This window comes from Giraffa tippelskirchi, chromosome 2 (genome assembly GCF_054371585.1).
Source record: "Giraffa tippelskirchi isolate mGirTip1 chromosome 2, T2T-mGirTip1v1.2.pri, whole genome shotgun sequence".
Taxonomy (NCBI): Eukaryota; Metazoa; Chordata; class Mammalia; order Artiodactyla; family Giraffidae; genus Giraffa; species Giraffa tippelskirchi.
Genome location: NC_137276.1, coordinates 135587517 through 136164232, shown reverse-complemented (window position 1 = coordinate 136164232; position 576716 = coordinate 135587517). Strand labels below are relative to the sequence as shown.

The window sequence follows — 576716 nt, the reverse complement described above, 5'->3', positions numbered from 1 at the left end:
GAGTGCAGAACTTTCACAGCATCATCTTTTAGGATTTGAAATAACTTAACTGGAATTGCATCATCTCTACTAGCTTTGTTTGTAGTGATGCTTCCTAAGGCCCTCGTGACTTCACATTCCAGGATGTCTGGCTCTGGGTGAGTGATCACACCATCGTGATTATCTGGCTGGTGAAGATCTTTTTTGTAAAGTTATTCTGTGTATTCTTGCCACCTCTTCTTAATATCTCTGCTTCTATTAGGTCCCTATCATTTCTGTCCTTTATTGAGCCCATCTTTGCATGAAATGTTCCCTTGCTATCTCTAATTTTCTTGAAGAGATCTCTAGTCTTTCCCATTCTATTAGTTCTCTCCATTTCTTTGCACTGATCACTGAGGAAGACTTTCTTATCTCTTCTTGCTTTTGTTTGGAACTCTGCATTCAGATGGGAATATCTTTCCTTTTTTCCTTTGCTTTTCACTTCTCTTCTTTTCACAGCTATTTGTAAGGCCTCCTCAGACAGCCGTTTTGCTTTTTTGCATTTCTTTTTCTTGGGGATGGTCTTGCTCCCTGTCTCCACTACATTGTCATGAACCTCCGTCCATAGTTCATCAGGCACTCCGTCTATCAGATCTAGTCCCTTAAATCCATTTCTCACTTCCACTGTGTAATCATAAGGGATTTGATTTGGGTCATACCTGAATGGTCTAGAGGTTTTCCGCACTTTCTTTTATTTAAGTCTGAATTTTGCAGTAAGAAGTTCATGATCTGAACCACAGTCAGCTCCTGGTCTTGTTGTTGCTGATTTTTTGCTGACCGTATAGAGCAATTACGTGTTGTGTATTTACTTCTAGCACTTATTTTGTGTTACACGCCATCATCGTCATCACCCTAACTGAGCTTTACAGTGGACATCTGCTGAAGGATCAGCTTCACTTTGTCTATGGTGATTTTTTGATACATTTTCCCATACAGTGTGAGTTCAAGTTGTTTTCTCTACTTGTCATTGTTGTAGGATTGGGCACCATCTCTGATTCTGAAGTCATTTTCCATTTGTTTTGAGATGATGACATTCCTGAAAAAATGCTTTCAAGGAATTTATGGATTGAAATATATTTAGATGAATAATGTTTTTGTTTGTTTCTGCAGCCAAAATATGTAGGTGTGTAACGATGGTGTTCTGTAACTTAGAGTTGGTGCTTATGAGTTTTACTTATGATTTTATTCACTTAGTTTATTTATTAATGAAATATTTACTGAATGCTTACTATGTACCAGATACTTAGCCAGAAACTGGAAATGTCTGGGGTAAGAAATACACACAGTTCCCTCTCTCAGTGAGATCACAGATAGTAGAAGAGAGAGAAAGTAACAAGTAAGCAGGAATAAACATATAATTACAAAGTGGCTTTTTCCATTAACAACTGAGCTGGTTTAAATACTATGGAGTGAAGCTGGAAACAACCGAAGATGTCAGGAAGAGCTCTCTGATGAGGTGAATTTTAATCCAAAATTAGAAGCATCAGAAGAAAAAAGTAGTTGCTGTCATAGTGTGGCCTTAGACAAATACCATTTTTTACTTCAGTTCTTTATTTTCAGTGTATAAGCACATTAAAAACCACTTTTGAAACCAACCACTGGTATCATAATGGTCTTGCCACAGCTGATGTGTTTTCTTCTTACCGCTTCTCTTTAGAATCAAATGCCAAGTGGAGTATCCGTTTTCTAGCAGTCTGTCAGGATAAGTTTCTCACTGGAAACTGGGATCAATTCTAAATCTGACAACATAGTGGAAGGTTCAGTTAACATTAAAGTGCCTTTTAGAGAGCACAAGGGAGCTCTGAATAGGCTAATCACTTTTTCCAGAAGGCACCTGCGATTTCGCTAATTTGCCTCCGAGGAAGTCCATGAAGAGCGAAAGAAGAACATAAGGCACTCAGTAGCTGAAGTAGGTAAACTGCTGTTATGCACTTGTTTTCTCTTTATTCATCGTTTTGTGAGAGGAGCTATAAACTGGTCAGTAGAAAGGATGCTTGAAATGTTTTGTTATAGTTTTTTGTTGAAATCTGCGGGGTCTTGGATTATATATCTATATGTGCAAAGATTATTTGGAGACAGTGATGCTCTAGAATGAAGCATAAATATGTAGTATGCTAGAAACTTTTCAAGGCAGGAAAGTTTTTGTGCTAAAAGCCCTGCTTGTTTCAACAGAATTCTGTGGTAAATACTTAGTACACTTACCAGGGGTGTGCTAAAGTAAATACAAGGAAAAATGCTCAGAGTGCCTCTAAAGCAGAAACTAAAAAATTTCAGTTCTGATGATAACATAAATCCAAACCAAACCAAGAAAGCTATGGTACTGTGTACACACACACACACACACACACACGCACGCACACAGAGAAACATAAACACACACACTTGTGCATGTGTGTGCTTACAAAACAAGTTGTAAAAGACTTTTGGACAAATAAATTTCAATTTTCATATCATTTGACTGAATAAACTTAATTTGTTTCTGGGAATATGGATTCTGAGACAGTAATTCAAAGATGAAAAAGTTATATTCATCAAGATATCCACTTCATCCTTATGTATAATAACAAAATTTTGGCAGCTATCCAAATAGCCAACTATTGAAAATGTAAATTTTATTGACTGTTCAGTGTATATTTTACCAGCCATAAAATAAAATTGTGGAGAATATAAAGAAAAATTGTAAAAATATTTAAACTAAAATGTTAAGTGATGAGAAAGAGAGAATGATAAGATTTTCCAGTTCCTCAAAAGTCACTGTTCAATAATTGTCCCACAGAAGCCTCATATACAGCATATCCAGGGCTACATTTCCACCTCAAAATTGCTCTCATTTCTGTATTTCTTGTTTTGTTGAACTTTATCACTATAAACAACAAACTGAGAATCTAGAAACTTTGGGTTTATCTTTGAGGTTTCCTTCTCTGACAACAGCTACTATCTCCATTCTCCATTTCTGGAACCTGTCCCCTACAGTCTAGTCCTCACCACTCTGACTTGCCAACTAAAATAGGCACCTTGATGTTCTATCTGGCCACCTCCAAGTTCTCCCTTCTGTAACAAATATATTCTATAAAACTGAAGAGCAATCATGTCAGCTATCTTCTTAGAAGTATTGATGGCTCTCTACTATAAAAACTTTCTCATGAGATAAATGATGAAAATATGAACTTGCATATTTTTCCTCTAGATGTCAAGTGAAAAATTTAAGATTGGAAAGAGAGTTTGGGTCTTTTGGTAACAATAATAATGGGTTTATTAAATTAGGATCAGATGTTATATTGAAGGCATAGGGCATAACTGCCTGTGTAGAAGCTTTAACAGCCCAGTCCATGTAACCTCATTTTTGAAAATGAGAGTTACAGAATCTAATATATGGATGAATATATTTGAATGCACATAGAGAAAGATATGAGAACATACATACTAGTTTATTAACATAAGATGTGGGGAAAATTGTTATTAAATTTGTGTAACTATTTATTGAGTCAATAGTTATGATAAACATGTGAAGATTTATTATTATTATCGGTATTACTATTATTTATTTAACAAATATTTTTAATAAATAGAGCCTAGAGTATAAGAAAACATGTAAGAGTACTAGTGACATTATGTTACTGAATTAAGTGTGAGTGGCAAGATAAATGTTTACTTACATTTCAGATTACCCAGTTCAATTTTCTGGACCAGAAAGGATAAAAGGATTTAGGGCAAATGCTCTGTACAGAATAGACAATGTACATTTGGCTGGACTGTAATTTAAATTACAGAGATTTTTTCTTAAACACCTAGTAGTTGCCAGACAGATTAGGATGGTTAATAGCTTAAAAATTTTTTTTTAATTGGTGTTAATCTGTGACCTATATTAAAGTAAAGGGTAATTTCGAACATGTTGCATTTCTTCATTTTTAACATAAAAGACAAAGTCTTGAGAGACTTTGCTTGCTCAGCATTGGGCAGAAGGAGCTGGGTATGGAAGCTTGTGAATTGAGGCAAACAAGATAATCTCAACAACCTTCAATCCTCCTTGAAAGTGACAGAAGGAGTAAAAGACTCTTTAGATTCTACCTAAATTCACATAAACAGAGCTTGAACATCTGCTCCTAGGGAGGCTACAAGCAAAAATTGATTGGGTGCACAGTTATCATTTGAATCTGCATAAGGATTAAAACATTTAATCAATAGGTATTGAATAAGTAATTTGTACATGGTCTGCTAAAGGAGAAATATGTTGCTGGCATATTCTTTTAGAAAGGTTAAGTATCGTCTTTCTCAACCACTTTCAAGAACAATTAAAATTTTAATTAACAGAATCCTACTTTATTTGGCAAGAATTTTAAGCATTCATTTAGGAAAACTGCTCCATTTACCATTTATTGCTGGGCCTGTTTGGCAAGTACCATGGAGAAAAGAAGCAGAAAATCAAATTGCTTTCAGAAAGATGCATCATTCCACTTTTCTTGATTCTTTACACTAGAACTTTTCTTTTGCTTCAATTATTTTTGTTCTTTTGATGACCTAAAATATATAGTATGGGGTATTGAGTATAAAATGCATAATTAATATGAAATAAATTTTCATTATGAGTTTCATTTCATGGTTGATATAATTCTGTGTTTTGCCCCAGTTCTACACATTATATTATGGTTTTTTTTTTTCCCTACCTCTTGATATTTTTTAACAAGACTGATAGGAATGAACTAAAAGATGAAACTAGAAAGTAAGGAATAATTTTATACAGCTGGAAATATGCAGAGTTAAATTTGGTGACTCCATAATAGATAATTCACAAATCTAAATGTTTATCTAAAGATTTCTCAATACACACCAACCAATATAATTTCTATTTTTTTTTTTTTTAATGTGACTTGTGTCTTGCAGGATCCTAGTTCCTCAACCAGGGATCTAACCCAAGCCCCCTACCCATGCTCCCTGCAGTGGATTGCACAGTCTTAACCACTGGACCACCAGGAAAGTCTCAAATGTTTTTTTGTCTTTCTTCTCTACTCTCCATTATCTGAATCAGTTGAGACTCAGTCAAGAATCTCTTCCTCAAGAATAGAGGAGGCTCAGGCAGTAAAGAATCCTCCTGCAATGAGGGAGACTTGTGTTTGATTTCTGGGTTGGGAAGATCCCCTGGAAGAGGGCATGACAACCCATTCCAGTATTCTTGCCTGGAGAATTCCCATGGACAGAGGAGCCTGGTGGGCTACAGTCCATGGGGTTGCAAAGAATCGGGCACAACTGAAGCGACTTAGCACATAGCACATAGTTCTTCTATCCAGGATAGAGAAGGGCTTTCCTCTCTTCAACATGTCATGGTAGACTAGGTAGCTCTCCTCCCATCTCCCATAGTATCACCTGTGTACTTTCACTGTACTCTCTGACAATGTGTGGTGATATTGATTTATTTTTTGTTTTTCTTGCATTTTCTAGGTTTTTATGATTTATTTATGGAGACAATTCAATTAAAGATTATTCATACTGTATCATATATTATTCCATCTTCTTCATTTATTTGTGCATTTCTGGTACTATTTTCCATTTTGCTTCTGTCTGAAGACATCTCTTACTGTTGGGTCTTTACTGTGGATCTAGCTGGCAAAAATTTTCTCAATTTGTGTTTGCATTGGAGTTTCTTCAGTTTGCTGTCACTATTAAAGAACATTTTTTCTGGGTATAGAATGTGAAGGTAGTTGTTTTGTTTTGATGCTTTTCCCTCAGTACATTAAAGATATCAATCTGTGATCTCCAGATTTTCTGTATTTCTCTTGTAAAGTCAGCTTTCATTCCTGTTGCTGCCCTTTTGATGATAAGATGCCCTGCTTCTTTGGCTATTTTTAAGATTTTTAAAATGTTTTTTTTAGAAAGACTTTTACCCCTCTCTCTTTCGTTTCCTTAGTTAGTTGTACTATTGTATCTAAGTGACTTTTCTTTATACTGTTTCTGGTTTTCAAACTTTTATCGATAGATTGATGTCATCCATTGATTGTAGAATTTTTGATGCCATTATCTCTTCAAAAATTGCATTTTCCTTGTTCTTTATCTCTTCTTCTCTGTGACTAAAATTGCACTGTGGTACAATTTAGAATATTTGTGTATCACCCATATTTTTTCTTCATGCTTAAATCTGGATATAGTCTATAAGTTTATATAGTTCAATTAATTAATCTTTCTGCTATGTCAGTTCTTCATCTTAATTACTATATATTTTAAGTTCTAGGAATTTAATTTTCTTCTTTTCTATTGATTTGAGTTCTCTGGTGAGAATGTCAATCTTGTCATGTGTATTTTATACCATCTTAATTAGTTATTTTAAAGATCAAGGCTGATAACTTCAGCATCTTTGTCTTTTGTAACTTTTTCTATGATCTTTTCCTTTAGTCCCATTCATAGATATACCTGGAAAAGTTTGCTTAAATTCCAGAAATTTGTATGAAAAATTGGAGTCATTCTGGATGATGTCACCTTTCTGTAGAGAGGATTTACCATGTCCTCTGGTAGGATGTAGAGGAACAGAATAACTCAACCCAATCAGAGGCTAAGTTTACCCTGTCCTGTGTTGCAGTCTTTGTAATGATGGTTCTCTCTCTGATTTCCCTAAGGTTTACTCCCCTAGAGTTTCCAACTAATTGTTTGAGTTTTTTAATATGTTTCCTCATTTCTAGGACCTAACATGTAATTTTGACTCCCAAACAATGTGGCATGTTCTAAATGTCTTGTGGGGAAAACTGATGTGAAATGTTGGGCTTGTTTGTTTGAGTTTACCATCTCTCTGGGATTATCCAGGCTGCCACAGCACCACTAATCTAATATGTTTGTCTTCCTGGCTCTGGGAGTTGTCTCAAGCTCTGCTGTCTGCTCTACATCTTACTAGAAACTCTGCCTGGATGTTGACCTCATGCTCTCTTCCTGAGAAGAAAGAGGCAGGCAGAAAATTGAGATCATCTCAATTAGCTTCTTCTTAGGCTATATGCTTTGCAATTTCTAATGTATTCCAACAAGTTTTAACAATTTTATATGGGCTTCTAACTTTCATGTTTTTGTTTGGAATATTAGTTGAGTACAAACTATTTCATCATAACCAAAGCAAAAGTCAATCATCTGCATTTTTAAAATATATTCTGCATTTTTAAAACATATTCTGCATTTTTAATATGGAGAATGTACCATTTCTATATTTTAGATTATTTTTCCACACTTGTCTAAGAATTTACAAAATATATTCTTTCTTATTCATCAATCTCTTGTTCACTGACTTACAAAGCTGAGCAGCTGACCCCATGAAATTCTATGTGACTACATGGCCTTTGCCGACAACTCTCTCCTATCTAGCCTAGCTAGGTTACCTTTAGTCATCAGTTCTTTGTGTTATATATTTGAATTGTTTTATCTGTCAGTTTTGGTTACTTTTTGGGAGGGCTCCTTTACGATTTATTGTTACATATTTTGGTGATATAATTTTCCCTGTTAATCTGCTTTCTTTATTTGAATGCTATTATAGATACATGGAGTATATATATTTGGAAAAACGGATTGCTCCTTTTATTTTTCAGAAGTTTTCTTTCCTATTTTTAGGAGTATAAATTTATTTTATTTAGAAGTATTAATTTTAGGATTGGTCTTCCAAGCTGTTCATGCTCCTCTTTTGAAATATATATATATATGTTTATTTATATATATTAAATATTTATATACACATATACTTCTTGGGTTTTTTTTATCAGAACTATATTGAATAAAAGTAAAAATATTCATTCACAAACTCCTAGTATTGATATGTTTATAGTATTAAATATTGCCTTTCAGGTATATAGTTTTGATTTTACTTATTGAAGAGATCAAATTGCCAACGTCCACTGGGTCATCAAAAAAGCAAGAGAGTTCCAGAAAAACATGTATTTCTGCTTTATTGACTATGCCAAAGCCTTTGACTGTGTGGATCACAATAAACTGTGGAAAATTCTTAAACAGATGGGAATACCAGACCACCTGATCTGCCTCTTGAGAAACCTGTACACAGGTCAGTAAGCAACAGTTAGATTGGACATGGAACAACAGACTGGTTCAAATAGGGAAAGGAGTACATCAAGGCTCTATATTGTCACCCTGCTTATTTAACTTATGTGCAGAGTACATCATGAGAAATGCTGGGCTGGAGGAAGCACAAGCTGGAATCAAGATTGCCAGAAGAAATATCAATAACCTCAGATATGGAGATGACACCACCTTTATGGCAGAAAGTGAAGAAGAACTAAAGAGCCTCTTGATGAAAGTGAAAGAGGAGAGTGAGAAAGTTGGCTTAAAACTCCACATTCAGAAAACTAAGATCATGGCATCTGGTCCCATCACTCATGGTGAATAGATGGGGAAACAGTGGAAACAGTGGCTGACTTTATTTTGGGGGGGCTCCAAAATCACTGCAGATGGTGATTGCAGCCATGAAATTAAAAGACGCTTACTCCTTGGAAGGAGAGTTATGACCAACCTAGACAGCGTACTAAAAAGCAGAGACATTATTTTGCCAACAAAAGTCCGTCTAGTCAAGGCTATCGGAGAAGGCAATGGAAACCCACTCCAGTACTCTTGCCTGGAAAATCCCATGGACAGAGGAGCCTGGTGGGCTGCAGTCCATGTGGTCGCTAAGAGTCAGACACGACTGAGCAACTTCACTTTTACTTTTCCCTTTCATGCAGTGGAGAAGGAAATGGCAACCCACTCCAGTGTTCTTGCCTGGAGAATCCCAGGGACGGCGGAGCCTGGTGGGCTGCCGTCTATGGGGTCGCACAGAGTTGGACATGACTGAAGCGACTTAGCAGCAGCAGCAGCAGTGGTCAAGGCTATGGTTTTTCCAGTGGTCATGTATGGATGTGAGAGTTGGACTATAAAGAAAGCTGAGCACCAAAGAATTGATGCTTTTGAACTGTGGTGTTGGAGAAGACTCTTGAGAGCCCCTTGGACTGCAAGGAGATCCAACCAGTCCATCCAAAAGGAGGTCAGTCCTGGGTGTTCGTTGAAAAGACTGATGCTGAACCTGAAGCTCCAATACTTTGGCCACCTGATGCAAAGAGTTGACTCATTTGAAAAGACCCTGATGCTGGGAAAGATTGAGGGCAGGAGGAGAAGGGGACAACTGAGGATGAGATGGTTGGATGGCATCACCGACCCAATGGATGTGAGTTTGGGTGAACTCCGGGAACTGGTGATGGACAGGGAGGCCTGGAATCCTGCAGTTCATAGGGTCGCAGAGAGTCAGACACGACTAAGTGACTGGACTGAACTGAATTGAAAGGAGTTGTAGACTTCAAAGTAGTATGGTATGTGATTTTCTATTGGCTATACATATTTGCTTTTATTCCTAGATATCCTATACATTTTTGCTATTATTAATGACATTTTTTTGGCTTTGCATTTTATGAGTTTCAATAAAGCTCTTTACTGAATGGTTTAATAATTCGCATACCATATCTGACCATTTGCCTTCTACTTTGGTTTTAATCCTCATCATCTTTTAAATGTAGTTAAGTTTTTGTTCTTGTTTTTAAATTAAGCTATGGAATGATGCTGTTTGAACTAACAGTAACTTAAGTATGTTCAATCAGATTACAAGAAAGTAATGACACTCTCACCTCTTCGTATTTAATAACTATGGAGAAAAAACTCATAAAAAAAATAAAAAGATTTCCCTAAAAAACATGCAGAAAAAATTAAAACTGTTAAAAAAAAAACCTCCAGGAATCTGCCCTGGTTGCCATAAAAAGATACATTGGGCCAGGAAATATCAATCTAAATATGATGTTGAAGGAAGGCCCATTTCAGGAAACTCCTAGCTGGGGACTCTCCGGGTCCCCATCAACAAAAACCAGGGAAAAACTCCATCTTTTCCCTCAAACCCTCAACATCCAGCAGTGCTGCCATTGATATTCCAGCCCTAAATGATTTTCTACTTTTTCCTCAAGCAGTCCCTTCTAGAATACCTATCAGACTTTTTTGAACCCCTACCCCCACAAGCCTTTGGCCTTTCACTTGGGCAATCTAGCTTGACTTCTAAAGAAATTACTGTTCACCCTGGAATAATTGATTCAGATTATAAGAGAGAAATCAAAATTATGATGTCATTTCAGATACTATGGCAATTCAAAAAAGGAGACAAAATTGCCCCACTACTTCTTTTACCTTACATTTCTATTAACTCCTCTAACGATATACAGACAAATGGATTTGAAAATACAGATCAAAAACAATCCTTATGGACATCAGTAATATCTGAATATACATGACCAGATATATATATCAAAATTAATGGCAGAAGATTTTCTGGTCTCCTTGATATTGGATCCGATATAACTATTACTTCCAAACATTTATGGCCCAAATCTTGGCCTATACAGAGAATTTCTTGCCAAATTACAAGAATTTCTCAAACCAAATACAAGAAGTCGATCAAAGTACTCAAATTTATCCTTGTGAGGGACCAGAAGGCCAACCTACAACATTACAATCTTATATGATAGATGCACCCCTTAATCTAATAAAAAGAGATTTACTTATACAATGACAAACTCAAATATATATTCCACATTTTTCCTAGGGGCCACTGCTCACTTAACAAACAATACAATTATTAAAATAACTTGGAAAAATGATGAGCCTATTTAGACAGAGCAGTGGCCCCTTACAAAAGAAAAATTAGAGGCTACCTAAGAACTTATAGTTACACAATTGAAATTAAAACATATTGAATCTTATTCCCCTTGAAATTCTCCCATTTTTGTAATAAAAAAAAAATCTAGCAACTGGCATCTCTTAACAGACCTTAAAAAAATTATTGCATCTATAAAACCTATAGATGCATTACAACCAGGAATCCCATCACCTACCATTATTTCTCAAAACTGACATATTATTATTATAGATTTACAAGATTGCTTTTTAAATATAACCTAACACCCTCTAGACCAAGAGAGACTTGCTTTCTCTCTTCCTTATGCTAGTCACACCGGGTCTCATAAATGATACCAATAAACTGTATTGTCTCAAAAAATGATGATTTCTCACACCATGTGTCAATATTATGTAGCCAAAGCCCTTAAACATACAAGAAAACAATTTCCTAACTTTCTTGTTATTCACTGTATGGATGATATATTGTTTTCAGCTCCATCTGTTTTAGAAACTCAACACATGTTTAGTATAGCTCAACAACCGCTTGAAAGACTCTAGATTAATTATTCCCCCTAAAAAAATTCAAACCTCTACTCCTTACGATTATTTAAGGTTTGTTATTAATAGACAACGTATTACTCCCCAACTAACACAGATTCGTACTGATAAATTATAGATCTTGAATGATTTTCAAAAGCTTTCAGATGATATAAATTAGATTAGATCCCCCTTGCTGCTGCTGCTGCTAAGTCGCTTCAGTCATGTCTGGCTCTGTGCGACCCCATAGATGGCAGCCCACCAGGCTTCCCTGTCCCTGAGATTCTTCAGGCAAGAACACTGGAGTGGGTTGCCATTTCCTTCTCCAATGCGTGAAAGTGAAAAGTGAAAGTGAAGTTGCTCAGTCGTGTCCAACTCAGCGACCCCATGGACCGAAGACTGCCAGGCTCCTCCGTCCATGGGATTTTTGAGGCAAAAGAGTACTGGAGTGGGGTGCCATTGCCTTCTCCAAGGTCCTCCTTAGACATTGCTAATTATCAACTGACTAATCTATTTAATACTTTGAAAAGAGATCCCAATTTAAATAGCCCTCATTCACTTTCACAAGAGACACGAAAAAAACTCTGTTTAATACAAAATAAATTGCAAAAGCAATTTCTTATACATATTAGACTTGATTTACCTCTAAAATTATATATACTCCCCTCTCTTCATTCTCCCACAGGACTTCTTGCCCAACAAAAACACCCAATATAATAAATCTATACCCATTTTAGAGGAATAAAGTCACTTACACTCTACCTTGATTTAATCGCTCTAATCATTATCAATGAAAAAAATAGAACTAAAACGGGCTCTGATTGTCATAAAATTGTAATACCTATTATTAAATCCAATACTTTGGCCACCTCATGCGAAGAGTTGACTCATTGAAAAAGACCCTAATGCTGGGTAGGATTGGGGGCAGGAGGAGAAGGGGACAACAGAGGATGAGATGGTTGGATGGTATCACCGACTCGATGGACATGGATTTGGGTAGACTCCGGGAGTTGGTGATGGACAGAGAGGCCTGGCGTGCTGCAATTCATGGGGTTGCAAAGAGTCGGACATGACTGAGCGACTGAACTGAACTGATTATTAAATCTCAATTCGAGAATACACTACAAACTTCTACCTATTTCCAAATAACTGTTCTGAAATATTTTGGAAAAATTTCACTTCATTTTCCTTCTAACGAACTCTAAAATTTCTTCAAAAATGCTAAATTTATTATCTCTCGAGGTAAAACTACATAACACATTATAACTCACCTGTTAACTTGTTTTACAATAATAAAAACTTTTAGTTCTATAAAAACAAGCAATGGCCCTGCCTATATTTCTAGACAATTCAAACAATTTTTACTATCATTAAACATATTACAATCATTCCTTATAATCCACATACACAAGACATTGTTAAACTAACACATCATATACTAAAACTGCAAATAAAAAAAAAACGAGGAATACACAGGGGCATTTTTATCTTCCTTATCCAAAGAGGACTTTACTGGATTCCAATGCAGTATATTCTCTAATCCTATAACTATTGTTAATACAGCTTTGTTTGTTTTAAATTTTTTTAACTTACTGCAAGGAGATATTTTGACAAAAGCAGGAAAACATTTTGAGAAACTGAAGGACACTTCTCTTCCTCTGCCCATTTGGTATCAAGATGCGCTGACTAAACAAGGGAAATCTGGAAAATTAATATTACATTCAGAGGTATGCTTGTATTTCTCCAGATGGATCCAGCGAAATCAGTTGGCATCCTCTTCGAAAGATCCATCCCAGGGGAGCCCCTGGCATTCAAGATAGAGAAGAAACAGCAAAATCCCCAAGAGGAGGAGATTCCAATACAAGCCATGACGGCTTTAAAAATTTCCAAGAAACGCTTCACTCGACGTCATCGACCTTATGATCTCCCTACTTGGGGACAGATAAAAACCCTTACTAATCAAGCTGAAAATTTGGTTTTTCAACAGGGAATGCCTTGGAATCCTGAAAATATTTTTGTCACTATGCTTGCTTTGCTTGCTTTTGCTTCCCCCTCTCAGGCTGACTTGATTAATCACACTTATTGGGCTTATATACCTAACCCTCCTTTATTGCAGATTGTAAAATAGACAGATATAGGACTGATCATATCCACTAATGACTCAGTACCTATGCCTCCTCCTTGGAGCTTGGAGGGACCCTTTCATCCTTAGGAGGAAGGGAAACTAATTAATATTTCTCTAGGGTGTGAAGTCCTTCCTCTATGCATGGGTCCAGCAGAATTATGCATTAATGTTAGCCGACAAACATGGGCTTTCATTCTGCCTCCAAAGAAGAACTTACGGACATTGCTTAGACTGTTTACTGCCCTTTCTTTCTATGAAAACCATGTCAACACTACTAAAACTCTAGGAAAAGGACAAAAATCATTATGCAAAGGGTTTACATATAAGAACTTTAAATATACTCCTGTTCATTGAGACAGATGTCAAGCTAAATCAGGAAAATTAATGTTTGTGGCCAATTACACCATTGTTGATTGGGGACCCCATGGTATGTGGTTGTCTAACTGCTCAGATGATATTAACAACATTGTATGTGATTATGCTACTCAAGTAGCATAGAAGGTTACTAATATTATGATGGAACATTACCATGACAAAGGACTTCTTGGCTGGCTTGACGGTGGAATGGCACCCCCTCGCCCTTGAATTGTCCTCAATAAACAGATTAGGCCTAAACAATGGGACATCTGGAAACTTGCCGTGAATGCCGAAAAACTTGGAACTTGGACTGGATATTTTACGGAGACCAGTCATAGTCATAGTAACTATTCCTTTCGTTATAATCATTCATACTTCATACAAGCTTGTGTTCCCCTTCCTTTTGTTATAGCTATAGGGAACTTGCAGTTGAATAAGACTTTACATTCTGTAACTTGTATAGATTGCAAATTGTATACTTGTCTTAATTCCTCTGTTTCTTTGAAAAATGAATCCCTTTTGATTCTTCAATCTCGACGTAATCTATGGTTACCAGTAGATCTCCAACGACCCTGGGAAGAGGGTCCCATGCCAGGACTTGCCTCCTGGCTACTTACTAAATTATTTCGGTGATCTAAACCATTCATTAGATGGTTAATTCTTGGCATTTTGGGATTAATAGCCGTTTGCACTATTGCCGCTGTCACAGGCATTGCTTTACAAACCTCAATTCAAACACACAACTTTATTCAAAACTGGACCAAAGATGCTCATCTATGTAGACCACTCATGCTCAGATAAATGAAAAAGTTCAAGATGAAATGCAGAAAATAAAAACAGTCATCCAATGGGTTGGAGATCAATTAATAGATTTACACTAAAATGTGACTGGTATTCTACTCAATTTTGTATTTCCCCTGTTTGGGGTAGTGCTTACAACTATAGTGCCTACAACTATAGTGCCTACAATTGGGAACAAATCAAATTTCATTTACAAGACTTACATGATAATGCTTCCTTATATATACAATTATTACAAAAAGAAATCTTTGAAATCTTCTCAAAGAGTCTACCCTCTTCCAACAATCTGGAAACCTTAGCTGAACAACTAGCTGATCAATTATCTAGGCTAGACCCTCGAAGATGGTTTCAAAGCACTATACATAGTATTGGATCTGGAGCTATAACGCTGATAATTTTCCCGGTGATTATATTTGTAGTATACCGATGCCTTTCAACTAAAATTGTTCAAACTAAACAAACTCATTTGGTCAGGCCCTTTCTCACAAAAGTATCTACAGTCACCCCCAGTTATAAAAAAATAAAAAAGGGAGAATTGTCAGGGGACGTTCAACTTTAAGGGATCCAATATGTTGCATTTTCTTCCTTTGTGTGCCGTTTCTCAAGGACTCTCGGCTCCTTATCAGTTCCTGGAATACAGGAACTAGTAGAGCTGCATGCAGTTCTCAGGACTGAGATCATGGGAAAGAGCACCTGCTTGGATTCCCTTCAGTGACTCCCTTCAGTGACTCTCTTCAGTGACCTTGTACTGAATAGACTATCCATTTTGTTGCAACTGGTGGAATTTCATTCTTTTTAATGGCTGAGTAATCATTTTACTGAAGATATATAAGCATGCATTTCTGCTAATAAAATACCCCTGTTCTACTAGACACTTGGGTCCCCCGCGTCCTTCTTTCTGTCTTCATTCTCGTCGGAGTGTGGAAACCTACCAAGCTTACTTTCTTACCTGGGCTTTCAAGACTTCCTTGAGAGGACGCTCTGTGCCTTGGTGAGTGGTACAAGTCCTGTGTGGGGGATTTATTGGTTTTCTACGTAACCCGAGGGATATTGCTCTTTCTCTCTCTCTTTCTCTCTTTATTTTCATCGACTCCTGTCCCCAGGTCCAAGTCTGTAAAAGACCACAACAGTATTCCTGTTTCAGACCCTATTTTTTGTGCCAAGTGAAAGTGAAAGTCACTCATTCGTGTCTGACTCTGCAATCCCATGGACTGCAAGCCTGCCAGGCTCCTCTGTCCATGGATTTCTCCAGGCAAGAATACTGGAGTGGGTAGCCATTCCTTTCTCCAGGGAATCTTCCTGACCCAGGGATTGAACCCTGGTCTCCTGCATTGCAGGAGGATTCTTTAATATCTGAGTCACCAAGGAAGCCCTTTTGAGCCAAAATATCTCCCAAATAACTTGAACATTAAGTATATTGTTTGTTGATATTTTGTCATATTCCTTAAATAATCGCAGATATACTCTTCAAATTCTAATTAAACTATTATTTTTCTCAGCAGTAAGTATTGAATTGGGTTAAATGTAACCTTATGTCTTTCAACAGATCTTCATATTATGAATAACTTTATTAAGCTACTTGATGTGATGATCTATTTTATTAAATATTTTAACATTTTCTTTAAGCTTTTATTCATCACATAAAAGGGACATGGCACTGGTGACTTTTAAATACTACTGAATGTTACTTTCTAATTTTTGTTTGACTTTAACATTTTGTGCCTAAAAATATCTCTCTGTAAATTCCTTTTTAGTGCTACCCTTGTTAGCTCCTAGAATTGAATATGCTTGCTATATGCACAGAATTGAATAGCTACTGAGCTATTTCTATATTCTCGAAAAGCTTATACTGTACCTTTAGCTAGTTATTTGAGAGTTTTTATAGATAAAACCATCTGAACACAGAACAAGTTTTATAAGATACTCCCTTGACAATTTTCTCAATTTCTTTCATTCTTATTTGGACTTATTCAAGTTTTCTGCTTTTTTTGAGGCAATTTTGGTAATTTCTAGTTCACAGGAACTATCCATTTTATTGAAAATTGTATCTTAGTGCCATATGGAACAATATTTTCTAAAATTTTCCATTACAAAGAAATGTTTTATTTCAGTTGTCATCATCTGTCTTTAATCTTATTGTTTGTCACATTTTTCCCTTGGGGCATTATGTTGATTAAACAAAACAAAACAAACTAAAGCAGAAAAATATATTCTTAACTTTGACCAAAGAACTTGATATTAAGATAGGGAGCAGCATATTATTGTCAGCTCCCTCAGTGAACTGCAATGTTGATAGGTTCTTCCTATTATTTTTAATGATACGGAGCTGCAAGTTAGATTCTTATATTTAGCATTTCGCACTCTTCTTGATTCCCATTAGGTAGACTATTTGGAGAAGAAAAATCTCCTAAGGTGCTAACTTAGGACATATGAAAAAATGAGCAGAACTAAGGGTGATTCATGCGAGCATTGAAGTTTTACACCACCTGTACACAATTACTAAAGAACATGTTAGAGTCACTGTTCTAGATTTTCTTTCTGCCATCAAAAATATGTTCTTTTTAATGTATATTTGTGCATCCCAAGTGTTTCTCTGTCTTTTTCCTGTTTCTAATCTTTCTTATTGCTCTTCATCCACTGTGGCATTTCTATGCTACCTCACTCATTCTGGTCCATCTTTATCCTTCTCTGCCCTCTCTCCATCTCTGTAGTCAGTTCAATTTATTTATTCTCTCAATGTCAAAAGATATAAACTCAATGGAGAGGTGGAGACACTTCTGCCATGGAATTTTCCAGGCAGGAATACTAGAGTGGGTTGCCATTTTCTTCTCCAGGGAATCTTTCCAACCCAGGAATTCAACACTTACCTCTTGCATTTCCTGCATTGGTAGGTAGATTCTGTACCACTGGGCCACCCGGAATCCCAATGGAGAATTATTTTGGTCCAATAGAATATATATTGGTTTAAGTTTAAATAGACAAAAGGGACAGGGAAAGCTTCTGAGGCTGTTTTATGTCTAAAAATAAAAGTATTTATCAAAGCATAGAGGGAAAATAACACTGGAGACAGAAATACTGGTATTAAAGGCATTGGTGACCAGAATAGACAATGGAGACAATTAATAAAGAGGAGTTTGAGATGATGGAAGACAAGAGATCATGAAGAAGAGATTGCAGAAGAGCATTATAACCTCACTTTGTTATCCCAGAAAACTATCAAGTTGAGACCACACCCCTGATAAAATCATGTCAGCAGTTAAATGAAACAAATAAATATAAAATACAATACAAAGCATAAGCACAATCCACACCTTTAATAAATGTTACCAGACTCTCCCCAATTAAGTCTAACTCTAGAGGCATTTGCTGTAGTTAAGCAAAGGGTGAACATTCCAGTTATTTCAGCAGCTTCTCTCTTCCAAGAATACTGTAATAAACACTACAGGATTTTCCAGGCAATGATTTGCAGAAAGAATCCAGAAAGCCCATGAGAAATTAAAAAATGGATGGCTTGAGGCTGATAAGAAGTTACGCCAAAGGCCTGAAACTTTAGTTGCTGTCATTTCGAATGGGAATAATGTGTAAGATGAAGAAGGGAAAACGCCTAGTTTTCTATTATGACACTTAATTTTCTCTAAATATTTGTTTAACTTATTTAAAATGAAACTTTCTTTGTGCTCCAGTATACTTATGTTGGGTAACACAATTAAATGTAAAGTAGAATAAAACCCTTAATAATTCAACTGAAACAGAGATCAGCTAAGGCTGTTTGCCTTAATTTTGGGTAGACATGTATCCTTTTGAGAATCTGATAAGTTTTGGACCCTATTTTGTGAAAATGTTCAGATACAACCTCAGAGATTTCACTGACATTCTGAAGCCCAATCATGTATAGCCAAAATAATAACTTTTTTTTTAAAGGTAGCAAAAGAAAATATTTGTGAGTTTCTAACTCCACAAATTTGCTGTCTGAGACCATTAAAGTTGATTCTAAGGTTTTAAAATACTGAATTAAAAAGGGAATGCATTTAATCCAGTTTCAGTGCTATTTGAAGATTCCTATTAACAGCGCAAAGATTAATTTAACTGATCTATGTTGGGAAAGATTGAAGGCTGGAAGAGTAAGGGATGTCAGAAGATGAGATGGTTGGATGGCATCACCGACTCGATGGACATGAATTTGAGCAAGCTCCAGGAGTTGGTGATGGACAGGGAAGCTGCAGTCTATGGGATCACAAAGAGTCAGAATGACTGAGTGACTGAACTGAACTGAACTGATCATATGCCAGAATATAGTGTGATTTCCATGCCTTCTGAACAGGGAACAGAGTAAGCTCTAGGAATCCGTGTGTTTTCTGCTTCCTCACTCATTTAAAAACCAGTCCTTGGTTGATACATGAGGGCTCAGATATCAGACCAAGTGCCTAAGCTGAGAGATCAAACACTAGTCTGCTTTTTTATTTACTTGGGGTTTAGTACTCCCTCTTAGGAGACTAAGCTCTTTTCCTGAACCCCTACCTCAAGAGTAAGGGTTGATTTCTCTCTTTTTGGGCTTCTTGAAGACATCCATTCAATCCTCTAAAATTAAGCGTGTGTGCATATGCTAAGTTGCTTCAGTCATGACCGACCCTGCGACCCTATGGACTGTAGCCTGCCAGGCTCCTCTGTCCACAGAATTCTCCAGGCAAGAATATTGGGGTGGATTGACATGCTCTCCCCCAGGGGATCTTCCCAACCCAAGGATTGAACCCACGTCTGTTATGTCTCCTGCATTGGCAAGCAGGTTCTTTACTACTAGCACCACCTGGGAAGCCCAAAATTAAGCATATAACTATAACAAGAACAAAAAGTAATATTTATGGTCAGAACTGCTTTCATCAGTTCAATGAAAGACTATTCTTCAGATCTTGGTAATTCACTCAAAGCTGAATTAATATCTTGCCTATGGTCATGTGTTTGTTAAATAATTAGTTAGCAACTGGGTGCAAGGATATCTGAGGCATAAATATAATGCATACCAGTACTTCCAGTGTAACAGCTCCAAGGATAATAGCTCCCCAGTCTGGGTAGAACAAAATAATAATCTCTAGTTGAGTTTTAAAATGTTAGTATTTATTCATTGAGTAGCGTGGTACTGGGATCAATCCTCTTCTTTTATCCAAGTAGAGATTTTGTCAGTGGCCTCAATTAAAGGTGAATATCACAAATAAAGTATCTGCCATGCACTGTGAATTAAAGCACAGAAAATCCAGAAATTCTGTTAGACATAGCAAGACACATAAACACTAATAGAGCTTCTATTGATGAAGAAGTCTCTGGTAAGCAAAGGAGGCACCAATAATTCCAGGAAGTAAGTAATGACTAAAACTCACTTAAGGGAAAGTTTTCTGATAGATGATAGATTTTCTTATTACATCCATTACTTTCTTATTGATGAAGGCTTCCTTACACAAATGGGCTGAATTGTAACAGCAAGTGGTCAGAGAAACATCAGTCTATCTTTTATCAACATAATATTGTGTTAAACCTTCTTTATTATTTGATAAAAATAATATCTAAGCAAATCAGTACAGAGGTAACTAATGTTTTTAAGCTTGTACTATGTAACAGGAACCGATTGTGTATGATCGTTAATATGATAACTACAGTTGGTAGGTCTCTTTTTTGGGGGGGGTGAATTAGGAGATATTTATTTAAGTAGATTTTGGAAATGCTAGGAATCTATTAAGAATTTTTCATTGTTGGAAGAAATTGTTGTATTTGTTCAGTGTTCTCAATTATAACAGTCTTTATGCTCTGTCTTACGAAATTTCAGTCCCAAATAAAAAGGAAATATTTCTAATCCTGACAGAGGAAAGGAGTTTTAATGAAATATCCTAACTTATCTATAATCAGAGAAGTTTTGTGACATCCACTGGTTCTCAAAAACTCAGGGTTAGTTTCCTCAAACACCAATATTGGAGAAAAACATTTTTATTTTACAGACACAGAAACTACAGCTTGGAAGCTAGCCTAAAGTGGAATCATGGAACTTGTATTTGTAGAGACAAAATTTCCTGGATGTAAACTGAACTAAGGAGTTAACCTACGTTTTCCAAGAAAAGAAAAACTATTTACAGAGGATAGAAAGGACCAGAAGACAAGAAGAGCTTAGGCAGAGCACAGAATTGGCTAGACAATGTGTTGAAAACTGGAACAAGTTATAGAAATGCACAATATCTATTTATGGAAGCAGAAAGACACAATAAGGAAAATATTGGAAGTTGTCTATCAGTGAGTCAAGGTATATATTTGGAACTAAGACTGTCTATTAAAGAGGAAGAACTGAACTGTATAATTTATTGCATTGAGGCAGAATCAGGGAAACAGCAAGAGAAAAAATGAATGATGACTACTGGAGCAGATGTTCAAGAAGAAAGCAGGAAGGAGGAAATCCTAAAGTGATATTACATGGCACAGAAGGGGCTTTATGGTCTTGGACAATTCGCAGATGTCCTTCAATGCAGTCTGTAAAGCGTCTGCTAAGCAGAGTTTCTGAAAAGAAAGGATGGATCAGTCATTTTTAGAAATATCTGTAAACAGATTATATATACAGTGCCTTATTCTTTCTGTAGAGGACATTTAGCATGAATAGATATTTACAAAGTTTACTTTTAAGTTAGCACCACTTTAAAGCTGTTTGCTTTAAAAATAAAATCATCATCCTTGATTGCTTGTGACAGCTATGACAGGTAACATACATATCATATTTAACTGCTATTTCTATAAAAATATAAATTTAAGGAAAATAGATGTTCAATATAAGGGAATATATTTTAAAGATGAAATTACATATAAAAACAATGCCTGGCAACAGTCAAAGCAATGCCCTCCAGAGGCTATCCCACCTGAAAATCTGACAACTATCAGAGTTCCTAATATAAGGCCTGACATATATGTACTCAATGAGTATCACTTGATTAAACAAGTTAATTGAGGAAGAGGATGCCAATATTCTTTAAAGTCTTAGTAAATGAAAAACCTTAAGAAAATAAACCATCTTTATTGCTTTTAATAATAAACTAAACTTGAAAAAAGCCTTCCTCCATGGCACATGTTTAAACAAAAAGCAAAGCAAAACAAATGGTATAAGAGATTTCTAGTAGTCTATATCATATATATATATATATATATATACACAGTTGGCATGTTTCAATTTCTCAGTTCACTGGAATGAAATTAATGCCACTTAGAAAATACTGAATTCGATTTTCTTTTCAACCTGTAATAATTCAAGGGAAAGAAGTCCTTCTATGAAATATTACCCAGATAAAGAGGAGGCAAAGTTTCTTCCTTGTCTCTGCTCAGTTATGTTATTACCATTAATTTTTCTGAATTTTATGATAGGCTTTCTAAATATCAGAATCAATTAAAGACCCTTGCCTTGATTCTTTCCCCTTTATATAGCTGATATAGCTAAGTAAAAATTTAGTAAAAAGATTAATGGTTGCAAACAACTTTTGAGAAGACATTTTACTATAAACCATTGTGTACTCTTGATTCAGAAACTGCTTCCTGAGAATTTACTCAATGACTATCATAGTGAGAACAGATATTAAGTATTAGAGTATACTAATTGTATAATAGTGTAATAATTGATAATAGTTAAAATGGATAAATATGAAATGCCTCTAAGGTATATGGCCTGGTAAAATTAAATTGAGTGTGTTTAAAGATAGACAGATACATTACTGTATACACACACACACACACACACACATATACATACATGAAAGTGAAAGTGTTAGTCGCTCTTTTGCATCCGACTCTTTGCAACCCCGTGGACTGTAACCTGCCAGCCTTCTCTGTCTATGGAGTTTTCCAGGCAAGAATACTGGAGTGGGTTGCCATTTCCTTCTCCATGGGATCTTCCCGACCCAGGGATTGAACCCAGGTGTCCTAGCATTGCAGGCAGAGTCCTTACCATCTGAGCCACCAGGGAAGAGCAACCATTAAAAATGGTGTATAATGGTGGTTCTATGTATTCATGAATAGGTGTCATTATATATGAAAACCTTTTAAACTATAAATTTTTGTGCATAAATGTGTATGCCTTTTTTTCAAAAGAGGAACACATATACATCATTTAAAAAATCAAGTTATTAAAGGGTAACGTGATCAAATGTATGAGTAATTTGTCATATTGAAAAATATACAGAATACATTATTAAAAATACAGGTTTACAAAGTTTGAAAAATAAGATATCTTGTTTGTAGAAAAACTACATATGTACATGTATACAAATATAAACACAGAGAATAATGTATATTAGAAATTGTTAGCAGTGGCTTTCCTTTCCTTTTTCCTTTTGTTTCCTTATATTTTTCAATACATTCTAGGTCCGAATATATATATATAATATATATATGATAGAAACCAAGACAATGACAATTTAAAAATATGTAAGGATTCATGAGAGAGAGATTAAGAAAGAAAATATCTTTTTAGTATATTTAGTAGTAAATTAGTAGTAATTTAGTAGTAAATTAAGAATAACAAATACAGTTTTCTAATCCACTCCTTTCTATCAAACTGCTTGACCTTCACTAACATGCCATGTCCTTGCATGCTTTCATGATTTGGCATTCACTAGTTCTTTCTCCTTATCAAGCTTAACTACCAAGGAAATGCCTATCCTTCAATATTCTCGATGTGTGGAATATAGTAAGTGTTTAATATAGATATATTGTTGGCTTCAGTGGAGAAGTGGATGAGCTAGTCTGTTCATGCATTGAATATGGCAAGATGGGTAGAATTGGGTTGATACAAAAAAGTAGGAAGACATTTGAGAATGAGATAACTTGCGTCAATCAGGGTTAATACTGTTTTCAAGTCAGTAAAGAAAAGGAGATTCTTATAGGGGATTTGGTGTTGAAAACTCATAAGAAAACAGTTGGACAGAGAAGATGGAGAGACCTACAAGAAAAAGTTTAAAATTCTAGAGAAATTTGACCATATCTGGAAAAACCTTCTCCAACCAGTGTATATCATGGAGCTAAGAAAAATGTGAGCAGCTTTCCTTTGAAGGAATTCATCAGGAAATGAATCACCTTCTCACATTCAACTTTATATTATTCCACATGTTTATTTTGTTAAATCTCAGGAATTTTAATAGTTCTTTTACTATCTGGCAGTGTCTTTAATGTTTCATGTATAATGTTGCAACCAACTGATATCCCTATATATATACCCACACCCTACACTCATAAACCCATACCTACATTAGCCCCTTTTTATGTGGCAGAAGGCAATTTTATTTAATGATGGCTGTGATTGATAGTTAAACATTCACAATTGATTGCTTCAATACCTGCTCATAATCCTACAATATTAAAGAGAATCCCTTAACATTTACTCTTGATGCTCTTTAGAAAGCAAATATATTTCTGTTCCTGAATAAAACAGTGAGTATTAAAGATTTAGAAAAATTACACTGACTGCTGCCAGTGGTATTCTCTGCAGTGAATTAAAAAAATACATTTAACATGAAAACAAGGAACAGATGTTATTTTCACAGTCATTGTTCAAATGGCTCCAGTGAGCTGCATTTTCCCCCTAGTGCTCCCTTGACTTCTTCTAGAGAGGATGACTTACGGGGTTTTTATGTCTTGAAAGGAATAGACAGGGTGGCAATGGTGATGATAATTATACTCATAATCATAATTTAAACTATCTTTCTGAAGTTGAGTCACAATTCAGCAAAATACAAAGAGCCAGCTTAGACTGGAGAGCTCTAGATTAGCAAAATTCTTCCCCTAATGCTGTGCTGTGCTTAGTCATGAGTCTGACTCATCACGACCCCATGGACTGTTGCCCACCAGTCTCCTCTGTCCATGGGATTCTCCAAGCAAGAATACTGGAGTGAGTTGCCATCCCCTCCTCCAGGGGATCTTCCTGACCCAGGAATCGAACAGGTGTCTCCTGCACTGCAGGCTCATTCTTTACCAGCAGAGCTACCAGGGAAGCTCTCTTCCTCTAATATTGTGGCACAAAGCCATGAGAATTTATGTGTCATATTATTAAGGAGAATCAAGAAGCATTGTGCTGCTTTACATTACATATACTCCATTTAGGATAAGTGATGAGAAGAGTCTTGGAAAAAACTACTCCATCTCTTCAGATTTAAGCTAGGATGTAAGAATCCACTGCACTGGGTAAATTGTCTTTCGATAGACCAGACTTGAGGATGTGATGAAAGATTTCTCCTGAACATCAAAATAACACAGACACATACTATTGAGATGATCTCACTCCATATGTACAGTGTGATCTAAATAGTGACACTTTTACCAGATATCCACCCTTGTTGGTTTCAAGGAACATCAGCATATAAGGAGAGAGTCTTTTAATTAGTTTAATACCAAATGCATGCATGCTAAGCCGCTTCAGTCGTGTCCGACTCTTTGGGTCCCTATGGACCATAGTAGCCCAAGGAAAAGGTGTAATAGGTGAAGGATTACACCTCCTCTGTAATAGGTGAAGGATTATACGTGGGTTTGATAAATAAGGATTTTTTCCCCCAGAATAGACCTTTTCTCATGTTATATGTTAGATATAAAGTGGTTGTTAAGTGAGAACTAAAAATAAAAAAAAAAATGGTGTAATGGAAAGAAAATGGAAAATACTCTTTAGGTCTAGACACCTGGGATTTGAGTTATAATTTGCCATCTGAGTGTTGAATGGTTTCAGGAGATTCAAAGCCTCATTTTCTCATCTATAAATTTGTGTAAAAACACGTAACTTCTACAGCTGATATAAGGATATAATTAGGTAAATTCAAATATAACCTAAACAAAAGAGTGTATTCATTTCCTGCTTTTGTCTGTCTATTGCTTTACTAAGCATATAATCTTCTAGTGACAGCCCCTCCACTTTTAGTCAGACCTTTTCCTTTGGCTTGAATATCTGTTTCTTACCTTCTTTCTCTAGTCTCCATTTCTTCTAACTAGCTACTTCTGTTTGCTCCAGAAAGGAAAAGCACTTTTTTTTCCCCTTGAACTACTAACATCTTCATTTCTGAAAACTTGTTGGATTTTGCAGTCTTTCAGATCAAAACTTGTGTTATGAAAGTTCTGTCCATTCTTTCTCCCAGAACCTGACACAATGTCTTTCTGGCAGTGATGCTTCATATTACACCCTGGTTGACTGATGACTGATGACTGATTAAATGTATGACGATTAAATGAATGAATGAATGAAGTCTTTACGTAAAATATCTATACCTCAAGTGCTCTCATATATATTGTTTCAAAAGGGAGGGAGTGTATTATTTTTATTTAAAGTGATAAGAGCAGCTACTAATTTTTGAGCTCCTAATATGTAATATGTTATGAGTGGCTTTTATAAAGATATTTACAGCAGCCCTGAAAGCTGGATATTATCTTAATATCACAGAGGAGGAATGAATTCTTAGAGCAGTTAAATGACAATGCCATTATCACACAGCTAATACGCACTAATGCTGAAGTTTATGCCGGGTTCATATCTATACTCTGTATTTCTAGATTTTATGTTACTAACTGAAATAAAGGCCTCAAGACATTTTGTGATTGGACTTGGGGTATGATTCAGGGTTAGAACCAAAGCTAGAACCTAGGTCTTGTCGAAAAAAATCAATAGGAGGAAGAGAGAACAGAGTAAGAGATGGGTATTTCAATGTTATTCTAGATGGACAACCAGAGGTTACATAAAAAAGAAAGCTAATGACTTTCTGCCAATATATCCCCCAAATCTACATCCCTTCTTATGAATATGGCTCAAGATAATTGCTCTCATTCTGAAAAGTACAGTTCTCTGAACTAAAGACAGGGATATAGAAGAACATCCTTCAACTCCTCATCACTTAAGACACAGTTGGAAGAGCAGGAAAGATTTTCAGAAGTCTTTCTAGGTTTAGTTTTGCATTTCCTCTCTGGTGCTGTGGGCCAAGAAAGAGCAGTCACTCATATAAAGATGAATAAACCCCTGAAGAGAGGAAAACTGAATGATCTCTTGCTTGGATTACTACAATAGCCTCCAAAAACAATTTCCTCCCTGTACTCTTGCCATTTCATAATCTTTTACTCACAGAACAGCCAGAGTGTTATTTTTTAAATTTATATAATTAGATGATATCACTATTTTAATCCAAACCTCAGTGGCTTCCCATTACACCTAACAAACTATTTAATATCGTTGATGTCTTTTACTGGGGTTCTTTCTTCAACCTCTCTTCTTGCCACACTCCTGATGACAGTCTTCTCAAAGCTTATCCAACCAAAAAACTGAGATTTTCCCACTGTGGGACTTTGCTTGTGCTTTGTTCTTCATCTGGAATGTTCTCCCCACTATTCTTCCTTCATTCATGTCAGCTCAAATAGTAGTTCTTCTAAAATAATATGGATTCTTCTGTTTTACAGTCATATAGAACCACACTATTTTTTTCCAGCACTGAAAACAATTTGTAATTCTATATATTCATTTGTTTAATTATATAACGCTTCTCTTTCCCATTTAACTAAAGCCTCTGATGTCAAGGATATATATTATGTACTGTATATTATTTATATTTAATGATATATGTACCTCCCCAGTGACTGATATGGTAAAGAATCTGCCTGCAATGCAGGAGACCCAGGTTTGATCCCTGGGTCAGGAAGATTCCCTGGAGAAGGGAATGGCAACTCACTCCAGTATTCTTGCGTGAAGAATTTCATGGACAGAGGAGCCTGGTGGGCTGCAGTCCATGAGATAACAAAGAGTTGGACATGATTGAGTGACTAACACACACACACAATGATATATAACCATATCCTATTTATATCTCACTATTGATTAAATATTATGTATTACTTATTTATAACCAAAGTTTTATATCTATAAAGCCTATCTATACCTGTATCTATACCTATATCTATGAGTCTATGGATCTAGAAAACCATAGTTCATGGAAGAAAACCAAAGACTTTGTAACTATTTATAAGATGAATTAATAACTCAATAAATCAATATTCTGGCATTCAGAAAGTTTTGTTACTTAGACAAGATATTCTTTTTTAGGTTTTCTATGGATATACCAATTTCACCAAGAACCAGGGTTAATCGGCATTGATATCTACCTCTCCATCTCCTTTCAAGCTAATTATCCCATGTCACAGCAACAAGGCTAAAGAATATCCAAAGTCTTTTAAAGAAGAAGGTGATTAAGTCCGCAGTTAGATTGTTATTTATCTCATCAACAGAGTGATGTCCCAATAGGATTATTTAGCAGTTGTGAAACCAATTAAGTGTAATGGCAACCCTCTTGGTATAAACGCCAGGAGTTTCCCTATCAGAGGAATAAAAGCACTATGCTAAAAGGGAAGAGAGAAACAATACAACAGCAGTGTTGAAAATTTATGATGCAGGATTTCACTTTATTGACTCACCTTTCAATAAGCTGTAACCAAACTTTTATTACATCCCTTTTTTCTGTATGTCTATTAAGAATTTTAACACTATTTCTGCTATGATTATCATTTACTGAATATATATTAAATATATTAATAGTGTGCCAAGCATTTATTATGTAATAGATCTTTAACAATATCAAACTGTGGAATATATTCTCATAAAGTAAAGTGGTCTCAGAAATTAGGACTCTGTAGTTTCAATAGAGCCAGCATTTGAACTGTGTTCTCAAACCCCAGAGTTCATAATTTAATTTATTTAATTATTCTCATGCTGAAATATAACCTAAATTCATACTTATATTTTTGCTTCAAATTCTTTAAAATAAACATTAGTGCTTATCATTTTGGCTATCTGATAATTTCACTTGCAATATTAATATGATTTAAATTATAAGTTCAAAATTTCATAAAATTGAAAAGTTGCAATTTACTCATATTGTTTGTAATCTAAATAATATTAGATTTTTTAATATACAATTTTTAATTTAAATAATCATTTAGGTAAAATTACATTTGGAGTTTTTCATCTGGGATATTTTATATAAATAATTGAGTGCTTAAAATAAAAATTCATTTAAAACATTTACGTACATTAATTAATTTTAAAAGAAATCTTAATTTTAAAAGACTTACCCCATTATCTTACTTCATTTATTGGAATATTGGCAGCTTTATTTTCACAGTATGTATTCATGTAAATATAAAATTATATTCTCCTGCTCTGTTACTCTCCACCAGTACAGCTCTCTTCAGGGGATTTTTTTAACCTATAAAAATTATAATATTTTTATTCTTTAATGACTTTCTACTGGAATTAAGCATGGATGAAATTTTATACCTTAAGTTCTATTTTGAAGTGTATTATGATAGCTAAGAATGTAAAATCCTGAGGTAAGTATTGATTAATACATCTTTAGCTGGCATTGGTGAAGCAGTGGTTTGGGGTCCCTCTTTCAAAAACTGTGACTTTTGAAGGAAGGAGAAAAGAAGGTGGTAATTGGAGAGGTACCACCACTATACGCAAATGTAGGATGATTAATTCAAACAATGGATGAGAAAAAGAAAATATTTGTTATATTTGAGCTAAAAATATATTTTGTCAATTCTCAGAATCTATTTCAAATCCTGGTAAGATTCCAATTTAAGGATCACTTAGACTAATAAATGAGTGATTAATTCTGATGTCAATGTTGCTAAAATCTTGCTTTATTTTGATGTTACTATGTAGCGAAACAACATGTCTCTCTTTCCCCTTATAACAATGTGATGAGACTATTTTTCAATCAGGAATCAGGCTGACTAAATATGATAATGTGTATGAAGTCCCTGGCACAATGTTTGGCATGAAGTAGCTACTCAATAAATATTTTCCTTTGGCCCATATCAATTCTGTGAGTCTCACTTAAAAAATAAAAATAGCTTATCTCTAAGATCAAAGTCAGTTAGTCTATGATTTTAATATAAGATATGTTTAAGAGCAAAAGAAGATACAGAAAATGAGAGGAACAATGTGAAATAATCTCACTCCATAAACAGAAAGGTTCCATGCTATACCTGCTGGTTTAAGGTACCGTCTGCTAGTTTTAGGTACCATGGTTAGCCATGACTCCTTATCATTTGCACCCTATTTCTACAATGGCCAAACATACAAGAGCTAATGAATAGGAAAAAAAATGTGGGTTGCTTTAAAAGTCTTTTTGTCCCCCTATAGTATACCCTACTTTTGATCTCTGGTTTTTATTACCATATAATAACCATATAATATATTTTTCAAGTAGCAGGTATGTTTGTATATATTTACAAGAAACCAAAATTATGTGTTTATCCAAGAAATTTAGGAACAGCAGTCTTCTATAATAGGCAGTAATCTTGTATTCTGTGAGTATAGTATTTGTCTTCCTAAGTTAGCATAACAGTATACTGTATACTCTTGTTTTTGAACCATCCCTTTCCCTATATATTATCACAAGCATCTTGCATTCCAGATCAGTAATGGTCACTGTGCATTAATATAAAGTTAATGCATCTTAGGATCATTCTGGTTTGTGCTGTACATCATCCTAGGCAGAATTGTCAGCTTCATGCTTGCAGCTGCTCTCAATCTGTCATCATAAATGATAAATGAACACTGGAGTCTTACTTTCTATTGTACATTATCATCACTACAAGAATGCAAGACCAGCATATCTTGGCTTGCTCACAAGACCCTTTATGAAGATAAAAACTTTACCAGAAAAACAAGGAAAGTTTATATTTCTAAGTAAATAAATAAAACTATAAATCTGCTAAAGTTTTGGCTCAATAACTTTGGAACTTATACTAAAACTCCCTTCTTATATACAGGTCTCAATAGTTTCAATTATTTTTGATTTCCAGGATCCTTGGTCTCTGAAGTAGAACAGGCACAAATTCTCAAATGGATATTTTGAAAACTTATCAGCAACTATGAAGATATAATTTTGGATGAAATTCCCCACAGGTCCCTGTATGCTTTGTAAGTGAGATATTAAGTTCCATTTCTTCTGGATTACTTTTTCAAGGATATTTGTATACTGAACAGTCTTGGATGATAAAGATCGTACCACCTTCCAGAGTGAATGACAGGTTTGCTTACAGTTTGAGGAAATAAAGATAAATTCTTTCTCCCTAGCCAATGTTAGGAAGGCCTATTTTCCAGTATAACAATGTCTCCCTCTGGAGCACAAGGCAGGCATGTTGATGCCTACTATAAAAACATAGAGTGTCCTATGTTCAGGGTTTCTCTCCTGTAATGCAACTCACTAAGTGCACAGGCATCTATTTGCATCCATCTGGGCTTTTCCTGAGAAACTTTGGGAAAGGATGAAAATATGTTGCAACCCATGATGTTTGTGGTTCCATAAAAAATAAAGTCCTTTGTCTCTGACCCTGGACTCATTTCTTCTACCAGTTTCTTCTATGAAATTTTGACAGGTTATCTTCTTAGGTTACAGTAGGGTAGAATCAAGACTTCACAATTCTTGACAACGTGTGTAAGGAAATGAAGAAGGTTCTGGAGATTTCAGTGAAGATTTATTTTAAGAAATCAGATGCAGGGCTTCCCTGGTGGTCCAGTGGTAAAGAACCTGCCTGCCAGTGCAAGGGACATGGGCTTGATCCCTGTTCTGGAAGACTGCACATGAATGTGGGGCAACAAAGCCAGTGTGCCACAACTACTGAGCCTGTGCTCTGGAGCTTGTGAGCCGCAACTTCTAAAGCCTGCATGCCTGGAGATTCTGCTCTGCAACAAAAGAAGCCACCACAAGGAGAAGCCTGTGCACTGCTACTAGAGAGTAGCCCCCACTCGCCACAACCAGCCACAACTAGAGAAAGCACATGTGCAGCAAAGAAGACCCAGTACAGCCAAAATAAATAAATAAGTAAAATAAATATAGAAGATTAAAAAAGAAATAAAACGCAGCTAAAATTAACAAAACACATACTTATTTATGTTTATTTCTGTCTCATTCTTGATTTTAAAAAATCTATTTGCCAATAATTTTTGTGTAATATCAGATATGTTTTATTGCTGAGGGAAAGCAGTATAAATACTGTGATGAGGGGAGGAAACCCTTAGGAACAAAGAGTAAAATGTTTCTTTGAAACTGGAATTATTTTGTGTGTGTTCATGTGTGTATTTTCTTTAAGTTTATGTACAGAGAAATACATTCTAGTTCTTGAAATGAATTTGGGCAGTTTAGGCATTAGATTAGAAATCTATGATTCAATACCTTAAGTTAATTTTAATTAGTTGCTAGTACTTTCCTGGAAGAAGACTATAATTAATTAAATTTTGTTTTCATATCAATGTAACAAACTAGGTGTTTTTGTCCACCAGTTAATTATGGGTAACTGCCTTCAGTCTAACTTTTAAACAGAATTTGATAGAACCTTAATCTTATTCCAATACGCCACCATTCTTACATGATAATACTCTTTACTAGGCTATGGGGGTTCTGTTCCCCTGCCAATGCTTTCTCTAGAAATGGGTACTTGATACCATTTAAATTAAGGAAACATGAGGGAGAAGTCTGGGAGAACTTTTCTTACTCTAAAAATGAAGTATGGAGGGTGATACTCTCTTTTTCTTCCAATATGATAATATATCTTGAAGTGCAATAGTTATCTATGATCAAGGGAACTGTTACTCTGAGATCCTCACTAAAGACAGTGTTCTGGTAAAGAATTGGGTTATTGATGAAGTCAAGTCACTTGATTAACCAACTATAGGCTAATTATATAGGCATAGTGCTTTAGTGGATATGAATTTCCTTATTGCTGATGCTCAGTTCAGTTCAGTCACTCAGTCATGTCCAACTATTTGTGACCCCAGGGACTGCAGCACGCCATTCTTCCCTGTCCATCACCAACTCCCAGAGCTTGCTCAAACTCATGTCCATCGAATCAGTGATGACATCCAACCATCTAACTTTCTGTCATCCCCTTTTCCTCCTGCCTTCAATCTTTCCCAGAATCAGGGTCTTTTCCAATGAGTCAGTTCTTCCCATCAGGTGGCCAAAGTATTGGAGTTTCAGCTTCAGCATCAGTCCTTCCAATGAATATTCAGGACTGATTTCCTTTAGGATTGACTAGCTTGATCTCTTGGTTTGAGAGTCCAGGGGACTCTCAAAAGTCTTCTCCAAAACCACAGTTCAAATGCATCAATTCTTCAGTGCTCAGCTTTCGTTATAGTCCGACTCTTACATCCATACATGACTATTGGAAAAACCATAGTTTTGACTAGATGGACCTTTGTCAGCAAAGTAATGTCTCTGCTTTTTAATATGATGTCTAGGTTGGTCAGAGCTTTCTTACCAGGAACAAGCGCCTTTTAATTTCATGGCTGCAGTCACCATCTGCAGTGATTTTGGAGCCCCCAAAAATAAAGTCTGACACTGTTTCCACTGTTTCCCCATCTATTTGCCATGAAGTGATGGGACCAGATGCCATGATCTTAGTTTTCTGAATGTTGAGTTTTAAGCCAACTTTTTCACTCTCCTCTTTCACTTTCATCAAGAGGCTCTTTAGTACTTCTTTGCTTTCTGCCATAAGGGTGGTGTCATCTGCATTTTTGAGGTTATTGATATTTCTTCCGGCAATCTTGATTTCAGCTTGTGCTTCATCCAGTCCAGCATTTCGCAGGATGTACTCTGCATATAGGTTAAATAAGCAGGGTGACAATATACAGCCTTGACGTACTCCTTTCCTGATTTTGAACCAGTCTTTTTTTCCATGTCCGGTTCTAACTTTTGCTTCTTGACATGCATACAGATTTCTCAGGAGACAAGTAAGGTGGTCTGGTATGCCCATCTCTTTAAGAATTTTCCACAGTTTGTTGTGATCTACACTGCTAATGCTACCTTAATAAAATTGTATAGAGTTTTAAAATGAAATTGTATGTATATATGTGGGTGTGCATAAGAAACAGGAAAAAGGGATAAAAGCATAGATGGTTGAAATCCGACTCAACTCCAGACAAAGCTAAAATTAATGAGCCCATTTTTGAGGTCTGTGATAGTTTTATTACCCGAGGCATTTCATTAGACCTGTGTTAGTTACTCAGTCATGTCTGACTCTTTGCGACCACCTGTACTGTAGCCCACCTGGCTCCTCTGTCCATGGGATTCTCCAGGAAAGAATAATGGAGTGGATTGCCATTCCCTTCTCCATCATTAGACCTGCATACTATCAAAGAACATTTCTTAATAATCATCTTATGTAGTATCTGCTAAATAATAATAATATTTGAATTCTGTCCTTCTATGCCATTGAATCATTTGTTCATGAAGAATCTTACCTGAATCCCCAAACTTCAAACTTCAAACAAAGGAAATCTGTATTGTCTTAAGCATAGGCACAGAAATCAAATAGAATTTTACTTCTTATAGCCCCATTTTTCCTCATTCCAAGCAGCCCTACTGGGGTTCCATGAAACCCTTAGTGTTCCCTATGAAAGCTCTTGCAAAGCAGGGATTTATAACTGGAATTCCAGTTGCAAACTTAGGACAAAATTAAATTTTACATATGGGCTTCTGCTAGCATTATATTATAGTATGTCCTCACTAAATATGCTTAAATGATGGTGATAATTTCAATATCATGACTAATAATTCATTTTTCAAGTTGGAAATGAAAAGAGTCTTCTACATTATACTGGTTTTAATGCATGTCCTTAAGGTGATGGCTTACTCATAAAATCATGGCAATGGCAGATTTCCTGAAAATCAGCTCACAAAACTTCCCACATTGTAGTAAAGTCTAAAATAACCATCTTTGGACATAACATGATTTCAGGTGATAAAAAGACAAGGAGGGTGAATGGTAAACAAAAAGACAAAGAAATCAACAAATAAAAAGCATACTTATTTTTCCTGGATCAAATCTCTCTTTCACAAACTATCAAAAGGGAAGCTTTAGTAACGGCTCCTACCATAAGTAACCAAACTTGTTATTAAATGAAACAAATTTTACTAAATATGACAGGAGAAACTTAAAACGTCCAGCCATTGGCATTAATTCTTGCATTGGTTAAGGAAAGCAAAGTGCTATTCTACTGAATGCAAAGCAATGCTTCATAAGTAAACATGGGAGATTTACAACTGTTCACCTCTATCATTTTATTCAATTTGCAATCTTACCAAAAAATCAATAGACCTAGTTCCTCTCTTCTTTCCCCTACTTTCTGCTAGCCTCATGCCATTAATCTGAGTTTAGTGGGCACAGTAGCTTTAACGGATGTTGTCTTTAAGGTAATGTAGCAATTCATCCCTACGATCACTAATCTCTCAGTTTGAGCAATATAGTAATCTTTTCTTCCCCTAGGCCCCCTGGAGACTAGCTAATGCCCTAGTTGCTTATACGCCAAATTCTCCCTATTGACTACTGAAGACTCAGAGCAACTCTGCTTTCACCCTTAAGACACAGAATGAATTTGAAGTGAAGAGAGACTAGGCAGAATCCATAATAAAACTGTGAAAGGACGTAACAAGTGAAGATAAGACAATTAAGAAATAAATTGTTTATAGATCAGCTTCTGCTTCATAAGTTAAACTTAACCAACAGTAATGATGTTTATTGATTACTCAGTGCTTATTCTATGCCAAAATCTAGAATAAACGAATTTCTATTCCTTTTTTTAATTTCACTACTGAATAATCATTTTATTCTTTCTTTCTTTCTTTATTTTAATTGGAGACTAATTACTTTACAATATTGTGGTGGTTTTTGCCATACATTCACATAAATCAGCCATTGGTGTACCTGTGCTCTCTATCCTGACCCTCCCTCCCACCTCCCTCCTACTCCCATCCCTCAGGGTCATCCCAGTGCACCAGCCCTGAGCACCCTGCCTCATACATAGAACATGGACTGGCGATCTATTTCACATATGATAATATAGATGTTTCAATGCTCTTCTCTCAAATCATCCCACCTTCACCTTCTCCCACAGAGTCCAACAGTCCTTTCTTTACATCTGTGTCTCTTTTGCTATCTTGCATATAGGGTCATTATTACCATCTTTCTAAATTCCATATATATGTATTAATATACTGTGTTGGTGTTTTTTCTTTCTGACTTACTTTGCTCTGTATAATAGGCTCCAGTTTCATCCTCCTCATTAGAACTGATTCAAATGCATTCTTTTTAATAGCTGAGTAATATTCCATTGTGTATATGTACCACAGCTTTTTTATCCATTCATCTGCCGATGGACATCTGGGTTGCTTCCATGTCCTGGCTATTGTAAACAGTGCTGCGATGAACATTGGGGTACATGTGTCTCTTTCCATTCTCGTTTCCTCAGTGTGTATGACCAGCAGTGGGATTGCTGGATCATATGGCGGTTCTATTTCCAGTTTTTTAAGTAATTTCCACACTGTTTTCCCATAGTGGTTGTACTAGTTTGCATTCCCACCAAAAGTGTAAGAGGTTTCCCTTTTCTCTGCACCCTCTCCAGCATTTGTTTGTAGACTTTTGGATAGCAGCCATTCTGATCAGCGTGAGATGGTACCTCACTGTGGTTTTGATTTGCATTTCTCTGATAATGAGTGACGTTGAGCATCTTTTCATGTGTTTGTTAGCCATCTGTATGTCTTCTTTGGAGAAATGTCTGTTTAGTTCTGGCCCATATTTTGATTGGGTAGCTTGTTTTTCTGGAATTGAGCTGCAGGAGTTGCTTGTATATTTTTGAGATTAATTCTTTGTCAGTTGCTTCGTTTGCTATTATTTTCTCCCATTCTGAAGGCTGTCTTTTCACCTTGCTTATAGTTTCCTTCGTTGTGCAAAAGCTTTTAAGTTTAATTATGTCCCATTTGTTTATTTTTGCTTTTATTTCCATTACTCTGTGAGGTAGGTCATAGAGAATCTTACTGTGATTTATAGCAGAGAGTGTTTTGCCTATGTTTTCTCTAGGAGTTTCATAGTTTTTGGTCTTACATTTAGATTATTAATCCATCTTGAGTTTATTTTTGTGTATGGTGTTAGAAAGTGTTCTAGTTTCATTCTTTTACAAGTGGTTGACCAGTTTTCCCAGCACCACTTGTTAAAGAGATTGTCTTTTCTCTATTGTATATTCTTGCTTCCTTTGTAAAAGATAAGGTGTCTATAGGTGCGTGGATTTATCTCTGGGCTTTCTATTTTGTTCCATTGATCTATATTTCTGTCTTTGTGCCGGTACCATACTGTCTTGATGATTGTGGCTTTGTAGTATAGCCTGAAGTCAGGCAGGTTGATTCTTCCAGTTCCACTCTTCTTTCTCAAGATTGCTTTGACTATTCAAAGTTTTTTGTAATTCCATACAAACTGTAAAATTATTTTTTCTAATTCTGTGAAAAATACTGTTGGTAGCATGATAGGGATTGCATTGAATCTATAGATTGCTTTTGGTAGTATACTCATTTTCACTATATTGATTATTCCGATCCATGAACATGGTATATTTCTCCGTCTATTTGTGTCATCTTTGATTTCTTTCATCAGTGTTTTATAGTTTTCTATATATAGGTCTTTTGTTTCTTTAGGTAGATCTATTCCTAAGTATTTTATTCTTTTTGTTGCAATGGTGAATGGAATTGTTTCCTTAATTTCTCTTTCTGTTTCCTAATTGTTAGTGTATAGGAATGCAAGGGATTTCTCTGTGTTAATTTTATATCCTGCAACTTTACTGTATTCATTGATTAACTCTAGTAATTTTCTGGTGGAGTCTTTAGGGTTTTCTATGTAGAGGATCATGTCATCTGCAAACTGTGAGAGTTTTACTTCTTCTTTTCCAATCTGGATTCCTTTTATTTCTTTTTCTGCTCTGATTGCTGTGGCCAAAACTTCCAAAACTATGTTGAATAGTAGTGGTGAGTGTGGGCACCCTTGTCTTGTTCCTGACTTTAGGGGAAATGCTTTCAATTTAAACCCACAGTTTTGCTGTGGGTTTGTCATACATAGCTTTTATTATGTTGAAGTATGTTCCTTCTATTCCTGCTTTCTGGAGGGTTTTTATCATAAATGGATGTTGAATTTTGTCAAAGACTTTCTATGCATCTATTGTGATAATCATATGGTTTTTCTTTCTATTTAATGTGGTGTATTACGTTGATTGATTTGCAGATATTGAAGAATCCTTGCAACCCTGGGATAAAGCCCACTTGGTCATGATGTACGATCTTTTTAATATGTCTTTGGATTCTGTTTGCTAGAATTTTGTTAAGGATTTTTGCATCTATGTTCATCAGTGATATAGGCCTGTAGTTTTCTTTTTCTGTGAAATCTTGGTCTGGTTTTGGAATTAGAGTGATGGTGGCCTCATAGAATGAGTTTGCAAGTTTACTTTCCTCTGCAATTTTCTGGAAGAGTTTGAGTAGGATAGGTGTTACTGCTGCTACTGCTAAGTAGCTTCAGTCATGTCCGGCTCTGTGTGACCCCATAGATGGCAGCCCAGCAGGCTCCGCCATCCCTGGGATTCTCCAGGCAAGAATACTGGAGTGGGTTGCCATTTCCTTCTCAAGTGCATGAAAGGGAAAAGTGAAAGTGAAGTTGCTCAGTCGTGTCGGACTCTTAGCAACCCCATGGACTGCAGACCACCAGGCTCCTCCATCCATGGGATTTTCCAGGCAAGAGTACTGGAGTGGGGTGCCATTGCCTTCTCCGGATAGGTGTTAGCTCTTCTCTAAATTTTTGGTAGAATTTAGCTGTGAAGCCATCTGGTCCTGGGCTTTTGTTTGCTGGAAGATTTCTGATTACAGTTTCGATTTCTGTGCTTGTGATTGGGTCTGTTAAGATTTTCTATTTCTTCCCAGTTCAATTTTGGCAAGTTATACTTTTCTAAGAATTTGTCCATTTCTTCCAAGTGGTCCATTTTATTGGCATATAGTTGCTGATCTCATGATTCTTTGTATTTCTGTGTTGTCTGTTGTGATTTCTCCATTTTCATTTCTAATTTTGTTGATTTGATCCTTCTCCCTTTGTTTCTTGATGAGTCTGGCTAATGGTTTGTCACTTTTATTTATCTTCTCAAAGTATCAGCTTTGAGCTTTGTTGATTTTTGCTATCGTCTCTTCTGTTTCTTTTTCATTTATTTCTGACTTAATTTTTAATATTTCTTTCCTTCTACTAATTCTGGGGTTCTTCATTTCTTCCTTTTCTAGTTGCCTTAGGTGTAAAGTTAGGTTATTTATTTGACTTTTTTCTTGTTTCTTGAGTTAAGCCTGTATTGCTATGAACCTTCCCCTTAGCACTGCTTTTACAGTGTCCCATAGGTTTTGGGTTGTTGTGTTTTCACTTTCATTCATTTCTATGCATATTTTGATTTCCTTTCTGATTTCTTCTGTGATTTGTTGGTTATTCAGAAGTGTGTTTTTCAGCCTCTATATGCTGGAAATTTTAATAGCTTTTCTCCTGTAATTGACATCTAATCTTACTGCATTGTGGTCAGAAAAGATGCTTGGAATGATTTCAGTTTTTTAGAATTTACCAAGGCTAGATTTATGGCCCAGGATGTGATATTTCCTGGAGAAGGTTCCGTGTGCACTTGAGAAAAAGGTGAAATTCATTGTTTTGGGGTGAAATGTCCTATAGATGTCAATTAGATCTCACTGGTACATTATATCATTTAAAGTTTGTGTTTTCTTGTTAATTTTCTGTTTAGTTGATCTATTCATAGGTGTGATTGGGGTATTAAAGTCTCCCACTATTATTGTGTTATTGTTAATTTCCCCTTTCATACTTGTTAGCATTTGCCTTACATATTGTGGTGCTGCTATGTTGGGTGCGTATATATTTATAATTGTTATATCTTCTTCTTGGATTGATCCTTTGATCATTAGGAAGTGTCCTTCTTTGTTTCTTTTCACAGCCTTTATTTTAAAGTCAATTTTGTCTGATATGAGTGTTGCTACTCCTGCTTTATTTTGGTCTCCATTTGTGTGAAATATCTTTGTCTAGCCCTTCACTTTCAGTATGTATGTGTCCCTTGTTTCAAGGTGGGTCTCTTGTAGACAACATATATAGGGGTCTTGTTTTTGCATCCATTCAGCCAGCCTTTGTCTTTTTGTTGGGGTATTCAACCCATTTACATTTAAGGTAATCATTGAAAAGTATGATCCCATTGCCATTTAATTTATTGCTTTGGGTTCGAGTTTATACACCCTTTCTGTGTTTCCTGTCTATAGAAGATCCTTTAGCAACAGTTGAAGAGTTGGTTTGCTGGCGCTGAACTGTCTGTTCAGTTCAGTTCAATTCAGTCTCTCAGTTGTGTCTGACTCTTTAGGACCCCATGAATCGCAGCACACTAGGCCTCCCTGTCCATCACCAACTCCCAGAGTCCACCCAAACCCATATCTATTGATTTGGTGATGCCATCCAACCATCTCATCCTCTGTCATCTCCTTCTCCTCCTGCTCTCAATCTTTCCCAGCATCAGGGTCTTTTCTAATGAGTCAGCTCTTCGCATCAGGTGGCCAAAGTATTGGAGTTTCAGCTTCAACATCAGTCCTATCAGTGAACACCCAGGACTGACCTCCTTTAGGATGGACTGGTTGGATTTTCTTGCAGTCCAAAGGACTCTCAAGAGTCCTCTCCAGCCAGTAATCAGTTCCCTAAGTGTTCTCCACAGCCCAGAACACACAAAGAGATTCACAGAGTTGGGTAGGAAAGAGAAGGGGCAGGGAGGAGATAGAGGTGACCTGGAGAATAAAAAAGAGAGTCAAAAGGGGGAGAGAATAATTAAGCCAGTAATCACACTCCTGAGTAAAAATGGGTACTGAAGATTGGATTCTTAAAGGTAGAAAATTGATAACAAATACCAAAAATCAAAGATTAAAAATATAGAGTAGAGGTTAGACTCTCAAGAACACAATATTAGAAAAAAAACAAAGTCAGAAAAATTATAAAATATATATATGAAGTTTGCTTTAAAAAAATTGTCTTTTTTTAGCAAGATAATAGTAGGTTATAAAAATGAATATTAAAGGAATAATAGAGGACTTAAAATTTAAAAAAATTAAAAAATTTAAAAAATGATAATAGTGAAAATGTATCTAGGAATTTCTTTGGAACTGTTGCGGTCAGTGTAGGGTCAGTTCAGTTTCAGATAGTTGTTTGATCTGGCGTATACTTCTCGAGATCTATAGGCCCCTTCCAATGTAGTCAGTGCTAACTACAGGGTTTTAATCTGTTGCACCTGTCACTTCCAAAGCAGTTCCCTCGTTTATTTTAGCTTCTTCTGTTTGCTGGTCTCTTCAGTGTCTAATTTTCGCCCTGAGACAATGGGGCGAAGGTGGTTACCTATTTAGGCTCACTTGTTTAGTCGTGCTGTGGGGAAGGAGGAACACTAAACAAATATCACTGGCGGGGGTGGACAGTGTTCGCAGTCTACGCTGCACTGGGTTGGCCGCTGCTCACAGCGTGTGTGCTTTCTCGGTCTACACTGCTCAGGCTCTGGGTTGCTCTGCTGGGTAACTGTCTGAGATGGGCCCTGGGTTGCGTGTACTTTCCAGGTTTACATCACTCAGGTTCAGGTTATCAGGTACTCCACAAATGCGCAGACTCAGTTGGGCCTGCATTTTGTGTCCTTCCCAAGCCCGAGCAGCTCAGGCGACCAGGTGCTTGGTGAGCACAGTCTCCCCAGGTGAGGGGTGTATCTTATCTAATCACCTCCCTAGTCCCAGACGCTCGGTTTCCTGGGTGGCAGCAGGCGCGCCCATCTAAGGTGTGCCGTGTGTCTCTTCTGGGGAGCTGATCTCTGGCTGCGACCCTCCTGGGGGATGTCAACTGTCCAGAATCCCAAGAAGTCTTGGTTAGCAACTGGGAGCCTGCTTGCAGTTTGGTAGAGGATGCCGTCTCTGGGGCCAAGATTGCCCCTTTCCGGCTCTGGCTGTCCCCCGCTTGCCTCCCTGCCTCCATTGGGGGATGGGCCAGTCTGCAGCCAGCTAGCTCTCCTCTGGTATTCGCTCAGTTCTTTGTTCTGTGAGTGGGCCCGGCAGTGCCTTAGGTTAGGGTTTTTTGCAGGATAGTTCTCTCTCTCTCTCTCTTTTTTTTTTTCCTCTCTCTCTCTGGCTATCCCACAGTTTTGGTTGCTATCTCACGTTAGTCCCCTCAGATTGCCCTCACAGCATTCAGGCCCATCCTTACCCTAAGCAATGCAACCTGAGGATCCCTGTTAAGCCCCATCTTGCTGGTGGCGGATGCAAGCATCTGGGTTACTTCTCTGTTGGGAGTTGCTGTTAGGCACATAATCTGTGGGATTGATTGATTGATTGATTGATTTATCCTCCCAGTTATGTTGCCCTCTGAGATTTGAAAACTCCCCACAGACTCGCCAGTGAGAGGGTTTCCTGGTGTGGAAACTTTCCTCTTTTAAGACTCCCTCCCTGGGATGGGACTCCTTCCCTAAATATTTTGTCTCTCTTTTTATCTTTTATATTTTCCCCTACCTCATTTTGAAGACAATGGGCTGTCTTTCTGGGTGCCTGGTGTCCTCTGCCACTGTTCGGAAGTTTTTTTGTGGTATTTGCTCAGCGTTCAAATGATCTTTTGATGAATTTGTTGGGAGAGAGTGGTCTCCCCATCCTAATCCTTCGCCACCTTAGGATCATCCCCAATCTTTTTTATTCTTAATGGATGTCATCACTCCTGCCTGCAAAACTGTGATGGCTTTCCATTGAGCTTAGTTTTAAACAAAAGCTACTTATAGCTATAAGCCTACATACCCAGACAGCACAAACTCTAGATTTCAAATTTCCCACAGTTTCTTTTACTTACTAGACCACAGTATCACTCTCCCAAGTCCCTTCCATATTGAGGGTTTTACAGTTGTCGCCTCTTTCCAGCAACACTTTCCATACACTTTTACAGAATTATGTTCTCTTCTTTCAAGTCTCCACTCTGTTATCATCTCTTTAGTTCAGGTCAGTTCAGTTGCTCAGACGTGTCTGACTCTTTGCAATCCCATGAATCTCAGCACGCCAGGCCTCCCTGCCCATCACCAACTCCCGAAGTTTACCTAAACTCATGTCCATCAAGTCGGTAATGCCATCCAGCCATCTCATCCTCTGTTGTCCCCTTTTCCTCCTGCCCCCAATCCTTCCTGGCATCAGGGTCTTTTCCAATGAGTCAACTCTTCACATGAGGTGGCCAAAGTATTGGAGTTTCAGCTTCAACATCAGTCCTTCCAATGAACACTCAGGACTGATCTCCTTTAGGATGGTCTGGTTGGATCTCCTTGCAGTCTAAGGGACTCTCAAGAGTCTTCTCCAATACCACAGTTCAAAAGCATCAATTATTCGGTGCTCAGCTTTCTTTATAGTCCCAACTCTCACATCCATACATGACTACTGGAAAAATCATAGTCTTGACTAGATGGACATTTGTTGGCAAAATAATGTCTCTGCTTTTAAATATGCTATCTAGGTTGGTCATAACTTTCCTTCCAAGGAGTAAGCGTGTTTTAATTTCATGGCTGCAATCACCATCTGCAGTGATTTTGGAGCCCCCCAACATAAAGTCAGCCACTGTTTCCACTGTTTTCTCATCTATTAGCCATGAAATGATGGGATCAGATGCCATGATCTTAGTTTTCTGAATGTTGAGCTTTAAGCTAACTTTTTCACTGTCCTCTTTCACTTTCATCAAGAGGCTCTTTAGTTCATCTTCACTTTCTGCCATAAGGGTGGTGTCATCTGCATATCTGAGGTTATTGATATTTCTCCCAGCAATCTTGATTCCAGCTTGTGCTTCCTCCAGCTCAGGGTTTCTCATGATGTACTCTGCATATAAGTTAAATAAGCAGGGTGACAGTATACAGCCTTGACATACTCCTTTCCCTATTTGGAACCAGTCTGTTGTTCCATGTCCAGTTCTAACTGTTACTTCCTGACCTGCATACAAGTTTCTCAAGAGGCAGGACAAGTGGTTTGGTATTCCCATCTCTTTCAGGATTTTCCAGTTTATTGTGAACCGTTTAACTTCAGCTTCTTAGGCATTATTGGTCGGGGCATAGACTTGGATTACTGTGATATTGAACGGTTTGCCTTGGAAACGAACAGAGATCATTCTGTCGTTTTTTGAGATTGCATCCAAGTACTGCATTTTGGACTCTTTTGTTGACCATGATGGCTACTCCATTTCTTCTAAGGGATTCTTGCCCACAGTAGTAGATACAATGGTTATCTGAGTTAAATTCATCCATTCCAGTCCATTTTAGTTCCCTGATCCTTAAGATGTCAATGTTCACTCTTGGCATCTCCTGTTTGACCACTTCCAATTTACCTTGATTCATGGGCCTAACATTCCTGGTTCCTAGCCAATATTGGTCTTTACTGCATCAAACCTTGCTTCTATCACCCATCCCATCCACAACTGGGGGTTGTTTTTGTTTGGGGTCCATACCTTCCTTCTTTCTGTAGTTATTTCTCCACTTTCATCTCTTAGAGGAGGTTTTCTACTCACCCTATTGGGTGCAAAGATTCTTTAATATTTGTATCTAAGGTAGAGTCATAGTGCAATCACATTTTTGACATTACTAGATAAGACTTATTTTCCAAAATGGTTATACCAGACTTTACTCTTAACAGAACTGTATGAACTTTCACCTTGAACTTCAGCAATAATCTGATGTCTTTTTTCAAAACTGCCATGCATTTTTGGTAGTCTCTTGTTGTAGTTGTTGTTCAGTCACTCGGTCGTGTCCAGCTCTTTGCGACCCTAAGCACCGCAGACTTCTTTGTCCTTCACCATTTCCCGAATTTTTCAAACTCATTTTCACTGAGTCAATGCATCCATTCATCTTGTCCTCTGCCATCCCCTTCTCTTGCCTTCAATCATTCCCAGCATCAGAGTCTTTTCTTATGAGTTGGTTCTACCCATCAGGTGGACAATGTAGGGGAGCTTCAGCTTCAGCATCAAACCTTCCAAAGAATAATCAGGACTGATTTCCTTTAGGATGGACTGGTTGGATCTCCTTGCAGTCCAAGGGAGTCTCAAGAGTCTTCTCCAACACCGCAGTTCAAAAGCATCAATTCTTCCACGCTCAGCTTTCTTCATGGTCCAATTCTTACATCCATACATGACTATTGGAAAAACCAGAACTTTGACTACATGGATCTTTGTCGGCAATGTCTCTGCTTTTTTATGCACTGTCTAGGTGGTCATGGCTTTTCTTCTATGGAGCAAGCATCATTTAATCTTGTGGCTGCATTCATGGCCTACAGTAATTTTGGAGCCCGAGAAAATAAAGTGTGTCACTGTTGCCACTGTATCTGGGTCATATTTGCCATGGACTGATGGGGCTGGATGCCATGATGTTAGTGTATTTAATGCCGAATTTTCGTTCAGTTCTTTCACTTTTCTCTTTCAACTTCATCAAGAGGCTCTTTGCTCTTGATGTTCCTCGTTCCTTCTGCTATTAAGGTGATAGCATCTGCATATCTGAGGTTATTGATATTTCTCCTGGCAATCTTTATTCCAGGTTGTGATTCATCCATCTGTCATTTCTCATGATGTACTCTGCATATAAGTTAAATAAGCAGGGTGGCAATATACAGCCTTGACATACTCCTTTCCCAATTTGGAACCAGTCTGTTGTTCCATGTCCGGTTCTAACTGTTTCTTCTTGACCTGCATACGGGTTTCTCATGAAGCAGGTAAGGTGTTTTGGTATTCCCATCCTTTTAAATATTTTCCATAGTTTGTTGTGATCCACATGATCAAAGGTTTTAGCATAGTCAATGAAGCAGAAGTAGATGGTTTTCTGGAATTCTCTTGCTTTTTCTATGCTCTGCGGATATTGAAAATTTGATCTCTGGTTCTTCTGCCTTTTCTAAGTCCAGCTTGAACATTTGGAAATTCTCAGCTCATATATTATTGAAGCCTAGCTTGAAGGATTTTGAGCATTTATTTGCTAGCATTTGAAATAAGTGCAACTATGTGATAGTTTGAACACTTTGGCATTGCCCTTCTTTGAGACTGGAATGAAAGCTGATATTTTCCATTCCTGTGGCCACTGCTGAGTTTTCCAAATTTGCTGGCATATTGAATGCAGCACTTTCACAACACCATCTTTTAGGATTTGAGATAACTCACCTGAAATTCCATCACCTCCACTAACTTTGTTCATAGTGATGCTTCCTAAGCCCACTTAACTTCACACTCCAGGATGTCTGATTCTAGGTGAGTAACCACACCTTCATGGTTACCTGGATCGTTAAGGTCTTTTTGTATTACTCGTCCATGTATTCTTGCCACCTCTTTTTATATCTCCTGTTTCTGTTAGGTCCATACCATTTCTGTCCTTTATTGTGCTTATCTTCGAATGAAATGCTCCATTGGTATCTCTAATTTTCTTGCAGAGATCTCTAATTTTTCCCATTCTATCTTTTTTCTTTATTTCTTCTCATTGTTCACTTAAAAAAAGCTTTTTTTTTTTTTTAATCTCTCCTTGCTATTCTTTGGAACTCTGCATTCAGATAGGTATATCTTTCCTTTTCTCCTTTGCCTTTTGCTTCTCTTCTTTTCTCAGCTATTTATAAGGCCTCCTCAGACAACCATTTTGCCTTTCTTTTTCTTGGGGATGGTTTTGACCACCACCTCTTGTACAAGGTTACAACCCCCCACCCATAGTTCTTTAGGCACTCTATCAGATCTAATCCCTTGAATCTATTTGTCACTTCCACTGTATAATCATAAGGGATTTGATTTAGGTCATACCTGAATGACCTAGCAGTTTCCCCTACTTTCTTTAATTTAAGTATGGATTTTGCAATAAGGTGTTCCTGACTGGAGCCACAGTCAGCTCCCAGTCTTGTTTTTGCTGACTGTATAGAGCAACTCCATCTTCAGAATATAATCAAAGAATATAATCAATCTGATTTCAGCATTGACCATCTGGTGATGTCTATGTGTAGAGTCTTCTCTTGTGTTGTTGGAACAGGGTGTTTGTTACGACCAGTGTATTCTCTTGGCAAAACTCTATTACCTTTTGCCCTACTTCATTTCGTACTCCAAGGCCGAATTTGCCTATTACTCCAGGTATCTCTTGACTTCCCACCTTTGCATTCCTGTCCCCTATGATGAGAAGGACATCATTTTTATTGAGTATTAGTTCTAGACGGTCTTGTAGGTCTTCATACAACCGTTCAGTTTCAGCTTCTTCAGCATTAGTGGTTGGGCATAGACTTGGATTACTATGATATTGAATGGTTTGCCATGGAAATAAACAGAGATTATTCTGTCGTTTTCGAGACTGCACCCAAGCACTGCCCGTCAGAACTTTTTGTTGACTATGAGTGCTACCCCATTTCTTCTAAGGGATTCTTGCCCACAGTAGTAGATATAATGGTCATCTGAACAAAATTTGCCCAAATTGGTCCATTTTAAGTCACTATACTTATAATGTCGATGTTCAGTCTTGCCATCTCCTGTTTGACCACTTCCAATTTACCTTGATTCATGGACATAACATTGCACGTTCCTATGCAATACTGTTCTTTACAGCATCAGACTTTACTTTCATCACCAGAAACATCCATAACTGGGTGTTGTTTTTGCTTTGGCTTAGCTTCTTCATTTCTTCTGGAGCTATTTTTCATCTTCTCTATTAGCATGTTGGGCACCTACCAACCCGGGAATTTCATCTCTCAGTGTCATATCTTTTTGCCTTTTTTTTTTTTACTGTCCATGGGGTTCTCGAGGCAGGGATGCTGATGTGATTTGCCATTCCCTTCTCCATTGTACCATGTTTTGTTAAAACTCTCCACCATGACCTATCCTTGGGTCTCTTGTGCTTTTATTTTATTTTTAAAAGGCATATACCCTGAGGAAGCCAAAACAGAAAAAGACACATGTACCCCAATGTTGATTTCACCAGTATTTATAATAGCCATGATATGAAATCAACTTCGATGTCCATTGACAGATGTATGGATAAAGAAGCTATGGTACATATATACAGTGGAATATTACTCAACCATAAAAAGGAATGCATTTCAATCAGTTTTAATGAGGTAGATGAACGTGGAACCTATTATACAGAGTGAAGTAACTCAGAAAGAGAGAAAAATACCATATATTAATGCATATATATGGAATCTGGAAGGCTGGTACTGATGAATCTGTTCATAGGGCAACAATGGAGATACAGACATAGAGAACAGACTTACATTCAAGGGTGGGGGAGAAGAGGGAAAGGGTAAGATAAATGGAGAGAGTAGCATGGATGCATATATACTAACATATATAAATAGATAGTCAAATTGGAATTTTCTGTATGACTCAGAGAACTCAAACTGGGGCTATATAATTACCTAGAGGGTTAGGAATGGGCAGAGGTGTGGGGCAGATTCAAAAGGATGGGGATAAATGTATACCTATGGTTAATTCATGTTGATCTATGATATAAATCAAACCAATATTGTAAACTAATCAGCAATCAATTAAAACTAAATATTAAAATAAAGAAAACTAAAAAAAAGTTTTATTTTATTAAGCATTTGGAATAATTTACTTCTTATTCTGTGTTTGATATTTTCAGTATCTGAAATTATTATTGTGTGTTACTTGTTTTCATGACTTTCTTATATATATATATTTTTTACCTGTGGATATAACATACATTATCCCTTTTCTTATTAGACTTGTTTAGCAGTTAATGTTTCAGTATTTTATCTTATTTAGAAATTATCTAGAGGTTTAATGAATTTTTATCATTTAATTTAACTTAGCAAAAATCTAAGAGTGTAAATTATCAGAGATTTAACAACTATTTAAGTAGACATGTAAAACAATTATTGTTAAATTTTACCTGAGAACTCTTGTCTCATTTACATCTATTTAATTCATTTGTTCTTAACAATCATACTTAGCTTACTTATGAAAATTTCATGAGCAATTAAAGCAGTTAGTCATTATTATTTTTTTCTGTTTTGCTGACAGTCTTCACAAGAGAGACATTAACCTGTTTGATTAGTAGACACAGGTAAAACAAAAGTTGCCTATCTCCATTATATTTAATGCTAACTAAGAAGGCATGCCAGTATTAAGTAAACCAATAAGCTTAAAACTAACTTTTATTTACTAAAAATTATCCTAGGCCATGTGACCTTGAAAAACATTTGGGTTAGCTTTATTATATTTTTGAGAATTTTTATGTAACCGTGTATTTTTTAAGCCAATTAAATAGAGTTCTTTTAATAAATATATTTTGGCAGTATTATCAGGAGGAAACATTCACATATGGACATATAGATAGAGGCAATCAGAGATCTCATAGTTTTCATTTTAAAACTTTAGTCATGAATCAGGTGCAATACAAAACCCACTGCTTTATAAATAGCAGTTGCAATAAATTAGATCATTTGCTCAGATAGCCAAAGTCTTTTATTATTTGTGCAGAAGACTTTTAAGATCTAGGTTTGCCCTTGACAAGAAATTCTAAGGAGACTGTTTGAGTAAGAGAGTTCTTTTATCAGTTTGTGTTTAAAAAGGCCCTCCTTTTAAAAAAAAAAATTTTAGACTGAGCCAAGGCTGCAGTCTCAGGCAATGTGGGCTGTGTTTACATTTCAAAGACATGACAGAGGAAGAAAATGTATCTATTACATAAGTCTTAGGGCATTTATTATTAATATTTTTCAAGTACAGGGCAATTTTGCTCTAACATCCCAACCTTTTATAATATCTACAATCATTTACAAGAGGAATAGATGAGGCCATGGGACTTGTAAAAATAAGTGGGTCTTGACTTGTTTTTAGTAGTTGTAATTTTGGTTTAGTAGAGATTTTAAGGCAAAGATGGTTGCTTCCATAAACCCTTGAATATTGACTTCCAACTGATTTTCTTTCTGATTATTGTAGCTAGGTCTATCTAGGGAACTGCTGGGGTTATGGAACAGCCATTTTTTTTTGTTGTTTTTTGTTTTATCCAGTTGGCTTAGTTTTAAAAAAAGGGCAGCCAGCACAGGGGGGTTTAGAAGTGCTTCAGGATAGCAGGAGGAGAGAGGGAGAAAGTCAGATTCTTTAAAAAAGGAGTTTGGAAAGAGGCAGGTAAAGGGATGGAGGAGAAGCAGCAGAATTTGAGATGGGGGTTGGAGAAGGATGAGAAGGTTTAGCTGATTTTTTTTTAAGTTTAAAGATAGTCTGAATCAACTTTGTATTTACAACTTAGAAGGAGAAGATAATTTTCTCAGCGTTACTTTTAGAAGATTTTGATACCAATTAAAATGTGCATCCCACTATTGGTCTGTTTCTGAAACATTTCTAGTCATGCGTGAAGACAGACTAATTTGAGAATTTTAAAAGTTCTCTATTCTGGCCAATATTCAGTTCAGCTCAGTCGCTCAGTCATGTCGGACTCTTTGTAACCCCATGGATTGCACCATGCCAGGCTTCCCTGTCCATCACCAACTCCCTTGCTCAAATTCATATCCATCAGCCATCTAATCCTCTGTTGTCCCCTTCTTCTCCTGCCTTCAGTCATTCCCAGCATCAGGGTCTTTTTCAGTGAGTCAGTTCTTCCCATCAGGTGGCCAAGTATGGGAGCTTCAGCTTCAGCAATCAGTCCTTCCAATGAATATTCAGGACTGATTTCCTTTAGGATTGACTGTGTTGATCTCCTTGCTGTCCAAGGGACACTCAGGAGTCTTCTCCAACACCACAGTTTAAAAGCATCAATTCTTCTGGCTCAGCTTTCTTTGTGGTTCACCTCTCACATCCATACGTGACTGCTGGAAAAACCATAACTTTGACTAGCTGGGCCTTTGTCGGCAAAGTAATGTCTCTGCTTTTTAATACGCTGTCTAGGTTTGTCAGAGCTTTCTTTAAAAGAGATAAGTGTCTTTTAATTCCATGGCTGCAGTCAGCATCTGCAGTTATTTTGGAGCCCAAGAAAATAAAATCTGTCACTGTTTCCAATGTTTCCCCACCTATTTGCTATGAAGTGATGGGACCAGAAGTGATGATCTTAGTTTTTTGTAATGTTGAGTTTTAAACCAACTTTTTCACTCTCCTCTTTCACTTTCATCAAGAGGCTCTTTAGTTCCTCTTTGGTTTCTGCCATAAGGGTGGTGTCATCTGTGTATCCAAGGTTATTGATATTTCTCCATGCAATCTTGATTCCAGCTTGTGCTTCATCCAGCTTGGCATTTTGCATGATGTACTTTGCATATAAATTAAGTAAGCAAGGTGACAATATACAGCTTTGACCTATTCCTTTCCCAATTTGGAACCAGTTCATTGTTCAATGTATGAAACATGTTGCTTCTGTACCTGTATACAGATTTTTCAGGAGGCAGGTAAGGTGGTGGTATGCTCATCTCTTTAAGAATTTTTCACAGTTTGTTGTGCTCCACACTGTCAAAGACTTTAGCATAGTCAATAAAGCAGAAGTAGATATTTTTCTGGAATTCTCTTGCTTTCTCTATGATCCAGCAGATGTTGATCTCTGGTTCCTCTGTCTTTTCCTTTTAGCCTTGATTTTTTTTTTTAATTCAGCTTGAACATCTGGAAGTTCTCAGTTCACATACTGTTAAAGCCTAGCTAGGAGAATATTGAGCATCACTTTACTAGTGTGTGAGATGAGTGCAATTGTGTGGTAATTTGACCATTCTTTGGCATTGCCCTTCTTTGGGATTGGAATGAAATGTTATTAATATTTTAAATCATCCTGGGCTAAATGGACCCATTTAGATAGGTAGTTACAGGATTGGGGTCCGCAGGTATTAACCATAAATTTCTCAGAGGTTCTTAGAGGTCAGGGAGAGGAGAATTCATCATTTTTGTTTCTGATTTTTGCTATAAGAACGTCCCATAGTTATGATACTGCTCAGAATTATTGCCTTTTAATATTGTATTCTGGAGTAGTTAATCTGTCTCAGGGATTCAACAGGTTCCTCTGGGGTTTATTTATTTATTTTTTTATTTTAACTAAAGTATAGCCACAAAGAATTTTTTTTTTTTCAATAAAAGATGTACAGGGGGAAATTTTCTGAATACTCACTAAAACCTGAAACCAGAATCCCTTACCAAGTAGGAGAGACAGAAAAACCTTGAACCTGAATCTTGGGACAGAAAGAACAAACAACCCCCACTCCCCAAAATGGAGGGGACTAGTGATGACACCTAGAAACATCCAAATAAAGGTCTGAACCTCAAGCAAAATTGGAGGTTGGAATCCAGAAAGGTCTATCCTGTAGCCTTGACATAGCTGAAGAGAAGACTGGACACAATGGATCCCTGTAGGTTCCAGAAGCCCAATCTGAAGAACTACTGCATTGCCACTGGGAGTCTCTCTAGGTTCTGTCTGCTACACTAGTTATGTTAACCAAAATTTCATTAACCAAAGACCTGACTAAAATAAGGTGCTTATTTGGGGTTGTGTTCCACCAGACTACAAATGGGAGAGGTTGGTAAAGGCAAAACAGCAAGGCCACAGTTAGTTACATTTTTTTTTATCAAGAATTGTAGTTGGAGCTGGAAAGAAGTAAGGGTGCTTGTTCAGTAAGGATTGGTTAGAATCCAAAATGGTCACATAGTTACAAAGGGATACCATGAGACAGAGGGTTGCATCTGGTAAATACTATTTTAAAATGGCTGGTGTTCTTGCTGATGTATAATTTACAGAAAGTTCAAGTTCTCAGTGATACAGAGGTGTTTCTGAGACCAGATTCTCAGTGATCACCTGACTCTGTCACTCCTTTATAATTTCAATTTGTCATCAGAGGGATGACTGCAGATGTAACATGAACACATTCAAATTCCTATTACCAATAATTCCCTCTTTCTTTTCTTTTAAATGTTCAAAATCCTATTTTGTTAAGTTGCTTTATATTTGAACTGTGACTTTTATAGTTTTTTTTAAAAATTTTCTTGAGTTTTTGATTAACTTTATAAGTGGAGGAAGAAATAAATGTGTTTTTATAATTTCATTAAGGTAATTCAACTTCTTACTTACATTTTGGATAAATAATTAATTTTCAGGCCAGCTGTGCAATGATATGCCTCAGAATTACTGCTTTTTTTATTTTGTATTGCAGAGTTAGTTAGTCTAGTTAGTCTGTCTCGGGGATCCAATAGCTTCCTCTGGGGTTTATACTGTTTTTTTTTTCTTTCTTTAACCAAAGTATATCCACAAAGAAGCTTTTTTATATCCAAAAATGATGCACAGGGGAAAAATTTCCTGAATACTGTTAAGACTAGAAATTGTTTATTTCTTTCTTGTGCTTGTGTCTGGTATAATATGAATTTCAAGGGGTACATTTTTCTTCTTCCTTGGGGACTTTTAGTATTTAATATTACTGACAAACTTAGGTGTTGGAGGTGGTGAGCTATTTCTGAATATTTTTAGAATTTATTCTTTATTCTTGACAGTTTGAAATACAATGAAATATGTCTAGCTATGTAATTCTTAGCAGTCAACAAGTTTTTTTTAAATGAAGATTTGTTTTTTCTCCCAACTTTGGAAAAAGTTCTAATATATTTTTATTGATTTCTTTCATTTATTTTCAATGTCTTTTTATTTTAGAAGTCATTTTTTTTTCATGGACTGTTTGTAGGTTTTGGATTTTAATCCCTTTCAGTCACTTAGTTTGTGACCCAAAATATTTTCTCCCATTCTGTAGGTAGTCTTTTCATTTTATTGATGGTTTCCTTTACTGTGCAGAAGTTGTTAAGTTTAATTAGGTCCCATTTGTTTATTTTTGTTTTTATTTTCGTTATTCTAGGATATGGATCAGAAAAGATTTTGCCACTAGAAGTCATTTTTGATTGATATCAATCATTCTGAATTGATCCTCGATGTCTTAGTTTTCCTTTTTATTTCTTCTCTTTTTTCTATTTTCTTTAGGTTCTGAGGGAGTTTTTCATTTTTATCACAGTTCTTCTATTTCACTTTTTAAATTTTGGCCATTGTATTTCTGATTGCCAAGAATTCTTCTTGGTTCCACTGTTTTTCGTTTTTAAAATCATCCAGTTTCTGTTTTTATAGGTGCATTGTCTTTTTAAATATTTTCTTTGATGTTACTAATTAGTGTCTTTTCAAGTACAGCAATTTTTCCCCCCAGAATGTTTTATGTTCTTCAGTTTCATATCAGTTCATATTTTGAAAACTTTTAGTTCTCTTCAATTTCCTATTTGTAATGAATAATCACTGTGATTAACATAGGCAGCTTCATAGTTAGTATCTGCCTTTGCTGGCATTTTTCTCTATGTGTGTTTTTCGGTGAATCCCATCACAAGTCACACTTTACTTTAGGCATGCAGTCACTCAGTTCCTTGTCCTCCCAGTTGCCAAAATTAGGAGGACCCCATGTCTGCAAATCCAAGGATTTCTAGGAAAATTGCTCAAATTTGTTAGTAAATATTTCTCTTGCTGTTTCTCATTTCTCTGGCTTCATCCTAGGATAAAATATCACCATAGAGTGTAGGTTGGCAGAAAGAACTTTGGGACACTTTAGGACCACTTTTATTTAAACAAGTCATTAAGTTTTCTCCCCTCATTTTTTCCTGCTTCTGATGGTTATACTCGCAGACAATCTTAGGGAGACTCCATCTGTGAAAATTTTCCTGCCTTGATTACCACCTTATCGTTGCAGGGCTCTGAGCTGTGGTTTACTCTTCTAGTATTTCAGTCAATTAGTTTCTATCTGTATGCCATCTTTCAGAAACTCTTCAAAATCTTTGACGCTATTATGGTGTATTTTTCCTGTTCTTAACTAACTGCACAAAGTCGTGCATTCCTAGTCATTTGAATGTAATTTGCTGAGAAATAAAAACTAAACTGTTGAGCTCTCTCCACTTTCATAATATATTAGAACTATAAGTCCTAAAAATATGATTTTAAATGTTCCATGGAATATGGGAATCTATTGTTACAATGTTGTATACTAACCTTCAAAGAAACTTCAATTAAATATCCTTTGAAAGTAAATGTTGTACAAGTATTGTACAAAACAGTACACAATGGAATGAGATCACAAATTAATAACTTTGAATATATATCAAGAAATCAGTGTTATTCTTTTTTAATGCAAGGCAATCTTGTTAAAGTATTTGGACAAAGCTAATTTCTATATCACATTGAAAGTTAATGAAATTAAAATGGAAACTGTTTCCATCTCAAATGTGAAAATATAATTATAATCTGTAATTCAGAGATATAAATGGAAAATGAAAATGTTTTTTAAATTACATGAAGGGGAACAATCAGTGGAAAAAGATCTTATGTTCCTGAATTAGCACAAAAAATTACTGTTAAGATGTCAGAAGTTTAAAAATTAATGTATAGACTTCAAAAATTTCTCTCTAAAGAAATTTCCAGTGGCATGTATTTACCTTGATGAAAAAGATTTTAACATTATTCTCAGAGAAAAAAAGATGTAATTATAGAAGTGAATTCTAACCAAAGATGCGTAATGAGAGAATTACTCTTTCTTAAATACTTCATATAATTATAACTGCTGAAGTATGGATATTTTCACTGAAATAGACAGTTCATTGAAATATCCAAGAAATAAACTTTATTTTACTTAAGCCACTCTATTCATCAATAGGTAAAAGCCACAATTGATTAGAAACTTGACAAAATATCCAGATATTCTTTATTCAACATACAAGAGAAATAAATTCCAGAGGAATTAACAAGTTTAACATGAAAAATGCTTGATAGCAAGAAGGTATTAGAGGAGAATATTTACCAAATCTGTAGTAGGAAAAGACTTTTTATGCATATAAGCAAAAGAAGAAATCGTAAGGAAATAAATATAAAGATTTAAAATTTCATTAATAAAATAACATAAACAGACATGGATGTTATGTGTAATAATAGGTTAAATAATAAATGTATGTATTAAGAAATATAAATAAATAATAAAATAGATATAGGCACAAAGAATAACAATATAATATTAACAAATAAACTAAGACACAAATACAGTTAAAATATTTGACACAACCTAATTACATAACTGCAAGTAAAACTTCTTTAAGAGTACTGTTTAGAATTAACTTCAATAGGCTAATTTTGATTTTGTTTATATTCAATGAAATTTACAGACCTTTATGGTTTTAAAATTTTGACAAATGGATACATATTTTTATGTAGTTATAATGATTATACTTGTCATATCTCCATGCCTTCCAGGACATAAAACATTAACATAGCCCCAGAAAATACCCTTCTGTCCCTTTATGATCAATCCCTTTCCTTTCTCAGAGACAACTATTTTCCTCTCTATTTTCCTTTTCCTTCCTTAGCTTAGTCAAAATCCACATAAATGGGATAATACTTTTTGCACACCTTCTTTTCCCCTGGCTTCTTTTACTCAAAATAATGCTTCAGTAGTATATTCCTTTTAATTGCTGAATACTGTTCCCATTTTATGGACATAACTCACTTTTTTTTTTTTTTTTGGTCCATTCACCTGTTGATAGCCATTCTGGTGTTTATTTACTATTACAAATAAACTTGCTCTGACATTCATGTGTTTTCATTCCTCTTGGGTAAATACCTAGGAGTGGAATTTCTGGGTTGCTCACTGATATTTGCTTGACTCTATATGACCCTGCCAAACGACATATTAAGAGTTCTTATTGTTTCACATCCTCAACAGCACTTCCTATTTTCACCTTTTGACCATATTGGGGGTTTTGAATGCATCTCATTGTGAGTCAGTTTGCAGTTTTTGATGGCTAAAGATGTGGAACATACTTTCAGTATTCATCAGCAATTGTCATCATTTTAACATGTCTGTTAAAGAATTTTGGGAACTTCTCCAGTGGTCCTGGGACTCTGCATTCCTAGGTCCCTCTAGGACTCTGCAGGGGGCCTGGTTCGATCACTGGTCAGGGAACTATCAATGGATCTCACATGCTGAAACTAAAGATCCTGAATGCTGCAACAAAGATCAAAGAACCTGCATGCCGCAACTAAGACCTAGCACAGCCAAATAAATAAATAAATAATTTAAAATAAATAAATAAAGAGTTAGAAAAGAATTTTCCATATTCTCTGTGTTGTACAATATATTCTTGCAGCTTATTTATTCTATATATAGTATAATTGCATACAATATTTTACAATAACTGTAAATGGATTACCACCTTTAAAAAACTTTTAAAATTTCCCTTGTGATTTCTTCTTTGGTTTATGAATATTATTTTTTAAAGTATGCTATTACTTACATAATAAATATTTAAGTATTTGGGCTTCATAGTTTTTCTTTTTATTTCTAGTATAATATTTTTGTGGTTAGCAATATGCTGTATACAATTTCAATCAGTGAAATTTATTGTTATATGCCCCAGATTATGGTCTGTCTTTGTGAACATTCCATATGAACTAGGAAAAGTTGTGTATTTTGTAGTTGTAGGATTGAGTGCTTTACAATTATTTGCTAAAGTTGGCCCACAGTGTTTTTAAATCTTCTAAATATTGACTGAATTAAAGGTGCTTGTTCTATCAATTAATGAGAACGAGGTGTTAAGATTTTCAAATATGATTATGTATTTGTTTCATACATTATGAAGTTCTATTATTAGATGTGTAAAAATTTAGGCCTCTGAAGTCTTCCTGATGAACTGCCCCTAATTGTAATGATCCTCTTTAATTCCCATTCTACAACTCATCTTGAGCTCTACCTTGTTGATATTAATAGTTACATCAGCTTTCTTAGACTTGGCATTTGCATGGTATCTCTCCTTCATATTTGGGTTACTGTGAGATATCTTTTTGCTTCAGCCTAAACAATATCCCCAAGCATTTTTCTGTGAGTGACATGTCTTCTCAGAAAAATCTCTTCAGGATTTCTTCATTATTTGAAAAAGATATTTCCTCTAGACATAGAATTCTAGATTCTTAATTTTCTCAATTTCCTTTTTGTTTTTGTACTTTAAAGATGCTCCATGTTTTCCAGTTTTACTTCTTATTGTTGTTTTAATGTGTACTATGTCTTCCCCTCCCTTCCACTACTTCCTCCATATTTATCTTGTTTGCAAAATTTGTTTACAGTTTGGAAAAACTTGACTAACTTATCTTCTATTTTTTAATCTGACCCTTTCTTGTTCTTATATCCTTCTAGGACTCTGAGTATAAGGAAATCAGACTGCTTGACACTGTCCCAGAGGTCATTCCAGTTCAGTTCAGTTCAGTCGCCCAGTCGTGTCCGACTCTTTGCGACCCCATGAAGCGCAGCACACTAGGCCTCCCTGTCTATCACCAACTCCCAGAGTTTACCCAAACTCGTGTCCGTCGAGCCGGTGATGCCATCCAGCCATCTCATCCTCTGTCGTCCCCTTCTCCTCCTGCCCCCAATCCTTCCCAGCATCAGGATCTTTTCCAATGAGTCAACTCTTCGCGTGAGGTGGCCAAAGTATTGGAGTTTCAGCTTCAACATCTGTCCTTCCAATGAACACCCAGGACTGATCTCCTTTAGGATGGACTGGTTGGATCTCCTTGCAGTCCAAGGGACTCTCAAGAGTCTTCTCCAACACCACAGTTCAAAAGCATCAATTCTTCTGCACTCAGCTTTCTTCACAGTCCAACTCTCACATCCATACATGACTACTGGAAAAACCATAGCCTTGACTAGATGGACATTTGTTGGCAAAGTAATGCCTCTGCTTTTTAATATGCTCTCTAGGTTGGTCATAACTTTCCTTCCAAGGAGTAAGCGTCTTTTAATTTCATGGCTGCAATCACCATTTCTGCATTTTTCCTCTTTTTTACTTCTGTTTGGATGATATCTGCTAACTAACATCAAAGTTTACTGATACTTTGTTTTATTTTATCCAATTTTATCTCAGTTATAACTTAATGAATTTTAATGCTAACAATAAGTCACTTCAGTTCTAGGATTACTATTATTTTATAGCTACCATGTCTCTCTTGAAATTTCCATCCTTTGTCTCAAAAGACTAGTGCCCTCCGTTATTCTAGTAAAAATGATAATACAAATTATTTCTGTTGAGTTTCTCTTAAGAAAAAACTAGTCTTCAGATATTTTAATGTAGTATTTCATTTCTGGCCACCTATTTTAAGTGAAAAAAAGTGAAAGTGAAAGTCGCTCAGTCATGTCCAACACTTTGCAACCCCATGGACTGTATAGTCCATGGAATTCTCCAGGCTAGAATACTGGAGTGGGTAGCCTGTCCCTTCCCCAGGGTATTTTCCCAACCCAGATATCTAACCTTAGGTCTCCCGCATTGCAGGAGGATTGTTTACCAGCTGAGCCACAAGGGAAGCGCAAGAATACTGGAGTGGGTAGCCTATCCCTTCTCCCGCGGGTCTTCCTGACCCAGGAATTGAACCAAGGGTCTCCTACATTGCAGGCACTGCTTTACCAACTGAGCGATTTTAAGAAACCTCTCCCCCCTCCCCCCCCACCAATGGAAAAACAGTATTTTGCCTGGTGATAGAAGTTAGCATTACTAACAATGTAGAGATTAAACAAACTAAATCACCAACAATATAAACATATTTAAGTAACATTATCTCTCCACTCAATAAAATACTAGGCAGGCATTGAAATAACTGTTTTGAAGCCTGTGAAATAACATTAAAACATTATGTTAAAAATAAAAAGGATTACTAAGTTGTATGTGTGAGGACATGGATGTATGTGAGTGCATGATTACTCAACTATAAAGTGCCTACAAATACCTTTGATACAATATATAAACCTTGTAACAGAAAAATATCTCTGGTGGAAATGTCAAACATTCTATCTACTAACTATTGTGGGACAAATATTATTTAAGCCCCGTGCTTTTTCCCCACTTCCCTCTATTTCCAAATTCTTTGCATCATGATTTTATTATTCCTTTCTGAAAAATACAAAATTTAAAATAAGTAGCTATTGCAATGGCACGCCACTCCAGTACTCTTGCCTGGAAACTCCCATGGACGGAGGAGCTTGGTAGGCTACAGTCCATGGGGTTGCTAAGAGTCAGACACGACTGAGTGACTTCACTTTCACTTTTCCCTTTCATGCACTGGAGAATGAAATGGCAACCCACTCCAGTATTCTTGCTTGGAGAATCCCAGGGATGGCGGAGCTTGGTGGGCTGCCTGTCTATGGGGTCACAAAGAGTTGGACACGACTGAAGCGACTTAGCAGCAGCAGCAGCAGCTATAGTGGCAACCTAGACTTTACATGGATTTTATAAATTCTCCACTTCTGTTTATGACCAGAATATATTTATTCCTAAATTTGATTCTCAAAAGTCAATTTTTACTGTCTACAATTTGTCAATAGTCCCAACTGAGGAAACAAAAATGAGTTACACCTAATTTTGATATAGTGGTATAGTGGCCCCACAATAATGGTAAAGTCGTTTCACTGCAGACCCTCAATTTTGACAATTCATTCTTGACATTTTTCTGATTGAATATGGGTTTATTAGTTTTATATTGCTGTGCAACGAATTACTACATACTTCATGGCTTTAGAAATACATTTGTTATCTTACAGTTCTATGGGTCAGAAGTTTTGACATGGTATGACTAGTTTTCAGCTCACAGTCTCACAAAGCTGGTATCAAAGCTGTTAGCCAGGTGTGTTCTCATCAGTATCTTGGAGTCTTTTTCCAAGCTTCGGTGTTGTGGTATTTCAGTTCCTTGTGAGTGTGGGTCAGAGTTACATTCCACTGCTGGAGATTGCCTGCATTCCTTGCTGGTGGTTTAGTTGCTAAATTGAGTCCGACTCTTGATGACCCCATGGACTGAAGCCTGCCAGACTTCTCTGTCCATGGGATTTTCTAGGCAAGAATACTGGAGTGGGTTGCCATTTCCTTCTCCAGGGGATCTTCCCCACCCAAACCTGGGGTTACTGCACTGTAGCATTCCTTGCTATGTGGCTCCACTTGAAAGCAAACAACAAAGAATCTCTCTTGCATCAAATCCCTTTTACATTTTGAGTAAAAGACTCTGATTTCTGAACCCAGATTTAAAGAGCTCTTGTGAGAGTCCCTTGGACTGCAAGGAAATCTAACCAGTCCATCCTAAAGGAGATCAATCCTGGATGTTAATTGGAAAGACTGACGTTGAAGCTGAAACTCTAATACTTTGGCCACCTCATGCGAAGAGTTGACTCATTAGAAAAGACCCTGATGCTGGGAAGGATTGGGGGCAGGAGGAGAAGGGGATGACAGAGGATGAGATGGCTGGATGGCATCACTGACTCAATGGACATGAGTTTGGGTAAACTCCGGGAGTTGGTGATGGACAGGGAGGCCTGGCATGCTGCGATTCATGGGGTCACAAAGTGTCAGACACGACTGAGTGACTGAACTGAACTGTGATTGAATTCAACTCTGTATGAGCCATAACCAGATCATGAGACAAAATCCATCATATAGATAGTGTCTACATCAGAGTGAGGATTTGGTGGGGGTCATCTTAAAATTTTGTGTGCCACAATACAGTTATTAATGACAATATTTTGACCATTAAGAAATCAAGATATATATTGGAAAAGACTGGATTATATTATTTTTGTTAACCTCTTGATGTTTAAGTGTTGTCTCCTTTCTGACTCCCTTTTTACAGAACTCCTTTCCCTATTTCTCCCTGTTCTGGCAACTCATCTCTAGGGTCTGACTTCTTAATCCAGTAATTTTTGGCTGCCTGATTCAGCTTTTCCTTTCACAACCAGCCGGGATTTTCCCCGGGGGGCGGGGAGGGGACCATATACATGTGAATCTTATCCAGTATGTTTTCTATGTTTTAAAGGTTAAAGCCCTTTAGTTTCTGCTAGCTTTTCGTGATACTCCAGTGCTTTAAAACAGTTTAAGAGCTATATTTTCCCAGTGTTAGAATTAGTTATGACAAGACTCTTAATTCAATACAGGCTATTCTGTTATTATCAGAAGTTGGAATTTCGACAGTAGCATTTTTGGTAATTAAATATTCCTCACCCAGTTGTGGATGTGACTGGTGATAAAAGCAAGGTCCAATGCTGTAAAGAGCAATATGGCATAGGAACCTGGAATGTTAGGTCCATGAATCGAGGCAAATTGGAAGTGGTCAAACAGGAGATGGCAAGACTGAACGTTGACATTTTAGGAATCAGCGAACTAAGATAGACTGGAATGGGTGAATTTAACTCAGATGACTATTATATCTACTGCTGTGGGCAGGAATCCCTTAGAAGAAATGGAGTAGCTGTCATAGTCAACGAAAGAGTCCAAAATGCAGCACTTGGATGCAATCTCAAAAATGACAGAATGATCTCTGTTCGTTTCCAAGGCAAACCATTCAATATCACAGTAGTCCAAGTCTATGCCCCGATCAGTAACACTAGAGAAGCTGAAGTGGAATGGTTTTATGAAGACCTACAAGAACTTTTAGAACTAACACCCAAAAAAGATGTCCTTTTCATTATAGGGGACTGAAATGCAAAAGTTGGAAGTCAAGAAACACCTGGAACAACAGGCAAATTTGGCCTGGGAGTACAGAATAAAGCAGGGCAAAGGCTAATAGAGTTTTGCACTGGTCATAGCAAATACCCTCTTCCAACAGCACAAGAGAACACTCTACACATGGACATCACCAGAAGGTCAACACCGAAATCAGATTGATTATCCTTTGCAGCCAAAGACAGAGAAGCTCGAAACAGTCAGCAAAAACAAGATAAGGAGCTGACTGCAGCTCAGATCATGAACTCCTTCTTGGCAAATTCAGACTTAAATTGAAGAAAGTAGGGAAAACCACTAGACCATTCAGGTATGACCTAAATCAAATCCCTTGTGATTAAACATTGGAAGTGAGAAATAGATTTAAGGGACTAGATCTGATAGACAGAGTGCCAGATGAACTATGGATGGAGGTTCATGACATCGTACAGGAGACATGGATCAAGTCCATCCCCATGGAAAAGAGATGCACAAAAGTAAAATGGCTGTCTGAGAAGCCCTTACAAATAGCTGAGAAAAGAAGATAAGTGAAAAGCAAAGGAGAAAAGGAAAGATATACCCATTCAAATGCAGAATTCCAAAGAATAGCAAGGAGAGATAAGAAAGCCTTTCTCATTTATCAGTGCAAATAAATAAAGGAAAACAATAAAATAGGAAAGACTAGAGATCTCTTCAAGAAAATTAGAGACAGCAAGGGAACATTTCATGCAAAGATGGGCTCAATAAAGGACAAAAATTGTATGGACCTAACAGAAGCAGAAGATATTAAGAAGAGGTGGCAAGAATACACAGAAGAACTATACAAAAGAGATCTTCATGACCCAGATAATCACAATGGTATGATCACTCACCTAGAGCCAGATATCCAGAATGTGAAGTCAAGTGGGCCTTAGGAAACATCACTATGAACAAAGCTAGTGGAGGTGATGGAATTCCAGTTGAGCTATTTCAAATCCTAAAAGATGACCCCATGAAAGTGCTGCACTCAATATGGCAGCAAATCTGGAAAACCCAGCAGTGGCCACAGGACTGGAAAAGGTCAGTTTTCATTCCAATCTCAAAGAAAGGCAATGCCAAAGAATGCTCAAACTACCACACAATTGCACTCATCTCACACACTAGTAAAGTAATGTTCAAAATTCTCCAAGCCAGGATTCAGCAATACGTGAACCATGAACTTTCAGATGTTCAAGCTGGTTTTAGAAAAGGCAGAGGAACCAGAGATCAAATTGCCAACATCCGCTGGATAATCAAAAAAGCAAGAGAGTTCCAGAAAAACATCTATTTCTTCTTTATTGACTATGCCAAAGCCTTTGACTGTGTGGATCACAATAAACTGTGGAAAATTCTGAAAGAGATGGGCATACCAGACCACCTGACCTGCCTCTTGAGAAATGTGTATGCAGGTCAGGAAGCAACAGTTAGAACTGGACATGGAACAACAGGCTCATTCCAAATAGGAAAAGGAGTATGTCAAGGCTGTATACTGTCACCCTGCTTATTTAACTTATATGCAGAGTACATCATGAGAAACCCTGAGCTGGAGGAAGCACAAGCTGGAATCAAGATTGCTGGGAGAAATATCAATAACCTCAGATATGCAGATGACACCACCCTTATGGCAGAAAGTGAAGATGAACTAAAGAGCCTCTTGATGAAAGTGAAAGAGGACAGTGAAAAAGTTAGCTTAAAGCTCAACATTCAGAAAACTAAGATCATGGCATCCCATCCCATCGCTTCATGGCAAATAGATGGGGAAACAGTGGAAACAGTGGCTGACTTTATTTTCTTGGGCTCCAAAATCACTGCAGATGGTGATTGCAGCCATGAAGTTAAAAGCTGCTTACTCCTTGGAAGGAAAGTTATGACCAACCTAGACAGTATTTAAAAAGCAGAGACATTACTTTGTTAACGGTCTGTTTAGTGAAGGCTATGGTTTTTCCATTGGTCATGTATGGATGTGGAAGTTGGCCTATAAAGAAAGCTGAGTGCCGAAGAATTGATGCTTTTGAACTGTGGTATTGGAGAAGACTCTTGAGAGTCCCTTGGACTGCAAGGAGATCCAACCAGTCCATCCTAAAGGAAATCAGTCCTGTGTGTTCATTGGAAGAACTGATGTTGAATCTGAAACTCCAATATTTTGGCCACCTTATGCAAAGAGCTGACTTATTTGAAAAGGCCCTAATGTTGGGAAATTTTGAAGACAGGAGGAGAAGGGGACAACAGAGGATGATACGGTTAGATGGCATGACCGACTCAATGGACATGAATTTGGGTAAACTCTGGGAGTTGGTGATGGATAGGGAGGCCTGGCATGGTGTGGTTCATTGGGTTGCAAGGAGTTGGACACAACTGAGCAACTGAACTGAACTGAACTACCTCTTCATGCCCTTAAAAATTAGTGCCTACATTTTAAAAATAAGTGATATTATTTACTTGCTTCTTAAAATTTCACTTATAGAAGAAATGATAGCAAAGATATTTTTGCCAAATGCAAGGCCAGCAAAATGCTCTTTGTTTGCCTCCTGTGTTGTGGTTCTGATCACTGCTGAGCCATTGCTTGGTGACTTGTTGCTCAAATAATCATAGGTGGCATAGAGAGGTACAGGGAATGTACCCCCTTTCACATCTTTGACAAGCAAGAGGCTTAATGTGCTTTAGGTCTTGTTCCACAGAATCATTGATTTTTCATATGTAATTCAGGAGCTCCAAATCTATTCAATCAAAGCCATTTAAATATATTACCTCTTTTTAAAACAGTAATAATTATAACACAATACATTACATATCAAATTTTAACACATGGAGATCAAAAACACATTAAATCCTTCTCATAAATATGTTTTTCTTGAGAATTAATAATAAAGATTATTTGATTTTCAGAGCTTAGTTGAATTACGCAAGGTAAGAGTTCAAGAATATCTTTAGGACACAAAACTAAGTGAATTAATATTTTTAAATACTGTGAAACCAAAATAAGATATAAGAATACATTTGATCACACAGCTGATGTTGCATATCAACCTTTTTGCATAACCCCTAATTTGACTATTTTAAAAAAAATTAATTGATTATTTTAAACATTTAATGTACATAAAAACTCACACTGATAAAATACTTGTATCATCCGTTATATTTATTAACTTTATTTGAAAAATAGGATTCTTTTCTTTAAAAGAAAAAGCATGCTAGAAAACTGCACATCTATACCAACCCATCAAGAATTTATCCCACTTATATTTTGGAGGCATTTATATCCCCCTTTCCATAGACTTAGTAATATTGTTATTGTGTGATAACCCTTGTTATAAGCACCGAGAAATCAATGTTCTTCACTCTCTTGGACCAGTCAAAAGCACTGTCCATTCTGCTTTTCAAATGTTTCTCAAATTTGAAGCTCTTATCCAATTCCATCTACTATCGACTTAACTTACCTTTTAAATGAAGAGATTACATTGGTCCCATTACGTTCCTCTGATGTTAAAGTTATCCTCCAAAATGTACAACTGCTTTTAAAATCTTCAAATGATTTCCAGATAAATCTTTTTAAAAGTTAAATTAATTAGGTCATCTCTTTTTTAGCTCCTCAAAGCCAAATTTCTTGCATATTTACACTAGTCATTATCCTAAGCCATAATAGGCTCTCGGTAAATGTAAGCAGAAGCTTAACACTCACTCAATGCGTGTATGGATGTCTCTTCATTAACCCCCCAACTTTCTAGCCTTACAATCACTCTCATGTCCTATGCTCTTTGATCCAGGAATACCTATAATTTTCGACACATAATATAACCACTTTTAGGAATATTTCTTCTTATTAGTTTTATCATTATAAATAATAATAATTACACTGTTGTAGGTGTACCTTAGACCAGTTATATTAAATACAATTTAAATTGGTGCATGAAATAATTTCAGTTACCTACTTAACACTCTGTTAAAATTGATTATTAATATCTTTTTAATAAACAGGTTAATGAAAAATTCCTAAACTTAGAAATTTTAACCTAACCTGGGTCTCTTGCAAGCAGGTTCTTTACCATCTGAGCCACCAAAGAAGCCTTAATAAGAATGCCAATGTTTAAGAGTAAAAGGAGTGAGTGAAAGTCGCTCTGTATGACTCTTTATGACCCCACAGACTATACAGAATAAAATGTATTTGGGTAATGGATTTTCAAACCTTAATTAGCTGCATTCTTGCCATTGTTCAAAGATTTCTCATATATATTTCTACACTGAGATAAAGAAAACACTATATGGATTTGATTCACATTTATATTATTGGTCAACCAGATTTACTGACAGTCTATTAAATGCACAATATTAGGCATCATAAGTTAATAGACACACCATCTTTTTTTTTCTTTACCTAGAAAGAAGGTATCCACTGTGTGGATCACAACAAACTGTGAAAAAATTCTTAAAGAGATGGAGTACTAGACCACCTGACCTACCTCCTGAGAAATCTGTATGCAGGTCAGGAAGCAACAGTTAGAACTGGACATGAAACAACAGACTGGTTGCAAATCGAGAAAGGAGTATATCAAGGCTGTCTATTGTCACCCTGCTTATTTAACCTATATGCAGAGTACATAATGCGAAATTCTGGGCTGGATGAAGCATGAGCTGGAATCAAGATTGCCGAGAGAAATATCAATAACCTCAAAAATGCAGATGACACCACCCTTATGGCAGAATGCAAAGAAGTACTAAAGAGGCTCTTGATGAAAGTGAAACAGGAGAGTGAAAAATTTGACTTAAAACTCAACATTCAGAAAACTAAGATCGTGGCATCTGCTCCCATCACTTCATGACAAATAGATGGGGAAACAATGGAAAAAGTGACAGACTTTATTTTTGGGGGGCTCCAAAATCACTGCAGATAGTGACTGCAGCCATGAAATTAAAAGACGCTTACTCCTTGGGAGAAAAGTTATGACCAAACTAGACAGCATATTGAAAAGGAGAGACATTACTTTGCCAACAAAGGTCCGTCTAGTCAAAGTTACGGTTTTTTCCAGTAGTGATGTAAGGATGTGAGAGTTGGACTATAAAGAAAGCTGAGCACTGAAGAATTGATGCTTTTGAACTGTGGTGTTGGAGAAGACTCTTGAGAGTCCCTTGGACTGCAAGGAGATCCAACCAGTCCATCCTAAAGGAGATCAGTCCTGGGTGTTCATTGGAAGGACTGATGCTGAAGCTGAAACTCCAATACTTTGGCCACCTGATATGAAGAACTGACTCATTGGAAAAGACCCTGATGTTGGGAAAGATTGAAGGTGGGAGAAGAGGACGACAGAGGATGAGATGGTTGGATGGCATCACTTACTCAATGGACATGAATTTGAGTAGGTTCTGGGAGTTGGTGATGGACAGGGAAGCCTGGCATGTTGCAGTCCATAGGGTCACAAAGAATCGGACATGACTGAGCAAATGAACTGAACTGAAAAAAGAAGTTAAAAATAAAACTAGATGAGAGACATAGATATGTAGAGACTAAGAAGGCATAATTAAAAACAAATGATGCTTTATTTTTCTATAAAGCCTCTGGGGTTAAAAATAGAATAAATAAAGGATTAGTTGAGTGAAGTGAGTTTTGATTGTTTATGAAACAACAATATTGTTGTTGTTCTTTAGTTGCTCAGTTTTGTCCAACTCTTGGTGACCCCATGGACTGTAGCCCACCAGGCTCCTCTGTCCACAGAATTATCCAGGCAAGAATACTTGAGTGGGTTCTCATTTCCTTCTCCAATGGATCTTCTTGATCCAGGGATTAACCCCATGTCACCTGCTTTGCAGGTAGATTCTTACTGCTGAGCCATCTGTGAAGCCCCATTTTGAAGGATAGTAGGCATCAGACTGGTGAAGAAAAGAAAACTTCAGTTTTTTCTCAAGGTGTCCTTTTACACTGTGGAGCTTAGTATGAGATAATAAATCTCACATAGGCTTAGTCTAGCCACCTCATATCTTGCTCCCCAGATCTACCTTATCAGTTGAATCAAAAATAAATTTTAACAGTTTACAGCAGCCCATGTATATCCTCTCATCACATGGAATCTAGTGGAAGCAGGATAAATTCTGAGCTATGAATAGGGCACAATCTGGCCCCAACTCCCTTTTGAATACCAAAGTATCAGTTTTATTTGTTTTAATTTATCCTTATACCCGCTAGCATTTTACCTCAATCCATGGTAATCTCAATTGAATCCATTGCATCTTAACAAATTCTTTTAATTGCATTTAAGTTTTATAGTTTAGTTTTATGATTTTTACTTTATGGGCATTAGGAGGTAGAAATATGGACAAAAATAACTGGCAGAACAGAATAGCCTACACATGCCTCCACTAAAATAAAGAGTTAAATTTTTTGCCCTTTCTTAATTCTTCAGAGCCCTATTTGGCTATCCCAATTTAAGTGGCTACTCCAGAATAAAATACTTTTAATTTTTAAGACTACATTCTAAAGTGTGACAGAAAAAATTGTCAGCTCAAAATCCTGAGAATGAAGAAAAGTTTCAAGTCATATTTTTCTTATGAAGAAATATTCGTTGATATCTTTTCTCAATATGTTGAATGATCCTGATAATTAGAAGAAATAAATATTGAATGAAAAATGAAAAGGCTTTGCTGAACTAGTAAGGTATCTGCAGAGACTCAACGAGTGGGAAAGTAGGTAAGTGAAAGAAAATAAGTAAAATGGGCCTTGAAACCTGTCTCTGTCCTGAAGTCTTCTTTCATTTCCTGAGGTCAAGTTCATATTTCTGTACTTAGAAATCCACTTCTGTTCCTGAGATCCATGTTGAAGACTGCATGGGAAACAGAAGATACAGCCTAGGACCCAGCAGTGGGAAAGGTTAACATAAGATCCCTGAAAAAGGGTGTGGTCCTCATCACATATATTTGATGTAAGGCAGAAGGCACTGAATAAGTGTTTTATATCACTCATGGTAATTTAAAACCACAAATCGACCCACCTAGAAATTTTTGCTTTGAACTCATACTGCCTATCAGGTCTAAAAAACGTTACTGAGAAAAACTTATTTTAAAGTGAATTCTCTTTATATTTGTGAATAAGGAGGGTTGAAATACCTCTAGGTGATCCGCAAAAGCAGTGAAAATCTTTTCTTGAGGAATGAACCTTTAATAGAGGTCTCCTATAATTTCCGTAGCTAAAACTCTAAGAAAATAGTCAAAAAAAAAATTATATCAAAGGAACAAGCAAGAAAGCCCAAAGAAACATCAGAAATTGGAACTCAAATTTTGGAATTATTAGGCACAGGATATAAACTAGTTTAAGGTTATAACAAGACATTAAGCTTTAAGAAATAGAAAAGGCAGTTTGGAATGTAATGAAGAAACAAAAGACCATAAGTGATGATTAAATAGATTTAAAAAACAATTGAATAGGAATAAAATAAGCTAATTAAATTTTAAAACTAAAATAGATTAAGTAGAAGATTATATATAGTGAAACAGAAACATAGTTATCTGGACTATCTATATATCTATGTCTAAATATATAAGAATATTCAAATGATTAAAGAATATTAAAGAATTATTAAATAATTAAACTTATTTTATTTTTAAAAGGCACAGAACTAGGAAAAATGGGGAAAATATGAAAAATAAGTTAGGAGAGATCTTTTATAATTTTTTTAAATATAAATTTATTTATTTTAATTTATGGCTGATTACTTTACAATATTGTAGTGGTTTTGCCATACACTGACATGGATCCACCACGTGTTCATGGATGTACACCACGTGTACATGGATGTACACATGTCCCCCATCCTGAACCCCATCCCACCTCCCTCCCCATCCCATCCCTCTGGTTCAACCCAGTGCACCAGCCCGGAGCATCCTGTCTTGTGCCTCGAACCTGGACTGGAGATCTGTTTCACATATGATAATATACATGTTTCAAAGCCATTCTCCCAAATGTCAGTTTTTCAGAATTAAAGAAAGTCATCAATCTTAGACCTTGGGAACTCAGCAGATCCCAAGGAAAAGTAAAGATACATAATTCACACCTAGATAGATGATACTGAACCCTCAACATGCGAGATAAACCAAACAAAAAGCACTAAAGGAAGAAAAAAAATATATGTGTATGTAGGACAGAGAGAGAGAAGATCTCCAAGGAAGAGCAATTATACTGACAATAAATTTTTAACAGTAAAAATTGAAGCTCCAAGACCTTACAATAATATCATTCATGTTTTCAGATATAGAAACTATAATTCTGTATGAAGAAGCGTGACATTTAAGAAGGGATGGTGAAATGACAATTTTAGCAAATGGAGAGCATTTACCCCTAAAGTATTCATTTAAAGATGTAAAATTTTAAGGGAAATTATCCCAAGTTGAAGATAGTATGTGTAAGAGGTAAAGTGTGAAAGATGTTTTTTTAAATGATTAACTGAAACATACATTGATTATAAAATGCAATAACAATACCACTAAATTAACAGACTACTTGGCAATATGACAAACATTTTTTTTGAGCACTTTATAACTATTAGTAAAATGGAATCATATCATCAGTCTTTCAAGGAATGTACTATTATTATCAGCATTGTTGTCCTTGTTGAGTTGTTAAGTCCTGTCCGACTCTATTACAACCCTATGGACTGTAGCCTTCCAGGCTCCTCTGTCCACGGGATTTCCCAGGCAAGAATACTGAAATGGGTTGCCATTTCTTTCTCCAGGGGATCTTCCTGACTCAAGGATCGAACCCGCATCCCCTGCATTGGCAACCACAGATTCTTTACCACTGAGCCACCAGGAATGCCCCATCATCCATGTTACAGATAATACATGGAGAAATAGAGATGTTAAGGAATGGCATATTGTCCCTCAGCAAATATGCAGCAGGGCCAGGGTTTGAACATGGCCATCTGTCTTAAGCATCTGCACTCCTGAGCACTATATTTGTAGTTCCTTTAATTTGTGGAGGCAAAAAACAAATAATCATCAAATTCTTGACAATAACCATGACAACTGAGATAATATCCTTATATTCAGATCTGTGCAATCCCATTGGAATTCTTTAAAGAAGCAAAAGACATTACTATTTAATTTACACCATCTCTGTAAATTAAAAACCACCACAACATAACCATAGCATAACCCATAATGTAATTTCTTGTCAAATAGCATCAGCAGTGGTTCTCATATCCCTCTTGGAGCTTACTCAAGATGAAGAATAATAAGGCACTGTTATTTAAATTTTAAAAAGTCACGCATAATATTTCATTTAAAATCAAGCCGAGGATTTGTAGGGATGCCTTGATGGATTTTATATCCAGTTTCTAAAGCCATTTACTGAATCCCTGATTTTGAAACAATATTATGCCTTCCCATAAAATTAGAACAAATGACCATCATTCCTTTTTCACAGGTAAAGATATAGAAACTGCTGTAGCTGATTTATTAATATTCAACCTGAGAATACATAGTTTGCCAGTGGGAGGGGAAAAACTTGATCCTAGCTATTTAGAAACCAAGACCAAGCAGCCTTGTGAATATGTTCTTGTACCATGTGTTGAGTTGGTGTCTAGCTTATTTCAAGATAAATTTTAGGACAGAAGATATTGTCTGGAGGATTATTCCACTTCTCAATTGAAAAGCTGAAATCTACTTTGGCACTTATAAAACTAAGGGTTTTGTGTTAATCATACAAAAAGTAGAAGCAAAATACAGTGGACTAATGAAGATTCTTTCTATTTTTTGTGTGAAAATTTTCTTAATATACTAGTGCCTAGTCAAAAAGAATTTTCTAATAAAACTCTCATTTAAAATTAAACTGATTTCCATGAGTATGCTGTAACTTATAACAAGCAAATAACTGACACACATGACCTAGATCTTTAGGCTTTCTTTACCAAGGTCTCACTTCCCATTATTTAAATTATGAAGGGATGTTAATAGCTTGTCTGTCATTCTCTCTAATATTCATTACTGCAAAAACAGGTATCTCTAATTTGTTTTTTCTTTTTTTTCTTTTTGGTTCTTTGTGTGTGTGTGTGTGTGTGTGTGGTGTTTGGTTCAAATCTGCTGGTTTTCTAGTAAACTGCAGGAATCACAGGCCCTCATATTTTGGAGTATTCTACATTAATTTCACTTAGTCTACAGTTTTTTGGCTGATTGATATGAGCTTTAGCTTTGAAAAATTGACCAGCCACAGTAAACAAAAATATAGTTACGAGACCTGTTTCAGAAAGACTGCAGTTAAAGGGAGAAGACAAAGATACTGAAAAGAGAAAACCAACAGATAATAGTACAGGAGAGGTAAATGCTATTTGATAACAGTTGAGATGGCATCCCAGGTTTAAGACATGGGCAACTGTCACAGCAGTGAGGAAGTAGCCATGCTAAAGGAAGGAAAATTTCAAGAAGGAGGGACAGGTTCAAACAATCATGTTCCTGAATCCCAGACACAGCTGATGTGGAATCTGTGTTGTCCAAAAAATAGAGGCTTTGCACTCTCCAGTGTACTGATTTCTTATTCTGAAATCCTTTGCTATTCAGGTTGTTTCTTTTTGGGGAGGGGGGAAGATTCCTCCAGGAAGAAAGTCAGCCATGTATTAGTGACATATAATTACAAAATCAAAAGCCCAAAGTGACAATTGGGAGTATTTTCTTGAGTGCTGAGGATATTCTTGGTCACAGGATGGAGTAAATATAAGGGAATGTAGCAAGGAAAGAAATCAAGTGTGAAGATTCAGAAATAGTTACTAACAAATTTACCTTTTGGAATTTGTGAGTTTGTAATTCTATAATAAAAATGTCATTAACCTTGCCAAGTTTAATTTACCTTAATAGATCATTTTCTGAGCATATTTACTCTCAGACAGAATGACTACTGAGTTATCTTCATATATCCATCAATCTACACTATTATTTAATATCTATGCATGCTGTTTCAAAAGATATAAATGCTGCACTTTAGAGATTTGAACAATTTAAATCAGAGTTTGAGGTGACCTACATTTATCAATGGATTACTTGAAGAGGCTGATATTTGAGAGACTAGAGAAAAAACACACCACATTATACTTTCCTAGATTCAAATTGTATCATCATATCAAGTTAGATCATTACAAAGCAAAGTAAATGAACTGCGTTATCTCTGCCCCCCCACATATAGGCCTCTGCTGAGTTATGATTTAATGCTATGCCCTTAGCTCAGATAACTTGGCCAAAGCTGTCTCAGCCTGATTAGATTGTGCTTCCCCACAGGGATTAAAATAGCAGGTGGGAGGTGAGGTTTGTTCTCTTGGAGGAAAACTGCTGAGGCTAGGTGCTTGGTGATTTTTTTCTTTCTTTTTTTTTTTTTTTTTTTGCATACCCAGGCATGCAACAGAAATCTGATCTGGGTTCTATAAATATTAGAAATGTCAGTTTTGTGTATGCATATGTGTGTGTGGAGGCGGCTCCCCTGGTAGCTCAGCTGGTAAAGAAGCCTCCTGCAATTCAGGAGACCTGGGTTTGATTCCTGGGTTGGGAAGTTCTCCTGGAGAAGGGATAGGCTATCCACCCCAGTGTTCTTGGGCTTCCCTGGTGTCTCAGATTGTAAAGAATCTGCCTGCAATGCAGAAGACCTGGGTTCCATCCCTGGGTAGGGAAGGTTCCCTGGAGCGGGGGCCATGGCAACTCATTACATTATTCTTGTCTGGAGAATCCCCATATACAGAGAAGTCTGGCGGACTAAAGTCCAAAAGTCAGACATGAATGAGCAACAAAGTACAACACACGAGTGTGTTGTGTGTATGTATGTATGTATGAAAATGTGTGTGTGTGTGTGTTTAAAACTTAGTAGTTAAAATATTCTCTTCCTTTACCCTGTGATATTTAGGTATTAATAATTATGGTAATGACAATAGTAATGAAATATTGTTATGTTAGTGATAGAATGACTTAGTGTTTACTTAATTAAGTAGGACAGATAATCACAACAATAATGATTCTTATGGCTTTGTATATAAAATCAATTTTAGATGAAGTCAGTTATAAAGAAAAAAAAACTGTGACTGGCATTCGTTTCTGAGTAAAAGAAAAAAAGAATAAATGTCAACATTTTTGGAGTTAAGCATAAATATATCGTGGTAAGGAATTTCAGCTGAACTATTTGTCCACAAACATTAAAAAAGAGAAAAGAAGAAGAAGGAAAGAAGGGACAATGTAAAGGAAAAAAAAAAAAGAATAGACATAGTTCTTATAACAGCAAGAAACAAGCAGAAAAATCATGGTAAAAGTCAAAGCCAACATGTTAACATGATAACTTCTAATGATATGGAATTGGAATAGAGCCTGACAAAACTAGAAGTGTAATTATGGTACAGAGGACTTGCTGAATTTTCTGTAAAAGACATGGTAATGGCATCCCTTTGAGGCCCTCTGTTAAGGGTATCATTTACAAACAGTGTGTCTCAAAACTTGACACCCAGAAGAGTCATCTGGAGAGACATTTTTAGAAGGACATGTCTCCCCCACTCCTCTTCCTCACCCCACACAAGAAATAGAGAAAGAGATGTAGTACCTCCGGAGGAGAGCCCTGTACCTGCCCTTTAAATACCATACTCAGATCACTCTGGTTTGGATGGCTCGCAGACTATTGTTTGAGAAATGATAAATTTAATTTGAAGTTAGTCAGGAACATAGATGAATTTTAAAATTTCAAATGATACTAAAAGAAAGCACAAATACTTCATTGATGTAAAGAGACTAGAAATACCTTTTTATTAATAGTTGGTCTGAGGCAGCATAATGCTGTGTTTTAGGAAGCAGGGGTTAGAACTAAAGGGACCTATATGTGGGGCTTGTTTGCGGAATACTCTGGCCGTATAATTCTGAGTGCATCACTTACACTTCTTGAACCCTAGTTTTCATTTCATAAAATGAGGAGACTAATGTTTGATATACAATAGAGTTGTGAGAATTGAAGGAGAAAAAGAAATGGAAAACACTAAGTACAGTCCTTGGCATATTGTTACTATTATTTTATTCTGTATCATTATACTTATGTCACTCTATCTGGCATTGTCTCTAACTTGTAAGTCACTTTAAATATTTTAAGTAGGTTACAAATTACTAGAATTATGCTAAGAATTATGCAATTTTTTTCTTTAGATAATTGTTCAGTGAAAACATGGGTAGATTTGATTTTAAAGATTAACAAAATCTGTGATGCAGTAGATATTCAAAACATAAGGCAATGTAAAAAAGCTTTATATTATCTATTATAAAGCCATAAAATCGTAAATCACAAAATCACTTAAAATTAAAATAATTCGACTTTGAAAATATTCCTGGAAGCATAAGGGTTTTAAAACAGTTGGATTTTCCTGGAAGAAAACAAAATGAAATGCAAAACATGGTTCTGGTGGAGATAAGCCATTAAAGGGAAAAATAAAATTATGGTGCATGGACAGAGATAAGCATGACTATGAATTTGTAGCATATTTGTAAAAATCACTCTCTAATGCCAGTATAATTACCACTTTGAAAAACAGCAAAAGGAACACATAAAGAAGCTGCTTTATTTGAATATATTAATACTTCAACCCACATTGACAGGAGCCCACCAAGAAATTCATGTATATTAGATTAGATTTCAAACATTTTGCTACACAAGCTGATTTCTTTAAGGTAACATTTGTAACCCCATGGATCATAGTCTACCTGGCTCCTCTGTCCATGGGATTTCCCAGGCAAGAATACTAAGTGGTTAGCCATTCCCTTCTCCCGGTGATCTTCTCAACCCAGGGATCAAACCTGGGTCTCTCGCATTGCAGATGGATTCTTTACCATCTCAGCCACCAGAGAAGCCCGAAGCAACGTTAAGTTTTGCTAATTTGACACTGTGTGATACTTTGTAAAAAATCCTGACTTTCTTCACTCTTTATTAATGTACCAATGGGCATTAGAATGTTAGCATAAACTAAGAATTCATTTTGCACAAAATGGAAAATTTGATTGGGGCAAAGTCTTAGGATTTTGCTATTGGTGATTTAGCACAACTTTAGCACAATTTTAATATTAGTTTACTTTTAACATCCAAGCAAAGTTGAACTTTAATCTGTCGTGTCTTTGACAAGAATTTTTATGAAGAACATGGTGATTGGCTTCCTCTCATCTGGCCAACCTGAAGAGACTAAGAGGATGCCCTTCTCCACTAGTTCAAATGGTGCACTCATGAGGATTAGAAAAAAAAAAAAGATGGCCTTTTTTCCAAATAGTGCTTCATATGCCACCACAAGATTAACAAATAAGGTACAGGCTAGAACTCATTCTCATCTTTTCTCTTTGGTTGGATACCCTTCAGAGAGAACAGTCTGGACCTGCAGGGCCTGGAATCCCCTTCAGGGACTGTTTCTGACCTGGTTCTCTGGCTCCCAAGCGACCTGAATGGGTTTGGGCATTGGTATTTCCTCAGTGTTTAGAATAACCTAGGTGCATTCTGGGAAAATAAGGTCACTGTCAGACGTGACTTTGCACAAGCTTCTAACCACACACCTGCTGGTGACCATAACTGCCTTGACTGTGCATTTGGCACACTCTTGTGTCCTTGGAAGGAAGGTTATGACCAACCTAGATAGAATATTTAAAAGTAGAGACATTACTTTGCCAACAAAGGTCCATCTAGCAAGGCTATGGTTTTCCAGTAGTCATGTATGGATGTGAGAGTTGGACGGTGAAGGAAGCTGAGCACCAAAGAATTGATGCTTTTGAACTGTGGTGTTGGAGAAGACTCTTGAGAGTCCCTTGGACTGCAAGAAGATCCAACCAGTCTATCCTAAAGGAGATCAGTCCTGGGTGTTCATTGGAAGGACTGATGTTGAAGCTGAAACTCCAATACTTTGGTCACATCATGCGAAGTGTTGACTCATTGGAAAAGACCCTAATGCTGGGAAGGATTGGGGGCAGGAGGAGAAGGGGATGACCGAGGATGAGATGGCTGGATGGCATCACCGACTTGATGGACACAGGTTTGGGTAGACTCCAGGAGTTGGTGATGGACAGGGAGGCCTGGCGTGCTGGGATTCATGGGGTCGCAAAGAGTCGGACATGACTGAGTGACTGAACTGAACTGTGTTGGGAAGTCAAAGCTATGAATTCATGCCAGCTTGGCAGTCATTTTTCAAAGACAAAATTGTCCAAATCTCATTAATACAGGCAACTTTTAGGCAGGTGAAAGAATATAGGTTTTATGACTAGAGATTTTAGGTTCAATTTTCTCCCAAACATAACTTTTACTATTTTTAAGTCATTCAACATTTTATTTTAGACATTTACATTTATTTAACACATTTAGTGTTAATTTGCTGTTTAATGCTGACAATTTGCACAACATAGATTGTGAAAGATGTAAATGGATTCTAGGTAAATATTTCAATATTAAGATTGAACTATGTGAAAGTTTGCCATCTGTGGAGGTCAAAGACCCAAGGGGTGGCTTGGGCAGTACAAAGTTCACTCAGTAAATTGGGAGGGATGTTCAAACCCTGGCACTTAGTATCTTGGAGATAATCTCTAAACCTATGGAATAACTTTGCTTGTTAAGAATGTATTTGCAATCCTGGGGTCATTGGGCCCTTTCAGATAATTAATGATAAAAATGTGATTTGTGAGGGGATCCTGGTGTTTGGCCTCGCGAGAGACTGAAGAAAGAGTAACTAAAGTCAGAAAAGTGAGTTCTCCATGCCTACATGGCCACGCTCCTCCCAGGAAAAAAAAAAATGCTCAAGATCAAGGCCAGGATGAGCTCCCCTGGCTGGTAGTAATCTTTAGGTATTGTTACATTTAATTTCTGGAAGAGTTAAGAGCTGTCCATACAACTCTACTAGGAGAGGACAATCGGAGCTTGTGCCTACTTTCTCCTGGACTCTCCCTGTACATCTTTTACATTAGCTGGTTCTAATCTATGTGCTTTTTCTGTGGTAAATCAGAACCGTGAGTATAACAACTTTCCTGAGTTCTGGGAGTCCTTCAAGGGAGTCATTGAGCCTGAGGTTGATCTTGGGGACCACAGATCCAGGAACAAGAAATTGTCCATCTAACTTGTATTTGAATAAACACAAATTCAAATAAATGAAACTCCATGTTTACTTGGCACAAAGTAGAAATAATGATTGTATTCAGTGTTGCTGAGTATGTATGTGGACAAATATAATCTGATAATTTTTGGTGGAAATGTTACTACATTTTCCTTTTCAAAATATATTTTATTTATTTAATATTTTAAGTTTTTATATTTTATATCAATTTTAGGTTTACTGAACTTTTTGCATCAGTTTTAAGTTCACAGAAAGTTTGAGTGGAAGATATTGAGTTCATATATATTCCCTGCACCTACATATTGCATAGCTTCCTCCATTATCAACATCCCCCACCAGGGAATATACTTGGTACAACTAATGAACCTACATTGACACTTCCTGATTACCCATAGCTTATAGCTTATATTATAATTCACTTTCAGCATTGGACATCCTATGGTTTTAGATATTTTATCATTTTAGACATGTTATCCATCATCATAGAAACACAGAGAGTGTTGTCATTGTCCTAAAAAAAAACCTCTGTGCTCTACCTACTCACCATTCCTCTCTTCAAGCCACTGGAAACCACTGATCTCTTTGTTGTCTCCATACTTTTGCTTTTTCTAGAATTTCATATAATTGGAATTATACAATATACAGCCTTTCAGATCAGTTTTTTTTTCACTTAGCAGAATGAATTAAGATTCCTTCATATCTTTTCATGGCTTGATAATATTTCTTTTTAGTGCTGAGATTGGATTAAAGGATGTTACATAAATCTTCTAGCTTTAATTTTCTAGGATTCTGTAATTATCACTACTGGAAAAATGCCTGACTTTTGCACTAGAACTAAGTATACGTACAACTAGCTGATTCAATTTGGAGGGACTCCACATGCAATGGACCTGAACTTGGGCAGACTTAGGGAGATGGTGAGGGACAGGGAGGCCAGACATGCTGCAGTTCATGGGATCACCAAGAGTCAGACATGACTGGCCGACCAAACAACAACCACTTTTAAGAAGAGATCATAATTCTCCCCTAACAATGTTGGATCTTGAAACAGAGGCAGCGTGGTGTAGTCGTTCTGGAGGTTGATGCTGTATAAGCTGTTTGTATAAGACATGAAACTCGGTGCTTTCTGCTCTCAACCTTTCTGCCATGTGAACCACATGATGAGTCTTCCGAGAAAAAAATAATAAAGGGAATGTTAAAGAATAGCAGAGGTGGAAGGTAGCAAACAAGTATTTTTGCTGAATTCCTTTTACCCTACTCAAGGCTTAGTTATACTGTTGTCCTAGTGGTCTGTGAGATATTTCATTGCCTTTATAAATTATTTTTTTCTTAGGCTACTTTCTATTTTTATTTTTGTCACATTCAATTTAAAACCTTATTTGATGCATATTTTCTCCCATTTCTACTTCTCTGTCTGGGTTCTAGGCAACTTGATATTGTTCCAAGGCACTTGTTTAAGAGACTAGAGTAATTAATATCAAAATGCTGGTGACAACACCGTATGCATTTCAGGAGACTCTGTCATTTGTAAATGAGATGATTTTTGTTTTCTCAAAGAACTGCATTTCTAATTATGTAACTTTAGGTATTGTGACATGAGGGATAGGACCTTAGGACCTTACACTGGTGGGGAGAGAGGTTGGGTCTCTCATGGAAGCCACATAGATGCTTAATCTTGTGATCATGTAGAAGTCTAAATCTGAGAGGTTGATCAATGAGACTGCAGATTGTTCGTTTTCCATAAGGGCTGTTGGGTTTGGTTTCTCTTACCATTGCTTCAGTAATTTGTTTTGTCTACAGGGAAAGAAGCAGGCATTCTAGATTTGGATGTTTTTTGTGTTGATTGCAATCTTACCAGCATTAAGATGATAGCTGTATTTCTTTAAATTGAGATCATTAAAATAAAATTACATTGCTAGCTTTTATATTCCATTTAAGAGTTTCTAAAATTAAAATAATGTTCTCATTTAAAACAGACTCATAATTCACAAGAAGACATTATTGCCTATCCAAATATTGCAAAATGTAAACAAATTTCCACAAGAATGCCCACATAAAAAAAGAAATTACTATTATTATTTTGTATAAGTAGTTAGTAGTGTGATTTAATTAAATAATTTAAAGTTGTTCATGTAATAGATGACACAAACACTTTAGATCAAATAAAAGAGAACTTTTACATATTTTAAATTATTCCAGGTCTGTTGAATGTAACTTTAGGTGTGACTATATTATACAATTTTCATTTATGTTAAAATATTATCCCCAAATATATAAGAATGTATCCTTTCCATCACAAATTCTTCAGCATATAACCCTGGACTTGATACGTATCTTGCCCTCAGGCTAGCTGAAAGCGCATGATTAAAATTTAATTTTGGGGAAATTTAATTATTTGATTATACACTTGTACATGTAACTATCTTGATCAAAATGGCTTACAGTTAACTAATGGTAATGATACACCTCTGATTTTTAGAACTGTAATCATCTAGAACATATTCACAAAGTCAGAACCAAAGGTAAATATTAATAGCTCCTGGTAGTATTAAGAGCTGGTACCTTGTACTCTGTAGAAAGTTTGGAAATATCTGTAGAGACTCAAGTAGGGTTTGATAATTAGTAATTAGGTATAGAAGAATATACTAATTAATAAGCTTATTAAAAAATTTGGGACATAAGACAATGCTCCTAAACATAGACATGCTGACACAAAAGAAAGAGGCAGAAGAGCTATATAAAGAAGTTGAGAAAACATTAAATGTTTTGCTATTTGACATCTTTTAATATAGAGAATAATTTAATTTTTAATTGGAAATCAATATTTTATTATAAAACAAATGTCTCTAGACCTCTCTATCCTGACATTATAAATATAAATCATAAACATCTAATTGGATTTTATGGGTTTGATATCCACTCCCCTTTACACACACACATGCATAGACAATACCCCTCTGATGGACTTTTCATGATTTCTTTCACTTAGGACATTCCTGGGAATTTCAAGTGAGGGGACTCATCCAGTTTGAATGTCTCAGTCCACCACTCACCTGACAGCTCAGGTCTCCTCCAGGCCCACATTTGCTGCTCCTCTGTGCTTCCAGTAGCACCACATTCTACAATGGGCCACTTAAAAAGTGTTCATCCTAGCATGTTTCTCACCTCATGGCCCTTTTTCCATAGACCACAGCCATGGTTCCTGCACTCCTCTTATTGCCACACCATGCATCACTGGGTCCTTACTTCCCACTGCTCCCCTCTTCTCCAGAACACTGCTGCTCATCTTTCTTTTCAAAGGTAGGTAAAGAAACAAAATGCGCTTGTCTGTGGCCTCTTACAAGAACCCCTAGTGATGCCATTTGGATTCTGAGTTATGGCAGGGACCACTCTTTTAACTTGTAGATGCCGTTTTCCTCCCTGAAGTTCACAGAAAACCGCCACACTATAAATGGAAACTTATCTATTCCCCTCCAGCCTTCAGTCTTCTTGCTTCATCTGACTCATCACGTATGTCTGACACCAATTTTATAATGGTTTCTTTCTTTGGCATAGAGTCCAAACAACACATTTCACTTTGCAATTTTATTTCTGTTTTTGTCCTCATCATCACCACCCAGCTAAAGTTTCTAAGCATTCTGTGCATTCCCGAAATCTTGGCATTGATATATTATGATGTATACTCTACTCACATAATTTCTAACCCAATAAAATCAGATATTTATTATGTTTGATATTTAGGGTGAGGAAGACAGTGTACATCAACTGATATATTTTATGTTCAAATCTTAGTTATGGGCTTAATCAGGGCTCTAATTTATCATTTTATAAAATGTTTACCTTAGAATATTAGATCCACAGAAAAGTTAAAAATTATTATAAGGAAATAAATTTGTTGAGTTTAATAATTAGAACATTATCTATCTGTAGTAATTCTCAGGGACTTTAAGGTGTCAATGTGCCTTTTGATTCTCCAAGAAGTGGTTGTAAATTTGCTATATTTCTCAGACTTTAACAGAATTCAAGTTGTTCTGCAAACATTACCACCAATTGGAACTGTCAGTTTTCTGGGTAGTATCTATTCTAACAAGTGTATAGTAATATCTGGTTGTTAATTTAATTTGCAAGTCCATAATGACATAGGATATTGAACATCTTTCCATGTGCTTATTTTTAATCTATATATCATGAACCTATTTTTTTTTATTTATTTTTTTTTATGAACCTATTTTTGATGAACATTTTCAGAGACATATTTTCCGGAACTCTATTTGAAAAATGCTGTCCTATTTCATCATGAAAATTTAGAAATATTCTTTGTATACCTTGTTACTAGAGTGGGAGACCATTTAATCCTTCAAACAATTGTTACACAGAGTATAGAAAATAAAAAAATTCAGTGGAAAATTGTTATATAATTCCTTTTAATTTGTTGATGTTTTTGTAGCAAATCCTTAAAAAAATACTGTATTTGGAATCAGTAAATTGAAATAGCATCATATATATAAGACATTACCTTACGGATAACTTAGTGTGAAGATGAGTATGTGCTTTTATTTTTCATTCTTAAAACTATAAGGTTTTTTAGATTTGTATTAGCTTTTAGAAACATTGTCATTTATGGTCATAATCTTTATGTTTATACATGTTTAGATATATATATGAAAAATAATACATGTACCATATGAATAAATGTAAAATAATGATTGTATATATATATAGAATAGCCAAAATAATCTAATTTGTTAAATTAATTAAAAAACATTTGTTAAAATAATTTAAACATTCTTAAAATATTTTTGTATAAGTGAGTCTTCATATTCATTAAGCAGCAAATCGTGGTGCTTATGAGAAGCATAAAGGAAGGAAAAAAGGTGAACAAGCATTATAATACTATGAAATAAGGGTTGTTAGAGCTTTTGAAAAGGCATAGGGAGCATAGTCTGATAAGTGAAAAACAGGAAAGTGGTTGAAAAAAGCTTAGACAACTTCATATTTTTGATTTGGTTTTCATTCTATAAAAACAAAGAATGAGATAAGTCCCCTGCTAAGAAATGTAATGCCTGTGTATTTCTCAAGTATTGGGGAAATGCTGCAGCAGCATCTCTTACGGACAGTCATGAATGACTCTAGCCTATATGAGACCTTGGTTCAAACAAACACGTTATTCCAAATGACAGAAGTGTAGGTATGCCTATTAATGAATTTGCTAATATTTGTTCCCTATTTATGAGAACATCACCCTGAAGTTAGAACTAATTACCTCTACATATACCTTGGAACACATACCCAAATCTCTAGAGCCAGTTTTTTCATGTGATAGTTAATGTAGTGATGGCTTTTCTGTTTATTTGTGAGCTTTAATACACAAATACTGGTTCAAAATAATGAAACAAATCAACCATATTAATTTAAAAATTATGTTGCAAACAGAGCTTTTTCTTTCAAATTTGAAACCAGGATTCAAAGAACTCATAATTTATGTATCTGTTATAGTCCTTTGGAAAATTCAGCACAATACCAGAAATAGATGACTTGGCACTTAACAATCTTTACACAAAAGCCCAAGCCAAGGCCCAGTATTGTCTTTTGGGAAGGAGAATGACCTGGTTCATTTACTGTTAGAATCCTGACCCAGAGGATTTGAATATAATCATCTATATTTGCTTTGTTGAGTGTGAAGATGTAGATATTTTAAAGTAGTAGAAATATTAATAGACTAATTTTTAGAGAAGTTTTAGGTTTACAGAAAAATTAAGCAGAAAGCAGAGTTCTCATATATTTTCTCTACCTTCCCCTGAAGTTCCCTTACTACTAATATCTTGTGTGGTTGTTGTTCAGTCACCCAGTTGTGTCCAACTCTTTGTGACCCCATGGGGTGCAGGAGCAAGGCCTCTCTATCCCTCACCATTTCCTGTGGTTTGCCCAAGTTCATGTCCATTGTATCAGTGATGCCATCCAGTCATCTCATCCTCTGACACCCTTTCTCCTGCACTCAATCTTTTCCAGCAACAGGGATTTTTCCAGCTTTTTACATCAGATGACCAAAATAATTATTTCAACTTCAGCATCAGTCCTTCCAATGAGTATTCGGGGTTGATTTCCCTTAAGATTGACTGTTTTGATATTCTTGCTGTCCAGGGGACTCTCAGGAGTCTCCTCCAGCACCATAGTTTGAAGGCATCAATTCTTCAGCCAGTGCTCCGCCTTCTTTACCATTCAGCTCTCACAACTGTACTTGACCAATGGAAGACCATAGCCTTGACCATACGGACCTTTGTCGGCAGAGTGATGTCTCTGTTTTTCAGCACACTGTTTAGGTTTGTAATGTATTTCCTGCCAAGAACCAAAGAGCTTCTGAATTCATGGCTGCAGTCACCATTCGCAGTGATTTTAGAGCCCACAAAGAGGAAATCTGTCACTACTTCCACCTTTTCCCCCTTTACTTGCCATGAAGTAATGGGGCTGGATGCCACAATATTAGTTTCTTTGAAATTTAGTTTTAGTTTTCACTCTCTTCCTCCACCCTCAAAAAGAGGCTCTTTTATTCCTCTTTGATTTCTGCAATTAGAGTGGTATCATCCACTTATCTGAGGTTGTTGATGTTTCTCCTGCCTATCTTGATTACGGTTAGTAATTCATCCAACCCAGTATGTCTCATGATGTTCTCACTTACAGATTAAACAAACAGGGTGACAGCAGACTGCCCTGTCGTACTCTTTTCTCAATCTTGAACCAATCAATTGTTCCATACAGGATTCTAACTGTTGCTTCTTGACCTGCAACCAGGTTTCTCAGGAGACAGGTAAGATGGCCTGGTATTCTAATCTCTTTAAGAGCTTTCCACAGTTTATTATGATCCACAAAGTTAATGGATTGTGTGGTACATTTGTTATAACTGATGTACCAATATTGATACATTAAGGATTGTAGATTTTAGAATTTCCCAGAGCCAAAAATAAAGGCAACTTACTACTTGGTGAACTTTATCCAATTACTTAAACTACCTGAGTCATGTTGGTAAAAGTAGACATAATATCAATGGACTGTTACAAATAGAAAACAATATATGAAATTAACTCATCAGTTCAGTTTAGTTCAGTGGCTCAGCTGTGTCCGAATCTTTGTGACCCCGCGAACCACAGCATGCCAGGCCTCCCCATCCACCACCAACTCCCGGAGTCCACACAAACCCATGTCCATTGAGTCGGTGATGCCATCCAACCATCTCATCCTCTGTCGTCCCCTTCTCCTCCTGCCTTCAATCTCTCCCAGCATCAGCGTCTTTTCAAATGAGTAAGCTCTTTGCATCAGGTGGCCAAAGTATTGGAGTTTCAGCTTCAACATCAGTCCTTCCAATGAACACGCAGGACTGATCTCCTTTAGGATGGACCGGTTGGATCTTCTTGCAGTCCAAGGGACTCTCAAAGTCTTCTCCAACACCACAGTGCAAAAGCTTCAATTCTTTGGTGCTCAGCTTTCTTTATAGTCCAACTTTCATATCCGTGCACGACTACTGGAAAGGCCATAGCTTTGACTAGATGCATTTTTGTTGGCAAAGTAATGTCTCTGCTTTTTAATATACTGTCTAGTTTGGTCATAGATTTTCTTACAAGGAGCAAGTGTCTTAAATTCCATGGCTGTAGTCACCCTCTGCAGTGATTTCCAAAAAAAATAAAGTCTCTCACTGTTTTCATTGCTTCCCCATCTATTTGCCATGAAGTGATGGGACTGGATGCCATGATCTTAGTTTTCTGAAAGTTGAGTTTTAAGACAAATTTTTCACTTTCATCTTTCATCTTCATCAAGAGGCTCTTTAGTTCTTTGCTTTCTGCCATAAGGGTGGTGCCATCTGCCTATCTGAGGTTATTGATATTTTTCCCGGCAATCTTGATTCCAGCCTGTGCTTCATCCAGCCTGGCATTTTGCATGATGTACTCTGCATATAAGTTAAATAAGCAGGGTGACAATAGACAGCCTTGACATACTCCTTTCCCAATTTGGAACCAGTCAGTTTTCCATGTCCAAATCTAACTTTTGCTTCTTGACCTGCATACAGATTTCTCAGGAAGCAGGTAAGGTGGTCTGGTATTCCTATCTCTTGAAGAATTTTCTACAGTTTGTTTTGATTCACACAGTCAAAGGCTTTGGAGTAGTCAATAAAGCAGAAGTAGATGTTTTTCTGGAACTCTCTTGCTTTTTTGATGATCCAACGGATGCTAGCTATTTGATCTCTGGTTATTCTGCCTTTTCTAAGTTCAGCTTGAACATCTCAAAGTTTACCATTCATGTACTGTTGAAGCCTGGCTTGGGGAATTTGAGCATTACTTTGCTAGTATGTGAGATGAGTGCAACTGTGTGGTAGTTTGAACATTCTTTGGTATTGCTTTTCTTTTGGATTAGAATGAAAGCTGACCTTTTCCAGTCCTGTGGCCACTGCTGAGCTTTCCAAATTTGCTGGCATATTGATTGCTGCACTTTCACAGCATCATCTTTTAGGATTTGAAGTCACTCAACTGGAATTCCATCACCTCCACTAGCTTTGTTCATAGTGATGCTTCCTAAGGCCCACTTGACTTCATATTCTAGGATGTCTGACTCTAGATGACTGATCATACCATCATGGATATCTGGGTCATGAAGTTCTTTTTTTATGTAGTTCTTCTGTGTATTCTTGCAACCTCTTAATATCTTCTGCTTCTGTTAGGTCCATACCCTTTCCGTCCTTAATTGTGCCCATCTTTGCATGAAATGTTCCCTTGGTATCTCTAAATGTCTTGAAGAGATCTCTAGTAGTTCTTCTGTGTATTCTTGCAACCTCTTAATATCTTCTGCTTCTGTTAGGTCCATACCCTTTCCGTCCTTAATTGTGCCCATCTTTGCATGAAATGTTCCCTTGGTATCTCTAAATGTCTTGAAGAGATCTCTAGTCTTTTCCATTATATTATTTCCCTCTATTTCTTTGCACTGATCACTGAGGAAAGCTTTCTTATCTCTCCTTGCTATTCTTTGGAACTCTGCATTCAAATGACTACTTTTTTCCTTTTCTCCTTTGCCTTTAGCTTCTTTTCTTTTCTCAGCTATTTGTAAGGCCTTCAGACAACCATTTTGCCTTTTTGAATTTCTTTTTGTTGGGGATGATCTTGTCCCTGCCTCCTGTATAATGTCACAAACCTCCATCCATAGTTCTTCAGGAACTCTATCAGATCTAATCCCTTGAATCTATTTCTCACTTCTGCTGTATAATCACAAGGGATTTGATTTAGGTCATACCTGAATGGTCTAGTGGTTTTCCCTTTTTTCTTTAATTTAAGTCTGAATTTGGCAATAAGGAGTTCATGACCTGAGCCACAGTCAGCTCCCGGTCTTGTTTTTGCTGACTGTATAGAGCTTCTCTATCTTTGGCTGCAAAGAATCTGATTTCAGTATTGACCATCTGGTGATGTCCATGTGCAGAGTCTTCTCTTGGGTTATTGAAAGAGGGTATTTGCTATGCCCATTGGATTCTCGTGGCAAAACTCTGTTAGTCTTTGTCCTGCTTCATTTTGTACTCCAGGGCTGAATTTGCCTTTTACTCCAGGTGTCTCTTGATTTTCTACTTTTGCATCCCAATCCCATATAATGAAAAGAATATCTTTTTTGGATGTTAGTTCTAAAAAGTGTTGTATGTTCATCTTTATAGGTTTCACATTTTAGGGAAATGTTTTCCAAAGTAAGGGTAAATGTCCATCTTCATTCCAGGCCATTAAGTATTTAATAGATGAACTTTTGGTCAATAAATAAAACATACAGAATTTTAATTTACACAGTGGTTTAAAATCTGCCTGCCAATACAGTGGCAAAATACAATGTCAATGCAGGAGACACAAGAGATGAGATTTTGTTCCCTGGGTCAGGAAGATTCCCCGAAGCAGGGAATGGCAACTCACTCCATTATTTTTGACTGGAGAATCCCATAGACAGAGGAGCTTTGTGGACTACAGTCCATGGGGTCTCAAAGAGTTGGACATGACTGAGTGACTGAACACACAAACTATAGGGAAGAGACCTTGGGTAATACTGAGCACCACCACACAAGGAATTTTAATGGATGGGCATCAGTCAAAGGGAATAGAGGCCAAAACTTTAAAATTTAATCTGGACACAATATTTTCCAATAAATATCCCATACCCTGGTCTATTAATTATTTATGGTGAAAGTTCCATCCATGAACTGTTTCGAAGATCTTGGCAAATCCTGCAACTCTTTGAAAAAAGTGGCAGACAATACTGTCTACCCATCGAGTTTCATGGATAAAAGCTTATCGGTATTTCTTGCTCTTAAATTGAAGCTGCTTTCCCTTTTTACATCCAAAAGGATTGTCAGTGGGGGAAAAAAAAACTGTAGTTTTTCCTTTTCTATCTGGAGCATTCAAAAGTAGAACTTCTCTAACATGCATTTTATAGAACAATGGACCAAGAACAATTCTTGCAATACAGTTCAAGATATAAAGTCTACAAGATATTTTGTGTTTATTTCTTTGTAACAAATCATCGTGTGGGAAGGGAATAGTTTAAGCCTTGCCATTTTACTTTCCTAATGAGAGTAGCCAAGTCCATATATTCACAGATGAAAGAGACATCAATACGTGATAAATAGAGAGGAAGGTCCCATGGCCTCCCTCAACAGACTGTTGAAGGACCCCTCGAAGAGTTCATAAAGAAAATGATTTCTCCATATCATTGATTTAATAAATAGCAGAAAAATCATCCTAAACTAAGCATATAAGTCCAAATAAGAGTTTTTGCCACTCTGTTTGGTGTCCTTTCCCTGTTTATTCTTTCTAGTGACAGAATTGTGAAATAATTCATTGGCAGGAATCTTGACAAAGGCTAACCTAAAAAGGAAATGATTAATCCTAAATGTGTGTGATTCTGTGATGGTATAGACCTATGTGAACTGTTGTCTAACTATTACACCATTTGCCTTGTAGTTTAAATTGGTAATGTAATTAATTTCTAAATGTGAAATGAAATGTATGTCTTTCAAGATAAAAATAACTTAAAATCCTCCAAAGAAATGTCTGTGTAAATTTTCATATTAGAGATATAAATCATTAGATGTCCAGTGATGTTTTTTTAAATAAGTAAATATACATTGCCAGGCATTGTCTCACATTCTATGTATTCTTTATTTTTTAGACACTAGTATTTCCAAGAAATAGATACATTAGCTTCTATTTCTCAGGTTGGAAATTGGATAACAGAGCGGTTAAGAAATTTGTCTAAAGTCATTAAGGAAAGAAATTTAAAGCTGAATTTAAAATCTGGATCTAGAAAATCAAAGTCAGTTAGTGTTCTTCTCACTACAGAATGAAGTATAATATACAACAGATAAAACAAAAATTAAGATATTCTGTCTTTAATTGATTGTATTTTGGTCAGGACTGAAAAAGAATGGCAATATTAGTACGAGTTGGCCAAAATGTTTGTTTTCTGTAACATCTTGTGTAAAAACCTGAGTGAAATTTTGGCCAAGCCAATGTTTGACAGTTTACAAAAGAATACTATATTTATTTCCTTTTGGTGATCCACTGACATTGACAGTTAAGTCGTGTGTGAGTCAATCACCTGTGGCTTAGTGTCGATCTTCCAGCCCCAACTGCCACTCCCACATAAGCATTATGTGCACTGAATTTAGAATTTGAATTACTTACAGAAAAATAGTAGTGCAATTTTGGAAATTCTAGTTAAATTTGAATATTACTCAAGCAATATTGTCAAAGTAGCCATGGCCATTTTATTTGAAGGCATTTTACAAAAAGATAAACTTATCCAATAAATAGAACCAATATTGTTTTTCATAGAGAAGTGGAATCCAAAAAAAAAAATGGCACAAATAAACTCATTTACAAAACAGGAATAGAGTCACAAATATGGAAAATGAACTATGGTTTGTTAAAGGAAGGACTAAATTGGGAGATTGGAATAGACATATATACACTACTATATATAAAATAGACAACAAATAAGGACCTAATGTATAGCACAGGGAAATCTACCCAATACTCTGCAATGTCTTATATGAGAAAATAGTCTAAAAAATAGTAGATGTATGTATCTATATGTATTAATGACTCACTTTGCTGTACAGCAGAAACTAACATAACACTGTGAATCAAATATATTTCAACAAAATTAATTTTAAGCAAGTCAAAGAAAGAAGGGTAAATTTTAAATAATGTCTATAAAAGTTAAGGAAACATGGCTCCAATATAAAAGCAAAATAATATATTAGAGATAAGATGAAAGACATGAAGTTGATCAAAAGGTAGAATTGCTACAAGGCAATTCAAAATAAAAGTGAAGCTTGAGGGGATTATTAGAAAATGTTTAGATACAACATAGGTGATAAGGCAACTTTTTGTGTTTGAATAAGAGTGAATAACAGAAGCTATCTAGTTGAATGCTAAATTAATTTTGGTTGGACAGGTTTGAAAAATTTAAAAAACACAGGAAAAGAACAAAGAAGTGGATTAAAGCAGAAAAGCTAAGTGATACATAGTTAAGGTAGCAGGATTAAATGAAAGTAATAATTTGCAATTATGTAAGAACTATTATGCAAAATAATTTTTAAAAAACATAACCAATGAAAAGGGTCAGGAGGTAAAATGACTTATCATCTGTCTTCCTTTAATCTTTACATAAGGCAAACCACATATGTTAACATTTTATAGGTACTCATGAATATGAAAACTACATTATAGGTATCCAGTTTATATTTAAAATATTATTAAAATGTATTATAACAAACTTTCAATAGTATTTTATATTTTTAAAAAGAAAACATAAAAAATACAACAGATGTGTTACATTAACCTTTCCTAAAGTATAGCCTGAAACAACACAAACTTATTTGAATCTGTAGTGTTTACTTTTTAGGGCAAATATATCTTTGAAGACAAAGTACCAGAAAATATATTAACAACAATAAGAGAATATTTAAATAGAACTTGCTATGTGTCAATTTGTCTACTATTACTTTGCTATCTACTTTTGCTAAAGTTGTTGAATGCTTATAATAATGCTCTAATATTAGAAGTCTTATCTTCCTTTTTACAGAAAACTAACCCAGAGAAAGACTAAGCTACTTTACTAAAGAAACAGCAAGAACTGTTGGGTTGGGATTTGGTTACTGGTAACCTTCAGTCAAGAGTCTGTGTACTCAGCTACTGTGCAGGACTGCATCTCACATTTTTGAAATTAGTGCATTAAGCATAATTTCTTAACTTACCTATACTCTAGAGTTATCACTCCAGATACATGAGTTATTTCATAATGTGGCTATGTATTTCAGTATAAAATATAACATTTAACAGGTTAATTACTCTGATTGCTATTAGCAGAAAAAAATGATTCAGCAGACATTTGTTGGATGATTATTCCAGATGCTATGCTGAATATTTGTGATAAAATTATAAAAGAAAAATAGGAATTTTAAGCCCTTAAAGTTTACAGTCTGAAAATTGGAATCTGACAAATGAACAAATACTTGTTCATAATTGCAGATGCTAAAACAGCATTATTGCAGACAAAGTAAAGTGGGAGCAATTAAACAAGGCTCCTTTCACTAAGGTGGTGGCAATGAGGATAAAGAGATGACTGATATGAGAGATTTTAAAGGATATAAAGTATTAATACATAGTAGTAATAGTAACTGACATTTTTTGAATATCTTTAGTGTACCAGTTATTGTCATAATTATTTCACATGGACTTTACTACTTAATTCTGATTGTAAAAGCTATTAGCAGACTACATTAATTTTATAAATAAGGGGAACTGTATGTTAGGCTATAGAAGGAACAAATGGAATGTGATGGAAGTGATGTTATGTGATTTTTTAAGGCCAATTTCAACTTCTGCTTCCCTGTTTTTGGAATGTTGCACTGAAACTGTCAGATAATGAAGTCTGTTCAGCCTTTAGAGCATGAGCGATCATTTGGACCAAACCCAAGACCTCAGCCAATAGCCATCACCAACTCATAGGCATTAAGTGAAGCCATCTTGAATCTTCCCAGCTCTAAGGGAATTAAAAAGTTTGATTTTTAGCATTTGGCACTTTCTGTGGGATGACACCCACCATGGTCAATTTCAAGCCGTCCATATTATGCCACCTGATTCACAGAATTCTTACAAGCGTCGGCTCTCATAAGCTACTGGGAACCAGCTCCAACATGTTAATTTTACTTACAGTGGTGAGTGAACCCAGTTGAAATCTTAAAGGGAATTTCTGCAGCAACCCCCAAATCTTCAGGAAAAAGCAAAACAAAACGTTGTTTAAGATACTACTGGGGTAGTCTCATAAGCATCCAGGACTAATGCAATAGACAACAAGAAGAGAGAAATACAAGTATGATATTTAAAGTAGCATAAATGTTCAGTAGTCTCAGTTATTGGATTAATGATAATACAAAGAAAAAAAGAATATATCTTCATGTATGTGTGTGTATGTGTCTGTGTGTGTGCTGTCATGTCCGACTTTTTGCAACCCATGGACTGTAACCCGCCATGCTCCCCTGTTCATGGAATTTTCCAGGCAAGAATACTGGAGTGTCTCCAGGGGATCTTCCCGACTCAGGGATCAAAGCCCTACCTCTTATATCCTATACTGGCAGGCCAATTCTTACCACTACGGTCACCTGGAAGATAAATTTAATGTTAATAATTTACTTACACTCTCTTATATGTTAACTTCTGCATAATTTTAACCAATCAACCAATGGCATAGACGGAAAAAGAAACTTGAAGACCTCTACATATTTTTCACAGTTAATGGCAAAGTGTGAATTAGTACAATATATCTTTACTGTGAGTTTTAGGCAGAGACATTCACACATGAGAGAGAGATGTATGACACTTATGGGGCTCTGGAGCTTGCGCTATTATGCAAGATTAAAAAAAAAAAGAACTCATGGGAAGATTTACAAATCTGTTATCTTACTTGGTACTTACAATATTTGGTGCCAGATAAATACTGGTGTTTCCTTTCTGTGAGTGAAATAACAGCTTCAAAATGTATATCTAATTTTATCATTTGGGTATCTAAGTGAGGAACAAAAATTCAAACTTTATTTTGATTCCTCACCCCATATTCTTTACATTCTAGAATGATGCCTAATAATCAGCTTCTTTAAAACATTTCAGCCAGACACATAACTGTGGATTTAAAACAAAAGTTTATTTTGACTTAGAATGTATTGGTATTTTAAGCACTAATATGAGGTGTTCTTCATGTTCATCTCTGTTCACATGAAATATTGTGAGATCAATCCACAGAAGTATTGCCAATTTTTATTGTTATTTGATTTATTATTAATGAGGAAAGATATACTACACAGTTCACAATCGGACACAGGTTGTGGGAGTTTATCTGACAAATACATATAACAGCAATTTAGTTTAGAAAGCTCTGCATATTGATTATGACTACCACAGACATTTTTTCAGCAGTTGAGAATAGAGCTCAGCTGATAATGATGGCTAATTGGAATATTTCCCAATAAAAAATATAAAATAAAGTGAATTTTTTCTCCACTGGAGCTGCTTCTTTGATTAAATTTCTTTGGTAACATGGAAAGTACATTTGGATAGCCTAAAATACTCCCACATTACGAACTTCTTTCCCTAATGAAGATGGGACCTTTTTAAAAATGATATGCAGAAAATATCTAGTACCAGTGTGAAATTAAGTTAATAAATGCACTTGTCTGTTGCATCAAATAAATTAGATTAACCAGCTAGTAACTAGAGGTGTTAGTGCAGGAGCTAAGAAAACATTTGATAGGTAGAGAGAAACCTAGAATAGTGTGTGGTTGTATTAATTTACTTCACATATCTTTCTCAATCTGTATGTTCTTTGCTATCTTGATTTAGAGATAGACATGGATTTTGCATTTCCTGCCTCGGAAAAATAAATTATTCCTAACAGTATTTTGGTCTCCAGAGTTTAAGTTTTTATGCTACAAGCTTGCTGGAAAAGGTGAATAAGACAATGCAAAGTTCTTCTGAATCTTAGAGGAAGAAAGAGGTAACTGCACACACAGGTAGTATTGACAGTGGAAGAGGACTCAATCAGAATGGAAATGACAGTTCATCAAGATCTTGAACTTTGGATAGTGGGTAGTTCTTTCCCAGGCAGACTCACATGGAGGGGAAGGTTTGCAGGGGAAAGGTTCAGGCTTGGTAAAAAGCCTAGGAAAAGGCACTTTAGAATGAAAGAACATATTGAGGTTTAAAAATGATCAGTGCTTAAGAGTCCTGGGACTGAATATGTTTCAAGATGATGGATGTTAAGAGGGAAACCAGGGGAGAGACTTCCAGGACACATCCTTACTTTAATGAATGAAACTAGAAGTCATATATTTGAAACATTATGCCATTATTGTATACTATAAAATTAAATTAAATCATGTATTTTATCCACAGTAAGAATTATATTAGAATACAAGAGTTAATTCTGAGGGTAATATGGAATAAATTAACGTGTGTTCCCATACTGCAAAATGCACTGGTAAATAGTACAAAGAAAATGTGTCGAACATTTGCCAAATACAAAATTCATGCTGAAAGACAAATTTGTATTAAATTAGCCTTGATATCACAGTCACCATATAACAGAAAAATTTCACTATGTAACTTTATAAATATCAAAAACTTCAATGTCTTTAAAATAAAGTCCAAGTGAATGCCTATATACCCAAGTATAGTTCAAGATTTCTAGTAGGAAATAACTGATGGGTTTGCTTTGTTATATAGAAGACAATTTCCATAAAGCATTAGCATTTTCTTTTGTGCTAAAAGGTGAATAATTCACTTAGATGATTTCCAAATAAGCAGTTGAGGTAACAACCTCTTACCTTCAATATTTGGCAAGATTCTTAAAGGTGCCTTGAAAAAATTTTGAATAAGAAGTAGCATTTTTTTCTTAACTATGCAGTTATTCTTTTCTTATACAAGAAAGACAAACCAAAATTGGAGCTCTTTAATTAAAAATAAAACAAAGTGTTATCAACTTTGATGAGCTTATTATATAATTACAACTTTGTATAAAATTATATTTATTATATTCATATTAGTAAAATCATTATGAGAAATTGTAAGAAGTAAAAGTGGCTAGACAGTAAGATAAATTACAGAGGTTTGATCTTTCTGAATGCATTGCAGGCACACAGGGATGTTAGAGTTTTGCTATTCAAAATTTAATAAAACATATTATATATATAATTATTATATATATAATATATGTGCATATATTACATGTTATATATAATTACATATGAGATCTATATAGTATAAATAATATATAATATATAATGTTATATGATAACATAAAAAATAAAGTTAGAAATTTTTACAAAGAAGACATACAAATGGCTAAGAAGCACAGGAAAAGATTCTCAACATTATTATTCATTAGAGAAATGTAAATCAAAAACACAATGAGATACCATTTTATTCCTACCAGGATGGTTATTATTTTTAAAAAATAGAAAACAAGTGTTAGTGTTGGTGAGTATGGAGAGAAACTCAAACTCTCATACATTGCTAATGAAAATGTAAAATGTTTCAGTAGGATGGAAAACAGTTTGGTGTTTCCTCACAAAGTTAAACTTAGAACTGCCATATGATGCTGGAATTCTACTCTTCATGCCTATCTAAAAAAATTGAAAACAAATACTCAAAGAAGTACATGTAAGTGGATATTCATAGTTGTAGTCCAATGGCCATCAAAAAAATAAATATATTGTTACATATACATAGCAAAATATTATTCAGCCATAAAAGAATATCATCATTCTAAGAAAGAGTAAAATTTTGATACATGCTGTTGTATAATAAGAAATATTTGATCTTTGTCCCCATTCCTGACATAGAGCTAAAATGTTTGGAATTTCCTGAGTAATAAGAGTGTCTTATGTTACTAATAAAGAGCCCCTTTTAATCAAAAAATTTGATACTAATAAGGCACTTAATGTGGAACTCCTAGATGGCCTCAGGATAGGGCTATTACCAAAAGATAAAAGTATCCATAAAAAAGTTAAGTTCATATTCTATGACTCTGCAGTTCTACTGTTGAGTGTATATCCAGCATATGCCTATGTATGTGCACCATAAATCATGTATAGAAACATTTATATCAAGACTATTCAAAATAAACTCCCCAAATGGCACAAACCAAAGATTGATCATCCATAACATGGATAAATATAATCAGTAGCATTCTCTGAATACAATGTCATATGGCACCAAGAATGAAAGAACAATGACTGCAATCAATATGGATGACCAGAACATGCTATTTAGTGAAGGAAGCCAAATGCAAAAGGGTGCATAATATATTATTTGACTTATATAAACTTCAAAAACAGGAGAAACAAATCTATGGTGTTGGAAATTAGTCTAATGGTTAAATTTAGATATAGTTTAGTGACTGAAATGGGCCATATCAGAGATTTCTCAGGTGCTAGCAGTATCATGTTTCTTAAAATGGGTCTAATCTCAGGGGGGCTCGGGATGCTTAAAGTGGGGCTTGGGTTCCCAGCAAGAGATTGAGGTCATGTCGTGGTAGTGAAAGTACCAAATCCTAGCCACTAGACCAGTGGTAAGTGACAAGGACCCTGGCCCTTCGACTTTGCAGAAAAGAATTTCCACAAAGATATAAAGTAGTGAAGCAAGTATAATATTTATTAAGAGGAAAAAAAGAGTAAGTACATGTGGAGAGACAGGAACAGACTCAGTGGGAGAATCCCTGAGTCACACCTTTGTAGCAGTTTAAATTACTTATATGGGGCATTTCTTCTTGGTTTCCTTTGGCCAATCATTTTGATTTGCTTGGTTCAGAGTCCATACTTGGTATATCTCAGGATCCTCTCATGTGTGCACATGCATCTCTTAGCCAAGATGGATTCTACTGAAGAGGTCTATCGGTGGAGCATCCTTTAGCATCAGTCCACTTTGACCTCCAAGGAGCCTTTCTGCTCATGTGTGGTTGGGGAGGTCTCCTGATATCCAGAGTGAGAAATATGTGATCTGGGCAGGGCGTAGCCTCCTCTCTTAATTGTCCTGCTATTCTCATCCTCAGGCTCCCTTGGTGGTTCAGTGGTAAAGAAACTGCCTGACAATGCAGTTCAATCTCTGGGATTTGAAGATCCATTGGAGGAGGAAATAACAATTCACTCCAGTATTCTTACAAGGGAAATCCCATGGACACAGGAGCCTGGTGGGGTTCAGTCCACGGGGTCACAAAGATGTGGACATGATTAAGCACACAAACATTTGTAAAACTATTTAAAAAATGGGCAATCTTCAATATACATTTCAATAAAAATGTTAACATATACTTCAATAAAAATGTTAACATAAAATAAGAAAAATAGAACACCAAATCAAAAAGCGATAAGGAGACTTGGTGACAGATTAAAAGGTACTGGTATAATGGATAAGAAGACATGAATCACCCCCAGGTTTCTGATTAAACTGTTTGGGTGACTGAGACCACAATTCACCATGACAGACAAATCAGAAATTGAAGCAAATCTAAAGGAAAGCTGGCATGTTTAATTTTGTGGTGGTTGTTTAGTCGCTAAGTCTTGTCTGATTCTTTTGCGACTCCATGGACTATAGTTTCAGTCCATGGGATTTCCCAGGCAAAAATACTGGAGTGGGTTGCCATTTCTTTCTCCAGGCTTCCCAACTCAGGGATTGAACCCATGTCTCTTGCACTGGCAGGCAGATTCATTACCACTGAGCATCCAGGGGAGCCTCCTGTTTAACTTAGCTGTATATAATTTAAAGAAAATTATAAGGCAGCTATAATTTTCTTTAAATTATATACAGAATATACAGCATTAAAATATAAATATAAAGTATATTTATAATTATATATAATGTATATAAAATATAATATAAATTATATACAGAATATAAATATATATATATATAAATTATATACAGAATATAAAGAATAGCAAGGAGAAATAAGAAAGCCTTTCTCAGTGATCAATGCAAAGGAACAGAGGAAAACAATAGAATGGGAAAGACTAGAGATCTCTTCAAGAAAATTAGAGATACCAAGGGACAATTTCATGCAAAGATGGGCTCAATAAAGACTAGAAATGGTATGGTCCTGAGAGAAACAGAAGATATTATGAAGAGGTGGCAAGAATACACAGAAGAACTGTACAAAAAGGACCTTCACGACTCAGTTAATCATGATGGTGTGATCATTCACCTAGAGCCAGATGTACTAGAATATGAAGTCAAGTGGGCCTTAGGAAGCATCACTACAAACAAAGCTAGGGGAGTTGATGGAATTCCAGTTGAGCTATTTCAAATCCTCAAAGATGATGCTGTGAAAGTGCTGCACTCAATATGTCAGCAAATTTGGAAAACTTAGCAGTGGCCACAGGACTGGAAAAGGTCAGTTTTCATTCCAATCCCAAAGAAAGGCAATGCTGAAGAATGCTCAAACTACTGCACAGTAGCACTCATATCACACACTAGTAAAGTGATGCTGAAAATTCTCCAAGCCAGACTTCAGCAATACATGAACTGTGAACTTCCAGATGTCCAAGCTAGTTTTAGAAAAGGTAGAGGAACCAGAGATCAAATTGCCAACATCTGCTGGATCATCAAAAAGCAAGAGAGTTCCAGAAAAACATCTATTTCTGCTTTATTGACTATGCCAAAGCCTTTGACTGTGTGGATCACAATAAACTGTGGAAAATTCTGAAAGAGATAGGAATACCAGACCACCTGATCTGTCGCTTGAAAAACCTGTATGCAGGTCAGGAAGCAACAGCTAGAACTGGACATGGAACAACAGACTGGTTCCAGACAGGAAAAGGAGTATGTATATAGTCCCCTGTTTATTTAACTTATATGCAGAGTACATCATGATAAATGCTGGGCTGGATGAAGCACAGGTTGGAATCCAGATTTCCAGGAGAAATATCAATAACCTCAGATATGCAGATGACACTACCCTTACGGCAGAAAGCAAAGAGGAACTAAAGGGCTTCTTGATGAAAGTGAAAGAGAACAGTGAAAAAGTTGGCTTAAAGCTCAACATTCAGAAAACTAAGATCATGGCATCTGGTCCCATCACTTCATAGCAAATAAATGGGCAAACAGTGGAAACAGTGGCTGACTTTATTTTTGGGCTCCAAAATCACTGCAGATGGTAATTGCAGCCATGAAATTAAAAAACGTTTACACCTTGGAAGGAAAGTTATAACCAACCTAGACAGCATATTAAAAAGCAGAGACATTACTTTGCCAACAATGGTCTGTCTAGTCAAGGCTATGGTTTTTCCAGTAGTCATGTATGGATGTGAGAGTTGGACTACAAAGAAAGCTGAGTGCCGAAGAATTGATGCTTTTGAACTGTGGTGTTGGAGAAGACTCTTGAGAGTCCCTTGGACTGCAAGGAGATCCAACCAGTCCATCCAAAAGGAGATCAGTCCTGGGTGTTCGTTGGAAAGCCTGATGCTGAAGCTGAAACTCCAATACTTTGGCCACCTGATGTGAAGAGTTGACTCATTTGAAAAGACCCTGATGCTGGGAGGGATTGGGGGCAGGAGGAGAAGGGGACAAGAGGGGATGAGATGGTTGGATGGCATCACCGACTCAATGTACATGAGTTTGGGTGGGCTCTGGCAGTTGGTGTTGGATATGGAGGCCTGGTGTGCTGCGATTCATGGGGTCACAAAGAGTCAGACACGACTGAGCAACTGAACTGAACTGAATAAGGAAGCTAAGGAAAAATATAGAAGTCTGAATAATAGGAGAAAGTTCTTTGTAATCTTGGGAAAATAGAGGACATCTGAGAATGACATCTTTAAAGTAATGAGAAGCTTGGGCAGAATATATGCTGGAAGGGAATGTAGCTTACATGGTTTTTATTTTATATCCCAGATGTCCGCAAGATATTCAAGTGGAGCTCTTTTAGACAACAAAAGAGAACGTGGGAATTCAATGTCAGAGTGGTAGGTATGGTTGTCTTCACTTGTATTACATTAAATAATTGTTTTTTGAGGGGTGAGAATCTAGGGAAGATGGTTCAGTACACTAAAAACATTCTCGGTGTTTGTGAGGTTACTGGTTTAGGAGGCAGGAAAAAGAAGATACTGAGAAAAGTGGTGAACCATAAGAAAAAGCATAAAGATTTTGGAGAGTAAGTAATAACCATCTAGACCTCATATAATACTCAGTAATTAAGCATGATGATTGAGGGAGACTGCCACACTTGATAAAGAATCCAGTATTACATTAATGCTGTTATCCTTAAAGAAACATAGCAAAAATATAGCAAATAACAATTTCCTTAATAACTTATTAGCATTAATAACAAATTAAAATTAGATAATTTTAATAAAAACACAAATAATATATTGAATTTAAATAAAGAAGAATGACAGTTCATCAAATGATATGAAAATAGAAAAGGATATTTTAATAATAATGCTTAAAAATAATGCTTATTACAGCATTATAACATAGACTATTTGGGTCAAATTCAATTGTCAATAAAAGGGCATAAGAGATAACTTATATTGTGTCCACTAGATGGAGCATGATGCAATCACTTTAAAAAGTAGTTACGAATACAAATGGAAATTTTTCATTATTTAGTGTTAGGTGAAATAAACGTGTAAATTTAGGTTTAAATGCACATATGCAAATAATGGAACTTGCCCAAATTCTAGTGCTGAAATTACATATAAATGCTTTAATCCCATAAATTTTCTCTATTTTTCCAGTGTTTCAGTGTGAAAAAACATATTACAAACATAATTACATATAACTGAAGTCCAATTTATTGTTTCACAAAAAATTCTTTGCTTATAAATAAAATGTTTCTGAAACTAGCCAATATCTGAAGAAATGTTAAAGACTGTATTAAAGGTAGGATTGTTGGCCTATTAATTAGTATACACTAACTTTGAAATAAATAGAACTCAAAATATATAAAGCTAAAATACATGTGAAGTTTATTTTTTGCTCAAGTATGTGCATTTACCTAATGGATATGTCAAGAATCAATCATTTAGGAACCAGGCTTAGAGGGGCTTTACCATTTTCAGTAAATGCCTTCTAAGATCTTGCTTGAATCATCTTCCCTCTGCTCATCAGAGAGTTTTATGGGTCAGGCCTCAAAGAAGGTACAATCACTTTTATGAACATTACTTCCTGTGTCTGTTATCTATGTCTGTGTAAAAAATAACCCCAACTTCATACCCTGAAACAACAACAATTAATTTTTTCCCTCACAATTCTATGGCTTGCTTGAGCAGCTTTTTCAGCTGATCGTATTTTGGCTTACAGATGTGGCTACATTCGGCTGACGAGTCAGTTGTGGGCTGAGCTCAGGTGGGTCAAATGGACTTCTAACCATAGGTGGTCTTATATTTCAGTCTTACATTTTCTTCAAAGCATGGACACTTCAGGGCAGGGTTTCAAGAGGATGAACACAAAAGTTGTAAGATCCCTAAAACCTACTTTATCGGTCACATGACATTGATTCTGCTACATTCTGTTGGTTAAAACAAGTCACAAGCTCAGCATGAATTTAAAGAGATCAGAAATGAGCTTGGTTGGAGGAATAGCAAAGTCATATTGCAAAAGAATGGTGTCATAGGGAGGTATGGTTTACTCAGTTCAGTTCAGTCACTCATTCGTGTCCAACTCTGTGATCCCATGAACCACAGCATGCCAGGCCTCCCTGTCCATCACCAGCTCCCAGACTCCACTCAAACCCATGTCCATTGAGTCGGTGATGCCATCCAACCATCTCATCCTCTGTTGTCCCCTTCTCCTCCTGCCCTCAATCTTTCCCAGCGTCAGAGTCTTTTCAAATGAGTTAGCTCTTTGCATCAGGTGGCCAAAGTATTGGAGTTTCAGCTTCAATATCAGACCTTCAAATGAACACCCAGGACTGATCTCCTTTAGGATGGACTGGTTGGATCTGCTTGCAGTCCAAGGGAATCTCATGAGTCTTCTCCAACACCACAGTTCAAAAACATCATTCTTTGGTGCTCAGCTTTCTTTATAGTCCAACTCTCACATCCATACATGACCACTGGAAAAACCATAGCCTTGACTAGATGGACCCTTATTGGCAAAGTAATGTCTCTGATTTTTAATATGGTGTCTAGGTTGGTCATAACTTTCCTTCCAAGGAGTAAGCGTCTTTTAATTTCATGGCTGCAATCACCATCTGCAGTGATTTTGGAGCCCAGAAAAATAAAGTCAGCCACTGTTTCCACTGTTTCCCCATCTATTTGCCATGTAGTGGTGGGACCGGATGCCATGATCTTTGTTTTCTGAATGTTGAGCTAGGGCATTGCTATTTATATAACAATCTAAGCATGTCAGTTATAACATGGCTACATCTATATAGAAGTGACATTGGTAAATGAAGCCTAATTCTGGGACCAGGAAGACAAAAATTTATTCATTTTAATGACCCACAAAGACATTAGACATTCTCTGCCACACTAGGTAGTTGTTTGTTTGTTTTTTTTCCCACCTTGTGAACTGTGTTAAGTCTTCAATGGAAGTTGAAAAGTTGATAAATGGTATTAAAGGTTATCATGAAGTTCTATCATTGCATTCAAGCTTTCAGTTGTAACAAAATATGCTAATATCATTTTGTCTTAGGGACTATACTGTGTTTGCCAACCCAGTTTTAAGCTTCATAGCTTTCCACCCCAGGTACACCAGGTACACCATGGTAGTGGACCAAAATTCTAGGTAAATAAACCAGTGAGATATAAGGTACCGAAACTGACACTAGTGACACTATGTGCAATCTACGGTTGAAGAAATAGAAACCAGAAAGTGCAGTCAGCCTGAAGTCACAGTTTGGATTAGTACTTTAAAACCTTTTCCATGCCATGCTAAGGGATTTGCAGTTAATCTTCTACACAGTGTGGGTTCTTGAACATTTTAAAAGGAAAAGGAGTGTAAGCAGAGTCGTTATTTCAGAAAGGTGGATATGACTGCATTAAAGAAAATACTTTCTGGGAAAGTGCCTGAGGTAGATTACAGGTGACTGATTAGATTACAGTTGAATAATGTCTGAATGCATGCAACTGGAGAGAGAATATGTATTAATAATATCTGAATTAGAATCAACATGACTTGATAGCTGATGGTAAGCAGGAGGGTGGAGAAATTCTAGTTGCTCTTTATGCAGTTTGTGGCCTTTAAAGGGATTTGGCCACAGAGAAAGTGAGGGCAGAAATGTAGCTCTTGCTCAACTTGCCAATCTTTTTCTTGTTAGAACTATATATTACTGCAATGGGTGTGTTGTCTCTTAAAATATCTGTCTAAGTGGGTCATCTATTCTAATCCATCCACCCATGGGCTTCCTTTTTCAAGTTCCAACTTCTAGAGATAGTCGTTTTTTTCTAAAGTGCAGAAAAATGCTGCTTGGGTAGAAACAGTCATTAGTGAAGAAGTTGAGTATATGACTTGAGTCACTGGATCAAGTCCTAGAGCTTTGCTTCTCAAAGCATGTTTCTCAGAATGAAGAGATCAGCACTGTCAGGGAGCTTATTAGAAATGTAGAAATTTCAATCTGAATACTCAATTACAATCTGCACTTTAAAAAGATAACCAGGAGATTTATATACAATGAACTGGGAAGCATCTTTTTAGAGTACAGAATGAAAAATGCTTCAGAGTTTTATTATTAGAGAGTATTTTTCATATGTTTGGCCAGAAAGTTCTTCAATTGTAGGTGAAGGCCATGGGCCAACTCCTACAACATCTCCTTGCATCTGTAGAAAAAGGACTCTGAGGAAGAAGACATATTTTCAAAGCTGTGAAACAGGTAAAGTGATAAATATTTATCACAAGTTTGTCTTAGTGGAATTTTAGGTACTTACTTATAACTTACCAAGACTTTCCATAATCAATTATATTATTTTGTAACTGAAAAAGGATCAATATGATATTAATTTAAAATAATACACAGGTGGAAAAATGAAAGCTATTAAGAGAGGATCAATTAAGCAAAGAGTTAAAATACCAAGTTTATAAAATTTATGGTCAGGATACCAGTAAACATACCTTCAAGTAGAGGAAAGTAAAGATACTGAGCTGCACATGCAGTTAGACTCCTAGGCTGTAGGCTCTCACCAGTTATTTCATGGTTCACATCCTCATTTCTTCTTAGTCTCTGCTCATATTTCAATTACTACTGAGGTTTTTCCTGCCCCACCCTATATAAGAGCAATCCTTCCTCTACTTTCAAAGTTTTCCTGCCATGCTTATTATGCTTCATTTCCCTCTGAAGTACAAGTTAATTATCTGCTTATTTCTTTTTTTTTAATTGTAGTATAATTGCTTTACAATGTTGTGTTAGTTTCTACTGTACAAAAAAGTGAATCAGCTATAAGTGTGTATATGTATATCCGCTCCCTATTGAGCCTCCCTCCTCCACCATCCCACTCCTCTAGGTCATCACAGATCACCCACTTAAATTCCCTGTGCTATTCAGCAGCTTCCAACTATCTATCTATTTCACACATGCTCGTGTATATACGTCAATGCTACTCAATTTGTTCCACTCACTCCTACCCCCTCTGTGTCCACAAGTCCATTCTCTATGTCTGTGTCTCTATTCCTACCCTGAAAATAGGTTCTTCAGTACTATTTTTCTAGATTTCATATATATGTGTTAATATATGATATTTATTTTTCTCTTTCTGACTGATTTCACCCTGTTTAACAGACTCTATATATCTCTTCTCTATATTATATAAACTCCTTGAGTGCAGGTACTTTCTGTATTGTTATTTATTTTATCCAATATTACTCTTCTGTCCTCTCTAGGCACACAGTGAGCACTCAACAAATGTTTTTTCAGCTGATACAAAATTGTCCCAAATATATAGTTTCCAAAAAATTACCAAAATCATTTCCTTTAATATAGAACCAGAGAAGTTATCTTCTATCCTTCTGAAGACAGAAAACATAAATATTTGCAATATATCTAAAGACCTTGAAAATAAACTTTTTGCAAAATTTAGAAATTTAACAAGCTGTTTTCAAAGGTACACCCAGTAAATGTGAGTTCCATCCTTTTCCACTGTTGACCCAAGGCATAGAAATAGAGGCAGCCAATTACCAGTTAGCCCATGCTCTACTAAGATGACATTGCTTTTAAAAGGAGTCAGAGTCTTAACTACTTGAAAGCCTACTTTCCAGAGAAATATGACTGGATCTACACACATCAAAAAAATTAGAAACCAAAGAAAATTCACTGGAAAAGTTTTGCCAAGGAGAAAAATGGAAACAAGAGCCAAAATACTTTTCCAGAAACTAAAATAAAATAATGACATGATTGGGCTGAGAAACAGTTCCTTGATGTAGAACTGCACAAAGTCAAGGAAGAGTATCAAAGACAAGAAAAGATACCACAATCTGACATGGGAGAATACAGAAAATCACACATAGACCAAAGCAAATTGTAAAGAATGCAAGAGGAGAAGAATGGCTCAAATACCACACAGGCATTTCATTGAGAAGCACAATGGGACAATTTAAGAACAGAAAATTCTATTGAGAAGGTATCCCAAATGATGCCTGAAGATTTGGGACCAATGGAGCTTCATGAACATTGAAAACTAAACAGATGATTCAGGAAAGAGCCTCACATTAAGGAAAAACTGCCAGGAATATTACCCTAATTAAACAGGAGAAGTACAACAATGGCAAAGAAAGAAAGTCACATGGGAGAGAGCCAGGAGATACCAGAAAGAAAGGAGACAGCTTGTTGATCACTTCACAGAAACAGTAGGAGAGAGGTTTCCAGAGAAGTGAAAACATTCAGGAAGACAAATCTAACCTAACGATGAACAATAGAAAATGATCATTACCAAGAGTTCCATTCAGAGCTATTTTAAGAGATAAAGAGAATAAGATGCTGGATAATATCCTTAAAAACAAACAACAACAACAAAAAAACATCAGAAAGGCATGCCCACAGATTAGATTTAAATTATACTCAAATAAAACAAAGATTGCTGTTCTTTAGTTCCTAAGTCATTTCAGACTCTTTTGCAGCCCCATGGACTGTATTCCATCAGGATCATCTCTCCATGGGATTTCCCAGGAAACAATACTGGAGTGGATTGTCATTTCCTTCTCCCTGGGATCTTCCCAATGTAAGGATTGAAACTGCTTGGAAGGCAGATTCTTTACCACTGAGCCACCTGTGAAGACTTAGCCTATATTACCCCCTTACAAACTTTGTCTTCAAATATAGTTCACACTGGGAGTTACAGGGTCACCATGTGAATTTTCAGGGAACACTATTCATTTCATTACACATACCTTCTCAAATATTTTGATTTTGAAATAGGTAAATGAATGATTGAGTAAATGAATAAATGGATGAGTGAATGAATGAAATAAAATTTAGGCCAATAAAGTAATAACTGTTTTAGAGGGAGAAAGACGAGTTGATGCTAAAGAATATTTTATCAATGGTGTAAAGGACTGATTTAAGCTGCCTTATTTAAATAGGTAGATAGAAATGATAAAGATTAAAAGTGATGGAAAAAGGTCTTAACCAAAACACCAAAAAGTCTCATAACATTCAAAGCAAACTTACATTTAAATGTTATAACTTTCATATGAAAAAAAATATGTCTATAAAAAAGTAATAAATACGTCAGTTTAATTACCACAGGTTAACTAAAAATAATATGAAACTTTGATGAGAACTATATAATATATGGAGTTTTTCTCATCCTATACCAGTGAGATTGCATTTCTATACATTTTAAGCTTATTTGTGAAGACATTTGATAATTTGTTTATGAATCGTAACATAGTCATAATTAATAAAAAAAACAACTCTAGAAATTCTACCTAGAAGAGAGTAAAGCATAACACAAAGCATTATAAAAAAAAAGATTTTATAAACAATGAGGTATATATAAATGCACAAATCTACATATACACTTATATATGTGTATGTATGTGTCCTTAGCCACTCAGTCATGTCAGATTCTTTGTGATCCCAACGAGCCTAGTCTGCAAAGATCCTCTGTCCATAAGGATTCTCCAGGCAAGAATACTGGGGTGGGTTGCCATGCACTCCTCCAGTGGATTTTCCCAACCCAGGTATCGCATCCAGGTCTTCCAGATTGCAGGCAGATTGTTTACCGTTATATTTAAATATAAAACTATGGTGTGATTCAAAATAGTGGAACTTGTAAATGAGCTAAGAGTTAGCATAGTGATTGAATAAATTATGATATTTTGTATATTTAAAATATATCTTTATATGTCTCATAATTTAACTATAAAATATGTTGTTTTAAAAAATATGCTTATTATAGAATCATATGTATATAGTATATTCCTTGAACTATATAAATTTACATAACTAGAATGACCTCCATTCCACCTAATGGATCTATCTTGATTTTAGCATCATATAAAATGTATGGAATTCAGAAATTTCTTTGAAAATAGCAGTTTACTCATCATGTCCCTTGATGATTTACTCCAACAATTTAAACACTACATCTTCATCCACTATTTTTATTTCTTAAATCTTAACATTTCATATTTAGGATAAAACTTTCTTGTCTCACTGTCCTTTTATGGTTAGGTGATAAAATCCCATACTGTTTAAATCAAACCATTTTCTGTTTCCAGATTTAAAATGGTCCCTTTATCTTTTTATGCCTCTCTCTCTCTCTCTCTCTCTATATATATATATATATATATATATACACACACATATACACATGCATACATATATTTTTCATTACATATATATACTTCATTACATATATGTATTTCATTACACATATATATATATATATATATTTCACTACATACATATTTTTCATTACATATGTGTGTGCTTGCTCAGTTGTGTCCAACTATTTGTGACCCCTTGGACTATAGTCCACCAGGCTCCTCTGTTCATGGGATGGATTTTCCAGGCAAGAATACTAGAATGGACTACCATTTCCTTCTCCAGGGTTCCGTATATATATGCATATAAAATTTCCCTGGAGGAGGGGGGCATGGCAACCCACTCCAGTATGCTTGCCTGGAGAATCCCCCATGGACAGAGGAGCCGGGCGTGCTGCAATTTATGGAGTCACAAAGAGTTGGACATGACTCAGTGACTAAGCACACAGAACATACATAAAGTTTACTCAACAGAACACGGTTACTTCAACCTGGACCTATACGTCATGTTTTTTCAATATATATTCTCTATGCCTCTATCAGTTCTGCATTTTTCAACTATCACTGAATGCAACTGCTAATATGGAAGAGGTGTTAAAGTGCCACGGTGTAAATGTATCAAAAGAGAACTACACACTAACCCACAGTGTCCCATTGAAAAGAAAGATATTTCAGAAACAGTGACGTCTAAGATAAGTTTTAAACAATGACTAGGAATTAGCTAGATGTAGAGAAAATGTTTTCTAGGAAGATGAAGAAAGCCATAGAAGTAAGAGAAAACAAGATCTTTGAAGAAGAGACACATTAGAGTGGCTCATGTTCAGGGTTTCTGTACGGCAGTAGCTAGAGATGAGTTTGGAAAATTGAATTGATACCTTATAATGAATGTCTATAAATTATACTTTAATGATTTAATTTTATCGTGAATAACTGACTGTTGCACCACCAAACAATTCTTGGCACAAACAATGCTTGTGGTAAAGGGAAGATCAAGCTAAACACTTGTCTGAAACAATTTCTCCAATCCAACTAAGACAGCAGAAGATGTTTCCATCTTTTCCTGTCCTGAGCTCCTGAGACTGTCTTTCAAAAGAGGATGCTGAAGGAATACGAGGTCAGATATTGTGGGTTTGTGCCTACATGTTTATTGATTATACCACTCTCATTCAGTTTCCACTGGAGAAGTAACAGGACCAACTATAACACTCTAAAACTCTTACCAGCTGACTCTGGTGACATAATTTGTACCTGTTTACCTATTTAGTTCAATGCTGGGTTGACAGGCTGCAGGAATTTATGAAGTCTCTTTATTACTTTATTTCTTGAAATATCTCTGAATTTCTTAGTGCTTAATGTATCCAAATATAAGAACTACGTAATGAATAATAACTCCTTTTTCAGTTGATCTGGCCATAGCATGCACTGAATCTAGGAGAAGTGAAGGTCACAACACTCTAAATATTTATTTCTGTCATTTTTTTTAAATGCACCAGTAAAGGGTGAATCAAAATATGAAGTTTCAATTAAATTCATTGTTAGTGTTTCTAAGTCAAAACAAGAATTATGAATGAGTTCTGGACTCATCATGTAAACTCCATATTTCTTCAGAAAGTAAAGACTTGACAAGGAAAATCATAATTTCACAACAGACATTATGTCATTACAAATCTGTTTCCAATGACATCTGTACCATTTTCTCCATTCTATTCACTCTAGATTATATTTTCTCATTGAAGATCTCAGTGTTAGGAATTCTGTTAAAATGGTCACATAGAGGTTAAATAAGATTTTAGTTATAGAAACTCTATAAAAGATTTTGTTGTCACAAACTGTCAGTTGGTGATTTTTAACTGACACTAATTTTACAGGCTGAAAATTAAAAGGAAATGTGAGAGGACTAAAATTTTAAGCCACATATATAATTTTCCACAGATACTGTCTGGAAGTAAAAGATTGCTCTTTAGTTTCAAAGAGCGAAAGAGGTAATAATAAAAGTGTAATTGCTTTTCATACATAATAGTATGTATACAATTTATATATAATATAATGTATACAATAAACACGGTATAAATTTATGTAGATCAGTTCATTTCAGTTCAGTCACTCGGTCGTGTCTGACTCTTTACAATCGCATGGACTGCAGCATGCCAGGCTTTCCTGTCCATCACCAACCCCCAGAGCTTACTCAAACTCATGTCCAATGAGACGGTGATGCCATACAACCATCTGATCCTCTGTTGTCCCCTTCACCTCCTGCCTTCAATTTTTCCCAGCATCAAGGTCTTTTCCAATGAGTCAGTTCTTCGCATCAAGTGGTCAAAGTATTGGAGTTTCAGCTTCAGCATCAGTCCTTCCATTGAAAATTCAGGACCGATTTCCCCTAGGTTTGACGGGTTGAATCTCCTTGCAGTCCAAGGGACTCTCAAGAGTCTTCAACACCACAGTTCAAAAGCATCAATATTCCAGCGTTCAGCTCTCTTTATGGTCCAACTCTCACATTCATACATGACTACTGAAAAAACCACAGCTTTGACTAGATGGACCTTTGTTGATAAAGTAATGTCTCTGCTTTTCAATATGCTGTCTAGGTTGGTCATAGCTTTTCTTCCAAGGATCAAGCATCTTTTAATTTCATGGCTGCAGTCACCATCTGCAGTGAATCTGGAGCCCAAGAAAATAAAGTCTCTCACTGTTTTCATTGGTTCTCCATCTATTTGCCATAAAGCAATGGGACCGGATGCCATGATCTTGGTTTTCTGAATGTTGAGTTTTAAGCCAAATTTTTTCACTCTCCTCTTTCACCTTCATCAAGAGGCTCTTTAGTTCTTCTTCACTTTCTGCCATAAGGGTGGTGCCATTTGCATGTATGAGGTCATTGATATATCTCCTGGCAATCTTGATTCCAGCCTGTGCTTCATCCAGCCTGGCATTTCGCATGATGTACTCTGTATATAAGTTAAATAAGCAGGGTGACAATAGACAGCCTTGACATACTCCTTTCCCGATTTGGAACCAGCCAGTTGTTCCATGTCCTGTTCTAACTGTTGCTTGTTCACGTGCATACAGATTTCTCAGGAGGTAGGTCAGGTGGTCTGGTATTCCCATCTCTTGAGGAATTTTCTACAATTTGTTGTGATGATCCACACAGTGAAAGGATTTGGCATAGTCAATATAGCAGAAGTAGATGTTTTTCTGGAATTCTCTTGCTTTTTCTATGATCCAACGGATGTTGGCAATTTGATCTCTGGTTCTTCTGCCTTTTCTAAATCCAGCTTGAACATCTGGAAGTTCACCGTTCATGTACTGTTGAAGCCTGGCTTTGAGGATTTTGAGCTTTACTTTGCTAGCGTGTGAGATGAATGCAATTGTGCGGTAGTTTGAACATTCTTTGACATTGCCTTTTTTTGGGATTGGAATGAAAACTGACTTTTTCCAGTCCTGTGGCCACTGCTGAGTGTCCCAAATTTGCTGGCAGAATGAGTGCAGCACTTTCACAGCTTCATCTTTTAGGATTTGAAATCGCTCAACTGGGATTCCATCACCTCCATTAGCTTTGTTTGTAGTGATGGTTCCTAAGGCCCACTTGACTTTACATTCCAGGATGTCTGGCTCTAGGTGAGTGATCACACCATTGTTGTTATCTGGGTCATAAAGATCTTTTTTTTGTATAGTTCTTTTGTGTATTTTTGTCACCCCTTCTTAATGTCTTCTGTTTCTGTTAGGTCCATATGATTTCTGTCCTTCATTCTGCCCATCTTTGCATGAAATATTCCATAGAGCCACCAAGCAGACGACCCACAAACTTGAGATTATACCAAAGAAGTTCTCTCACTCTTACAAAAGTTCAAGGACCCACAACAGATCTCCCAACCTGGGGATTTGGCAAAGGGCCCGAAAACCCCTAGAAAATTTGACTTTGGAGGACTGTGGGATTTGATTACAGAACTTCCACAGGACTGAGGAAACAGACTCTTGGAGAGCACAAACAAAACCTTGTGCACATCTGGACCCAGGAGAAAGGAGCAGTGACCCCATAAGTGACTGAGCCAGACTTTCCTGTGAGTGTCCAAGAGTCCCCAGCAGAGGCATGGGTTTGACAGTGGCCTGCAGCAGGTTCAGGGGCACTGAATACAACAGTCTTGGCATAAGCCCTTTTGAAGGATGTTGCCTTTACCATCATTACCCCTACCATACATAGCTTGGCCTCAGGGAACAACAGAGAGGGAAAACAGCCCTGCTCATCAACAGAAAGTTGGATTAAAGATTTACTGAGCATGGCCCTGTCCATCAAAACAAATCCCATATTCCCCCATAGCCAGTTTCTCCTATCAGGAAGCTTCCACAAGCCTCTTATCCTTATCCATCAGAGGGCAGAAAGAATGAAAACTTTAGTCACAGAAAACTAGTCAGACTGATCACAAGGATCACAGCCTTGTTGAACTCAATGACACTATGAGCCATGTCACGTAGGGCCACTGAAGATGGACGGGTCATGATGGAGAGTTCTGACAAAATGTGGTCCACTGGAGAAGGGAATGGCAAACCAGTGTTCTTGCCTTGACAACCCCATGAACAGTATGAAAAGGCAAAAAGGACACTGAAAGATGAATGCCCCAGGTGGATAAGTGCCAAATATGCTGCTGGAGAAGATTGGAGAAATAACACCACAAAGAAGGAAGAGATGGAGCCAAAGCAAAAACAACGCCTAGTTTTGGATGTGACCGGTGGTAGAAGTAAAGTCCGATGCTGTAAAGAACAATATTGCATAGGAACCTGGAATGTTAGGTCCATGAATCAAAGTAAATTGGAAGTGGTCAAACAGGAGATGGCAAGAATAAACATTGACCTTTTTGGACTCGGTGAAGTAAAATGGACGGGAATGGGTGAGTTTAATTCAGATGAACATTATATCTAATACTGTGGGCAAGAATCCCTTAGAAGAAATGGAGTAGCCATTTAGCAAAACAAATCTCAAGCCTATATTTATTGTACTGTTTTAACTTTTGTAAATCTAATTAGTGGATTTGGGAATGCATTACTTAAATGCTATAATAATCTACACGAGATGTTTGATTACTTATTTCTAAGGACCCTATAATATTTGCCAGGCTCAAAAACTTACTTTGTGTTCTGAGGAGATAATTGTTAAATTATATGTTATCAATATTTAGGGACATATATTATAGAATACATTTTCATTTGCTTCCAAAAATGTTTTCATTGCCCTTGTGTATGTAGACCATTAAGCCATTACAACATTATAAAAGATTAGCATGATAGATGAGCCACAACAGTGTCTTAGGTACTAGATAAAATCCGCTGCCTGACAGAAAGGGAGGAGAGCTTTTTGCTAATGACAACAGTAATGGTCCTCTCTAAAACTATTGCTGAAAGTTGGAGTAGAAAATGCTATGACTGATTTCTTAAAATTAAGTACATTTTAAGACCTTCCTTGTCTTCCAAAAATTTTTAAATCATTAATGTGAGTATTTTCTTTGATTCAAAATGGGAAATGTAGAGATAGTGTTAGAGACAGAAATATGTATTTATGTTCTCAGAGTTTTCAGACAGCAGGGGTGTTACTTGATTTATTTACTTTTGAATTGCTATCCCAGGTGGTCTGTGCTAGTGGTAAAGAACCTGCCTGCCAATTCAGGAGCTGTAAGAGACACGAGTTCCTTCTATGGATTGGAAGATTCCCCTGGAGGAAAGCATGGCAATCTGCTCCAGTATACTTTCCTGGAGAATCTCACGGACAGAGGAGCCTGGTGGGCTACATTCCATGAGGTTGCACAGAGTCAGGCACAATGGAAGTGACTTAGTATGCATATACACATAACTGAAGAACTCAAGGTTTGTTGTTTTTTTTTAAATCACTGGGACCGTGATTAAAGATGTCTATTGCAAAGACTAAGATTCCTGAATTCTTCTACCTGATTTTCCCAGAATAAATTTTAAAAAATATATCTGCTATGGTATATCCTCCAAAGGCTCAAAGCCAGAAAGCAAAACATGCTCAGAATATTCTGGGTTAGAATTGAATATAATCACTTAGTCTAACCTAACAAGACAAGATTTTGAATTTGGAGCTTCCTTATTCTAAGGAAATAATACTGAGAAAAAGCTAATGGGAAAACATCCAATATTAGGAGATAGTGTTAGTGATTATGTTATAATTACATAATTAAATAAATTTTAGGCATTAAAACATGATTTTGGAAAAAAATGTAACTTTGAAAATTTTCTATAAATTCTGTGAATAACAAGAAAATAATGTAAGTAGAAAAATTAGCAAAACTTCCTCCATAATATTGACTAAATATATCTTAGCTTGTTAAATTTTGATGATTTAATGTTATCTATACTGTTGTGTTTTTCCAAGTTTTCTATACTTAGAGAATTTTTTTTTATTAACATAAGATTGTTAGGTTGGCCAAAATGTTCATTCTGGTAAGAACCCAAATGAACTTTTTGGCCAAACCATCACTATTGAAACAACAACAAGAGAAATGACACTTGCTGAAAGACAGAATAGAATCCATGGCAAAGCAGAAATTAGAGAGTGGGTTCAAGGGAAACATGTGCTGTGCCTGAGGATTGAGGTTGATTTGATAGGGCCAAAGATGTTGTCAGTAAGAACTACTCTCGAGGTCATGGGGATGCACTGACTGCCATTTGCAAAACGGAGGAGATAGACAGAGGTATACTGTCTTGACAAAGTCTGTCTTAGTCACATTCTTATACAATGTTTGAATAACTCAGAGAGAAATTATCTTTTTTTAGATACAGTTTGTAAGAGTTAGTGATTTCATACCTTCAACTGGGCTTATTATGGTGATGGTTTGGAGAACATATTTTTGAGCACAGAGAGAAGACCAAGGATAAGGTCTGCTGAGAATTTAATGCAGCTTGCAGGTCATGTGAAATGGCACCAACAAATTTGTCTGTGTGATATATGGTCCAGCTAGCCCAGTTATTCAGGAGAGAGATCAGTAGAGATCCAAGGCTGAGGAGGTTGTGGTGACTTAATAGAGGTAGTGTGTTATAGTGTTTATAAAAATGATGGCAAGAAAAACAAGAACCCAGATGCTAGGATCAGGTGCAGGGCTTGTTAGGCAATTCTTTTAATCTAATAAAGCAATTATACTAGAGCTTCAGAGTGATGTGGATGAAATTAAACAGATATGGCAAGCTCTATCATATTTTCTGCTATCTGACAAGATCCTAGCCCACAGTAACAGAAGACTATTATCATTGTATTACTTGAGATCTCCTGTGAGGATGAAATAGAACAGAGAAACTGTACCAAATAACCCTCAAAAACTTACCCTATAAACGTTGCCCAGATACTTCCTGGTAGATATAATTGAGACTTTATAACTATATCTATATCTATATATATTAACTATAACTTACATAACATTGGTATATCAGAGTGCCTTATTTTGCTAGTCATTAAGCTCAGCCCTCTTGTGAGACCTCCTTACTTAGGACCATCTCTGAAGTTTAGAAGAGAAGTCACAGTGTTATGGAATTATTATTATTCGAGTTCAATTAAAATAAAGTGCTTTGCCTATAATTCAGTTTTGTTTTTCTCAGTGTACTTGAGTTGATGTAATGTTGCAGATACTGTTGATATCTGTTCCTTCAAAGGAAATATTCCATGCTGATAAATCCACATTACCGAAGAACACATTTTATTTATAAACCATAGCAAGGCTTTTAGAAGACATTTTCTAAGGATAGACTTAGGGCATGTCATCTTCCTTTCTAGATCCACACATACTCTGATGAAATAAAAATGTGTTAAAATGACTTCAGACAAGTTTACTGCTTTCTAATCTTCTTATGCTAATATGTAAACTTTAGGAGCATGCATTGGTTTCCTGGTTAGATATGTGTTTTAATAGCCTATATTTACAGATATTTTAGGTTTACAGAAAGCATAGAGAATTACTATATACCACCCCTCTCCAAGCACAGTTTCCCCTATTATTAACATCTTGCCTAATTGTGGTACATTTGTTGTAACTCATGAATCAGTAATAAAGCATTATTATTAACTAAAGTCCATAGTTTACATTACAGTTCACTCTTCATGTTGTACAGTTCTATGAGCTTTGACAAATCTGTAATGTCATGTATCCATCACTCTAGGAATGTAGGGAACAGTTTTGCTGCCTTAATATTGTTATATGCTTTACCTAGTCATCCTTCTTCTTTATATCCCTCTGTACCTTTGGCAATCACTGATCTTTCTACTGTTTCTATAGTTTTGCCTTTTCCAGAATATCATATAGATTGAATCACACAATCTGTAGCCTTGGCAGATTCTTTCACTGACCATACTTTTACAGTTCCTCTGTATTTTGTTTCTTTGCTTTGGGTTTTATTTTGTATGTGCCTTCATAGATCACTTTTTTATTGTGGAATATTTTATTAACAGATATACCACAGTTGTTTTATTCATTCACCTATTTAAGGTCATCTTGGTTCTATCCAAGTTTTGGTGATTATGAATAAAGGTGCTATAAAATTCATATAACAGTTTTAGTGTGACATAATTTTCACCTCATTTTGGTAAATATTTAGGAGTCAAATTGCTGGGTCATATGGTAAGCTTATGTAATCATATGGTAAAAATTAAGAAACTGGCAGACTGTCTTTCAAAGTGGCTATACCGCTATGTCTTCCCATGAGCAACAGATGAGAATTTCTGTAGCTCTGAATTCTCTTCTGCATTTAATTTTATCAGTATTTTGGGTTTTAGCCTTTCCAATGGTGTGCAGTGGCCTGGGTTATATTTTGCATCTTTTTTATACTGAAAATATCTTTGATCTAAAATAATACCGTTATCTTTGGTCTAGTGATTTTCCCTACTTTCTTCAATTTAAGTCTGAACTTGGCAATAAGGAGTTCATGAACGGAGCCACAGTCTGCTCCTGGTCTTGTTTTTGCTGACTGTATAGAGCTTTCCATCTTTGGCTGCAAAGAATATAATCAATCTGATTTCGGTGTTGACCATCTGGTGATGTCCATGTGTAGAGTCTTCTCTTGTGTTGCCGGAAGAGGGTGTTTGCTATGACCAGTGCGTTCTCTTGTCAAAACTCTATTAGCCTTTGCCCTGCTTCATTCTGTTCTCCAAGGCCAAATTTACCTGTTATGCCGGGTGTTTCCTGACTTCCTATTTTTGCTTTCCAGTCCCCTATAATGAAAAGGACATCTTTTTAGGTGTTAGTTCTAAAAGGCCTTGTAGGTCTTCATAGAACCGTTCAAGTTCAGCTTCTTCAGCGTTAGTGGTCAGGGCATAGACTTGGATTACCGTGATATTGAATGGTTTGCCTTGGAAACAAACAGAGATCATTCTGTCATTTTTGACATTGCATCCAAGTTCTGCATTTCGGACTCTTTTGTTGACCATGATGGCTACTCCATTTCTTCTAAGGGATTCCTGCCCACAGTAGTAGATATAATGGTCATCTGAGTTAAATTCACCCATTCCAGTCCATCTTAGTTCACTGATTCCTAGAATGTTGACGTTCACTCTTGCCATCTCCTGTTTGACCACTTCCAATTTGCCTTGATTCATGGACCTAACATTCCAGGTTCCTATGCAATATTGCTCTTTACAGCATCGGACTTTGCTTCTATCACCAGTCACATCCACAGCTGGGTATTGTTTTTGCTTTGGATCCATCCCATCATTCTTTCTGGAGTTATTTCTCTAGTGATCTCCAGTAGCATATTGGGCACCTACCGACCTGGGGAGTTCATCTTTCAGTGTCCTATCATTTTGCCTTTTCATACTGTTCATGGGGTTCTCAAGGCAAGAATACTGAAGTGGTTTGCCATGCCCTTCTCCAGTGGACCACATTCTGTCAGACCTCTCCACCATGACCCATCCATCTTGGGTGGCCCCACACGGCATGGCTTAGTTTCATTGAGACAGACAAGGCTGTGGTCCGTGTGATCAGATTAGCTAGTTTTCTGTGATTATAGTTTCAGTGTGTCTGCCCTTTGATGCCCTCTCGCAACACCTACCATCTTACTTGGGTTTCTCTTACCTTGGACATAGGGTATCTCTTCACGGCTGCTCCAGCAAAGTGCAGCTATTGCTCCTTGCCTTGGACAAGGGGTATCTACTCACGACGGCCCCTCCTGACCTTGAATGTGGAGTAACTCCTCTGGGCACCCTTATGGCAGAAAGTGAAGAAGAACTAAAGAGCTTCTTGATGAAAGTGAAAGAGGAGAGTGAAAAAGTTGGCTTAAAACTCAATGTTCAGAAAACTAAGATCATGGCATCTGGTCCCATCACTTCATGGGAAATAGATGCAGAAACAGTGGACACAGTGTTTATTTTTTTGGGCTCCAAAATCACTGCTGATGGTGATTGCAGCCATGAAATTAAAAGACACTTACTCCTTGGAAGGAAGGTTATGGCCAACCTAGATAGCATATTAAAAAGCAGAGACATTACTTTGCCAACAAAGGTCCGTCTAGTCAAGGCTATGTTTTTTCCAGTGGTTATGTATGGATGTGAGAGTTGGATGGTGAAGAAAGCTGAGTGCCGCAAAATTGATGCTTTTGAACTGTGGTGTTGGAGAAGACTCTTGAGAGTCCCTTGGACTGCAAGGAGATCCAACCAGTCCATCCTAAAGGAGATGAGTCCTGGGTGTTCATTGGAAGGACTGATGTTGAAGCTGCAACTCCAATACTTTGGCCACCTCATGCGAAGAGTTGACTCATTGGACAAGACCCCAATGCTGGGAGGGATTGGGAGCAGGAGGAGAAGGGGACAACAGAGGATGAGATGGTTGGATGGCATCACCGACTTGATAGACATGGATTTGGGTAAACTCCGGGAGTTGGTGTTGGACAGGGAGGCCTGGCGTGCTGCGATTCATGGGGTCGCAAAGAGTCAGACACGACTGAGCGACTGAACTGACTGAACTGAACTTTCCAAAAAGGAACCATGAATTCTTAACTGTAGTACAGTGCATTATCTTGTTTTTCCTCACATTAGATATCCTCACATTAGCCCCTTAGACAGTTTTTGTGTAATGAAACTGAGACTAGAACATAACTCTTCTGACTCTTATAATGTTCATTTTCCCATTTACCATCAGTGATATGGAGATTTTATAAATGATTCATTCTATCACCCAGAATTAACTGGGGGGAAAAAAAAACACTTAAAAGAGTAAGAGACATTTAAAAATCAACATTATATCAGTTTATCATTTTTTCTGGGGCAAAATTGTACTTATTGTGGATGGATTGAACTGTGTCCTCACAAAAGATATGTTGAAATCCTAAACCCAGTATCCAAGAATATGACCTTATATGGAAACATGGTCTTTGTAGATGCAATCAAATTAAGATAAGATTTTTAGGGTGGGCCCTAATCCAATATGACTGGTAAGCTTAAAAAGAAAGACCAGAGACACATAGGGATCATACCATGTGATGACAGAGTCAGAGATTAGAGAGTTGCAGCCACAAACCAAGGAATGCTAAGCATCAATGGCCCACCAACAGTATCTAGTGAGGAAAGGAAGGATTATACCTGGAGTCTCCAAGGGAGCATGGCCTTGCTTGTAGCATGACTTTGTAGCCTGTGATTTGTAGCCATCAGAACTGTCATATAATAAATTTCTGGTTTTGTTTTTTTTTTAAATTTTTTAAGCCACTCAGCTTATGCCACTTTGTTAGCTCATCCCCAGGAAATTCCTACCAGTGTTGGACAAATAGGAATATCAGTGAAGCTGTGTATTTTCCCATGTCTGCGTACCTTAGAGTAAGTCTTTTTCTCCATTTCTTGTTATGGTCAAATGCATGATGTTATGTAATCTCATTTACTTTTTTACCCTAGATATTTTCTCCTAGATATTGTCAATCCAAAGTAAGATAATTACAGTTGTTACTGGGAGACCAATGAAGTGAAAGGTTTTATTTGCTAACTATACTATGGAGAACCAGAGGAAATTGCCTAAATACCCTCATGAACCCAAACAAAATAAAATAATAGAAATAAAGAAACAAACAAGAATAACATGACAGCTCCTCAAAGATGGAAAACAATATATATATATTTTCATTTGTTTGGCTTTGTCATTATATGTAATGCCATTTAAACCCAGTTCTTCATTTTTTGAAAGACAGCTTATTGAAGATAATCAATTTAAAATCAATACTTAGAATTTGTTTTGTTTCAAGAGGCATTATTTTTCACGCCTAAGAGATTTTCTCATTGTTTATTAGAAAACTGGGTATCATATGTCAGTGATGTAAATCTTTGTTTTCTTTCTGCTTTGTTACAATTTGCCATTCTTCACACTTGGCTAAATATGCCCATTTCCATCATCTTATCTGATAGCAGTTGCTAAGGTGGTAGTCCTATTTTAGTACTTAGTCTTCTGGGCCTCAAATTCAACATTAAGGAAATTCCCAGTTAACTGGCAAAGTCTGAGGTGGGACTTCTGCCTTCCAATATCTTTATTGTGTGAGTGTGCTCAGTTGTTTCAGTAGTGTCAGACTCTTTGTGATCCCATGCACTGTAGCCCGCCAGGCTCCTCTGTCCATGAGGATTCTCCAGGCAAGAATACTGGAGTGAGTTGCCATGCCCTCTTCCAGGAGATCTTCCTGACCCAGGATATGAATAAGCATCTCTTATGTCCACTGCATTGGCAGGTGGTTCTTTACCACTAGTGCCACCTGAGAAGTCCAATATCTTTATCAAATACCTCCAATTCATTTTTAAAAAATTAGGGCTAAATAGATAATGGAGGTACTGGCTATTTGCCTGAATAGGTGTAAACAAAATCTGTCTAGGCTTTAGATACCAAATAAATTTATCCATAGAAAACAATCAATGAAAACACAAAGATATCAATTATGACTCAAAACAGAACTGTCAGTTATCCTTTTTGATCTTGGAATATGTTTCACTTAATTTTTAGTAGCATATGATTTTAACTTTTAATCATATGTGTCTTGAAAGTTTCTAATATGGAGATTATCAGACATTTACACTCATAAAACAATTACCTCCTCTAGAATAATTATTGTAATCTCCCTTCTATCCGGTATGGAAATATGCACTTTGGGGAACTATTCAGTTCAGTTCAGTTGTTCAGTCATGTCTGACTCTTTGCGACCCCATAGACTACAGCACGCCATGCTTCCCTGTCCATCAACTCCTGGAGCTTGCTCAAACTCATGCTTATCAAGTTGGTGATGCTGTCCAACCATCTCCTCCTCTGCTGTCCCCTTCTCCTCCTGCCTTCAATCTTACCCAATATCAGGGTCTTTCCCAAGGAGTCAGTTCTTCACATCAGGTGGCCACAGTATCGAAGCTTCTGCTTTAGCATCAGTCCTTTCAATGAATATTCAGGACTGATTTCCTTTAGGATTGATTGGTTTGATCTCCCTGCAGTCCAAGGGACTCTCAAGAGTTTTCTCCAACAATACAGTTCAAAAGCATCAATACTTCGGCGCTCAGGTTTCTTTATAGTCCAACTCTCACATCCATACATGACTACTGGAAAAACCATAGCTTTGACTAGATGGACCTTTTTTGGTGAAGTAATGTCTCTGCTTTTTAATATGCTGTCTAGGTCAGTCATAGCTTTTCTTCCAAGGAAAATATTCATTGAATTTTTGAATGGGAAACTATTCATTGCTTGGCAAATTCAATGCAAATGACACTCATTGAAGGTCTACACAATGCAAGTGCTAATTTACTTCAAGAGGGAATAAAATAAAGCATAGGTATGAGCATGTTGCCCTTGGGAAGTATTTAAAGATCTAGTTTCATTGAAATGTGTACATGTTTTCCCAGAAGGGGGTTTTATCTTGAACCTTTGAGGGAGAGAATTTTTTCAATCAGGGCCAGATAATGGTGACTTGACATGCCAGCCAACATATTTCAAGCTTCACCTTCTAAGTAATAAAGTTTTTTGCCATGACTATGTTGTATAAACTTGATCTTGAGATGAAATGCAATGTATATTGAAGGGGAGAGAGTTTCTGGGAATGGAGATCACCAATGAAGTGAAAGGAGCTAAGCTAGGATAATGAAAGAAGAAACTGAAATGAAGGAATGAATAAATCTGGGGTCAATAGGATTTTGTAAGAGGGTGGACATGGGAATGAAGGTGAACTGAAAGCAGTGTGCATTTGTTACAAAGAATAAAAGAAAAAAAAAATGAAGCACTTATATAATACATAAAAATGAAGCATTTAATATATATCAGTAATTGTTCATAAACTGTTCTGTTAGTTCTTTGAGATTAATAAATTTATAATAAAGTTTTTGTTATCCACATTTTCTTAGACATGTAACTGAGAATCATAAAAATCAAAGTAAGAAATTAGTTTTTACTAATTTGACTTACTTTGACTAAGGATACTTGAACTCAGATATTTTGGCTTCAAACCCAGTAGTTTTTCTCAATGTAATCCAGCTATTTTTATATTATAATGAAATAAATTATCAAACCAGGCAGAGTATTTCTGATTTTTGTAGGAAGTAGAGATTTTAACATTAAAAATAAAATCGTGCCTAGTTTTTTTTCTGTAATTTGCATTTTTTTAGTTACTGGAGAGTACAAAGACAGTTTTAATCAATTTTAATTTGCTTTCATGGTATTTTTTCAAATTTTTTGTTCATACTTGTATGTGTGAAATTAATACATCTATTATTTTTTATGTATTTTGTTAAAGTATTGTATTTTTATTCATTTGCAAAGGAGATATACAATTTAAAATACAAACTCTCAATGTCTAACTTATTGCAAATATATCCTCTCTTAATTTATTTTAGTTTATTTGGGATGATTTTAATTTATTTTAGTTTGTTGGTACGATTACTCAAGCTTTCATGTGTCCAAAGAAATAGTGCAAAGAGTTTTACTATTATTATTTTTTTTCAATTTTAGTGGGTCATGGACACCTTATAAAATGAGATATGTTGCTTGTACACACAAGGTATTTTGAACATAGCCTTCCCATTTTAGTATCTCTCTTCATTTGGAATCCTCTTTTTCCCAGGCCGAAGCTAAAACTTCATTTCCCATCAGCCTTTGCAACTAGGTTGTATAGAGAATTTTAAGCCATTACACCTTCTCAGAATTAAGAAAGAGGACGTGAAGCCTGAGTCTTCCAGCAAAGATAGTTATGTAGTCACTTGATTTTCTCTGCAACAGCTTGGCAAAGACTCTAGTGTCTGACAGTGGGGCTCTCAAAAGGGATTTCTACTAGAATCGTCTTGTAAGATGATTAGACATTTCTCCTAGCTACATCTCTTCTGATTGATTACATGGCTCGCTACTCACTAAAAAGAATTATATTAGCCAACTAATATTTAGATTAAATCCATTTCTACTTTAATTATCTAAATTAAATCTGACTGCAAATAAATTTCAATCAATAACCCAAAATCTCATAAAATGCTATTCTTTTCTCAGAATAGATGTAAATGTGTATCTTGTAGTAGAGGCTACTGATTTTCTCCTACTTATTCTGTTTTCTTAAGTAACAGAAGCTCCTGATCTTAACTAAGTAGAAATCTTTCTAGAATAAAATCTTCCAGTTTCCCTTGCAGTAAGGAATAGCTATATGTACACAAGTAGAAGACTCATTATGAACTTTTAGTAACTATGATTAAAGAGCAGAAACACATTCCTCTTTATTCCTTTTCCTCCCTGCTAGCATTATTGGACAACAAGAAGGAAAGGATGAGAGAGCAAGACAATGGAAGGAATCTTGGTCACTTATGACTGTAAGTTTGCCTTAATGACAATGAATTGCTTCCTTATAGATATCCCACATGTTGAAGAGAAAGAAATCTGTTAGGAAAGACTAAAAGTCATTTTAGTACTTTGAAATTTCTCTCATTGAAAGACAGGATTTATCTTCTCTTTACTTGTATCTGGGAAGGCTCTGTGACTGATCGAACACTACGGGATGGAAGTGATTGTGTGTATATTACCAGATCCAGGGCTATGGGACAGGAAGAACTATTATTCATTTTTTTGGTAAACTTATTCTTCAAACACAGCCTCCATGTTGTGAGGAAGCCTGAACAACTTCACGGAATGATCCACACTGAAAGGTCCTAAGAACCCTGAAAGAACAAGCTGAGTTCCTAACAGAATCAGTTCAGTATTTCTGCTGTGGAAAAAAAAAAAAAATCTTGAAGGAGATCCCGCAGCCCCAGTGAGTTGCCCCAGGTGATACTGATTGGAGCCTACAAAAGGTGTCCCTGCTGTTCTCTGCCCAACTGAGGAAGAAAACATAAGCACAGCCTAATGAAAACATCTCTCGTTCTGCACAAAATGTCAGTAAGAGAATCATATTGACCCTGTCTGAAGATCCTATAAAAGTACACAGAGCCTACCAGTACCAAAGTATTATGCCACCATGCAAGGACTCCAGCTGTTTTAGAAATTTTCTGCACCCACAGTCTCTCTTCCCTTTCATACTTTTCCTGAGTTGGGGGTGAAATGTCCAAATACATCAGAAAATATAGAAGTGTTTTGTGAGGAAGAACAGAGGTCAAACTTGTATATTTTCCCAAATAAAGGCTTTCTTTCAACTGAGGAAAGGGAGAAGAATGAATATTAAAATTTCCTAAAACTTTTATTATTTTTATTTATAATCCATCAATGCAAAAAAATATTCTAAGAAATGTGTTTATATGTAACTTCTCATTCTTTGAAAAAATTCATCTTGCCAATGTCACAGTTATTTTTAAACTTTAACATAGATTTAGAATAAATTTTCTAAAAATGATCTCATTTATTTTGATTTTATATTCTCTTTCATATCTTTAATCTTAAAATATTTTTTCTTTTTTAGCAATGAACTATACTAGTGATTCTCTATTTAAAAAGATGTTTCAAGTAAACAACATATTTAATGAACTTTGAAACATTAAAAACCTCTTGAAAAACCTTGACACACATCTATTTTCCAAACTTAACATAAATTAAATAATGCATTGTTTGATTTTTCTTTTTGCCTTAGTTCTTAAACTGGAAAACAATTTAACATCTTTGTTAAAACCAAAAAAAAAAAAAAAGTGTGCTATTGAGCTTTCCTCTGAAGATAAGCTTAAATATATTTTATATCCTTTAAGTAACTCACCATTTTTCACACAGTTGACAAATAAACATTTCTTCTAATGGTAATTCAAGGAGCTCTTTTTCATTGTTACCTATTGCTGATGTTTTGTTTTGTTTCATTTTTTGGTTGGGCAGCCACCACTTGTGGCATCTTAGCTCCCAGACCAGAGATTGAACCTGAACCCAGGGCAGTGAAAGCACAGAGTCCTAACCACTGGACACCCAGAGAATTCTAAAAGCACATGCTGATTTTAGCATGAAAAGTAAGTCCTGTACATAACATCACCTATTTTGTTGTTGGTGGTGGTCGCTGAGTCATGTTCGCCTCTTTGCGACCCCATGGACTTGTAGCCTGCCGGGCTCCTCTGCCCATGGGATTCTCCAGGAAAGAATACTGGAGTGGGTGGCCATTTCCTTCTCCAGGGGACCTTCCTGACCCAGGGATTGAACCCAGGTCTTCCTCATTGCAGGCAGATTCTTAACCATCTGAGCCACCAGGGAAAGCCAACATTACTTATTAAAGTTGTTAAGCTGGCATGAACTTTTTATATAAGTAATGTTGGAAAATTTTTTGATCAGTCATAGTAAAAAGTTGAATTACTTTTCTTTTCAGTGTACAGAGAATAAATATTATCAAGCTATCCTGACATGAAGTTATGAAAGAGGTTGTGGCCAAAGGTATAGATGTAAGAGTCATAATAGCTTTGCCAGTAGTTAATAAAAATAATTATGTTAGCTTTCTAACTAATGAGGTATTTGTGCTACTTGTCAGCATTTTAAAATTAGTAATTTTTGCAATTTTTGTCCTCATTCTAAATGGTAATCCTTTTAATCTAATTTTGTGTTCTAAATTTTGCATCATTTTTTGTAAAGTTGGCCCTTGAATTAGTTATTTTTTTGCTGCATAATTGTTAACCTCAACTGTGGGGGCTTAAAACACAACATTTAGTATCTCATAATTTTTTGCTCAGGACTCATAGCATGATTTAACTGGGTCTTCTGCTTAGTCTGATCAGGTAGCAATCAAGATGTCATGTGGACTACATTATTATCAAGAAATTTAAATGTGAACCATCTCCTTCCAAGTTAAGGCAGGTTCTGCCTCAAGAATTTGACCTGGGCAGCAGGAACAAAAAAGGTAATTACAACTAACCTGAAAGTAAATAGACATATATTTACATCATAAGGGATTGCCCTTATCCCTCACATCTGTCAGCTAAGGTCTTGGTAAATCTCTTTTTCGTAATTATTCTTTATCGAAGGTCAGTGGGCAGAGATTCTCATATATTTTCACTGTCGAGATCTTTGTGTAGTCTCATCTACAACTGCAACCTGATTTTTTTTTTAAATCTCAGAACCACCTTATATATAAAAAATTAGTAGTGGAGTATATACTATTATGAGCATCTTTTTTGTGTATACTGCAACTTGCATAAGCTTTATTTTGAGCATTACAGTACCAGTATGAAATATTACCTCCTATCATTCCTATTTCTGGATCAATAGATTTTCAGAAATAGCTAGGAAATATCTAAATGGATGTAGATAATAGGTGCTGAGAGCTAGCCACATATAATATTTGTGCAGGGGTGGAGTTAATGACAGACTGGTGGGCCCTGAGTGGTGGAAAACTGCCGCAGCCATTACTGTCCATGCCAATGATATTCAAAAAGATTGGGAGAGATATTTCTTTTAGTATCTTACTGGCCTAATATTTCTGGGATTACAGTGTTTTGGGGCCACTAGTAGTTTCCCTTGACAGCTTTATTAGTTTTATGGGTAGTAGAAATACCATTCACATGAGTACCTATACTTTTGGCTTGAACTTTTGAATAGCTTGGCTTAATTTCAATCCTGCTGTGACCAAGGCTTTACCTACAACAATACGATCCATGTCAGAACAATGGTGGAATTATTATGATATAATTTTCCTTGAACTGAATAGCTATAATTGTATCTAAGTTCAGGAGTAGGTGATAGAGACTAAGCATATTACTCATTCTCTGGGTAAACAAATGAAATTGTTTATTGAAATGAACTTTAGAGGATTGGTGAGAAGTTGAAAAACAATCTGGTTTGATAAGTGAAATTTTGAAAAGCTATTATCACAAAAATTATGGAAAGATGTCTTTATCCTATAATAAACACAGTATCTTCAAGTCTACAAATTATTATATGGGAAATTTCCTTATTTTGCCACCAAGTCATGCTTTCCATATCTGACCCATTAATATCCCTCTTCAAAGAGGACTGACATAAACTAATATTCAATAAAATGTATCCAATTTGCCTATCCTGAAGAGCTAAGTTATTTTCCAGATTGGTCTCTTAACTGTTGTTATTTTCCTTTCTGAATTTTCTTTCTTCCATACACTCCAAAAGACATATTTCTTTAACTTTTAACAGATTCTCCAAATGAGTAGCAACTTCTTGTCATTGTTTAAATCCGTATTTTATTCCCCTCACCCTCAAATTAGAAAAACTTGAAAAGCACTGAAAAATACACAAGTGTAAAAAATAATATACACAATCTGAGAAAATTCAGAAATAATAAGCGTGTAAATACTGTTTACAAACTTCTTTCTGGAAACAAGAAGTCTAATTGCAAAGGCAATGTACAGAAAATTTGTGCTTTAACTAGGAAATAGTCAAAATGAACAATGAAAGAATATTTTAAATATAATCTATGCAAGTGATTAATTTCAAAACAGTTTTATCATTTTTTCCAGGCTCTAGAAATAACAGCAGTTTTTATTTTAGCCCATTAAAAAATTAAGACAAAACATTAAGACAAAAATATGGTTACTTTTGGACTTCACTGGTAGCTCAGACAGTAAAGACTCTGCCTGCAATATGGGAGACCTGGGTTTGATCTCTGGGTTGGGAAGATCCCCTGGAGGAGGGAATGGCAACCTACTCCAGTATTCTTGCCTGGGGAATCTCCATGGACAGAGAAGCCTGGCAGGCTACAGTTCATGGAGTCTCAAAGACTTGAACACGACTGAGCAACTAAGCACTAAGCATATGGTTACTTTCATTTCACTAGAGTGAAAATTATGGAGTAATTACTTTGGAGATTTCTCTCTATAATTAATATTGTAGACTGCATCAATTACATCACTAAAGTACACTTAAGAAATTAATGCTTCAGAAATCAAAATAAAGATAAAACATTCGTTGAACTGTTGGATGAAAGTGTGCATACACTGCCATTTCTGTTCTTGATATTTCTACTTTGTTCACCTCTGTTTAAATGCTTGGGCTCTGGTGTCAGATAAACCACTAGTACAAATCTAGCTTCCTCTACTATTTAGGATTGTGATTAAGTTGAGGCACTTAATATTTCAGGCCCTTAGTATTTTCATCTCTAAAGTAGACAAAGTTATCTATTTCATGATGCTATAAAAAGGGTTAACTTATAAATGATTTTAACTATGAAGTGCTTGTGTGTGCATGCTAAGTCACTTGAGTCGTGCCAACCCTTTGCCATCCTCTGGACTATAACCCACCTGGCTCCTCTGTCCATGGGATTCTCCAGGCAAGAACACTGAAGAGAGTTGCGTGTACTCCTCCAATAGAGTGCTTGGTGGCCAGTAAAATAGAAAATCGACCTTAGAGGTTATTGTTATTGTTCATGCTATTTCACCATATCTATTTCTTACCAACTCAAAGAAGTCTTTCCAAATTTAAGTGTTGCAAAAATAGAATGAGAGAAATGATTATTTGGCAATCAGAAAAAATATTTCACAGTTTATTTCAATGGATCACAAACCAATTGGGTAAGAGGCCACATATAAATTTATATCCATGAATAGACAGTAGTGTGTTTGTGTGTGTGTGTGTGCATGTATGTGTGTGTATATGATCAGTCGTATCACACTTTTTGTGACTCCATGGACTGTAGCCTGTCAGACTCTTCTGCCATGGGATTTTCCATGCAAGAATAGTGGAGTGGGTTGCCCTTTCCTACTCCAGAGATCTTCCCAACCCAGGGATCCAACGCAAGTCTTTTGCATCTCCTGCATTGACAGGTGAATTTTCTTTACTACTGTGCTACCTGGAAAGGCATAACAGCAGATTTAGTCCATAATCTCTAAGCATTAATAGAGTCCACATAAAAGTAATTGTTAAAAGTACTGTGAGAGAATACAACAGAGTTTGACAGTTACAGAAAAGAATGAAAATGATGTCAGGACATTAAGAGAAAAGAGGAAATAAAAAGTGTCAGGAAGGCAATAGGTGTATGTCGTGGAAAATACTAAGAATAACTACTTTTCAATAATGCATGACTCAGTGGTAATCACAAGCTTGTTTGTGATCTTATCATATAAAATGTAATTGTTTTTATTAGAAAAGACAATTTTGGACTTTGTAGTCTTTGTACTCCAAGAATACTGGTATAGTCTAAACCGTCACCAGCTAACTGAATGCTTGATGACACCTGGAATTGATTAAATTTCTTAGAATTGTTTGTGTTTTGTAACAAAGCTACTAGTGACTAACTCAAGCCATACTGTTTTATTAAATATATGTGATCTGGCTTACTTTTATGAAAGCTACTCAATTTAACCCTAAAGGAAATGCTATTTAGAATATAGTTCCAAATATATGTACATATTTAGTCAGAAATAATTCATACTATTACCCTCCTTTTTTCTGTTTAAATCTTTCAGAGATAATTATATGCCAACAAAAATAGCCTTTACCTTGAAATATAATAATAATGTTAGATATAATAGTAATAAAAACATAAATAATAATAGCGATATCTGTAATATTTATTGAATTCTTACTAATACAGACATCATACTAAGCATCACTCATACTCTTTAAGGATTAGGTAAATATAATAATTTTCTTTTACTAATGTGAAGATTTTATGAAATAATACTTGTGAAAGAGTAGCTCAGTATAATATAAAAATAATATTTAGTCATCAATTCTACACAATTTCAAGAGTATTTAGTTCATGCAGTTACCTATGCCTAGAACATTTCTCCCCTCTATTTTCAAAGCTTAACTCCTTTGCCACATTTTATTCAAATATTCTTGAATTTCAACACTTGTCTTCTTATCACTATTACCTAAAATATGATAATATATATTTATTTGCTAATTTGCTGAATGGCTTTATCCACAACAGAATGCAGTTTCAGTGAGAGAAGGTACTTGATTTGTCCTGTTTACCTCTATGCCCCAATGTGGAGAGAGTGCCCAATTGTTGCCATTCAATATGTAACTGTTGAATGAAAGGACTATCTACTCTGTGATTCATGTATGGTTGTAACATAAAATTAGATATATTGAGTGGTTATTTTTTGTTGCCTTCCAGACTTAATCTTCTGTCCTGATCTGTGCCTTAGAAAGTTATTTGAAATGAGTCTCTTTGCCTTTTGAGTTCTGTTATAGTTTCTATTGTCCAGCTTTAAGAGCTGGACAATAAAGAAGGCAAAGTGTCAAAGAATTGATGCATTTGAACTGTGGCACTGGAGAAGACTCTTGAGAGTCTCCTGGAAGGCAAAGAGATCAACCAATCAATCTTAAAGGACATCAATCCTGAATACTCTTTGAAAGGACTGATACTGAATCTGAAGCTTCAATACTTTGGCCACCTGATGCAAAGAGGCAACTCACTGGAAAAGATCCTGATGCTGGGAAAGACTAAAGACAGAAAGAGAAGGGGGCAGTAGAGGATGAGATGGTTGGATGGACTCATAGATTCGATGGACATGAGCTTGGGCAAACTCCAGGAGATGGTGAGGGACAGGGAAGCCTGGCATGCTACAGTCCATGGGGTCATGAAGAGTCAGGCACAACTGTGTGACTGAACAACAATAATAGTTTCTAAAATGGGAAATACCTTCAGGAAGTCAGAAAATTGGAGGAGAATGATATTAGAGGTTTTTTTTTTCATTCATGCCATAGGTTGCCAGTGGTTATGTTTCCTTAATGAAGAGCACAGATCTATTCCAACAGCCTTCTTCTAAAGCTTCAGCTTTCTTCAGCCAGCTTTTACAAAGACCCTCTCTCATTTATATCTATGTTAATAGTTGATTCCAGTAATTGTGTAGCCTCTGAATGCTGCAGCATGCCTTGGTAGTTCCTGATAATCCTATTCATACTTTTAAAATTAGTGAAGCAGAATGTGAGAGGAAGGTTAATGAAGGAACAGTTGGTCACAGTGTTAGTAAACTGGCAGCAACTTGAATTTGTTTTGAAGGTAGAGAATACAAGATTTGCTGACAGATTAGATGTGGGATGTGAAGTACGGAGATGTCTTGAAGCATCCTGCGTCGGTGGCACTACTAGCCTCTTCCAGGCCCAGGAACTAGAATTGAACTGGAAAAATTTGAAGTCACTGAAAAACATGATACATACAGAAGTACAGGTTTCAGGGCAGGGTCCTACTTGTCCATGTATGAATATTATCTGACCAAATATAAAAAGTCAATCAATCAGATATTTTTGCATTGAAAGTCATGAATAGCAACTGATATTAATATGCAATATTCATTAGCACATGTCTGTGGAAAACATTTTGATAGCATTCCCTCTAACGGTGGCTTGGTTGTAAAGAATCCACCTGTAATGCAGGAGACAAGCAGATGTGGGTTCGATCCCTGGGTCAGGAAGATTCCCCTGGAGAGGGAAATGGTGACCCACTCCAGTATTCCTTCCTGGAGAATTCCATGGATGGAGGAGTCTGGTGGTTTACAGTCTGTAAAGTTGCAAAGAGTCCGACACAACTGAACACCACACCAAAAATATGTTCACCGTATGGCATATACTATCTTAAGGATATAACAAACTTTATGATATATTTCCTATACCTGCTGTAATTGATGTAGAGGGCCAAAAGAATGTTTATAATCTTTATTTGCTTAATATAATGTTAGAATTTAACAATAGGAAATAAAGGCAAACTATGAAAGCTATAGGCAGGAAAATGTACACTTGTCATTCATTGTATTGAATATTACTAATAATCAAAATATCCATTATTAGTAGGTAAATTTCTAATTCAACTCTTCAACAGAATATTACCTATCTACTTAAATTAGAATTATGAGGGTACTAAATTAATTTTAAATATAAAATAGAAATATACAAATGTGAGAATCTCTTGTGGATAACATTCATAAAAATGTTAAAATAAAAAATTATAGTTTTTTATTTTCCTAATATTAAGTGTGAACTGGAAAGAAATTAAAAATTAAAGAAATATAAAAATAAAAAAGAAATCTCTAGTGTCTTACTATTAATAATGTATTTACCATAGGTGTCATTTTTCATTAATAAGGCATAATTTACATGAAGAACATGAAAAAATCTTTACCTTATAGTGTGATCAATTTTCAAATATTTGTGTACCCAGCTATCACACACACAGCACACATATTTCAGTTACATCAGAATTTAAATTTTTTGTCCTTTTCTAATCAATATTTCTCTATCATAATTTTAACTTATATCATCAAAGATTAGTTTTGTTTTAAAATTTCTAAAATGTCATAAAATATACTAATTTGGCTCTTTCACTGAATATAATGTTTTAAAGATTCATCAATGTTGTTGAAAATATATGAAAATTTTATTGCTGTGTAGTATTCCCTTGTATAATTCATAGCACATTATTTATCCATTTTTTTAATCCAGTTTTGGACTCATTGATTTAGAGTTCCTTTTATTTTCTGGATATAATTGCTTTGGCTATTTATATATGCATTTCAAATTTCCTACTCTTCAGCTTATTGTTCAGTTTTAATAGCGAAAGAGAAGAGAGAGAAATCATAGACAAATTATTTTGAAATTTCAGGATTTTAAGGGCGGGCTTCTCAAGTGGCTCAAATGGCAAAGAATTTGCCTGCAATGCAGGAGACCAGGGTTCAATCCTTGGGTAGGGAAAATCCCCTGGAGAAGGCAATGGCAACCCACTCCAATATTATTGCCTGGAAAATCCCATGAACAGAGGAGACTGGCAGGATTTTAAAGGTAATAAATTGTAGTTCATAAAAATAAAACAAAAAACTCAATACAGGGATAATATGCAATAAATATACAAAATATTTTAATCTCTTAGAATTTCTATATGTTCTGTGGTTTCACTTTCATGTCTTCCTTATTTGTAGATATCATATCCTCTCAATTATATCTAATTACATTAGAGAGTTTTTAAAGTTATTTTTATTCCATTTCTAATCTCTCTCATCACATTTTCTTTTAGTTCATCTCGACCTTTGTCTTTCAAGTGACTGTAATTCCTCAGATTTTGAATATCTTGGTTATTCATTCATATTTTTAGAGAGTCAACTGAGTTTCCTTTACAGTTGTGTAAATATTGTTTCTTTCTAAACTTTGTGTGTGAATAAGAAAACTGATTGAGAGCATAGTTACAGGTACATGAAGCCATGCTTTCTTTTATGAGGAACAGAAAGAAATCAGTGTTGAACTGGCTTTCAGACTCTGTTCTCTGTATGTCAGAATTAGCAGATACCATAGACTTACTGTATGCAGTTATTTTATATCTATGTGTACCACAACATCTTAGCCTCGAAAGATTTTTTTTTTAAATCTAGATTACAGAATTATAGTCTATGTAACTATTATGCAGATCAGAATGATCCTGATGACTGAGCAAAATCCTCTCTCTGTTGGAAAGCTAGTTGCTTAACGATTATGTCATTAGTGCAAGGGGAGTTATTAGATTATATATCAATTACTGGGGCTTCCTGCTATGATAGCCTGAGGCTTTCATACCTATTATAGGATTATTCTTGACCAAAATTTGAATGCTTACATCCCTGACATGATCCTTCATTCTTTCCACCAGAGAGTGCTAGAGAAAACACTTTCCTAAAGAAATGTTTAATAAAGTTATTTTATGTGAGGAAACAGACCAGTAAATTAACAGAAAATTGCATTCCTGGGTCCTTGATGCTTGAAGAACTATGATATCTAGATCAGTTCTGTGCAATAAAATTTTCTGTGATTCTTGGAAGTCATTTTATCTGTACTGTCCAGCATGGCAGCCACCAGCCACATGTAACAATTGTAATGTTGAAATGTTGCTAATGTGACTGAATAAACTGAAATTCTAATTGTTTCTAATTTAGTTAATAAAAATTTATATTCATATAGCCACATTCAGCTAGTGTTCACTTTGTTGTGGAGCCCAGATCTAGAAACTTGATGTCAGCTCATCATTCATAAATTGAGTTCATATCTACATTACAGAACAATGTAAGGATAGCATATTCAAATACTCGACACATAGTAAGCACTTCATGAATATTTGTGATATTATCCAGGGTTAATTTGTCAGTATACATACCAAAGCTTACAGGAACATCTACTGAGAATATCAGTTTAGTAGCTGATGTCAGTTTTCAGTCAAATATATTATCAATTGACCCATGATGATTTTCCTTTTCTGTGTTTGGATATTTTACATAGTGAATACAATTTATACTTTCTGTCTGCAAAACCATCTTGCTTTTGCAGTTATACACTTTGGTAATCTGTGTTTCCCAGGTGGCACTAGTGGTAAAGAACCTGACTTCCAATTCAGGAGATATAAGAGACCTGGGTTTGATTCCGGAGTTGGGAAGATCCCCTGGAGGAGGGCATGGCAACCCTTGCCAGTATTCTTGCCTGGAGAATCCAATGGACAGAGGAGGCTGACGGGCTACAGTCTATAGTGTTGCAAAAAGTCAATCACACCTTAAGACATGCATGCACACAGAACAACCTGTACTTTAAATTCAAACATTCAGTTCAATTCAACTTAATTAAATTCATCAAATTTATCTTTATGTATGCCACATGCTCTTCTATGGGTGTTCTTTCTTTCTTGTGATTCACTTACATCTTAGGTGCTTCTATTTACTTATTTATTTATTTTTATAGAAATAAAGAGGAATCTTTCTGAAATAGTATGAGTCAGCTTGTCTTTCCATTTATTTAAATATCTATGTATTTAAATAGGCATATATATACTTATATTTATGTATTTACAAGTATATAGGGAAAGTTAATTAAATAAAAATTACTCGTAGCTTATAGAATACTTACTTAATGTGTATATTCTGTAAAGTATAAGGAAGGATTTTGTTGTTGTTGTTTTAGTCACTAAGTCGTGTCCAACTCTTTGCGACACTATGGACTGTAGCCCATGGGATTTCCCAGCCAAGAATACTGGAGAGGGTTGCCATTTCCTTCTCCAGGGGATCTTCCAGACTCAGAGATCAAACTCATGTCTCCTGCACTGGCAGGTGGATTCTTACTGCTGAGCCACTGTTGAAGCCCAAGGAGGGATTTACTGATAGTGATATGCATTCCCCACCAAAAGGTGATATAGAATAAAGGGAAACAGAATAACTAAATTTTAGTAGTGACTCTGTGCTCTTGGTGCCATAACCTTGGGGCTAGTCATGCAATCTCTCTAAGAAGTAGTTTTGCATCTATTAAATATATATGACACTTTTAATGGAAAGTCTTTTGTAGTATTAATAATTAAACAAAATGAGAAAAATTAATAAGTAGTGAAAAATTAAGAAGGTGGTAGATCTTAAAAATCCCATTTGGAGATTCTAAAGTTCTACATAAATATAATAATTAAATAATATTACAATGTTTTATAACACAATGGAAAATAATTCTGAATTTCAGGCCAGCCTCAGCCACCTAAATAGTCAGTCGAACTTGAGGAAGTATGTAAACTTCTATTTTCTCATCCTCACAGTGGGAATAAATAATACCTATCTTTTCTAGACTCTGGCGGTTATTTTGCAGACCCCAGGTTAATTCATGTGAAACATTTGTGTGAACTACTATGACTCTGTTATTAAAATATTGTAAGACATATACAAATTAACTGAATGAATAATACAAAAAGACATCAGATGCTTTAGGATTTCAGAGGAGTGACAAATCTCCAGCCTAGCCTGGCCAAGGAAAGCTTTATAGAGGAGCTGAAAGCAAATTGTAATGCACGCTAGTCAACCCCACATTTCAACATCTTTGTATTTGCATTCCTTTCATTTCAGAATCTAAAACAAATTAAGATAAACTTGAGGGTCAGGGAAAAGGCAGCAGAAGATAATTGTTCTGTTTAATGAAATATTATTGTGTCAACACAGAAACACAGAGTGCTCAAATAAATTGTTAGTGTTTCTTTTTATATTCAGTGAAGTCTGTATCTCCTGAATGTAATAATCGGCAGAGACACCAAATTCATGATGTGTCAGAATCATTTCTATTTCATTTCAAATGCTATTGATATCAATAAAAATAAAAACAAAGATGTAATAAAATATAACAACTTGATTTCCTTGCACCTTACCCTTGTCCCTTAATTTCAGTTTAACAATTTCAATGGAAATTACTTTTGTATTCTCGATGATTTTTAGTGATTTAAAGTCTGTGTTCTCCAGATATGCCATCATTATATGTATTAGAAACGTACTGCTGAATTTTTTGAGATAACCTTTGAAATATTTTCTTTTTGTTTTATGTTAAGGTCAAACTTTACAACATGCTTTTTGCTACTAACAGTAGTACTAACAAAACACTTTTAAAGAGGATAATTCCACTTGGTCTATTAGGAAAAAAAAATATATATATATAATGCTGTGATTAGAGTTTCAAAAGTTCTTTCTTTGGTGTTTCTGTTTTTAAGACATTTCAATTTTTAATTTCCTTTCACAGTTTCAATGATGCTTCTTCCTTGTGTTGGAAAAAATCCTGATGGTGTTCTTAACTTATATTTTATGCTAATCAAGTAAAGAACTATTCTCAAAGCAAAAATAAAATTTTACTGGGATTGGATATATTCTCAACATCTTCTGTCTTTTATCCTAAGAAATACTTGACTCTTTATCTCCTATCTTTTTGTAACAATAAAATATAAATAAAATTATTTAAGTAAAATATCCTACTTCCATAATTAAAAAAATTATGAATTGCCAGTTTAAAAGGTCTTTATAGTTTGAAAATAAAGTAAACATGCAGTCATAATTCTAACAAAAAAATGCATGATAATCTTTTTGTGTCATATATTCCTTTGTACCATTGCCTCTATAATTTTTCTATTTTAGTGAACTTTTATATCTGGAGAGAAAATGTATGTGGGTTTCATACATATTATTAATGTTTATATTAAGTGTTAATTTGTTCCTTAATTTTATTTTAGATGTATTAAGTCACACACAGATTCTTATAATAAATACTATAAATATAAAATAATAGGAATACAGTACTTTGTTAGACATAATAACATTTGATCACATGAAATCACATCATCATAAAAGATTTTAAACTGTGAGCTCAGGATAGTTCTATTATAGTAGAATAGTGTACAAAATTAGTATAAATGTATTCACTGTATCCATAAATGGACAGTGACTCAACTGTAAACAGCTTCCTCTGAGACTTAGCAGTAGGCTAAATTACTATGTTTATTTAATAACTGATCATTTTGCTGAGTCTGACTACAGGATGGCCAATTAGTGTTACTAATTTGATTTGTGATGGATTTTCACTGAAAACATTAACATTCTATAAAACATTTAACCAAATGTCTCTACAAATATTTTAACAGAGAAAGAAAGGACACTCTTTTTTTTAGATTTAAAGAAAAAATGTTTTTCTATGTTATTTGAAGATTATAACCTAATTTATGTTGTTGTTTTTCAGTCACTAAGTTGTGTCCAACTCGTTATGACCTCATGGACCGCAACACGCCAGGCTTCCCAGTCCTTCACCATCTCCCGGAGTTTGCTCAAACTGTCCATTGAGTCAACGATGCCATCCAACTATCTCATCCACTGTTGCCTCTTTCTTCACCTGCCCTCATTCTTTCATAGCATCAGGGTCTTTTCCAATGAGTCTTCACATCAGGTGGCCAAATATTAGAGCTTAAGCATCAGTCTTTCCAATGAATATTCAGGGTTGATTTTCTTTAAGATTGACTGGCTTGATCTCCTTGCTCTCCAAGGGACTCTCAAGAGTCTTCTCCAGCACCACAATTTGAAAGCATCAATTCTTCAGCACTCAGCCTTCTTCATGGTCCAATTTGCAAATCTGTACATGACTACTGGAAAAACCATAGCTTTGACTATATGGACCTCGGTCAATGAAGTGATGTCTCTGCTTTTATAATTCACTGTCTAGGTTTGTCATAGCTTTTTATCTAAGGAGCAAGTGTCTTTTAATTTCTTGGCTGACAAAATGCGGTCCACTGGAGAAGGGAACTGCAAACTACTTGTTTTCTTCTCTTGAGAACCCCATGGACAGTTTATGAGTGTACATATAAATATATATGGGCTTCCCTGGTGACTCAGGTGATAAAGAATCAGTCTTAATGCAGGAGACCTGGCTTCTATCCCTGGTTTGGGAAGATCTGCTGGAGAAAGGAATGACAACCCACTACAATATTCTTGTCTGCAAAATTCCATGGACAGAGGAACCTGGCCGGCTACAGTTCATGAGGTCCCAAAGAGTCAGACATGACTGAGTGACCAACAACACTTACTTAGTTATAAATAAATAAATAAATAAATAAATACACACACACACACACACACACACACACACACACACACACACACATATATATATATGAGTTTTAAAAAGAAAATCATTAAAGGGAAAGAGTATTGCACTTCCACAATTGCACCCAATTTTATATTTATTTTAACTAGGTATCTTAATAATATTTCATTGCTATGGTGATACTAAGTTGTTCCTTGCAGAACAAATCTAACCCCAAATTTAAAATCAGAAAAATAATAGAGTCCTACAATGATACCTGCATATGGATCCCTAAAGGGAGATAGCTGGAGAAGGGCAGAGTTACTCAGGTGCTTCTGAGCCTCAACCCAATCCCTTATTAGAGATTTGATTTTAACTAAGTTGAGAGAGGATGTTAAGCTAAAAAATATAAATGTAGAAGATTTAAAGTTATAAAACCCATTTAGGTTCATTTACTTCAATAGCCACTTCTATGCTTTGTTTATTTACTGCACCTTGGTAAAATAGATGCTTAAGTATGGCTCGGACCAGACAGTACAGAGTCTGCCTGCAATTCAGGAGACAGAGATTCGATCTTTGGGTCATGAAAATTCCCTGGAGAAGGGAACAGCAACCCACTCCAGTATTTTTGCCTGGAGAATCCCATGGACAGAAGAGCCTGGTGGGCTAGAGTCCATGAGGTCGCAAAGAGTCAGACACAGCTAAGCGACTAACACTTTCACTTTTCAAGTAAAACACATACTGAGTAATGCAAACAAAATGTTTAAAATAAAAATAAGTACTTCAAAATGTTGTAATAATTTGGGCTCAATCACTTTGGAAAGAAATGTAACACTCTAGTTTGAAGTTGGACATTTATATAATATATAAGTCATCAAGTCTCATCCTGGATATATACCCTAATAGTACTCTTGCACGTGTGTATCAGGCTACATGCACACACATTTTCTTATCAGCACTATTCATAAAGGCAAAACTCTGGAAAAAATTGAAATGTTCATTGACAGGAAAATGGATAAATAAGTTATGGTATATAGATTATCACACAGAAGTAAAAATGAATGAGCTAGCTTTATATACAGCAACAAAGATGGATCTTAGAATCAGTGTGGAGTAAAAATAGCAAGTCCTAGATGATTACATGATTAATAGCATTTTTATGTCATTATCAAAAAAGATAAACAGTTTATTGATAGCAAAAATTATGCATATGACCAGGATAAACCAGAAAAGTAAACAGAATGATGAATAATGCACAAAATTAAGGGGACAAGATGGGAGAAGACTATATAGATGTAATGATATTAAAATTTTAATTCATAAAATTAAGAGTGGTTTGTAGGTCTTTGTTCATTGTATATATCTATAAAATACCTTTGCATGTATCAAATATATTTGTACTGCTTAAATACTTAAAACCACCCTTCAGTTTAGATTATCTGACTCAGTCTTTGAAGGCACTGACCCCGCACTCCTTTCATAAGTCCAGGCAGCACAGCTCAGAGAGAGAAAACTTCCCTATGGGAAAAGGAGAGTAAACTGAGCCCCAGATGGCACTGTGGACCCCAGAGGTGGCCTGTCCAAGTTGGCCTATCCCAGCACGAGGCTGACTTCCATAGCTCTAGCTCTGGTGCAGACACCTGCTTGCACCAGTGGCCCCAAGAACCTGAACATAAAAGTGAAGTTGCTCAGTCGTTTCAGAGTCTTTGTGACTTCATGGACTGTAGCCTGCCAACCTCTTCCATCCACGGTATTTTCCAGAAAAGAATACTGGAGTGCATTGCCATTTCCTTCTTCAGAGGATCTTCCCAACCCAGGGATCGAACCCGGGTCTTCTGTGTTGTAGACGGACTCTTTACCATCTGAGTCACCAGGAAATCTAGCTGGGCTCCAAATGGCACCCTTGTTTAAGTTCCAGGTGGGCTCCCACAAACTCAAAACACAGCTGAGTCTGCTACTCTCACAAGCCCCTCAAGTGAATTTTGTGGTAGGGCTCCCGGGGACCCAGACCCTCATCTCATTCCATGGCTGCTGGCTTCATTGACTCCAGGAGGCTCCTGTGACACCTTATTTCCTGGTTGCTTCTGGGAATGGAGCCCATTGTTTCACCCGGGCAGCTACTGGCTCCAGGGGCCCCAGGAGGCTCCTGTAACACCAGGCCTGCAGTGGGTTCCCAGGAGCCTCAGGTGAGAGTGGGGTGATACAAAGTGCTAAAAAAGAAAAATCTGCTTACCAAGAATGCTTCGCCCAGAAAATTGTCTTTCAGAAATGAAGGAAAAATAAAATCTTTCCTAAAGGAGTTTGTTGACTCTAGATCTGCTGAGGGAATTTATCAACACTAACTATGTGAAGGGATGGAGGTGTTAAGGGACCTTATTGTGGTAACCATTTTGCAATATAAATTTGTGTGAAATGGAATACTTCCTGCCCTATAGGTAAACAAGGATGTCACAACCATCAAGGATTCCAGTCTTCCAAATGTAAATTTCTGAGCCCAGGAAGAACCTTAGGCTATCCAGCAGCCATCAGCCACTTCCTTGGTAAGTGATGAGAGCTCCCCCAGTAAGCACTTAGGAGCTGGGAGGGATGCAAGGAATCTCAAGTGGCAGCCAACTGCAACATCCTCCATTTCCTCTGGTGAATGAGGAATTAAGGATGTGATTAATCAAGAAACAGGATGTGGCACCAGGTAGCTGAGATGCATATGAAAAGAATGAATTCAGTGAGCCCAGCCATTTACATCTTCCCACACATAGAAGCTTCCCTTGTGGCTCAGAGGGTAAAGCGCCTGCCTGCAATACAGGAGACCTGGGTTCAATCCTTGGGTTGGCAAGATCCCCTGGAGAAGGAAATGGCAACCCACTCCAGTATTCTTGCCTGGAGAATCCCATGGATGGAGGAGCCTGGTAGGCTACAGTCCGTGGGGTCGCAAAGAGTTATTCACGAGAGAATTCACTTTCTCTTTACACATAGAAAAGCACCATAGTTTAAGGTATCTAATTTTCCTTAATTGACAATAATCTTTAGTATTCAGACTCTCTGCCCTCTTTGTTGCAAATGTCTATTAATACATAGACTGACTCTTTCCCCTACATCAGCAAAGCAGTTTCTCAGGTCTACTTGAGGTGCTGTCTCCTGGGCTTGAAATCATTCATCCAGCCCGGCATTTCACCTGGTGTCCTCTGCATATAAGTTAAATAAGCAGGGTGACAATATACAGCCTTGATATACTCCCTTCCCAATTTGGAGCAAGTCTGCTGTTCCATGTCCAGTTCTAACTGTTGCTTCTGTGTACAGATTCCTCAGGAGGCAGGTCAGGTGGTCTGGTATTCCCACCTTTTTAAGAATTTTCCAGTTTGTTGTGATCCACACAGTCAAAGGCTTTGGCTTCGAATAAAACAGCTCTCAACTTCCAGGTTGTGTCTATTTTTTAAGTTGACGCATGTATCAAATCATCATATGACACATATTAAATTTACTTGTATGCCAATTCTATTTCAGTAAAGCTGGGGGAAATTAACAATAAAATAATTTAAAAAGTCAAATAAGATATTTCAAGAAAAAATTAGAAACATTCTAAAATTGAGTAGGGAATTGTATGCTTTTATTCTGAAAAATACTTCAGTGAAAATGCATAAAATTCACTGTATAATTTGGAGTAGAGTAACCTGGTCAGACTCTCAAGGCAATGTGTTAGCTGTGTGAAAACTGACCACAGGATGGCAGAGATAGATGCTGGGAAACCAATTAGGAGAATATTTAATCTGAGGAATGATTCTAGCTTGATTAAAGTTGGTTGAGGATATGGTGAGAAGCGTCTGGATTTGAAATATATCTTATATTTATATCAATTGATGTAAATGTGAGAGAGAAAGAGATTTTAACTTATGGATTTTGAATTGGAGTAGCATGGAGTTTTCATTAGCTGAAATGAAGAAGACTGTTGGAGGGGCATGTTTAGGGGAGGGAAGACGAGACTATATTTTTGAACATTTTAAATCTGTGACATGTGTTACACAACCATCAGAAGATGAGGGCTACGTGTCTGAAGTTCAAGGTAGGCATCAGTGATGCAGCTATAAATGTGGTCATCACTGATGAGACTGATATTTACAGCCCAGTGACAAGAGCTGAAATGATAAGGAGTGAGTCAGGAACTGAGCCTTGACAACCTAAGGACACTAAGCTCAGGAGATCAGAGAGTCAGAACACTGTAAAAAGGCAGTCCTGATGTCCAGGAAGGAAGAATAAATGAGCAGCTGTGTTGAATGTGTCTGACTTATGGTAAGAGGAGGCTGAGAAATGACACTGGGTTTGACACTATAATGAATATCTGTATCTGAGACAGTAGAGGCCCACATCCTCTGCCTATTACAACTTATACATCATAGCAGTAGATTCTTAAATAATCTCTACACATTCAGCTTGACAAAAACAACTTCATAACAATAAAATAGAAAAATATGGGGCTAAATTTTGTCACATTATTAAGGATGAGCCACAAATTAGGTTACAAAGAAAAAAAGAATAGAAAAAAAAATGACATATGGTCCCACTAGGAAACAATACATTTCTTTGCAATATTCTACTCTATTCACCTGAGAGGAAGAATTTGTCAGTTACCTTGTCTTTTCTACTGTTTAATTACTCAAATCCACCATGCAGTTCAGATCATCTGAGTCAGTCTTTGATGGCAGTAGATTCAGAAACCACAAACTTTCACAGCATCTAGATGCAGGCAATGTTTTCTTTAAGATGCCAGGAGTTGAGGAGAAAGAAGTGTTCTTCAGGGCCCAGAATACTATCAAGCATGTGAATGAATGTTTTAGGTGACAATGTGCTAAAGATTAGATCCTAAAGTGGTGGAAGCCTCCATGTATTCTTTAATAACATTTTGAGCCTTGAGTATGGGGAGTAAGACTGCATGATCTGTTTGGGTTCACAAATATAAGCCTTTACAATTGTTTGTGAACCTCTTCAACTGTACTCTAAATCTGGTATGGCTAAAAGTGAGGAGACCCAGAGACTGTGCTGCCTTAGGATTCCCTGTGCAGCTCTCTCTCTGATTCCAATACTTCAGAATGAGGAACACATACCGGGCACAGAAATCCTGGACTTGAACAGACTCTGCATGTTACATCTGAAAATTTTCTTTTTTTTTTTCCTATTAAAGGATGTAGATACTGGGGGAAAAATATGCTTAGAAGTAAGTTAGTTCATTCCTTCTTTATTCCATGCCACTTTATATTTCCTAGAGCTAAATAGAAGATCTGGCATCATTTTTATGCATTCCTGATACTCAGAGTAAGATCAAAGCCTGCATTCTAAGGCCTGAATATAGCACAACTGCTTATTTTGTTCAAGGCTACTTCTCAGATACTTATATTTTTCCTGACAAGCCAAAGAAATTAAAATTAGAATAAGGAGATCTAATGAGAAGCCAAATAATTTTTTTTTGCTCAATGGAATTCATGAAAGTGGCTCTTAGTAAAAGGCGAAAGATTTATACGATCTGAAGAGAAACCAGAGTATTTTTTGCTTTTTATGTATTGTGTGAAAAGTCCACAGAATTCTCGAGGCAAGAATACTGGAGTGGGTTGCCATTCATTCCCTTCTCCAGGGAAAGCTATTAAAGTAGAGTTCTATATAGCCAAATGTGGCAGTTGGGTACCCAGGCTAACTTAGTTGGACTTGGAAAAATTGGACTTACAAACATTCTCTTGGAACAGAACTCATTCCTGTGTAGGGGACTTTCTGTAGTTTTTTAAAAAGAATTTGTCAGTATCTAGTGAAGTTGAAAATATGGATACTCTTTGACCCAGAAATTCAACTTAAACCTCTACAGAGCCTCTCGTGTTCAGGGAGATGTACATGAAGACCCATTTCAGTGTTTGTAGAAATGAAAAGTTTTAGGCAATCAAAAAAATCATTAGGGTTTAAATGTTAGACTTGAAGTTGAAATGAAGGAACTAGAGATACTTCTATCAACATGGATATATCTGAGAAACAATACTGAAATTGAACTGGGGGGTATTTTGTATGATATGGTTCCACTTATCTATATAAAGTTTGAAAACATGCAAATCAAAATTACATATTTTTTCATGGCTGAATACCATATGAAAATAGTGTAATAACATTCATGGAAATAATCATCAAATTGTAATTACCTCTGGAGAGGGAGAAAAATGAGAAATCATTTGTTGAAAAAATAAGCAATCATGGCCAATTCTTCTAAAATGATAAAGCTGGTTGTGGGGTTTTATTCTCTGTATCTTTCTGTATATTTAAACTATTTCATAATTAAAAAAACATTTAATGTTAAAAAAAAAAAAAGTGGCTTTTAGGATTCAGGTATCACGCATACTTATTTTTTCATGCATTTGAAGTTGAATATTATGCTGCATATGAAAGTCAATACATTATTTTATGAAATGAATTTAATCATTTTAGTTTGATTGCATAAAAATATGTTATCAGAAGCTATGGCAAATTGATTTTTGGATGGAGAGGGATTTCCAAGGCATTAAGCGATTTGCTCTTGCCTGTCAGCAAGACAGAAGCAAGAAATATTTTATCTCATTTGGTCCTGTGGTTCTTGTTTGGTTCATTAGTTTTCATTCAAGTTCATCTATATGCCACAGTTAATACACTAATGCTTTAATGAGTGTGTATAAATAAGCTGAGGCAGAATTTGGTCTATAAATTCCCAAGATAGAATTGCTTCTATAATATATATAGTTCTTTTCTTCTAATTATTTCAATTAATATAGACTGTAAGCCAAACTACTACTTTTCACATACAAATGTGTGTGTTGTCACTGCATTATCCAGATCTCCAGAAATTTGTATAATTAAAATTTATGTAAATGATGGTTTAATGATTGCAAAGTCTAAGAGTAATAAAGCTTGAAAACTTTCATGCAGATTTATTTAAATACCAACTACTTTCTATTTTTTTTTTTTTAACTTTTCCACTTTGGTGCAGGTATAAACAACTTCTTTATTCCATGAAAACTTGATTAATTTTTCAGTTTTAACATATGTCATGTTTATTTTAATTTTAATATAATTTTCACAGTGGAGGCACCGGCTCCTTGAGGGCAAGGACGATAAAGCATTCATTGAGGTTCTCAGCTAAAAAGTACAGGGGATAAAACCAAGTAAGCTTAGCAAATATTCGTTATTTCTTCTTACAATGATTTTCTTCCTCTTTCTCCCTGGTAGTAAACCCTTTCCTCTCTCCTTCCTGTGTCCCTCCTCCCAGTATTTAATTTAGTACTACAAGCTTAAAGCCTTGTATATGTTTACTATATTCTTTCAGAATTCATCTGGGTTTACAGCTACAGCTACTATCTCCAAATTATAGTCATATTTAGCCTTGTCTTCTCATTTGATCTCTATCTCATACTTAAAATTGTTACATAGGGTTCCACATTTCTCCCACATATTTCTCCTGCTCTCCTAATTACTCTTACTTCCTACAAGCTGGCCTACTGGTATATCCAGTTCTTAATCTGTCTTTGTGACTTCAGTATCTTTCCTTTCAACTCTATTCTTTTCAAACATCTAGCTTTTATTCTAACATCAAATTTTTTTTTCTAAAATACAGATTTAACCATATCACTATTCTGTTTCAAAACCTTAATCATAAAGTCTTCTAATATCTGATATCCACTGTGCAATTTAACCAGATTTCCAGTCTCATTAATTATGGTAATTTCCACAGTCTACCAGATTACTCATTAGTCCCCAGTTATGCCATGGGATTATCTACCTTGGTGTCTTTTCTTATCATTTATCTTCTATCTTGAAAAACGTTCTTTCATCTCTTCTTTTCTCATTCCTCAACAGTGAGTTCAAATGTAAAGCCTTTTCTGTTGTTGGAATTAACCTCATTCTGTCAGAAATCACATTTTATTTAAACCTACGTTATATGTTGGAATACACAACAAATGTAAATACTTACCTGTCCTGCCATATTTTAATCTTCCTAAAGACAAATAAGACATAGCTTTTGCCTTGGTAGAACTCATCTTCAGGCATGAATGATGGTAATATTTTCCAACTGCATCTTTCTCCCCTGACTATTTCTGGAACATATTTACAAGGTATTAGGGAGGTTTTTATCTCTATAATGAACTCTCTGAACTTATGGCATTGTGAAGAGTGAACCCAGCTCATTCTTCTGTGTTATACCAATTCTTGACAAGCAGTCAGGGTCAGCAATGTAATTTACAAAATGACACTAAAAAGATTAGCATTTAATTATATTCTCCATCAACTTATCTCCTCTTTTTGTTGTTATTGTTGCTGTGCTACTTCTATTTGCACAATTAACCAGAAAGCTCTTAAATAATAGCCAGCATTGCCTTACCTCTATTGTGTCTGCCTATATAATACCCAAAGGAATCTTGTAAACACAATAAAATCTAATTTGGTAATTGAGCTTTTTGTTTGTTTCTTTATATTTTAACTCCTATAATTCTTGTCATGAATTATTCAACATACAATACTTAAAGCAGCATCATAAGACATTTTAAGGTCTCTTTATCTATCTGGAAAAATTTCTATTACAACCATGTATACTAGCTGTTTAGGTGAGCATATTCCCTTTTCATCATTTAAAATATTTTAATTTATTTGGTATTAAAAAAAACTATTCTATTAATGTCTTTCCTTTGGATCAGATTTAGTCACCATCTTTAAAAAAAACAACACATTTACAAAGAAAACGTGAGCCCTATAATCTGGCCACTAAGTCTGACAAAAGGCATTCATTTGAAAATAAAAAGGTTTTTATTTATAGGAAAAGAGATTATTCTGTAAATGTAGTAACTAGTAACCAAAATATTAAAGTTTTCATTTCTGTGGTACAAATGCCCAGGAGTAAGATGACTAAGTAATATGATGGTTACATTTTTAGTTTTATAAAAAGTTTCTGAACTATTTCCCAGAGTTTCTGTTCCATTTTATATTTCCATGAGTAATGTATCAGAGATCCAGTGTCTCTGCATTCTTTTCAGAATTTTTTGTTATCATTGTTTTTCATTTTATCCATTATAATAGATGTGTAGTGACATCTCATCATGATCTTAACATTTGTTTTTCTTATGGATGTTGATGCTGAACATCTTGTTCTATGTACATTTGCCATCTGTATAGTCTCTTCAATGATATTTTCCAAATATAAATAACCATGTCAGATATATGGATTGTAAGTATTTCTTCCCAACCTATAGCTTATCTTTCCATTTTCTTAACAAGGCTTTTTGCAGGACAGAGATTTTTAATTTTAATGAATTTCAATTTATCCATTTTTTTCTTGTATGCATAATGCTCTTGGTGTTACGTTTAAGAATTCTTTACCAAAACCTACCTCCCAAAGACTTTCTCCTATTTTCATTTCTAAATGCTTTATAGTTTCATATTCTACATTCAAATATTCAGTATTAAGTTCACTTTTGTATAAGGTATGAGATTTAAGCTGAGGTTCATTGTTGAGAAATTATGATATAAAATATAAGTCTTATAGCATATAAAATTATGATATAAAATAGTTTCACTGATGGCTCAGTGGGTAAAGAATCCACCTGCAGTGCAGAAGACACAGGAGACATGTGTTCTGTCCCTGGGTCAGGAAGATCCCCTGGGGGAGGAAATGGCAACCCACTCCTGTATTCTTGCCTGGAGAATCCCATAGATAGAGGAGCCGGATGGGCTACAGTCCATGGGGTCACAAAGAGTTAGACATGACGGAGCACATGGCACAACCTATGATATGCTGCTGCTGCAAAGTCGCTTCAGTCGTGTGCAACTCTGGGCAACCCCATAGATGGCAGCCCACCAGGCTCCGCCATCCCTGGGATTCTCCAGGCAAGAACATTGGAGTGGGTAGCCATTTCCTTCTCCAATCTATGATATAAAATTGAATCAAAATAATAACATAGACAATATATAAATAAAAATGTCTACATAAGACACTTTAAATAAAAGGTATGATTTATTAAATAAAAATCAGAATTCATAATGGTGTATTTATCTTGATAACAACTATGTAATAAGTTTAACTTAATTTAATTATTAACCTACTCTTCAAAAAAGGACAACTGTGTTTTAACTACTTAACTGTGGATTCCTGTTAAGCACTGTGAGTTTTAAAAAGTGCTTGTAAGCAGGATGTGCTTGTCATGACAGTTTAATTAATTTTCTGTCATTAAGCTGCTGTTGTTTTTCTTTCTTCAGACATCTGTCTGAAATAAACTATATAACTATGTTTATTGTGAATAAGAAAATACCAATTTACAATGTGAAAATAGAAGAGCTTAATTGTGTGTGTGTATATATATATATATATATAAACATTTTAATAATAGTGACCAGTTACAATCAAGAAATTGCTGGTAACAGTTACAAACTTTTAGAGTCCCTGTCTGCTGATAACGATTAATCATTCTTGCAAATAAGATGAATATTAATATATGTGCAAATATGTAATATTTTATATAAAATCCTATGAGCATTATTTCAAAAATAATAACTTTTAGATGCCAAGTCATCCTTAGGGCAATGACAAAATGTGATTCTGTTAATCTTCAATATGATGTTATTTGAATACTGGCCAATAATACTTTCTAACACTTAACAAGGAGAAGGCACTGGCAACCCACTCCAGTACTCTTACCTGTATAATCCCATGGCCAGAGGAGCCTGGTAGGCTGCAGTCTCTGGGGTCGCTAAGAGTCGGCCATGACTGAATGACTTCATTTTCATTTTTCACTTTCATACATTGGAGAAGGAAACGGCAACCCACTCCAGTGTTCTTACCTGGAGAATCCTAGGGACGGTGGAGCCTGGTGGGCTGTCATCTATGGGGTCGCACAGAGTCGGACACGACTGAAGTGACTTAGCAGCAGCAGCAGCAGCAGCAGCAGCAGCAGCAGCAGCACTTAACAATGTCTGATACTACTCAGTTCTGTACTAGTTTCTGAGTACTCAATTCTGTGCAAGTACTACTAAATAATAGTTACAATTATTAGAAAAGTAAATAAAGTGTTATAAAAGTACAGACAAATTCCTGAGAATTCTGATTTCCGTTTCCAAATGTAGTAATTTATATCTGCTGTAAATTCAGAAAGAATAAGTTAAAGAATTTTAGATGTATGAACTGAAAAGTAAAATTTAAATAAGAAAATAAATTTATTACATTTTGAAAGGTATAATTCCAAAGGAAATCACTGAAACAAAATTAATGTCCTTATTTGACAGATAAAGAATGAAAAGTAAAACAAGTACTATATTTTACATGAGAGCTACAATAATTATAAAATATTTTAACAACTGAAACCAAATACCTTAGTTATAGCAATATGATGTTAATAAGGTTAACTTGGCTATTGAAATAAACAGAATTGATGGAATAAGGATCAAAGTTCAATGCTAAAATGTAATACATATATATATATTTATAATACCTAAATATAGAAATATATGATGTTCAATTATATTACCCTTTACAAAAAAATGGATGTCTTTCGCCATTTACTTAAGTTGCACCTATCCCAACCTGGTGCTAAGAAAAAGTATATAATCTACAAAATCATAACTTTCCTTGAACTCATGTGAAAGCTGAGATTTCAGAGTAATCAACTAGTGTAATATCTAAAGAAAAACAGGTACTTTCAAGGAGAGAAGGGACACAAAGCACTGTCTTATCTGTCCAAGATGATGACTTAGTCACCATAAAGGGTAAGACGATTTCAGGTACATTTTTCACTACATTGCTAAAGGCTGGGTATGGGCTAGCGGGATTCTATAGAGCCTTGGGAAGTCACTGACATAGAGGAATTTATGTTCACTCTTAGGCTCTTTTCATGGATCTCCCTGAAATGAAATTCACACTAAAAAAAGATTGTAGACAGAGCAGGAGATTGGAAAAGATCTCCCTCTTGGTACAAGTCATTGGAGGTGGGTATTATCACTGTGAGATAGGCATAAAGCCTGTTGTGTTATTCTCTTAGTAGCTAAGTGAAGGAAACAGAAAACAAAATCACAACAAACAAGGAAACAAACTTAAACATGCCAAAGCTTTCAACCTCTAAAGAGGGAGCGCAGGATCATTATAAAATCTCCAGCCCTGAGACTAAGAGATACAGTACCAATCAATAAGGCTAAGATAAAACTGGAAATGTCCCCACCATAACACTCTGCACACCATATTAGCAAGCACTAAGTAACGATCGACAGTGATCCACCCCTGGGAAGGGGGCAAGAGTTTGAGGACAGATTCTTTCTTAGGTTTTGGCAAATAGGAAAAGACTGAAATTCAGAAAAAGCCTCCAGCAGCCCAACCCTTACTTAGGCAAAGCCTAGAGGACTTTAAAGGCAGTTGTAAACTTAGGATAATGATAATAAGAATAAAATTTGAAAACCAGTGGAGGTCTTGACTAGGTTAACACCTACTGAATACTCAATAAAATCCTAGAGGAAGAAGAATGCTTATTTCCAGATAAATGTATTTTTTACCTCAGTCTTCACTGTTTCATATACAATGTCCAGTTGTCAACCAAAAAAGGAGTAGAAAAAAAGGCAGGGGAACAAATAAATAAACACAGATTACCCAGATGTTGAAATTGTCAGACAGTGAATACAAAATAAATACTATGTTTAAAGTCTCTAAAGAAAACAATGGAAAATATGCATTAACAGAAGGGGAACCTCATCTGGGATGGAAACCACAAAACCCTAAAACTACTGTGATACCATTTCTCATCTAGGTGAAATGTCAAACACATTAAACTTAGAAGTGCCGCAATACATTCTTAGTGCATCTGTAAGGAAACAGAAATTCTTATACATTTTTGAATGCCCACTGGTAGGACTCATTTGGAAGGGTATTCAAAATAGTCAATAAAGATCCTTGCTAGCCTACTCATCCCACTTCTAGGAGTTTATCCTGAGGATAAATCTCAACCAAATGAAAACCCATATTCAGTTCAGTTCAGTTCAGTCACTCAGTCAGGTCCAACTCTTTGCAAGCCCTTGGACTGCAGCATGACAGGTCTCCCTGTCAATCACCAATGCCTGGAGTTTACTCAAACTCATGTCCGTTGAGTCCATGATGCCATCCAACTATCTCATCCTCTGTCGTCCCCTTCTCCTCTCGCCTTCAGTCTTTCCCAGCATCAGGGTCTTTTCAAATGAGTCAGTTCTTCACATCAGGTGACCAAAGTATTGGAGTTTCAGCTTCAACATCAGTTCTTCCAATGAATATTCAGGACCGATATCCTTTAGGACGGACTGGTTGGATCTCCTTGCAGTCCAAGGGACTCTCAAGAGTCTTCTCCAATACCACAATTCAAAAGCATCAATTCTTCTGCACTCAGCTTTCTTTATAGTCCAACTCTCACATCCATACATGACTAGAAAACCCATGTATACAAGTGTATTAACTGCAGCATTGTTTGTAACTTCAAAGAATGGAAACAACCTATCTGTCCATACAAAGGGGAATGACTGAAGAGACTACGGTCTATTATCCACCCAATAGACTACAATGAAAATAAGACATCAACTGACATAGAGTAATGTTTACCATATATATGGTTGTGACAAAAGAGTAGTTATTGCATGCTATCTTTCATGTAGAAAGAAGAAACAAGAATATATGTACGTACCTCGGTGTGCAAAATAAAAAAAAAAAAATTAAACAAGAAACCGGTAAGAATGGTTATCTAAAGGAGTGGGTGGATGGAGGGCTGGAAATAGGGTAAAAAGAATTGAGGGTGGCACTTCATTAAGTGTACTTTGGAAAACAGTTTTGACCTTTAGATCTGTGTTAACATTCCATATACTTAACACATAGATTAATTATTTAACTGAGGATGAAATTTTAAGTCCAAGGACACTTTGATCATTGTTTTAAAGAGGGCTTTTTCTTTTCATGCAAGCATACTTTTTCTCTATCTATAAAACGTGTGGTTGAAAAAGTAAGAAAATTTTAACAGTTTCTATATTACTAACCTTTATCCTTTTTTTCATTTTCTGACCAGCCTTGGGGAAATATCATACCCAAATGGAATAAGCACTGGATTCTGAGTTGGGAGTCTTAAGTTCAGATTTAAGAAAGTCATAATCTTTATGATCCTCAAACTCTCCATCTATGTAATGGGGCTACTAATTCTTTTTCTGGCAAGTGTGTTTGAAGAATTTCTAAAATAATAAATGCACAGAAGAATCCCTTAGGTAATATGGCTATGTGAAACTGACTTAGGTATGTTTGGTGGTTGGCTTTGGCACAGAGATGGCTGAATTATTGAATAAATTACTACATAGCTAATCATGTCTATTAATTAAGATTTCTGAAATAAAAAGCAATTACCTGTGAATTATTGTCTTAATGATTGTATTTTGTTAACTTCAGATTGTTTGCTCAGTAGACAAAAATGTCTTAAAAACTTTGGATGGGAAAATGATACAGAATAAGTTGCTCTGAATATAAAAGCATTCAACTTTCAAAAATTAAAGGCATTCAAATCCTATTTATGCTGTTTCTATGTAACATAGCATATTTTTCTTAAATATACTAAGCTTACTTATACTTACCATAAAACTGATATAATAAAAAGACCTACGAACAGGGTAGCAGGTAGGACAGTGCTTGACTGATAGTACCTAGTGAATTTTGGCTATTACTATTGTTGTTATTTGAATAACTCAATGATTTAAATCAATGAATTTAAGCATAAGAAAATTGTAGGCATGTTAAATACAATGATCAGCTATTCATAAGAGTTGTAAAATAAATCGAGCTATTAAATCATTAAATATGGTAGAGAAAGAACAAATTCATAAACATAAAATGATAATGGAGAAATTATTTGTCAGTTATTTTAAAGGATCATGAGTTCTCTGCAAATAATTTTGAGGGCCTGAATATCATCATATGTGGTTTTTCTAGGGTAAATATACATGGAGAGAACTGATCCTATCAGGGTAGAAATCTAAGCAGAAAATTACCAGGGAAGAAGCAAAGTGGTCAAAAATATACTCCTTATGTAAGAAATGAAAGAGTTGAATAAGCAGTTTCAGATTATAATAGTACATGCCTTTAGGTAACAGATAATTTTAATGGCCTCTTGTTTCTGAGGACAAACAGAAATTGCAAATTATTTCTATGAAATTAGTCTGGCCTTTACTTCTGTTTTTATATTTATTAAGCTGTACTAAATGTTTTTATTTCATTCTTCCTTTCTATATTCTTAATTTTGGATCCTAATTCCTTTATGATAATATTTTTGTCTCTTTTTTCCAACTTTATATGAGCTATAATTGACATAACATTGTATTAATTTGGGCTTCCCAGGTAGCTCAGCTGGTAAAGAATCTGCCTGCAATGTAGGAGACCCGGATTCAATCCCTGGGTCAGGAAGATCCCCTGGAGAAGGAAATGGCAATCCACTCCAATATTCTTGCCTGGAGAATCCAATGGATTCTCCAAGGACAGAGGAGCCTGGCAGGCTACATTCCATGGGGTCACAAGAGTCAGACATGACTTAGCAACTAAACCACCACCATTGTGTTAATTTAAAGTGTAAGATGTGTTCATTTGATACACATATGTTAAAATATGATTACCATCCTACTAAAATCTCTCTCAACTCCTATATTTACTATTTCTTTTTTGTAGTGAGAACATTTACAATATTCTCTCTTAGCAACTTTCAAGTGTATAATCAGTTCAGTTCAGTCGCTCAGTCGTGTCCGACTCTCTGCGACCCCATGAATTGCAGCACGCCAGGCCTCTCTGTCCATCACCAACTCCCGGAGTCTACCCAAACCCATGTCCATCGAGTCGGTGATGCCATCCAACCATCTCATCCTCTGTTGTCCCCTTCTCCTCCCCCCGCCCCCAATCCTACCCAGCATTAGGGTCTTTTCCAATGAGTCAACCCTTCACATGAGGTGGCCAAAGTACTGGTGAACACCCAGGATTGATCTCTTTTAGGATGGATTGATTGGATCTCCTTGCAGTCCAAGAAACTCTCAAGAGTCTTCTCCAACACCACAGTTCAAAAGCATCAATTCTGCGGCGCTCAGCTTTCTTCACCATCCAACTCTCACATCCATACATGACCACTGGAAAAACCATAGTCTTGACTAGACGGACTTTTGTTGGCAAAGTAATGTCTCTGCTTTTAAACATGCTATCTAGGTTGGCCATAACCTTCCTTCCAAGTAGTAAGCGTCTTTTAATTTCATGGCTGCAGTCACCATCAGCAGTGATTCTGGAGCCCAAAAAAGTAAAGTCTGACACTGTTTCCACTGTTTCCCCATCTATTTCCCATGGAGTGATGGGACCAGATGCCATGATCTTAGTTTTCTGAACGTTGAGCTTTAAGCCAACTTTTTCACTCTCCTCCTTCACCTTCATCAAGAGGCTCTTTAGTTCTTCTTCACTTTCTGCCATAAGGGTGGTGTCATCCGCATATCTGAGGTTATTGATATTTCTCCTGGCAATCTTGATTCCAGCTTGTGTTTCTTCCAGCCCAGCGTTTCTCATCATGTACTCTGCATATAAGTTAAATAAGCAGGGTGACAATATACAGCCTTGACGTACTCCTTTTCCTATTTTGAACCAGTCTGTTGTTCCATGACCAGTTCTGACTGTTGCTTCCTGACCTGCATACTGGTTTCTCAAGAGACAGGTCAGATGGTCTGGTATTCCCATCTCTCTCAGAATTTTCCACAGTTTATTGTGATCCACACAGTCAAAGGCTTTGGCATAGTCAATAAAGCAGAAATAGATGTTTTTCTGGAACTCTCTTGCTTTTTCGATGATCCAGCGGATATTGGCAATTTGATCTCTGGTTCCTCTGCCTTTTCTAAAACCAGCTTGAACATCTGGAAGTTCACGGTTCACGTATTGCTGAAGCCTGGCTTGGAGAATTTTGAGCATTACTTTACTAGCATGTGAGATGACTGCAATTGTGCGGTAGTTTGAGCATTCTTTGGCATTGCCTTTCTTTGGGATTGGAACGAAGACTGACCTCTTCCAGTCCTGTGGCCACTGCTGAGTTTTCCAAATTTGCTGGCATATCGAGTGCAGCACTTTCACAGCATCACCTTTGAGGATTTGAAATAGCTCAACTGGAATTCCATCACCTCCACTAGCTTTGTTCGTAGTGATGCTTTCTAAGGCCCACTTGACTTCACATTCCAGGATGTCTGGCTCTAGGTGAGTGAGCACACCATCATGATTATCTGGGTCGTGAAGATCTTTTTTGTACAGTTCTTCTGTGTATTCTTGCCACCTCTTCTTAATATCTTCTGCTTCTGCTAGGTCCATACCATTTCTGTGCTTTATCGAGCCTATCTTTGCATGAAATGTTCCCTTGGTATCTCTAATTTTCTTGAAGAGGTCTCTAGTCTTTCCCAATCTGTTGTTTTCCTCTATTTGTTTGCACTGATCGCTGAGGAAGGCTTTCTTATCTCTCCTTGCTATTCTTTGGATCTCTGCATTCAGATGAGAATATCTTTCCTTTTCTCCTTTGCTTTTCGCTTCTCTTCTCTTCCCAGCTATCTGTAAGTCCTCCTCAGGCAGGCATTTTGCTTTTTTGCATTTCTTTTCCTGGGGATTTTCTTGATCCCTGTCTCCTGTACAATGTCACGAACCTCTGTCCATAGTTCATCAGGCACTCTGTCTATCAGGTCTAGTCCCTTAAATCTATTTTTCACTTCCACTGTATACTCATAAGGGATTTGATCTAGGTCATACCTGAATGGTCTAGAGGTTTTCCCTACTTTCTTCAATTTAAGTCTGAATTTGGCAATAAGGAGTTCATGATCTGAGCCACAGTCTGCTCCCGGTCTTGTTTTTGCTGACTGTATAGAGCTTCTCCATCTTTGGCTGCAAAGAATATAATCAATCTGATTTCGGTGTTGACCATCTGGTGATGTCCACGTGTAGAGTCTTCTCTTGTGTTGTTGGAATAGGGTGTTTGCTATTACCAGTGCGTTCTCGCGGCAAAACTCTATTAGCCTTTGCCCTGCTTCATTCTGTACTCCAAGGCCAAACCTGCCTGTTACGCCAGGTGTTTCTTGACTTCCTACTTTTGCATTCCAGTCCCCTATAATGAAAAGGACATCTTTTTTGGGTGTTAGTTCTAGAAGATCTTGTAGGTCTTCATAGAATCGTTCAACTTCAGCTTCTTCGGCGTTACTGGTCGAGGCACAGACTTGGATTACCGTGATATTGAACGGTTTGCCTTGGAAGCGAACAGAGATCATTCTGTCGTTTTTGAGATTGCATCCAAGTACTGCATTTCGGACTCTTCTGTTGACCATGATGGCTACTCCATTACTTAACTGTAATCACAATGCTGTTCATTAGATCCCCTGAAATTCTTCAATTTTAGTTGGAAGTTTATAGTCTTTAATCATGATCTCCCCATTTCCCCTACCCTGCCAATTCCTGGTAATCATCACTCTACTCTCTTTATGGGTTCAGGTTTTTTAGATTCCAAACATTAGTGATTTCATACAGTATTTGTCTTTCTCTATCTGATTTATTAGGGCTTCTCTCGTGGCTTAATAGTAAAGAATATCTGCAATGCAAGAGAAGTGGATTCGATTCCCGGATCAAGAAAATCCCTTGGGGAAGGAAATGACAGCTCACTCCAGTATTCTTCCCTGGGAAATCCCATGGAGCCTTGTGGGTTACAGTCCCATGGGGTCACAAAGAGTCAGACATAACTTAGGAACTAAACCACAACCACCATCTGACTTATTTCACAAAATATAAGGCTCTCCAAGCCCATCCAAACTGTTGCCAATGGCAGGTTTCCTTCTTTCTCATGGCTGATTAATATTCATTCAACTATGGTGCTGGAGAAAACTCTTGAGAGTTCCCTGGAGAGCTAGGAGATCAAACCAGTCAATCCTAAATGAAATCAACCCTGAATATTCATTGGGAGGACTGACACTGAAGCTCAAGCTCCAATATTTTGGCCACATGATGTGAAGAGCCAATTCATTGGAAAAGACCCTGATACTGGGAAAGATAGAAGGCGAAAGAAGAAGGGGACAACAGAGGATGATATAGTTGGATGGCATCATTGACTCAATGGACATGAGTTTGAGCAAGCTCTGGTAGTTAGTGATGGACAGGAGAGCCTGGTGTGCTGCAGTCCGTGGGGTCACAAAGAGTCGGATATGACTGAGTGACTGAACAACAATGACATTGTGAATAATACAGCAAAGAACATGAGAGTGCAGATATTTCTTGGAGATCCTGTTTTAATTTCCTTTGGATATATACCTCAAAGTCAGATGGCAGAATCATTTAATAGTTTTATTTTTAATTTGGGGAGAACCTCTATATTGCTTTCCATAGTAGGAGTATCAATTTATATTCCCACCGACAGTGTGGAACATCTTCTCCACATTCTCACCAGTGTTAATTATACTATACTAATAGATATGAGGCGATATTTCATTGTGGTTTTCATTTGCATTTCCTTGATGGTTAGTAGTGTTGAGCACATGTTCATGTACCTGTTGGTCACGTGTATATCTTCTTTGGAAAAAATGTATATTCAGTTTTTCTGTTCATTTTAAAATCAGATGGTATTTTTGCTATTAACTTTATTAGTTATTTACAGATTTTGAATATTAAAGCCTTATCAGACATATGGTTTGCAAATCTTTTCTTCCATTCCATAGTTTGCCTTTTCATTTTGTTGATTGTTTATGTTGTTGTGCAGAAGCTTTATAGTTTGATGCAACTCACTAGTTTACTTTTCTCTTTGTTATCTCTGCTATTGGTGGTGACATATCCTAAAAAATCATTGTCAAGACCAACATCAATGAGTTTTTATCTATGTTTTCTTCTAAGAGGTTTATGGTTTCAGGTCTTATTAACACATTGATGTCTTCAGTCCATTTTAAGTTAGTTTTTGTGTGTCATATAAGATAGGGATTCAATTTTACTTTACTGCATGTAGTTATCCAATTTTCCCATCACTGTTTACTGAAAAGACTATCTTTTCCTCATTGAATATTATTGGCTACTTTGTTGACTATTAATAAGAATTTCAGGTAATGAAATTTTCATTTCTTAGTTTCTTTGGCTGTATCTATTTAGTTGTGTCTTTAAAAAACATATTTAATTTTAACTGTGCTGGATATTCACTGTTGCCTGGGTTTTTCTCTAGCTGAGGCAAGTGGGGGCTACTCTCTAGTTGCAGTGTGCAGGCTTTTAATTGTGATGGCTTCTACTGTTGTGGAGCACAGGCCCTAGGGAGTGCAGGCATCAGTATTTGCAGGACATGGGCTCAGTAGTTGCAACTCCCGGCTCTAGAGCACAGGCTCAAAAGTTGTGGTGCCTGGCTTAGTTGCTCCACATCATGTCAAATCTTCCCAGATCAGGGATCGAAGCCATGTTTCCTACGGTGGCAGGAGAGTTCTTTAGCACTGAGCTAAACCCCTGTATCTATTCATTTCTAAAAAATCAAATCTTACTCATAAATTTTCGGACTCATCACATTTGATAATCTCTGAGTGTAAGGTTTAGAGAATTCACTGTTTGCTTACTAGTTTGTTTGTGTGTGTTTTTAAATAACCTACTGGAGAAGGAAATGGCAACCCACTCCAGTACTCTTGCCTGGAGAATCCCATGGACGGAGGAGTGTGGTAGGCTACAGTGCATGGGGTCGCAAAGAGTCGGACACGACTGAGCGACTTCACTTTTCACTTAAAATAACCTACAGTTAGAATATTTGATGTTCATCTTACTTTTTAGTTTTATTATGTAGCATTATGCTGCTGCTGCTGCTGCTAAGTCGCTTCAGTTGTGTCCGTTTCTGTGTGACCCCACAGACGGCAGTCCACCAGGCTCCTCCATCCCTGGGATTCTCCAGGCAAGAATGCTGGAGTGGGTTGCCATTTCCTTCTCCAATGCATGCATGCATGCTAAGTCACTTCAGTCGTGTCCAACTCTGTGCGACCCTATGGACAGCAGCCTACCAGGCTCCTCCATCCAGGGGATTCTCTAGGCAAGAATACTGGAGTGGGTTGCCATTCCTTCTCCGATGTAGTGTGTGTGTGTGTGTGTGTGTGTGTGTATGTATATATATATATATATATATGTATGTATATATGTATATACATACATATATATATTCCCATTGTCATTCAATCATTTAAATTTTAAACTATAAACAAAACTTAATTGGGTTTTGTATATATTTATCTCTTTGGACAGTTTGAAAATTTTAACTGTGACTATAAACTTATCATCAATTTAAATGTTACTCTGGTTGATTTAAAACTCATACAATTTGTGATTTTAACATTAGCTTATTCTAAGGTATGATGACTTTTAAGCAAGGCTATTATATTACTGCCAGACAAATGATATTGGAAACTACAGGTATTTAATCTTAAATACCATATACGCAATTTATTATGATAAATTATGCATATTTTCTCCTTGTCTTTGTATGTTTTATTGAATATGTTGGCATAGGAATTTGGAATCAATTTTTATTGAAATTATATGCTAATACTCATTTGCTCTCTTTAGTTAGAGATTTAATTTCAAAGGAAAAATTATTTGTATTCAAATTCAAAACTTTTACTGAATAGTTTGAAATCCTGGATTATCTTGGGTAGTGAAGGACAAAATATGTCCACTTTCAATAATTACAGGCAATTCATAAGTGCACATCCTTTTATACAAGTCCAAGTAGGTATATATTGGAAATCTTTGAATTTTTCATTTCTTATATAGCTATTTTAATGAAGGAAAAGTGAAATACCATGCAAAAACACTTATCTATGCAAAATATGTTATAATGTTTTAAATTAAAACATAAAGCAGATTTGTTAGCTGGAAGTCAAGCTGACTCCGTATGATCCATTTCCTTTGACAGTTTCTGTAGATAAAAGGGAGCATAAACTGTGTGTGAAATTTACCTGAACTCTCCAATTGGGTAAAGGGTATGATAGGACCAAAAATTTAGAGAAAGTACAAATAGGGTTGTAAGTATTACCAGGAAAATTAAAAATTATGATAGGGAGAACTCAGGCACACCTGATATTCCTGGATTTCACCTGTACTTTCAATTTGGAATTATAGGGAGAACAATTTTTCAAACACTTCATAGATGTGAAGGGGCACATTTTGATGAACTAAAATACATTTTTTAGATAAGATGATAACAAGAAGTTTAAAGAATACAGAAAACTGAAAGAAAGGAAAAAGATAACCGAAGCAATGTGCATTTCATAGAATGTACACACTCATGAAGGTGGATAAGCAACAAAATTTTCATCAAAGAGCAGTAGTCATTTTTTACTAATTCTATCAAGTTATGCCATTTTATGTTTAATTATAACACACTGATATGTTCAATTTGAGAACAGTCGTATTCCAGCAAAGAGCAGCAATTCATGAAAAATTTCCATTATGAACTGAAAAAAGCTTTAAAAAATGTTTAAGCTTGTAGGAGGAAACTGAATCTGAATCTTGGCTATAGAAATCTTAACTACTATGTCACACGGAGATATATTTTTTTATTTTTATAGGAGAATTTAAAGCTCTTCCTCAATATCAGAGAAAGATAGATCTGAATTTGAATCTTTGTTTTCAAACTTAGTAAGTGTGGCCTTGGAGAAAATGATATCTATGAATCTCAGTTTTTTCATTATCAAACTGTAGATTAAAAATATCAATCTAGTGGGATTGAGAGATTAGAGATAATTTTAGGTAAATTTTGGTGATTTGCTTTATCTCTGTTTTTCAGGTGCCTTGGCTATATTATTTGTATGTAATATGATTATATCCAGAAGAAACTCTACAAAAAGAAAGCTCAACATTTATTACCTCCTCTACAATATTTATAACATGTATTATAGCTATTTGTGAGTAGTGTTGCTTCTCTAATAAGGTTCTCAATAAGAATTAAGTCTTCATGCAAAGCACTATCTTAACAAATTAATTTCTTTTCTGTGCATCTGTAATGGTACTGGTTGTATAAAAGCTTTAAGACACTGAAAAAATAATCACTCAGTTATTTTCTCATTTTGATTCAGAGGAGAAACACCATCCAGGAAAAGCATTGTAATATGTATTGATTTTAATCAACTCAGCAGTTCCCCAAAATGCCGCAAAATGTATCTTGTGAGAGTCACCAGACTAGAGGCAATCTCTCTGGACTCTGATATAGTTCTGTGACTTTAACTGCATCACTCAAGTAGGTGAGGGAGAAAGTAGTTCGAAATGCATGTTTTACTAAAAGCACCTGGTAAGATATTCTGAAGATCATGCACAATCCATAGAATTTACACTGAAAATGCTGAAATATGCATTTAATATAAAATTTTAAAAATACGTTTAAAGAAATTAGTTATGTAAATTATGCATAAATTGGGGGCTTCCCAGGTGGCGCTAGTGGTAAAGAACCTGCCTGCCAAAGGAGGAGACCTAAGAGACGTGGGTTTGATTCCTGGGTTGAGACGATCTCTTGGAGGAAGAAATGGCAACCCACACCAGTATTCTTGTCTGGAGAATCCCAAGGACTGAAGAGCCTGGCGGGCTACAGTCTATAGGATCACAAAGAGGCAGACATGACTAAAGCGACTCAGCACATAAGCACTATGCATAATTTACATAACTGACAAATACAATGCAATGTTATGTAGTCTTTGAAAAATGAGGCTGATCTGCAAGTACTGATACTGAAAAATTTCCATTATGTACTGAAAAAAACTAGAAAGGGCTATCCAAAGTGTATTTGGATTGTTATATCTCATAATCCAACAAACAAAACAGGACCAGGAAAGTAGGGATCATGAGCCTAGAAATCAGAATAGAGGTGAAGAATATCTTTGTACTATACAGTATTTTGTGTTATTTGAATAATTTTTACTATGTGCCTCCTTAGTTAAAATTTAAAATAAAGTGAAATAAATCAAACATTAAAAGAAATAATAAACTGTTTTGCATGACTCCTCAAACTAAAGCATGATAATATAACTCTTGTTTTATTGGGTGGACTTAAAATAAATTCAAATTTTCAATGTAGATGACTACTGCCTTTGGAATATCCTCAAAATTCTGGATACAATAGCTAGGACATGGAAGCAACCTAAATGTTCATCAACAGATGGATGGATAAAGAAGTTGTTGTACATATATACAATGGAATATTACTCAACTATAAAAAGGAACACATTTGATTCGGCTCTGGTAAGGTGGGCAGAGCTAGAGCCTATTATACAGAGTGGAGTAAGTCAGAAAGAGAAAAACAAAATGTCATAATTTAAAGCATATGTATGGAATCTAGAAAGATGGTAGTCATGAACCAACTTGTAGGGCAGCAAAAGAGATAACAGACATAAATAACAGATTTGTTAACACAGTGGGGAAGAGAGAGGGTGGGACAAATTGAGAAAGTAGCATTGAAACACATATATTACCATATTTAAGATAGATAGCCAGTGGGAATTTGCTGTACGATGTAGGGAACTCAAATTCTGTGTTCTGTGACAACCTGAGGGGTGGGATGGAGTAGGAGGTGGTAGGGAGGATGAAGAGGGAGGGGACCTATGGCTGATTCATGTAGATGTATGGGATAAATCAACACAATATTGTAAAGTAATTATCCTCCAATTAAAAATAAATTATTTTTTTTTAAAAAAGAGACAATAAAAGAATTCTGGATACAAAATAACATATGAAGAAAGAGTCTTATATTTACTATCTGAGACAGTCCTGACATTTTAATTTTTCTTAGTTATAAAACAGGAGAAAGAAAGTGTATCCAAGAGTTAGTAAAGAAGCAAAATTTCAATATGTTTATACTACAGCAATGTAACAACCTCAATCATGAATTAAAGAGAAAAAAAATTCATGTTAAATAAGCCTAGAAATAACATGTTCATGGAAAAATATTCAGTGATTATTAGAGCCTCAGAGTATGATAGGAGTTGTAAGGTGAATGAAGAATGTTAATGAATACTTGAAAAACTCCTTAACTCTTAATTACATAATTTTCCAGTTGAGACAACTTGCTGTTATCTCTTATAGTTAAGATTCCCCTCTGCAGCATGCCTGATATTTATCATTAAGTGGGTTTAATTAAATTAACAGCAACCAGCATATATTTATTTCATGCCTCGTACAACTTTCAAATACTAAATCATAGATGTATTTTGCAAAACTAACTGCTAAATTTATTTTTACCTCAAATTTTAAAAAATGGTTTAGTCAGAGATTGAAAGTTTCCCTTTTAAAGTCCAATTAGTAAGACAACTGCAATTATTACCACTTTTACTCTAAAACTCATTTTGGTTTAAATCAAAAGTTCTTTAGCATCACTATGCTAACATTAGAGTCATAAATTCTTTGAGAGATTTTTTTCCTAAAATTCATATCTGCCAGCTCACATAAAATTGCCTTTTGTTTTTTCCTTCAAGAAGCCACATTATATGAGTTTTATTGATGTATTTTTTTACAGTTTAGTATTGGTATTTTTGACCTTTAAGTATTGATGTATTTATAACTTTCTCTTTTATGACTGTTGCCCTTCCTCATATTACCACCTATATGAAATATTACCTTTCATCCTAGGTCCCCTGGAAAACAACTCCCACTATTCTTTCTTGTTTTGTTTCTAAGTTAGAAGTGACTACCCCAGCCCCAACATGTTCTTTATTTGTGCTTTATTAGTGACAATCAACACATTCTGTATTGTCTTCCTCACTAATGATTTGTTTCTTCTAGAAAACTTTCCAAAAAATAAAATATTCAATACATTAAACTTTTTTATGAATTTTTGTGACATGATATATCTATATCTATATATAATATATACATATATAATATGTATTTTACACATAAGTATTATGTAGTGTATATAATGTGTATATAATGTAGTGTATATAATGTATATAGTACATATATAATATATATCTGCATACTCATACATAATTGCTAATCAAAGTTAGCTTTGGGGTATAAGTCCATCATCTGATTTTTCATACACATTCCTCAATGTATAAAACGTGGCACCCTGACAAAATGTAAACTTTTAGTCAGATGGATCTATAAAGTTGCCAAGTGAGAAACTTTATAATTGCAACTTTATAATAATAAAGCAATTATTTAGCCAAACTCTGTGGCATGATAAGGAAAAACATTAACAAACTCTAATGCTGAAATTCCAAGCTTTTAGCTCAGTTTCACTTCTCTGACTTTTTATTCATGTTTTGAAACTGTTGCATCCTGACTACTTCATTGTCCACTCTTTCAATTCGATTTTTTTTTTTCACAGCTACATATATTGAGGCTGCAGTCTCTGCATCTTCATCATGCTCTATTTGAATGTCTGTTTTCTTTTTATTCCATGTGACAAATTTCAGCAAGGCGACCTGCTTTCACTTAGCACTCTCTGCAGTTTTGGTCTATGGAAATTTAGATAAATCTCCACTGGCTTCCATAAACTAGGGAATAGATTATGGAGGGTTGGGACTGAAATGCATTCTGACACTGTGTTAGTTATAGGAAAATATTGAAGCTGTATGTTGTATTTTCTGTGTGTGTGATTTAATAATTGGTTAGTATTTTAAAGGAACTCAAGTGCTTTTATCTTTATTCTTATGTATTATAATGCCTGTCCACTGCCTTTAAAAATGAACAAAACTTCAGTGCGTGTACTATTCTCAGTTCAACTTTACTTCCTTGATAATTGTATCAATATTTCTATATTTTGCTGTGATTTTTTTTTTAAATTTTATTTCTACCTTTTCTTTTAAATTCTCCTATTACTTGTTTTTTTGAGGTATACGTTGGTTGCTCAATCATGTCCAACTCTTTGGCGACCCCATGGACTGTATGTAGTCCATCAGGTTCCTGCAACCATGGAATTTTCCAGGCAAGAATACTGAAGTGGGTTGCCATTTCCTTCTCCAGGGGATCTTCCTGACCCAGGGATCAAACCCTGATCTCCCGCATTGCAGGAAGACTCTTTACCATCTGAGCCTCCAGGGAAGCCCTGAGGTATATAGTTGTCTGTGATATTATATAAGTTTCAGATGTACAACATAGTGATTCACAAGTTTTAAAGATTATACTCTATTTATAGCTATTATGAAATATTAGATATATTTCCTTTGCTCTATAATGCATCCAATAACTCATTTATTTTATTCAGAGTTGTATGTACCTCTTAATATCCATCGCTCTTTTTCAGTTCCCCCTTCCTTTCTCCACTAGTAACTGCTACTTTGTTCTCTATATCCGTGAATGTTTCTTTTTTGTTATATTCTCTTGTTTGTTGTATTTATAAAATTTCATATAAATTTGGTAACACAGTGTTTCTGTTTCTCTGATTTATTTCACTAAGCATAATAATCTCCCAGCAGTCCATGTTGCAAATGACAAAATGTCATTCTTTTTTTGGCTAAGCAATATTCCATTGTGTATATATACCACATTTCTTTATTCATTCATCTGTTGACGGACATTTAGGTCGCTTCCATATCTTGGTCATTATAGATGATGCTGGTATGAACATCGGGGTGTATGTATCTTTTCCAATTAGTATTTTTAATGTTATTTTAAATGTTGATGCAATTTTTTCCAACTAATTGTAGATGACATGTTTTTGTTATTTCTAGATGACTAAAAATAATTTCTTTATTCTTGAAATTGAAAAATTAGTAAAGGCCTTAGTGTACATTGTTCTATATTCCTTTTACCTGGAACACATGCGCCTTTTCAAAGTATTTTAAGAATTTTTAAAAAACTGCATTTCAACTCATTTTACCCAATTTTTGGGCTTCTATTACAGGGATACTTGTTCATATTTTGGAAAGCTTTTGTTCTCTATATCTACTATGGTCTTCTTGAATGCTTTAATCTTTGATTTTTTTTCACTCAATATAATTATTTTAACACTTTTTTCCGTGTCAGTAATTCATTTCTCATTCTTTGACGGAAAATCCTGGGCAGTGGAGCCTGACGGGCTACAGTCCATGGTGCTACAAGGAGTCAGACACGGCTGAGAAATTGAGTACATATTAATGTCTATAAGAATGCTTTATTTGTCCTCACATAATTGCCTTAACTTAGTAATATATTCATATTATCATTATTTTTAACAACTTGGATTCATAATTTTATAGAATTTATGTTTGTATTCTAAAGTTTGTACATATTCTTATATCATTGGGATATTTGTTAAACATCTAGGTTCTTCTATTTGTAAATTATGAATGATGAATAAAAATGGAAGAAATTTGTATCACGAAGACTGGGAATAATAATTAGACTAGGAATTTAATCAGAAGAAAGTGTTGAACTTAAAAATTGGGCATTTGCTAACTTTTTTTTCATTTGGACTGTGACAAAGTTACATCAGTTCAGTTCAGTTCAGTCACTATGTCATGTTCGACTCTTTGCGACCCTATGAATTGCGGTACACCAGGCCTCTCTGTCCATCACCAATGCCTGGAATCTACCCAAACCCATGTCGTGATGCCATCCAACCATCTCATCCTCTGTCGTCCCCTTCTCCTCCTGCCCCCAAACCTACACAGCATTAGGGTCTTTTCCAATGAGTCAACTCTTTGCATGAAGTGGCCAAAGTATTGGAGTTTCAGCTTCAACATCAGTCCTTCCAATGAACACCCAGGACTGATCTCCTTTAGGATGGATTGATTGGATCTCCTTGCAGTGCAAGGGACTCTCAAGAGTCTTCTCCAGCACCACAGTTCAAAAGCATCAATTCTGTGGCGCTCAGTTTTCTTCACCGTCCAACTCTCACATCCATACATGACCGCTGGAAAAATCACAGGCTTGACTAGACGGACCTTTGTTGGCAGAGTAATATCTCTGCTTTTCAATATGCTATCTAGGTTGGCCATAACCTTCCTTCCAAGGAGTAAGCATCTTTTAATTTCATGGCTGCAATCACCATCTGCAGTGATTTTGGAGCACCCCAAAATAAAGTCAGCCACTGTTTCCCCATCTATTTCCCTTGAAGTGATGGGACCAGATGCCATTGATCTTAGTTTTCTGAATGTTGAGCTTTAAGCCAACTTTTTCACTCTCCCCTTTCACTTTCATCAAGAGGCTCTTTAGTTCTTCTTCACTTTCTGCCCTAAGGGTGGTGTCATCTGCATATCTGAGGTTATTGATATTTCTCCCGGCAATCTTGATTCCAGCTTGTGTTTCTTCCAGCTCAGCGTTTCTCATGATGTACACTGCATACAAGTTAAATAAGCAGGGTGACAATATACAACCTTGACGTCCTCCTTTTCCTATTTTGAACCAGTCTGTTGTTTCATGTCCAGTTCTAACTGTTGCTTCCTGACCTACGTATAGGTTTCTCAAGAGACAGATCAGATGGTCTGGGATTCCCATCTCTTTCAGAATTTTCCGCAGTTTATTGTGATCCACACATTCAAAGGCTTTGCATAGTCAATAAAGCAGAAATAGATGTTTTTCTGGAACTCTCTTGCTTTTACGATGATGCAGCGGATGTTGGCAATTTGATCTCTGGTTCCTCTGCCTTTTCTAAAACCAGCTTGAACATCTAGAAGTTCATGGTTCACATATTGCTGAAGCCTGGCTTGGAGAATTATGAGCATTACTTTACTAGCGTGTGAGATGAGTGCAATTGTGTGGTAGTTTGAGAATTCTTTGACACTGCCTTTCTTCAGGATTGAAATGAAAACTGACCTTTTCCAGTCCTGTGGCCACTGGTGAGTTTCCAATTTTGCTGGCATATTGAGTGCAGCACTTTCACAGCATCATCTTTCAGGATTTGAAATAGCTCAACTGGAATTCCATCACCTCCACTAGCTTTGTTCGTAGTGATGATTTCTAAGGCCCACTTGACTTCACATTCCAGGATGTCTGGCTCTAGGTGAGTGAGCACACCATCATGATTATCTGGGTCGTGAAGATCTTTTTTGTACAGTTCTTCTGTGTATTCTTGCCACCTCTTCTTAATATCTTCTGCTTCTGTTAGGTCCATACCATTTCTGTCCTTTATTGAGCACATCTTTGCATGAAATGTTCCTTTGGTATCTCTAATTTTCTTGAAGAGATCTCTGGTCTTTCCCAATCTGTTGCTTTCCTCTATTTCTTTGCACTGATCACTGAGGAAGGCTTTCTTATCTCTCCTTGCTATTCTTTGGAACTCTGCATTCAGATGGGAATATTTTTCCTTTTCTCCTTTGCTTTTCGCTTCTCTTCTCTTCCCAGCTATCTGTAAGGCCTCCTCAGACAGCCATTTTGCTTTTTTGCATTTCTTTTCCTTGGGGATTGTCTTGATCCCTGTCTCCTGTACAATGTCATGAACCTCTGTCCATAGTTCATCAGGCACTCTGTCTATCAGGTCTAGTCCTTTAAATCTATTTCTCACTTCCACTGTATACTCATAAGGGATTTGATCTAGGTCATACCTGAATGGACTAGTGGTTTTCCCTACTTTCTTCAATTTAAGTCTGAATTTGGCAATAAGCAGTTCATGATCTGAGCCACAGTCTGCTCCTGGTCTTGTTTTTGCTGACTGTTTAGAGCTTCTCTATCTTTGGCTGCAAAGAAAATAATCAATCTGATTTCGGTGTTGACCATCTGGTGATGTCCACGTGTAGAGTCTTTTCTTGTGCTGTTGGAAGAGGGTGTTTGCTATGACCAGTGTGTTCTCTTATCAAAACTCTATTAGCCTTTGCCCTGCTTCATTCTGTACTCCAAGGCCAAATTTGCCTGTTACGCCAGGTGTTTCTTGACTTCCTACTTTTGTATTCCAGTCCCCTATAATGAAAAGGACATCTTTTTTGGGTAATAGTTCTAGAAGTTCTTGTAGGTCTTCATAGAAATGTTCAACTTCAGCTTCTTCGGCATTACTGGTTGGGGCATAGACTTGGATTACTGTGATATTGAATGGTTTGCCTTACAAACGAGTAGAGATCATTCTGTCGTTTTTGAGATTGCATCCAAGTACCGCATTTTGGACTCTTTTGTTGACCATGATTGCTACTCCATTTCTTCTAAGGGATTCTTGCCCACAGTAGTAGATACAATGGTCATCTGAGTTAAATTCACCCATTCCAGTCCATTTTAGTTCTCTGATTCCTAGAATGTTGATGTTCACTCTTGCCATCTCCTGTTTGACCACTTCCAATTTGCCTTGATTCATGGACCTAACATTCCAGGTTCCTATGCAATATTGCTCTTTACAGCATCGGACTTTGCTTCTGTCACCAGTCACATCCACAGCTGCATATTGTTTTTGCCTTGGCTCCATCCCATCATTCTTTCTGGCGTTATTTCTCTACTGATCTCCAGCAGCATATTCGGCACTTACTCACCCGGGGAGTCATCTTTCAGTGTCTTATCTTTTTGCCTTTTCATAGAGTTCATGGGGTTCTCAAGGCAAGAATACTGAAGTGGTTTGCCATGCCCTTCTGCAGTGGACCACATTCTGTCAGACTTCTCCACCATGACCCAACCGTCTTGGGTGGTCCCACATGGCATGGCTTAGTTTCATTGAGATAGACAAGGCTGTGGTCCTTGTGATCAGATTAGCTAGTTTTCTGTAGTTTTAGTTTCAGTGTGTCTGCCCTTTGATGCCCTCTCACAACACTGACTGTCTTACTTGGGTTTCTCTTATCTTGGACGTGTGGTATTTCTTCACGGCTGCTCCAGCGAAGTGTAGCTCTTTCTCCTTACCTTGGACAAGGGGTATCTACTCACGATGGCCCCTCCTGACCTTGAATATGGAGTAACTCCTCTCGGCCCTCCTGTGCCTACGCAGCCGCTGCTCCCTGGGCCTGGAGTAACTCCTCTCGCCTCGGCCCCCGGCTCCCGGCCCCCGGCCCAGCCTAGCTCCTCTCGCCACCGCCCCTGGCCCCCAGCTCTGCCTCGCTCCTCTCGCTGCCGCCCCCGGCCCCCGGCCCGACCTAGCTCCTTTCACCGCCACCCCCGGCCCTCGGCCCTGCCTAGCAAAGCGGTTGCGACGGCTCTGCGCAGAAGCGAGGTGGCTGCGAGGGTGCCGCACAGAAGCATGGCCAAGATGAGCTAGGCCGGGCCGGGGGCTGGGGGCGGCGGCTGAAAGTTACATCATATATTATGAAATTGCTTTTTAAAAAATTAACTTTCCCCATAAAATCTTTTTACATTTAGACATTGAATGGACACGTTCTAAGAAAAACTTAACCAGACAAATTACACCATGACTAGACAGAGTCCTCATAACAACTATTTCAAGAATGCTCTTACTTTGAGCTTCTCTGTTAGCTCAGATGGTAAAGAATCTGCCTGCAATGCAAGAGACCTGGGTTCAAACCCTAGGTCAGGAAGATTCCTTGGAGAAGGAAATGGCAAACCAACTCCAATATTCTTGCCTGCAAAATCCCATGGACAGAGAGGAGCTTGGAGGGCTACAGTCCATGAGTAGCAAAGAGTTGGACACGACTGAGTGGCTGACACTTCGAAATAACTTTCATGCTCTTACTTTATCTGAATGGCTTATTCAAAGAATTTGATGAAACTATAGTTTGTAACTGTTCAAGTGTTAGGTTTCCTTCAGGAGTTGGAATAGATCAAATAAAGGAATGTTTAATATGTGTCTTGCTCTACCAGAGCCAATTTGTACAGCACTGTGTGCAAAATTGTTTACATCATATTATCTTGGTTCAATGCAGTTTATAGAATGACTACTTTTAAAGCAAAATTTCTCATTTGAAAGATTTTTTTTTAAGTAGACCTGTTTTTAGAGACATTTTAGGTTCACAGCAAAATCGAGAGAAAGATATAGAGATTTCCCATATACTCTCACCTCGCATACACGTATAGCTTCCCCTGTTATCAAAATCTCCTATCAGAGTGCTATATTTTTATAAGTTTTGAATCTGCATTATTCAGCTTTATCATCCATAGTTTACCTTAGTGTTCAATATTGGTGTTGTACATTCTATGGATTTTGGTAAATTTATAATGATATGTAATATAATGATATGGTGGGCCATAAAATGACATGCTGGACCATTACAGTATTAAATATGGTAGTTTTACGTCTCTTAATATCCTCTGTATTCCACTTGCTCATCCTTTGCTAAGCTCTAATTCCTGGAACTACCAGTCTTTGTACTGTGCCATAGTTTTGCCTTTTTCAAAATGGCTGTGTTCTTGGTACAGTACAGTGTGTAGTCTTTTCAGATTGTCTTCTTTCACTTAGTAATATGCATTTAAGTTTCCTCTATGTATTTCTATGTCTCAACAGCTTATTTATTTTTATCACTGAAAAGTATTACATTGTTTAATTATAACAATGATTATCTATTCATCCACTGAAAATCATCTTGATTGCTTCCAGATTTTGTTAATTATGAATAAAGCTGCTATAAATATCTATGTATGGATAAACATTTCTAAATAGGGAAAGGAGTAGGTCATGGCTGTATTTTGTCATCCTGCTTATTTAACTTCTATGCAGAGTACATCATGAGAAATGCTGGGCTGGATGAAGTGCCAGCTGGAATCAAGATTGTCGGGAGAAATATCAATAACCTCAGGTAGGCAGATGACACCACACTTATGGCAGAAAGCAAAGAACTAAAGAGCCTCTTGATGAAAGTGAAAGAGGACAATGAAAAAGTTGGCTTAAAGCTCAACATTCAGAAAACTAAGATCATGGCATCTGGTCCCATCACTTCATGGCAAATAGATCTGGAAAGAGTGTAAACAGTAGTAGACTTTATTTTTGGAGCCACCAAAATCACTGCAGATGGTGACTGCAGCCATGAAATTAAAAGACAATTTGCTTGGAAGAAAAGTTATGACCAACCTAGACAGCATATTAAAAGCAGAGGCATTACTTTGCCAACCTAAGGTCCATTTAGTCAAGGCTGTGGTTTTTCCAGTAGTCATGTATGGATGTGAGAGTTGGACTATAAAGAAAACTGAGTGCTGAAGAATTGATGCTTTTGAACTGTGGTGTTGGAGAAGACTCTTGAGAGGCCTTAGACTGCAAGGAGATCAAACCAATCAATCCTAAAGGAAGTCAGTCCTGAATATACATTGGAAGGACTGATGTTGAAGCTGAAACTCTGATACTTTGGCCACCTGATGGGAACAACTGACTCACTTGAAAAGACCCTGATGCTAGGAAAGACTGAGGGCAGGATGGGAATGGGATGACAGAGGGTGAGATGGTTGGATATCATCACCAACTCTATGGACATGAGTTTGAGTAAACTCCAGGCGTTGGTGATGGACAGGGAGGCCTGGCGTGCTGCAGTCCATGGGGTTGCAAAGAGTCGGACACGACTGAGCTACTGAACTGAACTGACTGAACTGAACTGAAATATTTCCAACTCCTTTGGGTAAATACCACATAGGGCATAGTGGATTGTATGTTCAGAGTACTTTAGGTTTGTAAGAAACTGCCAAACTCTCTTCCAACAGGGTCATACCATTTTGCATTCCCATCAGCAATGAATGGTTGTCTCTCATCCTCGACAGCATTTGTTTTTGTCAGTGTTCTGGATTTTGGCCATTCTAATAGCTGTGTAGTAGTATCTCATTGTTATGACTTGCATTTTCTAGTAACATACAGAGCATCTTTTCTTGTTGTTGTTATTTAGCTGCTAAGTCATGACCAATTCTTTTGTGACCCTGTGGACTGTAGCCTGCCAGGCTTCTGTATCCATGGGATTCTCCAGGCAAGAATACTGGAATGGGTTGCCATTTGTTTTTACAAGGGATCTTCCTGACTCAGGGATGGAACCTGCATCCCCTGCATTGGCAGGCAGATTCTTTACTACTGAGCTATCTTCTTACTTGATATCTGTTCATCTTCTTCAGTGAACTATCTATCTGTTAATGTTTTTGGTCCATTTTGTAATTAGGTTGTGTGTTTCCTTATTGTTGAATTTCAAGAGTTCTTGAATATTTTGGATGAAGGGTGTTTTGAAAAAGAAATGAAAATTGTTTTCTGGTTATATTAAATCTCTTTTTGTTCACTATAAGACAACAACTACTATTTTATTGATATCTAGCCATATAAATAACAGAAAAATAAAATAAGAGTCAGTTAAATTTGTCAAATTATTAATTCACTAACTTGACATGTCTAAGTACAAAAGATTAGAGACAAAGATGGCGTGTGAAACCTAGATACATGTGAGGTCAGTTGTAAAAAAATAGATTAGTGTTATTGACATCTATGACATTTGTTAAGAAGATACAAAACAAACTCTTATAGACTCAGTCTCAGCAGATACAGGGCATTAAAAACATGTACATTTATCTGTATTGTGCATTAAAAGTACATATAAATTGTATTCAAAAGCATAACTTAAACATATTACCACTCTAGCTGTTTGTGTCAAAGATTTATCCACAGGGTCCACATTTTCTGTGTGCCTATTCAGATATGATCTTCTTATTATCATTGTCAGAATATTAATTGGTACATTTCACTATACTCCGTGGAACCATTAAAAGTTTTTCCTGAAATTAAAATATAATCACATTTCTTTTAAGAAACGATGGTACTTGTCTTTATAAGAAATTCATCTTTTTATCAAGATTTAACTAGATTTAACTTTTTTGTCTCCTATGTAGTCATAGATTTGAGGGGTCAGAAAGACTCATACAAGTTAACAATGAGTAATTGCCTAACTGTATTTGTGTGTGTTTTTACTTTAGGCATCCCGTAATATGAGGATCCCAATTTTTACCTTCTGAAATGTGTGTGCATAAGAAATGAATTAATTTTACATTAGTAGTTGGAGTGTCTAAAATTCCATTTCTAGGTATTTATCCAAGGTAAATGAAAATATGTGTTTACACAAAGACATATGTGAAGTTGCTTATATGAGATCTGCACAAAGTAGATAAAAGCTGGAAACAACCCAAATGTCCACCAGCAGGTGACTAATTAAATTGTGAGGTAGTTTTAAGATGGAATGAAATAGAGTAGAACTTTGAACAACACAAGTTTAAACTGCACAGGTCAAATTATGAGTGATTTTTTTCTCAGTAAATATGTAATACAGTACTACATGATCTGTGATTAGTTGAATAGTTCATGCAGAATGATGGATGGGTAGGGCTGAGGGCTGACTGTAAAGTTACAGGTATATTTCTGACTTCTTGAGGTGCCCCTTACCTTTGAATTGTTTAAGGGTCAATTGCACTATTCAGCAGTAAAAGTAACAAGCTACTAAATATACCTAAAATGTGGATGCATCTCAAGATTTCAGAGAAAAAGTCACACACCCAACACTGAATAATTCCATATCATTCAAAGACTGAATCATCACATTGCTTGTTTGAAACTCTTTTTAAGACAAATTTCATATAAATTAAGGGAACTAGGTCATTTGTTCCCTAGGTTCTAGGTGTGAGAGAATGAACCATAAGGGAAACTTTTTGGGTGATGGAAATGTTCTGGATCTTGAATGTATTGTGGTTACATGGATGTACAAATTGATTAAAACCGCTGAAAAATATGATTGATATGAGTGCATTTTATGTATTTAACTTTTATCTCAATAAATATGATTTTAAGACATGAGTATTTTTTTCCTAAATGATGCAGATATATAAAATTAGTTGTCAACATTTAAATTTTGTTTTTGTTTTTAAATTCTTCATTTTTGTGAGTGATACATTTTTCGGTTTAACATAATACAATTTTACCCTTAAATTCAGTTCTGTATTCCATTTCTAGTAATTTTTTTGGCTTGAATTTCAACTTTTAAGTTAAGATTGTTTTATAAAAATCACTTCGTTTTGAGGTGGTTTGTAATGTAGTGAAGACCAATAAAATCCTGACTGCACTAGTTAAAATTGCAATTTGCTCTCTGATATCCATCATTGCTTATTCTGTTTTATTTTTCTTCTGTAACACTAGGGACTTTTAACAAATTGTATAATTTAGTTATTATTAAAGGAGGGATGGGATGGGGAGGGAGGTGGGAGGGGGGTTCTGGAAGGGGAACACATGTACACCCATGGTGGATTCATGTCAATGTATGGCAAAACAAATACAATATTGTAAAGTTAAAAAATAGATAAATAAACTAATTTAAAAAACAAAGGATAAAAAAAGATTTTATTGAGGTATAATTAATTTCAGGTGTACACATAATTGATGTTTGATATATTGCTAAGTGGTCACCCCAATAATAGAATTAATATCTGTCATACATAGTTACAAAACTCTTTTTCTTGTGATAAGAACTTTTAATTTAATTATTGTTGATAATTTTGTTGTTTATTGTTGGTCTCATCTACAAAAGTGTCAGTACTATAGCATGAATTTTTGTCTGATTTGTCTAATGATATTTGACACATAGGATCAAATAAATAAGTGAATGAGTGAATAAATATGAACTGTGATGTAATATTGGTATATCTAATATTTCTGGAAAAAGTATCAAAATGAGAAGCTTTGGTCATGTGTGCAATTGTGTCATACCACAAGTGGACATTAAATTTTCCACACCACAGACTTTTGTTTTTCCTTAAATGATTATTTCTCAGCATTTTTTCCTATTTTTAGAAAAAGTTTTATTGTCAATTGTTTATTATTTTAGTTCAAATCTAGTTCATTGTATTTATACATTAAAATTGCCATGAGTTATCTCTGCAGGCCCTATGAGCTGAGAGAATTATAAAATATGGGGAAGGCTCAACTATAGCAATTATTACAGGGACATATTTTGTTTAATAGTTGGAAACCTGAAAAATCTGCTCAGCTCCTGATGCCAGCATGAGCCAGTCTCTAAACCCAATCCCCGCCACCAACTTCAAACAGTAAAGTAAGGACAAGTTAGGGAAAGGCAGTTTTCAAAGGGAGGTGTAAACCTGTTCTCATAGTCTTCAATGTCAATGGATCTCACATCTCAAAGGTAGCCTTGCAATACTTGATTCACTTTAAAGAAATTCTGCATTTTGAACTTTACCTAGCTAATCTCTCATTACTTTCCCTAGCACCATATCAAAGGATTACTGTTAACAACATTAAAAGGTCTCCATAGGCTAATGTTGATTAGCTTTGTATCTATTTTATTACTCAATAATCATTCAGAAAATCTGAATATTTCCAGAGCTATAATTTTTAATTTCTCAGTTCCTAAATTTCTAGTGAACTGATATTTTCCCCCTTCCCAATAAACCAAAGAAAAATTTGAATAGCCCAATATAGAAAAAAATGCAAAATGTGATTTGAATTACTGGAAACTGATTGCTGCTCCACTCCTTGCACTGTGTAAATTATAGTATTCGTATTAGTCAAGATTGTACCATATCTTACAGTTTACATTTGTCTAATTTAATCATCACCTAAACCTGTGAAGAAACAGAGATTTTTATAGATTTTCAGTCACTTAAAAAAAAAAAGTGTTTTAGACATATGGAGAAACAGATCTGTCTCCAGCTCCAGTGCTTTTTTTTTTTCAAAACTACAGTTGCTCCTATTGGCACTGACTGGTGATTTTGCAGTTTGGGTTATCTGGAAATACACATTGGGATGAAGTTTGGTCTGCAAGATATTTCTTTAAAGATAAACATGTGTGCAAAGAAAGGGGGAGAAATAGGATCAGGCATTGAAAGAGTCTTACTGGGCTTCCCTGGTGACTCAGCTGGTAAAAAATCTGCAATGCAGGAGACCTAGGTTCATTCCCTGGGTTGGGAAGATCCCCAGGAGAAGGAAAAGGCTACCCACTCCAGTATTCTGGACTGGAGGATTGCATGGGCTGTATAGTCCATGGGGTCACAAAGAGTCGGACAAGACTGAGCAAGTTTCACCTCACTTCACTACTGGGTTGCAATCAGTACAAACCACAGGCAATCTGGCAAGAAGCTCAGGGAATATTAGGATCCATCGAAACAGCCTAGACCAGGCCAGGATGGTGAGTCTTTATAACCCTCCCTGTCTCTTTCAGTCACCAGCAATGGATTGACACCAGACTAGTCAGTTCTCCACAACTAGGGCAGAGCCAGGAGGAGTGGACAGCGGCAAACCATTGGCTGACTGCATGCTCCACAGCAAACAGGCAGCAGTTCTTCCTGGAAGTGGAATTTGGACAATGAATTCTGTGTCTAACACAAATGGTATAAAAAGAAATGTCTTCCCTAAAACTCTCCATTGCTCCCATTCTTCCATGTCCCAAATATGGAGACTTAGGGAGAAATCAAACCTTTCGGAAATGCCTCTTTCCCCGTTTTGTTTTTCTTTCTTTCATTCTGTATTTATTAAATTAAAGTATAGATGACTTACAACATTATATTTGTTTCAAGTGTACAACATAGTGTTTCTATATATTTTTAGAGATTATAATTCATGTAAAGAATCTGCCTGGAATGCAGGAACCACAGGAGATGGGGATTCAATCCCTGGGTTGGGAAGATTCCCTGGAGGAGGGCATGGCAGCCCATTTCAGTATTCTTGCCTGGAGAATCATCCCATGGACAGTGGAGCCTGGCAAGCTACAGTCCATGAGGTCACAAAGAGTCAGACACAACTGAAGTAAATTAGCATGCATGCAAAGATATTAGAAAATATTGACTACATTTCCTGCTTTTAGATACATGTAAAGCCTATCAAATCTCAGAGATTTTAAAAAGGTGGATACAAATAAAAGAGTTATTTGGAAAATAAACTGTAAGATAACAATTCTTCATCTCCTATAGTAAACACCCCCCAATCCCTTAATGTACTCTAGTTAGACGTTGATAATTGTTATTATTTCACTTGCTCTGTTTTATTGTAATTTATCTTTTATGTACTTAAAAGGTTATGGAGGCTGACCACTATGTATTATTCAGTTTTGTGGTATATTATTCCCTCCATAATGCCTAGCCCTTATTAGGCACTTGCTAAACATTTTCTGAATGAATGTGTAAGTTTCACATCCTTCTTTCTCTACAATCCTAAAACTATTTTCTCATTACACATTTTCCTTTTTGACTGGGTTTAAAAGAACACAGAAATTAAAGAAATAGAATAAATCAACATTTAAATTACTCAAATTTTTTGGTAATTCTACATAGACACATCAAAAGACTGGGTGCTTTGTAGATATTCACACAGCAATTCATTAAGAAATAAAAATTTCAAGTTTCTCAAAGGTTAATTTTTATCAATAAAGTAGTCCATTAGTGAGTTATTACCTCACATTTATGCTAGGCACTAAACAGCTAGAATGTAAGAGCAAGTGATATCTGTAACCTTAAATGTATATCAATCAGAAAAAAATAATTTTAATGTAGCAACACTGTATAGAAATCTAAAAAAGGAAGGGGAAAGACTGCTGAAGAATATTATAAAATTGGAGACCAACGACATTTCTAAAACAGAAAATCAGTAATGCAAATTTCCTGACAACTTCCAATTTGATAGTTTAAATTCACTCCTACACTAGGTCCGGGTAGGTTTTAATTCTCCTGGATCACTATCTTTATCTTTGGATTATTATTATAGCATCATTCAAATCTTCCTTTAATTTTGTCTCATTTTATTTCTGTTACACTACCGAGTAGTTTAATTCCTTCTATTTTACTTTCTGACTTCTTTGGTGCATTCCTAAAGTTCTTTAACTTATAATTTTCTTATTTGTCTCTTGTGATCATCTGGGCCAACTTCAATGTCCAAATTGATGAGTTATCTAATCCCACCTCATAGCAGTTGACCTCCTTAATTTTTCACTCAATATTAAGGCTGTGAGATCCATCTATGTTAATTCATTAAGCTGGAATCTATTTTTGACAATGTTTGAATACACCAAAATTTATTGCTACATTGTACCATTGCTGGACATTTTGTTTTTCCCCAGTTCTTGGCTATTATTAGCAAAACTGATTTGAATATGTTTTTGCATATAGCTCATAAATCATTTTTGTCCAAGAACTACTATACTTGTACACAATACACATACAAACAGAATTGTGTTGTAAGAATATGTATTGTTAAATTTATCATGTGATCTCAAGCTATTTTCCAAAGTGATTGTTAAATCTCACCCTTTGAGCCACAAAGTGGGAGAGAACATATCATTTCATATCTTTGCCAAAATTTGTGACTAATAGACATCTTAATCCTTGCCCAACTGTTAGTTATAATATATGAAGTAGTTTCTCATTGTGGTTTTAACTTTATTTTCTTGATTAATAATGGATAGATATCTATTTTTCTTTATAATAAAATGCCTCCTCATGAGTTTTGTTCATTTTCTATTTGTTGTTTATATTTAAACATATTCATTTATAAAGGTTTTTAAAATATATGAATACTAATCATTTTTAATATGTGTTTCAAATATATTTTCCTAGTTTTTAGAATACCTTTTCATTCTTTTAATGCTATCTTTTGAAGCATAAATTTTCTTAATTTTAAGGTAGTAAAATATACATCAATCTCTGTGTTTTTATGGTTAGTGATTTTTTAAAAGTAATTCTATTATCAAGGTTTGAAATGATTCTCCTTCATTATATTATAAAAGGTTTATGGTTTTTCCTTTTACAATAACATATGAACTGGTCTTATACTGATTGTTTAGCTTGCATGAAATAAGGGCATGAGTGTTTTTTCTGTCATGTGGATACTCAATAGTACTAGAACACCTTATTAGCAAGTCCACTGTGTAGATTATACTTACAAAAGTTAATTGCAATGCTATCTCCCATCCTCCAAGATCTTCTATAATGTAACATTTCTTCTCTGCCTTTAAAATGTGTGTTCTAGGTTCTCTCCTTATGAATAGGCTTATGACAGTCCCATTAGATAGAAGTGTGGCAGAACTTATTACAATGTAAAAGATATACGCTCTACAACTCAGTATCTGAACCACTTGACATTTATTCCATGGAGGTTTACAAATGTTCTCACTACAGTATTTTTGAGACATTCACTGCAGCATTATTATAGTAATAGGAAATAGGAGGCCATCCAAATGTACATTACTAAAGGAAATGGCAAAGTATGATTTATTCATTTCATATACTCTAAATACTTGCAATAGAAGCCAAAAAGATGGATGTGAATCTATATATGCATTTGTGCGTGCTCAGTCATGTCTGACTCTTTGCACTCTATGGACTGTAGGCTGCTAGGCTCCTCTGTCCATGGGATTCTCCAGGCAAGAATACTGGAATATGTTATAATTTCCTCCCCCAGAGGATCTTCTAACCTAGCGATGAAACTGGCATGCCCTGCATCTCCTGCATTGACAGACAGATTCTTTACCACTGAGCCACCTGGGAAGCCCATGAATCTATATGCACTGATATGTAAAACTCTCCAAGAAATATCATTGACTAAAGTACAAGTTGATAACAAAGTGCATAGAATAAAATTTTCTGTTAAAACTTTATTGTGACTAAATATATATATTTTGTATACGTATATATATAGTTATATATACATATAAAAATATTTTATATATACAATAAACATAAAAAGACTCTGGAAAGCAGAGAGAAGGCAGATAGGATACTAAGAAACTATACAATGATGAGCTCCATTGGTTTTATTTTTTCCAACAAACAAACAGAAGCTTCCCAGAGGACCTACTCCTAGGATTCTTTGACTAAATCATCACTGCTATTGTGTAGGACAAGTTCATGAAATTCTGGTGGGTGGAAAGACAGTTTTATTTCTGTCTGTAGGACTGAAATATATCATCCAACTAGAAAGCATCAGTGACTCTAACAGTTCTGCAGGTTCCCTCAGATTTCAGAATTCTGGTTAGAGGAAGTAAAATTAATAAATAAATAGAAAGATAAAATATAAAATGATAAAACTCAAATACTGTGTCTTCTATTAAAAACAAAACTACAAATCTTAAACTATAGGGTAAATAATATATATATTCTCTAATCATTTAATTTTCCCAATTCCCTTCTTAAAATTTACTCTGAACTAATAACTTCTCAAATAACGTGAAATATGAAAATTTCTCTTCTTGAAATTTTCTGTCTAAAAATATTCTTTAATTTAATACACTATATTTTTTATTAGAAAAGAAATAAATGGGGCAGAAAGAAATATTATATAACATTAAAATGTTAAAAATGTGAATTTTGAAATATTTAATTATTTATCCTGAGGTATATCATGCCACAACTTTTGCAAAGTTGCATCATCACCTTCAGATTATTTTACTCATCATTAAAATTTTCAATAAAGCCCTTTGTCTTTTTAAAATGTTTCAAAGTTTATTACAGTTCAAATGTTTATGGCTGGTTTGTAAATAATTCAAAAATGTTAGAGAAAATGTATCCACTTGAACGGAAAAGAAGACTGTTTTTACACAAAACTAGTCTGCTCATCTCAATCAAAATAGGAATGCTGATAAATAGTGATATCATGTTGCTTTTGAAAACAAAATTCATAAAGGGTAGAAGTAACATTCTCCTCTACATCTGTACTTAGTGCATTGTGATCATTTCTTTTCAAAAACGAATAACTTCCCTCTCCTGCATTACAATCATTGGAGAACCATATCTAGTAGAATGACAGGAAACTTGTCTGCAAAATGAATAAAAGCTTAGCATTTCATACAAGTTTTCATGTATGACAGTTATACATATTTTAAGAATTGTACACTATTCTTTTGATTTCAAATACATCAACAATAATGTTGTTCAGTCGCTAAGTCGTGTCTGACTCTGCAACCCTAAAGTCCAACTCTTTGCTGGACTGAAGCACACCAGGCTCTTCTGTTCTCTATTATCTCCCAGAATTTGCTCAAAGTCAGGTACACTGGAGTCAGTGATGGTATCTAACCATCTTACTCTCTGCCCTCCCTTCTCCTTTTGCCTTCAATCTTTCCTAGCATCAGTCTTTTCCAATGAGTTGGCTCTTTACATCATGTGGCCAAAGAACTGGAGCTTCAGCTTCGGCAATAGTCCTTCAGATGAATATTCTGGGTTGATTTCTTTTAGGACTGACTGGTTTATTCTCCTAGCAGTCCAAGGGAGTCTCAAGAGTCTTCTCCAGCACCACAGTTCAAAAGCTTCAATTATTTGGCACTCAACCTTCTTTAGGGACCAACTTTCACATCCGAACATGATTACTGGAAAAACCATAGCTTTGACTATACGGATCTTCGTCACCAAAGTGATATCTCTGCTTTTTAATACACTGTCTTGGTTTGTCATAGCTGTCTTTCCAAGAAACAAGCGTCTTTTAATTTCAAGGTAGCAGTCACCATCTACAGTGATTTTAGAGCACAAGAAAATAAAATCTGTTACTGCTTCCACTTTTTTGTCTTCTATTTGCCATGAAGTGATTGGACCAGAGGTGTGCTAATAAGCTTACTGGCATATTTATATAGATTATTCCATTTCATACTCACTCATAACAATCCTAGAAGTACCAGGATAAAGAAACTGAGTTTAGAAGGGACAATTATCTTGCACAGAGTCACATAAACAGCAGATTTAAAAGTACTTCTTCCAGAACTCAGAGCCTTTGCCTTGATGCCATTGCACAGCGATGTGGTGAAAACAAAACACTGTACAGTACTGAGTTTGCCAATATTATAGTGAGCACATGTCAAAACAAACCACTTGCATTATTCCTCAAAGTACATCTCTTGACTTTACTCTTTCTGTCTGTATTGAGACACAGATCTTGAAATATTAATTCCTATGCTTCAATTCCCACCATTTTTGGTTTTCCTAGTTGTCGCATAGCTTTCTGACAATTGATTCAATTTCAGTTTATGCTTCAGAAAGCAGGATCAGTTTAGATTTCAAATTCACCTTTGCTAAGTACTTAATTGAAGCTATTTTTCTTAAAAACACTTAATTGAGAGATAAATAATCTTTTTGTTTGTTTTATTATGTTACTTTTAATTTCAAAAGAAGGCTGTCTTTAATCATCAAGATCTAGAATCTGGATAATGTAGATCATAGATGTTTTGAAAAGCAAAGTTGTTTTTTAAAAAGATACTAGTTAAAGGGTGGATGCAAGAGAATGATGAAACAGTATATTTCTAGCTTTCCAAAAAGCTGGATCCCAGCCTGGGGAGACACAGGAGCAAAGACATCTCTACTTCTTTACATATGTACAACTCCAGTAGTGCCTTCCACTACCACTTCTTTGAGGGTGTGGAAAGGTCTGCAAAATTTATCCTTATCCCCAGTCATCACATGTGAGTACCAGATAAAGTAGAGGGGGATTCGGGAACATGAGGCGACACACATATCTGAGGGAAACTGGCTTGGGATGAAGGGATGGATCACAAAGGCCGTAAGATAAATATCCCATGCAAGAGACTAGATTAAAAAAAGATACAGCCAAGTGATTAGGTGGGCAGACTCTGATTTCCCCTCCAGGTCTTGGATGCTGAGAATGGACCCACAAGTCACATTGTCTGGTAAATTATAGCCAATACAAGTGGAGATGAATTTAATATTTCAGACTAGTCGTATTTACTTCAAGATCAGAAACCACTCCCCTGATGACAAGATGATTAATAGGTCCCTTCTTTCCCTAGATACACCCAGAAAAAAACACACACAAAAAAAACCAGAAAATGAGGGACAAGGAAGAATCATGAATTTGTCTCCATTTAAGTCTTGAATTGATTGGAAGTGACCTTCATTTATCAGGTTTTAGCTTTTTTCCCCTGCCTTCCGGAGAAGGCGAAGGCACGCTACTCCAGTACTCTTGCCTGGAAAATCCCATGGATGGAGGAGCCTGGTGGGCTGCCATCTATGGGGTCGCACAGAGTCAGACACTACTGAAGTGACTTAGCAGCAGCAGCAGCAGCCCCTGCCTTCAATGCAAATAGGAGATTGTGAGCTAAACTGAGCTAGCTCTGTTATAAAGAAGTAAAGCTGCAATTTAGCACAAAAAATACTAAGCTTAAAGTTTAACCGTGAACTTTAAAACTTCTAAAATTATCCACACTCAAATTCTGACAGTCAAATTTTATTCCTTTACCCTCAGCCAAGTATATTAAATCAATCACATATTATTGTTCATTCTTTAAACTCTCTTTCTCAAATATCAACTGCCTATTTCTTTAGAAATATTCTAAATATTCTAAATTATTCTATTTTAATAGAATATGACCTAGTTATTAAGTTGAAGATACAGTAAATGACATTGTAAAGGAGAGTTGTGTAATAATGGTAAATATTGGGAAAATTGTTATACTCGAAATTAGAGTTGAAGATAAGTATATATTTTTGTGTGGCTTCCTGTAACCTAAACTGAAATATGTCAACATAAATATGTAAGTAGTGCTTAACATAAGATGAAACAGCTTATAAAGTGAGGCAACATTTTAATACCTAATATTGATACTAAAATGAATTTGCCTCCGGGTTATATCTATTTACCTGTATCTATATACTTCCGCACATATAGTATTAGTATCCTGTTGCTGCTGTAATAAAAATACCACAAACTTTGTGACTTAAAACAACGTGAATTATTATGTAGCTGTTTTTGAGGTCAGAAGTTCAATCTGGATCTCACCGGACTAAAACGAAGGTGTTGGCCCGGCCGCCTTCCTTCTGGCGGACTCTCCCTTGCCCTTTCCAACTTCAATGGGCCACTGCATTCCTTGGTTTGTGTCCCTTTTTCCATGTTGAAAGTGAGCAGCTGCTTCACTCTGACTTCTGCTTCTATCATTACTTCTCTTTCTCTTACTCTGACTGCCCTGCCTCGCCTCTTACTTATAAAGATGCTTGCTATAGTGGGTCCAGTAGAAGAAGCAATATTCCAGAATAATCTCCCCATATCAAAATCCTTAATCACATGTGCAAAGGCCCTTTCCCATGTAAGACAACATATTCATCAGTTCCAGGAATTAGGAAGTGAACATTTTGGAGGGATAATTATTTTTCCTACCACACACATATATTGCACACAATGAGGAAACACTATCAATTTAGCTGCTTCTTACATTGATGTACTATTGCAGCAATAAATTTGAGGGAAACATTTAAAATGTACCTCTCTGCATTCATGTAGATGAAGTATATTATTTTTGGTAATGAAGCTTAACACAAGTTTCACTTGTCTTCAAATGTCTAAATGCAATCATTTGAAATTGCTGAATTAAAACTAAGCTTTAAGTATGTGCTGTGCTCAGTCACTGTCATGTCTGATTCTTTGCAACCCCATGAACTGGAGCCTGCCAGGCTCCTCTGTCCATGGGATTTTCCAGGAAAGAATACTAGAGTGGGTTGCTATATAAGTGGGATTCCCTGGGGCTCAGGCAGTAAAGAGTCTAAACTACAATGTGGGAGACCTCAGTTAAATCCCTGGGTCAGGAAGATCCCCTGGAGAAGGAAATGGCAACCACTCCAGTATTTTTGCCTAGAAAATCCCTTGAACAGGAGAGACTGGCAAGCTACAGTCTATGGGGTCACACAGAGTTGGATACGACTGAATGACTTCACTTTCACTTTGCTATGTAAGAGTATATAGAGTAAAATTCTCTTATTATTATGAAAATAATTGAATCCTTGTTGGTATGTGAGATAATAACAATGCAACCTGTACATGGATGAAGTCTTCTTCCTTTCTTTTTCTTTCTTCTTGTGTTCTCACTTCTTGTTCTTTCTTTCTGTCTGTCTCTCTTCAGTCTTCCTGCATTTGGGGGTGAGGGGTTATTTAAGCATTGTATATATTTTCTTTTCTTTTCTCCTCTTGTGTATCAATTATAATTTTTAACTTATTTTTAGTAATTGTCTTTAAGTTTTCAGTATAAATTTACAACAAATCCTAGTCCTCTTTCAAATACTATTATGCCACTTCACAGGGAAGTTAATTACCTTTTATCAGAGTATTCAGAATTCTTCTATCCCCATCTAAAATTTTTGTCATTCATTTTCCTTATCTATGAACTATTGTCACTGCATGCTTTATTGTTTCTATTATTTTGAACAAACAGTTATCTGTTAGATTCTGTTGTCTGTTATCTGTACAGTCCTTGGAATTCTCCAGGCCAGAATACTGGAGTGGGTAGCCTTTTCCTTCTCCAGGGGGGTCTTCCTAACCCAGCGATCGGACCCAGGTCTCTTGCATTGCAGGCAGATTCTTTACCAGCTGAACCACCAGGGAAGCCCATCTGTTACATTAAGAATGAAAAAAAAAAAAGATATTTTGCTTTTAACTTCTTTTATTTCTTCTCTAACACTCTTCCTTTTATTATGAAGCTCCAAATTTCTTTTTCTTCTTTTTGAAGAGTTTCTTTGAACATTTCTTATGACGTAGGTCGGCCAGCAAGAAGTTTTCTCAGTTTTTGTTTATCTGAGAAAGTCTTTTTTTTTTTTTTCCCCACTGCGGAAGAATAATTTTGTTGAACACAGAATTCTGGTTTGGTGATTATTTTTTCCCCATACGTAGAACTTTTCACTCCTATCTCTTCTTTCTTGCATGGTTTCTGAAGACAAGACCAATGTAATTCTAATTTTTGCTTCTTTATTGCTAGGTTTTTGTCTCTCCCTTTTCTTTTCAAGATTATTCCTTCAATTTCAATTTTCTGAGGTTTGAATGTGATATGTCTATGTGTGACTGTTTAGGCATTTTGCTTTCTTGGTGTTCTCTGAGCACCCTGTGTTCCTTTTTTTCCTCTGATATTCAGATTACACACATTATACCTTTTATAATTATTTCACAGTTCTTGGATATTATGTTCTGTCTTTTCCATTTTTCTCTACATTTTAGTTTTAGAAATTTATATTAATATATCTTCAAAGTCATTGATTCTTCTCTGAGGTGTGCCTTGGCTTCGCTCGTGGGTCAGCAGTAAAATATCTGCCTGCCAATGTAGGAAATGCAGGTTTGATCCTTGGGTTGAGTAGGTCCCCCAGAAAAGGAAATGACAACCCACTCCAGTATTCCTGCCTGGGAACTCCCAAGGACAGAGAAGCTTGGCAGGCTCAAGCCCAAAGGCTCTCAAAGAGTCAGACATGACTTAGTGACTAAAACAACAGCAAGGTACAGATGCAGGGGAAGTGTTCTACCATCCTCTGTTGTCAACCTGTGCTCATGGGCTGTAATCTTCACAAATGCCTCTCTCTTTGGTTGGTTGGTTCTCCCTTGTATGAGAGAGGAAGATCAGTCCAGGCTGCCTTGGGCACATGTCTTCAGGGAAGAACAGAGGGGTTGGAGTTAGGTATTCTCTTCCACCATGTGGAAGGCTGGAAGGGGCTGGAATTATGTATTCCATTTTCCTTGTTGGTTTGTCTCTGGCTAAACTCCAGTTTGGTTCCCAACTGGGAAAGGAATATATCAAGGCTGGATATTGTCACCCTGTTTATTTATCTTATATGTAGAGTACATCATGCAAAATGCCAGGCTGGATGAAGCACAAGCTGCAATCAAGATTGCTGGGAGACATATTAATAACCTCAAATACGCAGATGACACCATTCTTATGGCAAAAAGTGAAGAGAAACTAAAGAGGCTCTTCATGAAGGTGAAAGAGGAGAGTGAAAAAGTTGGCTTAAAACTCAACATTCAGAAAACTAAGATCATGACATCCGGTCCCATCACTTCATGGCAAATAGATGGGGAAACAAGGGAAACAGTGACAGACTTTATTTCCTTGGGCCCCCAAATCACTGCAGATGGTGACTGCAGCCATGAAATTAAAAGACACTTGCTCCTTGGAAGAAAAGCTATGACCAAACTAGACAGCATATTAAAAAGCAGAGACGTTATTTTGCCGACAAAGGTCTCTCTAGTCAAAGCTATGGTTTATCCAGTAGTCATGAATGGGTGTGAGAGTTGGACTATAAAGAAAGCTGAGCATCAGAGATGATGCTTTTAAACTGTGGTGTTGGAGAAGACTCTTGAGAGTCCCTTGGACTGTAAGGAGATCAAACTGGTCAATCCTAAATGAGATCAGTCTTGAATATTCACTGGAAGGACTGATGATGAAGCTGAAGTTCCAATACTTTGACCACCTGATGTGAAGAACTGACTCATTGGAAAAGACCCTGATACTGGGAAAGATTGAGGGCAGGAGGAGAAGGGGATGACAGAGGATGAGATGGTTGGATGGCATCACAAACTCGATGGACATGAGTTTGAGCAAGCCCTGGGTGTTGATGATGGACAGGGAAGCCTCGCGTGTTGCAGTCCATGGGGTCGAAAAGAGTTGGACAAGACTGAGCACTGAACTGCAGACTGAAACCCCAGTCAGCTGGGATCTACTAAAACAGTTTCTCTCGAAGTTGGGCTTTGTTATGAGGAATAGCATGCTCTGGTCATATTTCAAAATGGCTACATTCTGCCTCTTGCTGCCAGTAATGGCATGAAGGGATTTTTCTCTAACCTTTGTTATAAGAACCAGGTAGGGCACCTGTTGGTAAAAATTACAAATATGTGCAGACTTTCTTAAGACTGGACACTCTTGGAATTGTTATGTCTCAAATCTGCCTACACTGAGCCTTCAGTAATTCAGTTACGGTTTCCATTTCCCTACCCCAGTACAAGTTCCCACAGAAGATCCTGCTCCTGAGCTTCTAGTCTGATAAGCTGTGATCCACTGTATTTGCCTCTCTAATTTTTGGGGTAGCAGTTTTTCCTGTGACCTCAATTCTCTATTGGAGATGGAAATAGCAACCCACTCCAGTGTTCTTGCCTGGAGAATCCCAGGGACAGAGGAGTCTTGCGGGCTGCCGTCTATGGGGTTGCACAGAGTCGGACACGACTGAAGCGACTTAGCAGCAGCAGCAGCAGCAATTCTCTGTTGAATCTCATCTCAGAAAGTTGCTGATTTTCAGATTTTCTTTTTTCTTGTTGTGAAGATTCTAAGTGATAACGTCCAATCTCCTTACATGCTGAACTAGAAACCAAAAGTCACTTCATTCATTTTTATTACTAAATTTTAAAATTCCATTTTATGGATATCAGATTTCAGAACAGTTCTTAGTTTTAGTGATGGTCTTTTTTATTATATAAGTTGCATTGGAGAATTATTTGAAATCAAGCATCTTTATTTCTTGCTTGATACATCAGAGTAAATTACTTGTAAGGTATACTGACCTAGTAAATTTTCCACTGCCTCTCTTTCATTTTAAAAATTCTGAAAATGATTGGCCAATACTGGATCAAAAAGTGGGAGAAAGGCATTGCCTTTATCCGTTCAAAGCTCATTTGGTCAGGAATTTCCCAAATATAGCAAAGGAATCGAAATACCATTTAATCCCTCCTAAAATAAACTTTAATTAGCCAGTATCTACACATTTTCTTTCCCCATGTATTTTATAACATGATTTGGATCCTAGGTTTCTATTCTGGCCAGTAGTATATTGTAGGAACTAATACATACCATTTCCAGTTCTGTCCACAAAATTTTTTGATCAATAATTTTTCCTCTCTTTTCCTATCAGCAGCAAGTTTGGGGTGACCTGTATAAGATTACAGTGACACAAAGATGGAAGAATAATTGTTCCCTGAGCTATTACTACTAAGGATAGCAAGGCAACCTGAATTTAATTTTGACATAAAACAAGAAATAAACTTGAATGTGGAAAGCCAAAAAAGATGTGAGAGCTTATTTGTCAAAAAGAATTCATCCGGCTTACTCTAATACCTAAATCATAACAATGTATGAAATAATTATTAAGTTAAAATGGTAGAACAAAGAAATTTTGGGAGACAGGTAAAGAAAACTTAAATTCTCAATTATTTTGGTAATGAAATTTCACTGCATCCTCTGTGAGGGAAATGATCTATTCTAATCAACCCAATGCCCTCTTGGGTATAGTACTGATTTGAATACACACGGTTTATAATTACTGATAGAATTTTGGACACTTGAAAGTAGCAATAGCATGGTTGAGTGATGAGCCATGTATAGCCTCCACAACCTTTTTGTTCATATGCCCATTAAGTAAGTGCTAGGGTGTCTGGTGAAATGTTAACTGACTTCCACAAAGTAGGAAATCTTGTTGATATTATAAATTGCCTCCTTCCAGTAAGAGCTAATAGGCTTGCCCGGTGGCTCAGCAGTAAAGTATCTGCCTGAAATGCAGCAGATGTCGGTTCGATTCCTGGATCAGGAAGATCCCCCAGGGGAGGAAATGGCAACCCACTCCAGTATTCTTGCCTGGGGAATCCCACAGACAGCGAGCCTGGGAGGCTACAGTGGATAGGTTCACAAAGAGTCGAACAGAACTGAAGCAGCTTAACACGCAAGTACGGTAAGAGCTGTTAGGGGACATTCACCTGCAGAATTCACATTCTCCTAACCTGGTCTGCATGCTCTTATGGATGCTTGCATTTATACCTAGGTGAATAACTCGACACCTCTTTTTTTTTTTATTGAATTGCTTGAGTAACTCAGTCTCCTGGTGATCTGTGGTCAGGCACTTCTCCACCGGGACATAGGGGCAAGACAACAGCTGTTTCTCAAGTGGAGTGTATGTTTTTACTGAACAGAGAATGACTGCTGCAAAACCACACGGACCATCTGCTGTGAAAGTGATTCTGCTGCTGGGGTTTGCCACAAGATCAATACAGTCTCTGGAGCTTTCACTGACACTGTGCACATTTCCTCTTCTGTCTCCTTCTGTCCTGTCAGCCCTTTCCAACTCCTGAAACCTATCTGTTGTGCCCTCTGAGATTCACTGTTTATTGTTAGCAAAACCCTTTGGATTTTCAATCCAAACAATTTTTTAACTTTCTTTCTCCAGTGTAAACCTGGCTCTCTCTGAGGATTTTGATTACCCCACAGCATTTTAAGGTGATCCCCTCCTCCCCGCCACACACTTTATATACCCCTAGGACTGAGATGGAAGTTGGGGAGGACGTGGGGGAAGGTAAAATCCTTACTGCTTCTCTTGCTAATTTTAGAAATTTCCCTTTCCTGCTCCCTAACAACTCCCCAAATTGATTTTTGTGTACCAGATGCCCATCAACCCTCATTGTTGCAGTTATATTCCCGTTCCTAGAACAATTCCCCTTTACAGATAAGAATAGTTGTAAATTTGAAGATAAAAGCCATAGACTCTGTCTAAAATGGAACACACAAAGAAAAATGATTAAAACAAATTTAAAGTGTATCACTGAGATGCACATTGGACAATTTCAAGCCCCTGAGTACATGTATAATTTGAGTCCCTGATGTATATGAGATGACAAAAGAAGGACTATTTAAAGAAACTATGACTAGAAAATTTCCAAACTGATTTAAAGTGTATAACCACAGATTCAAAAATTTAAAAAAAAGCCCTAAAGCAAGAAAAATATATAAAACTATATCAAGGAACATGATAATTAAATTGTTAGAAATCATTAATAAAGATAAAATTGCAAAAGCAGTTTGAGGAAAAAAACTTATTTTGTACAAAAGAAAGGGAAAAGATAACACACTATTTTTCATCAGAAATAATTCAAGACATAAGCAAGTGTTACATTTTAAGGCACTGATAAAACCCCAAATGCTCAGTTTGTAATTTGATATTCAGCAAAAATACATTTCATAATTGAAAGGGAGAATCCTGGGTTTTGGATATAATGGCATAGATTCAATTTTCCTTGCTATTCCCCTCAAAATACTACTGAGTTCCTGGAAGTAAATGAATATCCAATCATAAAATCATTCTGAAAGTTGGGAAGAGGAAGATAGACTGGCTAGAGACTTCAGAGTTTAAACAAAGCCATCATGATGGGTTCCCTGGGTTTTCTTTTTATTTCCTAGATATCCTGAACTGTGGGTTAAGAGATTTATAATGCAGAATAACCAACCAATGCCAAAAAATAAATGCATAAACTAGAAGAAAAGTCGACCTTCTCTTGACAAAAAAAAAAACAGGAGAAAGGGAAGCCTGGTAGGGATTTCCCTAAAGGTAAAGACCTACCCACGACACAGAGGTAGTCATAGGACTCAGTGGACCAACTTATTTTCCACACACACTCACTGGTAGCAGCAGAGCCAATCTGCCTTCAGTAGCAGAATTCAACAGAGACACTCAGAACGGTCTACCCATCTCCTATCCCACATCTGATGTCAGCAGGAAGCCTGTTTTGCCTTCTAGTAGTATTAGCAGACCTGCTGTTTCCTAACCCAACGCCCAATCTCAGATAGCCACCCAGACCTAGAAGAGACAAAACAACTTTGAAAAGAAAACTGAGGATTTAGACCTATAGCAATCAACAAAGTATATCACTGGTGTCATGATAGGCACATTGATCAGTAGAACAGAAAAGAGAATCCAGAATAAACACAGACCTACATAAAAAATTATTTTCTTGAACAGTGGTGTGATCCCATATGTGGAAAAAGGATACTATTTTCAATAAATGATGCTGGAACTACTAGATACCCTTATGCAGAAAATAAACTTCAATTCATATTTGATACCATACAATTAATTCAAAATAAAAAATGACCCAAATGTAAAAATCATAAAATATTTATAAGAAAATGTTAGAAGAAAATTTTTGTGAACTTGAATTAGGGAAAGATTTATCAGCCATGTCACCAAAAGCAAAATACAGAGGAGAAAAAAATATTCTTTGGATTTATAAATACCAAAAGTTGTACTCTTCACTTCCTGGGACAAGTAATCGAGGTTAACTTAAGATTAGCATCAATTGAGGGACATGCTACAAAATACAGTATTTTCACCTCAAAATTGTTATCAAAGACAAATTCTGAGAAACTCTCACAGTTGAGAAATAGAAACCTAAAGAGACATGAAAACTAAGTGCAATGCAGTATCGTAGATGGAATGCTGGAACATAAATAGGACATTAAGTACAAAGTGAGAAGATGTAAGTAGTGTATTAGCTATATGTAATGATAATGCATCAACGCTGGTTCATTAATTGTAATGTGCTGTACTTAGTTGCTCAGTCATGTCCGACTCTTTGTGACCACATGGACTGTAGCCCACCAGGCTCTTATTTCCATGGGGATTCTCCAGGCAAGAATACTGGAGTGGGTAACCTTTCCCTTGTTCAAGGGATAGTCCCAACCAAGGGATCGAACCCAGGTCTCCCGAATTACAGGCAGATTCTTTACCAGCTGAGCCACAAGGGAAGCCCATGTGTAATGATAATATATCAACATTAGTTCATTAACTGTAATGTGCTGTGCTTAGTCACTCAGTCCTGTTCAACTCTTTGTGACCCCATGGACTCGAGCACACCAGGCTCCTCTGTCCATGGGGATTCTCCAGGCAAGAATACTGGAGTGGGTTGCCATCCCCTCCTCCAGGGGATGTTTCCGACCCAGGGATCAAACCTAGTTCTCCCGCATTGCAGGCGGATTCTTTGGTGTCTGAGCCACCAGGGAAGCCCATAATTGTAATAAATAGCCATACATAAATTAAAAGACACTTGCTCTTTGGAAGAAAAGATATTATCAACCTAGAGAGCATATTAAAAAGCAGAGATGTTACTTTGCTGACAAAGGTCTGTCTAGTCAAAGCTATGTTTTTTCCAGTAGTCATGTATGGATGAAAGAGTTGGACTATAAATAAAGCTGAGCACCGAAGAATTAACACTTTTGAACTGTGGTGTTGGAGAAGACTCTTGAGAGTCCCTTGGACTGCAAGGAGATCCAACTAGTCAATCACAAAGGAAATCAGTCCTGAATATTCATTGGAAGGACTGATGCTGAAGCTGAAACTCCAATACTTTGGCCACCTGATGCAAAGAACTGACTCATTGGAAAAGACCCTAATGCTAGGAAAGATTGAAGGCAGGAGGAGAAGCAGATGACAGAGGATGAGATGGTTGGATGGGATCACTAACTCGATGGACATGAGTTTGAGCAAGTTCTGGGAGTTGGTGATGGACAGGGAAGCCTGGCATGTTTCCAGTCCATGGGGTCTTAAAGAGTCGGACATGACTGAGTGACTGAACCAAACTGAACTGCTGCTGCTGCTGCTGCTGCTGCTGCTGCTAAGTCACTTCAGTTATGTCCGTGTCTGACTCTGTGTGATCCCACAGATGGCAGCCCACCAGGCTCCCCTGTCCCTGGGATTCTCCAAGCAAGAACTCTGGAGTGGGTTGCCATTTCCTTCTCCAATGCATGAAAGTGAAAAGTGAAAGTAAAGTCGCTCAGTCGTGTCCGACTCTCAGCGACCCCATGGACTGCAGCCTACCAGACTCCTCCATCCATGGGATTCTCCAGGCAAGAGTACTGGAGTGGGGTGAAACTGAACTGATGCCATACTAATGTACAATATTAAAAGTAGGGAAACAGTAAAGAATATGATAGCAACTCTATGTGCTACCTTTGCAATTTTTCTGTAGATGTAAATTAAAAAAAATTATTAAAATATAATTTGAAGAAAGAAAGCAAAAGTTGCTATTTTTAAGACAACGTTAAGAAAGTTAAAAAGCCAAGCTAGACTAGGAGAAAATATTCGCAAAGCATATATCTGATTAAAAAAAAAGACTTGTATCCATAATATATAAAGAAGTCTCTAAACCCAATTACAAAAACACAAAACAAACAAAATAGGCATCACACAAATATGCAGAATATTTGAACATATGCTTAAACAAAACAAAAACACACCAATGACAAGTAAGAACATAAAAAGGTGCTTATTACCATTTGCAATTATGAAAGTACAAATTAAAACTATAATGATTTGCCAGTAGACAGATACTTCAATTGTTAAAATTAAAAATCTTGGTCCTACCAAGCGTTGGGAAGGATGTAGAAAAACTGGAACTCTCATAAATTTCTGATAGGAGCATAAACTGTACAATTACTTGGAAAAATAGCATTAAGGTTTCTAAGAAAGTTACACACATTTTAACACATGAGTGTTTCTATTCCTACTTATTTATTCAAGAAAAGAGAAAACTATTTGCACAAAAACTTCATAGCAGCTTTTTTTGAAATAGCCCCAAATTGGAAATATTGTAAAAGTCTAGCAACAGATGTATAAGAATGAAAACTGTGACTCAGTAGTAAATTAAAAACTAATGTACTATGGATGCATACCACAAAATGGATGAATCTCAAATTATGCTCAGTGAAATAATCCACACAATACAGAGTACATACTATGCAATTCATTTATATAGACTATAAAAAGTACAAATAGGTGTAAGGAAATATTTTAAGTTGTTGAAAATGTTCACTACTTTGATTTCTGTTATTGTCTCATGGGTATGTATGTCAAAACTTATCAAACTGTATGCCTTAAATGTATGCATTTAAATTTGTCAGTTATATCTCAAGTTCAGTTCAGTTCAGTCGCTCAGTCACGTCTGACTTTTGCGACCCCGTGAACTGCAGCACGCCAGGCCTCCCTGTCCATCACCAACTCCTGGAGTCCACCCAAACCCATGTCCATAGAGTGGGTGATGCCATCCAACCATCTCATCCTCTGTCGTCCCCTTCTCCTCCTGCCCTCAATCTTTCCCAGCATCAGGGTCTTTTCCAATGAGTCAGCTCTTCGCAACAGGTGGCCATAGTATTGGAGTTTCAGCTTCAACATCAGTCCTTCCAATGAACACCCAGGACTGATCTCCTTTAGGATGGACGGGTTGGATCTCCTTGCAGTCCAAGGGACTCTCAAGAGTCTTCTCTACCACCACAGTTCAAATAAATTTTCCATTTGGTGGTTCTACATTTTTCTCTTTCAATTATCTTTTTTTTTCCATAATATATGAGAAACAGTGAATCCCATAAGCTTCTGCTTTTTAAATTGACAGAAATAGACAGAAGTGACAGAGACAGAGACAGAATGGAGGAAATGACTGTTCATGCTAACGCTAATTATGGTGAAGAGAGAATTTAGATTCAGTGTTACATTTTCCACATATATACTGATATTTTCATAATCATAAATTAGCTATGCACAAAATAAAAAAGTTAAAAGTTATTGTTCTGCACTATTGTCTGAAAGAAAGCATGGCTTTAGACTGCTAACTTTTTTACAAAGTTAATTTATACTTCCATATCAATCAGAATACACTAGAATATTTGAAAAAGTAGATGTGTAGTTTTTAGGAGTACTTTTAAAAATTTTATCTTGATTTGCTTATAACCCACCAGATTCCTCTGTCCATGCAATTCTCCAGGCAAAAATACTGGAGTGAATTGCCATGCCCTTCTCCAAGGGATCTTCCTAACCCAGGGATCAAAATTGTGTCTCCTATGTCTCCTGCATTGGCAGGTAGATTCTTTACCACTAGCACCACCTGGGAAGCCCTATACACACATATACACATTCATTTTCATATAAAAGAAAACTAAATATATAACTGTACATGTAAATATTTATATATAAATGCTTATATACTTAGTGACATCTAATTTTCTTTTACATAAAAATCCATAACTTGCTTGGATAAATTGAAAATGTAACCTAATATGAACTAGATTTAATATAAATATGGAACTTAGAAAGTACCATATTTTCAGAGCAAAGGCTAAAATGTTTTATAATGCATAATTTAAAATCATTATCTGCTTACTTGAAATATCCAGATTAGTGGCATGTAATAGAAAAGAAACCAAGATGATTTATTGCATTTATCTAAGTAGAGAAATTATATTAGATGCTAAATATCTTGCATTACTTTCAATTGAATAGTTGAATCAAAATTTTCCATGATATTGTTTAGTCTATATATACTCCTTTATTTTCCATACTCAGAAAATTACAAGGGATAATGATGTCATTCAGACAGACTCCATTGAATATCAGGCCCCTCTTAGTATTAGAAAATTAAAGTTTAGTATGGCTAATGGATATTCCATTGCTTAATGAGGAGCAGCCATTGCCCTTATCACCAAGTACCCTTTCTGCCTCCTCTAAAAGCTCTCAGAATTCTGTAGTCATTAATGGTAGTGTTTGAGGGACACATTTGTCTGTTAAATAAATATATACTAGGAACTGTCTTTTCCACAGGGATCTTTTCCTCAAGTTTACATACTAGTACATGCAACGTGAAGTAAACCAACAATTACAGTCTGTGTAATACATGTAAACATAAGGAGCTTGTATGTACAGAATCGAAAGTAAAAGATGGGAATTTTGTTAATGTAGAAATTTTTTCCGCTGGGAATTATGCTTGTATTAAATTTTAAATACAAGTAAGAATTATTCAGATGTAGAAGGAGAAATTAAGGTATTCCAAGCAAAGGAGACACAGCATGTGAGAATGTACTGAGGTGAGAAACAGCACGTTAATTGTTGCTTTTCCACCATTATTACACCTTAGTAGTTTAAAACCCATTGGGGAAATTGATGAGTTCCCAGAGAGTAAACTTGAACACCTGAACAGAAAAACACTGTGGCAACTGGGAACACAGAGATTGGCTGGAAAATCACCTGGAAACATGCTGAGTGAAATGCTGTACCATATTTGTTTGGCCATCTGGCGGTACTTCTAAACAGTGATGCCAGAACAAGACAAAAATTTGGCAAGAAGTATAAACTGCAGCATTCAGAAACTAATGAAAATGCATCCTGGAAGCAACAGACAGATTCAAATTAATGGGCCAGTGTTACTGCTTTACAGAATGAACTGATAATTCGGTTCCATTAATTATGTCCTTTCCTCCCTCACCATACTTTCCTCTGAAGGAAAAAAATAATAATTTATTATATGTGTATACTATAAATTTAGTTAAAGTCAAGCTTTACTCTCATTTACAAGCCCTTTTGTTTCTTTAAGGGGACAGTTAATGAGTGTGGGCTCATCTCCTATATGTAGATATTATATTTCAGGTTTTAGGATACATTTTCTTTTCAAGATTTCAAGGAGAGAGTATACAGCAAATTGTCATTAACTGTTTCTCCAAGTGATTATATATTAATATGCAATGTAAATATGAGGGAGTTATTATAAAGATGGCTCTGAATCTTTACCTCTCTGTACCCACAGCCATGCAGTGTGAGCTTTTATCAGCTGCTCCTTCCTTTGGCACTAGTGGGAAGTGTAAACCATGCATAGGAAACTGCACCTGGGCCCGTCCCTAATCACTTTAAAAAATATCCAGTGATTTTCTTTCCTTGTGCTCTCAGGACATTTTTGTATTTGCTTGTTCCTATGTAAGGCAGAAGGGTAAGTGGGAGGTATGAAGTGTAAAAGTAGTTAGCAGATAAACATCAAAAATAAATTGACAGCCTTTATTATAATTCACCCCTGATGTTTGCCTGATGACTGAAACATGCTATGTTGCATTTAATTGAATTGAAACTCTTTTAAATGTGCTATTATGGTAATCTATGAGACCTGCAAAGCAAGGTCATTAAGAAATATGATAGTTTGATTGACTAGCATTTTTAGGCATTTAGATTTTAACTGTTCTTATCTAAAAGGTATATGAGTATTGAAGAAGAAATATGATGTGAAGAACACATCACAGAAAGTAAAATTATGAAATCTGGGCAAAATATAAGAAAACAGAACTATCTGAAATCACTAGTAAGCACCCAGAGAAGGCAATGGCAACCCACTTCAGGACTCTTGCCTGGAAAATCCCATGGACGGAGGAGCCTGGTAGGCTGTAGTCCATGGGGTTGCTAAGAGTGGGACACGACTGTGACTTCACTTTCACTTTTCACTTTCATGCATTGGAGAAGGAAATGACAACCCAGTGTTCTTACCTGGAGAATCCAAGAGACTGCGGGGCCTGGTGGGCTGCCGTCCATGGGGTCGCACAGAGTCGGACACGACTGAAGCGACTTAGCAGCACCAATAGCAGCAGCAGTAAGCACCCAAGGTCCCACAGAAGCTTGGAGGTAGTTAGCCTTTGAAACACCGGGAAATGAAAGGGCAGAATTTACAGCTGGTACCTGTCCTGCCTGATACTTTCAGTTGCAAATTTCAATCCAACAGCTATAGCAGCACAGAACTACAGCCTTACATGCTTAATGTGGCAGAGACAGAGTTCAGGAATGTAAAAATAGCTGGGAATTAAGACAGAAAGCCCTAGGTGTAAGATTAGCATAGAAAAATTCAAACATGCATATACACCTCACAAATGTTTCACTGATCCCTAACATAAATACCCAGAAGAGACTCCAGGGTTTTTCTTCCATCCAAGAAACCAGAGAATAATTTACCCTTGAAAGAAAATTGTGCTGTGTAAGCTTTGCAAGTTTGCTCTGTTGGCTGTGCATTTGTGAACATAGGAGCAGCTTCAAAAGCTGAAAAGCAGGCAAGTTAACTGTCGACTAGAAGAAAAATCTCATAAATCTTACAAGAAGATAACAAAATTTAAATTTGGTACAAAATATTATCTACAGTGTCCAATCACGAGCAAAAAATTACTAGACTAAAAAAAAGAATAATGTGACACATTTACAAAGGAGGAAAAAAACAGTTAATAGAATTGGATTCTTATATGTTGTTGCTATTATGAGTTTACTTGACTTCAAATCAGCTATTATAAATAGTCAAAATAATTAGAGGAACAAATGTGACTGTAATCATTTATATTTGGAAAATCAGATGCCTTTATATGTATGTCCTGACTGAAATTTCAATTTTAACATAGTTCTGTTGTTTAGTTGCTGAGTTATGTCCAAATGTTTGCGACCCCATGGACTGGAGCCTGCCAGTCTCCTCCACCCATGGGATTTCCCAGACAATAATACCAAAGTGGGTTGACATTTCCTTCTCTAGGGGATCTTCCTGACCTAGACATTGAACCTGTATCATCTCCACTGGCAGACAGATTCTATATTGCTGAACCACCAGGGAAGCCCCTTAACATAGTTTACAATATTATAATGCTGAAGTGCACATCTTCCAGTGTGCATTGTCTTTTGATTTTAATTTTTTTATTTGTTCAGATTAATAAAAGTGGAATTCATAGGCCAATGATTGTAAAGATTTTAAGGATCTCAATAGTACATATTGTAGAATTACATCCCAAGAAAACATCATAGGAACTTTGACTTTCAGCACCAGTGTATATGTACTCACAAGCAAAATATAGCACTTTATTTTAATTAAATTTCTTTATTCATTCTTAACAGTATATAAAGTTTATAGGACAATTTGTCTTTTACATACACATATGTGTGTATGTATTCTTTAAATCCTTGATGTTATGATGTATTAGCATCTTGTCCCTGAAAAATCCATACTCAATATTGCCACAACTTTCACTATCTAGTTGAGTGAAGCTGACCGTTTACTACAGGACTTCATGGAATTTAAACAATAAAGAACTAGAAATTCTAAGTACATTACAGATCCGGAAAGTTACATTTAGTATTTCAAGAAAATTCTCTGAAATTTTATGTGTCATAACTTTAAAAGAATGTTTCTCCAAGATTTTTTCATTTAATTCTTGCCATTAACTCTAGAAGGAATGTTAATTCATAGTCTATAAAATGTAAACTATCAGAAAATGATGCAGAATTAATTAGAAGACAACTGATTTTTTTCCCCCTAGCTTAATCATCCACCTTTGTGGACAGCACTGGTATAAGACATTCATAGTAAAGTTTCAGAATATCTCCCATTCCAGTGATATTCCAATGCTGTAAAGTTACAGTTTTCTATGTAATCTCCTTTGAGAGAATTTACGTAAGTTCCAGAAAAAAAATAAGATCACTCTTAACTTCAGAGTTTTTCTCCTATAATGTAGCATTATACATATGCCCTCATCAGGTCACCTTGTGGGATCCGGGGGTTCAGGGAGCATTCTTGAGATGCTCTGACTGCTGCCTTTGCTGTGAATAATAAACCATCTTTGTTTCTGACCCAGATTTTTGTGCTTTCTGCCAGTACACACACATGCACACACACACGTGTGTGTGTGTGTACCTACCTATGTGTGCCTATATTTATTATTTATTATTTTTATTTATTATATTTATTATTAATGGGTAACTAGGACATGTAAATTATTTAAAATATAAAGAATCCTTGCAGAAGGTTATTTAAAAAACAAATACAACTGAGGATACAGTCTAAAGAAAGGTCAATAGAAATTTACTAAACTGAAATATATCTTAGCTATTGCAATAATGTAAAACAAAACAAACAAAACCCCAACGGTCATATAAACAGATTGAAATGAAAGAGGCAAAATTGTGTGTATTTGCTCAAAATATATCTGACTACATTGAAAGTACCAAAGGTTAAAAAATAAAAACTACTAGATCTAGTAATTCTGGTTAGCATGCTGACATAGCAAAGTTTATATATTAAAAATCCACTGTATTTCTACATATTAGCAATGAGAATATGACGTTTGAATTAAAATTATACATATACCATTATAATAGTGCCAACTATCCTGAAATATTTAGGTTCAAATCTAATCAAATATATGCAAGATTTGTATTTAGAATACCTCAAAGATTGTTGAAATAAATTAGACATAAACAAACAGGTATATTGTGTTCATAAATTTAAAAACACAAAACGTTCATCAATTTTTCCAAGTTTTATGTATGGATTCATTGTTAACACAATCAAAATTCCAGCAAGGTGTTTTATAGAAGTTAATAAGCTGGATCTAAAAGTTACATGGAAAAACAAAGAAATTAGAATGGCCAAAATCTTTTTGAAGAGACAAGCTGTTTGTGAACTATACTTATTTTAAAACACTTATTATTAAAGTAAAATAAACAAGACAGTGCAGTACTGATTGAATTATAGGTACACATATTACTAAAACAGAATGAGGAGTCCAGATTTACCCATACATACACAAAGCCAATTCATTTTTAGTAACATTGAAAAGGAAATCCAATGATAATAGGAAGGTTTTTTGTAAGAGTGGTGCTGAAACAACTGGATATCCATATGTAAAATAAATAAATGTTCCGTGATCAATATTTTATATCATGTAGACATATTAATTGAATTTTTTTATCCATTTATATATGTGTATATGCATATTATTATTCAATAGCTATGCTAACTGTGAAACAATAGCTTGTATCAGGCAACTTCATGGTTTTTCAAGTTAGACCAAAGAGGGTTCAAATTAGGTTCTTCACTTGAACTCTGGGTAACTTGGCAAATATAATTGTTCTCTTACATGTTTACTTGTACCTACTTCATAGGTGTTATGGTGATAATTAAATGAGGTTATTCATATGAATGATGACAAAAAAATGTACTATAATTATTTTATGTTGGGCATAAGCTTAAGAACTTTGGATGTATAGACTGCTTTACTCTCATGTTAATTCCATGAGGTTAATTTTAATCCACATTTTAGGTATTATAAAAGGAAGCATATACAAGTTAAAGCAACATATTTAGAGACTGATTAAGGTTTAGAGCCAGAATTTTGCTCAGACCAGCAGTCTCCACAGTAGTAATCACTCCATTCTAGTGCTGAGTGACGCATTTGAATGGAATGCATTTAGGTTGTAAACACGTACAGAAAACACACATGTGAAACATTTCTTGGTAAGTCAGTGTTATTATTGATACAACTATTGTACTGTAGGCTATGGATTAACACACAATGTTATTTTTTCATTTTATTAATCATATTATGATTTTTGTTATTTTGAGTTTTGTGCTAGGAATTATTTTCTTTACTTTTCCTTTAAAAAAATATCAAGCTATCAGCCATCACTTCATGTTTTGTCTTAATAAAATTATTTTTCTCTTTCAAGGCTTTTCCTCATCTTTCTAATTAAACACAATTTAAACAATGTGAAAAAGGAAAGTGAACAACCTGATATGTTCTCCTCCAAAATATACAAATTTTTTTGCATTGATTTATGGCCTAATTTTTTTGTTGCTCAGAAGCATTTGAAAAATTACATTGTCATTTTTAATTTTGATGTCAGATGTATACTGGTACTAGTTAGAATTTTATTTACTTATTTGTAAGTATCATAATATTATCTTGCTACAAGTGGATTCAAGTAGTTTCATGTATTTACTTATGAAGGCTATCAATTTGATATAGATGTTATAGAGAAAAGTGAAAATAAATTGTTTGAAAACAAGTACTCAAATCATTAAGTTCTTTGCATCATATTACTCGTTCTATTAGAAATGTCTGTCCTTTATGAATTTTAAAAATACTGTAATAGCAATTCTTCTTTCAAATGGTAGCAGAATCACCCAGAGTTCTGTCACAGCATCAGTATCTAAAATCTCAGAGAAGAATGATATATCTATGAATTGATATAAAGAAATTATAATTTTTTGAATGAGAATAGGAAGAAGAGAGGAAAGTAGGATAATGATTCACAGAGTGATTATGGGCTTCCATTTTTCTTTTTTTTTATGATCTCCATACGTTTATAAAAATGGCTTTTAAATTCCAATATGCATAGCAAAAATAGGATGTTTGCACATTAATACCAAAATTGTATATCAATATTTCAATAAATGTTTACTTTTCTTGACATTAAAAAGTTAATACTTTGACATTTTATTTAGTGGCTTGCAGTGAAAATATAAACTCTTCTATGATAATTGCTGTATGATAATATTAAAAAACATAAAATATTTCTGAAGGCAAGACTGTTATTACAGACTATGTCATTAAAAAGAATACTGGTTAGAGCAACTGAATTATATGATTGGTAAACTATTCATTGATTCTCACTTTCAAATGGGTAGAACTGGCTTTAGGCTATATACAATTAAGTAAAAGTATAAATGTCTGTCACCATTTTATTCATTGTAAATTCATTAGTCCAGTCAGTTGTAAAATTAATTTCTACTAAAATAAATTTCTTGACATTTAACTTGAATTATTTTTCCCTTAGGATTTAAAAGCTGCTCTTGGAGGTTACATTTATTTGGATGACACATCTGTTCAACTGTTAAAACACACTTCTGAATCACATGGCTAATTTATTGATTGGCATACTCATATAACAAGGTAAAATAAACATACATTTGGGAATGAGATATTATTTCCCTTCAAATATGAATTTTATTGAGAAAACAATCTGAGGACTTACCATCCATCAATGAAGGTAGAAGCAATTAGGAATAATTAAAAGTATTAATCAATGTAGTAAGAGAACTAGTTTACTGATTTTTAGTGTCTACCTAATTAAGAGACATTAAAAACTAATGATTGTTTTTACTTATATCCCACATCCAGAATGTGAATGAAGGAGTCACTCTTCCAAGACTTCTATGGCTGAACTGCACAGTTGATCTGTCAACTGAAACCCAATCAGGAAACTCATAGATGCTTTGAGAAGATATTTTAATCAAAAACAAAAACAAAAATAATGTTGGGGAAGGTTGTCCAAGATGGCGACTTAGGAAGAGCTGAAACACACCTCTTCTCATGGACACAACAAGCCTACAGTTTCATATGGAACAATCCCTCAGAAGAACCCAAGAATCAGCTGAACAGCTGCTCCAAACAGAGGGCCAAAGGGCCACATGGACAAGGTATGAGAGGCGGAGATGCAGTTTCACCCCCAAATCCCACCCTCAACATTGTGATCCACAATTGGGAGGAATCTCACAAGTACAGAACTTCTCCCTGAGGAGCAAGGGATTTGTGCCCTACATCAGGAACACCAATCCTTAAGATCTGCATGAGAAATGAGCCTCTAAAGCATCTAGTTTTGAAAACCAATAAGGGTTATGTCCAGGAGAACCACAGAGCTATAGGGAATGGAGATTCTGCTTTTACAGTGTTCTCGCCCAGACTCACTCACCCCGGACCCATGCAAAAGCAATACTTGGGAAGCCTACGCTTCATGTGTGATTATGTTAAACCAAAAATAACTGCCAGAGGGTCAAAAACCTTTTGGGACTCTCTCCAGGGCTGAGGTTCCTGGTTGTGTGATTAGTCACTCAATCGTGTCCGACACTTTGAGACCCTATGGACTCTAGCCCATCGGGTTCTTCTGTCCATGGGGATTCTCCATGCAAGAATAATGGAGTGGGTTGCCATGCACTCCTCCAGGGGATCTTCCTGACCCAGGGATTGAACCCAGGTCTCAGGCATCACAGGTGGATTCTTTACTGTCTGAGCCACTAGGCACCATTTTTTAGTTCTCCTTCTCCCTCACTATTGCCAGTTCTGACAGATACCATTTTTGCGTTCTCACTCTAGCCTGCTAGCTAGTGCCCCTCTGCACTGCTGTTGTGACCATGCCACAGGTGGGGTGTAAGCACTCTGGTCCCCTTTGTTCCCCCATCAAAGCCAGCAGAAGCAAACAGCCCAAACAGTTGAGTGTCAGGCTCTCACTGTCAAGGGGCAATGAGTTTCTCAGCTGAACAGGCCAGTTGGAGGCACAGATGAGAGACAACCAAGAACTAAAGTGTGGTTAGACAATACGCATCATCGCCTACACAGGACTACTCCTTTTAAACTGGAAGAGATAGCTGTTTCATTTAGCATAGAAATACAGAGTCAAGCCAAATGGGGAAACAGAGGAAAATGCTCCAAACAAATCACAAGAAAATGCTCAGAAAAGAAATCTGAATGAGAGATAAGTAATATATCCTATAATTCAAAGAAATGGTAATAAAGATGCTCATTAAACTCAGAAAAAGAATAGACAAACACAGAAGGAATTACAACAAGTTGAGGAAATATAAGAAAGTACTAAACAGAAGACACACAGTTGAAGCATACAATAACTGAAGTGAAAAATACACTAGAGGGGTTTAACAGCAAACTAGATAAAGTGGAGGAATGGATCAGAGATCTGGAAAACACAGGCAATGAAATTCACCCAAATAGAGCAGCAAAAGAAAGAACTTTAAAAAGTGAAGACAGATTAAAGAACAAATGGGACAACATATAGCAAAATATCATTTGCATTGTAGGGGTCTCAGAAGGAGAAAAGTAAGAGAAAGGGGCAGAAAACTTATGTGAAGAAATAATGGCTTACGGAGGAAGGGTGAAATGGGTAAAGGGGTTCAATTATATGGTGATGAATGGTAATTGCATTTTTGGCAGTGAGCACACTGTAGTGTGTACAGAAGTAGAAATGTAATGTTGCACACATGATATCTATGTAATGTTATGAACCAACATTACCTAAATAAAAAGATAAAAAAAAAAAGAAATAGTGACTGAAAATTTCTCTAATCTGGAGAAGGAAGCAGACCTCTGGATGTAGGAAGGCCAGAGAGTTCCAAAAAAGATAAACCCAAAGAGAACCACACCAAGACACATTAAATTTTAAATGCCAAAAATTGAGGAGATAATATTAATATCAGAAAGAAAAAAACAACTTGTTATTTACTCAGGAACCCCGGTAAAACTACCAGCAGATTTCTCAACAGAAATTTTGTAGGTCAGAAGGGACTGGCATGATAAATTCAAAGTGCTGGAAAAAAAAAAAGAAACTTCCATCCAAGGATACCCTATTCAGCAAGGTTTTCATTTAGAATTGAGGAGAAATAAAGAGTTTTCCAGACAAGTAAAAGCAAAGAAGTCAAACACCATTCACCAGCCCTACAGGAAATGTCATACGGATGTTTTAAGCTGAAAAGGAAAGGCACTAATGAGTAATAAAAAAAAACAAAAATAAAAGTAAAAATTTCACAGGAAAAGTCAAATATATGGTAAAGGAAGTAGACCAGTCACATACTTTTAATGTTAGCATGAACTTTAAAAGATAAAACTGGCAAAAATAACTATAACTGCAACAATTACTTACAGTGTGTGTTGGTCGCTCAGTCATGTCTGATTCTTTGTGATCCCATGGACTGTAGCTTGCCAGCCTTCTCTCCATGAAATTCTCCAGGCAGGAATACTGGAGTGGGTTGCCATTCCCTTCTCTAAAGGATACACAAAATATAAAGGTATAAAATGTGACATCAAAAGCATGGGAGTGGAGTAAGATGCAGAGTTTTAGAATGCATTTAAACTTAACTTGCTGTTAATGTAAAATATATTGTTACATTTACAGGCAACTATATAAGTATATTTGTGTATATATGGAACACTACGATAACCATAAAACAAAAATACCCACAAAAAACCCATAATATACCTACAACACCTATAAAAGACAATGACAAATGAAGCTAAGCATAACACTTATAAACAGTTATCAATTCTATGTAGTATTCTAAAAAGATTTAATATCTACCTTTTCCAAATTCCTCCAAAAAATTGAAGAAGGAACTCTCAATTCATTTTACAAGGCCAACATTACTCTGATATCAAGACTAGAATAGAGTACCACCAAAAAGAAAATTATAGACCAATATCTCTGATATAATACCAGAAACCATAAAACTTCTAGTAGAAAACATAGGCAATAGGCTCTTTGACATCATTCTTGGTAATGTTTTTTGGATTGACTCCAAAGGCAATGGCAACAGAAGCAGAATACAACAAATAGACTGTATCAAACATAAAAAGTTTCTGCCTGTAGAAAGAAGTCATCAAGAAAATAAAAAGGCAACCTACTAAATGGGAGAAGATATTTACAAATTATGTATGTGAAAAGAGGTTAATATAAAAAATATGTAAATAACTCATAAGCTCAATAACAAAACCAGCAAAAAAACGTTATCAAAATTGAGAAGAAAACCTGACACTTTTTCAAAGAACACATAAAGGTGGCTGATTAGGCATGTGAAAGTATGCTCAAAATCACACATCATCAGGGAAATGGAAATCAAAACCACAAATGAGCTATCACCTGACACGTGTCAGAATGGCTATTACCAAAAGGACAAGAAATAGCATATGATGGCAAGAATGTGAAGAAAAAGGTATCTTCATGCGCTGTTGCTGGGAATGTAAATTGGCACAACCACTATGGAAGACATTATGGAGGCTCTTCAAAACTCTAAAAATAGAACTAACGATTTCTATCCCATTTCATGATTTATCTTAAAGATATAGTTGAGTTTTCAATGAAAAGTTGCTTTTGTCTATTTTATGTTTTGGTCTTTAAGTGGGACATGGAAGAAAGAGGTGATTCACAGAGTGCAGAGGGTTCATTGATACATGGCTTGTTTATGTAAGTAAATACGGTAAGATCATATACAGTAAAGGTAATCAGGGACATTTTATCAGAAGAGAAGATCTTTGAAGTGATCTTTGCATCCTGATGAGTCTATGGTAAGTGAAATTATGGGGCCTTTTCTGTTAGATTATTAACACACACAAAATAACAGAGGATGAAACGTAGCAAAGTGTTAACAAACTTAGTGAATAGTAGGGCTAACCCAGAAGATATATGGGATGTCGACTTAAAATACTGAAACGGGCATTGTGCAGAAGTTATGTAATGCCTTGTTTGCTGTTTGTTTTATAAATAAAAATGTGAGAAGTGGAAGAAAAGCAATTTGGACAAGTTATTGAAAAATATTCTCTTTTTACAACTTGATTGCTAGGATCTGGGGAAAGATTCAAAGTTTTACATTAAAAAAAATCAGAGGAAAAGGGGAAAAAAGAGAGATGAGAAGCAAGGACAGTGATCTGGGAATATATAACAACCTAGTCAGATGCTTTATTTGACATCTGTCATATTCAGGTCTCAGTCAGAAAAATGTTCCATTATAAAACTCTGATGAAGACTAAAAGCTCAGGCTCTGCAGCATCTTAATTGTGGTTGAGAGTCCAGTTACCTAACATAAAGTTCCACAGAAAACTTTCTCCCTTTTCACAAGACTTTTCAAAAATTTGCATGCTCGGTTGTTTCAGCTTTGTCTGACTGCGTCCCTAGGGATTGCAGCCCATCAGGCTCTTCTGACCATGGAATTCTTCTGGCAAGAATACTGGAGTGGGTTGCCTTACCCTCCTCCATGGGATCTTCCCAACCCTGGGATCGAACCCGCATCTCTTGCATCTCCTGCATTGGCAAGTGGATTCTTTACCACTAGTACCACCTGGTAAGCCCGTAGATGTATTTTAAACAGATTTCAAATATGAACTTTCCTGAGGAGTGACATTCCCAACTGCACTTGTCAGACTGATGTTTTCACATATAATTCCTGAGGCAATGCCCCTCCTTTCCCACCATTCTTTCCAAACTGTGGTAAAGTGTAAGTGGTGTGTGCTGTTCACATGTATGTGATACTGATCTCTAAGTATCAGAGTGTGTTGGGGAAAATTATTATTGAAAAAGAAATCTCTGTGTAGAAGCAACAATTCTGTACCCTCTGTGTGCTCATGAAGAGCATCCGTCCCTGGGCTTATTGCCTCAGTGTGTTTTTGCTGGAGATTCTGCCTCTTCCCCTTGAATTCTCTCTGAAGGTAACACTTGGAAACAACTATATGGCTCCTCAGTGCCACCCGCCAGGCTGATTTGTCTGAGACCTTATTTCCCAGCAGGTCCCAACTAGTTATGTTGTTTGAAGTTGTGCTTCAGTGAATTCTTAAAATGTTGCTTATGCCCTCTCTACTTTGCAAACAATAGCTATAGGAAAGAAGCATCTTTATTCTTGGTGGCATGCCAAAACTGAATATTGTAGAAATCTTCTCTTTGAAGAAACTATTAAAAATTCAAAGCCATTACTCTAAGATCTACATCTTTTTCTAGAATTTAGTTTGCCAGTAGAGACATATCTTTCGAATTCTGTTTAAGTTAGAGTTAATTCTCAAGTAGGTATTTAAAAAAGACATCTTTTTAAAAAGAGGACATTTAGACCAAAATTAATAAAAGCTGAAACGAAATGGAAAAGAATAATCAGTATTATTTAAAAAAAAAAACAAAAAACACTACTTTGAGCAACATTTCTCAATGTTCCTGACCATGACATGAACTTTTTGTCAGTGGGCCATTTCCCCAACCATTGAATTGTTTACTCCACAAGCTGGTTTCCTGCTCATACGCAACGTTAGAGAGGGAATGAGTGGTGGGATGGTCCACACCTTCAATCGTCTCAGATTCCAGACAGAGAGGTTCAAACTGGAAGAGAAGTGTCTAAGAAATGACCCATATATGAAACTGTTTACAGCAACTGGCAATATATTGGCCAGTGGTTGACTAAATGGTTGCCCAGACCTCAGGCAGAACCATTCTGGGTTCTGAAAATTTCCATCAGAAAACTTTTCTGCAATAGGATGGAGTCCTTTGTCTTTTCCTCTGCATACAAGCCACAGTTTCAGGGGTAAATCAGTAAAAAATGTCATCATCATAAAATTGCAAACATTTGAAAGATTCTGCTAAGAATCAGGATTCAAGCATAAATAGATGCTTTGTAAATGAGTTAATTAGTATAGCTCAGGAAGCTCAGGAGAAGGCACTGGCGACCCACTCCAGTACTCTTGCCTGGAAAATCCCATGAACGGAGGAGTCTGGTAGGCTGCAGTCCATGGGGTCGCTAAGAGTCGGACACGACTGAGCGACTTCATTTTCACTTTTCACTTTCATGCATTGAAGAAGGAAATGGCAACCCACTCCAGTATTCTTGCCTGGAGAATCCCAGGGACGGGGGAGCCTGGCGGGCTGCCGTCTATGGGGTCGCACAGAGTCGGGACACAACTGACGCAACTTAGCAGCAGCAGCAGCAGCAGCAGAAGGAAGCTCTGCTCAATATTATGTAACAATCTAAATGGATAAAGAATCTAAAAAATAATAGTTACATTTATATGTATAACTGAATCTCTTTGCTGTTCATCTGAAAATACCATAACATTATTAATCAACTATACTCCAAATAAAATAAAACTACTAAAAAAGAATAAATGATTGGGTTATTCGTTCTGAACCTAACAACATTTGGGCCAGTCACATAGCTTTTGTTTTTTATTGCTTCATATTTTTATTTTTACTCAGGTTCAGGCTCTAACTAATGATTTCCTAAAAGAAATCAACCCTGAATATTTCACTGGTGCTGCTGCTGCTGCTAAGTCGCGTCAGTCGTGTCCGACTCTGCGCGACCCAATGGACGGCAGCCCCCCAGGCTCCTCTGTCCCTGGGATTCTCCAGGCAAGAATACCGGAGTGGGTCGCCATTTCCTTCTCCAGAATATTCACTAGAAGGACTATTACTGAAGCTGAATTTCCAATACTTTGGCCAACTGTTGCAAAAAGCTGACTCATTGGAAAAGATACTGACGCTGGGAAAGATTGAGGGCAGGAGGACAAGGGGGCGACAGAGGATAAGATGAATGGATGGCATCACCGACTCAATGGCCATGAGTGTGAGCAAACTCCAGGAGTAGTGAAAGACAGGGAAGCCTGGCATGCTGAAGTTCATGGGGTCACAAAGTGTTGGACACGACTCAGCACCTGAACAACATGGCTCTAACTAGGCTAATTGAGTCTTCCAAGTAGATTTAATTGTCAAAAATAAAAATTAGTCATACAACAGTTGCACTTGCATACTTTCCTTGAGAGAAATTCCATTGTTTTCATCAGATTTGCAAAGAATTGGCTCCCAGTGAATTTAAAGAAGAATCATGCTCTCTCTTTCTTTTTCTCTATTATACACACACAGACACACACACACACACACACAATTCTTACTATTTTAAATAAATAATACACACACATGAGTGATATATGCATAGTTAATGACTATATATATGTATCAGAAACTACAAACTCTCTATGAAGCACCACTATGTGCCTGGAACTAGGTTAGAATTTCTTCTTTAAAGTAAATTGCCAAAATAACCCAGAGCTACAGTTTACATGTTTCAATTCACAGAAATGGAAATTAAAACTCAGAGAGTTTAATTATTTGTTCAATATCATACAAATAATATCATACAACTAGTAAATGCTAAACATCTGTCTTTCTGCAATAGTATCCTTATTTCACTTGCAAAACAAAGTATGTCAAGCCGTATTCTTAGCTATCTAGGTATCATGGATATAAAATGGTCAGTAAAGAAAAGTTCACTTGTAACACATACATGCCATGTAGTATATATGCAGTTAAGTCATGTCTGATTCTTTGTGACCCCATGGACTGTAGCTCACCAGGTTCCTTTATCTGTGAGATTTTTCAGGCAAGAATACTGGAATGGGTTGTCATTTCCTCCTCCAGGAATTTTCCTGATCTGAAGATCAAACCTGCATTTCCTGCAGTGTTGGTGGATTCGTTACTACTGAGCCACCTGTGAAACCTCGATAGTATAATAGGAATTACACAAATATATTTTTACATAATTTATGATTTTTTTATATTTACCACACATAAAATTATGAGCACTGCACCTTCACATTTCATTTTATCTCATAATCATTATTTTTTGGTAGTTTATCATGAATTAGGCATTGGGTTAAGCCCTTTATGTACCTATATTATTTTAACCTCAACTACAAATCTATGAATGGTCTCTTCCATCTATAAATGAATAAATTATCTTTGAGAATTTAACTAAAGTATCTGAAAGTATTAATATTATTCCCATTTTACAGATAAGAAACCTGAAGCAGATGGCAATTAGTAACTTGCAAAATGACAGTTATTTAAGTGATCAAATTGGAACAGAAACCCACATCTATCTGACGGTATAGTATGAGACTGGATAATTAGTATGTAAGAAGCATAACCTAATGAATCAATTCACAGGCTGTGGAGCCAGACTACCAAGATAAGATTCTTATTATTTCAGTTGTTAGCTGAGTGAGCTTGGGCAAGTTAATTAGCTTTTCTGTTTAAGTTTCATCATTTTTAAAATGAGAATATTGACAATACTTATCTCATATGTTTGTAGTGATAAATTCTAATTCATGTAAATTACTCAGAAAATACTGAAGGCACATAGTGGGTACTCAATGAATTAATATTTTAACATTTTATCATCAATTACATTATTATTATATTATACTATTATATTATACTGTGTGTGCAAGCTCAATCATTCAGTCGTGTCCGACTCTTTGAGACCCCATGGACTGTAGCCCCACCAGGCTCCTCTGCCCATAGGATTCTTCAGGCAAGGATACTGGAGTGGGTTGCCATTTCCTTCTCCAACAATACTGTGTAAAACAAATTAAAAAAACAAAAACAGAAACCTCAACTAAATAGATTTGGAAGACCAGAGGGGGAGCTCTCAAACCCTGTGATGACAGCACAGTCCAGTAAGAAGAGACTTCTCTTCCTTCCTGGCAAGGATTCAGCTAATGAAAAGTTATGGACTCTGTTTACTATAACCCTCCCAACTTCCTTCCCCCCTGTATAAAATCTATTCTCCTTCCCTTGCTGTCAGGGAACTTGCATGTGGCTTCTCCTGGTTGCAGACTTGAATTGCAATTCTCTACTAATCCCAATTAAACCCATCTTTGCTGGAGAAATATCTGGCAGCCTACTTATTTCAGATGAATGACCGTTATATTCAATTATTATTTTCTCTATCTCAATTTTTTATTTAAAAAAAAACTAATAAGAAGGAAAAAAATCTACCTAGAATAAGCTCCATTGTTATGAAGTGTAAAAGAGAGTCTTAGTTTGAAAAGATGGCTATGATGATATATCAAAAACTAGCTAGTTTCTCAAAAGATATTTTTTAGTTGTGGTATATAAACTCTTAGTTGTGGTATATGGCATTATGGGATCTAGTTCCCTTTCCCAGGATCCATGAGCCCACTACATTGGGAGAGTGGAGTCTTAACCACTGAAGCAACTAAAGACATCGCATGTCTCAACAAAGACTGAAGATCCCATTTACTTTAAACAAGACATGGCATGACAAAATAAATACATATTGAAAAAAAAAAAAGACTTTTTTCTCACATTTTTGGGCATCCACAGTCATGATGCCTGCATGGTCAGTTTCTGGTAAAAAGTCCCTTCTGGTTGCAGATTGCCACCTGCTCCTTCAGACTTCCCGGCTAGCTATCTGACATATTCTTATGAAGAAACTAATTCCTCTCATGAGATCTCATCAGATCTCAAGATCTGATTGCTTCCCAAAGGCCCACCTTCAAATGTAATCACATTGAGATTAAGGTTTCAACATATGAATTTTGGAAAAGGAGGGGCACAAACATTTAATCCCTTGCTTAGGGCAATTAGGTTTGTCGGGGCCAGTGTGAGGAAAGCAGGAGAGATTCCATCTTGAAGTCTGTCATCCATCTTAAAGACAGGCTGTGAACTGGGCCTGAACCCTGCCCAAGAGTAAGGAAACCATTACTAGTGAACACCAGGTCTCCTGCAGACTTCCCTCTCTACAGATGACAAACATAGATTGTAGTTGAGGTAAGGCTGCCCCTGTTAGATTAACCGTGGAGACATCCCCCCTTGATATATAATCATTGTCCTCCCCCTTTAATCTTAATTGTTTGTTCTCCTAGCACCTACTTGTTGTAAAACTTAATCATATACAACAAAGAGGTTGTTAACATGTAGTCAGTCACGAAGTGGAGGTTATAAAACTGGGCCTTTCATAAACATTAGGGTCCTTGTTGGGAACTGATTCCCCTTGGACCCGTTGGTGTAATAAACCGTACTCCACTGTCTTGAGTGTCCTCCGAGGTGTGTTTTGTGACTCTAGATTCCATAACAGGTTCTGAGCTTTGAGATGGGGTGGGGTCAGCTGGAACTTGTGCTCCTTGAAGTTTGATCTGATGTAGAAAAGCAATGAGTTGAGGAGAGAATTGATACTGTAGAGATAAGGAAAAGAACCCCAGTTTTTCAGTTTTCAAACAAACTCTTAAAAATCAAGACAAAGGGACTAGAGAGACAAAAGTGTTATATAAAATGCTTTTTGCGCATTCCTAAGGTAAGAAGACCCTGACATAATCAATAGGAATAGTGGAATATGGATCAGAATAAAATATTTTTTTCTTGAGTTTTCCCTACTTTGGCCAACTTTGGAGTGCTCTATAGGTAAGTGAATGTTTTCCCTGACTGAGTAGGGGCAGTGGGGAAGAGAGCAACAGCAAATAAATGGAAATAAATTGTGTCTCAGGGACAAGGTGAAGTTCTTCTCCCCATGTCACCACGAAGATTCTGATGATGATATCTGGAAGAAGGCTCAATCTAAGCTGTTTGTGATAAAAGTGTACATATATCCTTGACTTTGGAACAGCAGCAATCGTGAAAGCTGAACCCAGGGCTGAATGTGTTTCCTTGATTTGCTAGACAAAACTAGACAGCATACTAAAAAGTAGAGACATTAATTTGACGAAAAAGTTCTATGTAGTCAAAGCTATGGCTTTTCCAGTAGTCATATATAGATGTGAGAGTTGGACCATAAAGAAAGCTGAGCACCAAAGAACTGATGCTTTTGAACTGTGGTGTTGGAGAAGACTCTTGAGAGTCTCTTGGACTGCAAGGAGATCCAATCAGTCCATCATAAAGGAAATCAGTCCTGAATATTCATTGGAAGGACTGATGTTGAAGCTGAAACTTCAATACTTTGGCCACCTGAAGCAAAGAGCTGACTCATTTGAAAAGACCCTGATGCTGGGAAAGATTGAGGACAGGAGGAGAAGGGGACGACAGAGGATGAGATGGTTGGATGGCATCACTGACTCAATGGACTTGAGTTTGATTAAGCTCCAGGAGTTGGTGATGGATAGGGAAGCCTGGCATGCTATAGTCCATGGGCTCACAAAGAGTCAGACATGACTGAGCAACTGAACTGACTGACCTTTGTCATGACAGACATTCTGCCTCCACAAGCAAGAAATAAATGAGATTTAATTATAAAAATTTTAAATTAATCTGATAGTTGAAAACCTTGGCCTGTGACTAGAAATTCTAATTTTGTTTACTTATACTAATCAATAAACAATGCTTCTTCCATCATGCTTGCCCTCACAACTCAGTTGATGGGATTGGCCTTTCCTGTAGGGAAACACACTTCACCTGATGGCTGAATGCCCAAGGTTGCTCAGGCAATCATTTAGAGCTAGAGTTATGTTCTCACAATATGGTATATTCTTGCTAAGCTCTGAATTCCTAATGCTGGGTCTCTACCTGATATCTTGGAGAAAGCACAGTCCCCTTCCCAGCAGGGCCTGGTCCTCAATTCTTAGAGATAGTATAAGGCATTATAACTGACAGCAGTCCAAAACATATTATTATGTTGAGGCAAAAGAGATACACAATTAACACTTACTGGGTTCTTTCTATTTTACAGGTCCTTATTCTAATCTGTGCCTCTAATTTGAAAGTTAGGTATTCTTACCTTGTTTTTCAGATGAAGAAGCTAAAAGTCAGAAACAAGAGTCTTGCTCAACCATGAAGTAGAGCTAACATCAAACCCAGGTTTCTGTAAGCATGTCAGAATTTACTTACACTGCAGAATAACCACACAGGTAGCTGGGAACTGACATTGGTCCACATTCTTCTCAGATAAAATCTGTCCTTGTTTCCTTGATCCAGTATCAGAATCAGCTAGAAGGCAGAATCCTGGGCCCCAACCCAGACATACTGAATCAGATTATCTGGCAGTGTGCCTGGCAATTTGGATTTTATGAATTCCTAATGTAATTCTTCATGCTTTCCTAAATTTTAAGAATTTGTTAACATAAAGTCTCTATCTGAAACACAAAATGCATAAGAGAATTTCAAATTTACCAAGTTTTGTATTTCCCAGAAGACTCATTTTTTACATATACATGTAATTACAGTTTTTCAATTATTTTCCCATTTATATTATTACAGAATAATGAACAGCATTCCCTGCCCTATACAGTAGGTCCTTGTTGGTTATCTATTTTAAATATAGCAGAGTATACTTGTCCATTCCAAGCTCCTAATCTTTCCTTCCCTGCCGTCCTTCCCCCTGGTAACCCAAAGTTCATTTTCTGTGAGTCTGTTTTTGTTTTGTAAAGTTCATTTGTATCATTTCTTTTTTTTTTTTAGATTTCACATGTAAGTAATATCGTCTGATATTACATTTTTGTTTTTAAAATAATTGCTAAAATATTTAATAATATTTCTATCATCCCAAGACTCACTATCAAAAACTTAAAGTTTAAGGTCAAAACAAACAAAATCTCCAGAAAATCTTGAAGGAGGCCACAAACCATAAAATATCAGTCTTTACTCCAGCTCTTTTCTGGTGTTACAGTACTTTGAGATGTATTATATCATTATTACTTCATCACTTTTTAGAACTTTTGCAAGCCTAGTGTGGAATGATGAAAGGTAATTTTTATCTCAGAAAAATGCACCTTTAGCAAATGTGATATATTCACATAAGAATTCATTTAACTTTTTTCATTATCTCAGCTGTAGAAACTTGCCCCAGAACTTGATCAATAAATCTTTGTTATTTAAATTTAAATTAATGATCATCTTTTGACTTTTCTCTACAAAATACCACTCTGATTAATAATTAGAACCTCCATAGCTCCCTCTCCAGCATCCTTGTTATTTGCCTCTGCCATCAGCAAATCTTGTATGTAATTATGTTTATAGCCACTTACTCGCAATGGATTCTCCTAAGCTGTTCCTTATATTACAAATATTTCTTCCAGACATATACTTAACATATATTCTTCGATTAAGGCAATTTCCCAAATTTGCTTATTATGTGAAAATACTGTGTGCTTAGTCTCTCAGTCGTGTCCAGCTCTTTGCGACCCCCATGGACTGTAGCCCACCAGGCTCCTCTGTCTATGGGGATTCTTCAGGCAAGAATACTGGAGTGAGTTGCCATGCCCCTCTCAGGGATCTTCCCAACCCAGGGATCAAACTGGGGTCTCCTGCATTGCAGGTGGATTCTTCACCAACTGAGCTACTAGTGAAGCCCTATGTGAAAATACTTCAGGCTTTTTTAAGTTGATGACTATAGCTATGTGTATGCAATTAGTAATTTTAGGTAAGATATATAGAGGAAATAAGTCATATACAAATGATGCTATTTATTTATTAATATCTTTTTATCAAAATTATATGAGATAGCTATAAATTATTCCAATATTGAGCAGAAAGAGATAAGTGTTGCTACTTTGATTTGGGGAAAGCAGAGAGCCTCATAAAAAGTATGAATTAGACATGACAAGTAGAGACAAGATAAAGGTTTTATTAGAAGAAAACAAAAAAATTATATGACAGAAGCATTGAGGTAAACAGTTACAAGTAAGCAATCATGAGTTATTAATTTATTTAGAACATGGTGTAAGAGACAAAGAAGAGTGAGAGATGACCCAGGAAATATAGGTTGTAGACACTGCAAAATAACTTTCTAAGAAATTTGGGTGTTATTGTGCAGCTTCCATTAACTGGCCACCCATTAAGTCTGATATTAAAATAAGCATGTTCCATATGTTAAAAAATGCCTTCAAACATCAACAGTCTTCTGTTTATTGATTCAGGACCTTTGCAATTAATTGGTTCATACTCTCGGAGTAAAATGAAAAGAAGGAATGTTTTTGAGCAAAAATTACAAATTCTTTTCCTATTGTGAGCCAGCTTAATATTCTAATTTTGACATATATATTAAAATTATCCAGTAAATACTTCATATGTATATATTATAGCATCAACTTTTATTGTCAACATAGCCGTAGTACTAGTTAAATTCAGGAGATCAATTAGTTTGTGAAAGGTCAAGTAACTGATTAGTACAGTGCTGAGATTAGAGCTAAGATATTTTGACATCTAATTCTAGATTATTTTTTTCTACATTACTGCTCTAAAGCACATTTATTAAAACTGCTAATTCAGACTGCCTGGATGAAGATCAATTTGTATTTTTAAAAGACTGCACTATACTGTTATTGTGGTTTATTGCCACGAAGAGAAACTCTAACCAGGCTAATAGGGTCTGCTAACTAGGGTTAATTGCAAAAAATAAATATTATTAGTGTTAAATTAATGGCTTACATGAATACCCATCTTTGAAAGGTCTTTGATGTCAACTAAATATTACTTGCATAATTTTGTTTACATTATTAATTTAAACTGAAGCATTTTTATTCCCAAAGTGCATACATTCCCAAAGAACATTCGTAGTTCTTGCCCGTATTTTCAATATTTCCGAAAAGGAAAAATTTTTTTAGAAATTTTGAAAAAAAATTCCTACTAGGAAACTGAACAAATATACTGATCCAGAAAGATTTTACTCTTCCAACCATCACCTGCCATGATGTGAATTCATGTCTATGACAGCTTAGAATTCTTCAACTTAATTATAATAGTATTTGTGAGGGTAATAAGGGTATGTTATAAGTACTCATGACATGAATTAAAGATACAACTGTCCCCTGAGAAGTCAAGCTGAAGCAGATAAATACAAGTTTCAATTGAAATTAAATCTGTCAAACCAGCTGGCATCCTTCATGGGAGAGTACACATTTCACATTTCAAAACATATGAGTATAATATATGTCATGGAATATCTAGATTAATAATAACTATAGTAAGTACTTATGTATGATTAAAAAAAAAGTATCCCCACATTCCTAGGAAAATGTAGATTATTGTGTAGCTGAGGTAACAACAGTCACCAGAACCAGTTTGAACATGTCTAATTAATGAGTGAAAGTCTATATTTAGACTTTAGATAATACACAGCCACTGGAATAATTTCTAAAGCAGTTTAATCACTAAGTAATGAAACCTCACCTCAGTGAACATGTTTTTGCATGCCTACCAATCAATGAGAGTTCCTTACTTTTAAAAGTCAAGCAATTAAAAATGGATTCTCTTATGAATGTCAACCACTCAACAGCAGTCTCACTATAGACAAATTATGTCAACCCACTCATCTGTAAAAGTCCACCAGTCCTTGGATTTCATGTTTTCAAAATATTCTATAAAACATAAGCAGTTGGGTCTCCTTGGAGAGATTAAGCATAACCAGCAAGCTCTCCCTAATCATAGTAAAAATATATTTAAGTTTCTGTTCTTTATTTTAGATATTGAGTAAGAATTAATCCTTTGACATTTTGGAAGATTACACCAAGATCATGTTGAATATCTTTGTTTATCAGCATTTTAAAGGGTCCTTGAATTGACAGGAATGAACATTGGGCTCTTTGTGTCCAAATTTCATTTGTTTATAAGATTTGTTTTTGCAGTCAGTCGCTTGAGCTCTGTCTTCTTATTCTAAGATTTTAGACCGTTATCTTTGTATCATGTCATTAGACCTAGGCCTTGGTATAATTAGATCTTTTCACCATTTACTGTTGTCTGCACTGACCACTGGACTTTCCTGGTAGCTTAGCTGGTAAAGGATCCACCTGCAATGCAGGAGACACCGATTCGATCCTTGGGTCAGATAGATTCCCTGGAGAACAGAATGGCAACCCACTCCAGTGTTCTTGCCTGGAAAATTCCATGGACAGAGAAGCCTGGTGGGCTACAGTCCATGGGACTGTAGTCACAAAGAGTCGGACACAACTGAGGAGCTAACATTGATGCTGACCATTAAGAATCTAAACACTTCTCTTTTCTGCTGTATATTACTGGGTGTAAGATTATCTAGTGTTAATTCTAGCATGGTAAACTACTGATTGAGTGACCCTTGGCAAGTCTTTGAAGCTCACTGAAAGAAAGCTGAGCATGGAAGAATTGATGCTTTTGACTGTGGTGTTGGAGAAGACTCTTGAGAGTCCCTTGGATTGCAAGGGGATCCAATCAGTCCATCCTAAAGGAAATCAGCCCTGAATATTCATTGGAAGGACTGATGTTGAAGCTGAAACTCCAATACTTTGGCCACCTCATGCGAAGAACTGACTCATTGGAAAAGACCCTGATGCTGGGAAAGATTGAAGGCAGTAGAAGAAGGGGATGACAGAGGATAAGATGGTTGGATGCTATTATCAACCCAATGGACATGAGTTTGAGTAAGCTCCAGGAGCTGGTGATGGACAGGGAAGCCTGGTGTGCTGCAGTCCATGGGGTCACAAAGAGTCAGACATGACTGAGCAACTGAAGTGACTACTGAAGCTTAGGTTATCTATGTTATATGAGGATAATAATTCTTACTTCACAAGAGGGTTATGAAAAAACTGAAATAACACACAAGAAAACATGTAAATATTACTTAGTGATAATCATTTTTAAAATCCTAGTGGTAGTCTTATTTACACAGCAACAAATTTTAGCCACATGCCTATCTAATATGCTGCTGTACTTCTATACTTAATCTTTAGCTATAATTCTAAACCAGATTAAAGAATGCTGCACATTTTCATCTTTAAGTTTTAGATAGCACTGTTGCACATAAATATTGGATATATTCTTTTTATTTCTCATTCTTATTTGCTTTGTATTTCATTTACCTTCCTTTTATCACTTTCATTCCTTGAGAGCCTATGGAGTATGTAGAGAATAAAAACATTCAATGCTATTAAAAAAAAAAGAAAGAAACTATATTTGAAGCAACAGTTATTTGGGGCATAGAAAATAAGCTTATTATCTAAAAAATTGAAGAACAGATGGTGGATATTACATTGTAAAATCCTCAGTAGGTTTGCCTCATGATAGAAGAGACTGGTATTTACCTAAAGAGAAGAAATAAATGAAGAATATAGGTTTTTTTTTTTAATTTTGAAGGGTATTTTTATTATATGATGGCAAAATTGGAGAATAAAAATAAATTAGTGTAATTTAAGTCAAATCCATTTGTATTTATTTTAAAATATAACCTAATTAGTAACATTTTCTTTAAGAGTTCTAATTTCAGTCTAGAAATTAGTGGGCCTTAGGAAGCATCACTACGAACAAGGCTAGTGGAGGTGATGGAATTCCAGTTGAGCTATTTCAAATCCTAAAAGATGATGCTGTGAAAGTGCTGAACTCAATATGCCAGGAAATTTGGAAAACTCAGCAGTGGCCACAGGACTTGAAAGGGTCAGTCTTCATTCCAATCCCAAAGAAAGGCAATGCCAAAGAATGCTCAAACTACCACACAATTGCATTCATCTCACACACTAGCAAAGTAATGCTCAAAGTTCTCCAAGCCAGGTTTTAACAGTACGTGCACGGTGAACTCCCAGATGTTCAAGCTGGATTTAGAAAAGGCAGAGGAACCAGAAATCAGATTGCCAACATCTGTTGGATCATTGAAAAAGTGATAGAATTCCAGAAAAATATCTATTTCTGGTTTATTGACTATGCCAAAGCCTTTGATTGTGTGGATCACAACAAAGTGTGGAAAATTCTTCAAGAGATGGGAATACCAGACCATCTGACCTGCTCCCTGAGAAATCTGTATGCAGGTCAATAAGCAACAATTGTAACTGGACATGGAATGACGGACTGGTTCCACATCAGGAAAGGAGTACACCAAGGCTGTATATTGTCACCCTGCTTATTTAACTTATTTGCAGAGTACATCATGAGAAATGCTGGACTGGATGAAGCACAAGCTGGAATTAAGATTGCTGGGCGAAATATCACATATGCAGATGACACCACTCTTATGGCAGAAAGTGAAGAACTAAAGAGCTTCTTGATGAAAGTGAAAGAGGAGAGTGAAAAAGTTGGCTTAAAACCCAACATTCAGAAAACTAAGATCATGGCATCTGATCCCATCACTTCATGGCAAATAGATGGGGAAACAATGTAAACAATGAGAGACTATTTTGAGGGGCTCCAAAATCACTGCAGATGGTGACTGCAACCATGAAATTAAAAGGCATTTGCAATGGCATCCCACTCCAGTACTCTTGCCTGGAGAATCCCATGGACAGAGGAGCCTGGTGGGCTGCAGTCCATGGGGTCGCTAAGAGTCAGACACGACTGAGCGACTTCACTTTCACTTTTCACTTTCACGCATTGGAGAAGGAAATGGCAACCCACTCCAGTGTTCTTGCCTGGAGAATCCCAGGGACGGCGGAGCCTGGTGGGCTGCCGTCTGTGGGGTCACACAGAGTCGGACATGACTGAAGCGACTTAGCAGCAGCAGCAGCTCCTTGGAAAAAAAGTTACGACCAAGCTTGACAGCATATTAAAAAGCAGAGACATTACTTTGTCAGCAAAGGTCCATCTAGTCAAAGCTATGGTTTTTCCAGTAGTCATGTGTGGATGTGAGAATTGGACTATAAAGAAAGCTGAGAGCTGAAGAATTGATGTTTTTGAACTGTGGTGTTGGAGAAGACTCTTGAGAGTGCCTTGGACTGCAAGGAGATCCAACTAGATCCAATCAGTCCTGAATGTTCATTGGAAGGACTGATGTTGAAGCTGAACCTCCAATACTTTGGCGACCTGATGCCAAGAACTGACCTGTTGGAAAACACCCTGATGTTGGGAAGGATTGAAGGCAGGAGATGAAGGGGATGACAGAGGATGAGGTGGTTTTATGGCATTACCAACTTGGTGGCCATGAGTTTGAGTAAGCTCTGGGAGTTGGTGATGGACAGGGACGCCTGGAGTGCTGCAGTCCATGGCCTCAGAAAGTCAGACATCACTGAGCATCTGAACTCAACTCAATTTCGGTTTATTTTTTGCCAATAAAGCACAAAGGAATGAGCCTACAAAGCATTTCTGCATAGTACTGAATTCAAAAATCTTGTAGTATCCTTAAAGGCAAACACTCAGTATTATGGGACAAAATTTCTTAAACTGCAAAGCATGTGCATTGTCAGAAGATGAGAGCTTACATTATCATCTTTGAAAAACTTATATCAACACTAGAAATGCTAGATTCACAAAAATTTCAGGAAGAAAATACTAAAGAATATAAATTATTATTTTTACATAATGTAGTATCCTACTAGATGATGGCAGAGTTATGCTAATCAAACACATATTCATGTATTGTTACTTTCAAGGCAAAGTTTCAACAAGTCATTTTCCAAACTAGCAAGTAGATGGCATTATATGACTATCCTTAACATATATTTCTAATGGTAAAATTGAAAAAAATAAAAATTCCACAAAACATTCTTAAAACTCATAAGGTGAGTAAGTAAATCTATTCTTTTTTTCAAGAATTTTGTCACTTGAGTCTACTAAGATCTAAAATTATTGCAAGTCTAACACTTTCCTTGAAATAATTGCTTTGCTAACTGAAACTAATTAAAGAAAAACTACTTAACACAGAAAGTAATATCTCTAAAATGAAGTTAAATTCCTTTTATTTTATGACTAAAACTCTATGCAGAGTTCCATTTTATAATGAAATAGTACACTATACTACAAAGTACTCCTCTACCACATACTTAAATAAGTGAACAAAATAATTAAAACAAGAAAAGCAAATAGCAGCAGTCCTTACCATATTATTTGAAAAACACTCACAGGAAAAATACAATAAAAGATTCTAAGAATCTATGTGCAGTTCTTACCTCAAGATGAAGGAAAGAAATAGAAACCATATAATTCTCACTTACACACCCATTTTTAAGTGTGCTATCCTCTGCTAAGAAAAGTCTCAAGATATTCGCTAGGATAATCACCAGTAAAGATGGAATCTATCTGGATTTGGCATATTTCTATCACTAATTAGAAGTATGGGAAAAAAATATATATACTATCTATATTCTATCTGCCTATTTTATAATTACCAAAATATATTTCCAACAATTAAAAAAAAAAACTAAAAAAAAAGAAAAAAAGAAAAAAGATGAGGAGATTTTAAAAACAAATTTTAAAAACAAGTGTGGATACTGAAGCCTTTGATGATTCAAAGATGAAGGACAATGAAAATCCAAAGCTACGGCTTCCTTTCTAGCTGAAAATTTATACCATTTCTCAGAGCCAGGGGAAAGACTTTCACAGAGAAGAGGTAAAAGTAAAACAAGAGAATTGATTGGCTATAGGCTAAGTGGTCACATTATTTGGAAAATCCTAGTTGGCTGTTTGTGATTGGTTGCCCTTAGGTTTTTACTTTTTTAACCTAGAGACAGGACATTACAGGCCAAAGTTTTGGTTTGTTTATGATGATCACTAGGGCATCAAAACCACATCATTGTAATTTTTTTTGTTTTTCTGTTTAGTTAATTTGACAGGAGGAAGATGAACAGTGCTAGGGTATCCCAGAGATCAACTGCATCACTGGGGATCATGGTTCATGCCACTAGGAGAGAAACCACTAGAGGAGCTGCTTTTCAACAGGGGCAGAGGAGTAGGGTGCACTGTGGTGATCATGCAAATGCCCATCTCATATCTTACACTGCGGGGACCATGGTTGATAGTCTCAGGTGCTACACTCAGAGTCCAAGATCATATTAGCTTTGAAGCTGTTTCCCACAGTAGTTTCCTCAAATTAATTATGTCTGACAAGGACTAAAAGCAGGCCCATTCAGGTCAAACTGTAGTTTGAGAACTCCCCATCAGCCTGACTGAAATTTTCTTTGAACTGCTTTGCAGTCTGAAATTCCTCCTTCTCTCTATCTTTCACAGAATTCAGACCTCACCACCCCTCCTCTTCTGACTTTTACCACATTATTTTTTCTCTCAATAAATATCTTGCATCCCTAACAGTATCTTGGTGTCTGCTTCCCAGAAACCCTAATCAATGAGCTTGTAACTTTCAAATAGAATGAAAATATAATTAAGAGTTAGTATAGACTGAATATAAATATAGAATTAAACTCTTTAAAAACTAATTTATTTTGTTATGATGCATGTCTTAATGAGTGAAATGGATCAAGTGTATAGCTTTTTAGTTTCTGAGGCTCATAGATGCTTGGAATAGTGCAACAATGGTAATTACAAATATTGAATACTTGTAATTGAGTAAATAAATTTAAGGTGAAAATATTGAAATACTAGTGGACTATCCTAGTGGATATCCCAGTGGACTATCATTTATAGTCTGTTTTATTTTTTATTGATGGTTCTGAGTTTTTAAAAAGAAAATATTTTCTCTCCTGTAGATCACAGTGGTGGTGGTTTAGTCGCTAAGTCATGTTTAACTCTTGTGACCCTATGGGCCATAACTCGCCAGGCTCCTCTGTCCATGGGATTTTTCAGGCAAGAATACTGCAGTGGGATGCCATTTCCTCCTCCAGGGGATCTTCTTGATCCCAGGATCGAACCCAAATCTCCTGTGCCTCCGGCATCGACGTGGATTCTTTATCACTGAGCCACCTGGGAAGCCAAAACAGGACAAAAGATCATTTCAAATCTGTGTCTTTTCTTCTATACAGGCATGATCACGAAGACTGAAATGTCTACATTTCTCTTAGTGTATCACCGAGTTGATAAAACTAATACACAATGGGCAAGATTTGACCAGTAAAAGGGTTATGTAATGAATTAAATAGTTCATTCTTGCTGTTCTGACAGTAATAATGGCTTTCCAGAATAGCAAAGTTTAAGGAAAGGGATCACTTCATCTGAGATGAAGAGATATAAATCAGCTCTTTAAATATATTCTGATGATATCAATACATGAGCCTATATCCTAATTTTTATTTGTTGTTGTAGGATTCAAAGAGTAAAATTACTTGAGTTTTTTAGTTATTTTTATGAGCAATAGTATGTGTTTACTTGTTACCTCACTATTGTCTTTATAATGGATTTTTAAAATTGGTAGATCTTAAATGATCCTTCTGTTTGTAGCACAAAGGTTAATCTAAAATAGTAAAATGATTTGTTGAGCCTAAAACATTTGATTTTCTTCAATTACCACTTGCTAGATTGAACACTCTTTGTGGAACGTCAGGGCACTGTTCTACTAGTTCATTCATTTTAGATGACAGCCAAATATAGGAAACAAAAATGAGAAGCCAGGCATAATTCTTTATTCTGCAATGATCGAAGCAAGGCACTCGTGTGATGTTCATTTCATTGATGGAAATTTTTGTTTCACAAAGTTGTAAATTATTACCACTCTTCTTGTGTGAAGGACCTAACTAATATGGTCTCAGTTTAAAGGGAGAAAATTGTAGATAAGTGTGTTGATGTTGCAAGATGTACAGGATGCGCACTTTTATATTATATAGATATGTGATCTCTTCTCTGGAAATTCATCCTTCTAAAGGGATATGCTGAGAGTCTGGGACCTGTGCAAGAAGTGAGTAGGAAGTGAATGAAAGAGCTCTAAAACTAAAAATAGCTATCAAATTGTATTCTTTCTAATTTTAAACCAGACTTACTTAGACATATTCCAGGATAATATTTTTTTAACTCATGAGTAAATCAAAGGACAGAAATATTTAGACACTTTTTAGGATTTCCTTAGTTCATAAAACTGGCAGAAACAAAAGAAAATACTCATGACTTAAAAAATATATATATCATTACATTCATTTATTCAAAACAAACTTCCTTTTTGCTTGACAGAGTACTTGAAACTGGAAAAGAGTATTGGCTAACAACAACAACAACAACAACAACAGCAAACAGCATGAAACATACATTCTAAAAATAAAGAAAAAAGATAATTTCAAAAAATCATAGGTTTCCATGAGAGAAAGAAGTAATGTGAGAGAGACTGACTTCATTAGGCTATTTCTTAACATAGATGGATCAAGGGAAATATTTTTTGAGTTTATATGCTTTGACATTTGAGCTAAGATCTAAATAAATAATACTTATCTGTGCAAAGCGTCTTGTACATCGACTTCTAAAATAGTGCTCAATTTACTATAACACCATGGGTCTAGTCGCTTAAAAATTGGCATACATTCAGAATGCGTGTACATTTATTTACTTATTATTATCTATATGCTTAATGATACCACAAAATAGAATTTAAAAAGGATTACATTATGACTAATCATTTTAAAATTAAAAAGATATGAGAACTTTAAATATAATTTACCAGTATATCAAAGCACAAAGTGAAGTTTATTATTTATTGTTAACAGCAGTGGTTATAAATCTATACTAAACAAGTTTTCATGGGAATTTCTCATCCCATCAACTCCAAATATATCATTACTTCTTTAACCTCATTGTGTACCTGAAGCACTTGTAGTAGAGATGTGCCTAGTATCATATTATTACCTTCTTTTTGTTCATTTATGCTTTTATTTTCAGAGGTATTTTCAACTTCTGGTTTCTTGGAAGGAGACATTTCTTACCCGTTGGCCTATTTTGTGAGAGTCAGTTCAGTTAAAAATTAACAGTATACTTTGCAGGCACTTAGCTAGGCATAGGTAGGACTCCATAAATTACAACTGAAGGAACTGAAACACAGAAGGTGCTATTGTCAAGCACTTCCTCCCCTAGAATTTATACCTTTCCTTCTCAGTACTTCACACAACCCCCATGCTTGGTTATACACGAGACAAGTGGAACACCAAGTGGAAGCCATATGATCACCCTATATACCAAAAATTAGCATTTTTTAAAAAAATTTTTGGTTATAAACATAGAAACTTAAATTCTCTTATTTATTTAATGACCTCAGTGGGTCATTTTCCATGTTCCCTGAGAAATATTCTCAGTGGAAAATTCTGATCTTTTTATATTTGGACTGGTGGGAGGAGCTTAGGCAGCTCAGAAGCTAAAGGACATTTGACATAAGAAAATGTCCCAAGTATTCATATTTGCTACTGTACCATTTATCAATATACAGCTAAAACACTAAGGCTACAAATGCTCTTATACACCCTTGGCCAATAGGCACATGGGTAATATGACAGTTTAAGGAGTTGTTGAACCCACTCCAGTACTCTTGCCTGGAAAATCCCACGGACGGAGGGGCCTGGTGAGCTGTAGTCCATGGGGTCGCTAAGAGTTGGACATGACTGAACGTCTTCACTTTCATTTTTCAGTTTCATGCATTGGAGAAGGAAATGGCAACCCACTCCAGTGTTCTTGCCTGGAGAATCCCAGGGACGGGGGAGCCTAGTGGGCTGCTGTCAATGGGGTCGCACAGAGTCGAACACGACTGAAGTGACTTAGCAGCAGCAGCAAGGAGTTGTTGAGAGAAAATAAAAATGGAGGTGTTTGCTAGCTTATTGTTGCTGTTCAGTTGCTAAGTCGTGTTCGATTCTGCAACCCCCGGGCCTGCAACACAACAGGCTTCCCTGTCTTCCACTGTCTCCCTGAGTTTGTTCAAACTCATGTCCATTGAGTCAGTGATGCCATCCAAACATGTTATCCTCTGTATAGCACTGATGCTGCTAAACATCAGTTACACTTTAGCTTTTATCCTCTTAACTTGGGTTAATAAATATATACACTCAGTAATTAGCAAATTTTCCCAGTAGATTTTCAAGGGTTAAAATTAAAAGCTTTTGTGCAGCAAAAGAAACCATCAAAAAATGAAGACATAATATTGAATGGGATGAAATATATGACTGATAAGGTGGTAATATAAAAAATACAGAAATAGCACAAACAACTCAACATCAAAACACACGTTAAACATGGGCAAAACACTTGAATAGACATTTTTCCAAAGAGAACATGCAGATGTTCCACAGACACATGAAAAGATACTCAGCATCACTAATTGTTGTTGTCTCTCAGTTGGGTCTGACTCTTTGCGACCCCATGGACTGCAACACTCCAGGCTCCTCTGACGTCCACTGTCACCCAGAGTTTGCTCAAATTCATGTACATCGAGTGGTGATGCTATCTAACTATCTAATCCTCTGCTGTTCCCTTCTCCTTTTGCCTTCAATCTTTCCCTGCTTCAGGGTCTTTTCCAATGAATCAACTCTTACCATCAAGTGGCCAAAGTATTGGAGCTTCAGCTTCAAAATAAGTCCTTTCAGGGTTGATTTCCTCTAGGATTAACTGGTTTATTTCCCTTCAGTCCAAGGGACTCACAAGTCTTCTCCAGCACCACATTTTGAAAGCATGGATTCTTCAGTGCTTAGTTTTCTTTATGATCCAATTCTCATATATATATACAAGACTACTGGAAAAACTATATGGACTTTTGTCAACAAAATGATGTCTCTGCTTTTTAATATGCTGTCCAGGTTTTTCATGGATTTCAAAAGTGGTGCAATAGTAAGGAATCTGCCTGTCAATGCAGGAGATGCAAGGGACGTGGTTGGATCCCTGGGATGGGAAGATCCCCTGGAGGATGAAATGGCAACCCACTCCAGTATTCTGGTCTGGGAAATTCCATGGACAGAGGGGCCTGGCAGTCTACCATACATGGGACTTGCAAAGACTCAGACACAACTGAGCACATACACAAAACACAGGTTTGTCATAGTTTTCCTTCCATGGAGCAAATGTCTTTTAATTTCATGGCTGCAGACATCATCCACAGTGATTTTGGAGTCCAACAAAATAAAATCTGTCACTGATTCCCCTTTTTCTCCTTATATTTGCCATAAGTGATGGGACTGGATGCCATGATCTTAATTTTTAAAATCTTGAGTTTAAAGCCAGCTTTTTCACTCTCCTCTTTCACCCTCATCAAGAGGCTCCTTAGTTCCTCTTCACTTTCTGCCATTAGGGTGGTTATCACTGTTGATATTTATCCTGGCAATCTTGATTCCAGCTTGTGACTCATCCAGGCCAGCATTTCACATGTTTACTCTGCAAATAAGTTAAATAAGCAGGGTGACAATATACAGCCTTGTCATACTCCTTTCCACATTTTGAACTAGTCTGTTGTTCCATGTCATGTTCTAACTGTTGCTTCTTGTCCTGCATGCAGGTTTCTCAGGAGACAGATAAGGTGGTCTGGTAATCCCATATCTTTAAGAATTTTCCACAGTTTGTTGTGATTCACACAGTCAAAGGCTTCAGCATAGTTAATGAAGTAGAAGTAGATGCTTTTCCAGAATTCCCTTGCTTTCTCCACGATCCAATGAATGTTGGCAATTTTATCTCTCTTTCCTCTTCCTCCTCAAAATCCAGCTCATACATCTCAAAGTTCTCAGTTCACGTACTGCTAAAGCCTAGCTTGAAGGACTTTGAGGTTAACCTTACTAGCATGTGAAATGAGGCCAACTGTGTGGTAGTTTAAACATTCTATGGCATTGCCCTTCTCTGGGATTGGAATGAAAACTGATCTTTCCAATCCTACGGCCACTGCTACGTTTTCCAAATTTGCTGACATATTGAGTGCAACATTTTAACAGCATCATCTTTTAGGATTTGAAATAGCTCAGCTGGAATTCCATCACCTTCGCTAGCTTTGTTTGTAGTAATGCTTCCTAAGGCTCACTTGACATCGCACTCCAGGATGTCCGGCTCTAGGTGAGTGACCACACCAAGGTGGTTATCTGGGTCACTGAGATATTTCTTGTGTATAGTTATTTTGTGTATACTTGCCACCTCTTCTTAACCTCTTCTGCTTCTGTTAGAGCTTATTGTTTTTGTTTTTTATTGTGCCCATCTTTGCATGAAATTTTCCCTCGATATCTCCAGTTTTCTTGAAGAGATCTTTCGTCTTTCCCATTCTATTGTTTTCCTCTATTTCTTTGCACTGTTCATTGAAGAAGGTCTTCCTAGTTTTCTTTGCTGTTCTCTGGAACTCCACAGTCAGTTGGTTATATCTTTCCCTTTCTCTCTTGCCTTTCACATCTCTTCATTCCTCAGAAATTTGTAAAGCCTCCTCAGACAACCCCTTTGCCTTCTTGCATTTCTTTGCCTTTGGAATGGTTTAGTCACTGCATCTTGTACAATGTTATGAACCTCCATCCATTGTTCTTCAGGTACTCTGTCTACCAGATCTAATTCTTTGAATCTATTTGTCACCTTCACTGTATGTAAATCAAATCCTCAATGAGATATCACTTTAAATCTGTTGTAATTGCTATTATCAAAATCACCACAAATAGCAGGTGTTGGTAAGAATGTGGAGAAAAGGGAGCCCTCATACAGAGTTAGTGAGAATGTAAATTAGTGCAACTACTATGGAAAATAGTATGGAGGTTTCACAAAAAAGTAAAAATAGAACTACTATGTGTGCTTACTAAGGTGCTTGAATCATGTCCAACTCTGTGCAACCCTATGGACTTCAGACTGCCAGGCTCCTTTGTCCGTGGGATTCTCCAGGCAAGAATACTGGAGTGGGTTGCCATACCCTCCTCCAGGGGATCTTCCCAACCCTAGGTTCGAACCGGTGTCTTTTACATCTCCTGCATTGGCAGGTGTTTTTTGTTTGTTTGTTTTACGACTAGCACCACCTATAGAAAATAGTATGGAGGTTGCTCATAAAACTAAAAATAGAACTATCATATGACAGAGCAATTCCACTCATGGGTATATATTTGAAAAAAAGTAACAACGCTAATTTGAAAAGATTCACTCACTTCAATTTTCATAGTAGTATTAATTACAATTGCCAAGATATGGAAGCAACCTAATTGTCCATCAATAGATGAATGGACTAATAAGATGTGGTTTATATATACAATGGGATACTATCCAGTTGTAAGAAAGAATGAAATTTTGCCATCTACCACAATGTGGATACACATGGAGGGTGTTATGCTAAGTGAAATAAATCAGACAAAGAAAGACAAATACTTTATGATATATTTTATATGTGGAATCTAAAAAATGCAACCACATAGTGAATTAGCAAAAATGAAGCAGATTCACAGATATAGAGAACAAACTAGTGGTTACAGTGGGGAGAGGGAAGCAGGGAAAGACAATATAGGGCTAGCAGAGTAAGAGGCATAAAAATAAGCTACAAGAATATATTGTACAAAACATGGACTATAGCCAATAATTTTTAATAACTATAAATGGAGTATAACCTTTCCTATGAGTCAGTATATTATACACATGTTGTTTTGTTATTGTTCAGTCATGTTTGCTTTTTTGTGACCACATGGACTGCTTCATGCCAGGCTTCCCTGTCTTTCACTATCTCCCAGAGTTTGCTCAAACTCATGTCCATCGAGTTGGTGATTCCATCCAACCATCTCATTCCCTGTTGTCCCCTTCTCTTCCTGTCTTCAATCTTTCCCAGCATCAGGGTCTTTTCCAATGAGTCAGCTCCTCACATCAGGTGTCCAAAGTATTGGAGTTTCAGCTTCAGCATCAGTCCTTCCAATGTATATTCAAGGTTAATTTTCTTTAGGATTAGCTGTTTTGATCTCCTCCCTCTCCAAGGGCTTCTTAGAGTCTTCTCCAGCACCACAGTTCAAAAGCATCAATTCTTTGGCACTTACTATGAGTTACGTGTGAAACTCATAGAATATTGTACATCCACTATAATTCAATAAAAAAATAAAATATAGAACTGATTTCATACTAGCTGTTAGTTAGGGTTCTCCAGAGAAGCAGAAATAATAGAAAAGAAGTTTAAGAAATCTTCTCATGCCAATACCGATGCTGACAAGTCCCTAGATCTCCAGGGTGATTGTGCAAGCTAGAGACCAGAAGAACCTGTGGTGTAATTTCAGTCCAAATCCAGAGGCCTGAGAAACAGGAAACCAAGGGTATGGTTCCAGTCTGAGGCCTGGCAGGTCAAGATCCAGGAAGAGCAGTAGCTTCCATTTGAAGGCAGGGAGAACTGTCTCTCACTTGAGAGAATTTCAGTCTTTTTATTCTACTCAAGCCTTCAAGGGACTGGATGAGACCCACACACAGTAGGGCAAGCTATATTCTCTATTCACACTATCAATTTAAATGTTAATCTTATCCAGAAACATCCTCACAGGAACACTCAGAATAATATTTGACCAATATCTAGGCATCCTGTAGTCCAGTCAAGCTGACTCATAAAACTAACCATTACATTACCCTTCCTGGTAAGGGCTAATTTTTAAAAATCCATTAGAAATGTGAAGATTATAGTCATCTTCATTTATGTCAAATATTACCTCAAGAGAAATATTTTTCTTCAGGTGATATTACTATCATGTCAATGACATTTCATTTTATCTATGTAGTTGCTACGTCTCTCATCTGTAGTGCCCCTTGTTGTAAATGACAGAAGAGAAAGCCAAAATAGAAGAGGGCTCCTTGATCTCTGTGTTCGCTTTGTGGTATTAACACTACTGTGGCATCAAGGAATCATTCAGACTATTGAAAGTCGAAGAGCAAAGAATCAGGTTTTAATCATCGGCTAGTAATTTCTGAGTAAATACACTCTACAACAATTCCTCCTGTTTTCATTTCTCAAATATTGAGTGTGTAAGATTTTTTCTAATTTAGTATTAAATCCTATTGTGTCCTTTGGTTTTGCTTTGATTTTCTTTAATGGTAACAGGGGTACGAAAATCCAGTCAAGGAAGTTTTGGCTTACTGTGAGATAATTATGTATCACAAAATATACCATCTAACAGTCTATAAATCATATTGTGAACTATAGTCCCATATTAATAAAAAACTGTAGAAATAAGATCAACATAAGTAAGATATAGAGAAACATGAAACAGAAATAAGAAAACATATGCATACTGTATAAGAAATTCAAGTGTGCACAATGCATGGTTTTTGAAAGATTTGCATCTAATATTTATAAAATATAAATAATGTACTAGTCTTAGAATTGAGTAATTACCAAATTTCATACCATTGTTTTACTGATTCAATGAAAATTACCAATTTTTATTCCTTCACTCTCACCTGCATAACCCATCACTCTTGCTTATTTTGATTACACTGCAAGTCAAAGTTATAATTCACATTGAAGAATATAAAGCTCTGTATTTTCATTTTGGGACTTTGTTATATGCATATTCTACTTGCATTTCATGGAGACCTCCAGGCACTTCACTGTTGATAGATATTTCTGACTTCCTACAGGAAAAGTCAGGTCAATACAGGAAGACAATCATATTATTACATCCCAATTTAGTTTTATATGGATAAATTATCATTTTTAAAGTATTACTTCTTTACCTGTGGTTGTTTTCTTGATACCGAATATTATCAATATTAGGTTTACATCAAAATTAGAATTTTATAAAGATTAAGTTTACTCAATTGAATTAACAGTTGGTTATTTATTTGTCCCAGCAACACTTTTTCCTTATGTACTCAGTCAAAGAAACAGCTTGATAGATTTTCTTCCTTTACTTTAATCCATCATTAATTTAGAAATCCTATATTGCCTTGTATGATGATAGGCACAAAGAATAACAAAGATTTTTTTCCTCAATATGCTTGAATTGATTAGAATTTTAGGTAGTCACATATTTATGCAGACAGCATTTATAGAGGTTCCAATGGTAGCTAAATAACTATAATTATATATATGTGTATGTATCAGTTCAGTTCAGTTCAGTCACTCAGTCGTGTTCGACTCTTTGTGACCCCATGAACCGCAGCATGCCAGGCCTCCCTGTCCATCAACAACTCCCTGAGTCCACCCAAACCCATGTCCATCGAGTCGGTGATGCCATCCAGCCAGCTCATCCTCTGTCGTCCCCTTCTCCTCCTGCCCTCAATCTTTCCCAGCATCAGGGTCTTTTCAAATGAGTCAGCTCTTCGCATGACGTGGCCAAAGTATTGGAGTTTCAGCTTCAACATCAGTCCTTCCAGTGAACAACCAGGACTGATCTCCTTTAGGATGGACTGGTTGGATCTCCTTGCAGTCCAAGGGACTCTAAAGAGTCTTCTCCAACACCACAGTTCAAAAGCATCAATTCTTCGGTGCTCAGCTTTCTTCACAGTCCAACTCTCACATCCATACATGACTACTGGAAAAACCATAGCCTTGGCTAGACGGACCTTTGTTGGCAAAGTAATGTCTCTGCTTTTTAATATGCTGTCTAGGTTGGTCATAAGTTCCTTCCAAGGAGTAAGCGTCTTTTAATTTCATGGCTACAGTCACCATTTGCAGTGATTTTGGAGCCCAGAAAAATAAAGTCAGCCACTGTTTCCACTGTTTCCCCATCTATTTGCCATGAATTGATGGGACCGGATGCCATGATCTTAGTTTTCTGAATGTTGAGTTTTAAGCCAAATTTTTCACTTTCCTCTCTCACTTCCATCAAGAGGTTTTTAGTTCCTCTCCACTTACTGCCATAAGGGTGGTGTCATCTGCATATCTGAGGTTATTGATATTTCTCCTGGCAATCTTGATTCCAGCTTGTGCTTCTTCCAGCCCAGCGTTTCTCATGATGTACTCTGTATATAAGTTAAATAAGCAGGGTGATAATATACAGCCTTGACATACTCCTTTTCCTATTTAGAACCAGTCTGTTGTTCCATGTCCAGTTCTAACTGTTGCTTCCTGACCTGCATACAGGTTTCTCAAGAGGCAGGTCAGGTGGTTTGGTATTCCCATCTCTTTCAGAATTTTCCACAGTTTATTGGGATCTACACAGTCAAACACTTTGACATAGTCAATAAACCAGAAATAGATGTTTTTCTGGTACTCTCTTGCTTTTTTGATGATCCAGAGGATGTTGGCAATTTGATCTCTGGTTCCTCTGCCTTTTCTAAAACCAGCTTGAATATCTGGAAGTTCATGGTTCACGTATCGCTGAAGCCTGGCTTGGAGAATTTTGAGCATTATTTTACTAGCGTGTGAGATGAGTGCAATTGTGCAGTAGTTTGAGCATTCTTTGGCATTGCCTTTCTTTGGGATTGGAATGAAAACTGACTTTTTCCAGTCTTGTGGCCACTGCTGAATTTTCCAGATTTGCTGGCATATTGAGTGCAGCACTTTCACAGCATCATCTTTCAGGATTTGAAATAGCTCAACTGAAATTCCATCACCTCCACAAGCTTTGTTCGTAGTGATGCTTCCTAAGGCCCACTTGACTTCACATATACACACACACACATAAACTGTATCATTGTTATTCAGTCTCTAAGTCGTGTCTGACTCTTCGTGACCCCATGGACTGTAGAACGCCAGGCTTTCCAGAGTTTGCTCAAATTCATGTGCATTGGGTCTGTTATGTTATCTAGCCATCTCCTCTTCTGTGGCCCTCTTCTTCTTTCGCTGTCTATCTTTTCCAACATGAGAGAAACTATATATATATGAATATATATGCTTACCAGCTTTTACTAGGAAATAGAAAGTTTGGGATTAACCTATGTTCCAGATTTCTGAAATGAATATTCTTTGAAGCCAACATTAAAATTATTTTAAGCAGTTAAATAATAAAATTTAATTATTTTAATTGCTACTAGTACTTAAATAGGTCTACTAAAAGTCCAAATACTGGAAGAGGATTAATCTCAAGTAGAGTTGGAGTAGATAAGTTCATATAAAAGGATTTTCTTATTTCATGAAAAATGTCTGCCCTTTTCCACATATGAGAATAGACGAATTTTTTACCTGAGACAGTGTCATGATTAGATCATATTGGATGAATCATAAAGTGCAAATATTCTTGGGGAAAATAAAATATTGACTGGGACTCACAATGTCTTAGTTGGTCAAGCTGCTATAACAAAATTACCACAAATTGGGTGGCTTGTAACAATAAATATTGATTTCTCACAATTCTGGAGACTGGGAATCTGAGATCCTGGCTCAGGCAGATTCAGTTTTGGGTTAGAACCTGCTTCTTACTGACAGCTGTCTTCTCACTGTAACCTCCCATGGCAGAAGGGACAATGTGCTCTATGGGGTCTTTTTTATAAGGGCACAAATTTCATCCAAGAAGACTCTGATCTCATGAACTGATCACCTCCCAAGGGCCCCATCTAAAGTATCATCACACTGGACATTCAGTTTTCACATACACATTAAGGTGGGGTGGAAGGGTGCAAACATTCAATTCACAATGCACAGTAAAGTATGAATAATTAATCATATCTATTTTTGTGTTTAGAGGATATTGTTTGATGAAGGAAATTGAAGTGAAATTATGGAAAACAAACTGTACACAGAACCAGGATAATTTTAAGCTAACAATACTTATATTGAAATATTTAAATGATTGGTACATTCAGTACAAATAAGAAATCAGATGCCTCTGTGGGTGCATGAGAAAAAGGAAAGTTACCAGCTTAAAAATTATCAGTCCTTTTTTTTTTTACATATCAATAGGAATAGTCCACTTTTGTATTTTATTTTCTCTTCATCTCACAGATTTTCATAAACTTTACTTGGGAGGTAAAATTCTTTTTTCATAATGATTGGCAAGATCAGTGTAATGTTTATTTTTGTTTTATGCAATGAATTGTATGTAATTGACAGATTTTGTGGATCACACTAGTTTATATTCTCCAGAGCTCTCTGTATGTTTCTGTATATTTATGTGTAACACATCTGTTGCAGTCTGCAGCTCCTCTCAGAGTCATTTTCTGGTTTCTCTTAAGCAAAAGGGTGAAAGAAAAACAACTTAGATGACAAAAATGAAATTGTTGCCAGGCTGCAGCTCTGAATGAGACTTGGAGGCTCCCTCAATTCTTTGAAGCAGCATGTGTCAAACTCGTTATGAATCAGATTTTTATATTCAGAATCAGAACCCTCTCAGCTGACACAGCTGAAGTCAAAGCCTGGAGGGTGCAGTGCAAGATCCATGTTTTGCACCAAAAAATTAAACATTTCCATTGGAAAGTCTTTTGCCTAAAATAACTGCCTCACATTCAATTGAATGCTGGAGTGTAGGCACCCAGGCAACCGGCATTCTTTTTTAGAAACAAAGACAATAAAAATGTGATGTTACCTTTCTACAAATTGCCTCCGAGGCCATATCTACCTGTCAGTTTGCCTATCCACCTTCCTATGTCACCAACTCTTCACTGCTTAATGATTGAAAAGGTGTAAAACAAAGCTCATTATAGAACTTTTATTAGATAAAACAATTCTTCTTGATCTAGAGCACTGGATTGAACTGTGATGTTTTGCTTGAAAGGATTAAATGGGAGATTTTTTTAATAGGCTCATTTTGAGGGGTGGATAGCTTCTGTATTTTGAAGGCAAATCTATCACATTTAGAAATTTTGGTGGTAAAATATACATAATACACATAATAGTGTGGTAAGTATGGCTATGCCATGGTCCAGACATCTTAGATCTTTTCAATGGAATTTTTCAAGTATATAATGGAAGTTTCCAGGCAGTTTATGAAAAGATACACTTATAGGAATTATTTTTAAATAGCTTTACTACCTGCTTCTACAGCACTTTAACTTCACTGATTTTTCATTTGGAATTGTGTTTCACAGATAAAACTCTGATTTAAAGAATCACTGACTCTTACCTATAACTTGAAAGATATAATCTGACCTTGAAGTGAATTTTTATTTTATATTAAAGTTATGCTTAATAGTACAAATATTCATGGTAAACACTGCTGTACAATAATAAATAATAAGATACAATATATAAATATATAATAAAGAGCTAGTTAAACACACACACACACACACACACACACACACACACACATACACACACAGCTTGATCTTCCATCCTATTAGCTCCAAACAAATTAAGTAATGCTAATTTAAATTTAAATTTTTTTGGTATTTTACTTTTAAGGTGACTGAAATGTTTTAAATTTGTTTATCCAAACAGTAGGTGACAAAGGACATTTTATTAATACCTAGTTTTAGGGATGAAGAAACTGAGGCTCACAGAATCTTAGCTAACATGCAGAGATGACACTACATAATAGAATGAGTGCGTTGGTCTACTGCTTTGTTCACAGACTGAATGAACTATCTTTAAATGAAACGATTTCCTCTTGTTTAAGTGTTTAAATAAACGGTGTTGTTTTTGTTTAGTCACTCAGTCATTACTGACTCTTTGAGACCTCATGGACTGTGGCATGCCAGGCCACCATGTCCGTCACCAGCTCCCAAAGTTTACTCAAGTTCATATCCATTGAATTGGTGATGGCATCCAACCGTCTCATCCTCTGACACCCTCTTCTTCTCTGGCACTCAATCTTTCCCAGAATCGGGGAATTTTCCAATGAGTTGGCTGTTTGCATCAGGTGACAAAAATACTTGAGCTTCAGCTTCAGCATCAGTCCTTCCAATGATGTCCTTCCAATTTAGGGTTTAAGATTTGATCTCCTTGCTGCCCAAGGGTCTCTCAGGAGTCTTCTCCAGTACTACATACAGTTCAAAGGCATCAATTCTTTGGCACTCTGCCTTTTTTACTGTCCAACTCTCAGAGCCATACATGATCGCTGGGAAGACCATAGCTTTGACTATACGGATCTTTGTTGGCAGAATATTGTCTCTGCTTTTCAACACACTGTCTAAGTTTGTCATAGCTTTCCTGCCAAGAAGCAATTGTCTTCTGATTTCATGGCTACAGTCACCATCTGCAGCAATTTTAGAGCCCAAGAAGAGGAAAATCTGTCACTACTTCCAACTTTTCCCCTTCTATTTGCCATAAAGTAATGGGGCTGGATGCCATGATCTTAATTTTTTTTTAAATATTTAGTTTTAAGCCAGCTCTTTCATTCTCCTCCTTCACCCTCATCAAGAGGCTCTTTAGTTGCTCTTTGCTTTCTGCCATTAGAGTGGTATCATCCAATATTTGAGGTTGTTGATGTTTCTCCTGCCTATCTTAATTCCAGCTTGTAATTACATCTAGCCTGGCATTTCCATGATGATGCTCAGTATATAGGTTAAATAAACAGGGCGATAGCAGACAGCACTGTTGTACTCCTTTCTCAATTCTGAAGCAATCAGTTGTTCTATACAGGGTTCTAACTCTTGCTTCTTGACCCAGATACAGGTTTCTCAGGAGACAGGTGAGATGGTCTGGTATCCCCATCCCTTTAAGAGTTTTCCACAGTTTGTTATGATCCACACAGTCAAAGGCTTTAGCATAGTCAATGAAACAGAGAGGGAAGTTTTTCTGGAATTCCCTTGCTTTCTCTATGATCCATCAAATGTTGGCAGTTTGATCTCTGGTTCCTCTGCCTTTTCTAAAACTAGCTGGGACATCTGGAAAGTTCTTGGTTTGCATAATGCTGAACTTAACTCAACTGAAGCCCAACATGCAAGATTTTGAGCATGGCCTTACCAGCATGCACTCCATCAGTGCAATTGTCCAGTGCTTTGAACATTCTTTAGTTCCTTGCTTTCTGGCATAAGAGTGGTATCATCTGTATATCTGAGGTTATTGATATTTCTCCCAGCAATCTTGATTCCAGCTTGTGTTTCTTCCATCCCAGCATTTTTCATGATGTACTCTGCATATAAGTTAAATAAGCAGGGTGACAATATACAGCCTTGACGTACTCCTTTTCCTATTTGGAACCAGTCTGTTGTTCCATTTCCAGTTCTAACTGTTGCTTCCTGACCTGCATACAGGTTTCTCAAGAGACAGTTCAGATGGTCTGGTATTCCCATCTCTTTCAGAATTTTCCACAGTTTATTGTGATCCACAGTCAAAGGCTTGGTATAGTCAATAAAGCAGAAATAGATGTTCTTCTGGAACTCTCTTGCTTTTTCAATGATCCAGCAGATGTTGACAATTTGATCTCTAGTTCCTCTGCCTTTTCTAAAACCAGCTTGAATATCTGGAAGTTCATGGTTCATGTATTGCTGAAACCTGGCTTGGAGAATTTTGAGCATTACTTTACTAGTGTGTGAGATGAGTGCAATTGTGTGGTAGTTTGAGCATTCTTTGGCATTGCCTTTCTTTGGGATTGGAATGAAAACTGACCTTTTCCAGTCCTGTGGTCACTGCTGAGTTTTCCAGATTTGCTGGCATATTGAGTGCAGCACTTTCACAGCATCATCTTTCAGGATTTGAAATAGCTCAACTGGAATTCCATCACCTCCACTAGCTTTGTTCGTAGTGATGCTTTCTAAGGCCCACTTGACTTCACATTCCAGGATGTCTGGCTCTAGGTGAGTGATCACACCATCGTGATTATCTGGGTCGTGAAGATCTTTTTTGTACATGTCTTCTGTGTATTCTTGCCACCTCTTCTGAATATCTTCTACTTCTGTTAGGTCCATACCATTTCTGTCCTTTATCAAGCCCATCTTTGCCTGAAATGTTCCCTTGGTATCTCTAATTTTCTTGAAGAGATCTCGAGTCTTTCCCATTCTGTTGTTTTCCTCTCTTTCTTTGCATTGAATACTGAGGAAGGCTTTCTTATCTCTTCTTGCTATTCTTTGGAACTCTGCATTCAGATGGGAATATCTTTCCTTTTCTCCTTTGCTTTTTGCTTCTCTTCTTTTCCCAGCTATTTGTAAGGCCTTCTCAGACAGCCATTTTGCTTTTTTGCATTTCTTTTCGATGGGGATGGTCTTTATCCCTGTCTCCTGTATACTGTCACGAACCTCTGTCCATAGTTCATCAAGCACTCTGTCTATCAGATCTAGTCCCTTAAATCTACTTGTCACTTCCACTGTATAATCATAAAGGATTTGATTTAGGTCATACCTGAATGGTTTAGTGGTTTTCCCTTTTTTCTTCAATTTAAGTCTGAATTTGGCCATAAGGAGTTCATAATCTGAGCTACAGTCCACTCCCGGTCTTGTTTTTGCTGACTGTATAGAGCTTCTCCATCTTTGGCTGCAAAGAATATAATCAATCTGATTTCAGTGTTGACCATCTGGTGATGCCCATGTGTAGAGTCTTCTCTTGTGTTGTTGGAGGAGGGTTTTTGTTATGACCAGTGCGTTCTCTTGGCAAAACTCTATTAGCCTTTGTCCTGCTTCATTCTGTACTCCAAGGCCAAATTTGTCTGCTACGCCAGGTGTTTCCTGACTTCCTACTTCTGCATTCCAGTCCCCTATAATGAAAAGGACATTTTTTTTGGGTGTTAGTTCTAATAGGTCTTGTAGGTTTTCACAGAACCGTTCAAGTTCAGCTTCTTCAGCGTTACTGGTCGGGGCATAGACTTGGATTACCGTGATATTGACTGGTTTGCCTTGGAAACGAACAGAGATCATTCTGTCGTTTTTGAGATTGCATCCAAGTTCTGCATTTCGGACTCTTGTTGACCATGATGGCTACTCCATTTCTTCTAAGGGATTCCTGCCCACAGTAGTAGATATAATGATCGTCTGAGTTAAATTCACCCATTCCAGTCCATTTTAGTTCACTGATTCCTAGAATGTCGACGTTCACTCTTGCCATCTCCTATTTGACCACTTTCAATTTGCCTTGATTCATGGACCTAACATTCCAGGTTCCTATGCAATATTGCTCTCTACAGCATTGGACTTTGCTTCTATCACCAGTCACATCCACAGCTGGTATTGTTTTTGCTTTGGCTCCATCCCATCATTCTTTCTGGAGTTATTTCTCTAGTGATCTCCTGTAGCATATTGGGCACTGACCGACCTGGGGAGTTCATCTTTCAGTGTCCTGTCTTTTTGCCTTTTCATACTGTTCATGGGGTTCTCAAGGCAAGAATACTGAAGTGGTTTGCCATGCCCTTCTCCAGTGGACCACATTCTGTCAGACCTCTCCACCATGACCCATTCGTCTTGGGTGGCCCCACACAGCATGGCTTAGTTTCGTTGAGGTAGACAAGGCTGTGGTCCGTGTGATCAGATTGGCTAGTTTTATGTGATTATAGTTTCAGTATGTCTGCCCTCTGATGCCCTCTCGCAACACCTATCATCTTACTTGGGTTTCTCTTATCTTGGACGTGAGGTGTATCTTCAGGGGTGCTCCAGCAAAGTGCAGCTGCTGCTCCTTACATTGGACAAGGAGTATCTACTTACGACGGCCCCTCCTGACCTTGAATGTGGAGTAACTCCTCTCGGCCCTCCTGTGCCTACGCAGCCGCCGCTCCTTGGACATGGGGAAACTCCTCTTGGTCGCTGCCCCCGACCTCCGGCGCAGGGTAGCTCCTCTGGGACACGCTTCTGTGCAGTCCTTCGCAGCCGATGCGCGGTTATACTAGATCATCCTGGTAGACCCAAAAGAATCTTACAAATGAAGGAGGGACTTGGAAGAGAGAACCAGACAGATGACAGCATGAGAACTTGTATAATGTTGCTGGGTTTGAGAATGAAGGAAGAGGCTTGTAAGCCAAATGTAGGCAGCCTATGAAATCTGGAAAAGATGATTTAATAGATTCTCTATTACAACCTCCAGAAGGAATGCAGTTCCATCAATATCTTGGGCTACTATATTAATGGCACTAAGCTAATATCTCCTGGAGAAGGAAATGGCAACCCACTCTGGTGTTCTTGCCTGAGAAATCCCATGGACAGAGGAGCCTGGTGCACTACAGTCCATGGAGTTGCAAAGAGTCAGACGTGACTCAGCAACTAAGCATATACAAAGCTAATAATGCCAGATGAGAGCTAGTGCCTTAGTGACCATTTTGAACACATGCCTTCCAATGGGTGGGAAATAAATCACAGTCACTTCTACAATAAAGGATATAGTAGTGTATATCGTTCCTTCTTCCATGAGGAAGGTCACACAGTGCCAAGTAAATTTCTTTGGGTTTGGAAGGCAGCACGTTCCATACCAGGAATACTGCTCTGATTCATAGACTGGAGGACTGCCACCTTTGAGTGGAGTCTAGTACAAGAATGTGCTCTGTAGTGTGTCCAGATTATGGTATAAAACACTTCCCTATTTTGAAAAATATGATCCAATGTGTCCTGTGATACTAAAGTATTTCTGATGCATGCTCATGCATACTAATTTGCTTCAGTTGTGCCTGACTCTTTGTGGCCCTGTGGATTATAGCCAGTCAGGCTCCTCTGTCCATGGGATTGATTCTCTAGGCAACAATATTGGAGTGGGTTGCCATGAAGAAATTGCGATTAATTCCACTAGAGTACTAGAGGAATGCCATGTTTTATGTATTAGAGCATTACAGAACTTTCACATTCTACTGGACCTTGCTAGGGACAGAGAGTCTAACTACAAAGTATCAAATGTAGTCAGAATTTTCTGTCATGGATAATGTCATACCACCAACTCACAGGTCATGTAGGCCCATAAAATATGAAAAATATGAAATATCCATTGTAAGATGAAGTAGTATATTCTAGAGATCACCTAAGCAGTAGCAGAGGACATAAGAACACTATATGTGCAGGGAGCTCAGAACTGTTATGTAAACCACTATTGTTGTACTAGTGTCTCTAAAGTTAATCTCAGAGAGTGCTCACATATATGACTCATGGATGTTCCCCTATGATCAGATAATGAAGGAGGATGACTTCAGAGCTTGGTTCAAGAATGGATTGGTTTGGTATATGAGGTGACCTTGAAATACTGTGAAAGAGGAAATCTTCCCAGTGAAAGGGATCTTGAATATTGACTGGTCATCTAGTTTGAATGGAAAGAAAACCTGTTTTAGAATGAGCATTGAATTGTAGGGAGTGGGGAAGGTCTTGGCTGACTGGTCAAGGCCTGGAAGGGGAGATTGTAAGTTTGAGAGGGAGAAGATTTGGAGTAGAGACATATGGATTGACAAATATTTATTGTTCTCAACAGCTCAGAATTTAAGAAGAATGGATAGCAGAAGATATGATAATTAAAATAAATTCTTATGAATTACAGTTGATTTAAATTATCAAAAGGCAGGAGTGTTTAACAGTAATTTAGGAGAAGAGTAATTTATTAGGGGAATGGAGACATAGAAGACTAAACACTGAATTTATTTTTAAGTGCTGTATTAACAGAATATATTTAGCACATAATAAATATTTAGTAAATTATTATTGAAATATCCACTGAGTAGTATGTCAGAACTTACCAAACACACCAGTCAGCAGTTGTCTCTAAATTAAAATTATGCAAACATATGAACAAAATATGGTACATGTCCAGCTGATGATTTAGTGATGGACAATGGGGAGTTTGTAACTGAGTAAACCAAATGATGTTAAAGTTATTTAATATACTCACTATTCAATTTCCTTTATAAAATGTATATAATGACATTATTCACCTCATAGATTTTTGATATAATTAAATGTGTGATTGCATCTAAATACATTTAAGTTTGCTGGCAGTCATTTAGTAAATGCTTAAGAAAACTTAGCCATTTAATGCATTTATTTATGAACTCATTGCAAGTAATTATAATCTCTACAGAAGAAAAGATCAGTGTCAGTGTTTATTCTCTGTATTTGCCAATGCATAGCAGTATGTTTTCTCTCAGCAGGAAAAGATAAACCAAATGACTGTCTCTATTTAAAGATTAAGTGAAAATTGAGAGAGTGAAGAGCTAATTCCATAAAGTCAGTTGATTGTAATTTTTTTTTCACTTTTAAATATGCTTATTGCTTATTGCCTTTGGCATACTTAAATGTTTAAATCTGTTCATTACATTTATACACTGATTCAAGAGCTAAAAGACAGATGACAAGTGATTTAAACAAAATGAGTGGGAAATCAAACACTTGTCTCTTGTGCTGATATATGCTTTTTCTTACATAAATGCCTAAATATGTTAACTGGAGTGAGGCTAGAAGGATCTTCATTAATACTTACACCTGTTGTTGTAGATGAAGATAATATATCTTTTTTTTTAATTTTAGAAAAATAGTGATAAATGACATACTTAAAAGACTTTCCTGCATTTTCTACATTTTTATCCTGAGTATTAAAATTTACATGTCTATATTATCACACTATTAAAATGTATGTATATACATATATATATACATATAAAACAAACACATATATATTTAAACCACAGTTTTTAAAAACAGATCTCCACAGTTAAAATGGGAAAAAGAAAACAAAGAAATATTGTTTGAAATATAATCAATTCATACCAACATGAAGAACTTAAAATTTTTGAAACAGATTTTCTCTACTCCTTTTCCTACCTAAGGTAAAGACTTATTTTCAGACAATCACTTTTCCAACCTCTCCTTCACAAAAAATTGCACAAATTTAAATAATAAAGTCACCTATAAGGAAAAGAAAAAGAGAAATAAATTTCATTCCAGATGACTTGGTATCTCCTCTTAAAGGAGCCAGCCTGCCTCAGAGTTAGGTTTTAATGTCAGTGACCATGTCAACAATCTTTATTTGATAGCCATTTCTTCCAATGCCATGTCATTTTTCAAAAGCTAGGCCAGGATTCTGATGAAAGATGATTCCATAGTATGTCTTTACTACAGTTAAAATGTGTTACTTTTAAATCAGTGTTAAATTATTCATTTGAGAAAAAGTTAAGAATTCAGTGGGGTTGAAAATTAGGTTTGAAAAGATAATGACCATTGGGTGGGTGTCAAACATCTTCATTCTGGAAGATAAAACACAAAGGGAAACTTCACTGTTTGTCTGATTTTGAAGAATTAAGGGATAAAAGTCAAACATTCACTGCCATATGACCCAGCAATCCCACTGCTGGGCATACACACCGAGGAAACCAGAATTGAAAGAGACGCGTGTACCCCAATGTTCATTGCAGCACTGTTTACAATAGCCAGGACATGGAAGCAACCTAGATGTCCATCAGCAGACGAATGGATAAGGAAGCTGTGGTACATATACACAATGGAATATTACTCAGCCATTAAAAAAAATACATTTAAATCGGTTCTATTGAGATGGATGAAACTGGAGCCCATTGTACAGAGTGAAGTAAGCCAGAAAGAAAAACACCAATACAGTATACTAATGCATATATATGGAATTTGAAAGATGGTAACGATAACCCTATATGCGAGACAGAATAAGAGACACAGATGCATAGAACAGTCTTATGGACTCTGAGGGAGAAGGTGAGGGTGGGACGTTCTGGGAGAATAGCATTGAAACATGTATATTATCATATGTGAAACAGAACACCATTCCATGTTCGATGCATGAGACAAAGGCACAGGGCCGAGGCAATGGGATGACCCAGAGGGATGGGATGGGGAGGGTGGTGGGTGGGGGGTCCAGGAAGGGGAACACATGTAAACCCATGGCTGATTCATGTCAACGTATGGCAAAAAATATTACAATATTGTAAAGTAATTAGCCCCCAACTAAAATAAATAAATTTATTTTAAAAAAAAGAAAGAAAATACTATATTAAAAACAAAGAAAAAAAAAGTCAAACATTCAGAAATTCTCAGGTAAAAGGCCTAAGAAGAGGGGTCAGGGTGGAGCTGTGCACAGGATACAGCAGGAATCTTGGGTGCAAATGATCTATGCTTCTCTCTCTGATAAAGCCCAAGATTAGGAAGGGAGCCAAGTCAGAGAAGTAGTGAAGCAAAGTGACACTGGAGGAGACAGGCTCATGACCACATCTAGGAAGCAGACGTGAAAACGATTCTCAAAGAGACAAAGACTCTTACCACTGGAATCAGTATTTTCCACCTGAAACCATCTGATGTCAGTTGTCTAGGTAGGTAAATCTTGCTTAAGGAGAAAAAAAAAAAAAAAACCAGAGGCACTGGTGGAGAAAAGAAGCAAAAGCTATAAGTAGTATATTAAGGACAAGCCAGTTAGTATACAGCTCAAAATGATTTATCTTAAGATCATTAATACATAATTTAACAAGAATTTGGGCTTCCCAAGTGGCACTGGGAAGAACCCACCTGTCAATGCAGGAGATATAAGAGACATGGGTTCAATCCCTGGGTCAAGAAGATCCCCTGGAGGGCAGGGTAACCCACTCCAGTATTTGTGCCTGGAGAATCCCATGGACAGAGGATCCTGGTGGTCCATAGAGCTGCAGAGTTGGACACAACTGAAGCGATGTTGCATGCAATGCACTAACAAGTATTTATAATTACTGTGTACTAGAAAACATGGTGACTGCTGGGGACTGAGTGGAAAGACAAAGAGACACTACACTTTCCTCAAGGGGCTTATATTGTAGTAAGAGATGCAAATATATAAATGAGATGATTTCAGAATGCCTTAAATTCTGTGAACAGAGACTTTAAAGTTGTGAACACACTTTAAAGAGACTACACCAGCCACAGGGAACACTGAAGGGGGATCATTCAAGGAAGGCAACAAAAAACAAATGACAGAAACACAGGTATGAAGGTACTTAGCTAGTAGGGGGTGTGGGGCTGGAGGAGTAGGTGTGGCTGAAGAACAGGGAGTAGATATAGGGTACTGATTATCTTGAACTGAACTGGAGAGACTGGCAGAGATCAGAGCCCAGAGGATTTGCAGGCCTCCCTAACAGGTCATTTGAATGCAGAGTTCCAAAGACTAGCAAAGAGATATAAGAAAGCCTTCCTCAGTATTCAATGCAAGGAAATAGAGGAAAACAATAGAATGGGAAAGACTAGAGATCTCTTCAAGAAAATTAGAGGTACCAAGGGAGCATTTCATGCAAAGATGAGCTCAATAAAGGACAGAAATGGTATGGACCTAACAGAAGCAGAAGATATTAAGAAGAGGTGGCAAGAATACACAGAAGAACTGTACCTAAAAGATCTTCAGGACCCAGATAATCACGATGGTGTGATCACTCACCTAGAGCCAGACATCTTGGAATGAGAAGTCAAGTGGGCCTTAGAGAGCATCACTATGAACAAAGCTAGTGGAGGTGATGGAATTCCAGTTGAGCTAATTCAAATCCTGAAAGATGATGCTGTGAAAGTGCTGCACTCAATATGCCAGCAAATTTGGAAAACTCAGCAGTGGCCACAGGACTGGAAAAGGTTAGTTTTCATTCCAATACCTAAGAAAGGCAATGCCAAAGAATGCTTAAACTACTGCACAATTGCACCATCTCACACGCTAGTAAAGTAATGCTCAAAATTCTCCAAGTCAGGCTTCAGCAAAACATGAACGATGAACTTCCAGATGTTCAAGCTGGCTTTAGAAAAGACAGAGGAACCAGAGATCAAATTACCAACTAGTAAAGTAATGCTCAAAATTCTCCAAGTCAGGCTTCAGCAAAACATGAACGATGAACTTCCAGATGTTCAAGCTGGCTTTAGAAAAGACAGAGGAACCAGAGATCAAATTACCAACAGCCGATGGATCATTGAAAAAGCAAGAAGTTTTCAGAAAAACATCTATTTCTGGTTTTTTGACTATGCCAAAGCTTTTGACTGTGTGGATCACAATAAACTGTGGAAAATTCTGAAAGAGATGAGAATTCCAGACCACCTGACCTGCCTCTTGAGAAACCTGTGTGCAAGTCAGGAAGCAACAGTTAAAACTGGACAAAGAAAAACAGACTGGTTCCAAATAGGAAAAGGAGTACATCAAGGCTGTATATTGTCACCCTGCTTATTTAACTTATATGCAGAATACATTAAGAGAAAAGCTGGGCTAGAGGAAGCACAAGCTGGAATCAAGATTGCCAGGAGAAATATCAATAACCTCAGATATGCAGTTGACAACACCCTTAGGGCAGAAAGTGAAGAAGAACTAAGAGTCTCCTGATGAAAGTGAAAGAGGAGAGTGAAAAAGTTGGCTTAAAGCTCAACATTCAGAAAACTAAGATCATGGCATCTGGTCCCATCAATTAATGGCAGGTAGATGGGGAAACAGTGGAAATACTGGCTGACTTTATTTTTCTGGTCTCCAAAATCACTGCAGATGGTGATTGCAGCCATGAAATTAAAAGACACTTACTCCTTGGAAGGAAAGTTATGACCAACCTAGACTGCATATTGAAAAGCAGAGACATTACTTTATCAACAAAGGTCCATCTAGTCAAGGCTATCATTTTTCCAGTGGCCATGCATGGATGTGAGAGTTGGACTTAAAGAAAGCTGAGTGCAGAAGAATTGATGCTTTTGAACTGTGGTGTTGGAGAAGACTCTTGTGAGTCCCTTGGACTGCAAGGAGATCCAACCAGTCCATCCTGAAGGAAATCAGCCCTGAATATTCATTGGAAGGACTGATGCTGAAGCTGCAACTCTGATACTTTGGTCACCTGATGTGAAGAACTGACTCACTTGAAAAGACCCTGATGCTGGGAAAGATTGAGGGCAGGAGGAGAAGGGGATGACAGAGGATAAGATGGTTGGATGGCATCAGCAACTCAATGGACATGAGTTTGGGTAAACTCCAGGAGTTGGTGATGGACAGAGAGGCCTGGTGTGCTATGGTTCATGTGGTCGCAAAGAGTTGTACATGACTGAGCTACTGAACTGAACTAAACTGAACTAATAGGTTTAGATTTTATCTGAAGAGAAATGGAGAAACCTCAGAATGTTTTTCTTTCCTTCCTTTCTTCCTTCTTCCCTCTCTCCCTTCCTCCTTCTTTTTTTTTCAAACTTGACCTAATTTTATTTAAAAGAATCTTTAGCCCCTCTGTGGAGAATGGATTTTAGGGATTGGTGAATGGTAGATGAATCAACGGGACCCAGTCAGGAGACTGTTTTGATGTCTAGATGACTTCTAGCTAAACGAACACCTGCAAAGATAGAGAGAGGTAAAGAGAATTTGAGATATAGGACTAAAGGTGCATTTGCTGAATTGCATGTGAGCTCTGGAAAGGGAGAATCATGGATGATTTCTAGATTTTCAATTCAAAAATGACAAGTTTGCTTCAAAAATTAAGGTCTCTGCTTTGGAAACTTAGAGTTTTAAATTACTAAGAAACAACCATATAGAACTGTTTAGTAGTTACAGATACCTGCATGAGGAATACTTATTCAGTGTGCATTAGTTTATTTTATTCTTCTTTAGTTTCTAATTTTTAAGTAAAGTTGATTCTGAAAATTATATTCTATCATTCCTTAAAAGGAAGGAAAAGACAATGAGAAGGTTTTTTCCACATTTATACCTGAAGAGCCAAAATGTTAGAGCACCTCTAGAGAGCAGTGATTAGTTTCAGTGATTACATTATCTTGAAATATATTGCAGAAACCATGATTTATTTTATAATGAGTTTCCTAAAGTGGTGTAGTTATAGCATCATGATTATAGATTATACCCCATGATGGGGCTCTTGAGTTTGTTCATTTACCTCCTTTCTAAGCAATTATCAAACTGTCATAGCTATTAATATTTACCCACATCTACTTCACTGTCATAAAATATAAATGATTACGCTCTCCCTGTGCCTTCACCCTGCCTCACATACACTTCTAATGTAGCATCCAACACATTACAGTTCCTTATTCAACTAGATTGTAACCCCCTCCATGTAGTGTAATTGTATCTTATTTTTCTTTGTATTTCTTTCATTAGCATCAGAACATCCTAATATATAATTAATTGGTGGGTAGATAAATGGATAAATAAATGGATGAATGGGGGAACACTAGGGTACAGCTAAGTGGAGTTATCCTCCAAAGCCCTTGATTTTCTGGAACCTGCTTTGTTGGCAATTTGGCATTTATCTTAGGTAAGAACTAGAGATGGAAAAAACATAAGATCAAATATCCCTAAACAATGAAGAACAAAACTATGGTTATTGTTGTTGTTGTTCAGGTGCTCAGTCAAGTTTGACTCTTTGTGACCCCATGGACTGCAGCACAAAAGGCTTCTCTGTCCTTCACCATCTCTCAGAATTTGCTCGAACTCATTTCCATTGAGTTGGTGATGCCTTCCAACCATCTCGTCCTCTGTCGCCTATATTGCATTTTTCTATATAGTATCTATGAATAGCAACTCTTTCGTGAAGTATAAAAGAGCAACTGCATGCTTTTAATGCATACACATCACACAAGCAAGCATTTTATTTCATTTATAATAAAACAGAATACAGATAGACTAATTTATTGTAAAATCTGTAACTGTCAATGGAACTCAATTCAGCTTGTCAGGCTAGCATATATTTTTCATTATAGGCAAAAGACAGGAGAAGCCAAACTGGAATCAATAGGATGCTTTAAAAGCATGAAATTAGAACAAGAAAATTGAGTTCTATGATTCAACAACTAGAGAGCATAAAGCTAGGATAGTCATATATCACAGTAAAAATAGATTGGTGACTGGCATTTACCAAGGTCTGGTCACTGAGTGAGAGAACCTCTAATATAAACAATCCTTATATCAACAAGTCTAATATTTGACTTCTTTTCTTTGTACTCTCTAGTTTGTACCTTATTCTCCTCTCTGCCTCCCAAATACAAAGCTTCATATTTATTCCCCACATTGATACAGGTAGAGTACCTCCCAGAATATTGAATGATAGTGTGCCTATATACAGTCATGGAGACTGAGAGGGAGAAATGATGGAACACACTTATTTTTCCCAAAACAAGAGGCCCATGTTATTACACGGGCTGGATGCAGCTTCAAATATAGTTTGAATTAGGTTGTTCACATTGACTCCCTTTTCGGTGCTCCTGTTATATAACAATATTGTGCCAATTAAAGGAATGAAAATACAAAGCAAGGTGAAGTAGATATGTAGGCCAAATTCAGTACAAAGTGTAAGAAGAAAGAAATATGAAATACGAATAAGAGTCAGAGTCAGCATTATGGAGACAGTGATTAACACTGGAAAGAGTGTTTGGTCTTCCAAATGAAGTTTTATTCAGCAGAGACTTGAAAGATAGGGCTTTAGCTGAGGTTGATGGAGAGAGCTTTCCAAAAGATGTAACAGCACTTCTACAGACATTATGCATCAGCATAATGTATTCAGGAAAAATAACTAATTGAGCACTGAGCAAAATTCCATGAACTCATTTCAAAGATATTGTTTCCAAAGACCAGCATTATGAAAGATACATTGTGTTTATGTCCGCTGCAACTCCATGGACTGTAGCCCTCCATGCTCTTTTGTCCATGGAATTTTCCATGCAAGAATACTGGAGTGGGTTTTCATTTCCTTCTCCAGGGGATCTTCCCAACCCAGGGATTGAACCTGGGTCTCCCACAATTCACCAGAGAAGCCCACATTATAATAAGATATATCTAATTTTACCAGTAAATCAGTAATATTCTTTTAGGATCGAATATTATTTTGAAAAATATTATGTAAATTGGTGAAGCTGTCATAATATCAAAATTGAATCATCATCCAATCAAATTAAACTAAATTAAGTACTTGACTTGAGACTATATTATTGATACTGCTGATGATTTAGAAAATTAAAATGTCTTCTCTAAGTGAAAAGTAAACTAACTCTTGAGCTCAGTGTTTGAAAATACTGAGGGAATACAGTTGTGATTTTAAAATATGAATTATAAAACTGGGCTTTTTAAACACTCAAAGAAAACCAATATTTTTTTTCTCATCTTACTGGATTCATAAGTTGTTTCCTCTTGTCCTGATAATGAGTCCTCTTTTATGGTCTGTAGATATTTTGAAACATAATCTAAAGTCTACTGAATGTCATCCGTGTCTATACAACACACATAACATTATGGTGGGAACCATACTCTGCAAAATCTTTCAAATGAAGTATAAGACTGCAAATAAGAAGGAACTTTCTTTAAGGCCTAGGTTGGCTGTGACCTCTTCTTTTAACTATTTCTGAAGAAAAGTAGTATTGGACTTTCCAATTTAGTCATCCCATGTAAAACTAATATGTAACTATTTCTGAGGAAAAGTAGTATTGGACTTTCTTATTCAGTGATCCATATAACACATATGTATATATATATATAATATGTATGCACATATTTGTACCTATTATATGTACATATTTTTGTACAAAAATATGTTGTCTTTATTTATACATCTATTTTTCATAACCTAGAGGAACTTGGAGACAGCAAAGAGACTCAACTATTTCTAATATCCCAGCATCTATTGACAGTGCATGACATGTATGAAAATACTTGGTGATATTTTTTATCAAATGTCTAATAGGTTAAATTGAATTGAATTGTATAGGAGGAGATAATTTATCTGAAAAAGCAAAATTTGCATGAAGTGATGAGAAAAACTTGCAAAACATATTTTTGGAGCCCCTGAACTCATATATAACAGTATTGTTTCAATAAACTACTTAAATCAAAGGTCAGTTTTTCATTAGCCCTTCATAATCTACACTTATTTGCATGTTAGCTACAGAATGGCCAGTCAGATTTTACAAAGATGATATAGCAAACAGATGTGGCATAAATTTGAAAAGACAGGAGTTAAAACTCAAAATTAATGGAAAAGTACCACTCCACCCCCTCCAAAATTGCCATAGTCTAAAATATCAGTTACCTTGAAATAACAACTATTTAAAAAAAAGAAAATATTAATGAAAATTAAAATAGCTTAGCTTTTTCTTTCCTTCTTCTTCTTTTTTTTTTTTTTGCTATCTGAAATGTGAATTAGAATTTGATCACAGGGAAAGAAGAAGCTGAAAAGAAAATGCAGGTGTTAGCTTCAAAGCAGAGTTTATAAAGCAGGAAGTCTTTATAAGTTGGAGGTGATAGGATAGCATGAATAATGAATTGTTCCATAGAGATATACATAATGGCCATCACCAGAGAGGGTAATCTAGTAATGTGAGATGTTTCAGATGACATAATGGGATGAAATCTGAAAGCTACAGCTAAATTACTTAGAAACTCAATAAGACTAACTTTACTATCTGAGATAAGGGAGTTTAGAAAGCATATAAATTATTATACTAAAGAATGATAAATTGCTTGTTATTTGGTCTTAGAAATTTTAATGTTTCAAATTTTAAGACCCTCATGCATTTTATATTTTTGTGTTGTAATTTGATTAATAAAATATCATGCTTTTATTGATGAGCAACTGTAATGGTACTGTATGGGATAAATAGATAGGATCAAGTCCATTTTTTTTTTTAAGTTTATATTTCTACTGAAAAACAAACCAAAATCATTGTGGACAGTAATTGTAGCCATAAAATTAAAAGATGTTTGTTCCTCAGAAAGAAAGCTGTGACAAACCTAGAGAATATATTAAAAAACAGAGACATCACTTTGCAGACAAAGGTTCACATAGTCAAAGCTAAGGTTTTTCCAGTAGTCATATACAGTTGTGAGAGTTGGACCATAAAGAAGGCTTAGCACTGAAGAATTTATGTTTTTGAATTGTGGTGCTGGAGAAGACTCTTGAGAGTCTTGAGAGTCCCTTGGACTGCAAGGAGATCAAACCAGTCAATCCTGAAGAAAATCAACCCTGAATATTCATTAAATATTCCAATGAATATTGATTGGAAGGATGCAGAAGTTCCAATATTTGGCCACCTGATATGAAGAGTTAACACATTGGAAAAGACGCTGATGCTTGGAAAGATTGAAGGCAGAAAGAGAAGGGAGTGGCAGAGGATGAGATGGTTAGATAGCATCCCTGACTCAATGGGCATTAACTTGAGCAAACTCCAGCAGATAGTGATGGTGTGCTCCATTCCATGGGGTTGCAAAGACTCAGACATGACTTAGTGATTGAACAACAAAAAACAACAAAAAGACAAAACAGGAGATGTGGGAGGGGATGTAAAGACAGAGCACAGAGAATTTTTAGTGAAATATATAATAGTGAAAATATATGATACCATAATGACAGCTATGTGCCATTATGCATTTGTCCAAACCCACAGACTGTACAAAGCCAGAGTGAATCATAATGTAAACTGTGAACTTTGGGTAATTATGAACTGTCAATGTAGATTCATCGATGTACATTTGTAGTTGTAACAAATGTACCACTGTGGTGGGGAATGTTGATAACTGGAGGTATTAAGCATATATGGAGGCAATGGATACCAGAGGAATCTCTATGCTTTCTTCTCAATTCTGCTGTGAACTTTAAACTGTTCTAAAATAAAGTAATAAAGTTGTAACAAAAAGGCATGATGACTTCTGGAAACATTACTATATTTGATAGATTAAGTGTTAAATAAAAATGTGTGGCTTGCATAAGGATAGCAAGAATTTTTAAGTGTATTATTATACTTCAAAGATACATTAAAAAAAACAAAGTTTTATATGCCTATTTTATTTATAATAACCCCAATCTGGGCTTTGGGATGAAAAGATACTGTCACTTGATACCTTATTTTTTTTTCCCTGATCGTGTTGATATCTGCTGGGCAGTAGTTAGGGAAATACCCATTAAAAAAAGAAAGAAAGAAAGAAAAACAGAAAGAAAAGGACAGGAGAGAAGAATTAGGCATATGTGAATTTTTCCAGCTTGTCATGGTGTTCTTCTTCAGGCTTAATCACTCCCTATGTTTTCCAAGTTTTTCTTTTCATCAAAAGGAGCCTCCCAATTTACTAACAGAAAGCAGTATTTCTTAGAATTTTTTTTTTTATAGAACATTAGTTTTATGAGATATTACCTAGAAAACAAAATATTCTAGGGTTAAATAACTTTGAGAAGGGCTGTGTTAAACATAGGCAGAATTCCCTACAACATTTTTGTTTAGAGAATTTATGATGCTAATGTGCATTGTAAAACTCCAAAGGGAGATATTATGTATGTGATGTTTTCAAATTTATTTGATGACTAATAGATTTGTCTGAATACCTAAGCACTTTAAACCAAGGATTTGGCAAAGCAAGGGCTCCTGAGATGTGAGACTCAGCTTTCTGAAAACTCATCAGAGGACAACTTAAAGTGTGTTGATCTTTGCTTACAATATAAAGAATGATTACAAGACATGCCTGGAGAAGGAAATGTCAACCCACTCCAGTATTCTTGCCTGGAGAATTCCATGGACAGAGGAGCTTGGCAGGCTACATTCCATGGGGTTGCAAAGAGTCCAACATGACTGAGCAACAGTCATTCACTCACAAGGGTATGGGAAAGGGATCCCTAGTTTCAGCTGGTATATCATTCAGAGCAGGGTAAGTAGTGGTTGGTTATAGGCAATATTTATCTCCAAGTTTGCCCAAGCAGAACTAAGTACAAACACTACCTCACTCTCAACACCCTACCACCATAATCTTCTAGGTATTACGTTGGAAAAAGGTAGAGTTAAGAAGAAATAGCTGCTCACCTTCACAAAGAGGGAATCACAATACCTGAAGGGATGATGTCCCTTAGATGTAGGGCAAATGGGGACTTATCAAGGGGGGTAATGCCCTAACTTCTATATATAGGCTTTCACGACCTTCACTAAGCTTATTCTTCCTCAGGCTCCTCAAAAGGGAACTGGTGAGGCAAGAAGAATCCAGTATCTTCCTTTAATGTGCCACTGACATGATGAGGCTGGGTACCTACAGCAAACCTTTTGAGTATTGGAGGGAGCTCAGACTAATAATGAGAATAAGGGCATTGCTCAGCTGGGGAGGGTGAAGCAATTCGTAAGCTACAACCGAGACAAAACTCAACTATCATCCCTTCTCATTAGGTTGGTTAATTAAGAAAAGGGGTATTTCTAACAGACATTACCCAGATAAAAATCCCACAGAATCTATTCAAAAGTTTAGGCTTGCAATTTGGATTCTGGAAGGGTTTGCAGAGTAGAGAAACCCTAATGCTACAACTAATTAGACACCTCTACTCTCTTGCTGTTGCAAAACGTTAAGTGGGACAAAAGAAGACAGAGAAAGAGAGTCTGAAAAAGTAGCAAAATAATGATTGCCACCAATAAGTAGAGATGTGTAAATTCACGATACCACCATTTTAATCTGCTGCTTAACAGGGGAGTGTTGCTAAACTCTAATCTAACATTACAGGTTCATTATAGAGACAGAAGGAAAGTAAGAAGATAGTCTGATGCCAGTCTTTGAGTCCACATGTGAGCCTAATAGAAAAGTGACCAGAAGACATAGCAAGGACTCCAGGGTCCACTGTACGACAGAAGAAGCAAAAGTAATGTTGATTATACCCATGGGCTAAATATACTTTTTTCTTTTCCTGAGCAAGTCTTAGGATTCTTAGTATTCTTGTCAATCTCAAGTTGAGGAGATCTATATTTTAAGGGGAAAGGGAATAATATACCTATAAGAAAATGGAGGCCAGCCTCACTTACTAATGTTTTGAAAATGAAGAAAAAAATAAGGATAGTTAAGATTAAAAAGACCTGAGAATTTTTTTTAATCATATTTTTTATTCCTTTTAACACATTTTTGCATGGGAATATGTATACTTAAAGATTTTATTGTTTATGCTGAAATGAAAGAGAATATCAATAATATTATACTGTTATCTCTAACAGAATAAACATGAAAGATTTTTTAATCTCTAAACTTCTAAATAGGGCTTTGTGAACTTTAGCTGCCATAAATCATGGACATTGGAGCTAAAGCATTTCAGTCTCTACACTGATCTTTCTTTTTTTAAATTAAGGTAAAATTTTAAGCTACTATAAGCATCCATTGCCACACTTTTACAAAAAAGCAGCTGCCATTTTATGTATCAATTTAAAATATTTAAATAATGATATTGGAGTTCCTCACAATTGAAATATACAAAATGAATTCAAATCTGTGATCATATTTTAACAACTTTGATAGCACAGCTTTGATAGAGTCTATTTTCTTACCTTTTAAATATTAGAAAGGTATCACAGATGTTGACTTGTTCTAAAATGAGAGGGTGATCATGTTGCAACATGTCAACCAACTAATTACCAAATATTATTGAAGGTGTCTGACTGCCTAGGCAGCTGTCCTCCTCCTCCTCCCTCACAGCTCTATGTGTGCCTTTCCTGAATTATAAGAGAGTTATACTTATTTTGACTAAATTTTATAATTAAGTCTATGGCTTCTTTTCTAATTTTATTTCACTTTAATAAAGATTTGTTCATGTTTATGATGTGCAATCATTGCATGGCATATTGAGGGAAAACTACCTGACTTTATGGTTTAATAGAGGAGAGTCATAAATAATTAAAGTACTATATACATTTAAACAAAAAATACAAATAAATTAAAACACCAATATGTCTTATTGGCTGCTTAAAAAATATTTCATGAAGGCTGAGAAACTCCTTGAATGGCTTCTAGAGGCCAGTTATATTATAATAGGTAGAGAATTGAAAGGGAAGAGTAAATGTTGCAAGCAGTGGTAAAACCATGAGAAAAGGCAGTGGAGATAGGAAAAAAAAACAGATGGACTGGATAGGGAATGAGCGCTTATAAAATTTTACACATGAACCTGGCAAAATCAGACACGGAAGATATTACATTTGATGTCTCACTAAAGAGTTTTATTTGAGACATTCTAAACCCTTCTGAGAAAGTTGAAGAGCTCAATCTTTTTCTAAAGAAAAACATGATAGACTTGTTGACCCAAACAAGTAGACTGTGGCATATTTCTCCAGAAAAGATGGTTTTATTTGGGATCAGCAGAGAATTACAATTTGGGGTCTGCAACCATGAAGAGTCATGTGCAAGTCCCCACACAGGAAAGGAAGAACACACTTATGGAGAGGGGAAAGGAAGTTGGCACATGTACACCCATGACTGATTCATGTGAATGTATGGCAAAAACCACTACAATATTGTAAAGTAATTAGCCTTCACTTAAAATAAATAAATTAATTTACAGAAAAAAGAAAAAAAGAAAAAAAAGACAGAGTCCATGGCTTTTCATTTCCTGAGTTCTTGCTCAGAAAAAACCAAAACAAAAGCTCCCATGGAGCTTTGCTATCCTCACAAGGCATGAGAGCGCCCCCTTCTGGTATCCTCAGTCTATTTAAAATTTCTATTCATTAGTTTTGAGAATCTGGAGAAGTGGAAAACCACTTTAAAACTGAAGTTCAATTCAGTTCAGTCGCTCAGTCCTGTTCGACTCTCTGCAACGCCATGAATCGCAGCATGCCAGGCCTCCCTGTCCATCACCAACTCCCGGAGTTTACCCAAACTCATGTCCACTGAGTCAGTGATGCCATCCAGCCATCTCATCCTCTGTCATCCCCTTCTCCTCCTGTCCCCAATCCTCCCCAGCATCAGGGTCGTTTCCAATGAGTCAGCTCTTCGCATGAGGTGGCCAAAGTATTGGAGTTTCAGCTTCAACATCAGTCCTTCCAATGAACACCCAGGACTGATCTCCTTTAGGATGAACAGGTCGGATCTCCTTGCAGTCCAAGGGACTCTCAAGAGTCTTCTCTAACACCACAGTTCAAACACGCTCATTTTTCTTCACATACCAACTCTCACATCCATGTATGACCACCGGAAAAACCATAGCCTTGACTAGATGGACCTTAGTTGGCAAAGTAATGTCTCTGCTTTTAAATATGCTATCTAGGTTGGTCATAACTTTCCTTCCAAGGAGTAAGCGTCTTTTAATTTCATGGCTGCAATCACCATCTGCAGTGATTTTGGAGCCCCCCCAAAATTAAGTCTGACACTGTTTCCACTGTTTCCCCATCTATTTCTCATGAAGTTATGGGATCAGATGCCATGCTCTTAGTTTTCTGAATGTTGAGCTTTAAGCCAACTTTTTCACTCTCCTCTCTCACGTTCATCAAGAGGCTTTTTAGTTCTTCTTCACTTTCTGCCATAAGGGTAGTGTCACTGCATATCTGAGGTTATTGATATTTCTCCTGGCAATCTGGATTCCAGCTTGTGCTTCCGCCAGCACAGCATTTCTCACGATGTACTCTGTATATAAGTTAAATAAGCAGGGTGACAATATACAGCCTTTATGTACTAATTTTCCTATTTGCAACAAGTCTGTTGTTACAGCTCCAGTTCTAACTGTTGCTTACTGACCTGCATACAGGTTTCTCAAGAGGCAGGTCAGTTGGTCTGGTATTCCCATCTCTTCCAGAATTTTCCACAGTTTATTGTGATCCACACAGTCAAAGGCTTTGGCATAGTCAAGAAAGCAGAAATAGATGTTTTTCTGGAACTCTCTTACTTTTTCAATGATCCAGCAGATGTTGGCAATGTGATCTCTGGTTCCTCTGCCTTTTCTAAAACCAGCTGGAACATCTGGAAGTTCACGGTTCATGTATAGCTGAAGCCTGGCTTGGAGAATTTTGAGCATTACTTTACTAGCGTGTGAGATGAGTGCAGTAGTGCAGTCGTTTTGAGCATTTTCGGCATTGCCTTTCTTAGGTATTGGAATGAAAACTGACCTTTTCCAGTCCTGTGGCCACTGCCGAGTTTTCCAAATTTGCTGGCATATTGATTGCAGCACTTTCACAGCATCATCTTTCAGGATTTGAAATAGCTCAACTGGAATTCTATCACCTCCACTAGCTTTGTTCATAATGATGCTTTCTAAGGCCCACTTGACTTCGCATTCCAGGATGTCTGGCTCTAGGTGAGTGATCAGACCGTCGTGATTATCTGGGTCCTGAAGATCTTTTATGTACAGTTCTTCTGTGTATTCTTGCCACCTCTTCTTAATATCTTCTGCTTCTGTTAGTTTCATACCATTTCTGTCCTTTATCAAGCCCATCTTTGCATGAAATGTTCCCTTGGTGTCTCTAACTTTCTTGAAGAGATCTCTAGTCTTTCCCATTCTGTTGTTTCCCTCTATTTCTTTGCAGTGATCGCTGAGGAAGGCTGTCTTATATCTCCTGCTATTCTTTGGAACTCTGCATTCGAATGAGTATATCTTTCCTTTTCTCCTTTGCTTTTTGCTTCTCTTCTTTTCACAGCTATTTGTAAGGCCTCCTCAGAGAGCCATTTTTGCTTTTTTGCATTTCTTTTCCATGGGGATAGTCTTGATCCCTATCTCCTGTACAATGTCATGAACCTCCATTCGTAGTTTATCGGGCACTCTGTCTATCTGATCTAGTCCCTTAAATCTATTTTTCACTTCCACTGTATAATCATAAGGGATTAGATCTAGGTCATACTTGAACAGTCTAGTGGTTTTCCCCACTTTCTTCAATTTAAATCTGAATTTGGCAATAAGGAGTTCATGATCTGAATTGCAGTCAGTTCCCGGTCTTGTTTTTGCTGACTGTATAGAGCTTCTCCATCTTTGGCTGCAAAGAATATAATCAATCTGATTTCGGTGTTGGCCATCTGGTGATGTCAATGTGTAGAGTCTTCTCTTGTGTTGTTGGAAGAGGGTGTTTGCTATGACCAGTGTGTTCTCTTGGCAAACCTCTATTAGCCTTCTCCCTGTTTCATTCTGTACTCCAAGGCCAATTTGCCTATTACTCCAGGTGTTCCTTGACTTCCTACTTTTGCATTCCAGTCCCCTATAATGAAAAGGACATCTTTTTTGGGTGTTAGTTCTAAAAGGTCTTGTAGGTCTTCATAGAACCGTTCAACTTCAGCTTCTTCAGCTTTACTGGTTGGGGCATAGACTTGGATTACCGTGATATCGAATGGTTTGCCTTGGAAACGAACAGAGATCATTCTGTCGTTTTTGAGATTGCATCCAAGTACCGCATTTTGGACTCTTTTGTTTACCATGATGGCTACTCCATTTCTTCTAAGGGATTCCTGCCCACAGTAGTAGATATAAAGGTCATCTGAGTTAAATTCACTCATTCCAGTCTATTTTATTTCGCTGATTCCTAGAATGTTGAGGTTCACTCTTGCCATCTTCTGTATGCCCACTTCCAATTTGTCTTGATTCACGGACCTAACGTTCCAGGTTCCTTCCTATGCTACTCTTTACAGCATCGGACCTTGCTCCCATCACCAGTCACATCCACAACTGGCTATTGTTTTTGCTTTGGCTCCATCTGTTCATTCCTTCTGGACTTATTTCTCCACTGATCTCTAGTAGCATATTGGGCACCTACCGACCTGGGGGGTTCATCTTTCAGTATCCTATCATTTTGCCTTTTCGTACTGTTCATGGGGTTCTCAAGGCAAGAACACTGAAATGGTTTGCCATTCCCTTTTCCAGTGGACCACATTCTGTCAGACCTCTCCACCATGACCTGTCTGTCTTAGGTGGCCCCACACGGCATGGCTTAGTTATTGAGTTAGACAAGGCTATGGTCCATGTGATCAGATTGGCTAGTTTTCTGTGATTATGGTTTCAGTGTGTCTGCCCTCTGATGCTCTCTCGCAACATCTACCATCTTACTTGGGTTTCTCTTATCTTGGACTTGGGGTATCTCTTCACGCCTGCTCCAGCAAAGTGCAGCCACTGCTCTTTACCTCGGACGAGGGGTATCTCCTCACAGTCGCTCCTTCTGACCTTGAACGTGGAGTAGCTCCTCTCGGCCCTCCTGCGTCCTTGCAGCCGCCGCTCCTTGGACATGGGGTAGCTCCTCTCGTCTGCTCCTGTGCTGTCGCAGCCTGGCACTCTCCACGGCCGCCCCTGACCAGATGGCAAGAATTGATGAAGTCTCTATTCAGGAAGCGGAAGTGTTCAAAATTACTGACAATTTCTATTTAGGGAAATTAAAAGGCTGTTGAGACCTTTAAACATGAAAGAGAACCCAAAGAGAAGAACAGTTTTTGATAGACAATAACTTTTGATTTGGGATATATTGAGTATGTATTTTCTTCAAGATATCCATGATATATGTCCAATCCAGCCTGAAATAAAGGTTTGAAATACAGTTAGAGCCATCCTTCAGAGGTGATTCAGAAACACGCTATCTATAACTGTGGGAGTAGATTAACACAAGAAGAGAGCACGAGGAGAAAATTGAAAAAGACCTAGTGCATGATGTTAAACAATAAAGTTCTTAAAGTCGGAAAGATAAAGAAAAGTCTGGTGTATGGACTTAGAAGGCATAGTTAGAACTTTAGAAGATCAAGAGAGAAAAAATAAAGTTAGGGAAGCCAAAGGAGAGTTTTTCAAAAGAAGAACTAAAATGGTAAGTATGCATGGAATATAGATGGGGTGACAAGAGTGAGATACAAATTTCAAGGGATAAGAAATCAGAAGGTGGTAAGGAAAATGTGAATATTTTAACAATTAAAGGGATCGCTACAATAGGACAACTCACATTTTAACATTTTAACAAAGGAATAGCAACAAGAGGACAACTCATGAGATCACAAACTAGAAAAAAACCATGAATGAATGGATGAAAAAACAATGAGTGAATGAAACAGCCATGAACATACATCAAAATGAAGAAGTTTTTTGAGAAGAAAAGATAGTAAAATTGTCCTAATTGTCTGAGACCCCACTCAGTCAATTTACACATGTAAATCTATCCTCACACTGATCTGTAAGTGGATAATGTTATCCCTGTGGTAAAGCACAGACAATGGAGGCTCAGAATGCTTGTGTAGCTTGTTGAAGATCCATATGATGAGTGACAAAACCAGGAATCACCTCAGTCTCTCTGAACCCAGAAACAATTTTCTTGATCTCTTGATTCACCAAGATTGATACCATACAGCCAATAAGAAAAAGACATACTCTATGGTCTTACTTATTTGTGAAATATAAAAATTAAAACAAAACAAAACTCATAGAGAACAGATTAGTGGTTGCCATAGGTAGGGTATTGTAGTTGGGGAAAATGGGTGAAGGTGGTCAAATGGTTTTGTTTTTGTTGTTGTTTAGTTGCTAAGTCATGTCTGATGCTTTGTGACCCCATGGACTGTAGCCTGCCAGGCTCCTCTCTCCATGGGATGTCCCAGGGAAGAATACTGAAGTGTGTAGCCATTTCCTTCTCTAAGGGATCTTCTGGACTCAGGGATTGAACCCCGTGCCTCCTGCCTGGCAGGAGGATTCTTTAACACAGAGCCACTAGGGAAGCCCTTGGTCAAATAGTACAAACTTCCAATTAAAAGGTTTTGAACTTAATCTTAAGAAATTTCCAATTTTAAGTTCTGGGGTTGTAATGTATATTACATTACATAATGGAAATATGTAAATAAAATTAATGATATATTTGAAAGTTGTTAATAGACTAGATCTTAAAAGTTCTCATCACAAGAAAATAATTGTGTAACTATGTGAGGAGATGGTTGTTAACGAAACTTTGTGCTAATCATTTTGCAATATATACTGATATCAAATCATGCTATATACTTAAACTAATACAGTGTTATACTTCAATTATATCTCAATAAAACTGATGCTATAAAGCAATGAGCAAAGTACATTTGAAAGGGCTAGTTCCTCAGGTAAGGTAAACCCTGTTCTTTCCTTCTGTAATTACTTGAAATCATTTCCTCACCATAATTCTCCCATATTTTTGAGTCCCATTCTTTAGCTGGCATGTTATGTCCTTCTTCTGCCAGTCCAAATATAATTAGCAGCCAATTTAGTTTGCATTGTACAGTCAGGAGGTAAGAGTCTTTCTAAAACTTTGCTTTGGTAGCAGATACTACATCGGAGGAAGCTCTTGTAAAGAAATCCTATCCTCTTGAAGTTCTATAGATGCAGAACTCATTCTTTTTCTTATCCACTGATCACATTGGCACCATCTCCCAGAACACAATGAAATTTTCAATATATAATAGGATAAATAATTTGATATCTTGAATACATGATATAGCAGTTCTATTAAGTATTTTCCTCTCTGGTATTATAGATCATTTTTAGTTCAGTTCAGTTCAGTTCAGTAACTCAGTCATGTCTGACTCTTTGTGACCCCATGAATCGCAGCACGCCAGGCCTCGCTGTCCATCAACAATTCCTGGAGTTTACCCAAACTCATGTCCATTGAGTAGGTGATGCCATCCAACCATCTTATCCTCCATCGTCTCCTTCTCCTCCTGCCCTCAATCTTTCCCAGAATCAAAGTCTTTTCAAATGAGTTGCTCTTCGCATGAGGTGGCCAAAGTATTGGAGTTTCAGCTTCAACATCAGTCCTTCCAATGAATACCCAGGACAGATCACCTTTAGGATGGACTGGGTGGATCTCCTTGCAGTCCAAGGGACTCTCAAGAGTCTTCTCCAACACCACAGTTCAAAAGCATCAATTCTTCTGCGCTCAGCTTTCTTTGTAGTCTAACTCTCACATCCATACATGACTACTGGAAAAACCATAGCCTTGACTAGACGGATCTTTGTTGACAAAGTAAGGTCTCTGCTTTTTAATATGCTGTCTAGTTTGGTCATAACTTTCCTTCCAAGGACTAAGTGTCTTTTAATTTCATGGCTGCAATCACCATCTGCAGTGATTTTGGAGCCCCCCAAAATAAAGTCAGCCACTGTTTCCCCATTTATTTGCCATGAAATGATGGGACTGGGTGCCATGATATTAGTTTTCTGAATGTTGAGCTTTAAGCCAACTTTTTCACTCTCTTCTTTCACTTTCATCAAGAGGCTCTTTAGTTCTTCTACACTTTCTGCCATAAGGGTGGTGTCATCTGCATATCTGTGGTTATTGATATTTCTCCCAGGAATCTTGATTCCACCTAGTGCTTCATCCAGTCCAGCATTTTTCATGATGTACTCTGCATATAAGTTAAATAAGCACAGTGACAGAATACAGCCTTTATGTATTCCTTTTCTTATTTGGAACCAGTCTGTTGTTCCATATCCAGTTCTAACTGTTGCTTCCTGACCTTCAAACAGGTTGCTCAAGAGGCAGGTCAGGTGGTCTGGTATTCCCATCTCTTTCAGAATTTTCAACAGTTTATTGGGATCCACACAGTCAAAGACTTTGGCATAGTCAAAAAGGCAGAAATAGATGTTTTTCTGGAAACTTCTTGGTTTTTCGATGATCCACCAGATCTTGGCAATTTGATCTCTGGTTTCTCTGCCTTTTCTAAAACCTGTTTGAACATCTGGAAGTTCATGGTTCACGTATTGCTGAAGTCTGGCTTGGAGAATTTTGAGCATTACTTTACTAGCGTGTGAGATGAGTGCAACTGTGCGGTAGTTTGAGCATTCCTTGACATTGCCTTTCTTTGGGATTGGAATGAAAACTGACCTTTTCCAGTCCAGTGGCCACTGCTGAGTTTTCCAAATTTGTTGGCACATTGAGCGCAGAACTTTCACAGCATCATCTTTGAGGATTTGAAATAGCTCAACTGGAATTCCATCACCTCCACTAGCTTTGTCTGTAGTGATGTTTCCTAAGGCCCACTTGACATCACATTCCAGAATGTCTGGCTCTAGGTGAGTGATAGGTCATATTATATTTTATTTATCACTTTTTGTACCAACCATATATGAGATTTATACTAAAGAGTTAGTAGTATAGAGATTACTTGCATTTTACCATAAAATGTAGTGGGTAGCCATTCCCTATTCCAGGGTATCTTCTCAATCCAGGTCTCCTGCATTGCCACGTCCAGCACAATGGGTGAGGAAGACCTGAAAAAGGGCGAGCGCTTAATGAAAAAGAGAAATGCATATAATTTGGCAAGCAGGAGACCCTCCTGCTCTCCATGGCAGGAAGACAAAATGACTCCTTTCAGCCTGCACTTTTATTGGCAGAAGTCACATGAGATCATTAGGGATAGCAATACTGGGGAGTTTGATTAGCGCAGGCTCTGTTGTTTATCAGAAATATCTTGTTTTGTTTCCATGCAGATGGATGCAGGGGTAGGCAGTGAAGTGGAGCAGAGAGCACTCCCCGCCCCAAAATGTCCCTTCAGCATGCTTACTGGGACAATCACAAGGGTGCAGTTTGCCGCACCCTCCTGTCATGGGGCAGGTTCTGGTCTCTGCTCCGCCAGGCTGCAACACCATATTGCAAGCAGATTCTTTACCGTCTGAGCTACGAGGGAAGCCCATAGAAATAAAAACTGGTTGTTAAACATTAAAATTGATCTGTAAAGTGAGTCCTGCAATGAAATGATGGGTAATAAAGTACCTATCCATTACCAAAACTGTTCCTTCAAAGTAGAATAGGAGGAGGATTAAAATTCTGTGGATAGGATATTTAATCATAGTCATTATTCAACAACTGACATTTTGTGACCTCATAAAAATGCTAACACCCATTTTCTCATTCATATGTAACCCCAGGAAAAATGAAACTGGCCCCAATCACAAGTTATATGGTCACACAATACCCTACTTACACCTTAACACTATTTCATCAAAGAATCCACATATTTGTCACTAAATGACATACTGAAATTCACAACAATCGCATACTGAAGTTTTATTTTTTGGTTTTAATATTACAGTTTTGATGTATCTGATCCACAAAATACAAATAGCAAAGATAAAGAGGATTCCTTACATAATAAGATATGCTGATTTTTGTCAAGAATAATGTGTTACCTAGAGTTTGCTTATAAAATAGTGTAAGTTAAATTTGAACCAAAGTTTTAATTGTTTTTTAGAAATCAAATAACATAGACCTAATATTCTGATTAGGTGTCTTTTCTGCAAGAAAGGGTTAGAATCCTACACTGTCTACCAGATAATAACATAATTCAAATTTTGATAAGGTGGGTGAAATAATGCCATGCCCTGTCCCCACCAAGAGGTGGACTAGAATCTCTAAAATCCATGAATATTCTGCCCTACATGGCAAAATTGTCTTTGTTGATGTGATCAAGAATCTTAAAATGGAGATATTTTCCTAGATTATCTGATAAGGCACAATGAAATCATGAAAGTGAAAGTGAAAGTTGCTCAGTCATGTCTAACTCTTTGCCACCCCATGGACTATACACATTCCGTGGAATTCTCCAGGCCAGAATACTGGAGTGGGTAGCCAGTTTGCTTCTCCAGGGGATCTTCCCAATCCAGGGATCAAACCCAAATCTCCCACATTGCTGGAAGTTTGTTTACCAGTTGAGCCATCAGGGAAGTCCAATAAGGGTCCTTAAATGTGGAGGAGCAAGGCAAGAGAGTTAGATTTGGAGGAAATGTGGCAACCCAAACAGAGTTCAGAATGATGCCATTGCTGGAAGGGGGCCAGGTGCCAAGGAACGCAGGGAGCCTCTAGAAGCTGGAAATGGCAAGGAAATATTTTCTTTCACACAAGATACAAGTTATTTTATATTAACATTCCTCTCTTACCTATTATACATCCTGGTGCAACTCTTGGGAATTAGTGGTGCTGACCATCCCTGCCATCATGCAGTCAAAAATCTGCATATGACTTTTGACAAACTCAAAAATACTAATAACCTACTGTTGACCAGAAGTTGTACCGATAATATCAATAGCCAATTAACACACATTTTGCATTTATATGTACTACATATTGTATTATTACAACAAAATCAGTTAGATAAAAGGAAATGTTATTAAGAAAATCATAATGCAAATACATTTACAATACATATATTTATTTATTGGGGAAAAAACTGAATATAAGTGGATCTGTGCCATTCAAATCCATGTCATTCAAGGGTCAGCTGTATATGCTTTTGTATGTGCATTTGTGTAATAAAGAATGAATGTTGATATAACTCATCTTTGTTTATCCAAATAGAACTCCTGGGGTGGGAAAGTTCTGTGAAACTGCAGGAGTAAGGCCATGGGGACTTTAGTTTTGGTATATCAACTCTTGCAAGTGGCATTACATGAATGAAACAGTACTGCTGAATAAATTGTGGTGCTGATAGGCTGCATTTTGTGCTCTGTTGAACAGTCTTCACTGAGAATGAAGCATTCTGCTTAATTTTGTTGTTGTTCAACTCTTCGTGACTCCATTGACTGCACAATGCCAGGCTTCCCAGTCTTTAACTATCATGTTTTCTCAAATTCATGTTCATTGAGTTGGCGATGGTATCTAACCATCTCATCCTCTGCTGTCCTCTGCTTCATATGGACACATAAACTTGTGTGTTTCTTGACTCCAAGTGTGTTCTCTTGACCAAATTTTGTTCCTTCACTAGGACAGAGAGATGGTTCCAGCTCATTTGTTACTTTATTCAAGAAGCTGATGAAGACTCTTGTAGCAAGAGCTGTTTGGACTTTCTTAGCCTGAAGTTTCTAAATAATCACATTAATCTTAAATTAGAACCAGGACTAAATTGAACAATGATACACATTTGTTGTTGTTTAGTCACTAAGTAGTGTCCTACTCTTTCTGACCCCATGGTCTGCAGAACGCCAGATTCCTCTGTCCTCTACTATCACCCAGAAATTGCTCAAGCTCATATCCATTGAGTCAGTAATGCTATCAAACCATTTCATAATTTGTTGCCCCCTCCTCCTTTTCCTTCAGTTTTTCCCAGCAGCAGGGTCTTTTCCAATGAGTCTGTGCTTTGCATCAGGTGGCCAAAGCATTGGAGCTTCAGCTTCAGTATCAGTCCTTCCAATGAATATTCAGGGTTGATTTTCAGGATTGACTGGTTTGATCTCCTTGAAGTCCAAGGGACTCTTGAGAGTCTTCTCCAAAACCACAATTCAAAAGCATCAATTCTTAGGTGCTCAGCCTACCTTATGGTCCAACTCTCACATCCATACATGATTGCTGGAAAAATCATAGTTTTGAATAAGTTGGCAAAGTGATGTTTCTGCTTTTTAATACATTGTCTAGGTTTGCCATAGCTTTCCATCCAAGAAGCAAGTGTCTTTTAATTTCTTGGCTACAGTCACCATCCACAGTGATTTGGAGCCCAAGAAAATCAAATCTGTTACTACTTCCACTTTTCCCATTCTATTTGCCAAGAAGATGAGACTGGATGCCATGATATATATATTTTTTTCCTTTCCAATGATTAGTTTTAAGCCAGCTTTTGACTCTCCTCTTTCACCCTCATCAAGAGGCTCTTTGGTTCCTTTTCACTTTCCGCCATTACAGTGGCATCATCTGTATATCTGAGGTTGTTAATATTTCTCCCAGCAATCTTGATTCCAGCTTGTGCTTTATCCAGCCCGGCATTTTGCATGATGTACTCTGCATATATGTTAAATAAGCAGGGTGACAATATACAGCCTTGTCATACTCCTTCTCAATTCTGAACAAGACAGTTGTTCCATGTACAGTTCTAACTGTTGCTTCTTGACCTGCACACAGATTTCTCAGGAGGCAGGTAAGGTGGTCTGGTATTCCCATCTCTTGAAGAATTTTCCAGTTTGTTGTGATCCACACAGTCAAAGGCTTTAGCATAGTCAGTGAAGCAGAATAGATACTTTCTGGAATTCTGTTGCTTTCTCCATGATCCAACAGATGTTGGCAGTTTGAACTCTGATTCCTCTGCCTCTTCAAAATCTAGCTTGCATACCTTAACATTTCAGGTGAGTATGCAATATTGCTCTGTATAGCATTGGACTTTACTTTCACTACTACATATCCCACAACTGAGTGTCTTTTCTGCTTTGGCCCAGTGGATTCATTCTTTCTGGAGCTATCAGTAATTGCCCTCCACTTTTACTCAGTAGCATACTGGCCACCTTCTAACCTGGGCAGCTCACCCTTTGGTGTCATATATTTTTACCTTTTCATACTGTTCATGGGGTTCTTGCAGCATGTATACTGGAGTGGTTTGTATTTCCTTCTCTAGTGGACCACATTTTGTCAGAACTCTTCACTAGACCTGTCCATCTTTGGTGGCCCTGCATGGCATGGTTCATAGCTTCATTGAGTTACATAAGCCCCTTTGCCACAACAAGGCTGTGATCCATGGGAAATACCAAATGTTCTAAGGTATCTCAGCCCTGTCTAATGGAACAAGGATTAGACTGAAGTCAAGGATTTTGATTTGACATTTGCACATTCATATTAAAGAAATGAATTTAAAAAAGCTAAAAAAATGGTTTATATTCAGTTTGCTGCTTTTTGTTAACTAATCTTAGTTTCATACACAAATACCATGCTATAATGAACATTGTCAAGTGGAATTTTTATCATCATAATAGATGTACTTATGCTTTTCTCATCTCTCCTGAAAGTATTCTCTTTCCCAGCTCCATATCAAATGAATTATTAGATGTTTAAAAGTTTCCAAAATACGATTTTTTGCATTGATTTAGGTATAAAGGACTAAATTACTACAATTTGGAAAATCAAATAGTAAAGCTTCAGAAGTATAAAAGTAGAATCCATGTATATACAAATTATTTTGCTGCAAACTATAAGAATATTAAAAACAAAAAACCAAATACCCAGTGTTTAAAGTTTCCAATCATAGAGAGCTACTTTTCAAATAAGTATATCTGAAACATTTGGAAATTTCAATTTTACCTCTTATGATATACTAAGGTCTTATGTATTTATATAATTGACTTACCACATTTGACTGTGGTACTTATCTTTACAATATTCAGTATCACTTTTAAAATGAATAGAATGCTACTTGTCTTTATGTGTTATTTTTTCCACAACATTGTAGACCCTGTGGTCAGGGACTTTGTCATATTTAGCTATATACTCTCATGGTCACCCAGTACAATGCTTTGAACACTGCAAGGCATCATTTAACATGTTTAATTAAAATATGATCCAAAAGACTTAGCACAGCATATGTCAATATACAAAGCACAAAATAGAATGTTTCCCAGTCTTGAAGTGTTTTTAAAGTTTGACCTTGATTTTCAGCAGATGTCTTGAGCAAAGGAGGAGAAGAACAAGATTTGGTTGCTGCAATTATCTCTCTTAATGAAAAATAAAATATAAATTTAATATTCCTTACCTTTTCCTTATTTTCCTCTATGGTCTTTCATAGCTATTTGTTGTTTACCAGTGAGCTAATAATAATGCCACAGGTCTGATTTTTTTCTTGGTCTTCAACACCAGGGTGAAATTCTGTCCAATTCTTTGACCAATTGAGGACAGACTCACCCAATTCAAAGAAATCTATCAGTGCCAACTACACAAACTGACAGTTAGGAAAATTGATTTAATTATTCACGATATTTTTATAGCAAAGTGCAACAGTAAACACTTCTCTCAATAGTTAAAACAGCTAAATAGCATTTTAATATTATCTTCAATTATGTCAACAATCAATTTCTTCTGATTATATGCATTTTCAATTTAAATATGATTATAACTGTGGAAATTTGATCCATAGTTGGTTGAATCCATGCATGCACAACATACAGATTTATTAATGGGGGATGACTGTACCTTATTTTTACTTGTAAATTCTTTGCATTATACTGATTATTAATCAGTGCCTATAAAATGCACTCAAAAAAAGGTCGGTAAATTTTATGAAGGTGATTTAAAATAAAACATTTAAAATAGCTCTTTTACTACATCTTAATTAATGGGTTATTATAGTCCAAGACAGACAAAGTTTAACCTGTAAAATGCACACAATTAATGACTAATATACTAACTGTTAATAAATTTGCACCTCTTTAATCAACTTAAAAATGGTTCTTTGGAGTCTACTATAGGCACAGAGAAAGAAACTTTCTAGAACCATTATCTGTGGATGAAAACATATATAAGGGCCTGTTGACTCTGAATAAGCTGCTTTGTAACTTTAGTTCTACCTGTAACTGCAATTTCCTTTGACAGTGAAACCTAATACATGTACAGTTTCTGTTAGTTAGAATGTTGCTGTCTTTGAGGAGGTCATGATTATGCCTACCCCAAGTACTTTTTGACTATTTTTTGACTCTTTTCAAAAATAGACAAGACACCGCACTGTCAGTTACCTATTACACTATTTATTACTCTCAATCTAAAGACTGTTATAAATGTCTAACTCTGTGTCTTCTTTCATTAAATAATAATTCATCTTATTTGGCTTCTTTTGAATATGTAGGTGTGAATATCAGCAGTTCTCATGGAAATTCCAGTCCAATAAGCTTAAAATTGGCTATCAAATCAGCTATTAGAGGAATAATACTATTAGGTAATGAATAAATAAGCTAAAATTCTGTGATATAGAGTATTATTTCCATTTTTATATCCTTCATTAATTCTGTTAGGAAGACCGAATAAAAGTAAAAAGCACACATTTATGATTTCAAATTGTTATAGTTATTAGAGTTGGAAAATGTCTATGAATTTATATTTTCCAACTAATATTTTATTTTTTCTAACGACAGTAACTGTGTAAAAATATATGTTTTTAAAAGATAGAATGTAATATATGAACAGATGTTGAGTTTTTATCACTCAATATATTCACTGGGATGATCACTTGACAAAAACAATGTATAGAAGGTATAAACACTGTGTTGTATCTGCACTGAATGGCTTTAAAAATGGTTTACAATAGAGATACATCATAAACATAATTTTTAAATGCTAATTAAGATATGCTTTATATTTCAGAAATCTAAAATTCTGCCAAACTTTTTTCTATTTTCCTATTGTAGTTTCTTCTTTTATGGAAGTAGAAATTGCTATGTTACATGTTTCAAAGGGTTATGCTCTTATACAATATCTTGCATCATATTTTCCTGAATCAACTAATGTCTATGTTTAAAATTTCCATCAACATAATTCACAGCAAAAGTGTGTTTTTACCTCTGAAGAGTTTCTCCATGAAATATCTGAAAAGATAAATGTTGACAGAGGTGAGAAACTTTTATATGCCCCTTGCTGAAATGAAAAAGTATGACATGGGGTTGTTTCTTCCAATTCTGTCTCTGAATAGTTTCACAATTTTATTATAATTCAAAAAATAAACCTGCAGGGAAATCTATGTGTTGCACTGAATTATAAAATACATGATCACTTAACTTCAGTAGAGTTGCTTTATTAAGAAATTTCTTTCATACTTCAAGACTTCAAATGATATTATATATTTAAGTAGGTCAGAATATTTTAAAATGTTCTTAAAATACTAAACTATAATTTCTTTCAAAAGAGCATCTAAAAGAAATTCAACATTGAAATATTGATTAAATAAATTCAGCTTTTTTATTGGTATAACATAGTAATCTAAAGAATTTTATTGATTATGTTGAAAGGCAAAAACAAATTTCCATAAAATGTATTTCATTTAAAAAAAAATTATTGCAATTTTGAAAACAAAAAGTGACTTGAAAAAAATTTAATCACATGGATTCTTTTTATTGCTTTTATTCATACAGTTTTTGAATTATTAGTATTTAAAACATTAGCAGTATGATACATATTTGTACATTGATATTGTACAGGAGACAGGGAGCAAGACCATCCCTAAGAAAAAGAAATGCAAAAAGCAAAATGGCTATCTGAGAAGGCCTTACAAATAGCTGTGAAAAGAAAAGAAGTGAAAAGCAAAGGAGAAAAGGAAAGATATACCCATTCAAATACAGTGTCCCAAAGAATAGCAAGGAGAGATAAGCAAGCCTTTCTCAGTGATCAGTGCAAAGAAATAGAGGAAAACAATAGAATGGGAGAGACTAGAGATCTCTTCAAGAAAATTAGAGATACCAAGGGAACATTTCATGCAAAGATGGGCTCGACAAAGGACAGAAATAATATGAACCTAAGAGAAGCAGAAGATGTTAAGAAGAGGTGGCAGGAATACACAGAAGTACTGTACAGAAAAGATATTCATGATCCAGATAATCACGATGGTGTTATCACTCACCCAGAGCTAGACATCCTGGAATGTGAAGTCAAGTGGGACTTAGGAAGCATCACTACGAACACAGCTAGTGGAGGTGATGGAACTCCAGTTGAGCTATTTCAAATTCCAAGAGATGATGCTTTGAAAGTGTTGCACTCAATATGCCAGCAAATTTGGAAAACTCAGCAGTGGCCACGGGACTGGAAAAAGTCAGTTTTCATTCCAATCCCAAAGAAAGGCAATGCCAAAGAATGCTCAAACTACTGCACAATTGCACTCATCTCACACGCTAGTAAAATAATGCTCAAAATTCTCCAAGCCACGCTTCAACAATACATAAACCATGAACTTCCAGATGTTCAAGCTGGCTTTAGAAAAGGCAGAGGAACCAGAGATCAAATTGCCAACATCCACTGGATCATTGAAAAAGCAAGAGAATTCCAGAAAAACATCAAAACATCTATTTCTGCTTTATTGACTATGACAAAGCCTTTGACTGTGTGGATCCCAATAAACTGTGGAAAATTCTGAAAGAGATGGAAATGTCAGATCACCTGACCTGCCTCTTGAGAAACCTGTATGCAGGTCAGGAAGCAACAGTTAGACCTGGACATGGAACAACAGACTGGTTCCAAATAGGAAAAGCAGTATGTAAAGGCTGTATATTGTCACTGTGATTATTTAACTTATATGCAGAGTACATCATGAAAAATGCTGGGCTGGAAGAAGCACAATCTGGAATCAAGATTGCAGGGAGAAATATCAATAACCTCAGATATGCAGATGACACCCCTCTATGGCAGAAAGTGAAGAACTAAAGAGCCTCTTGATGAAAGTGAAAGAGGAGAGTGAAAAAGTTGCCTTAAAGCTCAACATTCAGAAAACTAAGATCATGGCATCCGGTCCCATCACTTCATGGTAAATAGATGGGGAAACAATGGAAACGGTGGCTGAGTTTATTTTTGGGGGGCTCCAAAATCACTGCAGATGGTGACTGCAGCCATGAAATAAAAAGACACTTATTCCTTGGAAGAAAAGTTATGACCAACCTGGACAGCATATTAAAAAGCAGAGACGTTACTTTCCCAACTAAGGTTCGTCTCACCAAGGCTATAGTTTTTCCAGTAGTCATGTATGGATGTGAGAGTTGGAATATAAAGAAAGCTGAGCACAGAAGAATTGATGCTTTTGAATTGTGGTGTTAGAGGAGACTCTTGAGAGTCTCTTGGACTGCAAGGAGATCCAACCAGTCCATTCTAAGGAAATCAGTCCTGAATGTTCAGTCGTGTCCGACTCTTCAAGACTCCATGGACTGCAGCCTACCAGGCTCTTCCTCCATGCTCTTCCTCCAGGCTGGAGTACTGGAGTGGGTTGCCATTGTCTTCTCCGAAATAAAAATGAAATAAGCTTAAAAAATAAGCTAGAGTTTTTAAAGCATAGAAATAAAAGGGAATGGGATAGAAAGAATAGAAGAACATTTAAACATTCATTTAGCCAGGTGTATTCATTCGGATTATCACTTGACGGAGAAAACGCATAGGGATACATTTGGGCTCTGATTAGATATACATCTTTCTATTAATTCAGATTCTAACTCTAATCAATTTTATTGCATATTACCTGCCTTAATTTATACTTATGATACATTTGGAGTCAGAGCATCCATTTAACTTGTAGGAATTTAATTATATAAGATAATATATTCACTTTTCATTATTCTGCTAGTGGTTTAACAATGCAGACTCAATGGTGCTTGCAAAGGAGACAGGAGGAAAATTGCTTGATAAAAACACAATGTTCTTCTGTCTGCTTCTGTGCCTGCTTCCTCTCTGGTTCCTTTCCTCCCTTCTTTATCCCTCCTTCCCTTTCTTCCTTCCTTACAAATCTCAGTGGTAGGCAACAATTTAACAACATTTCAAATGCCATATGTATCACTTATTTTGTGAAAAGGTGCATTTAAAGATGAAAACATGAAATCTCATTACAGATTAATGCTAACAGATGAACTTTTGCAGTAGATATTCATGTAGAGAGCACTAACCTTAAATACTGATTAAGCAAAAATATCCCTATTCTTGTCATTAGTAGACCTGTATCACAAAAGTTTTATTCAGTTATTACTATTATTGCTATATAATGGATTTTGTTCCCTCAAATTCATACGTTGAAGCGCAAAGTCTCAATATGTCTGGAAATAGGGCCTTTAAGGAGGTTACCATCCTTTTAAACTGATATTTACTACAATTAATGTTTTATTCTTTGCTATCTTGATATTCATTTTATCCCCCACTACTCAGAAAACACCATCTTCTCCAACTATATGCTTAAAACTGTTTGTAGCAGGTGCTTAAACAGACTGTGATTTGGGGTCTTTTGGACCTAAGGACAGTCTTTGCTGACAGCCAGTAAAGGAAAAGGACCTCAGTACTACAGCTTCAAGGTACTACTTTCTTTCAAAACCTGAGTGAGGATGGGAGCAAATTCTTCCCAGTGCCTCCGAGCAAGAACCCAGGCTGGCTGAAGCCTTCATTTTGATATTTTGAAATCTGGAACAGAGAAACCTGTCAAGTGAACCCAGACTTTTCACAGATGAACTGTGAAATGTTAAATTTGTGCTGTTTTAAGTTGCTCAACTTACGGTCTTTATAACGGCATAGGTACAAACTATTACAAGTGGGTAAAGGTGCTGTCAGCCTGACCCATCTATGAGAAAGCTGCCTATCAATCATCTCCTCCAGGTAGGGGCCATTATGGTTGTTGCTTACATCTACTTTTGTCATTAGGGTTTACAAAATGGTGATTCTTCCAATTCAATCATTTCTTCTGCATTTGTTGGCTAGAGTTCTTCTCTAAAAAACTTTATCAAAAATTTAGCTACCCTAAAATAAAGTTTATACATGAAACAGAGACTAAATGCCTATGTTTTTCCTTCTTTATTAGGTTTTCAAAATCAACTGAGATGTTGATTTCACCAATCTAAGGCAACTAAGTAGATTTTTTTGTATGATTAAAAGTCAAGGATTGTTATTTATTTCAACCACATTGCTGCCAGTTTCTTCATTGTACTTCAACAGTCTCATACGAGGACAATGCAAACCCCTTCAAGATGGATCCTGTTTCTTTTTGTCAAGACTCCATTATTCTATGATAGTATTATTTTCTGGTACTCCAGATTATACAAGGTTTATCTTGTGCATTTTATGCCTTGGGCATTGCATTGTCCATGCCCCCAATAATCTCCTGTTTCTTCAGAGCTTTTAGAGGCCAGAGATTGGGCATTTAGGAGTGGTTTTGTAATTGCTTCAAGGTCATTTCAGTAAACAGTGATTGTTCACATTGTTCTTTAGAAATAAAAGATAAATTATAAGTTTATAATACATTTACAGTTCAAAGGTTAAGAGTGCTATACTTAACTACTTTGACTTTTATGCTTGTTTCTTTCAATAAATTTTAATGTTTCTAAAAACATTACTATAATTTATTACTGATTTTATTTATCTGATAATTCACATTATTATAATAAGATTGTTAAATTTGCTTTAAGATTTCTTTGCAGGTGTTCTGTTTGGTTTGTTTTTTGGTTCTTAGAATTTATCCCTCTTGGGAAATATAGTCAAAATGCTGTATCTTAAAGTATTATATTCTTCACTAAATGGGTATGTTATCAAATTCATATAAAGTTAATTCATGATTTTTGTTATTTTTAAATTTAGGGGTCATGGTTTTTATATATGTGTTAATTTTGTTTTTAAGTTTACACACTTTCCAAGTTAGAAAAAGGTCATTCTGAGAAAAAAATAATTGATTGTAAATTAATTATAACAGGGAAGGAAAATCAATGCAAATATTCCCAAAGTGGATTCACCTCCAAAATTATTTATTTGGGAAACCGTAGATAGAAACTGTGTATAGATGCTAGATTTTACTCACTATCCCAAGCCAGAAATCTAGGAACCAGTTTTCTCATTCCTGCATGAAAAATTTAGCAGTTGTATCAATATTATAGTTTTAATATTAACTACTCCTCTCCAATCCCAGTATCATCACACTACTGCAGATCATCCTGACTTTTCCTGGATAGCTATAATAGTCAATTATCTGGGCTACCTAGCTCCATCTGACTGCATACCCATTAGTGTTAAGAAGACGGGGAAGGACTTTTAAAAATACAAATGGACAAGTCATTCACCTGCTCCAGAGTATTCAGAGGCTTCTCCATGCTCCTAAGCTAAAATGTCATCAGTTCTTCTTTTGGTAGATGTGTTATCTTATAAATATCTTGTTTGTAATCTTGGAAAATAAACCATAAGCCTCATGAATACTGTGTGTGATAGGGTAGAAATGTGTGGAGAATCAAATGTGATTAAAAAGTGAACATATTTTCTATGACTAAAGTTCATAATTTCATCAAACTGTCCTTGACTTCTTGTAGCTGATTTTGTTTACTAATATTGTTTACTTCTGTATAAGACCAAATATATCAGCTATTTATATAGCTGATTAAATTACTAGTAAATTACTAGTATGGACTTGTGGAGAAGGCAAAACAATTGAGTACCTTTGCTCTTTCTGTACATTAAATGGAGCTTCCCAGGTGGCACTAGTGGTAAAGGACCCACATTCCAATCAAAGAGACATAAGAGATGCATTCAAACCCTGGGTTGGGAAGGTCTCCTGGAGAAGGGCATGGCAACCCACTCCAGTGTTCTTGCCTGGAGAATCCCATGGACAGAGGAGCCTGTTGGGCTACTGTTCATAGGTTCTCAAAGAGTCAGACATGATTAAAGCAACATAGCACATGCATGTACATTAAATTTGTTAACATTCTCACTCTTCTATCTTTATTTAGGACTTGTCCCTTGGGTAAACTTAAGAATTTAGAGATAAAATTTTTAAGTCTAAATTATTGCTTAATTTTTAAGATGTAAATATTATATATTAATATAAATAATACTTATGTAAAAATTAATACATAATTTGTGTCACTGTTCATATTTCTAAAGAATCTGAAATACTCAACATGTTAAACATAAACCAAGCTCTGATACTGCTAACTGTCTAACAAGATTAAATAGGAAAAATATCAGAAGAAAAACTGGCCACTGTCCATATTCCAGGAACAGATATTTTTCTTGTTGTTTTTTTCAAATTTATTTATTTTTAACTGAAAGATAATTCCTTTACAATATTGCTTTGGTTTCTGTGATACATAAATATTTTTACTTTAGGAATTTTTTTTTAAAAAAAAGGAATGAAAAAAATGGGAAGGTAAGAAAGAGAGAAGGAAGGAACGAAAGGAAGAGAAAGAATATTAAGAAAATTATATACATTTCAATTTGAATGATTACCACTAAGAAAGGAAAGGAGACTGCATACACATACACACACACACATATATATTATATTGTCATATATATGTGGTCTATAATAGGTAGTGTTAAAAATTAGGTGGGTTAAAAGTAAGAAAATTATAATTGTTAGTTTCCCTGGGATAATCTAAGCTTACTTTCATGGTCCCAACATCCTGTCTAGCTAATGTTACTTTTGTTCTGAAGGTGTACATGGCACAAACAATAAATCACATGGTCACATGTCATACAATTACCTAAAAGGCAGTAAAATACATTGTAAACTTATTTTCTATTTAGAACAATCACAAAATATATTGCTTGATTTCTACTAATCCATTGTAAAATTTCCTATTACACTGTTCTAAGACTATAATTTTGAAGTGAGAAAATAATATTTTTCTCAGTGAAGTTGGTGATTATAATCTTTTATAATTATATCTAATTGAAACTCAAGTATCCTAAATATATCTTCAAATTTAAATGATTGCTCACAGTTACTTTTAAAACCTTACAAGTGTTAAAATCCGTTAATTTTTTTTTATAATCTTTCTACTTTTTTGTAACCTCAAAATACAAGTTAAGCCAAATGGGATTAAACACAAGTACTGAGAATGGAAACAACTTCCCACCTTAGTTATTACAGTTATTCTGTCTACTTTGGATTACAGCTGTTTTGAAAATGGATGGTAGAATTAATTTATGTGGGAAAACTATAAGGTGATTAAAACACATTAGTAGGCATAAATGTTATTATGGAATGTGATGAATCACAACTGATATAAAAGAACAGAGAGGGCTTTGGACACTACTTCACTCTTCAGTTCAGTTCAGTCGCTCAGTCATGTCTAACTCTTTGTGACCCCATGGACTACAGCACACCAGGCTTCTCTATCCATCACCAACTCCCAGAGTTTACTCATACTCATGCCCATTGAGTCAGTGATGCCATCCAACCATTTCATCCTCTGTCACCCCCTTCTCTCCTGCCTTCAATCTTTCCCAGCATCAGGGTCTTTTCAAATGAGTCAGTTCTTCGCATCAGGTGGCCAAAGCATTGTAGTTTCAGCTTCAGTATCAGTCCTTCCAATGAATATTCAAGATTGGTTTCCTTTAGGATGGACTGGTTGGATCTCCTTGCTGCCCAAGGGACTCTCAAGAGTCTTCTTCAACACCACAGCTCAAAAGCTTCAGTTCTTCAGTGCTCACTTTTCTTTACAGTCCAACTCTCACATCCATACATGACTACTAGAAAGATCATATCCTTGACTAGATGGACCTTTGTTGGCAAAGTAATGTCTCTGCTTTTTAGCATGCTGTCTAGGTTGGTCATATCTGGGTTTGTCTCTCTTAGGAGTTAAGATGCCTGGAGTCTATCTCTATAACTCTTTAAAACCATGGAATAATATAACACAGAAAACAGAATAAATTTTGTCTTTTCCTTACCTCATTTTTTTTCTGCTTGAAGTACTATCTAAAATTTATTGTTTTTCAATTGATTTAAGATACAGAAAATAGAAATAAAGAAATAAAACACCAAAATAAATTTGAAAGTTATTTCAAAGGTAGTCCTACCAGTCATATTTCAGATAAATTTTAACATGTTTTTTATCAGTTCAGAATCTAATTCTAGTTATACAATTCTCAGCAATATATCCTAGATGAGAATGGAAAGGTGTGGAGCAAAAGACAATCACATTCATTGTTGTTTAGTTGCTCAGTCATGTGTGACTCTATGACCCCATGGAATGCTTAGCTTGCCAGGCTCCATTATCCATGGGATTTTCCTGGCAAGAAGGCTGGTGTGGGTGGCCATTTCCTTTTGCAGGGAGTAAGCCAAAGAACAACACTAAATTAATAAATGTCCTGAGTGTTGTATTATAGGGATATCGGTTCCTAATGATGATAATGATAATGGTAGTAATTTAAGCTACTGCCACTATTAATCATTGCTTTTGATAATAGAATAAGATAGACAGCTTAATAAAGTTATACTATCTTCTGTTTTTACACACACGCAACAGAATTAAGAGGTCAGCCTGATTGTTGTACTTTTTTCTTTTTAAGTTTGTTCAATTGTGGAACTTTATAGTTTTTCATTTATTGTTGTAAAACTATGGGCAACTTGATAACTTTTTTTAAAACTTATGTATTTTTCAAGGATACATTCAAGGATAATGACTTTACAGAATTGTGTTGGTTTCTGCCAAACATCAACATGAATCAGCCATAGATATACATATGTCTCTTCTCACTTGAACCTACCTCCTTTCTCCCTCCATCCCATCCCTCTAGGTCTTTAGTTATTATGCATTATTTTTTCTTCCTTCAAATTTAAAATGCTTTTAAATTTTTGTCATTATTCTCACAGGCCAAACATTTCACCAACGTATGTCTATCTGTGGATATCTTTTAAATTATGTTGCCTGGAATATTGTGAGCTCTTACACTATACACAGAAGTTATTTTAATCAAAACTGGAAAAAATTTTTCTATCCCTATAGAAGGTAAAAGAAATTACTTCCCAAAGATGCTCATGTTCTAATCTCCCAAATTTGTATATATGCTACCTTAACATGGCAAAATGGAGTATGAAGATATGATTAAATCAAGGGTCTTAAAATGGGAATTATCCTGAATTATCCTGAATTATTATCAGGATAATATCCTGAATTATCCAGGCTGACATAATATAATTATAATAATTTTTGCAAGAGAAAGGGAAAAAGGTTAGAATTAAAGAAGATACTATGACAAAAGCAGATGAAAAAAAAAGTAGAGCTCAGAGAAGAAAGAGGTTGAAAAACTTACAGTGTTTGACACCGAGGATCTAAGAAGGGCCCCTGAGCCAAGGGATATAGATGGCCTCTAGAAGCTGGAACAGACAAGAGATGACTACTACTCTAAAGCCTTCAGAAGAAATGTAACCCTATCAGTTCCTTGATTTTAGCCACATAAAACCCCATTTGGGATTTCTGAAATTCAGACTGCAAGATAATAAATCTATGTTGTTTTAAGCCACTAAGTTTCTGGTAATTGGTAGCAGTAAGAAACTAGTACAAAGAAAGTCTTTGATCACTACTTTTGGTTTTGCTTTGCTCTCTTCATAGTTGCTACTTAAATTTATATTTGGTCTAAGGATTTTGAATTTTTATAGCTTGCTTTGGTTTTGGCAAAAGGTTTAGAAGTATGCCTCTACAATGATTATTTCATTTACTATGGTACAGGTTATGATTTTTAAATTTATGTGTCTTTCTCAAATTAGGTTCCTGTCAGTACTACCTTACTGCACCATGTCCTATTTCATCCTACCCCACTCTTTGTGTTGGCTTATGCTTTATAAAGATTAAAATAATGAACCTACTGAGAATATCAACCTTCTGAATTTTTCTTTTGGTCTTCTTTCTTCTCTCTCTGAGTTTGCTCAGTGAATCAGTGTTTTCTGACCTCCAATGTGTTTTCACCATTGGTCCTTAATTGGTTGTTTTCATTACTCATTGTCACAAAGGATGCCAATCTAACCTTAGTGATTTTTAAATATCAGGTATATGGACTCTTTTAGTCCCCTATTCTGTCTGGTGATTGGGTAGTTGACTTTTGTCAATTTCCCCACAGCTGAAGAGCAGTGTGGCATATTTTCAGTTTGGTATGCCCCTGTTGTTATTTCTTTTATAAACCAGAGGAGAACATGAGAATATTAACTACAAATATATATTATATTACCTCATATATAATGCCTGATTTATAAAAATACTGCTTAATTGAAACTTTGTGCCATGCTTAGTCAATCAGTCATATCCAACTCTTTGTGACCCTATGGACTGTAGCCCACGAGGCTCCTCTGTCCATGGGGATTCTCCAGGCAAGAACACTAGAGCGGGTTGCCATGCCCTCCTCTAGGGGATCTTCCCAACCCAGGGATCAAACTGAGGTCTCTCACATTGCAGGCGGATTCTTTACCATCTGAGTCACCAGAGAAGCCCTGTGTACCATTTTCTTTTGTACATGGAAACTGTGTATCATTCTATAATCTGAATATCCAGACTGTTATATTACTTAGAACATCATTTGATTTAAGATATTTACAGTGAGAATGCAGGAAGCAATTTGCCATGCAATTTTGTCTGACAGCCATTAAGGATCAAGCCCAGAATCTAGCTTTAGTTGTTGTTGCTCAGTTGCTAAGTTGTGTCTGACTCTTTGTAGGCCCATGAACTGCAGCATGCCAGGCTTCCCTGTCCTTCACTATCTCCCAGAGTTTTCTCAAACTCATGTCCATCAAGTCAGTGATGCTATGCAACCATCTCATCCTCTATCATCCCCTTCTCCTCCTGCCTTCAATCTTTCCCAGTATCAGGTTCTTTTCTAATGAGTAGGCTGTTCACATCAGGTGGCCAAAATATTGGAGCTTCAGCTTCAGCATCAGTCCTTCAAATGAATATTCAGGACTGATTTCCTTGAGGATTGACTGGTTTGATCTCTTTGCAGTCCGAGGGACTCTCAAGAGTCTTCTCCAACACTACAGTTCAAAAGCATCAATTCTTTGATGCTCAGCTTTCTTTATGGTCCATCTGTCACATCCATACATGACTACTAGAAACCTTTTACAATGCTTTAAAATTCATTATTAAACAAATTACAGACTTCATAGGCTTCTGTGGAACTGATCTGTGAACTTATAAATATTTTTCTGTAATGTTCTTTTGGGAAGATTCATTTTTAGATAAATTTGATTCATAAATTAATCTTTTCAATGCATAGAATTTTAAGCGTGATTCCTTGATCATGGCTGATTTATGTAGGTTATATGATAATTCTTATTTAATTAGGATATTTTCATCTTAATGAGAACATACACCCAGCCACACACAAAAAAAGAAAAAATAAATAAAATGGACGTATTTTATCAGTACCAGGCATGTGAACTTAATTCAAATATATGCATATCATTAGCTGACAATTTAATCATTGATAAGTTGCTTATCCTATGTAATCAGTAATTACATAAATCACTGAATGGCTGTGGAGATACATGTCCTGCAAACATACACATATAATCTCAGACTCAAAATGAATTTTTATTTGAGACATCCAAAAGCTTTGTAGTAATAAACCACTGTGATTTAGTTTCTTTTTCTTTTTAATTATAGTAACTAGTGTTACTTTCACTAATAACACCCATCTCTATGACAAATAAAATTTCCATAATTGGGACATGAGGATTAATTTCATCAATTATCATGACAGTTTTTTTTTTTATTTATTTATTTATTTATTTATTTATTTATTTATTTTATTTTTTTTATAAATTTATTTATTTTAGTTGGGGGCTGATTACTTTACAATATTGTAATAGTTTTTGCCATACATTGACATGAATCAGCCATGGGTTTACATGTGTTCCCCTTCCTGGACCCCCCACCCACCTCCCTCCCCATCCCATCCTTCTGAATCATCCCATTGCCCCGGCCCTGAGCCCTTGTCACATGCATCGAACATGGAATGGTGTTCTGTTTCACATATGATAATATACATGTTTCAATGCTATTCTCCCAGAACGTCCCACCCTCACCTTCTCCCTCAGAGTCCATAAAATTGTTCCATGCGTCTGTGTCTCTTATTCTGTCTCGCATATAGGGTTATTGTTACCATCTTTCAAATTCCATATATATGCATTAGTATACTGTATTGGTGTTTTTCTTTCTGGCTTACTTCACTCTGTATAATGGGCTCCAGTTTCATCCATCTCAGTAGAACCGATTCAAATGTATTTTTTTTAATGGCTGAGTAATATTCCATTGTGTATATGTACCACAGCTTCCTTATCCATTCGTCTGCTGATGGACATCTAGGTTGCTTCCATGTCCTGGCTATTGTAAACAGTGCTGCGATGAACATTGGGGTACACGCGTCTCTTTCAATACTGGTTTCCTCGGCGTATATGCCCAGCAGTGGGATTGCTGGGTCATATGGCAGTTCTATTCCCAGTTTTTTAAGGAATCTCCACACTGTTCTCCATAGTGGCTGTACTAGTTTGCATTCCCACCAACAGTGTAAGAGGGTTCCCTTTTCTCCACACCCTCTCCAGCATTTATTGCTTGTAGACTTTTGGATAGCAGCCATTCTGACTGGTGTGAAATGATACCTCATTGTGGTTTTGATTTGCATTTCTCTAATAATGAGTGATGTTGAGCATCTTTTCATGTGTTTGTTAGCCATCTGTATGTCTTCTTTGGAGAAATGTCTGTTTAGTTCTTTGGCCCATTTTTTGATTGGGTCGTTTATTTTTCGGGAATTCAGCTGCAGAAGTTGCTTGTATATTTTTGATATTAATTGTTTGTTGCTTCATTTGCTATTATTTTCTCCCATTCTGAAGGCTGTCTTTTCACCTTGTTTATAGTTTCCTTTGTTGTGCAAAAGCTTTTAATTTTAATTAGGTCCCATTTGTTTATTTTTGCTTTTATTTCCAATATTCTGGGAGGTGGGTCATGGAGGATCCTGCTGTGATTTATGTCGGAGAGTGTTTTGCCTATGTTTTCCTCTAGGAGTTTTATTGTTTCTGGTCTTACGTTTAGATCTTTAATCCATTTTGAGTTTATTTTTGTGTACGGTGTTAGGAAGTGTTCTAGTTTCATTCTTTTACAAGTGGTTGACCAGTTTTCCCAGCACCACTTGTTAAAGAGATTGTCTTTTCTCCATTGTATATTCTTGCCTCCTTTGTCGAAGATAAGGTGTCCATATGTGCGTGGGTTTATCTCTGGGCTTTCTATTTTGTTCCATTGATCCATATTTCTATCTTTGTGCCAGTACCATACTGTCTTGATGACTGTGGCTTTGTAGTAGAGCCTGAAGTCAGGCAGGTTGATTCCTCCAGTTCCATTCTTCTTCCTCAAGATTGCTTTGGCTATTCGAGGTTTCTTATATTTCCATACAAATTGTGAGATGATTTATTCTAGTTCTGTGAAAAATACCATTGGTAGCTTGATAGGGATTGCATTGAATCTATAGATTGCTTTGGGTAGTATACTCATTTTCACTATATTAATTCTTCCAATCCATGAACACGGTATATTTCTCCATCTGTTTGTGTCCTCTTTGATTTCTTTCATCAGCGTTTTATAGTTTTCTATATATAAGTCTTTTGTTTCTTTAGGTAGATATATTCCTAAGTATTTTATTCTTTTTGATGCAATGGTGAATGGTATTGTTTCCTTAATTTCTCTTTCTGTTTTCTCAATATTGGAGTATAGGAATGCAAGGGATTTCTGTGTGTTAATTTTATATCCTGCAACTTTACTATATTCATTGATCAACTCTAGTAATTTTCTAGTAGAGTCTTTAGGGTTTTCTATGTAGAGGATCATATCATGACAGTTTAACTTGCTTTTGAAAAAATTGAATTTTTTTAATCATTTACAAATCTTTGTTGTTATAATATGTAGTTATTTGAGATTTACTTCCTCCAAAACCTATTTTAATTTTCTCATTACATTTTTTCACTTTTTCAAAATTGTGGTTATGTGTATAAAGGTTAAAGCTTGCAATGAATTTATTTCATAAATTTTTGCCATATATTTCTAAAGATGATTCCCCATTCTCTCTTTAAACTTTTTGCAAAACCGTCATTTTCATTAGTTTTATAACAATAGTAATCTACAAAATAGAATGCAGGAGACAGTTGAATCTTTAATAATAATTTAAGCACCTTGCAGGAAAAATAGCCACAAAAACAAGGTTTCCATTCACAAGATGTATAATTTACAGAGAAAGAGATAAATTTTACATTCCAAGGAGCTAGGATTTATGCACCTGGACCACCATGTTTATTCCTGGGTCTATAGAATAGGGACAATTATGTGATGATAAAAGTGTTTTTCTACCCAAATATAAATTAACTTTTGAAAAATCAGAAGGCGGAAGATAATCTAAGTCACCATGACTTGGGTTTTAAAGATGATAGCTCCCTTAAAGGAAACTAAAAACATTACCTACCTTCCTGAATTTATACCTTATGTCAGAAATTATTACAATAATCTAATATAAGTCCAGAGAAGTTGTAGAAAACCTGAAAGCAGAGTTGTTTTTTTTTAACGTTTTTTTTTTTTTTTTTACTTGTATGATATGTAGAAAGGATCTTAAATTTCTTAGGAGATATCCATGTTTGATGTGTTTCCTGAAACAGAATAATGATTGCTGAGGGCTTTCTCTACATGTGAATCTTGGGACAAAATTTCAATGACCAAAATATTACAACAGTAGCAGAAATTCTTAGGAGGTTTGAAAACCTGAAGAAGACTAAAGGCATTGTGCAGAGTGAGGGAACTTCATGCATGGAGGTCATATTGGTAACTGTGGACATTATGCCATGTCATAAAACTGAGATCGGGCAGGAACCCTGACAAAGAGGTGTAAGCCAGGGGATAGAGTACAGCACTTGGATGAGTGATCCTGTGTTTCTCTCCTGGGACAATACATATTGCTGTTGTTCAGTCATTAAGTCATGTCCAACTCTTTGTGACCCCATGGATTGCATCACACCTTCATTATGTCCCGGAGTTTGCTGAAACTCATGTCCATTGAATCAGTGATGCCATCGAACCATCTCATCCTCTGATAATACATAAATTACTGCAAATAATCAGACTGGTAAAAGATTAGAGAAGTGAACCCTAAACATGGAGGAATATTTATTCAAAATTAGGTTTTTTAAAAAAGAATGAAATTGGCAAGATTAATTTTTCTATCACAAGTAGAAATAGAAGCTTGCTGTTCACTTTCAAGGAAAACCATTAGATATCACGGTAATCCAAGTCTATGCCCCGACCAGTAACGCTGAAGAAGCTGAACTTGAACGGTTCTATGAAGACCTACAAGGCCTTTCAGAACTAACACCCCCAAAAAATGTCCTTTTCATTATAGGGGACAGGAATGCAAAAGTAGGAAGTCAGGAAACACCTGAAGTAACAGGCAAACTTGGCCTTGGAGTACAGAATGAAGCAGGGAAAAGGCTAATAGAGTTTTGCCAAGAGAATGCACTGGTCATAGCAAACACCCTCTTCCAACAACACAAGACTCTACACATGGACATCACCAGATGATCAACACCGAAATCAGATTGATTATATTCTTTGCAGCCAAAGATGGAGAAGCTCTATACAATCAGCAAACACAAGACCGGGAGCTGACTGTGGCTCAGATCATGAACTCCTTATTGCCAAATTCAGACTTAAATTGAAGAAAGTAGGGAAAACCACTAGACCATTCAGGTATGACCTAAATCAAATCCCTTACGATTATACAGTGAAATTGAGAAATAGATTTAAGAGACTAGGCCTGATGAAATATGGAGAAGGTTCATGAATTGTACAGGAGACAGGGATCAAGAACATCCCCAAGAAAAAGAAATGCAAAAAGCAAATTGGCTGTTGGAGGAAGCCTTACAAAGAGCTGAGAAAAGAAGAGAAGCAAAAAGCAAAGGAGAAAAGGAAAGATACTCCCATTTGAATGCAGAGTTCCAAAGAATAGCAAGGAGAGAAGAAAGCCTTCCTCAGTGATCAGTGCAAAGAAATAGAAGAAAACAATAGAATGGGAAAGACTAGAGATCTGGTCAAGAAAATTAGAGATGCCAAGGAACATTTCATGTAAAGATGGGCTCAATAAAGAACAGAAATGGTATGGACCTAACAGAAGCAGAAGATATTAAGAAGAGGTGGCAAGAATACACAAAAGAACTGTACAAAAAACATCTTCATGACTCAGATGATCACGATGGTGTGTGTGATCACTCCCCTAGAGCCAGACATCTTGAAATGTGAAGTCAAGTGAGCCTTGGGAGGCATCAGTATGAACAAAGCTAGTGGAGGTGATGGAATTCCAGTTCAGCTATTTCAAATCCTAAAAGATGATGCTGTGAAAGTGCTGCACTCAAGATGTCAGCAAATTTTGAAAACTCAGCAGTGGCCACAGGACTGGAAAAGGTCAGTTTTCATTCCTATCCCAAAGAAAGGCAATGTCAAAGAATGCTCAAATTACTGCACAATTGCACTCATCTCATACAATACTAAAGTGATGCTCAAAATTCTCCAAGCCAGAATTCAGCAATACGTGAACTGTGAACATCCAGATTTTCCAGCTGGTTTTAGAAAAGGCAGAGGAACCAGAGTTCAAATTGCCAACATATGCTGGATCATCAAAAAAGCAAGAGAGCTCCAGAAAAAACATTTATTTCTGCTTTATTGACTATGCCAAAGCCTTTGACTGTGTGGATCCCGATAAACTGTGGAATATTCTGAATGAGATAGGAATACCAGACCACCTGACCTGCCTCTTGAGAAAGCTGTATGCAGGTCAGGAAGCAACAGTTAGAATTGGACAAGGAACAACAGACTGGTTCCAAATAGGAAAAGGAGCATGTCAAGGCTGTATATTGTCACCTTGCTTATTTACCTTATATGCAGAGGGCATCATGAGAAATGCTGGGCTGGAAGAAGCACAAGCTGGGATCAAGATTGCCAGGAGAAATATCAATAACCTCAGATATGCAGATGACACAACCCTTATGGCAGAAAGTGAAGAAGAACTAAAGAGCCTCTTGATGAAAGTGAAAGAGGAGAGTGAAAAAGATGGCTTAAAGCTCAACATTCAGAAAACTAAGATTTATGGCATCTGGTCCCATCACTTCACGGCAGTAGATAGGGAAACAGTGCAAACAGTGCCAGACTTTATTTTTGGGGGCTCCAAAATCACTGCAGGTGGTGATTGCAGCCATGAAATTAAAAGATGCTTACTCTTTGGAAGGAAAGTTATGACCAACCTAGATAGCATATTTAAAAACAGAGACATTAATTTGCCAACAAAGGTCCGTCTAGTCAATGCTATGGTTTTTCCAGTGGTCATATATGGATGTAAGAGTTGGACTATAAAGAAAGCTGAGTGCCGAAGAATTGATGCTTTTGAACCCTGGTGTTGGAGAAGACTCTTGAGAGTCCCTTGGACTGCAAGAAGATCCAACCAGTCCATGCTAAAGGAGATCAGTCCTGAGTGTTCATTGGAGACTGATGTTGAAGCTGAAACTCCAATACTTTGGCCACCTGATGTGAAGAGCTGACTCATTATAAAAAACCCTGATGCTGGGAAAGATTGAAGGCAGGAGTAGCAGGGGATGACAGAGGATGAGATGGTTGGATGACGTCACCGACTCAATGGAGATTAGTTTCAGTAGACTCCCTGAGTTGTGGGGAGGCCTCGCGTGCTGTAGTCCATGGGGTTGTGAAGAATCGGTAATGACTGAACACTGAACTGAACTCATCATTTATATGTTTTATATAAAAATGTAGGTATTTTTACTTTGAATTTTGTTATTTAACATGTGCACTTATTGTGGTTTCTCTTGTTCTAATATTTATTCCAATTGTTTACTGTATGCTTGAGACTCACCATGTAGACTAATTTTATTTTTAAATTTTTGTTGGATTACTTGAATTTTCTTCGTTATGTACTGCTTAAAGTTAAAAGTATATATCGTGTATATTGACTTCAATGCTGAAAGAAAGTGAAACAAGTTTTAGATATATATTTCTCAGAATACCCAGATAATAAAAGTGCTATCATGGATGCTATTTGGATTTTGTAAAATAAATAAAATAATAATAGATAAATTTATTGAAATAAAGCTAAAGTTTTAATATTTCAAAAATTAGAAACATGTTAAATATCAAATAAATAATAATTTAAATAACAATTCTGAACATATATGATTATTTTAATAAATTTAGTAGGAACTTAAACTAATCCAAAATTATGCAAAAAATTTTTTAAAATATATTTATTTTTGATTGGAGGATAATTGCTTTACAATATTGTTTTGGTTTCTGGCCATACATTAACATAAATCAGTCATAGGTGAACCTATGTCCCCTCCTTTTTGACGCTCCCTCCCACCCCTTCCCATCCCATCCTCTAGGTTGTCACAGAGCACCAGGTTGAGCTTCCTGTGTTACACAGAAACTTCCTACTAGCTATCTATTTTACATATGGTAATGTATATGTTTCAAATCTACTCTTTCAATTTTTCCCATCCTTTCCTTCCCCTACTATGTCTATGAGTCTGTTCTCTATGTCTGTGTCTCTATTCCTATCCTGTAAGTAGATTCATCAGTATCATTTTTCTAGATTTCATATATATGTGTTAATATACAATATTTAATTTTCTCTTTCTGACTGTCTTCACTCTGTATAATAGGCTCTAGGAAAAAAAATTCATAGAGAGATGAAAATGATATAACAGTATTTGTTATATTTAAAAATGTTAACAATATAGGAAGAAAGATTCCCATATAATATTAAGAAAACCTAGACACAAAGTCATATATATACACACACATATATATGTATATTTTATATCAATTACATAAATGAAATCTCTCAAATGAACTGACCCTCTAATAAGCAAAAACTGGCAAAAACTACGCTAAAATAATACTTTGGATTATTTTGTGCTGTAGGATTATGTGTATATTTATTTGCATTTTTAAACTCATTTTAAAAGACACTCTGTGTCTTTTAAATATCTGAGATTAAAGCCTATAGCTATAGAATGAGGCAGAAACAATGTCAAGACAAAGACGGCATGGTGCATCCTCTTTGATTTTGAAGGTCCAACAACAGAACAGGATTTATGAGGACTTTATTCCACGCACCTCCCATTCTATGGAGCATGGCATTATACCATCTATGCACAACCAGGGAAAGTCCCTGCTGCCAGGGTGCCTTGTTCTCCACTGCCTCACCTCTCAGCTATCTGCAAGGCAAGCTGTGGAAAGGTACTATTCCAAATCCTGCTGGAAGCCCTCTTCAAAAATACCTCTACTGCTTCTTCAACCTCATTTTCTGGGTATACTCCACTTCCTGGACCTTCTGGGTATACTCCACTTCTCAGACCTTCTGAGTGTGTTCTGCATCCAGTTCAGCTTTGAAGGTTTCAAATTCATTCCTCTTATTTTTCTTGTAATTTTCCAATTATTGAGACTGCTTTTGTTTTATTTTTCTATTGCCCACATACATCTTCTAGATTTAGCAGGAGGTTTTCTATCTCCTAAAAACTAGTCTTCTACATACGGGAGGCTATTTATCTCACACTCATCTCACACGCTAGCAAAGTAATGCTGAAAATTCTCTAATGAGACTTCAAAAGAACGTGAACTGAGAACTTCCACATGTTCAAGATGGATTTAGAAAAGGCAGAGGAACCAGAGATCAAATTGCCAACATCCGCTGGATCATCAAAAAAGCAAGAGAGTTCCATAAAAAACATCTGCATTATTGACTATGCCAAAGCCTTTGACTGTGTGGATCACCACAAACTGTGGAAAATTCTTAAAGAGATGGGAATACCAGACCACCTTACCTTCTTCCTGAGAAACTTGTATGTAGGTCAAGATGCAACAGTTAGAATCGGACATGGAGCGATGGACTGGTTCCAAATTGGGAAAGGAACATGTCAAGGCAGTATATCATCACCTTGCTTATTTAACTTACATACAGAGTACATCATGCAAAATTCTGGGATGGATGAAGCACTAGGTGGAATCAAGATTGCTGGGAGAAATATCAATAACCTCAGATATACAGATGACACCACCTTTATGGCAGGAAACAAAGAGGAACTAAAGAGCCCTTTGATGACTTTGAAAGAGGAGAGTGAAAACACTGGCTTAAAACTCAACATTCAGAAAACTAAGATCGTGGCACGCAGTCCCATCATATCAAGGCAAGCGGATGGGGAAACAATGGGAACAGTGACAGACTTTATTTTCTTGGGCTCCAGAATCACTGCAGATGGTTTCTACAGCCATAAAATTAAGAGATGCTTGCCCCTTGGAAGAAAAGCTATGACCAATCTAGATAGCGTATTGAAAAGCAGAGACATTACATTACCGACAAAGGTCTGTCTAGCCAAAGCTATGATTTTTCCAGTAGTCATGTAAGGATGTGAGAGTTGGACTGTAAAGGAAGCTGAGCACCAAAGAATTGATGCTTTTGAACTGTGGTGTTGGAGAAGACTCTTGAGAGTGGACTCTTGCATGGAGATCCAACCAGTCAATCCTAAAGGAAATCAGTCCTGAATATTCATTGGAAGGACTGATGCTAAAGCTGAAGCTCCAATACTTTGGCCACCTGATGCAAAGAAATGACTCTTTGGAAAAGACCCTGATGCCAGGAAAGATGGAGGGCAGGAGGAGGAGAGGATGACAGAGGATGAGGTGGTTGGATGGCATCACTGACTCAATGGACATGAGTTTGAGCAAGTTCCGTGAGTTGGTTATGGACAGGGAAGCTTTGTGTGCTGCAGTCCATGAGGTCACAAAGAGTCAGACACAACTGAGCGACTGAGCTGAACTCAAAAAGGAGAGATCTGCTGTCATAAATTCTAAACCTGGTATTAAATCTAGAAGTTGCTGAAGCTATACCTCTAACTCTCTTGGGCCTGTCTTTTTCTTCCAGTGTGCTGAAAGTATAACCACCTTGCTATCCATCAGGTCTTTAGCACCAGCACATTCTTTGGTTTTGCTGTGAAGTGCAGCCACTGTATCTTCATGTGTGCTCAGTTCCTCAGTCATGTCAGACTCTGCGACCTCATGGAATGTAGCCTGCCCAGCTCCTCCTGTTCATGGGATTCTCTGGGCAAGAATACTGGAAAGAATTGCCATTTCCTCCTCCAAGGGATCTTCGACTCAGGGATCAAACCTGCATCTCCTGTGGCTCCTGCACTGGCAGAAGGATTTTTTACCACTGAAGCACCTGGGAAACCCACATGTATCTTCATACCTGCTAAGTAATTCTACTCCAGCAGAGTACTTTGGCAAATGTGGAATATTTTGGGGCCTTTTTTTTTTTTTTTTGCAGTTGTTGGAAAGCTTTCTGAATTATTCTAGTTAAGAAGAATTATAGAAAGATTGTTATAAGCTAATTCAAGATTTTATCCAAGTTCTTTAATCTTAATATACTACTATTCTCAATGACATATTTTAATATTTTAAAGCAATTAGACAGTTTAACTCACGCAAGTTCTGATATTTGATAAAATAATGTATTCACAGTTCTCCTTTATCTTCTTTACTTTCATCATGCTTAGATTCCCGTGCAGTATTGCTTATATCTCTTAGAACACTCTTATTTTGATATTCTGCCTATTCAAAGGTCTCTTAATGAGATAAAGAAATATTCTAACAAAAAACGCTTTGCTTTGTAAAGTGCAATTATCTCCCTTCTCTGGAGGACTTCATGATTTGGAATCCTTTCTAAAATCTGTCACCTTTGTTTCATTCATAATATTATAGAATTTCCAAGTACCTTAAAGATAATGGGAGCTTTGTGAATTTGAATCTCTGAACACTCTCCAAGGAAAAATTGAAGATCAATAAAGTTAGATAAGAAAATCTTGCATAGTTAATATTAACAGCATAGCTGGCCACAGAAAATACCATATGCCTTAAATTTACTTAAATGGTACAGAATCACCCAAGACCACAGAGTGTGTTTAATGCCTGTACTTAAGTGGAGCCCAAACCTGAATGGAGGGTCACAGGAAACTGTGATGATCATAGGAGAGTACTGTAGGGTTTAGGAGAGATAGTGACAGATAACACCTGTGTGTATGTGTGTGTGTGTGTGCGCGCGCGTGTGTGAAATTTTCATCAATGTTAAAAGTGAACTCAGTTCAGTTCAGTTCAGTTCAGTTGCTCAGTCATGTCCGACTCTGCGACCTCATGAATCACAGCATGCCAGGCCTCCCTGTCTGTCACCAACTCCTGGAGCTTACCCAAACCCATGTCCATTGACTCAGTGATGCCATCCAACCATCTCATCCTCTGTTGTCCCCTTCTCCTCCTACCCCCAATCCTTCCCAGCATCAGGGTCTTTTCCAATGAGTCAACTCTTCGCATGAGGTGGCCAAAGTATTGGAGTTTCAGCTTCAACATTAGTCCTTCCAATGGACAACCAGGACTGATCTTTTTTAGGATGGACTGGTTGAATCTTCTTACAGTTCAAGGGACTCTCAAGAGTTTTCTCCAACACCACAGTTCAAAAGCATCAAGTCTTCTGCACTCAGCTTTCTTCACCATCCAACTCTCACATCCATACATGACTACTGGAAAAACCATAGCCTTGACTAGACGGACATTTGTTGGCAGAGTAATGTCTCTGCTTTTAAATATGCTATCTATGTTGGTCATAACCTTCCTTCCAAGGAGTAAGCATCTTTTAATTTCATGGCTGCCATCACCATCTGCAGTGATTTTGGAGTCCCAAAAAATAAAGTCTGACACAGTTTCCACTGTTTCCCCATCTACTTCCCATGAAGTGATGGGACCAGATGCCATGATCTCAGTTTTCTGAACGTTGAGCTTTAAGCCAACTTTTTCACTCTCTTCTTTCTCTTTCATCAAGAGGCTCTTTAGTTCTTCTTCACTTTTTGCCATAAGGGTAGTGTCATCTGCATATCTGAGGTTATTGATATTTCTCCCGGCAATCTTGATTCCAGCTTGTATTTCTTCCAGCCCAGCGTTTCAGCAACAGTTAGAACTGGACATGGAACAACAGACTGGTTCCAAATTGGAAAAGAACCTGATTACAAATGGACAAATAAAAGGAGAATACAAAATAAGAAATCAATGAATTAATCAAATAAATGAGAATAAACAACTATAATTTTTGAAATGAAGACTAAATGACAAAGATTGCCAAAAGAGAATATATCCAATCAAAAACATAATATGGTATTTAGAAAATAAAAATGAAATAAAGCCCCAAAATGTCTAAACAGGTAAAAGTGATGAGAAAGAACTGTGTGTGTGTGTGTGTGTCTGTATTCAAGACATACAGCAAATTAGATGAATTTTTATAACATTCTATCTATAAATTTAAAAGAATTATAAAATTAAAGCCTCATTATTTTTCTATACCTAGTACTAATTGATGAACAACAGTTATTATTATGACAAAACAAAAGACAGTTATGCTTTATGAATGTCTTTGTGGAAGAACACTGCTCCCCTTACGCTGTAATAGTCCAAAAGGGAAAAGTCTTCTAGATCTAACTAGAATTTATAAGATGTAAAGAAGGCAGAGGGGTATGTTAAATCATATTATGGGGATGCAATCAGCATTACCCAGACAGTGGAAAACTCTCAGAACAGGTAAATTTGTGTCCTCAACAAATAAATTGTAAGAGGGGGCAAGGTGAGAGACAGAAGTAGAGGTTACAGATAAAAGAGACTTTAAGAGACAAAGCACCTAATATGAAGATCCTATTTGGATTATGATTCAAAGACAATATCATCCAACTGAAAATTTGAATACTGAAGAAATATTTGGTGGTAGTAAGTAAGTATTGTTAATTTTAAGTATGATCTTGTTGCTAACTTGATGTTATTTTTTTTTAATCTTTTTTTCTTATAGAGATTGAACTGCCTACCTATGCTATTCTTTTTCAGTTTGTGAAGTTAAAATGGAACCGTTAAGTTCTGCCAAAGGTGAAAACAAAAGGGTTCTTGTTAGAATCTTTGGTCAAGGTCTCTCAAGTTCTCCTGTTTTTCTTGAAGTTAGCACACAGTTCTCTAGCCTTTGGAGCCCTTAGGGCTCATCGTTGTGATCCATGTTTCATTCCACATTTATTCTTTTATGGGCTATCAGCAAAGGAAAATTTACAGCCTCAATATTCACTCCATGTAGAGCTCCAGCACAGCTTAATTATCAATATCAAATTACAAGTTTGCTAGGGATTTAATGGTTTCCTTTGTGAATTTTAACACTAAACATTTTACCTCTACCTCTAACTCTACCTCTACTTCTATGAGCTTGAAGAGCTTATGGGAAAGATATTATAAAATTAAGGAAAAATGCAAGTTGCATAAAAATAAAAACTTCAAAACTTAAACATATATTTCTACAAATATAGATATAAAATTGATATTCAAAATATAAAATGAACATTTTAGAACATATCAGAATACATAATTAGAAAAATGAAAAAAATCATTAAAGTTCATTATTTGTCTTGTGTATTATGTGATAATAGCCACTTGGTTAGAACATATTTAAAATTTCTGCTTCTGTATGCTTTTGTTTTTCTCAAAAAAAGCTTGTATCGTACTTTTAGAATAAAAACATGGAAACTTGCCAAGAGCTTTAATTAAAAATTTCAAACATCTATGATGCCATATTTGTTAATGTTAATGCTATATTTGTTACAGTATAAAATATGAAGTGCAAATCAAAGTAAGAGTTTATATCTCCTCACAATTAATCTTGTAACAAGACATGCCTTGACGTTTTCATCAATGTTAAAAGTGAACTCAGTTCAGTTCAGTTCAGTTCAGTTGCTCAGTCATGTCTGACTCTTTGCGATCTCATGGACAGCAGCAGGCCAGGCCTCCCTCTCCATCACCAACTCACAGAGTTTACTCAAACTCATGTCCATTGAGTCGGTGATGCCATGAAACTATCTCATCCTCTGTTGTCCCCTGCTCCTCCTGCCTTCAATCTTTCCCAGTATCAGGGTCTTTTCAAATGAGTCAGCTCTTCATATCAGGTGGCCAAAGTATTAGAGTTTCAGCTTCAACATCAGTCCTTCCAGTGAACACTCAGGATTGATCTCATTTTGGATGGACTGGTTGGATCTCCTTGTAGTCCAAGGGACTCTCAAGAGTCTTCTCCAATACCACAGTTCAAAAGCATCAATTCTTCGGCACTCAGCTTTCTTTATAGTCCAACTCTCACATCCATACATGACTACTGGAAAAACCATAGCCTTAACTAGATGGACTTTTGTTGGCAAAGTAATATCTCTGCTTTTTAATATGCTGTCTATGTTGGTCATAACTTTCCTTCCAAGGAGTAAGTGTCTTTTAATTTCATGGCTTTGGTCAGCATCTTAGTGATTTTTGAGCCCCCAAAAATAAAGTCTGCCACTGTTTCCACTGTTTCCCCATTGATTTGCCATGAAGTGATGGGACCAGATGTCATGATCTTAGTTTTCTGAATGTTGAGCTTTAAGCCAGCTTTTTCACTCTTCTCTTTCACTTTCATCAAGAGGCTCTTTAGTTCTTCTTCACTTTCTGCCATAAGGGCCTTCTCATCTGCATATCTGAAGTTATCAATATTTCTCCTGGCGATTTGGATTCTAGCTTTTACTTCACCCAGCCCAGCATTTCTCATGATGTACTCTGCATATAAGTTAAATAAGCAGGGTGACAATATACAACCTTGACATACTCCTTTCCCTATTTGGAACTAGTCTGTTGTTCCATGTCCAGTTCTAACTGTTGCCTCCTGACCTGCATACAGCTTTTTCAAGAGGCAGGTCAAGTGAACTAATGGCTTAATAATTCAAAAGGTATTATTACCTTCTGCTGCAAGCTAGAACCATTAGTGTATAAATGACTAGGGAGAGAAAATCCTTAAGGTCATTTGAATTTTTCTTTTCAGTTGCCCAATCTATTAATATATTCAAGAAAAATGGAGTCTCCTTATCTTGAAGGACTTAGCAAATAGTTACATTATAGAATATGAAGAATTTGGAAAACACTATACTTCATATAATTTGGAATTACTGTTTTGGTTATTTCATTTGTATGTCCATTCCAGAAATGCAGAGCTCCTCAAAATTATTTCATTATTTACATCTACTGGCTTTTTAAAATGGTAACATAAAGTAGAATATGCACAAACAGCAAATCTTTATTACATAATTAAGACACACAAAAGGCACACAAGTATCTATCCCAAAATATTTGTCAATTTTAATGTTTCTTTTCTTCAAGAAATAAAATACTTTCATTTTGCTACATGGAAATAGGAAACAACAAGAAAAAAGAAGCTCATATGAATGTTATTTAATCTTTTTGTTTATTTCATATTGTGTCTGCCTAAAAAAATGCTTAAAAGGCAAGCAATTCCATCTGCTTAGCCAAGCAATAATAAAAGGCATTTTTTTCTAAAAAATATCAGAGATAACTCTATTTTAATCTTCCATAAATTACAAATAATCTATTGAATAATAAAGAGCATGAGCACTGGAGGTGAAAATTTCCTGGGTTCAAATATCAGCTTCTCTAGTAAATAGAGCTTTGTTTTGGGGCAAGTCAAGCCCCATACTTTTTTCAGATCTAAAATAAGATAATAACATAGGGCTATGGTGAAGATAGAAACGACTAATGTTAGACACAAAAAAGCATTATATAAAATCTAGTTGTCATTCATGGTTATTGCTATAATTATTATTATTTTGCTGATAATACTATATTTACTGCTACTAATAATGTTAGAAACACTGATGGTACTATTTTTTGAATTTTATTTGCAACATAAACTCAGTAACATCTTCTGACAGTCCATGGTAGAATGTTAATTCTAATTTTCTGATCATGAAATCATTTCTACTTTAGAACTGACATCTCTTAGTGATTTTTAGAAGAGAAGTGCTAGGATGTAGAGGCATTTATTATCTGCAGACTATTATGTGAAAATTTCTAAGCATGTTATTGAATTTTGCAACATTTGAAAGGTAATTATTTTTTATTCATATTGATAGATGTGGAAGCCAAATTATACTCTCTAAATTATTTGGCAGTGAACACTGCTTTTCTGTAGAAAAATGAAAATTCAATCTTTGACCCACTATATCATAATTAAGCCATTCTTTAGACACATTATAAAGTAGCTCTACATGTTTATGTTTTTGATATTGAAGTGATGCTAATTGTCAATTATCTATTTGCAGAAAAAGTAGGAATATGGATTGAGTGACATATTTTGTCTTATTCACAGGGTTTTTCGGGAGGGTCCAAAAATTTTTTTGGAAATGTTTTTTGAACTCTGAGAATATATGCCACTGGAGCACTACACAGCTTTGAGAATGTTGTGGTCATTTTGTTTCTGTGTGTGACCCTTCTTTGTTTTTTTTTGTTTGTTTTTTTTTTACAAATTGGAGTAGAATTTTTAAAAATTCAAGCTGGGAGTCACACATACCCAAAAAGAGGTTTTGTTTTTTTTCTTTTATCTTTACAATATAATTTATAAAGGGTTTTTTATAATACTGTGTTAAACATTGTTTTGTCATACATTCCTTTTTATGTTTTAATATACTATAAGCATTCAATAATGGCACTTGGGAATTTTTTTTTTATAAAACATGCTACTAACTACTTCAAGAATAATTATTTTAAAGAAATGTATGCTCATTTTGATTTTACATAATTTTTTCAAAGATACGTCTTTTGGTCACCATGTATTTACTATAAATATGACACTGTCATCAACACAGAATTGGTAGCCACAATAGCTAACAATTTCTCAAATTTATGTCAGTCTTCTAGGCACTTGCATTATGCCATTTCACTTTTATGAACATCTCTTAAGGTGACTTGTATTATCTCTGTTTTGCAATTATCAAACTGAGATCTCAAGAAGTTAATTTGGACAAGATATAAAATTGAAAAATACAAACTAAGGTCTTGAAAATGAGCCAAAGTTCAAACAAAAATGTCTGACTTCAAGACCCATGTACCAGTATGAGAGATAAAGTCTTGCTGAATTATGATTACTGTATGAAATATCCCATAAGTTCAATTTAGCAGGAATTCTCTTCATTCTCTTTATTTATGTTGTATGAGTATCTTTTTCAAAATATATGCTAGTGTTCAGTATTCCAAGAATTAAATCTTCAATTCATGCTCATTTTTCTCTCATTGAAATAAATGGTTGTGAATTCTTAACCACTGTATCCTGTTTTCTGGCACATCATCAGTATCATAAAACATTTGAATAATGCTTACTGTATCCTAGGCACTGTTAAAAAAAAATTGTATCGCTCCTTTTCCCTTAAAATTACGCTCACTTTCATTTTCTAGAATAAACTGCATTCACCGTTACTTGGTACAATTTCAGAGAATTTGATTTTTAGCTCTAACAATGCACATCAAGACACAGGTACTAACTCTGACTTAATTTATATTTCTTCATAAATTGCACTCAAATCAAAAATTAGGTGACTATGTATTTTACATGTGAGCTGAAACACTGCTGAGTGAAATGGGCACTAATAACAAACGTGCCAAAATAAGAAGAAGAAGGTGGGACTCGCCCAGCAAATGAGTCAACCCATGACTGAGGAATCGAATTCTCACTAGCAGCAAATGCTAACTGAACTTCTCTTTTGATTTTATTGAGTATTTATTGAGTATTTTATTGAGTATTGATTGATTGATTGATTTTATATGAGTATCTAAATATATATGATAATTTTCAGCATTTCAGAAGTTAAATCATTAATTGGCACCCACTGTTACATTTTAAGCAAATCATCAAGATCACATCCTCAGCTGTAGGCTCATACATAAAGGAATCACTAGAGCATTAAATATCAGCCTTTAAAAAAACTGAAGAAAACAAGATATTCGGCAAGTCTATTTTACAGATGAGGAGATCTCAACACAAAGCTGGATGAGATAGACACTGGAATTTTGCATTATATCCCATATTCTCCTAGGGAGTCAAAACAAAGCACCTAAAAGTAGCTCAACATGCTCACATTTTGATTTAGCATGCAAATCATTGAATGAAGCTTAAATTTATTAATAGGTTTTATGAGTTAAATTTCAGAAATATCATAGATTTTTATTAATAGAATGTTTGCACTATAATGTTAAACTTAAGCCTTTGTATTTCTCTAGGTTTCCTTCTGAAAAGAAAAATGATTGTGAATTCTTTACCACTGTACGTGGTGAATTTTTCACCACCAACATGGTGTCTGGCACGTTGTTCCAATCACCATCATCATTATCATCATCATCATCATCACCACCACCACCACCACCACCATTTGAATAATTCTTACTATATTTTTTTGGGCATTGGATAGATTATTTCCTTTTACTCTCACAATCAGGTCAGAAGTATTATTATCATACTTATATTACACGCAAGGAATCTGAGGTAGAAAGAGGCTAAGTTACTTGATGAGCATACACAGCTGAAAAGTGGCAAAATCAGTATTTAAACACAGAATTTAGTTCTTCCGCCTGCATTCTTTACCATTATACCATATTGCTTTCAACATATGTTCTATTAATTATGTATTCATTATCTCATCTGATTTTTAGTATATCCGAGAGAGGTATTCCAAACAGATACTCTATTCTCAAAATTACAGAAAAGAATAATCAAACTCAAAGCATTCAAGTGCCTATTCAAGCTTATTAAAGGTGGCATCCAGAAAGGGGGAAAACCTAAAGTTAATTCCAGTCCTTTTTCAATATCATCGTAAATTAACAGGTTGGGATACACTGGAAGAAAAATGGGCTATACTGATGACTGATTCTAAATTTAAATTCATATTTTTCTAAGATTAAATAGATATGAAGATATCTTTAATATCAGATCATAACTTGGAAGACACAAGAAGAAATGCAGACACAAAAGCAAGGCAAATAATAATTTTGCAAATGTCTCTAATAAACTAATTGCACAGAGTATTTCAAAGGCTTAGCAAGAGCTATTCTATTAGGTGAGCATGATTCATGTCCACCCACATATATAACTCCTCCATAGTACTTCTTACAGCATATCTTTTGCGTTTCCTGCTTTAAATGTCCATTTTTAAAGAATCATTAAATTAAAAGGAGCATGTTCTGGGAAATTCATGATAAGATGAATACTTAATATAGTTTTTGCTTACATTCTTTTTCTCTTAAACTTGAATAAACTGGGAGCCTATATGAGTAATGTCTGTAGCCTTATTTTTCTTATATAATCTTTAAGCATTGCACTGCAGAATAAAAATCTTAATCACCTCCCTGGGATTCCTAAAATTTCAATTACTTCACCTAAAAGTAATTCCCCCAAAAGTGGTATTCTGATTACCTAATTGCCATTAGGATCAAAAGAGATAGTACAAAATAGAGCTTTATAAAATGTAAAAAATTTGAAATATAAACCAAATTGTTGCAAAACATATAATAGATGATTATCAAATGTAAAAGGCTCCGTATATAGTTATCTTCCTCATTTTATGATATATATATGGTGTCTGGAATTGTAATATAATTTTGATAAGGAAAGAAAGGCTAGGATAGTATAATGAGTTACAGTATGTTTGATTTTCACCAAAAATAATAATACAAAACCTATTTCTGAGACTTGTTTTTAACCTGCCTACTCATTTCCAATTCAATTCTTGTTTTATTATCATTCTTTTTTATGATTCTCAGACATTAAGTCATGTCCAACTCTTTTGTGACTCCATGGACTGTAGCTTGCCAGGCTCCTCTGTCCATGCATTTTTCCAGGCAAGAATACTGGAGTGGGTTGCCATTTCCTACTCCAGTGGATTTTCCTGATCCAGGAATCTACTTGCATTGAAGGCAGATTCTTTACTACCTCACCACCTGGGAAACCCTCTGATCTCACAGTGTCTTGGACATTATTATCTAGAATCACAGTGTATAGTGTTATGTAAAGTCACATGGCCATGAATGCCCCACCAAATGTCTCTTCCCAACTGCAAACTGCTGCTGCTGCTGCTGCTAAGTCGCTTCAGTCATGTCTGACCCTGTGCGACCCCATAGACAGCAGCCCACCAGGCTCCGCCGTCCCTGGGATTCTCCAGGCAAGAATACTGGAGTGGGTTGCCATTTCCTTCTCCAGTGCATGAAAGGGAAAATCAAAGTGAAGTCGCTCAGTCGTGTCTGATTCTTAGTGACCCCATGGACTGTAGCCTACCAGGCTCCTCCATCCATGGGATTTTCCAGGCAAGAGTACTGGAGTGGGGTGCCATTGCCTTCTCCGAACTGCAAACTAGGTACTGCAAAATGCAAACTGAATTATTTTATTTCCATGCTTAAAATCATTCAGTGGTCTCTGTTAACTACAAAAATAGACCTTAAATTAGAAATGGAATAAAATATTGCTTATGATTAACTTCCTTACCTTTGAAGTCTTTACCCCATTGTTTTCTTTCTCATTTCTTAAAATGGAATAGTATTTGGCTACATCCACTTCCAGAACATACTGCACTGTATAATACCTTCAGGTTTATAATCTTGTTTTCATCTGTCTGGAATGTGCCCTTTCTCTGTATATCCTGTACCTCCGTCAGGATTCAGTTAAAGAACAACAACAACAAAATGTTCACAGTATAACTACTCCAGAATAACCTTGTACACCCTTTTTAGGGGGAGTCACTCAAATTATATTTTTTGTTGTTTTTGCATCAAAACACAGTCAATGACTTAGATGCTCTTATTTGTGTGATTATTCTTTGCTGCTAATTACACTGAAGTATCACCTTGCTTACCAGTTAGACCTAACTCCACTTTCTCACTCTATTTACACTCATTTCAGTTCAGTTCAGTCGCTCAGTCGTGCCCGACTCTTTGCGACCCCATGAACTGCAGCACGCCAGGCCTCCCTGTCCGTCACCAACTCCTGGAGTTTACCCAAACCCATGTCCATCGATTCAGTGATTCCATCCAACTATCTCATCCTCTGTCGTCCCCTTCTCCTCCTACCCTCAATCTTTCCCAGCATCAGGGTCTTTTCCAATGAGTCAACTCTTCGCATGAGGTGGCCAAAGTACTGGAGTTTCAGCTTCAACATTAGTCCTTCCAGTGGACAACCAAGACTGATCTTTTTTAGGATGGACTGGTTGGATCTTCTTACAGTCCAAGGGACTCTCAAGAGTCTTCTCCAACACCACAGTTCAAAAGCATCAAGTCTTCTGCACTCAGCTTTCTTCACCGTCCAACTCTCACATCCATACATGACTACTGGAAAAACCATAGCATTGACTAGATGGACATTTGTTGGCAGAGTAATGTCTCTGCTTTTAAATATGCTATCTATGTTGGTCATAACCTTCCTTCCAAGGAGTAGCATCTTTTAATTTCATGGCTTGCCATCACCAACTGCAGTGATTTTGGAGTCCCAAAAAATAAAGTCTGACACAGTTTCCACTGTTTCCCAATCTACTTCCCATGAAGTGATGGGACCAGATGCCATGATCTTAGTTTTCTGAACGTTGAGCTTTAAGCCAACTTTTTCACTCTCTTCTTTCACTTTCATCAAGAGGCTCTTTAGTTCTTCTTCACTTTCTGCCATAAGGGTGGTGTCATCTGCATATCTGAGGTTATTGATATTTCTCCCGGCAATCTTGATTCCAGCTTGTGTTTCTTCCAGCCCAGCGTTTCTCATGATGTACTCTGCATGTAAGTTAAATAAGCAGGGTGACAATATACAGCCTTGATGTATTCCTTTCCTGATTTGGAACCAGTCTGTTGTTCTATGTCCGGGTCTAACTGTTGCTTCCTGACCTGTGTACAGGTTTCTCAAGAGGCAGGTCAGGTGGTCTGGTATTTCCATCTCTTTAAGAATTTTCCACAGTTTATTGTGATTCACACAGTCAAAGGCTTTGGCGTAGTCAATAAAGCAGAAATAGATGTTTTTCTGGAATCTCTTGCTTTATCGATGATCCAGCAGATGTTGGCAATTTGATCTCTGGTTCCTCTGCCTTTTCTAAAGCTAGCTTGAACATCTGGAAGTTCACGGTTCACATACTGCTGAAGCCTGGCTTGGAGAATTTTGAGCATTACTTTACTAGTGTGTGAGATGAGTGCAATTGTGTGGTAGTTTGAGCATTATTTGGCATTGCTTTTCTTTGGGATTGGAGTGAAAACTGACCTTTTCTAGTCCTGTGGCCACTGCTGAGTTTTCCAGACTTGCTGGCATATCGAGTAAAGCACTTTCACAGCATAATCTTTGAGGATTTAAATAGCTCAACTAGAATTCCATCATCTCCACTAGCTTTGTTTGTAGTGATGCTTTCTAAGGCCCACTTGACTTCACATTCCAGGATGTCTGGCTCTAGGTGAATGACCACAGCATCGTGATTATTTGGGTCATGAAGATCTTTTTTGTACAGTTCTTCTGTGTATTCTTGCCACCTCTTCCTAATATCTTCTGCTTCTGTTAGGTCCATACCATTTCTGTCCTTTATCGAGTCCATCTTTGCCTGAAATGTTCCCTTGGTATCTCTAATTTTCTTGAAGAGATCTCTAGTTTTTCTCATTCTGTTGTTTTCCTCTATTTCTTTGCATTGTTCGCTGAGGAAGGCTTTCTTATCTCTCCTTGCTATTCTTTGGAACTCTGCATTCATTTCATTATTAATATAACTAGATTGATATCTACCATGAGTACAACTTTTATTCTACTTAGTTCATTTTTTCCTTATTTTTTCTCTTTTTCCTATCTTCTCTGGTTATAATTTTGTATTTTGTAAGATTCCATTTTCTCTCTACTCTCAGCATATTGATTACATTCTCTAAAAAAAAAAAAAAATTCTTTAATGTTTGCTCTGAAGTTTATAATCACTTTTACTAATCTTTGCCCACCTTCAAGTAACACTATATCACTTCACATGTATAGCAGAGTACATTCAATTAGCCTTTTCATTCCTTCTTGAGCACTGCTATCATCTTATTTTGCCATATACCATCATCACCAGATACACTGCTACTGTTGTTACTCTGAACAGTTATATGTTAGGTTAATTATGAATAAAAAAAGTTAATATAATTTGTTTTACCTTCATTTATGCATTCTCTGTTTTTTTGTGTGTGCATCTGATTTTCTGACTCATATAATTTTTCTTTTTCATGAAGAAGTCATTTTAACAATTCTTGCAGAGAAATTCTGCTTATGATAAGTATTTTCTCAGTTTTTGCTTGAGAAGCTTTTTATTTCTCCTTAGCAATTCAAGGATAATTTCTTTGGTACTGAATTCTTAGATTTTTTTAACATAAAATATATCATTCCAATTTCTCTTTGCTTGCATATTTTCTTATTAAAGTCTATTTAAATTTGCAACCTCACTCTTATTTTGGTAATTTTCCTTTGGATTCTTTCAAGGTTTTCACCTTTCTCTGGCATTCTGTAGTTTGAATATGATATGCCTGAATGTACATGTTTTTGTTACATAGCCTGTTGGGTGTTATCTGAGCTTCTTGGTTCTATGGTGTGGTATCTGTCATTATTTCTGAAACATATCCAAACTATTATTACATTAAATATTGCTTCTGCTCTATTGTATACTTAATTTCCTTCTAGTATTTTAATTACACATACATTCACTGTTAATAATTATCCCACAGTTCTTGTGTAATCTGTCTTTAAAAAAATATATATATATATATATTTTATTATTGCATGCCAGTTTGGGACAATTCTCTTAATCTGTCTTTAAGCTTACTGATTCCTTTTATGGCTGACCAGAGTCCAGTGATGACTTCACTGAAGGAATTCTTCATTTATGTTACAGGGTTTTTGATTTTTGGTATTTCTTTTTCATTAGAATGTCAATGTTTCTTCTTATATTATTTCTTTTGTATGTTGTCTGTTTTTTTTCAACTAGGGCTCTTAACATATTAATCACAGCCATATGAAATTCTCTAGCATTCCAAAATTTGCATTTTTTTCTGAGTTTGGTTGAAAGATCACTCTGTCTCTCATAATTTGTGTTTTTTTCTCGTCTTTTGACATGTTCTACAATTTATTCCAAACAGGTATAGAAACTGAAATAAATAGGTATTTAGTGGGAAGATTTATGTTAAAACAGCTATGAATTATTCTTTAACATTTGCTGTAAGTGACAGCAGATGCAAATGCTTCTAAGGACATTTCTGTGTTTCCTATTTTTACTCTGGACTTCCATAAAGTACTCCAACACAGAGCATCTGAGTCTTGCAACTTTCAACTATATCCTACTATTATTATATTACAACCCTGTTGATGTGGTAGTAAGATGTGGGAAAAGAATTAATCTCTAATCTTATGATTAAATCTTTCTTTTATGTAATTATCTTTTGATAATATTGTCCCCAAGTTGTGACATTCACTATGATTCTTAGCTTTATGTTCCCCTTTCCATGAGAAAAAATGTTAGATGGAGATCAAGTGGTAGAAGGTCCTTTTAGGTGGGATAAGAATCTGATATTTTTGTTGTTTAGTCACTAAGTCATGTCTGATTTTTTTGCGATCCTATGAACTGCAGTGTGCCAGTCTCCCCTGTCCATGGGATTTCCCAGGCAAGAATACTAGAGTGAGTTGTCATTTTCTTCTTTGGGGGACCTTTCCAACCCAGGGATTGAACCTGTGTCTCCAAGATTGTAGGTGGATCTTTACCATTGAGCCATCTGGGAAGCCCATGGTTTTGATAAAGTCTTCTATATAAATCAAGCCTTGTTACTGAGAATACGTTGAGAGTATTTCACAGTAGGTACTCTTCTGCTTCTGCCAGAGCCACAGGGGACCTTTCTCAATCCTTCATTGTCAGAACATGGTAGAGTTTCTGGAAGAAAAGCACACAGATGTATGAGGATTTCCCTGATACTGGGGCCTCCAGGAGTTTCTCATTCTCAAGTTGGTCCACATTCAGCCTCCAGAAATACATAAATTTGAACATTTAATTGAACTTTTCTTTAGTTAAGCAGATTTTAACTGTGACTCTCTGGATTCACTTGTCTCAAAATTTTGAAAGACAGTAGTGGTTTCCCCAACACTTTCATGGATCAGAGCCTTCTCATGGCAAAGGGGCTTGTATAACCCAATTAAATTATGAGCCATGCCATGTAGGGTCACCCAAGAGGACAGGGTCATGTGAAGTGTTCTGAAAAAACATGGTCCACTGGAGGTGGGAATGGCACCCATTCCAGTATTCTTGGCAAGAGAACTTCATGACCAGTATGAAAAAGGCAAAAAGATATGACACCTCCGCCACCCCTACCCAGGTAGGAAGGTGTCCAATAGGCTACTGGGGAAGAACAGAGGCCAAATATCAATAATTCCAGGAAGAATGAACCCGCTGGGCCAAAGAAGAAACAATGCTCAGTAGTGGCAATGTCTGGTGGTAGAAGTAAAGTCTGATGATGTAAGGAACAATGTTGCATAGGACCCTCAAATGTCAGGTCCATGAATCAAGGTAAATTGGATGTGGTCAGTGGGAAATGGCAAGACACAACAAATGTCAACATCATAGGGATCACTGAACTATGAAAGGGGATAGGCAAATTCATTTCAGATGACCATTGTATCTACCTTTTAGATATAGAAGAATCCCTTAGAAGAAATGAAGTAACCCTTGACTAACAAAAGAGTCTGAAATGCAGTACTTGGGTACAACCTCAAAAACAGAATGACAGAATGATCTTGGTTTGTTTCCAAGGCAAACCGTTCAACATCAGAGTAATCTAAGTCTGTCTCAACTACTGACAGTGGAAGAAGTTGAAGGTGACCAGTTCTATAAAGATCTACAACATCTTCTAGAACTAACACCAAAAAAAAGATATCCACTTCATCATAGGGGATTGGAATGCAAAAGTAGGAAGTCTAGAGATACCCAAAATAACAAGCAAGTTTGGCCTTGGAGTACAGAATGAATCAGGGTGAAGATTAACAGAGCTTTATCAAGAGAACATGGTGGTCACAGCACACACCATTTTCCAACAACCCAAGAGATGACTCTACATGGACACCACCAGATGGCCAATACTGAAATCATATTGGTTATGTTCTTTGCAGCCAAAGATCGAGAAGCTCTATATAGTCAGTACAAACAAGACCTGGAGATGACTGTGGCTCAGATCATGAACTCCTTATTGCAAATTCAAGCATAAATTGTAGTAAGTAGGGAAAATCACTAGACCATTCAGGTGTGACCTGAATCAAATCCCTTATGATTATACAGTGGAGGTGACAAACAGATTCAAAGGATTAGATTTGGCAGACAGAGTACCTAGAAAACTACGGACGGAGGTTTGTAACACTGTACAAAAGTCAGTGACCAAAACCATCCCCAAGGAAAAGAAATGCAAGGAGGCAAAATAGTTGTCTGAGGAGGCTTTACATATAGCTGAGGAAAGAAGAGAAGTGAAAGGCAAGGGAGAAAGGGAAAGATATACTCAAAAGAATGCAGAGTTCCAGAGAATAACAAGGATTGATAAGAAGGCCTCTTCAATGAACAAATCAAAGAAATAGAGGACAAAAATAGAATAGAAAAGACTAGATATCTTCTCAAGAAAATTGGAGATGCCAAGGGAATCTTTCATGCAAAGATGGACATGATAAACGACAGAAACAATAAGGATTTAACAGAAGCAGAAGAGATTAAGAAGCGGTGTCAAGAATAAACAGAAGAACTATACAAAATAAAAAGGTCTTAATGACCCAGCTAATCACGATGGTGTGGTCATCCACCTACAGGCACACACTCTGGAGTGTGAAGTCAAGTGGACTTTAGGAAGCATTACTATGAACAAAGCTAGTGGAGGTGATGGTATTCTAGCTGAGTTATTTAAAATTCTAAAAGATGATGCTGTTAAAGTGTTGCATTAAATATGCCAGCATATTTGGAAAACTCAAAAGTGGTCACAGGACTGAAAAATGTCAGTTTTCATTGAAATTCCAAAGAAGGCCAATGGAAAGACTGTTAAAATTCCTGTGCAATTGTTTTCATTTCACATTCTAGCAGAGTTATGCTCAAAATCCTAAAAGGTAGGCTTTAGTAATACGTGAACCATGAATTTCCAGATGTATGAGCTGGGTTTCAAAGAGGCAGGCAAACTGCCCATACTTGATAGATCATGAAAAAAGCAAAGGAGTTCCAGAAAAAAACATCTACTTCTGCTTCAAGAGTTTTGACTGTGTGGATCACAACAAACTGTGGAAAATTCTTAAAGGTAGGAGTGCCAGACCACCTTACCTGTCTCCTGAGAAATTTGTATGTGGATCAAGAAGCAACAGTTAGATCTGGAGATGGAACAACTGATTGCTACAAAATTGAGAAAGGAGTACGTGAAGGTTGTATATTGTCACCCTGCTTGTTTAACTGATATGCAAAATGCATTATTCAAAATGCTGGGCTGGATGAATTTCAAGCTGGAATCAAGACTACTGGGAGAAATATCGACAAATTTAGATACACTGATGATACCACCAAAATGGCAGAAAGCAAAGAGGAGCTAAAGAGCCTCTTGATGAGAGTGAAAGAAGAGAGTGAAAAAGCTGGCTTGAAATTCAACATTAAAAACACTAAGTTCATGACTTCTGGTCCTATCACTTCACAGCAAATAGACAGGGAAAAAGTGAAAGCAGTGACAAGTTTTGTTTTCTTGGGCTCCAAAATCGCTGTGTACAGTGACTGCGGCCATGAAATCAAAAGATGCTTGCTCCTAACAAGGAAGCTATTAGAAACCTAGGCACCATAATTAAAAGCAGAGACATTACTTTCCTGACAAATGTCTGTATAGTCAAATCTATGTTTTTTCCAGTAGTCATGTACAGATTGGAGAAGGCAATGGCACCCCACTCCAGTACTCTTGCCTGGAAAAACCCATGGACGGAGGAGCCTGGTAGGCTGCAATCCATGGGGTCGCGAAGAGTCAGACACGACTGAGCGACTTCACTTTCACTTTTCACTTTCATGCCTTGGAGAAGGAAATGGCAACCCACTCCAGTGTTCTTGCCTGGAGAATCCCAGGGACAAGGGAGCCTGGTGGGCTGCTGTCTATGGGGTCATACAGATTCGGATACGACTGAAGCGACTTAGCAGCAGCAGCATGTACAGATGTGAGAGTTGGACCACAGAGAAGGATGAGCTCTGAACAATTCATGCTTGTAAATTGTCATCCTGGAGAAGACTCTTGAGAGTCCCTTAGACTGCAAGATCAAACCAGTCAATCCTATAGGAAATCAATCCTGAATATTCATTGGAAGGACTGATGCTGAGGCTGAATCTCCAATACTTTGGCCACCTGATGCAAATAGCTGACTCACTGTAAAGGACCCTGATGCTGGGAAAGATAAAAGTAAAAGGAAAATGGAGTGTCAGAGGATGAGATGGTTAGATAGCATCACTGACGCAATGGACAGAAATTTGAGCAAACTCCAGGACATAGTGGAGGACAGAGAAGTCTGGAGTGCTGCAGTATATGGGGTCGCAAAGAATCGAAGATTTAGTTACTGAACAACAGCAAGGTTTTCTGAAGCCCTCGGTTTTCTGATGGGTCTAATGTAAGTCATTAATCTTCAGTTTGTTAATCTTCCTGTCTTTGCTGTAAGGATAGAAGAGATGTTTTTCAAGTTCCTTACATTTTTAACTGATAATAGGTAATTAAGTTTATTTTAATGGCTACTGTATCAGTTCAGTTCAGTTCAGATGCTCAGTCGTTTCCGACCCTTTGTGACCCCATGGACTGCAGCGTGCCAGGCCTCCATGTCCATCACCAACTCACAGAGTTTACTCAAACTCATGTCCATTTAGTCGGTGATGCCATCTAACCATCTCATCCTCTGTAATCCCCTTCTCCTCCTGCCTTCAATCTTTCCCAGCATCAGGGTCTTTTCCAATGAGGCAGTTCTTCACATCAAGTGGCCAAAGTATTGGAGATTCAGCATCAGTTCTTCCAATGACTATTCAGGACTGATTTCCTTTAGGATGGACTGGCTAGATCTCCTTGCAGTCCAAGGGACTCTCAAGAGTCTTCTCTAACAACACAGTTCAAAAGAGAAAATATTATAACGGGGTGGGTATAGAAGAAATAGTGCTCTTATGAAACAGTTGCATTTTGACTATATTTTAAAGGAAGCCTCAAAAAGCTTGCTTTAATAAAAGAAAGACAAAGTTGAAAGAGAGAGAAAGAGAGAGAAGGGGAGGAAGAGGTGAGACAAGAAGGGCATCAACATTTTTATTGTGAACAATAGAAGAATGGGATGCCATTTACTCTCATTAGGGAAAGATAGAAGCAGGCAAAGGTTTTAGGTTGGCAGGGGAAAAAAAAGACCATAAAAAGACAACAAAATATCAGAAAATTATTATTAAAAAAGAACTCACTATTAAGGAAATTTCAAAAGCAGAGGGAATAACCTGGAATAATAAAGCAATTGTGTGGGAATATAAAGGGAAATTTGGTAAAAAAACAACCTTATTAGAAGTCAGTTTATTGAGAACTAAAAATCCTCCCCCTAAAGATTGAATTTATTGTAACTTCATTCTATGGAATGAGAAGGGTAAAGTAATTAAATTTGATTGAGAAATACTTTGAAAACCAGGGTCATCTTGCTGTTTTTTAGTTTAGCAAATTATTACTTGAGATATTTTCTCTTTGGATTCCTCTAAGCTTGTAATTGTTAAAAAACAAAAAACTACTTCTTACTACATACTGGTTAAATGTGAAATTTTATATTTCTTTTTCCATCACCAAGTTTTTAATTATACTGCAATAATCTTAGTTTGTATTGTGAGCTAATGCTCTCTATAAATCTGATTATGATAGTAAATGTCTTTTAGAGGCTTTGTGAAAGTTCATCTGTAAATTTGAAAGCAAATGGAAAGAGTACATTATGAAAAATAATAACAGTTTAATGAAGCTGAAACTTTCATTCTTATTCTGAGATTTTCAGCAGTAGAAATATGTACCCTTTTAATTATTTAGTTATGCCAATTTCTGGTGTTATTTAGAGGATAGAGACCTTTTGAGTATTCTTAAGTTTAACACATGTATTATATTCAGTCTAATACTGAACTTAATTTGTGTGGGTAATTTTGACCCTTATGGAAAATATTAGGGACACATTCAAATACAGCATTTTTTACACAGTCTTCCAAAATATATGTTGAAACATTTATACTATTTTTTATTTCAATCCAATGTGTTTATATTTCATATTATTCAAAACATAACTTTAGCAACTAGCTATGCTAGTAAAGTAATGCTCAAAATTCTCCAAGCCAGACTTCAGCAATACGTGAACTGTGAACTTCAAGATGTTCAAGCTGGTTTTAGAAAAGGCAGAGGAACCAGAGATCAAATTGCCAATATCCGCTGGATCATCGAAAAAGCAAGAGAGTTCCAGAAAAACATCTATTTCTGCTTTATTGACTATGCCAAAGCCTTTGACTGTGTGGATCACAATAAACTGTGGAAAATTCTGAAAGAGATGGGAATACCAGACCATCTGACCTGTCTCTTGAGAAACCTGTATGCAGGTCAGGAAGCAACAGTTACCTTGCTTATTTAACTTATATGCAGAGTACATCATGAGAAACGCTGGGCTGGAAGAAGCACAAGCTGGAATCAAGATTGCTGGGAGAAATATCAATAACCTCAGATTGAGGATGACACCACCCTTATGGCAGAAAGTGAAGAAGAACTAAAGAGCCTCTTGATGAAGATGAAAGAGGAGAGTGAAAAAGTTGGCTTAAAGCTCAACATTCAGAAAACTAAGATCATGGCATCTGGTCCCATCACTTCATGGGAAATAGATGGGGAAACAGTGGAAACAGTGTCAGACTTTATTTTTTTGGGCTCCAGAATCACTGCTGATGGTGACTGCAGCCGTGAAATTAAAAGATGCTTACTCCTTGGAAGGAAGGTTATGGCCAACCTAGATAGCATATTTAAAAGCAGAGACATTACTTTGCCAACAAAAGTCCATCTAGTCAAGGCTATGGTTTTTCCAGTGGTCATGTATGGATGTGAGAGTTGGACGGTGAAGAAAGCTGAGCGCCGAAGAATTGATGCTTTTGAACTGTGGTGTTGGAGAAGACTCTTGAGAGTCCCTTGGACTGCAAGGAGATCCAATCAATCCATCCTAAAAGAGATCAATCCTGGGTGTTCATTGGAAGGTCTGATGTTGAAGCTGAAACTCCAATACTTTGGCCACCTCATGCGAAGGGTTGACTCATTGGAAAAGACCCTGATGCTGGGTAGGATTGGGGGCGGGAGGAGAAGGGGACGACAGAGAATGAGATGGTTGGATGGCATCACTGACTCAATGGACATGGGTTTGGGTGGACTTCGGGAGTTGGTGATGGACAGGGAGGCCTGGCATGCTGCAATTCATGGGGTCGCAAAGAGTTGGACACGACTGAGCGACTGAACTGAACTGAACTGATTTCTCTATTTCTTGTTCCAAGTATTTTCTCTTACATTCAGTAGCATTTTCTTTATTGGGAACATTAGAATATATTTATAGTAGGTTGGTTAAATGGCTAGCTATGAGGAGAAAAGAGAAACAAAAGGCCTGGAGTCAACAAACCTTCAGCAGTGAATTGAAAGCAGTAACTTGAATGCTGTGATCTTCTCTATTTCTCCCTCCTTTTCCATTTCTGCTCATTTCAAAATTTCTATGCACTTTTTTTCAGATGTTTTGAATCTGCCAGTTATCATGATAACACAGATCAATTAATATGACTAAACTTTATAAGCCTTCATTTAAGTAATTAGCCACAGGGAAGCAATAATCCCTTAACTCAATTCCACGTTTCCTAAAAGAGATTTCACCCACTTCAGTTAGGGAAAGAATTCGGTCCTAAAACAATCTTCTATGGCATAATCTGATAATGTTGAGTTTGAACATTACTAATCTTTTTGGGCTTCCTTGGTGGCTCAACAGTAAAGAATCTGCCTGCCAATGCTGGTGACTTGGGTTCAATCCCTGGCGCGAGAAGATTCCCTGGAGAAAAAAATGGCTACCCATTCCAGTAATTTTTGCCTGGAAATCCATGGACAGAGGAGCCTGGTGGGCTACAGTCCATGGAGTCACAAAGAGTCTGACACAACTTAGCAACCAAACAATAATCTTCTTTCAGCCACCTCTTTGGGTAGGAGTAATAGAAAGGATTTTTTTTTTAAGATGGTATGAAAGATTCAGTTCAGTCACTCAGTCCTGTCTGACTCTTTGCAACCCCATAGACTGCAGCATGCCAGGCTTCTCTGTCCATCACCAACTCCGGGAGCTTACTCAAATTTATGTCCATCGAGTTGGTGATACCATCCAAACATCTCATCCTCTGTTGTCCCCTTCTCCTCCTGCCTTCAATCTTTCTCAGCATCAAGCTCTTTTCCAAAGAGTCAGTTCTTCGCATTAGGTGGCCAAAGTATTGGAGTTTCAGCATCAGTAACTCCAATGAATATTCAGGACTGATTTCCTTTAGGATGGACTGATTGGATCTCCTTGCAGTCCAAGGGACTCTGAAGAGTCTTCTCCAACACCACAGTTAAAAAGCATCAATTCTTCAGCACTCAACTTTCTTTATAGTCCAACTCTCACATCCATACATAACTACTGGAAAAACCATAGCTTTTACTAGACAGACTTTTTTTGACAAAGTAATGTCATTGCTTTTTAATATTATATCTAACTTGGTGACAGCTTTTCTTCCAAGGAGAAAGCATCTTTTAATTTCATGGATGCAGTCACCATCTGCAGTGATTTTGGAGCCCAATCACATTTCTAAAATTACATGGGTGGTGAAAGGATACCTGTGTGGGACAGTCTGTGCTAACAAAGTATTCATTGTGATATTCTTTTCTAGTTAAAATTGAGATTAAAAGAAAATTACAGTAAAGTAAAATTAAAACAAACTACTATTTTATCCTTCTCCACCTCCCCCCACCCCCGCTAAGAAATAAGAGACAAGACAGGTAAAATTTCATGAAACAACTTCTTAAATGAAATTTTTTCTTTCATAGTTCCCTAGATGGTTGATGATACTCTGACAAAGAGAATTTGTGTATAATAGACTATTGTGTTTTCAGGGGTTGAATATTAAAGTCATAAGTGATTAGTGGATATAAACTCATAAAAATATTACAATGTGAAAATATTTGTAAAAGTGCTAATACTTCTGTACTAAATGTATGAATGCATTCCTATGCTTTCTATGGGCATTTACTATTGGAAACTTAAGATTATGTGTGTGTGTAGATACATATACATACTATATATGTACACACACATGAGGCTAGATAAATCTTCAGAACATAGGGCATTCTTTCATCCACATATTCACATAGAAACAATCAGGTTATGGTGTTTCAGAGAGTATGGAACTTGAATTTAGAGACAGGTTTCTTTCTAAGTCAGTAATTTAAGTCAGTAATTGTTTACTTTGCCATTCAACTTTTCTGTGCCTGACTATTCTCATCTACAAAAAGATAATTATAATATCTTCTGATGGGGTATATTCACAGAATTACATATGATAGCGTTTTAAAAGTTCCTGGCACTCAATATGTGATAAATCAAATGCAGCTCCTGTGATTACATTTATCATTAATCATCATAATCATCAATTATTTATTAAGTAATCAACATGAGGTAGGAATTAGAAGCGATACTGGGGAATGATATAATTTTCTTTAAGGTGTTCACACAGAAAACTTCACCTTGTAGCTAACAGCTGACAAGTGATCTAAAGCCCAGAATTCCTACAGGTGATCCCTGTAGGAATGTTGGATTTACACTGTTATTTATATGCTAGAAATTTTGAACTGCTACCAGTTGTGATGTGGCAGCTTTAAGTCTTCCATTACTGACTCTACAAATTTCATCTTCACAAATATTTTCTAGGTCCTTTGTCTTTCTCCCTTTTGTCTATAGAGCACTCCTAATATTTAAACAAAGTTTTCACACCAAACCTGAGTTTACAAGTGTACAAAGGTACATTTCTCATTTTTTTGATGAGAATACTTTTTATATTATGGGTATTTAAAAATATTTATTTGTTTGGGGTTCAAGCAACCATTTCTAACTACCATTTTGTTTTTGTAGTTCCACTGCGTTGACATACTGCCAACAGCTTTAAAATGTAACTAACTATACCTAGCATCTCGGAAGGTGCTTGTTTTCCACTATCATAATAACCTATCTGTAATGAACCATGCCTTGCAGTTATGAAATGGCATCAGCTCCAGTGTTTCACTGGCATTCTCTGACAGAAAAAAACAATGTAAGAACTAGTAAGACACAGCAAAAATCAACAACAAAATCACAAAATATTATTAGTAAAGGTTTTTCTCCCCTGGGCAGAACTTAGATATGATAAGGATAACATAATGTCATAAATTCTCATCTTCCCTGATTTACCAATCCATTTAGAAGTTAGTGTATAACATTTTAAATATTTTATTCTTTCCTGCAATTATTGCAATGTATTAGAAATAGATGGCTTACTTTCATATATATGTAAATACAGAACTTCTTTAGTATCCTTTTTAATATTTATGTCACATATCCACTCAATTCAAAACATATGCAACTGCTTTGTACTTTACAGTATTTAGCCATTATCAATAGCAATGCATTTATGATGGTTTTCACTAAATATTAGTCAATATTATATTATTTTTGAAAAGTGATATATTCTGATGGACATATATGGTGAAAAATATTCTAAGTTAGAGATGAGTATTACTTTTTGTACCTCTTTCCTCAAAAGCCACAGAGAAAATAGATTGCAACTTTAACAGTTATATTATTCATAAAACATATAGCTTTGATTTCATAGTTATTTTTATGTTAATTTCAAAATGTACATATGAAGTTCTTTGCCTTTTAAAATAATAGTGCAAAGCTAGTTTACATGCCTTTTTAAAAAAATTAGTTGATGTGGTTTTTGCTTATTCTTTCTCAGTTGGTGAGACATTTCCAAACAGGACTCTGTATAGTATTTAAAAACTGATTGGTTCCAATTAACAGTGCTTAGTGAAGGTTTCCATTCTCTATTTTCCAACAGCCTGTGAATATTTAGATTCCTCTTTCTGGTAAATTGCTTATAGCAATTCTCACTTCCAACAAAACAAGGCGGTGAGTTTTTAAAGGTTTGTGAAAAAAGCTAGATTTTTGGCCGGACACTATTCACTTGTAGTAAATTCATCAGTGACCCACTGGGTGTTGTTTTCAAAATAGTTATGTAGTTTATAAATCTAAATGACAAACCACAAATCTTTGTGAAAATAAAGATGACTAGAAAAACATAACAATTTGTAGCAATATAAAATTTTTCAAAAATATGATTATTATACAATTTGGCTGTTCTAAAAGTCTCAGCTTCATCTAGGAATATTTCATTCATTTCTGCATAATGCTATCCCCCTTCCCTAAGGGCTTCCCTGATGGCTCAGATGATAAAGGATCTGCCTGCAGTGCAGGAGACTCAGGTTCCATTCCTGGGACAGAACAATCCCCTGGAGAAGGAAATGGCAACCCACTTCAGTATGCATGCCTGGAGAATTCCATGGACAGAGGAGCCTGGCAGGCTACAGTCCATGAGGTTGCTAAGAGCTGGATATGACTGAGCAACTAACACATTATTCTACCTAAAGAGTGTCTGTGAAAATGAACATAAGGGGCTTATCTTTTCTATAGTGAAATTTTCTACACTGATTATTATAAAATTTGAGGGAGACATATTATTTAAAGTTAGCCTTTTTCTAAGTCTACATTCTCAAATTTACTTTCTGTTTGGAAAAATCTCAAGTATCCCCTTGATTAAAAATTATTGATTCTTTCAAATTCACAGTAAAAGCCAATAATGATGTTTTGGATTTCTCTAGTGGATCATGCTTTAGGAATGAATATACCGTGTGTGTGTGTGTATATATATATATACACATGTATATAATATATATATATATATTCTGAAATAAATGTTTCCCTTCAAATTATTCTATATATGAAATATAGTATATACTGCTATATTTAAAATGGATAACCAACAAACCAACAAGGACCTAGTGTATAGCACATGGAAATCTGCTCAATGTTATATAGTAGTCTGGATGGGAGGGGAGTTTGGGGTAGAATGGATACATGTATATGAATGGCTGAGTTCTTTCACTGTTCACTTAAATCTATCACAACATTATTAATTTTCCTATACCACAACAAAAATAAAAGTTTAAAAACAGAGTATAATATAATGTATAAATGATTACAAACATTTATACTTTATTTGATTTATTTATAAATCAAAGAAATCTACATTTCTATTTCATCTATATTCCACTTTGAATGCTTTATTATTATACTTATGTTAAATATTTGTTATATTTATCTTTATTTTGTATATGTACAATTTTATTCTATTGTCTATACAGTAAAATATAAAGTCTGTTTAGTCCTGTGAAGTGGGGTGGAGGGAAAGATATTCCTTCTTGTTTGTAAGTGAAGAAACTGGATAAAATTAAAGTGATTTGCCGAAGTTTAATGGCTAGTAACTGGTTGATCTGGGGCTGAGTTATTCCTGTTACTCGTCCAAAATAGTTTCCCCCATTCCAATACATTCACTTATGAAACAATTACTGTGGGTATCAAAGCACTGATATCTTCATTTAGACCATTCTGATATTTTTGTTTTAAGCACCTTTCCTATTATTTTCGTTCAGTTCAGTTCAGTCGCTCAGTCGTGTCCGACTCTTTGAAACCCCATGCATTGCAGCATGCCAGGCCTCCCTGTCCACCACCAACTCCTAGAGTCTACCCAAACCCATGTCCATAGATTAGGTGATGCCATCCAGCCATCTCATCCTCTGTCGTTCCCTTCTCCTCCTGCCCCCAATCCTACCCAGCATTAGGATCTTTTCCAATGAGTCAACCCTTCGCATGAGTTGGCCAAAGTATTGGAGATTCAGCTTCAACATCAGTCCTTCCAATGAACACCCAGGACTGATCTCCTTTAGGATGGACTGGTGGGATCTTCTTGCAGTCCAAGGGACTCTCACAGGTCTTCTCCAACTCCACAGTTCAAAAAGCATCAATTCTTCGGCTCTCAGCTTTCTTCACAGTCCAACTCTTACATCCATACATTACTAATGGAAAAACCATAGACTTGACTAGACGGACCTTTGTTGGCAAAGTAATGTCTCTGCTTTTAAATATGCTATCTAGGTTGGTCATAACCTTCCTTCCAAGGAGTAAGCGTCTTTCAATTTCATGGCTGCAATCACCATCTGCAGTGATTTTGGAGCCCAAAAATAAAGTCTGACACTGTTTGCACTGTTTGCCCATCTATTTCTCATGAAGTGATGGGACCAGAAGCCATGATCTTAGTTTTCTGAATGTTGAACTTTAAGCCAACTTTTTCACTCTCCTCTTTCACTTTCATCAAGAGATTCTTTAGTTCTTCTTCCCTTTCTGCCATAAGGGTGGTGTCATCTGCATATCTGAGGTTATTGATATTTCTCCCGGCAATCTTTATGCCAGCTTGTGTTTCTTCCAGCCCAGCGTTTCTCATGATGTACTCTGCATACAAGTTAAATAAGCAGGGTGACAATATACAGCCTTGACGTACTCCTTTTCCTATTTGGAACCAGTCTGTTGTTCCATGTCCAGTTCTAACTGTTGCCTCCTGACCTGCATACACATTTCTCAAGAGGCAGGTCAGGTGGTCTGGTATTCCCATCTCTTTCAGAATTTTCCACAGTTTATTGTGATCCACTCAGTCAAAGGCTTTGGCATAGTCAATAAAGCAGAAATAGATGTTTTTCTGAAACTCCCTTGCTTTTTCGATGATCCAGCGGATGTTGGCAATTTGATCTCTGGTTCCTCTGCCTTTTCTAAAACCAGCTTGGACTTCTGAAAGTTCACCGTTCATGTATTGCTGAAGCCTAGCTTGGAGAATTTTGAGTATTACTTTACTAGCGTGTGAGATGAGTGCAATTGTGCTGTAGTTTGAACATTCTTTGGCATTGCCTTTCTTTGGGATTGGAATGAAAACTGACCTTTTCCAGTCCTGTGGCCACTGCTGAGTTTTCCAAATTTGCTGCCATATTGAGTGCAACATTTTCAAAGCATCATCTTTTGGGATTTAAAATAGCTCAACTGGAATTCCATCACCTCCACTAGCTTTGCTTGAAGGGATGTTTTTTAAGGCCCACTTGACTTCACATTCCACAATGTATGGCTCTAGGTGAGTGATCACACCATCGTGATTATCTGGGTCATGAAGATCTTTTTTGTCTAGTTCTTCTGTGTATTCTTGCCACCTCTTCTTAATATCTTCTGCTTCTGTTAGGTCCCTACCATTTCTGTCCTTTATCGAGCCCATCTTTGCCTGAAATGTTCCCTTGGTATCTCTAATTTTCTTGAAGAGATCTCTAGTCTTTCCTATTCTGTTGTTTTCCTCTATTTCTTTGCACTGATCACTGAGGATGTCTCTCTTATCTCTCCTTGCTATTCTTTGGAACTCTGCATTCAGATGGGAATATTTTTCCTTTTCTCCTTTGCTTTTCACTTCTCTTCTTTTCCCAGCTATTTGTAAGTCCTTCTTAGACAGCCATTTTCCTTTTTTGCATTTCTTTTCCCTGGGGATGGTCTTGATCCCTGTCTCCTGTACCATGTTACAAACCTCTGTCCATAGATCATCAGGCACTCAGTCTATCAGATCTAGTCCCTTAAATTTATTTGTCACTTCCACTGTATAATCATAAGGGATTTGACTTAGGTCATACCTGAATGGTCTAGTGGTTTTCCCTACTTTCTTCAATTTAAGTCTGAATTTGGCAATAAGGAGTTCATGATCTGAGCCACAGTCCGCTCCCAGTCTTGTTTTTGCTGACTGTATAGAGCTTCTCCATCTTTGGCTGCAAAGAATATAATCAATCTGATTTCAGTGTTGACCATCTGGTGATGTCCATGTGTAGAGTCTTCCCTTGTGTTGTTGGAAGACGGTGTTTGCTATGACTAGTGCATTCTCTTGGCAAAATTCTATTAGCTTTTGCCCTGCTTCATTCTGTACTCCAAGGCCAAATTTGCCTGTTACTCCAGGTGTTTCCTGACTTCCTACTTTTGCATTCCAGTCCCCTATAATGAAAAGGACATCTTTTTTGGGTGTTAGTTCTAAAAGGTCTTTTAGGTCTATATTTATTCACAAGATCCTAAGTGGTTCAACTATTAAATGATTTCACCTTCCAGGAATGGTATCAGAGGATAAATATGCTACTTAAATTCCTAGAGAATTTTCATTTCTCACATTAATCCTGGTAGGTAGACTTTTACCATTTCCCCCATTTTATATATAAGTAAATTAAGGTCTAAAAGCTAAAACAGACTTTGAAATCAGGCTATCATACTAGATGATAACATCACCTACAAGCTGTGTGATCTTGCATTGGTTCTTTCCTTTCTCTGGGATTGTATTTTTCTGATCTCCATGATAAATAAGATAAGAGTTCTTATGTTTAAAAATAGCTATGATAATAAAATATGTTTAATGTGGTTAGGAGAGTACCTGGTACAGGATTAGCTCTTTAAAAAGACAGATCTTATTTCACTGAGTTTTAAATCAGTGTCTCAGATTTAATTCATCAATTAATTTAAACAGTAAAATTAGACATAAATTTAATTTTTTAATCAAAGTTATCTCAACATTAGAACCTTAACCAATCACCTATGCTCATGGCCACAGAAGTGAAGTCATATCAGCACTGAATTATGTCTAATATGATGAGAGCAGTTGTCTCTAAATAAAACTGACATGGGATAAGCACTACACAGTTATAACTAAAAGCCCAAATGAGGCAATACTATGCTGTAATCCTCTACTGATGGCTTCTTTGGTGACTCAGTGGTAAAAAATCTGCCTGCAATGCGGGAGACCCGGGTTTGATCCCTGGGTCAGGAAGATCCCCTGGAGAAGAAAATAGTTACCTACTCCAGTATTCTTGCCTGGATAATTCCATGGATAGAGGAGGCTGGTGAGATACAGTCCATGTGGTCGCAAAAATTCAGACCCGATTGAGTGACTAACACACACATAATCATCAACTATTAAATCTAACTGCTATGTGTGTACATGCTAAGTTGGGTCAGTAGTGTCCAGCTCTTTCGGACCCTATGGACTATAGCCTGCCAGAGTCCTCAGTGCATGGGATTCTCTAGGCAAGAATGTTGGAGTGAATTGCCATTCCCTCCTCCAGGGGATCTTCCCAACCCAGGGATCGAATCCACATCTCTTATATCTCCTGCATTGGCAGGTGAATTTTTTTACCACTAGAGCCACCTGAGAAGTCCTCTAACCACTATAACTAAAGGAATAGTTTAAGTTAATAATATTCTATTAGCAGTAAATAACATAACTTATTTGTGGGAATTTAGAAAGAACTGTTTTTTAAAAAGTAGAAAATAAATACCACAAGGCTACCATTGTTTTAGTTATCTATCATTGGATGACAAAGCAAGCCAAAATTTGGAAACATGGCACCTGGCTTCCCCTAGTGAAAACATCCAAGCATTCTCAGGAAAGGGAGGAAAAACAGTTTCAAAGTTTGGAATAAGTAACTGGCATGTAATCAATTATTCCATATTCAGTGATAAAAATAGTCCCATGTCTGCCCAGATTCAAGAGGAAATAGAGGCCACCTTTTAATGGGAGAAATGTTAAAGAATCTGTGGCCATCTTTAATCTTCCACAACCATCCTAAGATAAATAGTCCACATACTTTCAACTGTTTTATCCATTTATATTTGTATCATAAAATTGTATAATTTGTCAGTGAATGAGATCACTTAATAACAGACAGTATTTAAAGCTTTTTTTTAAAAAAAATAATGCTTTTATAGTATTTCATTAATGGATAGCTATAAAGTCTGTAATTACTGCTGCACATTTCAGTTTGTTTATCATTTCTCAGTGTTAAAATCAATACCTTGATGAGCTTAATTGCTGAGGAATTCTAAAGTAATTTCCATAAGAAATACTTTTAGAATCAGGACTACTGAATTTTAATAGGTACTGGGGAATATTTAAATGTGAAATTAAAACATGAGTCGCATAAGACCTCTTTCCCCTATATAAATCAAAGGGTTTCTATAACTCATCTTACTTCTACCGAAAAAGAAAATTTGTAGAACATCTCTTAGAGAGAGAACTTTATAGAAAAAACATATTTAAGATGTCCACATTCAAGCAGTGCGAAGGCTCAAATTCTTTCAGTATTTTATGTTTTGCTATGATTTATGCAATGGCCACAATAATGGAATCATTGAGGAAATCCTAGATATTTTAGATAGACTACCCACACTTTAGGTACTAAAATTCTGAACAATAACATGGAATAAATAAATTCTTAATTACATCTGAACATAAAAATGAACATTGCAAGAACTAGGATAAAAAAGTAAGAGGAGGTGGAGAATTCCATTCTGAAATAATCCTAGCTCCTCATTGGAAGTGCATCCCCCACAACCCAAAATGTCAGGAATATTAATTCTAGTTATAACTGAAAATAATACGCAGTTAATTTTGGATCAATAGGCTATTCTTAAACTACGTGGTCCTGTTGTGCTGTTATTTATGCAATCTCCAACAACTTCCAGGACTCAATCATACTTCTCAAAGCTATTCTATACAGAATACCAAGGGTATTTTGAGAAATTCTGGGAAATCAGACTCTGTAGCTTTCTCACTTGTTAAAGATAATAGCTACTTTCTTTGAAGTGTGGAAAGACTATGGCAGTGGAAGATATATTGAGTTACGACAGATCTCTGGGGCTCTTGATTTTCTATTCAGAGAGGCATGACTTTATATTGTTCTAGATCCTGATGATTAGGTTGGGTAGAGGAACAAAACTGCTGCTGCCGCTGCTGCTAAATCGCTTCAGTCGTGTCCGACTCTGTGCGACCCCACAGACGGCAGCCCACCAGGCTCCCCCGTCCCTGGGATTTTCCAGGCAATAACACTGGAGTGGGTTGCCATTTCCTTCTCCAACGTATGAAAGTGAAAAGGGAAAGTGAAGTCGCTCAGTCGTTTCTGACTCTTCGCGACCCCATGGTCTACAGCCTACCAGGCTCCTCCGTCCATGGGATTTTCCAGGCAAGAGTACTGGAGTGGGGTGCCATTGCCTTCTCCTAGAGGAACAAAACTAAGATATACAAATCTTATATGTTTCTATTAGGATTTATAGCTTTTACTGGTGAGAAATCAGTTTATCCACCAAGATAAGTATGTCATGTTTTACACTGAATATGCTTTTCCCATGTAAAAAATAATACAAATTATTTAATATAAGTATTAATGCATTTCTCAAAAAGTTTCTTTGCATATAATATTGTTCCTTTTATATGCTATATAGGCTCTTAACAGTGTGAATAATAAAAAAAAATAGTACAAAAGTGGACACCAAACTTCATTAAATAACAATTTTCAGGTATGTTTTGTAGATGGTATTTCAGATCCTATATCATTGCTCTGTAAACAGTCAATGTAAATTTATAATTTAAAAGTTTTTATCTTTTTTTCTGTAGAAGATTTTAGTACTTTAGTATATTTGCTTAATTAATTTCCTAATTAGCATTGTACAAAAGAAAGAGCAGCCAGAGATACTTTTCACTGTTCACTTGATACAGATTAAATGTACTTGACATTGTATAAGTAACTCCATTTTTTTAATAACTCTGCTGGCTCATATGGTAAAGAATCTGCCTGCAATGCAGGAGACCTGGGTTCAATCTCTGGATCTGGAAGGTCCCCTGGGGAAGAGAATTGGCAACCGTCTCCAGTTTTTGTGACTGGAGAATTCCATGGACAGAGGAGCCGGGTGGGCTACAGTCCACGGGGTGGAAAAGAGTTGGACGCAACTAACTCTTTTACTTTCACATAATACTAATGGCAATTGAATCCTTCAGGCAGAATAATTAATGGATAACTCTGCCAAGATTTTAATCTGCCAGGTTAATATATATCACTTAGAATCAAACCAGTTGTCTGGTTATTCAAACACTGAAGGAAATAAAGCAACATGCAAAGTCATATTGTATATGTTTAAAATAATGTTTAATTTCATATTTACATTATGCCTCTTGTAAAATTCTCCACTGGAACACACAACAAAAACGTAACATAGAAAAACAAATAATAAATCATAATAGAAGTTAAAATGTATTGAGACTTCTAAGCTGACACTTCAAAAGCCATTCTGACTGTTCATTTATATGAAACTGATAGAAGGAAAATAACAGAGAAAATATTCTTCCTCTTTAATGATAAAGCAAATATTTTTAAAAATGTCCTTATGTGGTAAACAGTATATATCTTTCCTATTTTGTCCATTAAAGTATTTTAGATTGAAATAGATGTTGGATCTCTAATACTACAGAATTAGAGACTAGAATTTAAATAGAAATTTATTAGACTAAGTTCATGTAGACTCTCTCAAGTTTACTTGAGAATTAAAATTTTCAATACTTAACAATTTATCCATATAAAAACACCCATATAGGGTTGTCGTTACCATGTTTCTAAATTCCATGTATATGTGTTAATATACTGTATTGATGTTTTTCTTTCTCACTTACTTCACTCTGTATAACAGGCTTCAGTTTCATCCACCTATTAGAACTGATTCAAATGCATTCTTTTTAATAGCTGAGTAATATTCCATTGTGTATATGTACAACTTTCTTATCCATTCATCTGATGATAATAAAAAAATAACCAGAACTTTAAACAACTTTGATTTCCATATACTGAGCTTTCCTTCCCTGAAGAAGCAGATAATGCTATGTGCTTATATTTATACATACATGGTTTAAAGTGATTTTTATTTTGTAAGACAAGTTTTTTACAATCAGAAGAAGAAGTTATAATAATAAGTGATTATAATTGGGAAGGGTTAATTTTGACTCCATGTTAAATCTGTTTCTTTGAATTTAACACTTTTTTTTTGCTGCTTTTGTAAGTATAATCATACATAATGCTCCCCCCCACACACTTAAAGAGCCTTTGTTTAGCTCACATGCAGTTTAAACATCAAAGGTTATTGTTAAGTCAAGAAAACCAGATGTCAAGTTAAGGAATTTAGCATCCTTCTATGTATAGGAAGATGTATGAGTCTGGGAGTATTGAAGTCATCTCAATTATGGAGGCCAGAATTCTGCAAGTTTACAGAGATGTTTTTCTGTTCCTGGGGTTCCCTTAGGGTCTCCCAGCTCACACTGGAGGGCTGTGATCACTGATGGCTGTAATATCCTTGGGTTCTTTGTGTAAGGAGTGGAACCATTAGCCATCATAACTCAGAAATTCATGTCTGGTAAGCCAGAATTGCAAATAGCTGCGACATCCTTGTTTACTGATATATGGCAGGAGATATTCCATTTCACACCACCTGTGAACTGACTGTAAGAATAAGAAACTAACATAACCATCTGCTTGAGGCTTGCCATTCTAGGAGATATTTGGAAGAATTAAATGGTCTTTTTACTTTGTTTCCTCATCTTTCCTCATCTCTGATCCATAAAAGAAGCTAGCATCCAGGCCCTGACAAAATTTTTATTTTGAGATGTTAGTCTGCCATCTTTTGGATCAGCCAGCTTTCTGAGCAAAGTCGTACTCCCTGCCACACACTTCGTTTCTCGGATGTATTGGCCTATAGTGTAGCGAGCAGAGTGAGCTTGGACTCAGTAACATGAGAATAATATGCAATATGCCAAACCAACTTCCCAATACAGATTAAATTATTTCAGAGGTTGAGTCACTCTTGGAGATTATCTATTCCAACATTCTTATTTGGAGATTTGCAAACTAAGGTCCCAAAGAAACAAAACTCTGTTCAATATCACGTAGTTAAATGGCAAAACAAGATCAAGATCTACGTTCTCCTGGTTTCTCATCTAGAACTTTTAAAATATTACATGTTATTTTTTCGTATGGTATTAGACATTTTAGTTATTGCGTAATATTGGCAATTTAGTGTATCTCAAACTATACATCTGTTCTGGTTCTACTGTGCATTTTCTTTCTCCAAGTGCTTTCCTATAGAAAGCTAAGATTTTTTGTTCCCACTGATGTGAATTGCAGAACTTGGAAAATAAGGACACAATTGTATGCATTAGAAAAGTAAACTCATAAATATTTTCTATGCAGTTAGAGTTTGTTTTTTTTTTTTCCCTTCCCCATGTGTCTGAACTGTGCTTTAATGCCTTGTAGAGGATTTTTTTTAACTTGGATATTTACAGTGGTGATGAAAATAGGAAAATATCTAAAAGGCAAGAGATCTTCAGTTATTTAGATATATTTCATAAAAACAGATACTTAAGGCTCCATATATTCAGAGATTAGGTATCAATAGTTTAAGAAGATAGATTCACATGTTAAAACTGGATGAGGGTGATATTTTTGGTGTTGCTCTCAGTTATGGTTATCCATAATAATCAGTTACCACTGTTTGTGCTGTGCTTGGTTGCTCAGTCATGTCTGACTCTTTGCAATCCCATGGACTGTAGCCCGCCAAGGCTCCTCTGTTCATGGAATTCTCAGGCCAGAATGCTGGGATGGTTAGCCATTTCCTTCTCCAGGGGATCTTCCCAGCCCACATTTACTCATAAAATCTAAGTATAAGTTGTTTCTCCAAGTATATAGTTTAATTCTGATGTTTAGCTTTGTCTTTTAGTTCAGCTCTGGTTCCACAAGTGGAATTATGCCACTTTCTTTGCTATATATTTAAGATTCAAAATGATGCAAAAGTACTTAAAACACTCCATAATTTAAAAACATTGAATGTAATTCAGAGCTATGTCAAACATGGGACTTAATACATTCATTGTAAGGTCTGATTTAAATATAGTGTGCATTTGTGTACCCATTTCTTAAAAAAATGAATACCTTAAATGAGCCACATTCTTTGTCACTCTGAAAGGAGGTGAGATTATTAGAGGGCTTCATAAAGTCTTCCAGGTTTTATATATATATAAAATACACACACACACACACACACACACACACACACATACATTTGTATCTTTTAATTAATCACTAGAAGTACTCCCAGTGGGTTCACACCATGTTAATAGACTATTTAAATCCATGTTATGAGCAGGTGCCAAGAGAGGAATCTAAAGTGATGTGCAAACTAACAATGCTTTTCTTCACCTGGTCTCATGCCTTTCTAGAATATGTCCATAAGACTTAGCTGTTGAATATAAAATTAACACACAGAAATCCCTTGCATTCCTATACACTAACAATGAGAAAGCAGAAAGAGAGATTAAGGAGACAATTCCATTCACCATCGTGACGAAAAAAATAAAATACTTAGGAATAAATCTACCTAAAGAAACAAAAGGCCTATATATAGGAAAGTATAAAACACTGGTGAAAGAAATCAAAGATGACACAAATAGATGAAGAAATATATAATGTTCATTGATCAGAAGAATCAATATAATGAAAATGAGTATACTACCCAAAACTGCAATCCCTATCAAACTACCAATGGTATTTTTCACAGAACTAGAACAAATAATTTCACAGCTTGTATGGAAGTACAAAAACCTCGAATAGCAAAAGCAATCTTGGGAAAGAAGAATGGAACTGGAAGAATAAACTTACCTGACTTCAGACTATACTACAAGGCATACTGTCATTAAGACAGTATGGTACTAGCACTAAAACAGAAATATAGATCAATGGAACAAAACAGAAATCCCAGAGATAAATCCACACATCTATGGACACCTTATCTTTGACAAAGGAGGCAAGAATATACAATGGAGAAAAGACAATCTCTTTAACAAGTGGTGCTGGGAAAACTGGTCAACCACTTGTAAAAGAATGAAACTAGAACACTTTCTAACACCATACACAAAAATAAACTCAAAATAGATTAAAGATCTAAATGTAAGACCAGAAACTATAAAACTCCTAGAGGAAAACATAGGCAAAACATTCTCTGACATAAAACACAGCAGGATCCTCCATGACCCACCACCCAGAGTAACGCAAACAAACGCAAAAATAAATAAATGGGACCTAATTAAACTTAAAAGCTTTTTCACAACGAAAGAACCTATAAGCAAGGTGAAAAGACAGCCTTCAGAATGGGAGAAAATAATAGCAAATGAAGCAACTGACAAAGAATTAATCGCAAAAATATACAAGCAGCTCCTGCAGCTCAATTCCAGAAAAATAAATGACTCAATCAAAAAATGGGCTAAAGAACTAAACAGAATTTCTCCAAAGAAGACATACAGATGGCTAACAAACACATGAAAAGATGCTCAGCATCACTCATTATCAGAGAAATGTAAATCAAAACCACAATGAGGTACCATCTCACGCTGGTCAGAATGGCTGCTATCAAAAAGTCTACAAACAATAAATGCTGGAGAGGGTGTGGAGAAAAGGGAACCCTCTTACACTTTTGGTGGGAATGCAAACTAGTACAGCCACTATGGAGAACAGTGTGGAGATTCCTTAAAAAACTGGAAATAGAACTGCCATATGACCCAGCAATCCCAGTGCTGGGCATACACACCAAGGAAACCAAAATTGAAAGAGACACGTGTACCCCAATGTTCATCGCAACACTGTTTACAATAGCCAGGACATGGAAGCAACGAAGATGCATACTGGCAGATGAATGGATAAGAAAGCTGCGGTACTTATACACAATGGAATATTACTCAGCTATTGAAAATAATGCATCTGAATCAGTTCTAATGAGGTGGATGAAATTGGAGCCTATTATACAGAGTGAAGTAAGTCAGAAACAAAAACACCAATATAGTACATTAACACGTATATATGGAATTTAGAAGATGGTAACAATGACTCTATATGTGAAACGACAAAAGAGACACAGATGCAAAGAACCAAGTTTTGGACTCTGTGGGAGAAGGCAAGTGCCGGAGTCCAGCTCCAGCAGGTCCAGGGGTTCCCTCAGGATGGACGGCGTCGGCGATATGAATGAGAAGACACAGCGAGTCTCGGTGTTTCCAAGTGTCTTCTGCCTTTATTGTTTTTTAAGACAGCTTTTATATCTTTAGTGGTACATAGAAACAAATGTATAGAGTCATATCAAATCAGCTTAATGGGTCAACAGTGTTGACCTTTACCGACATCGTTTGCATATCTTAGTTCATTTTGTTTACATCATCTTTTGGCCTGGGGGCCTGCCAACATCTTGTGACTCTCCTATTGATAAGGGTTGATCAGTCAGAACACTTTTGTATCAGGCACAGCAGGAAAGAACCCATCAATAGAAAGTTTCAAGGCAAAACCTGTTTTCGGTAATTTACTTTCCGCCTTGAGCTTAACAGAAAAGAATGTGGTCCCATAAAGTCATAGAACAGCAAGCTGAAGGTCAGCTCTAAGTAAGAATCTTCAGTTAAATCAACAATTGTCTCACTAATGTATTACAGCTAAACTTCTATTTATATAAATCTTCAACTATTATGCTTTTATTATATAGGCTAAATACGTTAAGAGTAAAAACATAGCGAGTAAATATAGACTAAGCAACAGTTTCACAAAGCAACATTTCCTATATTTCCCAACAAGCCTTTTTTCCTGCGAAGGGTTTTGTGCCCATAGGGGCTTTTCGTGTGGAGGCTCTCAATGCTGTTTTATTATTAAGGAACAGTCATGCACATTAGCTCCAAAGGCACAGGTACATTTATTAAACAAACCAATATGTTAGCAAAAGGAATTTAGATCAGCATACTCTATATCCCAGACAACTCCATCTAGGGTGCTACCATTCAAGGGCCTTGTTGACTGGGGTTTCAGACTGATCTATTTCAGAAAAGAATCAGGAAAAGCCTTTTGTCCAAGTCACAGAAGACAGGAAGAGGTCTATTATAGCAAGTGTCAGAAAGAGAGATCTAATTTTTAAGGTGAGAGCTGAGGCAGCCTCTCGAGAATCCCCGAGGCCTGAGAAGCCGTGCTCAAATCAGTCCTCCTTCTCATGACTCTGTCATGGGTGGGATCTCGTGAGCTGGCTCCCAGCAGGCAAGGGTGAGATGATTTGAGAGAATAGCATTGAAACGTATATTAAGTTCAGTTCAGTCATTCAGTCATGTCTGATTCTTTATGACCCCATGAACTGCAGCACGCCAGGCCTCCCTGTCCATAACCAACTCCCAGAGTCTACCCAAACTCATGTCCATAGAGTCAGTGATACCATCCAACCATCTCATCTTCTGTTGTCCCCTTCTCCTCCTGCCCTCAATCTTCCCCAGCATCAGGGTCTTTTCAAATGAATCAGCTCTTCGCATGAGGTGGCCCAAGTATTAAGAGTTTCAGCTTCAACATCAGTCCTTCCAATGAACACTCAGGACTGATCTCCTTTAGGATGGACTGGTGGGATCTCCTCGCAGTCCAAGGGACTCTCAAGAGTCTTCTCCAACACCACAGTTCAAAAGCATCAATTCTGCAGCTCTCAGCTTTCCTTATAGCCCAACTCTCACATCCATACATGACTACTGGAAAAACCATAGCCTTGACTAGATGGACCCTTGTTGACAAAGTAATGTCTCTGCTTTTTAACATGCTATCTAGGTTGGTCACAACTTTCCTTCTGAAGAGTAAGTGTCTTTTAATTTCATGGCTGCAATCACCATCTGCAGTGATTTTGGCGTCTCAAAAAATAAAGTCAGCCATTGTTTCCACTGTTTGCTCATTTATCTGCCATGAAGTGATGGGACCAGATGCCATGATCTTAGTTTTCTGAATGTTGAGCTTTAAGCCAACTTTTTCACGTTCCTCTTTCACTTTCATCAAGAGGCTCTTTAGTTCTTCTTCACCTTCTGCCATAAGTGTCGTGTCATCTGCATATCTGAGGTTATTGATATTACCATATGTGAAATAGATCTCCAGTCCAGGCTTGATGCTTGAGACAGGGCGCTCAAGGCTGGTGCACTGGGATAACCCTGAGGGATGGGATGGGGAGGGTGTTGGGAGATTCAGGATGGGGGACACATGTACACCCATGGCTGATTCATGTGAATGTATGGCAAAAACCAGTACGATATTGTAAAGTAATTAGCCTCTAATTAAAATAAATTAATTAATTAAAAAAAGACAGCTGTTGAGTCATCTCTGAAACAGTCATTTATTTGATGTTACAGATTTTTTAAATCTCGCTTATCAAGTCTACTATCTTCCCAGGTGGCTAAGTGGTAAACAACCCACCTACCAGTGTAGGAGACGCAGGTTCCATCCCTGGGTTTGGAAGATCCCCAGGAGAAGGAAATGGCAACCCACTCCTGTATTCTTGCCTAGGAAATCCCATGGACAGAGGAGCCTGGTGGGCCACAGCCGACAGGGTTGCACAAGACTCAGACACGATTTAGCAACTAAACAACAAACAGTGTTGGCAATTTTAGGTATCTCAATGTCTGTCAATAAGATTTTTTTCAAATCTGAACTGACACATTTATTCATCATTCTCCAAAAATATGAACTTATATTTCAAAAGAGTGTGTGTGTGTGAGTCTCAACGCAAATATAGAAAGTTTCTTGTAACATAAAGGCAGAAAATATAAAGCTGTCCATTCAAAATTTAGCCAATGGAGATTTTTTGAAGAAAACGTCAAAAATGTAAAATAAATTCGAAAGTCAACACTTCTATCTCAAACAATTAGATTTTAATTGAATTCTAACAATCTGTTGATGACTGAAGCATTAAAAAATGTATTTTTTGGAGGAAGAAATGCCTCAGTGAACATGGAAGAAAAATTGGTAACTAAAAAGAAAATCTGTGCTATGGAAGGTAGCATTTCTTCTGTGGAATTTTCTGCATTATTTGCTCTGGCCCTGCACCCTAATAAATGAGTTATTATAAAATCAAGGTCAGTTTCTCACACTGACAGTATTCCCACAGCATCCTCCCACTCTGAATACCTTTGCTCCAAAGCCATGTAATTGGTTTAACAGAATAAATCATATTATCATGAAAAGAAATGTGAAGTAACATATGCATCAGTATTATTTATGAATCATTGTACTGAAACTTGTCTAGGTATATATGCTAAAGTTGGAAAATATTTGTGGATCATTTGCTACACAGCTCACAATAGTGGAAAATTCTGCCAGTGTATTATTAAAAACTGATGCTGGCATTCCAAGAGGGCCCTGAGTGGCTTTCAGTACGACAGCTAATACATTTTATATTAGAATTTCTGCTTGGAAAATTCCTAACTAGTTTGCCAAAGGGGTTAATAAATTTGAGTTACAAAACAAATTTATTATTTTTTATATGCAGTCTCATGATTATACTGTTTAATATTTATTAATACAACCAGTACAATTTTCTTGAATTGTTTGATTGGCATCATGACCTAAAGAGGTATTCTTATAAAAGTTTGACAACACATATACTGAATACCTTGAACAATTAAATTATCTTGTTGCTGGGTATATACGTTGATAAATATCTTAAGTTCATGATCCAGAAAGTCCACCTTGATCTGTCTTTCAGGTTACAACATAGATTTCCCCTTTTAAACATATTATTAACAAAATTTATAGTCCCTGAAGAGTACAATATTGAAAACACACAGCTGCATAAAAAATAAAACACCATCCTTTTTCACATAAAGAACCTACTATTTCCATATAATTTGAAATAGGTATTAAACTACAGATATGAAATAAAAAAGAACCAATGGTATAATTAGAAAAGATTAAGCATATTATAAGTACCAGGTAATAATATTATACATCCTTTTTATTAAGTTTTAATATGATTTTGGGATAGAGATTACCATCCTATTTTTAGATGAAGAAACTAACACTCATCTTTCCAGTAAGTAAGTGTACATAATCTCTGCATTAGTAAAATGTTGTATGTATTTCAAAATGCATAATTATTCATTACTCTAGACCAGGGTAGAACCACTGAATACATGGCTCAGGGCCCACTCTTCTAAAGGAGACTAAGTCCTCCACACCACTTATTCTTGCCTTTACCAGTTAATATTAAAGTATACACGGCTGTGACCACCTATCTTCTATCACCCTAAGTCTGAACTTTCTTATTACCTGAATGCCAAACTTTAACATTGTATACTCAAGACTGTGTACCATAACTAAGAAATCCTCTAATGGCTTTAATCTCTTAAAGTTCTCTCCACTTTCATTCTCTCTTAAAATGACTCACTTGCCATAGTGATATTGAGAATATCACTGAATGATGGCTGTTCAATAAAGTTCTCAAGTGATTGTTAGTTGTCCATGTTCTCCGTATCTCTGCAGATAGCATACAGAGATTATTCCTAGCTCCAAATGTTTAAAGATATCCTGCTGCCATGGTTGAATGCTTGTGTCCCTCACAAATCAACATGTTGAAATTCTAACCTTCAAAATTTTGTGTGATGGTATTAGTAGGCGGGGCCTCTAAGGAGCTGATTAGGTCATGAGGGTGGTACTCTCAGGATGGGATTAATGCTTTTATAAAAGTGACCCCACAGGACTCCCTAGCACTTTCATCCTGTAGAAGACACAATTAGAAGTCTGCAACCCAAAAGAGGGCCTTCACTAAAACCTAACTATATTGGTTCCCTTCTCATAGACTTCCAGCCACCAAAACTGTGGGAAATGAATTTCTGTTGTATATGAGCTCCCAAGTTGGTGGTATTTTGTTACAGCAGCCCAAATGGAATAGACACCTGCCATTTTCTCCTCACATCCTGTGGATGTCCCCACTGATTCCTGCTACAAACAGTTCATCAATTGGCATGAGACATTCTCCTTAAATATCAAGTTCTGCTCTATTTCTGAGTAACTTCTATGAGCAGCTGAATATTCCATTAATCCTTCTGTTTAGTGAAGTCCTTAGCCTGTTCACAGCCACTGACCTTCTAATCTATTGCACTTCAAAGGGTTATCTCTACACACACACCTGGAAGCCTGTCAACAAACTATATCAATCCAACTTCAAAGCACTGATTCAATTATCCCACTCTGAACCAACACTTGGCTACTTTCACTTTGCTCATTTTTCTGTGACTTCTTTTCAAACTTGTCAAGATATGCAATCCATTTCTATACTTTTTCCCACTCCATTTACATTATTTTTAATCATCCTCTAACTCTTAATTTTCTCATTATCTAGCTTAGATTGTTAATTCATGAAGATTCTTTGCTGGTCTATTTTTTTTTTCAAATCTTTAAAAGAAATTCCCAATATTAAATGCACATAATTCTGGATAGTCTCTGCATTGGCATGTAAGCAAACTAGTACTTCTAGAAAAAAAAATCATACTAAAAGACAAATTTTTTCCACCATTAATGTGTGGAAAATAAATAATAATAGGCCATCAGAAAGACTAAGTGGTATTACCATCTCTTTAATCATTCTCTCTACAAAGACTAACTCACGTCTTTATTTTTTTTCAGTCTGAAACTTCTAAGTATTCGTATCATTCTCTGAAGATTGCTTTTGCTTTCTGATTTACAGAGACAATAGAGGTTATGAGATGTGGACTCCTATTTTATGCAAATACTCAACAAAAATAATACCTGTATCTAGAAGTGTTTGCCCAAATTGTTATCTCAAAGAGCAGAATGTAGGCAGCATTAGCAGCTTTTGCAGGAGCTGGTGGAAAGATGCTACCAAGAGTTAAGAGCTTTGGTATAATGAATCTTCCAACAAGTAACTCACGCCCAAAAGGAGAGTACTTCCCTGAGTGACAAAAAGGGAAACTGAGCGTATGACTTATTTTAAGTACCAGGGTAAGAAATTACAGTCCTGGAGTTGTGGGTAAGGACAAAACAAAACAAAACATACTTGAAGGGTCAGCAAGTAACCAAATAGGGCTATGGTGGTCACAGATGTAAAAAACCTCAGAAACATCCATCAAACACTCTTTCTCAAAGGACAGAAATTCATCCTGTGTGCAACATTAAAATTTAGCCAGGCAGAAAGTTTGGGAAAAAAGAAAATTAACTTAAAAGCCAGAATGAGTAGAAAGAAGAACAGAAAGTAGAAAGTACAGTGATAGTAAAATACAACATATAAATTAGAGAGCATTTTCTTGAAAGGCAGTATCTATAGAGATTTAGGAAGATCTAGAAATAAGAAGGCATCCGTAAAACAACAAAAAATATTCAAATTGAGGTAAAGCTAATAGATGTTGAAGAAGCTACAGAGGTCATATTTTGAATGCTTCATGATGACAATAGATGAAAAAATGTCGAACTGTGAAAATTTGGAAAGTACCCTGGCTTTACTACCCTCTTCATAGAGAGATAAAATTATTCAAATATGAAGAACCAAAAGGTTCAGTTCAGTTAAGTCACTCAGTTCTGTCGGACTCTTTGCCATCCCATGGACTGCAGCATGCCAGACCTCCCTGTCCATCACCAACTCCTGGAGTTTAACCAAACTCATGTCCATTGAGTCAGAGATGCCATCCAACCATCTTATCCTCTGTTGTCCCGTTCTCCTGCCTTCAATCTTTCCCAGCATCAGGGTCTTTTCAAATGAGTCAGCTCTTCGCATCAGGTGGCCAAAGGACTGGAGTTTCAGCTTCAACATCATTCCCTCCAATGAACACTCAGGACTGATCTCCTTTAGGATGGACTGGTTGGATCTCCTTGCAGCCCAAGGGACTCTCAAGAGTCTTTTCCAACACCACAGTTCAAAAGCATCAATTCTTCTGCACTCAGCTTTCTTTATAGTCCAACTCTCACATCCATACACGACTATTGGAAAAACCATATCCTTGAGGAGATGGACCTTTGTTGACAAAGTAATGTCTCTGCTTTTTAATATGCTTGTCTAGGTTAGTCATAACTTTCCTTCCAAGGAGTAAGTGTCTTTTAATTACATGGCTGCAATCACCATCTGCAGTGATTTTGGAGCCCAACAAAATAAAGTCAGCCACTGTTTCCACTGTTTCTCCATCTATTTGCCATGAAGTGATGGGACCAGATGCCATGTTCTTAGTTTTCTGAATGTTGAGCTTAAGTCAACTTTTTCACTTTCATCAAGAGGCTCTTTAGTTCCTCTTCACTTTCTGCCATAAGGGTGGTATCATCTGCATATCTGAGGTTATTGATATTTCTCCCGGCAACCTGGATTCCATTTTGTGCTTCATCCAGCCAAGCATTTCTCATGATGTACTCTGTATATAAGTTAAATAAGCAGGGTGACAATATACAGCTTTGACGTACTCCTTTCTTGATCTGGAACCTGTCTATTGTTTCATGTCCAGTTCTAACTGTTGCTTCTTGACCTGCATACAGATTTCTCAAGAGGCAGGTCAGGTGGTCTGGCATTCCCATGTCTTTCAGAATTTTCCACAGTTTATTGGGATCCACACGGTCAAGAGCTTTGTCATAGTCAATAAAGCAGAAATAGATGTTTTTCTTGAATTCTCTTGCTTTTTTGATGATCCAGCATATGTTGGCAATTTAATCTCTGGTTCCTCTGCCTTTTCTAAAGTCAGCTTGAACATCTGGAAGTTCATGGTTCACATATTGCTGAAGTCTGTATTGGAGAATTTTGAGCATTACTTTACAGCGTGTGAGATGAGTACAATTGTGTGGTAGTTTGAGTATTCTTTGGCATTGAGACAAAATAAATGTGAACCAAATTTAGAGTCATTATGTAAATGAGGGATGCAGATCATATGTTTATTTAATTTGTTTAAATGAAATAAATTAGTAAAAGTATATGGGTCTTAAGATAATTTACAATGTTAGAAATGTCTTGGGAATAAGATATCTTGATCAGAGACTGAAAATTTGAGAACTGACCACAGTCAAGAAGTATTAACAATTAAGACTGATTTTATGTACACCCATGGTGGATTCATGTCAATGTATGGCAAAACCAATACAATATTGTAAAGTTAAAAAATAGATAAATAAACTAATTTAAAAAAAAGACTGATTTTAGAAATGAAGGTTAAATTAGGGGAAAATGAAATCAAAATATATACCACAAAAAGCATAGTAAATAAATTAGAGGATAGAAAAGGAAACATGTTATTAAAAATTTAAAGAACACATGATTTGAAAAAAGGTGATAAATGAAGAGCATAAAGAAGGTGCAACATGCATATTTGGGATCCTTGTAAAGTCAATTCATGAGCTCAGGGCAAGTATTTAGCTAACAGAAGAGAACTTTTCTGAAATATTTAATAAAAGGAAATGTGTATCTATATATTTAAAAGTACACTATGAAACACTATTCATTAAGCATTTCTTAAATTATTTTATTAAAAGAAGATTTCTAATTTAGTTGCTAGCAGGTCTGGTCTCTTCATACATAGACTGAGTTCACATTTATGAGAATGGGTTTATTTTGAAGCATAACATTTTGTCAAGATGTCTACCTTTCCTGAGTGATTTTTCTCGTTATTGTCATCTCTATGAAAACCGTAACAACTTTTAGTTATGTCTAAATATATAGGAAGTAAATTCTTCATGAGAATGAGATTACCTTGAAGCTTTCTCCAAAACAAGTCCAAGACATCTAAACCCTGCACTCATGTGTTTGTATAATCTGTTGTCTTATTCTTTCAAGCTCTCCTTCAGGCAATTGCATTTTTTGAAAGGAATTTGATCATTTTACATGTATGGAGGAAAACTATCCCAACATTTGCTTTTTAATTAGTTCACTCAATTTGCTGAGCCTGCTCTTCTCTCTTCATTTCCTAATTATGACAGTGAATCTAAGACAGATGTAGAATGAACACGACCTACTTGAAAAAAATTCAACAGCAGTCCTCTAAGTTTTGAGGAACATTATCAACACTAAGGAAACATCAATTCAAGTGGATTCCAATATGCAACTGAAATCTTTAGTATGGATTGGTGTCAAGCTTTTAACTATTTACCTTATTTATTGAATGACCCATTATTTTCTAAATGGTAACAGAGAGAGGGTGGAGTAAGAAGATACAGATTCCAATACAAACATCCTTCGGGCTCCCTGCTGAATTCAAAACTATTGTCAATTAAATATTTATTAGCATCCTTTCTCTTATATGTAGACAATAACTCTAAGTATTAGGTGGATAGCTAAAATTTAAGCACTAAAATGGAATTAGATATTGAAACTCAGTTACAATATTTCCTTTAGGGTATCTCCCATGATGTATTATTCCATGCATGGGATATTTTCAGTCAGTTCAGTTCAGTCGCTCAGTCATGTTCGACTCTTTGCGACCCCATGAATCGCAGCACACCAGGCCTCCCTGTCCATCACCAACTCCCGGAGTTTACCCAAACTCATGTCCATCGAGTTGGTGATGCCATCCAGCCATCTCATCCTCTGTCGTCCCATTTTCCTCCTGCCCCCAATCCTTTCCAGCATCAGGGTCTTTTCCAATGAGTCAACTCTTCGCATGAGGTGGCCAAAGTATTGGAGCTTCGGCTTCAACATCAGTCCTTCCAATGAACACCCAGGACTGATCTCCTTTAGGATGGACTGTTTGGATCTCCTTGCAGTCCAAGGGACTCTCAAGGGTCTTCTCCAACACCACAGTTCAAAAGCATCAATTCTTCAGCGCTCAGCTTTCTTCACAGTCCAACTCTCACATCCATACATTACTACTGGAAAAACCATAGCCTTATTTATGTGCATATTAATTATAACTTTTAAAATGATCATGGAAGATATATCTTCTGACATATGCTATGCTTAGTCACTCAGTTGTGTTTGACTCTTTGAGACCTCATGGACTGTAGCACACCAGGTTCCTCTGTCCGTGCATATTCTCCAGGTAAGAATACTGGAGCAGGTTGCCATTCTGTTCTCCACAGGATCTTCCCAGTCCAGAGATCAAATCCAGGTATCCTGCATTGCTGGTGGATTCTTAGCTTCTGCCCACTAGAATATATCAAATGTATATTCTCATGTTCTTGTTCCTGATGCAAATTAAATACGAGCAATTCAAATTAAAATTTCCGTGAATGTATCATTTTGCAAAATGAGCTTTACAAATTCCATGTTTTATGCAATCCTAAGAAGAAAAACAAAATGCTTACCAAGCTAAATGATGCTGAAACAGTTTCAGCTGAATGACGGCAGCCCGCAATTAACAGTCAAACTTTGCAGAACTCAGCAAGATATTTAAAGGAAAGGTACACTACGAATACTATTTAAAAAGGAAAATGTCTCTGATTCTTTTCTGATTTCAGAATAGGAAAATAAAAGTAAGGAAAGAAATTTTTAAAAGTCAAGTCACCAGAACACATTTTAAATTTTATAAAAATAACAGTAAAATAGTGTTATGAACACTTAACTTTTCATTTTTAGAATTTAGAATAATTAGGATTTGGATATAATTCTAGTTCTAGCACATCTATATACAATTTAGTTTATGCTTCTAAACCTTGGTTTTATCATATATAAGTGGACTCCTATGAGCATGAAATGAGGTAGTCAATATACGTAATAGGCAAATCAAACGGGACATAGTAATTTCACATAATAGGTGTTCAGTAAATATTTGGTTGTTATTCTCTGTGTTCCTCTATTACAATCTATTTCTTCAAAGTATTAAAATAAAAATTATGCCTATAACCACCACTTCAATAATGGTTGTATTCATAGTCAACTGTGTCCTATTTTTTTTTATATAAGGTTATCACATAAATTACTTATCACTATTTTTAGATTAACTGGCTAATAAAATAATGCCCATTGAAACCGTAAGATACCAAAGAAATGCAGATACACATAAATTAATGATAACTTAGAATTTGTATTAATTATGGTAATAAAAGTCTGTATAACAGGTAACCCCAAAATAACGGTTTTAAATTTCTATTTTTCACTTTTCTGATTGTGAGAGTTGTCACTGTGGTCCATAGTATTATTTCTGTAGTCAGATCACATACATTCCTGGAGGGGAAATGTGACTGCATAAGTGTAAGGTGAATGATAACAGTATTTCAGTTCTGTGTTTTAGTTTGCAGAATTTGAGATGTAAAGGACAAGTCACAGAGCACATACAACTAAACCTACCATCTACCTATCTGTTGAAAATCAGTACCAAATGCAAGCAAATTATATATTAAATATATTTCACTTGAAGATACATAATTAATTCATAATGTTTTAAATTAAAATAGATGTGTTTTGTCATATGTGTATTGTCATATGTGCATATGTGTATTGTCATATGTGTATTGTCATATGTGAAACAGAGCACCATTCCATGTTCGATGCATGTGACAAGGGCTCAGGGCCGGGGCAATGGGATGATCCAGAAGGATGGGATGGGGAGGGAGGTGGGTGGGGGGTCCGGGAAGGGGAACATATGTAAACCCATGGCTGATTCATGTCAATGTATGGCAAAAACTATTACAATATTGTAAAGTAATTAGCCCCCAACTAAAATAAATAAATTTATAAAAATAAAATAAAATAAAATAAAATAAAATAGATGTGTTTAACATAACTCTACTTTCACAGGTAGAAAGAGAGAAAAAGAGAAGTGTAGGGGAGAGGGGAGAGCAGAAAAGGAAGAGATGATGGTATTAGAGAAAACAGGCATTTAATCCTCAGTGTCACCATTTTCCCTACATGGGTCTTCATGTAATATAAATGCTATTATGTTTTTTTGTTTTCTTTAGTGCTTACATTCTACTGACTTAATATAAAATTTTGCTTAAAAAAATCCTTAATTTTAAAGATGTTTCTTTTGTCTGCATATTTCTCAATGTAGTTACATGGATATATCAAATTTAAATATTTTCCACAGCATATCCCATACAGATATGTAGTTATGCATATTTTATATCTTTCAATAAAAATAAATAGCTTAAGTATTCAATAATAAGATCACATAAAGACTCTCATGAGAATTTACAGCCATAAATCATTCTTTGAATTTCCATAATTTTAAAATATATGAGATAATTGATATGGGCCTCTAGATTTACATGCTGAGAAATCAACTTTTAATTATTTTTTAAATGTAGTGTATTTTCAGTGTTTTTGTGAGTGAAATACAGAGAAACTAAGGCTACTGTGTATACATTTTAGTCTCAAAGTACAGTGACCCAATGGAATTATTCAGATTACAAAAAGTCCATTCTCATATACAAGCAAGAGTCTCTTCAGACTAAATCACAGCTGCTGTGAAACTCTCTAACATACAGAATGCCAGTCTGTCACTTAATTACTACAAAGAAAAAAATACAAGATCTTTGATTTATGGAGATGTCAATAATAAAATACCAGTCACAAGATTATGTTTTCTTCCCCTCTGTATCCTCTTATCCAGTCCGCCTACCCCTTTCCACAGCCTTGCTCATAGCGCCCCACTCCCAATTAAAAGTAACCATAATCTGTAGTTGGCAGAGGCTTTTTCTTAAGTATCCATTTATTGAGAATTGATAAAACATTACTGAGATATGTTCCTAGAAGGGGATCATATCTGAAACTGTAGGACACTTCAGTATTGTCATAAATTTGCCAGAAATCTGATCAGATTTTATTATTTCTTTTCAATGACAAGTTCTAAATATATATGATTTGTATTATATCCCCTCACACTATTTGGAATTTGACATGTGATATTTCACATATCACAGGATTTTTCACTGAAATAAATGTGTTAAATGGGAAAATGATAAATATTTACTTCAAAGCCAATCAGGATTCTGGATTATGGCTTTAGTAACAAAAATATGTGCTTTTCATGAAACAGAGAGATTGGTTAGGGTTTGGAATGTCTTTTGCCTAATAATGACCTTGACATGTTTGAACAACGAAGATATTTTGATACACACAAAATAATTGCTTCTTCTAAAAGTTAATAGATACCATTTAAAACAATTATAAATCTAATAGATTTTCCAAGGAGGTCATTTCTAATATCTTTGAGTCATTGTGTCAAGAAGGTTTTCTTAATAGTTATATCTTATTTTTCTGATAAAATGATGTAATAAAATGTAATGCAACTTGATTCTTTATTGTAACAGATAGACCTCATATTTTATTTAATAATATGTAAATTAATATGCATCTATTATTAAAATGTTGTAGTCTTGAGAAAGCATAAAATATTATTGCCCTGTCCTTTTTGAGATCAATAATGGATCATTAAACTTCATATCATATAAATAAGATGCCATTTCATAAATTAGTGAAAACATCATAAATATATGACCATTGCTTCTTTATTAAGAACCCAATCAAATATAATGATTACATAAAAATTTTTTGAATTAGTATCTCTTTTTCTCCTCTCCATTACCAAATATTTGTTTTAATTTACACCATATTGATGGCTAAGTCACAAAGAAACCACTCCATTACCAAATATTTGTTTTAATTTACACCATATTGATGGCTAAGTCACAAAGAAACCATTATTGTACCTACACTTCATGAAAATTCTGATAATTTGAAATTTATATTGACTTTCATTTAAAAGCAAGCTTTATAGGATACACATTTAAATAAGAATCAAAGAGAGACTGGTATGCTTAAGGAATTTCTTTTTCCTATGTGATCAGCTGCTTAGTCATAATGACCCTTTGCAATCCCATGGACTGTGGCCTACCAAGCTCCTCTGTCCATGAGATTTCCCAGGCAAGAATACTGGAGTGGGTTGCCATTTCCTCTTCCAGAAGATCTTCCCGGCCCAGGGACTGAACCCGTGTCTCTTGCATCCCCTGAACTGGCAGGCAAATTCTTTACCACAAGCGACTCCTGGGAAGTGGGAAACTATTTGTCACACTCCTCTTTATGTTTCCTCTTTTGGAAAACAACTTCTTTTCCTCTTCTTTGCAAACTTTAATAATAGGACTAATTCATGAAGCTTTAATCCATTACCTCCTGTATGCAGATTCTCTGCCACTCTAGACCTTGATCAATGGGGAAAGACAGTTTATGAGAGAATGGAAACCAAACAGAATGAGTGCATAGCCTAGCAGAGGAGGCAGGCTATATTTTCTGTTGAAATTCTGGGAACCCACATGAGTACAGTGTAATTTTGGCCTTATAGAAGTAGAAGCAGGATACATGTAGGCAGAGATTGGTTCAGAAATTGTGGTACCTCACCCTCCTTTAAGCCCTACGTAGCGTGGAATGGATCTGGAGGTTCTAGGGGAAAAAGTCAAACATAGCTGAGATTTGGGAGAGAGTCCTGACCTTCAAAGGATGGAGTAGTTGAGTGAAGAGACCTTGAATTAGAATCTGTGGAATGTATAGTTTAGCTGAGGACCATATAGAGGACTTAGCTATGAATCTGGTATTTGCACATCCAGGGAGAAGTGGAGGGACAGACTGGAAGACAGTCAGCTCTGACTACATCCAGATAAGAGACCATACATTAGCTGTGAATAGTTTTTATTAGGAGAAGCAATGATCACATTGAAATAAGTCTAGGAAAGAGGAGTTACCTAACAATGGAGAGAGCAGGCAACAAAAAAGGCTGTACAAATGATCAATCACCCTTTCGACCAAGAGACACCTTCTTTTGTCCTGAGGTGCCTATGCGGTATGCCTAAGATCCTAGGGCTGCCTCTGGATTTGGGGGTTATTGTCCTTTAACAAAAATGAGGAAAAAAAAAAATCAGCCACTATCTTTTTAAGCATTTCTTCTTTCCCCTACCGTGTGTGTGTGTGTGTGTGTGTGTGTGTGTGTGTGTGTTTGTGTGTATGTTAGTCACTCAGTCATGTCTGACTCTGCAAACCCATGGACTATAACCTCCCAGGCTTCTCTGTCTATGGAATTCTCCAGGCAAGAATACTGGAGTGGGTTGCTATTTCCTTCTCCAGGGGATCTTCCCAACCCAGGACTGAACCCTGGTCTCCTGAATTGCAGGCAGATTCTTTACCACCTGAGCCACCAGGGAAGCCCCATACTCTGTATTCTTTTTTAAATGCGATCAGGTATATATTCAACTATCTCATACTGTCCTTCATACCATTTAACCTTCTCTCATTTTCTATCTGTCTACCTGGACTACATCTTATACAATTATTTATCTATTTTGCTGTTTATTATTTCTTTAGCTGTGTTTAATCTTCTAGCTAATCCATCCCTGAGCTTGAAATCTGAACTAGACTATTTTCATTTTATTAAGCATTGTTTCAAATATTCTTCTGCCAGTCTTACAAATTTAGTCTTATCTCCTAATGCATCAAATGTACTAAACATATGTATTTTATATTTAATTCAGATAATTTCAATAGCTGAAGTTATTTTGGGTCTGCTTCTGTTGTTTCAGTGATTCAGGTATCTTAGAAGGTTTAGGATATGAAATTTACTGAGACTTTGTCCAATGTGCTGTAAGTGCAGTGGTGAGTAAAATCTTTTGTATTGTCCCTTTCTTTGATGTTACTAGCTTTGTCTCTTTTTTCTATCAAGATCTATTTCTTTTTCTTGTTCTTCTTAATTTTGACCCTTTCTTTACTTTGCTGACATTTCCCACTTTTTAAAATCCCTCACTCATTCAATCCTTCTCATTCCTCATGCTGTGCCTGTCTCTTCATTAGAATCGTCATCTCCTTTCACGTGTCTATACTTTGACTTAAGGAGAAATTACAGAATGTTCAAAGTAAATCAAGCAAATTACTTACAGGTCTGTGATTGTTAGAAAGGTGTGTAACTAAGTATAACCAAATGAATAAAGACATATGTGTCTTTCTAGTGGACAGTATGGTTCATCACTGACTTTTCACTGTGGCCTGAAATAAATAATTCATGTTAGTATTTTGGGTCCTTCACTCAACAAAAATTATATGACTGGTATTTATCAAAATAAAAATTTTCTGGGCTTTAAGTTTCTCTAAGATCCAATAACAGATTAATAAATATTATAGAATGTATATCCTTATTTATTTACATACTGATGTCAATTCACTTAATATTGATTTAATGTTGCTAGGAAACAAATATACTAAGTAAAAGTGATTTAAAATTTCTGAAAATGTTAAGGACATATAATATTCTTATACAAATTTTCCTTTTTATAATGCAGCAGATGAGATATCTGTCATAATTTAGTGATAGAGAACTTTTCTCCTAAAGAACTGGCATTCATCATCTTTTCCAACAATGACAGCTAGAAAACTGCATATGTTTTTCTTTTGTGCATTCTTCTCTATGTAACTCTGGGACTTCTGAAACTCATGCATAAAAAGCACATTAAAATGCATGCTTGGTGCCTTTGTTATTTTCTTCTTTGACTATGATTTTCTATTTTTGTTTTACCATTTCATTTTCCACGACTTTTATGGTAAGTCATCAGCCTTGAAACTTTTGCATGAAGAGAGAAATAAATAAATACACACACCCACATACACGCATACACACACACACACACCCCACACAAAATGGCTGTAAATGGGAGAGTCCACAAATAATTTAGAAGGTTCTAAAAAGTCAAGTAATCTCACATGCATTTGACACTTCTATAATGACAATTATTATTTCTTAGGATCCTTTTTTCTTTGGATCACAGATTCATATTATCTGAACAATCTAATGGCAAACCAAATTCTGTTCTCACTGGTGTTCTCATAGAAATTAATTTAAAATTTCAAAAATATAACACAATCTGTATGTTGACTATAACTTCTAACTTTCCTAAACTTAAATTATAGAACTACTTTAATATCAAATAGAAATGAACGATATAATACATGAACACAAAACAATCTTAGAGACAGGTATATAAAATGTCATGATTTTCATCTATCTAAATTTTGTCTTTTTTTACTTTAGTCAGAATGTGATCGGCACTATGGAAAATCACCTTACTCACAAAGAAATGTTAACTACATGGGGATGAGGTGAGTAGATTTGATTTTATATGTCATTGAATAAATAGAAATTTTATACTTCATATTATTAGAGAAGAGTTATTACTGCTTAATTAGTAAAAATCTGGTTTGCCCAGGCCCTATCATATCTTATACTAGATAAAAGATCAATTTTTAAATAAATATTTGCAGAAATAAAAGAATATATATGCAATATCTATATGTTTTATAATAAATACATTATAGGTTTCTCTGGTAAAATCTAATTAGCTATCTCTAGTTAGACAGAATAAGGGAACAAAAATCCAGGGCTCCCAGTGAAAGCTATCAAATCAATGGATTAATGGAGCCCAATTCAATAAGGTTTTCTGATTTGTTATTTCACTTGCTTTCTAAATTTTTCATTTTACACCATCATATTTAAGAAACATTCAGTTTTTTTTTTCCTTTTTTTAAACATCTTTAATTATACTATTTTGCATTACAGCTTCCAGGTTTCCCCCCCACCTCCCCTCTCATATTTGGCAACTCCACAGCATCTGTCAAAACAAATTAGCACTTGGGGTGGTAGAAATATATTTTTTATGAAAGCAGCAAATGTGTCAGTATTGGACAGAAGCTGCAACCTGATTTATTGGTTTGTTTTCTTGGGTTTCAGACCCAAAAGGCAGAAGCTTTTGTTTTTTTTGTTTTTTTTTTTAATTTTTTTTTATTTTAATTGGAGGCTAATTACTTTACAATATTGTATTGGTTTTGCCATATATTGACATGAATCTGCCATGGGTGTACATGTGTTCCCCATCCTGAACCCACCTCCCACTTCCCTCCCCATCCCATCCCATCCCTCTGGGTAATCCCAGTGCACCAGCCCCAACCACCCTGTATCATGCATTGAACCTGGACTGGTGATAGGTTTCACATATGATAATATACATGTTTCAATGCCATTCTCCCAAATCATCCCACCCTCACCCTCTCCCACAGAGTCCAAAAGACTAGTTTTTTAATATATAAAATTGAGTTATATTTAAAATACTGTAAGTATCAAATAACTCATTTAAGAATACAGTTTCCTCTAACTGTAGTATTTCAAATTCACTTATTTTCTATTTTAAAATTTTATCCAATTATATTAATATTTATATAGTTTATTTATCAATATTATAGATATTTAAAAAATAAGCCAGTGGGAACTTCTTTTATTAAAGAGAGTTTCCCCCCCCCAAAGGAGAAAATTACAGAAACTTTAATCTCTCAAAGTTTGGCATACAAAATATCAGCATGCATTCCATGTTTCAATCTCAAGATACTACTAATTTCTGACAAGAAGTGATTAACCAGTTCATAGAAATAATTTCTTGTAAATTAAATGTATGTCACTGGAGAATGAAAACAAATCATTATTTTAAAAATGAAATTATTTTATGAAGGTATTATTTCACTTCATCTTTTTACTGGGTTTTCTGAGGAATTAAACTTTTAGTCTAAGTTCTGTTTTCCCTCTAATCAGAGTTCAGTAGATAGGTCTTGGGGAATCTTGATCTTCTTTGAGGAAAAGAGAAAAATTACTGAAGCAAATAATCTCCAAATTTAAATTCATCAATGCTTACCAATTCTGCATTTTTGCATGAATACTAGAAACATGGATCAGTGCATTTTTTGTGGACATATAAACTTGTAAGGTAAATGATATTGATTCTTCAACATTAATGCCCCTGAACCAAGAAAAACTTTTATTATAATATTACATTATATAATATTATCCAGTATGGTATTCCTGCCAATGTTCTACACAGATCTTTAATTGTTTCTTTAGAGATCCAGATATGACTAAATTCTCAGCCAAGGAAGATCTCTTGCTTAAGACATGGACACAAAGAATAGAGATCACAAGATGAGTTACTTGATCACTGGGGCTCCTCCAACTTCTCTGAACATTTGGAGCTTACAGAGGTGGCCCATCTAATGTATTAAGAACTTTCATTTTCTTTTCTTGAGGAGATGCTGCTGCTACTGCTGCTGCTAAGTCGCTTCAGTCGTGTCCAACTCTGCGTGACCCCATAGACGGCAGCCCAACAGGCTCCCCCGTCCCTGGGATTCTCCAGGCAAGAACACTGGAGTGGGTTGCCATTTCCTTCTCCAATGCATGAAAGTGAAAAGTGAAAGTGAAAAGTGAAAGTGAAGTCGCTCAGTCGTCTCCAACTCCTAGCGACCCCATGGACTGCAGCCTACCAGGCTCCTCCATCCATGGGATTTTCCAGGCAAGAGTACTGGAGTGGGGTGCCATTGCCTTCTCCGTCTTGAGGAGATACTGCAGACTAAAAGACATTCCTCACAGGAGCTGTCCCAGGCTGATAATTATAGTTAAATCTCAGCATAACCAGGTTGGCAATATGCTAACTTTGATATAGAAGGGAAGAGATTACAACCCAAAGGAGCTGCAAAAATTAGCTAGCATGTAACAGGATCCAAGGGAGTACTTCTGATATTGGATTTTGACCTTAGTAACACTATATTTTATTAACTAACTCATCAACTTCCTGTCAGCAAAACCCTCTTGGCTGTTCCTCTGACCTTGCTGATTTTTACAGTGGTTAAGTAGCACCACTGGCCTCTATTGCTGTATTTCAAGGGATCTGGAATAGAAAATAAACAAGCAAGAATTCATTTGATGTAGGGGCACTTTTATGGAATAGAATATTAAAATTCCTGGCAAGGAACCTAGGGATTATGTAAACTAACAGTTAGGGTGGTCCTTATAAAACCTAGAGAAAATGATGGCCCCTAGTGAGGCTGAAACAGAGGAAAACAATGGAATGGTAAAGACTAGAGATCTCTTGACAAGAAAATTAGAGATACCAAGGGAATATTTCATGCAAAGATGGGCTCAATAAAGGACAGAAAAGGCATGGACCTAACAGAAGCAGAAGATATTAAGAAGAGGTGGCAACAATGCACAGAAAAACTATACAAAAAAGATCTTCACAACCCAGATAATCATGATGGTATGATCACTCACCTAGAGCCAGACATCCTGGAATGTGAAGTCAAGTGGGCCTTAGGAAGCACTACTACCAACAAAGCTAGTGAAGGTGATGGAATTCCAGTTGAGCTATTTCAAAGCCTAAAAGATGATGCACTGAATAAGCTAGCAAATTTGGAAAACTCAGCAGTGGCCACAGGACTGGAAAATGTCAGTTTTCATCCCGATTGCAAAGAGAGGCAATGCCAAAGAATGTTCAAACTACTGCACAATTGCATTTACCTCACACGCGAGTAAAGTAATGCTCAAAATTCTCCAAGCCAGGCTTCAACAGTACCTGAACCAAACTTCCAGATGAACCTCCAGATGTTCAAGCTGTATTTAGAAAAGGCAGAGGAACCAGAGATCAAATTGCCAACATCTCTTGGATCATCAAAAAAGCAAAAGAGTTCCAGAAAACAACCTATTTCTGCTTTATTGACTATAACAAAGCCTTTGACTATGTGGATAACAGCAAACTGTGGAAAACTCTTAAAGAGGTGGGAATACCAAACCACCTGACTTGCCTCTTGAGAAATCTGTATGCAAGTCAGGAAGCAACAGTTAGAACTGGACATGGAACAACAGACTGGTTCCAAATAGGAAAAGGAGTACGTCAAGGCTGTATACTGTCACTACTTATTTAACTTATATGCAGAGTACATCATGAGAAATGCTGGACTGGATGAAGCACAAGCTGGAATCAAGATTGCTGGGAGAAATATCAATAACCTCCATATGCAGATGATACGACCCTTCTGGCAGAAAGTGAAGAAGAACTAAAGAGCCTCTTGATGAAAGTGAAAGAGGAGAGTGAAAAAGTTGGCTTTGAGCTCAACATTCAGAAAACTAAGTCCCATCACTTCATGGCAAATGGATGGGGAAACAGTGGCAAGCTTTATTTTTTTGGGCTCCAAAATCACTGCAGATGCTGACTGTGGCCATGAAATTAAAAGACACTTACTCTTTGGAAGGAAAGTTATGACCAACCTAGACAGCATATTAAAAAGCAGAGACATTACTTTGCCAACAAAGGTCTGTCTAGTCAAGGCTATGGTTTTCCCAGTAGTCATGTAGGAATGTGAGAGTTGGACTATAAAGAAAGTTGAGCACCGAAGTATTGATGCCTTTGAACTGTGGTGTTGAGAAGACTCTTGAGAGTCCTTTGGACTCCAAGGAGATCCAACCAGTCCATCCTAAAGGAGATCAGTCCTGAGTGTTCACTGGAGGGACTGATGTTGAAGCTGAAAGTCCAATACATTGGCCACCTGATGTGAAGAGCTAACTCATTTGAAGAGACCCTGATGCTGGGAAAGACTGAAGGTGGGAGAAGGGGATGATAGTGGATGAGATAGTTGGATGGCATCACCGACTCAATGGACATGAGTTTGAGTAAACTCAGGGAGTTGGTGATGGACAGGCAGGCCTGGCATGCTGCAGTCCATGGCGTCACAAACAGCCAGACATGACTGAGCGACTGAACTGAACTGAACTTAGTGAGTTTGAAGTGTCTGCGTTACCTCAACCAAATCTAGGTAAAGGAATAAAAAGGCTTGGTGGACATGTGCATAAAATGATTATGTAAATTAAGACCAGAGGACCCACGAAAGAGCATGTGCCATGGGAAGGCCCAGTGTTCTCACCTTTTGTCAAAGACCTATTAACTTCAGTGGGAAGAGTAACATTAGCATAGCTGAGAGGAGGCTCTCATCCCCAGGCTGGAGCTGGTGGTAGAAAATGTAGCCACAGGGCCTGCCTGTTAATAAAAAGGAAAGAGTGGGTCTTCAGAGTATAACAGGCCAAGTGTTTGCTCAATCACCTGCTGCCAGAAAGTCACAAACTGCTGAAAAGAACAGGGTTGGAGAATGGATAGAATACGGTGTTTCTGGGGCAAAACAAGCAGGGAATGAAAATGCTGTTCAATATTTATAATCATAAAAATATATGAATGGAAGAACAGGAATATGAAGGTGGTTTACACAATAAAATCTTCTGATCCCTTTCTCAACTCCCAGACATGAACCAGTTTTCAGATCTAGAACTCAGTGACTTAAGTCAGTCTGTACTCTAGTGATTCCTTCAGTCTTTCCCCCAAAAGAGCCTATGGATATTTACCCAGGTGACTGCAAACCACATGAAGGTAAATGTCTAGATATTTGAGGACTGTAGGATATAGGGTCATAATTGATATTTATACCTAGAAACTAAAGTGCATAAAGGCCCCATATTTGAGTGGAGGTATGCAGGGGCAAGGTGTTAAATGAAATATTAACCAAGCTTACATTATTACTTCCTTAGCTCCTGAGTGTTATAATTGGAACTGACATCCTTAGCAGTTTAAGTCCTTCACGTAAAGAGTAGGGCTGTAAAAGAGGGAAAGATTAAATAAAAACCTCTGATATTGTTCACTTTCAGGCAAGAGAGTAAGTCAAGACAACAATGCAATTCATGAAAGAACAGAGGCAGGAAGTGAGTCATGGTAAAGAATGGTGCAATACTTGAAGTTCTAAAGGATTCAAACTTGGTGGTCCCAATGTAATTCCACTCATTTCACCAATATGTGCTTACTCTGTCATGTCCGACTCTTTGCGACCCCATGGACTGTAGCCTGCCAGGCTCCTCTCTCCGTGGGATTCCCCAGGCAAGAATACTGTAGTGGGTTGCCATGCCCTCCTCCAGAGAATCTTCCAAACCCAGGGATCGAACCCAGGACACCCGAATAACAGGCAGATTCTTAACCATCTGAGCCACCAGGGAAGCCCATTCACCTGTATGTCCTCTGCCAAAATCTGAATGATCTTGGTGGCCATTTCAACTCAAACAAATAGTAGCCACAGTTGCAGCTGCCATACTGGCCATATTTATTGTTGCTATAGATTAGTAAATCCTCAGATGCATAGTACACAGATGTTAACTTGGAAAATACATTTAGTTTTATTCCAGCAGGAAAGATGATCCAAACCACTCCACATCCACCTGGACAGTACAACATTCAGTTACAGTTTTGCCCCAGGTCTATGTTAAATCGCCCTTTCTCTGTCCAACGTGCTCTAGACCAGGGGTCTCCAGCCCCTGCCATGGACCAGCAATGGTCTGTGGCCTGTTAGGAACCAGGTAGCATGGCCGGAAGTGAGCGGCAGCCAGTAAGCAAGTGAAACTTCATCTGCAGCTCCCTATCACTTACATTGCTGCCTGACCATCTCCCCAAACCGGTGCATGGAAAAATTGTCTCCCACAAACCAGGCCCTGGTGCCAAAATGGTTGGGGACTGCTGCTCTAGATCATCTGGGAATCCCATGTAATATCACAGTGAATCATTACATCAAGGTATCATGCTGATCAAGTCAAATGAACACGAGATAGCTAGCCTGCTGAAGGTTTTTGTAAGCTATGTGAACTCCAGACAGTGACAGATAAACCTTTGAAATCGAAGGATCTGCAACTCCTGTAAAATATTTAAGGATACATCAGACAAAATACAGCAGGAAATCTCCTCCAAAGGAAAAGTCACTTGGCTGTACTTTGCATCCACTACAGCAAAGGAGCTACAGTGCATGATATGCCTCTTTATATTTTGGAGGCAATATATTTTACAACTAGGAATACTGCAACTGCCCCTGTTCTCTGTGACATGGAACTCTGCTTGATTTCAGTGCATTTAAAAGTAAGAAACTGTTCTTCTCTAAGTTAGGATACAGTACAAATAGCTTTATTAAACCCTTTAGGCTACTTGATTGTCAGACTTTACGTTGTTTGAGGTATCACTGGTGGAAAATGATTCAGCATGGAATGCCTGGCCAGACCCAGTGGCAGAATCACAATTGGAGCCACTGGAGATCTGGAACAAAACTCCAGCACATATACAGGAGTACTATATCTTTCAGGAAATAGTTTGTAGTATTATTAGTTCTGATAGACACAAATGTTTGACTCTGGATTACTAAGCGCTCATTCATTTGGAACTGCTCATTATGAGCTAGCTTCTTTGGACCTATCAATTCATAAAGATGGACCATCATTAGTTCATCCTAAGATGAAATGGCACATAAAGTACCAAGTCCAAAGAAGAATAGAGGACATGAGTGAACCATACAGCTCCCATGAAACTCCATGGTATTAACAAGAGTCCTTAGCTGACATACAGGGCTACAAAGAAAGGAAATGGTTCCCATTTAACTAGCTGAATGAGGAAAAAAAATCTGGAGCTATCTTGATGAATAAGTCCACTCAGTGAGTACTTATAGCTGAAAAATGGATGGCAGCTACCTTCCAGGGGCAGTCAGGGGTTTGCTTGAGAGATAATACTGAAGAAAACTCTCAGCAATGAAAGAAAAATTCATTCAATGAATGAAAAGTTTCAAGAAGAGAACTGATCATCCCTTCTGTGGAAGATGAACTGGTCTGAGGTATGAATATGTACAGAATTCCAGGCAGTAGCTGATTACAGACTGTTGGTCAAGTTCTGGAGTAATAATGACTAGAAGATCTGAGACAAAGAGGTCATGTACATTGATCAATGGAGTTAGACAATGCACATTTATGTCTCAATGCTTATGAGCATTTATGTATCAATGTTAATGCCTACCAGAATGTATCCACCATGGAAGACACACTGGAATACCAAGAATATAAAACAAATTGACTAATTGATATCAGTCAGTCTTTGTTATTAGCCATAACTGAATGATGGGCACATGAATGGAATAATCACAGTGGCAGATACAGAGGCTATATTTGACCCCAAAGCATAAACTCCTAGTTACTGAGGTCAATCTAGATATTTCCTCATATGTTTAGTCTGGCAGAGAAAGTACAGATTCCCCAAGTATGGCACTATTCCTCTAGAAGAATAACCAACCACTTGGTTGCAGGTTGATCTCCTTGAGCCTATTCTCTAGTAGAAGAGCCATAGGTCTATCTTCACAGGGACAGATACCTGTTCTGGGTATGGGTTTCCTTTTCTTACCTGCAGAGATTCATCTAGCAACAATAAATGGGTCTCTACCAAATCTTTGACCTGTAGCCATAGAACTTCATAAAACGTAGCATCCAGCCAGGAGACATACTCCACGACAATGGAGGTGCAGAGTAGGAACATGATCTTTTCATCTGCTAGTTGTATCATATGACACACTATCAAGAAGCAAGAAGTCTGATAAAACATTGGGACGACCTACTGAAGACACAGCCACAGTGTCAGCCAGAGAGCATACTCAAGTACCAGAAAAAATACTCAAAAAGGAGAGGTTACCATCCTCTAAAATACATTATACATGCTAAAAGCAAGGGCTTCATGTGTATTCCTGAGAGGAAGAATACATGATTCTGGTAACCAAAATAAGAGGAAAGAGTAGTAGCCCTCCTTGTAGTTCCTACCCAAGACCTACTACTAGAGAACTTTTGTCTCCTGTCCCTGAAATTCTGAGCTCTGGATGATTGGAGCGCTGGTTTCCATGAAGGCTACCCTCTTGCCAGGGGACATAGCAAGTGTCCTATTGAAATTTATATTACAGCTGCCATCTGGGCACTTTGAATTCTTTGAACCCACAGACCAGTGGATGAGAAGGGTCATCCTGTTGGCAGGAATAACTAACTCTGATCAACAGGAGAAACCTATGTTTTAGACACAGTGATAGCCAGAAAGTTTAGAACCCCAGTGACTCACCTATGTACCATTTGATTCTCTCTTGCCTAATAGCTATGGTAAGTAGACAAATGCAACAACTCTGGCTTTGAGAAGCATAATATTAATGAGGATTCATGAATAAGGCTCAGAGGATTCATGAATAAAAGTTTGGATCACATTACCAGGAAAGGAATAAAGATCTAGAAAGGTATAGCTCTGAACGAGGGGGATTTAGAATGAATAGTGCAGGGAAGAAGAGGATTAACAGTTGCAGCCTTAAGACCAACACTAGTGACATGAGCTATAATTTGTCCAACTAACTTTCCTCTTCTAAGTTTTTACTCAGAAGAGAGGTTTACAGAAAATGGAGAAATCACTGTCAAAAAAAAAAAAAAGGAAAAAATTGGTGCAGCTCAAGACATGTAAGAAGTCAGCTATACAGACTAATCAAATGTAACACTCAGATCCTTTTTCAAGTGAGAAACTACTGTGAGAACTACAGACAACAGCCTCCATCTTCTATTTCTTTTGAGTTCGTTGCAGCACTGAGGCCAGTTTCTCTCTGGGCTGCCCCCAGCCGAGGCCTGAGCACAGCAAAGGTACTAAAAGTACAATAGTTGTAGTCTAAAGTGCTTCCTACTATCTACTCCTCCCTTTGTCTCATCTTCTTTCATAGCTATCAGATGTTCATTGGAAGTTTTTCTTGCCAACCTCTGATTTTCTCTTCTTCAGATTTCCTAGACATTAACCTCAATAAATCCCAGTCATGTTAACTTCTCTCTATGACTGCCCTTCTTGTAGGACCCAACATGGCACACTAACTCAACCAATCTACTAACTCTTACACCCAGAGAAAATGAAATAAGACCAACAGTGCTAGGAGTACTATTGTTTGATTACAGGTAATCCATCACAAGCCATACCGACTACCACGATATGACAGGTAGATATAATTGCCAACTATTGTCATACATGTACACATATAAATGAATGAGATATGGTCTTTATTGTCAAACACAGGATCTATCTGGAGAGACATACATACAAAATTACCAAAATTACATTCATGAACTGATGAGACCCTGTCATAAATGAAATATATCAAAGTGTTTGGAAGGAGAGAAGCTTAAAACACTTGTGACCAGGAAACTCTGAGAGGATTTTCTAGTGAAAGCTAGCACTGATCCACTTGTGGTACATTGTTTTCCAAAAATGACCATAAGAGCATTTGTAGTCTCATGTGATATTTCAGAACTTTGTCACTCTATCAAGAGGTAGAGTCTATTTCCTCTCCCTTGAATCTACTATTGTATTTGAAACTGATGTGATGAATAGAATGTAGTAGAAGTGATGCTGTGTAACTGCTGAGTTCTAGGTCCTAAAAAGGAACACAGTTTCACCTCAGCAAAGAGAAGCTTAAACAAAACAAAACCAAACCCCCCACTACCTTAAAGAGTCCATGTTGCAGAAACACAAGGAAAGACTGCGCAGAGATAGAAATGGTCAGGGAGGCCCAACTCTTCGAGGCTTCCTAATCCAGACTTCATGAATGAGCAAGTCAGATGGTTCCACCAAGCAAGCTGCTTTCCAGCTGCTCCAGGGGCAGCAGAAACCAGTTTTCCTTTTCAAGGACACTCCAAATTACAGTCCAAATCATGACTACAATAAGTATCATTTTAATCAGTTAAGATTTGATGCATAAAATGTCAAGTGTACAAACTTTCCATTATAAAATAAGCCATGGAGATATAATGTAAAGCATGGTGACTACAGTTAATAATATTGTATTGCATATTTGAAAATTGCTAAGAGAGTAAATATTAAAAGTCCTTATCACAAAAAAATTACAACTACGAATGGTAACAGATGTTAACTAGCCTTAATGTGGTCACATTTTGCGATGTATTAATATACAAATATCAAATCATTATCCTATATGCTTGAAAGTTACATGTTATATTTCAATTATACCCCAATTAAGACATTTGATATGCTTTTCCAGATTCAATTACAAATGAACTTCAACAATTTTTCAGCTGATTGATAACTAGAAGTGTGTGTAATGAGTGTCTGTGTATTATCTGTTCATTATGGGTGTTTCCACTCATCAATTTGTATGAGTTCTTCATTTTTAAAATAAGATATTTATATTATTTAGAACTTTTATTTTCAAATGACAAAACATTTCTGACTGAAGCTAAAATGGAACTTATCAATTCATAAAGTAGCAAGGGCCAAGAATTTAAAAATTTTAGACATAGATTCAAATTTTCAAGCAATACTTAAGAATCCTTCATTTTATCTTTCAATTATAGCCTTATTTTTATGTTGTCCATTTCCAACCATTCTATTTGTGGCACTAAAGATGGCCCTGAACAGCTCTGGATTCCATGATCCATACAATCAATTATACCATCAAACTCAAGACCATTTCTTAGAAAGTCATTCTAGCATACTTCCTGAAGATGATTCATTGGCTTTACTGGGAAAATATGTTCATCTATGAATGACATGTATGGCCTGGGAAATGAATTGGCCTAAATCATTGGTTGAGTGTGTGTGCTCAGTTGTGTCTGACTCTTTGTAACCCCATGGACTGCAGCCTGCCAATTCTGTCCATGGAATTTTCCAGGTTAAATTCCATCAAAAAATACTGACAAATTCACTGAAGCATCCTTTTAAATCAATTATTATAAATATCTTTTTTCCTGTTTTCCTGTTTCCCCTTTTTTAAGGTATTTCCACTTTGATGAATAGTTTTTCATTTTCATGTAGGCAAGAGAAATTGATCTTTTCCTCTTTAATAATTTCAAATGTCTCCACTCCATGTATCTGATGACAAAATGATATACATTAATGTTTCCACAGGAGAATATTTCTGTTTTATAGTTCCTAATATTACACAGCTTCATCATTGTTTTTTCCATTAGAGGTTTTGCATATATATAGTTCACCTTATTTCTTTAGATAAAATTATAAATCTCTTTTAAATTATAATGACTGTTATTTATCCAATTAACAGATGACATTTTCTGAAATGATAAGCTATTCAAAAACTGTCTCCTGGATCACTTAAGATCATTAAAAGAGAAACACCTAAGAGTTGTCATCAACATGACGCAAGATAACAGTGAAAAAATGTATTTGACTATCAACCACCTGTGGTCACAGCATCTTCTTAACTGAATGTTAAAATCAACTACATATTGGATTTTATGGTGGTGGTGGTGGTTTAGTCGCTAAGTCGTGTCTGACTCTTGCAACTCCATGGACTATAGCCCACCAGGCTCCTCTATCAATGGGATTCTCCAGGCAAGAATACTGGAGTGGGTTGCCATTTCCTTCTCCAGGTGGATTTTATAACCAATCTTATTTTTGGCCTTTTAACTCTACTGATTTACACACCCTCCACCCAAACTTCACTTTGTCTAACATGTTTTGCCCATGCCCTAAATCAGTCACTTCCATCACTGCATTTAGTAAAATTTTATTTAACAGAATACCTCCAAATATTATTTTACTCTAAATTATTTTGAATTAAATTGGTTTAATTCTATTCAAAGTCCAAAGTAAAACAAAATACACTTAAAATTTTAAATGTTAATTATCAAGCATTCTAGTAATGTAACTTATTTAGTAAGTCCAGAGGACCTTCAAATGTATTAGTTTTCCTCTAATGTCTTCTAAAGATCACCTTATAATTTATTGTTAATTCAGCAAGAAAATTTTATTAAACACATGCTACAAGCCATGAACTATGCTAGATTCTCTGACAAATCATGACAAAGAGTAATACCTAATTGAGAAATAGTCTAACATTTACAACCACTCAGATTTATGCTTACTGTGTTTGAGCTTATTAGCAAAATGACCACTTGAACAGACCATGCTGTTTACCCTGTATTTATTTCTATCAGTTGTTTCTTGTAATTTAATATTAAATAATTAAGATAGAAACAAAAATATTTGCATTTGCATTAGTAAATTGATCAAGTTATGGTAATAGGCTCATATAAATAACTTCACATTATTATATTAAAAATCTGTGAAAAATGATGAATTTCATGAATTAAATATACAGGGTTATTTGTCATAATGACAATGCAAAAATGGGAGTTAAAGTGTTTAAGTTTATTTAATTTACCACTGCTTTGTCAAATATTTGAATGCTTTTGGTTCTTGCTGAAGTCATCAACATAAAATTAAACATAATAGATGTTTTGTTTGATTGAAAATAATTAAAATTTCATTATAGTTTCATTCTCTGCAATGAAGCTGTACAATGAATCAGTATTTTAAAGGATTCTGCCAATCTGAGATTTTATGTTGTAAGAAAATGAATTGTAATATCAAAATAACTGCTTACAGTGATACATTTTTTAGTGATAGTTTCTAATTCTTTCAGCCTCCTAGTATGGTATGGCATTAAACAATATATTTTGTGTAAGATAGGGATATCACAATATGAAATCATGAACCACAGTAATTATAAATTGCCATATGTGAAATTTCTAAGATGAAAAAGGTTTAGAGACAAATATGTGAATTAGAGTTAATTATCCCATCTTTACTTTGGTTACTGGAATGGATCTACTACAGATATAAATATATACATATACATACATACCCTTAAAAACCCTTTTATTTTTCAAGGACAGATGAATAAGATATAAATAACTGTCTAACTCAATGACTCAAAGTGAACACAAATTAAATCACTCTGGTATAAGAATAGGAATACTCTATGCAATGTCTGGGACTCAACCCCAAAAATAAAAGTACTATTCAGTATCATGGATATTAAGATTATTCTCACTCAACAGAAGATAATTCAATATACTCCCAAATTCCAGTAGTGCCATGAAGACAAAGAGATTAACTATAAAACCATTAGTGGGCAGTGGTGATCATTTAACTTAAATATCAAATTAAAATATCATTTACAAAACTAACACAACATTGTACATCAACTATATTTCAATAAAAAAGAAATATCATTTGCAATTCAAGAGAATGTTATTTATCACTGCTGCTAAGATATAGTTTATTAGGTCTTAGAGACTTTAAAACAAAGAGACCCAAGGTTTGATATATATTCATACTTAGAGTGATTTCCTGTTTCAAATGATTGGAACACACTTCTGGCATCCTAATATTCCTGTGCTGATGGGCTCTTCTGATGTTCAATGTGTCTAAAGCAATAAAATCAGCTTGTAAGCTTTGACTCGGCAGCTGAGCACTGCATGCATTCAGGTCATTATGGTGGTAGGGATGCTTAGTTGGGAAAATGTTATATAAATAACTGATAATATGAGCAAAGTCGGATCAATCCTTACTGGCCGGTGACTATTTTTAGGATCTTCTTGTATTTGAAAGGATTTATGCTTTTAAGGAATTGAATATAAAAAGTGTGAATGTTAACTCCATTCTGACAGCACAAGAGGAGTTTTTAGAAAACAATTATTTTAGAAGTGAGTTCTGAAAATCAGAGTATGTGTGTGTCTGAGTGTGTGTGCGCGCACGTTAGTTGTTCAGTCATATTCAACTCTTTGTGAACACATAGACTGTAGCCTGCCAGGCTACTCTGTCCATGGAGCTCTCCAGGCAAGAATACTGGAGTGTGTTGCCACGATCTCTTCCAGGGGATCTTCACAACTCAGGGATTGAACCCAGATCTCCCACACTGCAGGCAGATTCTTTGCTGTCTTGAGCCACAATTTTTAAATGTACTTGTATAGCTTCTAAAGTAAATATGCATGATGATTTGAGAACTATTACAATGAGAATATTTTATAGAAGTCCCTTCAAAACATAAATCTCAAGGAAAGACAACAGTTGTTTTGTATTAGTATTATAGTCTATTTATTAGTGATAAATTTTTGGTGCATTCTCTCCAATTTATTTTATTTCATCATTGAAAAAATTATTTCTATCTTGTATACTTTCTCGCTGTCTACTTCCTCTCTATTTTATCTCTCTCCCTCTCTCTCTCCCTCTTTCTCTCTCTCCCACACACACTACCCATAGAGATATACAACATTTTTTTCCCAAATAAGGAAATGAAGAACTCCAAGTGGTATACAAATATATTTATGTGTCTGATATTTGGATATTTATAAAATTGCATTTTGAGTTATACAAGTAAAATTGGTAGCTTCTAAAATAATTATTTTACTCTTTCAATTAAAATAAATAAGCTTATATTGTCAATTAATAGCATATATTTTCATAAAAACTATGGCTACATATTTAAAGTTTTCATTAACTCATGGCCAACCACAGAATATCTGATCGAGCTACACTTGTCTATTATTTGAGCTTTTGTTGTGCTGGAAGTATCTAATGTTTGATAAACATTATCATTTAGTTTTATCAGACAATTTAAATTTATAAGTACACTATTACAAATATGTGCATATGAGCTAACTAAATTGGCTGTTATCTTAATTCCAATTTTTGTTGTTGTGCAGTCTCTAAGTCATTTCCAACTCTTTGTGACCCCATGGACCTCAGATGCTGCCAGGCTTTTCTGTCCTCCATGATCACCCTGAATTTGCTCAAATCTATGTCCACTGAATTGGTGATGTTACCTAATCATCTAATTCTCTGCTGCCCACTTTTCCTTTTGCCTTAAATATTTCCTAGTATTTTTCCAATGAAAAATCTTCAATGAAGAAGTTCAGCTTCAGCAAACAGAACTTCCAATGAATATTCAGGGTTGATATCCTTTAGGATTGACTAGTTTGATCTCCTTGCAGTTCAATGGACTCTCAAGAATCTTCTTCAGCACAATTCAAAAGCATCAATTTGTTGGCACTCAGTCATCTTTATGGTCCAACTCTCACATCCGTACATGACTACTGGAAAAACTATAGTTTTGACTATATGGACCTTTGTCAGCAAAGTGATATCTCTGCTTTTTAATACTCTGTTTAGGTTTGTCATAGCTTTACTTTCAAGGAAGAAGCATCTTTTAATTTCAATTTCAATAATTTTAATTTCAATATGATAGGCTTCTTTGTGCTTTTTTCTAGTCAGTCTTTAGACAACTGATAATACTGACTGTTATTATCTATCCTGGTATTAATCACCAATTTTTGAGCATTTGTAAGAAGTGCTATTCCAGTATTTATATTTTTGATTTATAATTATCAGATCTCCTTTGAATGTTAAGTAATATTATTCTCATTATACAAATAAGAAGGGCATTACAATTCAAGGCTTCACCTACATCAGTTCAGTTCAGTCACTCAGTCGCGTATGACTCTTTGCGACCCCATGAACCGCAGCACGCCAGGCCTCCATGTCCATCACCAACTCCCGGAGTCCACCCAAACCCATGTCCATCGAGTCAATGATGCCATCCAGCCATCTCATCCTCTGTCATCCCCTTCTCCTCCTGCCCTCAATCTTTCCCAGCATCAGGGTCTTTTCTAATGAGTCAGCTCTTCACATCAGGTGGCCAAAGTATTGGAGTTTCAGCTTCAACATCAGTCCTTCCAATAAACACCCAGGACTGATCTCCTTTAGGATGGACTGGTTGGATCTCCTTGCAGTCCAAGGGACTCAAGAGTCTTCTCCAACACCACAGTTCAGAAGCATCAATTCTTTGGCATTCAGCTTTCTTTATAGTCCAACTCTCACATCCATATATGACCACTGACCTATATAACAGAACTAAATTAGTGAGCTAGGACTGTAATGCAAGGTTGTATAGTTTCAAAATCATTTTTTATTACATATTATGTCATGCTACCTGAGGCTGATTTTGATTTCTTTTTAAAAAAAATTTTGCAATCTATCTGAAATCTAATTACAAAATCTAATTACAATTGGTGATTATTTCTTACCACATGCAAAATGAATATTTAAAACTAATCATAGCCATTTAGAGTAAACATCTGTGATTTATGTTGGCATGGGATACTACAAAGATGAACGTATATAATGCATATTATAATGAATAGAATTAATCACCTGGGATTTATAAATGCTATAAAAGAGTACCTTTAATTTGTGTGACTTTATTGACTATGCCAAAGCCTTTGACTATGTGGGTCACAAAGAACTATGGAAAATTCTGAAAGAGATGGGAATACCAGACCATCTGACCTGTCTCTTGAGAAACCTGTATGCAGGTCAGGAAGCAACAGTTAGAACTGGACATGGAACAACAGACTGGTTCCAAATAGGAAAAGGAGTATGTCAAGGCTGTATATTGTCACCCTGCTTATTTAACTTCTATGCAGAGTACATCATGAGAAACGCTGGGGTGGATGAAGCATGAGCTGGAATCAAGATTGCCAGGAGAAATATCAACAACCTCAGATATGGAGATGATACCACCCTTATGGCAGAAAGTGAAGAAGAACTAAAGAGCCTCTTGATGAAAGTGAAAGTGGAGAATGAAAAAGTTGGCTTAAAGCTCAACATTCAGAAAACAAAGATCATGGCATCTGGTCCCATCACTTCATGGCAGATAGATGGGGAAACAGTGGAAGCAGTAGCTGACTTTATTTTTTTGGGCTCCAAAATCACTGCAGATGGTGATTGCAGCCATGAAATTAAAAGACGCTTACTCCTTGGAAGGAAGGTTATGACCAACCTAGATAGCATATTAAAAAGCAGAGACAATACTTTGCCAACAAAGGTCTGTCTAGTCAAGGCTATGATTTTTCCAGTGGTCATGTATGGATGTGAGAGTTGGACGGTGAAGAAAGCTGAGCGCCAAAGAATTGATGCCTTTGAACTGTGGTGTTGGAGAAGACGCTTGAGAGTCCCTTGGACTGCAAGGAGATCCAACCAGTCCATCCTAAAGGAGATCAGTCCTGGGTGTTTACTGGAAGGACTGATGTTGAAGCTGAAACTCCAATACTTTGCCCACCTGATGCGAAGAGCTGACTCACTGGAAAAGACCCTGATTCTGCGAAAGATTGAGGGCAGGAGGAGAAGGGGACAACAGAGGATGAGACGGCTGGATGGCATCATCGACTCGATGGACATGGGTTTGGGTGGACTCCGGGAGTTGGTGATGGACAGGGAGGCCTGGCATGCTGCGGTTCACGGGGTCGCAAAGAGTCGGACACAACGTAGCAACTGAACTGAACTGAACTCGTGTGATCTAGAAAGACTTATAGGAGAAATAGGTCTTGACAAAAAAGTAAAATTTGAACACATAGATATGAGGACAAGAAAGGCAAGAGAAAAGATTTTAGGTAAAAGCACTAAATGTGAGAAACATTAGACTGGAAACTGCAAACATGGACAAGAGCTTAGTTTTGCTTTCCTGAGATTGTATATGTTCAGATTTGTGTTTCCTATAAGATATAATAATACCCTAATCACCATCACTACAACTTCTTCCTTATTTCTTTTCTTTTCCTTTTGAAAATATTAATGTTGATAACTAGATATTGTAATTAACTAAAAATATAGATTCTATAATACATAATTTGCTTTTATATACATTTAGATTATGTTTATAATAAAATAGTAACCCAGTTCTACATTTCAAAATTACTGTATGGTCTCTTAAGTGTTGTTATGAATGAAACTGCTTAGATACTGGGAATAATTTGATTTGTTAATTATAATTCCTCACCTTCTGGGGAAGAATTAAACTTGGCAAGAAATTGAACCTATAAAAGAACATGTATAAGCCTGAATATATTTATTAACTATTACCTCCTGTATCATCTCTCAGAATTTTGTATATCCTTTTAATATACCATTTAGAGAACTGTATTTTAATTATTTATTTTACATGTTTGTTGCTTTCCTCAAATTTAATCTTTCATGAATGCAGTTCCACTTCCTCTTCTTAAGATTAATAAGACAACATATTTTGTTATAGTTTCATCTTTTGAAAAAGTCCAAAGTTGATTCATATTTAATATCTGCTTGCCAATGCAGAATACATAAGAGATGTGCATTCAATGTCTAGGTTGGGAAGATCCCCTAGAGGAGGGCATGGCAACCCACTCCAGTATTATTGCCCAGAGAACCCAATGGACAGAGAATTCCATGGACACGGTGGGCTATAGTCCATAGGGTTGCAGAGTCGGAAGTGACTAATCAACTTAGCACACAGGCACACAATGTCTTGTTATATTCAGAGAATAATCTTTACTTTGAAAGCACAAATACTGCCATATTTCTTACAGAAAGAAAATGCGTATGACTCTTGAGCAAACACATCTATTTCATGAGCACTGTCGTATTTGAGTTTAAGAAAGTGCAACACTTATTTCAAAAGTGACATTTTCAATAGGGGTATATTAATTTAGATAAACATATACAATTCATTTGGATAAGTATCTAATGAAAAATATTGAGATAATTCTGTTTTAAAGAGGGAAAGACATAACTCATTTAGTATTGTTAAAAGATGTATAATGAAAACCATAACAAAGAACCAAACAGAAATTATGGAGCCGAAGAATAAAATTAATTAAATTTTTGAAAAAGTGCAATGTAGAGTGTCAAGAACGGACTTGATGAGGCAGAAGAAAGAATCTGTAAACTAAAAGACAAATTATTTGAAATTAGCCATAGTACGAAAACTGATCTATAAAGTCAAAGCAACTCCTGTCAAAATTTCAAAGGCATCTTTCATAGAGGTACCAAAAACAATCCTAAAATCCACGTGGAATCACAAAATACCCTGAATATCCAGAGTAATCTTGAGAATTAATCTTAGAAATCTTGAGATAGATGAACAAAACTGGAAGTACCACACATCATGATTACAAGCCATACTACAAAGCTACAGTAATCATAGTAGTATGGTATTGACAAAAAGTAGACACATGGATCAATGGAGCAGAATAGGGAGCCCAGAAATAAACCCATACATATATGGCCAAGTGAACTTCAACAAAGATACTTAAGAATAACCAGGGAAGAAAGAATAGTATCTTCAAAAATGATGCTGGGAAAACTATACATCAAATGAAAAACAATTAAAATGTACCATTATCTTACATCATACACACACACACACAAAAAAAAAACTCAAAATGAAGTAAAGGCTTAAAAATAAGACCTGAAACCAAAAAACTTCTAGAAGAAAATATAGGGGGGCAGATTCCTTGACATTGGTGTTGGCAATTTTTAAAAATTTGACATTGAAAGCCTGGCAACAAAAGCAAAAACAGACAAACAGGACTGCATAAAACTATAAAGTTTCTGCACAGCAAAGGAAGCAGTCAACAAAATGAACAGGCAAACTGTGGAATGGGACAAAACATTTGCAAATCATATATCTGATAATGGGTTAATATCCAAAATATATAAGGAATGCATATACTCAACAGCAAAAAAAAAAAGGCAATCTACAAGAACCTATATATATATTTTTACAAAACACACACAAATGGCCAACCAGTAAATGAGAAGATGCTTGACATATTGCTATTTCAGGGAATGCAAATTAAACCACATTGAGATATCACCTCACACCTGGTAGAGTCATTTTTAAAAAGTGAAAAATATAAGTATTGGTGTCCTATAAAAAATGGAAATTCTTGTTCTCAGTTGGTGGCAATGTACACTGGTACAACCATATGGAAAATAGTAGAGTGGTTCCTCAAAAAATTAAAAATAAGACTACCATATAATTCAACAATTCTACTTCTGGGTATATTTCCAATGAAATAAAATAAGTATCCTAATGATTTTCTTCTCCACATTATTCCTAACCTCCATTATAATTTTCCTCCTCCCCAAGTGTACATATTCTAATATATTTTAATTCTGCCCCTGGGTATATATTTATCTTCATAAAATATTTAGTGCTGTGTTTGATGATAGGAATTCATGCCTATGTCCCTTTTTATTTTCATAACTGCTATGATTCTTTAGATTTCATTCTATTCCTTACTGTTTAAATGTACATAGTTATTAAAACATATGTGTATTTATATTTGTAAATACTTTTTCTTATAAGTCCCTAACCAAGCAGCAATCAATTTGATTTTTTCTGTATTTTTTTCTACTTTACTTCTATTTTTCTAAATTTTCTCATATCTCCACCCTAACTTAAACTTCTGCTTTAATTATACTGAAACTTCTTTGGTCCCAGGCCACTTGTCATGATTTTCTTTCCTCCCATCTTTTTCATCTTCCTAAAATCGCTTTTCCTTTCCTGTGAGCTTGAAAATTCTCTTCCAAATAGTGTTTGTTTAACTGTTGAGGCTGCCTACATTACTGGTAAGTTCATTAAACAAATGAAATAAATTAAAACTTAAACTGACTTAAAATACAGGTGTGAACACAGACATACTGATTAATTTACAGAGCCATAATCTTTAAGAGAAGGCAAGTAGATAACGAAAACAAGGACAAAATTTTTTGCTGAAATACTGAGCAACATCCTGGCTTTGCTCTGCCCCCTGCATGTTTGCTACAACCTGAAACTGGACCCTTCATAATTGCTGCAGCAATTTGGGCCAAACTTCCACATGCATAATTGTGAGCAAGGGAGCCTGTCTTCCTCAGGTTGTATTTTAATGGGAAGGAAGCTTTTCAGGAAGCCTGTATCAAATGGTTCTCAGGTTAATTGACCAAATTTGCTTAGGCCTGCCCTCTTGTATGTCAGATACTTGCAGGAGGAATGGGTTTACCAGGATTAGATTAGAGTGTTCGGAATCCATCAATCATTTTCCCTTGGAACACATGGGTTGAGTTCTTGAGGAAGTATATGTGCATCAATCAGGTTTCTCTCACAAAAGGAGAAAGCAGCATTTGCACACTGGGAAGAAATGACCTGGATACCACACAAACTCACTCCTTATTCTGTTTAGTTGCTAAGTCTTCTCTGACTCTTTTGTGAACCCATGGACTGTAGCCCGCCAGGCTCCTCCGTCCATGAGACTTTTCAGGCAAGAAGACTGGAGTTAGTTGCCATTTCCTTCTCCAGGAGAACTTTATGACCCAGGGATCAAACTGGTGTCTCCTGAATCTCCTGTATTGGTAGGTAGATATTTTATCACTAAGCCACCTAGGAAAAGGGTGTGTTATTTAGTAAAAGTAAATAAATGCTCTTCTCTCAGAGTTTACACAGCACAATAAATATAAACACTGAGTATGAGTATCATATGTTTCATTGTAGAAGATCAGTACTTTCAAAAACAGGATGAATATTAAGCAGGTAACTTTATTAGATTCAGCTTCCTCATCATTAAAGAAGGGATATGATATCATCTGCCTCCTTGTATGGCTGTAGCGTTTAGCACCAATAATTAGCACATCATGCTTGGTATCCTCCTGTCTTGGTTGATTACTCAACAATACTCTTATTAATAACTCTCCATTCTAGATAAGAGTGAGCTCTGCAGTTTACTATGTTCTAGTATGATTTACACTCTTTCCTTTAGCCACAGAGGAACTTGAGTTTATAACCTTTGGCTAAAGTCCAAGTTTTATAAAAAGGCCTCTTTCACTCTTGTAAAGAAATTCCATTGTAATTGAAATTGCTTTTGAAACATACATTTACACACACCCTCAGGGTAGAGATTCTCAGCTGCAGGTGAGATAGTATCTGAGATTTGTTTTCAGAGATATTTGGGAATATTCATCTTTTAACTTATTGAACATTTATCTTTTTCCCTTCTTAGATATTCTTCCTGTCTTAGTACATTCAAATGTGCTTATTCATCTTTTCTTGATCTTTTACACTTTAATACAAATGTCTTATCAGCCAAGAGCTTCACTGGCCCACTCCTCCAGTAGTAGACCTGATCACACTTTAAACAGAAACCTGGGACCATGTTCTTTGCATTCTAAAATTCAGACGATTTATTAAGTAATAAATTATACATTTATTTGTGATGATTTGATTGTCAGGTTATTTTCAACAAGATTCTTTTCAGATTTTGTTCATAATATTATTCATTTCCTACTGCATATTCAATAAACGTTTGTTTAATATAGTGTACTGAGTAAGATTCTCTGGAGGTTGTTAATTTATGGGTGTTCTGGGTGGCCTGAGGGAAAAGTCAGTATTCCAAATGGATATTAGTCTCAGGCTATAACCTCTAGGTATTACAAATGTAACTTCACTTTTCTATTAATGAACTTAATTTACAAACGAGCTTCATTACATTACATGAGAGAGAAGCATTACTCAGTCAATAATTAAAATCTCAATCCATAATGTGTTTCCCCAGTCAAAATATGTCTCTTTCACCCCAGAGTGAGTTCTACAATCGGAGGCTTAGGCAGTAAATTACTTGGAGGGTGAAATTATAAATTCTTTGGGTACTGTCACCTTACCCCACTGGCATCTGCTGAGTTATCTCCATCTCACAAAGTCTCACAGAGCTGAACAATATAAAGTGTTGTTCAGGCTTCCTTCTACCCATCACAAGATTTCTCTAAACCTGGTTGTTATCACTTTATCCACACCATTCTTGTGCACAATGAAAACACAAGGTTACTCATACTGGCACAGAAAAATGTAACAAAAACTTTCTCAGGTCCCTTTTGACTGAAGAGTTTCTTGTTATTATCTCTATCTAATGATTTCTGAACTATGTTGGATGCTATAGATGCAAAAAACTGTGGGAAATTCTGAAAGAGATGGGAATACCAGACCATCTGACCTGCCTCTTGAGAAATCTGTATGCAAGTCAGGAAGCAACAGTTAGAACTGGACATGGAACAACAGACTGGTTCCAAATAGGAAAAGGAGTATGTCAAGGCTGTATACTGTCACCCTGCTTATTTAACTTATATGCAGAGTATATCATGAGAAATGCTGGACTGGATGAAGCACAATATGGAATCAAGATTGCTGGGAAAAATATCAACAACCTCACATATGCAGATGACACCACCCTTATGGCAGAAAGTGAAGAAGAACTAAAGAGCCTCTTGATGAAAGTGAAAGAGGAGAGTGAAACAGTTGGCTTAAAATGCAACAGTCAGAAAACTAAGATCATGGCATCTGGTCCCATCACTTCATGGCAAATAGATGGAGAAACAGTGGAAACAGTGACAGACTTTATTTTGAGGGGCTCCAAAATCACTGCAGATGGTGACTGCAGCCATGGAATTAAAAGACGCTTGCTCCTTGGGAGAAAATTGTGACTAACCTAGACAGCATATTAAAAAGCAGAGACATTACTTTGCCAACAAAGGTCTGTCTAGTCAAAGCTATGGTTTTCTAGTAGTCATGTATGGATGTGAGAGTTGGACTATAAAGAAAGCTAAGGGCTGAAGAGTTGATGCTTTTGAACTGTGGTGTTGGAGAAGACTCTTGAGAGTCCCTTGGACTGCAAGGAGATCCAACCAGTCCATCCTAAAGGAGATCAGTCCTGAATATTCACTGGGGGGACTGATGGTGAAGCTGAAGCTCCAATACTTTGGCCACCTGATGCAAAGAACTGACCACTTGAAAACACCCTGATTCTGGGAAAGACTGAAGGTGGGAGGAGAAGGGGACGACAGAGGATGAGATGGTTGGATGGCATCACCGACTCAATGGGCATGATTTTGAGTAAACTCCGGGAGTTGGTGATGGACAGGGAGGCCTGGTGTGTTGTAGTCCATGGGGTCACAAACAGTAGGACACAACTGAACTGAACTGATACATGCAATGAAGGGTGCCAACTTCTCAGGCAACTTAAAAAAAGTAAGACTACATTAACAGTATCATTTAGAAGAGTCTGATTGATAAAGAAGATGAATACAACCCAAAATAAAATACTTACACATGTATAGTCTATTTCAGGAAAAGATACAGTATACCAACAGCATTAAAGTAAGGATATGTATCACAGATGATGAATGCTTTTTAGGAAAGTGTCCAAAGAAGTCAAATGTGAGCCACAATCATCCTGTAAGGCAGTATCAAACACACTTTCCACCTCAGATCAGAATCATTATATACACACAAAATACTTCAGTAACAGTGCCCAAAATGGGGACTCTCTTGACGTTTCTAAAGGTCATGTAAGTGTATTCCACCTAGTAGACCCAAAGACAAGTTGTTCCAGAGACCTCACAGTTATCAGTAAAAATGCTGACCATCTGATAAAAAACCATCTCCAGGCTCCACAGACCAATGGCTACCAAGCAACACAATTAATCAGTGTGTTTTATGCCTTGATCAGGATTCAGGTCTCTCCAGGTAATTCAGGAAATGGAGCAGCCCAATTCCAGGGTGGAATGCAACTCAGCAAGAAGGAAGTGTCTGGATTTATTTGGGTAATGTCCTCCAACACATAGTTACACCTAGTTTATTTCTCTCCTTTTATAATCTAGCAACAGTCTATAAATATTTAAAACATTTGAAACTATGCCAGTGTTCTGGCAGGCAGAAAAGGCACATTCAAACAGAGCAATTACAGGGACTTAAATAAAGAGACTATTTCTCAAATTTTGATTGGTTTGAACAATACAGGATGTTGCTATTCCCAGAACTAAAAACAATGGTAAAATATTAGCTGCCCTAGGTCAGAGTAGCCAAGGAGATAATAGCTTTTGGAAACAAGAAAAAGTAACTATATGGAAAAGATAGTTGACGAAGGTCCAAGACCTGTGCACTTCAGACAATGGACACAGCCAACCAATGTTGATCAACAGCAAGAGAGCTCTAGGGAAATGGAGATTACATGCCTTGGCCATACTTTCTTCCTTGACTCTTAGTATTCTGTCAGAGGGCAAGGGAGGTCATTGGTGCATTCAATATGGTGCAGACTTCTGAGACAGCAGGAGGAGAAGATGAAGAATGCATCTGGAGAGGCAAGAAGAGAATACCCATCATAGTGTTAGGGAAAGGTAAAAACATGGCTCTTACATTATGGTGCGTTCTTGAAAATCCATAGTATTTTATGGAATATAATGTATCTTTGACTTTTCTCAGGGACTGAAAAGCAACACTGCAGGACATAACAACATGAAAGTACATGCATTTTAAGTCAGAATCTTTTTTTTTGTTGTTTTTCTTTTACAATGGAATTCCATCCGGCATGCAGTGATAAATTGGCTGGGAGGGCAAAAGGAAATTACTAAAAGCTTAAGAGATATTATGTTAATATACAAAAGTATCATTTACTACTATGGTTATAAATCTTTTGTTTTCTATTATCTCATTTTAATTGATAATAAAATAACACCCTTAAATAATGTTTTGGTATATATATGTTTATTAAAATGCTTAGGATAATCGTTTCTATAGTTGGACAAATAAGGATATTTAGGTTCTAAGAAATTAAACCACTCTTTTAAACTCACACATAGTTTGTTTTTTTTTAATCATACCTAGAATCCACACCTAGTTCTCCGACTCATTTTTCTTTCTATTATAAAAGTTGACTATATAAATCACTCATTTGATGCAGTATGATAAATAAATAAGTAGATCAAAAATTGGCTATAACATTTGTTTTAAATTTCAACATGATACTGGAACACAATTATTAGAAAAAATTCTTACACAAATTATGCATTTTGAGAAATGAGCTCCTCAATTATACAACAATGTAATAGAGTACACTACATTGTGACTATATGTTGCCATAATGTTAAAAGTCAGAAGACTGAATATTTTAACATCATTCCAAATGCTACAAATTGAAGTGTGTATAATTAACATCTCATGTTTACAAATTGGATTCTATAGAAATTACAGACAAAATTAGATATTTTACACATGAAACTTATCTGAGTAAAGTCTCCAAGTAAAAATCTATATTTGTTTTTTAAAATTAAAATTTAAAGTCCATCATAGTTAAGTACTAAATTGTTATTTTCTGGGAAACTTTTGTGTAGTTGACTATATCTATATGGTACTAAAATAAATTTTCATGATTTTCATGATTTAAACTGTAATTATTCATCCAAAACCTGAATTATTGAGTGTGATGACTAATTTTCTATGTTAGCTTGGCTAGGAACCCAGATATCTGGTCAAATATTATTCTAAAAATTTCTATCAAAATGTTTTCTACTTTCTTATACAGGTTAATCATTAACCACTATTGCCTATTCCAGGACCTCTAGGTAAATAAGCCAATGAAGTTTGTATTTATTGGTTCCTAAACATTTCATTCTTCACGATTCTCAGTCTTAGCTAACTGTAAGACTCTCTCCTTGCCCTCATTGATTTTTCAACACCATTCCTTTCTACTCTAGAAAACTCGTTGCTTTTCTTTAACATATGTTCCCCAAATTATACTCTGGCAAGTTCTCTTTTAATTTTCCAAACAAATTTGCTATTTTTTTCTCTGTGCTCCCAGTGGATTGTTCACACTTAACAAGTACTATCAAATAATTCTGATATTCAAAAAGCCTAAATAATAATATGAAAGAATTATTCTCACAAAAGCTACTGTAAGAAACAAAACATTATAAGTACAATATATGCCACCTTCTACTTAGAGTTAACCATCTTAATATTGGCATTTTTTGTTTTCATACATAGTTTATATATTTTACTATATTTTTATAATTATAAATATATAGAGATATAATAATACATAATATATATATATATTATTCAGATATCTTCAAGCTTTATATTCTCTTTATGCATGTATGTACCTGCATTTGTGTATTCTCTACGACTGACTTTTTTGGAAAAGAGTTTCAATACATTTGTGATGTATGTGTTTAAGAGGAAATCTGTGGTATCTTTGCATGGTTCAGATGTAACTCATTTAATTCTTATTCTGATAACCAACATTTGGGACATCAATTATTATTTTTTATACTGTTATAATGTTCCTCCAAATATTTTTGTGCATATATGTGAGTTGCTTTCTCTAGGCTTCATATCAAGAATTGAAACTGTTAGGATCTAGGACATGCATATTTTACCTTAATTTTCATATATTGAACTTTTCATATATTGTTTTCCAAGGTGATGTTCCAATTTTACACAACAAACAATACATGAAAGTTTCTATGACTCCATATGTTTGTCATAATTCAGTGTTGCTCGGAATTTTATTTTTTCATAATTTAATGAATGTGACATAGTAGCTCACTGCCCTTTTAATTTATTTTCTACTAACTTCATATCCTCTTGGTCATTTTATGTTTTCTCCCCTGTAAATTGCCATCTGTTTTTCAATCTTCTGGCATACATGACAACTTTTTGTAGCCTGTGATATCCTCAAGGGCAGAGTAAGTGTTAGTCGCCCAGTCTTGCTGGACTCTTTGCAACCCCATGGACTGCAGCCCACCAGGCTGTTCTGTCCACAAGATTTTCCAGGCAAGGATACTGGAGTGGATACTGGGTTGCCATTTCCTTCTCTGGGGATCTTCCTGACCCAGGGGTCGAACCCGGGTCTCCTGCACTGCAAGCAGATTCTTTACTGACTGAGCTACAAGGGCAGAGGCCATGTATTATTCATTTTTCCACTCTGGAATTTTATGATGCTCAATTAAATGTTTGATGATTGAAAGTCATAAGTTTCTGATAGATGCTAGTGCAAGTCAGGGCACAGCTTCCTATCGTGCCTCAAATTTTGATACGCTTGGCTAAAAAGGTTAAATCAAAACATATTCTAGAGAAGAGCATGTTGCATGTACTATAAATGCTGCCCATGGCTTCCTCTTTTTAGCTTTATTATAGCAATTTTAAGTAGTAAAATTCTGCTGTGAAAAATACTTTTTAAAAGTCTACCTTTATTTTTATATTCTTAAGTATATGGTTCAGAGAAGGCAATGGCACCCCACTCCAGTACTCTTGCCTGGAAATTCCCATGGAAGGAGGAGCCTGGTAGGCTGCAGTCCATGGCGTCGCCAAGAGTCGGACATGACTGAGCGACTTCACTTTCACTTTTCACTTTCATGCATTGGAGAAGAAAATGGCAACCCACTCCAGTGTTCTTGCCTGGAGGATCCCAGGGACGGAGGAGCCTGGTGGGCTGCCGTCTATGGGGTCGCAAAGAGTCAGACACGACTGAAGCGACTTAGCAGCAGCAGTAGCAGCTGCATATGGTTAGGAATTCATAATGCATAAATATTTATAAAAGTCATGGTGCACATGTTTTCTGTTTAATTTTGCTCATGATAAATTGTATGTTAGCAGATGCTTGTTAAGTATTAGATTTTATAATAATGCTGTAGTTTAAACAAAATTTGATCCAAATAATTTTGAGCTTCACGTGAACAAATTGTTTGATACTTTTCTTTCTATGCCAATTGTTGTACTTAACATTTATTGGGCTTCTGTATTGTACTAGATAATTTGAAAAATATCATTTACATACAAATTTAGTAGAGATATTCACATTGTAGAATTTAGAACATAAAGATGTTCAAATGGCTCCATACCAGGAAACTAAATCATATTAACTGCTGTGACCTTCTTTTTATTTGGGAGGTATTTGGAAAATTCTATGCTCACTTTTTTTTTTTAATAAAATATGACTCCTCAAAATAAAAACAGTCAAATCATTAGCTTTTTAGTTTGAAGCTAAGGTCTAGGCATATGTGGGGAAAAAAAAATGGATCAGTAAAATGATGACAAAGCTTGTTTTTCCTAATAGCTAAATTTAGTTTGACAGGAAGGTGGGAGAGAATAATGTAACAAGAGCAACAGAATATGTACAGTACATATATCCAAGTAGAGAGCCTGTGACTTTCAGGGTATAGTGGAATGAGGCTTGAAAGGCCCATAATGCTATATGAAATAGTTCAGATTTATACCATAAGAAATAACAAGGCATTGTGAAATATTAAATATGGAAGTAGCAAGGTTAGTTTTGTGTTATATATTAATTAATATGACTGAAAAGTGAAAGAGAGAGGTGGGAGTGGTCGAATAGTGGTGAAACTTAGAAGTCAATGGGAGGTCTTAAAGAGAAATGGAAACTGAACAATTAATATAGAATGGGGAAAGAGAAGAATAAAATCTAGAGAGGTTTTCCCAGATGAACTGAGAGGGCTTAATAGTATTAGTAATAATAGCTAACATTTACATTGTGGTTACAGCATGCTAAACAGCATTATATCTAAGCTTTGGTGAATGGTAAATGCTTAACCACTAGTTCTCTGGGAACAGGGCTAGATCAGGGGAGGGCCTTGATTTGCAGTTTGTGCACTGTTCTAGCATAAACACCCCCAGTATGACCAACTTCAACCTAATAATAAATTATCAATCAATAGAAGTCAGTCAGATATGTGAAAAAATCTATTCTCACAAGCTGGTATGAGGTGGCTCCAATATGCCACTAAATTTTTTTTTTTAAATGTGTTAACTTGTAATCCTTATAACATTTTTGTCTAAGTCAGACTTTCTTAAACTTGACGTTATTCACATGTTGAACAAGATAATTCTTTGTTGTCGGGTGTTGTCCTGTGAATTGTTGAATGTTTAACATCATTCTGGGATCTACTCACTAGACACCAATACTACACCCCCCACACGAGTTGTGATAACCAAAAATGTCTCCAGTCACTGTCAAATGTTCTCTGGGGAGAAAAATCAACTCCAGCTGAGAATGACCACTTTAAGGCACATCCTATAATGCTTTTTTTTTTTTTTTATCTTCATCTCTTCCATCCTTTTTCTGATTATTTTCCTCTAATTTCTATTTTTGCAAATGAAGAAATTGCAACTTAGAAAAGTTAAATATATTTCCCACTGGACTGTTCAATATGTAAATTCACAATCTGACTCCAAAGCAGATAGATGGAATGAGATAGATAGAGACATAGCCATAAATATGTAATCTCAAATGCTATAATTATTGGATAGCAAGTACCACAAATAAACTAGTCTTTGTCCTGACACCAATTTTGCATGGTCATTAATTTTATTCTTGATTTAATAGTTTCTGCTTGTAGAATAAAACAATATATTAAAGTTAATAAATGCTTAACATTATTTTAAGATAAAATTTCTTTGTGATAATTAATAATTATATCTTGGTGACTCAGTTTATTTTTTTTGTAAATGGGATAGTAATATATCTACAATAAGAACTGCAATGCAAGAAGTAAACAAGACAGAGAAAGACAATTATTATACGATATCCCTTATATGTGAAATCTAAAAAAGCTGAACTCAGAGTAATGGAGACTAGAATGATGGTTACCAGAGGCTGGAGAATGGAGAAAATGGGAGACATTGTCAAAGAGAACAAATGTCTAGTTTAAAATGAATAAGTTCTGGGGAATCTAATGTATGGGGCTTCTCAAGTGGCATGGAGATAAACATCTGCCTGCCAATGTAGGAGGCACAGGAGAAGTGTGTTAGATCCCTGGGTCAGGAACATACTCTGGAGTGGGAAATGACAACCTGCTCTATTCTTTTTTAAATTTTACTTATTTTCTTAATTGGTGTAAAATTGCTTTACAATTTTGTGTTGGTTTCTGCTATACAACAATGTGAATCAGTCATAATTACATACATATATCCCTTTCCTCCCGAGCCCTCCGCCTCTCACCCTAACCCACCCCTCTAGGTCATCACAGAACACCAGGCTGGGTTTCCTATGTTATTTAGCAACTTCCCACTATTTTACACATGACAGTGTGTATATGTCAATGCTACTTTCTCAATTCATCCTGCACTCAACATTCCTGGTGGTATCCACAAGTCATGGCTGGTAAAAGAGTTTATGCAAAAGTAAATCAAAAGAAAGTAGGACCAATCAGTTCAGTTCAGTCATTCAGTTGTTTCTGACTCTTTTGCGACTCCATGGACAGCAGCACACCAGCTTTTTTCCCCATCAACAACTCCCAGAGCTTGCTCGAACTCCTGTCCATCGAGTCGGTGATGCCATCCAATCATCTCATCCTCTGTTGTCCCCTTCTCCTCCTACCTTCAATCTTTCCCAGCATCAGGGTCTTTTCTAAGGAGTCAGTTCTTCGCATCAGGTGGCCAAAGTATTGGAGCTTCAGCTTTAGCATCAGTCATTCCAAAGAATATTCAGGACTGATTTCCTTTAGGATGGGCTGGTTGGATCTCCTTGCAGTCCAAGGGACTCTCAAGAGTCTTCTCAAACACCACAGTTTAAAATCATCAACTCTTTGGTGCACAGCTTTCTTGATACTCCAACTCTCACATTCATACATGACTCCTGGAAAAACCATAGCTTTGACTAGAAGGACCTTTGTCGGCAAAATAACGTCTCTGCCTTTTAATATGCTGTCTAGGTTGGTCATAGCTTTTCTTCCAAGGAGCAAAAATCTTTTAATTTCATGGCTGCAGGCAGAATGAAAGCAGGAATAGCAATCTCACATCAGATAGAGACTATAAAATAAAGACCGTGAGAAAAGATAAGGAAGGACATTACATAATGATCAAGAGATCGATCCAATAGAAGATATAACAATTATAAAGACATATGAATCCAACATAGGAACAATTCAATACATATGGCAAATGCTAACAACTATAAAAGGGGAAACAGTTCAGTATCCTTGCCTAGAGATTTCCATGGGCAGAGGAGCCTGGTGGGCTACAGTTCATGGGGTGGCAAAGAGTCAGACACAACTATGCACATACACAAACACATACCTGAAAGTTTCCAACACAGCAGTTACTTCAGTACCTGTCTTCACTAACTGAAGAAAATCTAAAGAGGATTTTTACTTTTAAGAAAAAAGCCATTATGTACTAATATAGATCTTTTTTAAGAGCCAACTGGCCTGACTGGAATTTTTGGAAAGAAGGGCAACACCCTTTGCTTCAGACCATTTCAATTTAGCAAAAGTGTCAAAGGGATACTTTCAGAAAGCATTGGAAACCTGCGTTAGCTAACACTATGAGAGTAATCATTTTGCAATACATACGAATATCAAATTAATAGCTTGAACACATCAAATATATACAATATTACATGTTAATTATATCTCTAAAAAAGCAGGAAAAAAAAGGTTTGTTATGCATATTAACAGAAATCTACTCTGCTTAGAATAGTGACTTGCACATAATTAGCTATGAATAACTCTTAGTATAAAGCAAACAAATAAAACAATGAAGAGAGATACTATTAAAGAACAGCAATGGTTTACATATTTTCAGTTATATCAGATATTAGGAAAATTTCAGGTACAAATTTGGGAATCATAGCTTTCTAAATCTACAAGATAAACAAGGCCTTGCTCTAAGCACATCACAAACATTTTAAGGAAATGTTATGACACAAATTGTTCTACATATGTAAGGTATAATATGTCCTGTAAGACACACAATGATATGGATATGCATACCTAAATGTTTATAGTGGTAGTTTATCAGAATAGAGGAAGACATAGGAGAAAAGGGAGAAATAAGAAGAGAAGAGAGAAAGAAAAAAAGGGTCTGGAAAATTTGTCTACTTCCGTGTCATTTTTTTTTTTTAATTTTTAAAAATCTTGGAGCATGTTTAGAAGACATTAGCAAACTCACCATAATTCTAAAGAAAAAGAACAAGAAGCATGGTAATCAACTGACAAAATTATTCTGAAAAACTGTGCTAGTACGTGGTTTAACTCTATATAAGGACAGAAAGTCCAAAAAGTTTTCATACAAATAACATTGTTTTAGGTAATCCTTTTAGCTTTTGTTTCAATATCTATTTTGCCTTGGTTGATAAGTTTTATTAAATATAAAGCTCTCTAATTCCTTCAGTGAAGTTAAGGAGAAATTGGACTGAAAGTGCAAACAAGTCCAGCTGCAAAATATAGACGTTGCTAATAAAGGTAAGTGTTTTCAGTCTCCTCCCACCCCCAAAACCTACTGATATCATTTCCATTAAACTTATTATTTTAAAAACTTTTCTTATGTATTTGGTTATTTTTGATTATTTGAATAAAATAGCTTTTAGATCTTTTAAGCTGAAAAACTTCAAATATATTTTGTATAGCCTTTTTATCTTTTTAATATATTATCATATTTAAATATTGCAGTATCTCTATCCTTGTGAGCTAGGCAAAACAGGACTTTTAATTCCATTCTTAGAATAAAGAAATTGAGACTCAGAGAAAATTACATTATAACTTTAGTATACACAGCAGGTAGCTCCCAGAGATAGTAAGGAGGCGATCTTCCTATCTTACTGACTTAACCATGCTTGCTTTATATTAACAAAATTCATTCTGATTTTCTTTATGAATGTAATTTAGCTCTCTCTGAACCCAGCAGGGGTCCTTTCCTTCCCCCCTGGGTAGTTGTAACTCATAATTACTATGTCATATTTGCAGATTTCATATTTTAAACAGTTGAATTATAATATACTTTTCATTTTAAATTTACTAACCTCTGGTATATGTTGTAATAATTTTCAAAAGTTGTGAGCTTTCAATAATTAAACTATTGGAATATTTTCTCCATGTTTCCAGTTTTGCAACATTCTTCCAAGAAATATCAAATGTTGACTAAGTGCCGGACTTTGTTTTAGGCATAAGAGATACACTGGAGGGTAAGAAGTAACCCTCTCCTTTCTGTGGAAATCATGGCAGAACTAGAAAAGCAAGTAATAATGAGACAAAAAGATATATTTTAAAACAATGAGAAATATTCTGAAGAAAAGTAAGGAATTGTAAAAGGTAAGGGTATTTTACTATAAGACACAAAGTGATATGATACTACTAGAAAATAACCCTGGAAATTAGTGAGTTGCCACTGTTTATAACTTGGGGATTTTTGTCTAATCATTAATAAATTATCAATAATTTTATATGTAAGTTTCTACGCCCATCCCTTGGGCTTCACTGATAGCTCAGTTGGTAAAAAATCTGCCTGCAATACAGGAGACCCTGGTTCAATTCCTGTGTTGGGAAGATCCACTTGAGAAAGGATAGGCTACCCACTCCAATATTCTTGGGGTTCCCTTGTGGCTTAGCTGGTAAAGAATCTGCCTGCAACACGGGAGACCTGGGTTCGATCCCTGGGTTGGGAAGATCCTCTGGAGAAGGGAAAGGCTACCCACTCCAGTATTCTGGTCTGGAGAATTCCATGGACTGTATAATACATGGGGTCTCAAAGAATCTGACACAACTGAGAGACTTTCACTTTCACCACTGTCCCAGGAATCAGTTGATTAATTTGCCTGTCCTTTTTTTGTAACCTACCAAGAAACGCTGGGCTGTATGAATCGCAAGCTGGAATCAAGATTGCCGGGAAAAATATCAGTAACCTCAGGTATGCAGATGACACCACCACTTTGATGGCACAAAGTGAAGAAGAACTAAAGAGTCTCCTGATGAAAGTGAAAGAGGAGAGTGAAAAAGTTGGCTTAAAATGCAACATTCAGAAAACTAAGATCAAGACATCCAGTCCCATAACTTCATGGCAAATAAATGGGGAAACAGTGGAAACAGTGGCAGATTTTCTTTTTCTGGGCTCCAAAATCACTGTAATGGTGACTTCAGTCATGAAATTAAAAGATGCTTACTCCTTGGAAGGAAAGTTATGACCAACCTAGATAGCATATTAAAAAGCAGAGACATTACTTTGCCAACAAAGGTCCGCCTAGTCAAGTCTATGGTTTTTCCAATAGTCATGTACGGATGTGAGAGTTGGACTGTGAAGAAAGCTGAGCACCGAAGAATTGATGCTTTTGAACTGTGGTGTTGGAGAAGACTCTTGAGAGCCCCTTGGACTGCAGGGAGATCCAGCCAGTCCATCCTAAAGGAGATCAGTCCTGAGTGTTCATTGGAAGGACTGATGTTGAAGCTGAAGTTCCAATACTTTGGCCACCTGATGTGAAGAACTGACTCCTTATCAAAGACCTTGATGCTGGGAAAGATTGAAGGCCGGAAGAGAAGGGGATGACAGAGGATGAGATGATTGGATGGCATCACTAACTCAACAGAGATGAGTTTGAGTAAACTCTGGGAGTTGGTGATGGACAGGGATGCTTGGCATGCTGCAGTCCATGGTTTCACGAAGAGTGGACACAACTGAGCTACTGAACTGAACGGAACTGTTCTTTTAATATGCTGGTGTCAATAAATTGTGTCCTTAATATTAATAGTCTTTATTTTTCAGTCCAAACCTCTAATAGTTAAACCATAGCTCACAAACTTAGAATTTTAAAAGTAGGACGAGAACTAAACATAGACTTCCAAAGCAAAGAGTTAAGAGATTGTATTTTGCTAATCAGGACCATTGAGGCCTAAAGAAGTTAACCAAACTTCTCAACACCTAAGGTGACGTGAAAACCCAGCTTTCTATTTCCTATTTTATTATATTCTTGTATGCATTGTGTTGATATGATACAACTTATACATATCTATAATAATCTTACCTACGTGATTCAATCTTAAGGGGAAATATTAGAGACCCCCATATACCCTCAAAAATCACCTCATATGCTGGATGATGCCTAAGACCCCCATGACTCATGAACAATTCATAAATATTCCTTCTTAAATTTCAAAGTCCTGGCAAGTGTGATATAATGAACATTATTTGTTATTTGTGCATTTTTTTATGAAGTAAGCTTATCACAAGCTTTTCAGGTCAGGATTTCATAGTGTGGAAAAATAAGAGACCTTATCAAAGAAACAAGGGATGATGGGCAGCCCTAAGGGAAACTCAAAAAGCAAACGTTGCCAATTTCACAGTTTGGTTTAAGAGACACAACCATTGAGAGTAGAGATTTTCTCTGAACACTGAATCATTTTCTGTTAAGAGGAAATGGGGAGGTCATATCCTTTAGGACATCCTCATCTCCTGTTTCGAGTTCAAACACTCCCAGTTCTTAGTTTCTCATTCAGTCACGCTATTGCCGTGCTCTGTCTACTCTTGTCCACTGCACGGATACCAGGTTAGTTTCTCAAGTTCAGATATAATTATATCACATTTTTCTCAAAAGCCTACATTTTCCCTCCTTCTGTTATCTACGAGAAAAATAAAGATCAGAATTTCTTACTGCTGGTCAAGACTTCCCCACTCTAACCCTGCCTATACCTTTTTTATCTTTATACTTTGTACCATGGCCTTTCTGTAGCCTCAAAGCACATGATCTTTAAATATATTTTCAGAACAATCTTTAGAGGTAATTACTTTATGGAACAAAAATAATCATGCTAAGGGGGTGTATGGTTAAGAGAAATAAAAATGGGAAAGAAAAAGAATTATATAAGAAATGGTGCATAAGTAGAAGAGTGAAAGTGAAAGTCACTCAGTTGTGCCCGACTCTTTTTGACCCCATGGATAGTCCATGAAATTCTTCAGGCCAGAATACTGGAGTGAGTAGCCGTTCCCTTCTCCAGGGGATCTTCCCCACCTAGAGATTGAACCCAGGTCTCCCACTTCGCAGGAGGATTCTTTACCAGTTGCACCACCAGGGAAGCCCATAAGCAGAATAATGATTTTAATTATAGCTAATAAAAGATCTTTTCATAATCAACATGGATTATGTAGATTGATACATTGTGTTCAATGAACCTCCAAAGCTTCTGGCCCTCAAATGCTAAAATAAGATCCTAAATTTATTTTTGATCCTACCACTCAGGAGGATTAAAGCCCAGGAGGAGGGTATCACCTCTTCTCTGAGACTCTGTTTATTCAGCAAATAAATTTTAAAATTGAGAAGTTTTAGCAATTATACAGAGAACTTAGTGACTTTGAACAGAGGAACTAAATGGGTAAACCTCAGTTTGGATTAGAGGTAGGAAAAAAGTACTTCCAGAAATTAAACTTTTAAGTTATGAAAGACTCAAAATGATTCAGGAAAGCATTATGAAAGGATGGATAGAGTGGAATAGGAAGATGAAGAAGAGATCTTGTAACGGGCTGGGTCAGGGATACCATAATACATGTTATTAGAGATTTAATTCTGAAAGTGACTTTTCCCATAAAAATCATTTTTTTTCCTCACATCTTCATATTTTAATGTAAGTAACCCTTAAAAATCTTTCAGAGCATGGATTTGAAAATTAGAATTATTCAATCCCAGGGGTAACCCAGTTATTCTTGGAATTGGCACTAATATCTGGCAATAAATATTGTTTTCTAGTATAGTCAATGCTAACAAAATGTTATGCACACTACAGACTATAAAGCAATATGCACAAAAGAAGTTCTGCTAATTTTTCTGGAGAATGCAATAGTGGAATCTGAATTGCATTTTTATACTTAATTCTCAGCTAGGATATCAAATTTAAGAAAAACGTGAAAGAAAAACTTTGAAATTAATTTTGAAATTAATTTTTCCATAACTGCATATTTTATTACCTTTAAGAATGCATCATCCAAGATATACATGTTACTTAATAGTTTTGGTTCAAAAAAAATGTAGTTCACCTTTTTATTTGTATTTTCCTAACAATAAATGACACATTTTATTCTTGAATTCATTATATCATTATATTCATTTGACCCTGCCAACCTGCAGTAATTGACATTTATATACTTTAACATTTATGGCATTCATCTCAGATGCAGCAGATATACCTTTATGTCTTACTAAAGTGTAGAATTGTGATTTACTAAGAAAAAATACTGTACAATTCCCAGAATCCCTATCCAACCCTGAGTCCTATGCAAAATAAATTGATGTGGGGCAAAAGCATGGGTGCTTACAGTTAATTGAGTATTATAATCACAAGGAAACAAAAGTGAGGGAAAAAAAGGACATAAAGTGAGGGAGAAATTAGAGCAAGTACTTTTCTAAGCTAGCCACAGTTTTCAAATAAGCTCAATTTCATAGGGCAACTTCATAGCTACCCCTTGAATTATTATGCCTGACACCATCCCATGGGGGTAGTAAGTGGTAGAGGAACATATGTCTTATTTTAACCACAAACTCCTTCTTCCTTCCCCCTCCTACCCTATTTGATGACAGTTGGCATTATCTGCCTTGCACTTCCACAAGATCCTGTAGCCAGGCCCCCTTCAGGTGACTGATGCAGAAGCCAGAGCCTGCTGCACAGTCTGCCAATGCATTGATACTTCAGTTTGTAGTTATTCAACCATCTTTGCCACCCATGAGGTCTAGGAATCTGCATGAACAGCAGTGGCCGTTAGTTAATATCACAACAAATTTCTACTAAAGCCACATCAGAATCTGGAGTAACACATGGACTGATTTTTGTAGAGACTCTAACTTTTCATACTATGTAAAAAAAAAAAAGAAAGAAAGAAAGAAAAAAATGCAGGGGGTAGGGGAAAGACTTCTTATAAAAAATCCCAGTGGTCTTTATATTATTCAAGATTCTTAAGAAAAACAGAACCAATAGAATGTGTAAATATATTGAGAGAGATTTATTTTATTTTGACTCAAACCATTGTGGGGATTGGCAAGACCAAAATCTGTAGGACTGGAGACTCAGGGAAGAATTAATATTGGAGCTGAAGTCTGAAGATAGTCTGCTGGCAGAGATTCTTCTTGCATGGAGACCTCAGCCTTTGGTTGATTTGATGTAGCCCACCGAGATTATGGAGAGTAATCTGCTTTATTCAAAGGCTACTGATTTAAATGTTAATAACATCTGAAAAAAATACCATGGCAGCAACGTCTAGACTGGTGGTTGACTAAAATCTGGGTATGATGGCCTAGTCAAGTTGACACATCAAATTATCCATCAGTCACCTTACATTAAATGTATAAAATGTGTGTCTGTATGGATATGTGATAGTGTATGCACATATATTAACTTTTCTTTCACTTTTCACTGATCAGAAACATCTTTCTGAGGAATCTTCCTGAGGTCTTTATGATTTGCAATCCAAATTTCAAAACCAAATGAAATTTTCCTTGTTCTCCAGCCTCATATTTATTTCTTTGATATCTATTTGTGTCTGATGCTAAACCTCCTTCTTGTCCCTTTTAAAAATATTTCAAATTTAAACATGCCTTATTACCATTCTCCACTCTTGGAAAAAGTAATTTTGAATATTCCAGTGATCTTAATTCTCCTATATTTTTATCTTATCAGTTTAAAAATTCCTCCAAAAAATATCAATTAATTTAAAAGCAATATAGCTCATCAATGAATTCAGTAAAGTTGCAGGATATAAAATTAATATACAGATACCCACTGCATTTTTATATAACAACAAACTATCAGAAAGAGAAAAAAATTCCATTTATAATAACATCAATGAGAATAAAATACCTAGGAATAAACCAACCTAGGGGAGTAAAAGGCCTATACTCAGAAAACTATAAGAAACTAATGAAAGAAATTGAAGACAACACAAACAGATGGAAAAATATACCGTGTTCATGGATTGGAAGAATTAATATTGTTAAAATACTACACTACCAAAGGCAATCTACAGATTCAATGCAATTCCTATCAAAATAACGATGGTAGTTTTCACAGAACTAGAATGAATGATTCTAAAATTTATAAGGAAATACAAACGAACTGAACAGCCAAAACAGTTTTGAGAAAGAAAAACAAAGCTGGAGGTATCATATTACCGGATTTGAAACTATTCTATAAAGCTAAGGTATTCAAAACAGTACCATACTGGCACAGAAACAGACACACATGTCAATGGGGCAGAATAGAAAGGTCAGAAATGAACCCATACTTACATGGTTGATAAACCTATGATAAAGGAGGTGGGAATATACAATAACAAAAAGGACAGCCACTTCAGTAAATGGTGCTGGGAAAACTGGAAAGATACCATGCAAAAGAATCATATTGGACTACTCTCTTACACCACGCACAAAAAATAAATTAAAAATACTGATTTAAATATAGGTCTTGAAATAAACTTTGTAAAAGAAAACAGAGATAGTATTCTATTTGAAATCAATCTCAGTAATACTTTTTGGATAAGTCTCCTCACGCAAGGGGAATTGTCAGGGGACGGTTAACTTTAAGGAATCCAGTATGTTGTACTTTTGTTCCTTTGTGTGCCATTTCTCAAGGATTCTCTGTTCCTTAAGTTCCTATTCTGGAACGAGTAGAGCTGAACGCAGCTCTCAGGACTGAGATCATGGGAAAGGGGATCTACTTGGATTCCTTTCAGTTACTCCTTTCTGTGATTTCTTTCAGCATTAGCGACCTTGTATGTATTAGACTATTCATTGTGTTGTAATTAACGACATTTCATCCTGTGTAATCATTTCACCAAGGATTTATAAACCCGCATTTCTGCTAATAAAAATACCCTTGCTCCACTAGAGACCTGGTCCCCCGCGTCCTTCTTTCTGTCTCTCTTTCTTTTCGGGGATTCTGGTCCACCTGGTCCCGGTCTGATAAGAAGACCACAAGTGGCGCCCGAACAAGGACACAGGAATTCAAGGTATTCAGGACAAAGTGACTAAGACCTACTGATGTCAGGTAAGTGCAGGGTTATGGGACAAAAGGCTGGAAAGCCCCACCATTTTTCTACTTTACTTCATCATTTATTTAAAGTTCAAAGACTTTCAGTTTCATGTCAGCAAATAGAGGCTTATCTCCAAATGGTGGAAAACTATCTTGACTGTGATAATTGTAGTCATCTTATTCTTGCTGTTTGCTTTTTATATTTGTAATTATATAATGAATTTTATATCTAAGAGGTTTGAAGCATTTAACTTACAAATGATTATTCAAGCTCTTACGATTGCCACAGGCTCTTCCAACTATTACTTGGGGCCCCTGGATCAAAAGATCCTCAATATGAGGGTAAAGAAAATATATTGCCTCAACAATTTAGGGTCTACACCCCTTTACAACAGGAAAAAGTTATGGAATAATTTCTCCACCCCTTTCCCTGACAACCATATTCTCCTAAAAGCAGGAGGAAATGAAAGAGTTAAAGCTTAAGCAAACAGTCCAGGGCCCTATAAAGAGGAAACAAAGGTTTTCACTAATGCTTTCCTTAAGCCCTGTGCAACAATGTATCTTGCCAGAAAACTGACCTTTCTTTAGGTCCAGAACTAATGATTACACACCACAATGTCTTACTCATGGAAATGCTTTTCTTAGGCTTTATCTTAATGATTATAATTGTAACAAATCTGCTTGAGAACTTGTATCTCAAGACTTGTACCCCTGATTGCACAGCAACAATATATCTTGCCCAGAGACCTTATCTGGAATCTGTTCTCCCTGGATAATCTTGTGCCAAAATTATCTCTGGATATACTCTTGGGACGGAGAAGGCAATGACAACCCACTCCAGTACTCTTGCCTGGAAAATCCCATGGATGGAGGAGCCTGGTAGGCTGCAGTCCATGGGGTCGTGAAGAGTCGGACTCGACTGAGCGACTTCACTTTCACTTTTCACTTTCATGCATTGGAGAAGGAAATGGCAACCCACTCCAGTGTTCTTGCCTGGAGAATCCCAGGGACAGGGGAGCCTGGTGGGCTGCCGTCTATGGGGTCGCACAGAGTTGGACACGACTGAAGTGACTTAGCAGCATACTCTTGGGAAAGGGCCTACTAGAACTCTTACAACATTGAGATATTCTTTTTACCTATACTCAACAACTAGTTAAAAATATATATAAGGTCCCACTTAAACTAATGGGACAAATACTCTTTCTACCCCCCTCCTTTTTTTTTGATATATATAACAGAAACTTTCTCTGTTCTGTCACTTTAAATAAAATTTTGCACACAAAGCTTTTAATGACTGAAACCTATCTTTGGTCCCGGAATTAACTCTCCTTAAACCAGAAGAATATCTTCAATGGTCTATGTGGTTTCAAGATATGGCTCGATATCATGCCAATTTTAATGCTTGAGCTGGCACTCCCTGGAACCAAATCACTTCTGAAATGTTAAATGAAACAATGGCTACTACTTTTAAAAAGGGAAATAAAAAGATATTTTGCATATGGGGATAAGACCCATATTAAAAAAAAAAAAGGATTACCCTAAGAAACATGCAGAAAAAATTAAAATAATAAAAAAGTTTCTATCTTTTCCCTCAAACCTTCAACATCCAGCAATACTGCCATCGATATATCAGTCCTAAACGATTTTCTCCTTTTCCCTCAAACAATCCCTTCTAGAATACCTACTGGACTTTTTGGACCCCTACCTCTACAAACTTTCAGCCTTTTACTTGGCCAAATCTAGCTTGACTTCTAAAGGAATTACTGTTCACCCTGGAATAATTGATACAGATTATAAGGGAGAAATTTAAATTATGATGTTATCTCAAATACTATAGCAATTTAAAAAAGGAAATAAAATTGCCCAATTACTTCTTTTACCTTATACTGCTAGTAACTCCTCTCATGATATACAATACAGATCAAAAACAATCCTTATGGACATCATTAGTACCTGAATATGCCTAACCAAATATAAATATCACAATTAATGGTAAAAAATTTTTCTGGTCTCCTCAATACTGGATCTGACATCACTATTATTTCCAAACACTTATGGCCCAAATCTTGGCCTATACAGAAAAGGTCTTACCAAATTATAGGAGTTTCCCAAACCAATATACAAGAAATTTATCAAAATATTCAAATTTATCCTTATGAGGGACCAAAAGGCCAACCTGCTACATTACAACCTTACATAATAGATGCACCCCTTAATCTAATAGGAAGAGATTTACTTATGCAATAACAAACTCAAATATACATTCCACATTTTTCTTAGAGGCCTCTACTCATTTAACAAACAAAACAATTATTAAAATAACTAAAAGAAAATGACAAACCTATTTAGACAAGACAATGGCCCCTTACAAAAGAGAAATTACAAACTACTAAAGAATTTATAGATACACAATTAAAATTAAAACATATTGAAAAATCTTATTCCCCTTGGAACTCTCCCATTTTATTATAAAAAAGAAATCTAGCAAATAGCATCTCTTAACAGACCTTAGAAAAGTTAATGCATCTATGAAACTGATGTGTACATTACAACCAAGAATCCCAACACCTACCATTATTCCTCAAAACTGGCATATTATTATTATTGATTTACAAGACTGCTTTTTAAATATACCTTTACATCCTTTAGACCAAGAGAGATTTGCTTTCTCTCTTCCTTATCCTAATCACACCGGGCCTCATAAAAGATACCAATAGACTATATTACTTGAAGGTATGATGAATTCTACCACCATATGTCAATATTATGTAGCTAACAGCCTAGAACCTATACAAAAACAATTTCCAAATTTTCTTGTTATTCATTATATGGATGATATATTGTTCTCAGCTCCATCTATTTTAGAAACTCAACACATGTTCAATATAGCCCAACAATACTTAAAAGGCTCTGGATTACTCCAGTTTAGTTCAGTTCAGTTGCTCAGTCGTGTCTGACTCTTTGCGACCCCATGAACCGCAGCATGCCAGGCCTCCCTGCCCATCACCAACTCCCAGAGTCTACCCAAACTCATGTTCATTGAGGCGGTGATGCCATCCAACCATCTCGTCCTCTATCGTCCCCTATCGTCCCCTTCTCCTCCTGCCCCCAATCCTTCCCAGCATTAGGGTCTTTTCCAATGAGTCATCTCTTCGCATGAGGTGGCCAAAGTATTGGAGTTTCAGCTTCAACATCAGTCTTTCCAATGAACACCCAGGACTGATCTCCTTTAGGATGGACTGGTTGGATCTCCTTGCAGTCCAAGGGACTCTCAAGAGTCTTCTCCAACACCACAGCTCAAAAGCATCAACTCTGCAGCACTCAGCTTTCTTCACCGTCCAACTCTCACATCCATACATGACCACTGGAAAAACCACAGCTTTGACTAGACGGACCTTTGTTGGCAAAGTAATGTCTCTGCTTTTCAATATGCTATCTAGGTTGGTCATAACTTTCCTTCCAAGGAGTAAGCATCTTTTAATTTCATGGCTGCAATCACCATCAGCAGTGATTTTGGAGCCCCAAAAAATAAAGTCTGACATTGTTTCCACTGTTTCCCCATCTATTTCCCATGAAGTGATGGGACCAGACGCTATGACCTTAAGTTTTCTGAACGTTGAGCTTTAAGCCAACTTTTTCACTCTCCTCTTTCACTTTCATCAAGGGGCTGTTTAGTTCTTCTTGCCCCTGAAAAAATTCAAACTTCTACAACTTATCATTATTTAGGATTTATTATTAATAGACAACATATTATTCCCTAACTAACACAAATTCATATTGATAAATTATCAACTTTAAATTATTTTCAAAAACTTTCAGGAGATATTAATTGGATTAGATCCTCCTTATACTTTAAAAGGTGATCCTAATTTAAATAGCCCTCACTCATTATCCCAAGAGGCACAAAAATAACTTTATTTAATACAGAATAAATTACAACAATTTCTTACACGAATTAGACTTGATTTACCTCTAGAATTATTTGTACTCCCCCCTCTCCATTCCCCTACAAGCCTTCTTGCTCAACTAGAATACCCAATAAAATGGATCTATACCCATTTTAGAGGGACAAAATCACTTACACCCTATCTTGATTTAATCACTCTGCTGCTGCTGCTGCTGCTGCTGCTGCTAAGTCGCTTCAGTCGTGTCCAACTCTGTGCGACCCCAGAGACGGCAGCCCACCAGGCTCTGCCATCCCTGGGATTCTCCAGGCAAGAACCCTGGAGTGGGTTGCCATTTCCTTCTCCAATGCATGAAAGTGAAAAGTGAAAGTGAAGTCTCTCAGTCATGTCCGAATCTTTGCGACCCCATGGACTGCAGACTACCAGGCTCCTCCGTCCATGGGATTTTCCAGGCAAGAGTACTGGAGTGGGGTGCCATTGCCTTCTCCTTAATCACTCTAGTTATTATCAATAGAAGAAATAAAACTAAAACATCAATTGGCTCCAATCCTTACACAATTGTTATACCTATTAATAAATCTCAATTTGAGAATACATTACAAACTTCTACTGATTTCCAAATAGCCTTTTTGGAATATTTTGGAGAAATTTCATTTCATTATCCTTCTAACAAACTTTGCAATTTCTTCAAAAATACTGAATTTATTATCTCTCACATTATCAGCTCACAACCCATACCTCATGCTGATGTTTTCTATATAGATGGAACCAAAGACGCTAAAGCCTCATTTTGGTCTCTCAAAGAATATAAAATTTTTTATACTAAATTTCATTCTGCTCAACAAAATGAATTATATGCTCTCATTCAAGTTATTTACTTACATCCTTACCCTATTTAATATAGTCTCTGATTCCTTATATTCAGTTTTTGTATTAAAAAATATAGAGACCTCCATTATAAACTCCAATCACCCTATAATTCAACAACTTTTTGTTCGAATTACAATCTATTGTTAAAAAACACACTTCTCCCATCTATATTACTCATATTTGAGCACATTCCTGCCTTTCTGGCCCTATGACTTATGATAATGAACAAACTGATAAATCATTTCTTTTGCTACTCCTGAAGAGCAACATACCTTATTACATAATAATGCTGGCTCCTTACACCAAATATGGAAGATTCCATACCACCAAACTAAAGAAATCATTAATAAATGCTCTACTTATAAACCCTTACACTTTCGACCCATTACACAAGATACCAATCCTCGAGGATTACAACCTAACAAATTATGACAAATGGATATATTTCATTGCCCTGAACTTTCTCCATCTTCTTTTTCACATGTCTGCATTGACACAAACTCTTCTTTCATCTGGGCCACATCTTTTTGAGATGAAACTGCACATCACATTGTAACTCACCTATTAACTTGTTTTACTATAATAGGAACTCCTAGTTCTATAAAAACAGACAATGGGCCTGCCTACATTTCTAAACATTTCAAACAATTTTTACAATCATTTTCTATTACATATATTACAAATATTCCTTATAATCCACAAACACAAGGTATAATCAAACGAGCTCATCACACACTAAAACTACAAATTAAAAAATTAAAAAAGGGGGAATATACAGGAACACTACTATCTTCCTTATCTAAAATTACTATCTTCCTTATCTAAAATATTTTACTAGAGTTCAACATAAGCTATTCTCTAAACTTATAACTATTGTTATTACAGTTTTATTTGTTTTAAATTTTTTAAACCTACTGCAAGTAAATATTTTGACAAAAGCAGAAAAACATTTTGAGGCATTAAAGGATACCTCCCTTCCTCTGCCCATTTGGTATCAAGACAGGTTGACTAAACAATGGAAATCTAGAAAATTAATATTACAGAGAAAGAGGTATGCTTATATTTCTCCAGATGGATCCAATGAAGTCAGTTGGCTCCTTCTTCAGAAGATCTACCCCCGGGGAACCACCAGCGTTCAAGATAGAGAGGACAAGATGAAGTCCCTGGGAAGAGGAAGTTCCAGTACAAGCCATGGTGGCTTTAGAGATTTCCAAAAAATGCCGCACTCAACGTCACCTACCTCATGATCTCCCTACTTGGGGACAAATAAAAACCCTTACTAATCAAGCTAAAAATCTGGTTTCTCAACAGGGAATGTCTCAGAATCCAGAAAATATTTTTGTCACTATGCTTGCTTTGCTTGCTTTTGCTTCCCCTGCTCAAGCTGAATTAATGAATCATACTTACTGGGTTTATATACCCGATCCCCCTTTACTACAGGTTGTAGAATGGACAGAAAGAGGACTAATCGTATCTACCAATGACTCTACATATGCCTCCTCCTTGGAGCCTGGAGGGGCCCTCACACCCTGAGGAAGGAGGGAAACTAATTAATATTTCTCTAGGTTATGAAATCCTTCCTTTATGCATGGGCCCAACAGAGTTATGCATAAACATTAGCCGACAAACTTGGGCTTTCATCCTGCCTCCAAAAAAGGACTTTCGGACATTGCTTGGATTATTTACTGCCCTTTCTTTTTATGAGAACCATATCAACACTACTGAAACTCTAGAAAAAGGACAAAAAACATTATACAAAGGGTTTACTTATAAGAACTTTAAATATACTACTATTTGTTGAGACAGCTGTCCAACCAAGTCAGAAAAATTGATATTTGTGGACAATTACACCATTATCAGTTGGGGGACCCCATGGTATGTGGTTATCTGACTGTTCAAATGATATTAATAACACTAAAATGTGATTATGCTACTTAAGTAGCATGGAAGATTACCAGTATTACGATGGAACATTACCATGACAAAGGACTTTTAGGCTGGCATGATGGTAGAATGGCACCCCCTTGCCCTCGAGTCAACTTCAATAAGCTGACTGGACCTGAACAATGGGACATTTGGAAGCTTGCTGCGAGCCTGAAGAACTTATAACTTGGACTGGATGTTTCACAGGGACTAGTCATAGTTCTAGTCATTCTTTCTTTCACTATAATCAATCATATTTTATACAAGTTTGTGTTCCCCTTCCTTTTGTTGTAGCTATAGGAAACTTGCAATCTAATAATACTTTATGTTCTGTAACTTGTATAAACTGCAAACTATATATCTGTCTTAACTCCTCCATGTCTATAAAAAATGAATCCCTTCTGATTCTTCTATCTCGACTTAACCTATGGTTGCCAATAGATCTCCAACGACCCTGGGAAGAAGGTCCCATGGCCGGACTTGCTTCCCAGTTACATACTAAAGTACTAGGATGATCTAAACGATTCATTGGATGGCTAATTTTTAGCATTTTGGGATTAATAGCCATTTGGACTACTGTTGCCGTTGCCAGCGTTGCCTTACAAACCTCAATTCAAACACACAATTTTATCCAAAATTGGACTAAAGATGCTCATACTATGTGGACCACTCAGGCTCAGATAAATGAAGAAATTCAAGATGAAATTCAGGAAATGAAAATAGCCCTCCAATGGGTCAGAGATCAATCAACAGACATACAAAAACAAACTTTGCTAAAATGTGATTGGAAGTCTACTCAATTTTATATTACTCCTGTTCGGTTCAACTATACTGCCTACAATTGGGAACAAATCAAATTTCATTTACAAGACTTACATGATAATGCTTCCTTAAATGTACAATTATTACAAAAATAAATCTTTGAAGCCTTCTCTAAAAATCTACCTTCTTCCGATAATCTAGAAACTTGAGCTGAACAACTAGCTGATCAAATGTCTGGGCTAGACCCTCAAGGATAGTTGCAAAGCATTATGTATAATATTGGATCTGGAATTGTAACAGTAGTAATTATCCTAATGGTTATACACGTACTATACTGATGCCTTTCAACTAAAATTAATCAAACTAAACAGACTCATTTGGTCAGAGCCTTTTTCACTAAAATATCGACAGTCACCCCCAATTACAAAAAATAATAAAAAAGGGGGAATTGTCAGGGGACGGTTAACTTTAAGGAATCCAATATGTTGTACTTTTATTCCTTTGTGTGCCATTTCTCAAGGATTCTTTGCTTCTTATCGGTTCCTATTCCAGAATGAGTAGAGCTGAAAGCAGTTCTCAGGACTGAGATCATGAGAAAGGGAATCTACTTGGATTCCTTTCAATTACTCCCTTCTGTGATTTCTTTCAGCATTAGCGACCTTGTATGTATTAGACTATTCATTGTGTTGCAATTAATGACATTTCATCCTGTGTAGTCACTTCACCAAAGATATATAAACCTGCATTTCTGCTAATAAAACACCTCCACTAGAGACCTGGGTCCCCGCATCCTTCTTTGACCCTTCTTTCTGTTTCTCTTTCTTTTCGTCGACTCCAGTCCACCTGGTCCTGGTCTGACAATAAGACCACAGGGAACCAAAGCAAAAACTTTCCAACAGCAAAGGAAACTATCCACAACAAGAAATGGCCACCTACTGAATAGGAGAGACTATTTGCAAATGATATATCTGAAAAGTGGCTAATACTGAAAATATACAAAGAACTCAACATTAAAAAAAACAAACAAACAGAGTCTAGTTTAAAATGGGCAGTTGATCTGAATATACATTTTTCCATGGAAGATGTTCACATGGCCAACAGGCACATGAAAATGTTCTCAACATCAATAATCATCAGGGAATTACTAGTCAAAGTAACAGTAAGATATCTCACCTCTATCAGAATGGCTGTTATCAAAAAGACAACAAAAAGTGTTGTTGAGGATGTAGAGAAAAGGGCATCCTTGTGCACTGTTGGTGGGAAAGTAAACTGGTGCAGCCACTATAGAACACATTACGGAGAACTACTCAAAAATTAAAAATAAACTACAAAATGATCCAGCAATTCCATTCCTGGGTATTTACATGAAAAAAACAAAAATGTTAATTAGAAAACATATACGCATTCTCTGTTCATTGCAGTGTTATTTATAATAGCCAAGACATAGAAGCAATTCAAATGCCCATAAATAGATGAATAGATAAAGAAGATGTGGCAAATATATGCAATGAAATATTATTTAGTCATTAAAAAAAAAAAAAGAATGGAATCTTGCCACTTGTGACATGGATGGACCTAGAGGATATTGTTTTAAGTCAAAGAGAAAGACAAATATTGATGAAATTACATGTTAGGGGAATCTAAAAATCAAAACAGATGAAGAAACATAGCAAAACAGAAACAGAGTTATAAATACAGAGATGAGTTTGTTTCTAGTGGGGAGCGGGGTGGGCAGAGGGAAGAACTAGGAAAAAAAATGTTAATGAATACAAATATAAGCAATACAAATTTCCTGTATTAAATTGGTGAGATAAAGACATTATGATTCCCCTTTTATTTTTTTTAATTTTAAACTTTTTTATTACAAATACAAAAGCTTTGTAAATACAAAATATAAAATATTATATACATAGAAGACTGGATAGCTATACTTTGCCAATATATGTGATATTCTCTGAGTAATTTTTTTTTTACCTTTATTCCTTCTTTAACTCCAATACATTCACTATTCTGCAGGCTATGGTAATCACTCCCAGGTTTTCCTTTAAAATTACAACATATGCATATGTCTTTAAACAATATGGTTTTTGTTTTTATTGGATTTGCTTTTATATAATTGGAACCACATGTTTTTCTGCAACTTTTGCTCAACATTAATGCTTTAAAAAATCCACAGTATTGATGCAAGTAGCTGTATTTCATATATTTCCCCTTCTTTTAAAAGTCATCTTAAATATAGAGAAAAAGAAACAACTCTGATGAAACTAGGAGACAATTTTAAGTCATATTACCATGTATGAAGACCTAAAACAATTGGAATAAATAATGTAGAAATGAGGAAGGTTACGTTCATGCCTGCAGAAGAACATACTTCTGAGCAGTAGGTTAATAAAAATCTCATGTAGCCCTTCAAAGTTGAAAAATCATGTAACAAAAGGTGAGTGTGTGTGGAGCTGAAGAATGAAAGGACTGAAAAACAACAGAATTGTATTCACCTCTGTTTAAAGATAAGTTAGACCTGAAGACTGATTCTAATTGATTCTATTCTATTTTGAAGGAAACAAGTATAGTCTCTAAGTCAGAACTTGGGAATCCTGTCACAGATAAGGATTGGGATAATGTGCCAAATGAAAATATGCCCATACCGTGAAAGCACCCCATCTAATTCCTGAATTCTAGGTTGCAGGCATTTCTATCCCAGGTAGGTGACAATACCATCATTCTCTGGAAAAACTTAACTGGCCTAGAGAAGCAGTGTGCCTCAGAAGAAAGAACACAATTCCTTTTTGAATGTAAAACTGGAGGCTTCCCAATTGTTCAAAATCCCACATGAAATCCCCAAAACTGATAAAAACCTACTTAGACCACTTAGAAATTAAAATCACATATTCAACCCTATATTAATATTCTGTTGACTATTGAAGTCAGCTTTTCAGAAAATGGAGAAAGGGGAAGAAATCATACTACTTAATTCCCTGGACAGTCTCCTTTACTTACATTTTTTTCCCCTTTTTTTAACTCACATTAATTTTGAAACCAATATACTGACTTGGCCGGCTGTTAAGCAGTTAGAGTAGGGAAAAAGGGGTCTAAAATGGCAGTCAGAGGAATTGGCAGCTAGGAGATCACAAGCAGAGGGTGAACAAAGAAAAGAAAAAAAAAGAGAGAGAGAGAAAACCTCGTACATAAGTGAAGACTTCAGGCAGGAAAATGCACCCAAGATGCACCCTTCCACAATTGGTCTTGGGCATACACCCTATTTGCATAGGGCTGAATCAGTCAGACCCTATTGCCCACCCAGGGGAGAAAACAAAGGATTAAAAAAGGGAAGCCAAACTGGGAGGCAATCATTCCTTTGGGGGTTGATCCATTCTCATGTCTCCAGAGTGCAACACTTGCTGCTTGCTCAATAAATCATGCCTGCTTGAGCTATCATGGTCTTTCATTTCAATCCTTTGCTGTGACAAGACAAGAACCCAGGAAAAAGAGCCAACTCAACACTTACTAATATAAACAGGATTATGGTGATGCTGGCAGGTGAAGGTTGACTGAGTAATGTTTTCCTACAAGACATTCCAGTCAACACTTAAAGGCTTCATTCAGATGTAATACATAAAGAAGCATCATCAGATATTGGTAAAGAACTTACAACATGACAGGCAAAGAGCCCAACAAGGAGAATTAAAGAAACTTAGAAAAGCAGAGGAAGTGTAACGAGCAGGAGTTATCGTTCATTTAATAATGAATGGGAAAATAAGAATAAGATGCTACATAGTAGGAGGAACAGAATGAGGCTGAGTCACATGGACACACATACACACATACACACACACCATTTACAGTAATTATTTAAATGCTGAAAAGAATCAGTGAAGATGTTTGAAGATAAAATTGAAGAAATTTATTAGATTGATTTTCAAAGTAAAAGCAAGAGAAGTCTCAGATGACAGGCAAACAGTAGCACTACAGAGAACATTCCAAATGGCAGCAAAGGCATGTAGGGTCCTAGTGTTTCAGAAAAGACCACATATTGGATGAGTTCTTAAAAAGTTTGGGATGGGTGAAATTAGATATAATGTAGATTTTCCAATGTTATTAGACAGGGATAACTTAATAATGGGTTTAAATAAAATTAAGCAGACAAAAGAAAGAATTATCCATGCCAAGAACAACACAAAGTTGCACAAGAAAGGAAATTTAATCCTAGTACACTTTTTGGGTTCACAGTGACACGTTATTCATAAAGGCATATACAATATTTACAAAGGACATACAAGCGCTGCTAGAAGTTGTGATTGAACTATTTTGGGAGTATGGTTAGAAGGTAGACATGATAGAAGGAAGTAAACTTTTTCATCTCCTGTTAACTGGAAGTTAAAGAACAATTTGTGTAACTTTTTGGTACAAATATATAGAAAGTATCAGAAGAAATGCATAATAGTTAAAAGGGACAGTCTTTTTTAATGAGGCAGTGATGTAAAGGGGAGACTCATAGGAACATTTTTTTAAACCTTTTTTAATATCTCAGCACATTTTGCTTGTATTCACTCACTCTTTTCAGATTAAAAACTAATTAAAGATGAAAACATCACAGGTTTTCAAAAGAATTTTGGAAAAGAAGATCAACAAATTATTCAAACATAAAACTTCTAACATAGTCATGGATTTCTCCCCATAGTCTGTGTGCACATTTTGATAAACAGCAATTTAAATACTGATTTTTTCATAAAACATGACAAACTAAATATTTCAATGTTGTTACAAATTCAGTATGAAGAGTATTTTTATTTGTTAAAATAAAATTGCTTCAAATAAATATTCTACAATTTATATACTTGCCTCTCTTGGTCTCTTAACTAGTTTTCGTGTGCAATATGAGTTCAGAAATGACAAGATGAAAACAAACATCTAAAGATCATTTTCACAAAATATATTTTCAAAGTTGGAAACACCAAATCAAACTTTAACGCTTGACTGTGTACTACCAAAGTGCTATCCAAAGTGATTAAACTCACATATACTACCATCAGAAATATGTGTTGAGTGCTTATTTCATGATGGCTACTCTATTTTTTTCTTTACATTCCTAGAAGAGTTTCTAAACTGTCAATCAGCAAGTCTTTCCTCCCTCATTTCAGGAATTGCTGAAGAAATGCAGATTTCCCCAAGCACATGTTAAATCCAAGTATATTAGGTTATTATTACTACATATTCTTATTACTGCTCCACATTCCCTCCCCATAAAGAATATACTCATTTCTATTTCTATATTCATATTATAAGTATGATTAAATGAAATATTTGTAAATGCCAGATATTCATCAAGACAGTTCTTGATAAGTAAAAGGAACAAAGCTGGACTGTATAACTTTCCCCCTTTTCAGCCAATAAGAGCATTTTAACTTAAAAAAAAGGAAAATAAAAGAAGCAGCAGGATTTAAAATTGCCACTTTCAAAACTGAAACTTCAGGGCTAGTAAAAGAAGGAGGGAAATAGGTCGCGACTGAGAGTAGCATGAGGAATCCTTGTGACAGAAATAATCTGTATCTTAATTGTGCTACTGGTCACACAATCTATACACATGATAAAACTATACCGAATTACATGTGTATAAAATACACAAACATACTCAAAATGTTGCATGTGAAACTGAAGCAGTTTGAGTACTTTTGAGGGATTACATCCATGTCCATTTCCTAGTTGTTATATTGTACCACACAGTTATACAAGTTGCTACCATTGGAAGGAGAGGCATCCAAATCTCTGAATCTCTAAGTATTATTTCTTAGAAAAGCCATACAAAACTTCAATTATCTCAAAATTGAGTTAAAAAAGAAAAACAATATTAAAAATACAGAAAGTGTGGCCTTAAGTCTATTTTCTTAATGTCCTTTTGGGTTCATGACTTCAAGACACTAGAGGTAAATACTAATCAATTTTTTTATTTGTCTTTTTTTTTCTTATTTTCTTGGCATGTAGGATCTTTAATTTCCCAGCGAGGGATAGGACACATATCCCCTGCAGTGAAAGTGTGGAGTCTTAACCACTGGATCACCAGGGAAGTCCCCAGGCAAGTTTTAATGACAAATTTTATCTTTTATAACTATAAGTTTTTATATATCTATCATTTAAAACTCAATAAAATACATATTATAGCATGATACAATTCTATAATTACAAACTCTTCAAATTAATGGCTAATCAAGTAATTTTCTCTACTATGGTCAAATAGTTAAACATACTACAAGCATAGGCTATCTGGACAGACTAGAAAGAGTCTTTGAATTTAACCCATATAAATGATTTTCATGATTTGCAAAATATATTGCTTTTCATTATACTAAATTCATTAATAAAATATATAAACAAACTTTCATATAAGATTGCTTCCATTTTCTTTCTTAATTAAAGTGAAAGAGTCATAGAGCAGTTCTGGATAAATGAATAAATGGGTGAACACTTTAGAAGGATGATAACCATCCTTTAACCATGATCCTTTATCACTTTAACCATGATGATAAAGGTCTAGAAAAGAAAGAGTCAGTTTTCTGTCATGGCACTGTCACAATTTTCAACTACTGACAAAACTCTACCCTTACACATGAGAGAAAGGAATAAACAAACCTTAGATCTGTTAGAATTTTTCTCTAAGAAGAAACTCACAAAAATTCTATACTCATGGATCAAAAATCAAAAAATCAAGAATTGCAGTTGAAATTATTTTTTAATCACCAGAAGCAACAATTCCACAATAATTCCTGACATTACTCCAAAAGAATGGAAAGGGCTCAACAGAGGAAATCTACATGGCCTGCCTTCTTGTCATAATGACCTGCATGTAAATAATGAAGAAAATTCTTGTTTTTTAATTAAAACTGTTTGTTTATGACAGAATTCTTATTGAGTAAAATTAAAGGTTACCTTACCTATCAGAGGAGGACATAGCTAACCACAGTTTTAGAATATATAAGTGAAAATTTAGTTCCACATTTACTGGCACTCCATGCATCATAACTTTAACATCTGGGAAAAAGGAAAAAAAAAAAAAGAACATGATTTTAAAAGACTGCAGCACAGGTTGCTATGAGGGAGGTGAAGTTGGAAATTTAGCCAAACTTGAGAATTAAAGCAAAATTTCCTATAGGTGATAATGCTCAGCTGAGAAATTGAAATTTTTGATCCTATACTAGATAAAACGGTTATACATTGAACCCATAAAGGGAAAGGGGGATATTAAGTTCTTCGACATTCTTCTCAACTTCTTCCCCTTTTAATTTTCTAGAATTTCGCTGGGTGTTTCAAAGTTCAAGTTGTAAAGATATTTGCTTTCAAAAGAAGTAGCAGGAGTTGGTTTTGTTTCTATTAGATACAGAGCAAGAAACAAAACAATAACCAAAATGAAACAAAAAGCCTCTCATTTCTTTTATTAGAGCATCAACAATACACAGGATTTTTTTTATATAAGATAATATAAACTAGAGAAGATACATCTAGTTAACATTACATTACCAAATCAACCAAATACGTTTATATTTTTCTTCTCTGGAGGCAATACATTTAACGTCTTAACTTTCTTTTCTTCTTTTTTTTTTTTTTTTGGATTCTGTTCTTTTAATGGTTTTAATCTCCCCTCAGTGTCTGCTTTTTTCCGCCATTTAAGAAAATACCTGTTCATTGTTTTCTCTTTTAAAATCAGTTTCCTTAGGGGTTTAACCTTGTCGTCTTTGCTGGAACTCTCTCCTTGGGTAACCATATTTGCTAGCATTATCATGTATTAAATATTCAGAGATCTACATATTAACATAGACCTACCCACCAATTACCAGCTTTGCTCACCACATTATTTGTTGGACATCTCCACAAGAATCTCACATTCAACATTTTAAAACCTATTTTCCCTTCAGTATTCCTTGTTTCAATGTATTGTGCCCCCATACTCAGTTACCAAGTCAGAGTGCCACAATGACCCCTTTCCTCTCCCATACTGACAAATTCAATCCATTATCAAGTCTTAAACTGTCCTACTCTGTTATACTCTAAAAATTGTGTTGCTTTTTATTCTAAATGCCAAAGCATTGTCCAGATCATCATCACTTAAAATAGACTTCTAGGAAATCCTCGTTACTAAGCTTGCTAAGTTCATATTTAGCTCATTTGAAATAATTTTCCATGAAGAACCTGGAGTAACCATTATTATATGTGTCCCTAGACAACTCTCCTCTCAAATTCATTCAACAGCTTTCCATTGTATTTAAGATTAAGTACAACTCCCTCAACAAAAGCTTTCAGGGTCTAGCAGTCATGATTATGTCCTGTCTCATCTAACTCCACTTCTAACTCTACCCTCCAAATATGACTTATTTCTCATCTCTGTATAGTAACACATTCTGTTTCTACAACCAAAAATACCTGTTACCCTTTCACCTCACTTTACTTATGAAATTCTGTTATCTTTCAAGTTTCAGTATAAACATTTGCTCACCAAATATATGAATTCTAACACTTAGCTTGATTCTCACTGGTGTTTTTAAGGGTGGAAAGAATAAATAATTAAGTAACTTCTATAATCAAGAGTCTTTACATGAGGAAATAAAATGGGTGATAGAAAGAGATTTAACAATGAATTTGATAGAGAAACCAGCATGACTAAAGGAAAAACTATAAAGAAGATAAATATATCTTACTAATGATCAAATTTTCTTCAGTCTCCCTTTCAATCTTGTGAACCAAATTTGTCTAATTTGTTTTTCAGAAATTTATTCACATTACATTTTAATTGTAGTATTCATTGGCAATTGTTTAGCTCCTTATTTGTGCTAGCCTATCTTTAAATAATTCTCCAGTCATTTGCATTTTCTATCACATGAATAAAAATATTAGTGAGCCATGTTATAAGAATGTATTTAGCATCAACTTCAAATATCATGATGTAGAAAATAACATAAGTAATCAAGAACATATATATCTTCACTCTTTATCAAACTCCTAAGAGTGAGTATAACATGGTGATTAGGAACAAAAATGTAAAAGCCAGACTGAATGTATTCAAATATTAGCACTGCCGTTCCCTGGCTATGTCATCTTGGATCAGCTAATTAAACTCAGGTGAAAAATAAAAATAATACTAGAATATATATTATAGGGTTTAATGCTATTTGAAAATTACAGAATAAATTTTGTAGGACAGTGCCTGGCACAGAGTAAACATCACGTTAGTGAGAGCTGTTATAAATTATCTGTGCAACTACTTAGCGTTTGACATGGGATTTCAGTAAAAGAACAAAATTTCAAAGTGAAAGAAACAGCAACATAATCTCTCACTCACTCCAATCTAGTTAACTTGCCTATACACATCAGAGAACATAGGATTGGCATTCAAAGAAACTACAGAAATGTATCAGCTACCAGCAAATTTGATAACAGATATAAATTATACAAAAGTATGCAAATTAACATGCAAATCATATTGGGATTTTTTTACACTAAGAGCAAAGTCATAAAAATCAATGGGTCTCTCACTAGGATTCAGGACATTAGAGCTACAGATAAAGGGTATTTTTCCCTTTCTTTTCTATCTTCTTTGTTCTTTTCTTTTCAGTAGAAAAATCTCCTATCATTTTGGCAATATAGCAACTCACTTATTTGTATCAAGAGTATGCCCATATTGTCATACAAAATTGAGGTAATTTTGTCTTAGAATCCACTTGGTTAATGCACCTGTCTTTAAAGAGCTGTCACCTCAGTAGCAAACATATTCTATGTATTTTGTGTCAAGGAGGGAAGATGCCACATGCCTCTAAATGCACCATTGAGAATCATTGTATTTCTTAGTGTAAACTTAGTACCTGGCTCATAAATACTAGTTAATTAGTATTTTCTCAATACATACTTTAGTTACTGGAATTCATTAGAAAAACTTTCATATAGAATGGATCCAATGACATTATTCTGTTATCACAAATATATAAAAAATATAATATTATTTTGTTATCATAAACAACTTAAATAGAAGCTATATTTATTGCTGTTCAGTCACTAAGTCATGTCTGACTCTTTGTGATCCCACGGACTGCAGCATGCCATTCAATATCATGGTAATCCAAGTCTATGCCCCGACCAGTAACACTGAAGAAGCTGAACTTGAACGGTTCTATGAAGACCCACAAGACCCTTTAGAACTAACACCCAAAAATGATGTCCTTTTCATTATAGGGGACTGGAATGCAAAAGTAGGAAGTCAGGAAACACCTGGCGTAACAGGCAAATTTGACCTTGGAGTACAGAATGAAGCAGGGCAAAGGCTAATAGAGTTTTGCCAAGAGAACACACTGGTGATAGCAAACACCCTCTTCCAACAACACAAGAGAAAACTCAACACATGGACATCACCAGATGATCAACACCGAAATACTATTGATTATATTCTTTGCAGCCAAAGATGGAGAAGCTCTATACAGTCAGCAAAAACAAGACCGGGAGCAGACTGGCTCAGATCATGAACTGCTTATTGCCAAATTCAGACTTAAATTGAAGAAAGTAGGGAAAACCACTAGTCCATTCAGGTATGACCTAAATCAAATCCCTTAGGATTATACAGTGGAAATGACAAATAGATTTAAGGGACTAGATCTGATAGACAGAGTGCCTGATGAACTATGGACTGAGGTTCATGGCATTGTACAGAAGACAGGGATCGAGGTTCATGACATTGTACAGGAGACAGGGATCAAGACCATCCCCATGGAAAAGAAATGCAAAAAAGCAAAATGGCTGTCTGAGAAGGCCTTACAAATAGCTGGGAAAAGAAGAGAAGCGAAAAGCAAAGGAGAAAAGGAAAGATATTCCCATCTGAATGCAGAGTTCCAAAGAATAGCACGGAGAGATAAGAAAGCCTTCCTCAGCGATCAATGCAAAGAAATAGAGGAAAACAACATTCAGGTATGACCTATATCAAATCTCTTATGATTATACAGTGGAGGCGACAAATAGATTCAAGGGATTAGATCTGATAGACAAGCATGCCTGAAGAACTACTGACGTAGGTACTTAATGTTGTACAGGAGGCAGTGATCAAAAGCATCACCAAGAAGAAATGCAAAAGGTTGTTTGAGGAGGCCTTACAAATAGCTGAGAAAAGAAGAAATGTGAAAGGCAAAGGAGAAAAGGAAAGACATACCCATCTGAATGCAGAGTTCCAAAGAATAGCAAGGAGAGCTAAGGAAGACTTCCTAAGTGATCAATGCAAAGAAACGGAGAGAATCAATAAAATGAGAAAGACTAGACATCTCTTCAAGAAAATTAGAGGTGCAACGGGAACATTTCATGCAAAGATGGATACAATAAAGGACAGAAATGATATGGACCTAAGAGAAGCAGAAGATATTAAGAAGAGCTGTACAAAAAATGTCTTAATGACCTGAATAACCATGATGGTGTGATCACTCACCTAGAGCCAGACATCCTGGAGTGTGAAGTCAAGTGGGTCTTAGGAAGCATTACTACAAACAAAGCTAGTGGAGGTGATGGAATTCCAGTTGAGCTATTTCAAATCCTAAAAAATGTTGCAGCTAAAGTGCTTCATTCACTATGCCAGCAAATTTGGAAAACTCAGCAGTAGCCACAGAATTTGAAAAATTCTGTTTTCATCCCAATCCCAAAGAAAGGGAATGCCAAAGAATGTTCAAACTACCAAAAAATGGCACTCATTTTATATGCTTGCAAGGTAATATTCAAAATCCTTCAAGCTAGGCTTCAACAGTAAGTGAACCGGGAACTTCCAGATGGACAAGCTGGATTTAAAAAGGCAGAGGAACCAGAGATCAAATTGCCAACATCCACTGGATCATGGAAAAAGCAAGAGAGTTTCAGAAAAAACATCTACTTCTGCTTCACTGACTATGCTAAAGCCTTTGAATGTGTGGATCACAACAAATTGGAAAATTTGTAAAGAGATGGGAATACAAGACCACCTTACCCTTCTCCTGAGAAACCTGTACGCAGGTCAAGAAATAACAAAACCAGACATAGAACAACAGACTGGTTCAAAATTGGGAAAGGAATAGGTCAAGGCTATATATTTTCATCCTGCTTATTTAAGTTACATGCAGTGTACATCATGTGAAATGCTGGGCTGGATGAAGCTCTAGCTGGAATCAAGGGTGCCAGGAGAAATATTAACAACCTCAGATATGCCCATGACACCACCCCAATGTCAGAAAGTGAAGAGGAACTACAGAGCCTATTGATGCAGGTGAAAGAGGAGAATGAAAAAGCTGGCTTGAAGTTCAACACTCAAAAAACTAAGATCATAGCATCTGGTCCCATCATTTCTTGGTGAATAGATGGGGAAACAGTGGAAACAGTGATAGGCTTTATTTTCTTGGGTTCCAAAATTTCTGTGGATGTAGCCATGAAATTAAAAGGCACTTGCACCTTGGAAGAAAGTATGATAAGCCTAGACAGCATATTAAAAAAGCAGAGACATCACTCTGTCAACCAAGGTCCATATAGTCAAAGCTATGGTTTTTCCAGTAGTCACACACAGATGTGAGAAGTGGGCCATAAAGAAGGGTGAGCACCGAAAAATTGATGCTTTCAAAATGTGGCGTTGGAGAAAACTCTTGAGAGTCCCTTGGACAGCAAGCAGTCAAACCAGTCAATCAAGCTGTTCTTGATGTTCAAGCTCTCCATTTGCTGAAATGTTCTCTCCCTACAAGGGCAAACGTCATACCGGACTAGGGCCCAGTCTAAAGGCCTCACTTAACCTTTGTTATTGTTGTTCACTCACTCAGTCGTGTCTGACTCTTTGTGACCTTATGGACTGCAGCAAGCCAGACTTCCCTGTCCTTCACTATCTCCCAGAGACTGCTCAAACTCATGTCCATTGAGTCAGTGATGCCATCCAAACATCTGGTACTGTCGTTCTCTTCTCCTCCTGCCTTCTATCTTTCCCAGCATCAAGGTCTCTTCCACTTAATGTTAATTATCACTTTAAAGGTCTTCTCTTCAAATTCAGTCACAGTCTGAGGTACTGGGGGGTTAGAATTCCCACCTATGAATTTAGGGAAGATGTAATTTAATCTATAACCTATTATGAATAAATTTGTAGAATGTATAATCAATAAACACTAATTTGGGGTGTATTCTTCAGTAACTGAAAGACTGGTAGTTTGAATTGGGACATTGGAGTTATGTATACATTTTTCCTACTAAGTGTAAAATAGATAACTAATGAGAACTTAGTGTATAGTACAGGGGATTCTACTCAGTACTCTGTGGTGACCTAAATGGGAAGGAAATTCAAAAAAAGAGGGGATATATGTCAAGAACTATACAAAAAAGATGTTCATGACCCAGATAATCACGATGGTGTGATTGCTCACCTAGAGCCAGACATTCTGGAATGTGAAGTCAAGTGGGCATCAGGAAGCATCATTATGAACAAAGCGAGTGGAGGTGATGAAATTCCAGTTGAGCTATTTCAAATCCTAAAAGATGATGCTGTGAAAGTGCTGCACTCAATATGCCAGCAAATTTGGAAAACTCAGCAGTGGCCACAGGACTGGAAAAGGTCAGTTTTCATCCAATCCCAAAGAAAGCCAATGCCAAACAATGCTCAAACTACCACACAATTGCACTCATCTCACACTCTAGTAAAGTAATGCTCAAAATTCTCTAAGACAGGCTTCAGCATACGTGAACCGTGAACTTCCAGATGTTCAAGCTGGTTTTAGAAAAGGCAGAGGAACCAGAGATCAAATTGCCAACATCCGCTGGATCATCGAAAATGCAAGAGAGTTCCAGAAAACCATCTATTTCTGCTTTTTTGACTATGCCAAAGCCTTTGACTGTGTGGATCACAATAAACTGTGGAGCATTCTGAAAGAGATGGGAACACCAGACCATCTGATCTGTCTCTTGAGAAACCTGTATGCAGGTCAGGAAGCAACAGTTAGAACTGGACATGGAACAACAGACTGGTTCCAAATAGGAAAAGGAGTATGTCAAGGTTGTATATTGTCACCCTGTTTATTTAACTTATATGCAGAGTACATCATGAGAAATGCTGGGATGGAAGAAACACAAGCCGGAATCAAGATTGCTGGGAGAAATATCAATAACCTCAGATATGCAGATGACACCACCGTTGTTGCAGAAAGTGAAGAGAACTAAAGAGCCTCTTGATGAAAGTGAAAGAGGAGAGTGAAAAAGTTGGCTTAAAGCTCAACGTTCAGAAAACTAGATCATGGCATCTGGTCCAATCACTTCATGGGAAATAGATGGGGAAACAGTGGAAACAGTGTCAGACTTTATTTTTTTGGGCTCCAGAATCACTGCTGATGGTGACTGCGCCATGAAATTAAAAGATGCTTACTCCTTGGAAGGAAAGTTATGACCAACCTAGAGAGCATATTTAAAAGCAGAGACATTACTTTGCCAACAAAGGTCCGTCTAGTTAAGGCTATGGTTTTTCCAGCAGTCATGTATGGATGTGAGACCTGGACGGTGAAGAAAGCTGAGCACCAAAGAATTGATGCTTTTGAACTGTGGTGCTGGAGAAGACTCTTGAGAGTCCCTTGGACTCCAAGAAGATCCAACCAGTTCATCCTAAAGGAGATTAGTCCTGGGTGTTCATTGGAAGGACTGATGTTGAAGCTGAAACTCCAATACTTTGACCACCTCACGCAAAGAGTTGACTCATTGGAAAAGACTCTAATGCAGGGAAGGATTGGGGACAGGAGGAGAAGGGGACTACAGAGGATGAGATGGTTGGATGGCATCACCGACTCGATGGACATGGGTTTGGGTAAACTCTGGGAGTTGGTGATGGACAGGGAGGCCTGGCGTGCTGCGATTCACAGGGTCACAAAGAGTCGGACACGACTGAGTGACTGAACTACTATACCTGAATGTCCTAGTGGTTTTCCCTACTATCTTCAATTTGAGCCTTAATTTTGCAATAAGTAATTCATGACCTGAGCCACAATCAGCTCCCAGTCTTGTTTTTGCTTACTGGATAGAACTTCTCCATCTTTGGCTGCAAAGAATATAATCAATCTGATTTCAGTATTGACCATCTGGTGATATCCATGTATAGAGCGATCTCTTATATTTTTGGAAGAGAGTTTTTGCTATCTATGACCAGTGCATTTTCTTGGCAAAACTCTGTTAGCCTTTTTCCTGCTTCATTTTGTACTGCAAGGCCAAACTTGCCTGTTACTCGAGGTACTTCTTGACTTCCTACTTTTGCATTCCAGTCCACTGTGATAATGAAAAGGCTATCTTTTTTTTTTTTTTTTTGGTGTTAGTAGTACAAAATCAAAATCCACTCACTTTATTTCATTTTATATCAGATATCTAATAAGTCATTGCAGTGCCTAGAAGATAATCAGAAATAAGTCATGAATAAGTAGTCTTGCTATACAATCTTAAAATGATATCAAATTTCACAAAGTGTAGATTAAGAGGGGAATAAAACAAAACCATGAATTAACCCAATATTCTAGGTTTTCAATGGCCTTGGCTCAATAATAACAAACAATTGTCTTGTCTTTAAATCTCTGTGTTCTTAAGAAAGCAACTAAAATGTCATACAAGCATGGCTTTAGATAGGTTATTTAACTGTACCATGATTCATTTTTATCAGGCTCAAAACTTTAGTGTAATCTACTCAATTCTCTGTGGTTACCTAAATAGGAAGGAAATGTATAAAAGAAGGGATATACATATATGTATACCTTATTGGCTTTGCTGCACAGTAGAAATCAATACAACATTGTAAAGCAACTGTATTCCAAAAAAATTGTTTTTTAAATTGATGAAATAAAACTACTTACCGCATAACGTTGTATTGTACCTGAAACATTAGTTCACATAAAACACTTAGTGTTTGCCACAAAGTAAATAATGAAAAACATTAGATATTGAATTTTCAAAAATAACAAATACTGGTTATGTTTCTGAATTTTTTTATTTTTCATAAATGCACATAGCAGAATATTTTCAATGAAATAAAGTATTCCCTGAAATCTAATCAGTGAATAAAATTATCACAAATAATATTAATAAGACGAATAAAATAAAGTACAAAGCACCAAGAGAAAAAAAAAATCTAAAAACAAACAAAAAAAAGAATTAACAAAAACCTATATGAAGTAGCATCGGAGAAGGCAATGGCACCCAACTCCAGTACTCTTGCCTGGAAAATCTCATGGACGGAGGAGCCTGGTAGGCTACAGTCCATGGGGTCGCTAAGAGTCGGACACGACTGAGCGACTTCACTTTCACTTTTCCCTTTCATGCACTGGAGAAAGAAATGGCAACCCACTCCAGTATTCTTGCCTGGAGAATCCTAGGGACGGCAGAGCCTGGTGAGCTGCCGTCTATGGGGTCGCACAGAGTCGGACACGACTGAAGCGACTTAGCATAGCATAGCATATGAAGTAGCATGGGAGAACATAAAACATTTCTTCCTATATGTGATATATAAATAATTTACAAAAGCAGAATGATAATGATTACTCACATTTCAGGCCAAAAATCCTCATCTTAACCTTGTAAATTTTCTGAAAAGATATTATATATAATTTCAAATACTCAAATTAATTAACACACTGTCAAGAAAAAGTCGCAATTTATTGGATAAGATTCTCTTTGTCAAACATTCAATATTTAAGCTCAGTTTCACAAACAGCCCACGTTCTTTTGAGATGTACTATATGTGTCAGGACTTGAGGTAGGTAGGCGAGGAAAGCCATGTCTAAATAAAATGTCAACATTTGTTTTTGATGAAATGACATTTCTTGTATAACTTTTTTCTCTGACTTTTAAAATTGTTTTTGGCTATAAAAATATAGCCTTCCCGGGACTATTCCAACTGCCATGACATCGGTTCTTACAAATAGTTGTTTCATAGGTAATTTAACTTCTGGATCAAACTTCCCTTCTATTGGATCTTTTTTTCCCTTTTATAATTATTATTTTATTAATATTTATTAGAGTATAGTTGCTTTATAGTGTTGTGTTACTTTCTGCTGTACAGCAAAGCAGCAAAGTGAATCAGCCACATGTGTACATATATTCTCTCTTTCCTTTTTAGGATTTGCTTCCCTTAGGTCACCATAGAGCACTGAATACAGTTTCCTGTGCTATACAGTAGGTTCTCATTAGTTATCTGTTTTATACACAGTAATTTATATATGTCTATCTGAATCTTCCAATTCATCCCATGCCTTTCTCTCCTCCCTACCTCCCCCCACCTCTTGGTGTCCATGTTTTCCCTCTACATCTATGTCTCCATTTCTGCTGTAAATAAGTTCATCTGGGTCATTTTTCTAGATTCCACATATTAGTGATATTATTCGGTATTTGTTTTTCTCTTTCTGTTTTACTCCACTCTGTATGACAGTCTCTAGGTCCGCCCATAGCTCTGCAAATGGCACAATAATATTCCTTTTTATGGCTGAGTACTATTTCATTGTATATCTGTATCACATCTTTTTTATCCATTCCTCTGTTGATTGACATTTAGATTGCTTTAGTTCTGGATCTTGTAAATATTGCTACCATGAATGTTGGCGTGCATGTATCTTTTGAAATTATGATTTTCTCCAGTTATATGCCCAGAGGGTTTCCCTGGTAGCTCAGCTGTTAAAGAACCCAATTCAATTCCTATGTTGGGAAAATCTTCTGGAGAAGGGGTAGGCTACCCATCAGTATTCTTTGACTTCCCTGGTGGCTCAGATAGTAAAGAACCCACTTACAATGCAAGAGACATGTGTTTGATCCCTGGGTGGGGAAGATCCCCTGGAGAAGGGAATGGCTACCCACTCCATTATTCTGGCATGGAGAATTACATGGGCAGAGGAGCCTGGCAGGTTACAGTCCATGGTGTCACAAAGAGTTGGACACAACTAAGCGACATCATTCACTCACTCATAGACCCATTCAGTTTTTTTGTTGTTGTTGTTAAGGAAGCTTCATACTGTTCTCATAGTGGCTGTATCAACTCACTTTCCCACCAAGAGTGCAGGAGAGTTCCCTTTTCTCCACACCCTCTCCAGCATTTATTGTATGTAGATTTATTGACGATGGACATGTTGACCAGAATCAGAAAACATTCTCTCCTCCTCTTAAATATTGAGTGGTTATTTCAAAAACTCATCTTAAAATAGTCTCTTCTCTCTGTGCAGAATTACCCAATCTCACAATCTGAATGCTTACAGAGTTTAAATATCTGCCTTTTATTCCAATTGATTTATAAGTTGCACCACCCAGCTTTCTACTTGGTAGCTAACTAATGATCCATTAAAACTCAATATGTCACAAATGAAAAATATTTCTTTCCTCAATAAACACTCCTCTCCTCTTATTTCTCTTTCTGTTGGCTGCATCTCCATTCTTCCAGTCACCTCATTTTGAAACCAGAAAGTAATCTTTTAGTCATTATTTTCTGGTCCTATATATATCCAGTTTCTGAAATCTACATCTCAGTTCCATTTTCCTACTTTGACTTCACTTTTATGATTCTACATTAGGATTTTATCTCCTTATAGTCAGACTACTGAAAGGGCCTCTTCACTGATACCTTAGTTTCTAGGCTCTGATCTTTTCAACACATCCTTCTTGTTATTGCCAGAGTAATCAGACTATTTAGTTATGTCACTTACTTCTTCAAAACTTACAAAGCCCCTTTGTTTCTTAATTTTAAAATTTATTAATTCTTAATAAAAGATGTGTATTTAAGGTACACAGCATATCGATTTGATATACAAATACACAGTGGAATGATTACTACAGTCAAGCTAATTGACTTATCAATCTCATCTCATAGTTAATATTTCTGTGTGGGTGGAAAGCACCTAAAACCTACAATATAGACAAATTTCCAGTATTCAGTACAGTATTATTACCTTTAACCATGCTATGTTAGAGCTCTAGGTTTACTCATCCTCCATGGTTTTGTACAATTCAACCAACCTCTCCCCATTTTCTCTACCCTATGGGCACTTATAATGATCTTATACTTTCTGCATCTATGTATTCAGCCTTTCTATATTACACAGAGAATAAGATAATGCAATACTTTTCCTTCTGTATCTGACTTTACACTTAGGATTATGTCATTCACTTTTATATGTACTTTAAGAAAGTGAGATTAGTACTTCAAAGAGGTAACAGCACACACCTACATTTATTGCAGCATTGTTCATAACAGCCAAGATGTGGAAACAACATAAGTGCTACCCCAAAGATGAATGGAAAAAATTGTGGCATAGACATAACTATACCTATAATAGACATCAGTTCAGTTGCTCACTCGTGTTCAATTTTTGCGACCCCATGAACTACAGCACGCCAAACCTCCCAGTCCATGACTAACTCCCAGAGCCTACCCAAACTCATGTCCATTGAGTCGGTGATGCCAACCAACCATCTCATCCTCTGTCGTCCCCTTCTCCTCCTGCCCTCAATCTTTCCCAGCATCAGGGACTTTTCAAATGAGTCAGCTCTTCGAATCAGGTGGCCAAAATATTGGAGTTTCAGCTTCAACATCAGTCCTTCCAATGAACACCCAGGACTAATCTCCTTTAGGATGGACTGGTTGGATCTCTTTGCAGTCCAAGGGACTCTCAAGAGTCTTCTCCAACATCACAGTTCAAAAGCATCAATTCTTCGGAGCTCAACTTTTTTTATAGTCCAGCTCTCACATCCATACATGACTACTGGAAAAACCATAGCCTAGACTAGATGGACCTTTGTTGGCAAAGTAATGTCTCTGCTTTTTAATATGCTGTCTAGGTTGGTCATAACTTTCCTTCTAAAGAGTAAGCGTCTTTTAATTTCATGGCTGCAAATACCATCTTGCAGTGATTTTGGATCCCTGAAAAATAAAGTCAGAAACTGTACCACTGTTGCCCCATCTATTTGCCATGAAATGATGGGACCGGATGCCATGATCTTAGTTTTCTGAATGTTGAGCTTTAAGCCAACTTTTTCACTCTCCTCCTTCACTTTCATCAAGATGCTCTTTAGCTCTTCACTTTCTGCCATAAGGGTGGTGTCATCTGCATATCTGAGGTTATTGATATTTCTCCCAGCAATCTTGATTCCAGCTTGTGCTTCATCCAGCCCAGAGTTTCTCATGATGTACTCTACATATAAGTTAAGCAGGGTGACAATGTACAGCCTTGACTTACTCCTTTTCCTATTTGGAATCAGTCTGTTGTTCCATGTCAGTTCTAACTGTTGCTTCCTGACCTGCATACAGCTTTCTCAGGAGGCAGGTCAGGTGGTCTTGAATTCCCATCTCTTCCAGGATTTCCCACAGTTTATTGGGATTCACACAGTCAAAGGCTTTGGCATAGTCAATAAGGCAGAAATAGATGTTTTTCTGGAACTCTCTTGTTTTTTCTATGATACAGTGGATGTTGGCAATTTGATCTCTGGTTCCTCTGCCTTTTTTAAATCCAGCTTGAATATTTGGAATTTCATGGTTCACATACTGTTGGAGCCTGGCTTGGAGAATTTTGAGCATTACTTTACTAGCATGTGAGATGAGTGCAATTGTGCAGCAGTTTGAACATTCTTTGTCATTGCCTGTCTTTGGGATTGGAATGAAAACTGACCTTTTCCATTCCTGTGGCCACTGCTGAGTTTTCCAAATTTGCTGACATATGGAGTGCAACACTTTCACAGCATCATCTTTTAGGATTTGAAATAGCTCAACTGGAATTCCATCACCTCCTCTAGCTTTGTTCGTAGTGATGCTTCCTAAGGCCCACTTGATCTTACATTCCAGGATGTCTGGCTCTAGGTTAGTGATCATGCCATCGTGATTATCTGGGTCATTAAGATCTTTTTTTACCATTCTTCTGTGTATTCTTGCCACCTCTTCTTAATATCTTCTGCTTCTGTTAGGTCCATACCATTTCTTTCCTTTATTGAGCCCATCTTTGCATGAAATGTTCCCTTGGTATCCCCGATTTTCTTGAAGAGATCTCTAGTCTTTCCCATTCTGTTGTTTCCCTCTTTTTCTTTGCAATGATTGAAGAGGAAGGCTTTCTTTTCTCTCCTTGCTATTCTTGAACTCTGCATTCAAATGGGTATATCTTTCCTTTTCTCCTTTGCTCTTCTCTTCTCTTTTTTTCACAGCTATTTGTAAGGCCTCCTCACACAGCTATTTTGCTTTTTTGCATTTTTTTTCCTTGGGGATGGTCTTGATCCCTGTCTCCTGTACAGTGTCATGAACCTCCATCCGTAGTTCATCAGGCACTCTGTCTATCAGATCTAGTCTCTTAAATCTATTTCTTATTTCCACTGTATAATCATGAGGGATTTGATTTAGATCATACCTGAATGGTTTAGTGGTTTTCCCCACTTTTTCAATTTAAGTCTGAATTTGGCAATAAGGAGTTCATGATCTGAGCCACAGTCATGTCCTTGTCTTGTTTTTGCTGACTGTATAGAGCTTCTCCATCTTTGGCTGCAAAGAATATAATCAATAGTATTTCGGTGTTGGCCATCTGGTGATGTCCATGTGTAGAGTCTTCTCTTATGTTGTTGGAAGAGGGTGTTTGCTATGACTGGTGCGTTCTCTTGGCAAAATTCTATTAGCCTTTGCCCTGCTTCATTCTGTACTCCAAGGCCAAATTTGCCTGTTACGTCAGGTGTTTCTTGACTTCCTACTTTTGCATTCCAGTCCCCTATAATGAAAAGGACATCTTTTTTGGGTTGTAGTTCTAAAAGGTCTTGTAAGTCTTCACAGAACCATTCAACTTCAGCTTTGTGAGTGTTACTTGTCAGGGCATAGACTTGGATTACCATGCTATTGAATGGTTTGCCTTGGAAACGCACAGAGATCATTCTGTCATTTTTGAGATTGCATCCAAGTACTGAATTTCAGACTCTTTTATCGACTATGACGGCTACTCCATTTCTTCTATGGAGAGTTCTAGAAAAACTTCTATTTCTGCTTTATTGGCTATGCCAAAGCCTTTGACTATGTGAATCACAACAAACTGTGGAAAATTCTTAAAAAGATGGGAATATCAGACCACCTCACCTGCCTCCTTAGACATCTGTATGCAGGTCAAGAAGCAACAGTTAGAACTGGACATAGAACAACAACTGGTTCCAAATTGGGATGGAAGTACATCAAGGCTGTATATTGTCATCCTGTTTACTTAACTTATATGCAGATACATGATGAGAAATGCTGGACTGGATGAAGCACAAGCTGGAATCAAGTTGCTGGGAGAAATATCAATTGCCTCAATATGCAGATGAAACCACCCTTATGGCAGAAAGTGAAAAAAAACTAAAGAGCCTCTTGATGAAAGTGAAAGAGAGAGTGCAAAAGTTGGCTTAAAACTCAACATTCAGAAAACTAAGATCATGGCATCTGGCCCCATCGTTTCATGGCAAATAGATGGGGAAACCATGGAAACTGTGACAGACTTTATTTTTTTGCGCTCCAAAATAACTGCAGATAGTGACTGCATTCATGAAATTAAAAGCCGCTCCTTGGAAGAGAAGTTATGACCAACCTAGGCAGTATATTAAAAACAAAGCCATTACTTTGCCACAAAGTTCTGTCTAGTCAAAGCTATGGTTTTTCCAATAGTCATGTATGGATGTGAGAATTGTACTACAAAAGAAGCTGAGGGCCGAAGAATTGACGCTTTTGAACCATGGTGTTGGAGAAGACTCTTTAGGGTCCCTTGGACAGCAAGGAGATCCAACCATTCCATTCTAAAGAAATCAGTCCTGAATATTCATTGGAAGGTCTAATGCTGAAGCTGAAACTCCAATCCTTTGGCCACCTGATGCAAAGAGCTGACTCATTTGAAAAGACCCTGATGCTGGGAAAGATTGAGGGCAGGAGAAGGGAATGACAGAGGATGAGATGGTTGAATGGCATCACCGACTCAATGGACATGAGTCTGAGTAAAGCGCGGGAGTTGGTGATGGACAGGGAGGACTGGCGTATTGCAGTCCATAGGGTCGTAAAGAGTCGGACATGACGCAGCGACTGAACTGATACCTGATACACTTTGCTCTACAGCAGAAACTAACATAACATTGTAAAGCAAGTATACTCCAATCAAAATTAATTTAAAATATATTCCATATTAAATTAGAGCATACTGTTTTATAAAATGCAAGTGCTTGGTTATGTTTCTGATACCAGATTTAATTATTACTTTTGTCTAAACCAAGTCCAAAGAAGAATTCCCTATGAAGTATCTTCTAGCAGTTATAGCCTTGAAGGTAATATCTGATATGTTCTCTGAGTTTTAAAGATAGATTATTCCAGGATTTGGCAATAAAGGATTTTCACAAGGACTTCCTTCATCTCTATGTCTGTTAGAGGAGGTCTTGTCTAAATCTAGTAATCAAATCTATATTTGAATATAAGAACCCTTGGATTCCAGCCTTTTGATTAGTTGATGTTGGACAAACTCAAAATATTGTGGCCTTAGGTCTTTAAGAGTATTATTTTATATTTGTTGTTTTGCCACTTATTATGGGTCACAAAAGAAATTTAGTTTGTGAGAGTCATTATTATTATTTCTAATAAAGAGATTAAAAGAGAAATAACAGTACAGCATAGGTACATAGTGCAGCATAGGTACACACATAGTTGTGTGTGTGTGTGTGTGTATGTATTGTCATGATGTAGAAACTTTGTTTATAATATGTGCTAAAGTTAAGAGGTTCAAAAGTCACTATTCTAAATATATTGAAAAAAATGATTAATATCAGATCTGCTTCTGAGTCTATAACCACAATACCCTATTTAATTCAAATTTTTAATTTAATTTCTAAGCTTTTGTAGTATAACTACTGTAAGCCTAAATCTACAAGTACTTAGTGAAAAAAACCTTTTAACAGAGGCCATAATAGTGAGAAATAAGCACTTATCATCAGCTATTTTCTCATTGTGAGAACCATTCATATACCAATCATATCACTTAGAAATAAGTGTGACTTGTGATGAATGTTATAGACAGAATTCCCCTTTTAATTCAACATTACTAATATGACATGCTCACCTTAATGCATGACTACAGATAAACTGTGGGGTCATTCAATTTTCAAGATATCACCTAAAGGAACAGAATACCTGGGCGACTGTCTCCCAGAAGAGTTCCTGCTTTTGTTGTTAAAAGTAGGAGACACTTTCAAGAGGAATATATGTTCTTGAATTTTTGGATCAAAAATAGGTTCTTATGTTTGCTAGCATATTTTCTTATATATTTTTAAATGATATTAACATTAGATAATAGTGTACTATTACTGCAAATTTCCTGATAGTTTAAAATATGTTTTATATTTTAAAAATTGCACCATTAGTAAATAAATATATTTGGTACTTTTAATTATTCTTCCCTAATCAGTGTAATCAAGTCTTTAAAAGAAACCCCTTGAACACACATTTATCTATAAGATCCATGATAGTACTGCTATTGTTAAAAAATAAACAAGGAAATAAACAAAAAATTTAACACAACACAGATGCTTTGGAAAAAATTCTGAATAAGATAAGAAGATCTGAAAAATGCAAAAGAATATATTTAATTTTAGGTAGAAACTAATCATTGCATCTGATCAAAAAGAATAATCCATTGTTTTAAAAATGAAAGAAAATATAGTAGAATGAAATAAAAGCATACCTGATAATGCCTGGGATAGATATTAAGGGGAAAGCAAGAATTATTTCATAGAACTTGATAAATAAATTACAAATACCTAAAATATAGAATTAGCACTATTAAAAAAAAATGCACAGTATAAGCTTTAGGACTTAAGAAGAATTACTAATAATACAGACCCAGAAAAGGAAGAGACTATCATGTGGGAGACTGGGGTTCAATCCCTGGGTTGGGGAGATCTCCTGGAGAAGGAAATGGCAACCCACTCTAGTATTCTTGCCTGGAAAATCCCATGGACAGAGGAGCCTGGTAGACTACAGTCCATGGGGTCGCAAAGAGTCGGACATGACTGAGCGACTTCACTTTCACCATGAAGAAGAGAGCAAATGAAATAAGAGAAGTGAGTTGTGCTAAAAGAGATTGTGTATGCAATTTCAATGTGCTTTAGTCCAAAAGAATTTACTAAGTAAAACAAACAGACGACCTACCACATAACCAAAAAAATGTAAACCATTTCTAGGTCTCTATTTTCCCTAACGCTACATTCAGAAGACAGAGAAAGATACAACAGTGAACCTCCAGATTTTTCCAAGCAGGAAGTTTAGAAACACTTATTATGGCAAATAAATAAAACATTGACTAAGACAAATAGGAAAGTATGTCATCCCTTCATAAAAGGATATATAAGTTTAAATTAAAGAAGCCTATCAAAGTAAAATTACAAGCAGGGAACATGTGAAATGTATGAAGTATGTTGCTTCACCTCTTTGGAGCAGGAATATGGGAAAGGAGGAACGAAAAAGGGCAGAAAATCCTAGGACTCTCTAAATCTGTCTTGGTGTCTTCTAGGCTGCTTAAAGCTAGTTTTTCTTTCATGGTATTTTCAGGGGCTTTTTTGAGAGAGAAATCCCTATCACGAGGTACTTCCCACCAACAGTTGTTTTTAACCAAGAGAGTGAATTTTGCTTCATGTGGCTGCAAATATTTCTCATCTCAGTTCCAAGACGGAGAAGGCAATGGCAACCCACTCCAGTACTCTTGCCTGGAAAGTCCCATGGACGGAGGAGCCTGGTAGGCTGCGGTCCATGGGGTCGCGAAGAGTCGGACACGACTGAGTGACTTCACTTTCACTTTTCACTTTCATGCATTGGAGAAGGAAATGGCAACCCACTCCAGTGTTCCTGCCTGGAGAATTCCAGGGACTGGGGAGCCTGGTGGGCTGCCTTCTGTGGGGTCGCACAGAGTTGGACATGTCTGAAGCGACTTAGCAGCAGCAGCAGTTCCAAAACTTCCCTTGGTTCAAAAGTCTTTCTGTTGACCTCTCTTCTCACCTCCAGGTAGCAGCAGTATGCAAAACCTAACAACCCATTTATTTTATTATTTTTTGACTCATACTTGATTTGCAGTATTATTGGTTTCAGGTGTACAACATAGTGATTTACCAATTTTAAAGGTTATGCTCCATTTACAGTTGTTATAAAATATTGGCTATTTCCCTGTGCAGTTCAATATATCCTTATAGCTTATTTATTTATACATAGTAATTTGCACCTCTTAATTCCCTAACCCTGTCGGCTCCTACTCTTTTCCCTTCCCCATTGGTACTTATTAGTTTTTTCCCTATATCTGTAAGTCTATTTCTTTTCATTTATATTCACTAGTTTGCATTTTTTAGATTCCACATGTAAGTAACATAATACAGTATTTATCTTTCTCTGTCTGATTTATTTCACTAAGCATAATACTCTCTGAGTCCATCCATGCTTTTGGAAATGGCAAAATTTCATTATTTTTTATCACCAATTCTTAACAAATGAATATATTTTTACAACCTTTCTTATCATCAAGTTTAAGCATTTTCAAGACTCCTAGAACAAGCTCTCTCCAACTATTTTGATAACCAGCATACTGCTTTTGACATTTTGTTTTTGACTTTCACACCTACTTTATGTCCATGCCACACAGAAGCTTTGATTTTGAAATATCATTGCAAGAAAAACTAAACTGAATGAGAAAAATGTAAGTAGAAAATGAAGGAACTTCAAAATAAGTTAAAGAAGGAAATCTTGACCTTGTGGCTCTTTTCTATCAAAAATATAAATTTGAGGAAATGATATTTGTCTTCAAATACTTGAGGAAATAAAATCAGATATGTTAAAATACTGATAAGGAATGTAACTATTTCCAGGATATAAAACCTTATGGGAGAGAAGTTTTGCTCAATGATATTGAGAACCTTCTAAGAAACAGATGAATAAAAACTGAATGAATCAACAGTTGATGAGCGCGATTTCTCTGGCCATCCAGTGCTTGAGACTTTGCCTTCAAATGCAGGGAGTGTCGGTGCAATCATTGGTTGGGAACCTTAGATCCCGCATGCCGCATGGCCAATAAAACAACATAGAAAACAGAAACAAACTGTAGCAAATTCAATAAAGGCCTTAAAAGTAATCTACATTAAAAAAATATTAAAAAAAAAAAACAGTGAGTGAATACAGGAAAACAATCAGTTACCCTTATAAGCATGAAGATAAAACGAACACTGATTTCTGCGATTGCCTAAACATTTCCCTGTATCATTCTTTCCTGTCATACATTTTAAATAGTCTTAAACATTATAAGTGCATACACACATTACATACACAAACCGACAGATGCACTTTCTTACATACTATATCATTTGCTATTCAAAAAATCTAAGATCCTTTCATCCTTCTTAATTATTATTATTATTTGTTCTTTTACTGTGTTCACAGCCTTAGAATTTTGTTTGGCAATTATGCAACATACCTTAACAAAATGAATTTCCCATTTTATAAAATGTTCTTTAGGTACTGGAGTCGAGAATTACTCAGAAGTCCTTGATTTTTGTGTTTTACTGCCTTTGGTTTTCAAAGAAAGCCCATTTTAGAAAGCTGAAAAATGACATCCCTATTTCACATTGACTAGGGTCATTCTAGTCAGTGTTCTTTTGTTTTGCTTTTTTCCTACTCTCTGAAACTAAATTAATGATTAAAGCAGAGAACAGTTATTTTATGATTAAATGTTTTTAAAAATTCACAAGATTAAAGGGAAGAAATCTTTATTCTTTTCTGCTATTGTTTCAGTGTGTGACTATCACTGAAACAACAACAGTACAGTCCAGTAGGTCCTGGAATGTTGGACAGATGGACGGAAAATTCCCCTGGGTTCCTTATTAGTTTCTCCCATTCTTAAAGTGGTAATCAATAAAAAGTTTTCTCATAAAATAAATTGAATATTTCACCAGTAAAAAGTGATTATCTTCTTTATTCCCATGGCTGACCTTAATAACTCACAAACTCTGTAGGCATTTTGTGATGTCTGTGAGTTATGAGACTTTCATATTCCTGAAAGAAATATAATAATCACCCTTCAATGCAGAGTTATTCTACATCCCTCATATTAAATCAGTAAGAGGCACATGGCTCCTTTTGATTGCAAAAAGACTGAATAAACATGTCAAGTATCCATCTAAATTCAGAGGTATCACATCTGAGGATCACTGTTTTGAAAAGGAATTTTATGTTATATCTGCACTGCCAATATTTTTTAAAGTCAGGACATTTTATTATACTTGAATTAGAAAAATATGATTCTGTATAGCCTATCAAATTTTAGGAGGGCTCCTTGACTTACTTTTTAATTGCTTATTTAAGCGTATCTCATTCACAGTGAAAAATACAATTATTTATTTTAGTCTGTCATCAGTGTATTTTTATAGCAGGAGATTTCAAAATTATGTTAATTTGTAATTTGTATGTATCATCTGTAGAGCACCATGGTATTCAAAACCATGGGGATTCCAACAAAATTGGTTCCCTTACAAAAACAAGGTAACTGTATAGACTGCATTAACAGAAATTAGTAGATCAATTGAACTCTCCTGAGAAATATAAATAATGCATCTTTCTATACTTACTGAATAAACTAGCCTAAACAAGACAGAAGGATAAGATAGGGAGACAACATTTTATATTTTAGAGGCAGCAGTCCTTTAAAAATAAGAGTATTGTTTTAATTTCATTTTTTAAATTAATTTATTTGTTTTAATTGGAGGCTAATTACCTTTCATTTCATTTATGAAGAAACTCTGGCTAGAGAAACTGAATAGTTTATCAGGAATACAAAATGATGTTTGGCCAACTGAAAAACTGGAACTATTATTTACTTAATTTCATTTTTCAATTAACAAATAGAAAATTTGAATCGTTTTGATGTACAACTTTAGCACATGTATAGATCTGCATAATCATTATGACTATCAGGGCATAGAATGACATTGACACGAAAACTCTCTTGTGCTGTATCTTTAAAATCATATCCTCTTTCTACCTCTAACCTCTGGAAAACACTGAATATTTTTTTGTCACTGTAGTTTTGGCTTCTCCAGTATGTCATATAAATGGATCATATAATATGTCAGCTTTTGAAATTGACTTCTCTCAATCAGCATAATGCCTTTGAATTCATCAATGTTGCTGTAAGTGAAGTGAAAGTCGCTCAGTCGAGTCTGACTCTTTGAGACCCCATGGGCTGACTATACAGTCCATGGAATTCTCCAGGCCAGAATACTAGAATACAGGAGTGGGTAGCTGTACCGTTCTCCAGGGGATTTTCCCAACCCAGGAATTGAACCCAAGTCTCCCACATTGCAGGCAGATTCTTTACCAGCTGAGCCACCAGGGAATACCAATTCATTTTTTTTTTTTTCCTAGCGCCAAGTCAAGGGAAATATCATGCAACCTACTGTAAAAAATTTGGCTTTTTTCCTGACTGTCAAGTTATTTTATCAGAGGTTTGATATAACCTGAAATACATATCTACATTTTTTTTTTCAGGTTCACACTAGCACTTTAGTAGAGTATAGGCAAGAGTGGGAAGAAAAAAAAAAAAGATAGGACAGTTAGAAGGCTAGAGTTGTAATCAGAAGTGAGAAATGGTGACATATACTGAGGTATTCATGGTGGATGTGAAAAGAAAGAAACACATCATACAATATAAATTTGGAAGTTGGGATTGGCAGAATTTGAGATGTGAGGGAAAACAAAATCAGGCAATATTTTTTGCTGTCTTACTTCCTGTGGGTTTTGAGTTTTCTACAAGTTTAGACACCTCTATACCACTTTATTCCATCCATATGCTCTCATTAGCCCTAGTTTTTCCACTGAGTGAGCAGAATATCTGTATAATTGGATTCAGTTATACAACTCAAATAGGACACCATACTTAAGGTGTAGAAAAATGCTGTTAAATGTCTTACTTATGTCTTTGCCAATGAAGAACATAAAATCCACTCAAAGAGATATTGAAAAATTTTCAGAATGTCAAGTGTACACTTACAATAAGTGACATACCAGACTAGTGAACAATTAAATATTTGTTCAACTGTATTTTTGTTTTTAATTTTTATCTGCACTCTCTAACTTAGCAGCTTATAGAATTAATGGATTGAAGACTTGGCTGTAAATTAAAAACAGCACACAATAATCTTATTGATTTAAATTGTACTGTACACATGTAAGTAAAATGTTTATCTGTAATGTATGTATGTTTGTATCCAGTATTTCACAGAGTTTCTTCTTCCTCTGAACCTGTCAGTTACATTAACTTTTTATAAGCTTTACGTGATTCATTTTAATTCTTTTCAAAGGTGATCTGTGGTTTACATATAAATAAAATAACACATTGAGTATATGATTCTTACCATTTCTAAAGGTTACTTATGCATGCTTAAGATATATTCTAAGAATTTATTACTTAAAGAATGTATTACAGTATACCTTACACTTAGAGAACATGATTTGCCTAGCATTAGCTCCAGTTATTAAAAGAACTTGAAATCAACTTTGGATACAATTTTTGCTAATATGTTACACATAAATTACTAAGAGATTAAGAAAGTAATTAAAAGTCACATCAAATATTCTTATTTATGTCTAATACACATGCCCATAACTTTGCAAGAATATATATACATCCATATATAACCATAAGCAATAGAAAATACAAATTTCAATAAATAGAAAAAAAGAATGACTGAAGTAAAGCAGCAGAAGGAGCTGCTTCTGGAGTAGGGAGTACTTTGTTTTCATGTTTACTTGATCCACTCTGTTTGCCTAGATCCCACTGGAGTAATCTATTCATCAGGATTAAACATTCATGAGTCCCTTAAAAGCAGGTGTTTAGTTTTCCCAGTTCTGAATGTGGGAGTTCCCAAAAGGCTTCACAGAAAAAGTGAAGCTCTCATAGGGGAGTGTTTTCTTTTTGAAATGTTTAATTAGTTTTCAAGATTTTCAATGCATTTCAATAAAGTTGAGCTATTGACTAGAACACCTGCTTGGTTTTGAAGACCACTTTCAATTGAATTTCAGGCTTGTTCAGGTTTAGGTAAAATTAAAACTATATCAGCAACATTTAAAAATTAAGACATTATTTCCATTAGCTTTTTTAGTAAATATTGTTACAACATCCATATAGAGATATTCACCTGATAATAATAAGGATGTCATAAGAATATCTGTGGGGTTTCATAAAAATTTAAAAGTAATTAAAAGAACTATTAGCTGTAATCATTTTCAAATGTAATAAGCACAGAAATATCTTAGTATTTAGGGTTTTTTACATTATTATTTATAATGTAATTATAAATTACAAATCAATTTATAAAATTATAAATCAATTTAAAATATTATTTCCTTTCAAATCTTACTTAGAATCTATTTTAAATATTATTTCCTTTTAAATCTTATCAAGTAATATACATTGGAATTAAAATATTATAATGCTATTGAAAGAAAACTTTATTCCATCTAAATCAGTACTTTTAAACCTAGAAAGCTGTTTTGGGGAAAGGGGCTTCCCTGGTGGCTCAGTCGGTAAAGAATCCACCTGCAATATGGTAGACTTGGGTTTGATCCCTGGGTTGGCAAGATCTGCTGGAGAAGGGAACAGCTATCCACTCCAGTATTCTTGCCTGGAGAACTCCATGGACATAGGATCCTGGGGGGTTACAGCCCATGGGGTCGCAGAGTCAGACCCGACTGAGTAACTAACCACAGCATAAAATGTGTATGCATGTATGTATGAGCATAACATTGCAAAATATATATATGTGTATATATATATTGCATTCTTTGTAAATATGTATTTATTATATATATACATACAAATATATAAGCACTCACATACATATATGTTTAAACGTGTGTATATAGAATGCATTGTTTTAAAACATATATTATTACCATAAACGACATTGAGTTTAACTGAGACTGTTTTTAAATGAATGTGGTTAGTTTTCCCTATCGTTTTGTTTTTATTTACTTCATATAACAGGGTTAAGACTTGACATATGGTGCTCAGTCATGTCCGGCTCTTTGTGACTCCATGGACTGAGGCCCACCAGGCTCCTCTGTCCATGGGATTTTCGAGGCAAGAACACTGGAGTGGGTTGCCATTTTCTCCTCCAGGGGATCTTCCCGACCCAGGGATGGAACTCATGCCTTCTTCATCTCCTGCATCATAGACAGATTCTTTTACCTGCTGAACCATTGAAGAAAACCTTAGTAAATACATTGCTGGAGGAAATACGCTAAAGAAACAAAAAAGAATGAACATGTGCCCACAGCCCTTCTTTCCCTCTTCATATATCAGGGTCATTTGCCTATGCTTAAGCCATCCCCTTGACACCTTTGGATAGTCTTTTATCATTGCCTTATTTTAGATATAATTTTATAAATACTATTTTATTATAAATAAAAGTAAATTAAGATCTTGGTGTGAAAAATTTATGACTCAAAACTTCCTAAGAGCTATCACTATTCCAGCTGGTTTCTTTAACAATGAAAATCTAGAGCACAATTTAAGGCTTAAAATAAGTAATAAAACTTACTTTTTTATAATCATGTGCATTTTTTAAGAGGACTGAAATAAAAATTGAGAGTTGAGTTGAAATTCTAAGTCTTAAAATATGATTCTTGGGTAATTTAACTTACACATCCATGGACCTAATTTTTCTTCCCTCTAAAATCAAAGTATTTTTATAGATAATTTCTAATCAAATACTGATACCAAACTATGAAAATTAGAGCACAAAACAGAAGAAAAAATCTCAGCATTTTCCCAACCCTAGGGAATTAGCTAAATGAGGCAATATGATCGATAATCTGGTGCCCTATGCAAACTTTAAAACTCATGTTATATATATCATATACTGGGGGATAATACTCTTGATATTGTGCCATAAACAATTCCATTAACAAAAGCTATGAACCTTTGCGGCTCAGCTGGTAAAGAATCCACCTGCAATGTGGGAGACCTGGGTTCGATCCCTGGGTTGGGAAGATCCCCTGGAGAAGGAAAAGGCTACCCACTCCAGTATTGTGGCCTGCAGAATTAGAGTCGGACACAACTGAGCGACTTTCACTGTCGCTTAGAAAATAAAAATATACCCAAGAAAAATGCCTGAGAAAAAAGTACAAAAAATTATTATATTTGTTTTAGAATTATGTATACTTTTTCTATACTTCTCTATATATTTTTTTTTATTTTGTAGAAAGATTATAATTTCTTTCATCATTAAGAAAACTACGTACTTTTGAAAATGATGGATTAATGTGCTGGTAGGTAGTAATGACAATGCAATATTGTCTTGATCTCTTGCCTAGCATGAACTGTGAGGATCCTGACAAAGACAATAAAAAAGAAAGCAAAGTAATAATTTATTATTAGCTAGGATTTGACTCACCTCTATGGTAGAATTCTATCATGCTTAGCTGGAATACGCACATGGCACCTTTCTCCTGTACTGGGAAGTCCAAATCTGGAAATATGTCTTTTAAGTTCAAAACAAGTTTTGTATTTGTTTACTGAATTATTTTTCATCAATTATTTATGTTGCATTTACAAGCACTCCTCTGAGCAACAGGAAGAAACAAAACTATGAAAACCCCGGCCTCCAGGGAGTTTATATTCTAGTGGAGGAATAGGAAATAGACATTAAATAGGTAAATGAATAAAAGACAATTTACATCAGATAATAAGAAAATAATGAAGTCTAAAGCTTGAATTCTAAGTAAGAAATAGAGATCAAGAGAGGACATAATGATTGATCTAAGCTTATCCTCCACTGGAGTAGAAGATGGTTTAGCTCATCAAATATAGACTTGTGAGCCTGGGACACCAGGTAAAGAAGGATGTCAAAGAAAACAGCACTGAAATTAGGGCATACGTATGGTGAAGAAAGAGAAATATACGAATTAAAATACAGTGGAGCTTGCTTTCTTTCTAAAACGCCTGGGTTTATGTCCCCTTGAGAATTGCAGAAGTGAGAAAGCAGGAAAGGAAACTAATTCCAATTAAGGGATCATAAGAAATCAAAGGCGACTCCCAGGTAGCTTAAAAGTAAATAATCCACTTGCTGACACAGGGGATGTGGGTTCTATCCCTGGGTCAGGAATATCCCTTGGAGGAGGAAATGACAACCCATTCCTGTATTCTTGCCAGTCAAAATCCCAGGAGTAGAGGAGCCTGGTGAGATACAGTCTGTGGGGTCGCCAAGAGTCATAAAGGACTGAATAACTGAGAATGCACATGAAATTAATGAACACCTTCTTTGAGAAAATGAACCCTATTATTTGTACTCCATTTTATAGGAAGAAAAGTGCAACAGCAAAAGAAATTTCAAAAAAGGGAAATCACAGAAAATAGCCACTAATATTTACTACACTACCTATAGTGGAGGAAGTCTCAAAAAGGGCCATAACTATGTATATTTCAAATTTTAACTCAGTATACCAATATTCCCCCTTCTCATTGTAGCTCAAACAGTTTGACATTCTAAAACCTGAATAACCCTTTTACTCTCTGGGGATGAAGTGAACTGACGCATTCTTGAAGAATGGAAGAGAATGCTATGGAGGGGTCTTGAGTTACCTGTAGAAATTTAGCAAAGATTTTTTTCTAAAGGGATTATGATCTATGATATATAATCTAGCAGTTACAGATCTACCAGAAATATGGTCATCAAATGGTTCTGTCTAAGCAGAAATATTGCACATACCACTTAGACATACTGAATGGAAGGCAAGGGAAACGTGATCTCCTTTGGTCATTATATTTCCTCTTCTATCTTGGAAAGTCCTTAATATCTGTCGTCAAAATATATCTTGTACCAGTATATCCACAGTTGATACTTTCAAAATAATGGCTTTTATGGTCTCTAAAAATTTTAATGACACATATTAACCCAGCACTGAACTAGGCATTTTCCATATATAATCTCTTATAATTTTCAAGTGTGTACACACACACATGCACATTCCTTATATATTAATTTACATTATTCAACATTTTTACACAGCAAAAAACTGAGGCTCAGTGAAAAAGGAAATTACAGGTGGTGATAGTGGTAAAGAATGTGCCTGCCAATGCAGGAGACCTAAGAGACATGGGTTCAATCCCTGGGTTGGGAAGATCCCTTGAAGAAGAGAATGGCTACCTACTCCTGCATTTTTGCCTGAAAAATCCCAGGGACAGATAAGCCTGGTGGGCTACAGGCCATAGGGTTGCAAAGAGTTGGACAAGACTGAGTGACTTAGCATACATGTACATACACAGTGTAAGTAATGGAACCAGGAGCGAAATCTAGTTCTTCTTTCAAAGACTCTACCTTTTACTGACTAAAATTCTCCTGAGGCATGATGACAATGATAAACCCATATCTCTTATAGCACTCTTTACTTTAGAAAGCATTTTATTTTTTTTATGTCAGATAATCACATCATCAGCTCTGTGAAGAGGTTAGGAAAAGCGTTTTTATTCCCACTTGACAGAATGCTTTTGAATATAAAAAGTCCTATACAAATATAATATCATGTTATCAATGTCTTTGAAAAATAAACTTGAGTGGTAGACAACTGAAACACAATACTTACTATACAATTCTTCCATTTACTGCATCAAGATCCCATTGATTTTCATAGGGTGTCTAGGACTAGGTCAAGAGTATGTGTTTAGTGATGAAACACAATCTAAGTTGATGGTAAAGTTGTCAGAAGAAAGAAACAGACAAGTATCAACATTTCTGGTAAAATTTCAGTTGTTAAAAATGAAATGCTGCTTCAGGACACCGAACTCCACTGCTTTAAAATACATTTTCATTTCCTACACAATGCACTTTTTTAGAATTCCTGAAGTTAAATGAAGCATAGATTGGGGACATCCACCATGCTCATCACAGTTGTTGCAACATCATGGAGCATACTGCAAGCTCAATGGGAAAGAAATTAACTGCCCATCTGTGCAGAATATATTTTTTGGCTTCTCATGCTTGATTAGTGGGAGGGTTTTTAAGTATATGGTAATCCAACAAATTCACAGTGATGATGTGTGAAATCTAAACATGAACAATAATATCTTGTCCTTACCTGGAATCTTCTAGAAACAGTTAGTACTTCCTGGATGAATAAGTTACAGTATTGCAATTTAACAAAATTATTTGAGAGAATTAGTATTGCTGAATCAGATGGTTAAAGATTAATGGCCTCAAAACTAGCATTTGATGGGCTTTAGATATGGACACTTTAGGAGTAAAACAATAGTTATAATATGGAAAGGGGGATAAAATTTTTATGGCAAAGCTTCCCGGGAAATAAATGGTTTGCATATGACTTTGCTTTTTGTTGTTTTTATTTAGTTGCTGTCATGTCCAACCTTTTGCAACTCCATAGACTGCAGCCTGCCTGGCTACTCTGTCCATGGGGTTTCCCAGTTAAGAATACTGGACTGGGTTTGCCATTTCCTTCTTCAGAGGATCTTCCCAATCGAGATATCAAACCCATGTCTCCTGGATTGGCAGGTAGATTCTTCACCACTGAGCCTACAGACATAAAAATAGGGAGAGTAGCCTGGACTATCCAGGTGTAACCAATAATGCCTGACCTTTAAAAATAGAACTGCCTCCAGCTGGAAGCAGGAGAAAGTCAAAGGGGAAGACAGGAGGTTCCAATCCTTCGAAGAATTTGAACCATGATTGCTACTTTAAGATGCAGGGTTCTAGATTCAATGACCAGAAACAGGCCTCTAAGAACTAAACAGTACTGTGCAATCGGCTAGTAAGAGAAAGAAGTTGCCCAAATTCTTTAATGCTACTTACAGAGAAATAGCTATTACTGAGGTTTCAGAAACTCATTAGCAATTTCAAAATAAAATAATGTACGATATCATAAAATGCAACTAGAAAATGATAAAATATTACAGGTAATAAAAAATTCTCTCAAATCATAGAGGAAAACTAACAAAAAATCAACATAATATTCTTAAGCACTGGGTAAAGTTCAGATCTCAAAACAGAAATCTTACTCAGCATGTAAATGGATTTTAAACAAGAAAATAATTATGAAAGGGGTTACTAAACCAAGTAAACCGAAAAACACCAGAAAGACTCATGTCATTAGTTAACATTAAATTTCAAAATGTGCAAGGGAGATTAGATTCAACTCAAATAGTAATAACTATTGTGAGAGGCAACAGAGGCGGGGGGAAGAAAAAGAGAAGAGAGAGCAAGGAACAGAGAAAATTTAAAGGTAAAAAACATAATTATTACAGAAGACAAATAAATGTCCAAAATATAGGATATTGGGGAACTGAGAAACACACGGTGGTAAATTCCTGGATGTTCTTGTTCCCTCCTGCAGTCCAGACTTCCTGGCTGGAGTAACCCAGAACCCCACAGTGTGTTGTTTTTCTGTTTTACTCACAGACGCATAAACATCATCCCCTTCCCCCATTGTCTGCTGTCTCTACCTGAAGGACCATTAAAAGAGCAACTAGCAAGACAGAAAACTTTAAGAAAATAACCACTCTAAGCCATTCAGACACCACAGAAAAAAACTGAAGTCCTTACGCCTACCAAATCCAGCAAGGGAAGGTAGGCCTCTGTCTTCCAAGTCAGGGTTCTCCTGTGAAACACAACCAACAGAATGCATATATACACAGAGAGGGAGAATTCTTTAGTTTAAGGAATTGACTCACATGACTACGGAGGCTTGGTGAATACAAAATATGATGGAGTAGGTCAGCAGGCCCCAGACTCCGGGAAGAGCTGTAGCCCAAAGGAGAGCTGCTGGTAGAATCCCGGCTTGTTTGAGTGGGCTCTAGTAAGGCCTCACCTGATTGGCTGAGGCTCATATGCCTTTCCTGGTCCTCATTAAAGAATCAACAACAAAACATTGGGCATATTCCACCCAGCAAACAGAAACCTTCTCAGAAAAGAACAGTAAACATATATAAATAGTAGATTTATAACAGTGAATATAAAGGAAAATTAGTGGAAATTTGACAATAATCAGTAAAAAGCAATCAGTGTAATAAAATAATTTATGATTTATATGATTGAGATATTTTTAATTATGTCTATTCTACACAGTGTAAAGTCTGAGCAATGACTATAAGATGTGAAGTAAGAGTGTAATATTCAATTTCAATCAATATTTCTTATTTGTCATTTGACTACATGTTAACTCAGGAGCTTCCCTGGTGGCTCAGAGGGTAAAGTGTATGCCTGCAATGCAGGAGACCAAAGTTCGATCCCTGGGGCAGGAAGATACCCTGGAGAAGGAAATGGCAACCCACTCCAGTACTCTTGCCTGGAAAATTCCAAGGACGCAAGAGCCTGGTAGGCTACAGTCCATGAGGTCTCAAAGAGTCAGACACGACTGAGCGACTTCACTTCACTTCACTTCTAACTCACTTATGGAGCAGGAAGATAAAACTGGAAAGTTCAAAAGATAAGGAGAAGAAAGACATTCTAAATCAAAAGTGTACTCTTTACTTTGTAACCAATAATAAAAAGGTAATATATTCAGGAAGAGATTGCATACCACACAGTCATAGCCTGAAAATTCACTATTTAGGTAGTGTTCAGCCTTTCATTAAAAAAAAAAAAGGAATGCAAATAATAGATCTTTCAATACTGTTAACATTCAAATTATCTCTAAATGTCAGCTCTTTCCTTTAACATTTTAAAGAAGAAACTTAAAAGCAAATGCTATGTGGCTTTGCTATAAGAGAAGTGAGAGTCATAACCTGTGAGAAATGGGAGAAGGATGAGGACAGGAATCAACCAGCCAGCTTGAATGAGTTTAATTTGGAAAGGTTGTTTTATCAGTTTTTCAAAACAAGAATGCTGCTTAAAAATCACTCAAAATTCAGCGGTTTATTACAGCAAACATTTACTCTCACGTTCGTAGTTATGTGGATCGGAACAAAGCTTGGGTAATGTCAGCTGTGCTTGCATGGGCAGCTCTCCTCAAGCAGTGGTTACATCCCTCTTAGATCCAGCCTGTGGTTGAAGCCCAAGTCTGTCATGTATCTTTTATCTTCCCTGGTTAGTGGCTACCTAAGACATGTTCTTTTCTAGGACAGTGATAGTGCAAGGGCCAGGTCAAACTACACAAGCCATTTATAGCTTCTAAAAACACCACAACCACTCCTACTTCACTGGCCAAACAGAGTCATATGGCCAAATAGAGTCACATGGCCGGTGCCCAAATCAGAGAAATAAGAAAATACACCATTTTACGATGAGAGGAGATGCTGAAGGCATTCAAAACATAGGGGCTGTAGGAAACAAAGTCATGCAATAAACTATAGACTGAAACAATTTCATGGGGGAAAATAGATAACACACCTTTAATAGTTCTTTGTTATCTGCAGTGAAAAGTACTGGCAAAGTGCAGAAACTGGTTCACTGAACATTTTTTTCTGTGATGAAAGTCCTAACATTTGCACTGATTTTATTTTCAACACAAACCAATAACACCAGGTGAATATAGAGAATCTTTGAAGGAACTGTCCACTGTAATGACTAGGTGGGTGCAGATAATGTTACAGAATTTCAGTTAAGCCTGGAGTATACAGTGTGTGCCTTTGTGCTCAGTTGCTCAGTCACGCCTGACTCTTCGTGACCCTATGGACTGTAGCCTGCCAAGCTCCTCTGTCCATGGGATTTTCCAAGCAAGATACTGGAGAGGGTTGCCATTTTCTCCTCTGGGATCCCTACCCAGGGATCTACCTCACATCTCTTGCGTCTCCTGCATTGGCAGGTAGATTCTTTACCACTGTTCGACCTGGGAAGCCCAGAGTATACAGTAGGGATTTTTTATTTTGCTTTCCGTTTTACTCTGACTTTGATTTTTCATGTTTTACTGCCAGCAGGAAATACATGTATAGGAAGGTGCCCAACCAGGGAAGCAAAGTAAAATATCTTTGAGTAGGTATTAATATTTCCATTTTAGATGCACTAAACTATATATCCATACTAAATAAAATCAAACATATGGGAGAAAATACAAATAAACTCATGTTATTAATCTAAATTCTCAGTCTATTGTTATTCTCTGTCATACTTTATTTGTTAGTCACTCAGTCATGTCTGACTCTTAGTGACCCCATGGACTGTAACCCGCCAGGCTTCTCTGTCCATGGAATTCTCCAGCAAGAATAATGGAGTGGATTGCCATTTCCTTCTCCAATCATACTTTATTTAATAATATACTATATGTCAGCAACTGTGCCTACTCCTGTGGTTACAAAGATGAAAATGACATATTTTCTGACTTGAACTAGTGCTATTGGGATTAGATTTTCTAGACGCTTTATCTTCACAGTGGTTGATATTTTGATAAGTGGCTAAAACCATCACAATATTGTAATGTAATTACCCTCCAATTAAAATAATTAATTTAAAAAATGAAAAAAAATTTATCTTAAAAAATTAAATATTGGACAATAATAGACTGTACAATTGACTAGGTTTTAGGAATTTGGATTTTAGCCCTAAATCTATCTCTAATTATACATGCTACCTAAGCAAGTAGACTACATTTATCTATTTTCTCTTCTAGAGAGTGGAAATCATGGTATTTGACACACATAATTTGAATTTCTGTGAAGATCAAATAGAACTAAAAATAATATTAACTTAAAGAAAACTATGAACAATTACTCTTAGGGTCTATATCTTATTACTTATGAATCTTTGGTTACTTGACATGAAAATAATAAAACTTAACATTTGAATTTTGCTTTTAGTTAAAAAAAAATATTTCCCATACATTATTGTGGAATAATGGCTCCACAAGTATTCCTATGTCTTAATCCATGGAACCTAAAAATATCTTTTCTTACATACTAAAAGATACTTTGCATATCTCATTTAGTTGAGGATCTTGAGACAAGGAGATTATTTTGATTTATCTAGATGGGGCCAATTAAATAACAGGATCCCTACCAGAACGTAAAGTGAAGAAAAGTAAATGTGACAGAGCAGAGGTTAAAGTGATGTAACCATTAGGCATTGAAATTGGTAGCCTGAAGAAATGGCTTGAAAAAACAAAGAAAAAGGAATGACCTAGAGCCTCAAGAAAGAATCAACTCTACTGACACCTTCACTTTAGTAAGACTGATTTTGGAATTCTGACCTCCAGAACAGAAGATAATAAATGTGTGTTCCCCTATGAAAATATGTGGTATTTTGTGTTAGCTGCAATCGGAAATTAACACACCTATTTATTACATTGTCTCTTTATTTTGCTCTTATGTTACTTTATTCATAGGCTTATCTCCTTATTACAGATTATTTCTCCAGCTTTCAATGTTTGTACAAGTCACTGCTTTTACTCAATATTATTTACTATAGACATTTATATTTTTCCTCTTCAAGTGAGAACTGATTATTCATTTCAGAAAACAACATACTAATTTATTATCTATATATCAAATTTCCATCATATAAATAATAACTATTAATATATATTCAAAATAAATAACACTATTTACATATTCATCAATATTATTAATATAAGACTAAAAAGAATAGTAGAATTATAGTTTAACTAAAACTAGACATGAATGAGAAATAATTTTCACACACAACTGTGAGATAACTTATGGTATACAAATGACATGTGCTAGAGTTTATACAAAAGAGTGACAAAGGAAAAGCTTACTAGTAGTTCAGAGAAACTAAAACTAGGAAAATTAACTAATATTTAGTTTATAAGCCCAAAAAAATGACATTTTTAACCACAGGTTATAAACCATGAAATCAGTGATTTGAAAGTTATCAAAAACCTAACAACTGAAATACAGCCAAGAATGGACATAATTTGAAATAACAGAAGCAACCTGGTAGATGGAGAGGCCAAGTAGCCTTGTGACGGAGGCATGAGAGATGGATTTAAGAGTAGAGACAACATGAAGAACACCTGGAAGTCAGTAACAGACAGAGAAGGAGGATAAGAGAGGAGGGGAGAAACACAGCAACAGAGATGAATAAATGATTTTACAGTGCAAATAGATGGCAGACGGCCTATCCAATACTGAATACAGATTATGTAATTAGTATAGTAATATTTTACACATGTAAAAAGTTTTAACTTTTAGAGCTTCTAGCAGTTTATATCTGTTAATTACAATTTTTTTTTAAAGAATTTGACCTCTGAAAGAAAAGTTTAAGAAGTACAGATCTTGTTGGCTCTATCCTGACAAGTAAAACATGAAAACACAAGAATAATAAAATTCCAATGTCGATAATGTCCACACCTAAAATAAATTGAGACTCTATAAGCAGCGTAACCCAGACACCTCATGCTAGTGATTCTCATCAAAGGGAGGTGTTGGAGAAGGAAATATTTAAGTAAGAAGAAGAGCTGCTTCACAGTTTGAAAAGGCAACTGGTGGTTGCCTTTTAATACCACAAGGACTCGATGTATTTTTAATGTAGTAAATGTTTATGGTTAAAAAGGAATGAAGGACAGAAGAAAATAATGAGGAGTAAAGGAGGGGGGCATGAAGAGAGAAATAAGAAAAGAGTAAAAAGTATTACATGGTAATTAAAATCGGATTCAGGGAATAACATGAGTTTGCAGATATGACAGAAGTTGAGGCAACAAATCAAGGAGGAAGGTTTGGAATGCAGCATTATGAGAGACTACCCAGAATATTTACTGATAAGGATCCTGTGCAAAGAATGTAAAATCATCAGAGGCAAGATGCAGTCCTAGAATTGAATGAATAGAAATTTGATGTGATAGACCTGCATTTTAACGTCTGATGTGACCTGCATTTTAACGTCTACAGTTTGACGTCTGCATATTTAACAGACCTGGTTTTCGATTCTAGGCTCTAGTTTTCTTCTTTCCCTGACCTCTTTTGTGTCTACTATAGGATATATGTAGGGATGTCTGGGAAAGCAGTGGAAAAGTCAAGTCTTGGAGACTCTGGCAAACATGATTACTGTTTAAAGTGGCCACTCCTCAATGATGTAAATGAGCCATCTCTACAAGGGTTGAGCTCTCTCCTTCTGTGTTTCTGTTTCTCTTCTATCTCCAATATTCACAACAATAACTCTTAGTGCAGATGTTGACTCTTTTCAGAAGCATCTTGGAAAAGAGAGCTATTACTCTCCTGCTGGCCGGATGTTTACTTTTGATAGTTTTAGGTGGAGACAGTCTTTATATAGCTAGTGAGAATAATGGATTCTTGTTTTACATTTGTCTCTCAGTTTATTGAACATACAATATCTTTTCTTACTCTAGGGTCTTCAGGTTTCCCCCTGTAATATTTTTTTCTCTTTCAAAACTTATGCTTTCTTATAATTTTTCAATTTTTTTCTTAACAGATTTTCCTTAGAAATCCTAAAATAAACATCTATATTCAGTGGATTTTTCCCAACATAGCTCTTCCATCATAACTGTAATTATTTATTGTTTCTTTGTTTAACATCAAATGCTCTTGAATGTAACCTCCCGGAACATAAAGATGCTATGTCTTTTACTCACTATGTCTGCTTACCTATGATGGTGTCTAAAACATAATAAGTGTCTAACTTTTACTGATAGAATGAATTAATTGATGGATTGATGGATGGGTGGATATGTGCATTGAGAGAAATGTATCAATTTGTGCGGCTCTACTGAAAATTTACATGATTAAGTTATATAAACAAATAATGAAAGCATTGGCAAGGTACTGAAGAACAGATAAGATAGAATTCTCACACACCTGTAAAAATAGTAAAGGAAACATAAAAACAAAGGTAGATGGTGTTTATAAAATGCTTAAAACAATTAAAGCTGTTTTGCATATCTGTTTAAACCATGAAAAATTAAATAAAAAAAAACAACTGCTCTTTTCTACAGTTTGACGGTTTTAACGATGCAGATCTGAAACAGTACTCCCTCTTTAAGCTGTTACCTTAATTCCTCCAAAATATTTTTATGACTCGGATAGAATTCAGGATGTCTAACAGTCCTCCACATAGATCCCTGTTGCTTCACTCAGCCTGCTTCTTTTCTGGATATGGGGACTGAGTCTTAATCTCAGTGATGACAATGCTCTGTGAGGAACATCCTTTCTATCATATTTAAAACTGACTTTCTAGAATAGATTGCACTGGTAGCCATCCTTGACCCTTCTCCTATCTTAGTGGGAAAAAATCCTATCCCTTATACACCAGGCTAGTACAGTAGAACAAATGAGAAAAATGAGAGAAACCATGTATCATGGAGAGAGACGAGTAGGGGTAAGCTTTGTCCATTCTCTGCTCTCCCATTGGACTTGAAAAAATATTTGAAAGAGTGACCTTTCACTTGATTCATAAATTCAGTTAAGCTCATCTGTTAAATTGTGAAAAAGAAGTGGGAAGGATTTGTATTTTATCAAAAAATGGAGGCCTCTTTGTTACAGTTCAGTTCAGTTCATTTGCTCAGTCATGTCCAACTCTTTGCGATCCCATGGACTGCAGCATGCCAGGGTTCCCTGTCCATCACCAACTCCCAGAGTTTACCCAAACTCATGCACATTGAGTCGTTGATGCCATCCAACCATCTCATCCTCTGTCATCCCCTTCTCCTCCCACCTTCAATTTTTCCCAGCATCAGGGTCTTTTCAAATGAGTCTGTTCTTCACATCAGGTGGCCAAAGTATTGGAGTTTCAGCTTCAGCATCAGTCCTTCGAATGGATATTCAGGACTGATTTCCTTTAGGATTGACTGGGTTGATCTCCTTGCAGTCCAAGGGAGTCTTCTCCAACACTACAGATCAAAAGCATCAATTCTTCGGCACTCAGCTTTCTTTATAGTCCAACTTTTACATCCATACCTGACTACTGGAAAAACCATAGCTTTGATAGATGGACTTGTCAGCAAAGTAATGTCTCTACATTTTAATATGCTGTCTAGGTCAGTCATAGCTTTTCTTCCAAGGAGCAAGTGTCTTTTAATTTCATGGCTGAAGTCACCATCTGCAGTGATTTTGGAGCCCCCAAAAATAGTCTGTCATTGTTTCCATTGTTTTCCCATCTATTTGCCATGAAGTGATGGGACCGGATGCATGATCTTAGTTTTTTGAATGTTGAGTTTTAAGCCAACTTGTTCACTCTCCTCTTTCACTTTCATCAAGAGGCTCTTTAGAGCTTCTTCGCTTTCTGCCATAAGGGTGGTGTCATCTGCATATCTGAGGTTATTGATATTTCTCCCGGCAATCTTCATTCCAGCTTGTGCTTCATCCAGCCCAGCAGTAGAATCAACAAATGAAATGTTGTTACAGTAGAAGCAACAAACGAATAATTAAAAAATAAATAATGCTAGGGAATGCAGTTGTAGACATGTTGTTAAAGAAGCTGTCCTTTATGGTATTTCAATGTATCTTTATTTATAAGGGAGAGCTTCAGTTAGAAAATTAGATGTGTTATTTTACTAAAATTTTCAACTTAGAACTGGCATAAGGGGTCTGGGGATTCAGTACCCTGAGGATAAAATTTAGGGACATTGTCATTTCATGTTATTGTGGGTTTAACTGAAATCCTATGAAGTTTTAGCATTGCTGGGTCAAGAATCCAACTTCTTGGATTTGAATCCTGAATTATAGCTTCTACTCTTTATTTTCTTTATCAAGAATCTTAAATTTTATGTATCATTCTCTCATCTGTAGAATGCAGATAGTGATGATATTTAGTTCACACATTCATTTTTATTTTTGAATCTAGGGGATCTTTCTGGCCCAGGGATCAAACTTGGGTCTCCTGCATTATAGACAGATGCTTTACCATCTGAGTCACCAGGGAAGCCCCACTGTTGAATCAACGAATACAAATTAAAAATCTTAGCACAGTCGTTGGAGCCCAGTACTCAATAGATGTTGGCAATGTTTATTTTAGCCTTCAGAACACAACAGATAATTAAGCAGGACATGGTTATGGCATGAGCAACTATAACTACCTTGGTTGAAGACATCATTATGGATCACAGAACAACTAAGAGATTAAGAGCTTCTTTACAATGGATCATTCTTCAGGGTGCAGGATAATATCAGAGTCACTTGGGGCAAAAGGGCCCTGAGTATATGTTTCCTGCCACTGGTGTTCATGAAGAGGGTTATCTTGTCAGTTGGCGGTGATCAGTTTGCAGAGTCCAGGACCAAGGGATCCAGTGAATGCTATCAGTGCCCAGATGCATTCTTCGAGTCTCCAGTGATTTAATTACTTTTATCTTAATATTTTGTAGTTTACTGGACAGTTGTATAAAATCCTGGTTCCTACCATTCTTGGATATATTTATATTGAACATGTGCACTGCTGTATTCTACCTCCTGGTGGCTCAAATGGTAAAGAGTCCACTTGCATCACAGGATACCTGGGTTTGATCCCTGAGTCCAGAAGATCCCCTGCAGGAAAAAAATGGCAACCCACTCCTATATTCTTACCTGGAAAATTCCATGTACAGAGGAGCTTGGCAGCCTATAGTCCATGGGGTCGCATAGAATTGGACATGACTGAGCAACTAATACACATATATTAATGATCACTGAAAATGAAAACCTGTGTGAGACAAAATCATTCCATTTAACATGGCTGACTATAATGTCTATCTTGTGGCAAAGCATTCTGTATTTAAATGTCATTCTTTACAGGGTCAATATCCATTAGAGTTAAACTTCCACTAAGTGCTAGTTAGTGATCTTGATGATGAAAAATACACTTTTAAATCTGTTAACTTAAGAGACTATTTATTGTTATGCCATATAATTGTCTAGGACTATTATTCCAAACATAATGGATGGGATGGGTCATAAGACTATTTTACATTCTTAGGTTCATCCTAACTCAAATAATTGTTTTTAAAAACCACACCTTTAACTACCTATAATATATAACCATCATTCTCCCCTCCTGTGACAGATTAAAGCAGCTTGCAAGTTATAAAGCTGATTTAATTCTGGGTAGTAAATGCCTTTCCTCAAAATTTAAACACCTTGTTCTTTTTTTATATATCAAGAATATTTCTAGGTGATAAATATCATTTGGTTGCTGGAGCTTTTGCAGGTTTGATTTTTTTTGTAAATTCCATACATTTTCATTTTTTTCTATTATTCATAAGAGAATTCAGAATTGCTACTCTTTATATAGTTACAGGATGATTACTTGCTTTCTCTCTTGGGACATATATATGAAGAAGAGTGGCCATTCTTGGGAAAAGGTGGATCCTGAAGAGGGTGCTAAAGTTATGTGGTATTTACAACAAAGAAAACATAATAAAATAAAGTTTTAAAAAATGCTCTGAGCTAAATCCAATAATGCATCCAAGTTTTAAACTTTTATCCAATAATGTTGCTATTTGTTTTTTGCTGTTCTCCATGTTCTTTCCCTTTTATAAATGAAATTCAGTCTACCAATATTTACATTTACTTATTTGGTTTTGGGGCTGGTGGTGACTTTTGGTTTTACCAGATATTTGATTTCAAATATACATGACTGTGGTTTTACTCTTACAATTAGTTAGCATTATATCCTGCATAAAAACATTGTAAAGAAAACATATCTCCTCTTTTCAGCATAACAACAAATTTTGAGTAATTTGAAGAGCATGCATAACATTTTAATGTACTTCATTTAAAACAATAACTTATAGTTGAAAGGCACTTTTGCATATCACATACTTTTGCCCGAATTTTGTAGAATGGGAAATTGTGGTTCAAAATGATAAAATGACTTGTTATCAGTCTGGGCATAAATGTCATATCAAAGACTTGAATTCAAATATTCTCATTCCAAACACTAAGATATCTCTAAAAAGAACTAACACACATGTAAAACCAAAATAACTTTAATACAACTTATGATTTGTAATATAATTAAAATAGAAAACTATATATCCTTATGTTGTAATAGACTGCCTTAAAAGTGTCCTAAACCTTAATACTAGAAGCTGTAGTGTCTGAGTCATTAAGAATTAACTGTGGCCACTGAAATTGTAAAGGAAGCAAATTCAGTGCATCCATTCTTTCTTCATTCAGAATCTTTGAAATAATTTAAAACACACCTCCAGTTAATCACTGAGCCTGGAGGAGGGCGCAGGGTAACCCACTTTGGTATTCTTGCCTGGAGAATTCCATGGACAGAGAAGCCTGGAGAGCTACAGTCCATAGAGTTGCAAAGAGTCTGACAAGACCAAAGTGACTGAGCACAATTACTGAGCAAGCAAGTGTTTATATATGATAGAAAGTAAAGATTAGATAATAATGTTTAAATTGAAAAAGTTAGTCTAATTATATATGCTATATATTTTTGTCCATACAATTTTGTCTCAGATATGAACTGGGGTGTATTTATTTTTATTTTTTGCCCTTTTCCCGCTAAGTTCAGCAATTTGATTCAGTTCAAAGTATTTGGCGACTGCTACAGTTCTATAGTAAAGTAATGCTCAAAATTCTCCAAGCCAGGCTTCAGCAATATGTGAACCATGAACTTCCAGATGTTCAAGCTGGTTTTAGAAAAGGCAGAGGAACCAGAGATCAAATTGCCAATATCCGCTGGATCATCAAAAAAGCAAGAGAGTTCCAGAAAAACATCTATTTCTGCTTTATTGACTATGCCAAAGCCTTTGACTGTGTGGATCACAATAAACTGTGGAAAATTCTGAAAGAGATGGGAATACCAGACCATCTGACCTGTCTCTTGAGAAACCTGTATGCAGGTCAGGAAGCAACAGTTAGAACTGGACATGGAACAGAATGGTTCCAAACAGGAAAAGGAGTATGTCAAGGTTGTATATTGTCACCCTGCTTATTTAACTTATATGCAGAGTACATCATGAGAAATGCTGGGCTGGAAGAAACACAAGCTGGAATCAAGATTGCCGGGAGAAATATCAATAACCTCAGATATGCAGATGACACCACCCTTGTTGCAGAAAGTGAAGAGAACTAAAGAGCCTCTTGATGAAAGTGAAAGAGGAGAGTGAAAAAGTTGGCTTAAAGCTCAACATTCAGAAAACTAAGATCATGGCATCTGGTCCCATCACTTCATGGGAAATGGATGGGGAAATAGTGGAAACAGTGTCGGACTTTATTTTTTTGGGCTCCAAAATCACTGCTGATGGTGATTGCAGCCATGAAATTAAAAGATGCTTACTCCTTGGAAGGAAGGTTATGGCCAACCTAGATAGCATATTTAAAAGCAGAGACATTACTTTGCCAACAAAAGTCCATCTAGTCAAGGCTGTGGTTTTTGCAGTGGTCATTTATGGATGTGAGAGTTGGATGGTGAAGAAAGCTGAGTGCCGCAGAATTGATGCTTTTGAACTGTGGTGTTGGAGAAGACTCTTGAGAGTCCCTTGGACTGCAAGGAGATCCAATCAATCCATCCTAAAAGAGATCAATCCTGGGTGTTCATTGGAAGGACTGATGTTGAAGCTGAAACTCCAATACTTTGGCCACCTCATGCGAAGAGTTGACTCATTGGAAAAGACCCTAATGCTGGGTAGGATTGGGGGCGGGAGGAGAAGGGGACGACAGAAGATGAGATGGTTGGATGGCATCACCGACTCGATGGACATGGGTTTGGGTGGACTCCGGGAGTTGGTGATGGACAGAGAGGCCTGGCGTGCTGCAATTCATGGGGTCGCAAAGAGTCAGACACGATTGAGCAACTGAACTGAACTGAGCCGAACAGTTCTATATTTTATGATTTTCTTATATACTGATAACTGTGCTAAGTTGATAGTTTAATGGGAAAGACATGTAATGGGACTGTTTCAATATCTAAGTTAAAGAGGTTCCCAAGAAGCCATAGGATCACAGAGGAAAAGCAGTAAATGTAGCTATCAGCTCTAAAAATAATGCCCAAACTTGTATTTCTTGATGTAATTCTTTCAAAACATTTGCTCATTTTCCATTTAAAAAATGTTGCAAAACATAAACCTCTTTATCTTCAATAATTATATACTCTGATGGAAGAAGTTCCCTGGGTCTCAAGTCTGACAGAAAAAGTTGCCTGTTTTTGTTTTTTTTCCTCGTGCAGCCCATATCCTGAACTAGTCTTGTGGAAGTGGACTGCTCCACTATTAAAACTTTAACTTAACCACTCACATTGAATTGGATGAATTCATATTCCACTTACCATACTTCCCTGAATATTTAATTACTAGTCTGTATCTCCAATATCCTGTCGATTCCTCAAAAGCAAAGATTTTCTCATGTATTTTGTTCTAGTCATTGAATCTGGCATTGTTACAAGCACATAGTTCAATATGCTCAATAGATATACATTTAATTAGTTAAGACAGGATTTAAATCTACCTCTTGAAAATAGTTTGTTTTTTTTTTATGTTAGGATACCAATATTGTTGTGTCCTAAATCTTGCGTATCCTGAAAGGAGGAAGAGAAAAGAAGTTTTACTATGTAACAGTAAGAAGCTGCTTAAAATAGATCCAAATCATTTAAAAAGGCTTCCTTACTTATTTAGAAATTTCACTTTGGAGAACATTGCATTCACTTTGGTTTTTCAAGGCAGTGTCTTCAGTAAAAGAAGTCTAAGTCTCTGAGTGGTTACTGTAACTTTTCAATAAATCCAGAATCTTTAGGGAACAGATCTGTTGACAAGTTACAGTAACCACTGAGAGACATAGGTGCTTTATACCAAAGACACATATAACAGAATTAAAATATAGGGATGTTAAACAGAAAAATGACAGGTGAAAAGAGTAAACAATCAACTAAAGGGCAGGGAAAAAGGGGAAACAAAAATAAATAGAAAAATAAAATTAACAAAAAATTAAAATACAAATATGTGAAACTTGTAAAATCAACAGTTATATTTATAGTTTTTCAAGTTGGACAGAAAAAAATCCAGATATGTTATTTATGAGCAATACCTCTACAAAAAATATGTAACATGAAGGTACAGGAAAAGGTTCTACTAAAGAAATGTGAAAATGAAGAAACAAAAGCAAAAGACATAAATGACAATATAGACTCTATATTAAAATAATTATTAGGAATAGAGCTCTTACATGTTGGCAAAATAAATAAGATAAACAACATGCAAAAATCTTGTACCTATACTTACTTCACAGTACATTCTCTACATATGTAAAACAAAATTTGAAACACTGCAAAAGAATTAGATATTCAAATCATCAAAGTGAAAAATCTAACAGATTTGTTTCAGAAAATATTGAATGAAGTGTACAGTTTAGGGATATAGGTAATTTGAGAAACACATGACCAGGTGATATACATAGATTTCTGTATTCAATAATTAGACAATACTCGTATTTTTTTTCTCAAATGCACACACAATAGTTACAAAATGGAAGTCATAAATAACAAAGATTGGATAACATAGCCCTGGTATTCTGTCAAGTTAAAAATTAAGTATCAGTAACTAAAATGTACAATGAAATATCCATATTTCATAAAATGTTGCATCTATACACTTCTAAATACTTCATGGATCAAATAAACCATATTAAAATAGGTATTTATGAGAGAAAAATAAGAAAAGCTCTACATGTTTAAACTTGGATATAACCAATGCAGTTATTGTTGTTGTTTAGTTGTTGTCATATCTGATTATTTTGCAACCCCATGGACTATAGCCTGCCAGGCTCTTTGTCCATGGGATTTTCCAGGCAAGAATACTGGAATGGATTGCCATTTCCTTCTCCAGGGGGATCTTCCTGACCCAGGGATTGAACCTGTGTCTTTTACATTGACAGGTGAGTTCTTTACCACTGAGCCACCGGGGAAGCACAATCAATGCGGTACTTAGACATAAATGCATGGCCTTGAAGAAAAAGGTGGAATATTAACAAAATGCTACAAGGTAAAAATGGAAGATTAGATACACTCATTATGTTCCTTCCTGAAAAACTCACTATGATAATAATAAAATATTAATAGTGTATATAAATTCACACCTACAAAAAGGACAGGAGACACGTTTTAGAGGGTAAAAAGAAAATATATTAATTTTTAGTGATTTACAAAGTGCAAATCTGATTTACAAAATACAGATTTGTGATGCAAGACTGCTCCCCTTTATGCCACCTCAGTGCACACGCGTTACACACACACCCCTATGCACACAAGACCAGGTGTTAAAAGCATGAAGTTTCTTTAAAATTGAAACCCATGATGGAGATTTAGGAAAGATTCAAGGCTAAAATGAAGATGGTTATCTCTAGATGATGAATTCTCCCACCAAGCTTGCCCAGACGGGAACCCAGATCCACAACCCAGCACCTAGCAGAACCACAGAACTTTATGCCAGATGAAATATGGACTGAGAAACTCTAAAAATTTCTGGTGGCTGGCTGAAGGCAGAAAGTGGGTGTGAAGGGAAAGAGAAAAAAAAATGAGAATGAAAGAGTTGCTATGAACATTTGCATAAAAGTCTTAGTTCGTGTGGGTATAGTTTTCATTTTCTTGGGTAAATACCTAGGAGTAAAATTCTGGAGAAATGCAAACCAAAACCACAATAAGGTATCACCTCACACAAGTCAAAAGAGTTATCATCAAAATTCTACAAATAAATGCTGGAGAGGATGCAGAAAAAGGGAATCCTCTTATACTGTCAGTGGGAATGTAAATTGGTACAGCCGCTATGGAGAACAGTATGGTGGTGGTGTGGTTTAGTCACTAAGTTGTATTGGAATCTTTCTACTTCATGTACAATAGTCCACCAGGATCCTCAGTCCATGGAATTTTCCAGGCAAAAATACCGGAGTAGGTTGCCATTTCCATCTCCAGGGGATTTTCCCAACCCAGGGATCAAACCCACATCTCCTTCATTGCAGGTGGTTTCCTGCATTGCAGGTGGATTCTTTACCACTGATCCATCAGGGAATGGAGGTTCTTTAAAAACCTATAAATAGAGCTATCATATGATCCAGCAGTAGTACTGCTTGGGCATATATTCAGAAAAGATAAAAACTCTAAATCAAAGATGTGAAAGTGAAAGTCACTCAGTCGTATGTGACTCTTTGCGACCCTATAGACTGTACAGTCCATGGAATTCTCCAGGCCAGAACACTAGAGTGAGTAGCCTTTCCCTTCTCCGGGGGATCTTCCCAACCCAGGGATCGAACCCAGGTCTCCTGCACTGCAGGTGGATTCTTTATCAGCTGAGCCACAAGGGAAGCCCAAGAACACTGCAGAGGGCAGCTTATCCCTTCCTCAGATAATCTTCCCAGCCCAGGAATTGTACCAGGGCCTCCTGCATTGCAGGCAGATTCTTTACCAACTGAGCTTTGAGGGATACCTACACCCCAATTTTCACAGTAGCACTATTTACAACAGACAAGACATAGAAGCCACCCAAGTGTCCATTGACAGATGAATGGATAAAGAAGATGTGATACGGAAACATATGGAATGGAATATTACTCAGCCATAAAAAGAATGAAATATTGTCATCTGTAGCCAAATGAGTGGACACAGAAATTGTCATACTGAGTGAAGTAAGTCAGACAAAGACAAATATAATATCGCTTATATGTGGAAACTAAAAAATAATACAAATAAACATTTTCAAAATGGAAATATAATCACAGACATAGGAAACAAACTTATGGCTACAAAAGAGGAAGCGAGATATAAATTAGGAGTTTGGTATTAGCAGATGCAAACTATGATTTACAGAATAGATAAACAAGTTCCTGGGGCTTCCCAGGTGGCACTAGTGGTAAAGAACCCACCTGTCAATGCAGGAGACATAAGAGACCAGGGTTCAATTCCCTAGAGGAGGGAATGGCAACCCACTCCAGTATTCTTGCCTGGAGAATCCCATGGACAGAGGAGCCTGGTGGGCTATAGTCCATAGGGTCGCACAGAGTCAGACACAGCTGAAGCAACTCAGCAGGCATGCACAGTCCTACTGTATAGCAGAAGGAACTATATTCAACATACAGGTTGTGATAACCTATAAAGGAGAAGAATCTGAAAAATTATATGTATCACTAATTATTTTTCTGTATACCTGAAACACAATATTGTATATCAACCATACTTCAATAAATACATAAGTAGTGTTCTTATGTTTTTTGATCTAGTTACAGTGTGGTTCAAGTCATCTATCTGCTTATTGATCTTTTCTCTAGATGCTCTATTCATTATTGAAAGTGGAATATTGAAGTCTCCAGCTCATTATAGAACTATTCTCTATTCCTCCCATTAATTACATAAATACTTGCTTTGTATATTTTGCGTTTCTGCTGTTTGGTGCATATATGTTGATAACTGTTACATCTTCTTCATGAATGGACTCATCAATATATAGTGCTCTTGTTCCTCATTTACAGTGTATTTTGTCTGATATTAGTATAGCCACCCCAACTCTCTTTAGATTACGAATTTCCATGGGCTATTTTTGCACCTTTTCACCCAACTTTATTAGTCTAAAATGAATCTTTTATAGACAGTATGTTGTTGGATCATGTCTTTACCTTTCTGTCAATCTCTGCTTTTTAATTGGCAAAACTAAATTCATCTATTTTAAAGTATTGGGTGGGCCAAAAAGTTTGGGTTTTTCTGAAACTCAAACAAACTTTTTGGCCAGCTCAATAATTACTGATAAGAAAGTACTTATGCCATTTTGCTATTTGTTTTCTATATGTTTTATACCTTCTTGTCCCACATTTTCTCCATCACTGCTTTCGTCTTGATTTTTTAGTAGTATTTTGTTTTGATTTCCTTCTCTCTTTTTTCTTTATGTGTGTGTACATTTCTTGGAAATTTTCTTAGGTGTTACAATGATGTGTTTTAACAAGTCAAGCTAAAGACCTCATGGTGAGTGTAGTGCGTTGAGCACTGGCTGGGTATGTTTTAGTGGCTTGTCGTCCACATTCTGTAGCTCCTGAAATAAGCAGTGATTATTAAGACTATAGGCATGAGGGCCAGAGGCTGACCTCCATGACTCCCCTATATTTATACATTTTACAGATGAAAAAACTGGGGCTTAGAGGCTTTGAGAGATTGAATGACTTGCCAGGTTCACAGAGGGGTGGCTGAGTTGGTAGATGGGTGCACCTGAGGGAAAGGCTGGAGAGGGGTGGGTAAGAGACCCTGCACCTGATACTGAGCTGAGCTCCACACAGATTCTCTGCACAAGAAGTGCGGGTCAGCCTGATAACTGGACAGTGCTACAAGTGGAAAGTGTAGAGTCCTGACTATGCCTCCCAGCACCCGCACCCAAGACAGCTACATGCTTTAGGTTCTGATTAACAGATGCCTTCTACTTACCAAGCTCCTTCCCAGCAGGGCCAGTCTTTGGGCCTGGTTTAGTTCCTAGCCAGGGTGACCACAGTGTGCCTCCCTGGAGGAGTTGAGACTTGCCTTCCAACCCAAAATGGATCCCTGGTAAATAAGTGGGTCTTGTTTCCTTGGAATTTCTGGAAAGGAAGTAATATTTATAATGAAGCATGTGTCGGGGGGACAGGGCAAGGGAAGTGCATGTGGGGAATGCTGGAGACAGATTTAGCTGGGGTCCCAGACATTGACTCCACTTCCAGGAATGGGGGATGGTCAGGATATGCTTCTCCAGCACTGATATCAGAAGAAAGCACAGTGCTGCTCACACTGGTATGACAAGGCTAGACAGCACAGGATAGGGGACAGCTGCATCTCCCACAGGACAGCTTTCCAGAACAGCTCTTAGGTCTAACTAGGAAAAGCCTGTAGGTCCTTAAGTTCCTAGCTAGACCATGCTTTCCTGTACCATCTCCCATTTCCTGTATCATTTCCTGTACCATCTCCCATGATGTACCATTTCCTGTACATCATGGCCTAGTGCTGCTGCCTAGGCTCAGCATAAAACATGGTAAGTGATGGCTGTAGATTTTGAGAAGCAGACAAACAGGTTGTGATAAAGGAAAAATTCAGTGCATCATGATTCATAGAGGGTTGATATTTCCCAGGCCAGCTGACAGGACCTGCTGAATGCAAAGCCAGCCCCATTGGAGTAGGAGGTGTCTGGGTGCTATTCCTGACCCTCAGGCCCTTCTGGAAATAGGATAGGAACCAATCCTGTAGTTACCATGGGAAAAAGCTTACAAAAGTGACCTTGCCCAGGAGGAAGCTTAGCTTGGATTGGCACATAGGTGGTTGCCAAGCAGCAGAAAGAAATGGCACCCTATCCCTGGTCTTTCTGGGACCCACGTGGCCCCACCTCCTCCCCTAACCACCCAGGGGTCTGCAGCATCTGCCCCTTGGGGTGCCTCTGCATCAGGTCATGTGGCGGGGCCGCCACAGAACAAGGGTGGATAGGAGGTGGGTGCTCCCCTGAGCCTGCCTCCTCTGGCCTGGTAACTTCAGTGTGGCGCTCCATGCGGGGGTAGGTGGGGGTGGACAGGGTTACCGCAGGATGGCAGAAGCCATCGCCCCTTCTTCCCTGCAGGTAAACTATGGTTCAGGATGTCCGGTGGTCCCAGGACACAGACCCCAACCACTAATAAGAAAGCCCTGGCGTCCTGGACACACCTCACACTGCCCCTTCTCAGGCAGATCTCCAAGATGATGCTCACGCAGTTGAGTCCAAATGTCATGAAGAACTGGAGCGCTTGGAACAACTGGAGCGGCTGAGCCCAGCCAAGCTGCTGAGCAGGAACAGGAGCCACTGGGCCGACTGGCACTGGGTGTCCAGGTGAAGCCAGCCGTGCGGCTTGGAGGTCAGCGAGGCTCCAAGCTGTCGGGGTGCCAGTCCGCACCATTTCCCCATCAGGCGGCCACAGAGGAACCCTGCCTCCCCATGCTGGAAACCAAATATGGGAGGGGTGGGAGTGAGGGGCAGCATTTACGAGAAAACTGTGATCCCAGAATCCCCCCTAGGAAATGACGAGAAGCACGCCATGGCCCCAGCCGCCTGGTGCGCTGAGCGCATGCGCCTCACGCAGGCAGTTTCACCCTCTAGTCTTTCCTGCGGAAATGAGGTGTGTGCAGCGCATGCCACGCTTCAGAACAGAGAACCTGGCCGTGTCAGAAGAAAGAAAATCTGTTCTTGTCTGTCCCTCTCTTCGTTTTCTGAATAGTCCTCAGATGGCCAAAAATTATTAATTTTTACAAAGTCTAGTTTATCATTTTTTCTAAGATTTGTGTATTTTGTGTTTTATCAAAGAAATATTTGCTAACCAAAGGTCACATGTATTTTCCCCAAGTTTTCTTTTAGAAGTTTCTGCTTTTAGCTCTTACTTTTTATTTGTGTCATGTTTGTCTTTTGTTGGGAAGACCATACTTTTCACACTGAATTACTTTGGCATTTTAATTAAATTAAATTGAATCCGTATATGTGTGGGTTGCTGTCTGAGCCCGTGCGAAGACTCTTTCCATTCCAATAACTTACACATTTACTGTCTATGATTGTAGCAATACCATGCTGCCCTGATTATAGTATAACAATAATGTACTGCAAGTCCTTAGCTTTATTATTTTTTATTTTAAACTTTATATTTGTTTTTTAATGTCAGTTTTTATGTATATGAATTGAGAATAAGCTAGTGAGTTTCTATAAAAAGCCTGATGAGATTTTGTTTGGGATAACATTAAATCTATAAATCACTTTAGGGAGAATTATCTCTTGAACAAATCTGAGCCTTACAAATCATGAAAGCAGGGTAGTTTGCCCTTTGCCCAAGCCTGCTTTAATTATTCAGTAGTATTTTGTAGATTTTACTGTAAATTGATTTCCTAGTCTACAAATTTACTAAATCCACTTAGTTAATTCCAGTAGAATTTTGTGATTTTTTTTTTAGTATTTTCTACATATACAGTAATGCATGTTGCAAGTATTTTTTAAACTCCTTTTCCAATAAGTTTACTATTTATTTATTTATTTTTGCCTCATTCTTGTGTTGTTGTAGCATGTTTATATTAACCTCCTTGAAGTCTTTTACTGCTAAATTCAAAATACGAGCCTTCTTGAAATTAATATTTTATTAGTTTTCCTTCTGAAGGTGGGGCACAGTTTTCGGTTTCACTGCGTGTCTAATAATTTTGTTTTATTAATTTTTTATTCAGATATAATGCATGTGAAATATTGTATAAGTTTAAGGTGTGAAATATTTTGATTTGATACGTGTAAGCAGAGACATTACTTTGCCAACAAAGGTCCGTCTAGTCAAGGCTATGGTTTTCCAGTGGTCATGTATGGATGTGAGAGTTGGTAAAGAAAGCTGAGCCCTGAAGAACTGATGCTTTTGAACTGTGGTGTTAGAGAAGACTCTTGAGAGTCCCTTGGACTGCAAGAAGATCCAACCAGTCCATCCTAAAGGAGATCAGTCCTGGTTGTTCATTGGAAGGACTGATGTTGAAGCTGAAACTCCAATACTTTGGCCACCTCATGCGAAGAGTTGACTCATTGGAAAAGACCCTAATGCTGGGAAGGGTTGTGGGCAGGAGGAGAAGGGGACAACAGAGGATGAGATGGTTGGATGGCATCACTGACTCAATGGACATGGGTTTGGGTAAACTCCGGGAGTTGGTGATGGACAGGGAGGCCTGGCGTGCTGTGATTCATGGGGTCACAACAAGTCAGACACGACTGAGCGAATGAACTGAACTGAACTGATATAGCAATATGCTTATCACTATAGTGTTAGCTAACAGCTCTAACAAATAATTATAACTGTTTTGATTGTGAGAACAATTAAAATTCTAGCCTCTTAGAAAATTTGAACTTTGTAATATGATATGGTTGGCTGTAATCACTATGCTGTGCATTACACCTCAAGGATGTATTTATATTCTTACAAATTGCAAAGGAGATGTTGTTTAAGGGTAGTAATTTTGGTTTAAAACTTTGAGCATTTTATATAGTTGATTGCTGCATTTTAGTAGCCAATAAACTTACTAATATTTATAATTTTAGATATTAATATTAGAAATTACCTGCATATTTGCTGTTGTTATTGTTTTTGCCTGACTGTATGGATCACTCCTGTACACAAGTAGTTTAATTTCTGTGTTATATGATTTGTTATTTCAGTATGCATGTGTTGAATTTTTGTTCCCAATTATCTGTAATAATATTCTCTCATTCATAATGCTGATTTCTTTGTCTTTTCTTTTCCATTCTAAGAACTTTTCTTCAAACATGCTCAACAACTGATGCGTTGTTCTAGTACTTTGTTGTATTTTTTGTTTCTTTTGTTGTTAATTGGATTAGATTAATTCTATTCATTTTTTAGTATAAATTTAAATAGATTTGTCATTTCCATTACATTTTCCCTTATTTCTTCTACTGAATATTTAATTTTTTCTTGCCTTTTAATATTAACCAACTTTCTCTGGATTATCTTAGATGTTATACATCGAACCCACATATTCTTTTTACATATTAAAAAAAGACTACAGTGATTATCCAATAATGTGGAGTAGGAAGTATCTGTTCATCACTCAACCTCCTAAAAAAGCTTTTAAAATTTTTCAGTTCTCTAGTTGAAAGTGAACTCAAGAAATATCGGACTTCTAGCACGTTTCTTGATTTTAGCACTTTTTCTTTTCTTTTTTAATTTTCCACGGGTGTCTTATTTTATTCTGTTGGCTTGGTTTTCAAGTTCCTAAAGCTTTTCTGGTACACAAAGTCTTCATTCTACGCTGTTTCATGACTCGACATCTCTAAATGTACAATGCTACCACCAGTCAGTTCCCAGTTTCAGCTTTTGACTTGTGATATTTGCAAGTACTTATCCTACTTTAAAAATATACTATGATATGGAAAATATGGAATTTCAGAGGTTGAAAGCAGGGTTCATCTTAAAAGACAATTCCCTAGGTGAGGAAGTAATGACTGCCATCTTTCCTGAGCATTCTCTGCCCCAAGTTTTTGGATCAGTGGATGTTAGATAATAGACATAAAAATGAAATGACATTCTAACTTTTCCCTTGATGTCTTCTCATGAAGCAATTATGGCATGTGCTGTAAATTCAATTTCAGTTAGATTTCTCAGTTTTTGAGCCATATCTTATCATTAATACAAGATTCCGTCTCAGATTCTATTTATTTGCCAGTCTTTCATTTTCCAAGTTTCTGAGAATTTTCATTTTTCTATATATCCATGTGTAAAAAATTTGGAGACTCTACAGTGGTGGATGCTCAGCCATGTGTCATTTTGATCTAGGTGTGTCTAGAGATACTTTTGAAAGCTTTATCATGACTGAACCCCATATATTCCCTTTGACAGAAAAATCTCCTTGATTTTCTTTTGTGAGGTTATGTGGGGGAGCTGAGCTATAAATCCTTCATCTTCTTCTTTTTCTTTCATAAGCCATCTTTACTTCCCAGTAAAACTTTGATTTCAGAGCTTTTGAAGTATATTTCCAAAAATCTTGCTAGCAGACTGTGTCCAAAAGACATGATAAGAACTGGACTCTTACTTTTGACAAGATTTCAAGTAGTTTACAACATTTAATTCAAGACATTTTACCTGAATGTGTTCTGTTACATTGTGGATGAAGGGGTATAAATTAAATATGTAAATTACTATGGTTTTTAAAATTAATTAGTAGGTAAGGAGGAATTATGATTTTAGTAATTATTACATGAATTTCTCTGTTCTCTATGAGGTTTTAGATTTCATTAAGGAATAGGTAGCTCTTCTTTCCTTATCAATGATTCATTTGTGCTAGCAACATATAAGTATTCAATTATTATTAGTATGGTTTTCTAATTTTAAGTAAGCAAACACATATAAAGTATTAATCTATTCAGTGCTTTAGAAATAGATATCAAATTAAATATTGGTATTTATAAATGCAGATTAAAATGTGATATCTTTTGTCTTTGTTACTTAGTGCTTACCATAAGATGATGAATAGGGTCAGGAGGCTCAAGGTTTCATTTAGTTTTCCTCAGTAATTGTTTAATGAGTCTGAGCAGGTATTTTCATATTTCTAATACAATATTATATTTTATATTATATTTGCTAACACAATATTTTTCTGTACTTCAGAATACTGGTAGAATTCCTGCATTGCTTTTTTCATGTCTCCCACACCCCAGATTGAATATAGCATTATGTGAGATTACTTTAACATTTGGACTTCCCAGGTGGTTCAAGTGGTGAAGAATCTTTCTGAAAATGCAAGAGATGCAAAGAGATGTGGGTTTGATCCTTGGGTCAGGAAGATCCCGTGGAGTAGAGCATGGCAACCCACTCCAGTATTCTTGCCTGGAAAATTTCATGGGGAGAGGAGCCTGGCAGGCTACAATCCATGGGGCTGCAGAGAGTCGGACATGACTGAGCATACATAAATGAGATTAATTTTAGGCTATAGAATGATATCAAAATGGATGCCATTATCATAAACAATATTAACCATCCAGTTTATGGAATGATTATGGATGCACACTTACTCATTAGATGTATTGATAAGTGTAGAGGGGTATCTCACTGCACTTAAACCCTTAAAATATTCTCCCAAATGACACCCTTGGTTTCAGTCACTCTGCATGCCATTTCACCTTACACCATTCCCAGAGAAATCTCAGTGTTCATTTTTCATATTTCTTTTTATTGCCAGTAGAAAAAATTTAAAATGTGTTAGCATGGAAATTTGAGTACTTCATAAGCTTTCTTCTTATGACTTTTTATAATCTTACGTCTAACTAGTGAACCCTCTTCTTCTGCTGTTCTTTATGTATTTTGTGTTTTGTAGGTACCAAATTGCTTGTTAATACTTGGATATGCCAAGGTCTTTCTTGATGTGTTGTTCCTCATAGCCTTCAATATCATGGAAATAAATTCGACTTTTTTTTTGTTTGTCCATAAGAATTCACCATGTAAATCTAAGATCAAATATTACCTTATCTGTGAATATTTAGCTACATTTACTAAAGTCAAATTTAAATGTGACTCTATAGAGTTCACTTACTGTTTTGTTGAAAGTCTCAAACAGTCAGACACGACTGAGCAACTGAACTGAAACCTTTACATGTTCTGCTAAATGTTCCTAGTTGTGTTGTTGACTGTGTGTTCCACCCATCACTAGGTAATGGAAGCTTTGTGAACAAGAACCAATTGTTCTCAGATTTGACATAAATACAGAATACTTTTCTTGTAAATAAACGAGTTCAAATTATGAACATTCATACAGTTGAAATATACTAAACAGATTATTTAACTTTTCTTTATCTCAGTTTGCACATTTATAAAATTGAAATTGCAGTGTCCAGGGGGAAAAGCTTGTTAACGCAATTAAATGATCTCTTTTATTATTATTACTATATTATTGTTATAATAATAATTGCTACTATTATTTTTATCATTATTATTTTTACTGCTATTCTTAAATTTGTTGGCCGCAGTATTCATTGTCACCTATCATACTGAATTCAGCACTCTGCTGAGATACACAATAAGAATTTATTGAAAAAATTATTAGAAATTTGACTACATGCCTCTTAAGTTGTGTTTTACAACATCACTTGTTGAAAGGTATATACTCACTGCTCTCATAGACTCAAAATGGACTACACTTCAAGGACATTTATAATGATGTACTGATTTTACATTTCAATTAGGAGTTGGATTGATGATAAAATATTTAAAGCAAGAAGAGTTTGATATTAAATTTTACTTTAGGTAGTAAGCAAGTTAAGCACTGCCTCTAAGTAAAAGTAATACTCTAATTACTGTGGAATCGCTGTAATCACTTAGTGACACTCTTGCTATTGTATTCTCATCAGACATGACCTTCCATTCTGCAGAGTCTTCAAAATACTGAATGAACTGGCCATTTATTGATTATACCTTCATACTAATGCAGTGTAACATTTCACATGCAATTAGGACACTTATTATTTTGAAGAATAATGTGGCATAATGAATCCCTCTGGGCTGTTAAAAGCAGAGAACATTGCAAAAAGTATCTGATTATTTGACATTAAAATGAGTCCATGTTTTATCGGTAGCACCTACTTTCTTTTTCAGACTTTTAAAATATATGTTAATTAAGCAATGTAAAGAGCCATAATAGAAATTTCCTGAATAAAAAGGGAACCTCAGAAAGGATTACCATGCTAGGTGTTGGAAAGACCAATTTAGATTTGATTCTGCTACTGGCTTAATGTTTTCCTAAGAGGTAATTCACCCCTATGCACCTCAGTATCTCTCTGAGTCAAATGAGAAGAATTGACTTGTAACTTCAATAATGATAATCAAGTTAAAGCTTTTATAACAGAGAGACATTAAATATACTGATTATATCTATTTTTATATTTATGTCTTTGTGTGTAGCTGGCTATTTCTGTCTCCTTATCACATGTATCCCTATTTATGTATTCCTTGATATAGATATGTTTACATTTAGATTTGTTTGCACATATGTGATATAGCTTACCAGTGTTTAATATGGAGTATCATTTTATTCTATAATTCTATTTTTGGAACATAATACACAGTTTATTCTCCAATTAAGCCATTTTGATGATAATAATGAATAAAAAATCTTTGGTTTACAACACAGTCTTGAAAAAAAATGTTCAGTGGTTTATTTGGAAAATGTGGTTGAATGTTGTTAAACAAAAGTTATCTTACAATTTAAAAACACAAAACAAGTCAACTGATTTAATTGAACTCAAGAATTGCAAGAATCTCCATCTAATTTGCCATATCATTAAGTAGATAAAGATTATTTTATGTAATTGGTAGTTAGTCTTTTTGTTGCAAAATGTACTTCAGTCATTACCTTCTGAGCAAAGAATCTTCTACTTCAAGTACTCTTTGCTATAGAACAATAGTTATATTTCTCTGTTTACAGTTATATGATAGCTTGTATTAGTAGAACATCTTGTGAGTAAACTTGGTGCATTGTAGAATCTGTAATGCAACAGAAAGTGCCAATTTCTGTGAAATTTTTAAAAAGTACACTCATACAAAGGAGACTATGAGTGCATTAATCCATAATTTATGAATTAAAGCTCCACTATGATACGTTCCATACATTAAGAGCATGTAACTGAAAATCATTGATTAAATTCTTAATTCAGTAACTTGTTATCTTAAGGCATTTTTTTCAGAGCATAAAAAAGTTTTTCTAAATTCTTATCCTTAGCTAACTTTGTATCTTATTTTAGAGATAAAATGATGAAACTTGAAATATTAGTTAACACACATGACCAATATTTGTGTGACCTGGCATGTCACAAACTTTAATATACTTAGGGAATGCCTAAGGATGTTGATAAAAATGCAGATTTCTGATTCAGTAAGTTTAAGTGATCTAGCAGGTTTTCTAGATGATGAAAAGGCATTTGGTCCCAAGCCCCACACTTTGAGTAGCAAAGTAGATGCTTACAATGATGGCTAAGCTACTCTGTATGTTGAATGGGTTTATAAGAAAGAGAAAATTAAAAGTCAGAGAATTTCAAGGGAAGAGACTGTGTTCTCTTGAGGAAGAAATTTGTAATGTTACAGTGAATATAAGGAGTAGCTATTCCCCAGAGGTGGACGATCATTTGTCGAGTAACTATATCCAGAATAAAGGAATAGGTGAAATAACCATCGATTGGATCTAAACTTACAAAATTCTTATCACATGATCTTCGACCTGGACCAAGTCCTTATTCTACTCACAGTGTTTCTGTATAATCTCACTGTAGGAGGGGAAGTATCACTATATTTGGGGGCTTCCTTGATGGCTCAGCAGGTAAACAATCCACCTGCAAAGCAAAAGATGAAGGATACGAGGGTTGGATCCCTGGGTCACAAAGATCCCTGGAGAAAGGAAGTGGCTACCCACTCGAGTATTCTTGTCGGGAAAATCCCATGGACAGCGGAGCCAGATAGGCCACAGTCCATGGGATCACAAAGAGTCAGACATGACTGAGTGACTAACACACACACGACAGTATTTAGAGTCTCTTGATATTAGTTCTCTCCCTAGACTATATCCAATGGCCCTTGAGTGGTATCTTTACTTCGGATATAGTTACTCAACAAATGACCATCCACCTCTGGGGATGACTAGGCATAAGATGATTGTCAAAATGACTTCTAAGAAAGGTGGAGTCTTCTTAATGTGAAAGTGCCTGAGAGCTGTCCTCTGCAGGTAATTTGCTCAGAACAATGGAAGGAGGGACACAAAGGATCACTAACAGTGGTCTGGTTGCTCTACTCTTTACACAACATTATTCATGATTAAGAAATATTTTACAAATATGGTTTTGAAGAGGCTACATATTCAGCCTGGAGGGATATGCCCTTTTTCCAGAACCTAAAGATCAGCACTGAGACACCCCTATGATGACTTGTGAGGAACCTCACGAGGCATCTTCATATTTCACAGATACCTCCTGAACCACAGCCTGGAACTGCTGCAGTGTGTTCTCAAAAATGGTAACCTTCCAAGTCACATGGCAAATAGATTAGAGGAGTATTCCCAATGAGTGCTGTACACAGTCTTACCAGAACTCAAAAGAAGCTGATGAAATACTGTGCCTCTTTTAACTGTTGGAGATTCAAGATGAACTATATCGCCCTCTCCTTTTTTTAGAGGGCTTCACAGGAGGCTCAGTGTTAAAGAATCTCCTGCCAAGCAGGAGCAGTGCATTGGATCCCTGGATCAGGAAGACCTGCTGGAGAAGGAAATGGCAACCCACTCCAGTATTCTTACCTGGGAAATCCCATGATCAAAGCAGCCTAATGGGCTACAGTCCATAGGGCTGCAAAGAGTTGAATATGACTTAGCGTTTAAACAACAAAACCTTTTTCAGAGGAGTTATCCCAGAATGTTCACATCCTATATATTACACTGCTCTCAATCTTTCCAAGTATGCTGGGAAAGATTGAGAGCAGAAGGAGAAAGGGGTGACAAAGGATGAGATGATTGGATGGCATTATCGACACAATGGACATGAATTTGAGCAAACCGTGGGGTATGGTGAAGGACAGGGAAGCCTGACGTGCTGCAGTCCATGGGGTCGCAAAGAATCAGACACGACTGAGTGACTGAACAACAAAGTTAGCAGATTAACAATGGGTGCCCTGGCCTATGCAGTAAGAACTATTATTGAGGAAAAGGCAAATGGAGGTCTTTAAAGCTTCTCTCCTTTGGCAGATTAATGAAACTGAAACAACATTTTATCACAAATGCAGTTACAGAAATTAGAACCGCTCATAATATACAGACTTAAAGAATGCAAAATCGATGCTGCCCATCATATTTGCTTTTATTTTATCAAAATTACTTATGCAAAATCCTGATGAATTATGGCAGGCGATAATTAAGTTAAACTTAGAAAAAGTTGTGGTGCCAATTTGCACTGCCTCACTTGATGTAGTATCTTTTCTACACTGTGTTATTACAGCCTCCAGCATTTTTTATTCAGCTGTTGATCTGGTGAATTCCTTCTTTTCAATCCCATCAAGAAAGAACATCAGACTGTAGTAATCATTTTTAGTTTTGCCCTGGGGCAGAGTTAATTCTCCCTGCTCTCTGTCTCTACATGCTTGTATAAAATTTTCTCATATTGACATTTTGACAGAACATCTACTGATGCACTATCTTGATGGTATTGTATTAATAAGACCTGACAATCAGCAAATATTCCTGATACACTGGTAAGGCACCCGCATACCAGTGGTTGGAAGATAAGCTTTTCTACTATCTTTCGTGATCAGTGTAACATACAGGATGTGAGCATTCTGGGATAACTCCTCTAAAAAAGGTTTTGTTGCTGTTTAAACACTAAGTCATATTCAATTCTTTGTGGCCCTATGGACTGTAACCTATCAGGCTCCTCTGAACATGAGATTTCCCAGGCAAGAATACTGGAGTGGATTGCCATTTCCTTCTCCAGCGAGTCTTCCTGATTCAGGGATCCAATGAACCTCTCCTGCTTGGCAGGAGATTCTTTAACACTGAGCCACCTGTGAAGCCCTCTAAAAAAGGAGAGGGCGATATAGTTCATCTTGAATCTCCAACAGTTAAAAGAGGCACAGTATTTCATCAGCTTCTTTTGAGTTCTGGTAAGACTGTACAGCACTCTTTGGGGATACTCCTCTAATCTATTTGCCATGTGACTTGGAAGGTTACCATTTTTGAGAACACACTGCAGCAGTTCCAGGCTGTGGTTCAGGAGGTATCTGTGAAATATGAAGATGCCTCGTGAGGTTCCTCACAAATCATCATAGGGGTGTCTCAGTGCTGATCTTTAGGTTCTGGAAAAAGGGCATATCCCACCAGGCTGAATATGTAGCCTCTTCAAAACCATATTTGTAAAATGTTTCTTAATCATGAATAATGTTGTGTAAAGAGTAGAGCAACCAGACCACTGTTAGTGATCCTTTGTGTCCCTCCTTCCATTGTTCTGAGCAAATTACCTGCAGAGGACAGCTCTCAGGCACTTTCACATTAAGAGGACTCCACCTTTCTTAGAAGTCATTTTGACAATCATCTTATGCTCATTTATGCTTCTTGAGGACCTCATCCTAATCTAATAGGTTAATAATTATACTTTTCTAATATATAGTACTGCATAGTTATCTTCATACTCATTTTTTCATAAGAAACAGTCCATGAGCTCAAATACATTGTTTTTGCAGTAGGTTTCAAATCTCAGTTATTATGTATAACAGTGTTTTTCTTTTTGCTTTAATAATAATCTTGGTGCTACCAGTATAATCTTTTCTTGATTAATATTGCACTTCGCATTTTGTAGAACAGCATGCTAAGGATACATTCTCCTGTTAATATTAACATGTTTGTCATATTTTTAACATTACAACACTAATCAGCAAGTTACTATCCAAAAATGTTGTGGTAAGGATTTAGAAAGAATAAATACACGGAAAATTATGCAAACATATTTTTTTCAAGAATATCCAGGGAGTAGAAACATTTCTTTCACTGAAATCATTGATTTTTTTCCGAAGAAGGAATGAAAGAAAGAGAATGAATGAAAGCACCTGCCATCAAGTGGAAGGCTTGGACTCTTGTTCCAATTCTGCCATTCTCTTTAGTCTTGGGTAAGTCACTTCACCTCTTTGTATCTTACAGGATTTTATGTAGATTGAATGAGAAAGAATACAAAAAGTTCTTTTTAAATAATTAAATATGTATTATAATATTAAAGGTACATTGTAATAATGTAATTGTTACAACCCAAAATAAGAGGTGCATTTGTATGTAAGTGTATTCAAGCTTTTACCATGTGGATACAAAATTTTCATAGTTAAATCAGAATTCTGCTTTGAATATTTTATATGGCTTTATAGACAAACACATGTATAACAAAACATTATCTTTATTTGATTAGCTTAGAGTTGGAAATGTTTTGATACAAAGGTGACAAAATGAGGAGATGGTTGATTATTTAAAAATAGCACTTTAGAGCTTCAGTGATTATTTTCAAAATGAGTTAATCTTTATAGTTTTTGTACATCATAAAACTAAAGTAAAAAGGAAAACTAATTTTGTATTGCCCTCACATTTAATTGAAATACCAGTAAAACCCCCAAACTAATAAATATTTCCTTAAGCATTATCAAGTTAACCTTAATTACTTCAAATCCTGGCATACTTTCTTCCTCCAGGCTTGGGTGAACAGCATAGTGATTTTATAATATAAAGAAAATTTGCAAATAAAATTACCAAAACTTTGGAGTCAAGATAACCGATTTTAAAGTTTCTCCTTCAGCTTTCTTACTCTCTAGCTATTTGATAAGGAATTAGTTATTTAACCAATATTCACTATGGAAAGTAAGTGATTAAAACATGTTAGTTTGTTCACTTAAACCTTCAGTTACTTTTATGCAGAAACCTTGAAAAAGTACTTTAGCTTCTATCAGTTGGAATCTGTGAAACATCAGATGATACATAATCTCTTCATTTAGAAGAAAATCTTAAAGAATCTACAATAAGAGTAATAGTTTAGTTTAACAGGGTAGTATTTAAGGAACACACACACACAAACACGTTACACTAACAGGAAACAAATGGGCATTGCATTTGAAAAAGTCATTAAGTATCACCAAATTATGAAACAATTAAAGATAAATTTCACAAAATATGTTCAATACTGTACCCTAAACACTATTTATAAGATACTTCTGACAAAAAAGAATGATCATAATAAATGGAGAGAAGAGCATGTTCATGGACTAGAAAATACCATATTGTTAAGATAAATTATATATTAAATTATAAAAGCAAGACAAAACATTTCATATAAATTGATTTGTTCTAGCATGTATATGAAAACTGAAAGGAACTGATAATAAGCAAATAATTACAAAAGGTAAGACTAAGATGAATGAAGTATATTTACCATAAAATAATGAAGACAGCATTATGTTTATGATAAAGACAGATATCATGATCAATGGAATAAAATAAAGAGATTCACATGCTTGTGGTCAATTGACTTTTTGACAAAGCTGCCAAGGTGATTCAGTAGGGAAAAATGTAGTTTTATGCATGTGGTGTTAGAAAAATGGATGTACACACGTAAGGAAAAAAATAAACTTATACCTTTACCTCTCACATACACAACAATAAATAAAAATGACTCGAGTACTAAATTAAAAACTAAAACTAGAAAACAGAAAAATCTATGTGACCTTTATTTTTAACAAAGGTTTATAACATTAAACAAAATAATACAATGTAAAAGAATAAATTGGCCTTCTGAACCATTTAAAACTTTTGTTTTTCAAAGGATGCTTTGAAAAAAATCAGATAACAAACCAAAAACAGGCAGAATATTTTGCAAAGCATGATTCTGAGGAAGACTTATGTCCAGAATATATAAAGAATTTCCCAAACATAAATATTTGAAAAAAATAATCCTCAAAAATTGGACGGATACTTTTGGTGGGTATTTCACGCAAGAAAAAAAAAAAAAAAAGGAATGAGAAGTGAGCAATTGCAAACATGTTTAATATTATAAAGTTTTGGGGAACTGGAAATAGTTACCCCTGTATGTCCCCTCGATTAGCTGTAATTAAATACACAGGAAAAAAACAAGTGTCAGAAGATGAGGCTAACAGAACTCTTTGATGCTGGTTGAAACAAAATTGCTTCATATACTTTGAAAAGAATTTTGGCAAATTAATTTGGCATAAAATTAATACTGGACCTAGCAATCACACTTCTATGTATTCATCCAAAAGAAATAAAAACAATGTCCACACAAAGAATTGTACTTAAATGTTCACACTAGCTTTATTCATAATAGAGAAAACCTCCTGAAAATAAACCAGATAGTTAGGACAGTTGTATCAATAGAATTCTACTCCGAAGTTAAAAGGAACAACCTACTGATAACAAAAAAGATGGACAATAAAGCATGTTAAATGACAAAAGCCAGGCAAAAAAAAAACCCTTCATATGTTGTAATTCCATTTATATGAATATTCTAGAAAAGTCAAAACTCTAGTGACAGAAATCATGCCAGTAGTTGCTAAGGGGCTTTAGGTTGGGATGGAAGGTGGAGGTCTGATTGCAGAGAATTATCAAGAAGATTTTTGGGTGATGGAAATGTTCACTTTTATGATTGTGGTGGTATTTATGTGAAATGTACATTTCCCAGAACTCATCTAACTGTAAAATTAAACTTGGTGAGTTTTATTCTGCATACATTATATTTCAATATAGATCATTTTAAAAGTAGTATTATCCACAAGTTCTTTGCTATATTACCTATCTCCAACCGTAGGTTAGCATGGCATTGGAGTTTTTGTACATAAAGAGAAACACTTATGTCATCACACTATTCAGTGGTAGGCAAAAATCTGCCTTTGTCCTGCTCTACTCCACTTCAGGAGTAGATTTAAATCTTAAAAATTTCCCCTTTCAGTGCTGTTCTCTGAATCTTCATTATTTTTGCCCAGAAGTATCCCTTCAATCCCGCCCACGCTTTAAGAAATTGAGACCTTTTCCTTCATAACAAAATTTGTCTTTTGCAGATGCATTTAACTAAAAATTATTGAGTATCCACTATGCCAGATAATGGACTGGGCACTTTCACATCCATTTCTTAATCTTAATGATGTTACTCTGAGACACGTATTGTTATTTCTAGACCAGGGCAGTGGTAGCCAAGGTGAGGAACCTGAGCAGGTTCAGAGACATCTCAGTATTACTAGTTCACAAGCACACAAATTGTCCCATGTTGCCTCTGATCCTGTAAGATAGGGTACATTTCCACTGTAAAATTATTAGGGGGTCATGATTAGTTGAATGTTAATATTTGAAGTATATATCTCTATTCTTAAAAGTCAGATTGTGCTCAGTCGCATCCAACTCTTTGCGACCCCTTGGACTGTAGTAGCCTTCAATGGAATTTTCCAGGCAAGAATACTGGAGTGAGTTGCCATTTCCTTCTCCAAAAGTTAGGTTAGGTGTACGTAAAAGTGAATAGAAAGACGATTCATGGATTAATGCTAAAATGACTATAAACAAATGAAACTTTAGAAATAAGAAGTACATGAGTAATTTATAAAATCATCATTTAATTATAAGATGTAGAGATATATCATTCTGTTTAAATAGTTGTATCTGAAAGCAGAAAGAAAAGAAACTTTGAAATCACTTTAAAAATAATAACAAAATTCTCTTTAAATAATGGTAACTGAAAATGCAGATATTTTACCTTAAAACATTTTTTACTAGTCACTGTTAGTAAATCCTGATTAATTAATACTTTGTCTTACCTCATTAAAACTGTGCCTAAGCCAAACAAAAATAGTTTAGAAGTAACATCTATAATAAGAACCAGTTCTTTGAATTCATAATGTTGGAAAATGTCTCAACTGTTTTCCACTGTCTTCTAAGTGTGTCACAGTTTTCTTCACTTGGCGTACTTTATTGCAGTAGGCATATGTGCTTAAGATGAAATCCGTGAATTTAGGTTCATCATAATAAATGATTTTTTATCAACTTGAGTAAGAGTCATCTAAGACTCTCCCCACCCCCATCTTTATCAGTTCAGGAGAATTTGACCTACTAATTTTGCTTTCATAGAACAAGAATATATACAAATTAGAGTAAAGTTCATCACCTATGATGTTGATTTAAAAGATAAGATCATAAATGGTGTATGAGCTGCTAACAACAGTATCCATCAAGAATCTCACATGTGAAAATGATAATCTTTAGCAAAGCAGAGTCTGCTGCTGCTGCTGCTAAGTCGCCTCAGTCGTGTCCGACTCTGTGCGACCCCATGGACTGCAGCCTACCAGGCTACTCCGTCCATGGGATTTTCCAGGCAAGAGTACTGGAGTGGGTTGCCATTGCCTTCTCTGAAGCAGAGTCTATATTATGATAAAGAAGAATAGTTGCTGGTTGCTCATTTACCATCAATCCCATGCTTCAGAGACAAAACAGTAAAATTATAGTATTATATATTACTACCTGCTTTAAAAAAAAAACAAAACTAGGAGTATAGTTGCTTTACAATGCTGTGTTAGTTTCTTCAGTACAGCAAAGTGAATCAGCTATTTGTATACTTATAGCCACACCCTCTTGGTCCCCCTCCCCCTCATCTAGGTGACCAATCTATCCCACCCATCTGGTTCACCACAGATCACTGCTCTTTGTCATGAACCATCCAAAAGAAGAGGCATTGGAAAGTTCATACTCCTTTTTTTTTAATTGGAATACAATTGATTTACTATATTGTGTTCAGTTGATTTACTATGTTTTGTTAGTTTCAGATGTACAACAAAGTGAATCTATCATATATATATATATATATTTATACATTATTTATCAGATTTCTTCCCATATCAGTTATTACAGAATATTGAGCAGAATTTCCTGGTGCTATGGGCTAGAGTTCTGTGCTTCCCTGATGGCTCCACAGTAAAGAATCCACCTCTAATGCAGGAGCCACAGGAGACATGGGTTTGATCCCTGGGTTGGGAAGATCCCCTGAAGGAGAAAATGGCAACCCACTCCAGTATTCTTGCCTGGAAAATCCCATGGACAGAGGAGCCTGTCAGGCTATAGTCCATAGGGTTGCAAAGAGTTGGACACGACTGAGTGACTGAACACATGTATACACACACACACACACCCTGTGCTATACAGTAGGTCCTTATTAGTTATCTATTTTTATATAGTAGTGTATATATGTTAATTCCAATCTGCTAATTTGTCTCCCCAAGTTTCCCCTTTGGCAGCTGTGCTTGATTTCAAAGTCCGTGAGTTTGTTTCTGTTTTGTAAATAAGTTCATCTGTATCATTTTTATTAGATCTCACATATAACTGATATCATATGGTATTTGATTTTCTGTCTGACTTACTTCATTTAGTATGATAATCTCTGGGTCCATACATGTTGCTGCAAATGTCATTATTTTGTCCTTTTATGGCTGAATAATATTCCCTTGCATATATGTACCAGATCTTCTTTATCCATTGCTTTGTCAATAGGAATTTAGGTTATTTCCCTGTCTTAGGTATTGTAAATAGTACTACAATGAACATTGGGGTACATGTGTCTTTTCAAATTATGGTCTTCTCCAGATATATGCCAAGAAGTGGGATTCCTGGATCATATGATAGTTATATATTTCCTTTTTTAGGAACCTCCATACTGTTTTCCATAACGGTTGTACCAATTTACACTCCCAGTAACAGTGTAGGGGGGGGTTCTCTTTTCTCAACGCCCTCTCCAGCATTTATTGTTTGTAGATTTTTTGATGATTGTCTTTTTGACTGGTATGAGGTGATACCTTATTGTGATTTTGATTTGCATTTCTCTAATAATGAGGGATATTGAACATCTTTTCATGTGCTTTTGGCTGTCTGTATACTTCTTCGGAGAAATGTCTATTTAGATTTTCAACCAAGTTCTGATTTGGTTGTTTGATTTTTTTTTATATATCCAGCTGAATGAGTTGCTTGTATATTTTTGAAATTAATCCATTGTCAGTTGAATTGTTTGCAAATATTTTGTCACATTCTGTGTGTTGTCTTTTTTGGTTTGTTTGTTTCCTTTGCTGTAGAAAAGCTTTTAAATTTAATTAGGTTCCATTTGTTTATTTTTGTTTTTATCTTCCTTGCACTAGGTCAGTCGAAAAAGATATCATTGCAATTGTATGCCTGAGAGTGTTCTGCCTTTGTTTTCCTCTAAGGATTTTGTAGTATCTGGCCTTTATTTAGAACTTTAATCCATTTTATTTTTGTGTATGGTGTTAGGTAGTGTTCTAACTTCATTCTTTTACATGTAGCTGTCCAGTTTACTAATCACCACTTACTGAAGATATTATCTTTTCTCTATTGTATATCCTTGCCTCCTTTGTCATAGATTAGGTGATCATACATGCATGGGTTTATCTCTGTCTTGTTTGAGCTTCATTTGAAATAGTGTCTGCATTATACGCTTTTTCATTATTTAACTATAGATTATTATTGATGTATATATATCTCTCACAAATTGCTTTTCCAACATTTTGAATTTTCCAACATTAAAAAGAAAAAACAACCAAATAAACAAAAAAGCATCTTCAACCATTCTTTCACAATTAGCTACAAGATGTTGGGTAAAAATATGATTTCAGAATGATCTCATGTCAACCACTCACCTAAAGCAATGGTTAAATCTGAGTCTATTCAATTTCAAATCGTCTAGGTAATTGACACTGAAATAATGACCATTTTCTACATAATTTAATAATATCCTCCACAGAGGTGGCTGAATTGGGCTTGAGAAGAAGTGTCCTATGATGTAATTGTAATTACTTAGTCTTATTGACATGGCCTTAATAAAGGTCAACCTCAAATTCAGAATCTTTTCGTAAGAATGTATCCTTGAAATGAAATAAACGGAGAGTGGACATTTAGTATTTTTAGTTTGTATCACAGTTTTCTTTAGAGGTATTAAAACAGCACAAGTTTTATTGATTTATATAATATTTAAGTGGACTGAAACATAGAAATCATTAGAGCAGTATAATACACAAAGTGAAATATGAATACATGTTAACTCATTTTCTTATAAGCAATAGTCATTATCTGGTAGCTATAGTCTAAAGTCAAGGACAAGTACATGATCCAACTTAAATTACCCACATATCCTCTCTGAAGATTGAAGTTCAGAGTATCCCTTTGAATCCATTTTCTGTATAGCAAGGCTCAAACCAAAGATAACTTTTGAAGACCACTGCAGTTGTCCAGGTAACAGATCAGGTATGTTTTATTGCTGCTCTCAACCTTAGAGAAAGGAGGGATAAAAGCATATGGAAGAGAGTAACTCCAACACGGCTTTGTCTGGAGATCTAAATGTTAGAGTGTTAGTTACCACTGCAGCTCACTAGCTTTGTTATAAGCTTAAATCTAATCTTTAAGCTCAGGGTTTCTCAGAAGATATTCTTGAAGACCCCTTTAAGTTTAAAGTTTCTGTGGTATTATAATTTACTCCCATAACATTTTTTAAAAAGTAATAAAAGATAAAAATATCTTGAAAATGTATGTTCAGTTTAAAATTTCACTTATGAAATCCTTTCTTGAATATGTACCACTTTGCACTCAATTTGGCATGCGGTGATGCCTGAAGAGATCTCTAGTCTTTCCCAATCTGTTGTTTTCCTCTATTTCTTTGCACTGATCGCTGAGGAAGGCTTTCTTATCTCTCCTTGCTATTCTTTGGAACTCTGCATTCAGATGGGAATATCTTTCCTTTTCTCCTTTGCTTTTCGCTTCTCTTCTCTTCCTAGCTATCTGTAAGGCCTCCGCAGACAGCCATTTTGCTTTTTTGCATTTCCTTTCCATTGGGATTTTCTTGATCTCTGTCTCCTGTACAATGTCACAAACCTCTGTCCATAGTTCATCAGGCACTCTGTCCATCAGGTCTAGTCCCTTAAATCTATTTGTCACTTCCACTGTATACTCATGAGGGATTTGATCTAGGTCATATCTGAATGGTCTGGTGGTTTTCCCCACTTTCTTTAATTTAAGTCTGAATTTGGCAATAAGCAGTTCATGATCCGAGCCACAGTCTGCTCCCGGTCTTGTTTTTGCTGACTGTATAGAGCTTCTCCATCTTTGGCTGCAAAGAATATAATCAATCTGATTTTGGTGTTGACCATCTGGTGATGTCCACGTGTAGAGTCTTCTCTTGTGTTGTTGGAATAGGGTGTTTGCTATTACCAGTGCGTTCTCGTGGCAAAACTCTATTAGCCTTTGCCCTGCTTCATTCTGTACTCCAAGGCCAAACTTGCCTGTTACGCCAGGTGTTTCTTGACTCCCTACTTTTGCATTCTAGTCCCCTATAATGAAAAGGACATCTTTTTGGGGTGCTTTATTGACTATGCCAAAGCCTTTGACTGTGTGGATCACAATAAACTGTGGAAAATTCTTAAAGAGATGGGAATACCAGACCATCTGACCTGTCTCTTGAGAAACCTGTATGCAGGTCAGGAAGCAACACTTAGAACTGGACATGGAACAACAGACTGGTTCCAAATAGGAAAAGGAGTACGTCAAGGCTGTATATTGTCACCCTGCTTATTTAACTTCTATGCAGAGTACATCATGAGAAACGCTGGGCTGGAAGAAACACAAGCTGGAATCAAGATTGCCGGGAGAAATATCAATAACCTCAGATATGCAGATGACACCACCCTTATGGCAGAAAGTGAAGAAGAACTAAAGAGGCTCTTGATGAAGGTGAAAGAGGAGAGTGAAAAAGTTGGCTTAAAGCTCAACGTTCAGAAAACTAAGATCATGGCATCTGGTCCCATCACTCCATGGGCAATAGATGGGGAAACAGTGGAAACAGTGTCAGAATTTATTTTTTTGGACTCCAAAATCACTGCTGATGGTGATTGCAGCCATGAAATTAAAAGACGCTTACTCCTTGGAAGGAAGGTTATGGCCAACCTAGACAGCATATTTAAAAGCAGAGACACTACTTTGCCAAGAAAGGTCCGTCTAGTCAAGGCTATGGTTTTTCCAGTGGTCATGTATGGATGTGAGAGTTGGATGGTGAAGAAAGCTGAGCGCTGCAGAATTGATGCTTTTGAACTGTGGTGTTGGAGAAGACTCTTGAGCATCCCTTGGACTGCAAGGAGATCCAATCAATCCATCCTAAAGAGATCAGTCCTGGGTGTTCATTGGAAGGTCTGATGTTGAAGCTGAAACTCCAATACTTTGGCCACCTCATGCGAAGAGTTGACTCATTGGAAAAGACCCTAATGCTGGGTAGGACTGGGGGTGGGAGGAGAAGGGGACGACAGAGGATGAGATGGTTGGACGGCATCACCGACTTGATGGACATGGGTTTGGGTAGACTCCGGGAGTTGGTGATGGACAGGGAGGCGTGATGTGCTGCAGTTCATGGGGTCGCAAAAAGTTGGACACGACTGAGCGACTGAACTGAACTGAACTGATGCCTGAAGAATAATGTTAAGAAATGGTTAACAATTATTTGAATTTTAGTAGCCAGGGATACAAACATGAAACAAACATTGGATACTCCAACTAACAGTGGAGAGTTGTATCAAACTTTGGTTTTAATTACTATGGTTGCCTCTGAAAATTCCAATCACTTTGGCCATATGTATTTTTAAATTTCAGCAAAGTTTCATATATGGATTTATATATATATATATATGTAATTATGACATTGTGATGGAAAATAAAGATATGTACCCATATTGACTTGAATTTTGTAAACAATTTTATGCTTACTTGCTTCCTTTTTGCATTTGTTTCTAAGTTCCTAAATAGCTACTGAAGGCTCCTTTAGTTTTACCTTGTGATTTTGTGTGAAAGAGATAGAGAAAGAGAAAAGGAGTAGGGAGATAAAAAGATATAGAGATTAGATTTAGAAACTAAAATTGAATATAATTTTGTTTCATGTTTTTCTAATTTTAACTGGTAGGTCAAAACCTCAGTAGACTATGTCTGAGTAAGGATGTAGGGCATAGGGTGAAGAAAATACTATATATTTAAGGTGTTGTTTAGTCTCTAAGTTATGTTTGCCTCTTTTGCAACCCCATGGACTATAGCCTGCCAGGTTCCTCTGTCCATGGGATTTTCAAGGCACGAATACTGGAGTGTGTTACCATTTCCTTCTCCAAGGTGTTTAAATAGTCCATGTTCTCAAGGACTAAGGATTCAAGGCAGTAAACCTGCTAAATTTCAGGCTATAGAATAAGCCTGCCTACTTTTTACATTATGTGAATCTGGTGGGGCACAATTTTATTGGCTAGTTTAATATATGACACTTTACTCTTCTTGTTGATTAAATTTTAATAGACTAATATTTTGTGTATGTGGACTTTTATGTGTTTTGTTGATATACTGACTTGAATTAATTACAGAGTGAAAGTTACACATTTCATATGTTAATTGTAAAAACACCATGCATTATGTATCATATTTCAGATCAAAATATATATCTTGTATTAAACTATACTCAGAAAAAAAAAATAGTCTATTGGAGGCAAGAAGTTCCCTGGAATTTCCTAGTTAGAGCATGTTCAGCATTTTTCTTGAAAGCCTGACAAATATTCAGAACTTTAAAATACCCATTGAATTAGTGAGTTTTTAGATCATGAGTTGACTGAACTTATAAGAGTACAACATAATCAGAGATGTTTCTTGTATATAGACATAATTCACATAGAAGTCTTGAGGAAAAGCTTTAGTGACAGTATGTCTTTAATTTTCATACAAAATATGACTTGGGAAACTTCTAAAAATTTGATTTTCATCAGTGCCATCTGGGAATCACATAGGAAATACAGATGACTCAGTCTTTGTCTCAAGTGAGGGACTTATAGCCTCTTTATCTATAAAAATAAAGATACTAGTAACTAGTTAGAATATTGTACAGCTAATTTCAGTAAACATCATGTCACCTATTAAGCCTTCAGTATGTTAGCTATACTTGATGCTGTTATTATTATTAATTTTGATGCACTCTGAAATGTGAAAATCATGTACTTACTTATTTTCAACTATAACAGTGATATCAAAATAATATCTCAGAACCAGTAATTCTTTCTATACACATATACATATTTTAATATTCCAGAGTTGCTTCAGGTTACTGATAGATGATTCCATCAAAAATGGTGGACCTCTGAAATCTGATGCATTTGTTTTGCAATTAGCAAATTTTCACTGATCGTTCTAGCAATTTCATTTACAGACTTAAACTTCAAAACTGGAGCCTTGGTTTGTATTATTACTTACTCCTGAAAATGATTAAAAAGAAACTGGAACATGGATTTCAGAATTTGCTAAAATGTTATATTGAAAATCTCTTAGGGTGTGCATTTTTAATATTCAGTGGAAAATTACCCATTATTTTAACTCTTATGTGACAAGTTGAATTATGTACCATTTTATTATTTTATAGAACAATATTTTTTTCATAAAATCTCTAGGACTTACAGCTGAGAATAGCTTGATGAAAATTATTTGTCTTATTTTTCTTTTCAAAAATACTCTTCATCTGGCATCTCTAAATAGACAGCAAATTGCTATATGCATTATGCATCTTCCCATTAAAACTGACAATTCAGTAACCGGGTATGCTTGTGTTACCTTAAATTGCTCAAGATATTGTCAGTGAAAACTAACAATTAATTGTTTAATTGATAGAGTGAAGATAAATTCAACTGAAGATGTACATATCTAAACTGTGGACTATATTTCTGTGCCTATGTGCATGTGGTTCTCTTTTAAAACCAGGGCTTTCTTCATCTACTTTAGATTTATTTATCATATCTATCTACCTAGTTTCATGGTTAACATAAGAAATGTGAAATAAAAGAGCTTGAGACCCGGACTTATGTAAGTCTTTAAATTGTTAACACTGAACTCCTGACTGTAAATTTATATTCAATATATCCAGTATATATGAATATTTATGATCAGTGAAGTACAGCCACAGGCTCTTCAATGGTGTTCAATAGAAACTTCCTTAAAACTTTTGTCATTCTAAAAACAAAATAATACTTCCTGAGTACTTACTTGTTATCACAATATCAATTACTTTATACTTCATTTGGGCTTCCCAGTTGGCTCAGTGGTAAACAATCAGCCTGCCAATGCAGGAGTCCCGGGCGATGCAGATTTGATTCCTGGGTCAGGAAGATCCCCTGGAGAAGGAAATAACAATACTCCAGTATTCTTGCCTGGAAAATTCCATCGACAGAGGAGCCTGGTGGGCCACAGTCAATGGGGTAATAAGGAGTCGGACACAACTGAGCAACTGAGCATGCACACACACTTCATTTAACTATATCACAAAACTGAGAATTGAGTATTATATGAGAAATTAGAACATCAAAGTTTTATATAGCTACCAAATTTCACACAATTTAGTTGTGACTGGGATCCTGCCCTGGATTAACTAATCCTAAAGCCCTTGACCACACTTTTACCTATACTTTCTTGAATGTTTTTTGCTGGTTCTCATAGAGGTTTGGTATTATGATTTCACTCTGGTCTGAGAGGTAGCTGATGCACAATAAATTAGCATAAAAAGAAGTAAAACCTTTTCCTCAATTGTTATAGATAAAAATTCTACTTCTTTTTCCCACAGTCTGTTTTTTCATGGAATCTGAAAACACCCAAGTACTAAGCAAACAGCCAAAGCTTCCCTAGTCTTATTCTTCCTTTATGCTTCTTTCAGTGCTCACTGTCTAAGTCCTGCCATCTCTTCTGACATATCTGTTTTGGAAGTTTCTCCCAGGCTGCTCATCATTGATTCCTTCCCTTATTCCCCCTCATTTACAGTGAACACACCAATATCAATTAGTCTAGAGTTGCTTGTTATTTTTTGACCTTTAAAAAGGCCATGTCTTTCCATTTATTTGCTTCAGTTGTGTACTTGACAATATTGTTTCCCTGATGGCAGGTCATGGGTTGATTTTGATTTGATAACTCAGAATTTTTCCTCTCAATTTTGTAACTCAATGAATTTTTGACAATTTCAATTTATTGACAATGTGCACATGCTCCTTGACTTGAGCTCCTTCTATAAATATTTCTAAGTTTATACTGAAATATAGTTGTGCTTGGGAATAATTTTGAAAATCATTACTTCTGCCTAATTCATATTCAAAACACTGAACTCTTCCTTTACCCTATTACATTACCAAGGTCATATCTTCTCATACCTACTGCATAGACTATTATTCACTATCTTTAGAAGACTAAAGATTTGAACAAGTAAATTGACTCATAATCAGAGGGAACACAATGTTATCCATTCATTCGGGGTATCTACCTGATTACAAATTTCCCTTGATATTCCACTTGTCACACAAAAAGATTTCAGAATATTAACAATTGCTAACATACATCTATCTCTATCTGATGGGAAAATGTTGAAGAACTTAGTGCACTCTTGGGATTTTAACTTTTTGTATTAGATTGAATTGTATGAAATGTCTACTTTTGTAATTCAAAAACAGTTGAATATCAATTATTTCTATGGCCCTATATGACCTACATTTTAGTGATGTCTTGGTATATATGTCCTTCTGTCTGATACTTCTGGTAGTTATTTTGTTATGTCATTATATTCAAATTTGGCATTATTACTCATAAAGTTTACTTTATGGAATATCTTACCTCCTTTCTTATTATTTCAGATTACTATTTATTTTGGGTAGTTGCTTTATATGCTATACTATCAAGAGGTTACTATTCATGATAGCTTCTTTGATTTGTTCTCCATAGAGTAAATTAGGTCCTTCCTGTCTGTAGTTTTCATTTTAGGCTTTGTTTGTATTGGCTCTTTGATTTGCATTTCTATTTGTATCAGTCTTTGTGGAGGATAAACTCTATGGTGGCCTTCAGTGATCCCTGGTGCCTGGTGTTCATGGCTTTATATAATCATCTCCCTTGGATATAGGCTTCCCTGGTGGCTCAGATGGTAAAGAATCCACCTATATTGCAGGGGACTCAGGTTCAATCCTTGATTTGTGAAGATCCTCTGGAGAAAGGAAAGGCTACCCACTCCAGTATTCTTGCCTGGAGAATTCCATGAACAGAGGAGCCTGGCAGGCTACAATGCATGAAGTCACAAAGAATTGGATGCAACCAAGTGACTAACACTTTTGGATATGGGCAGAGAGATGAATTGCTTTTAACGAGTAGAATATGACAAATGTGTCAGGGTATCACTTTCATTCAGTTCAATTCAGTTCAGTCATTCAGTTGTGTTCGACTCTTTGTGACCCCATAAATCGCAGTATGCCAGGCCTCCCTGTCCATCATCAACTCCTGGAGTTTACCCAAACTGATGTCCATCGAGTCGGTGATGCCATCCAGCCATCTCAGCCTCTGTCATCCCCTTCTCCTCCTGCCCCCAATCCTTCCCAGCATTAGGGTCTTTTCCAATGAGTTAACTCTTCGCATGAGGTGGCCAAAGTATTGGAGTTTCAGCTTCAACATGAGACCTTCCAATGAACACCCAGGACTAATGTCCTTTAGGATGGACTGGCTGGATCTCCTTGCAGATCAAGGAACTCTCAAGAGTCTTCTGCAACACCACAGTTCAAAAGCATCAATTCTTTGGTGCTCAGCTTTCCTCACAGTACAACTCTCACATCCATACATGACCACTGGAAAAACCATAGCCTTGATTAGATGGACCTTTGTTGGCAAAGTAATGTCTCTGCTTTTTAATATGCTATCTAGGTTGGTCATAACTTTTCTTCCAAGGAGTAAGCGTCTTTTAATTTCATGGCTGCAATCACCATCTGCAGTGATTGTGGAGCCCCAAAAAATAAAGCTTGCCACTGTTTCCCCATCCATTTGCCATGAAGTGATGGGACCGGATGCCATGATCTTAGTTTTCTGAATGTTGAGCTTTAAGCCAACATTTTCACTCTCCTCTTTCACTTTCATCAAGAGGCTTTTTAGTTCCTCTTCACTTTCTGCCATAAGGGTGGTGTCATCTGCATATTTGATTTATTGATATCTCTCCCGGCAATCTTGATTCCAGCTTGTGTTTCTTCCAGCCCAGCGTTTCTCATAATGTACTCTGCGTATAAGTTAAATAAGCAGGGTGACAATATACAGCCTTGACGTACTCCTTTTCCTATTTGGAACCAGTCTGTTGTTCCATGTCCAGTTCTAAGTGTTGCTTCCTGACCTGCATACAGGTTTCTCAAGGGGCAGGTGAGGTGGTTTGATATTCTCATCTCTTTCAGAATTTTCTACAGTTTATTGTGATCCACACAGTCAAAGGCTTTGGCATAGTCAGTAAAGCAGAAATAGATGTTTTTTATGGAACTCTCTTGCTTTTTTGATGATCCAGCAGATATTGGCAATTTGATCTCTTGTTCCTCTGCCTTTTCTAAAACCAGCTTGAACATCTGGAAGTTCACGGTTCACGTACTGCTGAAGCCTGGCTTGGAGAATTTTGAGCATTACTTTACTAGCGTGTGAGATGAGTGCAATTGTGTGGTAGTTTGAGCATGCTTTGGCGTTGCCTTTCTTTGTGATTGGAATGAAAACTGACCTTTTCCAGTCCTGTGGCCACTGCTGAGTTTTCCAAATTTGCTGGCATATTGAGTGCAGCACTTTCACAGCATCATCTTTCAGGACTTGAAATAGCTCAACTAGAATTCCATCACCTCACCTAGCTTTGTTCGTAGTGATGCTTTCTAAGGCCCACTGGACTTCACATTCCAGGATGTCTGGCTCTAGGTGAGTGATCATACCTTCGTAATTATCTGAGACATTAAAATCTTTTTTGTACAGTCTTCTGTGTATTCTTGCCACCTCTTTTTAATATCTTCTGCTTCTGTTAGGTCTATACCATTTCTGTCCTTTATTGAGCCCATCTTTACATGAAATTTTCCCATGGTATCTCTGATTTGCTTGAAGAGATCTCTAGTCTTTCCCATTCTGTCGTTTTCCTCTATTTCTTTGTGTTGATCGCTGAGGAAGGCTTTCTTATCTCTCCTTGCTGTTCTTTGGAACTCTGCATTCAAATGGGAATATCTTTCCTTTTCTCCTTGCTTTTCACTTCTCTTCTCTTCATAGCTATTTGTAAAGCCTCCTCAGACAGCCATTTTGCTTTTTTGCATTTCTTTTCCATAGAGATAGTCTTGATCCCTGTCTCCTGTACAATGTCATGAACCTTTGTCCATAGTACGTTATATAAGATCCTATCTTGTTATAGCAAGCTTGCCTAACAATTTTCCTTGCTGACGTAACAAAGTGATTGTGTTGAGAATGCCCCGTGTGGGAAAAAATTGTGAGAGGCCTCTAGGAACTGCAGATGGCCTCTAGAAGCTGAGGTTGGCCTCTAGATACTGAGAGCAGATTCCAGCAGGTAAATGCAGCAGTCAGTCAGAGCTCTCAATTCTAAAACCTCAAAGAAATAAATTTTCTAATTAAGTGACCTTGAAATCAATCTGGTTAAATCTAAAGGATAAAAACACACACTGGCTGACACCTTGCTCGCCACCTTTTGAAACCCTGAGAGATTCTTCTAAACCATGTCCAGATCCTGAATCAGACCCCTGAAACACAGAAACTGTGAGATAATAAATGTGTGATTTTAAATTAACTTGCCAAGGTGATTTGTTATGCAGCTATAGAGAATTAACGAGTCTCCAATGCTAAGTATCAATATCCTCAAGAGTGGGTGATTACATAGCCATTGTTGTTTGTCCACTGTCCGCAGTGAAATCTGATACACTGCTATGTGCAGGATTTTTGAAAGGATATGAGTTATACAGAAGACATAGGTTATACAGTCTGGACTTCTGTTGATTATTAATTTTTAGAGGTATAATATGGACACTGGTGTCCTTTCTACTATTTTCTATTTAAATCCAACCTGTCCATCCACCCAGAACTTCCTATCTGCTAAATGCAAAGATACTTGAACCTCAGCAACCTCAATGGTGACTCTTATATGCTTGCTTTTGCCTTTCTGGCCTTGGTTCTTGATTCTAATCTGTATCTTAATGTTACCTTCAGTGCAACATACAGAGATTTTTAACTTCTTGAGATTTTGATTTTCAGAATAGCATAAAAACACCTTGATTTTAGATATTTACATTGTGTTACTAAGGAAACCTCTTGATTCCAAACTCTCGTCTTTCACCAGGGAAGCCTTCAGAACTATAATCTTGCCAGATGGGATACAGTGGGAATTCAGACAGTTGTTTCCTGATAACTTAAGATTCTTAATTTTATCATTTTCCCCTGAGAATCAGTCATTCTTCAGTCCATCTCCATTGAGAAGGGCTTGCTATGGGCAAAAGAGCACCATGATCAGATGTTTATACTGCAAAGAACAGATGTGAATACTGTGTTTCTTCTAGGCAGCACTGACCTAAGCGCCTCTCTTTTCCTGCTAGATGCAATTAAAAAGGTTTGGAAAAAGAAAGCAGACAGAAGCCATACTGTCATTATTTTTTTTCCTATAGTTACAGTAATGTAAGTACACACAAAAAAAGTCTTATTGTTTTTAAGGAATTCTAAGCTGATAGGTTTCTCACCAATTTAATGATAGACTGTTCTCCTACTCATTACTCATTCATCTGCATAATGACTGTAGTGATCAGGATTTCTAGTTGTTTAATACTTATGGATACACAGCAGAAAAAAACCAAAAAAAAAGACTTGATGGAGACCTGAATATACTGATTTTAAAACATGTCCTTTCTCAAGGCAGGAAAGAGAAAACCCACAAAGTTAGCTCACTACCTCAATCTTCTCCCTGATGACAAACATAGAGCTTGTATACTACCACCTAAGTTGGTAATATCTACATTTTGGCTTGAAATATCCTGTTTATTGAAACCTCTGACCTCACTATTTAAAAAAACCCACATGCTGTTTTTCTACTCCAAGTAGTGTCAATAGCATAATCCCCAGGTCTCATCAGTTATAATTTTGCTTTACCTTTTTGAGCCTAAACTGGGAACAGTTTGACATAACACAAGAAGTTGGCCTTTTCCTAAGATTTATAGAATATTAGTCAAGAACATAATAAATGCATTTAACTTACCAAATCAGAATTATATGTAATAATCGACCATAGTCTTCTGGCAAATACATTCTATTTCACTCAGTCTGTGCCTTCTCTGCTTCCTCTTGCAATAGCAAACAAAATCACAAAATTAATAGATGTAGCATCTGTTCAGCAAGAAGGAAATGGCAACCCACTCGAGTATTCTTGTCTAGAGAATCCCGTGGACAGAGGAGCCTGGTGGACTACTGTCCATAGGGTCACATAGAAGCTGACAGGACTGAAGTGACTTAGCCTGCATGCATGCATTGGAGAAGGAAATGGCAACCCACTCCAGTGTTCTTGCCTGGAGAGTCCCAGGGACAGAGGAGCTTGGTGGGCTGCCGTCTATGGGGTTGCACAGAGTTGGACATGACTGAAGCGACTTAGCAGCAACAGCAGCAGCAGCAGCATCCATTCAATATATAGTGATTCTCTGTGACAAAAGAATGGGATACAGAATGACATATTCCAGGGCATAAATTATTTTTTCTTTAACTTGTCATACTTTCTCTTCTCAAATGTTATCATTAAACATTTAGCATCTTAGCCTATATCCTTGTATTCAGACTCATAAACTATTTGTAATAAACTAAAATAATTCATGTAATATTGACCAAGATGACCTTAACATCCTCCTCAGCTTGACTAAACTTTACACAGTTTTTTTTTCTTTTTTTCTGACTCTAGCTCTGGTCACCTTTTACTTAGAGCTTTACTTTAGAAAATGTGTAACTGCAAATTCTTTCTCAGCTTCTTGAATGGAGATAAATCCCCCATTTTCTTACAAGTTTTATAACCCAGGAATGTCGTTCCCAGGATCTGGGAGCTATTCCATTAAAATGTAACCATCAAGAAAGATAGGATTCTTACTCTCACACAGAGAATCCTCCCATTCTCTTTGTGAGGACAGGGGTCTAACTTCAGTAAGTTGTTGTTTAGTCACTAAATCATCTGACTCTTTGTGACCCTGTGGACCGTAGCCCACCAGGTTCCTCTGTCCATGGGATTTCCCTGGCAAGAATACTGGAGTGGTGGCCATTTCCTTATCTAGGGGATCTTTCTGAATCAAAGATGGAGCCCAGATTTCCTGCATTGGCAAATGGATTCTTTACCATTGAGCCACCAGGGAAGCCAACTTCACTACGTGCCAATTAGCAAAAACACATGGCCTAATCACACTAACCTATCTTTGCCCTAATATTCTCCATTACTTTTTCTTTTTCACTCGCTCACCCCAGGGTTTAACAGCTGTGTTGTCCTTTGTTTCAGTAGAGCTGAGTTCAGTCTTTCCTCCCTATTACAAGTCTCACTCTGTATTTGCAGTGGTCTTGAATAAAATCTTCCTTCTTTATTTAACTCTATCCAGTTCAGTTCTTTTTGAGAGTATCCATAAATCCTTATAGATGTATTAACATGATATAAAGTAAGTTTTTTATTTTGTGATGAGAAGCAGTAAGAAATCTAGGCTCTGTCTATGAGATAACAATCTGAACTTTTATTCAGTGTCTGATTTTATATGCAACATCTTACTCAATTTCCAAATTTAATTATTATTAGATTTAATATATTTTGATTCAAAATTCTGCATTTATGAGAAGCTGATAACACTATAACATAAGTAAAAACACTAGAAATTGCTTACTAAGCTAATTTTCACTTGGACCATGGAAAATGGTTAAAATGTAATCATATTAGTGAAAATGCAAAAGTGTAACCTAGACAGTTAGCTTTCAGAATATACATCACAAACATAACATAGCTGGTCTGTTTTCTTTTGTTTAGGATAATTGCCAAATTAAGTATGGTATATAATTTTGTCTTTAGCCAGAGAAACCTAATTTCTTAGGTTTTCTTAGGTTTATAGAATTTTCTTCATAACTATATTATGTGAAAGAAAAACTAATAGATTTATATCCTTTAAAAAGAAAAGCTAGTCTAGGCTATAGATAGTCTCTACCTACACCTACATGATTGACAAGATATGCCTTTTTTTTTAACTTTCTTTTTTTTGTTGCACTAGGTCTTTGTTGCTGCATGCGGCCTTTCTCTAGTTGCCGTGAGTTGGGGTTACTCTTCATTGCAGTGCATGGGTTTCTCATTGTGGTGGCTTCTCTTATTGTGGAGCTCATACTGTAGGTGCCCAGGCTTCAGAAATTTTTTTTACTGAATCAATTGCAGACTCAGTAGTTGTGACTCGAGGACTCTAGGGCATGGACTCAGCTGGTGTGGCATGTGAACTCAGTTGCTCTGAAGCATATGGGACATTCCCGGAACAGGGACTGAACCTGTGTCCCCTGCACTAGCAGGCAGATTCTTATTCATTGTAGCATCAGGGAAATCCTGCCGTTTTTGTTTATATGGAAATGTTCTGTATCTAAAATCATTACTTAAAAACTCTAAGCATAATTTTATAACACTTTTGAAAATACTGAATGAAAATACTGAAATTTTAAATTATGCTATATTTAAAGTGTCCTTAAATATATAGAGCAAGAGTCTATATAATATGAATTGCATATATCTACTGTGCCAAAGAATAACTTACTAAATGTCTTCAGGCATAACTGGAGAACATAAAGTCTTATCTTACAAGTATTATCTAAATATTCCCTGCTGGATAAAGGGAGATAGGCTAAGCTTCCAAACATCAGGATTTAAAGAGCTATCATTCATCACATATATGACTGGCATTGAATATTGATCTATGCATTTAGAAAAGCTTTACCACATTTCTCAACAGTATGTGTAATAGGTGTTGATGGTACTTAGTAGAATAGCTTTTGACATGAAAATTACTTATGTCCAGTATAATCATTCAGATTCTGACAGTTCAAATGCTTATCCTAACAGAGATGACTTTGGTCTTGCTAGGAAGTGAAACTGACATAACGGTATGTTAGTTTTGTTTTAGCCTACACATTTTAAACATTCACTGAGTACTCCAAAGGATTTATAGTAATACAGGAATGTCTTTGTAATGTATTATAAGATTTTTGAATGAATTTGGAAAAATGCAAATGAATGAAAGGTTTTAAATTATTCAGTCTGGCCTAGTATTTAGAGGTTGGAGTTCAAATAGATCTCCAAATACAGAGTGCTTTGGAGAGTTAGTTGAGTATCTTAATTGTTTAAAATAATCTGTGATTGTAAATAAAAGACAATTGTATGGATATTAGAAGATGACAATTATTACTGTAGATTTAATTTTCCGAGAGGATTTCTGTAATTAATAAAGACTTAACCTTTAGAATACTTAATGAGTATAGTGAAGGAGAAAGTTATTTTAAATGGAAGAAACAAATTTTTAGTACAGGTATACCTCATTTTATTGCACTTTGCTTTACTAAGCTTCACAGATAGTGCACTGTTTTTCCAATTTGAAAGTTTGTGTCAATCAAGCATCAAACAAGTGTATAGGTGTGGTTTTTCCAACAACATTTACTCACTCTGTGTTTCTGTGTCACATTTTGCTAATTCTCACAATATTTCAAACTTTTAAATTACTATTGTATTTATCATGGTGATATGTGATCAGTGTTCGACCTTACTTCTGAAACTTGATGAAAGTTCAGATCACTAGTGGGGTTTTAGTATTAAAGTATTTTTTAATTAAGTTTTATACTTTTTTTAATATGAAATATACCATGCAACAAGAACAGAGTGTATATTCTTCTCAATTACACATATAGCATTTTCCAATGTAGACTATATTTCTGGGCCACAGAGCAAAACAGCAAAAACAGATATCATGCAAAGTATATTCCCACATCATAAAAGAAACTAGAAATCAATAACAAAATGCTATCTGGAAAATTTGGCAATTATAAATAAAGCTGCTGTAAATATCTTTGTGTGGGTTTTTGTGTTTACATAAGTTTTCAACGTCATGGGGTAAATACCAAGAATCATTGCTGAATTATTTAGTATTATAGAAGTATGTTTAACTTTGTAAGAAACTGCAAAACTATCTTCTGAAGTTGTACAATTTTGCATCTCCACTAACAGTGAATATAATAAACCCCTTGTAGCTCAAACAGTAAAAAAATCTGCCTGCTATGCAGGAGATTTGGTTTGATTCCTTGGTCAGGAAGATCCTCTGGAGAAGGGAATGTCAATCCACTCCAGCATTCTTGCCTAGAAAATACCATGGAAGGAGGAGACTGCTAGCTACAGTCTGTGGGATCGCAAAGAGTCGGACATGACTAAGCAACTAACACTACTAGTACTAACAATGAATAAAAATTTCTGTTGCCATCCTTACCAGTGTTTTGTGTTGTCAGTGTTTCTGATTTTGGCCCTTCTGATAGGTGTGTGGTGGTGTCTAATTATCCCTTTAATTAATATTTTTCTGATAATATAATATATGGCACATCATTTCATATGCTTGTTTGCCATCTATATATATTCTTTGATAAGTTGTCTATTAAAGTCTTTGATCCTTTATTAATCAGGCTACTTACTTTCTTACTGCTGAGTTTTAAGGGTCCTTTGTATATTTTAATAACTTTTATCAGATGTGGTTTTTTTTTCAAATGTTTTCACTCAATCAGTTGTTTGTTTCTAATTAGTATGATTGTCTTCTGCAGAACAGATTTTTTTTTTTTAATTTTAATGAAGTCATTATTTCTTTCATGGGTTGTTTCTGATGTTACATTTTAAAAAGCATCACTGTGTCCAAGGTCATCTAGGTTGTCTCCTATATTATCTCTAGAGGTTTTAAAGTTAGTTTTGTGTTTTTAAATTTAGATCCAAAATACATTGTACCTGGTGAAGATTGTGAGTTTCCTGTCTATATTCACATTTTCCCATGTTAACGACCAATTGTTTCAGCCTTTTTTTGTCCCATTGTATTGCCTTTGTTCTTTAAAGATAGTTGACTGTGTTTATAACATCTGTTTCTGGTTTCTACTCTGTTACATTGATTCTTTCACCAAAACCACAGTCTTGGTTACTGTAGCTTTGCTTTAAGTTTTAATGTCAGCATCAGTCTTCCAACTTTATTCTCCTTCAATGTTCTGTCAGCTGCTCTAATTCTTTTGCCTCTCCCAGTATAAACTCTAGAATTAATTTGTTGATCATAATAGACTAATAAACTAAGAAAATAATTTTCTAGGATTTTGATTGAAATTGCGTTGGACATATAGATCAAGTGGAAAGAACTGATACTTTGTATGGATGATTAATCAAATTGGTATATAAAGTGAAGTTGCTCAGTCGTGTCCAACACTTTGCAGCCCAATGGACTGTAGCCTACCAGGCTTCTCTGTCCGTGGGATATTCCAGGCAAGAGTACCGGAATGGGTTGCCATTTCCTTCTCTAGGGGATCTTCCCGATCCAGGGATCGAACCCAGGTCTCCCGCATTGCAGGGAGACGCTTTATCCTCTGAGCTACCAGGGAAGCCCAACCTTGGAGCAATTATGTTGGGTCATGCCAGCTGAGTGCTTTTCATGAAGTTGAGACCTTAGGATGGACTACATTACAACTAACCTTTTTCTCTGTTCAGATCTACTTATTTGCCCTCCTTTCCAAATATATTGACCATAATATTTTACTTCCTAATTTGTCTCAGATTTCACTTTTCTAAGAAAATGGTTTTAAAAAGATTTTCAAAACTGTGGGTCAGTTTCTCAGATTCTTGTCTAATAATTTTGGAATTAACTAGAGGAAGACAGCTGAGTTTCAGGCTTCTCTTTCTAGTCTTGATCCTTAATCCCTGCACTGACTTAGCAGCTTCCCAATATCTTTACACATTTTTTTAAATAAATTATTCAGTTTTTCCAAATAACATTAGTAAGAGGGCCAAACCGACCTAAACTTCCATTCCCAAAAAGGTATTTCTGTATTCTGAAAGCAATTTAAAATTTAACTGTAGTATTATACATGTTTCAGGCTTCCCCAGGTGGCACAGTGGTAAAAGTATCCTTCTGCCAATGCAGGAGACACAAGAGACACAGGTTTAATTCCTGGGTTGGGAAGATTCCCCTGGAGTAGGAAATGGCAACCTACCACAGTATTCTTGCCTGGAAAATGCCATGGACAGAGAAGCGTGGCAGGCTATAGTCTATGGGATTGAGAAGTGTCAGACACAGCTGAGCATGAGTGCTGTGCTATGATTAGTTGCTCAGTGGTGTCTGATTCTGCGACTCCATGGACAATAGCCTGCCAGGCTCCTCTGTCCATGGAGATTTTCCAGACAAGAATACTGGAGTGGGTTGCCATGACCTCCTCCAAGGGATCTTCCCAGCCCAGGGAGCAAACCCAGGTTTCCTGCATTACAGGAGGGTTCTTTACCATCTGAGCCACCAGGGAAGACCACACGCACTGCACTCCTATTATACATGTTTAGATTACATAGTGTATGGTCATGCCATTGTCAGTACTGAGTTAGGTAAAACATAGGTCTAATTAATGCCTTATAGTTTCATGTATGTCCTCAATAATTATATCAAATGTGCTGTTGTGCTGTGTTTAGTCACTCAGTTGTGTCCAACTCTGCGTAGACTGCAGCTCTTCTGTCTGTGGAATTCTCCAGCCCAAAATACTGAAGTGAGTTGCCATTTCCTTCTCCAGGAATCTTCCCAACCCAGGGATTGAACATGTGTCTCCTGCATTGCAGGTGAATTCTTTACTGCTGAGCCACTGGTGTAGTACCTGAAATTTAGTTTGAAAAGAAGTAACTGATTACGCATCGTATCTTTATGAGCTAAAATAAAGGATAATGACTGACTGACTGATTGTCAGGGAGCACCGTGTTTTAATTAGCACTTTTTACAAAAGGATTGTTAAAAATGAGCATGAATAATTTGCCTACCAGACAGTAGTGCTTTATTGTTCTTAATGTTGATAGCAGTCACAGTGCAACAGAAATTCATTTAGACATTTTGACAGATTATGAACAGAAACATGACTTTTTGTTTAAGTATATAATTATACTTATAATAATATAAGCATTAACGAGTTTTGAAAATGTTTTCTCACTTTTGTGTTTGTCCATATCTACATAAATATTTACATTGCATTTTGTCATGTATTACCTTTACTTTTTAAAATAGATAAAAATGGAGTTTCTTTCCTAGTCCTCAAGCAAAGTAGAATTAACCATTACATATTGACTCCCTGTCACATTTCGTAGGCCATAACATAAATATCTAAACTTCATAACATTTAATAGGAATAATCAGTGATATAATTTCTTTTTTATGAAATTCCAGTGAATAGCTACCATTCCCAAAATAAATAGCAATAAATTTAATGTTATTACATATATTTCCTTCATATAACTTGGTTTAATAATTTTTGCAGCTCAAAATTCTTTATAATAAGCTTTACAAAGCTTATTGTAGAATTACATAAAAAATATTCATTAAGAGAGAACATGTTAAACCTTTTAAAGTAATTTAATCACATAAAGAAGTAGTTTCTGTGTCACATAGTAAGTACTAATATATTCAAAGTAGACTCATTGAGTTTGTAAAATTTTAGATTTTTCATTCTTCTCACTTCAGGACCTGTAACTTATTAAGTGACAACTGAATTTTTTACTAAAAAACAATCTTCAAATTGATATTCATATTTCTATGATGGTCCTTGTATTATAGACAGAAAGCTAAGCAGGCTATAAGGTCACAAAATTGAGTATACACTTTAGGTCTTATTATTTCTATGACCTTGAGTAGTAATCCTGAGGCTTTTTTTTCTTTTTCTGTATAGTGAAGCTAAAAGAGTCTGTTGTATTTTTTTCTAAAAGATCTTTATGGGGACCAGATGAAGTAATTTATTAAAAGTCCTGTAATTAATAAGTTTTATCAACAAGAAATTCCCTTTATCCTTTATGTTTTCCATGTTATAAAAATAGTAAAAAATAGAGAGTTTTGAGCATATTTAGTGTAAGATCTTATTCTTAATACACTGATTCTATATTTTCATTCTGTGGTTTGAATTTAAAGGAATTTCATGGTCATTTTTGAAGAAAAATATGAAAGCATTCAATTAAATTCAAAAAAATTTATTGATGATTCATGAGGCATTGTGAAGAGACATTAAAAAATAAGCAAAGATAAATAACATGTGTTATTTCCTTCAAAATTGCTAAATATACCAGGAATGTGATGATGAAGAAAACAGATATATGTTAGTAAATAATTATAGTAACAAGGCCAAATGAAAGAATTGCTCAGGGCTTCCCTGGTGGTCCAGTGGTAAGGAATCAGTCTTGCAACATAGGGGACACTGGTTCAATCGCTGGTCCAGGAAGACCCCACATGCCGGGGGCAACGAGGCCTGTGTGCCACAACTAGAGCCTGTGCTCTGGAACCCATGAGCCGCAACTACTGAGCATACGTGCAGCCAACACTGAAGCCCTTGTACCCTAGAGTCTATGCTCCACAACAAGAAAAGCCATGGCACGGTGAAGCCCTCACACCGCAACTAGAGAGTGGCCCCAACTCTTCACAATTGGAGAAAGCCTCTGTACAGTAACGAAGACCCAGTGAAGCCAAAAAATAAAGAAAAAAAAGAAAGAATTGCTCAATTCCAGCATTGGAAGTGCATAGTCTTAACCACTGAACCTCCAGGGAGGCCCCAGGAGACAGTATTTTTAAATATTAGAACTAAAGGAATATTTCCTAGGGTAATAAAAATTTATTTAGAATTTGAAAATTAAAAAAAAAAAAAAAGAGCATAGAAGAGAGACAGGGACAAAAAAGAGTAAAGCTTAGTGAAGACAGAACATTACAAAAAGTGCTTGACCAGAGAACAATTCTGCTGTAATTGAAGAAGGGTATGAATTGTAGCACTGGAGTAGCTTCAGAGATGTGGATTTACCTATTTGGTAGATGGCCAAACAGGTCTTATCAAGAATTATGAACACTTTTCTCCATAAAGAATAGAGAGCTATTGAAAATTTTGCAAAGAAGGTATGGATTTTTTTGTTTTTTGTTTTTTTGGCAAGTAATTCAAACTGAGGTCAATGAAAACTGGCAAATGAAATATATGTATAAATAAAGTCAAGTGAGGAAATAATTACTGTAAATCAGTTGTGAAATAATGAGATCTGAATTAGGATTTAACAAGAATATATAGTTGACTGATATACACCATGGAGTTAATGTCTAACTGGATTGGGTAGAGATGTAAAAGAGAGAGCATGTGAAGGTAGCTTTGAGATTGCATTACAATGAGAAAACTTTGAATGAAATAGGAAGTAGTAAATAAAAGAAGAAATTTGGGGTGAAGGAAGAAGGAGGAATCGTTAAAAGTATTTATAGATCTCCTAATATCAGGCCTTGGACATAGATGACGAAGTTTAATAGCTGTGTCTCTAACTTCTAACATGTCCTCATTGCCTGAAATGGGCTGGAACCGGAATAACCATGTGAATTTTGAGGTTTTATGAACATTCAGTCCATACACGTGTCTTGTGCTATGCTGTGCTAAGTCCCTTCAGTTGTGTCTGATTCTTTGCAACCCCACAGACTGTAGCCTGCCAGGCTCTTCTGTCCATGGGATTCTCCAGGCAAGAATACTGGAATGGATTGCTGTTTCCTACTCCAGGGATCTTCCCAATGCAGGGATGGAACCTGCATCTCTTACATCTCCTGCATTGGCAAGTGGCTTCTTTACCACTTGTGTCACCTGGGAAGCCCAGAAAGTGAATAATTTGGCTTGTGTCCACGTGATTGGGCACACTCTCAAGGATGCTTATTTTGGCAGTTCATCTTTTTTGTTTGTTTGTTTCTAATTGGATTGGTTTACATACAAGAAAAGATAGACATTTACATTGAAACAAAGTCAAGTATAAAATACAGGTATTAGTTCATTGTCAGTCTGAGATCAATGAAAGCCTTATCTGAAAAGAGGTTCAGAGAATACAGAAATCAAGAAACAGAAAACATGTAAAAAATTAAACACATACACATTTATTAAGTTGAGAGATAGGAACCACCCTCGTCCCAGAAGAAAAAAACCACAAAATCAATAGGTGGCAAGCACAGAATTCTGAGTTTAGTAGTGAAATTAATTACTTCCAATTCCTCAAGATTGTAAGAGTAAACAATTTGTCTTGAAGTCAGTCCTGTGCACAACTGTCCCGTATACAATTGGGATAATAATAGTAGCATAACATGGTAGGTTCTGATGCCAAGACAGATATTTCCCACTTAACCTCAGAGACTAAAAGTGACAACTGAGAATAAAAACCACTAGGTGCACTACATTTAGTGTCTCATCAGCTCCTGGTGTCACCACCCTGCAGTAGGACATCACCACCTTAGTTTACTTATTTCAGCACTTTTGGTGCTCCAGGCTCATACTCCCTGTTATTATTATAGGCAGTGTACTTGATGCAAAGGTAGGCTATACTCTGGGAGAGCTCAGCATTTGTATAGTCATTTCCTTCTTTCATTTTGGGAGGAGGAGTAGATCACTGAGGAGTTGTAACATCAAAGAAAGATAAGGAGGATCCTAGAGAACCTCATAAATATTAAGGGAAATGGGAAGCAAGGAGAGGTTGACATCTAAGTCCTTGGGTAACTGTCTACTCAGTCATCAGGCTTACAACCATTCTTTGTGGTGCAGAAGTGGGAAAGAGCTTAAAGACAAATGATATGATAATACATTCAGGTAGAGAAAGAAAATGTCCCATGCCTTGAAGCTCATAGTTTATGAGAGGCATGGTACCTGGAGCTCATATTTGCATCAGTTCAGTTCAGTTCAGTCGCTCAGTCGTGTCCAACTCTTTGCGATCCCATGAATCGCAGCATGCCAGGCCTCCCTGTCCATCACCAACTCCCAGAGTTTACCCAAACCCATGTCCATCGAGTTGGTGATGCCATCCAGCCATCTCATCCTCTATCATCCCCTTCTCCTCCTGCCCCCAATCCTTCCCAGCATTAGGGTCTTTTCCAATGAGTCAACACTTCTCATGAGGTAGCCAGAGTATTGGAGTTTCAACTTCAACATCAGTTCTTCCAATGAACACCCAGGACTGATCTCCTTTAGGATGGACTGGTTGGATCTTCTTGCAGTCCAAAGGACGCTCAAGAGTCTTCTCCAACACCACAGTTCAAAAGCATCAATTCTTCAGCGCTCAGCTTGCTTCACCGTCTAACTCTCACATCCATACATGACCACTGGAAAAACCATAGCCTTGATTAGATGGACCTTTCTTGGCAAAGTAATGTCTCTGCTTTTAAATATGCTATCTAGTTTGGTCATAACCTTCCTTCCAAGGAGTAAGCGTCTTTTAATTTCATGGCTGCAATCACCATCAGCAGTGATTTTGGAGCCCAAAATAATAAAGTCTGACAATGTGTCTACTGTTTCCCCATCTATTTCCCATGAAGTGATGGGACCAGATGCCATGATCTTAGTTTTCTGAACGCTGAGCTTTAAGCCAACTTTTTCACTCTCCTCTTTCACTTTCATCAAGAGGCTGTTTAGTTCTTCTTCACTTTCTGCCATAAGGGTGGTGTCATCTGCATATCTGAGGTTATTGTTATTTCTCCCGGCAGTCTTGATTCCAGCTTGTGTTTCTTCCAGCCCAGCGTCTCTCATGATGTACTCTGCATATAAGGTAAATAAGCAGGGTGACAATATACAGCCTTGATGTACTCCATTTCCCATTTGGAACCAGTCTGTTGTTTCATGTCCAGTTCTAACTGTTGCTTCCTGACCTGCATACAGGTTTCTCAAGAGACAGGTCAGATGGTCTGGTATTCCCATCTCTTTAAGAATTTTCCACAGTTTATTGTGATCCACACATATGAGTTCTAAAAGTGAACAGTATAGGAGATACTCAGTGAGATGGGGACTGCAGGTTTTCTTATAACAAGCAGAGCATGGAACAGAAAAAGTTATAAGCACATAAGATAAAGTAGGTAAGTGACCACAGGGCTTTGCAAAAGAACCATTTGTAGAAAGTTGCAAAGAATTAGATTGGAATGTATAATAAAATAAACTACTATTGATGGACATCAAACTTTCTGAAAATGAACTGTATGATGAGCAATGATCCCATCAGACTTTATTATAGCCTCATGATAGCATTCATTTTAGGTAAGAAATCACATCATGCCAGTCAAATATAAGTAGGTAAGCAAGGAAAATTATATATATATATATGTGTATATATAATATATTTATGATTTATTTATGTAATATAAATATATATATAATATAAAAAATCTTCTCTTTCTTGAAGATTACCCCTTCTGAATTGTGTAAATAATTGTATTGAGTGTTAATTACTTGGTTGTAGGAAGGGAAATAAGAATTTGTTAGATATTCTTTTTATTTTTCATTTGTTGCTTAAAGGCAGGAGTTATCTCTCCTCAAAAATAGCAATAACCAAAACCCAATATTTTATAATTTAAACCCATCTTTATGTCATATGAAATCCGGCATAACATCTAGGACTTTCTTCTTTCCGGTATGTATATGGGATGAAGAGAGGGGGCTTCCCTCCCGGCTCTGCTGTAAAGAATCCACCTGTAATGCAGGAGACACAGGTTTGATCCCTGGGTTGGGAAGATCCCCTGGAAAAGGGCATGGCAACCCATTCTAGTATTCTCACCTGGAGAATCACCACTGACAGAGGAGTCTGGCAGGCTATAGTCCATGGGTTCACAAATAGTCGGACACGACTGAAGTGACTGAGCCCATGCGCACATAGGGAGTACAGTGTGATGTCAGATGCTGCAAAACATGACTCCACCAAAACCCAGTAAAATCCACTAAGATTCAAAACATCATCTTAATTTGTGGGAGGCTTTTCTCTGAGGTATAAATAAGATACTCAGTATTAACAACATCTTTGCCTCTGTTCTTCGAAGTTCTGTGTATTGCTTTGTACACAACTGGTTGGAGGAAAGGAAATAGTATCATGATCAAAAGTGGAAGATAGTCGTAGGCCCTACTCTAATTGAGACACAACATCTGTACTCATATTCCCATGGCTAGAATTAAGTTATATGATCACATCTTATTGCAAAGGAAGCTCGAAATTTCAGCCCAATTTTATGCCCAAGAAGAAGAGGAAAAGAACACACAACAAGTTACTCAGTTTCTTCTTTGGTTTGCCAGTTTGCTTTCTGGCCTCTTCATATCCCATGCAAATAGCAGTCGCTTAATTCTCAAGGGATTCAATCACAATCAATCAGAATAATTTAGGTTATGCTCATTAACTGACAAAGGCAGTGTCTCAATGGCTTAATGCCACTTAAATTTATTTGTCACTCTACAATACAAGCCAGGTACAGTTCAGCAGAGGGGCTCTGATTACAGTGTTCACATAGGGAGTCAATGTGGTAGAAGCTTCAGAAAGGCGTATACTTCCATTGTCACCGTGGCAGGGGGAGCAAAACACAGAACTCATATAACTGCTGCCAACATTTCGTTGGCTAAAGCAAGCAACTTGTCCATAACAGCTTCCAAAATTTTAGAGCAGTAATGTTCCCAGAAGGAGGAGAAATGCAATATGTATATTAGATCTTTATGACCTTTCTACAATTCCAATTATTGCATCACTTCAAAGTCCCAAATATCCAGTAATTGTACAATACTCTCCATTAGGTCATTGTTTGTATGGTTTTTCATGACTTATCAAGCTATGAACTAAAAAGAAATTTGTCCTTCTCATCCAGTATGTAATGATGAACAAGGAGAAAATGACCACTATGCACACTTCATTTCAGAAGAATGGAGATGGGACATCACACACAGTGGTCACCAGTTTATAAAAATCTTGAAATCTTACTGAGCAGTCTTTGTAAAAGTTTCCTTCTATGTTGACAGGAGAAGTTCCTTAACTAGATTCAGATTCTGCTCTTTGGAAGGAATAGCATTGTCAAAACTCTTCAGTGTCTTGCATGTGTGTGTGTGTGTGTGTTTGTGTGTGTGTGTGTCCACAAACACTCATGCCTGAGCAAGCATGTCCACCTTAATTATATCCTTCCTCACTTTCATCCTTTGATTGCATCATCTAAAGTGGTCCCTTGGAAATGTGTTCTCATTGGGGTTTACACAGCTTCCACTGCTTTTATCCTACTATTGAAAGTTTGGGGACAAAGAAGTGGTTTAATACTTAATAGAGAAAGCCACAGTTACATTAAGCTCTTGCTGTTCTTGGTAACACAGTTTCCCCAAAAGAAAGACAGCAAATGTTCGTCTGCTTCCTTCTAGAAATATCTGTGTTCCAGTAAGTTTTTTCTTCCTAGACATAGGTCTTAAGATGGCTTTATTTCTCAATTTCTTCAGATCTATTCATTCTCTTTCAGCACGAGGCTATTTGAAATTATAGGCTTAAGTGAGAAAGAAAGACCCTTAGTTTGTACACAAGGCTGAGTGATCTTGTTTAATGGAAAGCTTAATGGGCATTTATCACTCAAACAACTTTTGACTCATTTACTAGATTTTGAGGCCAGAAACAGCTGGGTTTTTTAACTGGAAAGGCCACACATTTCTGGACTTTATTTATTCTCTTATATTTCTGCCTGAAAACTGTCAACTCTTTTCTGTGCTTGAGCTCATTTCTCTTGTTTAGTACTCTGGTAAAAGCAGAAAATAAATGCCAACAAACACTATCATTCCATTTCTTTCCAAACACTTCCCTCAGAGCTGCAGTCTTGTTAAGGACATGGACTGCCTTCCAAGTTACCAACCATAACATTTTTGCCAACTGTATTGTCTCTTCATAAAATAGATCTTTAGCTTTCTAACTGCTGACACCAGTTTCCTCATAGATCACTACTAAAATGCTTATCTATTTGTATCAGTAACAGTGGTGCTCTGACCATCAAATAATTTCTGCACTGGTTAAAGAAGCCTTATAAAGCCTGAACAAATAGCTCCAACATCAATAATGGTACAGATTGCACAAAATTACTTTCTAACTAATATGTTATAAACACACATTCCTAGTCTGTAGCCTATTCTTTACAAATCTGTTTATAATTTCCAGGAAGTCCAGTGTATATTATCTGATAAGAACATATTTTTTTTTCCAAACAACGTCCTAAAATATGATACAATACAGTTTTTAATCCCACATAGTTCCTTTGTGCTATTACTGGCAAATACACTTCTATATGCTATAGCCCCAACAATATATGCATATAGTTTTGTGCAATTGATTGTTAAATCCATCACAAGAATAATGGAAAATTTCTTATAACGTCCTTTTTAATGTATAGTTACTTTTGCTGTTGTTCTTTTTTTCCATGTGAATACAAATTACTAGGTGGGGTCACTTACTTTAAGCCTGAAGCTAGTATTTCTTATAAAGCAGATCTGGTAGAAACAAATTATGTCTGTTTTTGTCTGTATGGGATTGTTTTATTTTTCCTTCATTTTTGAAAAATAACAGATAGCATTCCTGGATACATAAATCTATTTGACAAGATTTGTTTGTTTGCCTACTCTTTCCTTTGAACACTATGAATATGACATCCTACTTCATGACTTCCATTGTTTCTGATGAGAAATAAGCTGATAATCTTAGCGAGGTCCACTTTTAAGTGAGCAGTCATTATTCACTTAAACTGTGTTCAAGATTTTCTCTTTGACTTTGTCTTTCAGCATTTTTTTTTTGTTTCCTAGTGCTTATAAAAGTTATGTTCACATTATACTGTACTCTAAGTGCAATAGCATTATGTCTAAAAACCCAGTATATACATACTTTAATTAAAAATTCTTTATTACTAAAAATTGTTAACCATCATGTCAGCCTTCAGTGAGTCATAATATTCTTGCTGGTGGAGGATTTTAAAAATTTCAAAAATTACCAAAATACTACACTGAAATGCAAATGGAGCAAATAGTGTTGGAAGAATGGCACCAATAGATTTGCATTGTTGCCACAAACCTTCAATTTGCAAAAAAAATGAAATATCTGAAATGTACAATAAAGTGACATGCAGTAAAACAAAGTATACCTATATGTTGGTGTGCTTAATGGTGTCCAACTTTAAAAAATTTTTTTTTCCTCATTCTGTTTTTTTCTTTTCTTCAAATTGTATGATTTTCATCACTTATTATCGAGTTGACTAAATCTTTCAGTTCAAATTTACTGTTAAACCACTGTAGTAAATTTTTAAAATTTCTAGTATTGTACTTTTCAACTCTAAAATTTTTATTTTATACTTTTTGATTATAACTTCTACATTTTTGTAGATATTCTTTACCTGATACTACTTCATCATCATACCTTTCTTTGCCTGTTTAAATATGTTTTTCTTTTGTTCTGTAAGTATGTTTATACTTGCTAATATAAAGTTTTTCTTTAAATCCAAAATTGGTTAACTATAGCAGGTGACTTTTGTTGCCTGCTTAGTTTCTTTGGTGTATGGGTCACACTTTCCTGTTTCTTTGACATATTTCCTTTTTTAAATTAGAAACTGGACATATATATATATAATATGTTATGGCAGTTTGGGGTATTCTTCCTCCCCCTAGTATGGAGCTTGTTACTTGTTCATTTCCTTGTTTAATGACTGACTAGATTATTCTTGTGAGATCTATTTTGATTCCCCCCACCCTCCAGTGTGAAGCTTCTTGTTAGTCCTAATGGATACATCCTTGGGTATGTTCATAGTCACTGTAAGATGACAGTGATTTTGGCAGAGCTCTCTTTCACTGTCTTTCTCTTATTATACTGTGAGCTGATTGCTCTATTGTTTTCAACAGTACTGTGGGCATACTTTGCCTCACAGGCTAATCCAATCAACTTAAAGCTCCTGACAAGGGTACATTTCAAAGGTCAGTATTTGAGATTTATTCTGATCTCACAAGTGCTCTTCTTAGCCATATCTTTCACTATTACTTTCTGAAAAACTTGCAACCATGCAGTTTAGCCTATCTCTCCAATGAATCTATGAATCTGCCCTAATTATTTCTTACTACTGCTTCCACTATTTCTGAGAGTACCATTAGGCACAAACTTCTGCATAGTCTGTGACATATGAAGTCAGTTCTTTTGGCAACACACCACAACTCTCTGCTCTATGGCTGTGTCTCCCCACAGGAAAAAATCTCTGAGCCATAGCATTAGTGCTAGGGATGGAGAAAATGACATTCCTTTAAGTGACACTCCTACCTTACATACTCAGTGTATGTCAGTGTATGGTGGAAAACAAACTTAGGTCTACTTAGTTTGCCTTTCTTGTCATGGGACTCCTGTCTGATAAGTTAGAGCGAAGGGTAATCGGTATCCCAATATCCCCAGTTGCATCCAACTTTAGGTAGTATTTCTGTTACATAAATGGGGGATGGACAGAATTAGATCAGTTCACTTCATTCATTCAGTCATGTCCAGCACTTTGTAACCCCATGAGTCCCTAACTTTTGATATTATTTTCTAGAATCCAGCCTCTTGCCAGCAGGTTCCTGAAAGCAGGATACAAGATGCTGATGTCTTGTCCCTCCTGAGCAGATGGTCTTCTGAATGGAAGCTGGAGAGGAGAGGGAGCCTTGTCTTTTTGGCTGTACCAGTCTGGAATAGCTTCTGCCTCACTGAGCTGGAAGGAGGAAGGATGGTGTGGGCCTTCGTTAACATATAACTCTTAAAACTCTGGCTGACTTTTAGTATATTTTCTTGGACAAGTGTTTTAATATGCTTTATGGCCTCCAGTTCACTTCCAGGGAATGTAAATCTTGCTGTTCTGTCAAATTTGTCATTCTTACCAATTTTACTTGGGAGCAGATCCATGGAACTCCTTTTTCCTTATCATGAAAAAAAAAAAAAGTGAAAGTTAGTCACTCAGTCATGTCTGACTCTTTGCAACCCCATGGACTGTAGCCTGCTAGACTCCTCTGTCCATGGAATTTCCTTCTCCAGGGGATCTTCCCAATCCAGGGGTTGAACCCAGGTCTCCTGCATTGCTGACAAATTCTTTACCATTTGCGCTACCAGGAAAGCCCCAAAGTGAAAGTTGTGTCTGACTCTGTGACCCCATAGACTGTAGCCTTCCTGGCTCCTCTGTCCATGGAATTTTCCAGGTAAGAATACTGGAGTAGGCAGCTGTTCCCTTCTCCAGAGGATCTTCTCAAGCTAGGGATCGAACCCAGGTCTCCCACATTGCAGGTGGATTCTTTACCAGCTGAGGTACCTGGGAAGCCAACACTATCATGGTGAAAGTGAAACTTCTATGCTCTATTTTTAGATGAAAAACTTCCCCATGCCTCACTTACTCCTGTGGTTAGTGTAAGCAGGCTTCTATCTATGACAGTCTAAAATGTATTTCTTTAATCATCTTGTACACATGGTCCATTGGCACTGACAGAATTGGTATTCATCATATTCAGTTCATTAGCAGTTCTCAGTCCAAACTATTTGTGCTATTAGGAAGCCAAGAGACTTACCCCAGGTCCAGGGTGACTGCTCAGGATGATAAATTCTAATTATAGTCTGGAAATGAAGACCTTTTAAAATATGTGAGAACAGACCAACTTAGAAGGAAAAAGTTAAAATATATGTGTTTATTTTAGTGATTTTAACATCACTCATTTCAGCTCAAAAACTGATAAAACTGATAAAAATACTCACAGTGAGCTTGTCTCTAACACATCTCACTTCCAAACTCCTAGAAAAATGATAAACAGGTAATAGAAATGCATTGAGACTAATATACATGGGGAGAAAATGATGAAAGTGAAAGTGAAGCTGCTCAGTCACATCCATCTCTTAGTGACCCCATGGACTATAGCCTGCTAGGCTCCTCCATCCACGGGATTCTCCAGGCAAGAATACTGGAGTGGGTTGCCATTTCCTTCTCCAGGGTATCTTCTTGACACAGGGATCAATTCCGGGTCTCCCACACTGCAGGCAGACTCTTTACCATCTGAGCCACCAAGTCTTCCTAAGAAAATGATAGAGGAAAGGAAAATGATAAAGGAAAGCAAATTTTAATAAATTTGGAGAAAATGTAAAAGATGGAAGAGTAAGTGGTAAGTGACAAGCACAGTGGGTAAACATATCCATAGATGTTAAAGTTTATTTGCATTGTAGCACATTAAATTTTAAATTTGAGACATCAATTTTCATCGGAAGTAATGCTAAAAATGGGTTTAAAACTTTAAATGATATTTTGGATTGACAGTGTCTGTCTAAAATTCACATATTGAAAGCCTTAACCTTCAGCACTTCAGATTGTGACTGTATGTGGAGACGGGGCCTTTATGGAGATAATCAAGTTAAAATGAGACCATAATTGTGAGCCCTAATTCAATCTGACTGGATTAGGACATAGGAATGTCTGGGTTTATACACACACACACACACACACACACACTCACAGAGAGAGGTACAACCATGAAAAGAAGCAATAAGAAGGTGATTGTATTTAAGAAATGGAGAGAGTCCTCAGGAGAAGCCAGCTATTCTGGCACCTTGATTTTTGACTTTGAGCTTCACAAACTGTAAGGAACAAATTTCTGTTGTGTGAGTCATACAGTCTGTGGTATTTTGTGTGGCAGCTTTCACAAATCGATTCAAATGATCAGGTGAAATATTTGTACACAAAGGCGGGGAATAATAACAAGGAGATTAGCTCATTTTCCCACTTTTGGTGTAACAAAAATGAAAAATACATTTCATAGGTGTAGTACTAGACTGGACATGGCTGAGAAGAGCAACTCGGAGATAGAGGCTCTATTAATAGCATCCTTGAAAACCAAAAGCAAAGGGAAGAAAGGCTGGCAAAAGAAGCAGAACACAATATCCATGACTTGAGTGACAACTACAAATGTTGTAACATGCATATAACAGGCATGTTAGAAGGAGAAGAGGACTTCCCTTGTGGCTCAGCTGGTAAAGAATCTTCCTGCAATGCGAGAGACATGGGTTTAGTTCCTGGGTTGGGAAGATCCTCTGGAGAAGGGGAAGGCTACCCGCTCCAGTATTCTGGCTTAGAGAATTCCATGGACTATATAGTCCATGGGGTCACAAAGAGCTGGACACGTCAGTATTCTTGCCTTGAGAACCCCATGAATGGTATGAAAAGGCAAAATGGTGTGACACTGAAAGATGAACTCCCCAGGATGGTAGGTGCCCAATATGCTACTGGAGAAGAGTGGAGAAATAACTCCAGAAAGAATAAAGAGACGGAGCCAAAGCAAACACAACACCCAGTTGTGGATGTGACGGGAGATGGAAGTAAAGTCAGATACTGTCAAGAGCAATATTGCATAGGAACCTGGAATATTAGGTCCATGAATCAAGGCAAATTGGAATTGGTCAAACAAGAGATGGCAAGAGTGCACATCAACATTTTAGGAATCAGCGAACTAAAATGGACTGGAATGGGTAGATTTAACTCAGATGACCATTATATCTACTACTGTGGGCAAGAGTCCCTTAGAAGAAATGGAGTAGCCATCATAGTCAACAAAAGAGTCTGAAATGCTGTACTTGAATACAATCTCAAAAACTACAGAATAATCTCTGTTCATTTCCAAGGCAAACCATTCAATATCACAGTAATCCAAGTCTATGTCCCGACCAGTTATGCTGAACAAGCTGAAGCTGAACGGTTCTGTGAAGGCCTACAAGATCTTTGAGAACTAACACCCCAAAAAGATGTCCTTTTCATTATAGTGGACTGGAATGCAAAAGTAGGAAGCCAAGAGATACCTGGAATAACGGGCAAATTTGGCCTTGGAGTACAAAACAAAGCAGGCCAAAGACTAATAGAGTTTTGCCAAGAGAATGAACTGGCCACAGCAAACACAATCTTCCAAAACACAAGACTCTACACATGGACATCACCAGATGGTCAATACTGAAATCAGATTGATGATATTCTTTGCAGCCAAAGATGGAGAAGCTCTATACAGTCAACAAAAACAACACTGGGAGCTGGCTGTGGCTCAGATCATGAACTCCTTATTGGCAAATTCAGACTTAAATGGAAGAAAGCAGCGAAAACCACTAAGCCATTCAGGTATGATCTAAATCAAATCACTTACGATTATACAGTGAAAGTGACAGATAGATTCAGGGCATTAGATTTGATAGAATGGCTGAAGAACTATGGACAGAGATTCGTGACATTGTACAGGAGGCAGTAATCAAGACCATACCCGAGAAAACGAAATGCAAACAGACAAAATTTTTGTCTGACAAGGTGTTACAAATAGCTGAGAAAAGAGAAGTGAAAGGCAAAGGGGAAAAGGAAACCCATGAAATATGTCCATTGGAAATCAGAGTTCCAAAGTGTAGCAAGGAGAGATAAGAAAGCCTTCCTTCACTATCATTGCAAAGAAACAGAGGAAAACAATAGAATGGGAAAGACTAGAGATCGCTTCAAGAAAATTAGATACTAAGGGAAGATTTCATGCAAAGATGGGCACAATAAACAACAGAAATGGTATGGACCCAACAGAAGCATAAGATATTAAGAAGAGGTGGCAAGAATACATAGAAGAACTATACAAAACATATCTTCATGACACAGATAACCACAGCTGTGTGATCATTCATCTAGAGCCATACATCCTGGAATGTGAAGTCAAGTAGGCCTTACAGAGCATTACCAAGAACAAAGCGAGTGGAGGTGACGGGATTCCTGTTGAGCTATTTCAAATCCTAAAAGATGATGCTGTGAAAGTGCTGCACTCAATATGCCAGCATATTTGGAAAACTCACCAATGGAAAACTCATTCCTGGCCCACAGGAATGGAAAAGATCAGTTTTCATTCCAATCCCAAAGAAAGGCAATGCCAAAAAATGTTCAATCTACTGCACAATTCAATTGCACTCATCTCAGACACTCGCAAAATAATGTTAAAAATTCTCCAAGCCAGGCTTCAACAGTACGTGAACTGTGAACTTCCAGATGTTCAAGCTGGATTTAGAAAAGGCAGAGGAACCAGAGATCGAATTGCCAACATTCGCTGGATCATCGAAAAAGCAAGAGAGTTCAGAAAAACATCTACTTCTGCTTTATTGACTACCAAAACCTTTGATTGTATGGATCACAACAAACTGTGGAAAATTCTTAAAGAGATGGGAATACCAGACCACCTCACCTTCCTCTTGAGAAATCTGTATGCTGGTCAAGAAGCAACAGTTAGAACTGAACATGGGACAACAGACTGGTTCCAAATCGGGAAAGGAGTATGTCAAGGCTATACAGTGTCACCCTGCTTATTTAACTTATATGCAGAGTACATAATGCAAAATGCCAGGCTGGAATCAAGATTTCTGGGAGAAATATAAATAACCTCAGATATGCAGATGACGCCACCTTCATGGCAGAAAGCGAAGAACTAAAGAGCCTCTTGATGAAAGTGAAAGAGGAGAGTGAAAAAGTTGGCTTAAAACTCAACATTCAGAAAACTAAGATTATGGCATCTGGTCCCACCACTTCATGGCAAATAGATGGACCAACGATGAAAATAGTGAGAAACTTTATTTTTGGGGGCTTCAAAATCACTGTAGATGTTGACTTCAGCCCTGAAATTAAAAGATGCTTGTTCCATGGAAGAAAAGTTATGACCAAACTAGACAGCATGTTGAAAAGCAGAGACATCTCTTTCCCAACAAATGTTTGTCTAGTCAAAGCTATGTTTTTTCCAGTAGTCATGTATGGATGTGAGAGTTGGACCATAAAGAAATCTGAGGCTGAAGAATTGATGCTTTTGAACTGTGGTGTTGGAGAAGACTCTTGAGAGTCCCTTGGATTGGAAGGAGATCCAACCAGTGCATCCTAAAGGAGATCAGTCCTGAATATTCATTGGAAGGACTAATACTGAAGATGAAACTCCAATACTTTGGCCACCTGATGCAAAGAACTGACTTATTGGAAAAGACCCTGATGCTGGGAAAGATTGAAGGGAGTAGGAAAAGGGGACGACAGAGGATGAGATGGTTGGATGGCATCACTGATGCAATGGACATCATTTTGAGCAGGCTCCTGGAGTTGGTGATGGACAGAAAAGCCTGGCGTACTGCAGTCCACGGGATCTCAAAGTGGCAGACATGACTGAGTGACTGAACTGCCCTGAGAATTAGAAGAAAAAGAGAAAAGACCATAAGAAATATTTCAAGCAATAATGGATGAGAAATTTCCCAAATTAATGTCAGACACCAAATCATAGATCCAGGAAGCTCAGAGACCATCAGTAGGATTAATGTAAAAAAAAAAATGCAACAAAAACAAAAACCACCAATCAAACAAACAAACCCCAGGATACATAGGACTATTAATTTTCAAGCCATGGACAATCAAAGATAAAGTTCTGAAAGAAGTCAGACGAAAAACACCTTGCCTTTAAAGAAATGAGTTTAAAATTTACTTCTGACTTATCCTCAGCCCGTGCAAGCAAGAAGAGGCTTTAGTGAAATAAACTATACGCTGTACACTGATAAATCATTCTTTAAAATGAAGCAGAAGCTATCTGGATGGGATGGGAGTTTGGGGGAGAATGGATACAGGTATATGTATAGCTGAGTCGCTCTACTGTGTACCCCTAACTATCATAACATTTTTAATTGGCTAACTCTAATATAAAATAAAAAGTTAAAACATGTAGAAGAAATAAAGACTTTCTCAGACAAATAGAAGTTGAAGGAATTTCTTGGTAGTAGATCTGCCTTGCAAGAAATGTTAAGAGTTCTTTAGAGAGAAGGGAAGTGGTATGTCATAAACTTGAATCTACATAAAGAAAAGATCTTCAAAGAATAAATAGATGAAGGTAAAATATGAACTTTAATTTTTCTCATCCTTAATCAGTCTAACAACAGTTTGTTAAACATAATGATACCAACAAAGTATTTAATAATATAAGCTATGTATGTTAGAAAAAATATGCTTAGATATGCTTACTGTAAGATAAATGAATGGTAGCAATAAAACAAGCAATGAAAGGGGGGTATTAAGGTTGTTTTGTTATTAGTAAATCCTCACACTACCTGTCAAATGGCATAGTGCTATTTGAAGGTAGACTTTGATTAGCAACACATAAAAAGGTAAAAATAGGAAATACAAGAGATATACTAACAATGGAGAGAAAATAGAATCATAGAGACAAATCAAAGGTGGCAGAAAAAGCAAGGAAGCCAAAAATAGAAATGAAGAAAATGAAAATGGTAACAAATATGACAGGTCCACTTGTACTAATAATCACTTTGAATGTCCACAGTTTAAATGCATCAGTTAAAGACAAATTGTCATAATGGATGAAAAAACAAGACTCAAATATATTTTATTAACAAGAAACCCATTTTAAATGAAAAAATGATAAGTGCTTCCCCTCTGGTCAAGATGTATTCGCATGGACCAGATTTACCCTCCCACATAAAACTCCCACTTAAAACGCTCCCACTTAAAAACTCCAACCAGAGGAGGGGCTAAGATGGCGGAGGAATAGGACGGGGAGACCACTCTCTCCTCCACAAATTTATCGAAAGAACATGTGAACGCTGACCAAACTTCACAAAACTACTTCTGAACGCTGGCTGAGGACGTCAGGCTTCCACAAAACTGCGCATTATCTTCAAAAGAGGTAGGAGAAATTATAAAAGATAAAAAGAGAGACAAAAGAGTTAGGGACGGAGACCCGTCCAGGGGAGGGAGTCGTAAAAGAGGAGGAATTTCCAAGCACCAGGAAACCCTCTCACCGGCGGGTGTGGGGGAGGATTTTTTATCTCGGAGGGCAACGTAACTGGGAGGAAAAAATAAATAAAATCCACAGATTACGTGCCTAAAGCAACTCCCAGCAAAGAACCCCAGACGCTCGCATCATCCGCCACCAGCAAGTGGGGGCTGAACGGAGAGGAGCGGGCGGCACTGCCTAGGGTAAGGACCGGGCCCGAGTGCCCCGAGGGCAATCTGAGGGAGCTAACGTGAGATAGTAACCTAAACTGTGGGACAGCGAGAGAGAGAGAACTATCCCGCGAAAAGCCCAACTCTAAGGCACTGCCGGCCCGCTCACAGAACAAAGGACTGAGCGATACCAGAGGAGAGCTAGCCGGCTGCGGACCGCCCCATCCCCCGCCGGACACAGCGGGCAGGCGGGGCCCGCCAGAGCCGGAAAGGGGCAAACTCGGCTCCAGAGAGGGCACCCCCTACCAAACTGCAAACAGGCTCCCAGTTTCTAAGCAAAGACTGCCTGAGATCCCGGAGGGTCGACAGCCGCCGGGAGGGTCGCAGCCAGAGACCAGCTCCCCAGAACCGACACAAAGCACACCGGAGCCGGGCGCGCCCGTAAACCGAGGCGGGGACCAGGGAGGTGATAAGCCGCACCGCCCCAACAGGGGAGAGGGCCCTCGCCAAACTCCTGGCCGCCTGGGCAGCTCCGACCGGGAACGGCACAAGCCGCGGGCGAAACCGAGTCTGCGCCTTTGTGGAGTAACTGGGAGCCTGAACCTGAGCGGCTTAGACCTGGGAAGTGCACGCAGCTCAGGGCCCGCTCCCCGGCCAAGTAACCTGAAGCCTGAGCAGGGTAGACGGGGAAAGCACACACGCCGTGAGCGGGGGCGAACCCAGTGCGGCCGAGACACTGCGAGCTTACCACACACACGCCAGAATTGCAGTGTTCCTTCCTCCCCACAGCACGATTGAACAAGCGAACCTAAAGAGATCACCTCCACCGCTTTGTTGCAGGGCGGAAATTAGATACTGAAGAGATCTCCAAACAGAAGCCAAATAAACAGAGGGAAGCGCTTTGGAAGGGACAGGCCAACAGATTAAGATCCCTGTAGTTAATACCGACTGCATTGAAAAGGACCTATAGATCTTGAAAAGTATAAGCAGGAATAAGGATCTATCTAAAACTGAGCAGATCCCACACTGCTCACAACAGCTCCAGAGAAAGTCCGGGATATATGTATTTTTTACTATTTTTTTTTTTTAATTTTTTTTTAATTAAAAAAAAACAATTTTTTTTTTCTTCTCTTCTTTCCTTTTTCTTCAAGTCCTCTATTACACCTTTAACTTTCATTTTCATAACCCACTATTAACTTGCAAAAAAAAACAACCCTATTTTTGAAGCAAACTACATACATATATCTTATACCTTTTGTGTTTTCTTTTTTTTAATGTTTTTTTCCTGTTCTACATTTTTTTACTGTTTCTTTTTTTACTGTTTTACTGTTTTTTTTTTCTTTTTACACTGTTTCCTTTTTTTCTTTTTTTTTTTTTAGATTGTAAGTTTTATAAGAGTCTAACCTCTACTCTAGATTTTTAATCTTTGTTTTACATATTTGATATCAACTTTGTACATCTAAGAACCCAATCTTTAGGACCCATTTTTACTCAGGAGTGTGATCACTGGCCTGATCACTCTCTCCCCCTATTGATGCTCTTTCTTCTCCCTCAGGGAACCTCTATCTCCCACCGTCCTCCTTCTCTTCTCAACCCAATTCTGTGAATCTCTGAGGGTGTTCTGGGTACCGGAGAACACTTCAGGAACAGGATACTGCCCAGATCTCTCTCTCCCCTCTTGATTCCTCCCTTTCTACTCATGCTCACCTCTGTTACCTTCCTCCCCCCTCTCTATGTATCTCTGTGAATCACTCTGAGGGTTCCAAACTGTGGAAAGCACAGAGGGAAGTGCTTACTGGCTAGATTGCTCTCTCCACATTTGAATTCCCCTCTCCCCCTCCTGGTCACCTCAACCCACCCCCCCCACCTCATCTCTCCATGTAACTCAGTGAACCTTTCTGGGTATCCCTCACTGTGGAGAATCTTTTCACCATTAACCTAAAAGTTTTATTATTGAGGCTGTATGGAAGGAGAAGTCTTGAGGCTACTGCAAGAATAAGACTGAAAGCCAGGGGAAACATTAATTGATAAGAGACCATCCAATAGCCTCCATAAATTCACTGAAACCAAGCTCCACCCAAGAGACAATAAGTTCCAGAGCAAGACATACCACGCAAATTCTCCAGCAACGCAGGAACATAGACCTGAGCATCAATATACAGGCTGCCCAGAGGCACACCAAATCCATAGACATCTCAAAAATTAATACTGGTCACTCCATTACACTCTAGAGAGCAGAAATCCAGCTCCACCCACCAGAACACCGACACAAGCTCCCCCAACCAGGAAGCCTTGACAAGCCACCTGTCCAACCCCAACCGCAGTGAGGAACCTCCACAACAAAGAGGAACTTCATACTACCAGAATACAGAAGGGCCACGCCTAACACAGCAATCTAAACAAGATGAAAAGGCAGAGAAATACTCAGCAAGTAAAGGAAAATGAGAAATGCCCACAAAGCCAAACAAAAGAGGAGGAGATAGGGAATCTATCTGAAAAAGAATTTAGAATAAGGATAATAAAAATGATCCAAAATCTTGAAAGCAAAATGGAGTTACAGATAAATAGCCTGGAGACAAAGACTGAGAAGATGCAAGAAATGTTTATCAAGGACTTAGAAGAAATAAAAAGGAATCAATATAGAATGAATAATGAAATAAAGGAGATAAAAGACACTCTGGAGGGAACCAACAGTAGAATAACGGAGGCAGAAGATAGGATAAGTGAGGTAGAAGATAGAATGATGGAAATAAACGAAGCAGAGAGGAAAAAAGAAAAAAGAATCAAAAGAAATGAGGAAAACCTCCGGGACCTCTGGGACAATATGAAACGCCCCAACATTCGAATCATAGGAGTCCCAGAAGAAGAAGATAAAAGGAAAGGCCATGAAAAAATACTCGAGGAGATAATAGTTGAGAATTTCCCTAAATTGAGGAAAGAAATAGTCACAGAAGTCCAAGAAACCCAGAGAGTTCCAAACAGGATAAACCCAAGGCGAAACACCCCAAGACACATATTAATCAAATTAACAAAGATCAAACACAAAGAACAAATATTAAAAGCAGCAAGGGAAAAACAACAAATAACACACAAGGGGATCCCCATAAGGATAACAGCTGATCTTTCAATAGAAACCCTTCAGGCTAGAAGGGAATGGCAGGACATACTTAAAGTAATGAAAGAGAATAATCTACAACCCAGATTACTGTACCCAGCAAGGATCTCATTCAGATATGAAGGAGAATTCAAGAGCTTTACAGACAAGCAAGAGCTGAGGGAATTCAGCACCACCAAACCAGCTCTCCAGCAAATGCTAAAGGATCTTCTCTAAACAGGAAACACAGAAAGGATGTTTCAACACGAACTCAAAACAACAAAGTAAATGGCAACGGGATCATACTTATCAATAATTACCTTAAATGTAAATGGGTTGAATGCCCCAACCAAAAGGCAAAGGGTTGCTGAATGGATACAAAAACAAGACCCCTATATATGCTGTCTACAAGAGACCCACCTCAAAACTAGAGACACACACAGGCTGAAAGTGAAAGGATGGAAAAACATATTTCATGCAAACGGAGACCAAAAGAAAGCAGGAGTCGCAATACTCATTTCAGATAAAATAGACTTTAAAATAAAGGATGTGAAAAGGGACAAAGAAGGACACTACATAAAGATCAAAGGATCAATTCAAGAAGAAGACGTAACAATCATAAATATATATGCACCCAACATAGGAGCACCACAATATATAAGGCAAATACTAACAAGTATGAAAGGGGAAATTAACAATAACACAATAATAGTGGGAGACTTTAATACTCCACTCACGCATATGGATAGATCAACTAAACAGAAAATTAACAAGGAAACACAAACTTTAAATGATACAATAGACAAATTAGATTTAATTGATATTTACAGGAGTTTCCACCCCAAAACAATCAATTTTACCTTTTTCTCAAGTGCACATGGAACTTTCTCCAGGATAGATCACATCCTGGGCCATAAATCTAGCCTTGGTAACTTCAAAAAAATTGAAATCATCCCAGCCATCTTCTCTGACCACAATGCAGTAAGATTAGACCTCAACTACAGGAAAAAGCTATTAAAAGTTCCAACATATGGAGGCTAAACAACACGCTTCTGAATAACCAACAAATCACAGAAGAAATCAAAAAAGAAATAAAATTATGCATAGAAACGAATGAAAATGAAAACACAACAACCCAAAACCTATGGGACACTGTAAAAGCAATACTAAGGGGAAGGTTCATAGCAATACAGGCGTACCTCAAGAAACAAGAAAAAAATCAAATAAATCAACTAACTCTACACCTAAAGCAACTAGAGAAGGAAGAAATGAAAAACCCCAGGGTCAGTAGAAGGAAAGAAATCTTAAAAATTAGGGCAGAAATAAATGCAAAAGAAACAAAAGAGACCATAGCAAAAATCAACAAAACTAAAAGCTGGTTTTTCGAGAAGATAAACAAAATTGATAAGCCATTAACCAGACTCATCAAGAAACAAAGGGAGAAGAATCAGATCAACAAAATTAGAAATGAAAATGGAGAGATCACAACAGACTCCACAGAAATACAAAGGATCATAAGAGACTACTAACAGCTATATGCCAATAAAACGGACAACTTGGAAGAAATGGACAAATTCTTAGAAAAGTATAACTTTCCAAAACTGAATCATGAAGAAATAGAAGATCTTAACAGACCCATCACAAGCACGGAAATCGAAACTGTAATCAGAAATCTTCCAGCAAACAAAAGCCCAGGACCAGACGGCTTCACAGCGGAATTCTACCAAAAATTTAGAGAAGAGCTAACACCTATCCTACTCAAACTCTTCCAGAAAATTGCAGAAGATGGTAAACTTCCAAACTCATTCTATGAGGCCACCATCACCCTAATTCCAAAACCAGACAAAGATGTCACAAAAAAGGAAAACTACAGGCCAATATCACTGATGAACATAGATGCAAAAATCCTTAATAAAATTCTAGCAAACAGAATCCAACATCATATTAAAAAGATCATACATCATGACCAAGTGGGCTTTATCCCAGGAATGCAAGGTTTTTTTAACATCCGCAAATCAATCAATGTAATACACCACATTAACAAATTGAAAGAAAAAAACCATATGGTTATCTCAATAGATGCAGAAAAAGCCTTTGACAAAATTCAGCATCCATTTATGATTAAAACCCTCCAGAAAGCAGGAATAGAAGGAACATATCTCAACATAATAAAAGCTATATATGACAAACCCACAGCAAACATTATCCTCAATGGTGAAAAATTGAAAGCATTTCCCCTAAAGTCAGGAACAAGGCAAGGATGCCCACTTTCACCACTACGATTCAACATAGTTTTGGAAGTTTTGGCCACAGCAATCAGAGCTGAAAAAGAAATAAAAGGAATACAGATAGGAAAAGAAGAAGTAAAACTCTCACTGTTTGCAGATGACATGATCCTCTACATAGAAAACCCTAAAGACTCTACTAGAAAATTACTAGAGTTGATCAATGAATATAGTAAAGTTGCAGGATATAAAATTAACACACAGAAATCCCTTGCATTCCTATACTCCAATAATGAGAAAACAGAAAGAGAAATTAAGGAAACAATACCATTCACCATTGCATCAAAAAGAATAAAATACTTAGGAATATATCTACCTAAAGAAACAAAAGACTTATATATAGAAAACTATAAAACACTGATGAAAGAAATCAAAGAGGACACAAACAGATGGAGAAATATACCATGTTCATGGATTGGAAGAATTAATATAGTGAAAATGAGTATACTACCCAAAGCAATCTATAGATTCAATGCAATCCCTATCAAGCTACCAATGGTATTTTTCACAGAACTAGAACAAATCATCTCACAATTTGTATGGAAATATAAGAAACCTCGAATAGCCAAAGCAATCTTGAGGAAGAAGAATGGAACTGGAGGAATCAACCTGCCTGACTTCAGGCTCTACTACAAAGCCACAGTCATCAAGACAGTATGGTACTGGCACAAAGATAGAAATATAGATCAATGGAACAAAATAGAAAGCCCAGAGATAAACCCACGCACATATGGACACCTTATCTTCGACAAAGGAGGCAAGAATATACAATGGAGAAAAGACAATCTCTTTGACAAGTGGTGCTGGGAAAACTGGTCAACCACTTGTAAAAGAATGAAACTAGAACACTTCCTAACACCGTACACAAAAATAAACTCAAAATGGATTAAAGATCTAAACGTAAGACCAGAAACAATAAAACTCCTAGAGGAAAACATAGGCAAAACACTCTCCGACATAAATCACAGCAGGATCCTCCATGACCCACCTCCCAGAATATTGGAAAAAAAAGCAAAAATAAACAAATGGGACCTAATTAAAATTAAAAGCTTTTGCACAACAAAGGAAACTATAAACAAGGTGAAAAGACAGCCTTCAGAATGGGAGAAAATAATAGCAAATGAAGCAACAGACAAACAATTAATCTCAAAAATATACAAGCAACTTCTGCAGCTGAATTCCCGAAAAATAAACGACCCAATCAAAAAATGGGCCAAAGAACTAAACAGACATTTCTCCAAAGAAGACATACAGATGGCTAACAAACACATGAAAAGATGCTCAACATCACTCATTATTAGAGAAATGCAAATCAAAACCACAATGAGGTATCATTTCACACCAGTCAGAATGGCTGCTATCCAAAAGTCTACAAGCAATAAATGCTGGAGAGGGTGTGGAGAAAAGGGAACCCTCTTACACTGTTGGTGGGAATGCAAACTAGTACAGCCACTATGGAGAACAGTGTGGAGATTCCTTAAAAAACTGGGAATAGAACTGCCATATGACCCAGCAATCCCACTGCTGGGCATATACACCGAGGAAACCAGAATTGAAAGAGACGCGTATACCCCAATGTTCATCGCAGCACTGTTTACAATAGCCAGGACATGGAAGCAACCTAGATGTCCATCAGCAGACGGATGGATAAGGAAGCTGTGGTACATATACACAATGGAATATTACTCAGCCATAAAAAAAAATACATTTGAATCGGTTCTACTGAGATGGATGAAACTGGAGCCCATTATACAGAGTGAAGTAAGCCAGAAAGAAAAACAACAATACAGTATACTAATGCATATATTTGGAATTTGAAAGATGGTAATGATAACCCTATATGCGAGACAGAATAAGAGACACAGATGCATGGAACAATTTTATGGACTCTGAGGGAGAAGGTGAGGGTGGGACGTTCTGGGAGAATAGCATTGAAACATGTATATTATCATATGTGAAACAGAACACCATTCCATGTTCGATGCATGTGACAAGGGCTCAGGGCTGGGGCAATGGGATGATCCAGAAGGATGGGATGGGGAGGGAGGTGGGTGGGGGGTCCAGGAAGGGGAACACATGTAAACCCATGGCTGATTCATGTCAATGTATGGCAAAAACTATTACAATATTGTAAAGTAATTAGCCCCCAACTAAAATAAATAAATTTATTAAAAAAAAAAAAAAACTCCAACCAATCATACACAAAAAAAGGCAAAATACTTGAAATAATATAATGTGTATAATATGGTCATGTAAATAGAATAAAGTAGAAAATGGAGAATTCCATGAAGAGTCAGATGTGCTTCATGTTATATGAATTTTAAAGGAAAGATTTAATTGATAGAATTTGTGTTATCTATTGACATCATGTTTGTTCAGATTTTAGAGGGACGACAAATAGCACCCTTCTAATGCCCAAGTTTGGAACCATTTTGTAGCTAGGTGAAAAATCAAAATAATTTTTTTCCTATAAATTTAAACTGGAGAAAGTGTAATGCACTCGTGGCCAAGTATGCCTCTTAATGTGTATTCCAGATGAGAGATCTACTCTGTCGTGGGCAGTGTTGTATAGCTAACTGTCACCAGTAGATCCCAAGTACCCTCTTTGCAGGCAGGCGGTTCCCAGTGAGAGAATTCCTAAGGGTGGAGTCATATTTATCTCCCTCTTCCAGTTGTGTGAATCAGCTAAATAACTCCTCCCTCCTGGGAAAAAGTAAGGAAGTTTAGAGTCGAATGTTCCTATCCTGCTGTTCCTTCCAGAAATGGAATGAAAAGGCCCTTCTCATGTTGCAAACAGGAAGACAAGTGTCCTCTGTCACCTGTAAAGTGAAAACACTGACTTGTCTCAGAAATAAAACAGAAGAAGCCAAAGCCAAGTGTTATTTACTGTGTCTTCATGTAAAAGAGTCTGAAAAGAAGTACTTGGGAGGTCAACTTGAAGTTGTTATTTCATCTTATTTGTCACATGCAAAGCTACCCTTCACTTAATTATTTAAAATTTTCCCTTCATGAAGATATGGTAATCTTTTTACCATTAGTTAATTTGACTTTGTTGGCTTTTGTGCTTTGAGCAATTTAAATTTGACAGTTGGAGCATTTTAATAAAGAAAGTCAGTTAAACACCTGTTCAAATTATTCCCTATATATACAGCAGTGGAATGTAAATTTTCATTGAAAAAGATTTATTAGAAAAGTTTAGCTGGCTATCACCTACTTTTACTGCCTTTTTTTTTTTTTAACACAAATAAGACCTTTTATTTATCATCATTAAAAGTCCGAATTTTTCACAGATTTTTGGACAGCTGACTCATACCCATCAGCTGGATCAACTTTAGTGCTTATCTCATCCCCAATAACTTTTCCAAAAATGCTGTCTTCTCCATGCAGTTCCATGAGTTTTTCCAGTTCATACATGGGCTTCTTCACAATATTTGTTTTTGTAACTGTCATCATGTAGCAGATAAATAGACTGGCAAACCTTTTCTATGTGTTTTTCAATGCTGTCTGGAATCAATTTATTGACCACCCATTTTAAGACATTTGTCTGCATCTCTCAGGTCATGATTTACACTGATCTTGTGGATCTGGCTGACCTACCCAGTGCTGGGCATAAGAGGTCTTCTGAATCTAACTGTTGCATATTCAGTAAAATTCACACAAGATAGATGAAGCAAATAACATTGTAGTGTTGACATCAACATGAGCTTTAATCGCAGTCTGACATTTTTGGAACCATAGAGCACATTTTGTCACAGGTGAGATCCATGCCATGGAAATTAGTCAGGCATTTTTTGCCCAGAACGTCCTCAGTAATTAGCTTGAATTTTCTAAATGCAACTTCATCATTCTGCAGATCAGCAAGGCTCACTTCAAAAACACAGCCTTTGAAGCCATCAGTTGTGATTTTTGTTCCTTGGGTTCTCATGACCAGTGTTTTCCCAATATTTCCTATATTGAACCTTGCTGATGCTTTCGCATCATACCAATCTTTTTCAGAAAATGAGTCAACCACTTTCTTCTTGGCTCCCTTTTTGCTGCCTTTTGTAAGGTGCTTGTTCTTCATGACTACCATAGTGCCACTCAGAGATCCAAAAGGGCTACTGCATTTTTAAATATGAGAGACCCATCCAAATGCTGTTAGAGTTGATGAGGGTAAATATTCTAACTCAGTGTGTTTCAGTAAAATAGAGTAAGTGTTATTTTAGAGGCAATAAAAAAATAAACAGTTAAAATCGTGATTTTAAATCTCTCTTTAATTCTCTGCTTTTGTTCTTTCAAGGTATCTTTTTCTGTCACCTTAAAACATATATATATGTGTGTGTGTGTGTGTGTGTGTGTGTGTGTGTGTGTGTGTGTACATATATATTAACATGTTTGTATAACTCAAACAGGTTTTTAAAGCTCTCACCTTAGTTGCTACAAGTAGCTACCAGAATGATTATCAAGTTTTCAAAGAAATCGTAAAAGAATATTGTCAGATTGCATCCTTGAATTTCACATGATAGAATGATTTTCTTTTCCATGCATTGCTTTACTCAGTTGAAAAATTGCTTTACTCAGTTGCAAATTTGACTTGTTTTCACTGAAATAATTTCAGATTCAAGTTCTTAGTTCATAATGCCTTGGTCCTTTCTTATAAAATATGTTTCGGAGATTTGTTCATTCAAACTCCTGACATACGAAAAATTTTAGATTCTCTTCAGTGGTGCCTTTGGGTCCATAACTACTTGTTACCTGTGTGAAAACTGGGAATTGTCTCTATTAAGCCTTCAGATAGTCTGTGTATTCTCTTCTTATGTAATATGCTTAGCCCCTGAGCTTTCCCCAGATGACGAGTTTCATGAGGGCATAAACCTAACTTCTGTAGCTTCATTATCTATCTGTGTTTGCATGTATTAGATAACCCAAACATTTACAGAATGAGGAATAAGTATGTTTAGCCTTATAACTAGTGTCTCTTGCATCGCTGAGTGATTTATATGCCTCCCCTTTAAACCTTTTGATATTGAGGAAGAAATCTTTGTTGTATAAGTCCATTGGATGTCATGTATTTTTTCTTCTTCAGCACTGTTTTAAATTTGATGCTTGAATGATTTCTTCTTAAGGAAAATTTACCATTGTCTAAATACTTTAGGCTGATGGAAATCCTTACTTGTTATTGTCTGTTTACTGCTGCTGCTGCTGCTAGGTCGTGTCAGTTGTGTCCGACTCTGTGCGACCCCATAGACAGCAACCCACCAGGCTCCGCCGTCCGTGGGTTTCTCCAGGCAAGAACACTGGAGTGCGTTGCCATTTCCTTCTCCAATGCATGAAAGTGAAAAGTGAAAGTGAAGTCGCTCAGTCGTATCTGATTCTTAGCGACCCCATGGTCTGCAGCCTACCAGGCTCCTCCATCCATGGGATTTTTCAGGCAAGAGTACTGGAGTGGGCTGCCATTGCCTTCTCCTACTGTCTGTTTACAGCTCCATAAAGGATTAGATTAGTGATTAAAGGCACATATTTTGATACTGACATTGAAAGACAAATATCCAAAGAATTTACACTTTGATGATGTGATATCCTTCAGATAAGAGACTGACATGTTGAAACATGATAATGGTGTATGAAAACCTGAAGTGCAGGGTACTGACTGTATTGAGTGCAAGGGCTCAGGGCGTTTTAAGTCATTTATGCTAACTGGCTTGTCAAGATGGCATGTTTTGTCAAAGAGGTTGGAAAACAGAATTCTGTAGTAAATTAAGATAGTTCTTATTTTTTATCAGTATTTCTAACCCATTGGTTTGATGTTTCATGATTTTTATAAACTCATGATAAATGAAACTCAGATTATAATTTAAATTTATTCTGAATATGTTATAAACATTGCAAACGTTTATAATTATGTTAAAATATAATGTTTTAATTTTCAAAATTTTCCCAGAAAACGTTTTACAGAAACTTCTGAGTGGTTTTGGAAGGCAAAAACCAGAAAGATGAAAGATATTTTCCTTAAAGTTATGTGTAAACAAACACGAAAATGAACTTCAACACATTTACTATTTTCAGTCCATTATTCATTTGCAAACTAGTAAATGCAGGAAGTCAGAATATTCCAGAGGGTAAGTTTTATTTCCCATTTAAGGAAAATAATGTGGCTACCAAATACACTGCTTCTAATTTTGATGCTTTCTCCAAATACACTGCTTTGGAACCTTCTTCAAAAAGCAATTATGATCTACTGCTTGGACTTTTAATTTTTTTCAGTGTGCATATATATATATATATATATATATATATATATATATATATATAGTTTTAACTATAAACTCATGCAGTTGTTCATCATGAGACCATTCTTAAAATTTGAAGAAAATAAAGATACCTGATTGTATACACTTAATACATTGAGATATCACTCACATGCCATATCAAAACGAGCGTTTATTTAATGGCGGTACATGTGCTATATCAAACACATTTACTCGTATCATATTACCTCTGGGCTCTTGTGTATATTCACACAATGATTTACTCCAGCACATTCCTTTTCTTAGTTACTATTATCACTATTCATCTAATTAATGTGTGCATCAAGGGACAGTTTGCATTAAGACTCACTTAGTTAATCATTTGCCCTTAAGTCAATCCTAAAGTAAGGAGAAAGCTAAATCTCACTATTGGAATTAAAATAGTACATAAGATGTATACAATGCATATCAAGAGTTATAAATGTTAATCCAAGTTTTGAATAGATTATTGCATCCTAGTTTCTTACCTTAAAGAACATAATGGAGGATGGAAGAAGGCTAAATGTATCAGAATGAAATAGGATTCTCCTTTATCTATAAATTTATAATGAAGATAGTATAGATTAGAAAATAATTTCATATAAATATAGAATTTAGCAGGCAAACTTGAGAAGATTCTTGAATTCACATAGTTAAATGTTATTTTCAGAAGGTTCACATGCATATACTTAACATATTCAGTCATTCACATATATGCATAGAGCAGGATTCCCTGTATGCACAGCATAGAAGAAAACTAAACTATTTTCTGTTTTACAGAGATGTGGTTAAAATTAAAAACACACATACACAGACATACACACCAGTATTCAACTCAGTGAAGGAAAAACAGAAAAGTACTTTTCTATTCTATTCATCTAAGTTAATGGAAAAAATTGCAATCTAAATACTGAAGACAACATTTGGCAACTAGATAAGTTTTATGTATGATTCTTTATAATTTTTTATTACTTTTATTGAAATATAGTTGCTTTATGCATATATGCGAATGACTGAGTATATAAGTATCTGCTAAGCTGCCAAGTATGTGGTACTGAGCTAGGATGGACCTGTTCTCTTTGAGCCTGACCTTCCTTATGTGCAAAATGAATAGTTTGAATTAAATGATGTTTAACATAGATTATATAGAATTCCAGTTCTAAAATTTCTGGTGTTGTCATCACGTATACATACTTTACAGAATTTGATAGGAACCCAGTGACAAATAAAATTGCAGACAACTTGTAATTTGATAGCAGTTGTTGAAATGGTTTGTTTACTGGTCAAACCTTGCTCTGAAAGATTTTACTTTCAGTACATTACTTTTATAGACTAGAATTATGATGAAATAAAAAAATTATATTTGGCATCATAAGACTGGTTTAAATTTCAGCAGTGCTCTGTACATCTTGTATGGCCTTGTACATGTGGTTTGATCTTATTAAATTCTGATGTCTTCATCTTTAAGGTGGTGGTGGGTAGGATAATATATGACATAATTATTCAGAGAGCTGTTATGAAAATAGCACTGTATGTTTAAAGTTCTTTTATTAAAAAATTTAGTTATCTTTTTTAGAATTGAGGGAGTTTTACAAGATGGGAGATAGAATATGAAACTCAAAAGATTTAAAAAAACAAGAATTTATAAATTTGTAGATAGGTTATTTGAAAAAAGATTTTTAGTGAATGCAGCTTTTGATTTTCAAGGGAACCTTAATCTAGTAACCCTAGAAAATAATTTAAGATCAAATAAAATGATTTAGTTTGGGGGATGCCTTTATTGTCTTGGGATTTATTTTATCTCAATGGACATAAGATGTGGGATCAGTGTATCTCAGAGTGAAGCAGGAGTAAGACCCTCAAGGAGCTGCAAATATGTTACCTTGATGATTGATGAGTATGAAAACAAGATGATTTTCTGGATGTTGGAGTATGTTCATAAGATCTTTTGGTCCAGCCACAATGCATCTGTGAAACACCACACAAAGTGAGTTACAATGATAACAATAATAAGTTCATTCATTTATTTGTTCTTTGAGTAATTTTTGATTAGACAGCTAATGTCAAGAAGATCTCCTAGAGGACATGGCAACCCACTGCAGTATTCTTGCCTAGAGAATCCCATGGACAGAGGAGCCTACAGTCCAAGGTGTTGCACAGAGTCAGACATGACTGAAGCAATTTAGCACATACACACACATATACATTAGGAACTGAATATTATTAACAACATCCCTGATCTCGTCGAGTTTTCACTATACAGGAGGAGCTAGACATTATCATAAAGTTGTTCAAATAACTTGCCAATTTTAAATGTTACAAAGTGCTATATAGTAAAGTGCTTGAGAGCATGTAATAAAGGACATTTATGAAGAAGAAATAGTGTAACTAGGTTCTGAAAATGAGTAGCAGTAATTATTTGGTGGTATGAGAAAGCATCCTTGATAGAGGATTCCCTGCCAGGCTTCAGGTGGCTTCTGCCTTCAGACTGCACATCTCCTTTTCCTTTCTAATGTTTTGCTAACATATCTGGCTTGTGTTCAATGGCAGAGTGTCTGATGCCTCTCTAGAATCCAGTTCCCTTTCAGTTTACTTTATCTCAACCCAAGGGAATTATTCTTTTTAATGGAAAGGTGTAGCATTTTCTGAGAGCGCTCCAGGATTTTGCTCATCCTGTTTTCATATACTTTAAGTTTATATCCTGAATTTTCCAGGTTCAAAGTGAACACAAAATCCAAAAAGAACCCCACATTTTGCCCTCTTTCTGCATTTCCAATTCCTCACTTAGGCAGTGTGCATCTTTGCTTGAAAAGTGGGAAGGGAAGTAGGCCAATACCTGCTAAAAGAAACACAAATGAATATATCAGAAACTTATTCTGCTAAATAGCTTGAAATTCTTTTTGGACATTTGAGTGAATATGTAAAACATGCAATTAAACATGTAAATAAAGAGATCAGATAAAGGCTTAGGTTTATCTTAGAAATTTGTGTTGATTTTGATGTTCCCTATATTTGTCCATATACATATACAGACATTTGTATTGATGCTGATGTTCTATACTGTTGTTGAAATATGTATGTCTATGTATTTGTGGTTGCTGTTGTTTAGTCTCTAGGTCATGCCTGACTCTTTTGCAAGTCCGTGGACTGTAGCCCACCAGGCTCCTCTGTCCATGGAATTTTCCAGGCAAGAATACTAGAGTGGGTTTCCATTCTCTTCTCCAGGCGATCGTCCCAGATCAGGGGTTGAACCTACGTCTCCTGCATTGGCAGGTGGATTCTTTACCACTGAGCTCCCAGGGGTCTATTTTTTAACTTGCATAGCAATAACTCTGACCTTGTAATGAGTAATAAATACTATAGCATAGGTGTTTAGGAAGACTAACCTAAAGTTAGAAGACTACTAAGTGTTCAAAATGTTCTAGCAGAATCTTTGAGAATGATGATAATATTCATGCTCACTCCTTTAATTGTACAGACTTTCTGACCTTTGAAGAATATTTTGGATTATAACTGTTGACCATGACAACCAATGAAATGAACACTCATTCTCCTGCTCTGGGTAAGAATTAATCATTAACAATATGATTGATGAACTATTATCAAATTTTCAATACAAAGTTTATAATTACTGCCTTAAGTCATTTCTGATACTACTGTGCGTGTCTCTCTAAACCCCTTTCCATAAGATGTGTAGTTCTCAAGAGCCTTGGTATTTTGAGGATCTCACCATTTCATCCTCACCCACACCACATGGATCATGCCTCCTAGCCAAGCAATCTGGTGTTCCCTTCTTATGATACTCCTTAGGAAATGATCAGGAGACATTTTTTATATTCAAAATTATTTTACACATTTTCAGCATAAGATTATCAACTATACACAGACTGCTAAACTTGGGTGCAGTCTGTTTATTGAGAGACACAGTTTCCTGGCAGAAAATTTGGGGAAAGAGAATATGACGCAGAGGAAAAGTAAAATCTAATATGTAAAGAAACACACTGCATGTATGCATGCACACTAAGTTGCTTCATTCAGGTCTGATTCTTTGCCGCCCTATGGACTGTATCCTGCCAAGGGATTCTCTAAGCAAGAACACTTAAGTGGGTTGCTGTATCCTCCTCCAGGAGATCTTCCTGACCTAGGGCTCGAACCCACATCTCTTGTCTCCTGCATTGGCAGGTGGGTTCTTTGCCAGTAGTGCCACTTGGGAAACCCCAAGTACACTATACACAAACTATACACATGTATGGAATTGAAAATTGAGAAAAGCTAAACACTAACTCATTTATAGAATTTTAATTTCTAGAAAGTTCAACCTAGAAGTGTATTTTGTTTTTCAGAGAAGACGTTACTAACACACCGTTTCTGGATGCTAGGCCTCCAGATTCAGTTCTGCCAGTTAACTCGATGTCCTTGTTGCATCACTCAACATCTCTGGGACTCACTTTTCTTTTTTATTAAGTATAAATGATACATTGATTGTATTACTGGTTTCTATCACTGGTTGAACAACAGAATCACTGAGGAATTTATATTTTTAAAGCCCAAAATGATGTTTTTTTAGGGCCCAAATAAGATCTACTGGATTAAGTAGTGCCTGCTAAACTATTATTTCTATTTTGAATTTTCAAGTTATTTGAAGTGAGCAGTCCATTTTGAGAATTGCTAGACTAGATTATTACTACTAACATTTCTTTTCTCAGCAACTTAGGAGTCTGTAGCTTGGCTAGAAATAAGAAATAAATATTACTAGAATGTTAAAATTATATGCTTCAAACGAAAAATAGTCAGAAAGTTGAATGTTTATACATACAATTTGACTTAGATGTGTTTCTTCTAGGGCACAAAGAGTAAGTTGAGAGCTACATGTATATACAATGACTATCAACTTTCAGCCAATAGGGTTTGAAACTCTCAAGTATTATACTTCTACAATTTTACTTTCTTAATTTGACATTAATTCAAAGTACATAATATTAAATAATTTATTTAAAATATTTCACATTTGAAGGAGTGAATATGCCAGTTTGACCAGCCAACCCTAATCATCAAAACTTTTAAGATTACTTGCTTTGTTTTGAATCCATTTATTTGTAACTACATATATAAAAATAATTTAAAAACACATAATTAATCTAACCTAGATCATAGTCCCCATGTCTATACCTATTTCCACCCAAATCCATTAAAATAGAGTTACTTTTATATCTTGTCACTATATTCTATTTACTCTAAAATCTCCCTGAAAGCTCTGATGAATTAGAATATAAATAGTGAATCCTCCTGCTTCCCTTTGCAGCCAAATATGAAGTGTAATATTTTGCTCTACTGCAGAACACAATTTTATGTCCTATATCTTGAAGGATATGAACCTTTAAGCAGTTATGGACAGATGTCACATATTAGTGTATGTATAGAAGATATGTTGAATGATCAATTTACTTTCCTCTGTGGATAGCAGACTAGCTGTCTAGTCTACTAGTCTAATCTAGTATCCAAATTTCCCTTGCATCCACAAAAACAAATGGATTGCCTGTATGGTATTTGAAAAGGTTGCTGCAGCTCATTGAGGTGCTCATCATTAAGGGAGAACCCACACATAAAGCTCTCATAAATGAAATGGAAGCAAGACATATTTTACTCTATTTAGCATTTAGGCAATGTTTTTGAAAAGTACATTTTTATTAGAGACTCCTCACAACAATCTTATGAGCTTCATCTAGTGGTGTTATGCTCACTTAGAAATGGATAAATTAAGGGCCACAGGAGCCAGGCATTGTTCAAGGTCATGTGGCAGCCAGGCAGTGGAGGAAGCCCAAATTACCACTCTGAGACTTGACATTTCCTTCATGTTATTTTTCTTCCAGGAGCCACACTCCCCATTTTTTCCACAGAGGAAACATTTTTAGGTGAAATCAGATATATACTATTTATACATAAGGTTAGAAATTTACAGATAACTTTTAAAAAGGCAAATGATGGCAAACTGTCACAGTTATAATTCATGAGTGCATCACCTGTTCTTGGCTCAAGGTGATTCTTCTAATCATACAACAGTTTATCATATGTTTTAAGGTAATTGATAGGTTTTATATATTATATATTTAATGATATCTTAGACTATCTGCTTCCTTTGGGGGAAACAGTAAACAAGATTCCGAGATGGGAACTTATCATGCAAATGAGAAAACAAACAAACAATATTAGAGGCAGACTGATGGAAAAGAATCATTCTTAAATACCGGAGTGGCATATTTTCCTAGGGTTTAACAAGGTCTAATATGCCTTTATGACCCACTAGTGATTCTGAAGGATTGATGCGGCATACAGATAAATTTCATTTTTGCAGTGAAAAGTCCACGTAAGCTTGTCAGTTTTATTCAATGCTGTAAGAAGCATGACCACAATAATGCCACTTGTGAATGGTCATCTCTAAGTTGACCTGAACAAATGTCTCTTTTAACTTGTGATAATCCTTGCATATCTGCCTTAGAAGACAGAGCTTGAAATTATTTTTTCTTAGTATACATACTTTCTACTTTTGAATTCATTTCTTAAAACAGCTGTTATTCTTTGGCTTGCTGCTGCTGCTGCTAAGTCGCTTCAGTCGTGTCCGACTCTGTGCGATCCCACAGATGGCAGCCCACCAGGCTCCGCCGTCCCTGGGATTCTCCAGGCAAGAACACTGGAGTGGGTTGCCATTTCATTCATTATTACATAAGATATGACCTAGAGCAGGAAGAATGTGAAAATACTAGTCTTCATGGAATTAATTATTATTCTTGATATTCATTCAAAGATTTTTTATTATTAGGATGCTTCTTTTCTATGCTCAATTGTGCTTTTTATTAAATTTTCTTTTTGCCCTCTCTGCCTTCATTTTGTTAATTCCTAACTCTTTATGCAAAGTTTGAAATATATATAAATTACACTATATAGTTTTAAGCAATAAAGATGTGCCGAAAACAGACCGGACTTGGTTATTATCCGAAGAAAGGTTTTTCAAAGTCAGCACAAGTGGCATTTGGGGCCTAATAATCCATTGTTCTGAGAGAGGCTCATGGGCACATTGTGATTGGTTTAGCAGCATTCCTGGCCTCTACTCACTAGATTCCAAGAGCATTCCCCCTCTCCTTCCCCAGGTCATGGTAATCAGAGTTATATCTTCAGATATTACCAAGTGTCCCCAAGTGGAGAAAGACAAAGTCTCCCCCATTGGGAACCTCTTTCTCAAGGTCATTCCAGCCTCTCCTCTCCAGTTCTGCTGTTTATCATGTACTGTTGCATGTCCATTTACTCAAAGTTTATCTTTGGCTTACTTATGATTAGTTTATTTGTGCTTGACAAGGCATTACACAGTGTAGTTCATGGTTTTTTCTCCAACATTTTCTTTGCTTTTAACTCACTCTATTACAGCCTCACTAGTCTCCTTGATTTCAGTTAAAAATGGCAGGCACCTGAGAGTCTTAATTTTCCACTGTTGTGAATGCCTTAGTCCCAGTTATCTACATGGCTTACACCCTCACTAACTTCAAACCTTTGTCAAATCACCCCTTTTCAACAAAGCCTACCCTGGGCACACATTTAAATTATAAACCCTCCCAACAGTATTTCCAAATTCATGTATGTTATTCAGTTCTGTCCATTGTAGCTTTTTGTTCATTATACTACATAATTTATTTAGTTATAACTAAGTTTATTTAGTTTAATATTATATATTATATTTTATCCATTGACATTAACAGTCTCCCCACATGAGAATGCAAGTGCTGTTATTTTTAATTTTTTTTTCCTATTTTTTTCACTGTTGTAGCCTGAGTGCCTGCATTAAGATCTGGTCTACAGAATATGCTTAATAGGCATTTATTAAATTATTTAATCAATTTTTAACACAAATTTTTGGTCCTCATTCCCCATTATTCATCTTGAGCTAAGGATAATCAAACATCAGAAAATTCTCTGGAACTACTATCTTTGTTTTCTTCTCTGAGACAAAGTGCAAACACATTTGGTGACTGAAATAGTGGCATAGACTCTTTTCATGGTGAAGGATGAATGGACATAAGAGAAAAATGAAGCACTCAGAAATAAACTCTACTGATTACATCAGAAGGACTGGTTCATTTCAGTTCAGTTCAGTTGCTCAGTCGTGTCCGACTCTTTGTGACCCCATGGAATGCAGCACGCCAGGCCTCCCTGTCCATCACCAACTCCTGGAGTTTACTCACACTTATGTCCATTGAGTCGGTGATGCCATCCAACCATCTCATCCTCTGTCATCCCCTTCTCCTCCTGCCTTCAACCTTTCCCAGCATCAAGGTCTTTTCGAATGAATCAGCTCTTCATATCAGGTGGCAAAAGTTTTGGAGTTTCAGCTTCAGCATCAGTCCTTCCAATGAATACTCAGGACTAATTGCCTTTAGGATGGACTGACTGGATCTCCTTGTTGTCCAAGGTACTCTCAAGAGTCTTCTCCAACAACCACAGTTCAAAACTATCAATTCTTTGGCCTCAGCTTTCTTTATAGTCCAATTCTCACATCCATACATGACTACTGGAAATACCATGGCCTTGACTAGACAGACCTTTTTTGGTAAAGTAATGTCTCTGCTTTTTAATATGCTGTCAAGTTTGGTCATATCTTTTCTTCCATGAAGCAAGCATCTTTTAATTTCATGGCTGCAGTCACCATCTGCAGTGATTTTGGAGCACCCCAAAATAAAGGCAATGCCAAAGAACGCTCAAACTACTGCAAAATTCCGCTCATCTTACGTGCTAGTAAAGTAATGCTTAAAATTCTCCAAGCCAGGCTTCAGCAATACCTGAACCATGAAATTCCAGATGTTTAAGCTGATTTTAGAAAAGGCAGAGGAACCAGAGATCAAATTGCCAGCATCCACTGGATCATCGAAAAAGGAAGAGAGTTCCAGAAAAACATCTACTTCTGCTTTATTGACTATGCCAAAGCCTTTGACTGTGTGGACCACAACAAACTCCGGAAAATTCTTAAAGAGATGGGAATACCAGACCACCTCACCTGCCTCTTTAGAAATCTGTATGCAGATCAGGAAGCAACAGTTAGAACTGGATGTGGAACAACAGACTGCTTCCAAATAGGGAAAGGAATACATCAATGCTCTATATTGTCACCCTGCTTATTTAACTTCTATGCAGAGTACATCATGAGAAACGCTGGGCTGGATGAAGCACAAGCTGGAATCAAGATTGCTGGGAGAAATATCAATAATCTCAGATATGCAGATGACACCACCCTTATGGCAAAAAGTGAAGAGAAACTAAACAGCCTCTTGATGACAGTGAAATAGGAGAGTGAAAAAGGTGGCTTAAAACTCAGCATTCAGAAAACTAAGATCACGGCATCTGGTCCCATCACTTCATGGCAAATAGATGGGGAAACAGTGGAAACAGAAGGAATGGTACTAATGATAATATTCTATGCTTTAAAAAGTGCATAACAATAAGTATATGCTTATTCTGTAAAATCATTCAGTCTTGAACTTGAGAACACTCTATTTGGATTGTACACTTTCACCAAGTTGCACTCTTCAAAGGCATACACTACCCCAGATACATCTATACATATTGATTCCATGTTTCTTAAAAATTCTAATAGTTAAGTAAGTCAAACAGCTTAATTTCTGTCCTCAGTGAGTAAACACTGTAAAAAAGAAATCAACAATGAAGATGAAAATAATAAATGATTGAGATTGTATATGTTGGTGAGTGTTAAGAGAATGAATTCTGATAGAAAATCGGGGAGCGCTATTGGAGCTGTTAACAGGGGGCAAGAAAGGGCCAATAATATATATATATAGGGGAGTAAGGCATGGAGAAGGAAAAGCACTCTAGATTGGAAATAGTACTGGCCCTAGAGCAGCAGTGAACACATCTTCCTAGATTAACTGGCCAGTGTATTTAACTTCCCTGGTGGCTCAGAGGTTAAAGCGTCTGCCTCCAATGCCGGAGACCCGGGTTCGATCCCTGGGTCGGGAAGATCCCTTGGAGAAGGAAATGGCAACCCACTCCAGTACTCTCGCCTGGAGAATCCCATGGACGGAGGAGCCTGGTAGGCTACAGTCCATGGGGTCGCAAAGAGTCGGACACGACCGAGCGACTTCACTCTTCACTCACTCATTAGAGAAGTGAGCCAGGACATTTTATTAAGATATATTTTATTTCCATGGACGTGAATGAACATTTATCTTTTAATATCTTAATTGATGACTCATTTCTCAGATGATGAATCATTTTTTAGGGCAAATACAGAGTCCCATTACAAAGGTATTTTGTTTTTTAATTTACAAAGCTCTTTTGTCTTAAGTATCTACAATAAAGATGAGTGTGTATAAGTTTTATTCTCCTTTGACCACCTGGAAAAGCTAAGAGGAAGAGAAAATTCCTCAGAAATTAATTCTTTCAAGAATGTAAATCAAGAATTATTTTTCAGAATTTTTAAGTACTTAAAAAATAAAAAATTATTACAAAAATATAGTGTGTCCTATGGTATTTTTTCCTTAAAATTATAAAAATATAAAAGATCCTCTTAGTACTAAATGAAAATGATAAATAGTAAAAAAGAATACCTATAAAGAATTAAGGCACTTCCCCACATATGAAGACTAAAATGGATTTGAAAGGTGTGATGACAATTTTACTTCTGTTCTTAGCTTGAGTTACTATAAAACATCTGTTATACATTTGGGGATTTTGGACACAAGATTTATAATCATTTAAGGCTTAGAACCCAATTATGTAACATGATGCTGTAAAACGAAGGTACTACCTGTTAAACCAGTAAAATAAGACATGCTAAAAGCGATCTTCAAAATAGTGTAACTATATATAAAGTTAAATGTGTGTTTTAATATACATTTTGTTCAAAATCCAGAGTATTCATATATAAGTTCCAAATCACTATAGAATATTTCATAAAAGAAGTATCATGTTTTGTTGTTATTATTGTCAGTCTAAGGAGTAAATGCCTATAGTTCAGGTCACTAGTTTAATCTTTTACTGGTGTGCTGATTTCTACCAGATGATCAGAAAGATGATAATTATGGCACCATTTATTTCTGATTTTGAACATTGTGGATAGTTGTAGAGAAAGTAGTCCATATGAGACTTTTTCTTAGACAATAGCACTATCCTGGTGTTTCTTTATTTTTATTTTTATACAAACGTAAGATTATGAGCTGGCTCTATGGTAGTAAGCAAGACCTTGACTCTAAACTGTCCTCATTGACCTCATGGTCAACATAAGTGCTTCAGAGAGATTATATACAAATCTGTGTATCTGTGTGTGCATAGGTACTCAGTCATGTCTAACACTTTGCAACCCCATGGACTGCAGGGCTCCACTGTCCATGGAATTTTCCAGGCAAGAAAACTGAAGTGGGTTGCCATTTCTTACTCCAGGGGATATTCTCTTGAGTCTCCTGCATTGGCAGGCAGATTCTTTACCACTATGCCACTTGGGAAGCCCATATATAAAGACACCTTTCACATATGTGATTCAGTGTTACTCAAATTACTGTTTATACACATATAATCTATCTAATAAATGAATTTGTCATGCATATGGCTTTGTTTATGATAATGTTGGGCTTCCCAGTGGTTCAAAGGTAAAGTATCTGCCTACAATGCAGGAAACCTGGGTTCAATCCCTAGGTTGGGAAGATCCCTTGGAAAAAGGCATGGCAAACCACACCAGTATTCTTGCCTGGTAAATCCCATGGACAGAGGAGCCTGGCGGGCTTCAGTCCATGGGGCAGCAAAAGGGTCAGACATGATGTAGTGACTAAATGATAGCATGATAATGTTAGATATATTTACATTTTGAATTCTATAAAGGCATGGGCTTAGTAGAAAAAGATACTAATTTTATGACCAACCTCAGTTTTTTCTATCTGTAGTACCATGAAGAAAAATTATTATCTTATTAATTCTTGTCAATATGAAATTAAATATTTGAGAAATAAAAGCAGTTAAACCTTCTCAAAACTACATCATGTAGAATAAGAATGTGATGATAAAAAATAAAGATGCTCCTTCGTTTCCTTTTCCTTATTCATCTTCTTCTTTCAGGCTTGTCATTTAGAGAGTTATTAATTCAATAAGGCCTCACTAAGTCTTCTATATGCCAAGGAATATACTAAATTAAAAAAAAATTGTTGTATATTGTAACCTAGGAACCTGCTGATCATATATTTGATGTAATCTTATTTAAAAAATTAATACCAGCATATAAATATGTATAAGGAAATTATATTTAAAAAGTAACAAAAATACTAAAATCTGACTTTTCCTTAAAAAAACAAAAATCTGGTAATATTAATTTGATATCTCCATCAGGTGTCTGTCAGTTGGAGCTGAATCGCACCTGCCTTATTTATAAAGATGTCAGGGGAATTTTCCACTGGTATTTCCATGTAGCTAGCCCGTTTGCACAGTTATATTTTCCACCAGGACCTGTAAACATTTTCATCATCCCAGTCTCTGTCTGAAAGAGGTATAGATCTGACCCAAGAATGGAAGTAGCAGCAAGTATATTAATATTAACTAAGAAAATCTCTTCAGCCTCTAGGATGCTTCCTTTCACCTGATAAAGAGGTTTATGTACTGCATTATTTCTTTTTACTCAAGTTATCAGAAATTTTAGATGTAATGTCAGTAAAATAGTATACTTTATAGTGTATTATCATTTCAATGATTTTATTGTAAACTTAATAGCTTTATTGTGTGTATGATCTTAGCCATCAATCAACAATGTTTCTTGCATACCTACAGTGTGCTCAGGATTGCACCTATGCCTTTAATTATAATATTTCTATACATTTTGTTTGGAAGAGGAAAATAATAAAATATGACTCATAAATAAAACATTTTGCCAACAGTATTTTGAATTTAGAGTGTTGACACAGTCCGTGTTTTCTTTTCTCTTCCACCATATAGAAAGCCATTGCCACAGTCATCATATTCTTAGTGTATCCACTTTAGAGAATAAGCTGTGATCCCTCTTTGTGGCTTTGCTGTGTCTTATGTGGAGGGTGAGTTTGTGTGTGAAATGACCTGCTTTCCTCAAGTCCACTTCTTCAGTGGGCCTCTTGAGCATGTCACATTCAGGTCATTTAACACTGACATAGAAGGTTCAGACTTTCAACAACCTGTTTTCAAACTATGCTTTTATCAGTTATCCAAACTGCACAGATATTAACATGGAGTTTTATTTTGAAGAATGACATCTTGGATGTGTTTGCTCCATGCCTATAAAACCTAAGTACTCTTAACATTATAGCCTTCCTGAAAGTCTCAGTTATTCTTGACTATGTAGGATATAGAGTGGCAAGCAGTCAGTCAAAGGCTCTTGAAGTCGTAAATTTTGAATATGTAGGATAAAAGATAAAATGTTGCCAATTATTGAAAATAGTAATCCAACAGTGTTCATATTTGTATCTTCAAAGTCCAGCATAGTTTCCATCTCACTGTAGATACTCTAAAATTTCTGATAAGTATTTTTGAGGTCTTGACGAATGCATCAGCCATGCCAGATATTCTTTACCCTAGTGTCTAAATCCTTGTCATATCCTTAGCATGAAGTACCTTTGGTTCCATTCCTAACTGAATTTTTGTCACCATCTTATATCTTGTCAGCATTTTACCCTCAATTACAATTTTTAATTTTACAGACATGGTTGTTATTTTATCATTATCACCCTCAAGACAATATTTTGTTCATTTATTTACTATTGCCACTTAAGAGGCTGGTATACAGAAAATATTCCGTTTAGTATTTATGAGCTTTCAGTTTGAGCCTCTTGTGGGTTCATTTATTCATTCATTTTTTTTGTTTTGTTTTACTTAAAAGTATTTATTCATTAGTTGCAGCGAGCAAGGTACTTTTCCATGTGTTTTTTGTACATCAGTGTACATGCAAGAAAAAATTATTGTGCTTTGGAGACTGTGTTATAGCAGGTGAAACAGATAAAAACAGGAAAATACGGTCAATAATTAAATTATATTGTATGTTAAAGGTAATAAGAGCTACAAAAAAATAGAACAAAAAAGGCAGGCTGTGGGGTTGTTGCAGTGTTAATTAGGGCAACCAAGGTGTTCTTCATTGAGTGTGTATGTGCTCATTTTTGTCCAACTCTTTATGATCCCATGGACTGTAGCCTGCCAGGCTCCTCTGTCCATGGAATTTTCCAGACAAGAATTCTGGAGCAGGTTGCCATTTCCTACTCCAGGAAATCTTCCTGATCCAGGGATCAAACCCATGTATCTTGTATCTCTTGCATTGGCTGCAGGATTCTTTACCACAGTGCTGCCTGAGAATCCCTAAGAACACTGAGGGATTTTAGCAAACCCTTGAAGAAAGTGAGAGTTTAGCAAGGGGATATTGGGAGAGGATCATTAAAGGCAGAGGAAATAGTTGTTTAAGTTCTCTAAGATTGGGACTTACTTGGTGGTTCAGTGGCTAAGACTCCATGTTCCCAACGCAAGGGCCTGGCTTCTATCCCTGGTCAAGGAACTAGATCCCTAAAGATCTCATGTGCTGCAACTAAGAAAGATGGGAAATGCCCAGCTAAGACCCAATGCAGCCAAATAAATAAAATAAAATTTTTAAAAATTATTTTAAAAGATCTCTAAGACCTGGATGGGGGCTTCCCACATGGTGCTAGTGGTAAAGAACCCACCTGCCAATACAGGTAGATATAAGATCCCTGAGTCAGGAAGATCCCCTGGATGAGGGCATGGAAAACCACTCCAGTATTCTTGCCTGGAGAATCCCATGGACAGAGGAGCCTGGCAGGCTACAGTCCATGGGGTAGCACAGTGTCGGACATGATTGAATTGACTTTGCGTGCATGCACGCAAGACCTGGATGCACTTGGCATATTCAAACAACAGAAAGGAACCTTAGGGAAAGGAATGCATAAAGCTTTTGGGGTTTGAGTTCCTAAAAAGATGTATGAAAGTTAGAAATTGTCAAACTTTTGGATTTTATTTGAAATGAAATATGGGACCACCAAATGCAGAGCAAACTTAACATGGCCTGTGATTTAAAAGTATCAAACTGGATGCTTTATTTAAACTAGACGATGAGAAGGGAGTCAAGGGAAGAAAGAGAAAACATACCAGGTAGCTAGGATAGTAATTCAAGTAAGACATCATAGTGCCTTTATTAAAAATAGTAAAAGGTAGATGGGTTTCAGATACATTTAGAAGATAGAGATTTTAGAATTAATTTTAAGATTAGCAGAATAACCAAAGATAACTTCAAAGATTTTGCCCAGAAGGTTGAGTTATCATAAATTGAGATAAGAAAAGATGGGTGTGAGGTGTGGGAGATGCTTTGGGAAGAGGTCTGTGTGGGAAAACAGAGCATTCATTCTTGCACATGTTAACATTGAGTTGTCTGTTAGAGTTTAAAGTGAATTTGTTGAGCAGGAATTTGAATATATGAATAGAGATTGGGTGAGAGGTTCTGGCCAGAGATAAACTTGGGGAATCAGTAACATTAGAGGTGGCATTTAAAGATATGAGATAGAATGAGATCATCAGTAGAGTAAGTGTTCAGTTCAGTTCAGTCACTCAGTCATGTCCAACTTTTTGTGACCCCATGGACTGCAGCACGCCAGGCCTCCCTGTCCATCACCAACTCCCAGAGTTTACTGAAACTCATGTCCATTGAGTCAGTGATGCCATCCAACCATTTCATCCTCTCTCGTCCCCTTCTCCTCCCACCTTCAATCTTTCCAAATGAGAGTAAGTGTAGATATTCAGAAAGTGTAACAAGGATTGTCTTCTAAATTTTCAAACTTTAACAAATAGAGAAGAAGGAAATTAACTAGAAAAAGACTGAGAAAATGTCCTCATAGAGGAAGGAAAACAAAAGTTTATTGTCCTGCAACTCAAGGTGGTGTTTTTCCGTGTTTTGTTTGTTTGTTTGTTTCTGTTTTTGCTAACAGAACAAAGCTATGTGGCTGTATCTAAAAATGTGGTTGTTGTTGTTCAGTCACTAAGTCATGTCCAACTCTCTGTGACCCTATGGATTGCAACATACCAGGTTTCTCTGTCCATCACTGTCTTCTTGAGTTTGGTCAAACTCATATCCATTGAGTCATTGATGCCATCCAAACATCTCATCCTCTGTCACCCCCATCTCCTCTTGCCCTCATTTTTCCCAGCATCAGGGTCTTTTCCAAGGAGTCAGCTCTTCACATGATGTGGCCAAAGTATTGGAGCTTCAGCATCAGTCTATCCAATGAATATTCAGCTTTGATTTCCTTTAGGATTGACTGATTTGATCTCCTTCCTGTCCAAGGGATGCTCAAGAGTCTTCTCCAGCACTACAGTTGAAAGGATCAATTCTTCGGTGATCAGCCTTCTTTATGGTCCAACTCTCACATTCATTCAAAACTACTGGAAAAACCATAGCTTTGACTAGACAGACCTTTGTCAGCAAAGTGATGGGTCTCTGCTTTTTAATACAGGTTTAACCTCTAGGGTTACCTGTATAGATTTGTCATAGCTAATCTTCCAATGAGCAAGTGTCTTGCAGTCACTGTCCATGTTGATTTTGGAGCCCAAGAAAGCAAAATCTGACACTATTTCCACATTTCCCCCATCTATTTGCCATAGATGTGGTAGGAGAAGACTTTTCAAGATGGAAGTGGTATCTACAAAGCATTAGAAGAAACACCACTAATTAAAATATAGAAGAGAGGGGATGAATTTCTGGAGTAACACCCTTAAGCAAGTCAGAGACACATAAGAGAAAGGATCGGGTGTTTGTAGGACAGAGAACACATCTCAACTTTGTTTACAGATGAAATGTGAAGGCATTTGCTGGCCGGATGGGACACGTGGTAGTGGGAGTCAAAGCTTTTATTTAAGTATCTCAGTAAAGTGAAAGGGAAGTCAAGGCATCAACTGTTTGTGATTTGAGAAGAAAGTGAAATTGTTATTTGGGAATGAGAGAGTAAACAGACTCGACAGCATGCTGTGATATCCTGACAGAATTAGTGGCATATATGAGGTTCAGTGTCATTCATCTGTACTAGGTCAGTTAAAATGATTGCATTTTGTTTCTTCATTCAATTTCAGTTGTGCAGGTGCGTGTGAAAATAATTTAAACAGTGGCGTGTAATGAATGGTGGTACTTCCACATGAATACAGCAGAAATGGTTTCTTATCCTCTCCAATTACATGACGCCTTCTCAAAATAATCAAAAGTCTGCTCAGAAGATAGCAAGAGAAAAAATACACTGGAGAAAAAAATAGGGTATGCAGGTCCATAGGGTATATTCAGCATATATGAATTATATCTCAGAACATATTCATTGATTGTTTCACTTGAACTGTACAAATGCATTCTGATGTTAAAAACACATGAAATAGTGTTCAGAAGTTGACTTTACAGCACAATTTTGTTCACTCTTTCAGTGAATATGTTAGATGGATAGACTACTATGAACTGGGTATTATTGTGCGTACTGTAAACACAGTATTTAACAAAACAGATTTCCAGCTTCTGCAAGTTACACTTCAGCAGGAAAAGATGCATACAACAATAACCATATAAGTGAGTTATATATAATGTTATCAAAAAGCAATAAGTAAGATGGAGATAAAGGAAGCACAAAAAGGAGGTAAGAGGAAGAGGGGTTCAGAGTTTGAAATAGGCGATGTTTAAGCAAAATTTCAAATGAGATGGAGTAAAGGGTAAGGAGACTACCTGGAGAGTTTTCCAGGATGGGAGGAGGCACAGACGAGGCAGTGTGTCTTGTGTGCTCAAGAAACAGAAAGGGCACCCATTGTGCCTGGGAGAGAAGGAGACAAGAAGAATGTAGTAGGAGATGTGGGGAGAAAATATTGTGGGGCTATATTATCCACAGCACAAATGTTTATATTGATATGATCTAGAAAGGAGCCTAAGATGTGGCTGTTTCATGAAGAAAAAAGGAAGTCATTGCTTTAGAGAGAGAGGTTGATGAAAAGTAGTGTTGATATATAGATAGCCTTATATAACATAAACAGTTTTCCTCCGAATGATCTGATAAGGGCCACATATTTTTAAAAATTAAAAAAAAAGAACAAGAAAGCAAACAAGTAAAAACAAAATAAAAGCCCTGTCCTTCCTTAGAAAAGACTCTTACCTAGGGCATGGAATAAATAATACACTTCTATTTACAATGAAGCTGTTAGAGGCCACTCTGAATAAGACCAACACAATGTATTGTAAAACATTTTTTTTGAGCTATGCATTTAAGTTTCAGTAATTTCTATTCTGTCTGTTCTTTTGAATGTGCTATATTCTTGGATTAAAGGCCTGTGATATACTTTATTTGCCTTTACTTATTAACTATAACGTGATAGAGAATTTGACATTTTATATTGTATCTTAGTTTCCTAGGGCTGCCACAACAAATTACCACAGACTTTGTGGCTTAAACCACAGTATTCTTTCACAGTTCTGGATGCTGGCATTCTGAAATCAAGTTATCAGCAGGTTTGTACTCCCTCTGGAGGCTCCTGGGAGATTCCTGTGCCTCTTCAAGTTCTGAAGGCTGTGGCATTCTTCGACTTGTTTTAGCTTCCCTAGTGTCTCAGTCGGTAAAGAATCTGCCTGCAAAGCCGGAGATTTGTTCGATCCCTGGGTTGGGAAGATCCCCTGGAAAAGGGCATGGCAACCCACTCCAGTATTCTTGCTTGGAGAATTGCATGGACAGAGGAGCTTGGTGGTCTACAGTCCACAGGATGGCAGAGTCAGACATGACTGAGCGACTAAGCACAACACACACTGAAATTCTAATCTCTTCCTGTCTTCACATGGCCTTCTCATTTGTGTTTCTACTTATGTATCTCTTCTAAGAATGTGTTACTGGATTTAAGACCAACCATAATCCAGGATCATCTCATATTGAGATTCTTGTCTAATAACATCTGCAAGACTTCATTCCAGATAAAGTAATACTCTGAGATTCCAGATGGCCTTATCTTTTATAGAGACAATATTCACCCTAGTACATCTTGTTATATCAGTCTTCTATGTGGTTCTCTTTCAGAGCCAATGCTTCTTCATTATAATAAACCATATTGCATGCATGCTTGCCAAGTTATTTCAGTTGTACCCTACTCTTTGCAATCCTGTTGACTATAGCTCACCAGACTCTTTGTTCATGAAATTCTCCAGGCAAGAATACTACAGTGGGTTGCCATGCCCTCCTCCAGGGTATCTTCCTGATCCAGGGATTGAACTTGCGTCTCTTAAGTCTCCTGCATTGGCAAATAGGTTCTTTACCACTTCATGCCACTTGGGAAGCCTTATTAACCTGAGATAAAATATATTGAAAGCGTAAATAATGTACTCAGTGTGTTCATTGACTCTGTTTCCAGTTTGCATATATTTTACAAAGATTTAAAGCATCAAACATCTGTAATCTGTACAGTTCTTATTCACAAGATTTCCCTAACGTGTCCCATCCCTGTGGCAATAGTGCTAGAAGCCTTCCCGTTTGAACAGCAAGATGCCTCAAAATAGCAACTTTAAAGACAAGGATTTTGAATACATCAATCTTTTCTCAGTCTTGTATTGGCAGTTTCTACACTTGCTTCACTCACTGTGTCACCAAGGCCACAATTAGTGACCTGGTTTTAATGTCGATTTTACCCCCTGCCCTTAGTTAAGATGCCTGACAAGCTAGTTTTTTAATACATACTTTTTACATTTTATCAATAGACGGTAAAGCATCTGCCGGCAATGCGGGAAACGCAGGTTCGATCCCTGGGTTGGGAAGATCCCTGGAGAAGGAAACGGCAATTAACTCCAGTACTCTTGCCTGGAAAACTCCGTGGACTGAGGAGCCTGGTAGGCTACAGTCCATGGGGTCGCAAAGAGTCAGACACGACTGAGCGACTTCACTTTTTCACTTTTCCATAAGTAAAATCCAAAGAATATGAGGGGCAAATCGTGATCAGAAACAGATGAATGTTATTGCCATACCAGTCCTAAAACACAGTGAAAGTGAAAGTGTTAGTCGCTCAGTCTTGTCTGACTCTTTGTTACTGCATGGACTGTAGCCCACCAGGCTCGTCTGTCCATGGAATCCTCCAGGCAGTTATACTGTGGTGGGTAGCCATTCTCTTCACCAGGAGATAATCCCAATCCAGGGATCGAACTTGGATCTCCTGCATTGCAGGCAGATTCTTTACCATCTGAACCACCAGGGAAGTCCCTCCCAAAACAGTGGCATCCTACATAAGAGTGCATCCCAGAGATAATTTAGGGACAGAACATTTAATTTTTGGTATTTCTGTGCTGAGAAATAAGAAGACTATACTTTGTTGCCACACTAAAGTAAAATAAACAATAATTTGTTTTTTGAAATAAATACAACCTTACTTTTCTAAGTCATGTTTAATGTAACTTTAGACCATACTTCAATCATGGTGAATATTTTAATCTCTTATCATTGAGGCTTCTATTGCTTCTTGTAAATATCTCAGATTTATAAGTTTCAAACACTTAAGGAAGGTCCTTCTGCTCTTCACTCCACATAGGTTATTCTTGGATTAGTTTGTCCAAATCCACACCATCTTATAAATTTGATTGGTTATGAGTTGTTTGCTAAACTGGAATAAGGTTGATAGCTCTGATTCCCCAAATAAGTATCCCTAGATGAACAAATGTATCTTGAGCATATCTCTCCTTTTCTGGCTCAGTTGCTTCTTTGTCCAACTCTCTAACCACAGCTTTCCATTCTGTCTTTCTGTGGAAGGATACAGTGTATGAGTATATTTTCTTCCAGCTGTTCTTTAGAAACCAAATTGATCCTTTTACTAATATGGAAGATGGATGATACAGACAGGATTATTTTTTCTTGCTATATATTTATATATGTATATGTATGCATATATATATATATATATATATATATATATATATATATATATATATATATATGGCTTCCCATGTAGTTCAGTCAGTAAAGAATTTTCCTGCAATGCAGGAGACCTGAGTTCAATCCCTGGATTGGGAAGTTCCCCTAGAAAAGGAAATGGCAACCCATTCCAGTATTCTTTCTTGCCTGAGGAAGCCTATGGGTAGAGCAGCCTATGGACAGAGGATTCATGGGATTGCAAGAGTCGGACACAACCTGGCACTATCTTTATTCTTTATGTATGTGTGTGTGTGTATATATATATATATATATATATATATATATATATATATGTATATATATATAGGCTTCCCAGGTGGTGCTTTGTGTGTATGTTAGTCACTCAGCCATGTCCAGCTCTTTGCAACCCCGTGGACTGTAGCCTGTCAGACTTCCCTGTCCATGGAATTCTCCAGGCAAGAATACTAGAATAGGTTGCCATTTCATCTTCCAAGAGATCTTCCCAATCCAGGGATTGAACCCAGGTCTCCTGCATGGCAGGAGGATTCTTTACCGACTGAGTCACTAGGGAAGCCCCCAGGTGTTGCTAGTGGTAAAGAACCCACCTGCCAATGCACGAGAAGTAAGGGATATAGGTTCGATCCCTGGGTTGGGAAGATCACCTGGAGGAAGGCTGGCAACCCACTCCAGTATTCTTGCCTGGGAAATCCTCTGGACAGAGGAGCTTGGTGGGCTTCAGTCCATGGGGGTTGCAAAGAGTGCGAGATGACTTAGCCATTGAGTATGCACTCACACATACACACATACATACATATCATCTGTCAGTTTGTATGTCTTTATTTATTTATTACTCTTCCTGAGTCCCTTCCTCTTTTCCTTGTATCGTTAGTCCTATGAGTTTATTATTGCTCTCTAATGAGTCAGATAAGTTATTGTGACTCTAGGAAAATCAAGAACATATATGGTATTTCCCTGATGCTGAGAAAGAACGAAACATCCCCTGATGTCAGGGAACTGATCTGACCTCACATCTAGGTCTCAGTGTTATCCCAGTTGATATGAAGTTTTACACCTAAATCGTGTAGTTCTGTTGGACATAAACAATATCACAGAATATCTTCATCAAATGAGGTCACTCTGAGACCATGAAAAAGTGAGACAAAAATGAGATCACTGTGAAACCCATAAAATACCAAACACCTTTTCTTTCTCTAATGAGTTTCCAATACTTCTTTGGCAATCAAAGCTTCATACTTACTGTGGTATTCTCTTCCTATAGATAAGATTTATTGAGATACCCAGTCATATAATTGACCTCACTTTCTGGCACCATCCAATTCAGAGCAATTGGTCATATGCATAGATTCTCCCCAAAACTACCCAACCAAGTCACAAATTCTGTAACAAAGTCTTGATATGAGCTTCTTTCTTGATTCCTAATGGTTCCCTATGGAGTATACTCTCCCTCACTGTTGTCAGTAGTAAACCCAGTGTGTTCAACTGCAGGATTTCCTGGTGATCTTTAGTTGAAGGGCATTACCAGAGCAAATCACAGTATTATGCCAACTCAGAGGAATGCATTGCCAGTTTTATAAGGAAACCATTGAGCAAACAATGCAGTCAGTTTCAAACGAAACCAATCTTTTTGCCAACAGAACAGCACCGTGTAATCCATTTTACACACCAAGGATTTAAATATTTTTCTGAAATAAAAACATAAACATGTTAATTTCATGCTGATTTAATTTTTAAGATTTCACCTGCACATAGTAGCAGGGCTACTGATGTTATTTAATATCTATAAGCTCAAAAATTGTCTACAAATTAAAGAAATTATAAGGGCCTATTACTGATAATCATTTAAGTGAAGAATAATGTGTATATAAAGAGTATACACAAATCTCGAGTCTGCTGTGTGTTGTACGTATACAAAATAAATGTTGTTGTTCAGTTGCTCAGTCATGGCTAATTTTTTACAACACCATGGACTACTGCATGCCAGGTTTCCCTGTCCTTCACCATCTCCCGGAGTTTGCTCAAACTTGTCCATTGAGTTGGTGATGCCATTTAACCATCTCATCCTCTGTCATCCCCTTCTCCTCCTGCCCTCAATCTTTTTCAGCATCAAGGTCTTTTCCAATGAGTCAGTGCTTTGCATCAGGTGGCTAAAGTACTGGAGTTTCAGCTTCAGCATCAGTCCTTCCAATGAATATTCAGGACTGATTTCCTTTAGGATTGACTGGTTTGATCTCCTGCAGTCCAGGGGACTCTCAAGTGTCTTCTCCAGCACCACAGTTCAAAAGCATCAGTTTTTCCATGCTCAGCCTTCTTTATGATCCAACTCTCACATCTGTACATTACTACTGGAATAACCATAATTTTGCATATATGACCCTTGCCACATCAAAATATAGAATATTAACCACACTTCAGAAGTCTTCCTTTAGTATTCAGTAGCAGCTTGATCATAATGTTCCTAGGGGTTTTTAATATTAAATATTATATTCCTTGGCATAAGCAGCTCTTGAATTTAGGGCTTGTTATCAGCTGAAATTCCCAGAAACTCATAGGCAGTATCTATTCAGATAACTTTTGCCTTATTCTCTTTAACTTTGATACTCATATTCAAACTAGATATATATTATTACTTTTACCATGATTCAAATTGTATTTTATGCATTCTTCTTGAATTTACTGTCTTTTTATTGTATCTACCTCAGTTTGGATTATTTTAAAATGACTTATCTTTAGAAATATGAATTCCCTTTTGTGCTGTGTCTAACTGAACTGCCTTTAATATATATATTAAATGCTTTCAGTTGTATTTATCACTTCTAGTATTCTCTATTGTGTATTTCTTAACCATTATAGATTTCTAATAAACTGTGTTATCCTTTCTTCAAATTTTATATACACTAGTCTTCATTATAAAAGACATTCAAAGTTGCTCAGTCATGTCTGATTCTTTGCAACCCCATGGACTGTAGCCTGCAAGGCTCCTCTGTTCATGGAATTCTCCAGGCAAGAATACTGGAATGGGTAGCCATTTTCTTCTCTAGGGGATCTTCCTGACCCAAAAATTGAGCCTGGGTCTCCCGAACTGCAGGCAAATGCTTTAACGTCTGAGCTACCAGAGAAAACTTACTAAGCCCCACTTCTACTAGTGCTAATATCAGGAGTTATTTATACTACATGTAAAAGTATATGTGGTTATATGTAATAAATATAGGTTTATTTACTGTCTCTTGTTTACTTTTTCTCTTCAATGTCTTGTTGTGACCTATCTGATAATTTTATATCAAATGTGAGATATTATGATTGAAAATACAGAGTCTCTAGAAGACATTATATTCTTTCAGACAGGATTATTTTCCTTCTGACAGGCAGGGAATATGGATAGATAAGATAGATCCAATGAGAAACTGAAATACGTTCAGACTGCATTTTTGGATTTTTTTTTTTTCTTTTGGGTCTGGTATGTCTTCAGTTTGCTCCTGAGACTTAAGCTTTCTGAGTTCTCAGCTGAAAACAAGAATTTTTACCTGATTTTTTTTTTTTTTTTGGGGGGGGAGCAGACCCTTAGCTCCAGTTGTTGATTTCTCAGCAATGAAAAATGACAAAAAAAAAAACACCCCAAAAGCCTCAACTTTGCTTTTTGCCCCTTAATAACCACTTTCTGTTTAGTATTCAGCATCTTAATCATGGTCCACATGGAGATTAGAAATTAGTAAATGCCTTTGGATGGAATCATGCACAGAATGATTTTATTCCTTCTCTGAAGTTTCATTTTCTGTAAAACCCTGACTCTTAAAATATTTTACAGCCCTGTATATGTTTATCAGTAAATATTTGGTAGAGGAAAAGCAGCACTGAATAGAAAGTACACCTCATTGGATTTACTTTCTGTCTGAGATCTTGGATTCTCAAGTGTTGGATGCTTTGGTTTTTCTCTGATACATTCAAAGAGCTGTTTCTCTTTACCATATGTAAAATAAATAGCCAATGGGAATTTGCTGTATGACTCAGGGAAATCAAACAGGGTCTCTGTATTAACCTAGAGGGGTGGGATGGGGAGGGTTATGGGAGGGAGGTTCAAGAAGGAGGAGACATATATATGCCTATGGCTGATTCATGTTGAGGTTTGACAGAAAACAAAATTTTATCCTTCAATTAAAAATGAATAAATTAATTTAAAAACACAAAGAACTGTTTCTGTATTTTTACATATATTATTTTTATTATCAGCAGAAGTGTTATTTGATATCAGCTGTCTAGTTATTGCTGAATATGGCCATCTTACATGTTTTTACTTAGTCATATTCTGTAAATATTGTTTCACAGGTGGAACATTAAGGATATTGGACTTTAAAATCTTTTGAGTGTTAGGTATGAATCACAGGCTTGATCCCTCATGGTTATAAAATAGCTAATCTAGCTTCAGATATCATGGCCTCTCATAACAGAACCTGAGGACAGAATGGAGGAAAAGAGAACAAAAAAAGGATTTTCACTTTGTAAATTTTTCTCCTTTAAGAGTGAAGATTCCAGCATTCCAAGAAGTCTCCAGCAGATATCCTTGGTTAGAAAAGTTTCACTTCCTCTTTTAGGCCAATTACTAGCAAAGAGGAAGGGCTGCCATGTTTAGTTTTGTCTGATTAAAATTTATTCCTGGGGCTAGGCAATTTGCTAGCTGCTGAACATTAGGTTCTATTAGCAGAGAAGGAATGAGAATGATTTGTTCTTTAGGCAAACTGTCCTTGTTGCACAAAATATTTCACAGGCTTTACTTATTTCATTTTTCAGCTTCAGCTTCTGTCCATATTGTCATGTCTCTTGTGTGTAGATCAGTTGTTCAACCTTGACACAGTTGACATGTAGGGCCAGATAGTTCTTTGTTATGACTGTGCTGGTCATTGTACAATATGCTGCAGCATTCCTGACCTTTACGCACTAGATGCTAGTAGTGTTCCTCCCTCACTCATTTGAGAAAGCAAAAACATCTCCAGACGTCACCAGATGTCCTCTGACAGGCAGAAGCTCCCTCATTTGAAAAATTCATTTATCTAGATGTCAGAGTATAATGGAATAGAAAAGATGTCCTGAAAAAGGGACTATGTCAACAGAATTAACATCCATCCAGAGGATATATGTATATGTTTATAGAATAAATTAAAGCATGTTGGAATAAAAGATATCTCCATGTTTTCAGTTTCTGAATAATAAATTTCAATCACACAAAGCAATACAAGGCTTAATCCAGTTGTTGGTCTCAGTCTGCTTTGGATGTTAATGGGGTGACTCATTCACTAGTAAAGGAACATATAAGAAAAATACTTGACATATCGAAATATAGGAACTGTAGGTACTCTGGAGTTCCAGTAATTTCCCTTTAAGATGAAAGAATCTAAAAGGATTTAACAGTCCTAGACCTAGACTCTTATGAGTCTCTAGGAAATATTTTTCATTTTGCATACTTAGAAATTTAGATGATGTCTAGCCAAATGCCACCACCATCCCTATGGCAGCATACAGTGGTCTTGCAGGCACAAGTCTTTCCAGTGTTTTTATTACTACCAACTAAAGGATTAAGTGAAACATAGTTTAAAGAAGCGGTCCAGCAGTCACTCATGATTCCTGAAATGAAAGTCCAGTAATTCATTTTAGAATATATCTATCCAACATTTAGACTCAAATGTTCTCTGTTAGATAGATTTGAGGCAAAGGTACTCTGAAAAACACCATTTATTCATCTTGGACAGACAGTAGTTCAGTTTTCAACGAGATGGAAAGAGATCTGCATTTGTTTTGTAGAAAGCATTACTAAGGAAAACTAGAGAAAGATGTTTCCTACAAAGTTGTATATAACACTCTAGTAACATTTTCTTTTTACATGTGGGATCAAAGTTGTTGTTTAGTATCTAATGTTTTTATGTTTTAATTTCAATATTTTTTAAATTGATTTACTTTCTCTTGTTCTTTTCTTTATCTTCCTCTGAGAAAGAAAAAATTTTTGTGATCTCACTTATATTTTTATTTAGAATAGTCTTATAGTATTGATTAATAATTTTCCCTTTAGTATACATTGTAAGCTAGTGAATGATATGAGACATTTCTTTGTTAACTATTGTAGGTCCCTTTTCAATATTTGTAACTACTTACCCTTCACACCCATTGGTATGGAGCTACTGAAAGTCACAGTTCTAAGGAACACATAAGAACATTTTTTGGCCAAGAAAATAAAAAAGAAAATTACATATGATAAATACAGTTAGTAGTTTCAACCATAAAGGCTCCATCCAAGAATCTTGAGATAGCTATTGACAAAGAGATTCTTTTTATACATTCAAATTTACTTTCTTTCCTCTTATAAGTATATATTTATTTAGGAGGTTTCCTTAATGTCTATTTCCCTAAGAGGTGGGAGTTCCTTAGGGAAATAACAGTACCATTATGAAATAAAGCACTTGATACATTTATTAAATGAATAAAGTATAGTTTAGCCAGTCATACATTTGTACTGTGAATAACTCACTTTGCTGTTCTCTGACAGTCTATAGATTCTATGCGTGTTAATCTTAGTACCATTTATTCTTATACTACTATATTTTTTTATTTCTTGTTATCAAGCATATGTCAGCCAGTTGCTAAGGGAATCTTCTCTTTTATTCAGAGTAATCATACAAACATTATAATTAACTTATACACTAACATTAGTAAATATGGCTATTATTATTTCCTATTCACATATGAAGAAAAGATGCTAAGAAAGACTAAGGGTATACAAAAGTATTTGAGAGGCTAACATGTAACCTAGGCAATTTGATTCCAAGCTATTACTCTATGTATTTTAGGATTTTTACAATCCAAATAGATTCTTGTAAAGATCACACTAACCAAAGTACTGCTTGCAAAGTAACCTCCTTGCTTGTAAATTTTACTTTACATCATAGATCATATTTATATACCCCTTAACTTGGTAAGATTAATTTTAAATCATATTTCTTATAACAATAATATTTTTCAATAAGAATCAGAAGGAGAAGGAAAGAGAGAAGAATCACTCCACTACAAGAGTAGAAATATTCCTGATGATCAGTCAAACCCTGGATTCACATTGCAGTGGAATTTTGTTGGAAATATTGTTGGAATATCATAGTTAATTCGATGCAGTTTGTTAAACTATTCAGACTAATAACAGTTGCCATAATCAAGATATCACATTGCATTGCACTTTTAGTCATCCTAGCAGTGAAAAATCCCCACTTACAAAGTAATATGTGTACAATATTTTTATTTAAATACATACATGGAGAGACACACAAATGCATATGTGCAAGACCATGAACTAATTAGGAAGACAAAAATGTGATTAATTTTTATTATTTAAGATATATTAAATAGATTTTTATGAGAGACCAAGATATACCATTGCTGAATAAAACATAAAAATTTTAAAATAAGATATGTGAAAATATATTTTATTTTCCTAAAATATTTTAAACATAATAAGTCATTTCCATTTAGAATGATTTCAGGATCAAATGCAAGTGTGTATAAAGCGTTAACAAAGAACCCACATTCTATACCAATGCCCTTAAGTATTAATCTTTTATATTTGGACCCATAGCTCAACTGCATGTATCCAACCCAAATCCTTTTGTATTTTGAATATGTGTTCACAGTTCTCAGTATTCATTAAAACATTCTTTCCTGTATCGTTAGCTTTATGTTTTGTATTACAAGCATCTACCTTTCACCACAGGCTATGTTCATGCTTGTTAAATCAATCTCTTCAATAGGAATTCTTCCTTCCTCGGTTTAAATTTATGAAATAAGATAAGACAATAACGTTTCAAGGTTGTATCCAGCTATTGAGAACTCCATTCATTCTCTCCATGTAACATTCTTCAATTACATTTCATAATTTCTATGACCATTTTTTTTCCTAGAGAATCGTGGGAGTGTAATACACAGCCATTCAAAAAGTCCACACAGTCAACTTTTGAATTCTTATAACTAATGACAATTTTATTCTCACATAAATTACACGTCTCTTCATTTGTATTTTTTTTTTTAGGATTAAGCAACTTCTTTGTGGCTCAGCTGATAAAGAATCTTCCTGCAGTACAGGAGACCTGGGTTCGATCCCTGGGTTGGGAAGATCCCCTAGAGAAGGGAAAGGCTACCCACTCCAGTATTCTGGCCTGGAGAATTTCATGGACTGTTTAGTCCACGGGGTCACAAAGAGTCAGGCACGACTGAGCGACTTTCACTTCAAAAACAACTTCCTACTCCCAGTAGAAAGAAAAGCTATCAAATAGACAGGTGTCTTATTCCTCCTTACTCCCTAAAGCAATGCATTTCCCAGGAGACAGCCCACTGGAGACTTTCAACCAGCAATGGCTTTGAAAGTCCTCTTTTCCTCTGTTGGCCCACTCACTGTGGGTGTTCAGCAAAGCTACATCTTTCATCTTATTCCTTGTGATCAAGTGTAATTGAGAAGTTGTGACAAGTGAAGAATTACTCTATCCCTCTCCCTAAAAGTTGTGTAGAAGAAACTTTTCTTTTCAGTTAGAAGGAAACATGGAAAAAAATTATTCAAACCAAAAATAATTTACTACACTTTATTGAGAAGGGCACATAATACATATTTCATTTAGAATCATTATGCAGCTCTTATTTTGTCACATCTGATATTTTACAAAGATTTATTAATGTTAGGTAACTAAAATATATTGAGTATTATCTCATTTTAATGACAAATTAATCTACCCTATAACCAAAGGGTCTAGAAATGGAAGAAACAGTACAGCATTTATTTGTTAGCAATTTTTTGTCTGCAAATATACATAATTTAATATACTATCAGAATCATAATTTCTTAGAACAAAATAATATACAATTACTACAAGACCTTCTAGAACTAACACCCAAAAAAGATGTCCTTTTCATTACAGGGGACTGGAATGCAAAAGTAGGAAGTCAAGAAACACCTGGAATAACAGGCAAATACGGCCTTGGAGTACAGAATGAAGCAGGGCAAAGGCTAATAGAGTTTTGCCAAGAGAACACACTGGTCATAGCAAACACCCTCTTCCAACAACACAAGAGAAGACTCTACACATGGACATCATCAGATGGTCGACATCAAAATGTGGAGAAACTGGAACCCTTTTGCATAGCTAGTGGGAATGAACAAATGTTATGATGACTTTGGAAAGCAGTTTACTTTTCCTCAAAAAGCTAACCCCAAAATTGCCATTTGCCTCAGCAATTGAAGTCCTACATATATAACCAAAATTATTTCAGCGGTACTCAACCAGACACTTGTAAGTGAATGTCTGTGCGTGCGTACTAAGTTGCTTCAGTTGTGTCTGCCTCTTTGTGACCCTATGGACTGTGGCCCACCATACTCTGCTGTCCATGGGATTTTCTAGGCAAGAATACTAGATTCGGTTGCCATGCCCTCCTCCAGGGGATCTTCCCCATCCACGGACTAAACCCACGTCTCTTATGTCTCTTGCACTGGCAGGTAGGTTCTTTACCATTAGCACCACCTGGGAAGACCAAGTAAATATTTACTGCAGCATTATTCAAAGTAACCAAAAGATGTCCAACAGCAAGTCAATGAATAAATAAAATGGGATATTTATATACAATGTAATATTATTTAGCTATAAAAGATTTGATGCTGTAAAGAGCAACATTGCATAGGAACTTGGAATGTTAGGTTCATGACTCAGGGCAAATTGGAAGTGGTCAAACAGGAGATGACAAGAGTGAACATTGACATTCTAGGAATCAGTGAACTAAGATGGACTGGAATAGGTGAATTTAACTCAGATGACCATTATTTCTACTACTGTGGGCAGGAATCCCTTAGAAGAAATGGAGTAGCCATCATAGTCAACAAAAGAGTCCGAAATGCAGTGCTTGGATGCAATCTCAAAAACGACAGAATGATATCTGTTTGTTTTCGAGGCAAACCATTCAATATCATGGTAATTCAAGTCTATGCCCCAACCAGTAATGCCAAAGAAGCTGAAGTAGAACAGTTCTATGAAGACCTGCAAGACCTTCTAGAACTAACACCCAAAAAACACGTCCTTTTCATTATAGGGGACTGGAATGCAAAAGTAGGAAGTCAAAAAAACACCTGGAATAACAGGCAAATATTGCCTTGGAGTACAGAATGAAGCAGGACAAAGGCTAATAGAGCTTTGCCAAGAGAACGCACTGATCATAGCAAACACCCTCTTCCAACAACACAAGAGAAGACTCTACACATGGATATGAACGGATGGTCAACACCAAAATCAGATTGATTATATTCCTTGCATTGAGAGATGGAGAAGCTCTATACAGTCAGCAAATAAAAAGACCGGGAGCTGACGTGATTCAGATCATGAACTCCTTATTGCCAAATTCAGACTGAAATTGAAGAAAGTGGAGAAAACCACTAGACCATTCAGGTATGACCTAAATCAAATTCCTTATGACTATACAGTAGAAGTAAGAAATAAATTTAAAAGACTAGATCTGATAGACAGAATACCTGATGAACTATGGATGGAGGTTTGTGACATTGTACGGGAGACAGGGATCAAGAACATCCCCAAGAAAAAGAAATGCAAAAAAGCAAAATGGCTGTCTCAGGAGGCTGTACAAATGGCTGTGAAAAGACGGGAAGTGAAAAGCAAAGGAGAAAAAAGAAAGATATACCCATTTGAATGCAGAGTTCCAAAGAATAGCAAGGAGAGATAAGAAAGCCTTCCTCAGTGATCAATGCAAAGAAATAGAGGAAAACAATAGAATGGGGAAGACTAGAGATCTTTTCAAGCAAATTAGAGATACCAAGGGAACATTTCATGCAAAGATGGGCTCAATAAAGGACAGAAATGGTAAGGACCTAACAGAAGCAGAAGATATTAAGAAGAGGTAGCAAGAATACACAGAAGAATTGTACAAAAAAGTTCTTCACGACCCAGATAATCACAATGGTGTGATCACTCACCTACAGCCAGACATCCTGGGATGTGAAGTCAAGTGGGCCTTAGGAACCATCACTATGAACAAAGCTAGTGGAGATGATGCAGTTCTATTGAGCTATTTCAAATCCTAAAAGATGATGCTGTGAAAGTGCTGCACTCAATATGCTAGCAAATATGGAAAACTCAGCAGTGGCCACAGGACTGGAAAAGGTCAGTTTTCATTCCAATCCCAAAGAAAGGCAAGGCCAAAGAGTGCTCAAACTACGGTACAATTGTACTCATCTCACACACTAGTAAAGTAATGCTCAAAATTCTCCAAGCCAGGCTTCAGCAATACGTGAACTGTGAATTTCCAGAAGTTCAAGCTGCATTTAGAAAAGGCAGAGGAACCAGAGATCAAATTGCCAACATCTGCTGGATCATTGAAAAAGCAAGAGAGTACCAGAAAAACATCTATTTCTGCTTCATTGACTATGCCAAAGCCTTTGACTGTGTGGATCACAATAAACTATGGAAAATTCTGAAAGAGATGGGAATACCAGACCACTTGACCTGACTCTTGAGAAACCTGTATGAAGGTCAGGAGGCAACAGTTAGGACTGGACATGGAACAACAGACTGGTTCCAAATAGGAAAAGGAGTACATCAAGGCTATATATTGTCACCCTGCTTATTTAACTTATATGCAGAGTACATCATGAGAGACACTGGGCTGGATGAAGCACAAGCTGGAATCAAGATTGCTGGGAGAAATATCAGTAACCTCAGATATGCAGATGACACCACCCTTTTGGTAGAAAGTGAAGAAGACCTAAAGAGCCTCTTGATGAAAGTGAAAGAGGAGAGTGAAAAAGTTGGCTTAAAGCTCAACGTTCAGGAAACTAAGATCATGGTATCTGGTCCCATCACTACATGGCAGATAGATGGGGAAACAGTGGAAATAGTGGCTGAGTTTGTTTTTCTGGGCTCCAAAATAACTGAAGATAGTGATTACAGCAATGAAATTAAAAGACACTCCTTGGAAGGAAAGTTATGACCAACCTAGATAGCGTATTAAAAAGCAGAGACATTACTTTGTCAACAAAGGTCCATCTCCTCAAGGATATGGTTTTTCCAGTGGTCATATATGGATGTGAGAGTTGGACTATAAAGAAACCTGAGTGTTGAAGAATTGATGCTTTTGAACTGTGGTGTTGGAGAAGACTCTTGAGAGTCTCTTGGACTGCAAGGAGATCCAACCAGTCCATCCTAAAGGAGATCAGTCCTGGGTGTTCATTGGAAGGACTGATGTTGAAGCTGAAACTCCAATCCTTTGGCCACCTGATGCGAAGAGCTGACTCATTGGAAAAGACCCCGGTGCTGGGAAAGATTGAGGGCAGGAGGAGAAGGGGACGACAGAGGATGAGATGGCTGGATGGCATCACCAACTCGATGGACATGGGTTTGGGTAAACTCAGAGAGTTTGTGATGGACAGGGAGGCCTGGCGTGCTGAGGTTCATGGGGTCGCAAAGAGTCGGACACGACTGAGTGACTGAACTGAACTGAACTGAGAGCAAGTTTAGGAACAAATTGACTTCTTAGGTGTAAAAAAATTTTTCTTTTTTACTAGGGTGCATATTTAACATAAACATTCACTTACATTCATTGAGACATGTTTTCATTTATTTTTTTAAATAAAATTATGTCTAAACTGCAGAACATGATGATTTGATGTATATATCCATCGAAAAATACAATTATTAGTCAATCTAGTTAACATATTTCCTCAGATAGTTATCAAAATTTGTGTGTAATTATAGGAACTTAAATCTATGTTTTAGTAAAATTTTCAGTAGTCAATACAGTGTTATTAACTATTGTCCTATGCTATAATTTTGATCTCTAAACTTACTCATCTTACATAAGTATAACTTCATTCATTTTTGACAAAATGTTTTTTCATCCTGTAAAATGTAACTCTTAGAATTTTATGGCCACCAAAATGAACAGAATTTTAAAGTTTTAATGTACATTCTAAAGTTGAAGAATAATAGCACTTAACGACCAATAAAACTTTCAATATTTTTATTAGGGTAGATTTAAGGAGTAAAAGTAGTGAGATGAAATTTATAGCTGTTAAAATCTTTTAATTTTGTTTCAAGCAAGTATTGGAATCAACTTGGTATGGAATTAAGGTTGTGCTGTATATATTTTATGACAATGAAGTTTCTTTTAAAATATCAACTTTAAAAAATTTGCAGATATTCTATTATTTATAGCTATTCAATCTCAAACAAAAGTGAAAATCAATGTAATAATATCTGAAGACCAATAAAAATTTCCACAATTATTTTTGGTAGACATGATAGAAAATATTTTTAAGATCTTTGTATCAAATCTCCCCAGATGTTGATTCTGTCTCCTAAATCTTTCACAAATGCCACTTCCTCTCTATTCCCACGTTCAGAGTTTTAATTCAAGTCCATTTTATCTAATTTATCACATTGATTATTAATGTCATTTACATGAGCATTCTTCAAATTATTGTCAGAATAAGCTTTTGTCTAGAAAGTATGAAAATATAACTGTGTCAGTTGATGACTGGGTCTTTATTTTTTTCAGCAGCATTCTCTCTTTTTCAAAAGCAATCATGCATAATACCTAGTTATGTGTGTACATTTTAACAAAAAATAAAGAAATTGGTTAAAATGAGGAGTGAATCCTCAAACTGCACCTGCTCATCCTTTTTCTCATATAAGTTAGAGGCCCTGAGAGGCTTCTGTGGAATAATTGAATTCTATGGCACATAATTTGAAAACCACTCTTTATACTGATTTAAAATCCAAGCTGTGAGAGCTATAAAAGGAACTTTCTAATCTAATTCCAGGAATATGTTCGCTTTCATTCTTTCCAGTTCTCCACATAAACCTCTGTCACAGCCATGCATAAATGGTTCTATTTTCCAAAACAGGCCACAGTGTTGTGTATCTCCTTGCCTCTATAAATGTTCATCCTCTGCTTGAAATGTAATTTTATCCCTCGTTCCACTGTCTTTAGTTCAGTTCAGTTACTCAGTCGTGTCCAACTCTTTGTGACCCCATGGACTGCAGCATGCCAGGCTTCCCTGTCCATCACCAATTCCTGGGGCTTGCTCAAACTCATATCCATTGAGTTAGTGAAGTCATCCAACCATCTCATCCTCTGTCATCTCCTTCTCCTGCCTTCAATTTTTCTAATGAGTCAGTTCTTCATATCAGGCGGCCAGAGTATTGGAGCTTCAGCTTTAGCATCAGTCCTTCCAATGAATATTCAGTATTGATTTCCTTTAGGATTGACTTGTTTGATCTCCTTGGAGTCCAAGGGTCTCATGAGTCTTCTCCAACAGCACAGTTCAAAAGCATCAATTCTTCAGTGTTCGGCTGTCTTTATGGTCCAACTCTCACACCCATACATGACTACTGGAAAAATCATAGCTTTGACTAATGCACCTTCATTGGCAAAGTAACATGTATGCTTTTTAATATGTTGTCTAAGTTGTCATAGCTTTTCTTTCAAGGAGCAAGCTTCTTTTAATTTCATGGCTGCACTAAGTTTCCTTTAACAGTACAAATATCTGACGGCCCAGCCCTTCTAAATACAGAAAAGTTCTAAGTGTACTCCTCTCTTTCTTCCTTTCATACATGTCCCTAGCTATATTTTTAGTATTCACTATGCTTTGTTTTCATCGTTATGTTCCTTGATATTCTAGATCTCCTGAATGAATTTTGTTCTAACTATCTCAGTGTTTCTAGCAACTGGTAGAGTTCCAGATGCTTCATAAGACTTAATAAACTCCTAATAAATCAAGTAAATTTTAAAAGACAGTATGGCTTAATTTAAATGTATTCTCATTATTATTAATTTATTCAATCTTATATAATCTAAAAAAATGGATATATCTAACAGTATGCAGACTTCAAAAATATAGACCATTGACTCGGTGCCAGGCATTCTGATATGCCTTTAATATGCATTAGGACATTTAATCTGCTCTAGATATTATGAGGTAGGTATATCTAGTAACCACAGAACCCTGAGGCTTGTCAGTTGGTCAGTTCAGTCTCTCAGTCATGTCTGACCCTTTGTGACCTCATGGACTTCAGCACTCCAGGTTTCCCTTTCCATCACCAACTCCCAGAGCCTATTAAAACTCATGTCCATCACATGGGTGATGCCATCCAACCATCTCACCCTCTGTCACCCCCTTCTCCTCCTACCTTCAATCTTTCCCAGCATCAGGGTCTTTTCCAATGAGTCTGTCCTTCACATCAGGTAGCCAGAGTATTGGAGTTTCAGCTTCAGCATCAGTCCTTCTAATGAACATTCAGGACTGATTTCCTCTAGTATTGACAGGTTGAATGTCCTTGCAGTCCAAGGAATTTGCAAGAGCCTTTTCCAATACCACAGTTCAAAAGCATCAATTCTTCGGTTCTCAGCCTTCTTTATACACCAACTCTCACATCCATACCTGACTACTGGAAAAACATAGCTTTGACTAGATGGATCTTTGTTGGTAAAGTAATGTTGTTGCTTTTTAATATTCTGTCAAAGCTGGTAATAGCTTTTCTTCAAGGAGCAAGTGTCTTTTAATTTCATGGCTGCAGTAACTATCTGCAGTGATTTTGGAGCCCAAGAAAATAAAGTTTGTCACTGTTTCCCTTGTTTCCCCATCTATTTGCCATGAAGTGATGGGACCAGATGCCATGATCTTAGTTTTCTGAATATTGAGTTTAAGGGAACTTTTTCACTCTCTTCTTTCACTTTCATCAAGAGGCTCTTTAATTCTTCTTCACTTTCTACCATTAAGGGTGGTGTCATCTGCATACTGAAGTTATTGATATTTCTCCCAGAAATCTTGATTCCAGCTTGTGCTTCATTCAGCCCTGTGTTTCTCATGATGTACTCTGCATATAAGTTAAATGAGCAGGGTGACACTATATAGCCTTGACATACTCCTTTGGAACCAATCTGTTGTTCTATGTCCAGTTTTAACTGTCGCTTCTTGACCTGCATACAGATTTCTCAGAAGGCTGGTGAGGTGGTCTGATATTCCCATCTGTTTAGGAATTTTTCACAGTTTATTGTGATCCACACAAAGGCTTTGGCATAGTCAATAAAGCAAAAGTGGATGTTTTTCTGTAACTCTCTTGCTTTTTTGATGATCCAGCAGATGTTGGCAATTTGATCTCTGGTTCCTCTGCCTTTTCTAAATCCAGCTTGAACATCTGGAAGTTCATGGTTCATGGTCTGTTGAAGCTTGGCTTAGAGAATTTTGAGCATTACTTTGCTAGCATGTGAAATGAGTGCAATTGTGCGGTCGTTTGAACATTCTTTGGCGTTGCCTTTCCAAGGCCAAATTTGCTTGTTACTTCAGGTAACTCTTGACTTCCTACTTTTGCGTTCCAGTCCCCTGTAATGAAAAGGACATCTTTTATGTGTGTTAGTTCTAGAAGGTCTTGTAGGTCTTCATAGAACTGTTCAACTTCAGCTTCTTCAGCGTTACTGGTAGGGGCATAGACTTGGATTACTGTGATATTGAATGGTTTGCCTTGGAAACAAACAGAGATCATTCTTCCATTTTTAGATTGAGGACTGTAATACTTCTAAATTACTTAAGGGCACAGAGCCAGGAAGTAACATAGTTGGTATTTAAACCTGTCTTGCCAGATGCTTCCACCAATTCTGTCTTCTCTAAATTAGAGTACTGAATTTATGGCAAGCTGCAAAGGCTTGCCTTTTGTTTCAGCAAAGAATATAAAGTTATTTCCCAAACCACAGAAACATTTATTTCATAGGTTTGTCCATTCTATCTCAGTTTATAACAAATGCTAACCAATGCTTTCACGGTTAGGAATATTTTCTGCAGTAAATCGAGGGTACACAGTTATTGAACTTGGTTCAGTGTCTTGATGATGTCAGTTACAGTATCTTCCTGATTCCCCTCAACTTATTTTTGCCTTCCAGATAGTAGAATGATTGTTTAGCTTTAGATGTTAAATCAGTGTTCAGGGTAGGATGAAGGTGAAAAGGACAATGATAGTCAAATCTGTTTCTTTATCAGAAGAGCAGAACATTTCCCAGAATGCTTATCAGACTTCTGTTTTCATCTTAGTGACCAAAACTGAGTCACATGGCATTCAACTGTGAGTTTAAGAGGTTTTCTTCATAATCTATTTGCATTTTATGTTTGTTGATTTAGTTTGTCAACCTTTACAATTTTATTTTTCCAGAGCATCATCCTTTCAGGACTCTAGAACTTCAAATCACCAATTTGTTCCCTAAAAATTCATCAGACTTCTTTCACAATATCATTAGTAACTTAATTAAGAGATTTTTAACTTTTGTGTAAATATTTCTTTCTACAGTAGATTCTTCTTCTGTTCAGTTGACTTGCAGAGTAACAGTCACTAACGTATACAAACACCTCATTTATCTTCAAGTTTGATAGCAATAAACTCACAATAGAGGTAGGAGCCCCAAACTAGAAAGTTATTTTTAACTTCAGAGAAAACTAATAGAATGCTTGCCTATTCACCAGAAATATATACTCTTTTTAATCGTAGATATCGCTTTCAACAAACACCTTATGGAGAGGTTCTAACTAGATGTATGAACAACATCAATCATGAATTTTATTTGATTTCTAAATATAGAACATTGTAAAGGCAGATTCTGAAAAAAAGTCCAACTAGAAATAAGCAAAAGTCATTATCACAGAAGCTGTAATAGTGCTAACTACTAGATGGAAAAAGCAGGTACAGGAATTTTAGGAGAGAGCAGAAGATGGCGGAGGAATAGGACGGGGAGACCACTCTCTCCTCCACAAATTTATCGAAAGAACATCTGAACGCTGACCAAACTTCACAAAACTACTTCTGAAGGCTGGCTGAGGACGTCAGGCTTTCACAAAAACTGCGCATTATCTTCAAAAGAGGTAGGAGAAATTATAAAAGATAAAAAGAGAGACAAAAGAGTTAGGGACGGAGACCCGTCCCGGGGAGGGAGTCGTAAAAGAGGAGGAATTTCCAAGCACCAGGAAACCCTCTCACCGGCGGGTGTGGGGGAGGATTTTTTATCTCGGAGGGCAACGTAACTGGGAGGAAAAAATAAATAAAATCGACAGATTACGTGCCTAAAGCAACTCCCAGCAAAGAACCCCAGACGCTCGCATCATCCGCCACCAGCAAGTGGGGGCTGAACGGAGAGGAGCGGGCGGCATTGCCTAGGGTAAGGACCGGGCCCGAGTGCCCCGAGGGCAATCTGAGGGAGCTAACGTGAGATAGTAACCTAAACTGTGGGACAGCGAGAGAGAGAGAGAACTATCCCGCGAAAAGCCCAACTCTAAGGCACTGCCGGCCCGCTCACAGAACAAAGGACTGAGCGATACCAGAGGAGAGCTAGCCGGCTGCGGACCGCGCCATCCCCCGCCGGACACAGCGGGCAGGCGGGGCCCGCTAGAGCCGGAAAGGGGCAAACTCGGCTCCAGAGAGGGCACCCCCTACCAAACTGCAAACAGGCTCCCAGTTTTTAAGCAAAGACTGCCTGAGATCCCGGAGGGTCGACAGCAGCCAGGAGGGTCGCAGCCAGAGACCAGCTCCCCAGAACCGACACAAAGCACACCGGAGCCGGGCGCGCCCGTAAACCGAGGCGGGGACCAGGGAGGTGATAAGCCGCACCGCCCCAACAGGGGACAGCGCCCTCGCCAAACTCCTGGCCGCCTGGGCAGCTCCGACCGGGAACGGCACAAGCCGCGGGCAAAATCGAGTCTGCGCCTTTGTGGAGTAACCGGGAGCCTGAACCTGAGCGGCTTAGTCCTGGGAAGTGCACGCAGCTCAGGGCCCGCTCCCCGGCCGAGTAACCTGAAGCCTGAGCAGGGTAGACGGGGAAAGCACACACGCCGTGAGCGGGGGCGAACCCAGTGCGGCCGAGACACTGCGAGCTTACCACACACACGCCAGAATTGCAGTGTTCCTTCCTCCCCACAGCACGATTGAACAAGCGAACCTAAAGAGATCACCTCCACCGCTTTGTTGCAGGGCGGAAATTAGATACTGAAGAGATCTCCAAACAGAAGCCAAATAAACAGAGGGAAGTGCTTTGGAAGGGACAGGCCAACAGATTAAGATCCCTGTAGCTAATACCGACTGCATTAAAAAGGACCTACAGATCTTGAAAAGTATAAGCAGGAATAAGGATCTATCTAAAACTGAGCAGATCCCACACTGCTCACAACAGCTCCAGAGAAAGTCCGGGATATATATATTTTTTACTATTATTTTCTTTTTTTTAATTTTTTTTTTAATTTTTTTTTTAATTAAAAAAATTTTTTTTCTCTTCTTTCCTTTTTCTTCAAGTCCTCTATTACACCTTTAACTTTCATTTTCATAACACACTATTAACTTGCAAAAAAAAAAAAAAAACCCTATTTTTGAAGCAAACTACATACATATATCTTATACCTTTTGTGTTTTTTTTTTTTTTTAATGTTTTTTTCCTGTTCTACATTTTTTTACTGTTTCTTTTTTTACTGTTTTACTGTTTTTTTTTCTTTTTACACTGTTCCCTTTTTTCTTTTTTTTTTTTTTTCTTTTTTTTTTTTTTTTTAGATTGTAAGTTTTATAAGAGTCTAACCTCTACTCTAGATTTTTAATCTGTGTTTTACATATTTGATATCAACTTTGTACATTTAAGAACCCAATCTTTAGGACCCATTTTTACTCAGGAGTGTGATCACTGGCCTGATCACTCTCTCCCCCTATTGATGCTCTTTCTTCTCCCCCAGGGAACCTCTATCTCCCACCCTCCTCCTTCTCTTCTCAACCCAATTCTGTGAATCTCTGAGGGTGTTCTGGGTACCGGAGAACACTTCAGGAACAGGATACTGCCCAGATCTCTCTCTCCCCTCTTAATTCCTCCCTTTCTACTCATGCTCACCTCTGTTACCTTCCTCCCCCCTCTCTATGTATCTCTGTGAATCACTCTGAGGGTTCCAAACTGTGGAAAGCACAGAGGGAAGTGCTTACTGGCTAGATTGCTCTCTCCACATTTGAATTCCCCTCTTCCCCTCCTGGTCACTTCAACCCACCCCCCCCACCTCATCTCTCCATGTAACTCAGTGAACCTTTCTGGGTATCCCTCACTGTGGAGAATCTTTTCACCATTAACCTAAAAGTTTTATTATTGAGGCTGTATGGAAGGAGAAGTCTTGAGGCTACTGCAAGAATAAGACTGAAAGCCAGGGGAAACATTAATTAATAAGAGACCATCCAATAGCCTCCATAAACTCACTGAAACCAAGCTCCACCCAAGAGATAATAAGTTCCAGAGCAAGACATACCACGCAAATTCTCCAGCAACGCAGGAACATAGACCTGAGCATCAATATACAGGCTGCCCAGAGGCACACCAAATCCATAGACATCTCAAAAATTAATACTGGTCACTCCATTACACTCAAGAGAGCAGAAATCCAGCTCCACCCACCAGAACACCGACACAAGCTCCCCCAACCAGGAAACCTTGACAAGCCACCTGTCCAACCCCAACCGCAGTGAGGAACCTCCACAACAAAGAGGAACTTCATACTACCAGAATACAGAAGGGCCACGCCTAACACAGCAATCTAAACAAGATGAAAAGGCAGAGAAATACTCAGCAAGTAAAGGAAAATGAGAAATGCCCACAAAGCCAAACAAAAGAGGAGGAGATAGGGAATCTATCTGAAAAAGAATTTAGAATAAGGATAATAAAAATGATCCAAAATCTTGAAAGCAAAATGGAGTTACAGATAAATAGCCTGGAGACAAAGATTGAGAAGATGCAAGAAATGTTTATCAAGGACTTAGAAGAAATAAAAAGGAATCAATATAGAATGAATAATGAAATAAAGGAGATAAAAGACACTCTGGAGGGAACCAACAGTAGAATAACGGAGGCAGAAGATAGGATAAGTGAGGTAGAAGATAGAATGATGGAAATAAACGAAGCAGAGAGGAAAAAAGAAAAAAGAATCAAAAGAAATGAGGAAAACCTCCGGGACCTCTGGGACAATATGAAACGCCCCAACATTCGAATCATAGGAGTCCCAGAAGAAGAAGATAAAAGGAAAGGCCATGAAAAAATACTCGAGGAGATAATAGTTGAGAATTTCCCTAAATTGAGGAAAGAAATAGTCACAGAAGTCCAAGAAACCCAGAGAGTTCCAAACAGGATAAACCCAAGGCGAAACACCCCAAGACACATATTAATCAAATTAACAAAGATCAAACACAAAGAACAAATATTAAAAGCAGCAAGGGAAAAACAACAAATAACACACAAGGGGATCCCCATAAGGATAACAGCTGATCTTTCAATAGAAACCCTTCAGGCTAGAAGGGAATGGCAGGACATACTTAAAGTAATGAAAGAGAATAATCTACAACCCAGATTACTGTACCCAGCAAGGATCTCATTCAGATATGAAGGAGAATTCAAAAGCTTTACAGACAAGCAAGAGCTGAGGGAATTCAGCACCACCAAACCAGCTCTCCAGCAAATGCTAAAGGATCTTCTCTAAACAGGAAACACAGAAAGGATGTTTCAACACGAACTCAAAACAACAAAGTAAATGGCAACGGGATCATACTTATCAATAATTACCTTAAATGTAAATGGGTTGAATGCCCCAACCAAAAGGCAAAGGGTTGCTGAATGGATACAAAAACAAGACCCCTATATATGCTGTCTACAAGAGACCCACCTCAAAACTAGGGACACACACAGGCTGAAAGTGAAAGGATGGAAAAACATATTCCATGCAAACGGAGACCAAAAGAAAGCAGGAGTCGCAATACTCATTTCAGATAAAATAGACTTTAAAATAAAGGATGTGAAAAGGGACAAAGAAGGACACTACATAAAGATCAAAGGATCAATTCAAGAAGAAGACGTAACAATCATAAATATATATGCACCCAACATAGGAGCACCACAATATATAAGGCAAATACTAACAAGTATGAAAGGGGAAATTAACAATAACACAATAATAGTGGGAGACTTTAATACTCCACTCACGCATATGGATAGATCAACTAAACAGAAAATTAACAAGGAAACACAAACTTTAAATGATACAATAGACAAATTAGATTTAATTGATATTTACAGGAGTTTCCACCCCAAAACAATCAATTTTACCTTTTTCTCAAGTGCACATGGAACTTTCTCCAGGATAGATCACATCCTGGGCCATAAATCTAGCCTTGGTAAATTCAAAAAAATTGAAATCATCCCAGCCATCTTCTCTGACCACAATGCAGTAAGATTAGACCTCAATTACAGGAAAAAAAACTATTAAAAGTTCCAACATATGGAGGCTAAACAACACGCTTCTGAATAACCAACAAATCACAGAAGAAATCAAAAAAGAAATAAAATTATGCATAGAAACGAATGAAAATGAAAACACAACAACCCAAAACCTATGGGACACTGTAAAAGCAATACTAAGGGGAAGGTTCATAGCAATACAGGCGTACCTCAAGAAACAAGAAAAAAATCAAATAAATCAACTAACTCTACACCTAAAGCAACTAGAGAAGGAAGAAATGAAAAACCCCAGGGTCAGTAGAAGGAAAGAAATCTTAAAAATTAGGGCAGAAATAAATGCAAAAGAAACAAAAGAGACCATAGCAAAAATCAACAAAACTAAAAGCTGGTTTTTCGAGAAGATAAACAAAATTGATAAGCCATTAGCCAGACTCATCAAGAAACAAAGGGAGAAGAATCAGATCAACAAAATTAGAAATGAAAATGGAGAGATCACAACAGATTCCACAGAAATACAAAGGATCATAAGAGACTACTACCAACAGCTATATGCCAATAAAATGGACAACTTGGAAGAAATGGACAAATTCTTAGAAAAGTATAACTTTCCAAAACTGAACCAGGAAGAAATAGAAGATCTTAACAGACCCATCACAAGCACGGAAATCGAAACTGTAATCAGAAATCTTCCAGCAAACAAAAGCCCAGGACCAGACGGCTTCACAGCGGAATTCTACCAAAAATTTAGAGAAGAGCTAACACCTATCCTACTCAAACTCTTCCAGAAACTTGCAGAAGATGGTAAACTTCCACACTCATTCTATGAGGCCACCATCACCCTAATTCCAAAACTAGACAAAGATGTCACAAAAAAGGAAAACTACAGGCCAATATCACTGATGAACATAGATGCAAAAATCCTTAATAAAATTCTAGCAAACAGAATCCAACATCATATTAAAAAGATCATACATCATGACCAAGTGGGCTTTATCCCAGGAATGCAAGGTTTTTTTAACATCCGCAAATCAATCAATGTAATACACCACATTAACAAATTGAAAGAAAAAAACCATATGGTTATCTCAATAGATGCAGAAAAAGCCTTTGACAAAATTCAGCATCCATTTATGATTAAAACCCTCCAGAAAGCAGGAATAGAAGGAACATATCTCAACATAATAAAAGCTATATATGACAAACCCACAGCAAACATTATCCTCAATGGTGAAAAATTGAAAGCATTTCCCCTAAAGTCAGGAACAAGGCAAGGATGCCCACTTTCACCACTACTATTCAACATAGTTTTGGAAGTTTTGGCCACAGCAATCAGAGCTGTAAAAGAAATAAAAGGAATACAGATAGGAAAAGAAGAAGTAAAACTCTCACTGTTTGCAGATGACATGATCCTCTACATAGAAAACCCTAAAGACTCTACTAGAAAATTACTAGAGTTGATCAATGAATATAGTAAAGTTGCAGGATATAAAATTAACACACAGAAATCCCTTGCATTCCTATACTCCAATAATGAGAAAACAGAAAGAGAAATTAAGGAAACAATACCATTCACCATTGCATCAAAAAGAATAAAATACTTAGGAATATATCTACCTAAAGAAACAAAAGACTTATATATAGAAAACTATAAAACACTGATGAAAGAAATCAAAGAGGACACAAACAGATGGAGAAATATACCGTGTTCATGGATTGGAAGAATTAATATAGTGAAAATGAGTATTCTACCCAAAGCAATCTACAGATTCAATGCAATCCCTATCAAGCTACCAATGGTATTTTTCACAGAACTAGAACAAATCATCTCACAATTTGTATGGAAATATAAGAAACCTCGAATAGCCAAAGCAATCTTGAGGAAGAAGAATGGAACTGGAGGAATCAACCTGCCTGACTTCAGACTCTACTACAAAGCCACAGTCATCAAGACAGTATGGTACTGGCACAAAGATAGAAATATAGATCAATGGAACAAAATAGAAAGCCCAGAGATAAACCCACGCACATATGGACACCTTATCTTCGACAAAGGAGGCAAGAATATACAATGGAGAAAAGACAACCTCTTTAACAAGTGGTGCTGGGAAAACTGGTCAACCACTTGTAAAAGAATGAAACTAGAACACTTCCTAACACCGTACACAAAAATAAACTCAAAATGGATTAAAGATCTAAACGTAAGACCAGAAACAATAAAACTCCTAGAGGAAAACATAGGCAAAACACTCTCCGACATAAATCACAGCAGGATCCTCCATGACCCACCTCCCAGAATATTGGAAATAAAAGCAAAAATAAACAAATGGGACCTAATTAAAATTAAAAGCTTTTGCACAACAAAGGAAACTATAAACAAGGTGAAAAGACAGCCTTCAGAATGGGAGAAAATAATAGCAAATGAAGCAACAGACAAACAATTAATCTCAAAAATATACAAGCAACTTCTGCAGCTGAATTCCCGAAAAATAAATGACCCAATCAAAAAATGGGCCAAAGAACTAAACAGACATTTCTCCAAAGAAGACATACAGATGGCTAACAAACACATGAAAAGATGCTCAACATCACTCATTATTAGAGAAATGCAAATCAAAACCACAATGAGGTATCATTTCACACCAGTCAGAATGGCTGCTATCCAAAAGTCTACAAGCAATAAATGCTGGAGAGGGTGTGGAGAAAAGGGAACCCTCTTACACTGTTGGTGGGAATGCAAACTAGTACAGCCACTATGGAGAACAGTGTGGAGATTCCTTAAAAAACTGGGAATAGAACTGCCATATGACCCAGCAATCCCACTGCTGGGCATATACACCGAGGAAACCAGAATTGAAAGAGACGCGTGTACCCCAATGTTCATCGCAGCACTGTTTACAATAGCCAGGACATGGAAGCAACCTAGATGTCCATCAGCAGATGAATGGATAAGGAAGCTGTGGTACATATACACAATGGAATATTACTCAGCCATTAAAAAAAATACATTTGAACCGGTTCTACTGAGATGGATGAAACTGGAGCCCATTATACAGAGTGAAGTAAGCCAGAAAGAAAAACAACAATACAGTATACTAATGCATATATATGGAATCTGAAAGATGGTAACGATAACCCTATATGCGGGACAGAATGAGAGACACAGATGCATGGAACAATTTTATGGACTCTGAGGGAGAAGGTGAGGGTGGGACGTTCTGGGAGAATGGCATTGAGACATGTGTATTGTCATATGTGAAACAGAGCACCATTCCATGTTCGATGCATGTGACAAGGGCTCGGGGCCGGGGCAGTGGGATGATCCAGAGGGATGGGAGGGGGAGGGAGGTGGGTGGGGGGTTCGGGAAGGGGAACACATGTAAACCCATGGCTGATTCTTGTCAATGTATGGCAAAAACTATTACAATATTGTAAAGTAATTAGCCCCCAAGTAAAATAAATAAATTTATAAAAAAAAAAAAAAAAAAAAGAAAGAAAAAAAAAAAAATAAAATAAAATACTTACCATAGAAGCTTCTAATTCCTGGGATATACCAGCAGACAAAGGGAAAAAACATCTGAAGTTTACATTATGAAGATGGAAAATGAACAAGGAAATCATTAGACCATATAGCTGAGGATATGGCAATAAGAACCAGGGAAACAAAGGAGGAATAAGAAGAGGAGTTGGTAGGGGAGAAGGAATGCACTTTGCAATTTAAAGTAATCAGGAAAGGCCTTATTTAGCTTTTAAGCAAAGACCTACAAAAGAGGAGAGTTGAGCTTTGGTGATATATGGAGAAAGAATGAAAGAAAGACTGTTCTGGAAAGTAGGAACCATGATGTGAAGTTCCTGAGGAAGGAACATACCTTGCATGGTCCAAATATAAAAAGGAGATTGATGCGATTATATATTTGTAAATGAATTGGAGAGTAATGAGATGAGGAGAGAAAACAAAGACATGGGTTGAGGGTAATGGGGTAATGTGGACAGTCATCAAAGGAGGAAGACCTGTATTATCATTGAAAAGGCATGAGAGTATAAAGATATTTGGAGCCATTAACACTATTGAGCACAGAAGTGATATTCATTGACTAAAGCTGTTTTTTTTTTTTAGTTAAATATATCTCTCTCTACATATGTATATGTCTATGTGTGTGCATATATATTAAATTATCCCACAATTAAATAAATGTTGTTTTTTTTCTTTAAAGTTTTATGAATTTTAATTGTTTTATATTCATGTAACAACTATCACAATACTGAAAGTGTTGGATCATTCTGTCTGCTTTTCTAAGAATAAAACATAAGGCAGCAAAATGAGAAGCAGGAAAAACAATGAGGTGTCTGTAGCAATAATCCAAGTGAAAGATGACAATGACTTAGACAAGAGTAGTAGTAATAGAGATATTTGATAGTGATCAGATCCTGGTATTTGAAGATAACTTCAGCTGCCTAGATGACATGAAAGAGAAGAATCAAAAGTGATAGCAAGAGGTTTGGCATAAGCAAATATAAGAACAGGCTTATGTTACAAATACTTCTGATAGAGGAAGACTTGGGAAGAGCAAGATAGAAACATGCATAGAGAATATGGGGGGAAATATTGAGAAATGGAATATTTCCTGACATATCAGTAAGTGAGAATGCCACAGTCATCAGTGGTTCCAGCCCTCCAAATATGAATTTCTGAGCCCGGAAGTTGACCAAGAAGAAGACTGCTTGCTATCTGATAGCTATCAGATGCAACTACTCCCTATAGTGAGCACTGAGGAGCTCCAAGGGATGTGAAAACTGCAGGATACTGGCCCCAGACAGCTGCGATGCATATGAAGGAATGATTTCTGTGAGCCCAGGCTCTTGCATGTTTCCATACATAGAAATGTACTAAATTTCCTAACTTGAGATATCTTGTTGTTCATTCGCTAAGTCATGTCTGACTCTTTTTGACCCCATGGACTATACCACTCCAGGCTTGCCTGTCCTCACTATCTCCTAGAGTTTGCTAAAGCTCATGTCCATTGAGTCAGTGATGCCAACCAACCATCTTATCCTGTCACCCCCTTCTCCTCTGCCTTCAATTTTTTCCAGCATCAGGGTCTTTTCTAATTGAATCTGCTCTTCACATCAGGTGGTCAAACTATTGGAGCTTCAGCTTCAGCATCAGTCCTTCCAGTAAATATTCAGGGTTGATTTCCTTTAGGATTCACTGGTTTGATCTCCTTCCTGTCCAAGGAACTCTCAGAGTCTTCCTCAGCACAATTCAAAAGCACCAAATTTCAGCGCTCAGCCTTCTTAATGGTCCAACACTCACATCCATACAAGACTACTGGGAAAAGCATAGCTTTGACTATATAGTCCTTTGTCAGTAAAGTGGTGTCTCTGCTTTTTAATATGCTGTCTAATTTTGTCATAGCTTTTCTACCAAGGGGCAAGCATCTTTTAATTTAGTGGCTGCACTCACTGTCCACAGTGATTTGGGAACCCAGGAAAAATAAAATTTGCCACTTTTTCCCATCTATTTGCCATGACGTGATGGAAGCAGATGCCATGATCTTTGTGTTTTGAATGTTGAATTTTAAGCCAGCTTTCTCACTCTCTTCTTTCACCCTCATCAGAAGACTCCTTAGTTCCTCTTTGCTTTCTGGGATTAGAGTAGTTATCTTCTGCTTATCTGAGACTGTTGATATTTCTCCTGGCAGTCTTAATTCCAGCTTGTGATTCACCCAGCCCAGCATTTCACTTGATGCACTCTGCATATTATATTAAATAAGCAGGGTGACAATATACAGCCTTGATGTACTCCTTTCCTGATTTTGAACCAGTCTTTTGTTCCATGTCTGGTTCTAACTGTTGCTTTTTGGTCTGCATACAGGTTTCTCAGGAGGCATGTAAGGTGGTGAGATATCTCTCTCTTTATTATTATTATTATGAACAATAATCTTTTGAAGTTAAGACTGCCTGCCCTTTGTTGCAAACTTCTGTAAACCTGGCTCCTCCACGTGCCTCCTCAGAGTGGTTATCTCAGGGTTTTTTGAGATGCTGTCTCCCAGGCTAGGTGTCCTAAAAAATCCCACTGAATAAAACATAACTCTCAAATTTTAGGTTGTGATTATTTAAGTCAACAACATATGCATTTGAACATTTTAAAGAATACAAGATTGTATTATAAAGTAGTTAGGCATATGATCCTGGAGGTGAGAAAGCATGTTAGTTTGGAGATACAAAGATAAGAGCCATTAGTTATAGGGAAAGACCATAAGACCAGGTAAGATCACTAAGAGAGAGAGTGTAGATAGAACAAGAAAAAACAAATGCCTAATGGTTCTAAAGATAAAACATTGGGAAAATGAGGGGTAAACAGTAAAATAGACCTTTTTTAAAAATTTGCCAGTAAGTTTAAATTTTGGAAATCAGGACAGCAAGGTGATAGAAACATACCTAATTTTGGCATTTATAAGACTGCTTTCCATGAAGTGCTAGGAGCTTTTCTATGAAAAGCTTCATAGAAATTGCCTTAAAAGAGAGTGAGAGGAGAGAAATTGGAAGCTGAGATTCTATAGTCAGTTCTTTCCAGAAATTTTGTTATAAAGGAGACCAGAGAGGAAAAAATGCATAGACTATAGGGAAGTATAGTATTTTATGGGCTGTTGTCATTTTAGTTGTCATCAAGAAAGGGTCTGCTTTTAACAAGTCTTTCAATACAAGATAGAGAAGAAAATGTCTAAAGATAGGTTGAGGATATAACTTGTTATTCTGAGTTAGTGGCAGATGAGCAGTGGATCCAGAAGTGATTAAACTTGATTAATCTTGATTAGAGGGGGAGGCAAGGGGAACATGACCAGGCTGTCCTCATAATAATTTTCATTTTCAAATGGTTCCCACATAACATGATTAAATCCTCAAATGCAAATATTAATACCTTTCTGTTTATTATTTTTGAACTATATGTTTGCCCAGCACAGAAGTGTGATTTATATTAGTGCTGTTAATTTTTTGATATATAACTGAGTTGATGTATGGAAAATAGAGGTGCTACAAGTTAGCAATTTTGCAAAAATAAAAAACTTAGTGCAAGTTTTTTAAGTAATTGCAAATAAGACCTATATCTTGCATTTATTCTCTATCTTTTTCAGTATGCACCATGAATATAATTCATATATCCCAGTCCAGCAGCAGAGAGTTGGCATTGACTGGGAAATACAGGGGATGGGGCCTAGGATAATCTGCAAGGTGAGGTAAAATATAGAAATCTAAATATTAGAATATGGTCGTGACATACATACTTAGAGACGGATCTAAAGAATAAATACAGAATATTACTTTGTAACATAAATAAACAGATGGATCAATTTGAGGAGGTAAAAGGAGTCTGACCTCAACATCCCAGTCAAAAGTCATCAGAACATTATTAGTGCATTTGTTGTAAAACATCAGGGTAAACTTGTAGAACCTATCAGGACTGTGCAAGTAAGCTAGTGAAAAGTGCATATTAAGCAAGATCAGAATTCATGAAAGAGAAAAAATTCCATAATGCATCATGGATGAGCACTAGGCATCCTTAAACTTTATCTCATTTTATTCAGAGTCTTCTATAAATAGTCTGTATTTCTGATTTATTGGCTTCTTTTTTTTTCAAGATGTATTTCATGGGAGACTCTCCACTACTTCTAGTTTTTTATTTTCATTCACATTGAAACATTTTTTTAAACTCCTTGTATAATATTCTGCTAATTAAATGGACAGCTAGATATTTGTTTTGAAAATTTGAAACTAAAGATTCTCTATGATTGTGAACATTTAGGATTAGGCAATTGATTCTGGGAGGGAAAGGTGAGGTAGAATTCATTCTACTTCCAATCATAGTATAAATCTAAAATGGTAAACTAATTCAGTGCACTTGGACAAAAAGCCAGAGCAGAAAAATATGCAGAAATAGATTTCAGTGTATATTAGAGGTAGTGTTAGAAATGATGTTTCAATGTGGGGGAATATGATTAGCTATTTAGTAATAAGATAAAGCTGGTTTCTAGCTCAGTCCTACAACAAATGTGTTCTAGATGGATCAAAATTTAATATAAATTTGTAACTTTAAAAAATAAAATAGAGGGGAATATCTCCTTACATTGGAGAAAGAAATGCCTGTATAAGCATGACATAGAAAAGGCAATAAATTTTACTACAAAAAGATGGAAAACTTTTATATGGTGAAAAAATGTCACAGATAAAAATGAAACAAACAACTCCAAAGAAACACTGAAACGTACTTGCATCTCATATCACATAGGAAAAATGTACTTACCATTAAAATATATCAAAATTGGTGTGAACAAATTCATAGAATAATAGCCAAAGAATATCTAAACCAACAGTGCCCCTGTTAGCTATCGTGATAACTTGCTTGTGAATTAGAAGAAACCACCCCCTTCCTTCAGCAGCAAAAACTCCATCACAGTGATAGCTTATGGCGAATGATGTCGGATTCGTGATCTCCAAAGAAGAAGATTTAGCTTTGAGACCAGAGACCAGGCTTGACCACTCAGGGCTCTTGTGTGGCAGAAGTTTTATTACAGTGAAAAGCGACAGAAAAAGCTTCTGACATAAACATCAGAAGCGGGTGGAGAGTGTCCACTTGCTAGTATTTAGCAAGGGAGCTATATACTTTTTTAGTTATTAGAATAAATCAAAAGAATGCCTCAAGGTTGCAAAAATTTTACCAGACCCACTCCCACAATTTACATTTTAAGATAACAGGATTAGAACTTAACAATAGTAAGATTTCACCAAACCCACTACCATAATTAAGACAAGAGGATTAGTGAGAAGGTTTTCAGGAAGGAGAAACTGACCTCAAGCAGGATACATTGTTGTTATATAATCCTTAGTACTGAGTTTAATGTGAGTTGTATTGTGTAATCATCACTTCCAGGCTTAAAGAAAAAAAAAATGTTTTATGTAACTAAGACTAAGGAATGTAGAGAAAACAAAACAAAACAAAACAACTTTTGTCCTTTTCTCCTCCTTAAGAATTCCAGACCCCTCTCTCATCCTTGGGGACCCTGAACTTCTTATCAACCTGCCTAGGAACAGACTCTTTCAACAGCACAGTTTGGGAACCTGTTTATAGCCTTGATTTCAGCTCTAGGTCATCCACTTAGCTGGACATCGCTTTGTAGTGAATAGTAATGGCGATCCTGAAGAAGATGCTCAACTTCTTCATAATCAAATAATGTACATTAAAGCAATGTGATATTTTTCACTTGTCATATTGGCAAGATCAAGAGGCTTGATGATTCTAGATATTGGTGAGGTTGTTATGGAAATAAATATTCTTATCCAGGGTAGATAGTGGAATAAATTGAAGCAAGTGAACGAAATTTTGGTAATATCAAAATTTAAGACAAAACGCATTATTTGAATGAACCATTCCGTCTCTATACACTGCCTGTAGCTATAATCTCATACCTATGCATATACATATGGGACAGTGTAAGTCTTTCTATTTTGTTTCTGTCTTGCTGCGCTAGGGCTTCATTGCTGTGCACAGGGTTTCTCTACTTGCAGAGAGCAAAGGCAACTCTTTGGTGTGGTGAGTGAGCTTCTCATTTCCATAACTTCTCTTGTTGCAAAGCACAGGCTCTAGGCATGGGGGTCAGTAGTTGTGGCACTCAGGCTTGGTAGTTGTAGCACTTGGGCTCTACAATGCTGGCTCAGTACTTGTGGTGGATGGGCTTAATTGGCTCTGGGGCATGAGAGATTCCTGCTCCCAGACCAACCAGCTGATGGAACTCATGTCCCCTGCATTGGCAGGTGGACTTTTAACCACTAGGCTACCAGTGAAGTCCTGTAGGATTGTTCTTAGAGGAAAATTTTGAACCAAACTATCCATCAGTAGTGTTTTGTCAGTTGCTCAGTTGATTCCAACTCTTTGTGATCCCATGGACCATAGCCAGCCAGGCTTCTCTGTCCAGGGAATTCTCCAGGCAAGAATACTGGAGTGGGTAGCCATTCTCTTCTCCAGGGATCTTCCCAACCCAGATCAAACTTGGGTGTCCTCTGCATTGTAGGCAGATTCTTTATCATCTTAGCCATAAGAAAGGCCATCCATCAATAGAGGACCAGTTAAATAAGTTATTTGCATCTATTTGGAAGAGACCTACTGACAGTAAATATACAGGTACGTGTGTTTTTCAGTGAAATTCTATAGACAGAACATAACTCTATAAACATGTATATATCTACATGTGTTTATATGCATAATTTGAGCATATTTAATCTTTACTAATATTTCTAAAAAGTTTTAGAGGTCCACTTTGTATTTCAGAGTTTCAAATAAAAATACAGCAACTTTGAATAATGTAATTTCATTGTAGACTTAAAAATAGGCCTGTTTACCTTACAAAGGAATGCTTAATAGGATTACTATAGAAGCAGGTAATTAGAAACCTGACATGGGGAGAATATGTTTCATAGTGTTAACTTTGATTTGGATAAAACATATTTCAATTGTATATTCTAATTACAAAATCATGACATATTGTACTACTTAGCATCTTTCTTCCAATTTTTATGGACAAGGTCTCCTAACCTCAGATGTGCAGGTGACACCATCCTTATGGCAGAGAGCAAAGAGGTATTATAGAGCCTCTTGATGAAGGTGAAAGAGGAGAGTGAAAATGTTGGCTCAAAACTAAATATTCAAAAAACTAAGATCATGGCATCTGGTCCCATCACTTCATGGCAAATAGATGGAGAAACAATGGAAACAGTGAGAAACTTTATTTTCTTGGGCTCCAAAATCACTGCAGATGGTGACTGAAGCCGTGAAATTAAAAGATGGTTGCTCCTTGGAAGTAAAGCAATGACCAACTTAGCATATCAAAAAACAGAGTCATCACTTTGCAGACAAAGATCCTTCTAGTCAAAGCTATGGTTTTTCTAATATTCATGTATGGATGTGACAGTTGGACCATAAAGAAGGCTGAGCACTGAAGAATTGATACTTTTGAACTGTGGTGTTGGAGAAGACTCTTGAGAGTCCCTTGGACTGCAAGGAGATCCAACCAGTCCATCCTAAAGGAAATCAATCCTGAATATTCATTGGAAGGACTGATGCTAAAGCTGAAGCTCCAATACTTTGGCCACCTGATGTGAAGGACTGACTCATTAGAAAAGACCCTGATGCTGGGAAAGATTGAAGGCAGGATGAGAAGGGAATGACAGATGATGAGATGGTTGGATGGACATGAGTTTGAACAAGCTTCAGGAGATGGTGAAGGACAGGGAAGCCTGGCATGCTGCAGTCCCTGGGGTCGCAAAGAGTTGGACATGACTGAGTGACTGAACAACAACCCCAAAACTAAGATAAACCCCATATCATTTCAAAACACTTTCATTTATAAATGAATGCTAAATTTATTCTAATTTGTAGAAAAATCATTTTACTTACACATTTTCATTCTATAGCAATATTATATATTTTACAATACAGTGTATATGTAAACAGTAAAGGACTTTTTTCACTTGCAGGTCCTCCTCATCTCTTGCTTTGATCTCACCACCCTTTCTTCAGCTTTACTCTTAAATCTCATCATGTTAACCTCTATTTAAAATCCCCCACTGGTTTCTGACAGCTCTCAGATAAATTCTAATATTCTTAGGTTTGTGCACTTGGGTGTCTATGACCTGGCTCTTGCTTGTATGTTCAATTTCACTATTTCCTTCCTGGTAATTCATAGGAAACTTCCATGAAAAAAAGCTTGTTCACTTCCAGGGCTCTTACAGTTCTATTTCCTTAGCCTGAGAACTGTTTTATCCTTTCTCCTCACACTGTCATTCCCTTCACATTACATAGCTACCTATTTCCTATCTTTTGATACTTACTTCTATGTCACTTTTTAGAGAACCCAGCAATCCAGTTAAAATGGTTTCCTATGTCCCAGAGTTCCATGTTTATGCTCTAGTACAGTGTATGGTGGTGGTTTAGTCACTGAGTCCTGTCCAGCTCTTGTGACCCCATGGACTCTAGCCAGCTAAGCTCCTCTCTCCATAAGATTTGCCAGGCAAGTTATTGGGTTGCCATTTCCTTCTCCAGGGGATCTTCCCAACCCAGGGATTGAATCAGCATGTTCTACATTGCAGGCTGATTCTCCATCACTGAGCCACCAGGGATTCCCAGTACAGTGCATACCAGTGTGTTTAATAATTGTTATTTACTTACCTCTTTTGTTCATTTGAATATAAACTCTTGGGAGCAGAAACTCTCACTCATCTTTGCATTTCCAGAAACCTGACCCATGCATGACCAGTAGCATGTACAAGATTAACATGTTAAACAATTTAATAATTCCTTCTGTAACACTTCACATTCTCTCACCAAAGATCAAAAGAGACACATTAAAGATATATAATCAGTAGAACAATAATTTCCAAAGTGATTTCAG

General features: G+C 36.4%; 1 protein-coding gene, 1 long non-coding RNA gene and 2 pseudogenes across 10 annotated transcripts; 1 reads left to right on the top strand and 3 right to left on the bottom strand.

Annotated features, from left to right (window-relative positions):
* Positions 1–203541: 203541 nt before the first annotated feature.
* On the bottom strand, positions 203542–455549 carry LOC145522953 (uncharacterized). 9 transcript variants are annotated; one of them, XM_081532397.1, is made up of 6 exons: positions 455158–455549; positions 453922–454070; positions 415187–415226; positions 405588–405684; positions 384223–384426; positions 375246–375758 (listed from the first exon to the last, which is right to left on the bottom strand). In XM_081532397.1, exons 1-3 carry the CDS (start codon positions 455385–455387, stop codon positions 415210–415212), a joined length of 396 nt encoding a protein of 131 aa, XP_081388523.1. In that variant the 5' UTR covers positions 455388–455549; the 3' UTR covers positions 375246–375758; positions 384223–384426; positions 405588–405684; positions 415187–415209. The 9 variants fall into 9 exon arrangements, with proteins under 9 accessions (XP_081388463.1, XP_081388523.1, XP_081388502.1 ...); XM_081532376.1 differs by lacking the exon at positions 415187–415226 and adding an exon at positions 399835–400013; XM_081532347.1 differs by lacking the exon at positions 415187–415226 and adding an exon at positions 381802–382232.
* LOC145538340 (dysbindin-like) lies at positions 293816–351993 on the bottom strand (annotated as a pseudogene).
* A 53407-nt stretch (positions 455550–508956) lies between the features above and the next one.
* Positions 508957–552670, top strand: LOC145522948 (uncharacterized). The gene is made up of 3 exons (XR_014066263.1): positions 508957–509121; positions 524505–524588; positions 550031–552670. It is a non-coding gene; the product is annotated as an uncharacterized LOC145522948 (long non-coding RNA).
* On the bottom strand, positions 518028–518832 carry LOC145538339 (small ribosomal subunit protein eS1 pseudogene; annotated as a pseudogene).
* Positions 552671–576716: the final 24046 nt, after the last annotated feature.

Excerpts from the sequence above, each read along its gene's own strand:
- LOC145522953 (XM_081532337.1), bottom strand. The coding sequence starts at position 455,387 with ATGGTGCGGACTGGCACCCCGACAGCTTGGAGCCTCGCTGACCTCCAA. Across the intron at positions 454,071-455,157 it reads CTGAGAAGGGGCAGTGTGAG|AAATTCCAAGGAAACAAGAC; the intron begins GTGTGTCCAGGA and ends CTTCCTTTCCAG. Across the intron at positions 207,040-267,521 it reads GCTACCCACTACATTTTATG|AGAAGGGAATGGCAACCCAC; the intron begins GTAAAATGCAAG and ends TGTATCCTTTAG.